This window comes from Gopherus flavomarginatus, chromosome 3 (genome assembly GCF_025201925.1).
Source record: "Gopherus flavomarginatus isolate rGopFla2 chromosome 3, rGopFla2.mat.asm, whole genome shotgun sequence".
In the NCBI taxonomy this organism is placed as follows: domain Eukaryota; kingdom Metazoa; phylum Chordata; order Testudines; family Testudinidae; genus Gopherus; species Gopherus flavomarginatus.
The window spans coordinates 51655253-52119312 of NC_066619.1; the positions used below are offsets into that span (position 1 = coordinate 51655253).

The 464060-nt window shown below is 41.7% G+C and overlaps 5 protein-coding genes across 23 annotated transcripts; 3 read left to right on the forward strand and 2 right to left on the reverse strand.

Annotated features, from left to right (window-relative positions):
• The first annotated feature begins 9326 nt into the window (after window positions 1-9326).
• On the forward strand, window positions 9327-64821 carry ZFYVE16 (zinc finger FYVE-type containing 16). Of its 9 annotated transcripts, none has more exons than XM_050946105.1 (19): window positions 9327-10514; window positions 12224-12350; window positions 23620-23710; window positions 23937-26164; window positions 31891-31987; window positions 33554-33721; window positions 34860-35002; window positions 42045-42426; window positions 43531-43653; window positions 45416-45571; window positions 46448-46672; window positions 54396-54478; window positions 56266-56370; window positions 57480-57627; window positions 58726-58806; window positions 59446-59608; window positions 61230-61332; window positions 61977-62141; window positions 62770-64821. In XM_050946105.1, exons 1-19 carry the CDS (start codon window positions 10399-10401, stop codon window positions 62929-62931), a joined length of 4866 nt encoding a protein of 1621 aa, XP_050802062.1. In that variant the 5' UTR covers window positions 9327-10398; the 3' UTR covers window positions 62932-64821. The 9 variants fall into 9 exon arrangements, with proteins under 9 accessions (XP_050802062.1, XP_050802063.1, XP_050802061.1 ...); XM_050946106.1 differs by having other exon boundaries at window positions 9328-10514; window positions 33554-33730; window positions 34860-34981; XM_050946104.1 differs by having other exon boundaries at window positions 9329-10514; window positions 33554-33730.
• Window positions 64822-70246: 5425 nt separating this feature from the next.
• On the forward strand, window positions 70247-380942 carry FAM151B (family with sequence similarity 151 member B). Of its 6 annotated transcripts, none has more exons than XR_007773439.1 (8): window positions 70247-70590; window positions 72874-72999; window positions 75837-76002; window positions 92877-93094; window positions 96425-96560; window positions 104914-104996; window positions 119528-119685; window positions 380143-380942. XR_007773439.1 is itself a non-coding variant. In XM_050946141.1 (7 exons), the coding sequence occupies exons 1-7, from the start codon at window positions 70575-70577 to the stop codon at window positions 152080-152082; spliced, it is 795 nt and encodes a 264-aa protein (XP_050802098.1). In that variant the 5' UTR covers window positions 70247-70574; the 3' UTR covers window positions 152083-154374. The 6 variants fall into 6 exon arrangements, 3 of the variants coding, with proteins under 3 accessions (XP_050802098.1, XP_050802099.1, XP_050802097.1); XR_007773440.1 differs by lacking the exon at window positions 380143-380942 and adding an exon at window positions 118292-118411 and having other exon boundaries at window positions 119528-119611; XR_007773441.1 differs by lacking the exon at window positions 72874-72999.
• Window positions 146971-159780, reverse strand: ANKRD34B (ankyrin repeat domain 34B). 3 transcript variants are annotated; one of them, XM_050946133.1, is made up of 4 exons: window positions 159579-159780; window positions 157433-157604; window positions 150751-150883; window positions 146971-150138 (listed from the first exon to the last, which is right to left on the reverse strand). In XM_050946133.1, exon 4 carries the CDS (start codon window positions 150093-150095, stop codon window positions 148551-148553), a length of 1545 nt encoding a protein of 514 aa, XP_050802090.1. In that variant the 5' UTR covers window positions 150096-150138; window positions 150751-150883; window positions 157433-157604; window positions 159579-159780; the 3' UTR covers window positions 146971-148550. The 3 variants fall into 3 exon arrangements, with proteins under 3 accessions (XP_050802090.1, XP_050802092.1, XP_050802091.1); XM_050946135.1 differs by having other exon boundaries at window positions 150751-150901; XM_050946134.1 differs by lacking the exon at window positions 157433-157604.
• Window positions 201648-229315, reverse strand: DHFR (dihydrofolate reductase). Of its 4 annotated transcripts, none has more exons than XM_050946150.1 (7): window positions 229115-229163; window positions 228481-228530; window positions 227774-227932; window positions 223754-223859; window positions 211101-211227; window positions 202596-202711; window positions 201648-201796 (listed from the first exon to the last, which is right to left on the reverse strand). In XM_050946150.1, exons 4-7 carry the CDS (start codon window positions 223837-223839, stop codon window positions 201718-201720), a joined length of 408 nt encoding a protein of 135 aa, XP_050802107.1. In that variant the 5' UTR covers window positions 223840-223859; window positions 227774-227932; window positions 228481-228530; window positions 229115-229163; the 3' UTR covers window positions 201648-201717. The 4 variants fall into 4 exon arrangements, with proteins under 4 accessions (XP_050802107.1, XP_050802108.1, XP_050802105.1 ...); XM_050946151.1 differs by lacking the exon at window positions 229115-229163 and adding an exon at window positions 228899-228983; XM_050946148.1 differs by lacking the exon at window positions 227774-227932 and having other exon boundaries at window positions 229115-229315.
• Window positions 229455-416728, forward strand: MSH3 (mutS homolog 3). The gene is made up of 24 exons (XM_050946154.1): window positions 229455-229649; window positions 242361-242484; window positions 247001-247224; window positions 248656-248871; window positions 251303-251419; window positions 252187-252304; window positions 254711-254856; window positions 256482-256648; window positions 288453-288565; window positions 289598-289712; window positions 296951-297035; window positions 297665-297774; window positions 312506-312638; window positions 320204-320391; window positions 331436-331604; window positions 340832-340896; window positions 342651-342767; window positions 346218-346325; window positions 354116-354230; window positions 359344-359501; window positions 406117-406303; window positions 406505-406634; window positions 409605-409779; window positions 416279-416728. Exons 1-24 carry the CDS (start codon window positions 229503-229505, stop codon window positions 416385-416387), a joined length of 3336 nt encoding a protein of 1111 aa, XP_050802111.1. The 5' UTR covers window positions 229455-229502; the 3' UTR covers window positions 416388-416728.
• Window positions 416729-464060: the final 47332 nt, after the last annotated feature.

A 464060-nucleotide genomic window follows, 5' to 3' on the forward strand; every position in this document is an offset into this window, starting at 1 on the left:
CTTAATTACTCATTCTGTAGTGACTAAGACTTTGTCTACACTGCCAACTGAACAACAAAATTTTTGTCGTTCACAAGTACTTCAAGAATCACCCTCCCCTTCCCACCCCCCGAAAGACCAACATTTGCCGTGGCAGTGTAAACCGCTCATTGTTCGCAGACACGCTCTCCTGTCGAACACATGAACCCCACTCGTAGGGGGTGGAAGTATTTTGTTGGCAAAGGTGCCAACAAATAGCTTTTACACTACCTGAGTTTTAGCGACACGGCCATGTCTCTAAAAGCTGTGTAGTGTAGACGAAGCCCTAGTTTGACATATTATGTTCATTATTTATTTTCCAGGTTTATAAAAAATATCCCTAAAATGGTTGCTTTCAGGTGCATGTGTTTAAAAAAAAAAAATCACAGACTCCATAATATTATCCACTAATGAGAGTGCACTAGCAGTACCTACTATGAAAATTTGCCCCTCCCTCTTGCTCAGGGCTGGCTCCAGGCACCAGCCCAGCAAGCAGCTGCTTGGGGTGGCCAACCGTGCGGGGCGGTATGTCCAGGAATTCGGTGGCGGGTCCCTCTCGCCCTCTCGGAGCGAAGGACCAGCCGCCGAATTGCCGCCGAAAACTGAAGCAGTGGCAGTAGAGCTGATCGCGATCATGACTTTTTTTTTCTTTTTGGGGTGGCAAAAACCCTGGAGCCGGCCCTGCTCCTGCTTCCGCAAGAAATAGTGTTCAGAGGCAGAGGTGACTTGAACTCTTATCACAGCTAGCCCAGTGTGTCCAACAACAAATGAAAATGTACATTTACAGTCCCTTGAGATAAGTGGGGGACATTCACTTGTTTCAGGCTGGCTGGTGACAGTACCGCATCAGTTTACACTTTAATTCACATTTGGAAAGTTATCCTCATAATAAAGCCTAAGCAGGGCTTAAATTCAGCCTGTGCTGTCTGAAACAGAGATCTGGTAAATATTTTCAACCCCCCTAGAGTTTTTAAAGCATGGGGGAGAGGGAGAAGGAGTTGTGGGAAATATTCTATGAGTATTTAAGCCCTGAGCCTGAGTACTTTTTTGAAGAGTCATCTAGATACTCGATCACAATTCTGAAGCAAAGAGTGCCATCAGCAGCAAATTGTGTGGCCAAGGAATCAGAATACATGGTGTTCTGCCATTTATCTGAAAAATATATATAAATACATAAAAAGAGGAAAAGGTGTAAAATAAATAGACAAAACATCTATTTCTCAGTCTCTGAATGTGATCACCTTAAATGAGGGAATGACAAAAGGCAGAAGCTATGGCACACTGTGGTGTCCTAAGTCTCGCCCTTAATGGAATGAAGGGCTAACAGTGCAAATTTTTCCCTGTCAGACACCATCTGCTGGACTGTATGACTCGACAATAGAAAGAAAAATGCCAACTTCCATCAGGAATAGCTCAGTTCACTTTTGGCCTCCAGCTCCACCACAGAAGTGGGAGGAAAGTACCTCAAAAGCGTTTTTCATGGCTTTTTTTATTTCTGCATGGAGAGATTGGGACAGCAATCTCAATGGGCCTTGGGCACTGGTGTTTGCTGTGCATGGTGTTTTCATTCATCCTTCTGTGCTCTTTGCACCTTCCTTTTGTCTGTTTCTTCCACTTTTGCATCTTTTCATTATCTAAGACTCTAAGCTTGCTGGGATAGGGACTAAAGGTGGGTGACATTTTTTGTCTGAAACTCTTTGTTTGAAAAGAAGGCAGATCTGGGTCAACCAAAACATTTTGCAAATTTGTGTCAATTTCAGCAAATTGTTTCAGTCCAAGTTTAGAAAATAAATAAGAATCAGAAATATCTAAATGAACAGTTTTGACACTTGTTTTGATTTTTCAGGCTGCGTTCACAAAGAGACTTAGGCACCAGACCTGTTTGCAGTGACACTGCCTCTTCTTATAATGTTCAGATCAGGCATTCATCTGACATTTGAGCAGTGCAGAGACTTGAACCCAGTTTCCCCCTGTGTTTGTTGAGTACCTGACCTACCAAGCTATAGGCTAGTCTCTTGGGAGATCGGTCTCAATCATTCAACAACCTGTTCCACTTTGTACATACAAATAGTGCAGGGGGGACTGGAATCTGAGATCCCCCTGAGATGCGTGCCCTAGATATTGAACTAAAGTGTCACTCCCTCTCTGGACTAATGACTATTCAAGTATACCCTGTACCCATGTAGTTAGGCTACTCAACCTAGCATGTGGAAGATGCAAGATTTTAATTTCTGCTCTGCAATAGGGACTTGAAGCCACCTCTCCCCACTTCTAGTTGCGTGCCCTAACTGGTGGCTAAATGACATTTTTCCAGCTTCTGAATCATGAAATACTGCTGTTTCAGTTCCATCCAAACCAAACCAAAATTCTGATTTTTTTGGACCTGCCCTTGAAAAAAGAGTTATTTGACCAGCTCTAGTAGGGACAGTCTTATTTAAGTGTTTATAAAGCAACTAATGCAATGGCTAATGATAGGCTCCATCACTGCACACACACACACACCCTTGTGGCAATTTCTGCCTTTGCAGGCCATTTGCCCTTTTCTCTTCCCTCTTGGGTCTAGCAGTGATTTCCTATCACACCAGAGTACTTAGACAAATATTCTCCCTCTGTGGGGCTTATTGTCCCCCTCTGCTTCCCTTATCAATTTTCTATAATTCCTAACTTCTGATTTATGTTCATTACTATCAACCTCCCCCTTCTTCCATTTGTTAGTATCATTTTTATAGCTTCTTTCACTTCCCCTCTACACCAGGTCAGTTTTTTTTTAACCAGTATGGCCTTCTTGAGTGTGGGATTGTGTTGTTTTTAGCATCTAAGAAGGTGTTCTTAAATGATTCCCAATTATCCTTCACATTTTTCTGATTAAATTTTTCCTCCCAGCTGATCTGGCTCATTGTTGTTTTCAGCTTTGAGAAATTGGCCGCTTGTAAAGTTCCATGGAGATCAAAAGTTCTATATAAATCATAATGGTATTGTTTGTAAGCAGTACAAAAGTATCTGTGACCTTGAAGCATTGTAAAGTAGATCTTGCAAAAAATATTAAATGTACCTATCTTAGCTCCACAAGAGTGTAGGCTGCAAGCAGATGGCATGCTGAGTGGTGCCTTCTGCTAAAGGTCTTTAAAAATAAGAGAATATGTTCAGAGGTTTTGACAAAAATCAGTCTAATAGTTGTAGAATATTCTTTTGGTAAGGTTTGGTTATGATAGCTAAAATATAAATGATAATTCTTGTGTGGGGGGAGAAGAGATGGTAGCATTCAGATGCAGTCTTCCAATTTAAGGTCACAATCTCAAGTGTGGAACAGGGCCATTATGAATGAAAGGTGTTAAGGTGACTGACTGGAGTGCAGGTGTGTGCGTCAGTCTCTTTAAATTACTATTGGCCAAATTACTACTTTTCAAAAGCTTAATAACTGACACTGTTACCAACAATCAATAAGTTAGCCTTTCCCCTGAAAAAAATATCCTTATTTCATACGGTGTTTGCTTCAAAATAGGATTAAGACAGAGTGGTACAAGGAAGCCAGTGATGTAAGGTTACCTGTACAACCTTAATTCATCCTCCTTGTGTGTATACATTATGATAGTCTTTAATTCCATGATCACATCTTATTTTTTCTACAGGACCCTTGACTTATTCAGTGCACAGAATGGATACTACTCATAGGAAATTCCCATATCCGTTACAATGAGCACCATGGAAAAGCCCATGAGGAAATTAATAACTCTATCTTCAGAGCAGGATTTGTATATGTAAGGGTTCCTCTCCACTCTGAACTTTAGGGTACAGATGTGGGGACCCGCATGAAAGACTCCCTAAGCTTATTTTTACCAGTTTAGGATAAAACTTCCCCAAGGCACAAATTTTCCCTTGTACCTTGGAAGAGGTAAATACTGCCACCACCAAGAGATTCAAACAAAGAATCATGGAAAGGACCACTTGGAATCCTATTTCCCCAAAATATCCCCCCAAGCCCTACACCCCCTTTCTTGGGGAGGCTTGAGAATAAACAGGATGAGCACAGACCAGCCTTGGGTTTTTTAGAATACTAAAAAACCCAATCAGATTCTTAAAAAAAACAGAACTTTATTAGAAAGAAAAAAGGTAAAAGGAGTACCTCTGTAAGATTAGAATGGAAGATAATATCGCAGGCAATCAGATTCAAAACACAGAGGATTTTCCTCTAGATAAAACCTTAAAGTTACAAAAAGAAGAAAACAGGAATACACATCCGCCTCCAGCACAGAGAAATTCACAAGCCAAAACAAAAGATAATTTAACGCATTTCCTTGCTAAATACTTACTAACTCTATAGGAGTTGGATTGCTTGCTTCCTTGATCTGTCTCGGCAAAAGCCAAACAGAACAGACAGAACAAAGCCTCTCTCCCCACTCCCAGATTTGAAAGTATCTTGTCCCCTTATTGGTCCTTTTGGTCAGGTGCCAGCCAGATTACTTGAGCTTCTTAACCCTTTACAGGTAAAAGGATTTTGTGGCTCTGGCCAGGAGGGATTTTACAATACTGTATACAGAAAAGGTGGTTACCCTTTCCTTTATATTTATGACACGCCCCCCAAATCACAGATAGTGCTGGACAGCTGGTTCCACACTGCCTGTGATTTCTTCCTGGAGCTCTAGGAGAAAACAGAGTTAAGAAGACACATGTACCTTTAGATATACTACTGACTATATAAACACTAACAATATTTTTCACATTTCAAGGACAATTTTAAGCAGTTGATTCTGGGAAACTCCCACGGGAGAGTGCATCAGCCACTTTGTTAGATGCTCTTGAAATGTGTTGTATTTCAAAATTAAAATCTTGGAGAGCTAAACTCCACCAAAGAAGTTTTTTGTTATTGTCTTTGATGATATGAAGCCACTTCAGCGCAGCATGGTCGTTTTTCAGGTGAAAACGCCGTTCCCCAAACGTATGGGCATAGCTTTTCCAGCGCATACACAATGGCGTAACATTCCTTTTCGCTGATTGACCAGAGTCTTTCCCTCTCAGACAGTTTTTTGCTGAGAAACACAACAGGGTGGAATTACTGATTTGGTTCTTCCTGCATTAAGACTGCTCCCACACCATGCTCGGATGCTTCTATAGTTACTAGGAACGGTTTGTTAAAGTCTGGGACCCTTAGCACAGGTCAGAGATGAGTGTCGCTTTAAGCTGATTAAAGACCTTCCGACACACTTCAGTTCACTGAACTGCATTTGGCTGTTTCTTTTTGGTTAGGTCTGTCAGTGGGGTGGCAATTTGGCTGTAGTGCAATACAAATGGCCTGTAATATCTGAGACTAAGAAGGATTGGAACTGTTTCTTTGACTTTGGGACAGGCCACTTTTGGATAGCTTCCACTTTGGCCTGTAGGGGGTTGATAGTTCCATGACCCACCAGGCATTCAAGATAAGTTACTCTGTTTACGCCTATTTGACACTTCTTAGCCTTAACAGTTAGTCTTGCCTCCCTTATGCGCTCAAAGACGTTTTGGAGATGCTCCAGGTGTTCTGCCCAGGAATTTGAAAAAATGGTCACATCGTCAACATAGGCAACTGCATATTCTCCCAATTCTGTTAGGAGACCATCTACAAGTTTTTGGAAGATGGTGGGTGCATTTTGCAGCCTGAAAGAGAGCACATTAAATTCACACAGCCTGACATGGGTGATAAAGGCTGACTTTCCCTTGGCGGATTCATCTAGTGGTACCTGCCAGTACCCCTTGGTTAAGTCTAAGGTAGTTTCTCCAATAGCTCGTCTGTGCGTGGCACTGGATAATTGTCTGGGCGAGTTACAGCATTTACCTTACAGTAGTCCACACAAAAACATATCTCCTCATCTGGTTTGGGAACTAGAACCACTTGAGATGCCCACGCACTGTCAGAGGGGCGGACTACACCCATCTGTAGAATATCCTGGATTTCCCATTTTATAGGAGTTTTAACTTGAGGAGACACCTGGTAAGGTTGGGCTCTAATTGGATGAGCATTACCTGTGTCAATGGAGTGGTATGCCCATTCACTCCGTCCTGGGGTGGCTGACAACATCGGTGCGTAGCTAGTACACAGCTTCTTGATCTGCTGTCGCTGCATATGCCCAAGGGTCATGGAGAGGTTCACCTCTTCCATGCCACCATTACTTTTTTCTTTGTAGTAGACACCTTTAGGCCACCTAGCGTCATCTCCTCCCTGGGCTGTAAACTGACAAATCTTTAATTCCCTGGATCGAGTAGAAGAGCTGAGAGGTGGTGAGTTTGCTTTGTGCTGCCGTTCAACCTCTCTGGAGGCTTTCATCTGCTTTCTGCTTGGCCTGGAACTATTCCCTTGATGCTGGAGACATCAGTTCCTCATTGGATTGTGGACTTGGGCTTGATCCCTCTGGAAGCGATGTTGGGGATGGATCTGTTTCTGTTGACTGTGAACCACTCTCCACTGGTGCACTATGTTGGAGTTCAGGCTCCGGCTAAGCCTCTTGCATACGTTTATCTGATGCTGCCAGTGCAGCCTCGGTGGTGCCCTCTAGTGCTGGGGTTGCAGACAGGGTTGCAGCTTCTGGATTCAGTGCTGGCAATGGTTCTAGTGCTGGTTGCTTCACCGGTTCCAGTTCTGGGACTGTCTCTGGCTGGGTCTTTGTGATTGGATCCACTACGGCTGTTGCAGACATTGGCAGGGGTCCAGTTCCACCACCTCAGTCTGAGTTTCTGGTAACATGGACTGGGCCCTTGTAGAAGTTTCAGGAACAGAGCTAGGTGTGACAGCTTGTTTAGCCTGGCTGTGGGTCACCATTCCCATCCTCTTGGATAGCTTCACATGACTGGCCAAGTCTTCCCCCAGCAGCATGGGAATGGGATAGTCATCATAGACTGCATAAGTCCACAACCTGACCAGCACTTGTACTGGACAGGCAACTTGGCTGTAGGGGAGTCAAAGGAGTTTGACTTGAAGGGTTGAATTGTCACTTGGACCTCTGGGTTGATTAAGTTGGGGTCCCCTAAGGATTGGTGGATAGCTGACACTTGTGCTCCAGTGTCCCTTCATGCTGTAACTTTTTTCCCACCCATACTCACAGTTTTCCTTCGCTTTGAGGGTACATGGGAGGTATCTGGGCTGAGGACCTTTGGTGTGACCCCGGTGCTATGAACTGTAATCTGTTGGGGTTCTTGGGGCAGCTGGCCATTACAGCTCTAACTCCATCTCCAAGCGTTTCCAAAGAGGCAATTTAGAGTACTGTATACAAAAAGGTCATTACCCTTCCCTTTATATTTATGACAGCATAATATGCAGAAAATAAGACATAAGTAAATGAGGCCATCCATTTAATATTTCGTTATTAAATGGATGGACTCATTTACTTCTGTCTTATTTACTGCATATTACACAAATCCTGCTCTGAAGATAGAATTATTAATTTCCTCATGGGCTTTTCCATGGTGCTCATTGTAACGGACATGGGAATATCCTGCAATGTCTTTGGAAAAATCTCATTGCACTAAATTTATATATTATTGTGTGCTGGGATTGTATGTAACCTCTCTAGAGGAGAGATGTGATATGAGGCCTGGGATTTCAAAAGACTATATTAAAAATGTGCCAGACAAGTATCGACTTATGGGATAATAAGTGTGAAGTGGATCTCCTGGGGAATCCCTAGGGAGAGGTGAATGCAAATTACTCCGCTCCAGTTGTGCAAACACCCAGCCTTTGAAACTACTGAGTGAGGAGAGGATCTGTCTGATGATTACCTGTTACACAAGGCCAAGATCAAAACTATACAAAGAAACAGGTTATGCCTTTGTTCTGCTCAGGATCTAAGACAGAGATATATCTGTAACACAGAGAAAACCCAATTGTGGGTTTTGAAAGATTAAAACCTACCAGCACAGGTGCTGACTTTCCAAAGTGCTGGGTGGTGCTCAACGCCTGGCTCTGCCCAAGGCCCTGCCCCTACTCTACTCCCAGGGCCGCTCAGAGGATTCAGGGGATCTGGGGCAAAGCAATTTTAGGAGGCACTTCCATAAAAAAAAGTTGCAATACTATAGAATACTATATTCTCGTGGGGTCCCTGCGGGGCCCGGGGCAAATTACCCCCCAAGTGCGGCCCTGCCTATTCCTTCCCCCAAAGTCCCACCTTGCCTCTTCCCACCCAGTTCTGCCCCCTTCCCCAAGCATGCTGTGTCCTTGCTCCTTCCCCTTTAGAGCCTCCTGCATGCCTCGAAACAGCTGATTGTGGCAGGTGGGAGGTGTGGGGAGGGAGGGGAAGGCACTGATCTGCACCCCCCATCCCACCCTGAGGACTGGCTTCACACTCCCACTGGCCAGGAACCATGCCAATGGGAGCTGGGGGCGGTGCCAGCAGGCAAGAACAGCCTGTGGAGCCTCCTGCCACCCCACCCCCCGACCTAGGAGCTGGACCTGCTCCTGACTGCTTCTGGGGCGCAGTACGGAACCAGGACAGGCAGGAAGCCTGCCTTAACCTCGATGCACTGCTGACCGGGAGCCGTCTGAGGTAAGCCCATGCCCCAACTCCCTGCCCTGAGCCTCCCCACACCCGGAGCCCCGTCCTGCATCCAAAACCTTCGTCCCTGGCCCCAGCCCAGAGCCTGTAACCCCTCCTACACTCCAACCCCTGGCCTCAACCCGCAGCCCCCTCCTGCACACCGAATCCCTCATTCCCACCCCCAGCCTGAATCCCAAATCCCTCATCCCCAGCCCCACCCCAGAGCCTGCACCCCAGCCCAGAGCCCATACTCCCTCCCACACATAGGCGCCAACTTTTCCTGTCACTGGTGGGTGCTCGACCCCCCACAACTCCACCCCTCCCCCACCCCATTCCAACCCCTTCCCCAAAGTTCCCGCCCCAACTCTGCCCCTGTTAGATCTCTTCCCCAAATCTCCACCCTGGCCCTGCCTGTTCCCCAAGTTCCCCCTCCTCCCAGTGCTCGCCGACTCAAAACAGCTGTTTTGCGGCAGCAAGTGCTGAGAGCTAGGGGGAGAAGCAGCGAAGGGGCACTCAGTGGAGGAGGCAGAGGTGAGCTGGGGTGGTGCGGGGAGCTGCCAGAGGGTGCAGAGCACCCACCAATTTTTCCCCGTGAGTGCTCCAACCCCCAGAGCACCTCCGGAGTCAGCGCCTATGCTCCCACACATCAACCCCTGGCCTCAACCCACAGCACCCTCCCACATTTCAAATCCCTCGACCCCACCCTCCAGCCCCTTCTAGGGTGACCAGATAGCAAGTGTGAGAAATCAGGACGGGGGGGATGGTAATAGGAGCCAATATAAAAAAAAGCCTCAAATATCAGGACTGTCCCTATAAAGGGACAAGCCCCTTCCTGCATCCCAACTCCCTCCCCCCAGCCCAGAGCCTGCACCCTCAGCTGGAGCCCTCACCCTCTCCTGCACAACAACCCCCTACCCCAGCCCAGTGAAAGTGAGTGAGGATGGGGGAGAGCAGTGAGTGGGGATGGGGCCTCTAGGGAAGGGACGGGGCTAGAGTGTTCAGTTTTGTGCCATTAGAAAGTGGGCAACCCTATATTCACACAAGGCAAACAAAATAAAGGTGCACAGACAACCTTAAGTCTAGCAATCGGGCAGCTCCAGGCATCAGCACGCCAAGCGCATGCCTGGGGCAGCAAGCAGGGGGCGCTCTGCCGGTCGCCGCGAAGGTGGCCCGCCTGCGGAGGGTCCGCTGGTCCCGCAGACCTCCCGCAGGTTGCCACCGAATCCGCGGGACCGGGGACCTCCAGCAGGCAAGCCGCCACAGGCAGCCTGTCTGCCGGTGCTTGGGGCAGCAAAATACCTAGAGCCACCCGTCGGCAATTCTTAACATCTGAGTGTTTTGTTTTTGCAACCTGAAGAGTCCTTTAAAGTAGATTTTGGTGCATAATTTAGACTGAAACTGCTGCAATCTGAGGAGGTGCGACAAGAACTGAGCGTTTTTTTTCACACAAAACTTGTATTGACATTTTGCCCACTAAGGTAGCGAAACCAGTGCTGACTGCAGTGTAGACACACTGAAATCAGTCACTAAACAGATTAATGCTATTTTAACTAAACGGGTGTGAGATCTGCGCGGGGACCCGCCTGGAGCCAGCTACCGCCACCGGCCAGCAGCGAATTTGGACCTGAAGGGTGATTTTGCTATTGGATTCCAGCCCTTCAGCTTTCCAGCTCTTCAGCGCCTCCTGTGCACTCGGGGCGGGGTGGGGCTGGATCTCTGGACGCCGCCTTGCCCCATGCAGCAGGAGGCTCTCGAGGAACTCGCCCCCAGCAGCCAAGACACCCCACAAGGGAAGTGGAGGATTCTGCGCAGGCGCAGAAAGGAATTTCCAGGGAATGGCCGCAGCCTCCGTCGGGGCAAGGAGAACTAGGCTCTGCGCATGCGCGGAGACCTGAGCGAGTCCCGTGAAAACGCAAACAAGCGGCTGAGCAGTGGCGGGTGTCGCTCTGTGCGGGGCCACCGTCCCGGAGCCAGCGGGGAAGGGGCGCCTATGAGGTGAGCGAGGTGGTGCCCAAGGGAGGCAGAGGAGGCGGGATCCGGCCCCTTCTCCCGAGGCGCGGCGAAGAAGCCCATCGCGGAGTCGCGCCGCGTCCGTGGGCCGAGCACCCTCTTTGGGGCGGTGGGGTCAGTGCCCGCCCCCCCCAGCGGAGTGAGGAGACGGGAGTTCCGCCCCCTTCCGCCCGGGATGAGGAGGGCATTGGGGGGCAGGGTTAGTTCCTGGCGTGAGCGGGGTATCGGGGGCGGGTGGCTTATCTACCCACCTGCCCGAGATTAGGGGTCCCTGCAATCTGGTGGTGGAGGATTTGGGGGCGAGGCTCGTCCCAAACCACTGTACTTCTGTTGTTGGGCTTGCAAGAGGCCCTGGAAAGCTGTCCCAATTGGTGGGCGCCCCTGGGATTCATTGTCCCTCTCTGGTGTGTGCCGCTTTCCATCCCTAGCTTAAACCAAGCTCTGCCACCTTGCCCCACAGCTCTTCCTTCCTCCTTTGTGGAGACTCTTGAATGTTCCCAGTACAGGGAGACCCCTGACTGCTGCGGGATCACAGTATAATATTTCCTGCTCTTTCTTCTCTCTGTCTCCTCTGAGTCTCAGCTGGCTTCTCTTTCATACTGTATTTAGAAACTAACTTTCTGTCCAGTGAGGGTGTAAAATGAGTGATCTCTGAACACATTTAACTACTTTTGGCTGTTCCTTTTGCAGAGCATAGTTTCTTCTAGTCTCTGCCACGGTATTTCTTATAGTTTAATAACAAAGACTTTTGAGTAGTCATGGAAATCATTATCTGTATAGCTTGCTAGATGTGCAAGGTATTTTATAAATTGGAAAGAGAAATTTTAGAAATGTAGAAAGTAAATTCCTTATGGCAGAAAGTTTCTATCTAATCTAGGCAGATATGATGTAAATTATTACATCCTTTGAAAATCTGTGGGTGGGGTGGAGTAAAATGGGTTGACAAAGCCAACACCACCCTTAAATATTGGCAACTGGTACTTTGTTTGCAAATCGTTATTGTGGAGACGAGCTGTTTTTTTTAGACATCTTTAACTTGGATTGAAGCAATTTGCACTCCACAGGCACTGTGTAATATAGGTGATTACTCTCAAGAAGTCAGGTTATTGAATTGTGTTTACTGCCATACCATAGAAAGCAGAACATTGTTTTCAGTTGCTTTATTGGAGCAGTATAAACTGATGTTTTGCTTTATTTTGATTGGTTTGCTCAAAATAGACTAGTGAGTACAATTGACCCACAACTGAATGATTTAGTTAACAATGTATATGTGAAGCAGCCTTTGCTTGTGGAGCACAAGCGGCACAAGTATTTTTTTAGTCTATAAAAATCATGCTATCTTAAAATTAAGGCTACGTTTTAGTCATGAGTATTTTTAGTAAAAGTCTAGGACAAAAATTCACAGCCCGTGACCTGTCCATGACTTGTACTATATACCCTTAATTAAAACTTGGGTTGGGGGGCCACAGGTGCTCTGAGGTGTGGTCTAGGGGTGCTGTATATGCTGGGTGTGTGGCTTGGTGGGGGGACAGTGGTGTATGGCCGGGGACTCTAGCTGGCACTGAGTAGGGAGGGCTGGCAGGCTCCCTACCTGGCTTTGTGTGTCCCTGCAGCTCTTAAGGGGAGAGAAGGCCAGGGAGGCTGCAGGTGCTGCCCTCACCACAAGGTCTGGCTCAGCATCTCTCATTGACCAGGAATCACACGCAGCCAATGGGAGCTGCGGTGGTGGTGCCTGCAAGCAGGGACAGCAGGTGCAGGGCGCCTTGGTCCCTCTGCCTAGGTCGGGAACTGCAGGGACATGCTGGTCACTCCCTCCTCCAGGTAAGTTTTTGTATGATGATTATTTTCTACTACATTAAATTGAGGGCTAGTCGTAAAATGTTGGGGTAAGTTTAAAACAATGAGAGTGTGAGTTTAAGGTTTTATGGTGGGTTTATTTCCAAGTAGACCAAATGTTTACATAGAAAAGTGGAATGCACTTTTAGTTATTTACATTAGCGAACACCCTTATCTCCCATAGGTACCATATGGGTGCTGTTACATTAATTTAGATAGAATAAACAGGCCCAAGGAATGAAAGATGTTAGCATAAACCAGTCACTGCTCAACATTAAACAGTTTTAAACAAGGTTCAGCATTTGGTTTAGAGAGACATCAGCCTGCTTAGTACCATGGTGCAAATACCATTAAAAATTCTTGTAACTGTTTATTAAAGATACAGAAAAGAAGGAAAACCAGTTAAAGGATTTGGAATGTAAGGTATGAAGGCTTGCTTTTAGCAACATCCCATCTTGCTTTTCCTTTTAACTGAAGAGAGTTTTTAGAAGGAAAAATTCCCTAGTTTGACTGTTTTTTAGATGAGTGGTTCTCAAAGCCAGTCCACCGCTTGTTCAGGGAAAGCCCCTGGCCGGCCTGGCCAGTTTGTTTACCTGCTGCATCTGCAGGTTTGGCCAGTCGTGGCTCTCACTGGCTGCGGTTCACTGCTCCAGGCCAATGGGGGCTGTGGGAAGCGGCGTGGGCTGAGGGATGTGCTCGCCGAACCTGCGGACTGGCAGGTAAACAAACTGGCTTGGCCCACCAGCGGCTTTTCCTGAACAAGCGGCAGACCGGCTTTGAGAACCGCTGTTTTAGATGGTAGTATATATGCTAAAAACTGTGCCTCTTTGAGGAAAAGATAAGTTAGTTGAAATAACTGGAGCTGTTGTTCGAGCACATTTCCTTTAAGACAAAACACAACAAACACACAAGAGGACAGGAAAGACCAGCAGAAGTAGAAAATACAGCTTTTCTCTCTGGTGTTGACTCTCACTTGCAACATCACTACTGGGAAAAAAAAAACAGGCACAGCCCTGGCAAACAGCCCAATGCTGATATGAGTTTAGGGCAGTGCATTTAGTTGCCTCTTTCTGGTCACAGCAGTGTTGCAAAATATACAGACTTGGCCAGCTAATATAGACTCTTAGTAAACAGAAGGAAAAAGGAGGAGGTTAGTAAATTGAGAAGGAGAAGAAAACACAAATGGGTGGGGAGTTTGACAATATCTCACATCCCAGGTGGTGATTGGGATTCAGCCAGAGCCAGCAGAGATAGGGATGTCATCTGGATCCCTCTCTGGCCTGATCTGGTGAAGACATCTCTCAGTAGGATAACAAAGGCCCTGGAGATGATGGGGATGGCAGCCTGATCGTGAAGCTCACTTCAGTAGTCAGTTTTTCTCCCCAGAGTCTTTCTCTAAGGATTCCAGAAGGGGAGTGATTGGTGGAATAGCTTATCTTCTCATTATTTTGTCCACCGGTTAGGCTTAATTTCTGACACACCAAATTTTGATTCACTGATTTCTGATCCCAAGTTGCTTTTTTTTAACTACATGTGATCTTAACATAAGTTAACATGAGTTGTATCAGTAGGCCTTTTTTCTTGGATTCATTCAGTGTTTGTCTCCCTTTCATACATTTTCCCTTTAACTTTTGTTGTTGACATTTTATAAACTTTTGCTCACTGCTTACAGCTATGCTCAGTGTTAGGGTAAATTTGTAGGCCCAATTATAACAGTGCTACAAAATGCATTGATTGATAACTGGAAGAAAGACCTGTTTGGTAAATATTTCCTTGGAAACATTCATGATCAGCCTCTTTTTTTTTTTTTAAAGGGGTTCCTATTTTTTCTGCTGCAGGAGTTGACTGTCACCCAAGGATAAATAACTGCAAAGTCCTTGTGAGTCAGTAGGCTAGACGTAGGCCATACAGTCTTTAACTGTGTACAACATCTTTTACTCCTGGGAGAGTGAAAGTTAAAAAAAAATTTTAAATTGTGTGCGCAATATTTAAAAATTCTGCAAAATTCTGCGTATTTTATTTGTCAAACACAATATAATCATGCTAGTTTCAATTATTTTGGTAATTTATTTAAAAATACACCTCTACCTTGATATAACGCTACCCAATATAACACAAATTCTGATATAACGCGGTAAAGCAGTGCTCCGGGGGGGGGGGGAGGGGGCGGGACTGCGCACGCCAGTGGATCAAAGCAAGTTCAATATAACACAGTTTCACCTATAACATGGTAAGATTTTTTGGCTCCTGAGGACAACATCATATCGAGGTAGAGGTGTACCTGTAAGCAAATATGTCTGTAACAATGCAGATAACAAAAAAGATCCAGGAAATGTTTTTGGACTCCTTACTAGGCATAATAATACGGAACTTTGAGTAATAATTCATGTAAACTCCAATACAGAAACATAATGGACCATTCAAAGTGAAGTGGCCTGTTAACACTTCTGTAGTCACATGTCTAAAAAGGGGGATAGTGGGTTACAAATCTGATTCTGCCAGAACAGCAGATGCAAAACCTGCATTCATATCTCCACTGCTACAATGATCAGCACCCTGCATGACACATCTTTTAAGATTCATGCCAACATGTGGTGTACCTCATCACCAATGCACTAAATACCCCAGTAACAACTATGTGGATGAAACCAGATGATCATTATGCTCTCGAAAGAACTCTCACAGGAAATGATTAAAAACAAAACACCAGATCATCTGTGGGTAAACACTTTTCACAGATTGATTGATGATGCTATCTGACCTTTCAGTCCTCATCCTTAAAGGAAAACTGCACAACACTTTGAAAAGATGAGCCTGGAACCTTAAATTTATAATTTTGCGAGACACTAAAAATCATGGTGTTAATAAAGACATTGGATTTATGGCTTATTCCAACAATCTGTAACCCACTAACCCTCCTTTTTATCCTTTGACTGCAGTGATGTTAATGGGCCACTTCACCTTGAATGGTCCTTTTAGAATATGTGTTAGTTTAGCAAAAGTAGTTATCTGTTCAACCTTGTATTTATCTGTGACAACTGAGTACCTTACCCAGACCTCAAGAAGAGCTCTGTGTAGCATCGAAAGCTTCCCTCTTTTATGAAGAGAAGTTGGTCCAATAAAAGATATTACCTCACCCATCTTGTCCTCCTTAAAATGTGAGAGAGACGGCCATCTGTAGGTTACAACTGCCAACCTTCCAGTTCACAAATATTTAACACCCCCCCCCTCACTCTTGAGGTGGTGGCACATGCTCAGTGACAGACAACTGAGAGTATGTATACAGTGCTATAAAAGACCCGTGACTGGCTTGAGTCAACTGACTCAGGCTTGCAGGGGGAGGAGTGGGGAGACTGTGAGGCTATAAAATTGCTGTGTAGATGTTCAGGCTTGAGCTGGAGTCAGGCTCTGAATCTCTGCAAGAGGGGAGGGTCTTAGAGCCTGGGCTTCAGTCCAAGCCTGAATGGTTATATTACAATTTTATAGTCCCAAAGCCCAAGCCCTGATGCTGTGGGTTTTTTATTGCACTGTAGACGTACCTTGAGTCTTGCTTGAACTGCTACAACCCAATGTACAATCCCTATTGTATGAAACTTTTTCTTTGAAAAGTGTCATCATGCTAGTGTTCAAGCAACGTACTGTGAAAGCGCTACCTTTTGAACGAGTATCAAATGTCATAGAGCAGAATGGTGCTATATGTTCTCTCAGACTTTTGAATATAGACTCTTGAAGGACCAAAGAAGAGATTTTTCATAACCTTCAAATAGTATACAAGTTTTTTTGAAATAATTTTACAGGCATAAATATGGTACCTTAATAAAAATAAAATGTTGTTGAAAAAAATAACCCTCTAAGGCATCTTTATCCTCTAATTGCTGAATACACAAATGTAAAATAATGATTGGAAGTCAGTATTGGAATCCAGTTTCTAAGTGTGTGCTAACATGAAACGGTAAGCATTTATAAAGAACCTAAAATATCAGACTTTCTTTTTATCCTGAAATTGAACACCCTGTCTATCCATCAGTGTTCACATGCTCCCATACCATTCATTCACCTTGGTAAATAAAATGTAAGGATCTTGCTCTTGAGAAGCAGATTTCTTTTTTTTTCAAAATACTTTTTGTCTCCTCTGAACAGTCAGGAGGAGCCTTCACCATCCTTGTCCTAAACAAAAAGTCCTCTTGTGCCTAGGTGCCCTGTTCATTGTGAACTTAAAAAAAAAAACTTGTGAAGGTTGTGTTTTTGTTTTTTGTTTTTGTTTTTTTTTTTTAAAGAATAAAAATACAAATAATTCATACAGTGTCTTGTGGTTGCTTACCATAAACAGTCAGGCAATTGTTATGGGTGCTATAAAAGTAAAATTCTTTTGTCATGAAATATTGCTGCCACTAAATACATCACTAGGAAATGCCACAAACTGACATAGTTATAGTATATGATCATTTAGCCACCTCTTGGATGAAATGTGCCATCTGTTTGGTGCTGACAGCACTACATAAATTTTTTCAGGAGGGGAAATTTGGGAGGAAAAAAACCCCCTGATTCAAAAGGTAGGGGAAATTTACATATTCAGAATGTAGTTATTTTAGTTAGATTTTGGGCACTGGAGTTAATGCTCCCTCTCTTCTTAAGATGTTATGGGATTGATCAGGGATAGTGAGGGCCTCAGACGTATTTCTCATCTTAAAAACATCTCCAGCCATATAGCTCCACCCCTTTCCCCTGCATCCTCTTGCCCAATGTCATGCAGGGAGTTGAGTACTGGCTTAAAGGAAAGAGCACCCAATACTCAATTGCCAGCACAACTTTCTGCAACAGTTGGGTTTTCTTTGGAGGACTGTCGTCTATAAAGTGACCACCGTATTTTTCAAAAACTGGGGTGCTTTTAGAAGCAGCTACAGAAAAAGGTTGTGGGGAGATTAGGAGAGAATTTTGTTTGACCTAAAAATAAAATTGGGAGACAGGCAGCCTAAACAGCTGGGGCTGGCCCTGGTAAATTTCTGTTATAGCATACTTGAGTTGGTTATTGCCTCACTTTGCACCCACCTTTTCTGTTAGATAAAAATTTACTTTATCTCCATTCTATGTTCTTTTCTTCTGTTGTCTATTTATCTCTTTTCAGTCTATTTTCTCAAGTCTTTTCTTGTCTGTCATCTCCTTTGTTGTGCACTCGTCTTCCCTCCCTCCAAGTTTCTAGTCTCTTACCTCAACTTTTTATTCCTTTATTACCTTGTATTCTCAATTCCTGATTTCTCTATTACTATCCTCAGTTTCATCTTGGGTCTCCCCCTTCCCCTCCAAAAACTTTCATCCATTTCTTTCCCAGTCACAAACCACACATGATTTTCTTCTGCATGCTCCGACAATCTTTCTCTCTACAGTGTTCTTTTAATAATCAAGCAAGTACACAAACACAGGTAGAATCCACCTACGCATGCAGGCTCCTCCCTACTTCAGTACAAGTGGGACTTTTATACAAGCTTCCCCCACCAAAAAAAATATTAAAAAATTCGCATGCATACCTACCACAAATCTCCCCTCCCAAACTCAGGCAGCTTTTCATCCTACCAGATTCTTTGTGCCTCTTTCAGTCCATTCTACTGGAGGCTAGGAGTGATCCAAAGTTGTAATGCGTTCAGCCCCCTAAGGGAGGCGTATGTTATGTTGTGTTCAGCAGCAGTCTTCCACAACCAATTAGGGATAAATATTTGTTTCTATTCTGGTAGTGTCAAGGAGCATCAATAAGGGTCAGGTCCTCGTTATGCCTGGTGCTGTCCAAATACAAAAGAGGACAGTCCTTGCCCCAGAAAGGTTTATGCTCTAAGAAAAAATGTAGATTGACAAAGATTTGCCTGAGGAATTTGTTAATCTCTTCACTCTGCCTCAGTACCCCCTTACCTTTTTTTTTTTTTTTTTAATCAGTAAAATGTACAAATCCTATTAATCTTTCTTCAGGAGGTGAGCAGCCATTAATGAAAAACATCTTATTTGTTATTTCCTTTCTATTTAATGCGAATATTGGGCTGAGCTGTAAATAGTTCAGTTATAAGATTTTAAATATTTTTCCGAAGTATCTTTTTGTCACAGAAACACAAATTCAAGCTCTAATAAAAGATAAAACAGTTGTTTAAAGCTATCTATTCCTGTCTTGCCTTTTAAAATACTGTGAACATAGAATTTTTAAAAAATGTTGAACATCAGGAGCTGTAGAATTAGATACATTGCTTACTGTATTTTTAACATATATATAATAAATGATGTTCAAGAAATCAGTTACAGTAAATGGGTAACTTAGTTATAGGGCTGTAATTCCACTGACAGTTTTCCAGAACCCTAATCCTGGAGACTGAAGCCTGAGTGGCTAATATATTGACTAGAGTCCCAGAAGAAAATTAAGATAAAATTCAGATATGACTTGTCTTTCTCCAACAGCTTCCCCATTCTGCAGCTTGAATATAATTACTTTATTCATAATTCATAGGTGACATCATATGTCTGAATTACAAGGGTTTTGTATGTGGGTTGCAGTGTTCGGTGCTGCATAATATAATGACACTCTAAACTCTGATATTGAAAGTCAATGTTCATAAAGCTCTTCAGTAATTTTGTTAGTGTGCATATAAAAGTACATTTTTAAGTAATGTTTTAAGGCAGTATTAATATATTATTCTTGAAGGTTTAATAGTATAGAAACATAAGAATTGCCATACTGGGTCAGACCAGAGTTCTAGTCCAGTATCCTGTTTCATAGTGGCCAGTATGAGGTGTTTCAGAATAAGGTACAAGAGAGCCCACAGTGGGCAACTATGGAATAACCTATTCTTGGCAGAAGTTTGTGCCCAACCCCCATCAGTAGTGGTGAGCTCATGCCTGTAGGTCTGATCATTTATATCCCTTTTCATAAGAGGAAAAATTGTTTGTGACTAGGCTAAAAGCAAGTGTACAGGTTCTCAGCTCTAATAAAAGTTCTAAACATGAAGTGGCAGCTTCTAAAATGAATGTTTAAACTACAGGGTTTTTTTAATGCAACATTTCTAAAAATTTAATTGTGCAAAGTGATCTAGTGAAATAATTGATCATGAAAAGCAAGAAGTTAATGGTCACTAATGAAGACTGACTTGGGGATAGAAGGTGGCCCTGTGTCCACCTAGGCCCATCTGTCTAGTATTGGTAACATAATTTTCCCCTCAATTCTTGTAACTTTCTTTATGCATAGACTAACTAAAAGAGGCAGAACATAAACTAATATTTACTTAAAGTAGTTTTGTCTTGGACTACATTTCTCAAGATATTAATAGAAATAAGCTTTGTGCCCCAAGTCATTAGTCTAAATGACATCAAATGTGTAACAGCTGAAAGTTGTTGCCATCTGAAGACTCCTTATTGCCTGTAGGAAATGAGTTTGTGGTCTCAGTCAAGTTCCCACTTGCCAGGAGACCACAAATCAAATGTGGTAGTTATTTTGTAACTGGGTGGTGGTTTTTCTTTCTTTTTTTTGCAGTGTTAGGTACAGAGGCAGATGATTGAATGAATGGGCAAGGAAAGGAGACAAGGAATGGGGTTAAAACAACTGGGGACACTTGCACTACTGGTGTCTATGTTCTGCCTGTTTTATAGGGAAATAAAGGGTTTAGTTGACAAGTCAAACAGCCCACTGAACACTGCATGTCAGCTGGAGTGAGTAATGCATGGCTGTGAGTATAGTAACCTAAAGGAGACACTTTGTATTAAAGAAGTTTCTTAACTATTGTACTCAAACATAATTGAGTTGGTGATTCTTACCTGTGCACATACACTTCAGTGCATTCTGCAAATGTGCATAAATCTAAATAGCAGTTGCACTTTCATTTTCCTCCTCCTTCTAATCCAAACTTCCATTTAATTATAAAATCTTTGCTGATAAAATTGGTAGATAACACTAAGATTGGTAGAATGCTAAACAACAAAAAGGGCAGGTTCTTGTTACAAAGTGACATGAATAGTCTGGTTAAATGATCACAATCCAACAAAATGTGTTTTTAAGACAGGTAAATGCAAGTAATATATCTGGCTATGGAAAGCAGTAACTCATAGAAGAGCTTAGGGATGATTGTAGATCACTCTCAGCATGAGCACTCAGTGCAATGCTGCAGCAAAAAATGATCTCTGGATGTATAAAAAGGGAATATCAAGTAGAAATAAGGAAATGGTCATGCTTCTGTACACAGCATAGGTAAGACTGCTATTCGAATACTGTGTACTGTTCTGGTGTCCACACTTCCAGAAAATGATATGGAAATAGTGCAAAGAGTTAGGAGGGCTACAAAAATAATCCAGTACTGGTAAACAACCTTTGCAACACAGAACTGAAGGAGCTCAGTTTACTCAGTCTGAGAGGTAACATGATCACCGTGCACAGGTATATACCCTGGAAAAGAGATCTGATAGTAAGGGGATTTTCAGTCTTGCAAACAAAGGCATAACAAGATCCAGTGGCTGAATGTTGAATTTGGACAACTTCATCCTTGAAATAAGATGCAAATTCCTGGCTCTGAGAGTAATTAAGTATTGGAACACCTTATCGGGGGAGGTAGTGGATTCACCTTCACTTGGAATCATTAAAATTAGATTAGAAATCTTTTTCTAAAAAATATACTTTAATCCAGTTCTGGGAGGAGTTCTGTGTTCTGTAGGTGGTCGGGAGTCAGGCTTTGCAGTCTGTAGGGTACATCTACAGTACGAAATTAATTCACACTTATTCTATTTGAATTTTCGGAAGCGATTGTATACATTCAGTGTTGTGTGTCCCCACTAAAGTGTGTGAATTCGGCTGAGCGTGTCCACAGTACTAAGGCGAGCAGTGTGCTGTAGAAAGCTATCCCATAGTTCCTGCAGTCCCTGCGCCCATTGTAATTCTGGGTTAACCTCCCAGTGCATGATGGGGCAAAAACATTCTCACAGGTGTTTCTGAGTGTGTGTCATTACTCGCTTCTCCCTCCGTGAAAGCTATGGCAGGTACCATAGTGCCAGCAGACGGTGCAGTACGGTGCACTGCCTGTCTCCTGGTACTATGAATCCACCTCGCGTGTCCTCTCATGTTTCTATCTACTCTTTTACCTAACCATTTCCTGCCGTTTTTCAGCTACCGTGAACTGAGCAGCAGAGCTCCGCAGCAAACTCTGCTCTCTCGCTCTTGCATTGCTAGCTCATTTTTCCCTGTTGTTGGTCCTGGGCTCCTGTGGAAGCTACAGAAGGAAGGCAACAATTTCCCGCGATTTTTCGGCCTTTGTGAACTGAGCCACACAGCTTGCGCCACAAACTCTGCTCTCCTGCTCTTGCAGCTCTAGTGAGCTTCCCGCCTGCATGAAACCTACAGAAGACAACCATTTCCTGCCTTTTATCGGCCATCTTGAACCGAGTAGCTCTCCTACGGGCTCTCTGGGATGATCTCTTCACACAGCGCCCCCCCCCCCCCACACCACGTGGCTCTGATGAGCCTCTGAGCAGGGATGAGCCCTTTAAACTAAATGTGAACAGCCCAGCGCTGGTTTTCCCCACACCACGTGGCTCCGATCAGACACTCACTCACCAGAAGTACCTTCTCCGGGGTCATGGCCTGAGAGCCCGCCTTGGGAGTGGGGGGAGGCTGTTGGCTCTAGTGTTAATAGTTGCTGGCTAGGGGGGGAAAAACAGATTCCTCACTTGCTGCCTGTGCACTGCCCACCTCCTCTTTGTCCTCCAGTGTCTCTTCCTCCGCACGTGTCCATGGACAGTGGTCGGGTAATGGTGGTGGTGTAACCCCCCATAATAGCATGCAGCTCACGGTAGAAGCGGAATGTATGGGGCTGTGACTCAGTGCCCGTTCACCTCTCTGGCTTTTTGGTACACTTGCCTGAGCGCCTTGATTTTGCACGACACTGCTCTGTGTCCCTGGAGTAGCCTCTTTCTGTCACGGCCCTGGAGACTTTAGCGTAGGTATTTGCGTTCCTTTTTTTGGAACGTAGTTTTTCCATAACTGATTCTTCTCCCCAATATGCGATGAGATCCAGTACCTTCCGTATGGACCATGCTGGAGCTCGTCTGCAAATCCGGGACTGCATGATCTCTTGTGATGGTGGACTCTGTATGGTTGCCTGTGATGGTGGACTGTGCTGATGGTCACCTGTGCTGATGGTGACCAAACAGGATATTAAATCCAAAAGTTCCCAGGGCTTTTCCTGCTCACCTGGCTAGTGCATCTGAGTTGAAAGTGTTATCCAGAGTGGTCACAAGGGAGCATTCTGGGATAGGTCCCGGAGGCCATTAACGTCGAACTGCATCTACAATACCTTTAACCCAGGATTGCAATCTTGATTTAAGCACTATGTCACTTACTGAGGTGGAGTACAAAAATTGGATTAAAGAGCCCTTTAAATTTAAAAAAAAAAAAAAAAAAAAGGTTTGGTCGTGTGGACAGAATCATTTTTTTTCAAATTAACTCGGATAATTCCAAAATAACCGGCTTGTGTAGACCAGGCCTGTGACTCCCTCTGTTCATTACTTCCCTTAATGTGCCATAGAGAGAACAAGAAGCTCTGCATTGCCTGGTGCATACTCTTAATACTTGCAGCCTGCACTAAGACATCGACTGTAATCAAATCTCATGCTTCAGGGTTTCAGCTGGTTGCTTTCAGGGATCAAGAAGGAATTTTCCTACCCAATATGTGATTGACCAGTTGTATTCTGTCCACCACCCCATCCCTCTCCTTAGGGCATTGGTGGCACCTCAAGTTTCTTCTGTCTTCTGCCTATGGCGCATCTCAGGTTAGCTTCCTGAGGACTGAAATCGTTTGATCTGAAGTTTTTAGGTTCAATATAAGGGTTACTGGGTGAAATTTAATGGCCTGAGATACACAGGAGGTCAGACTAGATGATCAAGTGGTGTCTGTTCTTTGTGGTTCATTCCTACCCTAAACTCTTTGAAACTATGAAATTGTGACAGTACAGCAAATGCCTTCAAATGATTCAGTTTTGGCAAGGCCATTTAAATCCCTGTGTTTCTTTCTGTCTTTGAGGATTCTTGAGAACATATTGAACATAAAGGATTTTACAATACAGTGTTTATAATCTTGGATTCTGTATCTGGGGAGAACATGCTAAAATTTGCAAGAAAATATTTCATTGTAAAATATAAAACTATTCTCATTCTCAAACAGCATTTTTTATGGTGATTCTGTAAACAGTTTGTCACCTAATCCTTTGAATAAATAAAGCAGCACATTCTTCTTTGTAGGTACAAAGAGCCATAACTAGAATGGACAATTACTTTAAAGCAGCAGTTTGTGACTTGGACAAAGTACTTGATGAATTTGAGCAAAATACAGGTTAGTTGGATCTTTGGGCTACTTTTTATTTATTTATTTTATTTATTTATTGTTGCATGGGGAAAACAAACTTAAATGGTTAAGACCAAGAGGAAGTGAAAATAATTTGGTCTGTTCTTCATAAGTGGTGTTTTTTGTTTGAAGAAAGCTTTTGCAAGGTGGGAGTGCCATGTGAAGAACCAGTTTTATAAACTTTGCTTTTGATCCCTTTTTTGTTTTTAAATAGATGAACTTGACTGCTACAGAACAGCTGCAAACCAGTGTGATTCAATACAGCGTTCAGTCTCTTCAGAATTGGATTACTTACAACCTGTATTCCTAGTACCAAGAGTGCAAGAATATGTTAGCAGTTGCAGTATGTCGGAAGAATTCTCTCTAGCCAGTCAGGCTACAACAAATACAGCAAAGTTTGAACTGAATTCCTCAGCACAAAATGAGAAGAATGTTACTGGACTCGATCTTCTGTCTACTGTAGATGGTGGTGCCTCAATTGAAATTCAGCCTTTGAGCCTGAGGAGGTGTAGTATACCTGTATGTGATCTCATCAGTGACACAGGTAATTTGATCCATTCAAAGAGTAATCATGAAGATATTCAGAAGCTGCAGCCAGATGACTTCCAATGTAATGAGAACTCTTTGGTTGGGTTTGATTTATCTTTAGTACCAGCTACAGTTTGTAGTTTGTCAGTAGCTTTTGATGGTGTTTCAGGCACAGAACAACAGAGTGGTGGGGACACAACACAACAAGATGAAGGACATGTTGCAACAAAAGAGTTGAGCCAGTTGGATTTTAAAGCACACAATCGTGGTAAAGCAAAGCTCTCAGATTCACTTGATGGTCAAAATAGGACAGAAACTTTAAAGGATAATCAGGTATTTGATCAGCTGGAACAAATTACAGGCCTTAACTCTACATCTGCCTTTGTAACATCACAGACCCCAAATGCACTCAGTTCCAAAGATGACACAATCCTTGAAAAGCTGCCTTGTGAATCATTAAAAGATGCAAGTCTGTGCTGTGTGATAAGTCAAGAGTCACGTGAAGAGAGTATTAATGAAAATGTAGATTCAAAAGATGAAGGTAATGGGGAATCCTTGCCTTCTGATCTGCCAAAGAGTTCTGAATTGCACAAAAGCAGTTTAAAATTATCTGGAAAATGTGTTTTACCAGACTCTTCATCTCAAATAGAGAATAGGGTAGTATTAGATAAGATGAAAAGTACAGAAGAGAACTTGTGCAGTCCAGAACTTAATACCAATGAAATATTGCACAGTGTTTCAACTTCACATGTAACTGCTGAAGATATCCAAACGTCATTGTCATGTCTTCCACTTGCTGTATCCATATGTGGTTCATTAGTTGTAACAGAAGACAAAAGTGGTCATATACCTCAGAATGAAAAAGCAGATGTCATCAGTGATACTGTGATTATGCATGCGGGAAAATCTAAGCATGGATTCTCCAATATGGAATTCTCTGGAAAGATGGAACATTCTGAACAGGAAGGCTATCTAAACCAAATCAACCAGTGCTTTGTAGAAGAAGCTATAACTATAGCCGGAAAGAAGAGGGAATCTGACAACAAAATTAATAAAGGTGATTCTCCCCAAATCCACGCTGCTGCTGCTAGCGCTGTTGGAGAATCTAAAATTGAACTGTGCAGTGATTGTATTCAGTCAGTTGACAGTCACGATCAAAGTATTACTTGTCCAGTTTTAGCTGACTTAACTATTGAGGAAGACTTAATTAAAAGTGATTCACTGATTAGTGATGCTGAGCTTGATGCCTTTTTATCTGGACAGTGTCTTCAGCCCAATAATTCAGAGCCCTTTGAAGAAGGTATGGATGATCTGCTGGAGTCTGATGCAAACCTGGATTTCGAAAGGGTCAGTGATTCACAAACAAAAGCAAAACTGGAGGAGATTGGAGAGATTTCCAGTATGAAAAGTACTTGTAGAATAGCTGATATTGAATATAAATTGGAGTCTCCCCCAGAAAAAAGTACTTATCCTATTCAACAAGAGGCCTCTAACCATATAACTGAGACTCCTATTGAAGTACCTGTCCCTACTCTTAGCCATCAGAATTTACATATTGGAGGTGCTAGACCTAAACAGTTGCTTAATCTTCCTCAAAGAACTGCAACTGAGAGAGAGCCAAATATGCCTATGACTGAATTCCAGGAAGTGAATTCCATACCCCCAAAGGCCCCTCTCTCAGAAACCAAAACTAGTACTGACATAAGCTCCAAATGTAATCAGTCTGATACAGAAAACTCCTTGGAAGCAGGCGGAAGTTGCGTATCTGCAAGTGTAGAACCTGTTAAAACACCTCTAGTTCTGGGACTAAAACAGCCACCCTGGGTTCCCGATTCAGAGGCACCCAACTGCATGAACTGCCAGGTCAAATTCACATTTACAAAAAGAAGACACCACTGTCGTGCGTGTGGGAAAGTAAGTTATGAAAAAATGCTTTGCATTAAATTGCTTTTGCCCATGGATTATGTTATAGCAGGGGTTTTCAACCTGTAGCCCATGAACCCTTGGGGGTCTGCAAACTGTCTTAAGATTTCCAAAGGAGTCTGCATCTCCATTCAAAATTTTTAGGGGTCCTCAAATGAAAAATATGATGCCATAACACAATGGTTTTCAATCTAATAAAACCACTCTGACTTAGTTTTTCCTTCCTTTGCCTGATATTTAGTGCTACTTTTTTAGGCTCTATCAACTTTTCATTAGAAAACTTTTGAATTAAATTAACTGTATATTTTTATAGTTACAGATGACTCAGTGATTGTCAAATACTAAGTATTAAGCAAAGATATAAGATTTTACTGTGAAAATACAGTTGAGGGTGAAAATCTTGCCCTATGACCTATTATTGACCAACTTAATTACAAAGGAGTTTTTTTTCTTTGGATAGCCGAAGTTTTTTTTCTTCTGCCTTCTAAGTGATGGAATCATAAAAATTAGTATTTCAAGTCATAATGAAATCTGAGAAAGTTCAGGGAATGTGGGGAAGACAACTCATAATTACTCTTGATTGTGGTAATCTGTAAAGTGGTTGGTATAATGAATAAGATTTGCTATTTTCAGTTACTTATTTTCCACTGTATGTCCATGATCTGCTATGGAGCTAATATATTACACAAAATCACTAAGTTAAAAGAATATTAAGACTGCAAAGTTAAGCACTGCACAGTTAAGAAATGCTAGAATTAAGAATATTATAACATCTAAGAGTCCTAGTCTTGAACGAGAATCCCACTGTTAGGTACTGTACAAACACAGAACAAAAGATCCCTGCCCCAAAGAGCTTAGTGTAAGCCTGTGCAGCAGGCTTAGTGCATATACATTACAATAGTCTTAGATTTTAATTACATGATCACATACTATTTTTTACTAAGGACCCCTGCCTCATTCAGTGCAGATGAATAGTGCTTACTGAGCAGCAAGTTGCTATTTAATATTTTATATTATCCTGGTTCAATGTGCAGTAAATAAGGTATGGGGCCACACATCATTTAAAGCCTTCTCTGAATACATAATTAATTTCCTCATAGGCTTTTCTGTGGCATTCCATCACTATCTGATTGCTTCACAAATAATAATACATTTTATTTTCACCTCACTCCTGTGAGATGACAGTATTATTCCTGTTTTACACACACGAAGCTGTGGCACAGAGATTAAGGTCAACAGTGTACATTAATTTTGGGTGCCCAATTTGAGATGCCTGGAGCCTGATTTTTTTTCAAAGCACGTAACATATGATTTTTACTATTTCACATGTTCAAAGCACATCTCCAATAGATTCTAGTTAGAGCTGAGTGTTTAGCATTCTGCATATCATTTCACAGGTGGTCACTAACTAAGCACCTGGGGTAAGTTTGATTTAAACAAGTTGTCCAGAATCACATGAGAACTCTATGGCAGAATCCAGTTCTCCAGAGGATTATTCAACTGTCTTAACCTGCTGTCCCCAGCCTTATTCACTACACACCTTCTAAATTCTGTAGCAAGTAAGGCAGTGGTATTACACACATTTCCTTCATTACACAACCCTGTTTCATCCTCACAGCAATTTTACCTTGTGCTATGACTGAGGCAGGAGTCCTGTTTAGGAAAAAAAAAAAGTGATTATGTAATGGCAGTTGTATCATAATGCATACTCATAGGGACACTATATGAATTTCTGGGCAATATTAATTTTGACATTGCCTGACTTTTGAGTACTTGACTTTACAAACTTAATTTTTTCATATCTTTTTATCTATAATTTTGTTTGTAGCTTTTTAAAAAGGTAATCTGAAAAAAAAGTCAGTAATTTCATAGATTTATAGATACCACAGGGTTGAGTAACAGGGTTGGAACTTTTAGATCCACAGTACAGACATCTGCCATTTTGGCTCATGGTAACTGCTCACTGACAGCAGTAGTAGGTTGTCGTCTGGTATGTGAACCAGACTCTAGAAGAGGATGAACACTCATTTTGGTCTCGGCTTTTACAGCTGTCTTGCTGATGACAGAAGTATGTTGAGATTTAGGAATGTTAGGTTCCTTTTGAAGTTCTGGAGGACTGTGTTCTCTAGTGGTCACAGATCATCCTGTGCCTGTTTTTAACCCAAGTCTGACCCATTCTGTGTCTGTCCCTTCCGTCCCACTCATGTCTCAGTAGTTCTTCCCCCCCACATACCTCATACCATTCTCCTTGCCTAGCTAGTTTGTCTTTTTCTTCCTCAGTGCTCCCTCATCAGAGTCACATCCCAGTCTTCTTGCCCAGTCATGCAGTCCCAGTCTTTCTCCTTCCCCATAGCTAGTTATATGAATCTACTTCCTCTCCCCAATCCGTGCTTGTCTCTTGTGTCTTCTGCTTTGGAGTCAGCTGTTTCTTCATCCATATTGCCTGAGAGCAAAGGAGAAATAGTCTTCCTGCTCTTAGTTTTGGTGCTTGTTGCTACGTTACCTGCAGTTGATGTTCAGGCTAAAGTCCTGCCTAGCTCTTGCAGCCCTGGGCTAGAACATGTCCAGTACAAAAGGCATTTGCAGAAAACTTAGCTTCCAAACTCTTAATAAGTCTCTACTGAGCATGTGCAAACCGAGACCCTGAGGTGCCCCTGTATATTCTCAGATGTGGGATATATAGTCCCTGGTGTTGAGCTGCGAAGCCTTGAAAAGCCATATCCTTTGGCCCCTTCTGTGGTATGTGAGATCTTGTGTGAGAATGATGTCATAGCCCTTTTTATAAGGGTATAGACTCCCCCACAATGTACACAGTTGCTGCACTGTTACTGCAGAAAATGAATGAACCTGCTTCCATCCAGTCAAGCTAGGTCTTAGTCTAATTTACCAATTTCTTGGAATTAATAGAGGCGTAGAAAAGCTCAGTGTACATAGCCTGACTTATCCCAGGAGCCTTCAGAGCCTGTACTGGGCCTATACTGGGCCCAGAGCCTTGTAAGAGCTGTAAGAAGTATGCTGTTTGCAGTGATGTAGGAAGTACCCACCTTGGTGCCCACTTCTGATACCATTGCCCTTGCCCCAATGCCATACGTTTCCTCCAGCACTGATATCTCTATCTTGGCACAGTAAGTGCATGCAAATGCCTGTTGGGATTAAAGGAAGGAGAGACAGAATCTCATTACAAAAAGGTAAAAGCAGAAGAGAACAATTGCTATTCTTCGTATTTCCTGACATATGAAGGTCTTGGAAATTCTCATATGGCACAGCTGTAATCTGGTTAAGTTCCTCTGTAGCCAGTGTATTGTCATCAACTAACTTGGGCCCCTCATTGATCTGAATGCTGGTAACCCTTTCGATCTCTGTTGACCTGAGTGGGAGTCTACCTTCCAAACTACTAGACCCTCTCCCCACTGCCTGCCATTTACTTTTCTGCGCCCTGACTCTGTTCTTGTAGCAAATTCTCTGGTCTCAATCTGGAACCATCTCAGAGACTTACAGCCCTTTTGGAAATGAACCTTTAAGGTCTCCTGTCTTGACCTTGATACTCTGCACATTTGCCCTTGCCTCAGATCCGGACATCATGGAAGTATCTCATGCAGGGCCCTGTTGAGTTCTGTATGTAGGGCCACATGAGGGACTTTGGTGGCAACATGACCAACTCTGGTACTGACCTGTGCGCTGGCACCTATACCCTCTTGTGGTGCTTCATTCATTTCCCCTCCTGATAAATGGACAGGTTCAGGAACTCTTGAGGAGGTGGCAAATGCTCTCGAGTTGCAGTTTCACCAGAGACATCTAATCCCCCATTTGACATATTGCGGATGCAGAGCAGGGAGAAGCTTGCTCTGCCTATCAGCTCTGGCTTTCTCAGTCCAGCCAAGGGTCTCTGGTTCTCTCCTTTCTTATCCCCACCTGTATCAAAGAAGACAGGATGTATCCCAGACTAGCTGAAGGACATACCTTTTTACTACAACACTTTTCATAATTCAAGACTCCCTGACAGATCCCAGGGAAAAACTGGTATAAACAAAGCAGTTCGGTAGACTAGTGGGCTTGATTCCTCATCGACCTATACCATGACCTTAGCTCATCTGAACATGAATGGTATGTTGTTTAAACACTAAATGTACAGACGAAATTGACCATCCCTTCTCCAATGCTCCAACAGTTTAATTGTGTGGAAAAAGGACAAAATCTTTAGGGGAGACGCTTTTCTCTCCCTTTTCCTGCCGTCACAGTCACCTTGGATGCTTCCAATCTGGGCTGGGTTGTGTATCAAAATACATGATCTAAGGAACACCTGGAGTCCAGACCCTCTATCAGAGTAATGGCACTCTGGGTAGTGTAATGGGCTATTAAAACCTTTTGTCCATTCCTGCAGCTATGTGTCACACAGGTGCTTGACAACACCATGGCCATATGTTAAATCAACAAGCAGGGAGGAGCACATTCTCAGCTCCTATCTGCAGAGGTGAGAAAACCGTAAGTGTAGTAGATCCAGAACCAAATCTTCCTGTACTGCTACTACTTGCTGGGAAAGTGAATGTGAAGGCAGACTTGCTCAGCAAGAGGATTCAGGATCCATGCAAGTGGCCCTTGAAACCAGTGGTGGCTATTGCAGTTTTTATGAATGGGGTCACCCAATAATAGATCTCTGAGTTGGAACAAAGCACCAAAGCATACTGCACAGGAGCACACAGACAAAAGCTCTTTCTCAGATGCATTTCTGCTGGTCTAGAGCCAACATCTTCTATATGCTTTCTGTTCCATTCCTCTGATGCCCAGGGTCATAAGGAAGATCAGGCTTGATTGAGCCAACTTTGTGACCTTGTCAGTACTGGTATCCAGGTCTTCTGCAGGTGGCCAGAGAATATCCATGCTTGCTGCCTGTGTCTCAATATTAAGGAGAGGGATTCTGCCACTCAACCTAGATACACTTCCCCTAGCAGTATGGAGGATAATCTGCATAATGAAATTCCTGTTCTTTGAGGATTCAGACCATCTTCTTACAATCCAGGAGGACTCCAGTCTAAAAAAATGCAAGTGAGTTTACTATCTGGGCCACTGAATAAAAGGTTTGCTCAGTCTTAGGCTGGGAACTCTGCTGTCTTACAGCATCTTCTGCACCTTTAAGTCTTGGGGTTATCCTTAACTTCTCTAAAGTTCCGTATGGCAGTAATATCTGCTCTGAAGTTACATTAAGGTCAAACCCATCTTTTCTCATCCTATACTTTCTAGGTTTCTTATGGTCATAGTAAATGCATTTTTCCCCATTTAAGGAGTGGCCACCTTCATGAGACCTAAAATCTTTCAAAGGCTTATAATTTGGCCAAATTTAAGTGCATTTTCATGGGAACAGCAAAAAGTGCATCCTCAACATAAAGGCAATCCCTCCTAAACTTCAAATTCCTGCTCCAAAGCATGAGGATGTAGAGCTTCTCAATGAGAGACGGTTATGGAAATGTATTTATATGAGAGGACAAAAATTTCCACCACAACCTCATTTTGAGAGATGGCTACACCATTTTTGCTGAAATGCAAAAATTTCAGCATGAGGCATACACCCAGCATGGAAAATTTCAGCTCAGATGGTTAGCTTGGTAATTATACTAGTAAGTAAAAATTGCCTGGCACTTCTCATTGTAAGACTATCTTAACTATAGGTGGCACTACCATATCCACGTAAAATGTTTAAACTAGATTTTGTTCTGACCCAGGTGTTCTGTGGTGTTTGTTGCAATCGGAAGTGTAAGCTGCAGTACACTGAAAAGGAAGCAAGAGTCTGTATTGGCTGTTACAAATCTATTAATAAAGGTAAAAAGTTGTGATCATGGTTTTATTTACTTATAATTACTACTTTCATCAAAGGAGAGAAGTTAAGCAAAATTGTTATTTTAGAACTGAAAGATGAATCTGTGTACCCAGGAGGAAGAATTTCCTTTCTAAGACAGTGATTGAAATGTTGATAAAATTTGCCTGTCTAGTAGATGTCAGTGACTTCAATCTTCCATCTTCATTCTCTGCCACAGCCACAGTAATTATGCATATACTCGATGGAAAAGCATAGGATTTCTAATGCAGGTAGAGTGCTGCTGTTTGGTTGGCTAGTGTAGAGTCTAAATTGCAAAAATACTGCATGTAATTCCTTTCCCAAGGCTGTGTGTATTGAGGCAAGCAACATTTTCAACCTTCTGTTTAGCTGAAGAAGTCTACATCAAATTTGTTCCCAAGACCGTGTCCCCCTAATCCACTCTGTTATGCCTCCATTTGTGTCATAAATGTTTGTCTAAATGGACTATGCAAGATTGTGCAGTCCTTTTGAGGAAGGTTAAATTGTGCAAAGATGTGACAGTATTGGGAACAAGGGTGACAAACTGAAGCCCTAATTTCTTGTATTGAAACATTTAACGAAGATAAAAGAGGAGTGCATTCCTGTTTTATCAACCGTGGTTTTTTCATCATGAATCAGATTAATTTCTTCCTTTTTGATTATCCCAGTTAAAGCTTGTTTTTACTTGTAATATTATCCTGCCTGTAATAGAGTTAAGCACCTAAATGTGTTTTGGTATTGAAACTCCACTATAGAGCCGTCTTTACCTTTCCCAATATGGAGAATATGGGATTTGTCAGTACTTCACAAACATTTTTCACAACTAAGCATGAAATCAAGCTAGTGTGATTTGTGATTAATAGATAGAAGAATATAGTATCACTACTTAAGTTGAGAAATCCTTAGTCTATTTTTTTTAGTCTCCATGAATATCCTTCTCCGTTTGATTACTGTTGTAAATTATGGGTTTCAGAGGGGTAGTCGTGTTAGTCTGTATCAGTAAAAACAACAAGGAGTCCTTGTGGCACCTTAGAGACTTAACAAATTTATTTGAGCATAAGCTTTTGTGCGCTCCAACCCACTTCATGAGATGCATGGAGTGAAAAATACAGTAGGCAGGTAAAAATAAAATACACAGCACATGAAAAGATGGGAGTTGCCTTACCAAGTGTGGGGTCAGTGCTAACAAAGCCAATTCAATCAGGGTGGATGTGGCCCATTCCCAACAGTTGATAAGAAGGGGTGAATATCAGCAGAGGGAAAATTACTTTTTGTAGTGCCCACAAAAGCTTATGCCCAAATAAATTTGGGTCTGTAAGGTGCCACAAGGACTCCTCATTGTTTTTGTTGTAAATGAGGTATGTGTAGTTGCAGGAATTGCATCGTTTTATGTATGGTCATTGCTGAAGCAAAAGGCTGTACAATGAGTGTCCATTTCTAGGTTTAGAAGAAAAACAGCAGACAGGAATATTTAATTTAAAATTTGAGGCAGCTGTAAACACTTAATACATGGCATGATCTTAAACACTAAGTGCATTTTTTCCTTTTAGCACAGGCATTTGAAAGGATGATGAGTCCAACTGGTCCCATCCCTAATTCGAGTATCTCCTCTGAATGTTGTTCTACTGTTCCACCTTTGCAGGAAGCTCAGACAGGTGGCACACCTAATTCTCCTTCATCTTCTGTTTTGTTACCTATTTCTGTACTTAAACAACCAGGTACTGATGGTAAGCTAAGTAATTTTGAGTTGCAATCTGTTATCTACATTTTCTAAGCTATTCAGCATATATTCTTTCAACACATACATAGAATAGATGGTTTTGCAGAATGGCTAGATTTCTTTAATTAATCCAGTGTAGCCATTCAGAAAAAAAGCTATGAGTTGAGAAGAAGGATGCTTTTGGGGTTAAGATACTGGACTGGGATTCAGAGAAACTTGCTTTCAATTCTGAGCTCTGCCATGGACTTGGGCTCCCTATGTGAGTTTGGATGAGTCACTCAATCTTTCTTAGTTCTTCATCTGTAAAATAGCTAAAGGAAGTATTACCCCTGTCTTGTCTAGTTTGGTTGTAAGCTTTTCAGGGTAGGGACTATATCTCACTGTGTCCAGTGTATAGCACAAGGGACTGTGATCTCAGATGGGGCCTCTAGATGCTACAGGAATATAAATAGTACTAAAACAAAGCAAGTAGTTGGGTTACAAAACATTCTCTGGCTAGAAGTGATAATGGATAAAGCACACCTTCATCTCATTTATATCAACTACATTTCTAATTTTTTTTCTGCTTACTACAAAAATGTCACTGATTAAAAGATTAGATGTACTTAGAGTATCTTTAAAACAAAAAGTGGTAGGTTATATGAATTGCTTTGTTGATAAACAGTTTGTCTTGTATCCATGATATGTTGCCATATTTCTTCTACTCCAGAGTTAGTTAGTTAAGTAAATAGCAGCCTGTTTTAACTAAATAGGAATTGATGCATTAACTATTGCTTGGTTACTTCTGTTGCTGGTGTGGGAATATCTTTGCCCACGGTTCTGCTTGACTGATTGGAGAGAATACCAGTTGTGTGTGTAGGGTGACTTCTTTGTTCCAGTAACTTTTACTACTTTTAAATCAGAAAATTCCCATGTTCTGGAGAAATATATGTAGAAAGATGCGTCACTTGCACTAAAAAAGTCCCTGAACTATAATTGTGGTTCATACTAAATCCAACATGCTTAATGTAAAATCTTAATTTGGAAAAAAGCCTGAAATTTTATACAGACCCTTTTGCTGCTGGAAAACTGTGGTAATACCAAATAAGTGTTCTGTTGGTGTGTTTTTTTTTTTTTTTTTTTTAAACCCATTTTAGGGCTGTGTACCAGAGAACAGAGGAGAGTCTGGTTTGCAGATGGTATTTTGCCTAATGGTGAAGTTGCAGACACAACAAAACTATCTTCTGGAGTCAAGAGGTCTTCGCAAGAGCTGAGTCCAGTAAGCCCTGACTTACCAGAGGTGCAAATGGTATATTCTCAAAAGTATACACGGATTCATGTTTTTCATAAATAAAAAGTTGATTGTCTTGAAACAGCTTTGCCCATTTAAGAATGACATTCTCATAAATGCAGTGTTACGTGGCTTTGACTCCTTTCTGGCCAGTTGGGTTGCATCAGTTTTAATCAACTTTTTCATTTGTACTTCAGTTATTTTCTAAAGAAAGATACATCCTCACTGGTTGATAGAACCATTAAAACATGTTGAATTACAACTAAATAGAACCTTTACGCTGGATTTGATACATCTTTTTTGCTATCTTGGAAGTTACATTGTAACTATATACTTATATTTAAGCAATTATATCGTTTAATGTTTTCAATTATTTGTAATTGTACACTTTTAGTGTGTGAGAACATTATGAATGATATGTTGCTTACTTAGGTAATTAACTTTTTTTGCTCATTATTTGTGTCAAGCTGCATTAGGATGGTAACTGGAATTTAATTAAACACAGAATAGCATACAAAACTTACTAAACAAAACAACCTTAAATGTTTTGGATACATAAACTTCTCTTGTCAAAACAAGTTTCATATTTTACAATTTAATGATTCATTAAAGGAATAGAGGGATTAACTGTAGTCAGTGAATTAAGCTGATTATTTCAGGTCATCCTGGGAAAATTTGCAAATATGCCTAAGTGAAAGTGATTGACTGGAGCGTAAGTTCTTACTCACCTAAGTCTCTTGAAAATGAGACAGCAGCCTCTTAAGTTACTTAGTTGTCCTGAAGGTTTTTAAAACCAGTAAATCTTATCCCCTCCTTCCTCATTTTTATTTATAGGTTTAGAGACAAGTTTTCCTGCTTTTTGAACTCCCAGTAGATTTCTCAACATTGACTGAATTAGTCCAAATGGAAAAGATTCTTTCTATGCCTACTTTTGTCAAAAGCTGGTTTAGCATTTCAGCAAACTCTGGTTCCAGGTGCTTAGTGACTTCCACCCGTTCAGTGGTGTGGCTTTTTAAAAAACATCATCAAGAAACATGTCTGCTTGAATGGTTTACCTCCAGCCCTGAAACTTACCATGGTTGGCATGATTGATGGATGATTATTAGGTACCTATGCCATAGCAGCATCTCCTTCAGGAGTTAGGCACGTACTCTAGGACTTTGGGTTGAAAATATTGGCAAGAAAATGAGGTGGAATTAATCTGTTTCTTCACTACCTGTAATTTAACTTTGTTGTTGGGTATTTCTTTCTGCAATATCTTTTGACGTTCTTTCCAAATTTCAGCAGCATCAGTAGCAATCTTTCTGCCGATTGTCCAAGGCAATGGAAATAGGTTTAGTATATTCAGCATATTGTCTGTCTACATTTTGCTTTTAGTCTGAAGTTGACTGCTTTCGTTGTGATAGTTCCATCTGTTTTGTCATGAATTCCTTCACAATTTATCAGAATAGTCTAGTTCTTAATAAATAGCTCAAAAGAGTCAACCACTCTTACATCATCATTCCATCATACATATTGGGGGAGAATTAGTTTGGATCCTTCAGCTCTTTTCAGTAAAGCTGAAGTGAAGTGTGTTGTTATGGAAGGATCTTGCAGTTTCAACATTTTCCTTTTATTCCTGGAGTTGTTCTTAAGTCTTTGGCTAAAAGATACATTAAATGAGCACAGCTTTTTTATATAATAAAATATGGTTTCCTTCATTATCTTCTTCTTCTAGATTTCTTCTCATCCTTGCTATATTCGAAGCATTATCTGTGACAAAACTACACTCTTGACACTTCAATTTGTTATAGCTTTTACAGTTTTCTTTTAAGTAGTCTGCTGTATGGGCATTTCCTGATATATCAATTGTTTCTGTAAAATAGGCAATGCCATCTTCCATTGTCCCACAAGCACATATTACTGGATCATTGTGTATATTGCTCCATCCATCAAGACTTAGATTAACAAATTTCCCATCAATGTTTTCTGCACACTGATCAATTTCCTTCTCATACACTACATCCAGCAACATCCCAACAATGTCTGTTCTGCTAGGTGGAGTGTAGTCTGGTCATACTGACATGGTTCAGTCATTGAAATGCTTGTTCTGAACAAGATGAAAGGAGAATTTGTTGCATAAATGAACTGAACAATCTAGAGCCTTGCTGGAATTTGCTGGTGCTGAATACAATAGTTGATGATGAAGAAGAAGAAAATCTCTCTCTTTTATTAACAGGTCATTTACTGTTTGACATGTTTAGTTGGAGCACTGCTGGTGGTACCAGCCAATATTGCAGATGATGAATGTGAACATCCATCTTTATATTTAAACTTTGCTTTTAAACAGGAAATCTTCACCTAGAATGTCTGATTACATTGAGCAATAAAAAAATCATTCCAGAAGTCCAGCAGTAATAGTAAAAAATTAATTGATAAATACTCCCATAACAAACTAATTAAACCAATTACATTATGAGCAGACAGTTTGAAATTTGTAACTAAGTAATCCACCCAAAACACAAATTTATGACAATAATCTAAGTTGTCATTTACTAGCATATTAACACATTGTAGGGAGTCCATAAGAATGGTACCAAAATAAGTTGAGTAACCAGTTGATACGTATTGCTCAGACATGTCCACTCATCATCTTCAAGGTCATTGCCTTCTGAGGAGTGTTTTTCATAGTGTTTCGTTCTGTTAACCAGGCCTTACATCTCTTTATTGCACTGTTTACATTTGGCACATGTTCCTTTTTTATCCAGATCAGAGGTTTCTGAATTTTTGAAAATATTCCCAAATAGGGTTTTTTTTGTTTTTTGTTTTGTTTGTTTTTAACAATATGCAGCCATGACAGTTTTTTCCTCCAGTTCCCGGGTGTGTAAATACTAAAGGCTGCATTTCAAAGAATATTGTCTCTTCTTCTCACAGTGTCCTGCTTTCACACTAGTGTTGCTCCTTTCTGGTTCACACCCTGCTCCTTCTCCTTTGTTAACTAACTACCTGAACCCTCAGAAAAACAAAAAAACTAACAGTACAAGATTTCTGCTTATGTAATCTGCATGCCTTTTGCATTGCAGTATTTTGTTTTAGAGACCGAGGGGAATTTCTGTTTTGTGTACACGTGCAAGGAGCCAGAGCAAGGCCATTTGCTTGAAGTGCTCAGAAGCAAGGTCAGGTAGTTACTGGGCAGATCAGTGTTTTTCCGTGAGCTGGAGAGTAAGTTTCCATGGTGGGTGCAGTAATAAATATTCGTAAGTTGAGAACTGAGCCAGTCAGAACTCGGGTAGAGAGAAACTATAAAATAGGAGTATGAGACTAGCTAGGTGAGCTCAGTGGATGATCCTGATGAGATGCATGATGATGATTCCTGGAATCAGAGGTTGGGTCCCAGCACTTGTGATGACTTTGCCAGTCTCTTTCACCCACTAGCACAACCCCTGGGCCCCCGACAGGATCAAGCTCTTAAGGTGGTACATTACTTACTGTGCTATATTTATAAAGCTTGGCCTCAAAAGTTAGTTTTTCCCTGCTGCTTTCTGTGTAGCCAGTGTTATTGATAGAGCTCATGGATTCAACATACTTACTTTTTATTTAATGCTTAAGAGATTATAAGTCGATTAAGTCTTAAGTAGGGCTGTTGATTAATCGCAGTTAACTCTCAATTAACTCAAAATTAATCACAGTTTTAATTGCACTGTTAAACAATAGAATACCAATTGAAATTTAGTTAATATTTTTGGATGTTTTTGTACATTTTCAAATATATTAATTTCAGTTACAACACAGAATACAAAGTGTTGTATTATTACAAATATTTGTACTGTAAAAATGATAAACAAAAGAAATAATATTTTTCAGTTCACCTCATACAAATATTGTAATGCAGTATTTTTATTGTGAAAGTGCAACTTACAAATATAGATTTTTATTTTGTTACATAACTGCACTTAAAAACAAAACAATGTAAAACTTTAGAGCCTACTCAGTCCTACTTCTTATTCAGGCAGTTGCTAAGACTAACAAGTTTGTTTACATTTATGGAAGATAAAGCTGCCAACTTATTTAAAACGTCACCTGAAATTGAGACAGGCATTCGCATGGCACTTTTCTTGTCGGCATTGCAAGGTATTTATGTGCCAGATATGCTAAACACTCATATGCCCCTTCCTGTTTCGGCCACCATTCCAGAGGGCATGCTTCCATGCTGATGACTCTTGTTTTAAAAAAAAAAAAATGCGTTAATTAAGTTTTGCCTGAATTCATTGGGGGAGAATATTATGTCTCCTGCTCTGTTTTACCTGCGTTCTGACATGTATTTCATGTTATAGCAGTCTTGGATGATGACCAGGCACATGTTGTTCATTTTAAGAACACTTTCACTGCAGATTTGACAAAACGCAAAGAAGGTACCAGTGTGAGATTTCTAAAGATAGCTACAGCACTTCACCCAAGGTTTAAGAATCTGAAGTGCTTTCCAAAATCTGAGAGGGACGAGGTGTGGAGCATGCTTTCAGAAGTCTTAAAAGAGCAACACTCTGATGCGGAAACTACAGAACCCAAACCACCAAAAAAGAATATCAACCTTCTGCTGGTGGCATCTGACTCAGATGATGAAAATGGACCTCCGTCAGTCCGCACTGTTTTGGATTGTTATCAAGCAGAACCCATCATCCGCATGGACACATGTCTTCTGGAAGGGTGGTTGAAGCATGAAGGGACATATGAATCTTCAGTGCATCTGGCACGTAAATATCTTGCGATGTGGGCTACAACAGTGCCATGCGAATGCCTGTTCTCATTTTCAGGTGACGCTGTAAACAAGAAGCGGACAGCATTATCTTCTGCAAATGTAAACAAACTTGTTTGTCTGAGTGAGTGGCTGAGCATGAAGTAGGACTGACTGACTGGACTTGTAGGCTCTAAAGTTTTTGTACATTGTTTTGTGTTTGAATGCAGTTATTTTTTTGTACATAATTCTACATTTGTAAGTGAAACTTTCATGATAGAGATTGCATTATGATACTTATATGAGGTGAAACGAAAAATACTATTTCTGTTTTTTTACAGCACAAATATTTGTAATCAAAGTAAATAAAGTGAGCAGTGTACACTTTGTATTGTGTTGTAATTGAAATCAATATATTTGAAAACGTAGAAAACATCCAAAAATATTTAAATACATGGTATTCTATTATAGTTCAACAGTAATTAAAGATTGTTTTTGTTTTTTTAATCACTTGACAGCCCTAGTCTTAACATTTTTTTTATTAAATTCAGCTTTAATCTTAAACAGGTTTATTTTTTTAAACACATTATTATAATTAATCAAAATCCAGGTTAAATAAAAAAATCTCATTTTATTTTAAATTATCCTTTTTTAAATCCACCCTGCTTTCTGGAGAGGCTTTTGGGTAGCTGTTCAGTGTTTATGTTGAAGTTGTAGACTAGGCCACATTTAAACAGAAACCATGCGGATAAGAGTGTGTTCAGTGTATTGTCTCCATTGAAACTTTAAAATTATGTAGTTAAATGTTATGTAGAAAATGTTATGACTCCAGTTCTTCTGCATAGTATTAAAGTAATTGTTTTTGGCTATAAATATTTCTGTCTTTTTGGAGTTCTGAAGTCTGTCTTTATTAACATGTTGACAGTAAAAGTTCCCATTATTTTTTTTAAATATCATATAAAAAATTGGTTCTGTCTTTAAAAACTAACCTGGTTCTGCCAGGATTCGCTTAATGCCCCGGTGCACCAAGTTAGAATTGAAAATAATCTGACTTTCAAACTGATGTTCAAATCAATAATCTGATGTTCAAACTGAATAGAAAGGTGAGGGTGTTTTTGGGAGGTGAGGTATTTTGTATGGTGCACTCACATGCCTTATTTTTATGGTGGTGTGGCACAGGCAGGAGCCGGTCTTTTGATTGTTCCTGCTGGGAGTGAGAGAGGCTCCTGACTTTCCATCCCTTCCTGCCCTGCCATATCATACCAACACTTTTTTTTTCTTTATAATTCAAAAAATGTTCTTATTACTTGCATTGAAATTGTGTCCCATTGTGCCAGCTGTTTTACAAAGAAGTGGTCTTTTCCAAAAAGCTTATAGTTCAAGAGAGCTAGAGAGACGGCAGGAGTGGGATACAACTTGATATATTCAATTGTTGTATAAATTTGCAAATTTAAAACACAAGGAAGCAGTTATCCTCATCTGCTCAGGAAATAACAAGCCCTTAGGAAATAATTTTTTGGTGTTCAGTTTTCTGTGTGTGTATTTCCAGTACCAGTGCTTAAAACAATGGCACTTCTGTCACAACTCAGTGCACGCTGGGAAACTGCCAATTCCAGGAGAGCTGCATTGATGAAATGGAAAAAGAAGGGAGGAGGGAAATGCCTGGGGTGATGGTGTGGGATTTTAGTTTTACTTTAGTCATATGGGAAAAAACTGATGTCCTTTTTGTGCTGCTTCGTATCTCCACACCCTGTCAGCTTTACATAATTCACTGAGGGGTCAGCATAGATGTGACACCTAGAGTAAGAATGAGCAGTACTATTAAATGCTGGAGTAAGCTGTTATTAGTAAATCATGTAAAGATAACTGTCTGCAGATATTTCAGGTCCAAATTATGGCAAATTACAGTATTCAGGAGCCTTGCAAAATAAAGTTATACTGGTAACTCGGTCTAGTTGTTCGTGGTCCACGTGGCTAGTAATGTAATCCTTGATTGTGTTGTGTCTACAGAGTGTCTCATAGTCGAAAATAGATGCTCCATTTTTAGGTATGAATTATGATAGAACAGGTAAATATCAGACTAAATATTATGTTAATTATTTTAGACTCAGATATATTTACCTGTTCTGTAATATATATTAAAGATGCAAAAGTGCTGTAATTTTCAGAGATGTGGCTTGCTTTCTGTTTTAGGAAAATATCCCCTAAGATTCTCTATATGACTGTATACCCTCTTTGTTGGCTGCTTTTGCATTTGAAACACTAATACAGGAGAATACTAGTGCTGTTCAGGGATGGTGAATAACAAATCTAATCAACAGTCTATTTTGTTTCTCATAGGTTGCAAGTCCGGTAGATGACCTCTGTGTAACTGATGTAAAACCAAAGGATGAAACTCTAGTTACTGCAGGAACTGAGAAATTCCATTGTTCCTTACATGTTGCTCCAGATGATGACCAGTTGCCCACTACAGGGAAAACTGAGATGTTGCATAGTCCTGACTCTGTAATTCCAGCTGCTGATGAATTACCTTTTATTACAAAAGTTGAGAAGTCTCCAAGTCTTGGCACAGTTAACCAAACTAATGATGATTCACCTGTTAGTCCTTCAGACTACAGAATGCTATGTGGTATTGGAAACTGTGTTAGCAAAGAGTTCAGCCTTATTCCTGATGATGATGGACTGCCACCACTCTTACTTGCAACTGGAGAAAAAGGAAAAGGTAAAATTTGGACTGGGGAATACTAGTGTTTACTGGATGCAAGCTTTCTAAAAATATATGGCTCTTCATGTATACACTGTGACATTCCAGAAGCCAAATTAACATTGTTTTAAAATGCACATTATTTTGGATCCAGCTTGGGAGCTGAACTTGCACTTATATGAACTTGTATATTATGAAAAAAACCATGAGCATAACCGCAACAGTATCAATTAGTATTGGAGCCCAAGTATGTTTGCATATGAAGCATAGTACTGGTGCATAAGTTGCAGACCACATATAGTGTTAAGGAGTTTATTAGTACTATTTAGCGTGAACTCTTACACTCTCAGTTTAACTCCAGTCTCATTATTCAGGTTCCTTTATTTGGTACACAGCAAAGTTACCTTAATATGATGGGATTCAAGCATAGGGAGCGGGTATAGGGCATACCACACATCCAAAGTTACACAGCAAACCTCTTCCTTCCTTTCTGTCTGTCTGTCTTCTTACTATACATTGTAGGAGCCAATCACAAAATATGTAATGCGAAGTGATGAAGCCAGTCCCTGTACAGCATGCACAGTTCATGCATGACTTACTGTTTATCTCATCAGGCTTATCTTATCCATTGTTATCTTGTCCACAAATGGTTCCCGGGAGGTTGCCCCTTATCTTAGCTAGTACAGACATTTCTGTTTCCACTCTGCTGATCTATTTACCTCTCTAATCCTGTCTCCCAAGAAATGAGGCCTCACCCGTGTTCAGTCACTCATGACAAACCAGACATACGTTTAGCAAGCTAATCGTGGCCCTGAAGCTCCTGGCAAAATGCCAATATATTCCTGGGTGCTGTACATTATACATAACTTCACAACATACTACTGTTTTACTTTGTTTATGTGATATGGTCTAGTCATCTTTAAACAAGTGACGTTGCTGTTCATTGGCTGCTGTATGTCTGCCTTAGGTTCAAGATAATGTGTTTTTAGCAGTTTCCTTAAATAGAAAGATGGAAGTTTCAGGTACCGTATTTCATACATTGTAGTTTGTAATGTCTTTTATAGATAGAGAGGAAATGGATATTGGCTGGTATGGAATTAATCCAGACCTTATCTTCTTTAGATCCTTTGGTGGAAGAACACCCATCTCATCAGCAGGTCACCTTGCTTCTTGCAGAAGGAGGACCTAATCCATTAACATTTATCCTAAATGCAAACCTCCTTGTGAATGTCAAGTTAGTATCTTGTAAGTAGGTAATGTACATTGTTTCCTTTTATTTACGTATGTTCCAGGTTCATTATGTTTGAAATGTGTAAACACTAAATTCACCGATCTTGGTGGTTGAGCAGATAAAATTCAAACATTTTCACAATTGTAATATGTATGCTGTCTTATTTTATCCAATCTGTAAATTTAAGGTTTTTAAAATAATTTTTTCAGTGTGCTTCAAAGCAACTTTTAACCCTTTTTGTAATTTATGTACCTACTTGATCGTTATATCCTTTGTAGGACAAATGCAGGGCTGTATTCACCGTAACAATATCTTTCATTGGGAAGGAATAAGAATACTCTTATAAGAATGTTTTCCCCAGAAATGTGTGCTGCATTTTTGATGCATACTGTACACAGATTTCATACTTATTTGTGTACGGTGCTGTCTAATTGGAATTTTTTTATCTGTAGATTTGAATAAAGCTTTGGAGATCCTGCTGTGTAAATAATGAAAGGATGCTACTGTTCATTTTATAGCAACTTAAGATATCTGTTTAAAAGATTTGGGAGTTGTGATGGAGAGTCAGCTGAACATGAGCTTCTAGTGTGGCGCTGTGGCCAAAAGAGCTAATGTGAACCTGGGCCTCTTGAGTAAGAATGGAGAGGTTATTTTACATCTGTATTTGGACCTGGTGTAACTGTTGCTGGAATACTGCTGAGTTCCAGTGTCCACAATTCAAGAACAATGATAACTTGGAGAGAGATCAGAAAAGAACCACAAGAATGATTAAGGGATTAGAAAGTATGCCTTATAGTGCCTCTCAAGGAGCTCAATTTATGTAGCTTAGCAAAGATAGAGTTCAGGGTGACTTAAAATATAGTCTGTAAATACCTATGTATAGAACAAATTTTTAATAATATGGGCTTTCCAATCTAGCATAAAAATATATAACATGATCCAACGGCTGGAAGTTGAAGCTAGACAAATTCAGACTGGAAGTAAGGCAAATTTTTAACAGTAAGAGTAATAAACCATTGGAACAACTTGCCAAGGGTTGTGGTAGATTCTCTATCACTGACAATTTTTAAATCCAGATTGGATGTTTTTCTGAGACAGATACTCTAGGAATTATTTTGGGGAAGTTCTATGGCCTGTGTTACACAGGAGGTCAGACTAGTTTATCACAATGGTTCCTTCTGGCCTTTTTATTTAAAATTGACTGAGTTTTTGATGTCTTTTCATTAGTCACTTAAACAGAAATAAGCGTGGCACCTGCACATGCTGCAAATGTGCAACATACTTATTTATGCAAGAGGATATGATTAATGAAGATGTATTACTTATTTTGCTCAAAGAGACAAGCCTGTGCCTGGGGTTCCATAATGAAGTTTGCCTTTGCAATTAAAACTTTCTTTAATCAGCACCTTGATTCAGTGAGGAAGCAAGCGTGTAAGGTTCCTTCAGAATCTCTATCCTATCAGATTTTTTTTTTATGCCCATTATTGAACCATCTTCTCCAGTGTTTTTCATTTATGGTGTTTTCCCCCTGGGTCTCTAGACAATATGGCCTGAGAAGAGTGTCCCTGTGAGAGTTACTCTCTCGTGCGTTTGGTTATCCAGTGCCTTCTGAAATTTCAGTTTAAAAAAAAAAAATTGTAGACAGCAATATTGCAGTGGTCTGATTTAAAGGGATAGAGGACCACAGATTATTAATTCCAATTTCTAATATCTTTGATTCCAAGACTGAGTATCATATATGTGAATTTTAAAAAAGTATTTTTTCTTATCACTTAGATTCTTCAGAAAAGTGCTGGTACTTCTCAACAAATGGATTACATAGCTTGGGTCAGGCAGAAATTATCATTATGTTGCTATGTTTGCCAAATGAAGATGCTATTCCTAAAGAAATCTTCACGTTGTTTGTTGACATATATAAGGATGCAGTGAAAGGTATGGAGTTTTAATTTGTAGCTTTAAGATTAGTGTCTTATTGCTGACTTTAACAAAAAGCAGGAAATAAATGGTGTTGCGTTCTTAGAGGGTTCCTACCAATTTTGTTTGAAAGTTCTCAGTGCTCATAACTATTTCCTCAGATTCTGTCAAAGCGATACAGGGGATTTAATTTAGGAATGTGTCCCTTTTTTTGGTATTAGATCGCCTATAAACTGCCTCATTGCATTTTTGACTTATCCTCTTTTTTTTTTTCCCTAATACTTTGGTATGATGGGTCATAGGTGTAAATCCTTTGTGCCCTGATTCTGGAAGACAGGTGCTGTCCTGAATAGAGTTAGGCACGTGCTTAAATGTATTCTTGAATTAGAGCGTAATTTGCCAAAGTTAACTAATTGTATGTACATAGACTTGCCCAACAGAATTTTTGTGAAGTGTTAATTGTTTTGTAAATTAGTTTCATTAAAAAGATCTGTCTGAGTTGAAAAAGGTGTCTTTGAAACTGGGTTCTATTCACTTATGAAGGGATAGAATAAAATGCAATACCATGTCAATAGTACCAAAACTGCTACAAATATTGTCTCGAACATTTGGCTTCTAAAAACGGCAATTTTTTAATGTGCAAGTACTTCAGTAATGCATTGTACAAAACTATAAAGGACTTCAGTAGAGATGTGAGGCAGAGGTCTGTATCCTGTTATCCTGAAAAGCTGCAATATGGACCCTGTTACTTCAAAAATGCACAAGAGAGACAATGTTCACATAATAATGGGTGGATTTCTTCCAGGTACCAACATGTGTAAGAATTCATACTTAACATGTTTGTTTGTTTGTTTGTTTATGGTGAAGATTTTAACTATATTTCTCTTTCACCAGGAAAATATATAGGAAACTTGGAAAATTTTACCTTCACTGAAAGCTTTCTTGGTAGCAAGGATCATGGAGGATTCCTGTTTGTTGCACCAACTTTTCAGAAACTTGACAATCTCCTGTTACCAAATAATCCTTTCCTTTGTGGCATTCTCATTCAGAAACTGGAAATACCATGGGCAAAGGTTTTTCCAATTCGCTTAATGTTGAGATTGGGAGCAGAATACGGGGGTGAGTTTTAACACTAAGTGTGCATGATCAGACCCAATCCTGTAAAGACTTATGCACATGTTTAACTTTATGCACTGTGAATGCCATTGCTTTCCAAAATTAAATACAAGCGTGTTTCTTCAAAGGCTGGGGACTTAAATTTGTACTTTGTACATCAAACCTGTTTGTTTAAAAAAAAAAGAAAGGGTTCAAACTCTGTGCTGCTGGACACCTCTTGAAACACTATCAACTTCATCAGGGTAGATGTGTGTAAATGGTAGCATTTGACCATCAAATATTGTGTCAATGTTCCTCCCCCACTCTGACTTTAGGGTACAGATATCGGGACCTGCATGGACACTTCTAAGCTTAATTACTAGCTTAGATCTGGTAACACTGCCACCAACCAGAAATTTCAGTGTCTGGAACACTTCCTTTCCCCCAAAAACCTTCCCCTCCCTGGGCAGCCTTGAGAGGCTTTTTCACCAGGAACTTGGTGAAAACCGATCCAATCCCTTGGATCTTAACACAAGGAGAACTTAACCATTCCCCCTCCCTCCTTTCCCCCACCAATTCCTGGTGAGTCCAGATCCAATCCCCTTGGATCTTAAAATGAGGAAAAATCAATCAGGTTCTTAAAAAGAAAGATAAAAATCATCTCTGTAAAATCAGGATGCAAAATAACTTTACAGGGTAATCAGATTCATATAGCCCAGAGGAATCCCGTCTAGCCTTAGGTTCAAAGTTACAGCAAACAGAGGTAAAATCCTTTCAGCAAAAGGGAACATTTACAAGTTGAGAAAACAAAAATAAGACTAACACGCCTTGCCTGGCTGTTACTTGCAAGTTTGAAACCTGAGAGACGGATTCAGAAAGATTTGGAGAGCCTGGATTGACATCTGGTCCCTCTTAGTCCCAAGAGTGAACAACTCCCAAAACAAAGAGCACAAACAAAAGATTTCCCCCCACCAAGATTTGAAAGTATCTTGTCCCCTTATTGGTCCTCTGGTCAGGTGTCAGCCAGGTTTACTGAGCTTCTTAACCCTTTACAGGTAAAAGAGACATTAACCCTTAACTATCTGTTTATGACACGCCCCCAAATCTCAGACAGTGTGGAACCACGCTAGCGGTGACTTCTTCCTAGAACTTTAGAATAAACAGATTATGTTAAGGTGCATGTGTCTTATTATACTACTAATTATATAAAAGTACAAGATTTTTCACATTTCAAGGACAATTTTTAACCAGTTGATTCTGGGAAACGTTCACGGGAGAGTGCATCAGCTACTTTGTTAGAAGCTCCTGAAATGTGTTGAATTTCAAAATCAGAATCTTGGAGAGCTAAACTCCATCAAAGCAGTTTTTTGTTGTTTCCCTTGGCAGTATGAAGCCACTTCAGCGCATCATGGTCAGTTGTAGCTGGAACTGCCGTCCCCAAACGTATGGGCATAGCTTTTCCAGGGCATACACAATGGCATAGCATTCTTTCACTGATTGACCAGTGGCTTTCCCTCTCAGTTTCTTGCTGAGAAACAACAGGATGAAATTCTTGATCCGGTCCTTCCTGCATTAAAACTGCTCTTACACCACGCTCAGACGCATCTGTGGTTACTAGGAATGGTTTGTCAAAGTCTGGGGCCCTTAGCACAGGGTCAGACATGAGTGTTGCCTTAAGCTAGTTAAAGGCCTTCTGACACTCATCAGTCCACTTAACTGCATTTGGCTGTGTCTTTCTGGTCAGGTCTGTTAGTGGGGCAGCGATTTGGCTGTAGTGTGGTACAAATCGCCTGTAATATCCGGCCAAGCCTAAGAAGGATTGGACCTGTTTCTTTGACTTTGGGACAGGCCACTTTTGGATAGCATCCACCTTGGCCTGTAGGGGATTTATCGTTCCCTGACCCACCTGGTGCCCAAGGTAAGTCACTCTGTTTTGGCCTATTTGACACTTTTTAGCCTTAACAGTTAGTCCTGCCTGCCTGATGCACTCAAAGACTTTTTCCAGGTGTTCCAGGTGTTCTGCCCATGAATCAGAAAAAATGGCCACAGAGGTTGGCAACTGCAGAGTCTCCCACTCCTGCTAGGAGACCATCTGCAAGTCTTTGGAAGGTGGCGGGTGCATTTCGCAGCCCGAAAGGAAGCACATTGAATTCATACACCCCTGCATGGATGATGAAGGCTGACCATTCTTTGGCAGATTCATCTAGCGGTACTTGCCAGTACCCCTTGGTTAAGTCTAATGTAGAGATGAACTGGGCATGTCCCAATTTCTCCAATAGCTCATCGGTGCGTGGCATTGGATAGTTGTCGGGATGAGTTACAGCACTTAGCTTATGGTAGTCCACGCAAAAGCATATTTCCCCATCTGGTTTGGGAACTAGAACCACTGGAGATGCCCATGCACTGTTAGAGGGGTGGATTATACCCATATATAGCATGCTTTGGATCTCCCATTCCATAGCAGCTTGGGCATGAGGAGACACCCGGTAGGGTGGGGTTCTAATTGGGTGAGCATTACCTGTGCCAATGGAGTGGTATGCCCGTTAGGGCTTCCCTGGGGTGGCTGAGAACATTCGCACAAAGCTAGTGCACTGCTCCTTGATCTGCTGTCGCTGCGGACGTCCAGGGGTCGCTGAGAGGTTCACCTCTTCCACGTCACCGTCACTTTTTCCATCCTAGTAGACACCTTCAGGCCACTCAGCGTCATCTCTTCCCTGGGCTGTAAACTGACAAACCTTTAAGTCTCTGGAATAAAAGGGCTTGAGAGAATTAACATGGTACACTTTAGGCTTTAGGGTTGAGGTGGGGAATGCTGTGAGATAGTTGACAGCTCCCAGGCGCTCTTGGACTGTGAATGGCCCTTCCCATGATGCTGCCATCTTATGGGCCTGTAGCGCCTTTAAGACCATAACCTGGTCCCCTTCTTTGAAGGAATGCTCTCTGGTATGTTTATCATACCAGGCCTTTTGCTCTTCCTGAGCATCCTTTAGGTTTTCTTTAGCAAGTGCTAAAGAGAGTCGGAGGGTGCTTTGTAGGTTGCTTACAAAGTCTAGAATATTAGTTCCTGGAGAAGGCGTAAACCGTTCCCATTGCTGCTTCACCAGCTGTAATGGCCCTTTAACCTTGTGGCCATACACAAGTTCGAATGGTGAAAACCCTAAAATGGGATGTGGTACAGCCCTGTAGGCAAAAAGCAACTGCTGCAACATTAGGTCCCAATCATTGGAGTGTTCATTTACGAATTTACGTATCATGGCCCCCAAAGTTCCATTAAACCTCTCCACCAGGCCATTGGTTTGATGGTGGTAAGGGGTGGCAACTAAGTGATTCACCCCATGAGCTTCCCACAGATTTTTCCATGGTCCCTGCCAGGAAATTAGTTCCCGAATCTGTAAGGATGTCGGTGGGCCAACCTACCCTGGCAAAAATGTCTGCTAAGGCCTGGCACAGTTTTAGCCCTGGTGTTGCTTAGAGCTACTGCTTCTGGCCATCAGGTAGCAAAGCCCACTAAAGTCAGTATGTACTGCTTTCCTCTGGGGATCTTTTTTGGGAAAGGACCCAGAATATCCACAGCTACTCGCTGAAATGGGAGCTCAGTTATGGGGAGTGGCTGGAGAGGGGCTTTGACCTGGTCTTGAGGCTTTTCCACTCGTTGGCATACCTCACAAGACTGGACATAATTAGCAACGTCCTTGCCCATTCCCTCCCAGTGGAAGGACTTCCCCAAACAGTCTTTGGTTCTATTCACCCCAGAATGGCCACTGGGATGATCATGAGCTAAGCTCAAGAGCTTTACCCGGTACTTAGTTGGAACTACCAACTATCTTTGAGGACGCCAGTCCTCCTGGTGTCCACCAGAAAGAGTCTCCTTGTGTAAAAGTCCTTGTTCTACAACAAACCGGGATCGGTTAGAAGAGCTGAGAGGCGGTTGGGTGCTCCGTGCTGCCACCTAAGCTTTCTGAAGGCTGTCATCTGCTTCCTGCTCAGCCTGGAACTGTTCCCTTGAGGCTGGAGACATCAGTTCCTCCTTAGACTGTGGACTTGGGCTTGGTCCCTCTGGAAGCGATGTAGGTGACGGGGTTGTTTTCGTTGATTGTGAACCGCTTTCCGCTGGTGCACCAGGGAGTATTTCAGGCTCTGGGTAGGGTTGTCCGCTGGTTCTGCCAGTTCAGGCCTGGTGGTGCCCTCTGGTGTTGGAGTTATAGATGGGTTTGTAAGTGTTGGAGTCAGTGCTGGCAACGATTCTGGTGCTGGTTGCTGTTCCAGTTCCAGTTCTGAGATTAGATGCACTATGGCTATTGCAGTCATTGGCAAAGGATCTGGTTCCACCACCTCTGTCTGGGTCTCTGGTAACACAGACGGGGCCCTTGTGGACGGCTCAGGAACAGGGATGGGTGTGGAAGCTTGCTTGGCCTGGCTGCGTGTGACCATTCCCACCCTCTTGGCCAGCTTCACCTGGTTGGCCAAGTCTTCCCCCAGTAGCATGGGGATGGGATAATTGTCATAGACTGCAAAAGTCCACATTCCTAACCAGCCCTTGTACTGGACAGGCAACTCAGTTGTAGGCAAGTTTAAAGATTTTGACATGAATGGGTGAATTGTCACTTGGGCCTCTGGGTTGATGAATTTGGGGTCCACTAAGGATTGGTGGATAGCTGACACTTGTGCCCCCGTGTCTCTCCACGCGGTAACCTTCTTTCCACCCACTCTCAAGTTTTCCCTTCGCTCCGAGGGTATTTGAGAGGCATCTGTGCCTGGGAATCTTTGGTGTGATGGTGGTGTAATGAACTGCACTCGGTTGGGGTTCTTGGGGCAGTGGGCCTTTATATGTCCCAGCTCATTACATTTAAAACATCGCCCAGCTGAGTGGTCACTGGGTCGAGGTGGGTTGCTGGAGACTGGTGAGGTGGGACAATAGGGTGTCTGGGGCTTTCCTTGGGTGGTAGGTGGGGTCTTGGGTTGCCCCCGGTGATAGGGTTTATTTTCGGTTTGCTCCCTCTGATATTCGCTCCCCTTGCTAGTAGTTTTTTTTTCTTCTGCCACTTCCACCCATCTGGCTCCAATCTCCTCCACCTCGGTTACAGTTTTGGGCTTCCCATCTAGGATGTACCTTTCTATTTCCTCAGGAACACCCTCTAAGAACTGCTCCATTTGCATTAGGAAGGACAGCTCTTCCAGAGAGTTAGCACTTGGTCCTGATATCCAGGCCTCCCAATTCTTTCCAATGTGGTAGGTGTGTCAGGTAAATGACACATCTAGTTTCCACTTTAGGGCTCTGAACCGCCGACGGGCATGCTCAGGTGTTAGCCCCATTCTGATTCTGGCCTTGGTTTGAAAAAGTTCATAATCGTTCATGCGTTCCTTAGGCATTTCAGCCGCCACCTCTGCTAAGGGTCCACTGAGCTGTGGCCTCAGCTCTGTCATGTACTGGTCTGTAGAGATGCTGTACCCGAGGCAGGCCCTTTCAAAGTTTTCTAAGAAGGCCTCAGTATCATCACCTGCCTTGTAGGTGGGGAATTTTCTGGGATGGGAAGCAGTACCTGGAGAAGGGTTGTTAGAGTTGGCAGGTACATCCTGCTTAGCCCTTGCTAATTCCAGGGCCTGCTTGTGTGCCTCCCTCTGGATCTCAATAGCCCTCCGGTGGTCAGCCTCTTTGGCTTTCTCTTCTCTTTCTTTCTCTTTTTTCCTTCTCCTCCATCTCTTTTTGTTTCATCTCCATAGCTCTCTTGTGGGCCGCTTCTTCCCTGGCTATTTCTACATTAATTTCTAATTGTTTTAGTTCCATCTGTCTCTTATGTTCATTGTCTTTCTCTGTTGCTTCCAGCCTAGCCAGCTCTAGTTTGTTAGTTGCTCCACTGGTACTCATTTTCCTGCTTTCTTGTGCTGGCCACACCCCTCTGCAGTTCACTGAAACTGGGATGCACTCAGCTCAGGGCTGCTTGGTTAACAGGGATTTTTTAACTAGCTATAGCCGAGAGGTAGAAAGAAAGAGAAAACAATTCAGCTTGTAAATTCATTTTGCTGGCTGCTTGCTCACAGCTTGAAGCCTCCTCTTAACAAAGAACCTTGTTAAAAAAACTTAACACCTCTGCCTTCAGGCTGCTTTCTAAGCAGCTAGAAAGGAGGAAAAAAAAATCCTACTGGCTTTTGGTTCCTAAAAAATCCCTCACCGCTGCCCACCATGTCAAGGTTCTTCCCCCACTCTGAACTTCAGGGTACAGATGTGGGGACCTGCATGGACACTTCTAAGCTTAATTACTAGCTTAGATCTGGTAACACTGCCACCATCCAGAAATTTCAGTGTCTGGAACACTTCCTGCCCCTCAAAACCTTCCCCTCCCTGGGCAGCCTTGAGAGGCTTTTTCACCAGGAACTTGGTGAAAACCGATCCAACCCCTTGGATCTTAACACAAGGAGAACTTAACCATCCCTCCCCTCCCCCACCAATTCCTGGTGAGTCCAGATCCAATCCCCTTGGATCTTAAAATGAGGAAAAATCAATCAGGTTCTTAAAAAGAAAGCTTTTAATTAAAGAAAGAGAGGTAAAAATCATCTCTGTAAAATCAGGATGGAAAATACTTTACAGGGTAATCAGATTCATATAGCCCAGAGGAACCCCCTCTAGCCTTAGGTTCAGAGTTACAGCAAACAGAGGTAAAATCCTCTCGGTAAAAGGGAACATTTACAAGTTGAGAAAACAAAAATAAGATTAACACGCCTTGCCTGGCTGTTACTTGCAAGTTTGAAACCTGAGAGACGGATTCAGAAAGATTTGGAGAGCCTGGATTGACGTCTGGTCCCTCTTAGTCCCAAGAGCGAACAACCCCCAAAACAAAGAGCACAAACAAAAGACTTCCCCCCACCAAGGTTTGAAAGTATCTTGTCCCCTTATTGGTCCTCTGGTCAGGTGTCAGCCAGGATTACTGAGCTTCTTAACCCTTTACAGGTAAAAGACATTAACCCTTAACTATCTGTTTATGACATATTGATTCTTCACATTGTGTTTCAGGAGAAACAAACTTTGCTAAACCAGTCTGATACGGAATCTGAGTGTACTGACAAAAGAGCTTAGATTGTGTATATGTAAAACAATATATTGAATCCTTTTTGAATGATCAGATTTAATATTTGTGAAGTGTTCTGAAAACAGCTTTATGGTCTTATTAATGTAAACCTAATACCAGTGTCTAATACATTATGGATTAAATTCCTCAGCTCCATATCGGTCATTAGTAATCAAGTTTCTCCATAAGGTGAGAGAACTTTTCAGTGTCAGTTCCATAAAAATATGTTTTTTGGATGTACAAAATGCGGTAGAAGAAGCAAGGTGCACAAATCCCACTGATGATTAGTTGTGCGTTGAATTGCTCTCAAACGTGGAAACTTAATTACCACCTTTCTCACAGTCTAAGTGGGGAATGGAATTCACTCCAGTTTACAAGCTGGCTGTTGCCACTGCAATGCAACTCTCCTGTGGAACTCTTCTTGCTTTTAGGGGCTGCTGTTCTTTCACATTTGCTATACAGGCATCTTGTGCTGCTGAATCAGAGTAAGCACAGATACTGTTTGTTTTCCGATACCATTTCCGTGAAATGAGTGCTGGAGTCTATCATTTTACATAAAGAATGAAAGGCTGCATCGGACCTTTTTTTATTTTTATTTTTTTTTTAAAGTCACATATTTTAATTGGGTTAGAGTATTTTGCTTGGTCTTTATGTGTGACAGTGTTCTTTTCTTCCCGTGAAAGCATACCCAACTCCTGTAACAAGTATCAGACACCGAAAGCCTCTCTTTGGGGAGATAGGACATACAATCATGAATTTACTTGTTGTGAGTAAAGAGTTTTACATAATTTTCCTTACCCTCCTAATTATACATCAGATGAGTGTGAAGTTACCCTCACAATTTTGAAGTTGAACTATTTGTCTTTTAGCGAAAAATGTTCTAACACAGTTTAATTTAGGTGTGACGTGCATGTTAGACTTCAGTCTATTCACACAATGAAACGCTCTATTAGAATAGTAGTAAGTTGTGCCTTTCAGATTAGTTATTGATATTGAAGTATACTAATATAACTTTGGTTTATTCATTTAAAATAAGTAGTTAATATTAATCAGCTCTTTCAGTAAGAAAGCTTTAGGCAATGATCTGGTGACTGGCTCTGCTGATATCTAGGGAGACTTGGGTTTATGAGTGATAAACTTTTGCTCTTCAGGCTGTTGCAGCAGTACTGTGACATGATCTAAATTTAATTGCTTGCTACAGCATGCTGCCTTGATATGCTTTATTGCAAACAGCTCACCTACACATTTTTTTAGAGAAATGTAAACAAGCTGGAGACTACAAACTACTTCATTTAAGAGTATGAGCATTCTCTAGTAAGGCTGTACTTGGACTTGATCATAATTAAATCTTTTGTCCTCTGTAACAACACGTAACACTGGACTTTTATCCATTTTATCCAAACTAGATCAGGCAGGGTTAAAACTATTTTAGAGTGCATGCCCAGAAGGGACAACAACTTTTTCAGCTGAATGGTGATAACTATTGCTGGCAAGAATTTTGAATAGACAGTAATCTCTGTAGTTCAGGTTGATGCTGGCTTGACACTCTTTAACATAACCAAATTGGTTAAATTTGAAGCATGTTAAATGTCAGTTTCTTGGCCTAGGGTAGAAGTTTTCTGGAAAGCTGAAATAAGAACAAGTGTTTTGGGCAAAGTTCCCTTTTTAGAAACCTTTGCTGCCCCTTTTTTGGTTTGTTTATAAAAACTAGCTTTGTTTTAATCTGTTTGTTTTGACAAGATCTGGCGCTACCAACTAGTATGTTGAGATGATTACATTACTTACTTTCTGTTACACTGCTCAGTTAGACCATAGTTCGTATCCAGCAAGTCACTTAGCATGTTTCCCTCTCTGTAAAATGGAAATAAGAAGAATATTTGCCTCCCAAGAGTGCCCTGAGGACAAAAAAATGTGAGAATTACAAAGTACTATATTTAAACAGTTTTACTGTAAAACTCAACGTTATGCAGAGATGGCAGTATCCTTAGTTAAGGTGATCCTAGCTTTCTGTTTAAAGAAATCATTTGACAGGCACATCCTTAATATTGCTAAAACGATACAGTCCAGCTGAAGCTTATGGTATATTAGATGGCTATTTCTGATTGTTGCCTTGTGGTAACTGGCCTGCAGAGCTTGTGTTTACTAGGGAAAAAGGTTTTTACAATGTGTTAGCTAATACATAGTAAAATCCTACTTTGGACAAGGCAGTTGTAGTTTTAACATGTGTTAACAGGTGAAGGTAAACACTAGTAAATGCTACATAAAACTGTAACTGCATTGGCCACAATAGGAATTTACCGTGTGACACCATGTGTTAACTAACACACGTTAAAAAAAATCACTTTTGTTTTTCCTAGTATGGGCACACTCACCAGTAACAGTACTGCTGCAGCTAACTGAGATTCCTTTAGCTCAAGTAAACTTCTGAAAACTCTGTTATGGGTAGATTTTAAGTGATGCAGTGTGTTTGGTTTTTAGAAATGATGGGATGTCAGTGGTTAAAACTTTATGTTGCTTAAACAGTCAGTTAATCAAGTATTTTGTTTGTTACAGGACCTTAGAAATTATCAATATACCTTGCATACCATAGATAATTTATTTATCCATATGGAAATGGGTAAAAGCTGCATTAAAATCCCTCTGAGAAGATACGATGAAGTGAGTATCATTTTGTAGATCATACGAATTTATTCAGGAAATCTAACCCTTCCGTTTTCCTTCTATAATAGCTCTGAAATCTTAAAGATGAGAAGTTCACAAGAACACTGTGAGCCAATTTAACTAGAAGCTGCAAAATGCAAAACACCTCATTGGAGGGTATTGTCTTCTCCAAATCAGAGAGGCCTATGATTGCTTTTGTTCACTATTCAGTGGACTAATTTTTCAGTTCTTAAACTTTGAGTGTCTAACAAAAAAAAAAAAAACAAAACCAAGCACCTTTTTCCCTATAGACTAACCCCCTGCTTTAGTCTTAAGAGGTGAGCAATATTGCCTAGGTCATGCTACGATGTTAAGCAGGAAGATTAGTGTTTAGTATAGGTGCTAATTGGTAATAGAAATGAGGAGGAAAAAGATTTCACTGAAATTTCTTCCAAGGATGTTTAGGCCTTCAGCTTCTTCTACTGTGAAGTTTTGTTCTAGTTTAAAAGGTGGCTTTACAAAAGCATAATTTTATTTATATATAATATATATAAAGCTATTTCAAATAGTTTTTTGCAAATTTCAGTCTTCTCAGAATTCATACTGGTTTTGCATATTTACTGTAGATCTGCTTGGAACTATGATGGAAACAAACAATAAACTCTCTTGTTCTGTTTTTCGGGACCCTCTTAGGCTATGAAGCTTTAGGATTCGTCCAGATTTTGCAAACTGGGTTGTCCTATACATAAAAAATGAAGGTCTCTTGGGAGATCCTTAATACTTGGTGGTATACTTGGTCGGGGACTACTCACTCAGACTGACTTTTCCCAATCAGTAGAACTTTGAAGTTATGGTCACAAGTTCATATAAATATACCCCGATAAGCTATTGCAAGTTCCATAAAAAATCTGTTCTAAAAAAGGATTTTAAAATGTAAATTATACTTCAGCTTTTTGTAGAGAAAGGTAATGCTCACATATAGAGGCAGTTATTTTTGTAATACAGCATTTTACCTGAAAAATGCTACTTAGCTGTTATACAGCCAGAATCCACAGAGAATTTAACAAAACAGAACAAGATTTTGTTGCAGAAATGTCAGTTTCTAAATGAACGTTTTGTATTTGCAGGTAATGAAAGTAATACATTCTTCTAATGAGCATGTTATTAGCATTGGAGCCAGTTTTAGCACTGAAGCAGATTCTCACTTAGTTTGTGTACAGAGTGATGGAGTCTATCAAACACAAGCAAACAGTGCTACTGGCTGCCCTAGGAGAGGTAAGTGGCTTATTATGTTTTTAGTGTTCTGTCAAACCTCTGAAACTGGTATGTGCACTCAAATGTTTTAGGGGATTACTAGGAACAAAAGGTGTATATTCGTGTAGTTTGTGTGGGCAGATGATCCAGTATAATGTCAAATGCCTTGACCACAATATGAAGCAGCCAAACAATAATAAAAGGGTACATGACATATATGTATGACATTCAGTGGTTAGCAAAAATACTTTAATTACATGAAGCATTGTTTGACAACCTCCACTTAACATTCCATTTACACTAAATTATTCAAATTTCACTCAAATTTTTGACCTGTTACTTGTCCCTTTTCAGAAGCTTTTTATATTTTATGACCACATCATACAGTTCTTAGATCAGCTTACATTTTAAAGGGGTGCTGTTGAATCTGGTCTGTTACTTTGACACTCTTAAAATTGCTATAAATTGCAGAATATCTTTCAGATTCTAGATGGTTACATATCTTTTACATCTGTCTAGTTACATCTTAGGCTAGAGACTAATAAGAGTAATTAACAGTAGTTAAATTCTTGTTTATATAGTGCTTTGAAAACATTAATCAATGCCTAGCAAGCTGTCTGTAGTGACAAGGGGAAGATTTAATGGTGAAGTAAATGGGTTTTTACAGGTTTTAAGGCCATTTAAAGTGGAGTCATTATTTTACTTAATAGAATGTTCCAGAAATTAAAACCTAATTTTAAAGGTAACTTTATGTATAAGCAGGAAGCAAATTTTAGGCCCTACATATTTTCTATTCTTTCACAGTTTTCTTCTTTGGCTACTGTGCCTGTACGACTGCCAACATCTTGTTGGGATGCTGCATGTCTCCCTAAAACTCAAAAAGTTAGCAAAATCAGTGCATTTTTCTAGGCCTTATTTCAAGGAATGAATTCTCTTGACGCTAGCAAGAGCCACATCAGCACATCTTCCTATAGCTGAAGAACTTTTATGCGCACTTTCGGTGTAGCATAATACTTAGCACTTGATGTATAGTGCTTTACACTTTCAAAGTGACTTTTAACTCACTAAGGATAAAAATGGACAATATGAAGTACCTGATGTGTTTACTTCTGTGTTTAGTTACAGGTGCAAGTTTTGTAGTATTCAATGGAGCCCTAAAAACATCTTCAGGATTTCTTGCTAAATCAAGTATAGTTGAAGGTATGAATTGCATCTTAAATGATTCCTTGTTAAGAGGCAAAGAATTGGTGTTGGAAGACTACTCTGCATAATACTGATGTGATTAAGAGTCTATCCCTTTGTAAACTAAACTTTTTCTTCAAGGTTTGTAACTTAAAAAAAAATACTTGCACATAAATCATGTTATGTAAATTCGTAATTTGGGACATACATTGTTTGAGGACACTTTCACTATGTGGCTTTTTTGGACCTCTTTACTTAATACCTGTTATTTTGTAAAGAATTTCAACATGAGAAGCGTATAGGAGAATTCAATTCAGTTGTTTCCTTTATGCTTAAGTTTTTACTTTTACTTTTGTGTCACATTTTGTGGCTCACTAAGTTGTTCAAGCTTCATGAAATAAACTTTGATCAGATGGAACGTCAGCTCCATTAGTCTACCTTTTTTACCAAAAAAGCTTTGAAAATTGAACTAACAATTTTTCATATAGAATTTCACATGGTGATGAGGAAAAAAGTCAATATTCTCCTTACAGGCTTGTGAAGTTGCATTTCTTAAACAATTCAAGAGGATCAGTTGACTAGGCAAGGTTCTATTAAAGTAATCTTCCCTTTTTGTTCTCTAAAGGAAAGTGGGAACTTTTACTGTTTCTCTTTTAGATGGACTAATGGTACAAATAACTCCAGAAACGATGGAAGGTCTACGTCAAGCTTTAAGGGACAAAAAGGACTTTAAAATTACATGTGGCAAAATGGATGCAGAAGAACTAAAAGAATATGTAGATATTTGCTGGGTAGAGAGTGAAGAAAAAGTAAACCAAGGGTATGAATATTTGTTACTAAAGCTGTGTGGTGGTTGGAATTTTCTCTTCTCTTTCCACCTGTCTTGAACTGTGGAAAATGAAGTATTGTAATTAAATAGCAAGATATTAGTTTTAAAGCTGCCAAGGAAATAGGAGTGAAAACTGCCTGTGCGCCTCTAGATATCGCTACGAGAACAACTTTAGACTACAATGGTCTTCTGAGATTTTAATAACTGCCTGGTTTGGGAGCGGTGGGAACAGGGTCGTCTTATGGTGTTGCCTGTTTTTAGTCACAGTCCATCTGTCTGACGAGGACTGGTTGGCTCCCTTCAGAGTTCAACAATGTCATTCGTTAGATAGAGGGGGGCTACTCAGTGAGGGCTGCAAGATTCCCCTGCCCACCCCCGTGGCTGTGACTGTCAGGGCACTAACAGTACTATAACATATGAATTGGTTTAAGACAATGGTTTTCAACCTCTTTTCATTTGTGGACTTCTATAAAATTTCAAATGGAGGTGTAGACCTCTTGGAAATCCTAGACCTGTGGGTCCATTGAGCACAGGTTGAAAACCACTGATTAAGAGTTTAATTTTAGATGGCTTAGAGAATGTTTTGTTACAATTAGGACCCTACAGATTTCATGGCCGTGAAAAATGTGTCATGGATCGTGAAATAAGCCCTTCCCTGTGAAATCTGATGTCCCCTTGTTCCTAGGAGAGCTTCAGCAAAGGGGGCTCCTAGCTCCAGCTGGGCAGAGGAGAGACAGGACTTATCCATTTCCTGCACAGCTGTTTGGGGGGTGGGTGGGTGTGTGTGTGTGTGTGTGTGTGTGTGTGTGTGTGTGTAATGTTGAATCAGACCCACCTCCTGCAGCTGCAGGAAGCTCTGCCGTTGCTGCCTTCAGAGTCCAGCTCTGAAGGCAGCACAGAAATGAGGGTGGCAATCCCATGATCCCCCTACAACAGGTTTGTGGACTCCCCCATTCTGCTTTTGTGTCGGGACCGCCCCAGTTACAACACTGTGAAATTTCAGATTTAAACACCTGAAAACATTACATTTACCAATTTTAATGACCGGTGGCTGTGAAATTGACCATAATGGACTGCGAATTTGGTAGGGCCCTAGTTATAGTGTGTCTGAATAAATCATGATTAGTGTTCAAAATTAGTGTCTCTTTCATTATAGTTAAATATCATAAAACAGTGGTTCTCAAATTATGGTCTTGACTTAGTCCTTTTTCTAGTGACTCCTAGGACCAACTAGAACACACACACAATGCCCCAGGGAGGTGGTCCATAAAAGCTTCTCTTAGGAAATAGAAGGAAAAGCTGGAGATCTACTGACCTGCTTAATCTTAGTCTATTAGGTACTCATAGGTAAAGTGTGTGTGTTTAACCCCTATCTGAATTCTAGATAAATGTATATGGAAATGTTTGCAGTGTAAAACATCCACGTACCACGGCCTCTCTTTTTGTATGTATTTTGATACTACAAATTTTATTTATATATTGAGAAGAGCTGTAATTTTATTCTTTGAAGTTTGATTTAACTTAAAGCAATGGGTTTTTAAGTTGAACAGTTGATTTTTAGATGAAAGAATGCTCTGGTTCAGTTTTAATTTATTATACACTTATTCTATAGAGTTATAAGTCCAGTAGATGGAAAGTCAATGGAAGGAATTCAAAGTGAAAGAATACTACAGGGAGATTTTGAAACTGAGGAAAAACTTATGAAGTGTACTGAAGTAAGTAAATTAATACTAGTAAATGGTTTGTTTATATGTTAAAATATCAGATTTATTTATACCAATTGTTGTTCTAAATAGCATTAATAATACTGATAAAGGGAAGGTGCTACCACAGAAACTAGTTCATTTTTGGCATGCAGCTGTAGGAACATGTCAACTATGTTCTTGATGTTCTCTCTGACTCTCATATCAAATTTGTGGATAGAAGCGATTTTATTTTTTAAATCGGGGTGATATATTTTCCTTTTAAAAAAACTTTTAATGCAATTATGAAACTTTTAATCCAGTTATTCTCATGGCTACTTGTTAATTCACTAAGTATTTTAATTTGTGAGGATACTTTGCAACAGTACTAACACAGTATTTGCTGTTTGGGGACTTCTTGTCTCTTCCTAGTTTTGGAAAGCACCTAGCACATTTGGGCACTATCATAATATGTGTAATAAAAATGGACAGTTATATTAGAAGTGTCTTGTTACTGATAAACTATCCAATTCCAAAGCTGAAAGTCTTTTGCCAATAAACAAGTATAGGTAATTTGACTGCATCTTAAGCAGTGATACTGTACATTGAGCCATTTTGACAACTTTGAAATTCATACCAAAAAAGTCACTAATGTTGTGTCCTTACTATACTTTCAGGTGTTCTATATCCTAAAGGACCACGAGCTATCCAGTGCAACACCGTATCAGTTTGCAAAAGAGATTGCTGTAGCTTGCAGTGCTGCTCTTTGCCTGCATCTCAAAACGCTGAAAAATAATGGGATGAATAAGCTAGGTCTCAGAGTCTCCATTGATACTGATTTGGTAATTTTTGTTTATTAGAGATATATATGTAAATAAATAAACATTATTTAATATCACCACCTTAAAATAATGGTATTTAGGTACAGCTTCTCTAGTCCTATTAAACCTTCCCACATCGCCAAATTTAAAGTCCATTACCAGCAATGGATGTACCTGGAAAGAAGTCAGAACACAAGTCTGAGAATTAGACTCAATCCCTCTTGCTCCTAGAGAAACTACAACTTCAAGATCTTAGCTGAGAGAGATGCAGAAATTTTACAGATCACCACAATTTAAACTTGTGCTTTTTGTTTAAAGTTTGATAGTTTTCAGTGGTCTGTCATTAAGTAACTAATTCACAATATTTCTGGTTGCTTGCATCTTGAACTTGCAGTACCTTGCAGTGTTGAAGGCAGGTTACTCTATGAGCAGAAGGCCGTGTTTCACAGTTCTAAACACAAAACCTTCTTGCCAGTGAAAGTGTTGACTTGCCCAAAGTCTCTTCAATACCACTTTTTATAATAGAAAACTTGAGCTGAAATTTGTTTTATACTGATGGCGATGTTTGCACAGTGCATCTACTGCACCTCTACTTTTGGCTTGTATTAATATGTAATATATCCCCTTAATATAACTTTTTTTATTTTAGGTTGAGTATCAGTTAGGATCTGGAGGCCAACATCTTCCACAGCATTATCTAAATGACCTGGACAGTGCTCTGATTCCTGTGATCCATGGTGGGACATCAGACCCCACAAGCTTACCATTGGAAATGGAATTAATATTTTTTCTTACAGAATACCTCTTTTAATATAAATGACAGCATATATTATACTACGTATAATCTGATTTGCTAGAACTAACCCAACACCAAAGCTGTAATGCTACCAACACTAAAAAATGTTAAGATTTATTAAAAAAGGTTTAGTAATAGATTTTAAACTGGGTTTTGCTTCTAAAAAAATGAACCAACTCTCCTCCATCTCCAGCATAAAAGAATTGTCAAGTTGAAGATTTCCTAAGGTTCCGAAACTTTACACTTAATACAGTCACTGAAAAAAGGCCAGGACTCATTACCTCTAAGCAAACTGTAGCATTTACTATGTGCATTGTAAGGTTAAGCCATATACCTCTTAAACCCAAGCAAATATTTTAGTAACAGTCCTTAAGATTAGATGTAACCTAAAGCTGGGACACTCCATGTGGATGTGCAAATGGACTATATTTACATTTTTTTAAAAAATCGTATAAAGTATATTTAATTGGTATAGAACTGTTGCTTGCTGTTGAGATCCAAATATAAAATCTCTGAGGGTTGGCTGTAAACAGATACTGTGTACTTATATTTGGAATTTGCCTGCACAATCTGATATTGATTGTGGGGGAAGAATAGAGAACAAAACTTTGCCAGCTATGTTGTGGGTTTTGAATTTTTTTTTAAGATTTCATAATTGGACTTGTCCTGACTTAAAAATCAAGACATTTGACATGTTTGTTGGTGCTTTTGAAACTTGTGCTTTTAAACTGAGTCTCTTTATGGTGTAGCTGATTTCCTTATGTATTTATAATGACTTATCTAACTTTGTTGGGTATCATTTTTGTATTACACTAATTGTTTTTTTTCCCCTGTGCTTATATGTACCTTTGTAATTTGGGACTTCCAAGAGTGATTAAGAACAGGCCAGATGACCCTTTAAGTAGTAGTCCTGTAGCAATAAGTCAGGCATGAAACCTGTAATATCTTTTCTGATCCCATCTCTAACTTCTGAGATCTCTTGGTAGCCCTGTTTATTTTTCAGAGAGAAAATGTATTAAGTGTGAATTTTCATGATAAGTTTGTTTTGGCATATTTGAGGATCTTTGTATAGTACATATTTTTGATACTGGGGTATTAGCAATTAAGAACTAAGACGATGCTTGTAATTTGTGCCTGAGTACTGAAGTTCAGTGAACAACAATCAGGTATGATAACTATTGCATAATGTACCTGTTCACTTTGAAGAGAATCAGAACACGCTATATCCAAGACCGAATCATTTGAGTAAATGTTTAGAGTTGTAGACTGACAGACCATTAAAAATCTAAACATCTAGATGCCTTCTTGATTCTCAAAGGGGATACTTATATGGTTTTTGTATCAAAAACGCAACTAGTAACTTAAAAAATAAAATAAAATAAAAATGTCACCAGACCTATTCCCCGCAGCTTGAAGACCCATATTAATGGAAGGGTTCAGGATTTAAGGTCTTAGGCTAGAAGAAACTAGGTATTCATTATAGTAATGCACACAATTTTTGTTGAGAGATGAATTGCAGTTCTCTGGACCAGCCAAAGACATTAACATAGGCAGCATGAATAAGATGAATGTCCAGTCTTCTGAAAGTAGTTAAGAGGACAGCAGGGACATGCAGTGTTTGAAACATGGACAATAGTCAAATGACCATTGTCATGTCCTTTGTCAATGTTAAGTACAGTTATAGCAGATGAAAGCAGTTTGCAGATTAATTATTTTGTCTTTTTTGTTGCCATATTGGTTATTGGAAATTAGACTCATGTCTTAAATTCTTGCCATTTAACGTTTCAGTTTCATTTAATAATTATTGCTAACAAATAAAACTGACTTAAGTGTTTATCAGATGAGATAAAATAACTTTGTTCTTCTGTTAAAAACAAAAAACATACATTTGACAAACATTTACTATATTTTGTCAGTTTTTTCTGTCTTCAGAGTTTCTCTTTGTTTAGTTCTGCTGTTGCACTTGGAGCATGGACTGCTCTTAACAAAGGAATCTCTGTGTTTATTTCCAAATACAGCTGTAGACAATAGCCTGTAATTTACCAACAAATAAACAGACCAACATGAAATGTTTCATCGGCCTGGTCTACACCAGGGAGGGAGGAGGGGAATCTATGTTAGTTATGCAACTTCAGCTACGTGCATCTAGTTAGATTCTACTCACCCCAGTGTCTTCACTGCGGTCAGTCGACTGCTGCTGCTCCCCTGTTGACTCCGCCTGCACCTCTGAAAGTGTTGGAGTACAGGAGTTGACGGGAGAGTGCTCGGGGATCGATTTTTCATGTCTAGACTAGTAGCAATAAATCGACACCCACTGGATTGATCGTTGCCCGCCAATCTGGCAGGTAGTGGTAGACATACCCATAGTAACTTTCCTGGTTTGGAAGACAAACCACACGAGTGGCTCCTGTCCAAAAACTGAGGCTTTTTAAAGAAAGGTGCAGTAGTATAATCAGTGATAGACATAAAAGAATGGAGCAGAGGGGGCCATGTGCGCTCCAACATCAGGGTCATCAGTCTATGCTTTAATTTTCTTTAGTTTTTAGCCCTATTGCCTATTGAAAAAAACCCTGCTAAATGTGAACTGAATACAAACTGAAGCTCTGCACAGTCTACTGGAGAAGGTGAGAGTGTGGACTCTCCTTCCCTCAATTACCCAACAGAACACCCCTTTATCTTAATTGTGTGTCAATGTAGGCTGTTGCTGCAGGATGGGAAAGTATCATTAACAGTTTATCATCAGTCTCCTTCACTTGCAAACTTGCACCAAAATAACAGATACAAATAAAACCCAACTTATTTATTTTGCAACTGCATGGGGACAATCCACAAACATACACCAAAATAACTAAGGCCTGGTCTACATTAGAAAGTTATATTGACATAAGTCTCCTTGCATCAACCTAGCTGTATATGTCTCTACTGAAATTTTTCTTTGGCCAATGTGAGTACCCCATTAGAGTGACGCAGTAATACCACCTTCCCAAATAGCATTGAGCCATGGTTTGACCTACCGATGTCGACACAGTGCAAATTTAGACACTCTGTTATCTCTTTCAACCTCAACAGTATTCCAGCAGCTCTCTCACTGGTGACTGTCTCACAGTTATGAACTCCAGTGCCCAGGGCTCAGAGACCAGAAGCCAAGCCTTCTCTTTAAAAATCTTCTGTATTTTGAAATGCCTTTTTCTGATTGCCCAGCTGGTTGAGTACACCTATGAGCTTTTCTTTGTGCACAAGTGCTCAACTGCCCAGGCTGGCTCAATGCTCTAGATGCATTCCTGCTTGAAGCAGATGGGAGGTATTGGATCTCTTGAGCCTGTGGGTAGAAGAGACTGTGCAGGCACAGAGAGAGAATTGTCATAGAAACATGGACATTTACTAAAATTTCACAGGGGAAGTAGGTTGGGGGGTACAATGAGGAACAGCAGTGGCCATACTACAAGGCCAGAAAGGCCAACAGTTGATCTGCCAAGTCACAGACCTGGCAATTTTTACAACAAGCTGCATGTCATACTTGACAGACCCCACCAGCACCTTGCAGACCATGTAGATACCTCTTAGGAACTGGAGATAGAGACCCCTGCAGTTAACAGTAAGCAGGAAGAAGAGGATGGGGGACCTGCAGCAGGGTGCAGGTCCAACTATGGCTATGCTGTGAGCCAAGACTTGGTTGAGATTCCACTGGAGTCTAGCCAGTCTCACCAGCCAAGCACCCACAAGCCCAGTGCAGTGGAAGGAACCTTGGGTAAGCATATACATGTATTTTTCTTTTTGGTGTTTAAATGTACATATAGCGCTTAGCCACACTCCAACTTAGCAGGACACAGGTATAGACTTTTCATTTTATTTGTACTAGACAAGGTAGCAATACAACAACGGGTAGAGTTGGTATCTGCCTGTCATTCCCCTATCGAATCCATATTCATATCCATAATCCAAATATTGGGCTTTGAATATATGCCAAATGTGAAATGCTGGGGACAATTGCACTGTACTCGGAGAAGTCGTCATCTAGAAAACACTTGGGCAACATATTCTCTAAAATAGCTTGGAATTCAAATCTCATCATAGAAAAGCTGAATGATTTTAATGACAAGCCATTACTTCAGGGAGAAAAAAAAACAACTTGGAGTGCTGGGGAACGTATGTAGCTTCTAGGTTGGGAAGAACAGCTACACAACCACCATGAATATTTTTGTGAAGGATATCTTGTTTCAAAAGTCTTCCTACAAACTTCCCAACATAAAACTTTAAGAGGAAGGTAGAATGTTTTGAATGTATATAGATTAAGTGAGGTATATATATACTTTGCACAGATTCATTAAACATGATGATGTAGCTATTCTAAATTATGGAACTGTCAAGCCAGTCAGGTCAAATAATAGACTGCAAGTGCTCTAATCCACCCAAACACTCGGTCTTCATTGAACAAGAAAATTGTGGTGGTCTAAATATTACTAGGTTACCCTGGATTTATAGTCACATCCTCTAGAAATTTATACAAATTCCTTAATGAAGGCTACTCTGGGGGTTTGGAATAGAACTAAATAAATGTATTTCCCCTCACCAATAGAGTCCATTGTCAAATAATCTAGGTTTTAACCCAAATCACAAACCAGAGCATTTTAAAGATTGGAAGAGACATGGAATACATATGGTTAGACAGATATGCAAAGAAATTTAGTTTTGATTGCTAAATAACTGACTCACTCTTCCAAGGTAACAGTACCTTCAAATTCTTCTTCAAGCAGTGTCCCTATAGGTACTCCACCTAAGGTGAATATGCGCCGATCAGATTTGTGGCTGCAGTGCTTGTTCAGTCTGTGCATGTGCCATAGCTATCTTTGTATCCTGTTCCAAGGTATATATGGCTATAATGGATGAACTGCCCTCAGTTTGAACTGCTCTAGCCAGAGATGGAGCATCTAATAGTGTTTGATTATGCAAATACCTGCTTCTGCACACTTGGATTAATGCTGCTCCCACAGTGAACTTCCCAGCTCCAAACTGATTCATGACAGACTGGTAACAGTCTGGAATCACCAGCTTCCACACAGCACTCACCATATGCGTCTCCATCGAGAGGATTGCTCTCATTTTGGTGTCCTTGCACCTCAGGGCTGGGCGAGCTCCACACACAGTTCTAGGAAGATGGCTTTCCACACCTGGAAGTTCTGTAGCCACTGTGTGTCATCTCAGACCTGCATAATGATGCAATCCCACCACTCAGTGCTTGTTTCCCAAACCCAAAAGCAATGGTCTGTCATGGGAAGCTACTCAGTGAATGCCAGAAGTAATCTGGTAATGCTTCTTTCCATGGCGCACTGCAGGTTAGGCAATTATGATTCCTATTCAGAGTGGGAGCTCATGATTAAGGCTAAGTTTTAGTCAGGGGTATTTTTAGTAAAAGTCCTGGACAGGTCACAGGTCATGAATTTTTCTTTACTGCCCATGACTTTTACTAAAAATACCCCTGACTAAAACGGGTGTGCCATGGGTGCTGGTGCAGGCTCCTTACCCAGCTCCTGGGAAGCAGAGACCCCAGCTCCCTAGGTCCATGTGCTGCCATCACTCTGCCCCAGGCAAGCAACTGTTTTTTTCTCCACCTACCATACAGCATCTGAGCCACCTAAAAAGAAACCCTTCTGCTCTTCACACCTTGGGGAACTCTGCCTTACTGAATGATGTTCCTGTTGTGGAAATCTGCAAAGCTGCTACATGGGCCTTTGTTCACATCTCCTCAAGGCATTATGCCTTGGTCATGTCTCTAAAGCAGATGTTAGAGTGCCTGCAATGGAAATAGTGGGGGCTGGAGTGACTGGGATCCAGCCAGGGAGCCCAGGCTCAGAAGCAAGACCTGGATGGGCTGGAACAGGCCCAGGAGCAGGTAGGAATCTCCAGGAACTGGCTGCATCACACACAGCCAAATCTTGTACCTCCCTTCACTGCCCTACCACCCCCCCAAGGAGCTTCTGCCCACAATCCATGCTACCTTTTCAGTCTGTAAAGTTCTAGACCAGGTTCCAAAGTTCCCACCTCCGTCAGAGGGTTCTGCATTAGCATCATGTCTATGAAGCACCAACATAGATACTACTCAAATGAGGAGAGGTTACTTACCTTGTACTGTAATGAGTTTTTTTGAGATTTGTGTTCCTATGGGTGCTCCACTACCTGCCCTCCGTTCCCTCTGCTTCAGAATTTAGTCTCCATGGGACTGTGTAGTAGAGAAAGAACTGAGGCTGGTTTATCTGTTGTAGCCCCATGTATCCTCAGTATGGATCACAAGAATTGCTAAAGCACCTGTGCAAACTGAATGAGCCTGAATGACTGCTGCCTAATTTGTCTTTGCAGACAACTTTCCAAACAAAGAAATGTTCATCTATGACATGGTCAGAATAGGATTTGGATAGAAAAGATACCCTAGAGGAATGAGTTTTTATTTGGAAAAGAGGACCAGCAACTTCATCTACTGCATGATGAAAGAACATTTCTTTAACATAGTGTTTCAATAATACCTCATGCAAGTCAGGTTAAAAAACATAGATTGAATGGGGATAAATATTGGAGAAACTGTGAAAGAAGTGGTTTTATTCATCTGATGGACATGTCCAGTCTGCCTGCTATGGTTCAATTTATAATCAAATTTTACAAACGGTTGGCTATTTACTACCACATGCTCTAGGGGCTTCCTTGTGGAAATGGTCCCATTCAAATAAATTAATTACTCTTATCTACTACTAGCAGTTCTACTACTGAAGCAGCAAAGAATCGTGTGGCACCTTATAGACTAACAGACGTTTTGGAGCATGAGCTTTCGTGGGTGAATACCCACTTCCTCAGATGCATCTGAGGAAGTGGGTATTCACCCACGAAAGCTCATGCTCCAAAACGTCTGTTAGTCTATAAGGTGCCACACGATTCTTTGCTGCTTTTACAGATCCAGACTAACACAGCTACCCTCTGATACAGTTCTACTACTGAAGGCCTCTCGGTGGCAAAAGAAAAATTGTTCAAAAACTCAAGGAATGGTTCCAACAAAATTAGGAAGTTACAGAAAAAATAATGCATCAATTATGTACCCAGCAAAACAGACAACACAAATAAATGCTTTGGTTACTATTTATTCGATAAATAAAATACACATGTCCACAAAACAGTACACCTGTCCAACTTCTTGAATATTGTTTGAGGTTGTCAATTTTACTCCTTTTAAGAACTGCACCAGAAACAAGTCTCTTTAAAACATCTAGGCTCACACCTTACACAGAGCTTTGATTACGTTACTGCATGTTTCTTTACACGACACCGTTCCCTATAATTGTTTTACTTCTGTTCACATGTTCTGTAAAGGTGTTAAAACCCCCTAATCTAACAATGCCTGTGGCTCTTCACACCGCTCTGTTACTGAGGGCATTCACCTTAGTGGTGCCAGTGAGAAGCGTGGACGGCGGGATAAAACTAACCCCCCCGCAGCAGCGCCAGGACACCCCGCCCGGGAAGACGCTCAGAGGCGCTGCGCAGCCTTACAGGGTCAACCGTTGGTCGCTGGTGCCACGACGACCCTGGATCCTTGCGCCCTGAGTCCCAGGCTGAATCGAGTCCCGGCCGCAGGAGGCGGGGCTAAGGCGGCAGGAGTCAGGCGCCTGCGCCCGGCCATGGAGGGGGAGCTCGGTGAGAGTCGGGTGCCCTCCTGCTGGGCGGGTAGCAATATCGGGGGCTCAATATGGGCTCAGCCCCAGGGCGACGAGGCCTAGCTGGGGGTGGGGCGAGGGAGTGGTGCAGCTGAAAGGCATCGTCTGAGCCCAGCCCTGCGCCGGACCTGCCCTCCCAGTGCCCCGTCACACGGCCCCCACCCGCTGAGGTGTCGTCAGGCCCGGAGCCCAGCCCCTCGGCGCTCGTGCTCTGGGGGGCGGTAGTAACCAAACCCCTTCCTGAGCCTCCTGGCGGCGGCAGGGGGCAAGAGGCTCTGCCTAGGGGCGCGGGCTTTAAGGGATGGCGTGCGGGCGCCTGGCCGGTAGGACACAACTTGCAGAGCGGCTGACCGGAAAACCGGCCCCTAGACTAAATGTCGGGGAAAGCCCGCCGGAAGCGGAGCATATAAGTGAAGGGAGAGAAACTTCGAATTTCTGCGTCGGGACGCTAGCGGCGTTGGTGGTATGACGTCATGAATCTGAGCGCGTTTGCGTCACGTCGGCCGCGGGGCGGAGTTAAAAAACCCGCGGCCGCGTTAGAGGGGGGGAAACGTTCCTGTGTCTTGCACAGGCTGTCTTGTCCCAGGGAGCCGTGAGCTGGCCCTTCGCTCCCTACGCCGACCTCTGTACTCCGTGCCTCAGACCCAGCTAAAAGCCTGCAGTCCTCTGCTGCTAAGGCCCTCCTGGCTGCGGGAGTCCACGAGCATAGATCCTGGAGTATGAGAGGGCGCCTGATAATTTTCCTTATAGTTCCTAGGACTTGGGATGCTCCTGGCAAGCCCCATATGGCTATCCTAAGGATATTAAAGGGTGTATGTTAATGAACTCTGCTCCAGCCAACCTCAAGGTGGGGAAAACACTCCCCCCCCCCAGTTTTCTTTCCACCCCATTTCCATGCTATGACTAGCTAAAGAAATTTTCTTACTGATTTTTTGTGGCTGTGAAGTGAAGTTGCAGGTAACTCAGCAGTGTGAGCGGGGCTTACCTTGCACAAATATTGAGATCTGAAGAAAATATAAACTCAGGAACTGCAGCATCAAGATTGCAGTTCTTAAACAAGGCACCCAAACTATCTGACCCATCTGTAACAGTCCAATTTTATTAGCGATCAGAAAAACTAGAACGTCTTGATACTACAGTGGTGTGCTGCTTTACAGCCTTGTTTACACAGGACACACAAAAGGATTCTGTGAACTTGTGCTTAAGGCAGAATGCACTGAATAGAGGCAGTCGTCTCTGGTTCCTCCTCAAGAGTCCTGTAATAGACAGCCAATTATCCAAGTGTCATTAGACAAAGTTAGCATGTTATTTTCACAGACATCATCCCCCAATCATATTAGAACAGTTTAGTGAAAAAACCATCAGTTAGTGTGCTGGCAAATCATCACACTTTAGTACCTAAAATCTATATATGTAGACCCCTGCATGGATACAAAATTTGTATCTGCAAAAATAGTCCATGGATATAAAACAGATATCCACAGATTTGCGGGGCTCTGTATACAAAATTTATGTCCACATCTGATCCACAAAACTGGTATGTGGATATAAAATGGATATCCATGATTTGCAGGGCTCTATGTATATGAAACAAATTCTAAAATGAGCATTCTTTGTTGCAGTTTTGATAGTAGATATACATCAGGAAAATGGTGAGCTGGTATATCCAGGTGGCAAAATGAAAATAGTTTTGGTGCATTATTTGAGAAGTGCAACTAAACTCACTCATGCTCTTAAAAGATAATATGCCCTCAGACTGGGAGACTGCAACCTTAACTTAATCTTAAAAGATTTATCTGTGTTTATCAGATGTTAAACTCAATTAAATAAGATTTGTCCAAGATGTTACAGGATACTATCTGTCACACACCCACTCTGTCTGTTAGTAGCTGCTAATCCTGCTGATTTATTGAGCAGAGTTAGCAAATTACCTGCTACCTCACTGTTTATAAGAGCAGTGCAAATTACACCATGAAAAGAGAAGATTAAAGGTGAGGGCTGAGTAGTCTTTTGGGAGGAACCTTAGGAACAGCCAAGATCACGAGAAGGTTTTTATCTTATTTTCTTTGCTAGTAAACTAAATCCCCAGGAAGAAGTTGAATTTGGACTTCATATAGTGTGTGGATTGTTTTTAGAGCAGGATTGGAAAGACATCTGCTTATTCTCTTATCTGTCTTTCTTCTGTTTCCAATTGCAATGGTAAGCAAGTATTTAAATTTTTTCTTCATGTATGTAGTACTTATTTTAAATATTATTGACGTAGGAGCTTGGAGTGAAAATGTATTGGATTATTTTCTGAACACTAACCAGATTAAAACCAGAGATGGAGCAGAAATTATCTGGTATCATGCAGCAAACAATAAATTACAAATGAAAGAGGCAATACAAAGTAAGTATTGTATGTGTATTTTGGAAAATGGATCTATCAATATCATTGTTTTCATGTGAACTGTTTTTAAGATGCTATAAGCTTTGTTTGGTGACATAACATAAAATATAGTGTTGTAGAGTCCAAAGTTAAGATGTAATTAAATTCCATTTAGATTTGTGGAAAGCACGTACTCAGTTTGGTTCTTTTGGGGAAACAATCTTTATTTGTCTCCTAAATGAGTGCTTTTATAATTTTACACCCCAAGAAGCACGTCTGCCAAATTTCAAGTGATTTAACTGTTATCAAGATTGTTACCCCACATACTGAACTGCCGTCCACATTTGTAAGGATGTTGAGACTTGGCTATTAAATGTAGACTGTGTCTCTGTTGTGACCATAAAAGTTAGCTTAGTTGTGCTGTCACCCATATTGACAAACCACAAGTATGGATATGACAATTAATAGTTTTGTTCATTCTGTCATCCAAGCTGTCTTCCTAAGTGGTGTATTCACTTCTGTTAAGTTTGTGCCTTCAACAGTCTTGCAGGTGAACAGCTGGTGAATGCTGCATCCAAAAATAACTTTTATCTTTGTCATGAGCTGAAGTAGCGTAGTACATTTCAAGATGTCATTGACTATGATTATTCACCTGATTTTTTTCTGCTTAGTTTTTAATAATTGCTAACCAGTTATATTGTCACACTAAATCAACAACTACTCCCTGTTGTCCTCTCTTAAGCGACCACCCTGTTTTTGTCCCTATCAAGTTTAAGATGTCACTTATTAATAGACCTTGAATGGAACTTTCAAAGTGCAAACTGGTCAGTCCTCATTGCTGGCAGATAAGCCACTGTCTAAAATTCCACTTACGTATGTGAACAGTGCATTTAGATTAAATAAATCCAATGTTCCTTTTGTGGTGACAGATACATATATACCAAAGAAGATCTGTCTAAAGTGGGGCATTTCTGTAGTTATGTGACTAGTTCCACAATCTTAATATTGAATCCACTCTTGAGTTCACTTGATATCTGCCAACAATGAAGAACAATGATTGAAGAATTTTGATTTTGCACACTTGAATTGAACTTGTGTGAGCTATTCTATGATACACAGATGCAGATAGCTACCCAAAATGTCACCAAAATCTGTCATTCCCATCGAGATATTGGAGAATACAAAAACTGCCAATAGGCTTCATTCATGTTTCTGGAGTGACAGTAGTGATCTTGGTCTTCTTTCTCAGTTGGTAGTGATGACTGTGATGTATTCATCAGTTACATTGCAAAACCTAGTGACTCCATGTTTCCAAAACAGTCTGCGGTTCCAAGGATTTGTGGTCTTATATTAAAGATCATCTGCTTCTATTAATTGCTTTTTAAAATAAAGGTTTAAAATATTTTAATGTGAATATATTGGATAATCTTTCTTAGAAGCTCTGAAATGTATTTTTTTTGTTTTTTTTCCTTTCGTGAAGATTTAATTACCTCAAATTATTAGATTTTGTTTCCAGTGGAGTTTAATTTGATTTGTGAAGGAATTAGGAAAATAGGTAACTCAGCTACTCTGCTGCCTACTGAAAGTAAAGTTATGTTGCATATTATGTCTCAAGTTTTTAAATCTAAGTAACCTAAAATATGTGTATGTGCATGAATATATATGCATATATATATGTATTATTAGGCAGGGGTGAAAGTAATTTACAGAATTTACCGGTACTGCTGGAGTCCTGGGGGGCGTGACCTCATCTGGAAAAGGTGTGGCCTCAACTGGAAGAGGCGGGGCCTCTCAATATTTAAAGGCCCTGGGGTACCGGCTGTGGCTGGGAGCCCCAGGGCCTTCAAATCAATCCAGGGCTCCCAGCTGCAGAGGTGGCTGGGAGCCCCTGGGGCTCAGGGGCAAATTAAAGGGCCTGGGTCTCTGGCCGCTGTGGAGCTCTGGGCCCTTTAATTCCCCGCCCCAGCCCGGCCACCAGAGCTGCCGGCAGGATTTAAAGGGCTCGGCACTCCTGACTGCTGCGGGGAGCCCAGAGCCCTTTTAATCCTGGCGGCGAAGCCGGTGCAGTCCAGCACAGTGTACTGGCTCTTGCCGGTACGCCGTACTGGACCGTACTGGCTTGCTTTCACCTCTGATTATAGGTGGGGCTTGTAGGACTGCCTCTGAAGATTGCCAGACACTTTCTTTAATAAGAGTCTGTTTTCCATTTCTTATAACTTTGCCGTTTTTAACATTTGGGCTGAAGTTCTCCATGCTGGCTATCTGTCTCAGGCTGAATTGTTTTGGAAAGTTTCAGCCAGGATGGTTCAGTCAGTTACGAGAATGGGGCCACGAAAAGATAAATTATTTTGGCCATATTAAAAAAATCTGGAAACCTTTTCTTTGAGAAACTGTGGCACACCCATACTTTGTAGAAGGAGCTTGAAATTTGGTAGGGGAATGGCCTTATGAAAGAGATGCCTTTTCTGTTTCTGAGTGAAAATCCATGCAAATTTGGCAAAGTTATAAGCCTTTGAAAAACTGCAGTTCACACAGGTTTAGTAGAGACTTAAAGTTTAGCAGCTGAAATCTAAAATTCTATCCTCACTGAGTATGTTCCATCCCCTCTAGTGCTGACCAGACTGCACATGCGCCATACCCACAGAATGACTGAGCATACTCCATCCTTTCATAGCTCCTATTAATGACTGACTGAGCATACGCTGTCTTCACAGAGTAACTGAGCATGCTCCATCCCCTTTGCAACCTTATAATATTATTTTAATGTAGTTTTTGTGTGTAATATATAACACATGTGCACAAAATCTGAAAAGTTGGGGATCTGGATATGTCACAATATTAATGTTTTAAATGAACAGGTGCTGCTCATATGGTAGAAGCAGATGTTCTTCTTTGTGGTGAGGAAGAAGGAAATGGTGAACCAATCATGGCTCATCCTCCTGAAACTAACAGTGATAACACATTGCAGGCATGGCTAAATGAGATTGTGAACACTAAAAAAGGCATCAAACTGGATTTTAAGAGGTATGTAAAAGATTCATAAGGACTCTGCATTATTATTGTTTATTAATAATTACCACCAACTGGTTGTGTGTTGGTGCTGCCCATTGTACGGCAAATGTCTGTTTACAGAACTTTTATTAACAATACATTTTACTGTAATGTATGCATTACTGAATGGTGAAATACAATCAAACATAATAAGTGGTAATAAAATACACTACCATCCGAAATTATTAATTCCAAACAGTACCAAAACTTTGTTGTTTTTTATTTATGTGTGTGTGGTTTCTTTTTATGACTATATGTGCACCAGAGAAGTATTTTTCAAACACAACTTATTTTTATTAATGGATGCAGTGAAACTGTTGGTCTGAAGGCTTTAAAATATTTTAGTCTACCAATAATATTGCATATGCAACAAACAGTTACTGTATTTTAAAATATTGTATAGTAATTATTGCATATGGCAGAGCTGTCAGCATCACCAGTAAGTACGGTTGCCTAGCACTTTCCATTATAATACCTCGTTTTCAGTTGCTTATAACTTTGCCAAACTTTAACTATTCAGACTGAAAATTTTCATGCCGGGAATCTAGCTTAGGCTACTGTTTTTGTTTGTTTGTTTTTGAGAACAAATTAGCTGTTTTGGAGAATGAGATTAGGGAAAAAGAAGTTGTTAAATAACTCTTACAGCCTTTTCCTCAAGAAGTCCTCATGCCTTTATGCTTTGGAGCACAGATTTGCAATTTAACAGCTTTTATGTGAAGGATGTGTCTTTTGCTGTTCCTGTGAAAATCCACTCAAATTTGGTTAAGTTGTAAGCTACTGGAAATTGCAGTTTGCACGTGCTTACTGAAGATTCATTAGAGACTGTTAACATTCTTCAAAGATTCCATCTGTAGTGGGCATGCTTCAGCCTGGGGATGCAAGCGCAGGATTTTCCCTGCAATTTATCCTTCTTGCTATTAGAGACCACTGTTGCATCAGGCACTGGAGCTGAGATCAGAGACTTTCTCTCTAGGGCTCTCAAAGCAGACCCAACCCCACTGGCATTCAGGCAGCATGGAGGTGAAGGGGTAACTATCCTGGTACAAATTCAGATTGGTAAAGCCCCACATTTTTCACAAATGCAAAGTAACACACAGAAAGGAAACGAACCTTTAAAGACAACATAAAATGAAAAACTGACCACGCAGCAGCAGCTCCTGTCCTGTGTGGCTGGAGCCAGTTCCCTGCTCTGGGCATTGTAACCCGGTCCACGGTCACAGTGCTGATCATTCAGATTTGGCCTGGTCACCCTTCCAAAGGGCCACTCACCCAGCGGTAGGACACGACTCCCTGCCTTAGGACCTCCCACCCTTCTGGAGGAGAAGGGCTAGATGGGGTGTTGGGGTTCAGTGTGAGAGGGGGAATATATAAGGGGGGTTAGGGGAGGGGCCACTGGGACTGATGGTGGGAGCTGGGTGCTGGGTCTCAATACAGGAGGGGGAATATTTGAGGAGTAGGGAAGCATTTTCTGGGGCTAATGGAGATTTTTGTGGGGTGAGATTTAATAGGAGAAGGGTGTATATAAGGAGCGATGGAGGGACTTGCAGAGGGTCCGTGGGGATACGAGCTGAAGGGTGCAGGAGTCATGGGGGTGTATAGGAGTTGAGAGGGTAGAGCACAAAAGTTGGAGTGGATAGAGAGTGTGTGGAGAATCTGGGGGCTGGAGACAGTGGTTATGAACAGAGACACATAGAGGCTGGGCTGAAGTGTAGAAGGATAAATAACCACTAGAATCAATCCATTTCAGAATCTTGAATCTACCTCAGGATTTCCAAGTTTCCACATTTTTCTGCTGTCAGCAAATAGCTGTGAAACCCACTGACCGTGTTTGTCTTATCTCTGTGTAGTGAATGGTCCACATAGCAATGGTGGGCTTTTGTCCTCTCCAGTTACTCTATTAGCTCAAGAGTTGGAGGTATTCTGTATTCCTCATTTTCTCTGCGCCCATTTTCAGAGATATGGTACTGGATTTTCAGAAGTACTGAAGGTGGAAAACTGAAAAATATTTGTATTATAAATTGTTATAAATATCTCTTTGAGTGCTTGTTCATGTCAATTCCAATCGTGTGTGTGCCGCGTGCATGACAGACAGATTTTCCCCTAACAGTATCCATAGGGTCGGCCTGGGTGCTCCCTGGAGTCGCGCTGTCATGGCGCTCAATATAGGGCCCTGCCAAACTGCGACCCCCTCAGTTCCTTCTTACCGCCTGCGATGGCTAGCTGGAACTCCCCGCGCCTACCGGGGACAGAGAGCACTGGTGCCTGCAGCTCTGGAGTTCTTTGTCCTTGGCAGGCACGGGGCCGCAGCTCCTCTTGAAGCCAGAGAGAAGCCGCGGCCCCGCGCCTGCCGGGGACAGAGAGCACTGGCGCCCGCAGCCCTGGAGTTCTCTGTCCCCGGCAGGCGCAGGGCCGCGGCTTCTCTCCCCTGCTGGGCATGAGGCACTTGGGGCACTAGGCGGCGCACATCAATGCACCGCGTTGGGGGCCACTGGCTTAAACTGACTGGCTTGAAACCCCGCTATACCTGTCATTTATCGCGATGGAATTTTTTGGATCCCAAACATTGCATTATAGTGGGGTTTCACGGTAGTAGTATAATTAGTGTAAATAGCTTCATAAGTTTCCTTTAAAGGGCTTCCTCCCCTCCACAGTCCCCCAACATTCTCCTGGCACTGGGACGTGCGTCGGTCCCCGGGCTTTAAGGCATGTACAGACTGTGGCAGGGTCTATGCCCAGAAGTGACCCGCACACTTACTGCTTGAAGTGTCTCAGTGAGGGTCATCTTAGAGAACGTTGTAAGATCTGCAGAGGGTTCCACCCTAGGATCCTAAAGGACAGAGATCAGCGCCTTCATATTTTACTTATGGAGGCAGCGCTTCAGCCTCAGTCAGAACCCAGCGTGGGGGAGCCAGCTCTAAGCATCACTTCCTTGGTGCACAGTGCACCGGCGCTCTCAGTGTGGGAGCCGGTGCCAAGGAAGGACTTCTCTAGAGACCCTAGGCACCACCACGGCTCCATGCACAGGACCCAGACCGCTATTAGGCACCACTCTCAATCCCTGATGCCTCACAAAAAGAAGAGGTCGGACAGAGGCCATTCCCCGACCAGATCTAAGGACCAGGTGGTCAGTAAGCCTCCATCTGGTGCCCAACTGCCACGGGTCACGTTGACTCCTGCCCCAGCAGGGGTCCAGTCGGGTCCGGACCCTCATCACTTGTCGGCCCACCACCAAGAAGACCTGCAGCTCCCCTCAATGTCAGAGGCGTTTGAGGCTGCATCAGACCTTCTGGCACTTAGGATGGGAGACGTTGCCAGCACCAGTTTGGGGCCAAGTGCAATCCATGGGCAAGCCAGTGATGATGGCGATGCACGCACCATCCCCAGTGCATAGCCCCCTGGCACCGGCCACCGTCATGGAGGAGCTGCTCCGGTCACCCGGTTTGTGGCACCGATGGGCTCCGCTCCTCCGTGGTCATCCCAGTCGGAGACCTCAGAGTCGGAAGCATAGCCATCACGCTCCAGTAGGAGCAGTAGGTCCCGCTCCCTCCAAGATTGCCACCTCTATCCGGCACCGTGGGTGGGCCAGTGACAAGCTCCTCCGTGGCCATTCTGGATGCCCTGGGCCTATCATCAAAGCCAAGGGGAGAGCCATGGTTCAAGATCAGCACTGGTGTTCTCAAGGTCTTTCAGGCCGCTGCCCTCGCCTTTGGTACTGGAGATTCTGATGGTGACCTGGCTGACCTGCATACCAGTGTCGATGGCTGTAGCGCCAACTGAGGCACTGATTGCGGCGCCAGAGGTCCTTGCTCTTCGGGACCCCAGAGAGGCTGAGGGCAGAGGACAGGCTCCTGTGCTGGTCAGCCTCTCATCTTTCTCCTCCCCTGATGAGGCAGTGGCTGGCACATCAACTGCCCCAACCCTGGACGATGTCAAGGTCTTACAGCAACTGCTGAGACGGGTGGCTCAGAACCTCTATATTAAAACAGAGGAGGTAGTGGAGGAGACTGACCCGATGGTCAATATCCTTTCCCCTCCTGGGCCATCCCATATTTTGCTACTGCTGATCAAAACCATTAGTGAAGCCACTAACATTCTGTGGTAGACCCCATCCTCGTTGCATCTCACCACGAAAAGGTCTGAGCGGAGATATTTTGTCCCCTTAAGGGGGTACGAATACCTGTATACGCACCCTCCATGGATTCCCTGGTAGTGGATGTGGCCAACCAGCACGAATGCCAGTGCTACCAGGGGTCCTCCCCAAAATGTGGAGAGGCCAAAAAGTTGGACCTTTTGGGAGAAAGATTTACTTGACAGGAGGGTTGCAGCTCTGCATTGCTAACCATCAGGCGGTGGTCAGCAGATATAACTTTAATACATGTGGAGCCTTGACAAAGTTTACTGAACTCCTGTCTCCGGACTCTCGCACAGAGTTTTCTGCGCTAGTAGAGGAGGGCAAACTAATTTCCCGGGTGTTTCTGCAAGCAGCTTTGGATGCAGCAGATGTGGCTCCATGCACCATGGCGACTGGGGTAGCCATGAGGAGGAGTTCCTGGCTGCAGGTTTCTGGCCTCCCGTATGAGATCCACAGACCATCGAGGATCAGACTTTATTTTCTGAAAAGACTGATTCCCGCCTGCACAGCCTTAAGGACTCTAGAGCCACCCTAAAGTCCCCTGGCCTTCACACCTGCCAACTAGCGGAGGCATTTTTTACCAGCCTCAGAATAGGCAAGAGGGTTTCACACAGGAGGAACAGAAACTCTGGAAAGACACCTCATCCCTCAGTCTAAACCCTCCTCAGGCCAAAAACAGGCCTTTATAAAGTGCGCATGAGGATGGCGCACCAGTGCAAAGACAGGTTCCATCCCATCTTACCTTTTCATTCTGTCTGTCCTCTTTCTGCCCTGCGTGGGCCTGTATCACATCAGACCATTGGATGCTCTGCAGGATAGAGAGGGGATATTCATTCCAATTCTCTTCCATCCCTGCCCTTCCACTCCCCTTCCTTGTCCCACTTCAGGGACTCGTTTCACGAGCAACTCCTCATACAGGAGGTGCATTTGCTCCTATCGCTAGGAGAGAAGAGGTTCCTCAGGAGCAGAAGGGCAAGGGCTTCTATTCCTGGCATTTCTTAATGCCGAAAGCCAAAGGCAGGCTCAGTCCCATCCTAGGCCTGCGAGAGCACAAGAAGTTCATGAAGAAACTCAAGTTCCACATGGTCTCTTTGGCCTCCATCATCCCTTCCTTGGATTCAGGGGACTGGAATGCTGCCCTAGACTTGAAGGACGCGTGCTTTCATATAGCAATCACACTGTCCCACAGAAGGTACCTCAGGTTTGTGGTCAGCCACAGCCATTACCAGTTCACAGTCCTCACATTCAGCCTCTCAGCAGTGCCATGAGTATTTACCAAGTGTATGGCAGTTGTGGCCACGTTTCTGCGCAGGTGGTAGGTACAGGTGTTTCCATACCTCAACGACTGGCTGATCAAAGGCTGCTCCAGGTCTCAAGTGGAGGCACAAGTCAACTTCATAAGAATGATGTTTGACACACTGGGCCTTCTCTTGAATGTGGGGACATCAATGCTGTCCCCGGTTCAGTGGATAGAATTTATAGGGGTGATACTGGACTCGATGCAGGCCAGGGCATACCTCCCAGAATCGAGGTTCCAGGGCCCTGGGTGACATCATTCGAAATCTCAGGCAGTTCCCCACCACCACAGCAAGGAATTGCCTGAAACTTCTTGGACACATGGCCGCTTGTACCTATGTGGTGCAACACCTCAGGCTCAGGCTCCAGCTGCTCCAGTCGTGGCTAGCCTTGGTGTACCGGCCAGTTTGGGACAGTGTGGACAAGGTTGTGACTCTGCCTCCCCTGGTCCTCGACCCCCTCCAGTGGTGGCTCAACCCGCAGGTAGCGTGCATGGGAGTCTCCTTCACAAATCCTCAGCCATCCCTCGCTGGTGACAGATGCGTCAGACTTGGGCTGGGGTACGCACATGGGAGACCTCAGGACACAAGGCTTCTGGTTGCAGGTGGAGCTCGCTCTTCACATCAACATCAGAGAGATGAGAGCTGTGCTTTTAGCATGTCAGACTTTCTGAGCCAACTTGGCAGAGAGTTGTGTATCAGTTATGACAGACAACACCACAGCAATGTTTTATATCAACAAACGGAGGGTGCATGCTCTTCTCCCCTGTGTCATGAAGCTCTCATGCTATGGGAGTTTTGTGTAGCTCATTCGATAATCCTGCAAGCATTGTACCTCCCAGGAGTACAGAATGAGATGGTGGACCGTCTCAGCAGGTCATTCATTCCATGGCCACAAGTGGTCCCTATGCCTGGATGTTGTGAACTCCATCTTCCAATGGTGGGTCTTTTCCCAGATAGATCTGTTCCCCATGTGATGCAACAGGAAGTGCCAGCAGTTCTGCTTCTTCCTGAATTACAGCCCAGGCTCCATTGCAGACACGTTCCTCCTCCTGTGGGAAAGCCATCTCCTATACACTTTCCCACCTATCCCTCTCATTCACAAGATTCTCCTCAAGATATGGAGGGAAGATGCTTCAGTGATATTGATAGATCTAGCCTAGCCCCGCCAACACAGGTGAACATCTCTACTCAAAATGTCCATGGAAGCCCCAGTCACCTTGCTGCTTTTCCCGGACTTAACTCGGGATCTTGGCTGTCTCCAGCACTCGAAACTCGAGTCGCTGCACCTCACAGGGTGGAAGCTGCATGGCTGAACCCACTGGAGCTCTCCTGCTCTGACCCAGTCAGACAAGTACTCCTTGACAGTGCTACCTATCTTGCCAAATGGAAGAGATTTTCAATCTGGTTGGCTGCCCGTCTCTGATGCTTGCATCCATACCACTTATATTGGATTACCTTCTCCATCTTAAGCAGAAGGAGCTGTCCATGTCATCAGTAAGGGTTCACTTGGCCACCATTTCTGCCTTCCATCCAGGTTCAGAGGGCTGTTCGGTCTTTGCCAGCCCTCTGGTCAGCCATTTCCTGAAAGGTCTCGACAGACTATATCCACAAATCCGACAACCGGTCCCGTCCTGGGATCTTACTCTGACCCCTTTGCTCACAGTGCACTCTACCAGAGCACAGGCTTCTTCAGCAACATTCCTAGAGCAGGTTCCCACCCAGGAAATATGCAGAGCAGCGATATGGTCCTCAATACATACCTTTACATCGCATTACACTAGCACCCAGCAGGCCAGAGATGACTTGGCCTTTGGTAGAGCAGTGCTTCAGTCAGTGGACATCTGAACTCTGACCCTGCCTCTGGATCTCAGGCTTGGAAGTCACCTGATTTAAATTGACATGAACAAGCACTCGAAGAAATAAAAACGGTTACTTACCTTCTCATAACTGTTGTTCTTTGAGATGTGTTCTTCATGTCCATTCTAATATCCGTCATCCTACCCCTCTGTTGGAGTAGCTGGCAAGAAGGAACTGAGGGGGTGGTGGGTTGGCAGGGCCCTATATTGAGCGCCATGAAGGTGCAACTCCACGGGGCGCCCAGGCCAACTCTGTGCATACTGCTAGGGGAAAACCTTTCGGTTGTCATGCAGGTGGCGCGCACACACCTGATTGGAATGGACATGGACAACACATCTCAAAGAACAACAGTTATGAGATGGTGCGTAACCGTTTTCTCCTCAGTGTATCTGTGGGATATTACTCTGGCTGAATACATAGTTAGAGGAAAAGGAGTTGTTAAAGAAACCAGGCAGAAAGGTAAAACAATGGCCTGGATAAGGAGCCTATCCACTTCTTTAAGTCCTGTATATCTGTTGGCAAAATAAATCATACTTCATTTGGATTGTGGGATCCCACCCCAAAGACAAGTGGAGGCAAGGGCTTGCAGCGTGCCACTTAAAATGTGGTTGCACGTGGGAGACTGGAAGAGGATCTTGGAAAGAGCAGCCTACCCAGAGACTGTGACATCGAGTACTCCCAACTGCAAGTGAAGTGTCTTGGAGATGTGCTTTGAATAATTAATGTGTAATAAAAATGCTAAGTGTTCTGAAAAGATCAGACCAATACCACAAGCATTTTTTTACATTGGCAAAACATTAAATAACCGGAATGAGAAATTGTAACAGCTCACATCACAAACGAAGCAGTGAAACATGCAATACAAAAGTTAAAAGCTGGGAAACATGCAGGTGAACTCCCAATCACTGTGGAAATATATAAAGTTTGTGATGATGAGACAGTTGATAAAAATCAACAAACTTTTCAGTAAAGTTTGAGACCAGCAAAAACCTGCAGAACAATGAGAAAATGACATTGTACTCCAAATACCAAAGAAAGGTGACCTAGATGACTGAAACAACTTGTGAGGTGTTACACTCTTTTCAGTGATAGGCAAAGTCTTTTGAAGTATCTTTTAAGCAGACTAAGGTACTCTAGGGGGAATGCTGTGCCGAAAAAATTCTACATACAATATTTTAAAATTTTGCATATTTTATTTGTCAAAATAACACATTATAATCATGCCAATTTCAATTATTTTGGTAATTTATTTCAAAATATCTGTCAGCAAGTATGTCTGTAACAATACAGAAAACAAAAGATTCAGGAAGTATTTTTTGACAAATAGATTCTTTACTGAGCATATTAATACAGATCTTTGAGTAATAATTCATCAAACTACGATATAGAAATATATTTCTCACACCCTTCAGAAGTATTACACAGGCTTGAGGGAGTCAGGGGTAACGGAGGAGCTGAGGGAGAGGGAAGTAATTGCTGGGAACAAGTCTGAGTGAGGACCTAGAGGGTTGTTGGGTTTGGGTGGAAGTAGTATGAAACTGATTTTTTGGGGGGGGTGGGGGTGGGGGGGAAGGATTGTTACAGAGCCTCCCTCATGCAGATCCTGGCTGACCCCTAACCTCTCTCATTCAGTAAGGCACATCTGCCCCCGTCCCCATATATTCCTACATAACCCCCAGCCCCATGTGTCCCTGCACCTCCACTCAGCTGCTCCTCTTCCCCCATCTCCATGTGTTCCTGCACCCTTACATCCGTTCAGCCCTTGCCCAAGTCTGTCTGCCCCCCTAGCCCTTCTGACCCCCAGTCTGTGACCGCTGTCCCCCACAGCAGCCCGATATACCCCACACTGTCCATCCTCCCATATCCCAGGCCTCTTGACCTGGTCCCCGATCAGGGTGCTGTGAGGAACACAACTTTTTCTCTTTCCTATCTGCTGCTGAGGCTGCTCTGGCCTGGGAGCAGCTGCTCTCTGTTCTGGTGCCACAGCAGCCTCTGATGGGCAAAAGACGTAACTGCAGCACCTTTCTGCCAGAATGTATTTTCTGTGGAGAAAAAAAAGTATGTGCATGGCATGAATTCTGTACATGTGCTGTGGCACAGAATTCCCCCAAGAATACTAAAGGAAACAGCTAAGGCAAAACTAAAGGAAGAGCAGGGTGGATTTTGATCCAGAAGATAACGTGTAGTCCAGATTTTCATCCTAGATTAATTGAAGAGAGTATCGAATGGCAAAAACCAAATTTTAAGAAAGCATTTGACTTTGCCTGATTGGAGCAACAAAAGAATCTGTTGATTTTCGAGGGAGTCACCCCCTTCCTTTGATAAAAGACAGAGAGAGGATGGCAAATGTCTCTCCCTTTTATCATGTCCTTTCTTCCCTCTTGGTTTTGCACCTCCACTTCAGAGTCAGGTGACCATTACCTCATTGCAATTCCAAACTGACCCAGAGGAAGGGGATTACTCCCTTGAGAGTCCAACAGATTCTCTTTTGTTGCTGCCTAAGCCAGTGTCCTTTGTTCGTGTGAGGCTGGGCTGGGTTTGTCCCATCCGTGCCCCGATGAGGCGTGAACTGCCTCTCTGTTCTTAGAAAGTTTTTGCATGGGTTTGCTTTAAGCCATGTACATTTTCAGCCTCATAACTATATACATGAAATTATAACCTATAACCTTACTACAACATTACTGTAACAGTTACTATAACAACCATGCTCAGTGCATCATGAGCCTTCCGAAGACACTCAACATGACAAACTTTGCATTGGATACCACACAATCATTTTATAAAGATGAACATGGGAGTGTAGGGTGTTCCCCCGAGGAACAGAGCATCACACCTGCTATTTAAGCCAGCAGGAGCCTGCTCCTATGTTACCTTGTTCCTGCTGCCCCAGCCTTGTCTCTGTCCTACCGCTGCCTTGAACCCTTTCTTGCCTTCTGTTCTGCTAGCTCCAGTTCCTGACTTCCAGCTTGACCTGTGGCTTTGGCTTCGGATTACCAACTCCAGATTGACCCTTGGCTCTGGCCTCCAGTTTGACCCTTGGCTCCAGCTTCCAACTACAGCTCTGACTCTAGACCTTGGTTCCTGATGCCTGCTCTGACCACTAGGTCTGATGCCTGCTCTGACCACTAGGCTAGACTGCCCTGGTCCTGTTTGGCTGACACATCTTGAAGTATTGTGGTATGCCAAAAATTAATAACATTATCATGGCTTTATAGCAAGGGGCAACATGCACAGTTAAAATAAACACAGGTTGGAGCAAATGTCTCAACATAGAAATGATGTCATTCTTTCACCTCTCCTGTTCGGTATTCCTATTGATTTCATTATGAGGAAAAGGGTAGATGGATAGAACACAGGCATTGCATGGTTCAACAAAAGTACACTAGAAGATAGAGAGCTGACATAGCTTTTCTAAGTGTCAGCTCAACTAATATACAAGCAAAGGTGAAAACCTGTCCAGCATTTGGAAAAAAATGGGGATAATAATCAGTAGAGCTGGCTGAAAATTTTCCATCAGAATAATTTTCTGATGGAAAATTCCATATACTTGTGCCTTAATATGCATGCACAGTAGCTGTTTTTACAATCTATGTGGCGATTCCACCCGCACATTTTGAAGGGCATGATCAGACGTGCAATAGAAATGCAAAACTTGAAGGACAGTTGTAAATTGCTGTTTTATATCTTTTGTCCTTAATAATAGAACTATACCTTGACATTTACAGATTTTATTTGTTTATGAAAATACAGAATACATGGGTAGGCTAAATTCTTTTGTTATAGACTCTGGAGGTGTCAGCCAGAAACGGAGAAGGAAGGGGAAAGTGTAGTAGTTTAAAAAAAATATAGTTAAAACTCATTTTCAATTCACTCTTCTTTTTCCAAGCCAAGACAAGTTTTCTGCCAAATGCAATGTTTTACAAAAAAGTTTTAAAATAATGTTGCAGGTTAAAAATGTAATTTGTATAAAAACATTTTAAAAATACAGTCATGTAGTACAAGTACAGCCAGGAGAGTAAGATGAGAGAAGCCGCTCTTTTGGACGATAGCTCTTTGGAAAAAGTACTCCTGGGGGAATTCTGCACCAAAAAACTTGAAATTCTGCACACAATATTTTAAAATTCTGCAAAATTCTGCATATTTTTAATAAAAAAAAATGTGATATAATCCAGCTGGTTTCAATTATCTTGGTAATTTATTTAAACTACAATACAGTGGATGGAGAATGGGTGTGGGGAGCATCGGAGGAAATCCCCCTCTGTCTAATAGTAATATAGCTAGTATTGACCCTTTACTTCTAATAATTATTAGTCAACAAATATATGTAGTCATATGCTTAAGTGTTACATCATAGGCAAGGGAAGAACAAGTGAAGGCTGGGGACTCAAATTCACAATTTATACTGGCTACTGACCATCTCCAGGAAGGTCAGTAGCAAACAGTTCACGGAGCACATTTTGATAGTTGAAAAATTTTGACCAGTTATAATCCCTAAAGCACCATAAGCATTTATAAGGTCATACTGTTCTTTACAATAAGACTCCTTTACACCACTCTGGCAATCTCCATGCCGGAATTTAACAGTGAGAGGGAAGAAAACAGAGTAAGAGAGGATACAGCCATGGACAGAAGAATGGACATAAGGAAGAAGGGTAGTGTAGATACCAGTCTAAATAGGTGATGCTGGTGGTGGAATGTCTGTGCCTAACCGGGTAAAGAATGTCAGTGAAGCCAAACGGCAAAAATTAAGATGTCTGTACACTAATGCAAGGAGCCTAGGTAACAAAATGGAGGAACTAGAGCTACTGGTGCAGGAAGTGAAACCGGATATTATAGGGATAACAGAAACATGGTGGAATAGTAGTCGTGACTGGAGTACAAGTATTGAAGGCTATGTGCTGTTTAGGAAAGACAGAAATAAAGGCAAAGATGGTGGAGTAGCATTGTATATCAATGATGAGCTTAACTGTAAAGAAATAAGAAGTGATGGAATGGATAAGACAGAGTCTGTCTGGGCAAAAATCACACTGGGAAAGAAAACAACTAGAGCCTCCCCTGAGATAATGCTTGGGGTGTGCTACAGACTGCCGGGCTCTGATTTGGATATGGATAGAGACCTCTTTAATGTTTTTAATGAAGTGAACACTAATGGAAATTGTGTGATCATGGGAGACTTTAACTTCCCAGATATAGACTGGAGGACAAGTGCTAGTAACAATAATAGGGCTCAGATTTATCTGAATGCGATAACTGATGGAATTCTTCACCAAGTAGTTGAAGAATCAACAAGAGGGGATGCCATTTTAGATTTGGTTTTGATGAGTAGTGAGGACCTCATAGAAGAAATGGTTGTAGGGGACAACCTTGGTTTGAGTGATCATGAGCTAATTCAGTTCAAACTAGGTGGAAGGATAAACGAAAATAGATCTGGGACTAGGGTGTTTGATTTCAAAAGGGCTAACTTTAAAGAATTAAAGAAATTAGTTAGGGAAGTGGATTGGACTGAAGAACTTGTGGATCTAAAGGCGGAGGAGGCCTGGAATTACTTCAAGTCAAAGCTGCAGAAGCTATCAGAAGCCTGCATCCCAAGAAAGGGGAAAAAAATCATAGGCAGGAGTTGTAGACCAAGCTGGATGAGCAAGCATCTCAAAGAGGTGTTTAAGAAAAAACAGCCTACAAGGAGTGGAAGATGGGCGAGATTAGCAAGGAAAGCTACCTTATTAGGTCAGAACATGTAGGGATGAAGTGAGAAAGGCTAAAAGCCATGTAGAGTTGGACCTTGCAAAGGGAGTTAAAACCGGTAGTAAAAGGTTCTATAGCCATATAAATAAGAAGAAAACAAAGAAAGAAGAAGTGGGATCACTAAACACTGAGGATGGAATGAAGGTTAAGGATAACCTAGACATGGCCCAATATCTAAATAAATACTTTGTCTCAGTCTTTAATAATGCTAATGAGGAGCTTAGGGATAATGGAAGGATGACAAATGGGCATGAGGATATGGAGGTAGATATCACCACATCCGAGGTAGAAGCCAAACTCGAACAGCTTAATGGGACAAAATTGGAGGGCCCAGATAATCTTCATCCAAGAATATTAAAGGAACTGGCACATGAAATTGCAAGTCCATTAGCAAGAATTTTTAATGAATCTAAACTCAGGGGTTGTACCGTACTACTGGAGAATTGCTAACATAGTTCCTATTTTTAAGAAAGGGAAAAAAAGTGATCCGAGTAACTATAGGCCTGTTAGTTTGACATCTGTAGTCTGTAAGGGATAGTTGACCTATTAATAGCATCACCTATTTAGACTGGTATCTACACTACCCTTCTTCCTTATGTCCATTCTTCTGTCCATGGCTGTATCCTCTCTTACTCTGTTTTCTTCCCTCTCACTGTTAAATTTCGGCATGGAGATTGCCAGAGTGGTGTAAAGGAGTCTTATTGTAAAGAACAGTATGACCTTATAAATGCTTATGGTGCTTTAGGGATTATAACTGGTCAAAATTTTTCAACTATCAAAATTGGAAAAAAATTTGAAGGAGAAAGTAATTAAGGACATTGAGGTCAATGGTAATTGGGACAAATTACAACATGGGTTTACAAAAGGTAGATCGTGCCAAACCAACCTGATTTCCTTTGAGAAGGTAACAGATTTAGACAAAGGAAATGCAGTGGATCTAATTTACCTCGATTTCAGTAAGGCATTTGACATGGTTCCACATGGGGAATTATTAGTTAAATTGGAAAAGATGGGGATCAATATGAATATTGAAAGGTGGATAAGGAACTGGTTAAAGGGGAGACTACAATGGGTCGTACTGAAGAGTGAACTGTCAGACTGGAAGGAGGTTACTAGTGGAGTTCCTCAGGGATCAGTTTTGGGACCAATCTTATTTAACCTTTTTATTACTGACCTTGGCACAGAAAGTGGGAATGTGCTAATAAAGTTCGCGGTTGACACAAAGCTGAGAGGTATTGCTAACACAGAGAAGGACTGGGTTATCATACAGGAAGATCTGGATGACCGTGTAAACTGGAGTAATAGTAATAGGATGAAATTTAATAGTGAAAAGTGCAAGGTCATGCATTTAGGGATTAATAATAAGAATTTTAGTTATAAATTAGGGACACATCAGTTGGAAGTAACAGAGGAGGAGAAGGACCTCGGAGTATTGGTTGATCACAGGATGACTATGAGCCGCCAATGTGATATGGCTGTTAAAAAAGCTAATGCGGTTTTAAGATGCGTCAGGCGAGGTATTTCCAGTAAAGATAAGGAGGTGTTAGTACCGTTATATAAAAAGGCACTGGTGAGACGTCATCTGGAATACGGTGTGCAGTTCTGGTCTCCCATGTTTAAGAAGGATGAATTCAAACTGGAACAGGTTCAGAGACGGGCTACTAGGATGATCCGAGGAATGGAAAACCTGTCTTATGAAAGGAGACTCAAAGAGCTTAGCTTGTTTAGCCTAACCAAAAGAAGGTTGAGAGGGGATATGATTGCTCTTTATAAATATATCAGAGGGATTAATATTAGGGAGGGAGAGGAATTATTTAAGCTTAGTACCAATGTGGAGACAAGAACAAATGGGTATAAACTGGACACTAGGAAGTTTAGACTTGAAATTAGACGAAGGTTTCTAACCATTAGAGGAGTGAAGTTCTGGAACATCCTTCCAAGGGGAGTAGTGGGGGCAAAAGATATCTGGCTTTAAGACTAAGCTTGATAAGTTTATGGAAGGGATGGTATGATGGGATAGCCTAATTTTTGGCAATTAATTTTGGCAATTGATCTTTGATTATCAGCAGGTAAGTATGCCCAGTGGTCTGTGATGGGATGTTAGATGGGATGGGATCTGAGTTACTGCAGAGAATTCTTTCCTGGGTGCTGGCGGGTGAGTCTTACCCACATACTCAGGGTTTAGCTGATCGCCATATTTGAGGTTGGGAAGGAAATTTCCTCCAGGGCAGATTGGCAGAGGCCCTGGAGGTCTTTCGCTTTCCTCTGCAGTGTGGGGCATGGGTCACTTGCTGGAGAATTCTCTGCAGCTTGAGGTCTTCAAACCACAATTTGAAGACTTCAGTAACTCAGACATAGGTTAGTAGTTTGTTATAGAAGTGGATGGGTAAGATTCTGTGGCCTGCATTCTGCAGAAGATCAGACTAGATGATCATAATGGTCCCTTCTGACCTTAAAGTCTATGAGTCTATAAAGGAGCCTTAAAATTTCTCATCTGTTTTATACTTCTGGAGGATTCACTAAAAACAATGGGAACAATTCACTCAGCAGGCAGGCTGCTACAGTCTCCTCTGCCTGAGGGAACAGAGCCTGTCCCACACCTACTTCTTCAGAAATACCCCAAAGTCCTGCCCCTCCATGCCAAGAGTGCTGCAATAGCGAGTGAGAGGGAGAGAGAGTGTCTGTCTGTCTCTCTCACATGACTACCCAGCCTCCACCCCATCCCAGCTGGTGATTTATGTCTCTACCGGCTGCTCTGGGTGCCCAAACCAACCTGTCCGCACTGCCAGGGAGTGGGCGCATGACCGCTCTTGCAGCTTCCCTTTGTTTCCCCATCAGAAGTAATTTTTCTGCGAGTAAGCAAAGAAATCTGCAGGGGCTGTGAATTCTGCACATGTGCAGTGACGCAGAATTCCCCCAGGAGTAATAAAGCTGTTCCAGTATTAGAGATCTGTACAGTATATATACAGAAACCTTTTGCATATTACTCCTGTTGGTTATCTTTTTAATCTGCTCCATCAGCACAATAGTGCACAATGGTGTGCTGGTCCATGAGTGGGGCTCCTAGGCACTACGATAATAAAAAATAATATCAGTTTGCGTCTTATGTGCCGCTTAATTCCAAGAGCTTGGAATATTAAGGTAAGAACAAGAAGAAGCAGGCAGAAGCTCCACCTATAAAGTGTTTCTGGGGAGAAAAAAAATTATTTCTTTTTGTCTAGGGAAATCTGCAGGCTTTTAAAGTATATTCTGAGATGCCTGTTATTTATCTTTTGGATTCAGTAGTTTGTAGCAGTGTTAGTTCAGGGACATCTGGAGCCCCTGCAAAACAAATAGATCCTTCAGCTGCAGTACCCAAGACTGTGTGTGACATTTCTCATCCATCTGTCTTAAATATGCCAAGTGGCGAAAGGAAGAGAGTAGGTATACATGTTTGTGAGTTAGACAGAGAAATAGTAGATGGAGGTGTCCTATTAAACAAGAGAAGGTGGGAATCTCAACCAGGGCACAATGAAGAGAAGAGGAAAACATCTTGATTTATCAGGCAACTCATCCCAGAGCTCTCCGTGAGCATGAAGCTTTCCGTACTCCATACCATGCAACAGTGAGGCGTAAATTTACCCACCTGATCTTTGTAATCTGGATAGGATTGGGATGAGGCCTCATAAACAGGGGTGCCCCAGCAGCTGATTAACAGCATTGCCTGAACTAGCCCTAGCTTGTAGAAACAGTTTCAATAGAGTATGTGCGTATTGTATTTTTCCTCATCATATCACTAGGAATCTGTTGTCTTGTTGATAGTGTGTTTATCTTTACAGTCTAGCAGCGGTGAAGCCCTCTATGATGCTTCTTGAAGGCATAAAGTTGCATCTGAGGCGACCTGTCTGGATTAATGCAGACATTCTCCCTGGACCTAATGGAACTAACGCTGTTGTGGATGCAAAAAGATTTCTAGACACTGTAACTTCATTTTGCCCGGATGTGACCTTATCGTTGGGCTGGACAACTGGGTGGCAGCCTCAACAATGCAATAAAGGTAAAGATGGAAGAGTTACATGCTGCAGGGCTTTAAGTTGCCTTCACATTTGCCTCAATAACATAGATGCAGTTTCTTTTGCATACATCTGTGTCAGTTTTTTAAAACTGTAATTAGTATAAATAAAATAGACTAAAAGACAATAATTATTAAATTTGTCATTTTGCAACTTAGTATAGAATTGGAAAATAGGGTTTATGAACATGTATAGAGCCACTATATTCCTGTTACCGAAGTTAGCTATTTATTTTTTAACCTGTTCCTTAGAGTATCAGGGCTTTTACAGTGCTGCTGTCAGTCCTTCCAGCTGTCAATATTTCAGTCCCATCTTGGGCAAAACTTCAGCTTGATTACTGCAAGATCAGGCCCTTAGTATGAATGTTCTATTAAATTAATCCTTGTTCAGACTTCTGCAATAATTAGGAACAATGAGATGGTTAAAGACAGTTTGTTAGTTCAAACAAGATCCTTAATATGTCCTACAAATTTTTTTAAATTGTGAAGCTGAATTCTTTGCAAGGGTTTTGTAAATCAGGCCATATTCACTTCTGCATGGTGATTATCCATGAATTTTTAAAAAGTGAAATTTTAAAAAGTCAAAACATCTGACTATCCAAGAAAGCGTAATATGTGTTTAAATATTTAATTACAGTTGACTTCATTTTATGCATACTGGTATTACTCAGACAGGAGCTTTTGTTTCACTCTTACCTAACTTTATAATATAAAAAAAAGCAGCTGATCTTCTATGATTGCAACTGTTACATTTTCACATCAAAGCTGAGAAACAGAAATGGAAGGCTTATGATATATGCACTTGTAAAAGACAGCAAAAACAATACTTAGCAGCTAAAGGCACGCGTTCAGATTCGTCTTGCCACACTCCAGGAGCATTGGATCGCGACTGACATGAGCCCAGCTCCACACTCATGCTCAATCTAACTGGCCTTTAGATTGACTTGAGCTACAACAGACTGGTCAGCTGTGCTGGATAGTGCTTGGAAATGTGGGACCAAGGCTCTGGCAACTCCTCACCATTCTTCGCCCAGCCGTCAGGAGACTGGGCCCCAGAGCAGCAGTGCAGGCCTTGGGTGGCAGGCCAGTCCTCGCCCACAGGCAACCTGCCAACCTGAAACATATTCTCAGCAGTAACTGCACACCGCTCCATAGTAACTCTAGCTCAGGAACCAATCCATGCAACAAACCTCGATGCCAACTCTGCCCACATATCTACACCAGTGACACCATCACAGGACCTAACCAGATCAGCCACACCATCACTGGTTCATTCACCTGCACATCCACCAATGTAATATATGCCATCATATACCAGCAATGCCCCTCTGCTATGTACATCGGCCAAACTGGACAGTTGCTACGGAAAAGGATAAATGGACACAAATCAGATATTAGGAATGGCAAAATACAAAAACCTGTAGGAGAACACTTCAGCCTCCCTGGCCACACTATAGCAGACCTTAAGGTGGCCATCCTGCAGCAAAAAAACTTCAAGACCAGACTTCAAAGAGAAACTGCTGAGCTTCAGTTCATCTGCAAATTTGACACCATCAGCTCAGGATTAAATAAAGACTGTGAATGGCTTGCCAATTACAGAACCAGTTTCTCCTCCCTTGGTTTTCGCACCTCAACTGCTAGAACAAGGCCTCATCCTCCCTGATTGAACTACCTCATTATCTCTAGCTTGCCTGTGTATATATACGTGCCCCTGGAAATTTCCACTACATGCATCTGACGAAGTGGGTATTCACCCGCGAAAGCTCATATTCCAAAACGTCTGTTAGTCTATAAGGTGCCATAGGATTCTTTGCTGCTTTTACATTCTGACTCTTGTTAGTTTAAAACTTCACACAGGTACAGGTGGTTGGTACAACATAACTAGTACTGGACACATAGATTCCAACTAATTGTTTCTATTTTTGAGGAGATATTTCATTAAAAACTTTGTTTTCAGAAGAGGCTGGCATAGTATGTAAGTAAGAGGAGTGTTAGAGTAAGATAAGGTGATTGTTAACTATGTATTGCCCTTGCTGTCAGCCTAGGTTTTTTTGGTCTTCCTGTAATCAGGTTGTAACACTGTTGTGTTGTTTTAGGCAGGAGCAACTAATCATGTTTGGATAACAGGGCTATCTGGTCCTTCTTTCTCCCAGCTCTTTGTGCAGTACAACATCCCAGAGTGCATTGCCCCAAGTGGTGATGTTGGTACTTTGTGGATAAAGTTGCCTGGGCATTTAATTCCTGGCTGGGGCACTATATGATATCAGCTCCGTTTTTTTCCGCAGAGTGCCTTCATAAACACAGAGGAAAACAGTGTGATATGTGTGAATGTACAAATACATTTGATGCTTGGCTGTTGTGCAAAATGTGATTGTATGGACACAGTGTAACTGCACTTACTGTAACTGGATATTTGAGGTGGTTATTACCTGCTTATTAAATCACAGTTCTACATATAGGCTGGGCCTACCTTAATCCTTTCCCCAAAAAGTTTGCACTTCTCTAACACTGCTGCAGCTTCTCCAGTGACAGCAACAATAGGAGCACTGATGTAGACAAGATGCTGCTGGCCACTAATGTTTTTACCACTGTGATGTTATAGGTGGCACAGATAGCAATACCTGTAGTTAAGGTTACCTGACACTTTCCATTAAATTAAAGAACAAATAATTTTTTTCTAGCTTTGAAGCTTGCAAAAATAGATGTTAAAAGCAAGCAATTTTTAAACTGTGTTAAGTTGCTTGCTTTTAAACATATTTTCTTCAGGCCCTAACTAAAAATAAAAACTCTTAGAATTACCTTTTTTCTTATTCTTTCAAAGACTATTTCAGAAAGAATAAAAGAAACAACCAACATCATTTTAAGTTATACAGAAATGAGGTGGCTAAAAATATTTTAAAGGGTCACTGTCATGTTAAAAATCATGTCTCCATTGAAGTCAATGGCAGAATTCCCAATTACTTCAGTGGGGCCAGGATTTCCTCATAACTAATATTTATTTGACAATATTACAAATAACACTTAAGTGAAACACAGAATTTACATATAATTTATTTTTCACTATTTATGCTGATATTTACTTCTGACATTTTTCTGAACTTTGACAGTGAAAATGAGTAGTCAGTTTCATTTTTGTTCATAGTCTTTTTTTGTTCAATTTCATTTCTAGAAATAGTAGATTTTCACAAAATCCAAATGTCGACAGTATGGAACACTGTTATATCTTTTCTAACTATTTTATAAATCATGATACCTTTATATTCTGACAGAATGTGAAGAGTTTCTTAATACTGCATCAAATTATCTTTCCAATAGGATACAGTTGGGCAATGGTGAAAGAGATGGCTCAAATTTGTGATGCACTTACTCAGCCTGTAACGTTTCCTGTAAGAGCAGCTTTGGTACGACAGTCAAAATCTGAGTTGCTTTGGTTATTACAGAAGTCAAACAGGTAAATTTGAAGACTTCTTGTTTAGTCATTTGCATGATAAAGGCAGATACCAGTCAGATGTTACATATTTATTATATGCACACATGTTACAAACCATATTAAAAAGCATTTTTTTAAATTACCATACTCAGTTTTAAAATTTGTTTTGTCATATATTAATGTGCATTCAAGATAGCTACTACATTATCAATAAAAGAGCAAAATGAAATTTTTTTTTAAATGGGAATTTTCCCCATAAAATATATGGACTAAAGATATTCAGTTTGCCATAATAAAGTGGGACAATTTAGTAGAATACTTTGCACACACATAAACTTATTTTTCATAACTGAATCTGCAAAGGCTTGAAACTAAGACACATTGCACTATGTTCCATCACAAAGACTTCTCAACTCAAATGTAGTCAAATAGACTCAATAGTTTAATCTCACAATTTGGAATCAATTCAAACCAATTTAAACAGTTGCATTTTGTATATACTTTGTATTAGATTCAGTGTTTACATTTCATGAAATGAATACATTACATGTATTTCATGAAACCCTAGAAGGAGTTCCATTCAATAGCCCTTGTCACTCAATCAGGTTGATATTGGATATATTCCAATTGATTTATTTTATAATTATATAGTAAAAATAAGTGTGATATGTATTTCATGAAATATTTGCACTATAAAAACAAAAAATAGCATGTTTCAATTCACCTAATACAAGTCTTGTAGTGAAATCTCTTTATTATGAAAGCTGAACTTACAAATGTAGAATTATGTAGAAAAAATACTGAATTCAAAAATAAAACAATGTAAAGCTTTAGAGCCTACAAGTCCACTCAGTCCTACTTCTTGTTCAGCCAATCGCTCAGACAGGCAAGTTAATTTACATTTTCAGGAGATAATGCTGCCCACTTCTTGTTCACAATGTCACCTGAAAGTGAGAACAAATATTCTCATGGCACTGTTGTAGGTGGCATCACAAGATATTTACGTGCTAGATGTGCTAACGATTCATATGCCCCTTCATGCTTCAACCGCCATTCCAGAGGACATGCACCCATACTGATATGACGGGTTCTGCTTGATAACAATCCAAAGCAGTGCGGACCAACGGATGTTCATTTTCATCATCTGAGTCAGATGCCACCAGCAGAAGGTTGATTTTCTTTTGTTGGTGCTTTGGGTACTGTAGTTTCCACATCAAAGTGTTGCTCTTTTAAGACTTTTGAAAGCTGATCCACACCTCCTCCCTGTCAGATTTTAGAAGACACTTCAGATTCTTAAATCTTGGGTCGAGTGCTGTAGCTATCTTTAGAAATCTCACATTGGTACCTTCTTTGCATTTTGTCAAATCTGCAGCAGAAGTGTTCTTAAAATGAACAACATGTGCTGAGTCATCACCCGAGACTACTATAACATGAAATATATGGCAGAATGCTGGTAAAATAGAGCTGGAGACATACAATTCTCCCCCAAGGAGTTCAGTCACAAATGTAATTAACACGTTTTTTTTTACTACCATCATCAGCATGCCCCCTGGAATGGTGGCTGAAGCATAAAGGGGCATATGAATGTTTAGCATATCGGACACATAAATACCTTGCAATGCTGGCTACAGAAGTCCCATGTGAATGCCTGTTCTCACTTTCTGGTGACATTGTAAATAAGAAGAGGGCAGTATTATAACCTCTAAATGTAAACAAATTTGTTTGTCTTAGCGATTGCCTGAACAAGTAGTAAGACTGAGTGAACTTGTAGGCTCTAAAGTTTTGCATTGTTTTGTTTGAGTGCAGTTATGTAACAAAAACATCTACATTTATAGGTTGCACTTTCACAATAAAGAGATTGCACTATAGTACAGTAACTCCTCATTTAAAGTTGTCCGGGTTAACATTATTTCATTGCTGATCAATTAGAGAACATGCTTGTTTAAAGTTGTGCAATGCTCCCTTATAATGTTACTTGGCAGCCGCCTGCTTTGTCCACTGGTTGCAGAAAGAGCAGCCCATTGAAGCTAGCTGGTGGGGGTTTGGAACCAGGGTGGACCGGCAGCCCCTCGTCAGCTCCCACTCCCCTAAGTCCCTTGTGCGGCAGCTGCCCAGCAGGCTATCAGTTGCCGGGCAGTTCAGCTGTCCCTCCCCCCACTGCCATGTGTTGCTCCTGCCTTGGAGCTGCTCCCAGGAGCCTCTCACTTGCTGTGGGGGGGCAGGGAGAGGGAGGCTAATGTCAGGGTGTCCCCCTCCACCCTGCTCCTGCCCCCCACTAACCCCATCTCCATAGAGCAGAGGGGGACATGACGGCTCAGGACAGAGGGTGCTTGCTGGCAGCAGCTGCTATCTCAACTTGCTGATTTACTTAAAAAGGCAATGTACTTTGGATGGGGTCAGCATTCCTAAAGGTGCAATGTGTATCTCGCTCTTTCACTTATTGGGTGCATGTCTCTATCTGCCATGCTTTCTCCCCTCCCTCCATTTGTGCTGCCTTGTAGAGTGTGAGGCTACATTAAAAACATTGCGTTAACCTTTGAGGGCTCAGCTGAGTGCTAGTTCATCATTTAGCAATAAGGCATTCCCTGAGAAATATCCCACCCTCTGACTTCACCACCTCAACCAAGCTTCACAATCATCATTGATCTGTACAGTATTAAATTGTTTGTTTAAAACTTACTCTGTGTGTGTGTATGTATGTACGTATAAATAAAAAGTAGTCTTTTGTCTGGTGAAAAAAAATTCCCTGGAACCTAACCTCCTCCATTTACATTAATTCTTATGGAGAAATTGGATTTGCTTAACATTGTTTCACTTAATGTCGCATTTTTCAGGAACATAACTACAACGTTAAATGAAGAGTATCAGAGGGGTAGTCATGTTAGTCTGGATCTGTAAAAGCAGCAAAGAGTCCTGCGGCACCTTATAGACTAACAGACGTATTGGAGCATGTGCTTTCGTGCGTGAATTGCATCCAACGAAGTGGGTATTCTCCCACGAAAGCTCATGCTCCAATACGTCTGTTAGTCCATAAGGTACCACAGGACTCTTTGCTGTTAAGTGAAGAGTTACTGTACTTGTATTGAAAAATACTGTTTCTTTTGTTTATTATTTTTACAGTGCAAATATTTGTAATAAAAATAATAATATAAAGTGAGCAGTGTACACTTTGTAGTTTGCGTTGTAATTGAAATCAATATATTTGAAAATGTAGCAAAACATCCAAAAATATTTTATAAATTTCAACTGGTATTCTATTGTTAACAGTGCAATTAAAATTATAATTAATAATAATTAATTTTTTTGATCATGATTATTTTTTTTGAAAAAGCGGTAAAGTGTCCTGTGGCACCTTATAGACTAACAGACGTTTTGGAGCATGAGCTTTCGTGGGTGAATACCCACTTCGTTGGATTCAACATTTAACGTTGTAGTTATGTTCTTGCATCCGACGAAGTGGGTATTCACCCACGAAAGCTCATGCTCCAAAACGTCTGTTAGTCTATAAGGTGCCACAGGACCCTTTGCTGCTTTTACTGAACCAGACTAACAAGGCTACCCCTCTGATAATTTTTTTGAGTTAATCATGTGAGTTAACTGTGATTAATTGACAGCCCTAGTAACAACCTATTACCATTACCAGTTACTCTGTTATCTTAAGTAGTAGAAGTTTGTGCTGTGGATGTAAAGGTTCCAGCCCTACCCATGACACATTCAGGGGTCAATATGGTTGTTCTTAATCAAATTTGTTTTTTCAGGTTGCTTTTTAAACACTTAGGATATTATATACGAAAAGTATCAGAGGGGTAGCCGTGTTAGTCTGGATCTGTAAAAGCAGCAAAGAGTCCTGTGGCACCTTATAGACTAACAGACATTTTGGAGCATGAGCTTTCGTGGGTGAATACCCACTTCGTCAGATGCATGTAGTGGAAATTTCCAGGGGCAGGTATATATATGTGCAGGCAAGCTAGAGATAATGAGGTAGTTCAATCAGGGAGGATGAGGCCCTGTTCTAGCAGTTGAGGTGTGAAAACCAAGGGAGGAGAAACTGGTTTTGTAATTGGCAAGCCATTCACAGTCTTTGTTTAATCCTGAGCTGATGGTGTCAAATTTGCAGATGAACTGAAGCTCAGCAGTTTCTCTCTGAAGTCTGGTCCTGAAGTTTTTTTGCTGCAGGATGGCCACCTTAAGGTCTGCTATAGTGTGGCCAGGGAGGTTGAAGTGTTCTCCTACAGGTTTTTGTATATTGCTGTCATAAACCTAGTCCCAGATTTGGACCTTAGCGTCCAAAATATGGGGGTTAGCGTGAAAACCTCCAAGCTTAGTTACCAGCTTGGACCTGGTAAAGCTGCCACCACCCAAAAAATTAGAGTGTTTTGGGGCACTCTGGTCCCCCCAAAAACCTTCCCTGGGGATCCCAAGACCCAAATCCCTTGAGTCTCACAACAAAGGGAAATAAACCTTTTCCCTTCCCCCCTCCAGGTGTTCCTGGAGAGATACACAGAAGCAAACTCCGTGAATCTAAACAGAGGGAGTCCACCCTCTCTATTTCCAGTCCTGGAAACACAAGCACTTCCCTCTTCACCCAGAGGGAATGCAAAGTCAGGCTAGTAAATCTAACACACACAGATTTCCCCCTGACTTCTTCCTCCCACCAATTCTCTGGTGAGCACAGACTCAATTCCCTGGAGTCCCCCACTAAAGAAAAAACTCCAACAGGTCTTAAAAAGAAAGCTTTATATAAAAAGAAAGAAAAAGTAAATAAAAATGGTCTCTCTGTATTAAGGTGACAAATACAGGGTCATTTGCTTAAAATAATATTGAATAAACAGCCTTATTCAAAAAGAATACACTTCAAAGCACTCCAGCAACTATAGACATGTAAATACAAAAGAAAAAACCAATAACCCCTATTGTTTTTATGATCTCTGTACTCACAACTTGGAAACAGAAGATTAGAAAGCAGGAAATAGAAACCCCCTCATAGCCGAGAGAGTGCAGGCAGAAGACCAAGAACAAAGGACTCACACACAAAAAACCCTCCACCCAGATTTGAAAAAGTCTTGTTTCCTGATTGGTCCTCTGGTCAGGTGCTTCAGATACTTCTTTCCAGGTGAAAGAGACGTTAACCCTTAGCTATCTGTTTATGACAATTGCCATTCCTAATATCTGATTTGTGTCCATTTATCCTTTTTCGTAGCGACTGTCCAGTTTGGCCGATGTACATAGCAGAGGGGCATTGCTGGCATATGATAGCATATATTACATTGGTGGAGGTGCAGGTGAATGAACCGGTGATGGTGTGGCTGATCTGGTTAGGTCCTGTGATGGTGTCGCTGGTGTAGATATGTGGGCAGAGTTGGCATCAAGGTTTGTTGCATGGATTGGTTCCTGAGCTAGAGTTACTATGGTTACTATGGTGCAGTGTGCAGTTGCTGGTGAGAATATGTTTCAGGTTGGCAGGTTGTCTGTGGGCAAGGACTGGCCTGCCACCCAAGGCCTGTGAAAGTGTAGGATCATTGTCCAGGATGGGTTGTAGATCCCTGATGATGCGTTGGAGAGGTTTTAGCTGGGGACTGTATGTGATGGCCAGTGGAGTCCTGTTGGTTGCCAATATTTTTATGGCCGACCTGGAACAACGCTTCCTCAGCTCTCGTCCACTCACACCCCTTCTCTACCTACGCTACATTGATGACATCTTCATCATCTGGACCCATGGGAAGGAGTCTCTGGAAAAATTCCACCACGATTTCAACAGCTTCCACCCCACCATCAACCTCAGGCTGGACCAGTCTACACAGGAGGTCCACTTCCTAGACACCACAGTGCAAATAAGTGATGGTTACATTACCATCACCCTATACTGAAAACCTACGGACCGCTATGCCTACCTTCATGCCTCCAGCTTCCATCCCAGGCACATCACACGATCCATTGTCTACAGCCAAGCACTGAGGTACAACCGCATCTGCTCTAACCCCTCAGACAGAGACCAACACCTACAAAATCTCCACCAAGCATTCTCAAAACTACAATACCCGCACGAGGAAATAAGGAAACAGATCAACAGAGCCAGACGTGTACCCAGAAGCCTCCTACTGCAAGACAAACCCAAGAAAGAAACCAACAGGACTCCACTGGCCATCACATACAGTCCCCAGCTAAAACTTCTCCAACGCATCATCAGGGATCTACAATCCATCCTGGACAATGATCCCACACTTTCACAGGCCTTGGGTGGCAGGCCGGTCCTTGCCCACAGACAACCTGCCAACCTGAAACATATTCTCACCAGCAACTGCACACTGCACCATAGTAACCATAGTAACTCTAGCTCAGGAACCAATCCATGCAAGAAACCTCGATGCCAACTCTGCCCTCATATCTACACCAGCGACACCATCACAGGACCTAACCAGATCAGCCACACCATCACCGGTTCATTCACCTGCACCTCCACCAATGTAATATACGCTATCATATGCCAGCAATGCCCCTCTGCTATGTACATTGGCCAAACTGGACAGTCGCTACGAAAAAGGATAAATGGACACAAATCAGATATTAGGAATGTCAATATACAAAAACCTGTAGGAGAACACTTCAACCTCCCTGGCCACACTATAGCAGACCTTAAGGTGGCCATCCTGCAGCAAAAAAACTTCAGGACCAGACTTCAAAGAGAAACTGCTGAGCTTCAGTTCATCTGCAAATTTGACACCATCAGCTCAGGATTAAACAAAGACTGTGAATGGCTTGCCAATTACAAAACCAGTTTCTCCTCCCTTGGTTTTCACACCTCAACTGCTAGAACAGGGCCTCATCCTCCCTGATTGAACTACCTCATTATCTCTAGCTTGCCTGCATATATATATACCTGCCCCTGGAAATTTCCACTACATGCATCTGACGAAGTGGGTATTCACCCACGAAAGCTCATGCTCCAAAACGTCTGTTAGTCTATAAGGTGCCACAGGACTCTTTGCTGTATATACGAAAAAACTATATTAAAAGAACAGTAAACATGCAAAATAAAGCACTCAAAATTAGGAAATGCCAGTATTAAGATGGAATCTTAAGTCATGCTCCTTGTGCATGAGCATTATGATATAGTCCAGGTGTTGGCAGCCTTTCAGAAGTGATGTGCCGAGTCTTTATTTATTCCCTCTAATTTAATTTTCCGCATGCCAGTAATACATTTTAAATTTTAGAACATTTATAAAACATCTTTCTATAAGTTTATAATAAAGAACTAAACTATTGTTGTATGTAAGTAAATAAGATTTTAAAAATGTTTAAGAAGCTTCATTTAAAATTAAATTAAAATGCAGAGCCCCCCGGACTGGTGGCAGGACCCGGGCAGTATGAGTGCCACTGAAAGTCAGCTCGCGTGCCGCAGGTTGCCTACCACTGATATAGTCTTTAATTACATGATCACATGCTACTTTTTCCTGTAGGACCTTTTTATTCAGTGGACACGATGGATGGTGATCACCAAATGGGTGGCTGTTCAATATTTTGTTGTACCCTCACCATTCAGTGTGTGGCTAGGGCCTTATTTACTACACTCTGTTGAAACACTGCACTGAATGCAGAATTGTTAACTTCCTCCTGGGCTTTTCTTATAGCACTTACCATGGTATGAGTAGTTCACAAACTTTAAAAAATGTATCTTTACTACACCCTGGTGAAGTGAGATGGTGATGTTATTCCATTTACAGAGGAGGATCTGAAACACAGAGATCAAGGGCAAAATTGTCAAGTGTCAACTAATTTGGGGTGCCTAATTTGAGAAACCTAGGACCTGATTTTTTTTCAAAATACTTAGTATTTTATAGTACTTTATATGTTTTACTGCATAGCTCCAATTGACTTCAGTTGTCTCAATGAGTATTCAGTACTATGGCAAGTATGGCTCCAAATATCTCAAGGTGAACTTCCAGAAACTGCAGGAACACAATCAGTAACCACCTATGAAGCGTTTGGTTTAAGTGAATCGTTTAGCTTTGGAGAGGCAGGAATAGAATGGTGAGAACAAAAAGAAATATTGAAAACTACCATTGAGCATCATCTATCTTGTGATCCTGAGGGAAAAAATAGTATGTGATTATGTAATTAAAGACTGTATCATAATACACAGCCACAAAGGTGCTGAATTAATAGTGCCCAGGCAACCTTAATTCTGTTATTTCCTAACTTTTGATTGCTTGACTTTCCAACCTTAACATCCTTTAGTTTCGTACATGTAGTTGTATCTGAAATTAAGATACCAGAGTCCTAATTGTTTTAGAAGTCTATTAGTACTGTCTTTCTATGTGTCTGATGCTTTGTACTAAGATAAAAATATGGACTTTTAATAACTCTGTTAATACAGGTACAGCCTGACTGTTTGGACAGGAAGGCATGACAAGTACTCCATAGAAGACCTGCTCTACCTCAGAGAGAACTTTGATAAAAGTAGGATTTATTATGATATTTTGGAACCACAAAACTCTGAATTCAGAAAGGCCATAGGAATAGAAGTATGAATGTAAAGGAAATAGACATTGACACTATAAATAGTAAATGAAACAATGAATTCCTAGTACTGTGGCTCTTTTGGGTAATATTGATTGCTAATTTGGCTCCTGAACAACTGAGGTCTGAGTATCGCTGGTATAGATATACATGGCCCTCCCTCAGCTCAGAGGACTGGACTAGATGGGCTCTCAAGGTTCCTTCCTGATCTACATTTCTGTGATTCTATAGGCTGATCACATAAATCAGAATGTCTTCCACACACTCATCTCCACTAGTTTCCTGTGAAGGAGTGGGTTTATTTTAAGGGCTCATCTACACAAATTTACACCATAATAACCAAATCTATTGTAATTTACTTCTTTAGTTATTTCTGTGCAAGTCTGCGTGTGGAGACTCTTATTTTGGAATAAGAACATTGAAATAGGACACTTATTCCTACATTCACATGTTATTCCAAAATTTGGACCTGAGGCACCCAATAATGGCCTGCCTACAACTGTAAACAAATTGTCAATGTAGCCCATCTTAATGGGTAACAGGAGGTGGCCTGCCCTAGAGGAATTGCCCAGGTTTTACCAGGGAGTTTGTCTCTGCCGCTCAGAAGTCTTCCCAGGACAGACTAGTTCTGTTAGCCCGTGAGAGGACACGGATACAGGCTTCTGCTCAAAGGATTGATGATCAAGCAGTAATTCTATAAAAACAAAGTAACATTTATTTAAAGCAAATATTCAGTTACCATACATTTAATAATCAAGAAAGAATGCATTGTGAAACATAACGCAGAGCATAGTACAGTTGCATTGCATTTAGAAATCATATAAAGAGGTGACATGCAGACTACATAAGCTATATAGCTGTTACAATGTTGCACAATACAATACACCTAGACCCTTTATGCATATGTATAAAGCCTTAATGCAGTGCTACAATATAATACCAAATGTATTACAATGTAACATACAGAACCCTTATACATATATATAAAACTGTATTACAATATTACACATTGAAGGACATTACTAAATAACATTCTATGAGTGCTGATCAGGCAATCATAGAATGGGTGGGGTAAAATCCATTCAGACACAGGCATCCAGCTTTATTTACAATCAGACCCATGCATGCCTTATCATTAAGGAGTTATACTTATTTTCTTTTTAAAATCCCTCTGCACCTTCTATGGTCCTTCTGCTCTGTCAAGGATTTCAGTGATATTCAGTCTGCTGCTGCTCCTCCTCTGCTCTCCATTCTCTGCTGCTGTCTTCTGCTCTGCGCTCTTGCTCACCCATACACCTGCCCTAAAGCCTGTCAACTCTCTGCCTTATATACTATTTTTGATCTTTTCTGATTGGTTGCTCTCTCTCAATGCTAGTAATTAGCATAGTTCTTCTCTATGGGGTGATACGTATTCAGCCAATCAGCTTTACCTGTCATTTGAGCCAGATCTGGCTGAGAACCTCCTTCTTACCTGACTGACCCATCCCTTAATCTCACCTTGCTGTACTTTATTTCACCCCAGTTACCTGTCTGATATTGGTCAATTCAGCCTGAGTTCTCCATTTTAATTTTTCTAATGTAAAACCATTGCAGCTGCCATTTTGGAAACCTGCTCTAACCTATCACTGTTTATTACTTATCAAAAAGCCTTAAATCTTGAGCTAACTACAATTGTATTCATGTTTAGGCATTATGATATTGTCACCACTTTTGTTATGCTAATTGGGGGAGATGAATTTTACAATGTTGCCTCTCTTCTTTGCTGCGTGGCTGACACCTCTCCTTGCTAATTTTCTTACACAGCATAGAGCAACTAAAAGCTTTTTGTATCAGTCCCCACCTTGGCGGGTGATATACTTATCAACCCACCACTTGCTTAAATAGTGAATTCAGTGGATGTTTGGTCTTGTCCAGTATTGGCTCAAGGCTCTCCTATGAGACCGAGCAGATACCTCTTCTTACTGGCACAATTCCTCACCATCTTTGATTCTCACTAGGGTCACACTTTCCTGTGTGCCATTATAGTTTATTTTAAGGCTTGTGGACTGTACATGCTTTAGCTGCTTAAATGTTTATTTTAACCCAGCACACAAGGATAATAAGCATAAATGCCATCATAATCTGAAATGCTAATACTATCACGACAGGCTGTAAAATTGTATTAAAGAATCTTGTTGCTCTTGGAGACCATCCCAAGAACACTTTCCACCTGTTATTTTTGGTATCACTTGTTATACACTCCATTTTCTTAGGGAGTGGTGAAGAGTAATCATAGCCTTTTGTGCATTTTGCTGAGCCCTGTGTTGTTGTCTCTGTAAATCAGGATGATCCATTAATTGCTTGACTAAATTTATATTTATTCCTAAAGGTATTGGATCAATCTTTTTATATATCTGATAGTGATCCCTAATTTCCTCATGACCAATTTCTGGTAGCATGAATTTGAAATTCCAACCAATCGTCAATGTGATATTACAAAAACATTTGTTTTCATAAGGGTTATGAGTTATATTGAATACGTGATTAACTTAAAGAATTTACGCCATCTTCTAGCATGAATTTGAAATTCCAACCAATCGTCAATGTGATATTACAAAAACATTTGGTTTCATAAGGGTTATGAGTTATATTGAATACGTGATTAACTTAAAGAATTTACGCCATCTTCTAACACATGCACATTTATTTCCAATATATATAACGACTGATCCATTAAATGGGAAAGGTTCTAGCTGATAATGGCTTTTTCCCCTTTTGTCACTTAAGCATATATCATATGACTGGATTATATCACCATTAAAATATATCCAATTCCACATTCTTCCATACAGGCCTCAAGTTCCACAGTTTTCCATGTAAGGTTTTGCCTTATGGCCTATAGTTTGTGTTCTATTGGGTGCATTATACTCTTATTAATATTTAACCCTAGCATTACAATAGGAGATATCCATTTCATTTGGGCATTGGACATTATGACTATATGTAGTAATTTGATTCATTTGAGGATTATATGTGAAATTTATCATTTTCCACCAGGAATATAACTTTTATTCCTCCCTAGCAGCATATTTCCACATTATACTTCTTATTTCTAAAGGTAAAATTCCACTTATCCCATCTCTTATGTCTTTCACCACATCATTAGTCCAAGTCTGTGTGTATATGCAACCCAGTGCCATGGATACATTGTTTTGTAATACCTCTACAATATGTAGTATGGCTAAATGATCAACCTTTTATAATTTTTCTGAGTCAGGGAATAAACTTGCTATTAGGTGATGGCGAGTGCGTATGTAATTTGAAGATGTTTTAAAAGGTTTAGACAAAGCTTCCAAGTGTTGTCCTCCTGCATTTAATTTATTAGCCAATACTTCTACATTTATGCTATTCAACACTCCGAGTTCTGTACCTGCTCTTCCTAGAGCTGTATCTATTAAGAGTCTTTTTTTTTTCTATTAGTAGTGGCTTTTAATAAAAGTTGGATTTCTGTCCATTTTTTCCATCCCACAGACAGATTCAGCGTATTTAATACATTGTGACTATATGGATGAAATGTTCATAGAGGCTAAATCTATTATTACCTTTTTCAGGAAATAAGTAGGATCTATTATTATTTATGTTTTAACATCCTCTCTTACTATGTAAGGACCAACGTTAATTGGTTTAGGTTTGGATATCCATAGAATAATAAAAGTATAATTGATCTGAGGGCGAGTGATTCTCCATATTCCACTTCCATGACTTTTTGTTTTAATTACACTACCTTCATCCCAATAGACAAATAAAACTTGGCCTGTACCATTTCCCTTACATTCACTACCCTCTATTATTTGTCTACACCAGGGATTGGCAATGTTCGGCCCGCAGCCCGCCAGGGTAAGCACTCTGGTGGACTGGGCCGGTTTGTTTACCTGCTGTGTCCGTAGGTTTGGCCAATCGCGGCTCCCACTGGCTGTGGTTTGCCGCTCCAGGCCACTGGAGGCTGCGGGAAGTTGTGCAGGTCCGAGAGATGTGCTGGCCACCACTTCCCACCAAACCTGTGGATGCGGCAGGCAAACAAACCGGCCCAGCCCACCAGGGCACCCTGGTGGGCCGCATCTCAAAGGTTACCAATCCCTGGTATATACCACGGTGCTTGTAGGCTCAGTTGATTCCTAAATACTACTTTTGCTTGTATTTCACACAGAGTGCTTATTCTACTAACTCCTCATTGTGGATCAATGACATTAAATAAAGCATCCTTTATGTTAGCATTGTTGTGAGCCCATTTTAATAATAATTCTTTATCTTTTGTCATTTGGAGGCATACCATGCTATGAAAGCACATGAAGGGCTTTCCCTAAAATTTGTGTACACTTATTTATTCCAGTTTAATTTCATACACAGATCCCTCCATGTATGTACCATAGCATAGGTTTACCTTTCCCTTAGCCATCATTTATAATTGTCTTATTTTGCTGTGTCAATGACATATCGATTATATGTGCCCATGTTTCTCCCTTGTTTACCCAAATCCATTGACATTTCTTCCACTTAATACTATAGAAATTTGGATAATTTTCAGTTTATCCCATGGAGTTGGTGGGTTTATTCATTGAGTATGACCCTCTTTCATATTTAATGTTTTGGTTTGATATACTAAACTCCATTTCTTCTTATCTATATCCGAGAACACACATCATTGTAATATTATTTTTCCCTTCTTTTGCCTGGATGCTGTTTATTGGTATTTTAATTACAAAAGGGATACTATTATCTTTTCTGGGGCTACCAAGCGACTATCATAATGTGAGTATTTCAAACTTGTCTGTTTAGTGCACATCACCATTGTCTGGTTCTTACTGGCTTTCCCTGTATTGCACCTTTTCCTTCTATAGCTGCCCAGTCACATTTTGTTGACTCTGGTGAGGAGTGGTCATGGGACCCTAAGGTTCCCTTTCTTAGAGGGGCAAATATAATAAGACACTTATGAATATTGTCTGTAATAAGCGTTTTGCCTGAGTGATCTTGTGCAATAACATTTATAGCCCTTATAGGTCCCATTAAGATTTTTATTATTCTGAAGTTTTGCACTTATTTCTGGAATTGTAAACAACCCCCCCCCACACACACACATTACTATTGGCAATAGCCATGAGCGGCAGGTAAAGCTTCCACTCAGGAAGGTTATCTCCCAGTCCTCCTCCTCCTGCCCACGGCCCCAGCCACACTCCGCCCCCGCTCCACCCCAGGCCCTGCCCCTCCCCACTCGCCTCATGCCCCCCTCTTCTCCTCCTGCCCCATCCCATCTAGCAAGCAGGGGGGACTGAGCAGGGAAAGGGGGACTGGATGAGGGGAGGGGGAGGAGGAGTGGAGAGGAAGAACCCAGCGAGCAGCGACTGGGGGTTGGGGGAGGAAACCCACCCAGCAAGCAGGGAGGGGGCTGAGTGGGACTGCGGTGAGTGGCAGGGGAGCTGAGCGGGGTGGGGGGAGGAGTGGAGAGGAGGAACCTGGCGAGCAGTGGCTGGTGTGGAGAGGAGGAAACCCACACAGCAAGTGGAAGAGGGGTGCTGAACAGGGAGAGGGGGACTGCAGCGAGCAGCAGGAGGCCAAGCAAGGAGAGGGATGAGGAGTGGAGAAGAGGAACTGGCAAGGCAAGTGGCTGGGCAGGGAGAACAAGTGGGGGAGGGGTTCATGCGGGATGGGAGCTGAGCAGGGAAGAGAGGAGGAACTGGTAACGGCAAGTGACAGTGGGGATCTCCAGAGAGGGAGTTGGAGATGGAGTGCTGGAGACTGGAGCAGCAGCAGCAGCTGCAAAGAATGATGAGCTTCAGCTTTTATATGCCCCATGCAGGTTCCGGAGTGGCTGAGGAGGCTGTACCTGCTACTCAGCTTCCTGGGTTCATTAGTAATTTCTCTGGGGAGGCCAATGGACCCACAAAGTTGAATAGCAGATACAGCCTCCTTAGCTGCCCTGGAACCTGCAGAGAGCATAATAAATAAGAAAAAACTTACGGTGGAATGCAGAAGCCCGCTTCAAGCAGGAAGGGGAAAAGGTGGGGCCAGCATGGCCCAGGCATTTGGCAGCAGCGGCTGTGCTAGGGAAGCCTTCCCTGGCCTATTATACCTGCCACCCATGACAATAGCCATTTGATTGAACTTGGTCCATTCGATTGTCGTTTTTGATTTCTTTGCATCCAAATTTGCACACTAGCAGAATCCAGCAGTAGCCACAAATACTCAAAAGAGCCAGGATGAATAGAACTGCATCTTTCACCATTTGACTTTTCTTGTCTGTGAGATAGGAATAACAAAAGACTCTTTTTCCTTTATAAAAGTATGTATTTATTTAATTAACTATTAACTTTATGAAAATATTTGTAACATATACATACAATACAATTCTTATTCTGTTTTACCTATCTATAACTCTACTATTTTTAACTATTATTCAACTATTACTAATACATATACTAACCAACTATTTTAATACAATAATACTATGACTACCTATTTTAACATTTTTTTCCCCCTGTTAATTGGCATTCCAGAATATTCTGTTCCCCACATTGATCAGACAATCCAACATTCCTATAATATCCACCCTGATTATTGCATATGACCCTTCCTCCAGGTCCATCAGGCCAAGCCGGACATTATTCAATTGTTGGAATCCTACATTAACTGATATTGGTCTGGTTAGGGATATTGGGGTCTGTCCTCCTAATGCTCTCATAACCATATATAAGAACATAAGACTGGCCATAATGGATCAGACCAAAGGTCCATCTAGCCCAGTATCCTGTCTTCTGACAGTGGCCAATACCAGGTGCCCCAGAGGGAATGAACAGAACCGGAAATCATCAAGTGATCCATCCCCTGTTGCCCATTCCCAGCTTCTGGCAAACATCCAAGGCATATTGCACAAAGTCAAAGCCTATTGCAGTGTTTAAAATTGAAATATTAGACCCTATATCTAAGTAACAGAGCATTTCCTCCTCTGCTGAATTAACTGTTATTGGGATCAATGATCTTCCAGATGGGTCCAAAAACAGCTGGGCTGTCACCCATAGGTGGCACCTGCTCCTCCTCTGGCTCTTCATCTATGCCACTATCCTTGTCTTCTGCAGCTGCTATTAATTCTAATAGTCCTTCTACGGGCATATCTAACTTTCCCTGTTCATTTAATTCTGGGAGGTCCTCAAACCCCTCTCCTGCCATGCTTCCTTTCCTTCCTTTCTCACTCTCTCATTTTTTCTTTATTTCTTTCTGTCTTTCTCTATTAAATTTAAACAAAAAATGACCACACACATTTTATTATTATTATATATTATTATTTTATATACATCCCCCTTTTTTTGGATTAAATCTTGCATTACTCTATTGCAGTGGTTCCCAAACTTTAACAACCTGCAAACCCCTTTCATTAAATTGTGAAATCTCGTGAACTCGCTCCTAAAAATGAATATTTCCAGAGATCTAAGTTTAATTTCCTCAGTCTGATGGATGCACTTACTTTGCTTTGCACAGCTCTTGGAAGTTTGGAACCACTGGAGAAAGATAAAGTCTCAGGTCTGGTTTGGCATCAAGACTGTTTCTGTATTTGGTTTTCAGATGTACGTATGAGGAAAATGCTTTCTCACATAAGTATGTTGTTGAAAATGGTAACAAAACTGCAGTAGCTTTTTCTGCCAGAAGGGGGTACTCGTTTCTTAAACTCAGCCAAAAGTTGATCAATGGCAGATTTCTGAAACTCCTTTTCAGTTCATAATCACAGGAGATCTCAATCAATTTCTCTTTTTCCTCAGTGTTCAATATCTGTGTTGAGAAAGTGGTATAATCAAAAGGGTTGTGAATCCAGTCATTATTGCCTGACTTAGCTGGAAAGTATTCCCTGAAAGTTGTGCAAAGTCCTTTTAGGTGTGCAGTTATATTCGTTTTAGTGCACTGATCCAACTGAAGTTTATGTTCTGCCAAGAAGTCATGAAGATTACTGCAACTTCTTTATTATGGATTCAACTTGCTCTTGCACATTGAAAGCTGTTATATTGAGGCCTTGAAGAGATAAATTTAGGTCATTAATTCTTGAGAAAATAGTGGTGGCCATGTTGGATTTTTAACTACAAACTGTCATTAATTATAACTTCTCTAAAGCCTCTAGCTTAAATCTAACTACTGTTTCTTGCAAACTAATGCACTCTGATATTAACGCTATCTTTGAAAGGCTAATTAGGAGAGGTGAATTGTTAGATGTTTCTCACTCCCGCCCTCCCATCAGTATCTCTCTCCAGGGTGCTATAATGTAAACTGCACAGAAGTTAAGCAAGTGAAAAAGAAAGGTAAAAGAGAATCTCTGGTAATATCTGCATTATTTGCTGCACAGAGTAAACAGTTGTTCACATATTGCTCTATATCCACCCTAATAATTGGCCACCATCCTGCCATTCGTTACCTACTGAGAGTCTTATCTATTCCTAAACGCCCATTATCATGAACTAGAGAGATCATTTCAGATCTAATTTCCATTGGAACCACTCACACAGACATATTATACTCCCTTTTAGTAGCTAGCACCAATCCTGTTTCATGCTGCCAAATTTTCCATCCCAGGTGTTTTTCTTTTGACACCAGTTTTTTATTTCAGGATCTTGTCTTTGTAAAGCTACTAAATCAATTTCTTCTATCTTTTCTCCCTCTATTTTTGTTATTGGGGCCAACTGCAATTCTGGTTGCCATATCATCTCCTCCTTGGCTCCCTTTTTAGCCTGTTCATCTGCCTTCTTATTCCACTGAGCTCCCTCAACAGTTTTTTTATGGGCTTTTACTTTTTCCATTAGTACTGATTGTGTTTTTCTTTGAGTGATTGCTCATGTGTATTCCACAGTAGGTGTGCGTGCTCACCATGTGCACCGGAGCCGGAAGTTTTTCCCCTAGCAGTACTCGTTGGGGCAAGTGCCACCTGCCTGCCATCAGCAGCCCTGCTGGGTCCCTGCAGGGTCCTTTAAAGCACTGCCGCAGCAAAAGGACACTGCTGAAGCAGCGCTTTAATGTCCCTGCCCCTTTTCACTTGCCCCGGACCGCTCACGGGGGGACCAAAGGAGCAGCTACCCCAGGGCTGGTGATTTAAAAGGGCCTGGGGCTTCGGCCGCTGACCCCTAGTCCTGCCTTTCTGCCTGAGGTCCCACCTCTTCCGGGGGCAGTGGGGGCACTTGCCCTCCCCACCAGTAAGAGAGAAATTTTACTTTCACCCCAAATGTATTATAATTAAAGTAAAATAGAAACTGACTTTCTGAGTTTACCACTGCTTAAAATTTATTTTTGAATGAAAGCAACTGCCACCCATCACTTTTTAAAAAACAGTATTCTCTGTGGTCATCTTCAATATTCAGCTTCTGAATTATTTTATATATTTTTAAGTGTAATTTTCTTCCAGCATAATTATAACCTTTTTTGTTGTTTTTATCACCCAACTGTCTGTGATCACAGGCCCTTTGTTAAGGTTGTAATAGATTTATTTCTGCACTTAACATCAAACAAATCTAATGGAAAGTTATCTCATCAAGCTCATGTGCACAAAGCTTTCACTTGCGATTTTTATTGTGTTATGTTTGGAAACTGGAAAATTTAATTCCAACTCCAGTTGCATGTTATCTGTTTCATATCAACATTGTTTTTGCAACAGCAGACTATATTAGAATCTTTCAGGTCCCTTTGTGCAGTCTCATGTGTCGTGCTGCCTGTCAGTACCCAGCCCAGGCCACGGAAGCTAATGATCTAACCAGCGAACAAATTCGGGGATGAATCCTGGTCATGTATCACCTGAAACATGTTGCATGTATGCTAAGATGCTTACATAGTGACATTCCTCAGCCACTCTTTTGAAACATACCAACAAGTCTCTGTTACAATTTATGTCATGAATGTTTGAAAAGACAGAGCTAGTTAACTAGATAGTCTAAATAAAATGAATTTAATAACTTTGTGGAAAAATTACTTTCAAACAAAATTGTACAAATTACTAAAATACTGGATTCAGCATGCTTGGGTTGTTTTTTTAAATTAGGATGGTTGATATTAATTGCTACCTATACTGCATCAGATGACACACAATTGCTAGATGCTGTTGTGGTGGTGGTGTCCAGAAAGTTAACGCTGTATCGAAATTGACATGAAAAATTACCATTCCAAAAAGTATCCTGCTGCCTCTAAACTTGTGGACAGTTCCATAAAATGTACTCAGAGAAGTTCTCTTCTATCAACTTCTGTCATTCACAACAGCAATGACAGATGCTGCCAACACAGGTTGGGATGCCCATTGAGGCAGTCTCACAGCTCAAGGTCTTTGGAATACCGACAACAAAAATTGTAACATATATCAGGTAGAATTAAGAGAGGGCATTGGGCATAATACAGGTGATCACAGACTACAATATTTTTCATAAACAAGCAAAGCAGTGCTCATCATTCCCAACTATGCAGAAGAGTATGGGAATTGTGCATTACACAGGAGCTTAACCCTGTAGTGATGCATCTGGTGGGGCAACAGAATGGTCTGACAAACCAACTGAATAGACAAAAGGTGGATGATCACAAATGGTCATTCAAAGACACAGCAATACATGAAGTCTTCTCTTATTGGGGTCAACCCCAGACACAACCAGACTGGGATTGGATATTTTGCTTGAGGTCATGGAAAATGTGATCGATCCATCTCTGATACCTTTCTCCATCCTTGGAACCACATTCTCCTATATGCGTTTCCTCCAATCCCCCATTGCAGAGAGTAATAGACAAGAAACAATATTCTTTATTTCATTTATCTATTAAGACAGTTTTTCTTATTGCTATTACATCTGCAAGGAGAATAAGTGAGTTACAGGCGCTTCCATTCACAGTGCTTCTTAAAAATAAAGTAGTTTTACATTCTGATACAAAATTTCTCCCAGAAGTGTTTATAGATTTCCATCTCACTCGGTCCATAAACATACCCTTTTATCCCCCATATCTCATACACATAAGTGGGAGACAGATTAACATACTCTAGACATAAAAAGAACTTTAGCCTATTACCTTGATAGGACTAAAAGTTTTAGACATCAAAACTATTTGTGACTTATGCATGTAATACTAAAGAGCAGGTAATATCACCACAATCATTAGCTAGATGGGTTTGATCACGTATATTGCTCATTAGTCCTGCAGTCCAGAACAGATGCTCAATTTGATAGACCAGTATTGCAATAATTTTTTAATTAACATTTCTCATCCCACCTTCCTGTATAGCACTGCATACTGTGCATATGTAGAGGTCACTTGAAGAAGAAACAGAGGTCACTTATCCATCATTGGAGTTCTTCGATATGTACCTTTACATAGTCACACACTTTGATCATCTTCCCTTCTTCCTTGGAGTCTTAATTTTGATTCATTTAGAGGAAGCAGTAGGAAGAAACTGAGGCTGTAGTTGTGCCCTTTTTATAGCCACTGTCTTAGACTGTTCAGGAGCACACTGGAGACAGGAGAGGTGTGTGAGCACTCCAATGAGCACCGTTAACTAAGTTCCACTGTCTGAGCTGCCTATGATTGATGGAATGTTAATGTGCAGAGGCCACTCAAAGAACTCAAGTTACTACAGGTGAATAACCTTTATTACAAACTTGCCTATGCATTTACTGAATTTTAGGAGATACAATTATTTCCATTACTATGATGCTTGGAGAAAACAGATTACATGCTTATGTTTTAGTTGCTTATTTAATTATATGAAATGTTCAAGGTAAGGAATTTCTGTGAGATCTTTGCTTTCTCTCAACCCATGAGAAGCACCAAGTCTCAAAAAGGAGATACTATTCTGGTATAGAGAATATCCTTATCTTAAAAAAATAAAGTTTGTAAACTATTCATTTTAAAAGAAAGACCTAGTTGTGTAAAATAACGTAAGGCTATTCTCTATTCCACAGGCGTAATGCTTGGGATGTGTTATCACAGCAATAAATTCACAAAAATGGCCTTTGTTACCCCCTTTCCCATTTGCAAAGAAAACCATTAGTTTAAACCCACACAAAGAACTCCTGAAATATGCTTGTTGAAACTGACTTGTTTTATAAACACTCTGTCTTAATTCTTTGAACTTTAAGGAGAATATTTAGGATTGAGGAATTTTTTTCAGAAGACATTCAGAAATCCCATGATTCTGCTCTCTCTGTCCCAAGCTGCTCCTCTCTCTGGGTGGGCTAGTCCCATTTTTGAATTGCTGTCAGCCAACATGGACACAACAATACACCACACAGGGTATACTGGTAACTTAGAACATACTGAGGCTGCTTGGACTGTATTTTGGCTCTTGGAGCAATGTGACTTCAGTTCTGGACTTTGCCTAACACAGCACCCAACAGATGATGATCTGGCTGCAACAGTAGTTCTTCCAGCAGCAGAAGAAGGAAGATGAGAAAGACGCTGAGCTACTACAAGAGCCGTTCCTGGAGCAGATTCACATGGCACATTGCCATTTCTATGTTCAGGAAACCAGTGTTGATTGGTGGAAAAGGATTGTTCTGCAGACATGGATGACCAGCAGTGGTAAGGGAATTTAAGGAGGGCAAAGGTGACCTTTTTTGAGATCTGTGTTCAGTTCATCCTGAGCATGCAGTGCCGATACTCGTCAAGAATCAGGTCGCTGCTGCCATCTGGTAGCTGCCCACCCTTATTGTTACTGGTCCATAGCCAACCAATTTGGAGTAGGGAAACTGACAGTTGGAGCCACTGTCATGTTTCATTTTTTGAACTTTCAGCAGCAGATGGAGCCAGCAAGGGAGCAAGTGGGTGGAGAGAAAGATCCTATCTTTTACTGAATTTTGACCCTCCATCCAAACTCAGGAAGCAACTATGGGCTCTGACTTCTTCAGTTAGCAGGTTGGAGTACAAACAACATGGATGTACCTGCTTTGCTTTATTCTACCCTACCCCTTCATGATTCCTGTCACGAGGAGCATATCCACCTTTGCAATCCTGACTCTAGGAAAATTGCTTAATTGGAGCTGGAAACTTTTTATATCCATGTATTGACATGGTTCAACAGGGGAGTGTGATTTTTGTTTTCTGTTTGAGGCACTCTCCCTACTAGTCATTTTTCCAATCTTCTCCCCACCCTCCTTTTTAATCTCCCTCCCTTGCTCCCTTTTGTTTCATCCCTATCTAATTTCCTAGATTTGAGGGTTATAGTAAATCTGGAAATATTCAATTCATTTGCCCTAAAGGTACACTTAGAGACTTATAGACATTAAGGTCAGAAGAGACCATCGTGATACTCTAATACGACCTGCAAATTGCAGACCACAGAACCGCACCCATTCCTGAAATAGTCTCCTAACCTCTGGGTGAGTTACTGAAGTCCTCAAATTATGGTTTAAAGACTTTAAGTTACAGAGAAGTCACCATTTACAGTAGTTTAAACCTGTAAGTGACCCATGCCCCAGGCTGCAGAGGAAGGCTAAACCCCCCCAGGGTTTCTGCCAATCTGACCAGGGAGAAAATTCCTTCCTGATCCTAAATATGGCAGTCTATTAGACCCTGAGCACGTGAGCAAGAACTGCCAGGCAGATACCAGGGAAATATTCTCTATAGAGATACCAGATCTAAACAATGTAATGACAGTTTCAGTTTAATGACAAATCTTTTCAATTCCCCAAATGTAAAGAAATCTGATCTACTAAAACCCTATCCAAGAATGATTATTATTGGTTATGATTCACTAAATTACTGAGAATGTGTTGTTATGAGACTGTTAGATGTTTTCTCAATGCTCGTTCAGGTTCTTTTCTTTAGTTTTTATTTTTGTTAAATGAGCTGAAATAAATGTTATGCTGCTTGTGATGGGTTGTCTACCCCACACAAAGCTTGAAAGGGTGAAGATGACCAGGGAGGCCAATTAGCTCCCCAGGCTGCACCTGGAGGAGGAGCCAGGGAGTAGGGATAGATTAAATGATGCTCAGCTGAACAGGACTAGGAGGGGCCTGTACAAAGCCCAGGAGTCGGGGGCTGCAGGGGACTCTGCAGTGGTCAGAAAAGGAAGCTATGTTTGTGGGTGCTGCAGAGATGAGAAACAAACACTCATTTAGGCAACTCAGTGACCAGTCGGTGGACAGGCACCAGTCACTGAGATCTCCCTGACACAGTTTTGGAAGGCAGCAAGCCGGTCCCTTCTATCAAAAAGTTTGAAAAACACTAGCCTAAGGTTACTCCCTGGGAGGAGGGAGTGAAAAGACTGGCAAACCCAGAGGAGTGGGGAGGGCCAGGAGGTATGGAAGCAGCTCAGGGAAAGGCAGCAAGTTGCAGGGAACGGACCTTGAACGCTGTGTAGAGGATCTCTTGAGCTGGAACCTGGAGTAGATGATGGGCCTGGGTTCCCCTGGCTGCCACTGTAGGATTGGCACTGTGAGGCAGTGAAGTGGAAGACTGCCTGAGACTACTTGAAACACTTCCCTCCGGAACAGGGAACCCTGGCTGGAGGGCTGAATCACGAAGAAGACATTACAGTTCCTGGAGTGAGAAAGGGGATGCAGAAGAGAAAATGATGGAATGTAGCTGATGGAAGGGGTGTTGGCGTGACTGAGCTAACCTGCAGAATCACCAGGAGGCAGTGCGTCCAGTGGTGAGTAGAGCAATCCCATCACACTGATTTACATTGCTGATGTAACTATTGGGCAATGACATTCACACTATAAGACAGCATGGACAAGGCTCTAGGAGGCAAAGTTGAGGCAGAACTGTTCTGCTAATGAACCCTTATCTGCAAATGATTTATTTATGTTGGAATAAGAATATTTAAACAATTTGTGTAATTTAGAATCATAGAACATCAGGGTTGGAAGGGACCTCAGGAGGTCATCTAGTCCAACCCCCTGCTCAAAGCAGGACCAATCCCCAACTAAATCATCCCAGCCAGGGCTTTGTCAAGCTGGGCTTTAAAAGCCTCTAAGGAAGGCTATTCCACCACCTCCCTAAGTAACCCATTCCAGTGTTTTACCACCCTCCCAGTGAAAAAGTTTTTCTTAATATCCAACCTAAACCTCCCCCACTTCAACTTGAGACCATTACTCCTTGTTCTGTCATCAGGTACCACTGAGAACAGTCTAGATCCATCCTCTTTGGAACCTCTTTTCAGGTAGTTGAAAGCAGCTATCAAATCCCCCCTCATTCTTCTCTTCTGCAGACTAAATAATCCAAGTTCCCTCAGCCTCTCATAAATCATGTGCTCCAGCCTGTCACTCATTTTTGTTGCCCTCCGCTGGACTCTTGCCAATTTTTCCACATCCTTCTTGTAGTGTGGGGCCCAAAACTGGACACAGTACTCCAGATGAGGCCTCACCTATGCCAAATAGAGGGGAATGATCACGTCGCTCAATCTGCTGGTGATGCTTCTACTTATACAGCCCAAAATGCCATTAGCCTTTTTGGCAAGAAGGGCACACTGTTGACTCATATGCAGCTTCTCATCTTCTAGGTCCTTTTCTGCAGAACTGCTGCCTAGCCACACGGTCCCTAGTCTGTAGCAGTGCATGGGATTCTTCCGTCTGAAGTGCAGGACTCTGCACTTGTCCTCGTTGAACCTCATCAGATTTCTTTTGGCCCAATCCTCCCATTTGTCTAGGTCCCTCTGTGTCCTATCCCTACCCTCCAGCATATCTACCACTTCTCCCAGTTTAGTGTCATCTGCAGACTTGCTGAGGGTGCAATCCATGCCATCTTCCAGATCATTAATGAAGATATTGGACAAAACTGGCCCTAGGACGGACCCTTGAGGCACTCCGCTTGATACTGGCTGCCAACTAGATATGGAGCCATTGATTACTACCTGTTGAGCCTGATGATCTAGCCAGCTTTCTATCCACCTTATAGTCCATTTATCCAATCCATACTACTTTAACTTGCTGGCAAGAATACTGTGGGAGACCATATCAAAAGCTTTGCTAAAGTCAAGGAATAACACGTCCACTGCTTTTCCCTCATCCACAGAGCCAGTTAACTTATATATCCACTGTAGACTTGTTCTTAAGATTAGATGCCAGCCTTCTTCCCCCTTCCACCCTCTTTTACTTTTGTTGTGAATAGTGCAGAAACCATGCCTTCCCTTGATACAAGACTATTTCTGCTTTGTGAAATTAAAGGGAAATCATTTGTACCCCATTGGAGTGTATTGGGGGTGGGGGAGACCACTTCCTTGTGTGATGAGACCACTTCCTTGTAAACCTCCTGGACTTAGATCTTGTTTCAGTTTGGATAAGAGTTATATATGTTTGTGATCCTTGGCCAGTTTTCATCACTTCATTTCTTTTTCTCTGTTTTTCTGTTTCCCACATTATACCAATCTTTTTCCTTTCCTGGTCTGCCTCATCCTCTTCCCTTTCCCTCCCTCTCATGTCCCCAGAACAGTGAGGAGGAACCCAGATACACTTTTCTGAAATTTGGAACTAACAGTGGCCCAAGCAATGACACAATTCAGGCACCTGATAAAGAGATATTTGACCTAAAATCTCTTTCTAGCTAATATTATAAATAGTATTCTCTGGAACATCAAAGAGGTGAATCACCGACTGAAAAGAAGAAGAATGATTACTCATCTGAAAACACTGAAAGCAGATATCTTCCTACAGGAAAGCCTAATGACTTTCAGGCAGTGAAATTTAGGAGGGATGGATGGGTGTTTAACAATTTCTTCTCTGCAGCCAAAAGTGTAGAAATATTATTTAACAAAAGACTACACATTCTAGATGTAAATAAAGATGAGGAAGATAGATTTTTGCTGGTGAAGGCTAAGATCTCACTCTATGTATATCTTAATTAATCTATATGGACTAACTTAAAATGATCCAAGTTTTTTTTAAATGCTTTTTTTTTCTAAATTAATTACTGTCCCACTAGAATAAATCATCATACCAGGAGTTTTTAATGAGGCATTGGACTTTTATTTTTTTAGACAAGTTAGGCTGGCCCCACTGTACACAGTCACATCTAGGAACATTATAAAACTTTATGTGGAAGAATTGCGGTTAAAAGATATATGGCAGTTGCAAAACCCTACCCTGAAGGATTTTACTTTCCCGCCCCCCCACCTTCACATTTACAAATAGATTTCTTTCTGATTTCTATTAATCTGGTAGACTCCATGCTTAATAATGCAAACAAGTTTATCATGATCTCTGCTCATGCCCAATGATACTATAGTTTTCCCCTCCCGATACTAATTGGACTTGTAAAAGATGGAGACTGAACTCCTCTTTTATGAAAAATAAATACTTTCAGAACTATGTCACAGAAGAAATTTATTTTTTCTTCTAAACAAATGACATACCAGAAAGATCCTGATGCACCCTATGGGATACACTAATAGCTTTTATTAGGGGCAGGATCATTTCCTACTCAGTGGGTAGGAAGAGGGCTAGCTAGGCTCAGCTTCTGGAATTGATCAAACAACTCAAAGCTGTGGATTTAGAATGTGCAAATTACCCTTCTCAAGAAAATCTTAAAAAAAAATTATCTTTGGGATGAACTAAATAGGCTGACTTCAGCACATGCTGAATTTGCTTTTCTTAGATCCAAACCACCATACTTTGAGTCAGAGGACAGAGTGGGGGAAATTCTCACATACAGATTGAAAATGAGAGATCAAAGGTCCCAATAGTATTACTCAAATCAAAACAAGGGCAGGTTCTTACTAATCAGTGATCAATTTTTGAAATTCTATCTAGCTCTTTAGAATAATGATTCACCACTTGACCCTAAAGAACTGAATAATGTTGTTAAAACTCTTAATCTCCCACAAATCTCAGAAGAGCAGCAAGCCAGGGTGGCCTCTCCTTTGCAATCAGAGGACATAATCAAGGTCACGAAGGAAATGAGTCTGGGCAAGACCCATAGCCCTGATAGAATTCTATCGATAGGCTATCAAAGTTTCAAAGAAATTCTGATCCCTTAGCTGTTATACATTTACAAAGATGCCTTAAAGAAAGATATGTAACCTCCTGGTCTGAGGGAAGTCAAGTTCTAATTAAGCAGCAAAGAATCCTGTGGCACCTTATAAACTAACAGACGTTTTGGAGCATGAGCTTTCGTGGGTGAATACCCACTTCGTCAGATGCATGTCATGCATGTATTCACCCACGAAAGCGCATGCTCCAAAACATCTGTTAGTCTGTAAGGTGCCACAGGATTCTTTGCTGCTTTTACAGATCCAGACTAACACGGCTACCCCTCTGATATAAGTTCTAATTAGTATACTATTAAAATTGGATAAGGATGTACAAAAGTGTAACATCTATAGACCGAGCTCCTTAATCAATACAGATATAAAAATACTTTCCAAAAATATTTGTTAAGAGGCTTGAAAATGTAATGAGTGATGTACTTCCTAGTCAAGTGGGATTTATTTTAAAAAAGCTTGGTTCAGATAACACACATCAGTTGATTAGAGTTATGGCATTCAATCAACATTCTAGAAATTCCCATTCAATCATTTCATTCAATGCAGAGAAAGCTTTGACAAGGGTGAACTCACGATATCTGCTACTTACCCTGGATAAATTTGGGTCGAGGAAATCCTTTATTTCACAGATAAAGCTGTTATATTCCAAACCCAACACTCATACCCTCACAAATAGCAAAATATCTTCTCCCCAGCCTGTTTTGATCTGTTTTGGGGAACTAGAGAGGGTGCCCCTTCTCCTCTCTCCTGTTCAGTCTAGCATTAGAACCATTTGCAGCACTGCATGTGGAAATTCAAGGGATCAAATCAGGGACTGAAGAGACACAAATCCTTAACTATGCAGATGACATCATCTTATTTATTAAAAATCTGGGTCAGTCTGTCCTACAAACAATAGGTAACTTTGGTAAATTCTCTGGCTAAAAGATAAATTAGGATAAATTGGAAGCTATTAAGATCTCATTGGATTTAGTTGGAAGCGGCTTTTTTACAGAGACATTTAGATGGCAGCAGACAAACTTCAGATATTTTGGCATCGTGTTCCATAAGGAAATTCAAAAGTCCAGCCACATGAATCATGCAGTTAGCAAATGATTTAAATAGATGACTGGCACTACCTCTCTCCATCTGAGGACAAATAAGCATAATTAAAATGAATGTTCTTCCCAGGATCCTCTTTATTCTGAATTCCCTTCATATCCATATTTCTCCTTTTTATTTGATCAAAATGGACAACATGTTTAGGTTCTTCTCATGGGGTGATGGTAACAAACTTAGAATTCCCTTACAAAGATGGCAGATCCCTATCAAAACATATGGTTTTTGATTTCCCAACTTTAAACTTTACCATCAGGCAATAATTCTTAGCCAAGCAGCACAGTGGCTCATTCCCACATTCTGTAGAACCCCTGATTGACTCCAGCTGGAAGCAGAATTGGTTGTTCCTTCATCCCTTTTCAACGTGCTGCACTCTGATTACTACCAATTCCCAACAGAATGATTGTCAACTTTTGTGGCTGTCAGAAATACTTAGCATACAATGGCTACTAAATTTAAAAATCAAGCCCTTCTACATACAAAGGCCTTCAGGTGGGGTAACTTGAAACTCTATATAGCAGGCAACCCCTTCATTTGGCCAGATTGGATAAGGAAAGGGATTTTGACCATCAGTCAACTTGTTGAAAGTGATACTTTCTTCCTTTTACAATATTAAAAGAAAGGGTCAATCTAGCGACTAAGACGGAATGGCAATGTATTCAACTTAAACATTCTGTCTCCCATCTATTTGGCCCAGTGCCTGTGCTACCCTTGATCCAGCTGAACTGCTTTCATTTCTCCAAGTATTACCCAGATTGCCAAGACGTATGGTAAAACTGCATCCATACCTGGCCAGCAAATTTGAATTAAACACAGATTCCCAAAAACAGAAATAGGAGGAGGAACCAGGCCAATTTTTATCTACTAATCAATGGAAACAAATTTCAATCAGTGCTCTGAACTATTCCTGGGATTTCTGTTTATGATTAATCCAGCAAAAAATGATACAGAGGACGCATTGGAACCCTTTCCAACTATTAAGAAATAGGTGCTCCTAAATCAGACAAATGTTGATGCTGTGATTCTGCAGGTGCTAACTTAATTCATATGCTCTGGGAATTCTCCTATACTTGTGTGTTTTGGGCAGATCTTCATTGCAGAGTTAATTTTTTTCCTATCAGATAAAATTGTGACAAGCTAACTGTAACATTAAAACTAACTGATGTTAACTGGAAGCTAAATAATTCTGAAAAACTTCAGCTCAGCAGAGCACTAATAATTGCTAAAAGACTAGTTCTATCAAATGGAAATCCCAAAAGCAACCACCAATTGAAGACTGGCACATGAACACATAAGTTTGGCCATGGCCACCATGAAAAAAATTAGTATACTGTAACCAATATCCAAGAAAAATTCTCAGCAATATGGGATGCTTTCCTGGAAGTATCTTAGTGATCTTGTTAAATGCATGAGCCTCACTTCTCTAACCACTTCCTTTTCTTGCCCTTTCTATCTCCTTCCTCTGAATTTTGCTTCTAATGTTAATATTTTTAACTAGTTGGACTTTTGTAAACTTTCTTCATTTGTAAATTGTATAATGCAAATAATTGATTTATTTTAACCATATTATATGTAATGAAATGTTTCAACTATAGCTAAGGTTAGGTAGTAAATAGTTAATATATTATGAGATATTTATATATAGTTTTCTCTCTGTGTGTGCATATATATATATATTATATATATAATGTAATAAAAAGTTGATAGGAAAAAGTAAAATCCTCCTGACACTCTGGGTTTTTCTCACTTTCCTCTGCAGCATGGGTCACTAGAATAAATGGTGGATTCTCTGCAACTTGAAGTCATTAAATCATGATTTCAGGAAGCTAACTCAGCCAGAGGTTATGGGTGTATGCAGGAGGTCAGAGTAGATGATCGTGATGGTCCCTTGTGGCCTTAAAGTCTGAGTTTATGAGTTGTTTGCTCTGTATCCATCCGTGGTTAGCATCCATTAGCATCCTGGCTGTGGCCCCTTGCATTCATTTCCTTAGCAGTGTCCACAAAAAGATCATTATTCTGGTGGCTAGCTGTATGCACTTGCTGCACTGACACTTCTCCCTAGATAGCGATGAGATCTAGGGTTGCATCACAGCTCCAAGCAGCCATTTGAGGCATGTCGGAAGACTTCTGGAGTGATATTGCAGCAATGTGATAGGAACAAATGAACAAATTATGGCCCCCTGCCAATTTTTAAACAGGGTAGGGAACATCTGGTCAACTTGACCTCAGAACAGTGGAAGGCACGCAGGTAAACAAAGTCAATAATAGACGTCCGTAAAGCAGTATGGTACAGTAGCTGGAAGACTGCCAAAGTAATATGTGGTAGCGTTGTATGCACAGGAACAATACACTGGACTAACTCAATTTGCATCTAACATAACACACTTTGAAAGAGGATTCCAGAGTTTGTAATAAATGCAGAGTCATTGCACTATAATAAATTGCATTGTTTCTCTGCAGGCATTTTCATACTGAACTTGTTACTGCTGATTAAACTCCCCATATGGACAAAGTTTGTGATATATTGAGACAGGACTCACTACTGATTTGAGAAATAGTATATCTTGGTCTTCTCTTACCTAGAGAAGAGCACCCCTACCAAAGGAGGACCCACTACCAAAGGTTTAATCTCTGTTGAAAGCTTTGCACACAGAAGAGATTGTAAGCTGCATAACCATGTTTATTTTTTCATTTCCCTTTTTAAATAATAAAATAGAGTAATAGTGATTACTTTGCTTATCTTTAATTGTGGTGTCCCATAAGGAATGGAAAGAACCACACGTAACTAAAATAGTGAGAGTCTCTGAATTGGCACTGAGGACAATTACTAAGATTTGGCCTACCATTTCTTGCTTCTGTAGGCTATCCATTTTTGGTAATTTTTGTACTAATTTTGGGGACAAAATTACTTGGTGCTCCACCACCGGAAACACCGCTTTTTACTTCACCTTATCCTGTATATTGTCTTATTTGTACCTATATAATATACTATGGTTATTTTGAAGCTTAACGATTAAAGCACTTTGAGATCCTTGTCTCTGTATGTCTTTGGAACAGATCTTTCTAGAGTGGATATATTACATTGCTTTAGGGTACAGATTCTGCTAGCACAATCATTGTAGTTCTCAACCCAAACTGTGTTAAGATGGAACTATTCCATTATTTTTCTTGTCCTATTATTGTCCTTGTCTTTTATCCTATCACATTACCTCTGTCTTATGATACCAAGTGATACAGTGGCAGCACTGAGATGGTTGGAAGAGAGAGAAAGAATGATGCCATTCCCTACAAGCCAATTAAAAAGCTTTCACAAGTTTCCAGACAGTCTTGCCCTGTCCTCCCAGCCAAGCCCAGCACAGGGCTGCTGTGCAGTGCAAGCTCTATGCAAAAAGGCTAAGGTGCTCCTTTGCATTGTCAGATGAATGTGTCCTATTGTGCAGAAGAAAAAACTGAGGAACATACATGGGCAGAACCTGGTGAAAACCCACTGACTCCCTGAACTGTAGTCTAATATCCTGTAATGCCCAGTAGCTGAGGTGGGCTGGGGATAGTCCAGAGCAGTAGTCGTGTGCATGGGTGGTTGGGCAGCCAGCAGGTCAGTCCATATCAGAAGCAGCCTGGGACAATGGTCAGAGTTCTTCTAGGGGTCAGTAGCCAGAAGATCCTACCCTAAGGGACAGACCACTGGGTTGGGGAGGCAAGGACAGATGAGGTAGCAAGGCAGAATCAGGTGAGGCAGTCTAGGGAGCAACCAGCAGGCATTCATCTGAGGCGCAGACATTTTCCTCTTCTTGTTGAAACCTTTATATAGTTCAGATACCCAGTGAATGTGCTGCCTGTCCATCCAATCAGGGGCCTGGAGTATGGGTGCTGTGGGCCTGTAGGCTGTTGCTCAGGGGTACTGATTAAGTGCATCATGGTGATGCAGTGGCTAAGGCTGCTGCCTAAGAACCTGAGGGGCTTTGGGCCCAATAGTGGGATCTGGATGTAGCCCAAGTCACTGCTTCAGATTGTGATACTACTCATTAGTAAATACTGGATTCTTGTCCACGCCTGTGGATGAAATAAAAATGAACATGGAAAATTCTCTCATACTGAGAAAAGAATATTTTCAAACTATTTTTTTAAAAACACTACGCACATCATGAACCACTTAGTAAAAAAAAATCTAGCATAACCCTCCTTTTCGTACAATAATTTACTATCCTAAGTACAATGATTTATTTTTTATCATTTTTCATATACAGATGTTGAATATGCATTTTCAGATGATGGTTGTGTCTTCTGAGGTTAGTACTACTTTGCCTGATCTATATTTTGGGTTCTATTGTGTTGTGAAATTTTGTAGAGAAAATTAAAACCAGCTAACCTTGTTTCGTTGTTGCCAAAGAAACATACTGTTTTCTCTTTCATCTTTTTAAACTTGCAGTATGATTTGAAAAGTCAGGCTTACCAAAATGTATAGTGTGTATACTTTACTAAAAGCAATAACCTGTGTTTAAAAGAATGCTCACCCACCCACTGAAATATCACTTTTTCTTCAAGTGATTGTTCACATCGATTCCAATTAGGTGTGCGCATGCTGCATGCACGGTCATCAGAAACTTTTTCCCTTAGCAGTTCCCATCAGGTCGGCCACGGAGCCCCCTGGAGTGGCACCCTTATGATGCTCAATATCAGAGGGGTAGCCATGTTAGTCTGGATCTGTAAAAGCAGCAAAGAATCCTGTGGCACCTTGTAGACTAACAGAAGTTTTGGAGCATGAGCTTTCCTGGGTGAATACCCACTTCGTCAGATGCCATGCACCCACGAAAGCTCATGCTCCAAAACTTCTGTTAGTCTATAAGGTGCCACAGGATTCTTTGCTGCTTTTACTGATGCTCAATATATGACTCTGCTGACCCGACCCCCCTTCAGTTCCTTCTTACCATCTGTGGTGGTGTTGGAACTGTGTTAGATTGCTTGCCTTCAAGTCTTCCCTTAGCCATTCTTAGTTTTTCTTTTGAAATATTTATTTTCTTGTTTTAGTTATTGTTAGTAGTATAGTTGGTGAGTGGATCGTTCCCCTCAGCCCACGTTGGGCTCCAGGGCATGCTTCAGGTTCAAGGATTTAAATCTTACAGTCTATGCAAAAAGCCTATGCCAAACAGTGACCCTCACGACTCATGCTTGAGGTGTCTTGCGGAGGCGCACCAGTCCGAGCGTTGCAAGATCTGCAAGGCTTTCAAGCCTAGGACTAGGAAGGAATGCAACTTCTGTTTGAAACAACTACTGATGGAAGTTGCACTCCGTCCCACAGCACCTGACCGCCAAGTCCCAGGCTTGAGCTCGGTGTGCAACGCCCCAGTGTCGGTCTGCGAACTGATACCAAGGAAGGACTCTGGTGCTAGAGTCCCTCGGTACCAAAGATCCCTGGCACCACAGCACAGTGTGGTGTTCTGGCACCGGTCAACATCCCCATTGCCCCTTAAGCACCATAAGAAGGCCGATAGAGGGCACTCTCCTCAGAGAGTGAGACCATCAGGGATGACTTGCTGCCTCAGAGGAAGGACATAACTTCCAAACAGCAGAACCCCATGCTGTTGACTCTGGCAACCAGTTGGCACCGTTGAGTCCAGTACCCAATGAGTCTCCGGCAGGCTCGACTTGTTGGAGGAGTTGGAAGCCCCCTCCACCCCAGATACTTTAGAAGCGGCAAGGGACCTCATAGAAAGTACTCTGCGTCAGCCCCCCCGCTGTTAGAGACAAGCCCCCAGCACTGCCTATATGGATGCCATCTAGAGACAAACCGGCAATGATGAGGCCATCTTCCTGTCCGGACCAGCACCATTCATGGCACCGTTCACGGTCGTCTACATGGTTGTTGTGGCACTGATCTCCGACTTCCTCCTCTTGGCACCAACTGCCAGCGCAGGGATCCTCAGACTCTGAGGATGGCTCGTACTACTTATGGCATAGTAGGCACAGGTAGGACAAGTGTGAGAGACACGCTTCTTTGTCCTGGCAACCTCAATGGCCACCCGCTGCACAATGGCCCTTCTGGATCCCCTGGGCTTATCAGGCCCAGTGTACCCCTTCCAGGGTTTCTAGGTCCGTTAGGTCGGGGCATCACTGGGCACTGTCAATGGTGGACACAGAGGTGGCTCTTTTTTGTCCCCCCCACTACTACAGAGGGCACATTGGAACTGACCCCAGATCCACCTTCATCCAAGGTCCCGTCGGACCACGCTCAGCCACTTAGCACCAACGCTGCCCAGGACCAACCTGAGCACATGGTGGGCCATGATGACCCTGTGCCTCTACTGGCCTCTTCTTCGTCTTCGCCTGATGAGGCGGTGGCAGGGGCCTCAACTTCAGGTCCTCTGCCCATCGACCACAGGGCCCACCAGGACCTACTCCGCCACATTGTCTGTAATATGGGCCTCCAAGCGGAGGAAGTCATTGAGCCAGAGGACCCGGTGGTGGACATTCTTATGCCGTAAGGCCCTTCCAGAGTGGCTTTGCCAGTAATTAAGACTGTTGCCAACAATTATAGTGCTTTGTGGCAGACTCCAGCCTCCATTCCACTGACAGCTAGGGATGTGGAAAGAAAATACTTTTTTTTTTTTTTGTTCTCCCACCCACGCCCTGGTTCCCTGCTGGTCTCTGTGCTGAAGAAGAAGGAGCATCAGGGCCAGCAAACATCAGCTCCTAAGGCCAAAGAGGCCAAATGGACAGGGCCGGCTTTAGGAACTGTGGGGCCCGATTCGAATATCCAGCAGTGATCCGGGTCTTCAGCGACATTTCAGTGGGGGTCCCTCACTCGCTCCAGGTCTTCCATGGCAGTGAAGGACCCCCCCCGCCACCAAAATGCCACCGAAGACCCAGAGCGAGTGAAGGCTATGTTAAAAAAAAAAATTAAAAAGGCCCCATGGCACAGGGTCCTCTTAGGTGCAGGCACAGGGCCCTCTTAGGCATAGGGCCCGGTTCTGGGGAATCGGCCTAAAGCCGGCCCTGCAAACGGATGGACCTCTTTGGCAGGGAAATTTATGCCACAGGGGTCTACAGCTGAGAATAGCTAACTAGCAAGCTATCCTTAGCAGGTATAATTTTAACTCATGGGACTCCATGTCAAAATATAAGGAATTACTTCCCACTGACTCAATGGCTGAGTTCTTGGCTCTGGTCAAGGAGGGGAAGGCAGTTGCCAGGATATCCCTGCATGCCTCACTCGACTCGGCCACTCCAAGGCGCGTACCATTGCCTCGGGGGCGGTCATGAGGAGAAGAGGTTGGTTCCAAGCATCTGGGCTTCCCCTGGAAGTTCAGCAGACCCTGGAGGATCTTCCCTTTGAGGGTGCAGGGCTGTTTTCTGACCAGACTGATTCAAGGCTTCACAGCCTTAAGGATTCCAGGGAAACCATGAAATCACTGGGGATGCACACACCTGCTACCCAGAGAAAACCCTTCAAGTCTCAGCTGGTGCAACAGCAGAGGCAATACCAACCCCACCCTAGGCAGGATACTCACCACTGGAGAGACATAAATTCCAGGCATAGTTCTTCTAACCCTCTCTCAGGCCAGGAGCAGGGCCCAACCAAGCCATCATCAGAACCCAAGCAAGGATTTTGAAGGGACGCCTGAGGATTGCGTACCAGCCATGACTGCTGATCCTTCCCCCCATTTTTTGAACTGTCCATCCCACTTCTACCGTGCATTGTCCCATATAACATCGAACCGCTGGGTTCTTCCCATGGTAGAAGTGGGATATTCTCTCCAGTTAAGCTCCTCCCCTCCCTACCACCCCCCTTCCCTATCCCTTTTCAGGGACCCCTCTCATGAACAACTCCTTATCCAGGAGGTGCAGGTGCTCCTTGCCATGGGAGCGGTGGAGGAAGTTCCTCAGGAGCTAAGGGGCAAGGGATTCTATTCCTGTTATTTCCCAATCCCCAAGGCAAAGGTGGGTCTCAGACCCATCTTAGACCTGCTGTGACTCAATCAGTTCATGGTAAAGTTGAAGTTCCGCTTGGTCTCCCTGAGCACAACTATCCTTTCTCTGGATCCAGGGGACTGGTACGCTGCCCTCGACATGAAAGATGCATACTTCCACATAGGCATCTAGCCACTCCACAGACACTTCCTGAGGTTCATTGACAACTGCATATATTATCAGTCCATGGTGCTCCCATTCGGGTTATCAACAGCCCCCCGGGTGTTCATCAAGTGTATGTTAGTTGTCGCAGCCTTTCTCCGAAAGAGATAGGTGCAAGTATACCCTACTTAGATGACTGGCTCCTGCGAGGGAGCTCTAGGGAGCAGGTGGAGTCCCATGTCTGGTTAGTCAAAGAGACCTTCCAGAGGCTGGGTCTCCTCCTCAATGTATAGAATTCATTGGGGTGGTGCTGGACTTGGTTCAGGTGAAAGCCATCCTGCCACAACCCAGATTCCAGACCCTGTCACATGTCATTCAGATGCTCAGAGCCCACCACCACTGTGAGGACATGCCTCAGTCTCTTGGGACACATGACAGTATGCACCTATGTGGTGCGGCACGCCAGGATGAGACTCAGACCATTCCAGGCATGGCTTACTACGGCTTATCACCTGGGTTGGGACAATCTAGACTCGGTAGCAACGGTACTGCCATGAGTCCTAGGCACCGTAGGATGGTGGTTGGACCCTCGCATGGTCTGCGAAGGAGTCCCATTCACCACCCCTCAATCATCCATGACCTTAGTAATGGATGCCTCAGACCTCGGTTGGGGGGCACACCTAGGACACTTACAGATTCAAGGCATGTGGTCGGAGTCCGAGATCCTGCTTCACATCAATATAAAGGAACTCAGAGCGGTAAGACTAGCCTGACAGACCTTCCATACAGTATTGCAAGGTCACTGCATGGCAGTGCTGACTGACACCACCATCCCATGTTCTATATAAACAGGCAGGGCAGAGTCCACTTTTCCCCTCTCTGTCAGGAGGCTCTCCACCCGTGGGAGTTTTGTGTAGCCCACTCCATTCACCTGGAGGCATCCTATCTCCCGGGAGCATGCAACGAGCTTGCAGACCACCTCAGCAGGTCGTTCCACAGTCACGAGTGATCTATCTGGATGGACATCATCCACTCCATCTTCCAAAGGTGGAGGTTTCCCCAGGTAGACCTATTTGCCACAGGGAGCAACAGGAAGTGTCCAACATTTTGCTCCTTCCACACACACAGCCTGAGATCAATCTCGGATGCATTCACGATGCACTGAGGGAACCATATACTGTATGCCTTCCCTCTGATACCACTCGTCCACAAGGTTCTCCTCAAGATCCCCAGGGACAAGGCAGAGGTAATTCTGCTCACTCCAGCTTGTCTGCACCAACATTGGTACACCACACTTCTGGAGCTGTCAATCAGCACCCCCATGTGCTGCTGCTCCTTCCCAATCTGATTACGCAGGAGCACAGCCACCTGCTTCACCCAGACCTCTGTTTCCTGCACCTCATGGCCTGGAAGCTTCATGTTTAAACACAAGGGAGCTCCAGTGCATGGAATTGGTGAGGGAGGTGCTCCTTGGTAGCAGGAAACCTTCCACCAGAGCCACCTACCTGGCCAAATGGAAACAGTTTTTTGTGCTGGTGTAATCTCAGTTGAGTATCTCCGCTCTAAGCATCTATACCATTCATCCTGGACTACCTCCTACACCTGAAGTGGCAAGGCCTGGCCATGTCATCTATCAAGGTGCACCTCGTGGCCATCTCAGCTTTCCTCCCTGGAGAGTTGGGGCATTCAGTCTTCGCCAATCCTATGGCAGGCCATTTCCTTAAGGGCCTGGAACGCTTATACCCTCAGTCTCGCCCACCAGTACCAACTTGGGACTTCAATCTGGTCCTAGCTAGGTTTATGGGAGCCCCATTCAAACCACTCAGTACATGTTCCCTTCTGTATCTCTCGTGGAAGGAAGCCTTTCTGGTTGCAATCACATCAGCCAGGAGGGTATCGAAGCTGAAAGCATTAACCTCCAACCCCCCCTACACAGTCTTCCACGAGGACAAGGTACAACTTAGATTGCACCCAGCTTTTCTCCCCAAGGTGGTATCCCAATTCCACCTCAGCCAGGACATTTTTCTACTTGTTTTCTACCCCAAGCCGCACACCAACGCACAGGCCAGTTTCACTCGTTAGATGTGCGGAGGACGTTAGCGTTCTACATTGAGTGCACAAAGCCTTTCAGAAAGTCAAACCAGCTGTTTGTAGTGGTGGCGGACTGGATGAAGGGACTTCCAGTCTCCTCACAGCGCAGCTCTTCCTGGATAACAGCCCACTTGACAAGGGCTCAGGCCTCGTCCACCGCTTTCCTGGCCTAGGTGTCCATCCAAGAGATCTGAAGAGTGGCTACCTGGTCCTCAGTGCATACTTTTGCCACCCACTGTGCCATCACACAGCACACTAGAGACAATGCAGCTCTTGGTAGATACCTTAACTCTGACCCCACCCTGTGGGAGAGCTTGGGAGTCACCTAATTGTAATTGACATGAACAATCACTCGAAGAAGAAAAGATGGTTACTCACCTTCTTGTAACTGTTGTTCTTCGAAGGGTGGTGTTCACGTCCATTCCAATACCAACCCTTCTTCCCCTGTCGGAGTAGCTGGCAAGAAGGAACTGAAGGGGGGTTGGGTTGGCAGGTCATATATTGAGTGCCATGAGAGCATCACTCCAGGGGGCTCCCTGGCCAACGCAACAGGAGCTGCTAAGGGAAAAAGTTCCCAACAACTGTGCACACAGCACGCGCACACCTAATTGGAATAGACATGAACAACACCTCTCGAAGAACAACAGTTACAAGAAGGTGAGTAACTGTCTTTTCCATTTTTATGATCACAGCAGTTCTGTTTAAAGATATACATACTTGAAATATAAATGCTTTAAAAATTAAATACATTAGTATTTTTTACCATTTTGTCATATTTTCTATATGGCTATTTATTTCTTAAGTATTTTGGTATTTCTCAAAGACTCCTCACTCTAAATATTTAGCATCTCATACTAGCAGCGGTTTTCCACTGTTGGTCTTAACCATAAAAACAAACTATAGCATTGTTTCTGTAGATCACAAATAATCAAAGTGAACTGATCAGTGACCTGAGTTAAAAATAAGATAAAAGGATTTAACTTTTTTTCCTCCACCTTCTGCATCCCTATCAGAATCCCTGCAATTCCTAATTTCCCCCCAATTTCCCCACCCATCTGCTCCTAAGAAATTCTGGTCATGATCAGCATGGTTATTCCTCACTACTACCACTCCAAAAAGCTCCATGGCACGGCCAGCATCCTTTCAACAGAGAACAGGATTTGACTAACTGAACACTGTCAATGGATTGCTGCATCTTAAATAGCCACATATGGCCAATAAGTCTTTTTTAGCATTTTTAAATAATGTTGTATGAAAAAGGTAAGGAATGGTTAGATTAGTTCTTGTGTTATCAGTTGGAGAGTGTAGAGGCACCAAGCACATTATGCATCTCCATGATCTGTACTGAACAAAATCCAGCAATTTACAGGGTGGAAAGCCTGTCAGAGACAGGTGTCTGATGCTATCCAGTCATCATGTATTAGATCTTTTGGGGTGAGGAGGGTGTTTTTTTTCCACTCTTGCTTTCGTTGGGTCAGAGTCAAATATGTGTAAAAGATCCTTATTTATTAGATTAATTTTTATAGATCATGAATGAGATTGATCTGAGGCAAATGCATTTGTGGTTTTCATAACACTTGGGTTTGTTTGTGTGATGGGAGTGTCATTAGTTCATCTGACCCTGGAGTGGGCTCCACCCACTGGGATAAGGTTGGAGCTTCCCTCCATGGTACATTTACCACAAGTGGTTAGGCTGCTTATGGTAAGACATGACAGTGCAGTTGAGGCAACTGATGCCAGCGGCGGCTCCATGCACCAATGCTCCAAGCACGTGCCTGGGGCAGCAAACCCCACGAGGGGCACCCTGCCGGTCCCTGCAAGGGTGGCAGTCAGGCTGCCTTCGGTGGCACGCCTGTGGGAGTTCCACCGGTCCCGTGGATTCTGCGGCAATTCGGCGGTGGGTACGCCAAAGCCGTGGGACCAGCGGACCTCCCGCAGGCAAGCCACCGAAGGTGGCTTGACTGCCATGCTTGGGGTGGCAGAAAAGCTAGTGCCGCCCCTGACTTATGCAATACCAAAACCGAAGCTGTTTGGCTGAACACCTCCCCTAAATTATTATACAAAAGGACAGTTATTTTTGGATGTTCTCTCCATGTCAGTAAAAGTAATTACCGTACAGTCTCTCCAGTTTTTCTAGGGCATATAGTGGCTGAGTCAAAGGCTATTGAAACCAGTGGGAATATTTTCATTGTGTTAAATGAGCTTTCTGTCAGGCCTTTTTAATTCTCATGACCTGTTGGTCAGACAAGTTATTGGCATTTTACGAATGCCATATTACATTTCAGTTAAAGATAATTTTTGGGGGCATAAGAACTCCATGTGCAAGAAATTTCAGTACTTAGTCTAAATGAAACAGGCAAGGGATGCATTTTGGTACACTTTGTACTGACACACAGATGAAAGAAAAAATAAATTAGACACTTAAATACTTAATTTGATTATATGATCTGTTTTATTAAAATATTTTATTCAATGTTCACATTCTGCAAGAAAGTACACTTGGCAAGTTTATAACTAGGGCCCTCTCAAATTCGCAGTCCATTTTGGTCTATTTAAAGTCCTCGGTCATAGGATTTTAAAAACCATAAATTTCATTATTTCAGCTGTTTAAATCTGAGTTTTCACAGTGTTAATAGTAGGGATCATGACTCACAAAGGAGTTGTGGGGAGTGACAATGTTATTGTAGTGGGGGTTGCAGTACTGCTAGCCTTACTTCTGCACTGCTGCAGACAGTGGCGCTGTCTTCAGAGCTGGGCAGCTGGATAGTGGTGGCTGCTGGCCGGGAGCCTAGCTCTGAAGGCAGAGCTGCTGCTAGCAGCAAGCCAGAAGTAAGGATGGCGTAGTATGGTACTACCACCCTTACTTCTGCGCTGCTGCCTGCAGAGATAGACCGTCAGTCAGCAGCCGCCACTCTTCAGTCACCCAGTTCTGAAGGCAGCAGTGCAGAAGTAAGGGTATGGTATCACCAGCCTTATTTCTGCACTGCTGCTTGTGGCAGCTCTGCCTTCAGAGCTGGTATGGCATGGCATTGCCACCCTTACTTCTGTGCTGCTGCTGGTGGAGCACTGCCTTTGGAGCTGGCTGCCCAGCTCTGAAGGCAGCACAAAAATAAGGGTGGCAATACCCCCCTAAATTACCCCCCTAAAATAACCTTGCAACTCCCTTTTGTGTCAGGACCCCCAGTTTGAGAAACACTAATCTCATCTGTGAAATCTGTATAGTATAAGAACATAAGAACGGCCGTACCAGGTCAGACCAAAGGTCCATCTAGCCCAGTATCTGTCTACCAACAGTGGCCAATGCCAGGTGCCCCAGAGGGAGTGAAGCTAACAGGCAATGATCAAGTGATCTCTCTCCTGCCATCCATCTCCATCCTCTGATGAACAGAGGCTAGGGACACAATTCTTTACCCTTCCTGGCTAATAGCCATTTATGGACATAGCCACCATGAATTTATCCAGTTCCCTTTTAAACATCGTTATAGTCCTAGCCTTCACAACCTCCTCAGGTAAGGAGTTCCACAAGTTGACTGTGCGCTGTGTGAAGAAGAACTTCCTTTTGTTTGTTTTAAACCTGCTACCTATTAATTTCATTTGGTGACCCCTAGTTCTTGTATTATGGGAATAAGTAAATAACTTTTCCTTATCCACTTTCTCTACATCACTCATGATTTTATGTACCTCTATCATATCCCCCCTTACTCTCCTCTTTTCCTAGCCTCTTTAATCTTTCCTCATATGGGACCCTTTCCAAACCCCTAATCATTTTAGTTGCCCTTTTCCGAAACTTTTCTAGTGCTAGAATATCTTTTCTGAGGTGAGGAGACCACATCTCTACACAGTATTTGAGATGTGGGTGTACCATGGCTTTATATAAGGGCAATAATATATTCTCAGTCTTATTCTGTATCCCCTTTTTAATGATTCCTAACATCCTGTTTGCTTTTTTGACCGCCTCTGCACACTGCGTGGACATCTTCAGAGAACTATCCACGATGATGCCAAGATCTTTTTCCTGACTCGTTGTAGCTAAATTAGCCCCCATCATATTGTACGTATAGTTGAGGTTATTTTTTCCAGTGTGCATTACTTTACATTTATCCACATTAAATTTCATTTGCCATTTTGTTGCCCAGTCACTTAGTTTTGTGAGATCTTTTTGAAGTTCTTCACAATCTGCTTTGGTCTTAACTATCTTGAGCAGTTTAGTATCATCTGAAAACTTTGCCACCTCACTGTTTACCCCTTTCTCTAGATCATTTATGAATAAATTGAATAGGATTGGTCCTAAGACTGACCCTTGGGGAACATCACTAGTTACCCCTCTCCATTCTGAGAATTTACCATTAATTCCTACCCTTTGTTCCCTGTTTTTTAACCAGTTCTCAATCCATGAGAGGACCTTCCCTTTTATCCCATGACAGCTTAATTTACATAGGAGCCTTTGGTGAGGGACCTTGTCAAAGGCTTTCTGGAAATCTAAGTACACTATGTCCACGTTTGTTAACTCCTTCAAAGAACTCTAATAGATTAGAAAGACACGATTTCCCTTTACAGAAAGGATGTTGACTATTGCTCAACAGTTTGTTTTTGTGTCTGACAATTTTATTCTTAACTATTGTTTTGACTAATTTGCCTACTACTGACGTTAGACTTACCAGTCTGTAATTGACAGGATTACCTGTAGAGCCCTTTTTAAATATTGGCGTTACATTAGCTAACTTCCAGTCATTGGGTACCGAAGCCGATTTAAAGGACAGGTTACAAACCTTAGTTAATAGTTCTGCAACTTCACATTTGAGTTCTTTCAGAACTCTTGGGTGAATGCCATCTGGTCCCGGTGACTTGTTAATGTTGAGTTTATCAATTAATTCCAAAACCTCCTCTAGTGACACTTCAATCTGTGACAGTTCCTCAGATTTGTTACCTACAAAAGCCGGCTCAGGTTTGGGAATCTCCCTAACATCCTCAGCTGTGAAGACTGAAGCAAAGAATCCATTTAGTTTCTCCGCAATGACTTTATCATCTTTAAGCGCTCCTTTTGTATTTTGATCGTCAAGGGGCCCCACTGGTTGTTTAGCAGGCTTCCTGCTTCTGATGTACTTAAAAAACATTTTGTTATTACCTTTGGAGTTTTTGGCTAGCCGTTCTTCAAACTCCTCTTTGGCTTTTCTTATTACACTCTTGCACTTAAGCTGGCAGTGTTTGTGCTCCTTTCTATTTGCCTCACTAGGATTTGACTTCCACTTTTTAAAGGAAGTCTTTTTATCTCACTTCTTCTTTTACATGGTTGTTAAGCCACTGTGGCTCTTTTGTAGTTCTTTGACTGTGTTTCTTAATTTGGGGTATATATTGAAGTGGGCCTCTATTATGGTGTCTTTAAAAAGGGCCCATGCAACTTGCAGGGTACAAGTGTAGGGTACAAGCACACAAAAGACCAGATTTCATGGAGGATTGGGGGTGGGGGACTAGATTTCACAGACTGTGATGCATTTTTCGGGGCTGTGAATTTGGTAGGACCCTATTTATAGCACAGCTCAAATCATTTTACGTCGTTAAAGTCAAAAGCACGTAGTAATAGTATGATGTTTGAATGCTTTTAAACATGAAGGAAATCTTAAGAACCTTTTCTGAGAAACAGTTTTTAAAATGGAACATTCATTTATTGGTTAGACTTACTTACAGAATTTAATTCAACATTTCAAAGTTAGGTGTGTTGCAAAATCCCCAAATAGTTATTTTTATCAATATTTAAAAATGAGTGGCTAATATATTAAAATAAAATACTTTCCTCTTTCTGTGTATATTCCCTTAAATGATTGACAAAATGGGCTAGTTCTCCTCTGCCTTACACAGGTCTTATGGCAGTGTAATTCTATTGATTTAAGTAGGGTTATTCTTGATTTACACCATTGAACTAAGCTGAGAATTGGGCCTAATGTTGTACTATGAAGATAATCTTAGCTAATTGATTACATGGAAAATTACTTACCCATAACTGAAAATACCATCTCACTGGAATATCACTTGGCTTTTGTGCTCCCAGCATGGTAGGCACAGGGCAGAACTCCCCTAACATTAAAGACTTTTGTCTGTCTGAAATAGCTCTGCAGAAGATACAGGTTTCTTCTAGCCAGTTTCTAAAATGCTAAGGAAATACAATGTCTTCTTATAAGCCCACTGTAAAAATTATTTATTATTCAGTAACTTTTCCTGGAAAGACCAACTGACCGATCCTTCCCATTGGCTCTCCATTCCAGGCTAAATGCATCAGTCACTACATTGCGTACTTGAATTTGGAAGTCCAACTGTAAATGGAGATTGTCCCTGATTTCAATTAGTTGCTGGGATGTAATGTTACATAACTTGCTTCCACTGGAATCTTGAGATCTACTGAGATTGTCTTGTGGATAATATCAAAATTGTTGTTGACATCACACTCATCATTTGTAGCATCGTAAGATAACACCTGCTGCATTGGACAAATCCTTTTTGCTAGACAGGTGCTATCTGAGATCCTGTACTGAGGCAGGAAGTCTTTTAGTCACGTCATATCTACCTAGGCTCCAACTGTCTTCTGAGAACAAGCTGGGACTTTTGCTATTTTATCATGACCAGTGTGACTCCTGTACTTAAATGGTGATATGAACTGATTCTTAGACACTTTTCAAATGATGTTTTTGATTATCCAGTTGTCAAGAGAGGGGAACATGTACTCACACCAAGAAACAACAGGATTTCCAGCAATGTGTCTGCCTGAGGCTCCCAAGAGCTTTCTGAGAGGGAGGAGAAGGGACACTATGGAGGGTGTCTTGGACACCAGGTGGAGTAGCTCTATTGAATATTACTCAGACCATATATCAGAGACAATCTAGGCCCAGTGAGTGAAAGGCCCAAAGTCTCTATCTGAGAGGGAGGTCCTTGGAAGCTGTGTAAGTAGCAGACTACCTAAACATTCTGAAGCCTTCCAAGAACAATTTGTGCTCGGGAAACATGTTCTTCCTGGAATAGAATGCAAGATCTTCAGGGCAGGGACTGTGTTTTTACTGTGCCTACCACAATGAATCTGCAAACTTAGTTGGGGGCCCTAAGTGCTACTGTAATACAAATAATACTGTTTGATAGTGAAGGCATATGAGGAAGAACTAGCCCTTTATTGTTGGGGGCCATTAGGCCCTCATGCTGTCTTCTCTTAAAGTATCTTGGACCACAATCATACTTCCAAAAGGCTTTGGGAGTACTTCTTCCTCTTATTGCAACCAGAAGCACATTACATCTTGGGGGAAAAGGTATCAGTTTTATAAGGTTTTGAAGTGTTCAAGTAGAGTGGGAACATGTAAAGATCAAGGTAAGAGGCCTGGAGAAAGTTGAAAATAAATGCACCAAACATAGCTGAAGTAGGCGGCCACAGGAATGGTGAACACTGGAAGTGTACTGATATGCAAACACACTTGGGATTAAAAAAAAAGTGTCAAAGCTATGACAAAAAAGCACCAAAATGGGATTACAAAATGTCAAGTCCAAAGCAAAAAACTAAGTGCTCCAAGCAATGCATCAAAGCTTACTTGATTGGAAAGAATGGCAAAATAAAGCCATGGCCTTCTTGGTTATGTCTACACTACAGCTGGGAGCATGCTTCCCAGCAGAGATTGATTGACAGGTGCGAGCTCTGCTTGAGCTATCATGCTAAAAATTGCTGCATGGCAGTGGCAGCATAGGCTGGGGCTTAGAGTAGTTTCCTGAGTACAAGTCTGCCTGATCGCCTCGATACCTACTCAGGCAGCTAAGCAGAGCTACCATCCATGCCACCACAGCCATATTGCTACTTTTAGTATGCTAGCTTGTCTATTTGTCTTCCCTTGCTGGGAAACATGCTCCCAGCTGCAGTGTAGACATATTCAAAGAGGCCTGATGTTTTGGCACTATCTCAGAACACCAAAGACTAGGCAGACCAGCAATAACTAACTAACTGAGTTGATTGGAAAGCAGGGAGACTATGAGAGAATTTCCAAAACAGGCCAAGTAGATGGATGGTGGTAAAAGGTGTCAGTTCCTGTGGAGAGCTCCATGCTTAAATTCTAACAAGGAAGAGAGTGGAAGCTTCTTCAGCAGTGGCACTTATTTACACGAGGAGACCCTGACTCATCCTGAATTACCGGTGCCTCCCAAGGGTAAAAAAGGTTTGAATAGGGAATTCTACCTTAGCTGTGGCAGCACAAGACTTAAAAGTGAGAATCCTTTACAGAAAACTATATTTGTTAATATTTTGGTGAATGAAAAGCTCACTTAATTTCTCTTAATGAAACTGTAGAAAGCTCACAAGATTTTACTGTTCCATTTTTAATTATTACATTATCCATACAGTACACCATTATTGTTCTTATCAAAGACAAAAATTTCTAGGAAAAATAGTGATGAGATTTTAAAATTGTAAGCTAACTTCTTTAAGTCACTCTACCCTGTACCTCTTCAGGACTTCGCCATGTCAAACTCACTTTTTAAAAGTAACCTGCAAAGGAAAAAAAAATGAGTTTGTGTCTTTGCTATATAGAAAGATGACCTGAAAGCTGTTTTGTGTTTTATTTTAAAGATAGAGTTTTCCTGGTTATTTTTTATATAGAAATTTAAGTTATCTAAGATAAAAGATTCCGTAGTAAGTGGGGACCTAGCGCAATTTTTAATATTACAAGCACCAAAAATTTGAAAGTCGAGCCACTAAAAGGGGGGGAAAAGTTAATGTTTTTTGGAGTTTAGTGTTTTTTTAAAAAAAACAACCAACAAAAAAACCAAAAAACCTGTTTAACTTCAATTAGTAGTTAACATTTTGGATAAAGGAAACTGTTAAATATTCAGTATCCATGCACCTTCAATAAAAGTGTTCCGAATTCACCATAAACATATCTAAAACTTTCCAAAGTTCCTCTAGAAAACTCAGATCATTACACTTGACATTCCTAATATTACAAAGGTAAAATATCAAGCAGAAAAAAAAATGTAAAAAAGTAAACCTCCCAGGGCTCTCTAAATATCATAATGAAGCAAAACAGATCCCCCCCTCAACAAGGTAAATTTTAAAATAAAAATTGTTTGGAGAGCATCTTTAAGTGTATATGTGATACGTAGCATAGGAGCCTAATAATTTTGAAGGACTATGTTACACCTTTAAAAATGTTTACCTGTTCAGAAAAAATAACTGAAAAAGTGGTACCATGCTGCTCAACATATTTCTTTCTTATTTGTATTCAGAGTCGTATTCTCTTGCAGTGTTTGCTAGGAGATACAGCATTAGACTGGGATTCAGGAGAGCTGGGCTCTATTTCCAATTTTTAGAAAATTCCAATTTAGTTATACCTATACCAACCCTCTTAAGCAATAAGGATACCCAGGTGGCAGTAGGGACTTAATTTAAAATCACTTGTGTTGCACAGGTTTAACTAAAGACTTAATTTATCCTACCAGACTTTTATTACTATTGAATATACATGTGAAGGAAAGAATTCAGCTTGACTTGACTGGCTGAGTTTGTAGAACTGGTAGTTTAAGTAAAATGTCTTCATTTGCCCACTAAGCAAGTTTGATATTCAATCATTTTAAAACAAAAATGTTGGACTTCACAATGCCATTTTTACAGAATTGCTTAGAAATCCAATCTTAGTGGATTATAGGCAGAGGTGATAGTGCCATCTATAGTGGAGGTTGTCTGATAATTCCCATTATGAAAGATTGTTTAGTTGCTTAGAACAGTGGTTCTCAACCAGGGACTACATGTACGCCTGGGGGTACACAGATCTTCTAGACAAGTTAGATTTCTTCAAGTCACCAGTGCCTGATGAAACAGACCTAGAATACTCAAGAAGCTGACTAAGGAGATATCTGAGCCATTAGTGATTATTGTCAAAGAGTCATGGAAGACAGGAGAGATTCCAGAGGACTGGAAAAGAGCAAATATAGTGCCAATCTATAAAAAGCAAAATAAAGGCAATTCAGGGAATTACAGACCGGTCACCTTAACAGCAGTACCTAGAAGGATAATGGAGCAAATAATTAAGCAGTCAATTTGCAAACACCTAGAAGTTAAAGGTGGTAAGTAACAGTCAGCATGGATTTGTCAAGAACAAATCACATCAAGCCAACCATATAGCTTTCTTTGACAGGGTAACAAGACTTGTAGCTTGGGGGGAAGCTATATGCAATAGACCTTGACTTTAGTAAGGCTTTTGATACTGTCTCATACAACCTTCTCATAAACATACTAGGGAAATACAACATAGATAGAGCTACTCTAAAGTGGATGCATAACTGATTGGAAAGCCACTCCCAGGGAGCAGTTATCAGTGGTTCACAGTCAAGCTTCAAATGAAGTCCCACATGAATCAATTCTGGGTCCAGTTCTGTTCAATATCTTCATCAGTGATTCAGATTATCGCATAGAAAGTACATTTATAAAGTTTGCAGATCATACCAAGATGAGAGGGGGTGCAAGTGCTTTAGAGAATAGGATTAAAATTCAAAGTGACCTGGATATACAGGAGAAATGGTCTGAAGTAAATAAGATGAAATTCAATAAGGACAAATGCCAAGTACTCCACTTAGGAAGGAACAATCAATTACACACATACAAAATAGGAAATAACTGCCTAGGAAGGAGTACTGCAGAAAGGGATCTGGAGGTCATAGTGGATCATAAGATAAATAGGAGTCAGTGTAATATCATTGCAAAAAAAGCAAACAAAATTCTGGGATGTATTAGCAGGAGTATTGTAAGCAAGAAACAACAAGTAATTCTTCCGCTCTACTCTGTGCTGATTAGGCCTCAACTAGAGTATTGTGTCCAATTCTGGGTACCACATTTCAGGAAAGATGTGGACAAATTAGAGGAAGTCCAGAGGAGAACAATGATTAAAGGTCTAGAAAACATGACCTATAAGGGAAGATTAAACAAATCCATTTTTTTCAGTCAGGAGAAGAGAAGACGGGGGACACGATTGTTACAAGGATGAGAGAAAAATTGTTCTCATTAACCTCCGAGGATAGGACAAGCAGCCATGTGCATTCCACTCAATGTGCAGTGGCAGTCAAAAAGGTGAACAGAATGTTGGGAATCATAAAGAAAGAGATAGAAAAGACAGAAAATATATTGCCTCTATATAAATCCATGGCACACCCACATCTTGAATACTGCATGCAGATGTGGTTGCCTCATCTCAAAAAAGTTACATTGGAAAAAGCTCAGAAAAGGGCAAGAAAAATCATTAGGAGTATGGAACGTCTTCCATATGAGGAGAGATTAATAAGACTGGGACTTTTCAGCTTGGAAAAGAGATGACTAAGGGGGGATATGATTGAGCTCTGTAAAAATCATGACTGGTACGGAGAATGTAAATAAGGAAGTGTTATTTACTCCCAGGGCCAGCTTTAGGCCTATTCCACCAATTCCCCCGAATTGGGCCCCACGCCTAAGAGGGCCCTGCGCCCAGTAAGAATCCCTTCCCTGGCTAAAGGCGCCTTTTTAATTTTTCCTCACCTGGCGGTGCGCTGGGTCTTCAGCGGAACTTCAGCGGTGGGTCCTTTGCTTGCTCTGGGTCTTCGGTGGCACTTCAGTGGCAGGTTCTTCAGTGCCACCAAAGACCCGGAGTACAAGCCCCACATGTGTTTTTACTTTTTTAAATTTTTTTTAAGTCATCCATGCCGGGGCTCCATCGAAACTGTTCAAATTGGGCCCTGCACTTCCCAGAGCCGGCCCTGATTCCTCCTTCACATAAGAAGAACTAATTTCACTAAATGAAATTAATAGGCAGGTTTAAAACAAACAAAAAAGGAAGTATTTTTTCACACAATGCACCATTAACGTGTGGAACTCTTTGCCAGAGGATGTTGTGAAAGCCAAGACTATAACAGGATTCAAAAAAGAACTAGATAATTTCATGGAGGATAGGTCCATCAATGGCTATTAGCCGGGATGGGCAGGGGTGGTGTCCCTAGCCTCTGTTTGCCAGAAGCTGGGAATGGGTAACAGGGCATGGATCATTTGATGATTACCTGTTCTGTTAGTTCCCTCTGCGGCACCTGGCATTGGCCACCATCAGAAGACGGGATACTGAGCTAGGTGGACCTTTGGTCTGACCCAGTATGGCCGTCTTATGTTTTTAATGGTCTTACATTGTAGCAAGGGCGGTTAGGAAAAACTTCTTGTCAGGGCAGCTAAGCACTAGAATAAATTATCCAGGAGGTTGTGAAATCTCCATCACTGGATATTTTTTAATAGCAGGTTAGAGAAACATCTCTCAGGAATGGTGTAGATAATACTTAGTCTTGCCTTGAGTGCAGGAAACTGGACTAGAAGACCTTCCAGGGTTCCTTCCAGTCCTATGATTCCTGAGTCTGAAAATTCCTCTGCTGTCAGCCAGTGCTATGAAACCCCTGGACAACTTTAATTCTGGAATTTCCTAACTTTTGAGTGCTTGACTTGGCAATCTTCACGTCCTTTTATAGTTGCTTTTTGTGTATATAGAAGATAGTTTTCTTACCAAACGGCAAGTGACAAGAGCTTTTCATTAGAAGAATGATCTGGATAAAAAAAGCTGTTCACAACAAACAAGCAAGCACAAAGCAGCGCAGACATCTGTGGCCCCTGCATGGTGCAGAGGCAAGGAAAAATGTGGTAATCAAGCTTGAATGGAGTTAGATATGGTTCTCTACAGTGTATACTCCTCTCAGCTACCAGCAGTCCCCTATACATTTGAGGTTCCATGGAATTTTAATTGGAGTAGTCAGGGAGAAATCACTTTAGGTGAGACGGTCACCTTTAAAACCACATTTTCCTATGGAAAATTCTTTTGAAGTTAATGCACTAAATTTACATCAATGGCTTCAGTTCTCATCCTAGCTGCTCCTAGGAAGGCTGGGACATAGCCAGGGACTAGGAACACATGACAATATCACCTGACCACCCAGCCAATCATGCTACCATGGATTAGGGGGCCCAGCTCAGGATGTAGAAGAGCTAATGCCATGCTCTAAAATCGGGGCGGGTGGGGGTGTTGAGGCTAGCATTTGCTACAGATTGTTAGGTTCTGCCTGAATGCAAACCATGCTCTTATCCTTTCCATGGGGCTAGTATTGCCTTCTCCAACTTAGGAAGTGTTTTTGCATCAAAGGGGATGACAGGGATTGTAAATTTCAAATAGATAATAAAACATACTTATACTGATGGCACAATAATTAACATTTTTTTGTTAGAAAACATTTTGTAATACTATTTGGATTAGGACGAAAGCTGCAACACCACAAATATCTACTGAGTATTTCTAGAAGTGTCTAGTTTAAATATAATTCACAACCACCATGTTAATAAGAATAAAATATTAATTTGTATAAAGTATGTGAAAATAAAACAAATTTAAAATGTATAGAATGTTAGAACTGAGGTGATAAAAGTGCCAAATAAGAGTCAAAACCTAGAGTATCCATAATATTTGTATTAAAGGACAAAAGCAGAGTCTGAACTTTAAGTGGGAAAGAAACATACATGTTGGAAATCTTAAAGTATGACATTTTAGTCCAGCTCATGATGAAACATTTATCCATTTGTTCAATAAGTTACTTCATTATTTAATATGCAGTATTTAAAAACAATCAAAAATTAGGAAATGTTATTGATTGTTTTTAAATTGAAGCTGTTGCTTAATAAAAACAAGAATTATACATTATTTTGTATCAGTTTTGCGATCTGTTTCACTTTAGAATTGTAGCTATTTTGTATACTTTTCCCACAGTACGCCTGTTCTCTGTTCCTTAGGGGCTTGTAACTCCTACTAATCAGCTCTGATAACTGCTATTCTCCTCTACCTACATTGATGGAACTATCATATAGCCTAATTCTCCAATGCCCTGCACTTTATGTAGTCACTTCTGTCTGTGCAAAGTAAGTACACACTGGGCGTAAAATGCTACCAAATCAGAATAAGTGTTTTGTGTCAATGACTCAAAAAGTATGGGGCCACAAAGAATCAGGCCCATAGTGTTTTAGTTTTCTATTATGAAGAATATGGTGGAAGTATATTTGTCACTTTGCAGATTATAGCAGCAGAGTAAGTTTAGCTGAACACACTTATCTGCTAAATCTAAGATGAAACTCATCTCAGAGTCCATCCAAGAATCCCATGTTAAGGGCCTTTGTGGTATAGAGGACCTTGTGTGGGCTCTCTGCTTTGGGGTATATTTATTCCAAATGAATAAAGCTACAAGTATGTACACATTAACACTTTAGTACCATGTTAAAAATTCACAAGTTGTTTAATCTGTTCAGTTTGTAATGACTGCCTCCTTACCAACATTTTGTTACCTTTGAACTCCTTGGGAAAAGCAGGTGCTGTTGGAATTAGGGTTTTTTGTCCAAAAGAAACAATTCCAGAAATCTTGTTGCTAAAACTAGTATCTGGAATTGGAGGATGAGGATTCACGTTTAAAGGTGGAAGAAAACCTGGCCTAGTTTGGGCAATGTGATCTAAAGAGACGGCTCCTGACCCTCGTCTCTCTAAAACGGCATGGTTTCTCCTGTTCAGTGGACCAGGAGGCATGTTCTCTAGCAATTCTCTGGAACTTGATAACAAAGAGGGAGAAGGAGAGAGAATCTTTCTCTTTCCCAGAAGTGATTTGCTATCTTCTGTGGTAGCAGGACTCAGACTAGTAGTTAGCTGAGAATCAGAGCTGTAGTGATTTGCCCCTAAACTTCTTTTTTGAATAATACTTCTCAGGGTTGAAACAAATCTCATTTGCACTGAATCTGAATCCTGATCCACAGGAATTTCATTCTGGCTATGGTTTCCCTCAGCATAAAGTGACTGAGAATTTATCTCCTCATATGACAACTTTCTTGAGCCAGTTTCAAAGATTTTCAACAAATGAGCAGTGTCTTTTACATCAATGCTTTGGTGTCTGGTAATATATCTCTTGGATAAGGCTAGACCATTGACTTTCAGAGACAGTTCTTCCTCTGGAGTTATATCCTGAAGTTCTTCTTGTAAAGAGGAAATTTTATTCTGATGGAACAGAGAGCTTTTTACCCAAGACTCAGAATGCAGACGCTGCACTTGTGCCAGCTTGGGTCCTACATGTGTTAAATTTGGTTTTCTAGTAGGAGAGACTGGCTCAAATATATTTTCCATGCTTCCAGGCTGATCTGGTTCTTTAAAGCTAAAAAGAGGTTTTTCTGTTTCACGTGAATTTGAGAATGGAGATGTTTTAAGTTCTATTTCTGATGGGGAAGTGCAAGCAGTTGGAGAATGGCATTCCTCAATGTCATTCGGAGGCACATTTAAGTACTGTTTAGTTGTCTGTCTTCCAGATGAAGACTTGTCTGTTGTAATGATGATTACTTCTTTTCCTTTTGCTTTACAAGCATTTAGGAGAACTTTCAGGGTCTCTCGGTCTTCAGAGTTTACTGCATAAACAAGTGCAGAGTAACCAGAATGGTCTTGCAGACTTAGGTCAGCCCCATTTTTCAGCAACAAAGAAACCACTTCAGGGCCAGCCTTTTCCAAGCATGCATGCATCAAAGCTGTCTTTCCAGATTTGTCCTGTATATTTGGATCTGCCTTATTTTCCAGCAGATATTTAACCATTTTTGCTTTGCTAACACTCTGCTGGTCCACATGCTGTGTCTTACAAGCAATCATTAAAGGGGTTTCACCTCGGTCGTTACTCTCATTAATGTATGCTCCACCTTCTAACAACAGTCTTGTGAGGCGAAGTCTGCTTTGATAGACAGCTTTTATAAGGGAGTTCCCATCCGTTGATACTTCTACAGCTTCATCCATCATACTAGTCGTGCCCTTGTTCTTCCCTAGCTGTCGAAAATAACACCTAATTTTCAAAGAGAATGAATAGGAAAAAGATTAACTAGCCTATAATTTCCCTATTTGATAGTAATTTGTGAAAATGTAATCTTTCCATTTTCATGAACAACCACAAAGTTTTTAAATATTAAATTACATTGCCATATTAAGTCATTGATTTACATCTTTAAGGCATAACTGTTCCCTTTTTAATGTTCATGCTTATTCAGTGGTAGCCTGTATTATACCCCATACGGTATATACAAAATGATTCTAAACTCCCACTAGCTTTACACTGATTTCACTCATTTGAAATTTGATATAATCCCACTCAGATTGGAGCTATTCCTGGTGTACACAAATGGACACAAGATCAGAAGTAATCCTATAGTATTTTTTCACATCAGCATTAGATACTATATCACATTTCAAACACTTTTTAGGCAAACCACAATGAAAAAAAACCCCAACTCCATCTACAAATCAATTAAGACAGTATATAACACATCTGGGCAATAATGGAACAACAAAATCAAACACTAATAAAATACATCTACATTAAGAAATATACATTAAAGACTATTAGGAAAACTAGTAAACAAATCTAATACAAAAAAAAATAATTCTGAGTGTATATTACCATCCTTGTGCTGCTTTGAAAATACACTCCTGAGGCTGAAATAGCAATAATTGGGTGACATACAGTACGTTTCATCCATCCTGGGGCTCACTGGACTGAGAAGGATCAAGTGTCTCAGCATACAATAGCAACCCTAAAAGAAAACAAACATCTGATAACAAAAGTAAAACGTTGTGATATTTTAAACTCATGGAGTAGGAGTTCACTGTAATGAAAAGTGTTTTGTTTTATTTTGGGTTTACAGTAGAAATTACAGATAACTAAAAGTAACAATTTTATGTTTAACCAAGGAAAGGTAAATTACTTCACCTCCTTCCCCCAGCCCCAAAATATTAACAATTTAAAGTATCAATATAGATTCAACACAAAATCAGACAATTAAAAACAACTATTGATAAAAGTGTTTACAATTTAAGAGGAATAAAGATGTCTCAAATGTATCCTTTTCCATTTTTTAAGTAATTGTTTTGTTGCAGCTGACATGAACACTTGGTTACATTTTCCCCTATATAATAGCATCATATTGTGGTATTAACTGATGTATTTAATTTGGAAGTAATTTTAAATTACAGTAGGACCATAAACTAGCTCCTAATTCTAGTATCAAGGACCAGCTGCATGTGCTTCTTTTTAAAGTCAATTCATCTCTAGGCCCTCAGCACAAGCAATTCTACTTCTGGTCTGTCTATCGCAGGTGCTCACTAGTTCTACCTTTCCTACTCTAACTCCATGGAGCTGTTGTGGAGGGCTTTTCAAGGTATTAGAGGGCAGGAGGGAACCTTCTGCAAAGGAACCTTCTAACAGGTTTAGATAATTTTGACTCTTCTCCTCTTGTAAAAGCAGAAGGAAAAATTCTGATGTATTAGTTACCATAAAACAAGATATTACAAAGAAGCTGATTCCCATTTTTATTTCTATATTTGTAAATTAAACTGTTCCTTCAATTTTTTTCTTTTTGCTTTAATTAAAAACAAACATTCATTATTCCTCCTGAACACCAAGACTAGTAACTTTTCAGACTACAACTATACTCTTAGTAATTTTACAATGTTGTCCTAATGGAACTGAATTCCATGTCTATCTGTAGCAGAGTGTTTCTTCAAACATAGCATAACATTGCAATTTGTACTATTTCGTAGATAAAATGCTATTTTTCATAAAGAACTTCAGGAGAAAACATTAAAGTTCAAAAACTCATATTTTAATATCTAGTATGACTCATACAATGAAAATGCTTGTAATGTTTCAGAACTGAAGAAAAACAATTCTCACTCATTTTTAGTTTGTTGGAGCTTTACTCTGAATCCTGAGAATCAAAAAAGAACTTCTTAATAACAACTTTCAAAATGCAAGTTTCAATATAATCAACTTAAATAAACAGAATGGAACTTCTATTGCAGGAATGTTCTTGTTCAGTTGAATTCATTCTACTTCAACATGCTGTATAGATGTAAATTACCTGGTTTTAGGAAGTTGCAAAATCCAGTATCATCATATGCAACAAGAGCTTTCAGTTAGATGGTTTAAAACATTTGTATTAATCCAGGCTCATGCTGTGTTACCTCCTTAAAGTCAATGATAGGATGTAATGTTATTACGAAACAATGAATATAATTATATATGGTAGTGTTTTTTGAAAAAGGAGCCGTCCTCCAGTGTTCTTCATGGGTGGTGGGGGTGGGAGGGAAGCAAGAAACCAAGTGGTCACCTTGGAATGACATTCACTTCTGCACAAAGGGCCAGGACAAGGTTTGTTCAACACTTTCATCCCACAGAAGCCCTATTTTGAGGACTTAAGTGGTAGATAGGCCTTGTGCTGGCCATCCACGCAGGGGTAAATTTCCTCTCCTCTGTGTGATCACTGGCAAAAACTGGGGGGAGGGGAAATATTCCAGAGCACTGTAGTTGTCTATTGTTATAAGTATGTTATCATATGATGCAGTATTTTTCTAACTTAATTTTCATTGTTATGAAAGGTGTATTTTTGCTAGATAATGCATCCACACGCACCTGGTCCATTCTTAAATTAAATAGCAACCAGTAAAAAGTTATGCTTAGGTTTCTAAAAACAGATTTAATAGTAATATATTTTAGGTAACAAATGTTAGAATTTTAACTTTTTTTGGCTTAAAAAGTTATTTTCTATTTCTTTGTCACCAATAATGTGAGAATCTAAATAAATATAGATGCTTCAACATTTATCTCATATCTACAATATAAATCATAGAGCCTGAACTGCTTGCCTTACTCATGTGTGTAAAAATATGTAGCACTTATCTGTAGATATCAAAGCACTCTACTGAAGCATCAAACAGAGACACAGAGAGGCAAAGCACCCTGGTGAAAGTCACATCACAGGTCAGTTACAGGAGCAGAACCCAGGGCTTCCGACTCTCTGTCCAGTCACCTATCCACTGGGACATGTTGCCTCGTTACAGGTCATTTTAACTACTTACATGAGTAAAACAAGCAGGATTTGATTTCTAGAAAACTATATTTTTCCACTTGAGGGGAAAAAAAAAAAAGGGAAATAAGAGACCTGCTCTTAAGAAGTGATGAGCACCTGGAACTTCAGAAGTCAAGCACAATGTAATTAAAAGAAAATGCTCCTGTCATAATCAGATAAGTAGGAGTTAATAGAACAAGAGTGCTTCATGTCTCTTTTGCCTGGAAAGGGTTAACCAGAACAGTGAGCCTGGCCGTCACCTGACCCGAGGACCAATCAGAGGACAGGATACTTTCAAATCTTGAGGGAGGGAAGTTTTTGTGTGTGCTGTTAGTGTTTGGTTGTTGTTCACTCTGGGGGCTCAGAGGGACCAGACGTGCAACCAGGTTTCTCTCCAATCTCCCTGATACAGGTTCTTATAGATTCAAAATAGTAAGTACTAGGTAGATAAAGCGAGTTAGGCTTATGTTTGTTTTCTTTATTTGCAAATGTGTATTTGGCTGGAAGGAGTTCAAATGTGTATTTGGCTGAAAGGATTTTAATTTGTACTTGTATACTTAGGCTGGGAGGGTATTCCCAGTGTCTATAGCTGAAAGACCCTGTACCTATTCCATCTTAAATTTATAAAGATAATTTTTATCTTTGTTCTTTCTTCAATTAAAAGTTTTTCTTGTTTAAGAACCTGATTGTTTTTTTTTATTCTGGTGTGAGACCCCAGGGGACGGGGTCTGGATCCACCAGGGAATTGGTGGGAAGAAAGGAGGGAAGGGGGAGAGAGAGGTTATTTTCTCTCTGTGTTAGGATTACTTTCTCTCTCAGGGAGAATCTGGGAGGGGGAGAGAGAAGGAGGGGGGAAGGTAAATTTTCCTCTCTGTTTAAAGATTCAAAGAGTTTGAATCACAGTGATCTTCCAGGGTAACCCAGGGAGGGGAAGCCTGGGAGAGGCAACGGTGAGGGAAAGGGTTTACTTTCCTTGTGTTAAGATCCAGAGGGACTGGGTCTTGGGGGTCCCCAGGCAAGGTTTTGGGGGGACCAGAGTGTACCAGGCACTGGAATTCCTGGTTGGTGGCAGCACTACAAGTACTAAGCTGGTAATTGAGCTTAGAGGAATTCATGCTGGTACCCCATCTTTTGGACGCTAAGGTTCAGAGTGGGGGATTATACCATGACAGCTCCAGTGCTATAACTATATAATATGGAATTAGTCTTGATTCACTCATGATACCATTGGGGCAGCTGTGCTTTGGAGAGGCCTCCCTCCTAGGGGAACATAAACATCTTCCACCAGGTGCTACCCAACCAAAATGTTCCACCAGGGAAGGAAACCTTAAAGTGCAACTGGCAGAGGATCCACACTGACAGAGGTTCTATGGGAATATGCATCCCCCTGGCTGCACTGGGCACACTCTTCCCCAGCCATTGTCACCCACTTTTGAGCCTGCACTGGTTAACTCTCGGTTCCCTCTTAGGTACATTTTACACCATCAGGAGCCCTGTGCTCAAGGACTGATGTATAAATTCCAACAGAAACCCAATTCATGATACTGTAATTCATCGTAGATGGATATGTTAAACTAGAATTACATATCCCATAACAATAAAATATTCCTAAATCTCATTCATTGCAGCTTTGTGTACGATAGATCCTATCATTTTGAGGAGTCATGTCAAAATTTGCCAATGTATCAACAGCAACAACAGTCCTGTGGGGTTGACAGACAACAGGCAAAGTAAGTAACGCAGTGTCTACACAGATACTGCGTCACCCTAAGTACATCAACTTAAGCACTACGTCTCTCACGGAGGTGGAGTTAGTAAGGCTATGTACAAACTACCAGTTGTGTCGGTATAAGTTATGTTGCTCAGGGGTGTGAATAAGCACCTCCTGAGTGACCTAAGTTACACCAACCTAAGCTGCTCCCACCAACATAGCTACTGCAGTTCGTGGGGGCAGGAGTAATTAAGTTAATGGGAGACCTCTCTCCTATCAGCTTAGGCCTGGTCTACATGGAGGAGGGTGGGAGGGCAAATCGATCTAAGTTATGCAACTTCAACTAAGGGTATGTCCACACTACAGGATTATTCTGATTTTACATAAACTGGTTTTGTAAAACAGATTGTATAAAGTCGAGTGCACGTGGCCACACTAAGCACATATATTTGGCGGTGTGCGTCCATGGTCCGAGGCTAGTGTTGATTTCTGGAGCGTTGCACTGTGGGTCGCTATCCCGTAGTTATCCCATAGTTCCCGCAGTCTCCCCCGCCCATTGGAATTCTGGGTTGAGACCCCAATGCATGATGGTGTAAAAACAGTGTCGTGGGTGATTCTGGGTAAACGTCATCACTCATTCCTTTCTCCGTGAAAGCAACGGCAGACAATCATTTCGCGCCCTTTTTCCCTGGATTGCCCTGGCAGATGCCATAGCACAGCAACCATGGAGCCCGTTCAGCTTTTTTTTACTGTCACCGTATCTCTACTGGATGCTGCTAACAGAGGCGGTACTGCAGCGCTACACAGCAGCATTCATTTGCCTTTGCAAGATAGCATAGATGGTTATCAGTTATTCTGTACCGTCTGCCGTGCCACTGTAAATTGGCAATGAGATGACGGTTATCAGTCGTTCTGTACTGTCTGCTGCTATCATGGGTCCCCCTGGCTGACGTCGGCCAGGGGCGCAAAGACAAAAATGGGAATGACTCCTCGAGTCAATCCCTCCTTTATGGTATCTAAAAACAGAGTCAGTCCTGGCTAGAATATGGTGCAAGTGTACTAGAGAACCAGTGTACCAGAGAACCAGAGAGCACAGCCGCTCCGTGTCAGATCCCGCAGAAATGATGAGCTACATGCCAGTCTAGGGGGTGCCCCTGCAACAACCCCACCCGTTGCTTCTCTGCTCCCCCAACCCTCCTGGGCTACCGTTGCAGTGTCCCCCCATTTGTGTGATGAAGTAATAAAGAATGCAGGAATAAGAAATACTGACTTGTTAATGAGATAAAATGAGGGGGAGGCAGCCTCCAGCTGCTATGATAGTCCAGGTAGGACATTAAATGGTGCGAGGGAGAGGAGCCCAGCATCCTGCTGCTATGATAGTCCAGGCAGTACAGAATCTTTTCTTTACACATGAAAGGGAGGAGGCTGATGGAGCTCAGCCCCCAGTTGCTATGATGAAGACAGTTACCAGCCGTTCTGTACCATCAACTGGGAATGACCGGGAGTCATTCCTATTTTTACCCAGGCACCCCCAGCCGACCTCACCTGAGGCCAGCCACAAGCAATCATGGGTTGATGATGATGACGGATAGCAGTCATATTGTACCATCTGCCACTGGGGAGGGGAGGGGAGGGGAGGGGAGAGGATACTGCTCTTCAGTGCTGCAGCATCGCGTTACCAGCAGCATGCAGTAATTGAAAAAAAGTCAAGAAATGATTTTTTTTCCCTTTTCTTTCAAGGGGGGGAGGGGGTAAATTAACGAGCTATACCCTGAACCACCCCAGACAATGTGTTTGACCCTACAGGCATTGGGAGCTCAGCCAAGAATGCAAATACTTTTCAGAGAGACTGCTGGAGACTCTGGGATAGCTGGAGTCCTCAGTACCCCCTCCCTCCCTCCATGAGCGTCCATTTGATTCTTTGGCTTTCCGTTATGCTTGTCACGCAGCACTGTGCTGTGGACTCTATCATAGCCTGGAGATTTTTTTCAAATGCTTTGGCATTTTGTCTTCTGTAACGGAGCTCTGATAGAACAGATTTGTCTCCCCATACAGCGGTCAGACCCAGTATCTCCCGTATGGTTCATGCTGGAGCTCTTTTTGGATTTGGGACTACATCACCACCTGTGCTGATCAGAGCTCCACGCTGGGCAAACAGGAAATGAAATTCAAAAGTTTGCGGGGCTTTTCCTGTTTACCTGGCCAGTGCATCCGAGTTCAGATTGCTGTCCAGAGCAGTCACAATGGTGCACTGTGGGATACCGCCCAGAGGCCAATACCGTCGATTTGTGGCCACACTAACCCTAATCTGATATGGTAATACCGATTTCAGCGCTACTCCTCTCGTTGGGGAGGAGTACAGAAACCGGTTTAAAGAGCTCTTTATATCGATATAAAGGGCCTCGTTGTGTGGACGGGTGCAGAGTTAAATCGGTTTAATGCTGCTAAAATCGGTTTAAACGCGTAGTGTAGACCAGGCCTAAGTGAATAACGTAGCTGAAGTCGACGTAATTAGATCTACTCACCGTGGTGTCTTCACTGCAGTGAGTCAACTGCTGCCGCTCCTGTCAACTCTGCCTGCACTTCTTGTGGCGGGGGAGTACAGGAGTCGATGGGAGAGTGCTTGGGAGTCAATTTATCTTGTCTAGTCTAGATGTGATAAATTGACCCCCGCTGGATCGATCGCTGCCTGATGATCTGTTGGGTAGTATAGATATACCCTTAGAGTGGCTGTAGTGTAGCCAAAGCCAGAGTCCATGTAGTAGGCAACTTACATTAACAGGAGCACCATTGCAATGTAGACACTTACAGAGTTAGGGTGATGAGAGCTGCCTTGTTCAACCTAACTCTGTAGTGTAGACCAGGCCTAAAGATTTCTTGTCTTTAAGAAAGTTTGGAGTGCTCCAGCCACCATATTAAGCACAGTCTCCTCCATCACAGTCTGTGTTTCCTGTATATAATCTGAGTCACAACTTGAGTTTTCTGGAATTGGTTTTATATAACGGTAATGAATTCTCTATTTCTCTGAGAACTGGTGGTGGGGTGTGGAGTAGGCAAGAAAGAAAATCTGTACTGGTCAGAGAAGGTGGTCTGGGGTTCTGTAGTATGTTATGCTTGCTGTGGCTTGTGCATGTAGCATGATATCCTAGTGTGACCTAGCCAATTTATTCCTGTTTTGCCAGATCTCCCTACCCAAAGAAAATTCAACTTCTCTTTAAAAGTCCCCATAGAATATGCCTGAAAAGTATAAAGCATGTCTAGAACACACACATTTTAAACCCTTCCATGAAAAATGTCTTGCCTCCCCACTGAAAGGCCAGTGACCAGGATTTGCTCTTAATCTTTGAAGTACCTAACTGAATCTTGTTCCAACAAAAACATCCCAAAGCATGCTGGATTCTTTAATCCCAGTAGCCTTTAGACACAGGCAGCTGTAAGAAGAGCTAACAAGGCAAGGCAAAAATCAGTACAGTCTACCTGGAACTGTTCAGGCTTGTGACCACACTTACTGTAAACGTACCATACCTCACAACATTTTGAAACACAAAATAAAAGCGACTGTAACCCCAAAATGAGCTACATTAAGAGCTATGCACATCTCTTATTTCAGAGTGTAAGAATAGAGTTTTTTTTCTTTACAGTGTTGCAATTCTTGACTTTTCCCTATCACCTCATGCTGGAAGAGATAACGTTAATGCACCTGCAGGTTCTCTAGCGACTGAGCTATTTAGATTAACGTAGTATGCTTTTTTCGATAAGAGCCTGCAGGCTACAGTGGAAACTATTTGGGCTCTTGAATAGCATTTCCATTCTACATCACTTGAGTCAACAGAACGCTGCGTGGACGTCCTGGCTGTATTGCAAACTGACCTATTTTGAATAAATTCCACAAATATCCTTTCAGCTGCAGAGCATAGACCTCTATCTTGCTACTGAAAGAAAAATGTAAAGGTGAGTGTCTCCAGCAAACCCAGCTGAAACGTGAGAGAAGCCATCTCATTTATTTCACCCCCGCATTACCTTATATCGCCACTGGATCCCAGAATGTGATTAACGTGAGAACAAACACGATTTTTTTTAAGCGTAACAAACTGTCCTGTCGCCTGCAAAGCTCTTGGTAAAGTCAGCAAAGCGGTGGTGGGGAGAAAGACGCTCCCCGAGAGTCTAATACAGGCAACAAATTAAGTGGCTTTGAGGTGAAGGGTAGGATTCATCAAGATTTACGAATATTGAGGAAATTCCTTAGGGCTACGCATTTTGGGTGCAGAACAAAATAATGAACTTGGAGACAGTCAAAGGCCAGCTAGGTAACCAGGAGCTTTCTTCAACAGCTGTCCTACGGTGGGGGGCGGGGGAAGCCTTTCGGACTCTGCTGTTTAAAATCTCATGCTTTATCCTAGCCACTTTCCCCACGGCAGTGAGCGGCAGATCACTAACTTTATGCCATTTAGTTCCTGCGCCACCAGCAGAGAGTAGACATCGAAGAGAAAGGGGGAGAGTTGCAAATGCGCTGGAAAAAGGGAATGGCCCCAGCAGGACAAATGCACAGACAGAGGCGACTCTAACCCCCGCAGTCCAGGTACCAGGAGAGCAACAACGCCCGGCGCGGGCGGGTCGGTGAACGGAGAGATTGGCGCTAAAGAGGAAGCGGCGCAGCCAGACGGCTCTTACCTGCGGGGCAGGCGCGTCCCCAGCCCCCGGGAGCCCGGCGGAGGACGAGCCGAGCTCCGTGCACAGGAATTCAGGCGGCGCTGCGGGTGCTGCGGAGGTAGAGAGCCCAGCACTGGAGACGCCTCTAGGTGCTGCTGCTGCTTTGCCACTTGCCTCCCCCTGCCCCAGCTGCCTCCGCCACTGCCACCCCCGCGCTACGCGCAGCGCGCCCAGCCCTCCGCGAGGGGACCAGCGGCCACGCTTCCCAGCCCGAGCGCCTCTGCCCGCCCCCGCGGCCAGGGCACGGCCAGGAACTGTGCGTGTGCTGGGGGGCGGGGCGGGGCGAGCAGGTGCCTGAGGCGGCGGGGGCAGCGCTAACCCCTTGAGGGGCCGAGGGACAGACCAAGACGGCAGGACGGGGGCTGCGCGCAGGAACAGACTGCCATCGCCGCCCCTCACCTACTACCCGCCACGTCCTAATGGCCCCTGCCCGCTGCCCCGGCGGGCTAAACGGCCCTGCCCCCTGAACTGACACGGGCCCGCTGCAGCCAGGCACCCACCTGCCCCATGACAGCCCCTGAGCGGCTGCAGCTACTCGCTCCCCAGGCACAGCCCCTGTGGGCAGTTGTCACCCACCCAGCTCCCCTTCCCTGTAGGTTAAAGGGCCGGTTCTCACCTCTCTGCCTATTCCCTTCTAAACAGCCACCGGCTGTCGGAAACCAGCCCTGCTCTCATAGACTCATAGGTCAGAAGGGACCAATATGATCATCTAGTCTGACCTCCTGCACAAGGCAGGCCACAGAACCCCACCCATCCACTTTTATAACAACCCCTAACCCAGGACTGAGTTATTGAAATCCTCAAAATTGGTTTGAAGACCTCAAGCTGCAGAGAATCCACAAGCAAGCGACCGGTGCCCCACGCTGCAGGGGAAGGCGAAAAACCTCCAGGGCCCCTGCCAATCTGCCCTGGAGGAAAATTCCCTCCCGACCCCAAATATGGCGATCAGCTAAACCCTGAGCATGTGGGCAAGACTCACCAGCCAGCACCCAAAAAGGAATTCTCTGCAATAACTCAGTTCCCATCCCATCCAACATCTCCCCGCAGCCCATTGAGCAGACCTATCTGGTGGTAATCCAAGATCAATTGCCCAAATTAACGATCCTATCATAACATCCCCTCCATATACTTATCAAGCTTTATCTTAAAGCCAGAAAAGTCTTTTGCCCCTACTTCTTCCCTCGGAAGGCTGTTCCAGGACTTCACTCCCCTAATGGTTAGAAACCTTCGTCTAATTTCAAGTCTAAACTTCCTAATATCCAGTTTATACCCATTCGTCCTTGTGCCTACATTAGTACTAAACTTAAATAATTCCTCTCCCTCCCTGACGTTAACCCCCCTGATGTATTTATATAGAGCAAGCATATCCCGCCGCAGCCTTCTTTTGGTTAGGCTAAACAAGCCAAGCTCTTTGAGTCTCCTTTCATAAGGCAGGTTTTCCATTCCTCGGATCATCCTAGTCGCCCGTCTCTGAACCTGTTCCAGTTTGAATTCATCCTTCTTGAACATGGGACACCAGAATTGCACACAGTATTCCAGATGGGGTCTCACCAACGCCTTATATAACGGTACTAACACCTCCTTATCCTTGCTGGAAATATCCCGCCTAATGCATCCCAAAATCGCATTTGCTTTTTTAACGGCCATATCACATTGGTGACTCATAGTCATCCTGCTATCAACCAATACCCCAAGGTCCTTCTCCTCCTCTGTTGCTTCCAACTGATGCGCCCCCAATGTATATCTAAAATTCTTATTATTAATTCCTAAGTGCATGACCTTGCACTTTTCACTATTGTATTTCTCCTCAGTGTTATCAAAGGCCACCTGTCATTGCCCCCCTCGCGCCTGTTTCAACTGCCACCACTCCTGCCCCTCACCCCCCCAACGGCCGTCTCGCCCGGTCTGCCCCTCAGCCACCTGCTGGCAGCTGTTCTGCCATATCCCCTCGCCACGCAGTGGCTGCCCCAACCCTCCGCCCGGGTGCTGCTTCCCCTCGTGCCTCACCGGCGGCCTAGTGCAAAGACATAACCTGTGAACTTCATTTAAGCAAAGCTGCTGGAAGCAGCCCCCGCCGGCGGCTGCTCTTTCCCCTGGTGTCTCTCTACGGGGCGAGCCAATGGGGGATCAAGGCCCCTTGCGCTTTGCGCTGGACTCTTTAGGCAGCCACTGCCCCAGGAGTTTACATGCTCAGCAGGTGGCAAACGCCACCGAGTGAATACAACGCACACACGTGGGAGGCGAGAGACCGGGGAACAGCGAAACAACCAGTGCAGGAAACAAAGCAGCAGTCACAGCGCAGCAGCTGCCTCGCCGTTGTCAAGTGTCTGCCAAGGCATCGCGGGGTGAGTTTTAAGGGGAGCCGTGACGAGGAATCGTGCTCTGTTACCTTTTAAATTGCATGTGCTGAGGTTAGGTCAATATTATGACTAAGGCTCAGAACTGCGTGAATTGTTGTGAATAACGCACCGTGCTAACAAACAGCTCAAGGTTGCGCCAGAAGAGCTTAATTTCTCTGTACTCTTGACGTCTGAAAAGCCAAGTTTTAAGACTGTCCAAGGACATGCTTGCTGTTGTGCGCTGGCCCTTTAATGAGCTCTGCTTACTTTTTCTCTCTCTCCTCCCATTGTTAATACCAGCTCTTTATTGAACAGGCTGGGGAAAGCATAGGCACACAGCACTCACTCTTTAGAAAGGTTACTGCTCTTCTCAGACCTGTTATTACGTGCATTATATAAAACATGGGGGCGGAGTACACTTCTGGATGGTTCATCAGTGCTTCTGTGGGGCGCATTTTCCCCACTGTAGCTACTGCAGCTCTTATACACACCCACTTGTTCTGGTTTCTGTCCTTGTATGTCTTGCTCATTAGATTAGTATGCTTAGGATAGCAGAGGTAAGAGTCTTTTAAAAAGAAAGAATAAACTACCTCAATAGTTCAGAAAAGTGAAGTTTAGGAATATTGTTGGATTTGTTAGAATTTAATGTTGCATATTTTTGTTCCCTTTTAGCTACATTTTAATAAATATAAACATGATAGTATGTTGTTTGTTATATTAAAAGCAAGAAAGGGTGACATATCAAATAAGGGAATATAGCAGCACTCAGGAAGTATTAGTTAAGTTACTGTAAATATTATGTGACAGATCCAGACTAATGGGATACAGGAGTCTGGTCAAAGGCAAATATACTGGCCACTGGATAAATAGTTTTCTGTTCCTTGAGTGACCAGAGCAGGGGCTGTCCTAGAGCAATCAGGAACCTGCTAGAACCAATTGAGACAGGCAAGCTAATTAAGACACCTGGAACCAGTTAAGAACTTACTGGAATCAATTATGGCAGGCAGGCTAATCAGGACACCTGGTTTAAAAAGGACCTCTCATCAGTTAGTAGAGGGCACACAAGGATTGAGAAGGTATGCTGCTGGAAGACTGAGGTGTACAAGTATGATCAAGCTTCAAGAAGAAGATCCTGCAGTGAGGATAAAGAAGGTACTGGGGGGGGGGGGAGGCCATGGGGAAGTAGCCCAAAGAGTTTAGCTGTTATGCAGCTGATACAGGAGACATTGTTGACAACTGCTATCCACAGGGCCCTGGGCTAGAACCACGGTCCTTTGTCTGAAGGTTGGGGACCACTGGTTTAGCCCAATATAACTCCACTGGTTTAAGTGAAGTTACTCTACAGATTAACTTCATCCATTCTATTTAGAGGCAATTATACTTATATGAAAAAGATGGTTACTCACCTTTGTAACTGTTGTTCTTCGAGATGTGTTGCTCATATCCATTCCAGTTAGGTGCGCTCGCGCCGCGTGCATGTTCGTCGGCGATTTTTACCCTAGCAACACTCGGTGGGCCAGCAGGGCGCCCACGGGAGTGGCTCCACTATGGCGCCTGATATATAACCCTGCCGGCCCATCCCTCCTCGGTTCCTTCTTGCCGGCTACTCCGACAGTGGGGAAGGAGGGCGGGTGTGGAATGGATATGAGCAACACATCTGAAGAACAACAGTTACAAAGGTGAGTAACCATCTTTTCTTCTTCGAGTGCTTGCTCATATCCAGTTAGGTGATTCCAGTTAGGTGATTCCCAAGCCTTACCTAGGCGCTGGGGTCGGAGCGAGACGTTGCGGAATGTAAGACCGCTGAGCTAAAGGCGGCATCGTCTCTGGACTGCTGGACCAATGCATAGTGTGATGCAAAGGTGTGGATGGAAGACCAGGTGGCCGTGCGGCAGATTTCCTGTATGGGAACATGGGCCAAGAACGCGGCAGATGAGGCTTGAGCCCGAGTAGAGTGGGCAGTGAGATGGCCAGTTGGAACGTGAGCCAAGTCATAGCATGCCCAAATACAGGATGTCACCCAAGATGCAATCCGTTGGGAAGAGATTGCTATGCCCTTCATACATTCTGCCACCGCTACAAATAGCTGAGGTGAATGCCGGAAGGGTTTGGTCCTCTCGATGTAAAAGGCGAGAGCCTTGCGGACATCCAGAGTATGCAGCTGCTATTCCCGTTGCGATGAGTGCGGCTTTGGAAAAAAGACTGGCAGGAAGATGTCCTGATTAACGTGAAAGGCAGAGACGACCTTAGGGAGGAACATCGGGTGTGGTCGCAGCTGTACCTTGTCCTTATGGAACACCGTATACGGAGGATCCACTGTCAATGCTCGAAGTTCTGAGACTCGTCTAGCCGAGGTGACAGCGACTAGGAATGCTGTCTTTCAGGACAGGTACAGCAGTGAGCATGTGGCTAAAGGCTCAAAGGGGGGCCTCATGAGCCTGGTTAAGATGAGGTTCAGGTCCCAGGTAGGGGTTGGGCGTTTGACCTGGGGGTAGAGTCGCTCCAAGCCCTTGAGGAATCTGGAAACTATAGGGGGGAAAAAAAGGAACTGCCAGCCTCCCCAGGATGGAAGGTGGAAATAGCTGCAAGATGCACTCTTAGAGAAGAGATCGCTAGACTTTGCTCTTTAAGAGACCATAAATAGTCCAAGATAGTGGGGACTAATACAGATTGCGGAGAAAGGTCCTGCTGGGTGCACCAGTGACAGAAGCGCTTCCATTTAGCGAGGTATGTTGATCGCATGGAGGGCTTTCTGCTTCCCAGCAGCACCTGTTGCACTGCAGCGGAACAACGCAACTCCAATTGGCTCAACCAGCCAGCAGCCATGCTGTCAGATGAAGGGACTGCAGGTCTGGGTGGTGCAGCCTGCTGAAGTCTTGCGTGATCAGATCTGGGCAGAGTGGCAGGGGAATCGGGTCTGACAGAGACAGGTCGTGTAGCATGGTGTACCAATGCTGCCTCGGCCAAGCCGGAGCAATCAAGGTAAGGCGGGCTTTGTCCCTGTGGAGCTTGAGTAGAACTTGGTGGACGAGAGGAAACGGTGGGAAGGCATAATGGAGGTGGCCCATCCACATAATGAGGAACGCGTCCGACAGGGAGCCCGGGGAGCGACCTTGTAGGGAGCAGAACACCTGGCATTTCCTGTTCACTCTGGAGGCAAACAGGTCTATGTGGGGAAAGCCCCACCTCTGGAAAACCGAATGGAGAAAGTCCGGACGGATGGACCACTCGTGCGACAGGAAGGACCTGCTCAGATGATCTGCTGTTATACCAATTATATTAGACCAGTAAAAACCAGCAGGATCTTATTAAAGGGGACAAGGCAAAGATGCCACATTTATTATGATAACAATTTATGACTAATAATTAATATCTTAATTCTTATACACACACATTATACCTATTACCTACACACACACACACACACACACACACACACACATTATACCTAATACCTATACACACACACACACACACACATTCATCAGGTGTTCTGCAGCTGCTGCATAGTTACCAGTCCTGAAGATAGCTTAAGTTCATGGCTTGATTTTGCAGCTAGGGTTCGTAGCTTGTGGCAGCTAACTGGCCAGGAAAGCTGGGCACAAGGCTGAGCTGGATCTCTGTTGGGCAGGCACCAATGTTCTTCCATGTTGGCAGCAGAATGTTACCCAGAGTCTCTCATCTCACCCTTCTTTTTTATAGGCTTTTAGTTTGGATTCAAAGTCTATAGGTCTTGCTGTGTCACGCTGTCTCTGGGTTTAGATTGATCACCCATCAATTGCAGGCGTGACTTTCAGCCTTGAACCTGGCTTTGATCTTCCTTCTGTTGTCCTTTTCTTTTTAGGGTGGATGCTTCTTACTTTGTTTAGGGCTGTTGTCTAGGTCTTCAGCCATTGGTATTTGAACTTTATGTCATCAGGACAGGCTGGGGCTGGAAGATGATTCCATCATTCATACATACCTCATTCACACATCTAAACTAAACTAATAAGATTACAGCAGGGTTTGCAAAAATGAAGGTTGGAGGAAGCTTTTACAAAATGGAGTGAGTGTTTTAAAATGGGGTTTGAATTACAATATGGAACAGCATTTATCAGTTCTACACTGCGAGCGTGTTCCGGACTCCTGGGAGGAAGGAGGCTACTAGGTTTATGGAGTGGGCTAAGCAGAAGTCCCACAGTTGGATCGCTTCCTGACACAAGAGGGAGGACGATGTCCCTCCCTATTTGTTTATGTAATACATGGCCATTGTGTTGTCCGTGAATACTGCAACACAATGGCCCTGCAGATGGCGCTGGAACACTTGGCATGCCAGCCGGACCGCTCTCAGCTCTCGGACATTGATGTGTAGCGTCAACTCCTGGGACAACCAAAGGCCTTGGGTGCGCAGGTGCCCTAGGTGAGCACCCCAGCCCAGGGAGGATGTGTCCGTTGTTAGGGACGTGGAGGGTTGGGGAGGATGAAACGGCAGACCTGCACACACCCAGGATGATGTTCACCACCAGTCGAGGGAGCCGAGAATGCTCAGCGGAACTGTCAGAATGATGTCTATGGCGTCTCTGCCCGGCCGATAGATGGAGGCGAGCCAGATTTGTAGAGGACGCATTCGGAGTCTGGTGTGCTTTGTGCAGGCAGCCATGTGACCGAAGAGACCAAGGCAAGTGTGAGCAGAGGTTGTTGGAAAACTCTGACGACTTTGGACAAGGGAGACTATGGCCTGAAACCGGTGTAGGGGTAAACTAGCCGTTGCAAGGTTGGAGTCCAGCATTGCCCCGATAAACTCTATCCTCTGCGTAGGCACCAGAGTGGACTTGTCTAAATTGATGATCAGGCCTAGATGCATAAACAGGTCCTTGATAATGGTCACATGGCTGACGACTTGTGCCTCGGAGGCCCCTCGGATAAGCCAGTCGTCGAGGTAAGGAAGACGTGTATTCGACGACGGCGTAGAGAAGCGTGACGACTGCCATACACTTTGTGAAGACACGAGGGGCCGAGGAGAGGCCAAAGGGGAGGACAGTAAACTGGTAGTGTCGATGATTTACCACAAAGCGCAGATACCGCCTGTGCGGGGGATAAATTGCAATGTGGAAATATGCATCCTTCATGTCGAGAGCGGCGTACCAATCTCTGGGATCCAGGGAAGGAATGATGGTTCCCAGGGATACCATGCGGAACTTGAACTTTTTGATGAATTTGTTCAGCCCTCGCAGGTCTAGGATAGGCCGGAGGCCCCCTTTTGCCTTGGGAATTAGGAAATATCGGGAATAAAACCCCTTGCCCCTTAACTCCTCCGGTACCTCCTCTATAGCTCCGATTGAGAGGAGCCTGCAGACCTCCTGGATGAGGAGTTGCTCGAGAAAGGGGTCCCTGAAGAGGGACGAGGAGGGGCAGTGGGTGGGAGGGGGTGAAACAAACTGAAGATGGTATCCAAGCTCCACCGTACGTAGGACCCAACGATCTGAAGTCAATTGGGACCATGCAGGGAGGAACGGGGAAAGGCGGTTGTAGAACTGAAAGGGATCCGGGGAGGCAATTGGTACACTGCTCTCGGGCGCACCCTCAAAAGTTTGATTTGGGTCCCGGTGTTTGTTTGGTGGGACTGGAATTGTTACCCCCTTGAGGTCCAGACTGACGTCTGCGATTGGTACGACCTTGCCTTCTGGCAAAGTCTTGTCTTGGCCGAGGCGGGGGGTAAGGGCACTGAGGTTGGGAGCAGAAGGACCGTCTTTGAGTCTGAAGCGTATGCATTCCCAACGAACGCATAATCACTCGGTTGTCCTTTAGACTCTGCAGTCTGGGGTCCGTCTTTTACGAGAACAAGGCTTGTCTATCAAACGGCAAGTCTTGTATGGTATGTTGCAGCTCAGGTGGCAGGCCGGACACTTGCAACCATGATATACGTCACATGGCTATGCCAGAGGCGACCGTTCTAGCCGCCGAATTGATGGCATCTAGCGAGGCTTGTAAGGAGGTCCTTGCGACCTTCTTCCCCTCCTCCAGGAGTGCTGCAAATTCCTGGTGGAAATCCTGCGGAACCAACTCGGCAAACTACCCGACTGCCTCCCAGGTGTTGTAATTGTATCTGCTCAAGAGGGCTTGTTGGTTCGCCACGCGGAGTTGGAGGCCTCCCATGGAATAGATTTTCCGTCCCAACAGATCCATGCGCCTGGCCTCCCTAGATTTAGGTGCGGGGGCTTGTTGGCCGTGGCGCTCCCATTCGTTGACAGACTGTACCACCAATGAACAGGGAGTGGGGTGCACATAGAGGTACTCATACCCCTTGGAAGGCACCATGTACTTCCGTTTGACCCCCTTGGCTGTGGGTGGGATGGAAGCCGGGGATTGCCAGATAGTGTCTGCTCTAGCCTGGATTGAACAGATGAAGGGGAGAACACTCTGGTTGGTGTCTCTGCGGACAAGATGCTAATCACTGGGTCCTCCACCTCTGGAACCTCCTCTACCGGAAGGTTGATATTCTGGGTGACATGCCACAGAAAGACCTGGTGTGACTGGAGGTCAATCAGAGGTAGCCCTGACGATGATGTCCCCGCTATTGCCTCATCTGGGGAAGAGAAAGATGACAGCCCTGGGACGAGTGGGTCTTGCACTGACGCCTGGTCCGGGGGGACCTCCGTCTCCAGAAGATCATGCGGGTCCGGTGCATGTGCACTGGTTTCCTCTGTGCCAGTGGGGGGAGATCTGCTGACGGTGGCCTTGGGCACATGGTGCTCTGAGTGACCGGAGTGTGATGAGCCAGTCGGTTCGCCTTGGGCTTGATGATAAGACCAAGGTGTCCAAAAGGAACTACTGATGAGGTCCGTGGTCCGGGCCATGGGCATGCGTATCTGAATCCCTGTAGGAGGCAGTGTCCGCATGGGAGGAGACGGATGGATGACGCGAAGGCCACGGAGGAGCTGAAGTCGATTGGACCAGGTCTCTGCGTCCATTGGACTCTTGTCTGTGCGGTACCGGCGAATGGTACCAGGAGTCGTAGCGGTGCCGGGAGCGGGACCGGGACCGGGATCTGCGACCAGTGTGGTGCTGAGAGGTCAACCAGTGCCTTACGTATCCATGCCGAGATCGGCTGCGAGAGGGACGGTGGTGCTGGGATCTGGACCATGCTGAGAGTACCGCGATGGAGACTGGGATCTCGAGTGGTGCCGCGAGTACGACCGGTACCGGGATGGAGAGCGGTACCGGGACTGCGAGCGGTGCCAGGATCAGGAGTGATGGCTGGACCGAGAGTGTCCGCGGGACCTGGATCGGGACCAGCAGCATTCGATAGTGCCCGGCGAAGATGGCCTCATCATGGAGAGCTAGCCCAATGACTGAACAACCCGCACCGGTGGTGCCAGGGGTTGGGGCAGCTCAGGCTCCGTCAAAGCAATTAGTTTCCAAGCCGTGGAGAAGGTCTCCGGCGTGGAGGGCACGACGAGCTCGACCACAGCGTGAGCCGGGGAGCTCGTAGGCACCGGACTCGATGGCCCCTGTGAGACCGGAATCAACGGTGCGGAGGCAAGCGGTGCTGCGGCAGTTGATGGTGCCAGGCGGTCTGCCTTGGATGTATGCTCCGACTGTGGCGTAGATACAGGTGCTGCAGGAGCCTTGTGCCTCTTGCTCCTCGAGGAGAGGGATCGGTGCCGGCCAGAAAGTTGAGCCGGTGAAGGCTGGTGCCAAGGAGCCTTTACTGGAACCGTGCGCTCCGGTGCGGAGGGGGTACTTGTCCCCGGTGCCGGAGTCGGTGTCGAGGATGGAGGAGTTAGAGCTGCCTCCATCAAAAGCTGCTTCAGACGAATGTCCCACTCTTTCTTCGTCCGGGGCTTGAAAGCCTTGCAGATTCGGCACTTGTCCACAAGGTGGGATTCACCCAGGCACTTTAAACAGGAGTTGTGCGGGTCTCCTGTGGGCATCGGCCGATGATAGGTCGCGCAGGGTTTGAAGCCTGGTGAACCGGGCATGGGCCCCAGTACCAGGGGAGGAGAAAGGGCTAGCTCCCTATCCTCTTTAACTATATACACAACTACTATAAGAACTACTAATATAAATGCTAACTAGAACTATAGAAAATGAACTATGTACACAATAACTATATAAATGAGCAAATAGCTAGGGAGGTGGAGATCAGCTAGGCCGCGCTCCACTGTTCCAACGACCGACACAGGCGGTAAGAAGGAACTGAGGAGCGGATAGGCCAGCAGGGGTATATATCAGGCACCATAGCGGCGCCACTCCAGGAGGCACCCTGCTGGCCCACCGAATGTTGCTAGGGTAAAAATCTCCGACGAACATGCATGCGGCACGCGCACACCTAACTGGAATGGATATGAGCAAGCACTCGAAGAAGAACCTTATATGCCCCCCTCCCAGGACCCCTCCGTACTCCCCTGGGACTCCACCCCCCCATTCCCTGTACATATTTTTCACTTTGTTTTTTAATTACTATTTGCATTAAACTAGTATTTTAGTTTCTTAAGAGTTAATCTGTTCCTGCTGTTTTTTCTTCCCCTGAAGTCAAAGCCTAGTCTTTTGTTTGTTGACATCACTATTAGTAGCTATGAAAACACTTACAACACTGTAAACAAGGGATTGTGGGACTAACCTTATAGTGGGCCTTCCCACTGCCACCCCATGGTAGGACTGTGTGAGAGGCAGGTGGTTTTTTTGTTTTTGTTTTTAACATGTTACAAGTCAATATCTAGATTGATGTTGTAGTTAGATGACTGAACATAATGGGTAGCAAGATGTTGCTGTCCACCCTCCAGTCTTCTGATTTTGCTCTTCCCCACCACAAGTGAGATACAGTGACTTTCTGCTCTCAATAGAGTAGAGCACCCTGTGGGATCCATGAGTATTGTTGATAACAAAAGAGAAGCAGCCATTAAGAGGAATATCCCTTATAAAGTGGAAAATCCATACTAATTGTTACAGCTGTTTCTGTTACTCAGACCAGCATTAAATTCCCCATCACAACACTACTCCCTGAAAAGCGAACACCAGTGCTAAGAGACAGTTAAGGAATCAGTGGCAACACAGCACAGGAGCTGGTAAAGTTGAAGGCCTATGGAATAGGGTCTCAGTTTTCTGTGGTTCTTTCACCTAAGCAGCAGTTCCCTTTCCATGAGGCTGCAATTCAATGTAGCAGACACCATGGAAGGAAGTTACTTGTACCCTTTTTTCTCCACTAGACATTTTATCTGTGGGGGAAAGGGGTTCTGTGACTTCAGTGGAAGAATAATCAGGAAGAACAGAGAACTTCTAAGTATCAAATACTGTTTTCTTGTAAATGTCTTTGGTAATAAAAACTAAAGAAGAAAACAAAATCACTGACTTACTTTACAGGCAGAATGGTTTCTAAATAATAGTTTGTTTGTTTTTTTAAAAGATTTCCATTTGGTATCAATAGCTCATTAAGTTTAATTGCTAAAGGAAAATACTTTGCACTAGGTTTGCTAAATTAGCCATGTACTTTCCAAATTCTTCCATCCTGATTTACATATTTTAGATTTTTCATGCCATCTGCCTTTTCAAGCCAGCCCTTATTCAACACAGTACTTAAGCATGTGCTTAAATCAGTCCCATTTCAGGAAAGCATATTTATTCAGGAATGCACTCATGCACATCCTTGCATTCAATTTAGTCAATGAGAGTTAGCACATTCCTGACTAGGGGGCCTAAATCCCTGTATTTTGTTAGTTTGATCAGAGCAGTTACTCTAAATAGCCATAAGTCTCAGGCATTGTTTTAATTAATAAGGTTGGAATTAAAAGTAAGGGGAAGATTCTTTAATCATGGTATATCTACACAACTGGGAGGTGTCATTCTCAGTTTGGGTAGATGTATACACAGTAGGTCTCCAGCGAAGGAAGCAGGTGCCTGGGGCGGCACTCCATCTGATATTGAAGTGGCATGTCTGGGTCTTTGTGGCATTTCAGTGGCAGGTCCTTCACTCCGTCTCTTCCTCTTCGGCGGCAACTCAATTGGGTGTGTTGTTGTTTTTTTCCCCCTTTGCCACTTGGGGCAGCAAAAAAGCTGGAGCTGGCTCTGCTAGCTCTGCTTGAGCAAATGCCTAAAAGTAGCAGTGTGACAGTGATAGCATGGGTGGACTGCTCAGGCTCACCACCTGAGTACAATCCTGTCTGAAAGGTCTGGGTCATCTGTGCATAAACCACTGTAGTGAGTGGTTCTAGGTCTTCATTATTTTCTACGGAACTTTCTTGCTCTAATCCAGTGGTTCTGAACCAGGGATATGAGTACTCTTAGAGGTACCCAGAGGTCTTCCAGGGGGAATATCAACTTGTCTAGATATTTGCCTGGTTTTACAACAGGCTACATAAAAGCACTAATAAAGTCAGTAGAAATTTCGTATGGACAAAATGAGGAAGTTAAGAAATTTTTCAGAAAGTATGCTATGATGCTTTTGTATTATGTCTGATTTTGTAAGCGACTAGTTTTTAAGTGAGGTGAAACTTGGGGTATGCAAGATAAATCAAACTCCTGAAAAGGGTATAGTAGTCTGGAAAGGTTGGGAATCACTGCTCTCATTTCTCTTTTTCTGATGTGATAGATCAAGATAAATATTGTAGCCCTCCTCTCCCTTTCACTGCAAGGTATGGAAAGGGTCTGAAAATTTTAAAAGAAAGGGTACAGAGCTACTTGCTGTCTCTAATCCACCAGTAGCTCCTCCACATAGCCATAACTTTTGAGGTTCCACAGGATTTCAGAGGGAGTGGCTGGCTTAAGGTTGGAGCAGCAGCTATATCTAATATTAAGACTCCTATACCATGCCCAGCATTGTGATAACTGATTAATTGCATGCTTCTGTCTGAACTTGACCCTGGGTTTCTGGTGAACAGCATTTAGTTTTGAACCATTGATTTTTATCCTACTTCAGAAGTGGGGCAAGGATATGTTGCCAAGTGAAAGATCACAGACCAGGGTATGCAGAGGGATTGTCATATGTGAAGATGATATGAGAACCATGGGTTTGGATCAGGACTTTGCTCCCTTAACTTCAGAATCTTCAAAATTAGAAAGCCTTCACCTTCTCCCTTCCATTTATTTAGATTTTGATCTTAAAGACTTCACATAATAGGACATCCATCCAAGGTTTTGGACACACTTACCACACATTTAATAACACAAATAGTTTACTAGTATAAATCCATGGCCATTAGCTCATTTCTTAAGTGGTTAGCAATGCATCTGGTTTTGTGCCTCTTTAATCTAATGAATCATTAAATGTAATCTTTCCCCATCTCTAAGTGTCTTGTGAAGTAGGAGATGATTTAAGTCCTATGATCATGTCAAACACCCTATTTTCAAAGATCTTGTGTTACATACCACTATCTTTGATAAGGAGCAAGTAATCTGTATTTAGTAATATGTTGATCTTATTACAGATTTCTGTGAGTAAGGTCATTTTGCCCAAGAAAAGGAACATAAATCCTGAAAATAATTGAGTTGTCTACCTAGTGAGGTATCCTAATTGTGTCAGTCAGAAAAGTAATTGTCTACTTGATCAGGGAAAAGTTGGTATTGGTTATATAGGAGTACGTGTGTAAAACCCTCTCTGATGACAGCAAACAGGAAAAGTAAACAAATCATCCCTGCATGATACACGTCATATTCATCATGTGGAAGAAATTTTGCATACTTTACTCAGTGAAATGTGCAATTCAACTAGTAAAAGTACAAGGCCTATGCCCCACTTAATTTTTCTAAGATCATTTGAATTACTATTATCACCTACTGTTCCTGATAATACGTGACATGTATTAGAAGATGAACAACTCTTGGAGCCACTGACTACAACTGAGGCCTTTTCAGTCCTGAAGTAGGGCTGAAGGTTAACTGATCCATCAATAAGTGGATAAAATAGTGAAGCTATTAATAGATTCTGGTTGGATTCCTAGTTCAATTCCACTGGTCTACAATTTTTGAGACGTCGTCTGCTTCAGAGATAAAATGTGCTATTTATTATGTATTTTGATGTGCTGAATTCAAATATGACAATTAAAACAACTGATTGGCTACCGTTTCTAAGATATTCAAGTTTTTACATTTTATGTCTATGTATATTGTGTAGATAGTAGAGTTTTAATCATAAATTGTAAACCTAGGTCTTTTCATGTGTTTATGGTTGCTTTACATGATAATATTTCACCTGTCCTGTTTATGTAACACTTTAAAAATCAGCAAAAGGGTTATATAAATAAAATTTATTATGAAACAAAAGGCAAAAAACTAATACGTACATAGTTTAGTCCTATTCAGTGTCTACTCGGCGCTTCTTGGCTTCTCTCTTGTATTCATTAAATGGAGCATCTCTTGTCACTGTCCAGCAGTAGTCTGCAAGCATTGATGTGCTCCTTTTGCCCTGATAGCCTGCCAGGAGATTCCACTGCTGTAGTCTGGAGCCCAACAGTTCTGCCTTACTCTTGGGTAGTTCCAAATCCCTGACAAGGTCATTCAGTTCACCTTGTGTTATGAGGTGTGGTTCAGAGGAGGAGGATGGGAGAAAATGTGGGTCCTGTGACCTTGATGGTTCAGGACCAGAAGTTTCATCCTCTTCCTCATCTGACTCAAGTGAGAATGATTCTGGTGCATCAGGAACCGGCAGTCCTTCCCGGTGGGGTACTGGGCGTATAGCTGATGGAATGTTTGGATAATGCACAGTCCACTTTTTCTTCTTTGACACACCTTTCCCAACTGGAGGCACCATGCAGAGGTAACAATTGCTGGTATGATCTGTTGGCTCTCTCCAAATCATTGGCACTGCAAAAGGCATAGATTTCCTTTTCCTGTTCAACCACTGGGGAAGATTTGTTGCACAAGTGTTGCAGCATATGTGTGGGGCCCACCTCTTGTCCTGATCTCCAATTTTGCAGCCAAAATAAAGGTGATAGGCTTTCTTAACCATAGTGGTTATACTGCACTTTTGTGATGCAAAAGTCACTTCACCACAAACATAGCAGAAGTTATCTGCACTGTTCACACAAGTACGAGGCATCTCTACTCACTTTGGCTAAACAGAAATGTGTCCCTTTGCAAAATCAAACACTGACAAATAAGAGAGCACGACACTGTATGATTTCTAGAGCTGATATAGGGCAATTTGTTCAGCAGAGTGATGTAAGCTTCGTTATGATTGCATCATCCATGACTTCTAGGAATAACATGATGCAATTCATATCATGTATGATGCAATACCAGCTTCAGATTGCATCTTTCATTGTTTTGCCTAAAAAGCAAGTACTGTCCAAACCCAGTCATAGATTTAGTCATAGATCCAGTCAAAGATGTATTTTAGTCATTCCTGGTTTAAATTGAGATCCCTTCCCTTTATAACTCACTTATCCTCCGCCATTCCCAAGTCAAGGGTCGTATATACTGACCAATAGCATATCTTGAAAACTAGAGCCAATCAACAATTTTAAGCATCATTTTCGTTCTCAGTGACCCAGAATTAGTAAAATTGGACTACATTTATTTCAGAAGCATTTTGGCTGTAGAGCAGTGTTCTTGGAGATTTGTTACTGCATAACAGCAATAATGCATAACCAATTTGGAGATTTGTTATAGCATAATAGCAATAATAAGTACTCACATTTATAACACACTCATGCTAACAGAGACCAAAGTGCTTTAAAACAATTAAGTAGTGGGGAGTCCATAATAACAAGCTATAAAGTTTTGCTTTAGCTTTGAAAGAGCCAGTTAAGCCTGGGAATCAGGGCTGTAACCATGGCAGGGCAGCTGCCCAGAGCATGAAGCTGTGTGAAAAAAACCCCAACAGTAGGGGACACAAATATGCTTGCTCACCTCCAGCCCTGAAATGCCTCCTTACAGCATTGCTGGGAACTTAGAGGCCTGCTCCAGCTTTGAAGGATTTCCTGTAGAAAGATCTGTTTCAGACATGAAAGGCTGTCTAAATTGCAGACTTGGCTTAATCAGACACTTGCTTAAGCTGATATACTCCTCTGGATGCTTGGCTTAGAAAGAGGCCTGATCCAGAATTCAAAGGAGGTCATTTGAGAAGCCTGGTGGAGGTTTGTTGCAGTTATGAAAGACTCAATCTAAATTGGGAGTTTAACATGGGCAGAGGCTTGCTGTAGTGGAGAATGACTCAGTCATAGAATCATAGACTTTAAAATCAGAAGGGACCATTATGATCGTCTAGTCTGGGGCGCAGGGGGGGGTTGGATAAGGGGGAGGTGGTCCCAGGGGGCAGTCAAGGGATGGGAAGTGGGGGGGTTGGATGGGGCAGAGGTTCAGGGAGGTAGTCAGGGGATGGGGAGCAGGGGGGTTGGATGGGGCAGAGGTTCAGGGGGGTAGTCAGGGGATAGGGTTGGATAGGTGTGGGAGTCCCAGGGAGCCTGTCAGGGGGTGGCGGTGTGGGTAGGGGTCAGGGTGGACAGGGAATGGGGGGGGTGGATAGAGGGTGGGGTCCCAGAGGAGTAGGGGGTCCTGGGAGGAGGGCAGTCAGGGGACAAGGAGCAGGGGGGGGTCAGATGGATCAGGGGTTCTGAGGTGGTAGTCCACCCCTGGTCTAGTCTGACCTCCTGCACAACGCAGGCCACAGAATCTCACCCCACTCCTGTATCAAATCCCTAACCTATGAGCTACTGAAGTCTTCAAATTGTGGTTTAAAGACTTCAAGGTGCAGAGAATCCTCCAGCAAGTGACCTGTGCCCCATGCTGCAGAGGAAGGTGAAAATCCCCCAGGGCCTCTGCCAATCTGCCCTGGAGGAAAATTCCTTCCTGACCCCAAATATGGCGATCAGCTAAACTCTGAGCATGTGGGGAAGACTCATCAGCCAGACATACTACAGAGAATTCTTTCCTGAAACTCAGATCCCATTGGGCATATTTACTGCTAATAGTCAAAGATCAATTAATTACCAAAATTAGGCTATCCCATCATACCATCCCCTCCAGAAACTTATCAAGCTTAGTTTTGAAGACAGATACGTCTTTTGCCCCTAACTGCTCTCCTTGGAAGTCTGTTCCAGAACTTCACTCCTCTGATGGTTAGAAACCTTCATCTAATTTCAAGTCTAAACTTCCTGATTGCCAGTTTATATCCATTTGTTTGTGTCCACATTGGTAGAGTCCAACTAGCTAGAAAAGCTTGATTTTAGGCAGAGGTCTGCAATAAACTCAGAATACTTTGTTCAGGATGAAAGCAAGTTTTGAGTCTTTTTGTGGTGGTAGTGGTTTTATTTTCTATATTTATTTGTACTTCATAATCATAGACTTGTAAGGCTGAAAGGGACCTCAATAAGTCATCTAGTCCAGTCCCCCACACTGAGGAAGGACTAAATATTATACATCAGGAGTTGTGACCCCTTAGGGGGTCGGGAGGTTATGATATGAGGGGTTGCAAGCTGTCAGTCTCCATCCCGAAGCCCCACTTTGCCACCAACATTTATAATAGTGTTAAATATAAAAGAAGTTTTTAATTTATAAGGGGGTTGCACTCATAGGCTTGCTGTGTGAAAGGGGTCATGAGTACAAGTTTGAGAACCACTCTTGTATATCATACCTTGCAGGTATTTGTCTAATCTGATCTTACAAACCTCACGTGATGGAGATTCTGCAACCTCTTGAGGTAGTTTGTTCCAGTGCTTGACTACCATTACACTGAGGAAGTTTTTGCTAACTTAAAATCTCCCTTGCTGCAAATTAAGACCATTAGTTCTTGTCCTGTCGTGTCCTCAGTGGCTAAGAGGAACAATATATCACCCTCCTCTTTATAACAACCTTGTACATACTTGAGGACTATTGTGTCCTCCCTCAGTCTTCTCTTCCCTAAACTAAACAAACCCATTCCCCCTATCCCCAAGCTTTCCTCATAGTCATGTTTTCTAGAACTTTAATTTTTGTTGCTCTCCTCTGTACTTTCTCCAATTTTTCCACATCTTTCCTGAAGTGTGGTGCCCAGACCTGGATGCAATACTTCAGTTGAGGCTTTATCAGTGCTGTGTATATTGGAAGAATTACGTCTTGTGTCTTGCTTACTACACTCCTGCTAATACATTCCAGAGTGGTCATCACTTTTTTGTTTTGGAGGCGGGCAACAGCATTATACTGTGTACCCATATTTAGTTGGTGATCCACTATGACCCCCAGGTCCTTTTCTGCAGTACTCCTTCTTAAGCGGTCATTTCTCATTTTGTATTTGTGCAATTAATTAATCCTTCCCAAGTGTAGTACTTTGCATTTTTCCATATTGAATTTCATCCTATTTGTCAGACTGTCTCCAGTTTGTCAAAGTCATTTTGAATTTTAATCCTGCCCTCCAACTCGCTTACAACCTCTCCAGATTGGCTCCATTCCCCAACATTCTCTTTATGCTATGAGCCAAATCATTTATGAACATATTGAATAGAACCAGACTCAGGACAGATCCCTGAGTGGCATACCGCTCAATATGCCCTTCCAGCTCTGTGACGTTGCACTCTATATGATTTTATAAATGTATGCTAATGAGTGAATATAATGTAACTGGAATATGTTTCATGCAAAAGGCCTCTTGTAAGGTATCATTACAAAGCTTATAATCTGAGTGTGGTCATCCTATTTGTATAAATGTATCACTCTTGTATCTGAAACCGGAAATATGAAATATAACTCTTGAGGGCCTATTGTAATTATGCAAAGTGTGGGCCATTAATGGTGGTTTGGAATCTTGATGGCTCCCATCAACCAGGACAATTGACTGTGGATGGCTCTGTTTGCAGGCAAGTCTTCCTGTGAGTCTGGCTGGAATGAAGGCTTGAAGTCTTACAGTGACATGTGATCACGTCACCTGAACTGGAATCCATCTTTAACCTGGTGTTTTTCCATTGAGAAGGAGGGGTGGGAACCTAAAGAGGGCCTTATGCAAAAGATATTTAAATGGATGGAACAGAACAAAGGGGAGAGCCATCAAGAGGAATCCCCTAGCTACCACCTGAGCTGGAACAAGAGCTGTACTGGGGAAAGAATCGTGCCCAATTGTGGAAGGTGTCCAGTCTGAGGAAAAAACTTACTGAAGCATCTCTAAGAGTGAGATTATCTGTGTACAGTTTGATTAGACATAGATTTGTGTATTTTGTTTTATTTTGCTTGGTGACTTACTTTGTTCTGTCACTACTTGGGACCACTTAAATCCTACTTTCTGTATTTAATAAAATCACATTTTACTTATTTATTAACTCAGAGTATGTGTTAATACCTGGTTGGGCAAATAGCTGTGCATATCTCTCTATCAGTGTTATAGAGGGTGAACAATTTATGAGTTTCCCCTGCATAAGCTTTATACAGGGTAACATGGATTTATTTGGGTTTATACCCCTTTGGGAGTTGGGCATCTGAGTGTTAAAGACAAGAAAACCTCTGTTAGCTGCTTTCAGGTAAGCCTACCGCTGTTAGGGGATGTGATTCAGACCTGGGTCTGGGTTTGCAGCATGCTAGTGGGTCTGGCTCAAACCAGGCAGGGAACTGATGTCCTAAGCTGAAGGGGCAGGAAAGCAGGGGCAGAAGTAGTCTTGCCACAGTTAAGTCTGCAGCTTTGGGGCAAGTAATTCAGACCCTGGGTCTTTGTTGGAGCAAACAGGCGTGTCTGGCTCAGCAAGACAGGGTGCTGGGGTTCCGAGGGCAGGAAAGCAGGGGCAGTAGTAGTCTTGGCACACCAGGTGGCAGCTCCCAAGGGGCGTTCTGTGATCCAACCAGTCACAAGCTCGATTATGAATCATTGGAAAACCATACTTTGAATAGTTATTAATCAGTTGTGTACCCACCTTATAGTAGTTCCTCTAGGCTATATTTCTCTAGTTTGTTTATGAGACGATCATGTGAGATAGTATGAAAAGCCTTACTAAAGTCTCTCTCTCTAAAAATAACATCTACTGCTTCCCCCCGCCCAAGACTTTTTACTCTGTCAAAAAAGGATATTAGGTTGCTTTGACATGATTTTTTCTTGACAAATCCATGTTGCCAGTTATTTATTTACCTTATTTTCTTTTTGGTGCTTACAAATTGATTATTTGCTCAGTTATCTTTCTGGATACTGAAGTTAAGCTGATTGGTCTGTAATTCTCTGGGTGGTTGTTACCTTCTATTATAGATAGGTACTATGTTTGCCCTTTTCCAGTCCTCCGGTATGTCTCCTATCCTCCAGAAGGTCTCAAAGACAGTCATAATTATATTATCATTGTTTGGGTACTTTTGTAACAAATTATTTCAGTTTTTATGGGACCTAAAATGAAGAATATATATTTTTGCAATGCTCCTGAGTCCATTTCCCTTCCTCTTTCCACTTTTATAGTACCTGAAATTATGGCTCACAGCTCACATGTTAGACCATTGTGTAACAGATGGGTGGTTATTGTTTAGCTAGAATACTCTTGAGAGAAAATACTTAAGTGAATTAAGTAAATTGCTAACAAGTTGGCTGAAAAATAGAATTTAACTCTTCTAGCACCAGATATATTCACTTGTTAGTTATTTGAAATTGTGACTGTCACTGGTAGTGGTTCTCATGTAGTCCGTTGGCTCAACAATGACATTTTTATGCTATCTCTTTTTGTGGATTGTGGAGTGACTGAAGTCCAAAGCATGACGTGTATGCTCGTGAGCAGATCAGGCAGACAAAGTCATTGGTGAGAATCTTGGTAGCTTTAGCAGTAGTATGATACTATTCTCTTGCAGCTAACAATCGATTATTTCTGTTTTTTGTTTTTGTTCCCAAAGGCTTGGAAAGCTCGGAGTGTTGTGTGTTGCCATGCTGATCTATTTGACACTGCCTTCTTGAGATCATCTGATTTTATTGCACCAAGGTGTATGCTGTTCTTGATGCTGTGCTTGTAGCGCTTTCTGGGGCGGCCTTGATTCTGATGTCCTTGTGCCAATTCTCCATAGAAAATTTTTCTGGGGAGTTGATATTCAGGCATCCTAATGATGTGTCCAACCCAGCGTAGTTGGGCTTTTATTAGCATGGCTTTGATGCTTGTGGCATTTGACTTTTGGTGAACCTCCAGGTTGGTAATATTGTCTTGCAAGCAGATCCCCATAATCACATGCAGAGACTGTATATGGAAGCTGTTTGATATGCTATGTATATGGTGTCCCGGTCTCTCAGTTGCAGAGGAGAGATGTGAGCACAAAAGCATTATAAAGTTTTATTTTTGTTAAGAAGGTTATGTTGTGGGACTTCAGGGCTTTTCTGTGTAGCTTTCCTATTGACTGAGAAGCTTTCTGAATCCTGTTTGTGATCTCTTTGTCAAGAGATCCATCATTCGAGATGGTGCTACAGATATAGGTAAAATTATCAACTGCTTTAGTTGGATTCCACTAATGGATCTGCTAGGAGATATGGCATAGAGTGGTGAAGACGATTGATACAACACCACAGTTTTCTCCAGCCTGATTGTGAGACCAAACAATTTTGATGCTTCAGTGAAGCAATCTATGATGCACTGGAGATCTTCCCGTGTGTGCTAGGAGGGCACAATCATCCACAAAGAGTTTCTCCTATTATCAGTTCTGTTGCTCAAAGCAAAAACAAAAGTTTTATAAGATTGTAGACTGAACCGTTGTGTCTGTATCTGATATATATAACCTCTGTTGAACCGGTTTTTAGCATGGTTGAGAATTTGAGTGAAGAAGAGGTTAAACAGCACAGGGGCAAAGACACAACCTTGTTTGACTCCATTTGAAATGGGAAAGGAGTCAGTGAGATCTCCATTAAAAAGTACCTGACCTTGCATCCCCTGGTGAAATAAACTAATGATCTTTACCAGTTTTGTTGGGCAAGCAAGTTTGCTGAGGATCATCCATAATCCTTTTCTATTGAAATACATATCCCTTAAATGTTGAAAGTGGAAAATTTTACAAAATTCAATTTATTTTAAAAAATATTTTAAAGAGAGGTTCTGTTAAAGAGAGAAATACAAATGAAAACTGGAGTTACAGTAAGAATTCCCCAGAAGAACCCAGAGCTGGCATGCTAATTCTTTGTCTCAGTCTAGATGCTATCAGATAACTTTTTGATATGTTTTTACTACTCTACCTGAAGCTTGCAATACCTTGTGTTTTCCACTCAAAGTTTTTTATTTTGTTATGTGAAAGACTAACTTTTAAAAAATGTACTAGTGCACTTCTGATAATATTTTTATGGGAAAGGCCTATCCAATTTAACAAATACTATAATCTTTCTACTTCAAAACAAATGTTCATAAGAAGCAGAGAAAAGAGTTAAAATAACAGTGTACTTAATCCTGAACTTAATCCTTTCCTGGTAAATTTTGGTAAGCACCACTTAGTCCAGCTACCTTTTATCTCTGGGCTGGGAGAAACAGAGAGCTCTCAGAGCAGCAATTGCCTACTCACACCCCTTCTCTAGGGAAGGGTTTTTAACATCTAAGGGTATGTCTACACTGGCACTTCATCAGCAATACTTCTTTTTTTATTCAGGAGTGTTTAAACCCCCCTCCCGAACGACAAAAGTTTTACCATCGAAAAGTGCCAGTGTGAACAGCGCTTTGTCAGGAGGAGTGCTTTCCTACTGATAAAGCCGCTGCCGCTCCGGGAGCTGGAAGTTTTTTGTTGGCAGGAGAGCTCTCTCCTACCAACAAACAGCAGCTACACTGCATGACTTTTAGCGGCACAGTTGTGTTGCTAAAAGCTGTGTAGTGTAGCCATAGCCTTAGTGTTCTTTTTATCTTTAGACTCTGGACTTGAAAAGACAGCCTGTTAACCTGGCTGGAGACAGACAAGTAGGCACATCCAGTTAATAGGTCACTCATAGTCTCTTAAGACATCTCCAGGGAAAACACCAAGGGTCTTTATCTGTCCTTCTTTTGTTTTCCATTTTGTTCCATTTTGTTCTCCCCTAACAACCTCATCTGATTTAACTCATGGAGTCATACCAAATAATATCCAAGAGGTAAACTGAGTGTATATATAACAGTGATAGAAAATACAGATCTCTCCCTCATTTTCCATAAATACTTTATGGAGGCCTATTGTTAAAATGTGCCTGATGTTGCTCATGAGGGCAGACTGATCATGGCAGAGCATTAGAACGCTGACCCACAAAAAAAGTTACTTAAAATGACTAGCTTTCCACTTTTGATGCGAAAAGTGCCCCACAACTCAATTCTAATTTTTTAATAGAAACGGGAAAGTTACAGTCACCTATAGTGCAGACCCTCTGGTTTTAGGTCTCTTGCTGGCACTTATTATTCTTTGATATTTAATTTTTAACACGTTTAGAACACTTTGTTCTCAGGAAAGCATGAATGAGGGGGATTAAATTATATCTGTACTATACTTTCCTTGGTGACTGGTAATTATGCTGTCACTCACCATGCTACGCTATTCATTGCACTTAACTGCATAGAGCTAAGAGGAAAAAAAATCACATTTTCCCATGTATTAGAACACAATTAAAATCCTATGGCTTCTTACAGCATCATGTAGTAATCCGGAGAATAATATACAAGAGTAAACAATGTGGGAAAATTGTATTTTGGATAAGTTGTTTTTTTTCTTCAAGCAACAAAATAAAAAGCTATGTTGCCCACTTTGATGGAGTGGGAGAGTTATGGGAGTAAGGTCCTGCTTAAGCGTACCTGACAAGTGTGGCAATTGTATCCTGTTGCTCTTTGGAGAAAGCAGTAAAATATAGCCTCAGATACAAACTTGAAGAATGTCCTGTGTAAATTACAACTATGGACTATATTTTCAAAAGAGACTAGTGAATTTTGGATACCTTGATTATTTTTTTTCTGCTCAGTTTTAGACATCTTAAAAAGCCCTGATTTTTAGAAATACTGGAGTACCTACTGTCTAAAATTAAACCTGCCAAAGAAGTGGGCAACTTATCCATCTATTCTCTGAACATGGTTCCTAAACAGACCCACATTTACCCATTTGCCTTCTCTGAGCAGATAAGAGGATACATTTGTAGATTATTCTGTCCTTCATTGTGACAGGCATTCACTTTGGACTCCATTTCATCACATACAGACCAGTTCTGCCCCTTTCATTATTGTAAGTTATTTACATAAAATTTTTATTCACGAATGGAGCAAGAGTGCAGTGTTGTGGAAAACTGTTTGTTAACTACAAATCATTTACTCTGGTGTCCTTCATGTTGGGTCTCTCCCACACTGTATGCCATACCTGAGATGGATGAGGAAGATGGTGTTCCAATCACAAAAGATAAAATCCTGTATCTTAAAAGCCCTAGAACTAGTTTGCCACCATACATAGCTTGAGAGATGTTAAGTTTCTTGGTTGGGTATATGAAATTATTTTAGCTATAACATTTTGCTTATCTGTTCAGATTGATTAGCCAATATTTCTCTCTAGGTGTAGCAGGATGGCAGTTAGGCTAATATAGGCCTTTTGGAAGAAGTGTGTTAAAGACTGACTCAAAAGGAGAAAGGCAGACCAGGTCTGGAAGGATGTTCTAAGCTGTATGGAACAAGGTCTGGCAATTAGGGGGAGGGATAGCTCAGTGGTTTGAGCACTGGCTAGCTAAACTCAGTGTTGTGAGTTCAGTCCTTGAGGGGGCCACTTAGGGATCTGGGGCAAAAATCAGTACACCTCTACCCTGCTATTGCATGATCTGACATAACATGGGTTTGCGTATAGTGCAGTAACAGCAGGGCTTGGGTGATGCTTTAAAGGGTCTGGGGCTCCAGCTGCTGTGGGGAGCCCTGGGTCCTTTAAAGCCCACTGAAGCACTGCCACTGCAGCAGCGGGGCTCACCAGTGATTTAAAGGGCCCAGGCTCCCTGCAGCAGCTGGAGCCCAGAGCTCTTTAAATCACTGCCAGAACCCTGCCGCCCCTACCCCAATAGAATGGAGTTTCAGCTATCACGTGGTAGGGATTTTTGGCTCCCCACGACTGTGTTATAACGGGGTAGAGGTGTACTTGGTCCTGCTAGTGAAGGCAGGGTGCTGGACTCGACGACCTTTCAAGGTCTCTTCCAGTTCTATGAGATATGTATATCTCCATATATTTAAAAAAAAAAAAAAGAGAGAGGTCATGAAGGATTCAGTTGGTTATGTTGATTAAGCAGAGTGAAGGGAGTTAAGGAGACAAGGGAAGATAGAGGCAGAAACAAGGCTAAGTGGGGCCTTGAAGGCTAAGAAAAGAAACCTCAATTTGATACAAGGGGAAGAAAAGAGGGGCTAGATATAGTCAGAAAAGTGTGTCACATTATTATTTTTCAGAAGCATTTTGAGTAGATTAAACAGGTGTGCCAAAGTGAGTCTTCTATGCCAGAAAGGAGACCGCAGTAGTGAAAGATATCTGAAGTAAAATTTATACTTTGTTTGCAGTGCATAACGTGGTCTTTGATGTTAGAGAATGGTTGGATAGGACCCCGGTGACCTACAGTTTGAACATTTGTTTAAGATGTGAATTTGTCATATTTTTCCCACAGCACATTGTTCAAACAGCAGCAGTTATTTGAGGTATTGTTGAGTACTCACAGTTAAAGTGCATTATAAAAAGAAGTTGTACTCGTACTAAATTGAAATGAACAAGGTAAATGTAAAAATTATTAAAATTCAGTTCACAGGAAGGGCACGTTTTCATAAACAATGCATATCCCTCCTCCCACAAGGTTAATTAAAGAAATATATGATCAAAAGATCCTTATTTTACTAATCTAATCTGTTGGTGCATCTAATTTTCTGTCTGCAAGAAAAAAAATAACCCAAACAACAACTTAAAAACACTTTTTTGAAAACAGCAGAAAAGGCTGCTTAGAACACAGCACACATGAAACATTAGCAGCCTAACAATGAGGGAGGATAGTCAAATGATTAAAACATCAGATTAGGTGTCCAAGAGACCTGGTTTCTATTCTCAGCTCTGCTACTGATTTACCTTGTGAGCCTGGGCAATGCATTAACTTCTATATCTGTCTATAAAATGGAGACACCTTACAGAGCTGTTGTGAGTCTTAATTAGAGTTTGGAGAGCACACAGAGGTCCTCTAATATCAAAGGTGCTACCCAAGTATTACATTTTTTTATTAAGACAGTTTTATATTTTTGCAATGTGGCACATAATAGAGACACTCATTAAATCATCATCTTTACTGAATGTATTATTAATGGAGAATTTGCAGTATGATTCTGACAATTACCTCTCCCTCAGCTCATATAATTCGCTTCAGTTGGTGTAGAATTGGGCCCAGTGATTTTATCAGAACAGCCGTTAGCACAGGCAGTGCAATCAGCTGTGACAAAATGTACATCACTGACCTTGTTGTATTCAATGATTTAGGTCAAAAATCTGACTTCTTTAAGGTGGATGTGTCATAAACAGATAGCTAAGGGTTAACGTCTCTTTCACCTGGAAAGAAGTAATCTGAATCACCTGACCAGAGGACCAATCAGGAAACAAGACTTTTTCAAATCTGGATGGAGGGAACTTTGTGTGGGAGTCCTTTGTTCTTGGGTCTTCTGTCTTGGCTATGAGAAGTGATTTCTGTTTCCTGCTTTCTAATCTTCTGTTTCCAAGTTGTGAGTACAAAAGATCAGATAGTGATTTATATGTTTTTTTGTATTTACATGTCTATAGTTGCTGGAGTGCTTTGAATTGTATTCTTTTTGAATAAGGCTGTTTATTCATATTTCTTTTAAGCAATTGACCCTGTATGTGTCGCCTTAATACAGAGAGACCATTTTTATGTATTTTTCTTTCTTTTTATATAAAGCTTTCTTTTTAAGACCTGTTGGAGTTTTTCTTTAGTGGGGAACTCCAGGGAATTGAGTCTGTACTCACCAGGGAATTGGTGGGAGGAAGAAGTCGGGGGAAATCTGTGTGTGTTAAATTTACTAGCCTGACTTTGCATTCCCTCTGGGTGAGGGGGGAAGGGAGATTAGCTCTTGGTAATTTTGTTCTCCAGGACTGGGAACGGGGAGGGTGGAGTCCCTCTGTTTAGATTCACGGAGCTTGCTTCTGTGTCTCTCTCCAGGCACACCTGGAAGGGGGAAGGGAAAAGGTTTATTTCCCTTTGTTGTGAGACTCAAGGGAGTTGGGTCTTGGGGTCCCCAGGGAAGGTTTGGGGGGACCAGAGTGCCCCAAAACACTCTAATTTTTTGGGTGGTGGCAGCTTTACCAGGACCAAGCTGGTAACTAAGCTTGGAGGTTTTCATGCTAACCCCCATATTTTGGACGCTAAGGTCCAAATCTGGGACTAGGTTATGACAGGATGTTTTTTAATGAAATATTAGTCATTATCTGAAGCTGGCTATGTATCAGTTGTTGAGAGCCTAGATAGAGCTGGGACAACTACCTATGTTTGATATTACAATGATTCATTTAAAAAACTTAAACTTCAAAGTTTACTCCTTTTTACCCAGGCTACAGTACTATTAACAGTATGAATGACTGTCATAACAGTCAGAAGTTAGAAAATCATGCAAGTCAATTAGCCAGACTAATAGAGGAAAAGCTAAATTGTGTATCAATAAGGTACTTTGGGTGTTTGGCTTATGGCACATAAGGAAGCTGTCCTGAAACAAACTAAATCATCACAGAGAGGATTACATTAAAATTTAAATTACTAATATTTTCTATTTATAGTATTCTGATCGTAAACAATTTTTTAAGGGGATGGGTGGTGGTTAATTAAAATACAAAATTTTTCAATTGAGGCTTGGAACAAAGATTTATGTACATCTCTCAATCTTAGCCAATGGGGGAGTGCCTTGTAAATCATAAAAGCTCTACTACAGATTTATGAATAAGGCTGATCCAGCAGAAAGACGGTTACTCACCTTTGTAACTGTTGTTCTTCGAGATGTGTTGCTCATATCCATTCCAATTAGGTGTGTGCGTGCCATGTGCATATTTGCCGGAAGATTTTTACACTAGCAACACTCGGTGGGTCAGCTGGGTTGCCCCCTGGAGTGGCGCCGCTATGGCGGTGAATATATACCCCTGCCGACCCAACCGCCCGTCAGTTCCTTCTTGCCGGCTACTCCGACAGTGGGGAAGGAGGGTAGGTTTGGAATGGATATGAGCACCACATCTCGAAGAACAACAGTTACAAAGGTGAGTAACCATCTTTTCTTCTTCAAGTGCTTGCTCATATCGATTCCAATTAGGTAACTCCCAAGCCTTACCTAGGCGGTGGGATCGGAGTGAGATGTCACAGAATGTAGAACTGCTGAGCCAAATGCCGCATCATCTCTGGACTGTTGTACCAATGCGTAATGTGATGCAAAGGTGTAGACCGAGGACCAGGTAGCTGCACGACATATCTCCTGGATGGGTACGTGAGCCAGGAAGGCGGCAGATGAAGCGTGAGCCCTAGTAGAATGTGCGGTGAGGTGGCTCATTGGAACATGAGCCAAGTCATAGCATGTGTGAATGCATGACGTCACCCAAGATGAAATCCTCTGGGAGGAGACAGGCAGGCCCTTCATTCAATCTGCTACCGCGACGAAGAGTTGGGGTGTTTTATGAAAGGGATTTGTTCGCTCAATATAAAAAGTGAGAGCCCTATGGACGTCTAGGGAGTGCAGTCGCTGCTCTCAGCGTGAAGAGTGAGGCTTCAGGAAGAAGACCGGAAAGAAGATATCTTGGTTGATATGGAAGGCCGATACCACTTCAGGGAGGAAGGCCGGATGTGGTTGCAGCTGTACCTTGTCCTTGTGAAACACTGTATACGGGGGGTTGACCGTGAGAGCCCGAAGTTTGGAGACTATCTTGCCGATGTAATGGCTATGAGGAATGCTATCTTCCAGGACAGGTACAGCAGCAAGCAGGTTGCCAGCGGCTCAAAGGGAGCAGCCATAAGTTTGGCTAGAACAAGGCTGAGGTCCCAGGTTGGGGCGGGGCGGCAGACTTGTGGGTATAAACATTCCAAGCCCTTGAGGAACCTCAAAACCATGGGGTCAGAGAAGACTGAGTGGCTGTTCTCCCCTGGGTGGAAGGCAGAGATGGCCACCAAGTGCATCTTTATTAATGAAACAGCTAGGCCTTGTTGTTTTAGGGACCAGAGGTAGTCCAAGATGGTAGGAACTGGGGTCTCGGTAGGAACAGTGTTACGCTGCTCACACCAGCAGGAGAAACGCCTCCACTTGGCTATATACGTTAACCTAGTGGAAGGTTACCTACCACTCAGGAGTACTTGTACCGAGGCAGAGCAGCGTAGCTCGGACTGGCTTAACCATGCAGCAACCATGCTGTAAGGTGAAGAGACTGCAGGTCTGGGTGGTGAAGTCTGCCGTGGTCCTGAGTTATGAGATCCGGTCAAAGAGGTAGGGGGATTGGGTTGGCCAGCGAGAGGTTGAGCAACATGGTGTACCAGTGTTGCCTCGGCCACGCTGGAGTGATCAAGATCAGGTGGGCTCTGTTTCTGCGGAGCTTGAGCAGGACCCTGTGGACCAGCGGGAATGGTGGAAAGGCATAAAGGAGATGTCTCCTCCACGATATCAGGAATGCGTCTGATAGGGAGCCCGGGGAGTGACCCTGGAAGAAGCAGAACACGTGACATTTCCTGTTCTCGCGGGAGGCAAAGAAGTCTATGTGGGGAGAACCCCACTTCCAAAAAACAGAATGGATAACGTCCGGGCGAATCGACCACTCGAGAGACAGGAAGGATCTGCTGAGGTGATCCGCCAGAGTGTTCTGAACCCCTGGGAGAAAAGACACTACCAGATCGATCGAGTGGGCTATGCAAAAGTCCCAGAGCTGGATGGCTTCCTGACAAAGGGAGGAGAAACGTGCGGCTCCCTGCTTATTTATGTAAAACATGGCCATTGTGTTGTCTGTGAACACTGAGACACAACAGCCTTGTATATGCTCTTGAAACACCTGGCACGCGAGTCAGACTGCCCTCAGCTCCCGTATATTGATGTGCAAGGTAAGTTCTTGAGCTGACCAAAGGCCTTGAGTGCAGAGATCCTCGAGGTGGGCTCCCCAACCCAGAGATGACGTGTCCATGGTCAGGGTCATTGAAGGTTGAGGCGGGTGGAAAGGCATCCCTGTGCAGACCAGGGTGGGCGACAGCCACCAGTTCAGGCAGTTTATGATGCACAGGGGGATCGTGAGGATCATGTCTATGCTGTCTCTGCCCGGGTGGTATACCGAGTTGAGCCACGTTTGAAGGGGACGGAGGCGTAGTCTGGCGTGTTTGTTCACGAACATGCAGGCCGCCATGTGACCTAGGAGGCCGAGACAAGTGCGAGCCGAAGTTGTCAGGAAATTTTGCAGGCCTTGGATAATTGATACTGTCGCCTGAAACCGGGGCTGTGGTAAGCAGGCTCTGGCTAGAGTGGAGTCCGGGATGGCCCCAATGAAATCTATTCTCTGAGTGGGAACCAAGTGGATTTTTCTATATTGATCATCAGGCCTAATTGCCTGAATAGGTCCTTGATGATGCCCACATGATGGGTGACTTGTGTCTCGGAGGTCCCTCGAATGAGCCAGTCGTCGAGATACGGGAAGACGTGTACTTGACGACGACGGAGGGAGGCGGCGACTACAGCCATGCATTTTGTGAATACTCGTGGGGCGTAGAAAGGCCAAACGGAAGGACTGTAAATTGAAAATGTTGATGGTTGACCACAAAACGGAGGTACCGCCTGTGTGGTGGGTAAATAGCGATGTGAAAATACGCGTCCTTCATATCAAGGGCAGCATACCAGTCTCTGGGATCCAAGGATGGGATGATGGTCCCCAGGGATACCATGCGGAACTTCAACTTCATCATGAATTTGTTGAGTCCTCGCAAGTCTAGGATAGGTCTCAGACCTCCCTTTGCTTTGGGGATTAGGAAATAGCGGGAATAAAACCCCTTGCCCCTCGAGTCTTTCGGTACCTCCTCTATAGCTCCCATGGTTAGGAGTGTCTCTACCTCTTGCAAGAGGAATTGCTCATGAGAGGGGTTCCTGAAGAGGGCCGAGGATGGGGGGGGACGAAATAAATTGGAAGTGGTATCCCAATTCTACCATGCATAGGACCCAACGATCCGAAGTGAGTCCGGCCCATGCAAGGAGGAAATGGGAGAGGCGGTTGTAAAAAGGCGGAAAAGGATCCTGGGAAAGAACTGGTATGCCGTCCTCAGGCATCCCTTCAAAAGTTTGGTTTGGGTCCCGCGGGTGGTTTGGTGGGGCCCTGATTTTGACTCCCTTGGGGCCCAGACTGCCTTCTGCGATTCCCCTGGCCTCGACTTCTGCCGAAGTCCTGTCACAGCCTAGGCGGGTGGTAAGCTCGCTGAGGCTGAGAATGGAAGGACCTGCGCTGAGTCACCGGGGTGCGCATTCCCAGTGAGCACATGATCACCCTGTTGTCCTTCAGGCTCTGCAGCCTAGGGTCAGTCTTTTCAGAAAATAGGCCTTGTCCCTCAAAGGGCAAGTCTTGTATAGCCTGTTGTAACTCAAGTGGGAGTTGCCACTTGAAGCCATGATATTCTCCTCATGGCCACTCCTGAGGCCAGAGTTCTGGCTGCTGAGTCAGCCGCATCCAGTGAGGCTTGGAGAGAGGTTCTTGCCACCTTCTTTCCTTCCTCCAAGAGGGCTGCAAACTCCTGGCGGGAGTCTTGGGGAACTAGCTCCGTGAATTTGCCCACCGCCGTCCAGGTGTTGTAGTTGTATCGGCTAAGTAGGGCTTGCTGGTTTTCCATCCTGAGTTGGAGGCCTCCAGCAGAGTACACCTTGTGGCCCAATAGGTTCATGCGCCTAGTCTCCTTGGATTTTGGAGCAGGAGCTTGTTGGCCATGGTGCTCCCTCTCCTTAACCGATTGCACGACCAAGGAGGAGGGTGCATGTACAAATACTTGTACCCTTTCGAGGGTACCATGTACTTCCGCTCAACTCCCCTGGCCGTGGGTGGAACAGAGGCTGGAGATTGCCAGATGGTATTGGCGCTTGCCTGAATCATATGAATAAAGAGCAAGGCTACTCTTGTGGGGGTGTCAGAAGACCTTGTGTTGGGTATTTTATCAGCTATCTCCAGGACCACCTCCACCTGAAGATTCATATTCTGGGCCACCCGCCTCAGAAGATCCTGATGGGCCCTCAGGTCAATTGCGGGAGGGCCGGAGGAGGATGTGCCCGCCACCGCCTCATCTGGAGAGAAGGAAGAAGAGAGGCCAGGTACAAGAGGGTCTTGTGTGGGCTCTTGTTCTTGGGTGTGTGTCAGGTTCAGGTGGGACCTGAGAGTCTGTCGGCAGAATGGACGCTTCATCTGTACCCGCAGGTGGGGGGCAGCTTACAGTCGCCTCTGGCACCTGGTGTTCAGATGGCACGGAGTGTGGGGCTTCTGGGTGTGCACCTTGGGCTTGGTGATATGCCCAAGGTGTCCAGAATGACCACTGAGGCCCTTGTTCTTGACCTTGGGTCTCCTGGAAGACTCAGCTGGGCACGTCTGAGTCATGTGCATAGGAAGCACTATCCGCATGAGATGACACTGAGGTGTGTCTAGACGGCCAAGGAGGAGCTGAGAAACCCTGAGAAGGGACCATGTCTCTAGACGATCTCTCTTGGTGCAGCACCAGGGAGCGGTACCCGGTACCATGAACGAGACAGGGACCTGTGACCATAACGGTGCCAGGAGGTCGACCGGGATCTCGAGGCTCGTCGCCTGGAGCGGCTGCGAGAGGCGCGGTGCCAGGAACGGTGCTGGGAGCTGGATCAGTACTGGGAGTGCCAGGCCAGCGAACGGAACACTGAGCAGTGCTGCGAGTGCGACCGGTACCGTGATGGAGAGCGGCGACGGGACTGTGAACGGTGACAGGACTGAGAACGCCGGTGGAACAGAGATCTTGATTGGTGTCTTTCAGCGGTGCCAGTGGAGGGTGGCCTCAGCAGGGCAGGCTTACCAATAGACTGAATAACCCGCACCGGCAGTGCCAGGGGTTGAGGCAGTGCAGACTCCGTCATTGCAATCAAGTCCCTCGCCATGGAGAAGGTCTCAGGCATGGATGGGATAGTGAGCTCAACCACAGCATGCACTGGGGAGCTTTCAGCACCAAACTCGACGGTCCTTGCGGGACGGGAATCGACAGTGCCAAAGCTGGCGGTGCTGCGGCAGGTGTCGGTGCTGGGCAGTCCGACTTAGGCGGGTGCTCTGACTGTGATGCAGGCGGCACCGAAGCAGTGGGAGTCTTACGATGCTTCTTGACCTGCGGCGACAGGGAACGATGCCGAGCCGACATTGGTGCTGGCGACAGTGGATGCCAAGGGGTCTTAGTGGTACCAGGGCGATCCGGAGCCGAGAGAGTGCTTCTCCCTGATACAGACTGTTCAGCGCTCGGTGCCAAGGGCATTGGACTAAGAGCTGCCTCCATCAGGAGCTGTTTGAGGCAAAAGTCTCGCTCTTTCTTTGTCCTCGGCTTAAAGGCCTTACAGATCTGGCACTTATCTGAGAGATGGGATTCCCCAAGGCACTTAAGGCAGGAGTTGTGGGGATCTCCCGTTAGCATCAGCTTATGCAGGCTGAGCACAGTTTGAAGCCTGGTGACCTGGGCATGAGCCCTGGTAGCGGGTGGGGGGAAGGGGCTAATCCCCGATCCCCTCGCTACTATATACACTGTTTTAGTCGTTTCTATAATATTAACTACAACTATAGAGATAACTATATACACAACTATTAATAAGGAACTACGAGTAGCTAGGGAAGTGGAGATCAGCTGAGCCACGCTCCACTGTTCCAACTGACACAGGCGGTAAGAAGGAACTGAAGGACAGTGGGGTCGACAGGAGTATATATTCACCACCATAGCAACGCCACTCCAGGGGGCAACCCAGCTGACCCCTCCCCCACGACTGTTGCTAGGGTAAAAATCTTCTGGCGAACGTGTACGCGGCGCGCACACACCTAATTGGAATTGATATGAGCAAGCACTTGAAGTAGTTTATATTTTGTTCTCACTGATCTGGACATAGCAGCAGGCTGATGCATTGTAACCTGCTGGAGATGTTGGTCTTCTGGAGCCACTCTGGCTCTTGTGTTGGGCATTCTCAGAATACAATCCTTCTCAGGAGCGGCACCAGGGTTTCTGGCACCCTAGGCAGAATTCAGGGGGGTGGCACTTTGTGCGCTCCTCACAGGGTGCGCGGGAGCTTCCGGTTCCGCTCCCATCATGCCACCGAAGGACCCTCCACCAAAATGCTGCAGGCGACAGCGGCAGTCCATTGAGCTACTCAATTGCCTGCTGCTGTTTTTCGCAGCACATTGGCAAGAAGGTCCTTCGGTGGCAGCACAACAGGAGCAGAACTGAAAGCTCCTGTGCACCCTGTGGGGAGCGCACAAAATGCCACCGCCACCCCCCCCCACCGAATCCTGGCGCCCTAGGTGACCGCCTAGAGTCACCTAATGGAAGCGCCGGCCCTGATCCTTCTGAGTAGAAGTAGATTGGAAGATTAATATAATCATAGGACTGGAAGGGACCTTGAGAGGTTGTCTAGTCCCCTGCACTCATGGCAGGACTATGTTATCTAGACCAGTGGTGGGCAACCTGCGGCCGGTGCATGGCCTGTCAGGGTAATTCAGTGGTGGGCCATGAGACGGTTTCATTTACATTGACCATCCGCAATTTGTTTACATTGGCCGTGATTTGCCGGTGTTTGTCTAACCTACTCTTAAATCTCCAATAATGGAGATTCCACAACCTCCCTAGTAGGTAATGGATATCGCCTTAAAAATCACTTCCCAGAACTGTTTTGGGATATATCCCTTCCATCTTGGAAACTCTCTCCGACTCATGAAAAGTTTAGTTCTCTACAGCAGTGCTTGTAGCGCACAGGTGATCTGGCAGCTGAAAAGCAGGTAATGTTTTGGAGAAGAGACCTCAAACAAATTTGAGAAGATTTGAGCTTATTTGTTAGAAACCTTTGATTAATTGCTAGCAGATGGAAACTGAGATGTAATTCTTTTTCCCCCAACCTTTTTCCTTCCTTCCTATTCCTTTTTATTCTTGTCTTTTTTCTGTCCTCCTCTGATTTTTTTGGGGAAAAAATCAAATAAACACTCTTCCCACTTAATTTATTCTGATTCATATGGACAAAAAATCTGATGTCCAAGTTACTTGTGAGCAATCCGTTACACTGAGAAAAATCAGGATTGCAGTGACAAGCCATTCAGTTTTTTTGTCAGTCTTGTAGCTAAGAAAATAATTGTTCACGGTAAATGTTCAGAAGACCTGTCTTAAATGATTTCCACATGGTGAATATCTGAAAATATCTGGGAATGAACATTAAAACATTTAAAAATTAAATACTGTGTTTATACTGTCATTTAAAAAAAATCCTGGTTCCTTATGGCATGAATATGGTGGAAATGGCTTTTGAAGTAGAATTTTTCATTAAAATAGAGTTAACAAAATATTCTCAAACGTAAGAATTGGACATTAGCTTCATATACCTACCATCCTGAAATGTTCTTGGTATTCAATCCTCTTGTAACAAACATAAATGTAACAATATACACAACAAAGCATAACCACTTGCCATTCTCTCATGGAGCGAAACACAAAGGCAATGATGTCCAGAAAAAATCCAATATTCCATTCCAACATTAATCTTAAATCCCTTATGTAGTACAGCTGAGGAAAAAACTCTCTAGGAGTACCATCAACAATGAAGAAACAACAAATATCATTCTGTGTTTAAGAATTAAGGACCAGGTTGTGTAACACTCGTGTTATGTAGTACCTTACTACGCAAGGAATCTCCCCTGCTTTTTTTGTGTGTGTATTAAGGCAGTGGCTCAACCTTTCCAGACTACTGTACCCCTTTCAGGAGTCTGCTTGTGTCTTGAGTACCCCCCAAGTTTCAGCTCGCTTAAAAACTACTTGCTTACAAAATCAGGCATAAAAATACAAAAGTGGCACAGCATACTGTTGAAAAATTGCTTACTTTCTCATTTTTACCATATAATTGTAAATCAATTGGAATATAACTATTATACTTATATTTCAGTGTGTAAGTATATAGAGCAGTTTAAATAAGTAATTGGCGGCATGAAATTTTAGTTTGTACTGAGTTAATGCTTTTTATGTAGCTTGTTGCAAAACTAGACAGATATCTAGATGAATTGATGATCCCCCTGGAAGATGTGTGTGTACCCTCAGGGGTACGAGTAACCCTGGTTGAGAACCACTGTATTAAGGTACTATTCAGCATGAATAAGAGATGGCGCAATCTAGTCCTAAAACTAGATTTTTTTTTAAAATCTATTCATAAGTCATAGGTTCCAGTTACTACATATGAAAAGTTTGGTAAGTTAAACATGAACACATTAATTTTTGAGACCACTGGCATTTTCTACATGGCTTAAGTCAGATGAATAATTGCCAAAATGTTAATTCTGCACAGTCATGCATTCAGTGCTAATTTCTTAGCTCATTCCATAGATCTGCATGAGATCTACTGCCTCAACCTAAATAAGAATACGAAAATTTAATGGTTAACATGTTGTCCTGTGGGCAAATCTGATAGAGTTTTTAGTAGTTTCTGAACTTAACTACATGGAAAAGGAAGTTTTGAGGAATACAATCATTTCTTCAGTTTCATGCACGGTAGTCCAGTAAGATACACCAAACTGGCTTGATTTTCAGAGGTGCTGAACACTTAGAACTCCTGCTGAACTCCAATGCAAATTGTGGTGCTCAGCCTCTCTGGAAAGTGAGGCAGAACATTTTCCAGTTTCTTAAAATGCATTTAGTAACAATCTTAAAAACAATTTAAAACAGTACAAAACTATGGGCATTATTCAATCTGTGGTGAAATTTCTTAAATAGAGCACAGGAAGAAAAATGCAGTTAAAAATGGCCACAAAACTTTCATCTCTTGATTTGCTTGTAACAAAGTTTGATGTTTTTTTTCCCTCAGCTTGCTGTCACTAGACTAAAACTGCTTATCATTTGCTTCTGAGGGTGTTGCCAATGTTATTTTAGTACAGGGTGGGCAAACTTTTTGGCTGGAGGGCCACATCTGGGCATGGAAATTGTAGGGCGGGCCATGAATGCTCACAAATTTGGGGACTGGCGTGTGGGAGGGAGTGAGGGCTCTGGCTGGAGGTGCAGGCTCTGGAGTGGAGCCAGAAATGAGGCATTCAGGGTGTGGGAGGGGGCTCCAGGCTGGGGCAGGGGATAAGGGCTCCAGCAAGTGGTGCTGGCTCTGGAGTGAAGCTGAGGGGTGTGGGGGGGTGCTCCAGGTGGGATTGATGGGTTTGGAGGGCAAGAGGGGTCTTAGGAAGAGGTTCAGGGGTGCAGGCTCCAGTAAGTGCTTACCTGAAGTAGCTATTTGAAGCAGTGGCATGTCCCACTCTCCAGCTCCTATGTGGAGTTGCAGCGACGGCCAGGCGGCTCTGTGCACTGCCACATCCACAGGCACTGCCCCTGCAGCTCCTATTGGCTGTGGTTCCTGGCCAATGGGAGCTGCAGAGCTGGCGCTTGGGGTGGAGGCACTGTGCAGAGCCCCTGAGTGCTGCTACATGTAATAGCTGGAGGAGGGATATGCCACTGCTTCTGGGAGCCACGGCATGCATGGAGCGCGGCAAGCGCCCAACCCTGCTCCCCGGCAGGCGCTCGAAGGCCAGATTAGAAAGTCTGATGCGCCAGGCTGTAGTTTGCCCACCCCTGGTCTAGAAGATATGTGCAATAACTACTTTATCTTTCACAGAACTGACTAAATGTGCAATCTTCAGTATCAGCTGAAATGAATAAGGCAAGTTAAATGTTAAGGCAGTTAAATAAAGGCAATTAAAATGTTCCATGTCCTATCTGAGTAAAAGTAAATTTGCCAGGCAACTCACTGCTAAGCAATGACCATAGTTGAAGAACAGAACTCAGTTTCATTCCATTTCCATCTTTTCAGCACTTGAACTTGAGTAAATGAAGAGTGGCTTGATCACAAATTCCAGTATCTGAAGTTGCTGGTTGACTGCATGTTTAGGAGCCAAATTCTGTCCTAGCTAGGTCCTTGCACTTCCATTAATTTCAGTGAATTTGGTCCTGTGTCTTCAGTGGTGGACTTCAAGAACTTAAGGCCTGATCCTGCTTCCAATGTAAGTTTATGGCAAATCAGATTGATCTATGGGGAACCTCAGAGTAACTTAATATTTAGAGGACTTGAAAAATATGTAAACTACATTAATTTAGGCTGCCTCAAAAGTGGCAGACTCGCATCCACTTAATGGGTAACTTCTTTCACATCACAACTTGCTTTAGCACATGAGTTTTTAAGGAAACTAAAATGGTTTATATCACATATCCATTGGGTAGATGGAGATGTTTAACAAGAAAAATAATGGAGTGTGAGTTAAAGATAACGATACCTCCTTTTGGCTCCTTGATGTGTAAATATACAATTTTAAACTTCCTCATACCTATTAATCAATAGGTGATGATTTTACTGTAAAATCCATCAGAACCAATCAAACAAAATACAAACTCCACGTTGGCCAAGAAGGGGTTAACCAGAGCCCTACGGGCTCAAATCAACCCTGCCCTGCTACAAGTGAAGAAGGTGTCAGGCCTGGAGATTAGAGCTAAAAGGGGAGAACCTAGCTCAGTTGGTGTCTGACAAGGAAGGGAAGAAGCTCTTCAGCTCCTGCTTGGTGAGAAATAAGCCAATAGAGTACAGTAAAATGAATGATTATAGGTTTGTTATGCTTTCCTTTAAAGACAAAGGGTCAGATCATTCTATAAATGCAGAGAAGTGGGCAACAGGATAGGGACTTGCAGTTTCCCTGGAACTTTTCAGTGTGGAAGGAGAGGCAGGTCTGTCACTCAGAACAAGTCAAGGGTTCCAGCCTCTTGCTTCCCTATCACCATGAATTATTAAGTAAGCATGCTTGTGTTTTCTCAGCATGTTATGCTTTCAGACTTAAATTACCCTCTTCCCACCACAACTTTTAAGTTATGTACTGTAAGTAATAGACATAATTAAGCTCAGAAACTTTGACTTCATAACGCTGATCCTTTTGATTCAATAGGTCCTTGAACTTTAATACTTGTCCTTTTTAAACACAATTCAAGTCTAAATGTCCAGTTAAACTAGGTTGGGTTTGTTATGTTAAAGCCTCCGCTCAATCCAGTAGAATGTAATCCAGAAGAATCCTGCTCCTTGACCTGCTCGCCAGCCCGGATCCGTGACTGCAGGTGGACACACCAGATCTACTATGCCTCAGTTTCCTCTGCTGTCTCCAGTAACTCTCTCCGCCTGCCTGAATGTGTGGGTGCATGAGGGGATGAATGCGATGAACATGTACGTGCATGAATAAGCTCCATTCCTTTTCTGTTGGATTCAATAACAGCATTTAATAAAACCAGTAAGTGTAACCCTGGGTTGGTTTCCAGGGAAACTGAGGTAACAGGGTTCTGTTTAGCATCTACCTGCTTCCTTTATTCTGTTTGCCATGTAACTGAAGGGTGTGCTACTTTTTATTTAAGTGATGGGTTAAAGATCTAATTCACAGTATCTATGATGTTCAGTTGCTTAGAGCTTGGTCTTCTAAGCTGCTGAGTGCCCTTATAATTTCACTAAATGGGACGTAAGGGCACTCAAGCTGTGCAGGACGCACTTAATACAGGGGTGGGCAAACTTTCTGGCCTGAGGGCTACATTGGGTTTCTAAAATTGTTTGGAGCGCCAGTTAAGGGTGGCTGTGCCTCCCTAAAGAGCCAGGCATCGCCTGGCCCCCACCCCTATCTGACCCCCCCATATTCTTACCCCCTGACACCCCCCCGTACTCCTGCCCCATCCAACCCCCATGTTCCCTGAAGGTCCCCCCTCCCCCACCAGGGCCCCTGTTCCATCCACCTCTCCCTGTCCCCTGCCCACCCCCTGCCACCCAATCCAACCCCTTCTCTCATTCTTGACTGCCCCCCTGCCGCTCCATCTAACCCCTACTTCCTGACTGCTCCCCCAGGACCCCTGACCCCATTCAACCCCCCTGTTCCCCACCCTCTGACCACCCCACCCCAAACTCCCCTGCCATCTAGCCAACCCCCCCTTCTCCCTGACCCCTTACCGCGCTGCCTGGAGCACCGGTGGCTGGTGGCGCTACAGCCATGCCACCTAGAGCACCAGGACAGGCTGCAGCTCTGCAAGAGCCCCACTGCTCAGAGCACTGCACCAGTGGCGTGGTGAGCTGAGACTGCAGGGAGGAAGAGAGGGGAACAGCGGGGGACGGTCCGGGAGCCAGCCTCCCGGGACAGGAGCTCAAGGGCTGGGCAGGAGGGTCCTGTGGGCCAGCTGTGGCCCATGGACTGTAGTCTGTCCACCTCTGATTTAGTACATTGCAGGATTAGGTCCTGTGCTTGTATTCAGATCTACAACTAATGGTCTAATTTTAAGAGGTTCGGAAGTGCTGTCTTCAATCCCTGTTAAAGTCAGTGAGTTGCAACACCTCAGCATCTCTCAGCACTACATAAGAGCAGCCTTTATATTTTTAAAAAACTGAAATTGCTTTTTGGAAATGTGGCCTACTTAGTTCTTTCCTGATTCTCATGCATGGGGGAAAAAATTCTAGCTATAGTTCAGGAAAAGAATTACGGGGGGCTGCTTTGACCATAACTTGATATTTCATGCTCATGTTTTAAAGTTCTGAAAAATACTATCCAACGTTGTTATGACATTATAGACGCTTCTTTATCAACACTGATTTTCCTACCTTGGCACATGTAATTCTATTTAGCATATTTTTACTGCAGAATATTCCCAGCTAAAAGATTAAAAAAAAAACAACTGAACCAAGACTGTATTTTTTCCACTCAGGTTTTTGGTAACTACATAAACCATGAGTGAAAAGAATAGTGTATACCTTGCTTATGTTGAGTTTATATGTAAATGTATATGATTTTTCATATTAGGCAACTTCAAATTAGTTTTTGGAACTGTCACCCATCCTGGTTTTGGTATGTAAATTTTCTTTTCATACTCAAGTTTTGTCAGTTCTGCTCTACTAAGGAATGTTCACCGACATTAAAGATTATTCACCTTGGAGAATAGAGGTCTCAAATTCATTTCTGAACTCGCTACCTTTATGATAAGATCCTATTTACCAAGGAACACATATGGTACTTAAATCACAAATGCTATTTCTAGGGGTGACAAACCTGAGCCGAAGTCCACTGAAGTCAGTGATAATCTTTCCATAGACTCCAGTGGGTTTTGGATTACGCCTTTAGTTAGTAGTCCTTACTCAGACAAAACTCTAACTTCAGAGTAAGGAGGGTTGAACAGGACCCCTAATTGTCTTCTGTCAGACCCATAGCCACAGTAAATTCCATCATAAGATGTAATCTACTACCATAACTTGTCAGTTTCTCCTCTGCTGACAAATGCCGATTCACATGGTTGACTTTTTTGTGTGTGGAGTTTTGAATGGACTAGTTTGCCAAAAGGGTTAGATTGTCTACCTCTTGCAGCAGACTTCAAGTAAGATATGGCTATGGCAAAGCATCCCTCTCCCCTAGAAGGTTTTTAAACAGATAAAGGATATTTGTTTAGTGTGTAATATAGCACTGTAGCTGCCATTAAAAGTTAAAATTTACTTTTAGTCACCACACAAGGTATGAGATACCACAATTATTTCCCTATGCTTTGGGCCAGCTCTAAGTGCCTTGAGGTCAATGGGAGTCTTGTCATTAACTTGAATGTGCTTTTGATCAGCTGCCTAGACTCAAAGAACTGTGGTTTCTCTGGTAACTATACAAAATGTATAAATAATGAAACTTTTAATATATGTTGACACTATGCATTAGTGCAATAAACCTCACATTAACTATGTCTAAACAGTTTTTTCATACACTTCATATTTGTACTGGATGCCATTCTCTTCCTGGACATCAGCAGGGACTCCTGGATATCTGGGAAGGGGAGAAAAAAAAACAACTCCCTATAATTTCATAGACTATCATCTGCAACACTTCTAACAAACTGGAAAAGTCTGAAAACCAAAACATCACCCATAATATGGAAATGGTGATTACATATCAATTTTTTTAGCAATTGATATGATTAGTAACAGAATGACTGGATTTAGCAGCGGATAAATTCAAGATATTGCATCTCAACTGCATTGCTAGCTCCAGCATCAGCAGTACTTGAGCTTCAACCACTTCCCTGCTCCTCCAAACAATCCAGATAGATCCATCTTAAAGAACCACTTAATTTGAAGGAGAGATTCTGTGGACAGGAGTTGTTAGGAGCAAAACTTGAGTTACAGCTCAAGCTAACATGGAACTGAAGACAAGCCCTTAGAGACAACTGGAGGGTGTTTTTCTGTCAAATGGGGTGAAACAAATTAAGGTCCTAATTCTGCAAAGATTTACACATATGTGTGACTTTACGTAGGGGAGCAGTCTCCTTAGGCTTACATTTTTGGCTATAGGATTGGAGCCTTAATTTGTTTTTACTACATTGGACAATGACTCCATTAATTAATTCTTTTGAATTAAACCTGTTTTCCCTTAGACATTGCATATTCTTTCTAGGCCATACTATTCAAATAAAAAAAATTATTGAAAATGTACATAGCAGGAAATGAGAGCAGAAGATGGCCCTAAATGAAATTAAAAAATAATTCAAAGTTAATTCTGAAGTCTCTCATTTTTCTGCTATTTGAAGATGAATCATACCAGATTATTAATGTATCTTGATACTTACTCTGGGAGCTGTTTGTATTTCTCCAAATCAATTTCTGGAAAAAATGTGTCACTTTCAAACTCACGCAAAATTCTTGTCACAAACAATCGCTGGTGAACTGGCTTCTCCATTGCTGCCTGAAAAACCAAAACAAAGGGTTAAAATTTTAGTTTCTTTCTACAACACCACAACTAGGCAAAACAGAGGATTGTTTTTGTCATGGAGATTTTTAATGTAGATTTTGATTGAGAATTATTTTTAGTTAAACTTATATATAAATAAAAGTTTAATCAAGTATCCAGTAGATTTCTCATTACAAGTGGTACTTTTCTTTGCCATTTTTCCACATTCTTGTCCTTAGTATCTGCACCAAACCTCCCCAGTGTAATGTCCAAAAAGAAACAAGAGATCAGAGTTTTAGAATGGCAACATTTTATGGTTCCCTATACAGTTACTGTGAAAAATTCTCACATTGTATACAGATGAAACTTAAGAGTCTTTAGTGTATTGTGATTATGGGACTGACAGTCAGGAAATGTTAGTTCTATTTCTGGCTCCATCCAGTTTAAAGTGTGATCTTTGGCAAGTAATTAATTTTTCATCCCAGTCTCATTTTTAAATGGTGATAATACCTACTGTGACACTCTGTGCCCCAAAGAAACACACTTCCCCCCATATTCACCATGGTGATATAATTATGATTTTGTTTTGAACAAAGTATGCCCTGTGAAGAAGGTATCATTCTAAAAGTCTTGATCTGTTGAACATTAATATCCTATTAAGTTGTATGTGCTATCATTGTATATGAAGTTAAAGTTTTGCTATGTATGTGCTACTGAAACATGTTGTGAGGTTGGGAACACCCACAAGCAGCCTTTCAGATACACAATAAAAAGGCCAAACACTGCTGATGGTCTACTGAGGAAATACCTAGTCACAAGGATTACCCCAGGAACTGGATACAATAGAAACCTCTCAGAGATAGCACTACACAGTGGAGACTCCAGATCACAGCAAAAGAGCTTTCCAGCAAGTTGGAAGAAAATGTAAAAGGGGGAAGTGACAACATGAGGGGACCTCACTCTTCCTACAACACAACAGCTGAAAATATTACAGGAAAAAAGACTGAACTGGGGGGAGGGTGTGGAGAGGGAGAGTACTGGTCTTAGGCAGGAAAGAAGAAAGCCCTGCCTGTGTATGAAATGTCAGCAAACTGCTTTTTAACAGGGTGAGATACTGCTTGATTCAAATCCTATCATGTATATTAGGCTTAGATTGCGTTTTTATTTCTTATGGTAATTTACTTTATCACTTGAAATCTATCTTTCTGTAATTAATACATCTGTTTTATATATATTTAACTAAAACAGTTTGGTTTGGGTGAAGTGCTTGGGGAAAAATCTCAGCTCAGGAACAAGGGTTGGTGCATGGCCACTTACCTTTGTAGAAGCGGTGGGCTGGGTAATAAACTCATACTAGCCAGGTTTTTGACCAGGGCAGGATGGTATGGCCCTGGGGTCCTAGTCTGGGGAACTGGAAGTATTTTGGCTGGAGCCTCTCTATTGTTGGTTCATGCAGTCACTAGCCCAGTGTTCATGAACATAGCTGGGTGTGGCCCCTGCCTATGGATGTTTGGGTGAGGGCAAACTTGGAGGGCTTCGCAGCTTGTCACAGCAGCACAGTGTGAAAGGGAGTCCAGGCTCATGAGACAGAGGACTCAGTGATAACCCAGTTCCAGGTGGCATGTGGGGACAGAAAGAACCAGTCACACCTACCTCACTTCCCTTACTTCTGCTGACAAAGTAAAACAAAATACAAGTATCTGAGAGATTTATTCCTGAGTTAGCCTTCCTATTGCCAACTCCAAACATTCAAAAATCATGAGACTTTAAAAAATAAAAAATTATCTTCGTTTGCCTTTTGATTTTTGAGACGATAAGATGTAGTTGGGTCACATTTTCAAACTGTTTTCTACACCTATGAGGGTTTGAAAATAACTTTAAAAATACATGAAAGCTTGGATTCCCATGTAAACATTTGTCTGCAAAAGCTGGACCTTTTAGTAACTATCAATACCACAACGTTTGTGATAACTGTGTGAGTTGGCACTAAAAAATCCTCCCATCAAGTTGCAGTAACTAAAGTGAGTGACTGAGGTGGAAATCTGCACTAGGTCCTATTGCTTTTGATCCAGTAGCGACAAAAGACAGTGCACAGTGTGCCCACCCACCCCTGCACAGCAAAACTCCATGAGTTCCACTACATATGCTATCCACAACTGGAATCCTCTACCACAGGGATTCTCAAACTGGGGGTTGAGACCCCTCAGGGCGTCATGAAGTTATTACGGGGGTGGGGGTGGGGGAGTTGTGAGCTGTCAGCCTCTACCCCAAAGCTGGATTTGTAGGCAGCATTTATAATGGTGTTAAATATATTAAAGTGGTTTTTACCTTATAAGGAGGGGTTGCATTCAGAGACTTGCTATGTGAAAGTGGTCACCAGGACAAAAGTTTCAGAACCACTGCTCTATCACTAGAGCTCTATCCAATTCACAGCCAGGAAACACTTATCACAAACCATGAAATCTGGTTCTCTACCCTCTTTTATAAAAGTACCCTGTACTATAGGGTAAAAGCATATAACATTTCTCAAACTGGGGGTCTCAACCCACAATGAGGTCACAAGGCTACTGTAGGGGGTCATGGTACTGCCACTCTTACTTCTACGCTGCCTTCAAAGCTGGGCACCTGGCCAGCAGCTGCTGCTCTCCAGCCACTCAGCTCTTAAGGTTGTGAAGAAGTTAAGGGTGGCAATACCATGACCCCTCCTCCCAATAGCCTTGCAACCCTCTTTTGGTTTGGGACTCCCAGTTTGTAAAACGCTGAGTCTGAAGGGCTTTACATGTTTATATTTTGTTGTTTTTAAATATATATGCATGTTTTGTTACAACACAGTGAAATTTAAGATTTAAATATCTGAAACCATGACATTTAAGATTTTAAAAATACTATTACTGTGAAATTTACAAAAATGGACCATGAATTTGGGAGGGCCCTATCTAGCAAGAAAGATTCTATAAATTATTGGCCAATTATCTATTGCTAGAAAGGTGCTCATTCTGCCAAAACAGAAATATTGGTACACTCATTCAAAGTTCCCCCTCTACTCTTCAAAGAACAGTCTTCTAAATCTTCCTCTACCATCTCAGCAAGTACCTTTTGAAAAGGAAATTTAAAAGCCTTTTATATTTACATGATTTGCGATTGCATCTCTGACTCATACTAACCTTTGCCTTCATCATTTTTTCCAGGAGAGGGTCAAGCCAATATGTTCATTCATAAGAATAAGCACTGCCAGGTTGTTTTGGATAACATGAATATATAACTAGATTCCTATCAAAGTCCCTTCCAGTCCTATATTTTTGTGACTCTTTCCCATGTTAGAAGGCTTTGTTAAAAAAATATACTGCAAGGTTTCACTCTGTTTTTCTAAAGTATGTGAAAGGATACCGTTAGCCATCTAAAACCTACCACCAAAGAATACTGGAGAAATCTCAACTATTTAAACAGACCTGCCTACAAAAGAAAATACAGCTTTTAAACAGTAATAAATAACTCCATCTGTCTACCGTTAATATTGTAACCCCCTCCCCCAATCTAGTTTGTGGCTGAGACAAGACCATAGCAGCACTTGTCATGCTGATAGATGAGCTACTGTTGCGTACAGACTGAGGTTCAGATCCATTCTTAAAATACTGGATCTCGGGCATTTAGTACCATCAACTGGAATGAAGAGATCATGTATAGAAGAGGTATTAGGAGGACTGCACTAAAATGGTTTCAATCCCTTCTCTCAGACTACACGTAGCGGGTCATGAGGGGGAAATTGTTCTTCCACTGCCATCATCTCATTCAGCCTACTACATCTACTTGAAGCCACAAGGGGAATTTACATCCACATGAATTCAGATGCCAGAAATAAAATGAGGTAAACAATATTTTCCAGCTATCCAAGTGCCAAGATTCATCAGCATCTGCATAAGCAGCAGCTGTCTGAAACTAACCCTATGTAAGACAAAGGTAATTCTGGTGCAAAAAAGTAACAGTGCCACCGTAACACCACCCTCCATCAAATTTGCCTACCTTCAGATTGTTGCATACATCTGGAGCCTCAGAGTTTTTCCATAGATTTAAGGCAGAAAGAACCATTATAATCATCCAGTCAGATCTCCTGTATTACACAGGACATTAGATTTCCATTCCTCACTGATAATGGATACACAAATAGCTGTGCTCATGAAAAAGGCACTCTTCCATCTATGCCTATCTAAGAAGTGCAAAATCCCTTATCAGACTGGCTATTGTGAAACACACATTCATGATCTATGGGTTTGATTGCTACAGTGCAATATACCTAAGGATGGAATTGTCAGCCTTAGAAAGGTTTCAAGGAGTTCAAGCTATACAAGTTCACCTGCTTAGCAACAAAGTCTATAGAGGATACAAGAACTAAGTGCTCCGCTTTTTATATTGGCTCCCCACTAAGCAGTGTAAAGTCTGAGACTTCAGTCCTGAGTTCTGAAGCCCTCTTTGTAAATGGCCCAACCTTCTTTGGTGACCATATCAACTTCTGGATGATGTTCTTTAACAGAAGATCTACTGGAACAATAGAATTGTCAACCACAAAAGTGTGGCTAATAAACATAGGAAACAGAGCTTTCTCTGCAGATGTCCCATAACTGTGGATCTCACAGCTGGGATATATCAGAACAAAAAGAACCTCTCCACCTAAAAAACAAAAGGCACTTTTATAACCTAGTTTTTTGCCCACAATAAGCACAGAAATTAAATAAGTTTCTCTCCACACAGAGAATAGAGAGAGAGAGAAACAGATGCCATGTATTTCTATTTAAAATCTGTAAAATGCTCAGATATTATGATGCTATGTGGTATAAAACCCTAGAAAGAAAAGAAAATATTCATTTTAAAATGTTAATATAAGGAAAAAACCTCTAATCTATCTGTAAAGATAGTAATGCAAGTTATTAAGCTTTTTCTTCCCCCCAAAGGAAAGAAGAGCCATATTGTGTATTGAAACTTGAAGCTTAGCAAATATGGCATTTACAACACACAAGGGCTTCAGAACCAGCCAACCTGTATAGCTAGTCAACAAGTGCTCAGTTAAAGGTAGTTAATCATATGCAAGAGACTTGCTACAATAAGCAAGTATGAATGGATGCTTCTTAATTAATCCAAAAATATAATATTTGCCATTTTGAATTACTTGTTACATAAATATTTATATTGACACCTGGATATGTGAATACTGGATAATATGTCTTTTTAGAAGCCACAGCACAGTGTTACTAGGATTCAAGTCTAAGAGCATTACAAAAGAGAATCTTTAATGAAAACCAAACAAAAAACTGATCCACTTACTAGTTTAAAATAAATACAAGAAATATGTACACATTTAGAGTTTTCCTGTTCAAAGCTCATTGCAGAAAATTATCCACTCTTGCCAAAGGTGTTATGTATTAAAACTTTTATTTCCATTATCACAGCCTAATTAAAACAACAACAAAAATCCAAAATACAATCTTCCCACCAAGTACAGTAAGCCTTCCCATTTTCTTCTGCTGCCAAATTAACAATACATTTTCCAAAATGTAATCAAATAATACATGAAAGTTATTACGTAGGAAACATCATTGACTGTTTGGCTGCTGTGGTTTTCTGAGAGAAATAGCCTGAGAACAGACCATATATAAAATTAAACAACTTGTATTTTAAATGTTTAATCCTGAGAGGCTTTAAAGTAACTTCCCTCTATCAAGTTAAAAACTTCAGGAGATAAGCTGTTTGACCTATACAGTAATATTGAAACTGGGCAAGAGAGTCTTGTATGCAAGACAAGCGAGGACGTTAGTCATATATTCATTGTTTTTTAGTTTTGTTGCTGGGTGAGTGGGTAGCAGGGTGCTGGTGAAAAAGCACCTAATTAGTCTCTGTCCAGTCAGCTACAATCAAGGGAAGCAGATTAGGGCTGACGGAAAAGGCCTGATGCTGGCCTGAGGATTGGCAACACTTGCTGGCCTGTCAAGCCAAGGGCTATAAAAGCTGAGTGGGAGCCAGATTCCTAACTTTCCATTCCTTTCTTCCTGGAATACTGAAACGGCTGGTGTAGGAGAGAACCAGGATGTTTCTGGTATCTCCAGACTGACCTTTGTTATCTTGGTATTCAGAACATGGAATGAGAGCACTGCCTTCTCTTTTAAGCCTCTCTCTCTGGAATAAGCTGTCACACTATCTAATGTGTATTGAGAAGTCTGTTCATCAGTGTCTTGTGGCAAGGACACCAAGATGTTGAGGATTGTGTTGGGTATTTTATTTTTTCCCTCTGGATAGGGGCTATACTTGTTAGAATGCAACTGGACATCCAGCAGGCCCAGTATTTTTGATTTCAGAACTTTGTCTTTCTCTCTGTGGTAAGGCAGATGCCCCGAACTGGCCCATAAGGGGTTAATAGAGCCGTAGGGAGGCTGTGCAAGAGGCAGCCAATCAGAGAGGGGCTGCAAGGAGCAGTCAGTCAGGGCTGGACTTGCCCATATAAGAAGGGCTGGGGAGCAAAGCACCTTTAGTCACTCCCTAGAGCTTGAGGAGAACAGGCTGCCTTGCAGGCAGAAGACAGCAAGCAGCTGGCAGGCAGAGAGGGAGCTAAAGGCAAGCTCCTGGGGGACTGCAAGGATCTGCAGTCTGAAGCATAAGAACTTAATGACACCTTCTCTCCATTACAGAGAAAAGATATAAATTTACTTTAATCAGTTATAGCGAAGGGGTTCAAGAAAAATCTTTTTGTAAACACACTGAGGTTGGCAGAACATAGATCTAGAATTGATGATCAGTGATAATTTTTTCCATGCTCAAAACCATTATGAGACTAAATCTACTAGCTAGAGGAAAATACAAAAAAGTGAATGTGTGTTTGTGAGTTATCAGAAATCCTGAGGCAAAGGCCTTGCAAGAAGCCCAGCTCCCCATTAATCCTAGCTGCTGGGAAACAGAAGGCTGTTGTGATTCATAACAGGATCCTGGAGAGGGGTCCTCTTTCACATCATCTGGTTAAAAGGGTGTCTGAAAACTTTCAAACACTTCCCTGCTGACAGGGAAAGGAAATGTTCTCTCTCTTTCCTACTCCACAGCCTCCTGAGAATGGGGATTGTTGTATGTAGTTTAATTGCAGCTGTGCTGGTCCCTACTTTGTGTCTCTAAGGGGGTTTGGTGTCTGTTTATAGCTGTTCAAGTTTTGTGCAGCCCCATGTGCAACACCTGGTGCATAATAGTTATAAATATGACAATTAGCACACTGAATTATTTGTAAATAATTTGTATATGATCCTAAACTTAAGCTTTAGTTCAATACACTTTGCCCCAAACAGTTGTCAGGATAAGAAATGGACTTTCAAAAAATTTGGCAAATGTAGTAAGTGGGTGGGTACTGAAAAGTGTCTGGAAAGTAGGTGAGTACTTAGGTGGGAAGAGGGCACAAATGGATGTGTGAGGTGAATAGATGAAAAATGGGATAAGAGGGGAGTGTGAAAAAGCTAAGTTTGTGGAAGGGAATGTCAAGGGGGAGGAGAGAGAAAATGGGGATGGGGGAAGCTCAGTGATTGTCAGTAGCTTGGTTTATAGGGATGTTCACTAGAGATGGTTAGATAGCTTTAGGGAGAAGCAGAGGATGGGGGTGGACGTGTGGAGAGAGTGAGTGTCCAGAGGAAGCTGATGATGGTAAAGGAGGTGTGACTGGGGAAAGATGAGTGGCTTGGAATGGGAGTGTCTGCAAGGGGCATAGCTGGTTGCTAGGTGGAGGACACTAGGTACACCCCTCACTTTCTTCTCCATTATCATCTCTTCTGCCCCCTCACTGCTTGCCTGCTTTCCCAGATACCCTTTTGCTCACATACAGGTCCATAGTACCTTCTAGTGTCCATGAGCTTCAACTGCAGGGCCATTTTCTGCAGCCCAGCTGTAGGATTAGATAAGTACATGTAAATGGTTAAATTAACTTAGCTAAACGTGTCTACATGCTTTGCAGTTTGTGTAAAATGCAGCTGTGTAGCAGTTTTGGAAAGGCCTTGAAAGATGGTATGTTTGATTGCAAATACTGGACCTGGAATATGGCTGATAAGATAGAAGGAAAGTCTTTGAAGAAGAGGCCCCAGTTATCAAAGATGGTTCTAACTGGTTTTAGCAAAGGAAAGGATTCGAGAAATAGTGGCCACAGTCATAGGTCTGATAAATAAGGTATAAAAAGGTCAACACTTGAGAGTTTGTTGCTAGTTGCTGCCTGTCCAGTTGGAGCCAGCCAATATGGGTTTGAGCATCCCCAGTGCTAGTCCTGTCATAAGTACTTCATCAATACAACAAGTTATTATATGTGTGAGATAAGTGCTGAGTCATCTGGCTCCCGCCTCTCATGGTCCCACAATACCATTTTAAGAGTATTAATTTAGTGTTCCAACTGTACCTTATAAATGGAACTACCTCCGATGATCCAAACCATGTCTATCTTACTTTTTAACTCTGGTGAGTCCAGAAGAACTAAAGCATCATCCAGACTTTTGGCAAGATAATGTGCTCCTTTTGGGGGTTCCCTAGAAAAACAGAGTTTGTGATAGTTAGTGTAAATTAAGTAGCTACTTTATATTTTGTCTAAATTTCTGTTTATAAACATGCCCAAATACATTTCACATGTAACACAATCTTTAGCAACAAGATAAACTTACTTAAAAAAAAAAGTCTAATTAAAAGTTTCCATCATACAGTGGAATAGAATCTTCTGCATTACCAATCAGCATTTTATTTTAACAAACAACTAATTAAGTTGTATTATAAATTATGGGGCTTAAATTTTATATTGAATATTTAAATAACACAAAAGACTTATTTCAGTGGTAGCTGTGTTAGTCTATATCAGCAAAAAAATGAGGGGTCCTTGTGCCCATGAAAGCCTATGCCCAAATAAATCTGTTGGTCTCTAAGGTGCCACAAGGACTCCTGTTTTTGTTTTTTAAAAACAAGAGACTTAGATTGATAAGTCTAATTAAACTACCAGACTTTTGTTTCAACTTGACTCCTACTAAAAGAACGCTTTTCATAATGAAGCTAGACACACAACAACCCCCTTTCTCTACCCCCTGTCAAAAAAACCCAGTTACTTTAATTTTGCTTTCCTTCCAAACATGATAATGCTAATCTGAACTTCTATTTAACTGGATGTGCAGTCATTACCTGCAGATTTGAAGCTATGCCCAAACAATTTAGCTTTTAAAGTACTTCAGGTATTACAAACTTCTGTCAATGTGCACAACTCTGTTAATATAAATCAGGTCTGTTCAGGTATTTGGCTATTTTAGAAAAAATGTATAAAATGTAAATCAATGTAAAATGTTTTCTTGCAATATCTTCCACCAGTTTTTGTTCTAGTCCAGTGGTTTTCAACTAGGGGTATGTGTATCCCTGTGGGTATGCAGAGGTCTTCCAGGGGGTACATCGACTCATCTAGACACTTGTATAGTTTTACAAGAGGCTACATAAAAAGCACTAGTGAAGTCAGTACAAACTAAAATTTCATACAATGACTTGTTTATGCTGTTCTACATACTATACATTGAAATGTAAGTACAATATTTTTATTCCAATTGATTTTATAATTTGGTAAAAAGGAAAAAGTAAGCAATTTTTCAGTAATAATGCTTAAGACACTTTTGTATATTTGTGTCTGATTTTTGTAACCAAGTTGTTTTTAAGTGAGGTGTTACTTGGGAATACGCAAGACAAATCAGCTTCCTGAAAGGGGTACAATAGTCTGGAAAGGTTGAGAGCCACTGTTCTAGTGAAATGCCCATAAACAAAACAGAATTATGTGTAACACACTAGGGTTGTATGTGTATGTCCAGGTGCTTTTGTTTGTTTTTTGTTGAAGAGCATGATTGGGCCCTCCCTTTGTAGACCGGTACAATGGCTGATGGGGATGCAATACTGAATAGGGTATCCTCTTGAGAAAGTTTAAAATTTTGGATGATTGCTGAAATTTTTAAATGCTGTAGGTCTAGGAGCAGATGTGTGACATTGGTTAACCCAGTTATGGGCAGCACAGTGTAATGTAGCTATAATTAGATGAAAACATACTTTCTCCCTGCTTCTACTCTTTATAGTTTGGGTGGCCTATCTACCAGATTTCCTGTAGTTAACATGTTCTCTCAAACACTAGTCCTGTCTCTTGAACTGTTTTAACAATTTTGGTCCAAAAAAAAAAAAAAAAAAAAGAAAAAAAAAAAAGGTTTTTGACTCTGGTTTAAGGCACTTCCTGTCTCCTTAGTAATGAAAACAATTAACCTTCTTGCCCCCCCAAACAACAACAATCTTTGCACAGAAAAACATAACAATAGAACATGGCTCTAGCAGCTGCAAAAATTAACTTCACTGACTGCTATATGCAAAATGAATAAACATCCTCATCACTTTAGGAGAAACTCTAATCTACATTACACATTTCCCCAGTGGGATTCCTTTCTACTTTATTTTGGCTTCAATTTACTATGAATAGCGTTTACAATGTGAAGTGCATAATTTCAAGAGTGTTTGGACATGTTACATTTTACTTTTATTTGGCTCTACTGAGCAGGGTAGGGAAATACATTAATAGAATATCTCAAAACTGGGAAGAGTGGAGAAAGTTGTGAAGAATTATCCAACCTGCAAGACGTTTACATTTATTGGCTTCTGGTTATGGATGTTCACAAGTTAACATCTGTTGTTAAAAGGGGAGTTGCTTGTCACTAGGGAGTGTGGTAGCTTAAGAGAAGCATGGAGCAAGGCTCTGAGAAACTAGAAGTATAGGTTTCCCCTTAAACGCTATTACTACCTCAAAAGAAAGAAAACTAAATAGAAAAAGAAAACCCCAGAAAAAGTAACACAAGCAATCAAATTACCAAGCAATCAAACTACAGAAATGTGATTAAATGCAGGAACTACAGAGAGTATGAGAAGGCTCAAAATGTCTGCATGTAGATTTGACATACACATATAATAAGTTAAAGTGAATTCAAGAATGCACATATGAAGAGCGCTGAATTGACTGCTCTGGATATTGGGGTCATCCACAGAACAGGTGCAGAACCATGACTGTCCCACCAACAATGTTCCAGAGGGGCCAGCTCCAGGGGTATGAGAGTAAAATAGTTTCCAGGCCCAGACTTGGGTAATAAGTTGGCCAATTAATGCCAATTATAATGATGTATGCACGTGAGACTGAGAAACACTGAATACCTGTTCCCTGAGAACGGGGTTAAAATTAAATTTATGACATGGGACATTAAGTAATTCTCAGAGGTTAACACCTTTTGACACTGATCTCGCAATCCCTGTATAGTATGAAGATGGACTGCTGAACCCATATGAATACCCACTGATTTCAATGGGGCTCCACGTGAGCACAGCAATCTGCCTATATATTACAAACTGCAGCATGAGGTCCTTTGCAGTTGGCCTGGACTGGAACTGGTGGCATAGGCAAGAACTTCACCTCTATCTCATTAAGCAATCCAGTACCCTTTATTACAAAGATTTGTACGTGACTGGGAATAAAATTAGTTTCTCTGGTTCCTGGTAATACCCTAACCTCTCTCTCTTATATAAAGTAACATTATGGACAACAATTAGGCTGTCCTCTTGTGTGTTGGAACTAGCATAACGATGTTATGTGGGATAATAAATGCTTACTAGCTGTTTTTTGAGATGTGTTGCACACATTCATTCTACTGCAGGTGAGTGTATGCCCAGTGCATGACTGACAGATTCCCCTCCTGCTCTGTTACCTGCCAGGGTGCCTTGAGTGCCCTCTGCTGCTGTGCATCTCTGCATGAAGATATAAAATATAAAAAGAGTGGAGCTGTCCCTAACACCCTCCCCATCCCTCAGTTTCTGCCTGCCATACAGACTTCAACAGAGATGGGAAGGAAGGTGGGTCGTGAAATGGACACATGCAACACATTTCAACAGAACAACAGTTATGAAAAGGTAGTTAACCATTTCTTCTTCAACTGATTACAAACATTTGTTCCACTGTAGGTGATTCACAAGCAGATTGATCTGGAGGTGGATCTGCAGTCTTTCTGAACAGTGATTGTAGAACAAAAGGCCTGAATCTTACTGTTCCTGGACTGATGGGCTATAGCGTAATGAAAAGCAAATATGTCTACTGATGACCAAGTTGCTACTTTGCAAATGTCCAGAATAGGAACTTGTGCCAGAAAAGCTGCAGATGCTGCATGTGCCCTAGTTGAATAGGCAAGCATTCCAACTGGTGGAGTGACATTAGCCAACTGGTAACACAAATGAATACACAAAGAAATCCAGGAGGAAGTCCTCTGAACAAATACTTGTGGCATTTCCTTCTGTCCACCACAATGAACAAAGGTGATGATCTAAATGATTTAGTCTGGTCCAAATAAAAGGCTAAAACTCTTCTGATGTCTAATGAGCGGAAATTTTCTTCATCTCTCTGAGCATGAGGCTTTCGGAAGAAAGTTGGCAAATAGATTGCCTGATTAATGTGAGAGCTGGAAACCACTTTTGTCAGGAACTTAGTGTGAAAGCAAAAGTAAACCCTGTCCTTATAGAAGACTGCATAGGGGCACTCTGAAATCAGAGCTGTCTTCTTGCCAAGGTAATTGTGATCAAAATTGCCACCTTCACAGACAGGGGAAGTAGAGAATGAGCGAGAGTGGTTTAAATGATGGTCCCATTAAGTTTGCTAACACCAGGTTCAGCTCCCATGGGAGAATATGTTCTTGTACTTGTAAGAATATTCTGTCCAGGCCTTTCAAAAACCTGATAGTGAGGGGATGTGGGGGATCTGTTGTTCACCAACAGATAGAAAGCTGAAATAGTTGCCAGATGAACCTTGACAGTGCTAACTGCTAGACCATGATGTTTTAGGTTCAGAACTGCAGCCACTGGAGCTGCAGGTGGCCGCACCTGTGGATGCTCAGATAACAAAGTGTCTCGTGGCCCACCAGAAGCTTACTCCAAACAAGCAGCAAACCAAGTTTGGGATCCCCTGTCCTAATTGAAGGCTTTCTACTATTTATAAGTACTTTTTGCAAGCCATTTCTAATGGTGTTAACCCTGAATAAGGCTCTGTGTTTGTCATGGATTCCATGACTTGCCGTGACCTTTGTGACTTCTGCAGCAGCCCATGTGACTGGCCTGGGAGCTGCCTGAGCAGCTTGGGCAGACCCTGGGCCAGCTGCACTGGCTGCTGCTGGGGCAGTCTTCAGCCCTCGCCCCTATCCTCCAGCAGCAGGAATTTGGGTGTGAGGGGGGCTCAGGGCAGGGGATTGGGGTGTGGGGGAGGCTCCCCTTCCTTAGTTCCTAGCTCCACATGCTGCCCCCAGCCTGCAGGCACTGGCTGCAGTTCCTAGCCACTGAGAGCTGCAGAATCGGGGCTTGGGGTGGAGTGCAGGCAGCACATTGAGCTAAGAGCTGGAGGCTGCCACTTCCCAGGAGATGGGTAGGGAACCTGCCCCATCCCTGTCAACTCTCTCCATGCCCCCAAGCACCTGTGGCGCCCCCTCCGAGCGCCAGCATCCCCAGGGCCACCCCCCCCCCCCCACAGCTGCTCCCCTCCCCAGGTCGTGGTCCGTGAATTCTGGTTTACTGCCCATGACCTATCCATGACTTTTACTAAAAATACCCATGACTAAAACGTAGGCTTAGCCATGAAACATCCAGCCTGTCAAGTGGAGGGCCTGCAGGTTGAGGTGGAGGAGGTGGTCATAGTCCTGGGAAATCATGTCAGCGGAGGTCTGACTGACAAGGTTAGCAGGGTCAAGGCTACTCTGGTGCTATAAGTATAAGGTGACCATGGCCCTGTTTGATCTTGGACAAGACTTTGGGCAGTAAAATAATTAGACACAAGGCATATAGTAAGGTGTTCCTCCAGGGTTACAGAAATGCACCTGTCAATAAACCTGGGCTGTGACACCTCCCAGCGGAACAGAAGTGATGGAACTTTCTACTGGTTCCTGTTGCAAACAGGCCCACTTGGTGAGTCACTGATGGCCAGAAGGTGGATCTGGCCACGTCCAGCCATAATTGCTGCTCATAGTGACAGGAGAAGGACCTGCTCATCTGGTCTACGAGAGTATTCTGCACCCCTGGAAGGTAAGCAGCTCTGAGGTGAACGGAGCCAAATATGTAAAACTCCCACCAGAGGATAACCTCCTCACACAACTGAGTGGAATACCCTCCTTGTCTAGTCACATAACACATAATCTGCTAGTATTAACAGACAGACAACACAGTAACTCTGTTCCTTGAAATGTGGAAGAAAGGTCAGGCTCGCAAGATGGACTGCTCCCAAGTCTCTGATGTTTATATGAGCCTTCAGGGCTTGGGAAGACCGAAGACCCTGAGACTGCAGGGACTGTCCGGATAGGGCCTTTTCCTGTAGCCACATTAGGAGAGAAGCAGCCATTAGGCGAGAAGCAACAAGTTTCATCTTCACATTCCATCTAAATTACATTAAAACAATGTAAAATTGGGCTGTTAAGATGATCCTATCCTACTAGCACCCACCATCACCAGATAAAGAAACAGATCTTAAAATGGTTAAAGAAAACTTAGTTTGATAGCATTCTGTCTGGCAAGAAATCACTTATCAATAGTTATGGTTGTGAAATCCTCATTTCTTTATTGTTTTGTCTTTATGGTCCCCACTTCTCTATTTATTTGTCTGTATGATCTCTGTTTTTTTGATTGTTTCTGTTAGATAATTAATTTTGCTAGGTATAAAATCAATTAAGGTGGTGGGGTAAGATGGTTAAAGAACTGTTTTACAATATGTTAGGATTGGTTAGAGAATTGTTTAGTAATATTTTAGTAAAATGACTGGTTAAGGTATAGCTAAGCAGGACTTAAGTTTCACTATATAAACTGGGTCCCAAGGAGGAGACCAGCAGAAGGAACAGAAGAATAAGAAGAAGGAAAGACCGGGAAGAAGAAGAACTCACCTCTAAGACACAGCCTAAGATCAAAGCTGCTAAGAATCCTCTGCACAACCATGACATGCAGCAAACAGAATCCAGACAAGACTGACCTTGACTGGCTAACAGGGAAAGTCTGCCTGCCCGATTAGGATTGGTGAGCATAGCATTGTATGCTTAGCATGTGTATTCTATTTGGTAATTGTTAATAAGTAGAGGATAAGGATATTTCTGTGTAAGGCTTTTTCACTGGTAAAAGGTCCTGCAAACCCACAGGTTATGCCCTGAGCCCTAGGAACTGGGTAAGGAGGGAGCCCCTAGAGCAGAGGTCCCCAATGCGGTGCCCGCAGATGCCATGATGCCCACCAAGGCGTCTAAGTGTGCCCGCATACTGGCCAGCAGACCAACATCCACCGAAATGCCGCCGACAAGCTGCATCATCCAGAAGCATTGCCGCTGAAATGCCACTGATTTTCGGCGATATTTTGGTAGCGACCCCTGTGGATGACTCTGCTTGTTGGCGGTGACGCCTATTGACGTTGCCGCTTGGCGGAATTTCGGTGGATGCTCATCCGCTGCCATGCTCCTCCGTGGCTCATTGTCTGGTGCCTACCAGATGAAAAAGGTTGGAGACCACTGCCCCAGAGTGTACGCATAACAGAGAATTTTTGCAGGTAATAGGACTCCTCCTTCCATGTGTGCTCCCCAACCCAGGGACAATGCATCTGTGACTAAGCTAAGTGCTGGTTGCAGGGAAGCAAAGGGAACACCCCCCATACAAACTTGCAGATGGTCTGTCCACCAATCCCGAGAGGACAAGATTAGTATTGGTACTAGAACCACTATGTCTAAGTGATGACTGCGTGCTGAATACACTGAAGCTAGCCATCCTTGTAGCTTTCTGCGGTGTAGTCTGGCATACTGCACTACATAGGGCACATGGCAGCATGTACCTAGGAACCTTAGGCAGCTGCATACTTTAGTGATAGGATGTGTTTTTAGTTCCAGAACTAAGCTCCACAATGTTTCAAACCTTGATTGCAGTAGAAAAGCTTTGGCCTTTGTAGAGCTTAGGACTGCTCTGATAAATTCTGTTCTCTGTACTGGATTCAGAATTGATTTGTCCACATTGACTAGGACACCCAGTTCATCGGATAAGGGCTATTCTAGACATTACTTGAAACTTGGACTGGCCTCTCCCTAGCCAGTTGTCCAGGTAAGGGAACATGTTGCCCCCTGACTTTTGAAGGAATACTGCTATCACTTCTATGCATTTTATAAAAAACCAAGGAGCTACCAACAGACTAAATGGAAGCACTGTAAATTGGTAGTGGATCCCATTTAGCATGAATCTGAAAGACTTCTGGTGGTTCGCTACATGAAAGTAAGTGTCTTTCAAGTCGTGGGCAGAGTACCAGTCCCCTTGCTCCAGTGAAGAAATAATGGAAACTAGGATAGCCATTGTCACAATGTCTGGAGTGGCTCAGAGTATGAATGCCTACAGCAGGGCAGACTGTCAAAAGGAGGGCAGACATCCCAAACTGGTGACATGTTCTGTAATTACATTTCACAAACCCAGTACCAAATGTCAACACCCAAAGTACTACAATAGTCTTATGATGGAGTCACAGATAGACTGGAATATCTAAGGGGACTATATCTTGGCACCCAGGCAAGCTGGACTATGTGAAAAATGGTCACTTATACAAAAATAAAATAAAATAAATCAATTATTCTAGGTTATTCCCAGTCCCAAGAGACCAGGGACTCACCCAGGTCGAGTTGCATCCTAGATCTACACCAAAGATAACACTGGTAGGTCAATTCTGTAGTAAACTAACTACAGGCTTATTAGCTAAGAAAAAGAAATAACAGTTATTGAGAGGTTAAATCATGTAAAATATATGTATAGGTGAGTCAAAGTCTATAGTTCCAGTTTCTAAAAAGTCTCTCAGGGCTACTCAGAATAACTCTGGGGATCTCAGTCTTCTTGTTCAGTTACTTTACTCTGTAAGAATTCAGATAGTCCAGCGATGAAGGATCTTTCCTTGAGTCCATATTCACAGTTTCTTCTTACAGAAAACAAGCTGACAGAGTCATCAGACATGTGGGCTCTTTCTTTGATTGGCACAGAGAGTATGCAGGTGTATGTGGAGTCTTTGATCAAATCCACCGTGCTTAAGATTCTCAGATCTGAAATGATATGGGACCAAGCCCTTAGGAAGCGGGATAAATGATTGGCAAATAGGATGGCAGGAGCAGATGGCACTCTGGGGCCTGGTAGTCTGTCCTTAACCAACATGTCAAAACCCTTGTTTGGACTAACAAGCTGTTGCAGGAGACGAAGGTGGTGGTGGTTGCCTTGCAAATGACTTCTGAATCACTTCTGAATCTTTTAGGCTATCGAGCCTATCAACTGCTTTGTCCAAAAAAGGAAAGGTCCTTCATATGGGAGGTCTTGGATGGTCTGCTGAACAGGAGTGATGGATTCTTCCTAAAAAAGTAAGTGTGTGTGTGGGGGGGGGAAATGAGGCCCCTCTCCCTCTGTGGCCTCGCCTCCTACTCCTCCTTTTTCCCTGAGGCCCTGTTCCCCCAACCAAGCCAGAAGCCAGAGCTGGGTCAGGGAGCCTGGGTAATCTGCCTGGGGTGGGGGATAAACTGGAGGCTGAGAGCAGTCCCCACCCCATGTGCCCTGCCCAAGGCAGATGTAGAGTCCACAACTCCCTACAGTTGCCTGCGTGGCTCTTACCCTGACCCAGCTCTAGCACCTGGCCTGGCCTTGGAAGCAGGGCCTTGGGAGCAGAAGCCACGCAGCTGGGCCATGGTAAAAACTTTCCGGGCAGCTGTGGGAAGCCATGGACCCTCTATCTGCCCTGGGTGGGGGTTGGGGACATGAGCTGCTCTCAGGCGCCCCCCACCCCAGGCAGGTGGAAGGTCCTTTGCTGCCTGGGCTCCCTGGGTCTCTCTTACCTGGGTCGGGTTTCTGCTGAGCTTGGGGGCGGGGCCAGGCCCATCCACTTTCAAAAGTGGGAGGGCCATGGCCCCGTGGACCGCCCTGTTCTGGTGTCTCTGCTGCTGAACTTCTGGCAGGCGACCAGAAGACCGCAGTCGCAAACACCTTCTCATAGTTACGGCAGATGCCATGACTTGAGTCACAGAGTCAGCTGCAGCCAAGCTGGCCTGAAGAGCTGTTCTGGCCACTAGCTTGCCCGTGTCCATAATCACAATGAATTCCTGTCTGCAGTTGTCAGGTAACCTGTCTTTAGACTTAAACATGTTATCTGACAAGGTGAAGTCATACTGACCTAGACATTCCTGTTGATTTGCAATGCTAACCCGCAGATCTGCTGCAGAATAACCAAAAAGGTCTAGCATCTTTGAATCTTGCCCTTTTAGAGTTGATGCTGGTGTCCTTGCCTCTCCAATGCATTAGCTCTGGCAACTACTAAAGAGCCTGGAAGAGTCTATCTGTACAGATATTCAAAACCCTTAGAATGGACAGAGTATCTCCTCTCTGCCTTTTTTTTGCTACGGAGTGGGGAAGGAAGATGGGGTCTGTTGTAATACCTTGATTGGCTCCAAAATTGCCTCATCGATCAGTACTGCCCAATCTGTTTAATAAGTCCCGGTGAGTGCTATAATCTCCTGATGTGGAGGAGTCACTCATTGCCTCTACAGCCTCATCTGGTGATGAGTAAGATGATGTAGATGGATGCTGAGACTACATTTGCTCTATTTTATGTGCTGGAGGAACTGCTGGAATGTCTTCTACTTGCTCAGTACCAGTTCTGGTATCAACTACAGGAAGATGTTGTTTCTGGTGCTGATGCACTCATCGTGCACCCAAGGAGATAGACGGAGGTGGATGAAGAGATGACCTGGCAGATTGGGGGGAAAACTGCATAGGGTCCAAAAAGGCCTCTGACATGGTGCTGGGGTCCATTCTCAACCAGGCCATGGCTCCTTGGCAGGTGGCTGCTTTAAGACCCATGGCACATAAGTCTCAGATGGAGAATGCACACTGTACCTAGGTTGAGACACATAAGACCCAACCTGTGGTGTATGAAGAGAATGAAGATTCAGACCTCTGATAACAGAGGGGCAGAACTCATTGACAACAGAGAGAGCGAGCCTGACTCTAGAGATGGTAGTAGTACCAGGGAAATCATAGCTGGCTTCCCTCTTCCTGACAGTACTGTTTTATGAGGCAAGGAAAGAGTCAATTGCAATGGCACTGCAAGCTTCAGAAGCCTGACGGCTGGAAGCCTAATTACCAGAACCAGCTGGAAGCCTTCCTGCACCACTAGAACCAATATTGAGAAGTTAAGTAGCTATCTAGTAGCTGCGTACCATTCCAGTGTCAACTGTACCAGCACAGTCTCTTGGGCTTGCAGTTTCTCCAGAAGATAGCCTGAAGAAGCTACAGTGAATACTTCAGGAGTCCATCTCAATGGAGCTGGCACAGCTTTACAACTTCCTCTTCTTAAATTAAGAATATTCTGAGGGGTGCCTCCTCTTACAGTCCCTCCAGGAATTCTTGCCTTTAGGGAGGGTTCAGTAGTGATGATATTGCTGAGTTAGGTACCAAGTCCCCAGAAATCTTGTGCCTCTTTCTCAGCTCCAATGACAGACAACTCAGGCAGAGCAGTCAGACAAATTCTTACGTATCTGATGCCTGGTCTGAAAAGGACGGCACTAAGGATAGATGGAATGCTGACTCTATATGAAGACACTTAAGGGTGGCTACTCTGTCCTTCTCTGAGTTAGTCTTAAATCCTTTGCAAATGTGACACATCACTCACATGGGATTTCCTCAAGCATTTCAGGCAGCTGGGGTATGGGTCACTCACTGGCATCAATTTGCTACATGAACAACATGATTTAAACCCTGGAGATGGAAGTGTAGCTCCAGTACTGAAATTTAAAACTGATCAGACTAAAGATCTATGGTGGAATGGACACGTGCAATTACTTGAAGAAGAACTAATCTTAATACAAGTATCAGAAAGCTGACTGAAGGAAAAGTATGAGAGTCATAGGTGCTGACCCTGTGGGTGCACTGGAGCTGGAGCACTGACAGGAAAAAAAACAAACAAACAAACTGTATGTGCTCAACACCCACCAGCAGCCCAGAGGGTCAGCGCCTTCTCCTCCTTCCCAGCACGTCCCTTCATCAGCTGTTCAGTGGCGTGCAGGAGGCGCGAGGAGGAGGAGGAGGGCAGGGGCAGGAATAGGGTTTGAGAGAAGGGGAGGAATGGGGGCAGGGCCTGGGGTGGAGTAGGGGTCAAGCACCACCCGGGAACTGAGGAAGTCGGCACCTATATTAAGCTACATTTATCAAACAAGTGAGGATCAGGTGGAGGAAAATTCTTGAACTTTAAGGACCAAGTGATTTTTAAACTTTTGCTATTGACATGCTACTCGGTTCTTGTACAATGAGGTAAGTCTGAAGTTTGATCATATCTTGCACTTCATACATTTTAGTCATTAGACACAAGAAAATTGGAGGAATCTTTCAACTTTTGCTAGCACCCTTTGGAACAGGTACACAAAGTTAGCACTCGGGACCACCAATAGTTACAGAGAAACTTCCTTAATATACATAACTGAATATGAAAATTATCACTCTTAAAATTACTTTATCAGGCAGAGTTATCTTTATTTCCCTACATGGTCTCCTGAGGTCTCTTCCAACCCTAATCTTCTATGATTTGTGGTACCATGGTGATATGTGGTATGAAAGCCTATATACAACAGAAGAAGTAATGTCCACGTTAAGTTCTTTTCAGACATACAAAAAGGGGTGGTCCCTGCCTCAAGAAGCTCAGACTCTTAGGATGGACAGATAGACAGGCAAACACAAAAAAGGATTTTCTACACAAATCAACAAGATTGACTCTAGGTAACTTAGCAAAAGTTGTTTTATATGAGGAACATGAGAGACAGGCTGCATGTTCTATTTATCCCACCCACTCCAAAAAATGTTATTTTACAAATGACTCCAGGTAATTTAAGACAGACACTTCATAGTTGTATTACTCCAACGTTAAGTTATGAAACACTACACAAATAGTAATCAAAGTTAACATGATTATCATTTACTTAAGAGATCATCAGGATTTGTACTTACCTGAGCTCTCTGCTAAGCACTATATTAATTCTGTCTTTTAAGGGACGATCCTTCTCAGGAATTGAGAACCAGGTCCTCTTACCCATTATCACCACATTCTGTTTACCTGTGTAATATACAAAACTTTTTTTAAAAACTGTTTCAACTTAGTACAGAATCAGAGGTGGTAGTTTAGTGACATCTAGTGGATTTATCTCCTCAATCTCCTTTGAAGTTTATTTAAACAGTTAATATGTTTAAGTGCCAATTTTAAACATTGGCAAGACTAAATGTAAGTAAAAGATCAAACTTAGGGGTGGATCCTGTGATTGCTCATGTGAATAAAGTAACATACATAAGTGTTTGCAGGATCAAGGCCTTGGTATGCATTCTTTTAAAAAGCCGAACAAAAAATCTAAGTTTTAAATATAACTGTATGACTTATAATTAACAGAATATCCATACTATACAAAAGAGAACAGCTTCGTGGCTGCTTTGATCTGGCCCTAACTTCCTGGAATGCTGGTTCTTTTCACTAGAAACAAATTTTAAACACGTTCAGTATGTGATATTTAAACTTAAAAGCATGTGAAATATCTCTTTCCCTAAAAATGTAGGATCTACACATCCCACTAAATTATAGAAAAACGATTTTGCCACTACAAACATTTCAGAGCTAGTGCAACTTAGGAGACAAACTCACCTACAACCTGAAACTAAATCGGACTGTTTACAAAGCTGGACTTTGTGCCAAACTTAACATCACCATTTAAAAATGTTAGTGGCAAAAATGAGACCATTCACACCAGCATTTAGTGTACTAGCTTAGTAGACCACCACCACTCCATGATTCACTGTGTAAAACCAAAGTGTACATATGAAAGTACTGGCAGTCATGCATAGAATTAGGTGTAAACTGAAGCTACACACAAGCACAATAATGCTGGTAAACATAAAGCTTCTTACTTGTTTGGAAACTCTCTTTTTTTAAGATCTGGGACCCCAGCTACAAGTGATAATGCTATTTTGTATAAACTCTTGAACCAGTATGCATCTCCCCCTCCCTCCTGCCAATTAATACTTTCATTTTGAAATCTAATAAGCCATGCATTTTACTTTGAGGTTTCTCTTTACAACAATGAAAACAAAATAGAAAGATACATATCAATATGTATCTTAATTATGTCATGCCAAGATGTGCAACTATTGCACTATGAGATGAAAGCGGGTGGATTTAGGCTTGTGGTCATGCATTTATAACTTTAAAAGGAACACTGTTCAAGAACATTCCATCATAGTTGGGCAAATTTACAAGAATGAAAACATAAAGTAAAATTTGTTGCAATATCTTTAAATTAGATTTACAGCAAGGAAACCTCTCTCAATTAACATTAGATATTAGGATGTTTCTAAAGGAGTACAACAGGGCTTGACTACATGGAAGTTTTGCACTAGTTCCAAGTGGAGTTAATCTGCATCTAAAACACTAGCATATATGTGACACAATGTATCATAGTGCATCGACTCTGCACTTACTGCATTCTGGAATCCTCTTGCAAAGTGGACTAAGTTTGCTGCAAATTGAATTAGTTTGGCCTGTTGTTTGTGTGCAGGCAACAACTGCACATCACTATTTACATGCCTCCAATGGCTATTCCACACTGCTTTGAGGTTGACTGTTACTGACCTATCTGCTGACACGTATGCCTTCGCCTGCTCTGGTGTCAAGTTCCCAGGGAAATCCACTCCCTCATTTAAAAGCTGACACATGGGGCCAGATTTGGCCCATTTGGTCCTGGGTTTGAGTATTTCAGCATTCTTGTGATACTACAGCAATTTTAAGCCACAAACACCACAAGATGCTGCTGCTTGTAGCTGTGCTGAGACCATGGATCTCACAACCATCTGGGGAGAAGCATCAGTGCAAGAAGATCTTGTGGCCACCTACTGTAATAAAGCCTGTTTGTGGATATTGCAAAGCAGTTGTCTGTGAGGGGTCATGGCTGGGACACCTATCAGTGCTGAACAAAGAGCAAGAAGTTCAAGAGGATCTACATTAAAATCAGGGATGCAAGGAAAATATTAGGCAGGGGATGTGTGACCTGTCCATTTTATGAATAACTGGACTGGATTTCACACAATTATACAGCCACCCACCCCAGACAGTTTGTGGATCCTCCTGACAGGTCTCTTCCCTGCCCCAACTTGAAGAAGACTGACAATAATCACTGGAAGATGAGCAGGACAAGGCTGGAGAGGAGTTGTCTCCTGAAAGTCAGGATCTGTCTGGGACTCAGGACTCTGATGCACAACAGGTTGAAACCCAACCCAATTCTTGCTGTGCATTGGCCAAGCCCAAGTCCCAGCCAGAAGCCCAAAACAGGACTGAAGAGGCAGATACTCCAGGGGGAACTTCAGCTTGTAACCACCTATCTTTACAATTTACTAATTATTATTGTGTTAACTTGCTAGCTTCTGTTCTGGGTGCCCCATGGTAGCAGCCATTTTTTGCAGCTTTGAGCTAGGAGTCTTTCTGACTCACAGTGAAAACAGTCCCAGGATGCATGCTGTAATGAAGCAACAGACCATGGGATACCCTCTGAAAGCACAACACCCTCAATTTGCAGAAAGCCACCACCATATGAACACACAATGCAAACTGAAAAAACGGAATGGGCTTTCCATGTGCATGCTGTTGGTGTAGTTTGCATACAGTGCTTTACCAGATGCACAGCAAAAGCTTCACAATAACCCCCCTTTTGTGTAGACAAGCCCTTATAAAAAGAAGTGTATTACAAGGATGTAAGGAAGTCTCTCAGAGGGAAAATGAGCTATGGAAATAAGAGCTTTTTCAAAAAAGGGATTAGATCAGTGGTCCCCAAACTTTTCATGGTTGTGTCCCCCACCCAGGGCCGTGGACGGGGAAAGGGGGCTGTGGCTGGGACCAGGTAGCGCTCCCTCCCCTCCCCCACTGGGTGCTGGCCCGTGCCCTGCTGCGCCCCCTGAACATTCCTCCGCAACCCCCTACAGGAGCGCATTCCAACGTTTGGGGACCTGTGGATTAAATACTTTGTAATTTAACTCATCCAGTTGTTCATACAATCCAAACCACTAAACAAAATGAGATGGTTAGGACTTTAAAGCAGTAAGTAGTTTACTGTGTAAAGTTTAATGACAATCAGACTTTTGAAAAGTTAGCCATGTAAGTGTAATTCATCACACATTTTTAGAAATTTATATACATATGTAACTAGCATTGTCAGTTTAGAAACAGACTCTACACAATCAACATCTATCGGGAATAAAAAAAAACAACATACAACTGACCTGGGTTTATCCAGTTAAGAAGGTCGAAAGTTTCCTAATAATGAGTTAGCTGGCATTGCTCAAAGAGCAATATAATTTTTGCACAACCTTTTCAGAAATCACAACATGCCATCTTTAATATGGTTCTGGCATACACTCCAATCTGAACCAAGATTCCTAAATGTGATGACACACCAAAGTAGTGGGGTCAAGTAGAAGAACCTTTTTTTCTTTTTTTAAATAAATCCTAAAAAAGGCATGTATAAAAAAATCTGTGCCATAACAATTATGCAATTTTGATATTCAGCCTAATATTATATAGAATTTTTTTTGAATATTCAGTTTAAAAAGTTTTACTTAAGAACAGCCATACTGGGTCAGACCAAAAGTTCATCTAGCCCAGTATCCTGTCTACCAACAGTGGCCAATGCTAAGTGCCCCAGAGGGAATGAACAAAACAGGTAATCATCAAGCGACCCATTCCCTGTCACTCATTCCCAGTTTCTGGCAAACAGAGGCTAGGGACACCATCCATGCCCGTCCACTGGAATGTGTGTGTCATCTATTGGCCCATCACAATTAGGGAATCCCACTGCTGCAAAGCCATTCACTATTTCATGCACATTGCCAAGAGTCACAGTCCTTCACAGCAGGATGCCATCAATGGCTCTGCACACTTGCGTTAATGCAGCCCCAATGGTCAACTTTCTAACTCCAAACTGATTCGCAACCGACCAATAGCAGTCTGGAGCTGCCAACTTCCACACAGTGATCGCCTTGAACTTCTCCACCAAGAAAGCGGCTCTCATTTTGATGTCCTTGTGCCGCACACAGTTCCTGGAAGGTGGCTTTCTGCATCCCAAAGTTCTGCAGCCACTGCTCATCATGCCAGACCTGGATAATGATGCAATCCCACCACTCAGTGCTAGTTTCTCAAAAGCAATAGTCCTCCATTTTGATTTAGAGAAAAGGAAGCAAACTTTTTCAGACTATAAAAAGTGTTACAGTCTGCAATAAACTAAATAGTTCCATTTCTACTTTTATTAACAGGTAGGTAAAAGCAAGATGAAAAACTACCTATTTTTATAGCGTAATTATGCTTTGTAATTTGCAAATTATTAGAATTTCACTCTTTCAGTCAAATTACATTCTCAAAAAAAAACCATTATGAACATTTATCTCAATCCAGCATGTGCACTGAGTAGACAGACATACTTATTTGTTAAGTATACTTGGTTCAATGCAAGACACAGAGTAGACATGATCAGTGTAAATAGCTATATAACAGTAATATGAAAGGATACATGTATTAACTTATTTTATACTAAAACAAAAATAAAGGCAATATAGACAGGAAAGTTACTAATCTTTTCAATTTAGTGACATCACAGAAACTAATTTTAATAAGTAGAAGCATAAAAAGTGAAAAACATAAATATTACCTTCTACAGTAGTTGTCGTGGTCATTCTCTGAAAATACTTAAACTCATTCCTATCAGTAGAACAAGAAAAAAATATCACAATGTAGGTTTACTCAGAAAAATGTGTTTGGATTTCTTTTGTTGATAATAAACAAAGAACGTAAGTGAATTTTAAATGAATGTAAGCACATTTATTGCCCCTGAGGTACCATGCAGAAGTCCTCGATTCATTTAGGTTTATGACAGATCCATAGAAAGCAATAGTGCAAGGCTGCGTACAGCCATGCCTGAAACGGGACCTTTGCGCCCGAAGTCCTGGGGAAGTAAGTAATCCAGCCCCGTGCCCCGAACTGCTAGGAACGCGCCTGAGACCCATCGCGCTCGTTTCCTGCAGGAGACCCGCAACCCAGCAAATGGCCCCTGTTCTGCTGCTACTCACCTGTCTGGTTTCAGACACCCAAAGGCCCCACGTAGTCCCGCTGAACCTCCCCTGTCCTGCGCGGCGGCGCCAACAGCCCCCTCCCCGCAGCCTACACATCCCGGCTGGCCACGCCCCCTTCAGAAGCACCCGACCCATGGGCACGCGCAGCACCGCGCGCTAGGACTTGCAGTCCATTTGCGCAGCTCTCGGCCGAAGGGGCCCGGGCCGCAGTACCTGAGTGGGGGCCAAGGGAGGTCTCCGTTCTTCCCGATGCCCATGTTCTGGCACACGGCGGCTATGACGTTTAAGGGCCGGACCATGGCGCTGCCTTTCGGCTGTCACCTCCCGCTCCGTACCTCAGAGCGCTGAATACGCGCAGAGCGACACAGGCGGCCTTCCGTGCCTCGTCGGGGGCGGGGGAGGGACAGCTCGCGGCTCGCGACAAAACCCCACGTGACCTGGACAGCACCAATCACCTCCCTCTCCAGAGCCCCACTCCGGTAACCTCTTTTCCTTCTAACTCCACCCCTTTCTAGCATACACGTGGTGCCGTGATTGCGTCACTGTTGTATTCGGCGGCGGGCGCAGGGAGTCTGGGTTGCTGGTTCCTGCGTTCCCGAGCATGCGGCGCGGGCGAGAGCCGCGCGGCCCCGGACAGTCGGTGCTGAGTGAATTCTTCCGGCCCGTGGGGTCCCTGCGCGTAGCAGGGTCCTCAGCCGGCTCCGCGGCGAGCGGCGACGAGGGGCTCCAGGCTGCGGCTCCGTCCACGGTGCGCAGGGATGGGGCGCAGTAGCAGCCGGTGTGTCGGGGGAGGGACCGCTGGGCCGGGCGGGTGTGGGGCAGCAGCCCCGGGGCGGGTTTTTCGTAACGCGCTGTGTGACCCTGGGTCGGTGCGTGGCCACACATACTGCAATAAACAAACGCCTGCCAGCACCACGGCGGGCCCTGACCTACCGGGCTTCTCCCGGGGCCTCGGAGCCCCTCATGCCACCTCCACTTAGCTGCTGTGGTGCCTGGGTAATTGTTGCTGTTACAATGCTGGGCTAGTGCCCTCATTCCTCCCGCCAGCAACACCGCTAGCAGAGCTGTGTGGCTGAAGAGTCACCGGTTGTGGTGTTTTGCTGTCTTGTCTACACTGCAGCAGGTGCACCGCTGTAATGCTTCTGATGACATCACTCCTAAGGGCCAATCTACACTAGAAATTAGAAAAGTGAAAGCGGCACAGCTGTACTGATGTAACAGTGCTGCTAGTGCAGATGCTCTGTGCTGGTAGGAGAGAGCTCTCCTGTTGGTATAATTACTCCAATTCCTTGAGTGGCAGTTGGCATGTCAGTCAGAGAGCTTCTCCCACCAACATAGCACTGGCCACACTGATGACTAGGCCAGTGTAAGTTACGTTGCTCAGTGTGATGGCTTTTCCACACCAAAGTAAGCGCTAGTGTGTCCAAGCCCTTAGTTGATGGGTGAGTGCTTGCCTGTCAGCTTAATAACTCCTGCTTCTGTGAGAGGTGGTAGCTATGTCAGTGGTAGAAGCTCTCCTGTGGACAAGCACTGTTTATACTGGTGCTTAGATCAGTATAATTTATGTTGCCAGGGAGTGGATTATTCATATCCTTGAGTGACAAATTGTACCGAAGTAATCTGTAATGTAGATATAGCCTGAATTAAACTTCATTGTGAACTCACCACATAAAATATTTACTTGGTAAGTGCTAAGCAGGTGAAACTTTGTTCCTTCTGTGTATATGATTTGGTAGGGCAGAGAGAGTAGAAGCATCTCACTCTCTTCTCCCTAACTCAAATCTAGATAATGTAAGGTTTGAGAGAGAACTCAAAATAGCCAGGAAATGCAGTTAAGCAGAAAGTCTACTTTTATCCCCATTTGCTTGTGTGCTGAGATATTGCAGACACGCATAACACTGAAGTGTAAGATGAACTCAAGCATCTAGGAAACCGCATGTCATTTGTTTGCTTAGCTTTAGTTTTTATAAAGCTGAAAACTGAAAGTAACTAAATTTAAAATCAACTTTTCCAAATTATCAGCAAATCTATCAGTGTAGGCACAACATCTTTTTTACCAAGCTCTGTATCATGGTGGTGATAATTTAAAAAATCAATTAAGAAAAAATATTTGCCCAGGCTTAGTGGGTGTTCAGGATTTGATAAGGTTGCTTTAAGTTTATTTTCTGAGAGTTGTCCTATGTAAAACTCAAGATTCTTGGAAGTGGTTACTGCATATTCCCACTCAGTGGGTTGGACCTCCTACTCCAGTTCCTCTAAGATTTGGAAGCTTTTTGGAAAGCAGTGCTTTTTTGGGCCCACACAAGTACTATCTTTGCAGCATGTGATATTGGCAGCTGAGTTTATAAAAGAACTGTGTGACCCCAAATGCCTAATTTTTTTTTCCTTTCCAGAATCAGGTGAGCATATAAGGACCTTTGTATCTGGAGTGATTTTAGTCTTTTTAAAAAAAAAATTCCCTAATTTTATTAACTGTGTTATAGATAGTGAGAGTTAAGTAGTTTGCTCAACTGCACAACTATGTTTCTATTCCTGACCCACTGTCCTCAAAAGACCCAGGTAAGAAAGGCGGATTTAAGTGATGAGCATTTTGCCCTTCCATGTATTTGGAGGCAGGAGTTATTGTTTTTCCCTTCCTGTTCCTGTTTGCTGCTCATTTTGGGGGACCTTTGCATTGTAAACTTGCATCAGCAAACAGCACTGGTTCAGTGCCTTCCTTAATGAGTAGACCTTTCAGACTCAGTATCTGTAAATAACATCTGCAGAGCTGTCTATACTTGTGAAGGGACAGAGCAGGCTGCTTTCAGCTTGAAGGCAAATCAGGAATGACCCTGACACCCAACTACATACAAGTGTATGGCTACACTTGGAGATGTGCAGTGCTGGGAGTTACAGCTGTGTTCGTACAGCTGTGTAGGGAAAGCGCTGCAGGGTGGCCACACTGACAGCTACCAGCGCTGCAGTGTGGCCGCATTTGCAGCGCTGTTGGGAGTGGTGCATTGTGGGCAGCTATCCCAGCGTTCAAGTGGCTGCAACGTGCTTTTCAAAAGAGGGGGGTGGGGTGGTGTGTGACAGGGAGCGTGGGGGAGACAGAGAGAGTGGATTTTTGGAGCTGACACTGTTCTCAGCTCCCTGCCTTGCAAGTTCTAAGGACTGGAAGATACACAGTGCCTACCTTCAATCATTTTAAAAGTTTTGACCTTTCCCCCACCTGTCTCTTATTCACTAAATGCAAATTATGCACTCCTAAATAGTCTTTAGACCACATAAGCAGTTGCTCAACACTACCCCTCCCCTCAAGCAAACAGCTTTGAACATTCCTAAGCAATTCCCCTGCCTCCGCTCGCTGGAGCAAAGAGCAGCTGTGTTTGTTTTTTAGCTAAGTAGCTACAGGGAGATGGAGTTCAGCCATTCTTCTGGTTTGTTGTGGACAGGAATTCTGGGATACCTTCTAATACCCTGGAGGCCAATAACAGCGCTTTTGGTGGCTACACTTGATGACCAGTGCTGCATCACCAGCGCTGGAATCGCTACACCCCAAGCAGACCAGGTGTACAGCCAGTGCTGCAACCAGGGAGTTGCAGTGCTGGCCGTGCTTTGCAAGTGTGGACACAGAGTGTGTTGCAGCGCTGTAACCCCATCACCAGCGCTGCAACTCTCCAGTGTAGCCATGCCCTGAATGCCAGATAGAGTGGGGTCAGTGGCTTACTGGCAATGACAATTGAGACTTGAGAATTGAGACTTGTGGTGGTGAAACTTTACTAATAGCGAGGGAGGTTTAGGATTTTAAGAAACCACCAGAGCAGATCCTTTATCGTTGTTGGAAAGAAAGTTAGTGTAAATTGATGTTGTTCAAGCATTACTCTTGGGAGACTTCTGAGCCTAAAAATTCTGCACACATTACTGCAAAATTCTGCATATTTTATTTTTCAAAATAACACAATATAATCATGCCAGTTTCAATTGTTTTGGTCATTTATTCAAAATACCTGTCCACAGGAATGTCTGTAACAATACAGACAGCAAAAGAAGATTCAGAAAATGTTTTCTGACAAATAGATTCCTTATTGGGCATAGTAATACATTACTTTGAGTAATAATTTATTTAAAGTACAATACAGACACTCAGCCCCTCCACCCCCCATCCCCATGTGTCCCTGTACCCCTGCCCCAGTTTTTCCCTCACATTAGCCCTTCTGAACCCCAGTCTGACTCCCCAGTAGCCCCGTGTGCCCTGCTCTATTCCTCCCCTCCCCTCCCGTGCCTCCTAATGTGGCACTGTGAGGAATGCAACATCCCCTTACCTATTGGCTGCTGACTGCTATGACTGCCCTCTCTTCTGGTGTGACAGCAGCTCCTGGTGGGTAAAAGGCATAACTGCAGCACTTATTCAGCGGAATATATCTTCTGCAGAGAAAAAAACAATCTGCTGCAGACATGATTTCTGCATGTGCACAGTGATGCAGAATTCCCGCAGGAATAAAGCATGGGCCTGACAGTATTTGTATGCAGATTTGTCTCTCTCTTAGGAGCCTTCATTTCTTCCAATATCATCAGACCTTCTCTCTCAAGTCTTCTCTTCTAATCTAGAAACACTTTACCTTGCAGCATGGAGTATGATGTGGCATGCTCCACAGAAGTCTAGGAGATTTCTGCGCCAGTTTAGAAAAGACATTTACACTACTCATCAGGGGAAAAAGTTTTCTTTGTGGGCAGTTGGTGTTCCATGCCTATATAATGTATTTTAGAGTCTTCATTGTTTTTTAGTCTTTGAGCTTCCTTATCTGTCAGTGATTTCAATATTATCTCAACATATCTGCCAGTCAGCTTTTCTACTCTTTTTAGTCCTCACACTGTCAAAAGATTCTTGAAAGGTGTGGTTATCAGCTTCCTAGCAATCAGACATCTTATTCTACAGTGAACATCAATCTGCTGCTGCCATGATGATGTACTCATCTTTTGAGCCTTTTTGTCACTAAAAATAGGATTTTTTAAAATCAGAGTCACATCTCTGAGAAGAGCGAGTGAGTTGCATGTTTTAATAGGTGGTCCTTTAACTTTGTTTTGAAGAGACAAAATTGTCTTGTGTTCTCATCTCAAATTTAAATAAAAAATAATATCCAAGTTCAGACCACTACCCTTATGGTTAATGCCTCCTTGGGAAATCTAATCTCCCTACTCTTGATGTAGAGGTCTTTTTATTTAGAGAATTCTAAGGGATTTAGGAGGCTGTGTAAAAGGAACACTATTTCTACTTCTGTTTAAGTGGATTAGGCTGTCCCATTTAGACATGCATTAGCTAAGGTGTCCAAGTGAGTTCAGATAGCCTTGACAGTCTCTGAGGCTAAGACAACATTTATGCCTTGTCATAACCTATTCCCAGATTTGGACCTTAGCGTCCAAAATATGGGGGTTAGCATAAAAACCTCCAAGCTTAGTTACCAGCTTGGACCTGGTAAAGCTGCAACCACCCAAAAAATTAGTGTTTTGGGGCACTCTGGTCCCCCCAGAAACCTTCCCTGGGGACCCCAAGACCCAAATTCCTTGAGTCTCCCAAAAAAAGGGGAATAAATCATTTCCCTTCCCCCCTCCAGGTGTTCCCTCCCTGGGTTCCTGGAGAGATACACAGAAGCAAGCTCCGTGAATCTAAACAGAGGAATTCCACCCTCCCTATTTCCAGTCCTGGAAACAGAAGTACTTCCCTCTTCACCCAGAGGGAATGCAAAGTCAGGCTAGTAAATCTAACACACACAGATTTCCCCCTGACTTCTTCCTCCCCCAATTCCCTGGTGAGCACAGACTCAATTCCCTGGAGTTCCCCACTAAAGAAAAACTCCAACAGGTCTTAAAAGAAAGCTTTATGTACAAAGAAAGAAAAATACATAAAACTGGTCTCCCTGTATTAAGGTGACAAATACAGGGTCAATTGCTTAAAAGAAATATGAATAAACAGCCTTATTCAAAAAGAATACAATTCAAAACATTCCAGCAACTACACACATGTAAATACAAAAGAAATCAATATAAACCTTACTATATTTGTACTTACAACTTGGAAACAGAAGATTAGAAAGCAAGAGACAGAGATCCTCTCATAGCCGAGAGAGAGACAGGCACAAGACAAACAACTCAGACACAAACTTCCCTCCACCCAGATTTTAAAAAGTCTTGTTTCCTGACTGGTCCTCTGGTCAGGTGTTTCAGGTTACTTCTTTCCAGGTGAAAGAGACATTAACCCTTAGCTATCTGTTTATGACATGCCTCCATAATGTTTCCACCATAAAAAAGTGCAGGGTTGCTATCTTGTGTTGTATACACATTTACATTGCTATACTCTCTTTATATGACATCTAGAACTGATGTTTACTTTGGGAGGGCAGTTTTACAATATTTTTAATTAGATCTCCTCAACCCATTTTAGAGCTGTGTTGTTTGCTAGATTCCCACTAGTGGAACTAATCAGTGAAGAAACAGTGTTATTCTGAAAGTGTTGCATCTGCTATCAGCCCACTGTCCCCTTTCCTTGGATTTCCTTGCTTGTAGGACTGAAAGATAGCAAGAAGAAGTAAGGCAACTGAGGCCATATGGCCATGATATAACTTGCCTAGAACAATTCCGAAGATGGTGCTCATGCAGCCTCACTGGGCAATACTTTTTAGAAAAATTCTAGAAGCTCAGCTCTGTAGGGAGGTGAAGGGCACATCCCATACAGACAATGCTCTCAGAGAGCCATTGATATCATGGCAAGTGACTTTTTTATATTAGACCTTGAACTGGGTGCAGGATTAGATTAAGTTTTGATTTCCTCAGGGTATGTCTGCACTACGGGATTATTCCGATTTTACATAAACTGGTTTTGTAAAACAGATTGTATAAAGTAGAGTGCATGCTGCCACGCTAAGCACATTAATTCGATGGTGTGTGTCCATGGTCCGCGGCTAGCGTCGATTTCTGGAGCGTTGCACTGTGGGTAGCTATCCCGTCGCTATCCCATAGTGCCCGCAGTCTCCCCTACCCCTTGGAATTCTGGGTTGAGAGTCCAATGCCTGATAGAGCAAAAATCAATGTCGCTGGTGGTTCTGGGTACAGCCTCACCCCTCCCTTCCTGAAAGCAGCAGACAACCATTTTGCGCCTTTTTTCCTGGGTGAACTGTGCAAACGCCGTAGCACAGCAAGCATGGACCCTGCTCAGATCAATACCGCAATCGTGGACGTTGTAAACACCTCGCGCATTCTCGTTCAGTCTGTGCTGAACCGGGACCTGCAAAGCCAGGCAAGGAGGAGGCGGCGGCACGGCGACGAGAGTGATGAGGACATGGACATAGAATTATCTCAAACCGCGGGCCCCTGCGCTTTGGAGATCCTGCTGGTAATGGGGCAGGTTCTAGCCATTGAACGTTGATTGTGGGCCCATGAAACAAGCACAGACTGGTGGGACAGCATAGTTTTGCGGGTTTGGGACTATTCCCAGTGGCTGCGAAACTTTTGCGTGCGTAAGGCCACTTTCGTGGAGCTTTGTGACTTGCTTTCCCCTGCCTTGAAATGCCATAATACCAAGATGAGAGCAGCCCTCACAGCTGAGAAGTGAGTGGCAATAGCCCTCTGGACGCTTGCAACGCCAGACAACTACCGGTCAGTCGGGAATCAATTTGGAGTGGGCAAATCTACTGTGGGGGCTGCTGTGATGCAAGTAGCCAAAGCAATCATTAAGCTGCTGCTACAAAAGGTTGTGGCTCTGGGAAACGTGCAAGTCATAGTGGATGGCTTTGCTGCAATGGGATTCCCTAAATGTGGTGGGGCGATAGATGGAACCCATATCCCTATCTTGGCACCGGAGCACCAGGGCACCCAGTACATAAACCGCAAAGGGTACTTTTCAATGGTGCTGCAAGCACTGGTGGATCACAAGGGACGTTTCACCAACCTCCACGTGGGATGGCCAGGAAGGGTTCATGACGCTCGCATCTTCAGAAGCACTGCTCTGTTTAAACTGGTGTAGCAAGGGAATTACTTCCCAGACCAGAAAATAACAGTTGGGGATATTGAAATGCCTATAGTTATCCTGGGTGACCCAGCCTACCCCTTGATGCCATGGCTCATGAAGCCATACACAGGCAGCCTGGACAGTGGTCAGGAGCTGTTCATCTACAGGTTGAGCAAGTGCAGGATGGTGGTAGAATGTGCATTTGGCCGCTTAAAGGCACGGCGGCGCACATTACTGACTCGCTCAGACCTCACCCAAACCAATATCCCCTTTGTTATTGCTGCTTGCTATGTGCTCCACAATCTCTGTGAGAGTAAGGGGGAGACCTTTATGGCGGGGTGGGAGGCTGAGGCAAATCACCTGGCCGCTGATTACGCGCAGCCAGACACCAGGGCGATTAGAAGAGCACATCAGGAAGTGGTGCGTATCAGAGAAGCTTTGAAAATGAGTTTCATCACGGGTCAGGGTACGGTGTGACTGCTGTGTTTGTTTCCCCTTCATGAACCCCCCCCCCCTTATTGACTCCTTCCCTGTAAGCAACCCACCCTCCCCCTTCGATTACAGCTTGCTTAAGGAAATAAAGTCACTATCGTTTAAAAATCATGTATTCATTATTAAAAAGTAATTATAAAAAGAGGCAGAGAACTGACAAGGTATCCCAGGTGTGGTTTGGGAGGAGGATAGAAGGGAAGGGAAAGACCACTAAACACATTTCAAAGTAATGACAGCCTTTTGGTTGGACTGTCCACGGGGGTGGAGTGGGCGGGTGCACGAAGCCTTCCCCCACGCGTTCTTACACGTCTGGGTGAGGAGGAATGTGGAACATGGTGAGGGTGGTTACACAGGGGCTGCAGTGGCACTCTGTGACCCCGCTGCTCTTCCTGAAGCTCCACCAGACATCGGAGGATGTCAGTTTGATCATGCAGCAGCTCCAGCATTGCATCCCGCCACCGCTGATCTTCCTGCCTACACCTCTGATCTTCCTGCCGCCTCCTATCCTCATGTTCGTCCCTCCTATCCTCACGTTCGTCCCTCCTATGTGCAGCTGCATGAGGGAGGGAAAAAAGGGAGAGAAGTATTTAAAAAGATACATTTTACAGAACAGTGGTTATACTCTTTCACAGTGAACAACACTATTCACCTTACATAGCACATGTGATTTCACTACAAGGTTGCATTTTGCAATTTAATATTGAGTGCCTGCGGCTCTGGTGTTACAGATCTCACAGACGCAGGTCCGGGCATCAGAATTCAGCTTGCATGCTGCCATGGTAAGCCATTGTCTTTCGGCTTCTCCAGCCTTCATATACACAGTGCCCTCTGATGCTTCTTTCCTGTTAACATGCAGCAGCAGAAGCCAACCCCGCATCCAATTCTCTAGGATGATTGCTTTACCCCTCCCCCCACCGTATGGCTGGTATGGAAGATCACTGCTAATCACCCCCTTTCCCTCCCCCACCCCCCTGCGTGGCCGGTAGCTGGGAAGATTCCTGCTAGCCAAAGGAAAAAAAGCTCAGCGCTATCCTTCCTCCCCTCCCCCCGCTTGGTTCCGTGCAAGGAAGGATTTCTTTTAAGCAATAGCCCAGTAGGAAAATGGCCATCTCTGTCCCCTTAATTAAATTCCTGAATTTCAACCAGGTTACCATGAATGATATCAGTCTGCTGAGGATAACAGAGCGAGATAAAGAATGGATGTTTCTTGAATGCCAGCAATCACCGGGACCATACGCAGCTATGCTTTGTCATGCAATGATGCCCGATTACTTGCTACATGCATGGCGTGGTAAAGTGTCCTACCATCGTGGATGGAACAAGTCTTCCTTGCCCAGAAACCTTCTGCAAAGGCTTTTGGAGTACCTCCAGGAGCGCTTCATGGAGATGTCCCTGGAGGATTTCCGCTTCATCCTCAGGCATGTTAACAGACTTTTCCAGTAACTTTACTGGCCGCGAATACATCCCAAGCCCTCATGGCAAATCAATCATTAAAAAACGCTTGCTTTTAAACTATGTTTTATATTTACAAAGGTACACTCACCAGAGGTCGCTTCCATGGCTTCACTGTCTGGGCTAGTGGCTTCGGGTGGCTGGGAGGGTAATTCCGTCTGGGTCACAAAAAGCTCCTGGCTGTTGGGGCTAACGGAGTGCTGTGTGCTCGTTGCAAAGTCGTCGTCTTCTTCCTCCTCCTTCTCCTCATCTTCCCCGTCTGCAGAATCCTCAGGCATGGTTGAGATTACAACCCCCACCTTGGAATCCACGGACGGGGTGGGGTAGTGGTGGCGCAGCCCCCTAAAATTGCATGCAGCTCAGCATAGAAGCAGCATGTTTTCGGCCCTGACCCGGACCTTCCGTTTGCTTCTTTGGTTTTCTGGTAGGCTTGTCTGAGCTCCTTAACTTTCACTCTGCACTACACTGAGTCCCTGGTGTGGCCTTTTTCCATCATAGCCTTGGAAATTTTTTCAAATATTTTTTCATTTCGTCTTTTGGAACGGAGTTCTGTTAACACTGAATCCTCTCCCCATATAGCGATCAGATACAGTACCTCCTGTGCAGTCCATGCTGGAGCTCTTTTTCTGTTCTCAGAAGACTGCATTGCTACCTGTGCTGATGAGCTCTGCGTGGTCACCTGTGCTAATCAGAGCTCCACGCTGGCCAAACAGGAAATGAAATTCAAAAGTTCACGGGGCTTTTCCTGTATACCTGGCCAGTGTATCTGAGTTCAGATTGCTGTCCAGAGCGGTCACAGTGGTGCACTGTGGGATACCACCCGGAGGCCAATACCGTCGATTTGCGGCCACACTAACCCTAATCCGATATGGTAATACCGATTTTAGCGCTGCGCTACTCTCGTCGGGGAGGAGTACAGAAACCGATGTAAAGAGCCCTTTATATCGATATAAAGGGCCTTGTAGTGTGGGCGGGTGCGGCGTTAAATCGGTTTAACGCTGCTAAAATCGGTTTAAACGCATAGTGTAGACCAGGCCTCAGTGACATACAAAAACATCTGTTTTAGACTGTCATGTAAAATGTTACTACTGTTAGAAGTGGTAGAAGAGACCCTCATACATGCTTTTATACATATCTGGAACTGTAGAATGACAGTATGCGTCATGTATATTACAAGAAATAGTCAAATATAAAGAAATAACTGAAACCGAAATACACTTGAAATCTTTCAGTCAGAATATTTTATGGATGAAGATGTTATCATATTCTGATCAATTTACTGACCATAGAAAGTTAAAGATAATCATTTTGTCTGATTACATCGTTTAAGAATCAGCAGTCAAAAATACTTTTTAAAGGAAAAAACCCCAGAAAATCATACTAAAATAGACCATGGTAGTAAGCCTTTTAAAAGTTTCAGATCTGTCTTCCTATATTAGGCAAGTTCTCAAAGTCAAGTCTCCACCAACAAAAAAAAAAAAGTTACTCATATTTGAAACACATATTAGTATGAGCACATAGGAAAAATCTCATTGGTATAAGTAGCAACAAATAGTTAAAATCCTTTTTGATAAATTAACATAGAAATGTATTCATCACTCTTTGTACGTACAAAGTGCTATGGAAACAGAAAAGATAATTTTGTAAGTGGATTAGTTATGGATGGAAGATGCTGGATGGATAATCCTGGTAACTGAAATCTTCTCTCTCCTGACGGCAGATGCAACATTACCCAACCAATATCCCTCAATCCTGTTCAGTTTACATGCACTATTAATTCTTGTCCTTTCTGCCAAAGAGCAAATAAACATACCACTTGTGCAGAGGTTCAATAATGTGGATGTCTATTTACTGTGAGCTTTGAGGGGGTCAAGGACTTAACACTTCACAAGCTGATAAAAAGGTAAAGATCACCTATGGCACTATAATTTAGGCCACCAAGGCCTCAGTCTCCAATGAGCTCCCTGTAAGCCTGAGCGTGTCTGTGCAGAGCTACTGCAGGGTGAAGGCCCAAGTCATTTCAGGTAGGGCAGTGAAAAGTTATCTAATGGTAACGTTGGTCACAAAGGGTCAGAACCTAGTTCCATTAAAGTCAAAGGATGTTGCACCAGTTTTTCTGTTGGGATAAGGATTTTGTCCAGCATGTAGATGTAGTCAAGCCAGTGACCTGGAGACTGGACCTATGTTGCAATAATTCCTTCTTCTGTCTACTGTCTGTAGAGTACGCTAGTTACTCCTTGAGGAATTCTGTGCCAAAAAATTAAAATTTCTGCAACAAAATTTAAAAATTATGTTCCCAATACTTTCAAATTCTGCATATTTTATTTGTTGAAATAACACAGTATAATCACACCAGTTTCAATTATTTTTGGTCATTATTTCATACCTGTCAGCAAGTATGTGTGTAACAATAAAGACAACAAACAAGATTCAGGAAATATTTTTTAACAAATAGATTCCTTACTACGCACATTAATACAGAACTCTGAGTAATAATTCATTTAAACTACAATACAGAACCGTATTTCCGGCACTGTGCAGAAGCAGTGCAAAAGCTTGGGGGAGTCAGGGGCCTCGGAGGAGCTGAGGGAGAAGGAAGTAATTGCTGGGAAAGAGCCTTGGAGTGAACTTGGAGGGTTGTTGGGTGTGGGTAGGAAAATTGGAACAGGTTTTTTTGGGAGAAGGGGCAGGAAGGGATTGTTAGGGAGCTTCCCCCCGTAGACCCTGGCTGACCCTTAGCCTTTCCCATTCAGTCAGGTACGTCTGCTCCTGTTCTCATGTGCCCTTCCACCCCTACTCAGACACCTATGCCCCTCCCACCTCATGTGTCCCTGTACCCCCTGTTCACATGTGTCCCATTCAGACACCCACTCCCCCATCCCCATGTGGGCCTGCGCTCCCTCCCCTGTTCCTGTGTGTCTCTGTGATCTCACTCAGCCATCCCCCTTCTCCCATGTGGCCCTGCACCTCCCTCCCCCCTGTGGCTCTGTACCTCCACTCCCATTCAGCCCCTGCCCCAATCTGTCTTTCCCTACAAGCCTGTATGAACTCCTCTGTGACCCCCTAGCTCCTGTCTCTTGACCTGACCCGACCCGACAGGCACTGTGAAGAAGGCAGGTTTTTTCTCTTCCATAGCTGGCCAGGAGCTGCTGCTCTGTTCTAGCACCACAGTACCCTCTGGTGGGCAAAAAGCAGAACTGCAGCAACTTTCTGGCAAGCTTTTTTCTGTGCAAAATATTAAAATTATGTGCAGCTCATTAATTATGTGCACGTGCAGTGGCACAGAATTCCCCCAAGAATAACTAATTTTTGTATCTGTTTTGAAATAATCTAGCCAATTATAAAAACCATTGTATAGATAAATATATAGTTAGTTAAAATAGCAAAGAATTTTAAGTGTTATATAGAAAATTAAAGTGGTGCTTATACTTTATTGTGCAGAGATAAAGTTTGTTCTTTGTCTATTTTTCACTCTTCCAGCATGTGACGAGGAAAGAAAATAAACTAACTTTTAAAAAATTAATGTTTTAGACTTCTAAGTCTGGCAGAAATAAGAGAAGAGCTGTTGAAAACAATGAACCTAGTAAAAAGAGGATAAAACCAGTACAAACTAATAGAAAGGAAGGCCATGATGCAGTGAAGATTCTTGATGTTGGTGAGTTCATTGTAAACAAAAACTTGCAGGCACTGAAACTGAATAAAAGTTACTAATTGTCAAAAGTTAAAATTACATTGTCATATAGTTTAGGAAGTGGCTTTTGAATTCAATGTATATATTTTAAAGTACCATTAGCTGTTGAGAAATCATAGCTGCTAATTATGTTGAAACTAATTTAAGAAAAAAGTTGTGCTCTGTTTCTACACCAAGCATTTAACTTAACAAATTAATATTGGTAGAAAAACAAGGCAGTGAATAAAAAGGTTCATTAACGTCATTAAAGATTTTGAGGAAAGAATCATTTTCAGAATAGAAAGGGATTGTTTTGATGTGGATCAGCACTTCTATAGTGCTTGAAAGTACACCTCTGCCCCGATATAATGCAGTCCGATATAACGCGATTTCAGCTATAATGCAGTAAAGCAGTGCTCCTGGGGATGGGGCTGCTTTTCCTTGTTATATCCGAATTTGTGTTACGGCAAGCGGTTCCTCTGCGCTCGCCTGTTACTTGCTGCAGCCCTCCCCAGGGTCCCTCCTGCCCCAGCTCACCTCCTCCTCCTCCTCCCAGGATTGTGCCAGAGCCCTGCTTCTCCCTCCCAGGCTTGCTGCGCCAATCAGCTGTTTGGTGCGGCAAGCCTGGGAGGGAGGGTGAAGAAGCGGAGCTGCGGCGCGCTCGTGGGAGGAGGCGTAACGGAGGTGAGCTGGGGTGGAGGGGCTTTGGGGAGGGCCGCAGCAAGTAACGGGGGCGCAGAGGAACCACTCCCTGCTCCAGCTCATCTCCCGCCTCCTCTCCTGAGTGCGCAGCCACCACTCTGCTTCTCTCCCCTTCCCCCTTCCACACTTGCTGGGCCAAATGGTTGATTGGCGTGGCAAGCCTGGAAGGGAGGAGAGAGGGAGAAGCGGACTGGCGGAGGCAGAGCGGAGGTGAGCTGGGGCGGGGAGCGGTTCCTCTCCCTACCCTGATATAACGCAGCCTGACCTATAATGGTGAGATTTTTTTTGGCTTCCGAGGTCTGTGTTATATCGGGGTAGAGGTGTACATCAGAAATAAGAGTGAAAAAATGTCGAGAAGTACTATTAACTTGAAATATAGTGTGTTTAAAAAAAAAATAGCTAAAGTAGTTTCAGATGTTACACTGATGGTACACTCATAGATTACCTACTGATTTTGTAGCTTTGCAATTACTTTGCTCTATTAAAAATAAAATAAAAGCATTTTTTTTTTGCCTTCTGTGTGAGATAGACACAAACAGGGAAAGCTAAGGCCCAGATCCAAAAAGGTATTTAGGCACCTAAACCCTAGATTTAGGCACTTTTACAATCCAGAGAACCCCCACTCAGCTGCCACCTAATCCTGTAGCTGCTTAAACCCAGTCGGTGCCTACATTTTTGCTGTAAATGTTCCCTAGATGCCTACATTTCTGCTTGTGGGCTTGTGCACTGCTTCCCCCTCTAGACAATGTGATTCTCATACCAGGGGAAGCTAGATATTCCTGCAGAGCATGGTCCGGCAGGTGTGCTCTGAGTATGTGTACTGGAGTGGGCCCCATTCAAAAATCCAGATGGAAGAGGAGCGTCCCATATAACCAGGGGTGAAAGTAACTTAAAGGACTTACTAGTACGCTGGAGTCCTGAGCAGGGGGTGTGGCCTCAACTGGAAGAGGTGGGACCTTTAATTCTCCTGGCCCAAGGGCTCCAGCCGCTGCTACTGCAGCAGTGCTGTGGGCCCTTTATATCACCGATGGAGCCCTGCCGCCACTATCCTGGGGCTCCAGCAGTGAGTCTCAAGCAGCGCTTTAAAGGCTGAGGGGCTCCCCACAGCAGCCAGAGCCCCTGGCCCTTTAAATCACCAGCCTAGGGAAGCCATGGTACAGCACAGCGTACTGGCTCTTGACGGTACACCATACTGGCTTACTTTCATCTCTGCATATAACTTAGCCCAGTGTTTAGAGCGCTCAGATACAGTTCCATCCTCTGCCTGATGGGGAGAAAGGATTTGAACAGGCATCTCTCGCCTCCCAGGAGGATTCCCTAACTGCTGTGCTATAGGAGACTCCTGTCAGAGTATTCTTCAGTCTTTCCTGTTGCAACTGTTTCTCTTTCGATAAATGATTAGTCATTAGGCCAGAGTGTGTGACTGAGAGTGGTTCTGTAGCCTTATGGTTAGGACATTCATGTGGGAGGTGGGAGATCCGGTCCCTCAGCTCCAAAGACTGTTGTCTCCTGGCAGCCTGGACACCCCCCCTTTCTATGACATCTCCCTTAGGTGGCTCCCCACCTACTATGTTGGCTTTTGTGGATTTCTTTCTTAGATGCCTATCTCTCCCTATTCATTGTATAGGGAGGCTAGGAATCTAGCTTAGGCTTTGTGATCTCTTTGTTGTTCCACAGATTTTCTAGATGCCTGAATGTTAGTCTCTTTGTGGACCTGGACCTCACGGATTGTACAGGGGAAATAGTGAAGCTGATTATACACAAAGTTCTGTTGCATTCACAAAGTAAACAGACTGGACATTGTTTCCCCTCTAATGTCTTTCAAGACATTATCTAAGGCCTGGTTGACACTGAAAAGTTAAATTGACCCAGCTACATCATTCAGGGGTGTGAAAAAGCCACATTCCTGTGTGATGTAGTTAAGCCAGCCCAATCTCTGTCATAGACAGCGCTAGGTCAGTGGAAAAATTCTTCTGTTGACCTAGCTACAGCCTCTCAGGGAGGTGGATTACCTGCGCTGATGTGCTACAGCAGCACTAAGGCTATTTCTGCATTTAAAATGCTACAGTGGCACAAAGGCAGCTGTGCCACTGTAGCACTTCATTGTAGATACTCACTACAGCTGCAGGAGAGATTCTCCTGTCACTGTAGTTAATCCGCCTTCCAGAGAGGCAAATAACTACGTTGATGGAAGACTTCTTCCACTGACCTAGAGCTGTCCACACTGGGGTTAGGTTGGCATAGCTACATCTCTCACGAGTATTGATTGTTTTTACACCCCTGAAAGACGTAGCTATACCTATGTAAGCTTTTAGTGTAGTCCAGCCCTCAGGTAGGTGTTAATTGTAGCAAGAGTAGATTAAAAATAGTCAGTGAGATTTTTAAGTTGACCCTGGTTCTTTATGTAGCTGTGTAAATACTAGTTGTTTTAGACTGATTATGATTTAGTGTTAATGTGAATGTAATCTTTACTACGGTTACACAAATAGTTACTCTATTTTATTATTCTAGTTATTTAGATTAATCTAGCATAAATATTCATGAGGTTGGGTAAAATACGGTAACTCCTCACTTAAAGTTGTCCTGGTTAACGTTGTTTCGTTGTTACATTGCTGATCAGTTAGGAAACATGCTTGTTTAAAGTTGTGTAATGCTCCCTTGTAACGTTTGGCAGCCTCCTGCTTTGTCTACTGCTTGCAGGAAGAGCAGCCAGTTGCAGCTAGCTGATGGGGGCTTGGAACCTGGGTGAACCCGCAGTCTCCTCTCTCAGCTCACCACTCCCCAAAGTTCCCTGTGCAGCAGCTGCCTGCAGTTCAGCTGTGTACCTCCCCCAACTGCCATGTGCTGCTCCTGCCTTCTGCCTTGGACCTGCTCCCCGATACTCCTGCTTGCTGTGCAGGGGGGGAGTGACGGGGGGGCTAATGTCAGGGTGTCCCCCCTCCCTCCTGCTCCTGCACCCTGCTTACCCCATCTTCCATAGAGCAGGAGGAACACACCAGGGCTCAAGACAGAGGGAGCTTGCAGCAGCTGTGGTCTCAAGCAGTGTACTTAAGGGAAATGCACGTATCTCCCTGGATTCCTGCTGCCTTGTGTAGAGAGAGAGAGAGAGAGAGAGTTAACCCTTGAGGGCTCAGCCAATTGCTAGTTCAACATTTAACAGTAAGGGAAATATCCCACTCTCTGACTCCCACCTCAACCAAGCTTCACAATCATCACGACTGTGTATCAGTATTAAATTGTTTATTTAAAACTTATACTGTGTGTGAGTGTATATATAATATAGTCTTTTATTTGGGGAAAAAAATTCCCTGCAACCTAACCCCCTGATTTACATTCATTCTTGTGGGGAAATTGGATTTGCTTAACATCATTTCACTTAAATTCGCATTTTTCAGGAACATAACTACAATGTTAAGTGAGGAGTTACTGTACTGAGTGCCTTCTTTTGTAATGCAGCACTCTGCCTGGTACCCTTTAATTGCTCGCTCCAGACCCTTTACACAGAACAATCTACTCCCAGTTGTCCACTTCAGATGAAGTGACTTCCTCCAACATGAGTTACTCCTTTTGCTTAACCACCTGTCCCAATTTATATTTAGCACAGACACTACCCATCCTTCCCCAGACCTGCAGTAGAGCTCTGTGTAGGTCAAAAGCTTGTATCTTCCACCAACAGAAGTTGGTCCCATAAAAGATATTATCTATTTTGTCTTTCTCATCTTTGATGTCATTCTCATTGAAATCGTAATTGCAAGGTAATTTGCTAATACATTTTTCTTGTGTATTTTTACTAATGAAGAAGAGCCTATGAAATGTGCCAGGCCCTGCGTATGTGTGAAAACTTTAAACAAACTGAGAGAATTCTGCAGTGATTCAAAGCACCCATGTAACAGAGTCCAGGTGGATACTTTACAAGGGAGTCAATCTGTGCACTTGGAAAAATGTCCGACTTTTGTGGAAACAACCCTGGAAATGAATAGTGCTCTTCATTCTCAGGACACAGGTTCTCAGGTCAGTGAGAAGGTATGCAGTGCTTCTGTTCCAGGGATCATTGAATTATAGTGCAGTTTGGAGTCCTTTTTATGTTTAAAATACAGGCTTTGTTGTGTTTTTCTTAAGTTCAGTGTGACAGAATGCAACTTGAAATTATGCAGTACCGTACCAGTGATAGAATCTGACGTTCATATTCTAGCATTTTACTGAACTCTTAACACAGTAAGCAAAACAGCTCTTGATAGTCTTCAGTGACATTCTTAAACAGTGCAACTGAAGTTTTAATAAACAGAATGAGGAGTACTTGTGGCACCTTAGAGACTTTCAAATTTAGTTCTTTTTGCTGATACAGACTAACATGGTTACCACTCTGAAGTTTTAATGAAATTTGTTTTAAATAAGAAATGTTTAAAGATTAGAATATAGAAAATGGTGGTAACAGCCTGTACTTTGGATGTTAGTGAGATTATTCGCATTCACATACACATCCTTTCCAATGTGACTTCCAACTGAGTTCTTGTTCAGTTCAGGTGTTATAATAAGGATTCTCATAATTTTCTCACATAGAAGCTAGTACAAAGTTATTACTGGAATGTAATGTATCCCAGCTGGATTCAAGGTTGTTATAATACTCTATAATGTTCCTCAGTGGGGAAGATAGGCTTATATTGAAAAAACTTCAGAATGATATCTGTGCAGTAACCAAATAGTTGAATATAATGTCCCTATGTTCTCAAAACAGGCTGTAATAGGAGTACTTGCTAAGTATTTGTACCCTGATCCTGCAATCTGATTGAAGTAGGAGAACCTTGTATCAGCCTGGTACCTCGTTGATTTCCATGTGGGCACAAGAATCTCTCGCCTGGATCAGATAGTGGGATTGGTGACTTAGAGGCCAAGGCACATAACGGCTTGTTTGATGTGCTACTTTCGTGGATTGGCTGGTTATTATTCAGCAGAGGAGAGCTTTACTCTCAGCACTTCTATATTATCTTCCATACGTATTTTTCCCAGTTAGATCAGTTAACTTGCATTTTTGGTTGAAGGAAAGATACCAAATTTGATAAGATTTGACCCTTATATTTTGATTACATGGACAACTGATGGAAGGAGAGGCCAATTGAAGACCTCTTAGAAGGTGATTGTTTGGAGTGGGATTGAGTGTGTGCAGTCATGTGATCAGTCACAGAACTTTTTCTTTATTCCCTTTCTATCGCTTGTTTTCCTTTCATGATCTCAATTCTCAGTTTATTGGGCTACTGTTTATGCATATGTATTGCACTAGCTGACAGTAGGTACAGAATTGTTATTCTAACCTGAAATAATGCTTCAATATATTCAGCACAGTTGTATGACAGCCAGTTCTGGATGCTGGAACTGTTATGTTTTTAAAAGTGTAATCTAAGTATTCAGTAATTAAGTGTTCCTCCATAATTATTATAATACCTCTTTTGTTCACAGGAACAGTCATCCTTTAGTCTTAATCAATTTTCAGCATCATGTAAGAGTTTTGAAGGCTCTCAAAACATTTCTAATACAAACCCCCTTAGTAAAAAAACCAAAAGCGTATACACTCCACTAGAACTCCAGTTCATAGAAATGAAAGAACAGTATAAAGATGCTATTTTGTGCGTGGAATGTGGATATAAGTACAGGTTCTTTGGAGAAGATGCAGAGGTAAGTAACTTTTACCAGGAGCACTTACTGCTGCTTATCTTATATTACTTGGTTACATTGTGTAGAGGGCCACTCTCATTGATAACCTCAGTTTAAAAAACGTTTTCTAACACTTGTAATCAAGATACGAAAGATCTAACCTCCTTAAATCTAAAGGTGTCCATTACAAATTGTCTTTGTACCATATAAAAGGTACATCAATATTTACAGTATTCCCTGTTTGAAGTATTGACAGATTAGCAAATATTAAATACTACAATAACATTACCTTGTTTATCAAAGTTAAACTGAAGAAATTAAGGGTCCACTGTATTATGGCATAGAACTAAGTGATCAGAATAAAAATATTTAGCTTGACATTAACCTGATGATTTCTTCTGAAAAATGCAATGTCCAAGTGCCATAACTGCATTTATTTATGCAAATAGTGACTACCCTCATTAATAGAGGGCTATATAGAAATTAATAGGGGATGTTTGACACAATTGGGTATGAAATTGTATCTGATGCTTTATCTGTCCAACTGTAATCTATATGAACAGGCAAAAATTTCAAAGGGAACATGGCTTACATGTCTGCAAACTACAAAATGGCCAATAAACATCCTTTCTGTCATCTCTCTAAATCATTAATACTGATTTAGCCTTTGTTCTGAGCTATCTCCATATATAATTGGGAGCAAAAGGAAAATTACTTTTGCTTAGCCATTGGAGGCTTCATTTTTCCAGTTGTCTTTGTTCTGGGTATTGGGTGTATCAATTTACTAGCAAATTTACTGCCCTGAAGTCCATTCAGGTTGGTTAACACCCATCTGCTTGTCCAGAACACAAGGCTGACATCTGGAAAGAAGAATGTCTGAGTCATTGTGTAATGTCATATTTCTAGCAGCTGCTGTGATGTTATTCTTGTGAGGGTGCTTGGATGCTACTGTGGTAAGTGCAGTTTCAAGGGCTAGATAGTTATTTAGGCTTATCAAGGTAACATAACTTACACTGCCTTCTTGCACTGGACTTCAATGGGAACTCTTTGGCCCTTGGTATTCATTCAAGATATCACTTGCAGGGTGGATTGATTTAAATCAGTGGTTTCAATCACTGATTTAAATCATGTTTTTAAGCAGGAAACCTTGATTTAAATTAACAATTTTAATCTTTGTTTTGCGTCTGTACTTTTTAGTTACCTTTGTAAAGAAGGTTCATTCTGATTGACTGGTAACCATTTAAACAGGTTGATTTGCAACTAATTATAGCCAACTACATTTAGTACTTCCTTTTTGTTAACCAGAATGGATTCACTATATCAGCACATTCTTATTTAAGTAGTTATATAACTTAACATACATTTATTCAGATTCTATTTTATTATGTAAAAAAAATTGTGAATGATGCATTTCTTTACTGTGTTAATTTTTTGGTTGTGTTTTGAGTCAAGCGCTCTCTGTGTAGAAAATAAAATTAAATTAAAGTGCACTAGTATTTTAAAATTATTTTTTATTAGTTCAATAAAACTCTCTTAATGTACTGGATACATTAAAAAAGGGTTTAGTGGAGTTTATCAAAACATGTTTTGCATTTAAAGCTAACTGATTTATTAAACAAAGGAAGTATTATCTGTATTCAGTAAATTGAACTGATGAGTTCTGGGGATTATGTCTTTCAAGACTAGTAGATCTCATCCTTTCAGACCTAGCTTTTTTTATTCAATGATTGTAAGAAGAAAACAAGCTTTCCTGCATTTTTCAACTTCTGATTGGTTTTTTGACTTGAAATGAACTGATCATTTAACTGAACTAGTTAAATAAAAATGAACAAAATATTCCTTCTGCACCTGCAGAAGATGCCACTGGACTTATTTAGCACTTCAGCTAACTCTAGTTCCAGGTGCTTAGCCAGTGACTTTCATCAGTTCAGTGGTTTGATGATCTTTTAAACTTCAGCAGCAAATAGGTACTGCTTCTTATTTTTTGTATTTAATTTAAATTATTTTAATAGATTATAATTATTTTAGGTCTTTAATGTAGCCTGTTGTATTTTCAATTTTAATTTTAAATGGGTTTATTTTAAAACAGAAAATGTATTTAAATAAAAAACCCAGTTTTAAATCAAAATAATTTGATTTTTTAAAAAAGAATAATTGATTTTCATCCACCCTGATAAGTTGACAAGTAAAGCCTGTGGGAGTGGAGTCCTTTGTTCTGGTTAGGATGCTGAGACTGTGAACTCTTGCTTCATGCTTAGTCTTCAAGTACCTCAGTTCTTCTGCTTAGCATTCTACAACACACTGCCATAGCTTTGGTTAATAGCTGGTTTCCAGTATTGCTTTTTGACAAGTTTGTATTCACACAACTCCATCATAGTTACCAAGGAAGCTAGACAAGGAATGTGAAGTAAGAGTGGCCTGAATTGTTGACTATTTTTTTCATACTTTGCAGATTGCAGCAAAGGAACTAAACATTTACTGTCATCAGGATCACAATTTTATGACAGCCAGTATACCAACTCACAGACTATTTGTTCATGTACGGCGACTTGTAGCAAAAGGATATAAGGTCATTTCTGGATTTAATTAGATATTGTTAAAACCAAAATAGTCTCATTCCTTACCGAAAGAATTTGTTGATGTCATATGGATGTTGTCTCGCTTTTTTGAAAGATACAAAATATGAAACCTTTTAATATTTTACTGGAAAAATACATGAAACTCCCTTTCATTCAGTGCTTTCTGTATGCAATGTCTTGGAATTTTTATGATTTTTAGTTATGTTGATTCAAGCCTCCTCTGATCTCACAATATTTCAGGGTCCAGTTGACTTTTCTGGTAGCAGTTCTGCCTGTCAGTGAGTAATAGAAAGTAGGACAGAAAGCACTTTCTCCATCTCTCTCTCCCTTTTCTGTTTTCCTCACTTTTTTAACTTCCCAACCCTTGTTTTTTCCTCTCTTCTTTCCCTTCCTTTCCCCTTTATGCCCATGTGAGTCTTTTTTGTACCTCTCATCGCCTGATGTTCTGGTGAACTTTACTATCTACAGTGAAAGAATTGTTGTTGCAACAGGTGACAGGTAGTCAGCCTCTCAAGCTAAGTTGTTTCAGTATAGAACGTGAGACAGTAAGGGCAAGAGGAGAAAGGAAGTTGCAGTTAAGCTGCAATTCTGTCATACTTGATGGGCTGAATTAGTAGGACTAGTTTTAGCCCTTCTCCCCTCACAAACACATTATGGTTTAATATTTGGATCTCTTAAATTAGTTTTTTTGTTGTTTAAAGTTGGTTATCCTTTTTTTTGTTCATCAGTTAACATTTTCTATTTGTATATATTATAGGTGGGAGTTGTAAAACAAATGGAAACTGCAGCACTGAAGGCTGCTGGAGAAAATAAAAGCTCTCTATTTACTCGAAAACTGACTGCTCTCTATACCAAATCTACACTTATTGGAGAAGATATCCTTTTTGATGTGTTAATTATTTTGCTTTTATACTAACCTTCATTGTGCTCTGTTATGCAATATTCAGTACGAGTTGTGTGTGTTTGAGATTTCTTTCCATAGTCCTTCGGTATAAGAGAGCATGTTCCTGTTAAGTAATGGGGGTGGGTGGGAAGTGCTGACTGTTTTTTTTCCTCTGCACTGGGAATATTCTGGCTGTATTGCACCTGTTGTCACTTCTGTATTTACAGCAGAAATGTATTCAATAGGACTGGGAAATAGAGGATGGTGAAATGTTAAAACTGTCAGTATTTGTGCGTTTCAGATGTTTTGCAATAGCATTGGAGTCTATTGTGAGATTGCATTATTGGAGCACTTTTTGGAAATGGCAGTGCATCCAGTTCCATTAGTTTAAAAAAAAAAAGCACCTCTGGAAATCAGCATCAGGAATTTTTGTTGCTAGAAATGAGGCTTCAAGAATCAAGGGCTTCCTCATCTTAATCTTGATTATTTTTGGGTATGCAATAAACACGAGAGCAAAATTTTCTGTTTGCATAGCCCTGGGGGAATTACTTATATGACAAAATAAAAAAGTCAAATTGTAAATCCCTTATAGTGGTGCATATTTAGTGGCCAACACTTAATATAAAAGGAAATCTATGGCAGCAGCAAATAAGGTTTCTGAACAGTTTGCTGTGCTGTTAAGACAAGGCTAATGATGCTTAAAAGAAGATCCACATTTTAGGCTGTGGACTTCATCCAGATTTCATGAAGAATGAAATCTCTCTGGTTTTTAAGTGTGTTGCAATATAGCAGAGATTACATCGTCTCCACAATTCTTGTGTTTTTTCAAATGAGAAAATGGACTGCTAGGGTTTATGCTGTGCCTTTGGTGATGTCATGACCAACTTTTTGACCAGTTGGTAGGTATAGCATTAGTAATTCTTAATGAAAGGGGGAAGGATTAAGAGTCTGGAGTCAGCACCTGGATTTAATTATGTTTAGAGGTGGATACAGTTAAAACAAACACAGATGGGTCCTATAGCCTAATAATGAACGAGGGGAGAAGTACTATTGACACTGGTAACAACAGCGTTTCATACAAAACGAGGTGAGCCTGAATCTAAAGCCAATGGGCTATGAAAAATCTGGGAGCCTGTCTTAATTCTTGTAACTGAAATAGGCTATCAAAATGAATTAAAAATGGCTTTTGACTAGCAGAGCTATTTCTTTCTACCTTTTACTTTGTCCATTTCTTTGGCTTTTGTCACCATCCCCATACAGCACCCACAGGTTCTTTTAAAATTTTCACACTAAGTAGTTATTAGGTACTTAATGTTAAAGAAGAACATTGACTTGACTTGAGCTCACTAAATTAGGATGAGCTAGCCCTGTACAATGTAAGATGTGTTCTCATCCACTTCCCTCTTCTTGTGACTAAACCATTCATTCTCCTATCTACTTACTGCTAGCTTTATAAAACCACTCTTCAGGTTTGGTACATTTGCCCTCTTTGTGAGGTCCTGTGTGCCAGGAGGGAGACGAGAGACAAAAGAAAACACATCTTCTATTTATTTCTTTTGATTTGGTCATCCTAAAACTGTAGTTAGGGAAAGGGGTACTAGAAGTTAAAACCCACAAATCAGGGAAGCAACTTGCTGTGCAATTGTTTAATGGAGCAAGGGCATTATAATACTATTGTTGGTTGTTTTTGTTTTTGTTTTTTTTTGCCAGAGACACCAGTGTGACTCTAGTTACTCTTGAAATGTGTTGGAAGGCTCAGGTAAAAGCCAGTGGAGTGAGGAACAACAATGAATGACGGACACCTTGCATGGTTTGAATGGAATAAATAAATGCAGGTGATCTTTTGCTCTCCACTGCTACTGCTAGGACACTAGTGGTCTCCATTGCAGACTGTTGCTACTACATCAGGTCCTAGCTTCCTGGCCTGTGATGCTCATCAACAAATTTTGCTCTTTTTATTGTCAGTTGCACAAGATTTACAAGCTGGCTAGTAGGCTACTTGGTCAAAGTACTACTTACTGAGCAGGGATAGCACAAAGACAGTAGGGAATTTAGTATCTGCAAAAGCCTGCTATTGTTTGAATGGAAGACTGCAGACGTAGTATAAAGACTGGTGTTTTGTTGAGATGATGATGATATGTATGCATATGCTGTGGGGCTCTGTCAGTGGGCATGGGCCTAAGGCCACCACGGACTTTTTTGGTTTTGGTCCTGTCAGGGATTTGAAATTGACCAGTATCATACCACCTGAGTCAGTTTTATGTCCTCTGTCAAGTTGGTGTTTGTGCTAGGTAAATGGAATGCTATTATGTTTATTCCAGAAAGAAAATTGTTTTCAGCATCCATCACTGGTTTTATCTCTTTGAACTATTTGTTTTTTTTTTTTAATACTTATCAAATGTGAACCCCTTGCTGAAGCTAGATGATCCTGTAGATGTTGAAGAATTAACAGCTGATGTCTCCGATAACTATCTTCTTTGTATCTGTGAAAATAAAGAAAGCTTAAGAGACAAGAAGAAAGGGGATGTTGTCATAGGCATAGTGGTAAGTTTTCTTCCTTGAGGAATCTGAGTTTGTGGTTAGGGCTTATTTTGTGTTTTATCTCTGTTTTAAAATTCCTTTGTGATTGTCTCCCCTGACAGTAATGGTGTTTATAAGACATATGCAAAGTTTTTCATGAATGGTATTTATATCTTTCAATTCATTTGTGAATTGAATGAGACATTTTATATCAGGGTTGGCAACCTATGGCATGCGTACCAAAGGTGGCACGTGAGCTGATTTTCAGCGGCACTCACACTGCCTGGGGCCTGGACCCAGGGGGCTCTGAATTTTAATTTAATTTTAAATGAAGCTTCTTAAACATTTTAAAGACATTATTTACTTTACATACAACAATAGTTTAGTTATATATTATAGATTTATAGAAAGAGACCTTCTAAAACATTAGAATTATTACTGACACGCAAAACTTTAAATCAGAGTGAATAAATGAAAACTCGGCACACCATTTCTGAAAGGTTGCCGACTCCTGTTATATAAAAAATAATCAGAAACACTTGAGTTGATCGCCTGATTTTATATATCAGGTATACAAGGCATATCACATTTGCTCATGCATAATTGCTTGAAAACAGTGTTTTATACAAATACAAAAAAAATATGTTAGCTTTAAAATATGTTTTGTAAATTATGTTTAAAATGCTATCCCTCTTAAGTGTTCAAAATGCTTACACTTGTTGCTGACTGCATCTGTTTCCTCAGTAAATTGCTCTTCCTTCACAGAAGCTTAGTAATGAGAGATTCACAGTCTTCTTAAACTTTAACTTCTGATTTTCTTTGGAGATTCTGAAATGAGAACTATATAACTGGGAAAATAATGACTTAAATGAGAACTGATTCTCTCTCTACTGATGGTTCGTTCATTCATTCATTTTATTTACATGTTCTTTTTATTGTACTTGTCATTGTGATATCTGACCACCCCACTGTTTATCTGTCCCAGTTATAAGTGGTGGCATACCGTGTCAGTCTGAAGATATTAGAGAGAGATTCGCTCAAAAGCTTGTCTCTCTCCCCAACAGAAGTTGGACCGATAAAAGATATTACTTCAACCACCTTATCCCTCCTCAGTTGTAAAAGCACATTTTAGAAAGACATCTTATTTTTAGGGAGAATCCTGTTAAATTTCATAGGTTTTCAATTAGGTGGATTTGCATTGCCCCTTAATAGTGGCAATGACATAAAATGAACCAATGCTATTAAAACTTAACATATTTTAAGACATCATTATCATCCTGTTTAGTCTAGCATTTGGGCTTTCAAAATTGTTAGGATAGGATCTATGTTCTCTACATTTGAAATATGTGCTTATTTTTAATTTTCCAATGTCTCCAAGAAATTGTGGGACTGGTGGAGTCATCGTTTTTGTGTAGCACACCATTAAGTGTGTGCGAAATTTCCTTGCTAATTTGGTAAAACCTAAATGGTTGACTAACCAAAACTCGTCTCTGAGCTTTACATGTGCCTGCTGGCAGATACTCAAAAATTGTTGTGCACGCTTAGAAGCAAGCAAAAGGAACTCAGTTTGGCTTCTGCTGCCGTAGCAAAATACGATGTTTGTCAATGACAGGGTGAACACTCTGTTTATATATTTTTGTATCTGACAGGCAGTCCAACCCACAACGGGGGAAGTAGTTTTTGACAGTTTTCAGGACTCCGCGTCTCGCTTAGAATTAGAGAGTCGAGTTTTGCGCCTGCAACCAGTTGAACTACTGCTTCCATCAGACTTGTCAGCTCAATCTGAGAGGCTCATCAGCAGCATAACCTCTGTAAGGTATGTTGTTACATTATATATCAACTTGGATCTGGAAGCCAGCAATGATACATAGTTTTCTAAAGTAAGACCTTCTTTGAAACTTTCACAATTCACTGTTTGCATAAATATCCCCTTAACTGACATGATCTATCTATCTAATGTAAGTAATTCTATTGTGCCCATCACTGTGGTATCTGAATGTGATGTTGAGCTGCGTGTGTATCTTATACCTTTAAGTTCTCTGAATGATTTGAGGCTTTCCCCCCCCCCCAGCACTCTTTGTTAATTAGACATGGAGAATTAAATACTTGTTGTGAAGTTTTTGTACTTCCTATTAGACTCTCTTAAAACTGGTGGGTCAGAAGTATGTTGGCCATTCCATCATTTACATTTCAACATTTCCTTATATTTTTAATGACAGATGCTTCAAAAGAAGGCTGGAGGCTCTTTTTCAGTGGAAAATTTATTGTGGTATTCAGTCTGGGATAAAAATACACTGTAAAGCTGTAGCTGGATAACATAGCCATGGGACCATAGGACCAGAGCATGTCATCTTTCTAAATGTGGCTTGTGAGTTTGCGAAGTCCTGCTGACACTCCTTATGGTTGCCATTTTTTTTCCTGAGAATGTAGTGTTCGTTTTTTTTAATGGTTTAAAAAAAGTATACAAATGTTCAAGGAACTGTTTTCTTAGCTTTTAAAGAAGACATAGAGATTTTCCCCTTTTACAGAGGGAGTCAAAGATGATGCTGGAACATGGCAGGTTTCATGGGTTCCTGAACTTCATGCTGCAGGACTACCACACTTTTCAGTTGATTGGTTTATAGCAGCAGCTTTCCTGTATTTATATAGAAATTAGAGGAACAGGAATATATTAATTTGAAATGTGTCTGCTTTTCTAGATTTAAACATTTATTGGTTGTGTGCAATCTGCATTTCCACACAAGACAAGAATTCTATGACAGATGCCTAATTATGAGAAAGAGATGTATACTAATATTTGAACAAATTAGGCAACTTGTAGAGGTTTGGAATTGCTGGCAGCTGGGAACAAGAAGACTTGTTCTTTGTCCAAATGGAAAAATAGATTAGCAGATGCTTTGACAAACAGGAAAAAACAGTTGCGTGTGTGTGTGTGTGTGTATATATATATTTATTTCTTGAAAACAATATCCTGATTGATCTCTCTTCAAAAGGGTTTATTGAGAGTTTTTAGCAATTTACACTGTGCCAGTTTGTAAAAAGATGGATTTCCTGTTCTATAGAAAATACCTTTTGGTTTAAAATAACGCAGCTGCTAGTTTTGTTAGTAATGTTTTAAGCTTTTTTTTCATATGTTAGATAGCAAATTCCTAAGTGGACTGGGTGTTGACGCAATTGTTGAGGTAAGATGCAAGCTCAGGAGAATTCCTCAGAATTAAGGAGGAGACTCTACATTTTGCTGATCTTCAGCTTTTTCCAGATGTTTCAACATGAGATTTGAAGTGTTCGGATTTTAATTTTGTTATACTTTTATTTCAGAAGTTATATTAGGATCTTACTTACATGCATAATATGGCAAAAAAGATGTCCTAAACGTTATTTACCAGGCAGCTAAAACGGACAGTTTTGTGTCTCTTTAGGAGTTGTCTCAGTTGTCTAAGAGAAAGTGATACTTCATGTTATCTGCAAAAATTTCATCCTTGTTGTGTGTTAAAGCAGCCAGCATTTCCAATTATATTTACCACAGTTACAAAGTACATCTGATTATTATTTGGTTAGAGATATGAGAGACTTCTAATAGTGCTTTGTACTAGTCAGATACGAATTGGACAAAATGCTGTTTTCCTTCCTGCTTGGAAACATTTATGTTGCAAAAAAAAATGATCTAGTATATACATTTATTTTCTAGAAAAGATATTGGCCCTGTTGACTGAGTCAAATTTGTCTGCAGTTTTAGTTTTTTTTAATTAAAAAAAAAAAAAAAGGTGATTGCCCGTTCATTGCCCATGCCGACAAAAGGTATAATATAGCTCTTCAGCATGGGTGGAGTTGCAGATATTTCAACACATTACCATTAACACACAGGATTTCCTTCAAAGGCATCACCACTGTAGAGAAACACTACTCTAGCACTGTGACTACACACCTGATTTTGGAGTCTTGTATTACAAACTTGCAGTTGGCATGTTCAATGCCAGAGTTAGCTAATTAGAAAATGTGGTGGGAGGCAGCTTTAAATGTACTTTACAATAAAAAAAAACCTCAAGTTGCATTTTCTGGCCAAACCACATGTAATTCAGTGCTTACATTTTTCTTGAATATGTTGGACTTGCACTTGATTGTTTAATCAGAGACTTTGTCAAATACACAGTTGAGATTGAATGCGTCCTGCTGCCCATGTATACTACTATGGAAAAAGATACTGCACGTAATGGACAAGGTTGTAGGCAGAACAATATCACTGGCTCTTTTAAAAATGTGTAAAATCCATGATATTCAGCCAAGAAATGGCTTCTGTCAGAAATACAGTGCAGAAAGGATGAAATTCACATGCCCCATTCCTGCACAAAGCCAAAATAAACAGACTTTGTGTGTAGAACTCTATGGGAGCTGGGAGATGAAATCCACCTCCAAATTGTAGGCAGGACATAGGAGAAGCGTAGCAGCTCTTTGAAGTCTTAGACTGAAATAAAGGCTTCAGCTCTTTACATCTCTTAGAGAGTAGGATTTATGGACTTTAGATTTACATAACTGGAACGTGCTGCCGCCGGGCCGAGCCCGCTGGAACGTGCTGCCGCCGGGCCGAGCCCGCTGGAACGTGCTGCCGCCGGGCCGAGCCCGCTGGAACGTGCTGCCGCCGGGCCGAGCCCGCTGGAACGTGCTGCCGCCGGGCCGAGCCCGCTGGAACGTGCTGCCGCCGGGCCGCCCGGTCTGGCTCACCAGAGCAGGCTGCGGCTGTGCTGCTCAGCCTGCTGGAGCAGCTCCAGCCAGGCCAGAGACATCCTCCCTAGATAAGCTAGGAAGGGATGGGGTGGGGAGAGTGGGGGGGTCCCGGACTAGGGGTGGGGTCATGTGGGGGGTGGTCACAAGGGTTACTCCCCCAACCCTCAGATTCTTCGCCCCTCCAACCCTCCCCACCCAAAAAAAATTTCCCCACCAATTGATGTCCTGGCCCATTAGGGTAAGATGCTGGCACTCCGGGACACTTTGTTTACTTAGGTTTACCTCTGTGCCTGTGGACGCTCGAGGTAAACAAAGCATCTCTGCCCATCAGCGGCTTATCCTGATGGCCCCGGAGCCAGAGTTTGCTGAGCCCTGAATTATAGGGTCGGATTATGAATGAGTCATAAAAATTTTCCATTTTTACTTATCCATCTTGGGGGAGTTGGCTTATAAACGAACCGGCTTATGATCGAGTATATACGGTATATTAAATTTTAAAAATTTTGTTTTACTCTAAGGCATTATTAATAATTACATTACATTAAAAATCTACATTAAAAGCACTCAAAAGTTAAGAAATGGCATGCAATCTTAATTCAGCTCCACTATACTTACACGTTATGATACATGCAGTCTGATCAGACTCTGAGGGGCAACAGCATGCTTAATGCGGCGGAAATCTTCGGAGATTTAGATGGCAAGCTAAGAAACTTCTGCTGATAATGTGCAAATTAACATTTTTTAAGAGGTCTCATAACTTGACATTTTTCCACAGGAACAGCAAAAGGCATATCTTAGACACGAGGGTGATGCCCCTGCTAAATTTCAAGTCCCTACTCCAAAACACAGAGGCACTAGAACTTCTTTAAAAAAAAAAAAAAAAAAGTTACAAAAAAGTTACAACTCTTCATTAACATGGGCAAAAAAAGTTGGTGCCCTCAGAAATGGCATAACAATCTATGCTGAAATTAAAAAAAACACAAAAAAAAAATAGAAAAATTTGTCTTGAGGTGCACATCTGGCATGGAAAATTTTATCCTAAATGGTTAAAGTTTGTCAAAAGCTATAAACAACTGAAAACAGTTTTATAATGAGAAGAGTTGGGCAATCTTAACTATAAGAGTTGCTACTTGCACTGTCTATAATACAAGTAAGGAAAATTATTTTTAAATAAAATACAGTATATAACCTAACAGTGTTCCTTTACATTTGTCTCCTGGGTGATCTTGAAGAGAATGTGCTTGATAAGTAAACTGTTCTTGTGAATGCTGTGTACTAGTGATGGAGTGCTATATACTCTGCAGAATAAACAGGCAGACATGGTCCCAGCCCCAAGGAGCTTCAAGTGTAAATTTAGGCATGACAAAACAGTGGCAGTAACAAACAGTGAGTGGACATGGTGAAGAAAGATGAGTTCTACAGAAATAAAATTATTTGGTTGCTCAGCACGTATGTTTATTGTAGTGGTTAACTGACTTTTTTGTTCTAATATGGGGATGTGACAGCAGGAAAATAGCTAAGGTGGCATCTTCTGAATATGAGGGTGAAATGCTGGTCCTATGGAAATCAATAGAAGTTTTGCCATTATCTTCAGTGCAGCCAGGTTTTCACCCTTGTGTCTTCATAAGAGTTACCACAATTCAATGAAACTGGTTATCTGTTTACAGCTAAATTATTGGGTGCAGCACTTGAGCTAGCTACTCAGATTTTCTTTCCCAGTTAATGTTTTTTCTTGGTAAACTATGTCCCTTAGTATTTCTCAAAAACTCTTTGAAGCAAAGGTATAGAAATCCACATAAAAATTTATTTAATATGCTTCATTTTTTTCCAGCTTTTTTTAATATTTTATCAGGTAAACACTTAAGCAAAACATTTCTTCAAAGAAACAAACAAACAAAAGTTTTCAGAAGAACCATTTTAACAGAAGCATGCTGCTCCAATTGGGCAGATGAGTGTGGTCCCTGCTGACAAGTACTGAATTGGCTCAGATGGAGCAGAGAGACCTGTGACTCATTTCTCTGATCCAATAGACCAGAGAAAATAATTTTCTGTACCAGAAATCCTTCTTGCAGAATGTGGATTGTTTTATGTACTGAACAATCTGTGAGCTCTTCTTGGCCAAATCTAAGGGTCAGTACACATCCTCCTTAGCTTTTTTGTTGCTGGCTTCTCTTGAAATCTTTTCCTTCCTTGAGTTTAATAATTCCCTCCTCTCCTAATTCTCCTTTAATTGTACCTTCAGTGTTTCATTAAGAGGGGTATCCCTAACTCTTGATAGGGATTCCAAAGGGCTTCTTCTTTGGGCCATTTCTTTCCGCCTTCTATGTGTTATCACAGGGTAATGAGTTAAAGCCGTGTGAGAGGATAACAGCCATCTTAAAATGATGACTCACAAGTCTACTTCTCCACTTCAAGCTGTCTAATTTTGCCCAAAACCATATCTTGGCCTGTTTCTTTGACACCACCTCGTGGATATGAACTTAAATTTAGCATAGCCAAAGCAAAGTTCCTGATCTTTGCCTCAGAGTCCTGGAATTTCCACTCTTTTTCCATCATTGTGGACACCACCACCATTCTCTCAGCTATTTGAGTCTGTAATCTGGGAGTCATCTTTGATTCAACCTTCTTTCTATACCCATATTGGCTGTGAGGCCTTTTCTCTGGTCACATCCCCCAAACTATTATTGAGGCTGTTGTCGTGTTGATGATTGCATCATTATCTTCTCTGGCCTGGACTACTGTGATGATGATCCCCTCATATTCATTCAAAATGCAGCTGCTAAGATCATTATGGCTTATAGTTCTGACCAAATCACCTTATGTTAGCTGCTCCTCCGTTGCATCAAACACAAGCTTGCCATCTTTATTTGTTAAGATGTGTTACAGTTTAGTCCCTCCTTATCTAGCTGCCCATAACTCATTCTAGCACTAAATGCCTTTACCTCAACAACCTTCTTAGCTCTTCCCACCAACCAATGGCAGTCTCTCAGACACCTTCATTATTCTGCATGTGCTATCTCTGAAGCATGGGAAAAAATTGCAGAAAAAAATCAGTAAAGCAATTACCTTATCTTCTCCCAAATCTCTCTTTCAGATTGTTCTGTCCTGATGCTGTTAAACCCTTTGTAATGGTGGTAGGTAGGGGGTGGTCAATGAGTACTGCTTATGGTACAAAATATGCATGTTTCACCAGTATCCTACCCTTCCATCTGTTTTTCTCCCACCTTTTGTGTCTTACCAAACACCAAGGTTGTAAACTCATTGGGGTAGAATAGTAACTCAGCACTTAACATTGTAGTTATGTTCCTGAAAAATACAATTTTAAGCAAAACGATGTTAAGCGAATCCAATTTCCCCATAAGAATGAATGTAAATGAGGGAGGTTAGGTTCCAGGGAAATTTTTTTCACCAGACAAAATACTATATTTTTTAAAGTTTTTATTTTTAAAATTCTTTTAAACTATATATATATACACAGACACACACACACACACACACACATGCTATAAGTTTTAAACAAACAATTTAATACTGGTACACAGTGATGATGGTTGAGGTGGAGAAGTCAGAGGGTGGGATATTTCCCTTACTGCTAAATGATGATGAACTAGCAAAGGTTAACTCTCTCACTCTACAAGGCAACAGGAATGGAGGGAGAGATGCACATTTCCCCTTTAAATACACTGCTGTGTTAATTAGGTCAGCTTGCTGAGACCACAGCTGCTGCAAGCTCACTCCGTCCTGAGCCCTGGTGTGTCCCCCATGCTCTGTGGAAGATAGGGTAAGTGGGGTGCAGGGGCAAAGGGGAGGGGGACACCCTGACATTAGCCCCCCTCCACCTAGCAAGCAGGAGTATCGGGGAGCAGCTCCAAGGCAGGAGCAGCAGTTGGCGGGGCGGGGGGAAGGGACGGCTGAACTGCAGGCAGCTGCTGCATAGGGTACTTAAGGAAGTGGGGAGCTGATGCGGGGCTGCTGGTCCACCCGGGTTCCAAGCCCCCACCAGCTAGCTGCAGCTGGCTGCTCTTCCTGCAAGCAGTAGACAAAGCAGGCGGCTGCCAAACAACGTTAGAAGGGAGCATTACACAACTTTAAACAAGCGTGTTCCGTAATTGATCAGCAAGGAAACAGCGTTAACCAGGACGACTTTAAGTGAGGTGTTACTGTGCTAGCTTTTTATTTCATATTTGTAGTACAATAGGGTTCTGCTTCGGGTCTCTAGTTGCTATTAAAAATAAGGTATTGGTTTGTGTACCGACCATGTGACTCTAAAGGTCTTGAGGTTGCATGAATAGGAGCACTGATTGATTGAATATCAGCGCTGTTAAATATGTGATTGCATAAGTACTTTGTTTAAGAAATGGAAGATATATTTTAATTTATTCTTAATAAGTGGAGACAAATATCTGGTGCCCAGTGCTGTTGTGGGAGTAGATGACAAACACTGTCTCTCAACCAGCTGGTATAAGTTGGCATGAGCAAAGGAAATTTAAGGAAGGAGCTGGAGACATTGCATAAGGGTAGTATGTTGATTTAAAAAAAAAAATCTTTCAGTTGGCAAGTTTGAGGTAGCACACTTCTCATCCTTAGTGATCTATACATGCCTGCACTAGCGATTGGCAGGAGAAAACAGATTTGTGCTGCTGTTCAAATAATTTAGAAGTTTTGTTTACAAACTTCTTTTCTTTTCTCAGCATTTTGCGGTGATCCCAAGGTGTAACTGGTAAGCTGGTGTTTACTACAGTAGATCTGTGACTTCTGAGAGTGTCCTATATAGTCTGGGAGAACTTTGATGATGACTTATGTCAACATGAACTAATAGTGGCAGCAAGTGATGGCATGTTGAATGCCAGTAAAGGTTAAATCTTTAAAAAATACTTGTCTGTGAAATCACATCCTTTCACTTTAAAAAAAAAAAAAAGTCAAAACTTGCTTAGAAAACAGGTTTTAATTTTGAATAAACAGAGAAAATATAATTAAACTAGACCTGGACTTGCAGCTCTGCTCCATAGTCAATCCAGCTTTGCTTCCTCCACCTTGTTCTGGAGATCTGAGGTGTCTCAGTTGATCTCTCTGCTAGTAAGTCCTGCTTTAGCAAATATTTCTCTTGCCTCTGCTCCTTCTTGAGATGTTAAAACCAAGGCTCTGGCTGCTTGTATAAAATCTCTTAAGCACTGCACAGCTAGGAACCCATTTCTAAGTCCTTTCCTAGCTCCACAGTCTCTACCTTCCCTCTCCACGCTGGGAGTGCAGAAGCCAACACTTCTATTTCCGTGTCACTGGGCAAGGTTAATTTTCCCTGCCACTCTTCAGTGGCACCTTTTTCCTCAATTTTTCTGCGTTGGTTAGGGAGCCAAGGCAATCATAGGTTCAGTGGAATTTTTATTTTCTTGTGGGGCTCATTTGTCCCTCCTCATTTCTCTACAAGTGCTTTGTGTTGCACTGTCCCTCTCACAGCAGAGGGATCTCTGCAGTGTAGTCAGTGGCCTTTCTGCCATAGCACTCACCTCTTAGGTTTTGTTTTTGTAGCCTCCCTATTGCAGCACATCCAAGGGGCTTTGAATTTCCTTCTGCCAGCGTTCAAGAAGGGTCTGAAAGACCAATGATAGATCTGAGAGTCCCTCAATGGAACTGTACTTCCTCTTGCAGATTCTGACACAACCTTTTTTCCATGCTTAGGGCAGATTTCGATGGCCTTTCTTATTACAGTGACAGTGAGTGACTTTAAGTATCATATTCTCTTACATACCTTTAGTTCTTGCTAGAAAGGTAGGTTTTCAGCTTTGTCTGGAATTTGTTCTTTCAGTCCAAACCTGGGTATTCCTCCCACTATGTGATGAGCTTCACTTGTTGGATGTTAAACTTCTACTCAGTTTTATCTTTCTGGTGATATAGCATCCAAAATCATTATTGCTAGAAGCGTTGAAGGCCATGTTCTTATAGTCTGTGATCAAGATCACCAGGATGTCTTGTTCTGAGTTTGAGAGATGACATTTGGCTAGAGAACACTCTGCTTCATGGACAGTGTGCTTTGAAGCATTGATTTCCAAGGTATGCAAGATGGCAATATGGGCGTGTCTCTGCTGCTTTACATGTATCAGTTAACCTCTCTGCTTCTCAGATTATCTCCTTTTGCTGTCTAAAGACCTGCTAGCAGTACAAGAAGGTTAATACATCTCCTAGTGTTACTGCTTGCTACACCTGCTGTCTGTCCATTAATCCATTGTCAAAGGGGAGAAAAGTGAGAGAGATGCAACAAAGGAAGAGAATTTACCAGTAGTTCTTTGCTGTAATCGCCTCTTCTCCCATCTTACATCCCCTGCTCCCTTCTAGCTAATGTGGTCTTGCTTGTTTGGTACTATTTTTCCTGGCTTGTGTATTGTTTCCTGTAGCTCTAGAAGTTTCTCTAATCCAAGGTAGGATGTTTAGGTTGAGGTTTATGTACAGTACTTGAGGGTGGGATTTAGGAATTTTTTTGCCTTCTTGCTTCCAGTAGGTGGCGCCATAATGCTTTCTGTTCCTCCATCAGCTATCAGAATGGGAAAAAGGGAATAACTAGTAAGTAATTTTCCCTTTGTAATCATAAAGAATAAAATTGAGGTCCTTTATGTGAGCGGATGGTGACTAGAAATAATGCTGACTTCAGTAGTAGTAATTCGGAGTCTTGAGTTTGTTTTATATTAGAAACGTTTGAATGTCAAAGAGATGTCACTGCTTTAGGATTAAAGAAAAATCTCAGTGGCATGGTTACATGATGTAACCCCTGTAACTGAATTTCTATTGTGCCTGTCATGTCGTTATAAGTCTATCAAGTGAATGCTTACTAATGAAGTTTGCTTTGCTGATAAGCCAGTGCAAACACCGTACATAAGACAGGGTTTTTCAGCTTGTGCACTAAACAAGCGCTCTGGCATTTCTGGGATGTTTGTTTTGTTTGCTGTAAATGCATTTTATATGTGTTCTGAACTTGTCTGATGTTAGCTGAAGATTACCTACCACTTTTGTTGACCCTCCTCCTTTTTGAGAATAGTAGTATGAGGTGATTCTGATTTGGAATTGCAAGAATTCTTCTACATTATTGTTGATGGATTAAATGATTTTTTAAATTTGTTTATATAAATTGGGGGAATAATTGAATTGTTATATTGACGCTGTCATTTGTAAAAATACGTAGGTCCACAACTGACTTTTATTCAGAGAGAAAGTGTCACTTTATGAGCCTCCTTCAGTTAAATGTAATAGTCATGAGAAGATTTAATATACAGCATTATGCCATTTTTTGAGATAGGAATAGTAAAACTGGCTAAGACTAATGGTCAAAATATTATTAAAGAATAAAAAGGCCAGAAGTTAGGCTTCTAAATCCAGATTTAGGCACCTAAAAGAAGGACCTGATTTTTTCTAAAGTGATGGGAATCATAGAATATCAGGGTTGGAAGGGACCTCAGGAGGTCATCTAGTCCAACCCCCTGCTCAAAGCAGGACCCATCCCCAACTAAATCATCCCAGCCAGGGCTTTGTTAAGCTAGGCCTTAAAAATCTTGCTGACTCCATATTGTATTTAAGAACCTTTCAGTAGGGAAGTTTGCATGAGCCTAAATGTCTGCACTTGGAGCTAGAGGTGTAATTAATAGCTTGAGGAAACATAACCACACTGCTTCTGATTGAACTAGTGCACTTACAACAGCGTGTAGCCAAGGCAGCACCAGCGGCGGAAGGGGCTAACTGCCTGAGTATGTACCTGTCCAAGACCCTAGGCACATACTTGGGGAAGCTAACCCATCTCGCTGTTCATGGTGCTGTGGCTACATTCTCTTTTTAGTGGTCTAGCTGTATCTCCCCCCGTTCTTGCGCCCCTGCTCTGCTGCCACATGCTTCTTGGTACTGTTAAACTTGGGGAAAGAAGCAGACTCCCAGTCTGCAGCTTAGGTTCCTAGTGCACCTTGACCTCCTGCAGGGGTTTGGGGGAGTGAAGGGGACTCCATTTGCCCCTCTCCAGGCTCCCAATGCTTTGGTTCCATGCAGAGTTTTGACAAGTGAATAGGGGATCCGATCCCCTCAGCCCACATTTGCAAGGTACTAGGGTTCACATGCCAGATCCTGCTTCTCCTGAGCCTTGTGATTCACTTGCTGCTAAACACCCTCTTGCTAAGCCTTGGGGCAGAGCAAGAAAACACCATAAAGAGCAAATTGGTGTATGTTGAATTGTTAATTTTAAAATAAACTCAAGTTGTGTCTAAGAGGGAAAAAAAGAATATGGGTTAAGAGGAAGCTGATAGAAATGAAGCTTTTAATTTAAGAGTAACAGAAGAATTTAATCAATTGTGTAAATACCTAAAACACAGATTTGCAGTGCAAATTGATCTGTTAAGCTGTTGTAATTTTCTGGGAAGGTCAGAAGGGTTTGGATAGATACCAAATGGAATTATTTACAAAACTGAAGAAGTTAAGACACTTTGTAAAACATGTTTTATGTTGCATATGCAACTTAATTATTTTTCCTCATTCCCCAAATGAAAGAATAGTTGGTTTGTTTTTAAAGACATGAGTAGGATTGGTATTTGCACCTATGTGTATATACAGGGTAATATCACAGTTTTTTTAACTTTGTGGTATACTGTAAGGAATATTCTGATGGGCTTCAGTGAAATTTTGTAAGTTTCTTGTTAGCGATGGCCTTTAGGTTCCCTGAAGGAAAATCTTAGCTTTAATGTAAAACAAACAAACAAACCTGAGCTACTAGCTCCTTGACTTGCAAAGAGAGCCTGGAAGATGTAAATCAATGTTAATAAGAACATATAGCTGGGTTCCACTTCTTCAGAAGACTGGTGAATCTGAAGAAACCCCTGCTTCCCCACACTCAGTTCTTTAATGTACAGTAAGACAGTTAAGCTTAAGGGGTGTCCCAAAGAATCACCAAAAATTGAGACTTGTGCACAGTGATGTTTGTAGTAGGGAGGAAACAGTTGTGTTTGGAGTGGCAACAGACATGGCAGTGCAACCTGAAAACATTATAGACCATCTGCCCATGCACCAAATGGGTGTAAAGCAGTCAGCTTCCCTCTGTGAGTGCCTGCCTGAGCCTAGCATTGAGTTTGAAGAGCTGATACTTAGAGGGGTATGAGGTTCTATCCTGTGGCCAAAACCCCCTCCCCCTCCATCAAGGGGCCTTGTTCTCTCCCACACTGAGCCCCTCATACCAGCTTGGAGAGATTGCTAGCAGTTAGTGGAGCCCTGTACATCTTGAGCTATAAGGGACACATTCTCTGACTACCAGTATAAGGTCATGTGTTGCTCACAGGTGCAGAAAATTTTTGAGGCAACTACTCCTTGGTAAAATTTTGGCATCGTGTTACTGGTGCAAAGTTCTAGAATTAACATGTGGACAGTGAGACTTCAGGCCTGAGCTGTAAATGACTGAAAAATAGTGTACACGCTGCATTTTAAATTTTGAGCTGTCTAATCTGGTTATGGAATTAAATGTGGCCCAACAGATTTCAGACATAGCCAGAATCAATCCTGAGGCTACAGCTGGCGTCAGAGTGAATGCTGGTGCTTTGAGCTTGCCTAATTACAGAAAGAATTTGTAACTGTATATTAAAATGCAATTATCATTTAATTGTTAAAATATCATTTGGAATGAATGAATATATATAGGTAGGGGTGTGTGTGTGTGTGTGTGTGTGTGTGTGTGTGTGTGTGTGTGTGGAGGGAGAGGAGGAGGGGGAGCGAGAGAGAGAGCTATTGATTTTAAATTAAATTGTGAGTGGATTTAATTCTTATGACAAATAGCCTGGTTTGAGCCAGGCAGAATACAAACTGCCAACTATACCAAACAATGTGGTGTTTTTGTGTTTCAGATAGATGGAGACTGCAGTTGGCTAAGATCATCAGACTTTATTCTGTTTTGACTCCAATCTAGGTTTCCAGAGTTGGGAAATAAATGCTCCTCACTTACTGTGCTTGGCTGTTCACTAAACTTGCTCTTACTGTAGGATCACAATCTATATTAATTACCAGTTAGGTCTTGGATTCCTTATAGTCACCAGCTGCTATGTTTTTCACCATTGAACTGGGCTTGGTTTCAGTAGCAACCTTGACATTAGTGGGAATCTTGTGTGCGCAAGGAATGCGGAATAGAGCTCTTTAACTTTAAGAAAGTGTAAATGTAGTGCCTATAAAAAGTATTGGAGGGAGCCCTTGGAGGCTGAAGTTTTCTTCTGAACAGGTGTGAAATGACAACAGTAGTGCCAGTTTCTCAACTGTTACTTGGAAGGATAATTAAATTTCCATGTCAGTTCAATCCTTTGTTTGCTGAGGTTGCAGCAAGGATGTTAAATATGGTGGTGGTATTTGATGTAGTCACTTGTTTACTGGGAAGTAGATGAAGGTGAGTAACACATTTTGATTAGCTTATTAATATTACTGTATTTTATAATACTATTGTACTACAATGTCCAGAGATTTGCTAGACACCTCATAGTACAGATAAAAAGACAAAGTACCTGTCCTGAAGGATTAACCGTTCAATTTAGACGTAACACAAGTGGGAACAATGAGAAGGGGAATGAGAGGAAAATCAAGAATGGCTATACAGTGAATGCATGGACACACTAGTTAGGAGTTTTCAAAATATAAATAAAACTAAAGTGATTACAAAAGTTTGATTTTTGATCCGTTTCTTGTATGCACAGTAGAAATGAATCTTCAGGAGGATTTAAAAGAGAGGGTATTGGACTAACCCACAAATAACCATCAGATTGTAGTTTTCTGCCGCTATGAAGCTGAGCTGGATTTAATCTGGCAATTTGAACTAACTGCTGTGTAATTAACAGGTGAAAAAGTTATGATTGGTTAATTAAAATGATATTTTAGTTGCTTAACACATTGTAGAAGAGATTCTTATTACTATTTTAACCATAAATCTATTGCTACATTAGTTTAAAACAGGGTGGATTTGATTTCAATCAAATTAGTGATTTAAATCACTAGTCAGGAAGACTCAGTTTAATCATGGTTTTCTACATTCTTGTTGGTTGTTATAACCTTAATACATATTCTTCACAACTCAGAGATCGATGTAGGTTTCAGTTTTAGAAGGTACGCATTATACATTTTTAAACAGCGATTTATTTTGAAAACTTTTCAGATTAGTTTTATAGCTATATCAGAAAATGAATGATTGGTTAAAGGTAATTGAAGATATTTATGAAGTCATTGGAAGGTGAACTATCTCCAATTCAACAAGTTAATCATTAATATTTGGAGGATTTTCTTGACGTGCTGTATTAGGAGGAGAACATCACCAGACAGATATTTAAATGGTTTTATTTAACTAAAACAACGATGTTAAGTGTTCTAGATTTTGTTCTTCAACAGCAAACATATAATATTTTAACAAAACAAGCGTATGTCCCTCGCTTCTCACATTCATCTCCAGGTTTCTTCTCCTAGTCCGGATTTATTCTGCCCCCAACAATCTTCTCTTCATTGAAGTTTTTGAAACTTTGCACTTTTAGAGAGAGGTAAGGGATTGACTCTGTGTACACAAATTTGCAGCGGGACAATAGAGTTGAGGTCTGTTATTTCTATTCTCTCTATATTATTTGTTTAAAAACATTTTTGCTGTTAACAACCTCAGGAGACACAAATCCACAGTTTGAGAACTGCAAAACTAAGCATCTCTGATGGTATCTTCTAGACTGAGTACTGAGTCCCATTGGGTAGATAGAAAATTAACCTAAATGATCTGTACAGATTGGGTCTCTAATCCATGAACTGTTGGAACTCATTTACAAAACTTTTCTTAAACATTACACGAATATATTGTCTCCAACTATAAAATTAGAATTTATAATCCCTATTCCATGATGAGATATCTTCGAGCTATAATGTATCTCATCTAAAAATAGTTTTAGATAAGTTTTTTCCTCAAAGCATTTTATAAAAAAAAAATCGATTTCAATAAAAATCATTGATTTTTTTTTTCTATCCATCCTGGTTTAAAATGAAAATCATGGAAAGAAACTGATATGTAACAGTTGGATAGCCTTATTTTCAAGATGTTTCTCTAGTGGTTTATCCTACTGTGCATTTTGGTTGAAGTATGGAATTGTGCCTTTTAGATTTATCATTAAATCCATTTACTGCATTGATCAGTTTTGTCAGGAACATCTTTAAATGTAGTTTTTGTTACACAATTCCTGAGTCATAGTGTATTTTAAAAGCATAGGATCTGAATGAAAGTTAAATAATGATAGAAATAAAGAGCATTACTTATTTCTCAAAGTTGCATCTGTTTGAGTCCTTGGTTTCTTTTCTGACGTGTAAAATCGTCAGATTCACTTTGGGCTCCTTGATTTCCAAAGTTATGGCTAACAGAGAGATTATTCTTCAAAACAGTTTCCTTTAGCAAAGACTTATAAAATGCTATCATGAATGAAGCTGAATTCCAATTGCTTCTAGTAACAGGGTATTTTATTGTATTGGTCAATTTTTGATGATTTGGGATGTCATAAGAATGGCCATATCGGGGCAGACCACACAGCAAGTAACCCTCAAACACAAACACACACTACAGACAGCCGATTACCCCAAGGGTCCTGTATTTGCTCCTCCTTCACCTGGAGAACTCCCTCTCGGAACTCCCTGTTAGTGGCCCCTGTTGTAAAGTAGACCCCTGTCCACTTTAAATTTTTTTGTTTTTGTTTTTTATTAGTTAGCCTCTTTTGGATGTGCATGTGGAAAAGGTCAAATGAAAGTGAAATTGAGCCTGCAGCTAGAACTGTTAATTTTTTGCGAAGGGGGTAAGGAGGGAGAGAGAGAATGAATAAAAGAATTTTCCAAATATTGGAAATAGTCTTTGAAACAATTAGTGTTCTTTAATCTGCTGAGGAGCTTTCTAGGAACCATCACCCACTCAGGTTTCTTGAACTTTGATGAGCATTCAAACCATGTTGGGGAAATGCAGATTAGCAAAACACTTTCTGTGCATTAGAGTTGTATGATAGTAGCTCCTTGCTTAGTCACTTAGGGCTTGTCTACACTGGCAATCTACAGCGCTACAACTTTCTCGCTCGGGTGTGAAAAAACATCCCCCTGAGCGCAGCAAGTTTCGGCGCTATAAAGCGCCAGTGTAGACAGTGCACCAGCACTGGGAGCTACGCCTGTCGTAGAGGTGGCTTTTTTTTAGAGTGTGCGCTCTGCTGTGACCACACAAGCCATGTTAAAGCATTGCTGCTTTAGCATTGCCGGTGTAGACTAGCCCATAGTAAAGGCAAGAGTGTGAGAAAGAAGGGATGTTGATTTAATGTTTTGTATTGATAGTTAACATTTGTGTTTCTCCTCTACCTCTTCCGCACGCTTGGGGGCAGACAAGCGCAAGGACTCAGTATGTAGGTTTTCAGTGATCTATCTTTCATGACTATGAAGAAAAGTGGCTAAAAAGAAGAATGAAGGGCTATTTTTTTTCCATTCACACTTCACCATTTTTATTTCCTTCTGCAATGTAAAGCCCTGCAGCTCTGGTACACCATCAAGTGGTGTTGGAAATATGACGTGAGCTGAATTCTTGCCAGAGATTGTGTGTCATTTAAATGAGGCCTCAGATTCTCAAAACGTACCAGACAGAAATATCAAGTCAATTCAGAAACTTAATTCATGTTCGTGATCATGCATGATCAAGCAATCCATGAAGCTGAATCTGCCTTCATCTGCTTATATGAAATTTATTCTTTATTTGTAAAATCATTTCTCAAATGCTCTCGGCTAGCTAAATCTATCAGTTCTTTGGTCACAAAATAGCAACACACTTGCAAAGCAGTAACATGGAAAGTACATTTATTGTAGCCTCTGGATGTAACACACTACATTAGACTTCGCGAAGTGACCTGCTGTGAAAGCTCTCCCTTTTCCCTGTGTCAGTTATTCATAGAGTCTGAAATAAAGTTGGGTAGCTTATTATTGTTTGACCTTTGATTTAAAGTGTTTTTAATTATGGGAGTTATTTAAAGGAACAATATAAATATGGACTGTGTAAATATGGACAATTACAGAGAAACTTATGAATACTTAATGCATAAATTAGAAAAGTCAATGTATGTTAGCATTTCTGTAAATCTTCAAGGGAAGCCTAAAATAATTAATTGGAAAATCAACAAGTCCATTTTCATCGCACTTAATGGGTTTTTAAATCTCTAGCAGCTTATCAAAGGAAGCATAAATTAGAACAGTAATTGAATCACCAGCTGTCCCCTGTTTTCTGTCCAGACATTTCTATTAAAAACATGGCAAAACAAATGTAAGGTAAAAAAAAAAAATTTTTTTTCAACAAATGAAAAACACCATGTGCCAACTTCTTCTCAAGCAGTTTGTTTTCGATTACACATTCTCATTTCAAGGCATACTGGGCAGTCCATACTTGTTGGCTTGTCCTTCGTTTGTGTAGGATGGAGATAGGCTAAGCTATCAACTAGTAATGAGGCCTCTTTAGAACATAACGCCAACAGTCAATAAGATAGAATGTCCTGTTTTAGTAGTTGGGAGTGCTACGTAACTAAAGTTGTGTGTGTCTTTTGGGAATCCAACAGTAGTAGTTCACTTCCTCCTCTTCTCCCCCCCCCCCCAGCCCCCAAGTTATAAATCTTTCAAGAGTTTTACACAGTATTCTAATCAGTTTTGATTCAAGTTTTGATGAATGGCTGCATTTTCCCTTTCACTACTGCAGCAGGAGTGCTTTCTCAGTGGGTACTTCAGAGATGATCACTGAAGCAGCAATGCCTCGCTCACAGCCCTGTCCCACATACTGACAGTAGTTTACTTTGTGTAGCACAAATAGTCTGTCTAAATGACATATTTGAGCACCTCAATGAGCTGAAGCCTTCTTTCCAATGGTGAGAGACGAATGTTTTGTCCATCTATGAAAATTAGTTTCCTGAAGTGCAAAAGAGAAACTGTCTTGTTTCACACTGCATGGAATGAGGATCCAGCTGGGAACCATCAGGAACTACTAAGTCAGTGTCTTAGAGACTTTAGATGCAGCTTCGGGACTGTTTTCCTGGTGACCCACAGAGGAGAAAGAGGTGGCCTACCAACCCCTTTAACTTGTTGAGTCTGCAGCGCTGACCGGGCCATAGCAAGACAAACTGTGACCAGACTCTGTGGCTGTGTTCTCTAGCTAGAGACTCAGCAGATGTTGGCCATCTCTGAAGGACTGCCACCCAGCTTTAACTGCAGAAGCCTTGAAAGTTCTTATCCCATTTTTATATTTGTATTTCTGAGAGTCAGATTTTTATTTGGTGGTAGCAATAAAAAAAAAAGTATTGCAGGTGCCTGTAGATTAAAAATGGCCTAAAATCAATAATGCCACCAGTTTTATGTACTTATGGGTGATAAATGGATGCCAGAGTTAAAGTTTAGAAGCTATGAGAGCAGTCTCTCACTTCCATTTCCTCTGTTATTTAATGTACCCCTTAATTTGCTCCTGCTTTCTCTCTATTGGCTCACTTTTCATTCTTGTTCATCTTATTAGCATAAATTATTGCTTCTTCGCCATCAGCCACTTTCCCTCTCCTCTCCATCACATAAGCCTCTCCCTCACTTTCATTATGTGTTTGTGAAAATTAGTGTGACATGTGGGTTATGTATAAGAATGTAAGATAGGCCTGAACAGCAATTTAGAGCACTTCTGCACCAGGACCAGCAGGAGCAGAACAGTAGCCAGTGGGAGCCTCCTCTGCTCTCACTGATTGATTTAGCTGGGGATTCGTCCTGCTTTGAGCAGGGGGTGGGACTAGATAACCACCTGAGGTCCCTTCCAACCCTTACAGCCAGGGAGTAATAACTTGGAAGAAGGGAATGAGACCAGGAAAATCTTCTCTCTGAGCATGCTTGAAGCTGAGCCTCAGTTTAAATGTGTTGTCTGTGCCCTAATCAGAGGGCTGTGGTGACAAGTTAAAGTTTGGGTGTCTTTTGTAGTTACAGTTGGATAGCTCAGAGCCAATTATCCTTTGTAAAAAGGCAAGCAATAGTTTAATTTTCCAGCCAAGACAGAGAATACTATATAACAATTTTTAGAACCACTTGCTGTTGCAGCACACAGCTGGATGGTTTTTAGAAGGGTGAATAAGGTTTGTGAGCTACCGGCTACACAGTTCAAAGGCTGTTGTTTTTGCTAGAAAGACAAGCAGTAGTTTTAATTTCTAATTAAGCTAGGTTTCACTTTATAGTAAAATAAAGTACAATTTAATTACTTGATGGCTCTGCTCTACACAATAGGATGTGATTTTAGGATGGTATAGCATCTCTAGTGCTTGTTTTTACAGCCTTTTGCAATTGCAGACTTAACTTATGTTGTCAGGCGCAACATCTTGTTACTTAATAGTTTTATTATGGTAGCACCTAGAGGTCCCAGTACAAGCACTGTATGTCACAAAAAAATACAGTTCCTGTCCCCAAAGTTGACAGAGTTGTCGGTAATACTAAGTAGGTTTTGGGATTTTTACTTGAATTTGAGGTAAACTATTACATAGCCTCAGTTCTCACTCAGTCTCAAATTGGTTCTGCTAGTGGCATTTTATATTAAAGTGAGGATAAAACTGAATTAAAGACCAGATGAGTGTCTCACACCAAAGAATGAGAAATTTTTGTGTGATAGTGCCAAACAGAGAAATGCTATTAGATAATCACAGCAGCAACTATATTTCATTTTCTTGAGAGAATGAGATCTCAGTCCAGAAATTCAGACAATCATAGTTCCTTGCTGGGCAACCAGATTTGAATCTTAGTTCCCTGTGGACAAATGATCTGCAGTCCCCAGCCTGTTGAGTAGTCTGCTGAAGTTTTATAAGCCAGACTCTTCTTAGTAGAACTCTAGGATGGTGAATTCCTCTTCATAATTCAGTTTCTAAGGCCCAAATCTCGTCCCTCGAACACAGCCTGAGTATAGGAGATACACACAGCTGAGGTGTATTGTGGGGAAGGCTATGAAGTGGTTACACAAAAGCTCAATGACTATGGAGACTTCAGTTTCCCTGGCAGCACCTTTATTTCCTATTTTGCTGGTCGCACTGTGCAGCAGAGGATCTGTTGGCCCACTTTGTATCTCTTCTCCTACCATTTTCAACAGTGTAAAAGTAGCTGCTGTGGAACTGTACTCTATGGAGTACAAGCATATATGGCCCCTATGTTGGCTCTGCCAATCCTGTCCTTCACCAGCCCGGTACAGCCAAACTCTACAATAAGTTATACTGAATAAGGAGACTTTCATGCCTACAGAGATGGTGGAGCACGATTTGCCCATAGTGCAATCTGCCTTTGGATTTCCATAGTGAACCTCTCTTCTAGTATTTTGCTCTTTCTGTTACAGAATTCCCACTGCTGTCATTAGGTGCCCTACGTGTGTAGGGAGAGCAAAGTGTCAATTTCAAAAACTTATGTGGCTCTGAGTGTAGAATTTTGCCTTATATACCAACACTAATATACTGGAATACATTTTTTTCCCCTACAGCTGTACTGTGTGTTTCTGCCACCTGTCCTTTATGATTTGTGTGAGACATTTCTGCAGGGAGTTTACACGCTGGCCTGTTAGCTAAGAATTTAGGTATAAATAGTGTGCTATTTTATATTTAGAAAACCATATAAACCAAAAACGTATAGAAAAGTAAGTACGTTCCTTGATGAGTAGGTTAATGTTTAGAGCTCAGAGAAAGTAGCTTTGAGGGGGATGGTATTTCTCTATACTTTCCCTTACAAATAAATAACTAACTAAATTTTCTTAACAAGAAATGTGTAATTAATTATAGATATACCTGCTAATAAAATGTTTCTGGAATTAGAACTGATAAACTTCTTTAGAGAAATCCCAGTATTCTTACTGAAATTTCATTATGGCTCTTTAAAATTTAGTCTTGCTACTGATGACTTTTCAGGCTTTCAACATGGCTGACATTCAGAAACTGCTGCTAAATTGTTACCTGACACTGAACGCGGAACAGATTTTTGAAAATATGGAAGTTCAGCGTCTATGCGGTTATAAAGAAAGCAACTCCCAAAACTTTTTACAACGTGAGACGTCAATTGCCAAGAAAAGAACGTGAAGTAATGGTGTAAATAAGAAATATTACAAATTAGACGACAAAAAACCTATCTCAATATTCAAGACAAGTATGTTTCTTTTTTTACTAGTTAGAGTAACAGGCTGTTTTAAGCAAGAAATTCAAGAATGATTGCAAATTTTCTGCCTGACTGCTAAGAATAATGACCTGTCACTGTAATCTGAAAGCAATGATACAGAAGCCTTCATTTCAGATCTAAATTAAAATCAGATGTTTTGGTCTTCAATTATTTTGACTTTCCAACTTTTCTGTTTAGCTCATCATTGTTTTAGACTTGTGTGGAATCCCAGAATATCATATGCAGTATGAGCTAAACAAAGTGCATCATTTTGTAACAGCATTATTAAAGCAAAAAGTTTTGCTTCAGATGAGTGTAAGGTGATGTCTGCCATTTAGGAGAACAGATTGAGTTTCTTCTCCTAGAATCTTTAATGGGCACACGTGGGAGAATTTCCTGGAAAGCTGTTCGGTTCTTAACTATGGCATTCCTTTTGTAGTAAAATCAGAATTGGAATATGCCTTTTGTCCATTTCTATTTTCTAGGTTTGTTTGCTGCTGCTCATTAACCCAAATTCGTGGATCTGTGTGCAGAATTTTTTAATATAACATTTAATTCTTACTACTTAAATTTACAATCTATCTCTAAATAGTGGTTAGAAATCAGTTTTCCTACTGTAGGCAAGGCATAGACCAAGTGCCTCCTAGACTCCCTCTGTCCTCCTTAAGCATCACATTACATGTTTGTAGAAAGTACAGCCTTCTGCTCCACTGGGGAGACTGCCATGCTTGCCTCATTTGCTGCTCTTCTGGATTCTTGTCCTCTTTTGGGGGTTCTGTATTTTTTCTCTTCTTCCTCCAGTGTAGCAGTGCCCCTATTAGAAACAGTTAGGCTAGCTTCTCCAACTTGTTGCCATCTGCATTCAGGCCTTCAGACTCCTTTTTTTGCAACAAAGAGCTTGGCTGTTTTAGAATCGGCTGGAAACAAAGGTGAAGGACTGTGTGATCCTCCATCTCTTTACGTACCATAAGCCTTGTGGATCCCAGATTCCAGTTTGGGAGCTATCAACGTGGTTTACATCATTGTGCAGGAGTTGTTTGTGTTTTTGTTTTGTTGTTTGTAGAAACAGCTTATTTATATAGGGGATAAACAAGAGTTTGGAATTCCTGGTATTATTCAACCAGGCTAATGAAAGAGCAGCAGTTACATCTTTGATGGGGAATTTAGTCCTTGACAGGTAGAATTGTAGCCAAAGTGTAGGAAATTAAAGCAAGGAGAATAGAGGCAAGTTCTAACAGACATGTAGAGGAACCTCTTCACCTGTGTTATTTACTCACCAAAAGTATTTCTCTTGTTACATTCATTTCAACAGTACACACTAGCTTCCTGGCAGCTTCCCCTTTACCCTCTAGCTCTGAGAGTAAGTTTCTAGGACTCTCCTTTCATCTATATCCTTTACAAATGCAGGGTCCACACTTCAGTGTAAACATTTGTAGCTGCTAGATTGTGTAATAAATGCTTTAACTTCTGGATTCTAGGAGAAGTTCACCCACCTTAAATAGTGACTCCAGAAATATGTTGTATTTTATAGTCCATTTTTAAGTGTACATATTTTACTTCAACAGCCTCACATAAGAAAATGTTTGTTTCTGTGAGAAAGTACTAAATATTTTGCATTTGTGTATATAGGTTCCCAATAATTTTGAGTGTTTGGAGGGCCAGTGATATTTTTCATAATTTATATAACAATAAATGCACACGAGGTGGTTGTTAGTTGTTTGGCTGCGTGTGTGTTCTGTCTGTATGCTTCCCCAGCTCTGCGCAGAGAGCAGAGACAACTGACTTTGATTGAACTATCCAATAAATTCACAGACTCAGTTTTCAGCAAAGGAACTTGGTCACGTTTATTGATGATGAAGCACAATGCTAACGCCTGGGCTTAATGGTTACAGGTACACTAGCACACGTATGCCCATGATAATGGACCGGCTCAGATAGTGGCAGGACTTTCCATTATCCCTTCAACCCGACCCTGACATCACCTCAGCAATACCTTTTTATAGCCCAATGCAAAAAAGTTACGTATTGTCCCTCTGACATATTTGGGTGCCACCTATTGCCTTGTACCTGTTGTTGTTTTGATCAAAATATCTCAATCCATCATGCTGTCATCCTGACCTTATCTTTAGGATGGGTCAATGTGTTGCTCTTATCTTTGGGGAATGTGCTGGTATTAGGGTTTTCTGGTACCACGCTTCTGGAATGTGTTTGCGTGTATATTCTTGTACCTAGCACTATTTAGGATTGTGTGTTTCTGCAATATCAGCCCAGTTCTTGCCAGATTCTGTGAGCAGGGCCTGCCTCTTGCTCACAACTTAACTTTGCTTTATAGCAGAAAAGCCTTAACCACTGCTTTAGTTCAAGCCTCTGATACAAGGGCTTATGTTTCAGGCTCACTTCCTACTATGGAGATCAGCTCATACTCAGCTTTTAAAGGGTGACTTCAGTATGGGCTGGGAAAAATACTTAAACATTGAACGTGTCTATCTTTTATAGGCTTGGTCAGGTATACTTTTTCTTGTTTATTTACTGTAGCAATGATTTTTATTTGAATGAAGTATATTCTTCCCTACAGTTAAGTCATAATACTGAGTTTGTTGATGCAGTCTTTCTATGGCACCATACTGTGATGTGACAGAAACACATGATTATGGCTTCACTGCAGGATATGGCAGCAGGGAAGCTTTTTTCAATAGACATATCTTTTAAAATTATAATGGTAATATACCATAGAAGAACAGAGGGAAAGAAAACAGCTTTTGGTTCAGATATCCTATCTCATAGAAATCTATGCCAGTTTCAGGTCTCTGTCTAATAAAACATGTATGTTCTGATACTGCAATCTTTTGGGATAAAAAGTTGTAGGTTCAAATTTTAAACCAAGATTTGGACTTGTAGCTGCAGATTCTGCATTGCAGTGCTATGGACAAGAAGTGAGGGTACGAAGAAGCATTAGAGATGCTGTGCTTTGAATGAGATGTTAACCCAGGGTCCCAAGTGCCCATCTCCAGTTGCTGTTTAACATCTCATTTTATATCCATGCTGATGTATGTTTCCTTCTCCTCTGTCCTTGTAGGCATCTTCAGTGCTGTCTGGCTGTTAAACTTTCTAAAGCAGTTTGACACTTTTTAATGTGAAAAGCACTGCATAAGAACAAATTCTGTGGTATTTTCAGTTATGCCACTTATTATGAGGCAATGTTTAAAAACATTTGTCTTATTAGTACAGATTTAGTTGTGAAAAAAGGTAGATTAGATAACTTGTTATGCAATTATATATTATGAGTTACGTAATTTAGTGGACCAACCTTTGCTGGTGAAAGAGACAAGCTTTCAGGTTTACACAGGGCTCTTCTTCAGATTGCATAAGCTTGAGAGCTTGTCTCTTTCACAAACAGAAATTGGTCCAATCGAAGGTATTAGCTCCCCTGCCTCCTCTCTCTGATATCTTGGGACCAGCGCAGCTACAATAACCCTGTAAACAGATTTAGTTGTGTTTATCAAAAATTGCTTTTGTGTTTTAAGATTTCTTTTGAAAATTATTGAATCAGTTATATTTACAAATTGCAACATCATTGTCTCAATCTAGAGCTGAATATACCAGGAATACAAAACATAGTTTGAAACTGACACTATAGATTTTGTGGCTGTGGGACTGTGATATTGACCATTTCTTATTAATTTCTCTAACTGATCTGATCCTACAGTGTTTTGCAATAGATTTATTACAGTGATTGTCCTATTTTTTAACCATGGGTGTGAATTATAATTAGCTTTTGGGGAAAAAAATAAAAAAGCTGATTAAAATGATTATATAATTCCTTTCAGTTTCTTTCCCTCTTGCAAACATAACATGAACATAAGAATGGCCATTTTGGTCCAGACCACTGGTCCATCTAGCCCAATATTCTGTCTTTCCACAGTGGCCAATGCCAGATGCATCAAGGGGAATGAACAGAACAGGTAATCATCAAGTGATCCATTCCGTGCTTTGGAAACATCAGTGTCTTAAGGGTTTCCAAAGCATTGGGTGGCATTCTGGATCATCTTGGCTAATAGCCATTGATGGACCTATCCTCCACAAACTTATCTAATTCTTCTTTGAACCCAGTTATTCTTTTGGCCTTCACAAAATCCCCTGGCAACAAATTCCACAGTTCTGGAACAATCGTGTAAATGAGAGCTTTTATTTTGACCCTTATACTGCTTTTGTGAATAAAGGCTGTTTTCCATGAATGATAGCTCTCTTCTTCTTTTCAGTGGACTATAGTTCCTCACTTAGTGAGGTGTTTTCTTGTGTTGTGTCTATTTGCATTATATGATCTGGTTTTAGCAGGGGAAAAAGCCTGCAGTGTTATATTTACAGTATGTACTTTTTTTAATAATATTCTAATATCGGAAATACACTACAATATATGTGCACTACTGAATATCTAGGTATAAAATGTCAGGCAAGTGTTGTTAGTGACTTTAAAAATCCATGTTTTGTTTAAATGTATTATAAACAAAGAAGAATTGATTGAGATTCTGACTTTAGCATTTTGGTCAATGACAGTGCAATTTTTTTCAATATTTGTTAATCTGGTCTGAAGTTTTAAAGGATATGAACCTTTTAAAAAAAAGTACTAGATTTCTGTGGATTAAAGGTCAAACTTCTACCTTTTTACAAGTTTAAAAATGAAGAAAAATCAAAGAGGAGGCAAATGGAAGCTAAAGCTAGTGTAACTTAAACTGTTTGTTTGTGAAAACTGTTTTATTTTTTCAAGTCAAGTTTGCTAAGTATATTGAAGGAATCATAATTACTACGACAGAGGGCTAACACTGCTATGATTGCGATTAAAGAGGAATTTATGAAGAGGATACAATATTCAATGCTAGTTTCTTCCCAACAAAACTAGATCTTAATAAGAACAGGGTACACCGATATTTTTAGGTATCTGAAATGGAATTAGCAGATTGAAGTTGCCTCAACTTTACTTTTCTTCTTTGAGTGATTGCACGTGTCCATTTCACTCGGCCGACTCCAAGCCTCCTCAGTTCCCTCCTACCACCTGTGACGGTTGCTGGAACTGCTCACCTTGATTTTGCAAATGCTCTCAGTGGATTGTGTACCCTTGTGTTTTGTTGTACATAGTTTAGTGTTTGTTACTGTTTTTAGTACAGCTAGTTAAGTTTTTACCCCGTCTGAGAATTTTGGTTGATTTCTGCTGCCAAAAGATGCCTTGTTCACCTGGCTTAAAGCACTGCATTTTCCTGCAATAAGGCTATGCCTCTGAGTGACCTGCACTCAAGTTGCTTCAGGTGCCTCGGGAATGCTTGTATGAGGGAGCATTGCCAAATTTCTAGGGACTTTAAGTCTTGCACAAAGGAAGACTGTGAAGCCACTGTAATATTTCTACTCATGGAGGCAGCCTTTAAACCCCCATCTGAGCCAGATTGGTCAGACTCTGCATCAAGTGCTTCAGCATTGGTCAGGAGTGTTGCTCCTACTGTGCTTGAGTCCCAACATTGCTCACCATCCTCAGTGCCTAAGAAGAGGCAAAAGGCTTCTAAGCAAACTGCTGAGAGTGGAGGATCCCCTGCACCAAAGTCTGCTAAGAGTACAGTTTTGTCTAAGTCTAAGCACTGCACTGCTTCGGCACTGCAGAACCCAGCACCATTAACTAGGTTACCTAGGGAAGTATCATAGAGTCTGGAGCCAGAGGGAGCACCTTAGACATCTAGGGTATCGTATCTTACTGATACCATCTCAGTACCAGAGGCATTTCGAATATTACTGGCAGTTTGAGTCATCACTGTCAGTACCAGCAGACGTGGGGAAAACAGCAAGGTCACTGCAGTGCTCAGTACCGTGCTGGTCCCATTTACCTCAGATGGCTTGCCTTTCGGTACCATCAAAGGGGAAACCTGTGATGCTTATCTCTCATAATCCTACTTACCGTGGAAGGCTCATGAGCCAAGCATTAGATATTAAGTGGAATTGTTACCATAAGACTGTCCTCCTTTGTCTAATGTACATAGTTATATAGTTATCTCTGGAATATTTGTTAATATATTGTTTTTACAGCTTGAGAATAACTCATCTGGTAGCAAGCAGGAGCAGACCATGCCAAAACGTTAATCTGACTCTCTGAGCTGCAGAGAGATAGGGGAGTACCCAAGATGTACAGAACTGTGAGAGAGACTGCTAGCAGAAATGATATTATCCAATCTTTTCTCATATCAGCTCTAAGCTTTATTACCAGTGTCCTTCAGACCTCATTTCTCACTATTTGACCACCCCTTTACACACACAAATGACAGTTCACTCAGAAGATAAATATAATAGATAAGTAGGTGATTTAGTCAGCTAATTTCTTTTGATGTCATGGAATAAGTTTTTTTTACAGGAGGGGTTTAACTGATTGAAGGGGTAGAGGCTTCATGTACCAGGAGGGCATTTTGTGCACAGAAGATAGTATTAAAAGTCTTATTTGAGGTCAGACTTGATTTAATGGTTTCTTCTGACTTTAAACTCTATGAAACTGTACAACAGAATGCTAATTTACAAAAAATTTTTGGCATTACTTGAAAGCTATTTTTTAGTAATAAGTATCAAAAGCAGATATGTACTAATTGGTAGAATGTAAAATTATGGTTTTTATTTTATTTGACCACTTCATGTGTAAAGCATTTTAAGGAAATACTGTAAAGTAGGGCCTATTCACATACTGTTTAACAACTATTAAGAAAACTAAATCTCTTTCAAACAGGGACTTTGTGTCCTAGTGCCTTGTCTATCACTAAGCCCACTATGCGAAACCAATTCTGCTTTCTAAATCTGCAATGTGTGTATCACATAGGGAACTTCTCTGTAGGCATTTTAGTTGGTTAAAAAAACCAAAAACCCTCACACCAGAAAATTGGTACCTTTTTCTCTTTCAGAAGAGCTGATGTTCAGAATGAACCAATAGGGCCCTTTACTGATTTTCCTGTGTGCTATGCTACACTTGGACATAGAAAGCAAAACAGTAGTCTCTATTTTTATTTCTTGTAAAGAGTTAAATGTTGATTTTTATATACTAGAGACAAGGTGGATGAGGCAGTATCTTTTACTGGGCCAACTTTTAGATATGTCCATCAGCCACTGTTATAGTTGAAGGGACTATGAAATTAAGATATCCATTATAACATGGAACACAGCTTTTTCTAATAGTGACAGATAAAACTACATGCAATTTTCTTAAATGTCTTTCAATGTACATATGCTTCTAGGAAACATTAAACACAGTACAAAAGACAAAAATACGCCAAGAATCAGAGGTTTTCCTTCAGTTCACTTGTATTTAATACACTGCTTTCCTCAATGAACTCTAGTTACCTTCCCCACCATTTGCCTCCTAGAAAGGATATTTACTTTAGACAATTTCAGAGTTCCATTTTGTTAAAATACACACAAAAATTATAATTATCTGGTGTATGTTCAACACCAGGTTATAGGCGGAATAACAGCAAAACACATACAGTGGCATAAAAAGGAAAAAGCTTTCTCTTTAAAATTGTTTGGTTTCTTTATCTGGCTATTTTAGGGTAACAGCTTCTTCTAATGGTCCTTCTCAATTTTAAATCTGGAAGTAAATTAAACTATCAATATCAAACTCTGTTTAACAGCAACTCATTTGTAGAGGTTTTGACAAGAATGATGATTATGAAAGTTGACTGGAAGTTGAAAATTCTGATTTAAATTGGGATTGGTTTCTGGAGTAGTGTCATGATAAATGATTTGGCTATAATCAGAAAAATGGCCTAAGGATAATAATGTCACTGAATAGAGGATAAAAACATCAATGATTTATTCAGCAAATTTTGTTTTTTGTAGTATCTTGGTGAATTTTAGGGCGGGTAGCTGCTGGATTAATAAACATAATAAATTTTTAGCATATTATGTAAGTATAGCAGTTACATCTGTATCAAATGGGTGTTTGATAATACTATAGAATTCATATTCCAGGTGTCTTAAAGATCTTAACAAAGATCTGAGATAGTTTTTGTCTGATTTTAAATGTGTTCTACCTTGAGAGATTTCTCATGTTATAAATGGAATTTTTCTCTCCATTTTCTAAAGGCTTTGATTATTTTGCTTGCTTCTTTGTAACATTATTCTGACACAAGAGGAGCTTTTCCAAAAGTGCCTGAGTGAAATAGAAGCTTAAGTCTCAGTGACTTTGCAAGTTTCAAATTTTACCCAAATTTATTTGCTTGTTGCTTTCATTTGCCAAAATTTTATACAGAGGGAGATAACTTTTTTACAGCATCAATGACAGAGAAATTCACTTGATTAATCATGATAGAAAATGACACTTCACTGCAGCAAACTATACTAATAATTATTAAAAAATAGATACAAACTTTAAAAAAAATCAGTGCTGGAGGCAGAACCAGCAAGGCAACTGTTAAAGAGGTAGTTGAGTGGGGCTATGAGTGTGTGGAGGAAAACCTCCTATTTCGAATTCAATTTCAAGAAATTATTTCTCCAGGTACTCTTAAACTTCACTGTTTTGAAAACAGACACTATTGTGAGGACACAATAAATAGAGCCTAAAAATAAAATCCCATTTAAAAAAGATGTCTTTAGTTTTGCCTCTGAGTGGGTAGGATTTAAAGACCTGCTCTCTTGCCAGACTGCCTCAAAGGCCTGCACTCTTCTGCGCTCCAGGTAGCGTTCAGTGCATGTTGGAGAATTGCAAATTGTTCAGGTGGCCATAGATATTAAATTAGGTAGCTTAGACCTAGGGTCATCACTGTATTAGAGTAGATATAAATGTAGGTTGGTACAAGCTAAAGGAACAAGAAGGAAAATAATATCTCATTGCATTAGTGTTGGTGGTGATTAAAAAAAAAAAGTGATTAGAAATCATGTCCACCCCCTTTAAGAGTGATAGCAGATTGAACAAGAGTCCTATTTTTATATCGATAGCTTTACTTAAGCATGTTTCAATTGCAGACACCTGTAGAATGGCAGCTTGGTCCTCTGTTCATACCTTTTCTAATCATTATGTCTTGGCACCTGCAGCACAATCAGATGCTGCTGTAGGCAATGCAGTTCTCTCTTCTATATTGGACTGTTCTCCAACCCCTTCCCCCTTTTTTTAAAGGGGTACTGCTTGGGAGTCACTTGAAGTAGAGTACCCACAGGGACACTGCTCAAAGAAGGAGAGGTTACTCACCCTGTTCAGTAAATGGAGTTCTTTGAGATGTATGTCCCTGTGGGTGCTCTACTACCTGTACTCCTTCCCTTCTGCTTTGGAGTCTCTGTTGGTGGGATTTTGTGGTGGAGAAGGAACTGAGAGTGGTTCGCCCATGCAGCCCAACATAGCCTTAACATGGGCATGAGGATGTGTGAGGCCCATGCGTGGGGCTGAATGGGCACCAACACCAAAAATCTCATCAGTGGTGCAGGTTGCAGGTATGCCTGAAGTGAAGCCCCCACAGAGAGACACATTTTGGAGAACTCCAGTTGCTGGACAAGATGAGTAACCTCTCTCCATCTTTTAATATATGGGATCCATACAGAAAAAAAGGGCCCTCCTATCAGTCTGAAAAACATTCCATTCCTATTGCATATATTATATAGTACTGTAACATCTAGGAACTCCACTGAAGTATCCAGATCCCATTGTGTTGGGTGTGGTGCAGACGAATAAAGATGATGCTCCCTTCCGCCAGATAGGTGTCAGGCAGAAGTGAACAGGTGGACAGAAAACAGAAATATGTTGGGGGACAGTGGCCTCCCTCCTTTTGGGAGATACCTAATGAGCTGTAGGCTAGCTCAGTGTCCTCAGGTCTATCATGTAGGAACTCTCTGCCAGCTTCATTCTCCACGGTGCTCCTTCCTAGGAACTATGGGGTGAGATCTGTCCGTCTCCCAGGGATGGGTCCCACTGAAGTGGGCTTCTCCCTTTTTAAGGCTCCTTCTCCAAGACTGGTATGCCTTGCAGGTGTGGCAGGGCTGCCTAAACCTAAAACTGCTCTTTAACCCCTTCTTGCCTGGTGTAGGATTTGTACACAGTGGAATAACTCGTTGTGACACAACAGCCATTCCTGATGAACTAATCCTGATTTTGTGTGGATGCTCTTATTCCAGAATAAGGGTTGTTTATTCCAAATTACTGGTAGTTTAATTGTGGATTACGCTAATTCAGAATAAGGGATTCTTATTCCGAAATAAGAGCGCTGACAAATGTAGTTAGTCAGGAATAGTAATCTGCTTGAAATTCACACCTTACCTTATTCCACATTAAGTTTCATGTGTAGAGAAGCCCTTAGCCAGGAAAGTATCAGATCCTTCCCTCTTAACTGTGTTGACTGTGAGAGTTTGTACAATTCTGAGCTGTAAAAATTGGTTTCATCACTAAAATCAGAAGATATAGTTCTGAAAACATTGAGGAAACTGATCTGGTGAGTAGGAAGGTGCCTTTTTTTGGTAATCACTTTTGGGAGTATAACTTTAGTCATACAGAGTTTTATGGAGAGAAGGCAAGCTTTTAATTAAAAAGAAAAAGTTAAATTGTTTTAGAATCCTTCTTAGGTTAGATGCTGTAACTGATGCCTTCATTTACTATCCCCCTGGCTTCTTAGCAATAAAAAGAGAGGAAAGAGGAAAAAACCAGTGAGTTGAAGTCTGAGCCTTCTTTAGTTCATAAAAGGAGATTAAGAATTGGAAACTAATGAGCATTATTTTTTTCATTCCAGTTTACGAGATGACGGAATTCGAATAGAAAGGATAGAAAGCATTCATTTTGAATACAGCCATGCTTTCCAGCTGATTACTGATTTTTATGCAAGAGGAGTGCTTGATACCACAGGTACTTCATTCAGTAAATCTTTTAAATTTATAGTTCTGTTTAGTTGCTATATAGACAAATACAAGACTGGTGGCTAGTACAGTGGACCGCTAGGTCTGACTAATACAAATATTTAATAACTACCCTCTGAACTGGTACATAGTTGCAAAACAAATAAAGTAGCTGGAAAAAGGCAGAAATGTAAAGACTATGTAGTACTGTAGATATTTCTGAGAAGTTACCTCTATTATATCTCTGACCAAATTGGAGAAGAATGAGAGTAGATGTGGAATTTCACAAATTTCAAGAATGATGATGTGATCTGGAGAAGTGAGCAGTAGGCAGTAATAAAGAATTCTTAATATTTTTCCCCATCTGAAGATACTTACTTTGAAAACTTAATTTCGCACATTGTGTAAAAAGTGAAGAAAATTTGGCAAAAACCTATGAAAATGTTTCTTAATTAACACTCTGCTAATAAGAAACAGTTTAAAAAGCACACTTATGCTTGTTTCAGTTTCACTGCAGTAAAGTCTGGTAAAAGTTCCTTTTTATGTTGAGGTGTATTTTATTGCAAAATTTGATACTGTTGGTATTGGGGTGAAGTTAGAGTAGAAAGTAATAGGTAAAAGCAAAATTCTACTTTCATAAAGCAACTTTACAAAACAGGTCCTCGTCTGCATGGGCAATCATGTGCACCCATGCAGAACCAGTGCCACCTTCATGTATCAGTTTGCAGGATCAAGGCCTTAGTCTGTAAATTTATTAATCATCTGGACTGATAATCAGCAATTTTTAAGGGAGACTGGGGGCAACTGAGTGCAAAGTCCAGTATTTTATATCCCTATTTGCATTAGAACAACACAGAAATTCACTGTGCTGTCCCAGTTTGTAGATGTTATTTTGAAAGTTGATTTTTGTTGTTTTATAAACAATATTTTTAACATTTCCACAATAAAATCTTCTATTTCTACTTGACTGAATTGAAAAATAGATAAGCGTGTCTCAATTTTTAGTGACAATCATTTAACAAAGGAAATCATATTTTTGCAGATTCTCAACAACTGTCTATAATCCTAAACTTGGATAAGCCTGTGATTTGCTCTTTGGCAGCAGTAATTATGTACCTCAAAGAATTTAATTTGGAAAAGATACTTTACAACCCGAGGTAAGTTATTTTATATAAATCTCAGAGAGTCAAAATAATGATAAAAATGTGCCCTCTGTAAGGCCACACTTGAATCGCAGGATGATCTTCAAATTATTGTGGCTGAGTTGCAGACAAGACATGGAAAATTGCGGAAAAGTAATGATGGACCTTTATTAATAGCAGTAATTTGGAAAAGCCAGAGTAGACCTATTAGTTTAAGAAAAACACTCAAGTATTATGTTGTGCTTGCTAATTTTTTTGATAGACATTTTGCTGCAACTATATGATGTTAATTAAAAAAAAGTACAATGTTAAAATTCAGAAGACTAAAAGTCTTAACACAATTACTGTAGAAATCCAGTCCAGTCACTTTAGCCTTTTACATTTTACAGGCATTGAATGTTAGTGCAGTACTAATTGCATACTCAAACTGTATACAAAATTCTGAATTGTGCAAAGTAAGCTAATTAAAATCAGAATTGTGGATGAAGCCTAATATTGTAGGATCTACAATGAATGAATGAAGTAGGGCCTTAACCATCTGCCATTTTGTAAATTCTAACTGGCAGCTTCTCTTCCACAAAGTTAATGCACGTGATCTTTGTAAACATCATGTTCTACAGTTGAATTCCTAATTAACACTAACAAAATGTCAAGTGATATTCAATAAAAATCATTAGAAATAGGAAAGAATATACTTGTAGTCAGTAATAATATTTAAATTGGCTTGTACTACAGCCAAATGTAATTAAAAACAAACAAGCTGCAGAAACTGATACTGTCAGAGGAAATGAAAAAGTTTGTTAATAAAGCCCAGACATCTTATCTCAACTTTTACTTCTGTTTTGTTTTGTGGACAAAAGTCTGCTGCTGCATTTTACAGATTTTTTTTTTATGACGATGAGCCTCACCAATATTTTATTTTCCTGTGAAAATATTTCACGCACTTTCTCTTTAGCTTTCTCATGTGTATTTAATGTATCCAAATGTTCATGAGCTTTTTGAGTCTGTGAATCTGGTCACTTACTTAAAAATTTAAAACACATTGACAAATCCAGGGAGTTTAGTGGGTTGATACCGTATTGGTGAGTAAACTACCATGTAATAAGTTTATGGGAATGATATTAAATGCATAGGGACTAACTTCCCCTTTAGTTGGGGGATGCTCAACCTCCGCCCCAGGTTCCACCCTCATTTCACCTTTTTCCCCCAAGTCCCCACCCCTGCCCTGCCTCTTCCCTGGAGTGTGCCCCATCCCCGCTGCTCCCCCTTCCTCCTGGAGCTTCCTGCACGCCACAAAATAGCTTTATTCTCTTACAGAAATCTAGTTTCACTATCTCACTGTCTTGTAAAAGTAATATGGGCAGGTGGACAGCAATAGTGGGCGTGAGAATAAACCAAAACACACGCAATACTTTAGGTTTAGTTGGTAGCTTTCACAGCTGACAAATGTCCTTTTCACTATTGCAGACCTTGTTTTGGAAAACTTAGAATTTTTATGCATTACAGAGAATTTTTAAAATCTGAATTTTAGAAGAGATCATATTTGGGCTTGTCAGTCTCTAACGTTTTTCTAATATTGGGTTGATTCTAAACTGCTTATGCTTATAAAATATACGTAGTGTGGAATAACATATTTGGATTTAGTTTGCTCCTACCAAGCCCCCCATTTTCCTCCATCCAAAAAATATACAAAATATTAATAACAGAACACTCAGCAAGCCTTGTAGATCTGATAAGAAAAAAAGTGTCTTGTATCTCCCCAACTCTAAATATCATCTCCCATACCAACATGCCATATCCCTCAAGCAGCATCTTAGTCACAGCACTCCAGTCTATCCCACAAATCAGACTTACCTGAAAAAAGCCTGTTGAACAGATAGGTCCATCTTGTTGTGTGCAGAAGATCACCAAATATGAGTTCTCATAAACAAAGGAGCAGAGTGAGTTCTAAAGTCAAGGACCTGTCATTCTTGAAAGTATTGTATTGCCATGGATGGTGTTGGCTCAAGTGCCTTGGATGATTTCCACGGCTGCAATAACACACAAAAAGGCAGATGTTCTCTCAGGTAGTGTGGACCCAAACCTATTAGGACTTGAAACACCTTAAATTTCACCTGGAAATCATTCAGTAGTACAGGTGCAATGTTCTCTCAGTGTTAGACCTTGCTTAATAAGTGGACTGCCACATTCTGCACTAGCTGCAAGTTCCAAATTGAGTATAATTACAGAATGGGAAGGAAAAGGATTAATGTAATAGGTGATTCTTGACATAACAGGCCTGACCTGAATGTATGAACAAAGAAAGCACCTGAATGGAAAGTTTAAAGATTTCCTGATATCCTAGAGTTACACTACAAAGAAAATGCGTAATGTTGAGGTAACTGGTGATATTGAGCTAAGAAACTTGTCTTCTGTTGTACTTTGTTGAAAGAAGTGATGTCAGTAACCTATACTCCCTTTATTATCAGATACAGGGACTCCCTTTCAGTAGCTACTTGTTTCCCAGGGCTCTGATCATTGTTAGTAACATGTTACATATAGAAATATTGGGCCAACTACAACTTCAGTCATATTAAAAATAAACATTAAAGATGTCAGTAAAATAATCCATAAGGTTAATTTCAGGAAGGGGAATGCATTTTATGCAGCAGATATCAGATTAAGTTATTTTCTGCAATTCTACAGGAAGCACATAAAATAAATGCTTCTGCCACACTGACAGGCAACTTAAAATTGATGAGAGAATTTAGGTCAATGAGCATGTACTGACGAATCAGTAAGCATGATGTATGCTGTGAGATACAACTTTCAGTCTGAGAAGTTTATAGATCTAATAGGAGCAGGCTTAGACAAAGGAAACATTCCCTTGAGTTATGAAGAGTGTCTGCAAACTGCTAAACATCAGTTTTGACTGCTTAGAGAATCATGGAATTAGTTTTCAGGATAGTTTTTTCCCACATAAGTAATGAGGTGATTCTCTTGTGTGAAGTACTCCAGATTTTTTATTACTCTTCAGGAGAGGCTTTTAAATACAACAGTGAATAAGGAAACCTCTCTATTACTGAGGCATATTCTAATTATAATATTGTAAGACTAGATGACCCTTTATTTCTCTGTGATTTCTATCAAAAGGGTGAATAACATCTAGCAGGAGATTTTCTGAGGCACAAAGGGCAGTTAGGCACAGAATTTTAATTGAAAATCAGTGGGAGTTGGGTGCCTAATTCCCATTGGCGCATTTGAAAAACCTCTTTAGTGCTTTCAACAGTCAAAGATCATGCTGGTTGTAATCTTTGTATTGGTTAGCTTTTAGAGCACTGTATCATAGAGTTTGGTGTTAGTTATTTGAAAGGAATTCATCAACTTCCAGAAAAATGTCCAAGTTGAGTAATTTAGAGAGTACCGTGGGGACCAGTGGGCAGTAAATGATGCAACTTTCAGGATCTGCAGTCAGAAATATTTCATGTGTATGCATTGTGGATACTATCTCAAAATAGTTTACTTTCATAAACTAAAGAAGAGTTTTAAGGAGGAAAACTTCAGAATAACTGAAGAAGAATTTTATGCACATATGGTGAAATTCACCCCTTCTGCAGAAGGCCAGTACAAAGTGTATGCATGCCTTAAAGTACCACTTAAGCTCTTAGAATAGGGTTTACATGGGGTATGCACTGTATGCTGCACACCTTCTGTATGTACAGAGAGGGTGAATTTCATTATTAGTTACTCAGCAAGATCTGCATTGTGCTCCCTTTTCCCTTATATCTTTCCTCTTTTCCATTTTGTAGAGAGCATTACACTTATGCTAAATGACTGTAGCTGCCAGAAAGCAATACACAAAGTAGTCATTTTTTTTAGCCCCTTTTAGGACTAACTTTGTCGTCCCTTCTCCTTTTTCTTATAATTCTCAGCCTAGAACCTTTGTTCATCTGTTCTATCCAGTCTGCCTGTCCGAAGTGGTGTGTTCGGGCAAACAGAAGAATGAAGAAAGTAAATGAAAGAGAATAAGAGATTAGTGGAGTGAAGATGAGGGACAGAAAGTGCTTGCTCTTATATGGGAGAAGTTGTCTAGGCAGCGTAATCATTTAGCCTGTTTGGATATTACCATATTACTAGAGTGACGGGGTGGGTTAGATACCATGTTGGTAGTGCTCACAAGTAGATAGAATCCCTGAAGGAGAAACCAGTCAATAGCCAAGACTGATGGTGGGATGTTCTCCTTCAGTTGTGTCTTTTATTCCTAGGGTGCTATTACAACATCTGCCCTAGTGTGATCTGCGCCTATCTCTGAGCTCCATTTCCCCCACTTCCCCATGTTCTGACTGTACTTATTAGCCTTCCCTCTTTGCTTTCCTGATTTAACTACAGAGTTACTGTCTTATAGCAAATATCAGAGGAGTAGCCGTGTTAGTCTGGATCTGTAAAAAGCAACAAAGAGTCCTGTGGCTCCTTCTAGACTAACAGATGTATTGGAACATAAATACCCACTTCGTGAGTGAATACCCACTTCATCAGAGTGGGTATTCACCCATGAAAGCTCATGCTCCAATACATCTGTTAGTCTAGAAGGTGCCACAGGACTCTTTGTTGCTGTCTTATAGCAGTAAAGGCAATTGGATCATCCTCCCTCTTTCACTTCGAGAACCCTGTACTAATTCAGGATAAGTCAGAGCGCGGTTATCCTGTTCCCTTCAGTTCTACACAGCCCTGATTCTCAAAGCTTCAGGGCCTGGCTGTCGGACTTACCCTTATATTCTGGGAATCCCTGGACTCCTGTACCTAGTCCCCATCCACATCAGAGTTGCTAGCCTTATGCCACTCTTCACTGGTGAGCTCAAGAGTCAGGTTGATTAAACACAAAACTGCCCCTGGAATTTGGGTCCCACATTACTCAAGCTTAGATCAGTACATGTCCTTATCATACCTGTAATGTGATGTTTCTGAGAAGTAAGCATGGCATGGGGCTTATGTGATGCTCTCTCAGGGAGTGCAGAACTATAGGACACTGTTATCTCTGTCTCAGGAAGAGAGAGCTTGCTTCCTACCACACCAGTCTATCCACCTCACCAGCAAACTCCTCGAGACACTGTGAGTCTTAACCTTGTCTTGCAGGCAACATTCAGTGAACACCTGTGACATTTTCTGGGATATAATCTGGATTGTTGAATAGCTATATCCCCTTAATTTGCTGTGCTATGCTATGTAGCCACAAAGGACCTGCTTAGTTTCTCCATACCAGTATCACCAGCAGTAGAAGGCCCATGGATGGTACCAGTGCCTCCTGCTCATGCCTCACTATGTCAAGATCCTGTGGTACTGCTACCCAAGCTTATGCAAAAGCCTGCACTCTCGAGAGGAAAACCTCCAGTGATTTTTCTGGTACTACTATCCTCTCACCAGACCCATCTGGATTTGCCACTCCATTGTCAGAAGTATCCCACTCTTCTTCTTTGGTGTTGGAGGTGAGGTCATCTGTATCCCATCCAGGATGGGGAACGTAACCTCTCATCAGAGACTTTGGGACCATGCACCATGCAGCAACCTCCCTCTAAAGATCAATGGTCCAAGCAAAGATGGGTTCCAGGTGCATATCACTGGCTGTTCTGGATGCCATAGGGGCATTCTCCCTCCAGCTAGGACCCATTCCCCCCCCCCCTTTCGCCCCCTCCCCCCAGCTGTATTGCTTACTGTCATAGAGAGCACACCAAAAACATTGGCACTGAGTGCATCATTCACTGGTACTGAGCAGCTAGAAGTCACCCAGGCAGCTTCTTCACTGCAAGTCAAATATCAGCCACCACCCTGGATGCGTGCTGTTTCCTATACCTCATCACCAGATGAGGCTATTGAGCCAACAACTGACTCGCCACCAGAGGACCACAGGGTCTTATGAGAAGGGTGGCTTCTGTACTTGACACTGAGACTGAATAGGTGAATTAAAGTGCTCACAAGTTGGTAGATATTCTGGTATTGGCAACCCCAGTCAGTGTAGCTCTTCTGATTTTATGGAGCCAGTTAAGGCTCTTTGGTAGACACCCACCTTCTTACCTTCCATCGCAAAACGAACCGAGAGGAGATACTTCGTCCCCTTGCAGGGGTTTGAACATTTCTGCTCCCACTTCCACCCACTCGAGTTCTCTTGTGGTGGCAGCTGCCATTGAGTGGGACAAAGGACAACATGCCGGACAAAGAGGCACAAATGTTATTCCTCAGAAAGTCTGCAACTCAGAAATGCAAACCAACAGGAACTCCTGAGTCGTTGTGACTTCACTCTCTTGGGGGAATGTTCTAAAATTTCAAGACCAGTTACCAGAGAGATGTAGATAGGAGTTCACAGTCATGGTGGTAGATAGTAAGTTGGTCAGTAGGACCACTCTCCAGAACAGTTTGGACAATGCAGATTCAGCTGCTTGAACCATGGCATCAGCTGTTACTATGCGAAGGTGTTCGTGGTTGTTATCATCTGTGCAATCCCTTGAGTCCAACAGACTATCCAGGACTTTGCTTTCAGAGGTCCCTAATTGTTTTCAGAGAAAAGGGACAACAGGCTTCATAACCTTTAAGAAAAATACTATTTCTTTTGTTTTTCTTTTTTACAGTGCAAATATTTGTAACAAAAAATAATATAAAGTGAGCACTGTACACTTTGTATTCTGTGTTGTAATAGAAATCAGTGTATTTGAAAATGTAGAAAAACATTCAAAAATTTATTATTGGTATTCTTTTGTTGTTTAACAGTGTGATTAAAACTGTGTGGAAGTAGAGAAAGAACTGATAGGGATTTGTAGGAGATTTTAATGCATAATAGTTTTTGTTAGCAAAAGTTAGGTTAACTGTAACCCTAATAACGCAAAATTTGTAGAAGCAAGGATTGTGTGAGGCAAGTGGAAAAAAAACTGTGTAAAAAGTTTTTACCTTGTTTAGATAATGTGTAGATAATATGAAGTGTAGGCTGGAGTCTTTTAAGTGAGAAAAACAAAATATTAGGATGACCTATATATAAACAAAATGCAGCTGTTGCTTATTATTGTTTGTAACGAGTATAAATTCTTGCTGTAATTGTTTACTTGTTGAGAGACCTGTCGACGATATTTATGTGCAGTTATGTTATTAGTATGGTTTATTTGATATGCTTTCCATTTTTACTTGATTTTGCACCACACAGCCAATGTTTGATTTAACATGTTTGTGTTTCACTGATGTCGTCTCTTTCTGCACTTGCAGTATGACGTCTGAAATGTTTTTTTTCCCAGTAACTTTAAGCAGTTATCAAGTGAAGCTGAATACATGACAATTAATGGGACAACACTGAAAAATCTGGAAATCTTACAGAATCAGGTGAGGAAAATGTAATACTTTATTGATAGTCTGACATTTTCAAAGCTGTCTATAGAATTTAAATACACTACTCTTAATGGAAGTTGTGCATCTAAATCCCTTATGCCCATTTGAAATTCTCACCCAGAAACTTTAAATGCCTTTAAATAGAAACAGAGTGTAAAGGGAGAAAATTTTCAGAGCCACAAATGGCAGGCCTCAACTTCTGTTGATTTTCAATGGGAGTTAAGGATCCCACTGCTACAGGTGCTGTTGAAAACCTCCTCCTGAGTCTGGAAGCTCTTGAGCAACTTCAGTCCAGTCATTTTAATGTGGTATTTTTTTTTTGCACTGCCTCCATATCACTGGCTCATGCTTACAAACCTCATTTAATTTGTAGAATTCATCTCTATCATTTTATGAGGCTGTCTTGTGAGAAAGCATGCTTGCTGAAAGATGGAAAAATCATCTTAGATATCTTCTAACTCACTGTTGAAGATATTTTACATAACGCTTTTGCATACAAGTGAAAATAGAGGCTCTTGTTTAATTTTAGTATTTGTAAAACTAAACGAAATGCATTTTATTTAATACTTGGATTGGTGCAATTATTCAATTAATAAAAAACAATCTTGCTACTTTTACCATAGACTGATTTGAAAATAAAAGGCAGCCTATTGTGGGTCTTGGATCATACCAAAACTTCCTTTGGACGTCGGAAACTAAAGAAATGGGTGACACAACCTCTTATGAAATCCAGGTAAAGGAACTCTTTATCTTAGAATTAGCCTGTGCTTTATGAATCATAATGCTTGCTGAGCACAGCTTTATTTTTTCATAAGATCTGAGGTCCATAGAAAACAAAGGGCAGGTAATTAAGTGGTAAAAGTGTGATCTTCATGTTATGTTAAATTGTGAACATTGTAAATCTGTCAATTTCTATTTGCCACAGCACACATAAGAAGGTTCTAATAACAATAGACATTTAGAAATTGTCATACAGAATCAGATTAGTGGTCCATCTAGACCACTATCTTTTTCTCTGACAGTGGCCAATACCAGACGCTTCAAAGAATAAACTGCTCATAGGAAAAGTTTCTTCCTAAGCCTGCCACTCTGTACTTGGCCTGTGCCTTGAAATGTAAAGGTTTATATCCCTAATTTATTTTATTCTATTTAATATAACTGTGGATATTTTTATGTCATGTTTCTAAATCATGTGTTGTATAGAAAAGTATTTCCTTTTATCAGTTTTAAATTTGTTTCTTTTAATTTAATTGAACATTTCCTTGTTCTTGTAGTATTTGACCGAGTAAATAGGAACACCTGATTTAACTTCTCTGAAAATACATTTTTTGTAATATCTCTAGCGTATTCCCTGTTGTTCCTCTCCTCTTTGAACTGAACTGTCTTGGTCTTTCTAATATCCCTTCACAGATCTTGTGTGGGGCCTCTGTAGCAATGCTGGAATACAAATAAATGCTAATAATGAAGTATTTCCATGCCTTCATCTGTTTTCATTGCCTGTCTTTGAACTTCCCCATTTCTTTTATATCTGTTGACACTAGGATGTTTGGAATTGAACCTAGTATTCCAGCTGAGGACCTACCATTGATATAGCGTCACTCTTTTCTGTCCCATTCTTTATACAACCTAACATTTTGCCTGCTTTTCTGACTGCAGCTGAAAATTGAAGAGTAGTCTTCACTGATCTGTTTTGACTGGGCTAACCTAAATAACTTTATTTTATCTGGAAGATTACCCTCCGTTTGTCTCCCTTTACAGGTTTTAGAATGGAAGCTTGAGGTATCCCATTGTTATCTTTTTGCTAATTGACCATTATTCCTACGGTATTCTTTGTTTTCTGTCTCAGCCAATTTCTAGTCCATTATAGTATTTTACCTCTTAAATCACGACTGCTTAGTTTCCTTGTTAGTCTGTAGTATGTGATTTTTGTCAGGGGCTTTTAAAAATAAAAAAAAAATTACTTCATCCAGTTCTCCACTATTTTGTTGGCATACTCAAAAAACATAATATACTAGTGAGCTGCTTTTTCCTTTACAGAAGCCATGCTGGTTATCATATATTCCTTATAGGTATTGTATAACTTTTTTTTAGTTCAACCAGTTTTTCTGATACTAACGTAAGGCTCTCACTGGCCTATAATTCCCAAGGTCACCTTGAATGCTTTTTTACAAAAGTAGATATAATATTTAGTATGCCGCAGAGGTCCAGTGTAGCATCTGATTTTAATAAGCTATATATTATATGCCTGATCTTTTCTGATTAGAAAGGGTGGATGGAACTTCTAGACCTCACCTGGTGTAAAAATGAATCATGGCATAAGACCATATTAATATTATATATCGGTCATAGTATATTTTATTAAATTAGTTTTAAAATAGTTACTTAATTTCTTTTGTGGCACTTCAGGAGCCCCACATCCTGTTGGAAATTGCTTGGGTGGTTGTCAGCAGAGGGTGCCAGAGCAAAGGCACTGGCTCCACAACCGCTGCAGGCCTAAGAATTAAAGAGGGAAAAGGAAGAAACACATCTGTCTGTTCTTCTTCACAATGGTTTTATAGTGGTGGGACTAGTACGAAAAGCAGGGGTATGCAGCTTCTTGGAAGTTTAAAGACCTGAAACAACCTAAGTTCTCTCCTGCACTCCAGCAAAACCAATTTTAGTAGACTGCAGTCCTAGTCTCCACACTCCTTCCTGGTGCTCTTTGATTTGACATGGGAAAAGAATTGGCACTGAGAGTCTTTCCCTCCCCAGCCCATGTCTCTGTGTGGAGGGAAGTCCTGTGGTCAAACCAGTAGATCACATTTCTCTTTTCAAGTGGAGTCACAGAAGAATTTTTTTTTTTTTGTTTCTCCATTTCTGACTGGGTTTCTTAATTCCATTCCATTTTGTACTATTATTTACAATGACATGCACACAGGTGCATGCAAAGAAATTATAACTGGAACTCTCTTGTTTGGAATATATGTTGTAATACAGTGGAACAAAAACAAACTTTAAAAACTCAAAAGTTTCCACAAAATGGAATTGTCATCCTCCCAATAGCTCTATTGAGAAGTCAAATGTAAGGTCATTTTGAAATGTGGTTGGCATATTTTGTGCAGAGATCTATTATATTGTATATGGTGAATATATTATTATAGTGGTTGTATAATTTAAGTGTATAAAAGCACTTAGAGCTGTGAATAGGTGCTTAAACTAGAAATTAAGATAAATATACCATACCAAGTGATTTTTAGTTCAATATGATTATTTTATGGGGTACTATAGAATCTCTGGCCCATACGTGTGAGTAGCATTGCATTCAGTGGTTGTTTGATTCTGGAAGAATTGAAGGGGTTCTAGATTTCAAGAGTATGTACATGTTAAAGTGATCCAGAAATATGGTAAGAAGAAAGATAATGTCTTTGGTATGAAAATGGAGGGTGAATTGAAAGATGCTTGTTTCAGGCCCATACCATAAATGTGAGTGATGGTTAGGAAAGTATAGAAACAGAATTCTTAGGCAAAAGTGAAAGAGGATGATGGATTAATAAATAGATCTGGCGTGGTGTGTAAATGAAGAGTGGGCAAGTTATAGGCATGATTGATGTTGGAAACATAACTAAAATATATTCTTTTTATTTATCTAAGGGTTTTGTGCTAGTGCCCATTACCATAGCACCTGAGTTAATAGATTGGCATAGGTGAGTCCCTAGTGAGCTTTGTGGAGTCTTTGGCTCTTCTATCTGCCTAAGTTGTAGGAAGCTTGGGTAGGGTTTTCCTGAGGAAGTGCTGGTGTTTGTTGTAAATACCATTCTGCTTATGGTAGGAAAGATCCATCAAAGAGGATCGTTGTGTAGCATGACCCCAGGATGTCCAGGCTCTCTGGGTTAGTCTAGTAAGTTTGTTCCATGGCTGGATCTGATTGAGAATGCACTATGTTTGGCTGTAATGTGCTGCGTTCTGGGTTTTGAGATTTGCAAATAGACGGAGATGCAGTCTTTAACGTAGCCAGAATTAATATAAGAATCAAGTCCTCAAACTGGAAGCAGAAGTGGACTGTGAGCTAGGACAGGAACCAACCACACAGGGAGTTTTCATAGTGCCCCAAGCCACTATATTTTTTCTTTATATTTAGTTAATTTTTTCCTGTGGTTAGTTGTAAGGTTTACAAGTTTGATAGGGTATGTTGGCATAAGTGGATGAAAATTGTAGAGTATAAATTACTGTGATGTCTGAATGTGGCATTCACAAGGGTTTTGTCATTACAGTCTCAATTGAAAGTACTGCCTGGATATTTTGGAATTAATGAGATCTATGCCTGAATACTGTTGGTACTACTGACTAGACTGGAGGGAGAAATACTAGTGTCCTGATAGCACTAATGCCCTGACTTTTGAAGAATAGCAAAATCAGCAGTATACACAAGTCTTCGTCAAACACTGATGCATAGAACAAATTTGAAGCTGGTAAAGCAAGATTGCTTTTATTTGAAGAGACATACTATAGAAATGGAAAGAACAATTTTCCCTGGAAGAAAAACCTTGTAGTTTTCAAAGTTACCTAACTCAAAAACTGATTGATTGAATTTAGATTCTTCTCACCCAAAAATTATAGTGTGGCCTAATATACTAAAACTGAGAAGTTTCAAACTAAACGTATTGAGTGAGTAGAGAGGAGGATAAAGTGGGAATCCAAATTTAGAGTTAGAATGGAAATATTTTTTCAAGCTTAACTGCGTCATTGCTCCCTTGACTCCACAGTAAAGACAGCTGGGCAGCAGAACAAATTATTTGAGGGACTTTGTTCATAGCTCATTAGATACCCATTTCAATACTAGAGTCTCATTTTACAGGAATACTTTAGGAATAATACTGTCAATCATGCCATAAGATTTAATGGACTGAATTTTCCTCCTAATCAAAAAGATTCTGTGGCATCACTATCAATATTAAGTACGTAAGTGAAGATTATAACATATTTCTGAGATCTTAGTCTGTTGTTATGATGCAACCGTTTTCTCTACTAACATGAATTTATTCAGTTTGCTAGCTGTGTTTTTGGTATCATTGTACGCTGTTTCTAGCTTTATGTAAATGCAGTAATCATTCATTCATTGATTCATTCATGTAAGCTAACGTAGCTAACGATTCCCTTGTTTGGCACAAGTGGCAGAAATACATTTTATTTGTTTTTGAATATAACCAAATGTGCTTGATCATCCTTTGGATGTTTTGCACATTCTTTTAACAGATGTGGCAATAGAAATTCATAAGACTTGCATATTACTAGTAATCATTTTAGATCTATTCAAGAATACTGTGTTTTCAAATGGCAGCAAGTTTTAGTTTTTTAGGGTAAAAGTATGTTTTAAAAAAGTGTAATTGTAAAATTGAGAGATGTATTAGATTGTCTTTCTGTGTAGAAAGAACAAGTGAACAGAACTAGAAAGGACTAGATTAATTCGTTATTAGATTATACTGTAATTTCACTGAAGTTCCATAGTAACTAAGGTATGACCCCACCTTTGTTATACTACTTGATACCTGACATTGTCACTAATGCATATAATCTAAATGTTCACTAATAACATAAAGTAATTACAGCATAAATGCTATGTAATTCCTGGGTTCGAAAGACACTTGTATTAAGTACAAAACCAGAGAAAGGTAATAGTAATTCCCTTACATAGTTAAATACCTAGCTGTTTGAATTAGTGATAATTGCAGGTATCAAAAATCATAACCACATTGTAATTACACTGGAATTGCTGTGTAGCTAAAGTGTTAGTAGTCATTGTATTATTAATCTATTATTATTTGCTGTGCACTTAACATCGAAAAATGCTTTAGATGTTTGACTTCAAATTATGTCTTAAAATGAACCGAAAACTCCTTTTGTGAAAAAGAAATGTAACTTCACACAAGAATAAGAAAAGATTAAAGCAAACCAATTTTGTGCAAACCACAAACAGAAAAAAACACAGGACAATTGAACTAGTTTTCTTCCACTAAGACAATGTGTGTTTCTGGGAAACATTTTGTTCCTTATTTCCTTCTGAAACAGAAAGAGTAACATCCCACTATTTTTAACCCCACAAACTATTATGTAGTCTTATTCAGTAAGCTATGTTCTGAAGAAACTATCAAGAAAAAGTCAGAAAGAGGGTAAGCTGAAAAAGGTATAAATTAACTAGTCAAAGAAATTGTAAAGTAAAGCCACTAACAAATTAAGATATGGAAAGTCTTTGTGTATGTAAAACTAGAGATTCAAAGTGAGGAAACAATTTCTCCTACAATCAAACTAAGTCTGAGGACAGTCAAATCAAAAATACATTGTTTGTCCTATTTGGTGCTCCTTTATGATGTATTTAAAAAGGCTTTAAAGACCCCATTCTTTACTAGCTTTCCCCAAAAGGGAATTAAAATTACCAGGTCCTGACTTCGCTCTTTTTGTTGGAGGACTTTTGCCAGTTACAGATCAAGATCAAAACTTAAATTGTACCTCTCCCAATACCCCATTTTAAGGAAAAGGGATATTGAATATTAGATTTTTTGATTATTTCACCAGGAAGAGGGAAGGTAAGACCTGTTACTTATGTAAAAAACAGAAACCTTTAGGCCATCTTTGTCATGGACTGGGATGTTGGCAGCTAAGCCTAATGTTTGAAACAATGGGGATTGATAGAGCCATGCCTAGTGGTCAGAGCAAAGGCAGTCAGAGCTGGAGTCAGAACCAGGAGGAGGGGCTGGAACAAGGTAGAGGCAAAGTAGGGGTACAACTGGGGACAAGGCAGACACAGGAGAGATCAAAGCTGTGGCCAAGTACCTGCTGGCCAGCTGCTACAGCCGTGCTTAAAAGGAGTCATGGCAATACCCCTCTGCCGATCAGGCAATCTGGTCAATTAGGGGTTTCAGCTGCAGCTAGTTAGCCGATCCCAGGCCCAGCTGCAGACCTTTAGTCCAGAGAATCTTAATGCTATACATCATAATGTGCACTCACAAATATTTTCTTCTGTTTTGCTGTTCACATCTAACTGTTCAGTTATGTGAATTTAAAATTCAGATATTTTCTTCACCTAAATGGAAGATTTGATTTTTTTTTGTTTGAATTGTTGTTAAAAATTGCCGATATTTTACCTATATGACATAATCTGCAGAAAGCAGCATGTGATGTTTTATAGGTTAATGTGTATTGAACTTCTTGTACATTGAATTGTACTGATTGGTTGATTTAATTTTTTTCGAGTTGACTGTGATATGGCAGATCCTAGTTTAATCCATCCACTGTACATAGTTTGCTATCATTTCTATGCTGAAAGAGCCCAAGTTATTTTGGGCAATATAGTGTAAGTAAAAAGAGTCTTCTGATAAATTCTTTATTTGAAATTATTTAACTTCTACATGTATATAAGATAAAACCTTATATGAAAGAAAGTTGCCTAGATTAGTTATATTTTAATGTTCAGTCAAACCATGTTTTAAACATAATTTATTGCAACCTACATATAAAAATTGCTAGTCACATACAAAATGTAATATTTTAATTTTGCTTTATATAATGTAAAAGTTAGAACTAAGCTGACATATATCACTGATAAGTAGGACATAATTTAAAAAATTTAGTAAGTAACTCAGTGTAGCACATTCCTGTGTGATGCCTTTAAATGCAGTATTAGACAATGTGGACTTTTGGGAACCAAATTCACAAATACTTATTTAGTTATTCTTTAGTTTACTGGACCAATTGCATACCTTGTGGTAGTATAAAATAAGAATATATTTCAGGATTTGGTTTTAACCAGTCCCTTTAAAATACTGAACTCTTTCTAAAAATCAATTGATTAGAGATTTTCTCATGTTAATATAGTTTACAGAACAGTTTCAGCATTGTATATGCTGTATTGTACTGCACTTGAATGAAGAGATTTATCATAAGTTATTCATCCAATTTAATCGACTAAATTATTCTATCTTTTATTTTGGAAAAATCCCGTTTAAAAATCAGATTGGAATTCAAATTGCCGACCTACTTGAGACTTTGTGAAAAGGACAGAGGAGTGTGCAATTGAATAAAAGATGTAAATAAGTATTTTCTAACATGTAGGATAATTTTACATCATTCAGTAATGACTACCTTCTTTGCAGATTATCATCTACAAACTTTAGATTTAGGTTTTCCAGTGATAGAAAGCTTATGCAAGTGGTTGTACAAATCTAAAAGCAGATTAAGAACCAAGGCATAGTGTTGACTGTTAATATTTATCTTGGAACAAAATTCTTCCAACATGGCTTAATATTTGATAATTCTACTGTTTCTTGGCTTTAAAAGAGGCAAAAATGTTTAGAATTTTTATTGAACAGTACATTTGAGAGCACATTTTAATAATATTGATAATGTAGATTTTTTTCAACCTTTATTTCACACATGGATGGAAGAAAATTCTTTATGGAGTTATATTTTATGATTCAAGAAAGACAAATGCAAAGTACTTCACTTAGGAAGAAACAATCAATTACGCATACAAAATGGGAAATGACTGCCTAGGAAGGTTGGGTCATTACACTAATTGAATCTATTTCCCTATGTTATGTTCTCCTCACACCTTCTATGGATCATCTTAATTATCACATTCAAAAGTTTTTGGTTTTTTTTCTCCTGCTGATGATAGCTCATTTCAATTGATTAGACTCTTCCTGTTGGTATGCATACTTCCACCTTTTCATGTTCTCTGTATGTATAAATATCTCCTGTCTGTGTGTTCTATTCTGTGCATCGGAAGAAGTGAGCTGTAGCTCACGAAAGCTCATGCTGAAATAAATTTGTTAATCTCTAAGGTGCCACAAGTACTCCTGTTCTTTTTGCGGATACAGACTAACACGGCTGCTACTCTGATGCCTAGGAAGGAGTACTGCAGAAAGGGATCTGGGGTTATAGTGGAAAACAAGCTAAATACAAGTCAACAGTGCAACACTGTTGCAAAATAAACACACACACAAAAAAACCAACACCAAACATCATTCTGGGATGTATTAGCAGGAGTGCTGTAAAAAAGACAGAAGTAGTAATTTTTCTACTCTACTCAGCACTGATAAGGCCTGTGTTCAGTTCTTGGTGCCACATTGCAGGAAACGTGGACAAATTGAAGAAAATTCAGAGAAGAGCAACAAAAATAATTAAAGGTCTAGAAAACACAGAAGATTGGAAAAAATGGGTTTGTTTAGTCTGGAGAAGAGAAGACCGAGGAGGCACACATGATAGTTTGCAAGTGCGTAAAAGGTTGTTACAAGGAGGAGGAGAAAAATTGTTCTTGTTAACTTCTGAGGATAGGACAAGAAGCAATGGGCTTCAATTGCAGCAAGGGCAGTTTAGGTTGGACATTAGGAAATACTTCCTCACTGTCAGGGTAGTTAAGCACTGAAACAAATTGCCTAGGGAGGTTGTGGAATCTCTGTCAGAGGTTTTTAAGAGCAGATTAGACAAACATCCCTGCTGTCAGGGATGGCCTAGATAATACTTAGTCCTGCCTTGAGTTTAGGGGACTGGACTAGAAGACCTCTCAAGGTCCCTGCCAGATCTATGATTCTTGAAATAGAAATTTAGCAAAACGTGTTTTGTTTACAGGTAAATAGATAATTTGATATTTGATGATGATCTCCTGGCCCTTTCTTATTTGGAGGATTACCCTAAACAAACTGTATGGATGCTTATTTTGTGATAGATTACTGGAGCTACAGTCACATAACCATAAGTGAGGATGATTAACCTCTGAAGGGAGGGCTGTTTTTGAATATCTGCATCTAGTTTACATATTTAAACCATACAATTACCAGGACAGGTTATAATACATTATTTAAATAAAGTGATGATATGTTTTAAAATGTAATTCTTTTGCTTAAATCTACCTCTGACATACATTCATGTAATAAAACTGTTGACTTTTGTTTTGGAGTAGTGTATGTTTATAAATTAACAATGTACTTTTTGCAATCCAACAATCTTTAATTCAGAAAGGAGTCACAGTAGTAGTTTTATGTTGTTCTTTGCTTTTCTTTATTCTTGTTTAAAATGGAATTGAGGCAGATATTATTGTATATTAAAGTTTATAAATCTCCAAAACTAAAAACAAAATATTCAGTTATTTCATCACCCTTATTAACATAGTCCAATGTCCTTCCCATCTAATAGTTGTAGTGTATAGACTCTCACCAGTTGCTGTGCAGAAGTTAAACTTGTTCTCTTGAGTCTACTGTGTACATTCTAACTGTGTGCTATTTGGTTTTTATTGCTGCATAACCTTTATCAACCAATCCAGTCTCCATTAGGTACATGGCTTTGTCTGTTGCACGTCAGTTATATCCTTGAGATTTGAGTTCTGCTGAAAATGGCCCCTAAAATTTGTGAGCAGTTGCTGCATTGTTGATTGTTGATGCTGGTGTTACATGCAGAGTTTACACTGAATGTCCAGAATAACAGGAGGAGCATAAGTTCATAGAATTTAAGGCCACAGGAGACCATTAGATCATGTGTCTTACCTCCTGTGTATCAGAAACCATTAAATTCCACCCAGTTATCCCTATATTAAGCCCCAAAACTTGTTTGGTTGAAGTACATCTTCTGTAAAGACAATCAGTTTTATTTGAAGACATCAGGTGAGAGAGAATCCACCACTTCCCTTGGTAATTTAGGTGATAAACTGTTTTAACCTGACTGCTGCACAAAAAGATATAACTTGGTATGACAGGGTGGACTAGGCCCGAAGGCCCCTTGCTGGATGCCTCTCTGTCCTGCCATACTCATCCTAGGAAAGGAGGAGTCCTCCAAGCAGTACAGTGGCTTCAGGGGAAGCAGCCAATTAGAGAGGCTTCAGGGAGCAGCCAGTTAGGGCTCAGGAGGGCTATATGAAAAGGAGCTGCAGAGCCAGAGACAGTCAATTCCTTGCTGGAACCAGAGGAGTGCAGGTGGTGCTCCTGGCTGGCCAGAGGGAACTGCAGCACCATGGAAAACTCAGTGCTGGCAGTGGCTTTGGGAATGAGGAAGAGCTTCTAGCTGGCTGCTGGACCTAACCATAAGAGTCCTGAGGTAAGGGTTAAACATTGGTGAAGGCTGGGGTCATGGGGAAGTGGCCCTGGGAACTGAAGGCATTTTTGTTAAAGGGACATAATGGCATGTGACTGCTATTCTTAGAGTCCTTGGGCTGGGACCCAAAGTAGTGGGCAGGCCTGGGTCCTTCCCATAGACCACTGGGGAAGTGACCTACAGTTGAACTAGGATACACCCGTGGAGGGGGAACTGAACTGCTGAGAGGCCCAGCTGGAACCAGAACAGACCAAGAGAGCAAAACCATCGCCTCTAGAGAGGAAGCCTTGGGGGTATAGCCCAATACCAGGGCTGGGACTGTTTAAAGAGTGCAGACACACCCGACCAGAAGGGATGCTTGCAAGAAGTGGATGCCCCCTATTACATTTGAGTTTTACTTTTCTTTTTGTTTTTGAAAGTTGGCCTAACTTTTTCTTTTCTTTAAATGTATATTTGAAATAATCACTAGGTGCAAACCTTGTATAAAAGTATTCTTCTAGATAAGCATTTTTTCCAACTACCATATTAATCCATGAGCAAAACGTAGTTGAATTTTTCTTATGCCTGTAATTCTAACAGTGTTAATAAGCAAGTCTTGCAATGCTTAAAACATTAAACATCAAGTTATAGCACTCCATTTAGACTGGTTTGTTTCAAAACCTTTCAAATAAATCTAATGTAAATTTATTTCAATCTACCAGAATGACCAGCACCTTGTAGATTAGGGAAAAACCCTCTTGTAACACGGTAAATGAACTGATGGAAGTGGAAGGTAAATAGTTGAAACTGGCACTCTCATGTTGCTTCAAGTGTAAACAGGGCTGCTAGGGTGGGCCTGCATAGTTTGGCGCTCTTTATTCCTCTGTGGAGAGAGAGAAGTAGTACAGCTCCCTTTTGTGATTATGGAATATTTTGGGGTGTGTGGCCATCATATGTGTAATGAATGGGATAAGATTTATTACTGGACTGTAAAGGGACGATGCAATCTCCAGTCACCACTGGCAGAATGAACAGAGCAATTGTAGTCTAGCTTCCAGTTTATACAGGATGTGTCAAATCAGGCCTGCAGCAGAGCCAGTCTCTGGGCAACCTAACAAACAAAGCTGGCCTATAGTAGACTTCCTGATTGGTTGGAGGAGTCAGCAGACTGGCCCTTAAACCCAGAAGCAGCAGTTCAGCCGCTGCTCAAAACGTTGGCCTATGACTGTGATAGCTCCTGCACCAGCTTGTTCTGAGCCTTGCTCCTTCCTTATTTCACTCGTGGGCCCAGCCTTGCCCCTGGCTTGCTTAACTCCGGATAACCTGGTCCTGACCCTTGGTTCCAATTCCTGACTTCTTTATCAACTTATTTTCTTTCCTCTTTAGTGGGATCTAGAGAATACCCTTTAACAGATCCTCCCTTATGGGATGTCTTTGTCCAGCTGTTGGATTTCCCCCAGCCCTTTAAAACTCCCCCTGTTGGCTTTCCCCCACTGCTTTAAAAAGTCCTCTATGAGTTTTTAAATTTTATATGCCAGAAACCTGGTTCCATTTTGGTTCAGATGGAGCCATCTTTCCTGTATAGGTTCCTCCTTTCTCAAAAGATTCCCCAGTTCCTAATAAACCTAAACCCCTCCTCCCTACACCATTGTCTCATCCATATATTGAGGCCCTGCAGTTCTGCCTGCCTAGCGTACCCTGCACATGAAACTGGAAGCATTTCAGAGAATGCTGCTATGGAGATCCTACATGTCTCGAGAGATTCATAACCTGGGCACTGGCAGGCAGTTAACCATGCGGTTCTGCTGATCATCATAAAGCCGACTATTTATATTTCTAATGAATCTAAAGTCAGGATCTGAGATGTTTCTCACAGGGCACCACCACAAAAGAGACAAGTGGCATTGGGTTCACTAGCCGCAACAAGGCCACTACCCATACACCAAGCCATACAGACTCTGCTGGGGACCATTATCTCAAGTGTCCTGTGGTGGGTTCCCATCCTGTAGGTCCAGGAAGGGGAAGAGATCAGACTCCCTCATGACGTCACTATCCAGGCCACTGACACTAGAGCCAGACGGCACTCAAGAGCTAGGAGCAGTGGAGGAATAACAGCATACCCGGTCTCCACTGAAGGAGTCACCATTGTCACCCAGCAGGTCACACAAGCCCCCACTCTAGTGGTCAATGACTTTAAGACATTTCAGGATCTCCTAGTTTGCACTGTGAAGACCTTTAGTATGAAAATAATGGTTATACAAGAGAAGTAACAAAAACTCTTTGACATCTTGACTGCATCAACCCCAGCCAAGATTGTTCTTTCTTTAAATGAGGGCATATTAGAGCTGAACAGAGAGCTCTTGTGAACTCCAGCCACCATCCAGCACACATTCAAATGCACAGAAAAATGCTAACAGGATGCCCCTGAAAAACTTTGCGTGCTTTTATTTCCATCCAAATCCAGAGTTATTGATAGTTACAGCAGAGCAGAAAAAAATCTAATGCTCAAGAACTGCAAAAAGCTAGACCTACTTTGCCACACAGATTTGCTGTGAGGTGGAGATCTATCAGGCTTTGTTCGCCAAACATAATTTCATGCTTATGAAAAATGCAAGGGAGGAGTTAAAAGGAGATTATCAGAGAAGGATAAAATGGTTGCTGGGCTACCCTACAGTCAAGCTAGGGGTGTCTCCGGTAAGACTTATAGTCAGCACTCTGACTATGAGCTGAACCGTCTGGTTGTTAGCATCTGAGGTATTGGGAGAGATCCAGGACACCATACAAGACCTCTTGTTCAAGTGGAAAATACTGAAAAAAGTGTTCCATTTCCTGAAAGACTCAAGGATACCTTGAGATTGCTAGGTATATACAAACCAACCTTCATATTGGTTATTTATAAATAATTTAAATAATTAGAAATATAAATAATATTTTTATAAATAATTTTATAATATAAATTATAACATTTTAATATAAATAATTTTATTTATAAATAAATAAATGAAATTTAAAAAACCCCAAAAAACCAAAACATAGGTCCCTTTCCCCAAAAGTTATAATCTCAGTGAACAATATTTTTTGCTGGACCAAACTGTGTTGGTGAGAGACAAGCTTTGGAGCTTATACAGAGTTCTTCTTCAGGTCCAGTACAAGATACTACCTCACCCGCTTTTTCTCTTTAATATCCTGCATAAATGATAACATCCATACTTAAAAAAAAATCCCTCAATATTATTCTGCCCAGTATAATTGTGGAAGACTGGTTGTGGTCACCCCTAGAGATAAGATGCTAATAAGTGTTTAAATGCCAATAAACTAAAATATGTTAGCTAACATGTCTTTGTTTTGTTTTAAACACCTTTATCCTAATCTGGACAGGGACTTGTATGCAAATTAGGTGGACCCTTTAGGATCCTGGCAAGTTGTCAATATGTCCATCGTGCCGCAGAGGATATGCGCCACTGATATAGATGTGTGGACTGTGGTGCACTCTGATCTGTTTTGGAAATGTGGATGGGGTATGGTAATGAGATGTGTAACACAAACGTGGAGAGTAGTTGGGGATATAGGAACAGAAGTAGAGCTGGAAACTTGAAAGCAATTTTCTTTTGTTTCTAGCATTTCTTTAAAAAAAAATCTAAAAACATTATTTTAAAGGGAATTATAATCTCAATGGTCAGTATTCCTTAAATTTATTTTTCCTGAGAATTTCCTTAGTGGTTGAAGTGTGTGCACTGGTTTCATGCTCTTAAAACCCAAGAGTATGAACGGAGTTTGTATATAACTTCTATCAGACCTGTATTTCTTCACTCCTACTCCAAAGTCACAACTTCTAAAGGTTGTGTCGAAAGAACCTAGAACTTCCGTGGAAAGCCTCAAATGTGGTTCTTGAGTGGTGGGGGAGAATAACAAGCTTTTATTCAGTCTGAGCAGTACCATATATGAGGCTTCATTAAAGTAATAAGATACACTGGTAAAGTCTGTGTGGTTTTCAGGTACTGTAAACTCCAGATTGTAGGTCTCGCTAAAGTTATAAACTTTACCACCATAGCCTATAGGGCTTGCCATAGTTGTAAGTGAGCCTGGCACAATTCGTCAGAACACAGAGTTCAGTGGGAATCACTGTACATGCTGCTCCTTGTTCTGCACTATTCAGTGTAATCAGAACAGTGAAGGCCCTAGGAGTGTGTAAGCAACCTTGACAACCCTACCCCATGGAGCTCTGGGGAAATTATTCCCAGAATGTGTTTGAGATTTTTGATCATTTTAATCATGCTCAAATATAAGTAATGTCTTAAACATTTTATGTAACTTTAAATATGATAGCATGGGCTTAGCCATAGTCCAAAATGTTGGACAACCATGTTCCCTCCCTTAAAGAAGTTGGAATTTTCATTACCGATCTCATGGTTTTTGTTGTTTTACAGTGAAATAAATGCCCGACTTGATGCTGTGTCTGAAATTCTCCTGTCAGAATCCAGTGTGTTTGATCATATTCAAAATCATCTGTGTAAGATGCCAGACATAGAGAGAGGACTCTGTAGTATTTATCACAAAAAGGTAAATAGTTATCTATCAAATGCATTATCACCAACTCTGTTTTCTAAATATTCGTCAGTGTGCTTAAATGTGCTTTCATAAGTTTTACAGGAAATGTTTAAACATATCCACTTCAGATTACTTTTTCTTAACTTTAAGGCTAAGTGTCACACAGTAATGGGGTAGGAGACAAAATAACAAACATTTTTTCCTTTCAGTAGAGTCTAGTTTTACACCAATTGGATCGATAATATATTGTTTTAAGCAGAAATGCCATAGCAGTATTACATAACAATTACAAATTTTGGTCATATCACTGATGCAAAATATATAGATTTCTCTGGTCATCTGATATCTGTTGAGTACATTAGCAGGCGAGGAATCCTATGTATTCCGTTGTTCCCTAAAACAACATATTTTAAATGGTGTATGTTTTATCTAAAATCACATCAAAAGTGAAAACCACTTTGCTGTAGTTAATTGTTACTATTTTCAGTTGAATGTTAATATGTTTATAAATTATTTAATTTAGATCTTCCTTGAACATTTTAATAAAAATTACTTGTAGTGAGACACTGCTGATTCTTAATTGAAGCAGATTAATGTACTAATAGCATGTGTGCTACACTTCATGTGCTTTTATTTCCCCATTATATTTAGAGAGGTTGGCAATTCATTTTGGATAACAATAAGTGGGCAGAGGGATAGCAAAGTTATAATTTCAATAGATGATGTGAAAAAGAGAAGTTTTTTTTTCAAAATTTGAAAGTCAGCACTTCAATAACTATTTAGTGCCCCAATCCTACAATGTGTTATGCCCATGCAGAGACAAATGGACTTCTGTGGGTGACTGCAGAGGACTACCCATATGCAGTCCTCTGCCTGGTTGGGTCTAAATCACAAGAGTGCAGGGCTCTTCTCTTATTTCTAAATTAGTTGAATATATTGCAGGAAAAAAATACTAATCCACTAGAAAAAACTGGTTCAAATCCAGCTATTCCTGGATCACATTAACTCAATCTGTGATAAATATGCAGAAGCTTCAGTGGCAACTGCATTTATCCAAGGCAAAAACATCACAAATTTTAGATCAACCATATTAAATGCAGATGTAAATAATTGTTCCTTTCTAGCCTGGTTAACATGAGCAGTCACAGAGGAAAAAAATGGACGCAATGGCCCTACAATGAAATACTTCACTTTTTCTAAACCAAAAATAGTGTACCATCATTAAGAGACACAAGGGTAGCAATTAGAATTCGAGTGGGGTGATATTGTACAGTCACATAAAGAGCATTTTTAGGTCCCATTTTCTTATTTAAAAAGCTTTTCACTTGGATGATAACCTATAGTTGACAGTGGCAGTGAGCAATGGATCTCTCTGACCTGCTTTCAGGGTTTGTTGAAAACAGTTTCGCTACTAGTGTACTGTTTTTAACAGTATTCAAGAAAGAGCACTAGACATTGCACATCGATGTGGTGTCTTGCATACTTTCTGCACGACAGCAGCCAAACCATTTTCAGCATTGGTTGAGAGGTTGTCATTGTTCACAGCCATTGTCTGCTGTGTCTGTCATGGAGGTCACGGAAGTCATGGATTCTGTGACTTTACGTGACCTCTATGACTTCTGCAGCAGCTAGTATGGCTGGGTCCAGGGCTGCTCGAGCAGATCAGGCCGCTCCTGGGCCAGTTGTGCCAGCCGCTGTTGGGTCAGTTTGATTGGAGAGGGGGTTGGGGTGCAGGGCGACGCTTACCTGTGTGTTTGGAGGGGAGAAGGTTGTCTCCAGAAGCGGCCGGCATGTCCCTGCAACTCCAGGGCAGATGGGCCAGGGGGCTCTACGTGCTGCCCCTGCCTGGAGGCACCGTCTCTGCAGCTTCCGTTGGCTGCAGTTCCCGGCCAATGGGAGCTGCAGAGCCAAAGCTCATGGTGGGGGCAGTTAGCGGAGCCCCTTGGCCTTCCTTCCCCATGGGAGCTGCAGGGACATGCCGGCGGCTTCCAGGGAGCTGCGCAGAGCCGGGTAGGGAGCCTTGCCAGCCTCTCCAGCTCTTCCCCAGCACCAGTGGGGGTCCCGGGCCACATGCTGCCACCTGCCACTCCCCCCAGCACCAGCGGTGGTCTTGGACCACCCCCGAGAGCACTCATGGCCCCCTGGCCCAAGTTTTAGTTAGGGGTATATAGTACAAGTCATGGACAGGTCATGGGTCATGAATTTTTGTTTACTGCCTGTGACCTGTCCATGACTTTTCAAAAAAAATACCCATAACTAAAATGTAACCTTAGCTATGAGTTACCGTTCTAGTGTTTAATGGATTTCTAGTTAATACTGAAGGTGGTTCAAATTTAGTTTAAAATTATCATTATGTAATCTTGGGAGGATCTTTAACAGATGCTGACCTCCACCAAACCTAGTTCATATACATTATTTATTTTTCTTACTGTTTTTCAAAGCTTCTGATTTATAATAAAGATGAGTGTTATCTTTCATTAGAAAAAAAAAAACTTGAAGATTGAATCCCACTTACATGGAGCCCAATTTTTTCGGTACTACGTTTACATTTCTGTTCCAATTTATATTCTAAATGAACCAGTTTTTCAAAGGTATCATGTTTAACTCAGTTTTCAGCATTGTTGCTAAAATCAAACCAGAGTACTATGCAGTAACAACGTGAGTAGGTAAATAAGGGGTATTTTCATTATCTCTCAGAAACTATTTATCTATAAGTTTGCTAGCAATACATTAGTATTGAAAAACTCAGTTCTGCAAAGATACCAATCCCAGTGGATTCACACTCTTGGACAGTATGTGATCAGGCAGGAATCTAGATTCATAGATTCCAAGGCCAGAAGGGACCACTGTGACCATTTAGTCTGACCTCCCGTATAACATAAGCCTTAAAACTCCCCAAAATAATTCCTAGAGCATACCTTTTAGGAAAAACAACCAATCTTGATTTAAAAATTGTCAGTGCTAGAGAATCCACCATGACCCTTGGTAAATTGTTCCAATAGTTAATAAATCTCACTGTCAACAATTTACACCTTATTTTCAGTCTGAATTTGTCTAGCTTCATCTTTCAGCCACCAGATCATGTTATAGCTTTCTCTTCTATATTGAAGAGCCTATTATTAAATATTTGTTCCCTCCGTGTAGATACTTATAGACTGTAATCAAGTCCCACTTCTCTTTGTTAAATTAAATAGATAGAACTCTTTGAGTCTTTGACTGTAAGGTATGTTTTACTAATCCTTTTATCATTCTCATGGCTCTTCTCTGAACCTTCTCCAATTTATCCTTCTTGAATTGGGTGCACCAGAACTGGACAACAGTATTCCAGCAGTGGTGGCACCAGTGCGAAAAAGAGGTACAATAACCTCTTTATTCTTACTCAAGAGCCTCCTATTTATACATCCCAAGATTGCATTAGCTCTTTTGGCCATAGTGCCACACTGGAAGCTCATGGTCTGCTAATTATTTGCCCCAACCCCCAAATCTTTTTCACTGCTTCCTGGAATAGAGTCTCAGATCAGGGTGGATTGATTTAAATCACCAAGTGGAAAGCCTCAGTTTAATAATGGGTTTTAATCACCTTTTCCATTTTATTTCAGTTATTTTCTAAAGAAAGGTCTATTCTCATTGCTTGACATAACCATGAAAACATGTTGATTTACAACTAAATAGAGCCTTTACACTAGATTTACACATTCTTCTGCTACCTAGGAGGGTACACTGTAACTATGTACTTTTATTTAAGCAGTTGTATAGCTTATTATTTTCATATTCTTATTTGTACATTTTTAGTATGTTAGAAAATGGTGAATGATATTGCTTTATTTACTACATAATTAACTTTTTGCTCATGTTTTGTGTCAAGCTGCATTAGGATGGTCACTGGAAATTAATTAAACACACACAACAGCATCTAACATTTATTTTTATTAAACAAAACAACCTTAAATATTTTGGATACAAAACATGTTCATATATTCATATTGACAACAAAATTATAAGTAGTTTAGGCCTTAATATATTTTTAATTAATTTCAGATTTAATTTTAAACAGGTTTATTTTAAAAAATAAAAATGTATTAGAATTTAAATTAAAAAATCAGATTTAAAATATTTTTAAAAATCTGATTCTTTTATTTAAAAAAAAGTATTTGCCCCCTTCCCCCCGTTCACTTTGTCTCCCATCCTATAAGTATGAACTAGATGTGGACGTTTTCCTAGTTGTAGACATTTACAATTAGCTGTATTAAAATGCATATTGTGTGTGATCCTCATATCAAGTGATTCAGATTGCTCTGTCAGTGACCTGTCCTCTTAATTATTTACCACTCCCCAAATTTTTGTGTCATGTACCAACTTTATCATTGATGATTTTATGTTTTCTTCCAGGTCATTGATAAAAATGTTAAATGACATAGGGCCAAGAAGTTACTCTTGTGATTAATATTAGCTCGGTTGTCTATGCCTTCCATGCTTTGTTCTACTGTTACTCCTTTTGCAGCATTCATCAAGAATCTACTGCAGTATCTGCATGGTTGGACATCAGTTTTTGCTCCACCTGTGAATGTATTAATTAATCATTAGGCATCCTTCAGTATCTTATCCATTGTCTGCATTTTAGTTTGTAGAGATGATGACTTCAGCTTGTTTTTTCCCCACCCATGTTTTACCTTAAATTTTGATTCCATGCATAAATTTGGTATTTATTTAGTCTGTATATCAGAGATTTTCTGTGAATGTTGACTTCAAGGGTCATTTCATTATTTGTTTTGTTTTGTTTTCACTGTGTTTACATGATGGGGCAAGACAATACCACATTATCAGAAAGATGTTGATAAGTTGCAGTGAGTGCAAAGATTAACAGATATCTTCAGGAGGCAGGATGGATTGCTTTGACAAAGGATTATTAGCTTGGTTAAATGATGACTACAGGAATACATAAGGCTACACGAATTTGAACATTCTTAACAGCAAGGAGGCAGAGGAGCTATTTAGTGTGAATGTAAAGGAACATGACTAGAAGTACTGGGATTTATTTAAGAAAAGGAATATTTAGGTTGAATATCGCACAAAACTTCCACTCAGTGAGATTTAGTAGGCTGTGAATTAGGCTTCTAAGAAAATTGGCAAAAACACTATTTCTTGGGTTTTTTAGTGTTGCAAGACTGAACAAAAAATTAGACTACACAAAACCATTATGAAATAGAGAACAATAGAGAATCATAGAGAACAATTTGGCAGTTGCATGGAGATAAACTAATAGATGTTTTCCATCTCTAACTTGTACCATATCATGAAGTCACAAGGCGTATGTCTACACTAGAATAATAGACCTGTGGCTGGCTTGGGTCAGCTGCCTTGAGCTCACGAGGTTCAGGCTGTGGAACTAAAAATTGCTGTGTAGACATTTGAGCTTGGGCTGGAGCCCAGGTTCTGGGACCCTACTTTGCGGGGTCCCACAGCTCGGGATCCAGCCTGAGCCCGAAAGTCTACAAATCTATTTCACAGCCCCTCAGCCTGAGGATGCTGACCCAGGCCAGCTGCAGGTGTTTAACTGCTGTATAGATGTACCCAAGGAGAGCATCTAACAGACCTCTGCCTCTCTTCAGGGTATCCTGTACAGAAGACCTGTATTTTCTGATTCACATGATAGAACAAATTTCAAATGGATAAATAAATAAATTTTTATTTTGCTTTTGACTTTCTGGGCTATGCGAATATATAGGAAGGTTAAAGAAAAAGAAATGAAGTGAGGGAATTTGGAAAGTTATACGTTTGGTTTAAATAAAACCCAAAGAAGATGACTTGTGTAAATTATATACAATATATCATTTAGCAAGGGGTATTAAAACTATACATTCAGAAAATGTATCAAATAAAAAAGATCATTTAAAAATCTATCTAATAGACCAAATATTAGAGCAAACATAAAAACCTAATAGTTTATTAATTCAATCTTGTATTAATTGTCTAAGACACTATCACTCTCATGTGAGTTGTAAAGTTTCCTGTTACATTTTTATGATAAATGAGCATAGTGAATTTTCCAGTTTCAGCACATTGACTCATTTATTAATACCAAATTATTGACAATTAAGTTGAAACTTGTTAATGAAAGACATATACAAATATGCATGTAATTAATTTACAGAGTTTTATGACTTGGATATATACTCAGAGAAGTATTAATTTAGGATAACATAATACTCACCTTGCAGAAAGGAAATAAAAGTATAAACGTCTTAATTTCATATTAACTGAAAACAATATATAGATAAACTGAGCTGTAGAATTTGAGGTAATGACTAGTCTCTCGAGATACCTTTAAAAGCAAGTTTCTACGTAACTTTAGATCAAGCTGATGGTGATATAGCTGTAATCTTATTCTGATTTCAGTAACACATAAAAGAAAGAGTGAGTAAGAGAGTTCTCAGTGATAAGTCTTTATTTCCGGTAGGAATGCTCCTCAGAAGCCATCTGAAAAAATCAATTACCCTCTCTGTGTTTAGCTTGTAGGGAGCAATTTGTTGAAAGCACTAGGAATTGTTTTATTCGGTTTTTAAGGGAGGGCTGTTGATGCTTTCCCTTTTTGAAAAGCTGATATGGACCAACCAGAATATAATCTTGGCTTCATACAGAGAGCTATAAGTGATCCAATGAGAATGAGTTGTCTCATATATAATCTTTTCATAAACCAATATGAAAATAAAGCATCTCTTTTGTGGTTTTATATGTATAATTAGTTGTCTGTATAAAATCAGAGTCCATAAATGTTTACATGCAAATATCTTGGGATATTTTATCTGTTTGAGAAACTGATCAATGGTTTCTGAGCATTATCTTCTAGTATCTCCAGTATTTATATTTGTAGCTTTGCAGCTCTTTGCAAAGCTTCCCTTCTCAATGGTGTAAATACCTTTGCTGACTTTGCCTACTCCATGTTCCTTCAGATACTATACACTCTTTTACACACTTCTTAACAAAGTCTAACAGAAAGTTTTCTGATCATTATGCAACATATCTTCACACTCTTTAATGGTTTCATAAATGATTTTAGAAACTGAAGGGGGGAGCCACCTTGAGACTAAATTTGGTAAGAGTTGCTCCAGGAGCAATTTAAGCAGGGACTGTTGGATATTGATGATGGCATCAGATTGATTTCTTCAGTTTTTGCTCTGGATGTTCTCTTCATTATTCTCATTGATTGTTTGCTGCAAACCCCTTTCGCACCCTCATCACTGCTCATTCTGCTTGTATGTTGTTATCCCTTTTCCTCACCCTTTGTCTGTCTTGTCTATTTAGATGATATGATTTTTGAGGGAGGGACTCTCTCTTACTCCATGTTTATACAGTGCTTAGCACGATAGGGCCCCGTTTTGGTGCTTCTGTAATAAGTAACAAATAATAAACATGTCACTAATCCATCATATTTATCGTTTGAACATAAGATCATCAAGTAATATTTCAATATGTAAAAATGAACTGTGAACGTTGTTTAATTTAAAAAAGATGTAATGTGGGTATCCTGGAACATACAATGTTGTAACAATTTAAACTAAAACTTTTTCCACTTTCAGTGTTCAACTCAAGAGTTCTTCTTGATAGTCAGCACTTTGTCTTGCCTGGAGACAGAACTCCAAGCACTGTTTCCAGCTGTACGTTCCCAAGTGAAAGCTCCTTTACTGCAGATGGCCCTCTTGGAAATTCCTGAGCTCCTCTGCCCCGTGAAACATTACTTAAAGATACTTAATGAAGAAGCGGCCAAGTAAGTAAAGAAAACAGTTCTTTCGTGCCATATAGTCTTTCTTACTGAACTTACTTGATATGTGAATTGTATATGTTGGTTAATCTGCCTTATTTATGTAATATATAAATACAAAATGTACATTATAGCTAGCATAGGTAGAATCACATATATGTAAGGTTGCCTGACACTTTCCATTTAAAGACCTGTTTTTGGTTACTTATAATTTTGCCAAACTTACGCCATTCAGGGTACCTATGCAGTAGTGCAGCCATGTCGGTCCCAGGATATTAGAGATAAGGAGAGTAAGATAATATCTTTTATTAGACCAACTTCCATTGGTGAGAAAGACAAGCTTTTGAGCTCACACAGAGCTCTTCCTCAGGTCAGGGAAATGTGCTAAGAGTAACACAGCTGAATACAAGATGGAACAGATTGACACAGGTGTTAACTACTTATGCTAAACAATCTTTTCCGTCTTATATTGAGCTGTGACACTCTTAGTACGTTTCCCAGACCTGAGGAAGAGCTCTGTGTGAGCTCAAAATCTTGTCTCTTTCACCCACGGAAATTGGTCCACTAAAAGATATTATCTCACCCACCATTCAGGCTGAAATTTTCCATGCTGGGTGAACGTTTCAGGTGTAGTATTTTTGGAAAGTTTCGCCCAGAATGGTTCAGCTGTTTCTGAGAATATGGTTTGGGGAAAAATACATTTTGTCCATGTGAAAAGAAATTCTTATAACCATTTTGCTGAGAAGCTTCATATGTTGGAGCAGAGACTTTAAATTTGGCAGAGAGGGTTGCTGTGGGGTGAGGGACATGCCTTTTCCCCATCACTGTGAAAATTCGTCCAAATAAGGTCAGGTTACAAGCCTTTTTTCAGTTCACAAGTGCATAGTAGGGACTTTTTTGAGTATGGCAGCAGTTAAATTTTCTGAAAATACTGCCTGTGCTAAGCATGCTCCATCCCCTCACAGCGCCTGTGTGCTGACTGGACTGTTCATACACTAGCCCTACAAAACAACTGAGTGTGTTCCAACTTAGGGCTGCAGGGGCTAAGCAGGACTGTCCCTGCAGTTGCTTCTCCTGAGTTCCAGATGGCATTCTGATGCCAGGCACAGGAACTCAGAGAAGGGAGACCGTCTCTCCTGTGTTCTCAATTCTTTCCCTTTGCTCTGCTCGCCAGTTTTGAGAGCTTGACTTTAAAACTTGAATATTCTTTCAGTGTAGCTTTTTGTGCATAATATGTTTATAGAATGTACATTATGAGCCTGGAATTGTGTGTCCTCTAAGCTTTGTGTCCAGCTCTGCCCCAACTTCCTGTGTGTCCTTGGGCAAATTTCACTCAACCTTTCTGTGAAAGTTCCATATCTGTAAAACGGACATACTACTTACCTCATAGGGGTGTTACGAGACTTGGTTTGTGAAATGCTTTGAGATCCTCTGATTAAAGATGCTATATAATTATTTATACCATATTTGAGCAGCACAGAAATACAATAAATCCCTTGCTTCAAAATAAGCTGCCCTGAAATTAATTTTATTTATTTTGCAACTTCTGTCTCTTGACCTGCTCTTCACAATTTGCCTGTTAATCTATCTTTAACAGGATTACATTTCATATTCCAAATCTCTAAGTACTCTGAGTATAATTTTAAAATAATTGACAGAAAAATGTTTTCATCTTTCTCCGCAGCAGGGATTGAAAAATTAACTGAGCCAAAATCTAGGACTGCCAATATTTGCTCTTGGACCAGTGACAGATTTAAGGGCAATTAGAGAATTAAAAGGTTAAATGCTTGCTATGTCCTATTGGATAGCTGGGATTATAGGTTTTCTATTGATATATAGCATTCATTTATAGGTAGGACAGGGTGTGAGATAGAAGACCTTATCATCATGATACCTGATTTATTTATAAGCTGTACTATAGCTACTTTTTAGAAGTTTTAAAAATATTAGTTCTTATTTTTCTATCACTATGTACATGGTAACTAAGACAGCTTGATGTTGTAGATGGAGTAATACAAAAAATAGTACCAATGAAAATGTTAATTAATTTTTTTCTAAATCCAAAGTTTCCTCTAAAAGAATATAGACAGAAAATATCACCACATACCATAATGCAAATGGTTTATTTGAATTCGTTTTTGTTAACCAGGATAACTCACTCATGGCTTTGTTATGCATTTCAAACTTATGCAGGAGTTTCATACTTGTGCCAGTAAAACCTTTATTTTACCACAGTTCATCATGTATTTTGTATATATATATATATAGACACTGTGTGTGTGTGTGTGTGTGTGTGTGTGTGTGTTGTTTTTGTTGTTATATTTTATATTGTATTCCTAAAAGTTCTTTTGAAAAGTATTACTGACTCTAAAACCATAAAAGTGCCTAAATATCTGCAGTTGCCATTTTTGGAAATTTGCCCTTTTTGTTTTCAGTAGACGACAGCGCAAGGCAATGACAGCAGCTGGCTAGCAGCTGTCTTTCTCCTACAATTCCTCTGAAAATAGGTCTAATCAGCAGTAAAAGAGTTTCTGAAAAATACAGTATTACAAAATGCGGGCATTACTTTCTCCTGTATAAAATCTATATTAGGCTCTCTGAGTCAGAGCTTATCTCAATGTTATCCTCTTGGCTATTGGCTCTAGTTCAAGTTGTTTTTGTGAAAAGGGAGGTTGGATTGGGTACAATAAAGTAGGGTTTTTTAGTTATTTTTACTATTTGTAATATGCCTGGATTTATTTTCCCTTCAGATATCAGATTTCACAGTTATGACATAATAATCTTCTTCCCCTTATCGTACTGGCTGGAATCAGGTTGTCATGCGAGCATCAGCCATCTTTGTTAGTGCACAAGGTCACTTAGGTCCACCTGCTTCCCATCTTCTTTGATGCAATCCATCCATCACTTTTTTGGCTTTCCTTGGGCTCTCTTTTCTACTAACCTCTCCTACTATGCTGTCTTCACCAGGTCCCCTTCGTTCATCTTCTCTATATATACAAACCAGCAAAGTCATGCTTCTTGGATTTTATCAGCTACATCAGGGACTTTGACTTCCATCCTAATACTTTCATTTCAAAATCTGTCTCTTCATGTAACTCCTTTCATGACACACAGACATATCATCTCAAACATCTGTAGAAGTTGAATCTGCTGTCTCCTAATTTCCCATGCTCGTGCACCATGCAGCACTGCAGGAAACACCATTGTTCTGTATAGTTGGTCTTTCAGTCTCAGTGGCGTATACTTGTCATGAAGAACACCTCCACACTCTCCCAGCACTCCATAGTATAGACTGTATCTCATGTTCAAGCTTGCCGTCGTCCATAACGCAGCCACCAAGGTACATGAGCTTGCCAGTCTGATTATTCCTGCTACTTTAATCTCTATGTCCAGATTCCCTGCGGCACCTCTACTGACCTATGTGACCTGTATCTTAGTTGTGCTTATTTTTATCCCATGCCTTCTAGCTGGTCATACCACTGATTTGCAGTTTCCTGTTGTGTTTTCTTTTGAGGATGCCTATATTTCTATGTCATCTGCAGATACAAACGTCTCGGCTTTTCCATTTGAGTTATTCCTGTTGAGGTAGACCGTCAGTGTGATAAAGAGGATTGTACTGACGGCTGACCATGAGGCTGAAGTTTGTTCCTTATTCCCAACTCCTTGTATTTGGTGCCAGCTCCTTATTGATGGTTCTTCAAGTGCTTGCTCATGTTGATTCCATTCTCGGTGTGCACGCACCCCCTGTGTATCGTCGGAGATTTTTGCCTTAGCAATATCCATAGGGCCAGCAGTGGCACCCCCTTGAATGCTGTGCCCGAGCATCGGTATACCAGGCACTGCCAGCCTTACGCCCTCTCAGTTCCTTGTTACAACCCGTGGTGGTTAGTCGGAGCGCCTTTCCTTCCATAGCAAGGGCTATTGGTTTTGTCTCTACTGACTTGAACCTTAGGTAAATAGTTTACAGCCCTGTAAATAGTTTGTTTATAGTAGTTAGTGTTAAGTAGTTGCTAAATATAGTTAGAATTTAGAGTCCCAGCGGGAACTTTGCCCCATGCGGGGCATGCCCTGGTCTCCAGTGTTTAAGCCCAGCACGCACTGTAACAGGCCTGTGCCTGTAAGAGACCCCCCATAGCAGTTTCCTCAAGTGCTTGGGGGACTCACACGTGAAGCACAAGTGCCATATTTGTAAGAACTTTCAGCCCAGGACTCAGAGGGAGTGGGATATTCATTTGCAAGCTCTCCTCATGGAGTCTGCCCTTCATCTGGCTTCCAAGCCATCTTGCCAAGACTCGCCGAGTACCTCGGCACCCAAGAAGAAAGCAAGGAGGCACAGCTCCCTGGCACCAGGCAAGAAGGGCCATGGGAAGGGACACAGCTGGGGCTGCCCAGCCACTCCGGAGCCACCTGTCCATGTCTCCTCAGTCGGGCCCCTTAGAAGCTCCACCATCAACTACCGGGAGCAGTATGGGACCCAAATCCCTGACAGCACCAATGCCTTCCCAAGCTCCCCGGTTCTGAGAGATCAGAGGCCTCTGCCTGTGCCACTGACACAGAACATGCTGCAGGAAATGGCAAAGGCTCCCCACAAGGGCAAACCAGACATTGACCTCTCAGAGGGCAGTGGAGCACCGCTGATCTCCTGAGACGAGACAGTGCTCTCCACTGACTCACTGAAGATTGCTGGAGTTGCAGTCCAGAGCCTCTGGAGCTTGCTCTCGGCACCGCAGTCGTGGTTCCTGCCATTTCATAGTGGATTGCATAAAGGGAGGTGCTGATCTCTGTACCACCGGCACCGTTCGCCCTCCTGCCTGTTGTCCTCTCAGCACAGATCTCGGTTGCCTGCCCAGTGGGAGACTCGCTGTCATGTCTCCAGTAACCCCGGCTTCAACACTAGTCCCCTTGATATAGGCACCGATTCGCTCCAGGCACCCGTCTTTGGTGGCAACAGTCAGCAGGCAGACTCAGGTGTCAACGGCTCCACTGTGGTCTCTGGAAGGGGATTCCTCTGTCACGGAAGGGAGGTTCAACCCCTCGCTCAGACCCTGACGGCACCATTGGGCACCCGAGACCATGTCAACGGTGCCGCCTTGGCAGCCCGTGCAGTGACCAATGCAGTGGCCTTATTGGAGTACACAGGGAGCGCCAGTCATGACGATGCCTCCTTCTCACTGCTCATCTGCTGCTGCCTCAGAGCAACAGCTCACGGCACTGGGCTCGGTGCATGAGACCCTGTCATTAATATAAAGGGAAGGGTAACAACCCTTATGTGAAATCTCTCCTGGCCGGAGGTCTGGAATCCCCTTACCTGTAAGAGGTTAATCAGTTCAATTAAGCTAGTTAGCACTTGACCAGAAGGACCAATGGGAAAAGAAGATACTTTCAAATCTGAAGGGGGTGGGGGGAGGATTGTTTGTACTCTCTTCGTTTGTGCCCTCTTGGACAGAGAGCGGGACCAGGGCATGAAAAAAATCTCCTGAAAATATACCTAAAATGAGCATCTAAGATTACAAAAATTGTAAGTAAAGCAAGGAAATGTGTTAGATTATCTGTTCTAGCTTGTGAGTTTTCTCTATCCTGAGAGGTAGGTTTGTTCCTGTTTTTTATAACTGTAAAGTTGAGTCCAGAGGGGAGTCCGCTGTGTTTTAAATCTTTTATTACGCTGTAAAGTTACCTTCCATCCTAATTTTGCAGGTGTGATTCTTTTACTTGTTTCTTTTTAATAAAATTCTTCTTTTAAGAACCTGATTGATTTTCAGTGCCCTAAAAAACAGGGATTGGTCTGTACTCACTTTAACCTATTGGTTGGTATATTATTCTCAAGCTTCCCCAGGAAAGATGGTGAAGTGGTTTGCGGGGTTTTTTTTTTTGAGGGGGGAATAAGGCTCCAAGTGGCCCCTCCCTGAATGTTTGCTTAAATCACCTAGTGATGGCAGCAGTACCGTCCAAGGATAAGGAAAGGAATTTGTGTGTTGGGGAAGTTTTAACCTAAGCTGATGGAATATAAGCTTAGGAGGTCTTTCATGCGAGTCTCCACAACTGTACCCCAGAGTTCAGAGTGGGGAGGGAGCCCTGACAGACCTACTCAGAGGTTGGGGTAGAGACTGAACCTCCTCTCCCCCATGGAGGATGATCACTGATCCTCCCCTGGTGGTTCAGTCATCATCCTCATCCCCAGACAAGGTAGTTGGGGGACCCTCAAGGGCCAGCCCGCTGGACAATTTTAAGGAACACCAGGTCCTGCTTCGACGGGTGACTGAGAACTTAGGCCTACAGGTGGAGGAGATGGCCAACCAAGTGGACACCTTGTTCAATATCCTCTCGGCCACTACCCTGGCAGTGCATGATGTGGTCCTGAAAATTGCCAAAGCCCTCTGGAAAACCCCATCTTCCATCCCTTTCATCTCCAAAAGAGCCGAAAGGAAGTACTTCATCCCGACCAAAGGGTTCAAGTACCTTTATACCCATCTACCTCCAGGCTCGCAAGTTGTCTCTGTGGCCAACGAAAAAGACAAGCAGGTGCACATTAGTTCAACTCCCAAAAATAAAGAGGCCAAAAGACTTAACCTTTCTGGGAGAAAAATTTATTCCACTGCCAATTCCGGGTGGTGAACCATCAGGCCCTCTTGGGCAGGTACAAGTTTAATTTATGGGACTCCCTCCATAAGTTTAAGGAGTCCTTCCCACAAAGTCTGGCCCAAGAATTCGGCACCATAGTGGAGGAAAGCAACATGGCAGCTAGGTGCTCCCTCCAAATGGTGTGGGATGCAGTGGACTTGAAGGCTAGGGTGGTTGCGGCGGCAGTGGTCATGAGGCACAGCTCTTGGCTTCAGACCGCCAGCGTTTCGCAAGAAATGCAGACCTTCATCCAGGACCTTCCATTCCTTGGAAATGGTCTCTTCTCCAAACAAACAGATGCGAGGCTGCATGGGTTGAAGGACACTCGGGCCACCCTTCACTCGCTGGGCATGCGTACGCCACAGTCTGCACAGAAGCTTTTTCGGCTGCCCACGCCACGAAGGCCTTGGTGGCCTACAAGGGCCTGCAAGGAGAAAGGATAGACACATGAGCTTTAGTCGTCGCTGCCCTTCCTCCTCCCACTCACCCATGCAGTCCAACCCGGCAAAGCAGCCCAAGGACCAGAAGCACTCATTTTGAAGGTGAGCTCGAGAGTGACACCCCAGTCAATTCCCCAGATCCACCTTATTCTTTCCTCAGCCATCTTCATCCCTACCGTTAGGCACGGTCGCAGGTCACCTGGGACCACTGGGTGCTGGACATAATATCTTAGGGCTATACCCTGCAATTTTTGGGCGCCCCTTCCACCCATCCTTCTTCAGGGACTCTTGTCACGAGCATTGCCTCGTCCAAGAGGGCAAGAACCTCCTGCGCCTGTGGGCAGTGGAGGAGGTTCCTCGGGACGTGAAAGGGAAAGGGTTCTATTCCTGCTACTTTCTAATCCTGAAAGCAAAAGGGGGCCTGTGACCAGGGTCCTAGTGGGGAGCCAGCTGTGGTCACTCAATAAGGGTGAACTGCAAAGAATGGGGCAGCCAAACCCCCAAAATCTGGTGGATATTCCAATACTTAGATTCACCAAGCCAGCATAAAACAGCTTTTTTATTACTTTACTGTTTACTCAGAAGTCCAGATAACACAGGTCCTTTAAAATGGTCCAGCCTCAGGCCTCCATCCAAGTACCCTGTCAAGGTTTTTTCCCCACTTTGAACTTTAGAGTTCAATATGTGGGGACCTGCATGAACACTCCTAAGCTTAATTATTTGCTTAGGTCTGGTACGCTGCCACCAGCCAGAAGTCTGTGTCTGGCACACTTTTTGTTCCCCCAAAACCTTCCCTGGGGAACCCAAGACCCAAACCCCTTGGGTCTTAAAACAAGGAGAAATTAACCATCCCCCTCCTCTTCCCCCCAGACTTTCCCCTCCCTGGGTTGCCTTGGGAAGCTTCACACCGATCCAGACTCCTTGGATCTTAAAACAAGGAGGAATTAACCATCCTCCCGCCTTTCCCCCCACCAATCCCTGGTGAGTTTAGACTCAATCCCTTGGATTCTAAAACAAGGAAAAAATCAATCAGGTTCTTAAAAAGAAAGCTTTTAATTAAAGAAAGAAAAGGTAAAAATTATCTCTGTAAAATCAGGATGGAAAATGCTTTACAGGGTACTCAGATTCATATAGACTAGAGGGACACCCCCCCACCCCACCTGAGATTCAAAGTTACAGCAAACAGAGGTAAAAATCCTTCCAGCAAAAAGACATATTTACAAGTTAAGAAAACAAACATAAGACTAATCCACCTTGCCTAGCTATTACTTACTATTTTGAGACATGAAAGACTGATTCAGAAAGATTGGGAAAGCCTGAGTGTATATCTCGTCCCTCTTAGCCCCAAGAGCGAACAACGAACAAAAGAAAAAGCACAAACAAAGACTTCCCTCCACCAAGATTTGAAAGTATCTTGTCCCCCTATTGGTCCTCAGGTCAGGTGTCAGCCAGGTTTACTGAGCTTAACACTTTACAGGTAAAAGAGACATTAACCCTTAACCATCTGTTTATGACATACCCGCATTAAATAGGATGAAAATTTCTGTAAATCTTATTTCATCATGTAAAAGAAAAGGTTCTACCAATCGCAAAGGATTGGACACATTACCTTCCAGGTCAATGAATGTTTCAGATCTTACATGCTACAGCCAATTCTTATTAACTAAACTAAAATGTATTAAAAAACGAGAGAGAGAGAATGGTTAAAAGATCAATATACATACAGACATGAGTTCATTGAAGTACAGATTCATAGCAGAGATGGTGAGCTTCATAGTTGCAAAGAGTTCTTTTACAATTCAATTCATAGGTCATAGTCCAATGTCCTAATCTCATATTCAGGGCATACCAGCATAACTTGGATCTCATTCTTGTGACTCAAACTTCCCTGATGAAGTCTAAGCAGATCTGAGATGACAGAATCGTGAGCCAAGGATCTTTTATATAATTTCATGTCATTTTTGACAAGTTGTGATTTCCTCGGCGAACAAAAAGTAATTAGGATGACTTTGAAGCGGGTCCATCACTGGTACTTAGCTATACAAATTAACATCAGGCCATTTACTTGTTCCTCCACCATTCACAGTACATTTCAAAGAGAGATGAATACTGAGATATCCTGTGTTTACAATTGATTTAATTGATAATAGAATACAGCGTAGACAGAGACTGTTGATTACATTGTCCACCCTACTTATACATATGTAAATACACAAAAACACAAACATTATCTCCCCACGTCTTTTGAGAGTTATTTATTTTGCAGGATGTTTAATCTTTTCTAACCAGGTGTCACCACGCTATTTCCTAATCCCAAAAGGGGACCTCAGACTCATTCTGGACCTGTGTCGCCGCCTCAACAAGCCTCTTAAAAAGTTGAAGTTTTGCATGGTCTCCCTGGATCCGGAAGATTGGTATGCCGCCCTCGACTTGACAAACGCTTATTCCCATATTCCCAGGTCACAGACGTTTCCTCCGTTTCATAGTGGATGGGCGTCATTTTCAATTCACGGCATTGCCCTTTGGTTTCTCATTGGCCCCCAGGATGTTCACAAAATGTATGTTGTCAGGGGCTGCTTTTCTGAGATGTCTAAGAGTCCAAGTCTTCCCATATCTTGACAACTGGCTCGTCAAGGGCAGGACTTGGGAGCAAGTGCAGAGGACCCTCGATCTGGTGCATTCCACTTGCTGTGACTTGGGCCTGTTAATAAACAAGAAAAAATCCACCTTATTGCCTATCCAGCAAATAGAGTTCATTGGGCTGGTTCTCAATTCCACATGAGCTAGAGCCTTCCTTCCGGAAGCGTGTTTTCAGGCCATGTTGGACCTGATCTCCTATGTGGAGAACCACCTGCTCACCACAGCTCATATCTGCCTGCAGCTGTTGGGCCACATGGCCATGTTTACATATGCGGTCAGTCATGCTTGGCTCCTTCTCCGGCTACATCCCCAACTGGCATGACCTGGACTGGATAGTGAGGGTGCCAAACCACATCCAATCATCCCTGGATTGGTGGTTGGACCCCAGGTTGGTGTTGGAGGGAGTTCCCTTCATGACCCTGTCCCCATCGCTGACCCAGCACCAGGAAAGTCTTGGTGGATCATCTCAGCAGGACCTTCTCTTCTCACCACGAGTGATTGCACCTAGATATTTGCCTAGTTTTACAACAGGCTACATAAAAAGCACTTGCAGAGTCTGTGCAAACTAAAATTTCATGCAGACTATGACTTGTTTATACCACTCTATACACTATACGCTTTCACTTCAAAGGGGTGTGTTGTCCCAAAACATCTCCTGATTACTGTTGTAGGTGATCTATATGGGGCATTCACCGTAGTTACTAAATCCTCAGACACTCCATATTTCCTCAGAACTGGTGTGAGCATCCTTCTGTCCACTTTATTATATGCCTTTTCTAGGTCTGTAAAAACCCAGAAGCTATGCTATTGGTGTGCTAGCAGCTTTTCTATCTCTTATCAGATTACAAACGTGGCATCTATGCTATGACATAATCAAAAGGTTATATTTTTGTATTTGTTGTAAAATTAGAAATATTTCTATTATAGGTGGGGATGGTAGTGACTTATTATTAAGGTGGAAAAATGGTATATGATCATGTAATCAAAGTCAATCTTATAATGCATACGCACAAGGGGGCCAAAATAAAGTTTCACAGGTAGCTTCCTTCATTCTGTCATTTTCTAACTTTTGAGTGCTTGATTTAAAAACACTAACATGAGTGGCTTTATTCTGTGTGTAATTTATAAGTGTAGTATACTCTTTCACTGAGACCATATCTCTGGAATGCATGTTTTTCTCTTTGTGAAGTTACGTTTTATGCATTTTGAAAGAAGAGAAGGGGCAAATACATAATATGGTGCACTCAAAACAATATGGGTACCGGATAAGTTGTGTTTATTGATGGAAATAAACCATTATGCCAAAACAGTAGAATTATGGAATACATCGTTTTTCTGTTTCCTATAAATAGAACTGGAGATAAAACCCAATTGTTCAAGGATCTTACAGACTTCCCTACCATCAGAAAGCAGAAGGATGACATTCAGAATGTGATTTCCCAGATCCAACTTCATCTGCAAGAAATACGACAAATGATAAAGAACCCTTCTGCAGAGTATGTTACAGTATCAGGACAAGAGGTAATACACAAAATGACCTAAGTGATATTTTTATGTGCCTACCAGTGCATGCGAACAAAATAACTTACATTTACCTGAAAGATTAATTAAACCATGTCACTAGATAAAAACAATTCCGGCTGTGAGAAGAAGTCGTTGGGATGCATTGTCGTCTTGTCTTGTTATTTTTAGTAATGTCCTTACCTTACTGCTTTTTTATTTAATTCACCATGGATATTTTGTCTTTGCAGTGTCTCTAGGATTTTGTGGAGGATGGAATTCTTTTTAGTGCAGTTCAGTTTGGTTCATGAATAGTTTGCTTCCCTGAGTGCTCTGCCTCCAGAGACCCTTCTTGTAGGGTGGGGCCCAAAACTGGACACAGTACTCCAGATGAGGTCTCACCAATGCCAAATAGAGGAGAATGATCACATCCCTCGATCTGCTGACAGTGCTCCTACTTACGCAGCCCAAAATGCTGTTACTCTGTAGTTTGAAGCCATTGACCCTTGTCCTTCCATCTGTGGCAAGAGAGAACAACTTTTCCCCATCTTTTTAATGGCAGCCTTTCAAGTATCTGAAGACCGCTATCATGTCCCCCCCTTAATATCCTCTTTCCAGATGAAACATTCCCAGTTCCTTTAGCCTTTGCTCATATGGCTTGAATTCCATCCCTTTGATCATGTTTGTTGCTTGCCTCTGGATCCTTTCCAGTTTCTGTATCAGGCTTGCACAACTCTTAAAGCAGTGAGGGCCATATTACTCCAAAGAAAACAGCTGAAGGCCGAATCCCCTCCTTAGCCTCCCCAAAACCCAACCCCCCCCAGCGCCACCCAGCACCCCCCTCCCGAAACACCCCTGCCCGAAGCGCCGCCCACCCTGTGGAAACAGACTCTCCTTCCCCAGCACTGCCCCACCGAAACAGCGATATTGAACCTCGGTAATATGTTATAGCGGGCCCCTAAGGTAGTATAATTAAGGTAAAAGAAAATGTCTTTTTGCTGGAAGTAGAATAAGATCTTCCCCCCCAACTTTGTAATCAATTTCCCTGTTGAATGAATGAGGCGTGACCGTGGAAGGCAGGCACCTCCAGGCAGCTGCAACCCATGGAGAGGGGATGGGAGCCAGACCAGATGAGTAGAACAGGTCAGCTATTGACTCGTAGCTCATCTCCTCAGCCCTCCCATCCCCTGCTCGCTTCCTAAGCCCCATTCCCCAGCTGCTGGATCACCAGTCCCCCACTCCCCCGCGGCTCACCTGCCCCCCGCCACTGCCCTCCTGCTCGCCTCCTCAGCCCTCCTCCCTCGCCACCAGCTCGCCTGCCCCCCCGCCAATGCCTGCCCGCTCACCTCCTCAGACCCCCACTCCCCAGGCTCACCTGCTCTCTTGCTCGCCTTCTCACCCCCTCACTCCTCCCGGCTCGCATACTCACCCCCCACCATTGCCCTCCCACTCACCTCCTCAGCCCTCTGACCCCCCTGGCCAGTGTTGAGCTGCCAAAATCTTAAAAACTGGTTCCCTCCTCACCCCACAAGTGGGTCATGAGTAGAAAACGCATCATCCTATAGAGAACCACAGGCCAGAAGTTTATAAACCAGGTGCTTAAAGAGTGGCTTCTAAAGCCATACTTCAGAACCTAAGCATGAGACATGATTTTCAGAGGCAGTAGGTGTCCACAACTCCTATTGAGGTAAATTTTGTGGTAATTTCCTCTTGGAATTTAGATAAGCTCCATTTGGCAGATGTATTTTTCCACAACACATGAAGTTACACCCATTTCTATCTAATCTTTTGTTTCCAGACCTCTAATGCAAATCATTTTAGGCACAAAACAGAAGAGAGGGCTGTCCAGTTAGTGATAGCAGCAATGTTTGTTTCATGCAAGGATTAGAAAGTATTTACTGCATCTGGCAATGTTTGCTTCCTGTATGGCATAAGCAGTGCTTCAGCTACTCTTTAATACAATACTGTAAGTGTTTATCTGATTGAGCTAAGAATTAAAGGATGAAAAAGCATTAGCATTCAGTATTTGCTAGGAGATCTTGAAATCTCTACATTCACTTCTTGCTACAAGTGTTAGGAACACAAACTGACTAATCTGGTGATTGTAGGCTGTTTGAGTTCATTAGGTAATAAATATGGACAGAGTATGGGACTTTTGCAGTGCTCCATCATATCAATATATTGAAGTTAATCAGGAGGCAAGCTGTTTAAAAAAGCCATAAAATTACCATACCAGCAACCCTATTGCTGTTAGAAACAGTTTACTCTCTTCACTTTCAAGCCCCTACACAGCGTTGCTCCTACCTGCAGCTATCTCATTATCTAATTAATCTATTTTAGGGATTTTGTAGTGACAATTGTAGTAATCTAAATTCTTCCCACGTAAACAGAGCTATATAGTGTGTCCATAGTAGACTTCATGGAGTATTCTGTTCTTGTTCTTCTTTCCCTGGTTACAGGAAGCTGTGTTTGGACTGATTGCTGGGTTATGTTTGTGAGGTGGGGAAGGTTGGTTATCTAAATCATAGTGGTTATAGTGGAAAAGCTTTATTAAATAGGGGAGTCTTGCAGCATGTCCTAAAGGTGGTCGGACTGTGTATTAATCTAATCTCTGCTGAAAATTCTTCTTAGATGAAGGGATTCAGCTGTAAAAACTCCTCCCTTCTTTCTCAAGTCTATCTCACTTACTGACTTTTTAAAAAATAATTAACATGGGTCACACAATATGTAACAATAAATATTCCACATAATCTTCACTGTTCTAACCTGCTCTTTCCCATTTCTTTCCCTTGACCCATTACTTATTTTTTCTGGGTGTGATAATTTAGTTTCAATTGTAAAGTTTTGGAATTAGTGACCTTGTGTTATTATTTAGAAAATACCATCCCTGGCATAGCATAAATAATAATATACTACTATGAAGTGTAAAAGTCTGTCTCTTTTCAAGAAAGCCCTGACAATCTGGTAGTATTTCATTTAGGTAACAATTGACTAAAAATACCATAGTAGTATGTTCTGGTATCTAATTGTATAGCATACGTTGTTTGTAGGGCTGTCAATCACAGTTAACTCAAGCGACTCACTCAAAACAAATTAACAATTATTAATTGCAATTAATCATGGTTTTAATTGCACTGATAATAAATTACCAATCTAAATTTATTACAAATATTTTTGATGTATTTCTACATTTTCAAATATATTAATTTCAATTGTAATTCAGGGTATGTCTATACTACGGGATTATACCAATTTTACAGAAACCGGTTTTTAAAAACAGATTGTATAAAGTCGAGTGCACGCGGCCACACTAAGCACATTAATTCGTCGGTGTGTGTCCCTGTACCAACGCTGGTGTCTATTTCCGGAGCGTTGCACTGTGGGTAGCTATCCCATAGTTCCCGCAGTCTCCCCCGCCCCTTGGAATTCTGGGTTGAGATCCCAGTGCCTGATGGGGCAAAAAACATTGTCGCTGTTGGTTCTGGGTACAGCCTCACCCCTCCCTCCGTGAAAGCAGCAGACAACCGTTTCGTGCCTTTTTTCCTGGGTGAACTGTGCAAATGCCATAGCACAGCAAGCATGGACCCTGCTGAGCTCAAGACAGCAATCATGGATGTTGTAAACACCTCGCGCATTATCGTGCAGTCTATGCTGAACCAGGACCTGCAAAACCAGGCGAGGAGTAGGCGGCGAGAGTGATGAGGACATGGACGCAGAATTCTCTCAAACTGTGGGCACCTGTGCTTCGGAGATCCTGCTGCTAATGGGGCATGTTCCAGCCATTGAACGCCTATTTTGGGCCTGAGAAACAAGCACAGACTGGTGGGACCGCATAGTTTTGCAGGTTTGGGACGATTCACAGTGGCTGCAAAACTGTCACATGCGTAAGGGCACTTTCATGGAACTTTGTGACTTGCTTTCCCCTGCCCTGAAATACCATAATACCAAGATGAGAGCAGCCCTCACAGCTGAGAAGCGAGTGGCAATAGCCCTCTGGAAGCTTGCAATGCCAGACAGCTACCAGTCAGTCGGGAATCAATTTGGAGTGGGAAAATCTACCGTGGGGGCTGCTGTGATGCAAGTAGCCAAAGCAATCATTAAGCTGGTGCTACGAAAGGTTGTATCTCTGGGAAACGTGCAGGTCATAGTGGATTGCTTTGCTGCAATGGGATTCCCTAAATGTGGTGGGGCGATAGATGGAACTCATATCTCTATCTTGGCACCAGAACACCAGGGCACCCAGTACATAAACCGCAAGGGGTACTTTTCAATGGTGCTGCAAGCACTGGTGGATCACAAGGGACGTTTCATCAACATCCACGTGGGATGGCCAGGAAGGGTTCATGACACTCACGTTATCAGGAACACTACTCTGTTTAAATGGCTGCAGCAAGGAAATTACTTCCCAGACTGGAAAATAACAGCTGGGGATGTTGAAATGCCTGTAGTTATCCTGGGTGACCCAGCCTACCCCCTGATGCCATGGCTCATGAAGCCATACACAGGCAGCCTGGAAAGTGGTCTGGAGCGGTTCAACTGCAGGCTGAGCAAGTGCAGAATGGTGGTAGAATGTGCATTTGGTCATTTAAAGGCTCGCTGGTGCACATTACTGACTCGCTCAGACCTCAGCCAAACCAATGTCCCCTTTGTTATTGCTGCTTGCTGTGTGCTCCACAGTCTCTGTGAGAGTAAGGGGGAGACCTTTATGTCGGGGTGGGAGGCTGAGGCAAATCACTTGGCCGCTGATTACACGCAGTCAGACACCAGGGCGATTAGAAGAGCACATCAGGAAGTGGTGCGCATCAGAGAAGCTTTGAAAATGAGTTTCATCACGGGCCTGGGTATGGTGTGACTGCTGTGTTTGTTTCCCCTTGATAACCCCCCACCCCCCTTGATGGACTCATTCCCTGTAAGCAACCCACCCTCCCCCTTCGATTACAGCTTGCTTAAGGAAATAAAGTCACTATAGTTTAAAAATCATGTATTCTTTATAAAAAGAGGCAGAGAACTGACAAAGTAGCCCAGGTGTGGTTTGGGAGGAGGATAGGAGGGAAGGAAAAGGCCACTAAAAAAATTTCAAAATAATGACAGCCTTTTCGTTGGGCTGTGCACGGGGGTGGAGTGGGCAGGTGCACGGAGCCTCTCCCCATGCATTCTTACACGTCTGGGTGAGGAGGAATGTGGAACATGGTGAGGGTGGTTATACAGGGGCTGTAGCAGCACTCTGTGATCCTGCTGTTGTTCCTGAAGCTTCACCAGATGTCAGAGGATGTCAGTTTGATCACGCAGCAACCCCAGAGTTTCATCCCACCATCGCTGATCTTCCTGCCTACACCTCTGATCTTCCTGGCGCCACCTCTCATCTCGAGCGTAACCTCCTGTCCTCATGTTCACTGGCATCTTTCCTGTAATTTGATACCACGTCCTTCCACTCTTTCAGATGACCTCTTTCATTGCGGGTCACTTCCATGATTTCCGAGAACATTTCGTCTCGCGTCTTTTTTTTTCCGCCGCCTTATCTGAGATAGCCTTCGGGATGGAGTAGGGAGGCTTGAAAAATTTGCAGCTGCATAAGAGAGGGGAAAAAAGGAATAGAAGTATTTAAAAAGATACATTTTACAGGACAATGCTTATACTCTTTCATGGTGAACAACACTATTCACCTTACATAGCATGTGTGATTTCACTACAAGATCGCATTTTGCATCTTAATATTGCGTGCCTGCAGCTCTGGTGTTAGAGATCTCACAGATGCAGGTCCGGGCAGCAGAATTTGGCTTGCATGCGTCCGTGGTAAGCCATTGTCTTTCGGCTTCTGCAGCCTTCATATATCCAGCGCCCTCCTTTGCCAAATAGCAAGCAAAGCCCGTTCAGTGCTGCTTCTTTCGTGTTAACATGCAGCAGCAGAAACCACCCCCTCCTCCAATTCTGTGGGATGATCGCTTTACCCCTCCCCCCACCCCGTGGCTGGTATCATGGAAGATCCTTGCTAAACACCCCCCTCCCCCCCACCCACTGCGTGGCTGGTAGCAGGGAAGATCCCTGCTAGCCAAACGTGAAAAAGCTCAGCGCCAATCACCCCCCCCACCCCGCTTCCCCCTGCTTGGCTACCTGCAAGGAAGGATTTCTTTTAAGCAACAGGCAAACAGCCCAGTAGGAATGGCCATCTCTGTCCCCTTAATTAAATACCTGAGTTTCAACCAGGTTACCATGAACGATATCACTTTCCTGAGGATAACACAGCGAGAGAGAGAACGCATTTTGCTTGAATGCCAGCAAACACTTGGACCATTTGCAGCTAGGCTTTGTCGTGTGATGATACTAGATTACTTGCTACATGCATGGCGTGGTCAAGTGTCCTACCATGGAGGATAGAATAAGGTTGTCCTGCCCAGAAATCTTCTGCAAAGGCTTTTGGAGTACCTCCAGGAGAGCTTCATGGAGATGTCCCTGGAGCATTTCCGCTCCATCCCCAGGCATGTTAAGAGACTTTTCCAGTAACTGTACTGGCCACGAATGCATCCCAAGTCCTCAAGGCAAAGTAATCATTAAAAATGCTTGCTTTTAAACCATGTTTTGTATTTACAAACGTACGCTCACCAGAGGTCACTTCCATGGCTTCATTGTGTGGGATAGTGGCTTGGGAGGGTACTTCCGTCAGGGTGAGAAAAAGCTCCTGGCTGTTGAGGAGAACGGAGTGCTGTGTGCTCTCTGCAAGCTCGTCGTCCTCTTCCTCCTCCTCCTCCTCCTCATCTTCCCCGTCCGCAGAATCCTCAGCCATGGCTGAGATTACCACCCCCACCTCGGAATCCACGGACAGGAGTGAGGTAGTGGTGGCGGATCCCCCTAGAATTACGTGCAGCTCAGCGTAGAAGCGGCATGTTTTCAGCCCTGCCCTGGACCTTCCGTTTGCTTCTTTGGTTTTCTGGTAGGGTTGTCTGAGCTCCTTAACTTTCACACGGCACTGTACTGAGTCCCTGGTGTGGCCTCTCTGCATCATGGCCTTAGAAATTTTTTCAAATGTTTTTTCATTTCGTCTTTTGGAACGGAGTTGTGTTAGCACAGAATTCTCTCCCCATACAGCGATCAGATCTAGTATCTCCTATGTGGTCCATGCTGGAGCTCTTTTTCGATTCTCAGGAGACTGCATTGTTACCTGTGCTGATGAGCTCTGCGTGGTCACCTGTGCTGATGAGCTCTCCATTCTGGCCAAACAGGAAATGAAATTCAAAAGTTTGCGGGGCTTTTCCTGTCTACCTGACCAGTGTATCTAAGTTCAGATGGCTTTCCAGAGCGGTCACAATGGTGCACTGTGGGATACCGCCCGGAGACCAATACCGTCGAATTGCGGCCACACTAACCCTAATCCGACATGGCAATACCGATTTCAGCGCTACTCCCCTCGTCGGGGAGCACTGCAGAAATCGGTTTTATGAACCCTTTATATCGATATAAAGGGCTTCGTTGTGTGGACGGGTGCAGGGTTAAATCGATTTAACTCTGCTAAATTCGATATAAACGCGTAGTGTAGACCAGGCTACGGAATACAAAGTATACAGTGCTCACTTTATTATTTTTGATTACAAATAGTTGCACTGTAAAAAAGATAAAATAAATAGTATTTTTCAATTCACCTCGTACAAGTACTGTAGTGCAATCTCTTTATCATGAAAGTGCAACTTACAAATGTAGAATTTTACATAACTGCACTCCAAACCAAAACAATGTAAAACTTTAGAGCCTACAAGTCTATTCAGTTCTACTTCTTGTTCAGCCAATCGCTAAGACAAACAGGTTTGATGGGAGATAATGCTGCCTCTTCTTTCTTCGTCACCTGAAAGTGAGAACAGACATTCAAATGGCACTGTTGTAGCTGGTGTTGCAAGGTGTTTAAGTGCCAGATATGCTAAACATTCATATACCTCTTCATGCTTCGACTTCTAGGTTGTTCATCTTTTTTTACAGAGCAAATATTTGTAATAAAAATAATGTAAAGGGAACAGTCTACACTTTGTGTTCTTGGTGAGTTTAGGAGTGAAAAGAAGGGAGAGTTGGGTTGGTTGGAGAGGCAAGTGGAATTAATGAAAGGATTTTAAGATGGAAGAGACTAAAGCATGTCTGTATTGTTAGGGGAAAGGGCTATAGGTTAAGAGAAGAGTATGGAAGAAGATGAGAATGGGATGGGTTGGGGTCCCTGGTGCTAGTGAGGAGACTAGAGAAGTACAGATGAGAATCTTCTACAGCTGTGACTGGAGAGGAGGAGGAGAATGTACGGGGGAGAAGGGAGGAAACCCAAGTGTGAGAGAAGGTCACTTCATATATTGTCTATTTTTGTCATGAAAGAAATCAGCAACTTTTTGATTTCAATGAATTGGCATTCTGCAGTGGAAAAACATTCCTTTGAAAAATTTCCAACCAGCTCTAGTTGTCATTGAGTTAAGAGGACACAGCTTCAAGATGTTATACTGAAATGTTCTCTTCTTCCTTTTACTCCCATGCTGTACTTGTCTCCTATGAATTTCTGCACACTCCCTGACTACGCCCTTTAATTCTCAGTTACCATGCCCACAGCAAATATAGCTGCCTCAGTTTCTGACACTTTCCTTATCCCATTACCCACACTAAACCCTGTCTTTTGAATGCATTGCTTCCCCAACTGCTCATTTACCCTGGTGGAAGAGTCCTACTTAGAAAGTAATCTCTTTAAATTGGATTCTGTTTGATATTTCAGGTTTGTGTGAGTGGGAAGATGGTCAAGAGTTCATGAATCCCTGTCAATTGTAGACCTATTACTGAGGGTTTCTAAACACAGTATCCAGTCAGAATAGGGTCATTTGCAGTAGTCAGTCAGAGTAAAGGGCTTGCATAAATCCACTGTATTAAGAGAAATAACTGTGCATGGATTATGCAGGAACTTAGCCTCTGGCTAGTTAATGGCCATCAGATATTCAGAGAAAAGGGATTTGTTTTCTGTATGGGAGAATGGAGTGAGGGGAGAATGAAAAAAAATAACTTGTTTGTGGAGACCCCAGGAATACAGGATGTTTTCTTCAAAATTTCCCCAGTTTGAATATATTTGGGGCTGGGCTGTGTCATCTTAAGCATGTGGACATAGTTTATCATAATTGTGAACTCTACCAGGAGTCAAATAATAATCCTTGCACACACACATTTTTGTATATGAAGAACTTGGTTGTATAGTCTAATAATGACATCTTTAAAATGTAAACATTTTTTATTTATTTTAGTTTCTGATAGAAGTCAAGAATTCACTCTTGTCCTCCGTACCCTCGGATTGGGTTAAGGTTGGTAGGTATGTAAAAATGTCTTTAATTTTTGTTTTCTTCCAGCACATAGACAGAACTATAATATAATTCTTCTTTTATTATTAAAATGTAGATAGTATATATTTTTCTATTTGCCCAATCTGAAACAGTTTTAAAAAGCAATTAATCAAAAAAACCCTTTAATTTATACTGTTATAGTAAAGTCTATAAAATACTGGGAAGTTGAGTTCCTGGAAGAAATGTTTAGCAGGATAGAGCCTTAGCAATAATATTATACTTGACCCTGAAAAAAAACCGAAAAACCCACCTCAGTAGAAATTTGTGTGCAAATTATTTTTCTCAATTTGTTTGCATTCCATAATATATATGCTATGCATATGTGTGTGTATACACATACATGCGCACACAGTACCTATTCACATAATCATGGTGGGTTTTATATTTATTTATTCAGAGCTATAACCGCAGGCATCTAAAGATATGACATTTGTGTATCTGAATGAAGTTATTGTCATTAAATTGTCATTTTACTCTCCTTGCTTGCTTTGTTGATTATGTTACATAAGAATTGCTTTAGCTATTTGGGTGGTGTGTGGGGTTTCTGGTTGATGAGCCGAGAATGGACTGGACGATATAATTGGCTTTTTCCTTCTCTGACTTCTGATGTATTATTTAGATAGTGTGTTTAGCACCTTAAAAATGAAAAATGTAATATGTGATCACAATTACACAGATTAGCAAGGTCACTTAGCACTTGAATGGTCAAGGTAATCAAGAGAGGGATAATAATCTTTAATATTTCCTAACCCAGTAATAGGCGTAATAAGGCATGCTCCCGCTATGTGCTGTTTGGATATTGGTTTATGGAAGAGCAACAATAAGAAAAGTAAATACCAGGGGTTGGCAGCCTTTCAGAAGTGGTGTGCCGAGTCTTCACTTATTCATTCTAATTTAAGGTTTCACGTGCCAGTAGTGCATTTTAACGTTTTTAGAATGTCTCTTTCTATAAGTTTCTAATACGTAATTAAACTATTGTTGTATGTAAAGTAAATACAATTTTTTAAATGTTTAAGAAGCTTCTTTTAAAATTAAATTAAAATACAGAGCCCCCTGGACCGGTGGCCAGGACCTGGGCAGTGTGAGTGCCTCTGAAAATCAGCTCGTGTGCCGCCTTTGGCACGCGTGCCATAGGTTGCCTACCTCTGGTATATACAGTAGCCCATAACTCAGGTCTTAAACAATACATTATAATTACTTAGTAACTTGCAAGATAATGTGCGCTAATGTCAAAAAAGAGATTTTAATTTTTTTAAAAAGTATCCCAAATCAAACCAGCATTCATGCAATGCACAGCCTGTGTTTACTAACTACCAATAAGTCTTCCTCAGTGAGGTCATCATTGTGAAATTCTTTGTTTGTTATAAGTACAATTACTATTAGTCACAACAAGTCAACCATTTGTTCTTTTTTAAAGAAAGTAAACCTCTGTTGCTAAGCAAAATATTGTATGCCATGCTCTTTGACCATTTATATTACATTCTGAAATGTATTTCAAAAGCTTTCTGCACTGATTGCACCATAGTAACCAAGTACTTTACTTACAATAAAGATTATTGGAATCAACAGAGTTCAGCACTACAATAATAGAATATGCATTTTTTTATATCTATTTATTTTCAAGGATCACCGAGAATAAGAAAACTAGTCTAATTTTCCACATTGATGGCATAATTGATTGCTTAGTAACCTTGATTTCCTATTTGGCTTTTTTCTCTTCTAGCACAAAAGCTGTCAGCCGTTTCCACTCTCCTTTTATTGTAGAAAATTACAGACATCTGAATCAGCTACGGGAGCAGCTAGTCCTTGACTGCAATGCTGAATGGCTAAATTTTTTAGAGTGAGTTTACAATGAAAAGTAGAATCTGATGGGTTCTTAGTTTTTGGCTTGTTTTGGGTTTTTGTTTTTCTAGCTATGAAAGCAAGAGAAGAAAATGTTTCTCAAAATGAAAAGAAATTGCTGATTAGATTTCTTGTAGGCTGCCTTATGAGAAACTAAACTAAAAGATGGTCCTAAATTTAAAGCTGTTAAAATAAGGTTTTGTAAAACCTAAGACGAACAGGAATGTTTCCTCAGTATATTAAGTTCCAATGAAATCAGTTTTTAAACAAATCAGATACTGGGGAGCTATGTTTAAACCTAAATATTGTAGTATTAAGGATCTGAAAGGCAACTGTTTTAAAAAGAAAGTGAAACTGACTTTAGTGATTTTATTGTTCAAATTCAAAGAAACTGAAAAAGAAAACAAAGGTCATCCACTGTAACAAGCATATTGAATTTTTAATATTTTTTCACTTTTAATAGTCATAAATGTTTTTAGTGACATAGGTAAAGACATTTGTAATGTAAGATTTTTAAGCTGACTGTCCTTTTAAGACATTATAGTATATTAAAATACTGTCTGAGTTCATCATTAAGTGTTTAATTATTGAAGAATTAAGGCATAATTTGCTGTAACATATAATAATACTGATGCATTTCTGTGTTGAGGATGTTCAGAATATCCACAGTCAGTATCTCAGATAATTGTTCAGATTCTCTGCAGGCATACGTCTTGGATTTTAACCATCTTATTATCTGTAACTTTGCTTTCATTAGAAACATTATTTCTGTAATACTACCCCTCACTACTTGCATATGATGGAAGTTTTATATCTAGGCAGAGTTTACTCAAATTGTTCTTTGTTTATCAAAAGTGGGCTTTGAATTTCATAGCAGTTTAAAATAGGGCTGTCAAGCAATTAAAAAAATTAATTGCACGATTAATTGCACTGTTGAACAATAACAGAATACCTTTTGGATGTTTTCTACATTTTCAATTATAACGCAGAATACAAAATGTACAGTGCTCTCCTTATGTTTATTTTTGATGGCAAGTATTTGCACTGTAAAAAAAACAACAACAAAAGGAACAGTATTTTTCAATTCAGCAAATACAGATACTGTAGTGCAATCTGCTTATCATGGAAGTTGAACTTACAAATGTAGAATTATGTACAAACAAAAGAGCATATGAAAATAAAACAATGTACAATTTTAGAGCCTGCAAGTCTACTCCGTCCTACTTATTGTTCAGCCAATTGCTCAGACAAACAAGTGTGTTTCCATTTGCAGAAGATAGTGCTGCCTGCTTTTTTTTTGTTTTGTTATATAACTGCATTCAAAAACAAAGCAATGTAAAACTTCAGAACCTACAAGTCCACTCAGTTCTACTTCTTGTTCAGCCAATCGCTAAGACAAATAGGTTTGATGGGAGATAATGCTACCTGCTTCTTACTTACAGTCACATGGCACTGTTATAGCCAGCATCGCAAGGTATTTATGTGCCAGATGCGCTAGAGATTCATGTCTCTTCATGCTTCAACCAACATTCCAGGGGATATGCGTCCATGCTGATGACAGGTTCTGCTCGAAAACAATCCAAAGCAGTGTTTATTTTCATCATCTGAGTCAGATGCCACTAGCAGAAGGTTGATTTTCTTTTTTGGTGGTTTGGGTTCTGTAGTTTTTGCATCAGAGTGTTTCTCTTTTAAGACTTCTGAAAGCATGCTCCATAGCTCATCCCTCTCAGATTTTGAAGGGCACTTCAGATTCTTAAACCTTGGGTGGAGTGCTGTAGCTATCTTTAGAAATCTCACATTGGTACCTTCTTTGCATTTTGTCAAATCAGCAGTGAAAGTGTTCTTAAAATCTACATCATGTGCTGGGTCATAATCCGAGACTGCTATAATATGAAATATATGGCAGAATGCGGGTAAAGCAGAGCAGGGGATATACAGTTATCCCGCAAGAAGTAAGTCACACATTTAACACATTCTTTTCTTAGCAAGCATCATAAGCATGTCCACTGGAATGGTGGCTGAAGCATGAAGGGGCACATGAATGTTTAGCATATACAAAAGTGTCTTGCAAATGCCTATTCTCCCTTTCTGGTGATGTAAATAAGAAGATGGCAGTATTATCTTCTCTAAATGTGAACAAACTTGTTTGTCTTAGCGATTGGCTGAACAAGAAGTAGGACTGAGTGGACTGGCAGGTGCTGAAGTTTTGCATTGTTTAGTTTTTTGAGTGCAGTTATGTAACAAAATAAAATCTACGTTTGTAAGTTTCACAACAAAGGGATTGCATTACAGTACTTATATCAGGTGAATTGAAAATTACTATTTCTTTTGTTTATCATTTTTACAGTGCAAATATTTGAATAAAAAACTTGGATTTCAGTTGCAACACAGAATAGAATATATATGAAAATATAAAAAAATCCAAAATATTTAATAAATTTTAATTGATATTCTATTGTTTAACAGCGCAATTAAAGCTGCGATTAATTGTGATTAACTTTTTAATCGTGATTAATTTTTTTGATTAAATCATGTGAGTTAACTGCGATTAATTGACAGCCCTAGTTTAAAAGTTATTCTTCCAACTTTTTGGCTTAAACCTCTTTGGACAGTGATTGGATTCACATCCTTTTTGCCTTAAGCCTCTTAACTTTGGTTTTCATCTGTGGAGTTTAGATAGTTTCTTTTATGATCCGTTTTTAATTTTTTGAGTTCCACGTTGGTGAATTTCCCACTAATTGTTGCTAGAGCAGTATAGAGATGGGAAAATCAGAGTTACTCTGTTTTGTATTTCCCTTATATTTCCAACTTTAAAAGTAGAACTGTAGATAATTAATTTACAGTAGGAAAATTTAAAGGTAACAGGAAAGGGCAGAAATGTATTAAGTCTAAGGGAGTGAGTCTACTGAAAACTTTGTCTTTTTGCCTCTGTTAACTTCACACGTGTTGAAGGAACTGTACTCAGAAAGGGAAATGAAATTATGAACTTTCCATGGTGAAGAGCCTCGTTTTGTAAGAGACTCTGGAGAGCTCCTGTGTCAGGGCACTTTTTTTATTTTTTTCTTACGATAACTTACAGTTGAAATGAGTGACAGAGTTCAGTCAGCCACTGTGATAAACAGGAACGTTTTTGTAGAGTCCATTAGGCAACAGGGATCAGCTGCAGATCCTTTATATACTAGCTAATTAATTTCATTTTGCCTTCCTTTTAATGTGCAGAAAAAATACCGGGTTACACTATGAATATGAAGTTCGTCATGATTAAGATTGAGTTATCAAATTTAAGTTTGACATACTGCTGGGAGATTTGATTTTAGTGCAATTTTAATACCATAAGAGCCCTGTGAGAGCCACACAAAGGCTATGTTTTGACAATACATGTGGATTCATATGAAATTATTTAATTAATTAATTAATTCATTATTTCCTCCCTTCTATACATATATAGTCATTTTAGTGAATATTATCACTCTGTGTTGAAGGCGGTTAATCACCTAGCAACTGTTGACTGCATTTTCTCATTGGCCAAGGTTGCTAAACAAGGAGCCTATTGCAGGTAATCAGTTTTAAACTGTTGTTTGTTGATTTAAAAGGAAGAATGTTAAAATACGCTTTGATCTGACATACTTAGAACAGTAAAATGTACTGATAAATATGTTGCTGGGCTATAAGTTTCAGCATTGTTTTACAAACGAAGGCTAAGGCATGGTCTCAACCCTGATGAGTTTACCATCTAAATTACATAACGCAAAGACAAAAAAGTTTTTAGAAAGACTTGTGTTTTATCAACAACAATTTACTCATACATGCATAGTTCCGTTGTCTTCAAATAAATTGTTCACAGTGTGTCAAATTAAACTTGTTTAAATCTGTGTAGGGATTGGGGCCAAAGCTTTATGCTTCAAGGGAGTAGGTCCTGAAATGTCTGCAATGCTGATCAATTTTCAGTCTCTTTCAATTTAGTAGTCCTCTTCTGACATACCAAATAACACCTCTGCTAAAGATTTCAGTATTGGTGTAAAGCAGTGTTCCTGCAAATCTTTTATATCCATGTGCAGAATGAATTTTGTTTGTGCACCAATATGGAGGCGGTATGCGGCAGGGGTGTAGCCGAGGAGTTTGGGAGGGGGCTCAGGGCTGGGGTAGAGGGCTGGGGTGTGGGCTCTGGAGTGGGCCAGGATGAGGGGTTTGGGGTATGGGAGAGGGCAGAGGGTAGGGCTTGGGGTGCAGGGAGGTGAGGGCTCTGGCTGGGGGTGCAGGCTCTGAGATGGGACCAGGGATGAGGGGTTTGTGGGGTGAAAGGGGCCTCAGGGCTGGGGCAGAGGGTTAGGTGTGGGGTGAGGGCTCCAGCTGGCAGTGTGGGCTCTGGGGTGGGGCTGGGGATGAGAAATTTGGAGTGCAAGCTGCCCTGGGGTTACGATCAGAGGACTCCACCCAGCCCTCTCCCTGCTGGCAGCAGCTCTGGGGCTGAGGCCAGAGGAGTCCTCCCAGCCCTCTCCCCACCTACAGCAGTCCTGGGGCCGGGGCCCTCTCCCCGCTGGCAGGAGCTCCTGGACCAGGGAAGAGGCCAACAGCAGCCCTGGCCTGCATGCCCCAACTTGCTCCCCTCCCCACCAGGCCCCTGTTGTTGCACTCCTGTGAACCCCTTTATAGCCTACTGCACAGCTTAGAGGGAACTTAGGTGTAAAGCTGAGTAAATATGAAGAGAGAGAATTCTGTTAACTTGTTCTTATAATTCTTATAACTCTTATTGTTCTGTTTTATTATATTTAGAATACAAAAAAAATTGATCTCTCTCTTTTTAGTACTAACATTTCTATTAAAAAAAAATTTGCAGATGACGATTTCCACAGATTATATGAGAGCTTTGAGTGTTCCAAACTATTAGTCCTAATATTTATCAGCCCACAAATTTTTCCTTCTATTGATGGCTTATGATTTGTATACCCACATAAAACTTTTCTCAAATGCCTTTCCTATGCAGAAGTACGTACAAAGCTTAGTGAAAACAACTAACAGTAAAACAAAAATGTATTTAGCTAAATAATTTTCTGTTACATAATTTAACTTGAATTCCAAAATATTTTAAACATATTCTACAGTTAGAATTCGGTATACGTTTGAAATCATTTCCATAGACTACTTTCCCTAGTCATACTGAAGGAATAAATAATAATGCTATTGTGAGATATCGTAACAGTTGGATATATTAAACAATTAAAATATATTTTACTTAATATTATTAAACTGCAATAAATTATAGGTAAATGGATAAACCGTGAGCTGGCTTCACCTGCAAGCTATCACAAAATTGCTTTAGGAAAAAGAGCCCTTTGTATTTAAATGTGTGTCGTGTAAGTGAAGTGAACTCTCTCTAATGTTGATCACTTTTGGACCTTTGAGAACTTTGCTTATCTTGGTCAAGGTCTACAGAGAATTGGTATCTTACTCCTGTATACTCAGATGAGAAAACAAACTAAGATCTGATTAATTCACTGTGGGGACTTTAAATAATTCATCAAATATTAAACAGTGGCTAGAGCTTTTAAACTGGCAGGGAGCAGGCCTATCAGTTAAGCTTCAGAAGGAATTACTACAATTCTCTAATGTGTTAACCCACAGGGAGATGTCAATAATTAATTTTTGAGAGCTACTGAAAGAAAGTTTGGAATTCGGACCTTCACATTAACTCACTTTACTATTTCTGAGTTTGAATATTTTGGATATAATGTCTATCTTGTGTTTCTATATCAATTTTCACAAACTGTAAATTTGCAGAATTTTAAGAAATTTTAGTATAGAGATACTTGATTGCATTCCACTGTAAATTATTTAATTTTAAAAAACTTCAATGAATGACTAGAAAAATAGAGAGTGAATTAATTTTTCTAAAATATTGTGTCATAATAGCACAGTCACTTACTATTTGTTAGGCAGATTTACTTTTTTAAAATTTAAAATTTTTACAATTATTTGAAAATACATTGTCAAGCTATGAGTCAGCATTTATGAATAATCCCTAGGATCTACAACCCATCCTGGACAATGATCCCACACTTTCACAGGCCTTGGGTGGCAGGCCAGTCCTTGCCCACAGACAACCTGCCAACCTGAAACATATTCTCACCAGTAACTGCATTCCGCACCATAATAACTCTAGCTCAGGAACCAATCCATGCAACAAACCTCGATGGCAACTCTGCCCACATATCTACACCAGCGACACCATCACAGGACCTAACCAGATCAGCCACACCATCACTGGTTCATTCACCTGTACATCCACCAATGTAATATACGCCATCATATGCCAGCAATGCCCCTCTGCTATGTACATCGGCCAAACTGGACAGTCTCTACGGAAAAGGATAAATGGACACAAATCAGACATTAGGAATGGCAATATACAAAAACCTGTAGGAGAGCACTTCAACCTCCCTGCCACACTATAGCAGACCTTAAGGTGGCCATCCTGCAGCAAAAAAAACTTCAGGACCAGACTTCAAAGAGAAACTGCTGAGCTTCAGTTCATCTGCAAATTTGACACCATCAGCTCAGGATTGAACAAAGACTGTGAATGGCTTGCCAATTACAGAACCAGTTTCTCCTCTCTTGGTTTTCACACCTCAACTGCTAGAACAGGGCCTCATCCTCCCTGATTGAACTGACCTCGTTATCTCTAGCTTGCTTGCTAGCATATATATACCTGCCCCTGGAAATTTCCATTACATGCATCTGAGGAAGTGGGTATTCACCCACAAAAGCTCATGCTCCAAAACATCTGTTAGTCTATAAGGTGCCACAGGATTCTTTGCTGCTTTTACAGATCCAGACTAACACGGCTACCCCTCTGACACCTAATAAAGTTTGCGGATGACACAAAGCTGGGGGGTATTGCTAACACGGAGAAGGACAGGGATACTATTCAGGAAGATCTGGACCACCTTGTAAACTGGAGTAATAGTAATAGGATGAAATACAATAGTGAAAAGTGCAAGGTCATGCACTTAGGGATTAATAATAAGAATTTTAGATATACGTTGGGGACGCATCAGTTGGAAGCGACAGATGAGGAGAAGGACCTTGGGGTATTGGTTGATAGCAGGATGACTATGAGCCGCCAATGTGATACGGCTGTTAAAAAAGCAAATGCGATTTTAGGATGCATCAGGCGAGGTATTTCCAGCAAGGATAAGGAGGTGTTAGTACCGTTATATAAGGCGCTGGTGAGACTCCATCTGGAATATTGTGTGCAGTTCTGGTGTCGCATGTTCAAGAAGGATGAATTCAAACTGGAACAGGTCCAGAGATTGGCTACTAGGATGATCCGAGGAATGGAAAACCTGCCTTATGAAAGGAGACTCAAAGAGCTTGGCTTGTTTAGCCTGGCCAAAAGAAGGCTGCGGGGGGATATGCTTGCTGTATATAAATATATCAGGGGGGTTAACGTTAGGGAGGGAGAGGAATTATTTAAGTTTAGTACTAATGTAGGCACGAGGACGAATGGGTACAAACTGGATATTAGGAAGTTTAGACTTGAAATTAGACGAAGGTTTCTAACCATTAGGGGAGTGAAGTTCTGGAACAGCCTTCCGAGGGAAGTAGTGGGGGCAAAAGACTTATCTGGCTTTAAGACAAAGCTTGATAAGTATATGGAGGGGATGTTATGATAGGATAGTTTAATTTCGGCAATTGATCTTGGATTATCACCAGATAAGTCTGCTCAGTGGTCTGCGGGGAGATGTTGGATGGGATGGGAACTGAGTTACTGCAGAGAATTCCTTCTTGGGTGCTGGCTTGAGTCTTGCCCACATGCTTAGGGTTTAGCTGATCGCCATATTTGGGGTCGGGAAGGAATTTTCCTCCAGGGCAGATTGGCAGGGGCCCTGGAGGTTTTTCGCCTTCCCCTGCAGCGTGGGGGCATGGGTCGCTTGCTGGTGGATTCTCTGCAGCTTGAGGTCTTCAAACCAATTTTGAGGATTTCAATAACTCAGTCCTGGGTTAGGGGTTGTTATAAAAGTGGATGGGTAGGGTTCTGTGGCCTGCCTTGTGCAGGAGGTCAGACTAGATGATCATATTGGTCCCTTCTGACCTATGAGTCTATGAATGTCCTTTCTCCTACGACTACAGAGGTGTTAATTGCTCACTTCACCTTGAGTGGTCTTTTACAGTGTTAACTCCTTATGCTAAACCAGGGATTGGCAACTTTTGGCAAGCGGTTTGTTTTGGACTGTTTGTTTACTTGCAATGTCCACAGGTTTGGCTGACTGCGGCTCCCACTGGCCGCTTCGTCTCTCCAGGCCAATGGAGGCTGTGGGAAGCGGTGCGGGACAAAAGATGTGGTGGCTGCGGCTTCCCGCAGCCCCCATTGGCCTGCAGTGGTGAACTTGTGGACGCGACAGGTAAACAAACTAGCCCAGCCCGCTAGGGGGCTTACCCTCGTGGGCCGCATGCCAGACGTTGCCGATCCCTGTGCTAAACAATCTGTTCTACCTTGTATTTAGCTGTGACACCCTGAGGGCAAGTCTACACTACAAAATTAAATCAATTTAAGTTAGATCGAGTTACAGCCACCACAGGAATTAAATTGTCTCTTCGTGTCCACGCTATGCTCCTTCCCTTGGTGCAGATATTTATCAGGTGCAGTTGCACTGACTTAAGTCGGGCATTGTGGGGCACTGACAACCGGAGCCTCATCATAGAATATTAGGGTTGGAAGAGATCTCAGGAGGTCATTTAGTCCAGGGGGGTCAGACTAGATGATCATAATGGTCCTTTCTGACCTTAAAGTCTATGAGTCCAATCCCCTGCTCAAAGCAGAATCAACGCCAACAAAATCCTCCCAGCCCAGGCTTTGTCAAGCCGGGCCTTAAAAACCTCTAAGGATGGAGATTCCACCACCTCCCTAGGTAACCCATTCCAGTGCTTCACCACCCTCCTAGTGAAATAGTGTTTCCTAATATCCAACCTAGACCTCCCTCACTGTAGCTTGATACCACTGCTTGTTCTGTCAGCTACCACTAATGAGAACAACCAAGCTCCATCCTTTTTGGACCCCCCCTTCTGGTAGTTGAAGGCTGCTATCAAATCCCCCCTCACTTTTCTCTTCTGCAGACTAAATAACCCCAGTTCCCTCAGCCTCTCCTCATAAGTCATGTGCCTCAGCCCCCTAATCATTTTCGTTGCCCTCCGCTGGCCTCTCTCCAATTTGTCCACATCCCTTCTGTAGTGGGAGGGACCAAAACTGGATGCAATACTCCACGTGTGGCCTCACCAGTGCTGAATAGAAGGGAATAATCACTTCCTTTGATCTGCTGGCAGTGCTCCTACTAATACAGCCCAATTGTGCCATTGTCATTCTTGGCAACAAGAGCACACTGCTCACTCATATCCAGCTTCTCATCCACTGTAATCCACTCATCGCTCCGGGGCTGACAGCTGTAGCCCCACTGCCCCGCCTGTCAGCCCCGGGGCACCAGGGCTCCAGCTGTCAGCACTGGGTGGCAACAGGTGATGTAAGCAAGGCACTGTCTGCGCAGACACTGTGTCGACCTATCTACATCGACTTAAGCGCTATGCCTCTCGTAGAGATTGAGTTATTGAGTGAATGTAGTGGGAGGGATGTTTTAGTGTAGACACTTAGAGTTAGGTCAGCATAAGCTGCCTTATGTCAACCTAATTCTGTAGGTTAGACCAGGCCTAAGTTACATTAACATACAGTCACTGCAGTAATTAAATTGCTTTTGCATGTCCACTTTACATTCCTTGTGTTGGTGATGAATGTCCTCACTAGAAGCTCTTGCATCAATGCACAGGGTAGTGCATCATGGGTAACTATCCCTGTCATAAACAGATAGCTAAGGGTTTATGTTCTTTTACCTGTAAAGGGGTAACACCAGTAACCTGAAACACCTGACCAGAGGACCAATCAGGAAACAAGACTTTTTCAAATCTGGGTGGAGGGAAGTTTGTGTGTGAGTTCTTTGTTCTTTGTCTTGTGTCTGTGCCCTCTCGGCTATGAGAGTGATTTTTCTATCTCCAGCTTTCCAATCTTCTGTTTCCAAGTTGTAAGTACAAAGATAGGAAGAACATAGGTTTATATTGTTTTCTTTTGTATTTACATGTGTGTAGTTGCTGGAATGTGTTAAATTGTATTCTTTTTGGATAAGGCTGTTTATTCATTTTTTTCTTTTAAGCAAATGATCCTGTATTTGTCACCTTAATACAGAGAGACCATTTTAATGTATTTTTCTTTCTTCTTATAAAGCTTTCTTTTTTAGACCTGTTGGAGTTTTTCTTTAGTGGGAATTCCAGGGAATTAAGTCTGCAACTCACCAGGGAATTGGTGGGAAGAAAAAGTCAGGGGGAAAATCTCTTTGTGTTAGATTTACTAAGCCTGACTTTGCATACCCTCTGGGTGAAGAGGGAAGTACTTGTGTTTCCAGGACTGGAAATGGGGAGGGTGGAGTCCCTCTGTTTAGATTCACGGAGCTTGCTTCTGTGTATCTCTCCAGGAACCCAGGGAGGGAACACCTGGAAGGGAGAAGGGGGGGGAAATGGTTTATTCCCCTTTGTTGTAAGACTCAAGGAATTTGGGTCTTTGGGGTCCCCAGGGAAGGTTTTTGGGGGGACCAGAGTGCCCCAAAACACTCTAATTTTTTGGGCGGTGGCAGCTTTACCAGGTCCAAGCTGGTAACTAAGCTTGGAGGTTTTCATGCTAACACCCATATTTTGGACGCTAAGGTCCAAATAGCGTAGACACTTACAGAGTTAGGTCAGCGTAAGCTGCCTTATGTCAACCTAATTCTGTAGGTTAGACCAGGCCTAAGTTACATTAACATACAGTCACTGCAGTAATTAAATTGCTTTTGCATGTCCACTTTACATTCCTTGTGTTGGTGATGAATGTCCTCACTAGAAGCTCTTGCATCAATGCACAGGGTAGTGCACCATGGGTAACTATCCCACTGTGCAACTCGCCACCATCTAGTGCAGTGTGTTTTAGGAATGATTTGCAGTGCTTTGTGGGAGCAAATGAGTTGAGCAGGAGTGACTGGGAACATGGTTTCAGTGTGCCAGGATGCAGTTTTCTCCATCCCATAATTTTATCTGCATCCCATAATGTTTCACATCTTTTTAAAAGTCCCGCAAACCCACATATCTGCTGTCTGTGTGAGAATCGTGGATTCTGCACAACTGTGCACGAGAATTCATTTTTCATCTGTTTATGGTTTATTGAAAAGATACCTGTATGCTGTTTAGAATGCCTTCCCTAAGATTTCATCATGATATTACTAAATAATTAAATGTAATGAACAGTGTACTGACATCTACTTCTTTGTGCAGACCAGTTGTGCAAGATAAAGGGAAAAAAATAATTATAAAAAAAGGCAGACACCCTGTGATTGATGTATTGCTAGGAGAACAAGATCAGTATGTTCCAAACAGCACCAACCTATCCGTAAGTATGGGGCTAAAATGAGGGATTGAATATTAGTCAAAGGAAGGATTCTAGAATTTGCTTCTGGTCCAGGAAATTAAATAAATAATTTAATTATACAGATGGCAGCTTGCTTGCATTTCAAAAGACCTTTCTTGAATCCATGTCCACATCTGTTTTACCACATTGCTTGATTATCATCATTTTTCTGATTTCGAACAGTCAATTGCACACTTCTACAGCATCATTCAGACTAATGGCACAAACAAATTGAAGAGGTGACCTCAAAAGACAGTATGATTAGGATTGGGAAAACTGGAATTTAAGTGGTCATTCTAAGGAACATAAGCATTACTACAAAATATTTGTATTAACATACAGCTAATGCAGAAAAATAATTGATCATATTTTTATTTTATATGGATATTTCTGAGAAATGTATCTGTTATGATTTTGGCTGGGGGAAGGGACATGTTAAGTTCTGAGACACTAAAATCTCAGGAATTGCAAGGTCTTTTAATCCTTGCCACTAAATATTCACCTCAATTTTTTTTTTTGGTAATATTAAACTTCTGCTTTGTACAAAAGGAAATAAATACTTTCAACCTACTTCTGAACATCAACTGCCTTTGCATACTTTATTTTTCCATGTTTATTGTAGGTGTTGATATGGAGCTGTTGCTATGGTAAAATATATTCTACTTTGTATTGCATACATTTACATATGAATTATTTTTCAAAACTATTATAGAATGTTGATATAAAAGTGTTGTATGTTGCTTCAGTGCAAAATGAACATTAAAAAATTCTTCTGCAACTCAGAACTAATTACAAAAGATATTTCTAAAAAATCTGGCATTTTATTCAATAATCATCTTACATTTTTCTGTTAGCCATGTTCTAATGTTATAATTTAGCAACTAATACAGAAACAATAGATAAAATCCAGGTGATATTGGCATAATCACTGTTGATTCTAGTGTTGTTTTTCAGCTCTCTCTACTTTTCTGTGGATGGTGAGTCGAAACCTAGTTCATCAAAATGCTTCTATTTCAAATAAAACAGTTTGAATTATCAGGAGACTATGCCTGCTGAAATGCCTTCAACTGTGTTTTTTACCTGCCTGAAACTATTGCTAGAGCCTTTCTATCAGGACCATATCATGAACGTGTCTCCTCCTTCGATCTCCTCTTAAAAATGTTCATGAACTATTCTTCCTATGTATCAAGTTTATGATAGGACTTCAAAACATTTGTGTAAACAAGCTATTTCTTCTACAGGCTGGGAAATAAGAAATAGAGATATTCATTTTTAAATATTTGGGTGGTGGTCAGATAGGATGATGATGGGAGTCCTATAAGTACCATGATTCTTTTTCCATGTACGGAAACAGGGATATCACTTAATTTCTATTTTTAATTTGGATTATTTGAGAATTCTAGACTCTTTATTAGGAGAGGAATTAAGTCTGTGTTAATCACTGGACACATTAAAATATTGACAAAGTTTTATAGAACTGAATACTTAAAAATATTGGCAGTTAATATTGGTACATTTGCAACAGCTTTTAAAGTGTTGTCAGGGTAGTCCTTATGAAAGAAAAAATATTAGTGTTGTACAGTAGTCACTTCAAATAAGGGCTGGGGGAAAGATGAGAGATGCAGAGGAGTAGATAGATTGGGCAGAGGCATTCCTTAGGGGAAGGTTTATTAAAAGGGCTACTTTAGGTCCTAGTAAAGAGGAAAGGATAGAACTTGATGAAGTACAAGTAGGAACTGAAGAGAAACTACCAAATTAAAAAAAAAAAGTCCCCTTCAGTTGTATCACATGAAGGCAGACAACTAAATATTGATACATTTGATATATTCTTGTATACACATTCTAGAAGTTTAAATACTAAGATGGGTGAACTTGCCTGGTATTAAACAAGGATATTGATATAATAGGCATCCCAGAAACTTGGTGGAATGATGATAATGGGATGCAGTCCTGCCAGGGTACACAATATATAAGAATAATAGAGTAGGTCTTGTAGGTGGGGGAAATGGGACTTTATATGAAAGAAAGCATAGTCAAATATAGTAAAAATCTTAAATGAATCACATTTCAATGGATAGAAATTCCATGCTTGAATAATAATAAATATAGCAGTAGGAATATGCTATCGACCACCTGACCAGGATGGTGATGGTGACTGTGAAATGCTCAGGGAGATAAGAGAGGCTACAAACACACACACAACCCCCGCCCCCCCAATAAAATCCCCATATTGACTGGATATGTCACCTCCGGATGGGATGCAGAGGTAAAATTTCTAGACATCATGAATGACTGCTTCTTGAAGCAGCTAGTCCTGGATCCCACAAGGGGAGTGGCAATTCTTGAATTAGTCCTAAGTGGTGCACAGTATCTGGTCCAGGAGGTAACTATAGCTGAACCACTCAGAAATAACAATCATAATATAATTAAATGTAACATCCTTGAGAGGGGCGGGGGAGTACCAAAGAAACCCACCACAGTAGCATTTAACTTCAGAAAGAGGAACTACAAAAAAATGAGAGAGCTATAGAAATGAAAATTAAAAGGAACAGTAAAAAGGGTGAAATGCCTGCAAACTGCGTTTGAAACTGTTTGAAAACATGATAATAGAGGCTCAGACCACATGTATTCCCCAAATTAAAAAAAAAAAAAACCAAACTATACAAATGCCACTATGGCTAAACAGCAGAGTAATGGAGATGGTTAGAGGCAAAAAGGCATCCTGTAAAAAATTGGAAGTCAGATCCTACTGAGGAAAATGGAAAGAAGCATAAACTCTGGCAAGTCAAGAGTAAAAGTATAATTAGGCAGTCCAAAAAAGAACTTTGAAGAACAGTTTAGCCAAAGACACAGACTAACAGCAAAGGTTGTTGGTTTTTTTAAAGTACATTGGAAGCAGAAAGTCTGCTAAACAGTCAGTGGGCCACTGGATGATCAAAGTGCTAAAGGTACATTCAAGAAAGACAAGGCCATTGCAGAGAAATGAATGAATTCTTTGCATTGGTGTTCACTGCAGAGGATGTGGGGGAGATTCCCACACCTGAGCCATTCTTTTAGGTGACAGATCTAAGGACCTATCCCAGATTGAGGTGTCAATAAAGGAGATTTTGGAACAAATTGATAAATTAAACAGAAATAAGTCACAGGACCCAGATGGTATTCACCCAAGAGTTCTGAAGGAACTCAAATGTGAAATTGCAGATTTTTAAAATAGGCTCCAGCATTGATCCTGACAATAACAGATCAGTAAACCTAACATCAGTACCAGGCAAATTGGTTGAAACTATAGTAAAGAAGAGAAGTATCTGACACATAGATGAACACAATATATTATGGAAGAGTCAACACCGTTTTGTAAAGTGAAATCATTTCTTATCCATCTGTTAGATTTCTTTGAGTGTGTCAATAAGAATGTGGAACAGGGTGAACCAGTGGATATAGTGTACTTACACTTTCAGAAAGCCTGTGACAGGGTCCCACTCCAAAGGCTCTTAAGCAAAGTAAGCAGTCACGGGTAAAAAGAGAAGGTCCTCTCATGGGTTAGCAATGGGTTAAAAGATACAAATAAAGGGTAGGAATAAACAGTCTGTTTTCATAGTGAAGAGAGGTAAATAGTGTGGTCCTCAAGGGTTTGTGCTGGGACCAGTGCTGTTCAACATATTCATAAATGATCTAGAAAAAGGGGTAAACAGTGAAGTGGCAAAGTTTGTAGACAATACAATATTACTCAAGATAGTTAAGTCCAAAGCTGATTGTGAAAAGTTACAATGGGATCTCACAAAACGGGGTGATGGGCAACAAAATGGCAAATGAAATTCAGTGTTGATAAGTGCAAAATTTGGAAAAAATCATCCCAACTAGACATACAATATTATGCATTCTAAATTAGCTGTTACCACTCAAGAAAGATCCTGGAGTAATTGTAGATAGTTCTCTGAAAACATCCACTCAATGTGCAGTGTCAGTCAAAAAACTAATAGAATATTAGGAACCATTAGGATAGGAATAGATAATAAGTCAGAAAATATCATAATGCAACTATATAAATCCATGCTACGTTCACCCCTGGAATATTGGGTATAGTTTTGGTCACCCATCTCAAAAAAAAAAATTGGAAAACATACAGAGAAGAGCAACAAAAATGAATAGAGGTATGGAACAGCTTCCATATGAGGAGAGATTGAAAAGACTGGGACTGTTCATCTTGAAAGAATATGGTAGAGGTCTATGAAATCATGAATGGTATGGAGAAAGTAAACAAGGAAGTGTTGTTTACCCCTGGGCATAACACAAGAGCCATGAGTCACCCAATGAAATTAATAGGCAGCAGGTTTAAAACAAACAAAAGGAAGTATTACTTCACACAACGCACAGTCATCCTGAGGAATTAATTGCCAAGGGTGGTTGTGAAGGCCAAAAGTGTAGCTGGGTTCAAAAAAGAATTGGATAAGTTCATGGAGGATAGATCCATCAGTGGCTGTTAGCCAAGATGGTCAGGGATGTAACCTCTGCACTGGATGTCCCTAAGCCTATGACCGCCAGAAGCAGGGGCTGGACCACTTAATAATTGTATTCTTTTCATTTCTTCTGAGACATCTGGCACTGGCCACTGTCGAAAGATAGGATACTGAGTTAGATAGACCATTGGTCTGACCCAGTATGGCCATTCTAATGCTGCAGTAGTGGTTTGTAAAACATAATGTTTTGCACCATTACTACTGTAATAATGTAATGTGGGGATGGAAGGATAAATTTCTAATCATATTAGAAAATACAACCTTTTCAAGCACAGTGTCAACATTCTTATGAAATTAAGGGAATTCCCACTAGTGTCACACTGTACATGGAGCAGCAAAAGTGAGTATCCTATTAAATGGTTTCTTCAAAGAATTGTTATTAGAAGTAAATAATTTTCTTTTTAAGCTGCTGCTTCTTCCCCTCAGAAAAATAACTTTATTATGTAGAAGGCATATTAAATACTGAATATACCCTTTGTATATACATCTCATACATACATCATTGTAAAACATACTGTCAGTTAAATAAGCAGTCCATTTCAAGAGTGTATATTTAACAGCTGTTTTGCATTTTCCAGGGTGACAAAGAAAGGGTAATGATAATTACTGGACCCAACATGGGTGGAAAGAGCTCCTATATAAAACAAGTTGCACTGATCACGATCATGGCACAGATTGGTTCCTATGTTCCTGCAGAGGAGTCCACAGTTGGAATTGTGGATGGTATTTTTACCAGGTAATCTATCAGAACTTCTTTTATGTTCTGGGGGTGGAATGGAATTACTGTAGTACAGTTTTTCCACTGCTGATTACAGTTTCATTATTTAACTTGGGGCTACATATGCCATTATATTTTTCAAAATTATGTTATTTTTAAATGAATTATCCACTTTCTGTTTTATTACCCCTCAATAAAACATCCAGCCAAAATGTCTAAACCTGAATGCCTAAAGTCTGAATCTTTAAACAGAATCTTTCTGGCTTTAATTTTTAAAGATGGTAGGCAGTTGCTATTTGCACTGAAGTGAATGGTAGCAGGAAATGCACAGCATATCTGAAAATCATGCCAAGTACAGTGGTGTCTAACTATAGACAGTCAAGTTTGAAAATTTTGTCCCACGTATTTTGTGTGTTGTCCTTGAGCCTTACCTCATTTATTAGTCATTCCAGTTCAACTTGCACAAAATGTCAGATTTGTTTAAAAAACAATGCTGAATAAAGATGTAAGAATATTAACAAACCCCAAATTTTTATAGTTTGTAGCTGTAATAGATTCTAGAAAACATCCTGCTGTGATTTTCCCCTTTTCCCCCCACCACCTTATTTCTTCCTCTCTTTTTGGTTCTCTCTCACACACTGCAAAAAGGTCAGATTGCTGAAACCATTTGAATTTAAATTTCAAAAATAACATATTCCTTTGAGAGAGGTCTCTTCTATATAAACTCTTCTACAGTGCCTATTACTGTGGCATTTGAGTACTTTTTAAAGTTAGGGGAAAAAGGGGTCTCTGTAATCTCTCAGTAATAATTTTATTGTATAAAAATGTTGCATTTTTATATCTCATTTTTTTCATAGATGGAAGGAACAACATATCACATGATACACTTTCATGCCAAGCATTCTAAGGAATTTAGAAAACAATTTGTTACCTTATTAGATGTTAATTGGAGTTGAAACATCAAAATAGCTATTAGCTGTCTTTTTTCTACCTGTTTTCTCATACTTAGAAACCTAAGGTCAAACTGTGTTATTAATCAACCGAATAAGCCTTTGTTGATGGGAAATGGAAATTTGTAAGGTATGTTATTTATTGCATTGGTAACAACATTCCATTTAGAGAAAGTTTTAAAGATAACTTTTGGCTTCCTGCATAAAGATAGTTGAACGTACTGTGACAAAGTTCCTCCTCTACCTTGGTGAGTCCTGCGCTTATTGTCGGATTTGCTCACCTCACAGATTCACCATGTGGGTTAGGAAACAGCCCAGAGACCTTCCCCTCTGGAAGAAACCACAGTCCAGGTCAATTCCTCCTGTGTTTGATCAGGAGTTGGGAGGCTTGGGGGGAACCCGGGCCCACCCTCTACTCCGGGTTCCAGCCCAGGGCCCTGTGGACTACAGCTGTCTAGAGTGCCTCCTGGTACAGCTGCAGGACAGCTACAACTCCCTGAACTACTTCCCCATGGCCTCCTCCCAACACCTTCTTTATCCTCACCAGAGGACCTTTCTCCTGGTGCCTGATAATGCTTGCACTCCTCAGTCTTCCAACAATATGTCTTCTCACTCTCAGCTCCCCTTGCCTCTTGCTCCCAGCTCCTCGCATGCACACCACAAACTGAAGTGAGGTCCTTTTTAAACTCAAGTGCCCTGACTAGCTAGCCTGTCCTAATTGATTCTAGCAGTTTCTTAATTGGCTCCAGGTGTCTTAATTATCCTGCCTGTGTTAATTGGTTCTAGCAGGTTCCTGATTACTATAGTTCAGCCCCTTCTCTGGTCACTCAGGGAACAGAAAACTACTCATCCAGTGACCAGTATATTTGCCTTCTACCAGACTCCTGTACCCCACTTGTCTGGGTCTGTTACAGTACCAGCCTTTTTATTAAAGAGACATGGTGGGTGAAATATTGTAGAACCTCAGAGTTACGAACTTGTGAGAAATGGAGGTTGTACGTAACTCTGAACAAAACGTCATGGTGGTTCTTTCAAAAGTTTACGACTGAACATTGATTTAATATAGCTTTGAAACTTTACTATGCAGAAGAAAACTGCTGCTTTTAACCATCTTAATTTAAATGAAACAAGCACAGAAACAGTTTTCTTACCTTGTCAATTTTTTTTAAACTTTATCTTTTATTTTTTTTAGAAGTTTACATATAACACATGTACTGTATTTGCTTTTTTTTTGGTCTGTGTTGTTGCCTGATTGCATACTTCCAGTTTCAAATGAAATGTATGGTTGACCGGTCAATTTTTAACTCTGGTGTTTGTAACTCTGACCAACTTCTGTTGATGAGTGAGACAACTTTCAAGCTTATATAGAGCTCTTCTTCAGGTCTGGGAAATGTACTCAGAGAGTTAGAGCTAAAATACAAGATGGAACGGATTGTTTAGCATAAGTAGTTAACACATATTTCAAGGGAACATTCAAGGTGAAGTGGCCTGTTGACACCACTCCAGTCGTAAGGAGAAAAGGAAGGCGGGGAGGAGGTGAGGGGGATTGTTAGTGGGTTATAGGTTGTTGTAGCAAGCCATAAATCCAGTGTCTCTGTTCAGTCCATGAGGAGAGGGGTGCTGATATTAGGATGTCCCTCTACTCCTGCACACCCCCCCCTCTGTACCCCCTCTCCACAAAGCAGAGGAGAGGGATAGAAAGGAGGGAGCTTACTGGAAGCTGTTGCTTCCTGTCTGAACCAGCTGATCTGCTTAAAAGGGCAACTTACTTGAAGTGGGGTCAGCAAACTTCAAGGGGCAATGCACATCTCTCTCTCACTCATGCATGCACCCCTCAGCACTTTGGAAAGTCAGCACCTGTGCAGCCTTGCATGTGCTATCAGGAGGAGGGAGTGGTGCGCTATCCCTCCTTTGGTGTTATCCCGCCTCACGAGGCCCCCGTTGGAACCCCTGGCCATGTGCTCATGGTCTCACCTTTCATGGAAGGTAGCCTTCCTCATGGCTATCACAGCCCAGAGGATCTTGGGGCTCGGGGTCCTGACATGCGACCCCCCACAATAGTCTTTCACAAGGACAAGGTGCAGCTCTGCCCAGACCCTGCATTCCTCCCTAAGGTGGTCTCCGCCTTTCACATGGGCCACGACATCTTCCTGCCTGTCCTCTGCCCCAAACCTCATGCCTCTAATGAGGAACACTGCCTACATACGCTCGATGTGTGCAGTGCACTGGCTTTTTATCTGGTTGGACTAAGCCATTCCACACGTCCTCGCAACGCTTTGTTGCTTCAGCCGAGCGCATGAAGGGTCAACCAATCTCCACTATGCTTCAGCTAGGGAATCTGTGAACTCCTACCCATCTCCATCAGACATAGCTTGCAATCACCTACTGTGGAATACACATGAGCAATCACTCGAAGAAGAAAGGACAGTTACTTGTTCCGTAACTGGCGTTCTTCGAGATGTGTTGCTTATGTCTATTCCACATCTCGCCCTCCTTCCCCTCTGTCGGAGTTGGTCTGGCAAGAAGGAACTGAGGGTGGGGGGAGCGCGCGACTCCCCTTATAGCGCGCTATAGAGGTGTCACTCCGGGGGTTGCAGCAGCACTCCCCCTACAGGTATTGCTAGGGGAAAAACTTCCAGCACTGGTGCACGTGGCGAGCACACTCACCTACTGTGGAATAGACATGAGCAACACATCTCGAAGAACGCCAGTTATAGAACAGGTAAACTGTTCATTATTGAACATTCATGCTTTTTCTGCATTGTTACTGTTAATTCTGCCGTTTCCACATAATAGTGGACAGTGCTATTGTCAGGATTATTTTTGTTCCTAATATACATTAAAAAATCCTTTTTATTGTCCTTAATTCTACAGGCCATAGGTTTCTCCTTGAGTCCTTTTGTTTCCCTTATCAATTTTCTACATTTCTTCCATTTATTTTATTTATATATATATAACCCCCCTCTCACCCCTATGGGTGGTATGTGTCTTCCTCAAACTCGGGTCCTCTACCAGAGGCCTGGGAGTTTGAGGGTTCTGCGCAGTATCTTAGCTGTTCCTAGCACTGCACTCTTCTGGACAGAGAGCTCTGATGTTGTTCCTGGGATCTGTTGGAGCCACTCACCCAGCTTAGGAATCACAGCCCCGAGTGCTCCTACCACCACTGGGACCACTTTGGCCTTCACTTTCCACATCCTCTCTAGTTCCTCTTTCAGGCCCTGGTACTTCTGCAGCTTCTCATACTCCTTCTTCCTGATGTTGCTGTCACTTGGCACTGCTATATCTATCACCATCGCTGTCTTCTGGTCCTTATCTATTACCACGATGTCTGGTTGATTGACCAGTACCTGCTTGTCCATCTGGATCTGGAAGTCCCACAGAATCTTAGCCCTGCTATTCTCCACAACCTTCTGTGGAATCTCCCATCTGGTCTTGGAAGGATCTAGCCCATACGCTGTGCAGATGTTCCTGTACACAATGCCAGCCACTTGGTTGTGCCGTTCAGTGTATGTTGTTCCTGCCTGCATCTTACATCCTGCCACTATGTGTTGGACTGTCTCTGAGGCCTCTCTGCACAGTCTGCACCTTGGGTCCTCTCTAATATGGTAGACCCCTGCTTCAGTGGATCTGGTGCTCAGTGCCTGTTCCTGTGCTGCTATGATCAGTGCCTCAGTGCTGTCTTTTAGTCCAGCCCTTTCCAGCCACTGGTAGGATTTCCCAATGTCAGCCACCTCAGCTATCTGTCGATGGTACATCCCATGCAGGATCTTGTCTTGCCATGGCACTTTTTCTGCTTGGTCTTCCTCCCATGTCTGCTGCTGCCTCAGGCATTCTCTCAGCAGCTCATCTTTTGGGGCCATCTTACTGATGTACTCCTGGATGCTTTGGGTTTCGTCCAGGACAGTGGCTTTGACGCTCACCAAGCCCCGTCTGCCTTCTTTCCGGCTGGTTTACTGTCTGTGGGTGTTGGACTTGGGGTGGAAACCTCTGTGCATTGTGAAGAGCTTCCGGGTCTTCACATCGGCAGCCTCCATGTCCTCCTTTGGCCAGCTCACTATACCGGCAGGGCGTATCTGTTAATGGCGTGGATCTTGTTTTTCCCACTGAGCTGGCTCTTCAGGACCTGTCTTATCCTTTGATGATACTTGGATGTTGCTGTCTTCCTTGCCTCCTCATCGTGGTTTCCATGTGACTGTGGGACGCCAAGGTACTTGTAGCTGGTCTGTATGTCTGCTATGTGGCCCGCTGGTAGTTCCACCCCATCAGTCTTGACTACCTTCCCTCTCTTCACTACCATCCGGCCACACTTCTCCAGTCCGAATGACATCCCGATATCCTCACTGTAAATCCGCGTCAGGTGGATTAGCGAGTCGATATCTCGTTCATTCTTAGCATACAGCTTGATGTCATCCATGTAGAGGAGGTGGCTGATGGTAGTTCCACTCCTAAACCCATACACCCATATCCAGTCCTTGTAATTATCTGGCTGAGGGGGTTTAAGCCTATGCAGAACAGCAGTGGAGACAGTGCATCACCTTGGTATATGCCGCACTTGATGGCCACTTGTGCAAGCTGCCTTGAGTTGATTTCCAGTGTTGTCTTCCATAGTCCCATTGAGTTCTTGAGGAAGGTCCTTAGTATCCTATTGACTTTGTATAGCAGCAGACATTCACAGATCCACGTGTGCGGCATTGAGTCGTAGGCTTTCCTGTAGTCAATCCACGCTGTGCTCAGATTGGTCTGTCTAGCCCTTGAGTCTTGGGTGACTGTTCTATCTATTGAGCAACTGGTGTTGTTCCCAATGCCCTTCTGAGCTGTGCTCATGTACTGGCCCATATGGTCCTGTAGCTTGGTGGCTATGATACCTGATAGGATTTTCCATGTTGTGGGGAGGCAGGTTATTGGCCAGTAGTTGGATGGTTCTATTCCCTTGCAGGGGTCTTTCATGATCAGCACTGTCCTTCCTTGTGCTAGCCAGTTTGGGTGGGAGCCTGCTGCCAGCAGTTGGTTCATCTGTACTGCTAGGCGTTTATGCACTGCTGTTAGTTTCTTTAGCCAGTAGGTGTGGATCATGTCTGGTCCAGGTGCTGTCCAGCTCTTCATGTTCTTGACCCGCTGGTGGATGTCTTCTACTGTGATGGTAACTGGTTTCTGTTCTGAGGTCCTGCAGCCACTTTGCACTGGTGTTGTGAGTCTTCTCTTTCTCTCATATGTTCTTCCAGTACTGTTCAGTTTCTGGTGCTGGTGGCTCTGCTGTTATGGTGTTGTTGCACTGTAATTGGGAGTACACCTTAGATGGTTCTTTAGAGAACAGGGTATTTACTTTTTTGGCCTCTGCTTCTCTAGTGTATCTTCTTAGCCTGGTAGCCAGTGCTGTGAGCCTTTGTTTAGCACTCTCTAGGGCTTCAGATGGAGTCAGGCCCTTGTATTTTTTCAGTAGCCGAGTCTTATCCTTAATCTCTACACCCTTCTGTAGTACCACCAGCTGACTAACTTCTCTCCGAGTCGCCTTGGTCTTATCCTCCAACCTCATTTTCCAGGGTGGGTATATACTGTTGTTCTTCTTGATCGTACAGCCAAGCATCTCCAGGATTACAGAGGCTGTAGCGTATACCAGTTCATTGGTTTGAGTTATGGTGGTAGTAGGGATTGTCATGAGGGCCCTATTGGCATCTTCTAACATACTATCTGATGGTACTTCTCCACTGAGCCTTGGTAATTGGTCTTGAGGATTGACTGTAGCTAGTTTCTCCATGATCTTATGCCTCATATCAGCTGCTGTGCTCTGCAATGGAGGAGGTGGCAGTGAAGTGGGCTGCACATCCATTTGTTCTTCCAGGCCTTCTTGAGTCTGGGATGTAATGTGGAGTTGGTCTATCTCAAGCTGTGAGAGCAGCTTCCTCTTTACTATGTTGAAGCATTAGGTAACTAGCTGTTTCTCAGTAAGTGTGGATGTAGGTCTTTTGTCTATCCATAGCCCCCTCATACGTTTCATATATCCCCTCTCCTTAGGTCTACTGTTATAGTAGCATTCCATCAATTCCAGGTTCTCTTGTCTCGTCCATGAATGGTTTGTTCCAGTAGCCCACTTATCGTCAGATTGTCCTGGTTCCTCAACATCTGGCGTGGACCTTGTTAATCCGGGCAATGTCCGAGCCGGTATGGCTCTCCTAGTTCGTGTTGCTCTCATATTTGAGGTAGGCAGGTGACACGTTAGGAGTACCAACCAGGATTTGAACCCCGGTCCCCCATATCAAAGGGCGGCGCTCTTAACCACTACACTATGCCTTCACTTCCCTTCTAAATGAGGTCAGTTTTTGTTAACAAATACAACCTTCTTCCTCGATTGTGGCTTTTTTGGACATCTAGTAAAATGTTATCAAACAATTCCCAATTATCACTCATATTGTTCTAGTTAAATTCTTTCTCCCAGCTGATTTGGCTCATAATTGTTTTCAGCTTTGTGAAATTAGTCCTTTAAAAACACCAAGTATATATATATTACTTTCTGTATTTGTTCTGTTTGCACATTATAAATGTGATCAAGTCATTATCACTTGTTACTATTAATTTTTAGTTCTGTGATCGGTTCGTCTTTATCTGTCAAAACAAGGTCTAATATAGATAGAGCCCTGCAAATCAGCCTATATCCACTTTTTATCTGGGATATCCGCATCCATGGACCATATTTGCAGATCGTGGATCAGTTGCAGATACAAATTTTGTATCCATGCAGGGCTCTAAATATAGAATTTCCATGTGTTGGATGCAGTATTTTCTGAGTTAGTTAAATTGTCATCTGTAATAATTAGGAAGTCCAAGTATGTTTTAGTATTGGCAGCATGAGCCCTCCAGCATATGTCACTAAACTTGAAGTCCTTATGATCACACAGCATTTTTTCCTACACATTATAGATAGGTGTATAAGGAACAAGTCACCTTCTTAGTATAATTTTGTGGTCTGTAGTAGACACCAACTAATACCCCATCTTGTGCTTTATCTGTTAAGACATTGATCCGTAACCATTCAAGACCATTTTCTTCTGTGTTATCAGTGACTCAGAAACAGTTATTGCCATTTTTGACATGGAGTGCTACTCTCTCCTCCCATTCTGTCTACTCGATCCATCCTAAACAGGTTATAACCATTGATTTTTACATTCCAATTGTGCATGTCATACTACCAGGTTTCAGTAATGCCAACTAGATCGAATTTATGCCCATAAATGAGCAATTCCTCTTGTTTGTTACCCAGGCTCCTAGAATTGGTGTGTAGACAATTAAAGAATTTCTTCTCTTCATGTTGTTTGGTTCCTTGATTAATTTTGTTAACAACATCTTGATTCTGTGCTAAATGAGTAATCATATCTTCCCTCTTTTTATCCTCCATGTTTGTTGTTAGTTAGCACCCTCCTGACTATGCTGGCCAGGCTGTTCCCCTTCTACTGAGGTGGAGGCCATCCAGACTGTACAGCCCTCTCCACAAAACCAAACCCCTCAGTTATACTTTTAGCTTTCTAGGGCAGGAACTGTCCATTTAGCTTGTGTTGGTATGGTGCTTGTCACCATGTTGTCTAACCTGCTAATATATAAATCGTAAATAATGAAAACATGGATGTCCCATGATCTTGTACAATACTACTACAATTTGTAGTATGGATCGGACCTAATTGTATTCTAGATATGTCCTGTAGGTAGCCTTGGATATGTTTGAAAATTGGGCTCATTACTTATAATATTACACAGTAGTGTTCACTTTCTGAAATATTAGCAGTGGTTGGATTCAGTAATGAAACAGATATGCTTCCCAACACTTGTTTGAAATTTTGAATTTGTCTAATTTTTGTTTCTGAATATGTGTCTTTAGGGCCTGATTTCAAAGATTGGTGCTTACAAATTGGCACCCAGCTTGTATTTATGAAACTGTATGCACAAATTATGTGTATCTGTGCATATGTGGCCATTTACCTGAATAACTGCACAGTTGTGGTAATTGTACTAATCATGTGGTAATTGCAGTTCCTGAAGGTAAGTAGGAATCGCCTCTGTGAGATGAATAGAAGAGCCCTCAGTACTTTCCTGTAGTCCTCCATATTTGGTCTTCAATAGCCACAAGGTGGCCCTTTGTACCTGGCCTGTTTTTTGTTCAAATCCTACTTCTCTTTCACCTAACCAGGTCGCCAGTTTTCCTGTCCTAAATGAGGAAAAGCAAAGACGTTGCATATCTTGGACTTCAGGAATACCCTGAAAGTGTACTTTCACAGATTAGAAACTATTGGGGAAACAGAGCCTGTTTTTGTTCTCCAGCTGCCTGAGTATGTCCGGTATTAACCTGATGCAGTATCAGAGGCTTATGAAGCTGCAGAAATTCCCTATATAAAGAGATTAAAAGGCTGTTTCACTACAGCCATGGCCATCTTCTGGACTGGACTGGAGTGGAGAGAGAGGAGCCATTAGCAGACAGGCTTTGCAAAGTTACCACCTGGTGTTCCCTGCATTCTTTCATTAGACACTATTGTATCTGAATATGCAAGCATTGTGGACACAGCCCATCACAGCAGATTTCTTAAAACCGGGCTTCCACAAGATGATCTGTCTTCACAAGGATTAGTTGGTTGAAAGGGTCAGAGGTTTCTGTTCATCTTTCCCCTACCTCACCCTCAGGCTTTCTGTTTTAGTTCAGCCTCAGATCTCTTGCTGTTCCTCCATAGGCTGTTTTCTCATAGAATACTGCTGCCCATAACCCATGTCTGCACTATCACAGACTGAGCCACAGAAAGTAAAATAGCTTGCAAGTGGGAATGTAATTTGTCATTTTGCAAACTAGGTAGATTTTTAATCTTTTGGAGAAAAACTATTGGCATAGGAATATATCACTTTCATATTTATTTTTGTGACTGCCTTAGTTTATTCTCCTTTAACAGGTGATGCTACTAAAAAATTAGCTATTTGGGGGAAGGGTTGTCTTTGGAATGACTGTCTGAAGATTAATATACAAGAAGATGACCAACACTGCTACCCCTAGCTACCTTTACAAATCAGTGCTTTTTATTATGATTCCTTTTTTGTGATTTCACTTTCAGTGTGTGAATTTATATAGGTTTATTACATTAGCATATTCCTACATTTTCTGTCTTGTATTCTAAGTGGTGTTTCCATGGAAATGGAAAGGTTGCTACTACAGTTATTCTTGTGGTTATATTTAGCAGTTATGTATTATAGCTTCTGTAAATTGGCTTTAAATACTACATTATATTCAAAATTGTAAATCTGTAGAGGGAGGATTATACAATAAAGCAAATATTTTGCTTTTAGGTAAAGTGGAAATATGAGCCGTTCTTCTGCATTATTAAGCATATAGACACAAATCCCATGCTTAGTACCCAGCCCAAGTATTTCATATAGGTGCTGGGAATTTCCATATTGGAAGTGGGAGGGGAAAGAATCCTTCTTCCAGATAATACATTAGGAGCAATACTGTTCCACAGAGTCAGCGAGAGTCAGAATGGCGCATCCTGAATTCCCCTGCTTTATCTCACCCACAATCTATTATTTTAAATGGCTGTTCTGGAACACCCTAAGCAAATGTCCTGGGTAGTTTCTCAAAATCCTGCCCCTTCCTTTGTGCAGTAAAACTGTACCAGTTCCACTGCTACGATGATGTCCTCATTTTCAGAGGAGGATGCAGCATTTGCCTTATGAAGTGCAGAATACAAAGAGTACTCCATATTTTAGTGCACTGGCCTCACTGGTTATGCATCAGTGGTTGCATGAAGTGAGACACCAAAAATATACCATATCCTATATATTAAAACTATTTGTAGAACACATAGCTTTTATCTCTTACATTTATTAAAGTGCATGTATAAAACAGTCTTCACTTGCATGCCCACACAAATAGTGCATGAGCCAAAGTATACACATACATTTAAAATATAGTTTCAGTAACTTTAATTTCTACTGAATTGGTTGTCACAGCTTTATTATTGGAGGGATGAATAAATGAAAATTTGAGGATATTTTAATGATGGCTTTTCTTTTTTATTTTCCACTTGTGCAATGCAAAGGGGAATTCTTTCAAGTGATCATACTTTAAAACTAAACCTGTTGTATTGACTGTAAGATTTTCAGAGGGATGCCCAACTTCCATTGACTTCAGTGGGAGGCGAGTGGTTAAATCCCTGAGGTTTGTTTGAAAATCCCAGCCTATAATCTTCCGTATAGCAAATTGATTAATTTTTGATTCAAAATAACCCTTGATTCATATTAGTCTTTATAAGATTAATGTATGCTTTCGTGCACTGGTCACTCAGATGCTGAAACTGAAAGATATTTTTAAGAGTAGCTCGTGTGTGTGTGCATGCGTGCGTGCTTATGAAAGATACCCTACTCACAGCAGTGAAAACTAAAGTATCCTATTTACCTGCAGAGAGAGGTATAATAAAAGCAGCAGCTGTGTAAGGATCCCAACACTGTTCCAGCATATGTGCCACAACGCTGTCAAAGAAGATAATCCTATAGGTGTGAGAGCTTTGTTCAGTATCCATAGTCAAGAATGATGATTATTTTGATGTAGACTTTGTCTGCTAGGACCTGTAGTGAGATCTCCAATCCATTTCTCGTAGACCGTTGAACAGCTGTCAGATAGTCTTATAATAAGTTATTATCAACCTGATCAAGATTCAAGTCACAAAATTTGAGAGTAATGAGTTTAATAGTTTAAAGGTAAGAGTATGCTCAAGTAAACAATCCAATTAATAGTTCCAATTACTGAAGGCCCTGGAGTGGAAATTTTAAATTAAAAATGTGTTTCTTGGAAACACAGATTATCAACGTAAGGATTAATCCAAGGGGAATGGAGGACTATGGGGACTGGTAAAGGGATAAAAATATCTTTCCCCTCTAAGTCACCTACCTACCTATTTCCATGTTAAAATAAATTCCATTGGATTTATTTCTGTGACTAGACATACTGTGAATAAGTATATCTGATCACTGAAATAAGTAGGGTTTTGCATTCCAGCGGGGACATATGGTACCACCCAAACTGGATTGCAACATGGGAAAGGCAGCTCCCAAATACATAAACATAATGGGATTGCATTGGATACACTTTGAACCAAGTTACCATTGGTGGATTTGAAGACCACCTATCATAGATTGACTAGCTCAGTGCTTTAGAGGTGGAGGAATAAAAATGGGCATCAGTGAGGCATAGGTACATCCTCTCTCCCTGTTCCGTAGTATGTTATCTTTCTTCCTGCTGACTCTCAACTTGTCCATATAAACGGCAGTCATTGTTTATATGGGTTATCTATTAGAATTCAAGCTTGACAGGCAATCTTAGTAAAGCCAACTTGATCCTCTTTAGGCAGCATAGGGCAATACATAGTTCTGGTGGGTTACCTGGATAACTACAATTTTATAATTCCTTTGTTTTTTGCAAGATCCACAGATAGCGTGCTTCTACTTCAAATGAAATTAATCTGGCTGCAGAGGGCCTGGGCATGCCTCTGTTCATCACATATTCCCTTTTTTATGATCTGCAGGTGGTAGTACTTGTGTGGTGCATAGAACTTAGTCCAAGTCATTTGTACTCGGTCCAATTTCACGTCCCTCCCCCACCAAAATATGTTTTTTAATATTTAAATATTTAAGTAAATACTGATTGCTAGCTTTGTAGTTGGGCAGGAATTTCCTCTTTGCTAACTGAGCAGGTCATTTGGATGAGGGTCAAGGGGTTCACTTTCCTGTAAGCACCATCATGAACATTAGTGTGGAAAATTTAGCCTGTTATTGACATTGTACAGAGAGCATAGAGTTGTTTCCCATTTGGGGTGCACTGTTCTTGTTTTGTCCTGTACTGGAGTTAATGCTAGGTCATCAGCTCAGGAAACCAAATTGGGACAAGAAGACTTAAGATAGTGTAGACATTAGTGATCTTTCTGTTGGGAACAAGTTTCATTACTTGCACTGTGTGGCGTGGCTATTCCTCTCCAAAGGGAGAAGGCTAATTGGTGACTATGACATTATTGGCATTACTGAAACTTGGTGGGATAATACACACGACTGGAATGTTGGTGTGGATGGGTATAGTTTGCTCAGGAAGGATAGACAGGGGAAAAAGGGAGGAGGTGTTGCCTTATATATTAAAAATGTACACACTTGGACTGAGGTGGAGATGGACATAGGAGACGGAAGGGTGGAGAGTCTCTGGGTTAGGCTAAAAGGGGTAAAAAACACAGGTGATGTCGTGCTGGGAGTCTACCACAGGCCACCTAATCAGGCGGAAGAGGTGGATGAGGCTTTTTTCAAACAACTAACAAAATCATCCAAAGCCCAAGATTTGGTGGTGATGGGGGACTTCAACTATCCAGATATATGTTGGGACAATAACACCGCGGGGTACAGACGATCCAATAAGTTCCTGGACTGCATTGCAGACAACTTTTTATTGCAGAAAGTTGAAAAAGCTACTAGGGGGGAAGCTGTTCTAGACTTGATTTTAACAAATAGGGAGGAACTTGTTGAGAATTTGAAAGTAGAAGGAAGCTTGGGTGAAAGTGATCATGAAATCATAGAATTTGCAATTCTAAGGAAGGGTAGAAGGGAGTACAGCAGAATAGAGACAATGGATTTCAGGAAGGCAGATTTTGGTAAGCTCAGAGAGCTGATAGGCAAGGTCCCATGGGAATTAAGACTGAGGGGAAAAACAACTGAGGAAAGTTGGCAGTTTTTCAAAGGGACGCTATTAAGGGCCCAAAAGCAAGTTAATCCGATGGTTAGGAAAGATAGAAAATGTGGCAAAAGACCACCTTGGCTTACCCTTGAGATCTTGCGTGACCTACAAAATAAAAAGGCGTCATATAAAAAATGGAAACTAGGTCAGATCACGAAGGATGAATATAGGCAAATAACACAGGAATGCAGAGGCAAGATTAGAAAAGCAAAGGCACAAAATGAACTCAAACTAGCTATGGGAATAAAGGGAAACAAGAAGACTTTTTATCAATACATTAGAAGCAAGAGGAAGACTAAGGACAGGGTAGGCCCACTGCTCAATGAGGAGGGGGTAACAGTAACGGAAGACTTGGAAATGGCAGAGATGCTTAATGACTTCTTTGTTTCGGTCTTCACTGAGAAGTCTGAAGGAATGTCTAGTATAGTGAATGCTTACGGGAAGAGGGTAGGTTTAGAAGAGAAAATAAGGAAAGAGCAAGTAAAACATCACTTAGAAAAGTTAGATGCCTGCAAGTCACCAGGGCCTGATGAAATGCATCCTAGAATACTCAAGGAGTTAATAGAAGAGGTATCTGAGCCTCTAGCTATTATCTTTGGGAAATCATGGGAGACGGGGGAGATTCCAGAAGACTGGAAGGGGGCAAATATAGTGCCCATCTATAAAAAGGGAAATAAAAACAACCCAGGAAACTACAGACCAGTTAGTTTAACTTCTGTGCCAGGGAAGATAATGGAGCAGGTAATCAAAGAAATCATCTGCAAACACTTGGAAAGTGGTAAGGTGATAGGGAATAGCCAGCATGGATTTGTAAAGAACAAATCGTGTCAAACTAATCTGATAACATTCTTTGATAGGATAACGAGCCTTGTGGATAAGGGAGAAGCGGTGGATGTGATATATCTAGACTTTAGTAAGGCATTTGATACAGTCTCTCATGATATTCTTATAGATAAGCTAGGAAAGTACAATTTAGATGGGGCTACTATAAGGTGGGTGCATAACTGGCTGGATAACCGTACTCAGAGAGTAGTTGTTAATGGCTCCCAATCCTGCTGGAAAGGTATAACAAGTGGGGTTCCGCAGGGTTCTGTTTTGGGACCGGTTCTGTTCAATATCTTCATCAACGATTTAGATGTTGGCATAGAAAGTACGCTTATTAAGTTTGCGGACGATACCAAACTGGGAGGGATTGCAACTGCTTTGGAGGACAGGGTCAAAATTCAAAATGATCTGGACAAGTTGGAGAAATGGTCTGAGGTAAACAGGATGAAGTTCAATAAAGATAAATGCAAAGTGCTCCACTTAAGAAGGAACAATCAGTTTCACACATACAGAATGGGAAGAGACTGTCTAGGAAGGAGTATGGCAGAAAGAGATCTAGGGGTCATAGTGGACCACAAGCTTAATATGAGTCAACAGTGTGATACTGTTGCAAAAAAAAGCAAACGTGATTCTGGGATGCATTAACAGGTGTGTTGTAAACAAGTCACGAGAAGTCATTCTTCCGCTTTACTCTGCGCTGGTTAGGCCTCAACTGGAGTATTGTGTCCAGTTCTGGGCACCGCATTTCAAGAAAGATGTGGAGAAATTGGAGAGGGTCCAGAGAAGAGCAACAAGAATGATTAAAGGTCTTGAGAACATGACCTATGAAGGAAGGCTGAAGGAATTGGGTTTGTTTAGTTTGGAAAAGAGAAGACTGAGAGGGGACATGATAGCAGTTTTCAGGTATCTAAAAGGGTGTCATCAGGAGGAGGGAGAAAACTTGTTCACCTTAGCCTCCAATGATAGAACAAGAAGCAATGGGCTTAAACTGCAGCAAGGGAGATTTAGGTTGGACATTAGGAAAAAGTTCCTAACTGTCAGGGTAGTTAAACACTGGAATAGATTGCCTAGGGAAGTTGTGGAATCTCCATCTCTGGAGATATTTAAGAGTAGGTTAGATAAATGTCTATCAGGGATGGTCTAGACAGTATTTGGTCCTGCCATGAGGGCAGGGGACTGGACTCGATGACCTCTGGAGGTCCCTTCCAGTCCTAGAGTCTATGAGTCTATGAGTCTATGACCAGCTATTAGTATACAACATTCCCAATAAAGGACTGGTGGGTCTGTATTGAACTGAAGTGAATCCAGAGAGACATTGCTGCTGGATAACTGGTTATAACATTTAGGTTACTGTTACGTGACAAAATTATTTGTAAAGTTGTGGGCTTTAATTCACATTTTCTGCATGTAAGGGGAGAGGTGATACTTGGTACATTACTGTCATGTGAGTTTGAGTTCGGAGTATTGAAGGCTCTCATAAGAACGTAAGTGGTCATACTGAGTCAGACCAGTGGTCCATCTAGCCCAGTATCCTGTCTTGTGACAGTGGCCTGTGCCAGATGCCCCAGAGGGAATGAACAGAACAGAGCAATTATCAAGTGATCCATTCCCCTGTTATCCAGTCCCAGCGCCTGGCAGTCAGAAGCATAGGGGACATGCAACTTTATAGTAACTCTAGCAATTTAGGAGTATGGGACATTTTTACCTGTCTCACGATGAGAGGCTGTCAGCTTATGAATTTTCTCTTATTCAAAATTGCCACCCTCTCCCATTCCTGTCAGTGGGACTGTTACCCAGGGTCTTAAAACCCAAAGCAGTGGTAATCCAGGCAGTGTCAGAAATAGAATCATAGACTCATAGGACAGGAAGGGACCTTGAGAGGTCATCTAGTCCAGTCCCCTGCACTCATGGCAGGACTCAGTATTATCTAGACCATTCCTGAGAGGTGTTTGTCTAACCTCTTAAAAATCCCCAATGATGGAGATTCCACAACCTCTCCAGGCAATTTATTTCAGTTCTTAACTACCCTGCCAGTTAAGAATTTTTTTCCTAATGTCCAACCTAAGCCTCCCATCCTGCAATTTAAGCTCATTGCTTCTTGTCCTATCCTCAGAGGTTAAGAAAAAAATTTTTTTTCTTCTTCCTCCTTGTAACAACCTTTTACATACTTGAAAACTGTTATCATGTCCCCCCTCAGTCTTCTCTTTGCCAGACTAAACAAACCCAGTTTTTTCAATCTTCCCTCATAGGTCATGTTTTCTAGACCTTTAATCATTTTTGTTTTTCTCTGCACTCTCTCCAATTTGTCCACATCCTTCCTGAAATGTGGTGTCCAGAACTGGACACAATACTCCAGTTGAGGTCTAACCAGCACAGAGTAGAAGGAAAGAATTACTTCTTGTGTCTTGCTTACAACACTCTAATGCATCCCAGAATGATGTTCGCTTTTTTTGCAACAGAGTTACACTGTTGACTCATATTTAGCTTGTGGTCCACTATGACCCCCAGATTCCTTTCCGCAGTACTCCTTCCTAGCTGGCCATTTCCCATTTTGTATGTGTGCAACTGACTGTTCCTTCCTAAGTGGTGTACTTGGCATTTGTTCTTATTGAATTTCATCCTATTTACTTCAGATCATTTCTCCAGTTTGTCCAGATCATTTTGAATTTTAATCCTATCTTCCAAATCACTTGCAACCCCTCCCAGCTTGGTATTTGTGACTGGTTCAGTCACAGAAACTCCCTTGGGACTGTCGCCTGATGTGCTGAGACTATCTCTGAGCCCGTTTTCTCTGCCAATTTGGGCCTTCAGAACTCTGCCTTGTTGAGCCAGATACACTAATCTGCTGCAACACGGACCCAGGGTCTGACCCACATCCCCAAAGCTGCAGATTTAACTGAAAATGGTTTAGCAAGTGCTCTTGTCTCTAGCACCCAGCTCCCAATGGGATCCAAACCCCAAATAAATGCTTTTACTCATAAATTGTCCGCTCTCTATAACACTGATAGAGAGAGATGCACAGTTGTTTCCTCCCCCAGGTATTAATTACTTACTCTGGGTTAATTAATAAGCAAAAGTGATTTTATTAAATATAAAAATTAGGATTTAAGTGCTTCCAAATAATAACAGACAGAACAAAGTAAGTTACCAAGCAGAATAAAACAAAACACGCAAGTCTAAGACTAATACAGTAGGAAACTGAATACAGATAAATCTCACCCATAGAGATGTTCTAATAAGCTTCTTTCATAGACTAGACTCCTTCCTAATCTGGACCCAATCCGTTTAGACCAACATTGTGGTTTATGGCCTGGGTCCAGCAATCACTCACACCCCCGTAGTTATGGTCCTTTGTCCCAGTTTCTTTCAGGCAACTCTTTGGGGTGGAGAGGCCATCTCTTGAGCCAGCTGAAGACAAAATGGAGAGTTTCCAGGGCCTTTTATATTCTCACTCTTGTGGGCGGAAACCCCTTTGTTCTTCTGTGCAAAATCACAGCAACAAGATGGAGTCTGTAGCCACCTGGGCAAGTCACATGTCCATGAATGATTCAGCTTTTTTCAGGCCGATGCCATTGTTTACATATTCGTTTGAACATTTCCAGGAAAGCTCAGATGTGGATTGGTGTCTCCCAAAGTCCATTGTCAGTTAAGTGTTTCTTCATTGCGCACTTTCTCAGAATAGTCCTTTCTCAAGAAGCTAACCAAATGCTTTACTGATGCTGCTTAGAATCAAACACACTGAGATACAAGTACATAGCCAATATTCATAACTTCAAATACAAAAATGATACACGCAGACAGACAGCATAATCATAATCAGCAAAATTATCTATACAGTCACAGTTCATGTCAATAACGTCACAGTATTGTCCGCAAACTTTATACGTGGATTCTCTATGCCATTGTCTAAATCATTGATGAAGATATTGAACAGAACCAGACCTTGAACTGCTCCCTGCAGGACCCCACTCATTATGTCCTTCTAGCTTGACTGTAAACCACTGATGATTACTCTCTGGGAACGGTTTTCCAAATAGTTTTGCACCCACCTTATAGTAGCTCCATCTAGGTTGTATTTCCCTAGTTTGTTTATAAGAAGGTCATACGAGATAGTATCAAAAGTTTTATTTAAGTCAAGATATACCGCATCTACCACTGTCCTCCTATCCACGAGGCTTGTTACCCTGTCAAAGAAAGCTGTCAGATTGGTTTGACATGATTTGTTCTTGACAAATCCATGCTGACTGTTGTTTATCACCTTATCTTCTAGATGTCTGCAAACTGATTGCTTAATTATTTGCTCCATTATCTTTCCGGATACAGAAGTTAAACCGACTGGTCTGTAATTCCCCAGGTTGTCCTTATTTCCCTTTTTATAGATTGGCACTATATTTATCCTTTTCTAGTCTTCTGGAATCTCTCAATTAAAAAAAAATAGATCAATGGGAACACAACACTTCTGGCTGATGAAAGATTGATACAAGCATGCTCTTATCAAAAACTGCTGTTTGTTAGATTTAATCACACACAGATATAAGCAATAGTTTTAGAACATACCAAATAATTACCTAAAATCTGAGATGATACTGAGTAATTAGCAGCAGATCAGTGATGGCCGGTCACTTCTCCGCTGGGGATATGGTGTCAAGAAAAAGTCTCTCAGGATAGCAGAGAACTGCTCCAAAGTACTCGCTGTTATCTGGTCTTTTTATAACTAATTTTTACAAACCACACTGCTCATAGAGACCCCTGCTGGGTCATCACTTCACCTAACTTCAATAAACTACTTATTAACAAAACATTCCTAACAATCTTAGCCTTAATAAGCCTCTATATCAAAGGTGCCCAAACTCAAGGTCTCCATCCACTTATTTTCTTTCAGTCTCATAATTTGTCGACTTTTTGCTCCCCTCACTCCGTTCTAATTAGAAACAGCAAGCCTGCAGCTTGTATTTGACCTTGCCTCCAAAAGCCTGACTTGTTCACATTAACCCTTAACTATGTGGTGTTCTGTTTTATTAATTAATAGTGGCTGACTGCACACAGTGTGGCTGTGATTAGCTTGGTCAAGTTCTGGGGTAACACTCCCCTCAATTCCAGGGCTGAAGCCAGCAATTATGCCGCCACTTCCCTAAAATTTATCTTCATGTGGAGGTGGGGCTGCCCGTAATAAAATTGCCTGCCACCTCCCACTGTTTTCAGTGAGATTGAAGCCACGCCCACAAGCAGAATGACGACTCCTCTATGATTCAGGGAGCTGGGACAGGGCATAGGGACTGTGAGAAGCAGCAGAGGGACTGTGAAAGGTGAATATGGAGAATGAGTACTTTGATGTCACTAAAAATACTAAAAGCTGCCAAGCCTCCTATAATTGGGGAAACATTGATTGCATCCTGTGGCTTGGGTGATGTGAATGTTATGTTCGGATCTGCTGCTTCCAGTCAAGCAAATTCGCCTCTGTAATGATGCTATCAGCTGATAACTTAGGAGATGACTTCATATATTTTAACAAACAATTTTCGAAGAGTTTTGGTGAAACCAGTGCTTCTCAATATAAATATGTGAGACTATAGATTTGCCATCTTTTGCTAGATTTCAACAATTGTCCAGTGTAAATGGGAAGGATCCACTTCCGGAGGACTTCCTGTTTTGCTATCTGCAGACAGGATATGCTACAGGGGGAAATATTCTTTGAAGCTTTCCAGCAATCTGTTTTTGCAGCTGAGTTGGAATTTTGGATATTTGCACTGATGAGTTATGACAGGAAAATATAGCAGCACTGTAATTAGAATCCAGTCTATTGCACTTGAGTCAATTGGCATGTTATTGAATTTACTGGGCAGCTTTGGCTGCAAAGTATGCCATAGGAACTCAAATACTTGATGAGGCTGTAAAAGTTGTAAACTTTATGAAAGGTAAGACCACCTAAATTATTAACATTATTTTATGTAAATAAATAGATACCACATTGACAGCATCTCTTGCACATTGAAAATCATTAGCTTTCATGTGTCAAAGCTTTAAATCACTTATTTGAGCTCAGAGAAGACACGTATTTTCCATGCTAGAAAGCTAGAAGCCTCTGGTAATTGGCTGAGCCTTAACTAGTGGGCGGGGCATTCACTCAGGCCAGGGCTTTATATAGCTGCGCACAAGCGACCAGGGAGCTTAGCGAACAGGAGCTGCTAACAGGGAGTTTTGCAAGGGAGTTCTCCAGGTGAAGGAGGAGCACATACAGCATCTGTGGGGTAAGTGACTGTCTGCAGTGTTTGGGTTTGTGTGTGTGTGTTTGGGGGTTACTTGCTGTGTGCTGAGCTTGTGTTTGTCAGTCTGTTTGGTTTGTTTGTTTGAAGGACCGTGTGCTGTAGCTGGCAGTTGGAGGTGGAGCTACTAGGAAGGTTTGAAAGCTAGAAGCCTCTGGTAATTGGCTGAGCCTTAACCAGTGGGCGGGGCATTCACTCAGGCCAGGGCTTTATATAGCTGCACACAAGCGACCAGGAGCTGCTAACAGGGAGTTTTGCAAGGGAGTTTGGAAGGGGAGTAGGAAGGGAGGGGGGGTCCCTTGTTGGTCTCATCAGTGACCCATTGGTCCCCTGAACCCATAACCTGAGCCACATCGAAAACCTTTCTGTTTACAGCAGAGAGGAGCGGACAGGGTGCTGTAGACAGGAATTTGAGAGAGTTTGACAGAGGGAGGCTTACAATGGTGAGGAGGACCCGCAACACTTGTGCCAGCACTGCTTCTGTCTCCTCCACCTGCGCCTGTAGCCAGACAGAGCACCAAAGCATGGATGCTTTTACCCAGATTCTGGTGTGGGCTTGCAAAGACTGTAATTTGCAATTTCCACTTACTGATATCCAGGCTGGGGGTGGCATCCAATGTGAAAGGTGCCTACTGGTGGAATCTCTCAGGCAGCAGGTGGGAGAGCTACAGGAGGAGGTGGCCAGGCTGAGGAACATCCATGTCCATGAGCAATTCCTGGACAGTATCCATGTGGAGACAGCTGATGGTGCTGTCCCAGTTGACAGGACTACCGACACTCCAGTGGAGGAGGAGATACCTCAGGGTGTATCTGACACACCAGTGGAGGAGGAGGCTCAGGGTGGACACAGCCAGCTGGTTACTTCTAGCAGCAGGCAGTGCTCCACCACTGCTGCAAACCCTCCTGTTGTGGTAAAAGATAACCATTATGCTCTTCTTGATACAGGAGAGAAGAAATCACCCCCAACAGTTAAGGGGGTGAAGCCTCGTACCCCTAAGGCTGGGAGGTCTGCTGCCACCACTGATAAGAAACGTAGGGTAGGGTGGTTGGAGACTCTCTGCTGAGGGGGACGGAGACACCCATCTGTCGCCCTGACCATTCATCCCGGGAGGTATGCTGCCTGCCAGGGGCCCGTATCCGAGATGTTACAGAGGCTTTGTCGAGGATTATCCGGCCTTCTGACTACTATCCCATGCTACTCATCCATGTGGGCACAAATGATACTGCGAGGTGTGATGCTGAGCAGATCAAGAGTGACTACAGGGTTCTGGGAGTACGGGTTAAGGAGTTTGGAGCGCAGGTGGTATTCTCTTCAATTCTTCCTGTTGAAGGTAGGGGTCCGGGCAGAGACAGATGCATCGTGGAGGTGAATGCCTGGCTGCAAAGATGGTGTCGCCAGGAGGGCTTTGGCTTCCTCGACCATGGGATGCTATTTGAGGAAGGACTGCTAGGAACAGATGGCGTTCACCTTTCGAAGAGGGGAAAGGCCTTATTTGCGCACAGACTGGCTAACCTAGTAAGGAGGGCTTTAAACTAGGTTCGATGGGGACAGGTGAGCAAAGCCCACAGGTAAGTGGGGAACAAGACCTGGGAGATGGGTTGGAAACAGGAGGGAGCACGGGCTATAATGGCAGAGAGGAAGAAGGGTCAGGGCAAAGCTGGGAGGCAAGATCAAACCAGTATCTTAAATGCCTTTATACAAATGCAAGAAGTATGGGTAATAAGCAGGAAGAACTGGAAGTGCTAATAAATAAATACAACTATGACATTATTGGCATTACTGAAACTTGGTGGGATAATACACACGACTGGAATGTTGGTGTGGATGGGTATAGTTTGCTCAGGAAGGATAGACAGGGGAAAAAGGGAGGAGGTGTTGCCTTATATATTAAAAATGTACACACTTGGACTGAGGTGGAGATGGACATAGGAGACGAAAGGGTGGAGAGTCTCTGGGTTAGGCTAAAAGGGGTAAAAAGCACAGGTGATGTCGTGCTGGGAGTCTACCACAGGCCACCTAATCAGGCGGAAGAGGTGGATGAGGCTTTTTTCAAACAACTAACAAAATCATCCAAAGCCCAAGATTTGGTGGTGATGGGGGACTTCAACTATCCAGATATATGTTGGGACAATAACACCGCGGGGCACAGACGATCCAATAAGTTCCTGGACTGCATTGCAGACAACTTTTTATTGCAGAAAGTTGAAAAAGCTACTAGGGGGGAAGCTGTTCTAGACTTGATTTTAACAAATAGGGAGGAACTTGTTGAGAATTTGAAAGTAGAAGGAAGCTTGGGTGAAAGTGATCATGAAATCATAGAATTTGCAATTCTAAGGAAGGGTAGAAGGGAGTACAGCAGAATAGAGACAATGGATTTCAGGAAGGCGGATTTTGGTAAGCTCAGAGAGCTGATAGGCAAGGTCCCATGGGAATTAAGACTGAGAGGAAAAACAACTGAGGAAAGTTGGCAGTTTTTCAAAGGGACGCTATTAAGGGCCCAAAAGCAAGTTATTCCGATGGTTAGGAAAGATAGAAAATGTGGCAAAAGACCACCTTGGCTTACCCTTGAGATCTTGCGTGACCTACAAAATAAAAAGGCGTCATATAAAAAATGGAAACTAGGTCAGATCACGAAGGATGAATATAGGCAAATAACACAGGAATGCAGAGGCAAGATTAGAAAAGCAAAGGCACAAAATGAACTCAAACTAGCTATGGGAATAAAGGGAAACAAGAAGACTTTTTATCAATACATTAGAAGCAAGAGGAAGACTAAGGACAGGGTAGGCCCACTGCTCAATGAGGAGGGGGAAAGAGTAACAGGAGACTTGGAAATGGCAGAGATGCTTAATGACTTCTTTGTTTCGGTCTTCACTGAGAAGTCTGAAGGAATGTCTAGTATAGTGAATGCTTACGGGAAGAGGGTAGGTTTAGAGGAGAAAATAAGGAAAGAGCAAGTAAAACATCACTTAGAAAAGTTAGATGCCTGCAAGTCACCAGGGCCTGATGAAATGCATCCTAGAATACTCAAGGAGTTAATGGAAGAGGTATCTGAGCCTCTAGCTATTATCTTTGGGAAATCATGGGAGACGGGGGAGATTCCAGAAGACTGGAAGGGGGCAAATATAGTGCCCATCTATAAAAAGGGAAATAAAAACAACCCAGGAAACTACAGACCAGTTAGTTTAACTTCTGTGCCAGGGAAGATAATGGAGCAGGTAATCAAAGAAATCATCTGCAAACACTTGGAAGGTGGTAAGGTGATAGGGAATAGCCAGCATGGATTTGTAAAGAACAAATCGTGTCAAACTAATCTCATAGCGTTCTTTGATAGGATAACGAGCCTTGTGGATAAGGGAGAAGCGGTGGATGTGATATACCTAGACTTTAGTAAGGCATTTGATACGGTCTCTCATGATATTCTTATAGATAAGCTAGGAAAGTACAATTTAGATGGAGCTACTATAAGGTGGGTGCATAACTGGCTGGATAACCGTACTCAAAGAGTAGTTGTTAATGGCTCCCAATCCTGCTGGAAAGGTATAACAAGTGGGGTTCCGCAGGGTTCTGTTTTGGGACCGGTTCTGTTCAATATCTTCATCAACGATTTAGATGTTGGCATAGAAAGTACGCTTATTAAGTTTGCGGACGATACCAAACTGGGAGGGATTGCAACTGCTTTGGAGGACAGGGTCAAAATTCAAAATGATCTGGACAAGTTGGAGAAATGGTCTGAGGTAAACAGGATGAAGTTCAATAAAGATAAATGCAAAGTGCTCCACTTAAGAAGGAACAATCAGTTTCACACATACAGAATGGGAAGAGACTGTCTAGGAAGGAGTATGGCAGAAAGAGATCTAGGGGTCATAGTGGACCACAAGCTTAATATGAGTCAACAGTGTGATACTGTTGCAAAAAAAAGCAAACGTGATTCTGGGATGCATTAACAGGTGTGTTGTAAACAAGTCACGAGAAGTCATTCTTCCGCTTTACTCTGCGCTGGTTAGGCCTCAACTGGAGTATTGTGTCCAGTTCTGGGCACCGCATTTCAAGAAAGATGTGGAGAAATTGGAGAGGGTCCAGAGAAGAGCAACAAGAATGATTAAAGGTCTTGAGAACATGACCTATGAAGGAAGGCTGAAGGAATTGGGTTTGTTTAGTTTGGAAAAGAGAAGACTGAGAGGGGACATGATAGCAGTTTTCAGGTATCTAAAAGGGTGTCATCAGGAGGAGGGAGAAAACTTGTTCACCTTAGCCTCCAATGATAGAACAAGAAACAATGGGCTTAAACTGCAGCAAGGGAGATTTAGGTTGGACATTAGGAAAAAGTTCCTAACTGTCAGGGTAGTTAAACACTGGAATAGATTGCCTAGGGAAGTTGTGGAATCTCCATCTCTGGAGATATTTAAGAGTAGGTTAGATAAATGTCTATCAGGGATGGTCTAGACAGTATTTGGTCCTGCCATGAGGGCAGGGGACTGGACTCGATTACCTCTGGAGGTCCCTTCCAGTCCTAGAGTCTATGAGTCTATGCTGACTGTGCCTCTGCTCTTGCATATCAGCTTTGGTTTTCTCTGAATATTCTTTCCAAGAATGTAATATGGTGTGGATTCTCAACCTTTTAAATATTTTTATCAATGACCTAGACCAGTGTTTCTCAAATGTGGCCACCAGGGGTTTTTCCTGTGGCTACAACAACCTCTTGCACAGAGATGAGGGAGGGGGCAAAGCAGTGGCCCCTCCCTGCAACCCTCAGCGGCGGTCTTCAGCCCTCCCTCCCCTAGGTCAGCGAGAGGATCTGGCAGCAGGCTTTAGTCCCCTCCTACTTGGCTTCAGCTGCAGGACTCCTGAGGTGGGCTTCAAGACCCTCCTCCCCCCCAACTTCTGGGTTTCAGGCCCCCCTGCCCAGGGGAGCAGTGCTCTGGCTGGGGGTTCTGGGCTTCAGCCCACCGTGGCTCCAGCCACGGGACTCTGGGCTTCTGCAGGGCCGGCCTTACCGGGTACTGTGGTCCAGAGGCAAGAAGTGGGCTGAGCTTGGAGTCAGAGGCCATGGAAGGGAGCCTGGGCAATGGGGGGAAGCAGTGGGGCCCAGGGGAGGCGAGGGAGGCCAGGGGCACCAAAATATAACTGTACATTATTTTTATTATTGAGTGGGGAAAAACCCACATCAATCAATTACAATTATTTGGACATGTAAAATGTATATTTATTTGTTTTTCCTAAAGTTAATTACATAAGTATTTTAGGAAAAATTCTGAGCAGTCATCAGCAAGAGTTGATGGTCGCACTCTGAGGCCACCAAAAATTTGTGAGAACCCTTGATGTAGACAATTATATAAATCCTTGCTGGTAAAGTTTGTGGATGACAAAAAGATGAATTGGTAATAAATAATGAGGGTGACAGATTACTGTTAGAATGATCTAAATCAGCTGGTTAAATGGTCACAGTCCAACAAAATGTTTTGTTACAGCCACATGCAGGGTGACAGATGTGGGAACCAAGAATGCTGGTTATACCTTTAGGATGAGGGACTCTGTTTTAGAAAGCAGTGATCCAGAGAAGGACATAGAATTCACTGTAGGTAATTTCTGCAGTGTGAGCTGTCAGTGCAGTGCTGTATCATAAAGAGTTTATAAGCTCCTTGGTTGTATGAAAAGGGGACTATCAAATAGAAGTAGAGAACTAGTCTTGTTTTTGTACACAGCATTGTTAAAACTGCTACCAGAATAGTGTGTGTCCAGTTCTGCTATCTGTACTTCAAGAAAGATGTGGAAATACTAGAAAGAGTACAAAGGAGGGGCTGAAAAACAAACCTTGTGACACAAGGCTTGAGGAGCTCAGCTTACTCAGCTGATTGAAGAGAAGGTTGAGAGGTGACTTTTTATAGGTGCCTACATATGGAAAAGATGTCTAATAGCAGGGGACTTTTCAGTCTTGCAGATGAAGGCATATCAAGGTCCAGCTGGAACCTGCAATTAGACAAATTCAACCTTGAAATAAGACTCAATTTCCTAGGAGTGGAACAGTTTATTGCGTGAGACAGTGGACTCACCATGCCTTGGTGTCTTTAAAGATTAGAGATCTTTCCTAAATACATGCGTTAATCAAGCTTCTTGGAGAAGTTCTGTGGCCTACATATGCAGGGGTTCAGGCTAGCCTTTGGGGTTTGTGAATCTATGAATCCCCCTGTTCATCCCCTTCCTTCATGGTCCCTAAGGAGAAAAGGATTGCCTGCATTGTTCTCAACATGCTTGTAATGCCTGCAGCTCTGCATTAAATCAATTACTATAATCAAATCATTCTTTAGGGCTTCAGCAGGCATCCAGAAGGAATTTTTTCCCCCACTGCACAGTTGTCCAGAAGTATCCTGGGAATTTTTTTATCTTTCTCTGAAGTATTAGAGATTGGCCATAGCTGAATATAGGACACTGGATGGGGTTGACCAGTGCTCTGATGTGGTACAGACAATCCTATCATTTAGATGCCTGGGCAGACTCTCTTGCTTATGTGCTCAGGGTCAAACTGATTGCCAGATTTGGAATCAAGGAGGAATTTTTCCCTAGATCAGGTTGGTTCACCTGTTCAGATCATCTGGGCATATCTTATCTACTCAATCAGTGCTATTGCAGGGGCCTCTGGCATTGGTGGCATCTCAGTCTCTCCTCTTCTCTGTCCGTGGCATACAACAGCCTAGATTCCTGAGGATTGAAATGTTTTAGTCTAACTACAGTGATTGGGCTCAGTGTAGAGCTAACCGTATGAAATTTAAGAGGTGGTATACAAGAGGTTTGACTAAATGATCTAATCGCCTTTCTGGCCTTCAACTCTGAAACAATGAAACTTGAGGGCAAATATTGAGGTTGTGTGCATCCTGCCCTTCCCTTGTTGCCAAGTGTGATGGGAGTCCTACCTAGAGAAGTGGGCAATCCTGGTATGGAAGAGGTTAAAAACCACTATTCTGTGCCAGTCTGGACTCCCTCCCTTCAAGATTAATAATATCTTGTACTAACTTTCAAATGTAATGTGCACTGCATTTGGATTATATATGGTTTGGTGTATGAAAGAATCTTTCTCTGGAGTTATTCCATAGTTGCCTATTTCAGGCTTTCCTGTGCCTTTCTCTGAATCATCTGGTACTGGCGACAAGGTAGTGGTCTTGATGAACCACTGGTTTTGTTCTGGTATGACTATTCCTAGGTTCATAGCCATTATATAAAGTGCTTTTGAAAATTCATCTGAGTTCAGGGAAATGGCAAGCCCTCTATAAATAGGAAATGACTTTACCAAAAGTCCTCAGTGTCCTGTTTCCATCTACTAATGTAAAAACCATAACCACCATCTGGGCTAGCATAGAAGATCTCAAAGGAAAAAACAATTAGTACAGAAACAAATTCTGAATTGCTCAGCAGTAATTAATGTTCCTTTACAAATTCTTGAAGAACTAATTACTAGAATTAGGAGTAATATGCAAAAAGTGCACAGGTATCACTAGGTACAGTGAGATTTGTAACAAAATACTCTACGATATGTTGGTCTGTGTCTGGAAAAGAGGATTGAAAAGGTTATTAAGGCAGAGAAACACTTGCTTGGGGAGCTAACAATTTTTGTTGCAATAAGTTTTGAATAGTCACTTAAAGTGAAGCTCCTTCTCTTCCTTGGTCTTTGTGAAGTTCTTTCATCCTTGATTTAACCTAACCACCGTTTAGACTGGGCTTCTCTGACTATCTACAACTTTGTCCAGACTGAAAAGGAAAGGTTCATCTATCATGTTGAATACTCCAGTTATCTCCCTCCCCTTGCTGCTGCGTTTGAATCCTTTCTTTGGTCCTGATCCTGCAAACACTTAACACGTGCTTAACTTTATTACCATGAGTAGTCTCCCTGATTTCAATGATTTTACTACTCATGGTAATAAAATTGAGCATGTGTGTAAATATTTAAGGATCCTGACCCTTTGTTTTTCCCTGGTCAGCTTCCCCAGAAGGTATGTCTATACAGCCATTAAAAACCTGTGTCTTGCCTGTGCCTGCTGGCTGACTCAGGCTTATGGGGCTTGAGTTAAGGGGCTGTGATAATTGCAGTATAGATGTTAAGGCTCACCTGTGTCCTAAAGCTCGGGCTGCATCCCAGGCCTGAACATCTACACGGCAATTAAACAGTCTCTGAACCTGAGAGCCCAAGTAAGCTGAGTTAGTCTGGAGCCCAAGTAAGCTGAGAGTTTTTAATTGCAATGTAGACATACCCAGAGTGGTGCTTCTGGTCTCCCAGATGGGAACCATAGTGAACAGCTTCCCCCAGTTGACTTAGTTTGGAACCGTACCTTTTGTTTAACTTTTCCTTTAACAAAACATTCAATTTAACATTATTTTAAGCATGCTTCTAGGATAGGAATGTTACTATACTCTAGGCAAATGAACACGGATACCAAAAATATGGCTTCATCCTTCTTTTACGCTACATCAATCAGAATAACTACATTTTACTCAATAGAGTAAGATTTTAATTTGGGAGCTAAGCAATATTTTTTTCTCACTATTGTAATTTCCTAAGCAATAAAATTCAAATACCAAAAACACGTTTTAAAAATAGCAAGGCAGTTATACATTGATTAGTTCTTTTTCATTACTATCTACACAATTTCTATGGCTTATTTAGTCATTCACTTTTACATAGAAAATCAGGGTGGTAATAGCATATTTCCAAAATTACAGATTAGTGTAGACTTCATAAAACATCCCTGGCATCTCATACTTGCCTTTATATACATGTTGCACACAAATTGGCTCCTCTAGCATGCAGGACATGGAAATGCAGTGAAGATATTACTCAGTCCCAGCAGTGTTATACAGAGAAAAACCACAAGTTTTAAACATTGTGTTTAAACAAATTGTGTTAATTTCAAAATAACTATAAAATATTAACCAAAACAGTGTTATAAAGCATTCCATCCACAGTTTAGTTACATAACCTTATACAAAATTGTTTTAACACAGAATCCAAGTAAGCTGAATATATCTCAAATCCTCGAATATTTCTGTGCTATTCGAATTTTTATGGAATAGGTTAAAGGAATGCAGATTAACTTGTTCTAATCAAATAATTTTCAAGTTATAAAGAGTGCTGAAAATCTTAAAAATAAGAGATGATGTTGGATAACTTATGCATGTGTGCATAAAAAAGCAGTGTTTCCAAAAGTGTTCTTGTAACTGCCTATTATAATTTTGCTTTTGTGTCTGTACGTCATTGCATTTAGTCCTGTCAAATTTCTGAAAACTTGGTAAATATTTAAAAAACTCATAGAAGTCAATCAGACTTTCTAATTCCAGAAAACTTTGAAATGGGCTATCCATTTTGACAGAAATATACACCTCTACCTCGATATAACGACCCGATATAACATGAATTCGGATATAATGTGGTAAAGCAGTGTTCCGGGGGAGGGCGGGGCTGCGCAGTCCAGTGGATCAAAGCAAATTTGATATAACATGGTTTCACCTATAACACGGTAAAATTTTTTGGCTCCCGAGGACAACGTTATATTGAGGTAGAGGTGTAATAGCACTAAACATAGTGACTACTTTGATTAGTGACTGTAGTTAGTGCTACTGAATAGTGCTTGCTAGATCCTTTGTTCAAACAATGTCAACAGAAAGGATCTTTTGGGTCACATATGTTTACATAAGAAAGGGGGCTGCAACTGTTGATCTCTTCTCGGAGCAACTCTAAAACTGTTAGTGTTGGAGTTCCACACTTCAAGTTTTCCATGCATGTGCCAATGCATTTTTTCCTTGAAGAGAGTCATCTTCCCATGGGCATGGACCTCATACCTACTTTATAAGGACGGTTGGTTCCGTTGCCAATTTCCACTGCTCCTTTTCAACTTAAGTTTTTCACTTCCTCTGTTTCCTGGAGCATTCGTTCTGTCAAGCAGGCTGCAGTCCTTGACAGAAAGGACAAATATTCTGTCCAACTGCTGCATAAGGCACATTTAGTTTGGTCCAAATGACCTACGTTGCCTGCATTCTTCACCAGGCTGTTACCCGCTCAATTAAGGGCACCCTGCCTATACCCTACCAAGGGCTTAAGGCATGACCCAGTCAATTTAAAGCACTCCCACTCTTTCCCTTTGGAGGATATAGAGAGTAAGGCACCTATCGTTATCCACAGGGCTCAGGAAGAAACCTGGTCAGTTTAAGTACCCGTCTTTTCCCTTGGGTCTCAGGGCTCTACGGGTCTGTGGAACCTTTTTCCCAGCGAAAGACCCCTACACAGTTGTCCTCTAAACATCTATTTATTAGTAACACACACAGAATACATATACCAAGCAAATCTCTTATGCTCATCATTCCCAATATACAGACAAATATCACCCGATGGCCAGTCAGGATCCAACCATTTGGGTGTTCCCAGCGATGCTTCTGCATGTCACAGTCGTGCAGAGGAGCAGGGTTCTAGCAGCTTCACTTGCACTACAGTCCAGAAATGATTCCCAAAAAGCATTGTTTTTCATTTACATTATATAAGTAAAACTAGCTACCTCCTTCAAATTCAAATTTACTAAGCCTATTACATTATTCCACTCTTCTGAATAACAAAAATTTTACCCAATTACATACTGGCACCCATGTGTCCTCTTTCCTGCACAAGTTTTTTACATTTTATTTTTTATGCCCAATTTGTAACTTAGTTGTGACCTTCTCTATTTGTCCAGATGGTCAGCATAAAACACTGGTCAGAGCTTACTTTACCTTGTGGAGTTTCTTTCTGTATTCTCCCTAATTTCCCAGCGTCTTTACAACCTTGGTGGTTGTAACTTTTGTTTACACCTTTCCTGAGGTGGGGGTGGTTTATCAGCAGCAGAACATTCTCTCTTTTTTTTATTTTAGTGGTGAATTCCGTGAATTTCAATTAAGGCTGGTTTAATATTGTGTGGTGGGGGCGTTGATCAGGTCTCAGGCCTACAAGTAGAGCCACAAGAAAGAGGAGGGTACCTTGGGGTCACGGGAGTTGCCAACACGCTTTAGCAGACAAGTACTCACATCTCTTCCCTTTTGCTTATCTCATTCCTTCCACATTTGCTTTCACTTCACTGATTGGCTGTAGGGAAATAAGATATTCCTAGCTTGGGGCCGGGAGGTTTATGATTGTTTAGGAAAAAAGGGTATGTCTTTCCATTCTCTCCCTACTTCTTGGTCCTTCATTTTCCGTTTTGGTCTTTCGTCCACACTTTGGGTCTTCACGCACCCAGAGTGGTGGTGGTGGCCAGCTAGTGTTCAGAAGAGAATAGCAAGAGATGTGGCCTTGGATGTAGGGTTGAACAAATCCATGCAAAGTTTTAAAAAACAGGATGATTTTGAACTGTATTTTGGAAGGAATGAGGCTTCAACAGAGTTGTTTTAATAACAAGTGATGTATTTGCACAAAGCTGATGTAAAAAAATATTTTAGCAAGTATTTGTGCTATTGAGTTACCTCTGTTGAGATGGGGAAACTGGAGCTCACTTAATGGCTCATTCTTCCTTGAGTAGTTGGCACGGGGTAAGTATAGAGAATTACAACCTAGATGAAGCTACTGTAAAGTGGATGCATAACTGGTTGGAAAACCATTTCTAGAGAGTAGTTAGCAGTGGTTCACAGTCAAACTGTAAGGCCATAGAGAGTGGCATCCCGCAAGGATCAGTTTGAGGTCTGGTTCTGTTCAATATCTTCATCAGTGATTTAGGTAATGGCATAGAGAGAACATGTATAAAGTTTGCGGACAATACCAAGCTGGGAGGGGTTGCAAGTGCTTTGGAAGATAAGATTATAATTAAAAATGATCTGGACAAACTGAAGAAGTGGTCGGAAGTAAATAGAATGAAATTCAATAAGGACAAATGCAAAGTACTCGATTTAGGAAGAAACAGTCAGTTGCACACATACAAAATCAGAAATGACTGTCTAGGAAGGAGTACTGCAAACAGGGATCATATTGGAACACAGGCTAACTATGAGTCAACAGTGTAACACTGTTACAAAAAAAAAAGCAAATGCCATTCTTGGGTGTATTAGCAAGAGTGTTGTAAGCAAGGCATGAGAAGTAATTATTCCGCTCTACTCTGTGCTGGTTAAACCTCAGCTGGAGTATTGTGTCCAGTTCTGGGTGCCACATTTCAGGAAAGATGTGGGAAAAATTGGAGAAAGTCCAGAGAAGAGCAACAAAAATGATTAAAGAACTAGAAAATATGACCTATGAGGGAAGACTGAAAAAAATTGGGGGGAATATAAGTTTTTAAGTACATAAAAGGTTATTAAAAGGAAGAAGGAGAAAAATTATTCTCCTTAACCTCTGAGGATCGGACAAGAAGGAATGGGCTTAAATTGCAGCAAGGGAGGTTTAGGTTGGACATTAGGAAAAATTTCCTAACTGGTTAAGTACTGGAATAAATTGCTCAGGGACATTGTGGAATTGCCATCATTGGAGATTTTTAAGAGCAAGTTAGACAAACACCTGTCAGGGATGGTCTAGATCAGGGGATCACAAACTTCATTGTACTGCAACCCCTTCTGACAACAAAAATTACTACATGACCCCAGGAGGGGGGACCGAAGCGTAAGCCCACCTGAGCCCCATCGACCCGGATGGGGAAGGCAAGAGGGGGAGAGAAACTTGAGGGCTTCACCCCAGGCAGCGGGCCTGTAACCTGAACTCCATACCCAGGGCTGGTGCCCTTTGGCTTTGGCTTGGGCCCCAGGTGGTGGGGCCCAACAAGTCTAAGCCAGCCCTGACAACCCCATTAAAATGGGCTCGCAACCCACTTTGGGGTCCTGACCCACAGTTTAAAAAACGCTGGTCTAGATAATACTTAGTCCTGCTAGGAGCAAAGGGTACTGGACTGATGACCTCTTGAGGTGCATTCCAGTCCTACAATTGTATAATTCTATGAGTTTTAAGGGGTAGCTGAATTGGTGGAAGAACTGTAATCTCTCTTGCTGCCATGTAAAACACTAGGAATGTTCTGAAGTTGGCAACAACTTTTTTATTGTGACTTTGCTGACTAGAATGGTTTTACAGTTTTTTAACGCAATCCTACCCAGTTCTATCAGTTTAGGTTGGTGTTTTTAAATACTGAATGTTGACCACAGACAGGTGAAGTTTTTAACTGTATCTTGTGGCTTGAAGTAGTTTTCAGCAAAAAATCAATGCAATTCACATCCTGAAGGTTAAAGGTGTTCATCAGATACGTTGCTTGTAATTTATCTGATGTATTGCCCTTTTTTAATATGTTTCTGTTGACCATGCCTATAAAGTAATAAATTTAAGGGGTGACTTCCACTTGCCATTTTCAATTTGTCTGAGAGAAATGTACTGAAAGATGAATTAGGAGAGTGGATGTTAAAATGACATGCGACACATTGCATACAAAATCTGGCTGGGCTGGTGGCTTATGGTGTCAGGTAGTAAAAGGAGTAACATCAGGCCACCAGTCCTTGGTAATATCACAGGTTCACAATACTGTACTGTAAAAAATAAAAATATAAGTGAGAGACTGAAAGTTTAAACTCTTATTATATGGCACTGTATCTCCATTTATTTAGAATAGTTACCATACTGTGTGTATTTCTTCAGTTAGAATTTGCATATTAAGTGTATAATAGTTCTGATGACCTGAGCGTATTTTTCATAAATGGGGTTTCTTCAGTTTTATTGAAAGTCTGCTTTGAGTGCGTATCATCCATGTAACCTTGCAAATGTTTATAGTTAGGACATTCTTCATGAATAATGGAAAAATAAACATTCTAGCACTGTGTTGTTCAAAATACATTAACGCATTCTGTCATAGTTAGAATAAGGATTATTTTTTGTTAATTCTATACTTTGTGTAAATCATTTTTCTTGTCATGAATTCATGGATTTGAATCAGCAAAGAAATTGCTTAGTGAAAATAAAGTAGCTAAATTATCAATAGTGTACAAGTAAGTTTGTTTTCTGCCATTGACTAATTAGTGGAGTACTTGCTGATCTGTAGGTTCTTTATCTTTCATTTACAATATTGCTTTATTTTTAGTAGAGGTATTACATATTAGTTTATTGACATGGCTTTTGTAATCAACTACCAACTTGATAATTGTTCATTATATATTAAAAAATATATCACTCGAGTTTTATTTTCCGATATTTACAAGGTGTGCCTCAGGGTAGGCCCAAGCAGTACTCTTGAGACAAACAAAGACACACACAACAAGGGAATAACTTTCCTTGCCTCCTCCCTGGAGCACTGTCCCAATTTTGATAGCCTAATTTGAAACTCTTACATCCGATGGTCAACATGCATTTTTAAATGTTCTAATACATGCTAGCTTCCATCTCACCTTTGTGGACGAAGTAGTAAGGTTAATCCTGTTTAAATAAATGTAGCGCTCAGATATTTATGACTGCAGTAGGAGAGGATGTGGAATGTTCGAGGTACCCAGTTCCCAATTTTGTTTCTCTAGACTGCCAGATCCTTCTCTCTTTGACATGTGAGCTTCACTTTCTTGACAGTTAGGTTAATAATTCAGCCTTCCAGTTGGCACATCCACTGGAAATGGGAGTCTGAGTATGTATTGTTTGATGTATGGAGAGCAGCGTATTTTTTCCTTTGTTGTTTTAAGAAAGGGTGAGATGGGAAGGCTGTAAGGCTACCACATATCTAAATATTCACATAGCACGGGGAGGCCAACCTGAGCCTAAGAAGGAGCCAGAATTTGCCAATGTATATTGCCAAAAAGCCACAGTAATACATCAGCAACCCTCCTAACAGCTCCCCCACCCTGCTCCCAGCATCTCCCACCCACCGGCAGCCCCGCCAATCAGCACCTCTCCCTCCCTCCCTGCACCTCCTGATCAGCTGTTTTGTGGTGTGCAGGAGGCTCTAGAGGAGGAGTGAGGGCACTGCAGGCTCTTGGGAGGGGTCAGGAAGGGGTGGAGTGGGGGCAGGGCCTGTGGCAGAGCCAGGGGTTGAGCAGTGAGCACCCCCTAGCACATTGGAAAGTTGGTGCCTGTAGCTCCAGCCCCAGAGTCGGTGCCTATACAAGGAGCCTCATATTAACTTCTGAAGAGCCGCCTGTGGCTCTAGAGCCACAAGTTTGCCACCCCTGACATAGCATAATGGGAACTGAGAGATTAGTGGGTTCTATGTGTGGTGTGCTTTATCCAGTGCATCAAATGCCCTAATAACTATATGGGTGAAACCAGACATTCACTACACTCTCAATTGAACTCACACAGAAAAATACTAAAATATAAAAATATCTTATCACCTGTGGACAAACGCTTTTCAAAAAGTGATCACTCAATAGTTTACTTCTCAGTCCTTGTCTTCAAAGGAAGCCTGCACAACATCTTCAAAAGAAAAGCCTGGGAACTTAATTTATAACTTAGCTAGACTTAGCCTCCGTTAAGTCTGTGGGTTTTAGTTTTTTGTGACCCATTACAACAATTTGTAATACACCATACTCTCTACAAGCCTTCGTTGTTCTACATCTTCAGAGGTGTTGATTGGCCATTTCATTTTCAGTGATCTCAAAAACATGTGAACCCCTTATGTGTAATAATCTGTCCCACATTGTATTTAGCTTGGAAACTCTGGTTACCTTCTCCAGATCTGAGGAAGAGCTCTGTGAAGTTCAAAAGCTTGTCCTTTCCACCTATAGAAGTTTATCCAATGAAACATATTACCTCACTCACCTTGTCTTAGAAGGGTGGGGAGGGATAGCTCAGTGGTTTGAGCATTGGGCTGCTAAACCCAGGATTGAGAGTTCAATCCTTGAGGGAGCCATTTAGGGATCTGGGGCAAATATCTGTCTGGGAATTGGTCCTGCTTTGAGCAGGGGAGTTGGACTAGATGACCTCATGAAGTCTCTTCCAACCCTGATATTCTCTGAATCTAGTCCAATCTCCTGCTCAAAGCAGTCTTCTTCACAGATTCCATTTTTTTAGTATAACTTCCTATTTTTACCTTAGTAAATTGATTTTTGAAATGACATTTTAGTCCACGGATACTTTTTTGTGGGACAGGAATTGCTAGGTTACTTTAGAAGAGTATTTTATGTACACTTTTCTCAACTTCCCTTTTTTGGATCATGAAAAGGATCTTTCTTTTGACGCTAATATTAACATTGTAAATCACATTGGTGATGTATTAGGAGTGAAGAGTGCTTACTTCAATGTCAGTCATTCCTGATGAATAATGTTGCTGAGTGTACATTGTTAAAACTGCCCAAAGGACATAAATGATGATGAACCAAATCAGCAAGAAGAAACGTGTTTGACAAAGTCAGACTGGACAGCCACCAGTGAGTGTGGTAGGAGGAAAGGCAGGTATATTAGCCCTAGAATGTTAAAGACCCTTTTCTGTATGAGCTGAAAAGGGATTACTTCAGGTCAACTAGGGACACCTAAGTCCAGTTAAGGGCTGCCTGTGTCATTTTAAAAAAAGTCTTCTGGTGAAAGAGGAGGAGAGGTGAGAGTTGCAGCAGGGCTAGTGTCAACTGGGAGAAAAGGTTTCTGGGTGCAAGGCTGCTCTACTCTCTGTAGAGAAAATAACCAAGCTAATGGACTGTTTGGGGAAGGACTGGCACCCAGAGCCCAGTATAATGGGACTGTGCTCCAGGGAGGAGGCAGGGAAAGATATTCCCTTGTTGTGTGTGTCTTTGTTTGTCTGAAGAGTACTGCTTGGGCCTACCCTGAGGCACACCTTGTAAATACTGGAAAATAAAACCTGAGTGAGGAATAAAAACTCTCTGCAGAAGGACTGATTTACATCAGGGCCCCTGCCCTCCCCTCTTCTCTTCCCCCCCGACCTCTCGCCAGAGGGGGAAAACACTGAGCCTGGCAAGCAAGGCAAAGGAGGTGCCTTGCCACACTGGGTTTATTTACTGTGGTGTGTGGGAATCCAAACCATCCTAGGAGGCACGAATGTCCTTATTTGATGATACAGTCAGTACTGTAAAGACAATATGCAGACAGATCATTCCTCTGCAATAGGAACCAATTTCCTAACCTGTATTTTAGACAAATGGGCCTTTAAAGCAAATCGAGCCTTGCCAACATAAAGGTGTAAAATATTAAAGTTCAATTGAACTGTACAGTTGGTTTAGCATTAAACTGGAAATGAATGTGTCATTCATTACATACAAAATGTGAGCTGTCTGGAAACAAGGATTTTCCAAATGCCTTTGTTTTTACTAATCAGATTTTTCAGAATTTCATTCAGTATTGTTTGTTTTCAGTTATCAGTGAGAAAACACATGTTAACGAGATGTGGCTGCAACCACCTGTTTGTCTGTAAGGGTATGTCTATGCTGTAATAAAACACCCAACTTGCTCAGGCTGCAGGGCTCTAAAATTGCTGTGTAAATGTTTGGGCTAGGCTGGAGCCCAGGCTCTGAGACCCTACGAAGGGGTAGGGCCCTAGAGCCTGGGCTCTCACCTGAGCCTGAACGTGTACACTGCAATTTTTTAGCCCGAAAGCCTGAGCCCCACAAGCGCGAGTGAGGCTCATGGGGCTCAGGCCAGCCAGAAATGTTTTGTTGCCATGTAAACATACCCTGAGGGTATGTCTTCACCACAAATAAGCAAAGTATTCTTAACTTGTGTTAGCTAATCCAGATTTAAAATAGAAATGAAGAAATGGCCACTTGGCTTTTAACTCCCTTTAGCAGTTCAGTTTAAACCCTGGAGAGAAGCATGGGGTTAAACTTCAGCTGCTAACCTGAGGCCTTGGCTACACTTGAGAGTTACAGCGCTGTTGGTGGCTTTATAGTGCCATAACTCACTCCCCATCCACACTGGCAAGGCACATACAGCGCTGTATCTCCCTGGCTACAGCGCTGCATGTACTCCACCTCAACGAGAGGAATTAAGAGTATAGCGCTGCTACTGCAGTGCCAGGGTGCCAGTGTAAACAGGGAATAATCTTAGTACGCTGTGACTGACCTCGGGAAGCTTCCCATAATGCTTTTAAGTGAAGGTTCTGCTCTTTGTTTTGTTGTGAACTCTGGGCTCCCAGAGCTGCTTATCAAAAAAACAAACACAGCTCCTGTTTGCTGTGAATGAACAGAGGCAGGGGGGCTCCCTTTGGAACGCCCACAGCTAGTGTTTGCTTGAGGAGAGAAGCAGCACGGCAGGCGGGAGGCGAGGGGGTCTGTTTCGGAGCGGCTGCTTATCTGGTCTGTGAGGAAAAAAACAGCTGCTGTTTGCTTTCAGTGAGTGAGAGGGGGTGGGGAAGGGAGTCAGAACTTGCAAGGCAGGGAGCTGACACAGTGTCGGCTCCAAAATCCACACACTCTCCCCCACCCTCACCCCCCCTTTTGAAAAGCACGTTGCAGCCACTTGAATGCTGGGATAGCTGCCCATAATGCACTGCTCCCAATGCCGCTGCAGGTACTGCAAATGTGGCCACGACAGTGCGCTGGCAGCTGTCAGTGTGGACAGACTGCAGTGCTTTCCCTACTCAGCTGTACGAAGACAAGTTTAACTCCCAGCACTGTACAGCTGCAAGTGTAGCCATACCCTGAATTAAAATCTGAGTAAATTTAGCTAACCTGAGTTAAGAATGCACCCCACCCCCCTTGCAGTGAAGACACATTAAGGGCTAGTCTACACTTGAAACATTGTAGCTGCAACTACTCCACTGTACCTCTTCAATATAGCCATTTGCTACCATGATGGGTGGGGTTCTTCTGTCAGCATAGTTAATCTGCCTCCCCAAAAGGCAGTATATAGGTCAGTAGGAGAATTCTTCCGTTGACTTAGCACTGTCAACACCAGAGGTTAGGTCTGCTTAACTGCATTGCTCTGGGATGTGGAATTTTCATACCCTTGAGAGTCATAGCTGGGTTGATTTAACTTTCGAGTGTAGACCTCGCCTAAGGACACCATTCTCCCAGTGGGCTTTCATGCATCTGTTATGTGAGTGGAGAGCACATAGTTAAACACTCAGTGCTACTGATTTAAATGGAACTACATCATGTTGCACATCAGATAATATATTCTGAAATATTCTTGCAATAATGCTGTTATAGTCTGTATCTTAAGATCTTTACTATTTGGAACTTTTCACAAAAAAGTAATAACCACTGAAATGGTCTTATGTTGTATATTGAATACAGTGAGATAAAGAGCTTTTAATTGTACAAAAATTGCTTTATTTGTTTGGATGTCTCGGATCTTATCTAGCAATTTGTTTCTAGCCAAACTCCATTTGCTCTGCACCGATGACTCTCTCGCCAGCACTTAAGAGGAGCTCATGATCACATTACTTGTTTACACAATATCATTTACAAAATATAACAATACTACTGGGTTTACATATTATAAATATTTTTAATAACAAATTCTACAGAATTGGAAGTTTAATATAATGTGCTACTCCTGCCAGCAACTACTAAATGGAGCTGGTAACATTCCTGTTGCAATCTGGAATATTACATCCTGTTCTTCAATGCATTTCCTTTGTGTGTTCTATCATTCAGCCATGGTTATCTTTCTCTGCCTCTGGCTTCGAGTAAAGGCCACTATAGATAGTTCATAGGCTATCTGGATGCTTCCCTTCTGGTATCACTGTTGTTTCCCCAGTCATACTACATTTTTCTGTCTATCTAGTATTTTCTACCACAGTAATGGGTGTAGAGTGTGTGTGTGTGTGTGTATGTGTGTGTATATATATATATATGTATATATATATATATATATATATATATATATATATATATATATATATACACACACACAAAAATATATAGCTAGGTGTATTTTTTTTCTATTCATAAAATATAAAAATTTAGCCCATCCCATACTGTGGGCACCTGGATAAAAATACCTAGAAACTCCTAGATTTTAATGGGGCTACTCGCAGAACTAAATCTGTGTGTAAGTGTTTTCAGGATCAGAGCCTGAACGAATATCTGTAACATTTCTCTTGAACATAACCAGTATAAGGATAGTAACCCAGCCAATATTTACTACTGTTCTCGACTGTGCTAGAGGTATTTGGATTCTAAGTAAAGACATTAGTAATATCTATGCAAAAGAGGCATAAGATTATGATTTCATGAACAATTCACAAGGGCTAAACCAGACATTCAAAAATTAAGTCAAAACAATTGTACGTAGAGCCTTCTAGAAGTTGATTCAGAGTTGAAAAAAGATTCACTAACCTAAATTTGTATTCAAATCAATAATTTAAACCACAAATATCACTGTAAAACATTTATGACATGATAAAAATAATGTAATCTAAATTAAGGAATGAATGCTTTATTTGATTTGCTTTACATGTCAGCATTTAATGTTGTGAATTGTTGCCAACACAAAATTTTTGATAGCCCTTATTTCTAAGCATTGTTGAGATTTTATTGATTCTTAATGATCTTAAGGAATTCCAAAAGTATAATGTTCATGAACAGTTACAGAAAATTAGATCCATACTGCTTCATTGGTGACATTAATAGTTTTTATGACATTTTTAAACTTTATCAGGTTTTTGTTTCATCAGTTGGATTGGATTGAGGTAGATTTCAATGTTTAAGACTTATTTTTACAGCCATTGCTAAGAATGAGGAAAAGATAATGGCCACTTCACTTCTGCTTGGAGCTTGAACATTTAGTCAGGAAGTTCTTAAAATCTTTATTTCTGTGAATGTAGACTAGATTAACAAATTGCTAGATAGATTTGAGGGCTCCATGGAAACTATGTAAACAATGGTAAAGTGAATGATAAGTAGAACTGAGAGTTTCGAATTGATTTTTCATCGTTAAAAATCATGTACTTAGGACATAAGGATGGCCAATCAAGAGTAAGAAAAATCCAGATAATTAGAAGGAAAAATAAAAAATAATCCCAAATTTGGACATTTAGATTAAGTATAGGAAATTCACTATGGCAACAAAGATAGCTTAGTCAGAAAAAAGGATTCTTCTTCAAATGCTTGTCCATATATAATACTTTTCACTTTTGGTGTGTGTTTGTCCAGTGCCCTTGCAATGGATTCTTTTGGTCAGTTTATGGTCAGGACTCCTTTGATTGGACAAATTTAGAATCTTGTCTGGAATTTTTATAGAGTTTCTTTTTTCCTTTTTCTTTGTTTACCTGGGTGATACTCGTTAGTCTACTACACTTTAGTAGACATGACTGAACATAAATCTCCAAAATTCAAGGACTGCCTTTTGTGTGAGGCCACATGAATGGCAGGAGGAACTACCTGCCCCAAGTACATACCTAGCATCTCTGATGGGTATCTTCTGAGGACAGCTAGCAGCACATCCTGCCATTCACTCTGCTGATCAGAGCTAGCACAGTTATATCTCCTCAAGCTACGAATCATGCCCCAGCTCAAAGATAAGCATACCCGTTGTCTACCTCTGGGAAATTCTTTTCAGAGGGGGAAAAAACTGAATAAGATGGAGAGAGAGAAGAGACATCTCTCTTCTCCTCCATGCCCTTCAACTTCCATGACCTGTAGATCCTCTCAACTGACTGAGTCTAAGGGTAGCTCAAGATCTAAGAAGACTTCTTGTAGTGCCCATTAAGGCACTAGACACTCTGCTTCAGGAACTGATACTCTGTTGCCTCAGAGATTGCCTGGTAGTGGCTCTATGACGTTGAGGCTCTTGGTATCGATGACTACAGTACCAATGGCCCTGGTATTGACTCTTTCCCATCCTTTCTGTATTGGGGAACCCAAAACTGGACACAGTAGTCCAGATGTGGCCTCACCAGTTCTAAATAGAGGGGAATAATGACTTCTCTCGATCTGCTGGCAACACTCCTACTAATGCAGCCCAATATGCCGCTAGCCATCTTGGCAACAAGGGCACACTGTTGACTCATATCCAGCTTCTCATCCACTGTAATCCCCAGGTCCTTTTCTTCAGAATTACCGCTTAGCCGGTCGGTCCCCAACCTGCAGCAGTGCATGGGATTTTTCCGCTGTAAGTGCAGGACTCTGGACTTGTCCTTGTTGAACCTCATCGATCTCTTTTAGCCCAATCCTCCAATTTGTCTAGGTAACTCTGGACCCTATCGCTACCCTCCAGCATATCTACATCTCCCCCCAGCTTAGTGTGATCTGCAAACTTGCTGAAGGTGCAATTCATCCCATCATCCAGATCATTAATAAAGATGTTGAACAAACCTGGCCCCAGGACCAACCCTTGGGGCACTCCGCTTGATATCGGCTGCCAATTAAACATCGAGCCATTCTTCACTACCCGTTGAGCCTGACGATCTAGCCAGCTTTCTATCCACCTTATAGTCCATTCATCCAATCCATACTTCTTTAACTTGCTGGCAAGAATACTGTGGGAGACCATATCAAAAGCTTTGCTAACGTCAAGGTATATCATGTCCACCACTTTCCCCATATCCACAGAGCCAGTTATCTCATCATAGAAGGCAATCAGGTTGGTCAGGCATGACTTGCCCTTGGTGAATGCATGTTGACTGTTCCTGATCACCTTCCTCTCCTCAAAGTGCTTCAAAATGGATTCCTTGAGGACGTACTGCTATGATTTTTCCAGGGACTGTAGTTTCCTGGATTCTCCTTCTTCTCTTTTATAAAGATGAGCACCATATTTCTCTTTTTCCAATCGTCCGGGATCTCCCTCGATCCCCACGAGTTTTCAAAGACAGTGGTCAATGGCTCTGCAATCACATCAACTAACTGCCTCAGCACCCTTGGATGCATTGCCTCCAGCCCCATCGACTTGTGTATGTCCAGCTTTTCTAAATAGTCCTTAACCTATTCTTTAACCACTAAGGATTGCTCACCTCCTCCCCACACTGTGCTGCCCACTGCAGTAGTCTGAGAGCTAACGTTGTCTGTGAAGACCAAGGCAAAAAAAAAAGAAGCATTGAGTACGTCAGCTTTTTCTACATCATCTGTCACTAGGTTGCTTCCCTCATTCAGTAAGGGTCCCACACTTTCCCTGATTTTCCTCTTGTTGCTAACATACCTGCAGAAACCCTTCTTGTTACTCTTCACATCCCTTGCTAGCTGCAACTCCAATTGTGCTTTGGTTTTCCTGATTACACCCCTGCATGCTTAAGTAATATTTTTATACTCCTCTCTAGTCGTCTGTCCAAGTTTCCACTTTTTATAAGGTTCCTTTTTGTGTTTAAGCTCACCGAAGATTTCTCTGTTAAGCCAAGCTGGTCACTTGCCATATTTGCTATTCTTTCTGCACATTGGGATGGTTTGTTCCTGTGCCCTCAATAAGGCTTCTTTAAAATACAGCCAGCTCTCCTGGACTCTTTTCTCCCTCATATTAGACTCCCAGGGGATCCTGCCCATTAGTTTCCTGAGGGAGTCAATGTCTGCTTTTCTGAAGTCCAGGGGCGGTGTTCTGCCGCTCTCCTTTCTTCTTTTGTCAGGATCCTGAACATGACCATCTCTGGGTCACTGTTGCTGAGGTTGCCACCCACTTCTCCAAAAGGATACAGATCCTCGGTAACCTCTCCATTAGCCACTGTCTCCCTATGCTTTCTACACCTTTGACCGTCTTGGCCTCTAGGGGACATTCCTTATGCTCAGAACTACTTCAGTATTGCACTTTAGTCCCAAATCACTCACCTCAAAGCAACCTCAAGTTCATTAGTGATATTGGATGAACTGGGGAGAGGAAGGAACTAGAACACATGAAGGAATTGCTATTGTTTATGCTATACTTGAACATTTTATTAGAGATGTAAGTGTTTAATCTGTCATACACTTTTAAATGTATTTGTTTCTGTATTAAAGGGGAACTCTGAATGCTACACTAAGCACATCTGCAAGGATTTTTTTTTTCCTTTATGGAGTGGGGTGTGTGTGTATGAGTGTTGGTGTGTTTGTGTGTTGAGGTGTGTGTGTGCAGCCAGACATCACCAACACATGATCAGATGAGGGATTGCAAGCAGGACTGTAAAACATTTCAAGACATTAAAAGTCATCTCTACCCTAAAGATTCCTGTCAGTATAGTCCAAGACAAACCTGAAAAGCTCCTTGATATTCTCCATACCTCTATATCAGGTCATCATATCTCCCAATACATGAAGATCTATTAGACCCTCCCAACTACTGTGCAAACCCCTGCCTTACTGGCTCCAACATCTTAGAGAGAAGACTGCTGCTATTAAGTCCTCTGTCAAGGATTTGAACAATTTTACACTGATACCACACCAGGCTCACTGGTGGTGGCAGCAGCCAATGAGAAGACTCATTGGGGTAAGAAAGGTCAACACCTAAAGACAGAGACCAAGAAGCTGGACTTGTTTCACAGAAAAGCCATTCCACCTGTAGTTTGCATATGTGATGCCTCTTTTCATACCTCAGTCCACCCAGCCCACAGAAGGTATCTAAGCTTCCTAGTGGGAGGCTGCCATTACCACTATAGAGTACTGCCATTTGGCCTGTCCACAGCTATGTTCACAAAGTGCCATGCAGTAGTGGCAGCTAACCTCAGGAAACTGGGAATCCAGGTGTTCCCAGTCTGACATGACTATCTGCTTCATGGCAAGTCTTGTCAATATGTAGCAGACTTCATCCAGCAGATTCTGCTTCTGTTCATCCAATTAAGTGTGAAAATAAACAAAGACAAGTCAATACTGACCTTAACACAAAAATGAGTTCATTGGGGCCATTCCGGTATGTTCAGTTACAAGTGAGCAGTTCTGAAACAATTGTGTTAGATAATGGAAGACCGCTCTTCAGTCCCATACAATGTTTGCTAAATCTTTTTCTCCTAATGATTTTAAAGGATATCAGCAAGATTGCTTCTTTAACTGAGACAAACTACTACATTAATTCCCATTCACCAAATATTACTGTTTGCAAGACCAAACTATGATAATTGTCCAGAGGTCTCTTCAGAGTGAAACACTGCTTGAGTGCACAAATTCCAGAGGCCATGAGTTGATTCTGCACCTACATTTGGGAATGTCAATACCTGCTACTTTCAGCTATGCCTTGATTCCTCTTCTATTCTGAATATTAAGTTCTGTAACAAAGCCTAGATTTCCCCACCATAAATGAGGCACCCAGACACTTTGTTTAATGATGTTTTCCCTCTTGCCTGGAATGTGACATTTATTTGATTCATTTAGCAGAACAAAAAACAAACAAACAAAAAAAACCAAAAAGCACCCCCAGGATCTCTCTACTTCAGGTCCTAGCTCAGCTGCCTCTGTTTGACATTAATAAAAGTGCTTACAAGAAAGAGAAACAAACTGTCCAAAGCATAGACTGTAATGAAGAATAATTCTTCTATCTTCACTAGAGTCCCTACGGTGGGATAGCAAGTCTCTTGAGTTCCCTGGCCTTTTCAAGCAGGTTATGCTTTTCCAGCAGGATTTGTTGTCAAAATAACAAGGACCACATGCCAAGTAAACTCACTTGTTTAAACCTCTGCTGGTTTTATAGAACTCCTGAAGCAGATACAGGTATAATGGGTTTACTTGCCTTTTAGCAAGCCAGATTACTGGTGACCTGGAAAGGTTCTTCCCTAGAATCCTTCAAGGTCAGTACATCACTTTAGGGCACATTTGTTACTTACATATCATTATACTACAGGATATTTCTTTTGTTTAGAATGACTTTGCTTTTGCATCTGTGTATTATTGTAACTTTTTTTTAAAAGAGGTTTAGAATTGTATGGGATAGACTTTGTTGTTTCTTTTACAGATATTGAATAATCAAGCTATATGTCTATGTCCTTGGAACAAGAAGAAAAGTTTTATAGGAAGCTGATTTGGTTTTCAAAAGTATTGAATTTTTTATGCTTGTTTTCCAAAACACGGGGTCTTGTGATTTGAATTTAATAAATTAAACAAACTGCCTTGTTTTTGGTTGCAGAATGGGTGCTGCAGACAACATATACAAGGGTCGGAGTACTTTCATGGAGGAACTAACAGATACAGCAGAGATAATAAGAAAAGCAACCTCAAGTTCACTAGTAATATTGGATGAACTGGGGAGAGGAACTAGCACACATGATGGAATTGCTATTGCCTATGCTACACTTGAGCATTTTATCAGAGATGTAAGTGTTTAAAATGTATTTGTATCTGTATTATAGGGGAACTCTGAATGCTATGCTAAGAAGGTCTGCAAGATGATTTTTTCCTTTGTGGAGCAATGTGCATGTGTTCAGCTTCACAGAGTGAAGAACTATGGAAGAGAGGACACCAGTACTAAACGTCTATTGAAAAAAGTATTCATACATGTGTATCTTTTGCTGTAGGTAGAATCATTGACACTGTTTGTCACTCACTACCCCTCAGTATGTGATCTAGAAAAGATATACCCAGAGCAGGTTGGGAACTACCACATGGCCTTCCTGGTGAATGAAGAAGAAAGTGAACAACAAAAAGGTACAGTATGAAATTGTCTGAGATTACTAGTATTACGAATATAAAGATATAGGTTGAGATTTGGGTATTTAAACACAAATATGATGAAGATGCATGTCTGAATCCACTAGAATGCTTTAAGAATCTCAGTTTATATCTTAAATCTTGTTTGCTTGAAAACTGAAACATGTTTATTTCTTTGTTTCATGATTAATTAGCTTTAGGATATATTGTTTATTTAAACTGTAAATATATCAGAACTAGGAACCTTTTGTCTCCTTATTTGTATACACAGCATCTAGTACACTTTGAACACCAGATTTTAAAATATTATATGTTATTGTTTACATGATATTCTCAAGCTAACTGGTTTAAAAAGTGTACTCAAATAGTTGTAACTACACCTCTACCTTGATATAACGCTGTCCTTGGGAGCCAAAAAATCTTACCGCGTTATAGGTGAAACCGTGTTATATTGAACTTGCTTTGATCCACCAGAGTGCACAGCACTGTGGCCCTCCCCCACCCCCCGAGCACTGCTTTACTGCGTTATTTCCAAATTCGTGTTATATCGGGTGACATTGTACACCGCTACCTCGATGTTTCAAAAACCCGCACTGGCATATATGCACATAACTCTCATTTCTTTCAGTGTGAGCCATCAACCAACATATAATAGGTAGAATTTGACCTCAGTGTTATGTTTTATTTAAATGACAAGAAATGAGGATACATGCATTTTGAGCACTGATTGTCTAAAGTCATGCTCTAATTGGCTGATGTTTTTTATGATGTCATACCTACGGTGGCATTCCTAATGAAGGAAATCACCTGCCTGATCATCAAACTATCTCATTCACAAAAAAAATACAATATTTAAATATTATGGTCTGGTTATCAGGCTGATTTGATATTCTCATTATGTTAATGAGATGAGAAGGAAATTAATATTAAATTTTTCCTCTTCTTTAAACATGGACCCCATTCTTCATATTATGCATGCTGTAGTAGCTTTCTAGATAGCAATGTGAGTTGGTCTGAGCATGCACGCCGCCTGTATTTTCATGTTTCCTCTCCTGAGAACATATAAGAGGTGCAGTCCTATCTCTCTCCCACCTCCACCCCATCATAGGCTGTGAGCAGGAGCTCAGTGGTGTCTATTACTACCCTTATCTTTCTTTTGTTTGTTTGTTATCTTCAGATTTGAATAACTTCATCAGAGTTAGACTTTTTGATATATTTTGCAAAGTTTTCGCTTGGCTTATCCTCTATTTTATGCTCTGTCAAACCTCTCCTGCTTTGTTGCCGGCTCCCCTTCTTTGTCATGTTTTGGGATGGCAAAGGCCAACTCCACTGGCTTGAAGCCATGGCATTGAGTTCAAAACAGCTGACTCAAAGGCTGAGTCAAGCTGAGCTTCACCACTGAGAGCTCCTCATTATTTTCCAAAGAAAAGAACAACGATTGAATGGCAGTGATTGGGATCAATTTCTCTTCTCTGTTCTCAACACAAAGCCTGAATAAGTGGGGTATGCACTGGGGATCTCCACAGGGACAGAGGAAAGGAATCATCATGGTCCCAATAGCCATGATGACTTTTGTGCTCCCACCTGAACCTTTGGAAGACAACCCTTATCTATAACTTCCAACTGTAACTGCAGCTCCACCATCCCCACCCTCTACTCTTCGTCAGATCAAGACCAGGCACCTAACTCACTGTTGACCAGAGAGCCTTTTGGTGTGCTGGGTGTGCAAAGACCCTGCATGCATGGGTCCTGGCACTTTCTACATTCCTCCATGTCTGTTCAGGAATATTGGAGAGACATGGTATTATGTTCTGGAGAACTAGTGTAGTTTTATGTATTTAAACTGTACACTAAGGGTATGTCTACCCTGATCACTACTTACGGCAGCATGTAGAGTACATTCACTGCACACCCCACTAACATGGGTATATAGAACAGTGTAGCTAGTAAGGCATTGTTTAGATGAGTAAAGATGCATATAAACCTTTAGGGTACATATTGTACGCCACTCTCTACATGCCTGAGCATTGCCTCCCCTGTCTACACTGCTACTTTTAGCAGTGTAGAGTCCCACTGCCTCACCACTGCCGGTACTTTTCCCTGCCACAGGAGCTGCTAGAGCCTTTTTTCAGGGCTTGTCTATGCTTACTAGAGGATCGACGCTGCCGCGATCGATGCATCGGCGGTCGATAGTGGCTCCCGTCGACATCACTCCGCGTTAAGTAGATCTAAGCTACGTTGATTTGAGTTATGCTATTCACATAACTCAAATTGCATAGCTTAGACAGACTTTTCTCTTTAGTGTAGACATGGCCTCAGCCACAGAAAAAGGACTCTGGCAGTGAGGAGAGGCTCTGGCAGGATGGAGGCAGCAGAGAGACTCTGGCAGCTCCCTGCCCCTGGAGCCTTTTCCAAATGCATTCTGCCGCCACAGCCTTTCACTGATATGTGTAGAAACATACCACAGTGAGATGAAGCCACTTTTCATTGTGATGCATACCTACACATATCCTACATGTCACCATCAGTAGTGTCCAGTGTAAACATAGCCTAAATTAGTGTCAGTAACTTTGCCAGCCTTACAAAGAGATAGGGCCCAATTCTGTAGCTTCTCCACACACACAACTTCTCAATCAGTCCCCAAATGAGAGTAAACCTATTGGAAAGGGGCTATGCAAAGTATACTAGTAGCTGGAGATATTTTGGCACTTGAGATAACTGGTTTTTTTTGTTGTTGTTTGTTTGGGTTTTTTTTTTTTGTTTTTTGTTTTTTTTTTTTTGGCTTAATGTTCCTTGTAGGGTATGGTTATTAAGGAAGATACATGACCCCCTGAGGGTCCCTTCTAACCCTGATATTCTATGATTCTGTGAATTGTGCAGATAATATGTTGTTGTTCTGTCAACTCAATCTTCAGGACTTTGAGTTTTATTGATACAATAGTGATTTTTCTTTTACTTATTGTCTAGGATCTGAAGATGAAGAGAATCCTGAATTTATCACTTTTCTTTATCAAATAACTAGAGGAGTTGCTGCAAGGAGTTATGGACTAAATGTTGCTAAACTAGCAGATGTTCCTGAAGAAATCTTAAAGAAGGCAGCTCACAAATCAAAGGAGCTTGAGGGATTAGTGAATATGAAAAGGTCAGAATAATTGTGATGAATTCTTCTGTTTGTAATGAAACCTTCAGACGTGAGTAGGGGAGCTTTTCCCAGTAAATGGGGTATCAGAAAGAGCATTAAGAGTTATACCAGACACACTTAAATACTTAATTAAGATAAAATGAAAACAGCTCTTGAAATCATGTGTGAGAAAGTGTATGAAATCATGCTATCCTTTTTAATCTAAGCTTTGTAAATTAAATAATTGAAATTAATTGTATATTCAGTCACCCTATCAAAGGTTTAAACTACCTAAAATATTCAGTATATTTGTTTTTTTTTAAATATGAACTAGTGTACACAGAAACAATTTTTAATCTTTAACAGCAACTTTTAGTAAGCTGATTTATTCATCTAAAACAGTGGTTCTTAACCAGAGGTGAATGCACCCCCTGGGGGTGTGAGACATGCCAGATTTTTTTAGAAGGTAAAACATAGAAAACACAAATTAAGCACAGGCACGTAAGTACAACTACTTTGTTTCATCCAACCTATGTATTTATTAAATTTTGTAACGATTACTGTAATATACAAACAAAAAATATAGGTTTAAAGAACTTACCTACTTCAATGATTTTTGATAAGGGGTGCGAGAACATATTTTGAGAACCAAAAGGGTGCAGGCTGCAGTAAAGATTAAGAACCACTGGTCTAAAACATATTTTTACTTTTTCTTCAGGAAGAAAATAAATATAAATGTGATGTCTATTCACATAACTTCTTATTTATTAATAGGTACTAAAAAGATTAGTTGATGTCTTAACATGCTTAGCCCGGATATTTTTTAAATTAAAAATAATTTCAATTTATTTGCTTAAGACTTAGAGTTTGCTAGCTATTTATAAAAATAGAGAAGGATCTGGATAGCTTTGTTTCTGATTTAATTAAGAGTATATCTTTTTGTATTAGCTTTGATAAACCTCAAAACTTTACATTTTCCAGAAACTTAGGGATTTTAATGTTTTTACTGATATTAAATTTCAGATATGTGCTTATACATATACTGTACATTACGTAGGTATCACAGGGTGACATTGATCCTTTAAGAAGGAAGAAGCCAATGTACCTGTGATTAATCATCTGCTTCCAAGTTAGGCTTAAGAGAAGGCAACTGGGCCATATAAATGGGAAGAGACTGAGACAGTGGAGGAGTTGGTCAGGTGAAGGGCAGGTGAGAACTGCCTGGAAGTGAGATACTGGCGGCTCAGAGCTGCCAGAGCCCAGGAGACTAGGAGCTTCCTGAAGGAAGCTGTACATCAGTGATGCTCAAACTGAGGCTTGAGAGCCGAAGTGGCTCTTTAATGTGTCTGCTGTGGCTCTTTGATATATCTTAAATATAGATATTAAAACACCGTGTGATTTAATTATTAACCAACCAATTACTATGTTATTAACCAATTGTAGTTGATTAAAATATAATACTTGGTCAGTCATTTTGCTGTGAGAATTTTATTGAGAGAGAGTAAATGTAACAGTGAATTCATACTACTGTGGCTCTTTTGGATAATGTTGATTGCTAATTTGGCTCCTGAACCACTGAGGCCTGAGTATTACTGCTGTACATGGTTCTTGGGGGAAGGCTGAAGGCAAGAGAACAGCAAGAGAGGTTTACTGGCTGACTTCCTCAAGCCCAAAGAGCCAGGGCTGGAGAGGGCTGAAGGCCATTGAGTAACAGAGGAATTAGTCTAACTGCTAAAATGAAGATCCAAAGCTGAGGGCTGGAGAGGGCTGAAAGCAGAGTAGCTGCAAATGGGCTTATACATTGATGTCTTCATGCTGGAGAGGGGCCCTAGGGGAACGGTGAGGATGATCTCCCAGCACAGGGTCTGTGGAGGTTCCCACTGGGAAGAGTGGGGTTATGCTCCAGTTGGAAGGGCTGGGTGGCTATCCTGGGAGAGAGACAGAAAAGGACTGATAAGGAGCCCAGGTGTGTTGGAAGATGCTAGAATTTGGCATGTGCTATGTTGATGGACAAGAGAATGTGTGATTTTTTTTTTTAAGGACTCTCTATAGTGGGGTGATAAATAGACTATGTTTGGGGTCTTTTGTTATCAACTGTTTTGCACTCTTTTGGTAATAAACTGGCCCCAAAGTAGGGTATGATTGAGGTAAGAAATCTGGCATGGAGTTACTGTGGCCTCTGAAGGAGGGAAACTGAGGAAGGTATCCTATTTCTTCCCTAGTCTGCCAGTACAGGGTGCTCCATTCGGGGCTGTCTTATACAACAGGTGATGGATAATTCTCTAGTGTATTAATTGGCATAACTTTTTATAGACCTTATAACATTTTAACAACTGTATGTAAACAGGTTAGTCAGAAGTACAGATAGGTACTGTAAATAGTTATTTCTATGTCTGATTTAAAGACTCATAAAATGTTGAAGTCTGTAAGGATTCTTCTATTTGTGTTGGTTTGTACATAATAGATCTGTACTGTAAGATGACTTGTACTAACTTTAATGATTTTTTCTGAGTCTCTTCTGAAATGTGAAATCAAACCAGCTCTTAGCAATGTAATATAGATCAAGCTCTTTCTGATTATAATAAATAATATAGACAGAAGGATTTCCAGGGCAAATTTTTTAGGTCCTAATTATTTTGGGGTACAAACAATTCCTTTGAACCTAAGCAGTCTACAGAGCTTAAAGCCAGTTCTTATCCTGTCACGTTCTAAGAAAAGGACAGTAACACCTTAATATATACATAGAGGATATATAAAAGGTTGAAGAAAAATTATGCAGTAATTTACACTTGTCAGTATTATATGGCCTGTAATTCAAAAGTAAAACCTCAAGTTGCTCATAAATGTCTTAATTTTATCATCTGCTGTAGTGAGCTTCTAAAGTCATTAAAAACTGCTATGCAAAGAGAAAACAATTTAAACCAGCTAAGGCAGTGTTTATAATCTAACCTTAGTTGAGTAGGTAACGTTAATTCTGGCTTGTCTTACTTTTCTAGTTCTTATAATTAAGCTTACATAGTTATTCTTTTAAGATAGCTTTTTATACGTAGTTTTTTAAAAAGAGAAAAAGCAAAAGAAAATTCATTTGTCAGCAACTGTAGTAAACCCCTCACCAGGAGTCATCACCAAGATTTGAACTGTGTGCCTTCAGTACTCTAGCACAGCACAGCGTTCTGCTACCTGAACTACAGAACTAACTTCGCTAGCTGTCAGCAGGAGAAGGCTGTTATCTCATGTGGACCAGCCACTAGACAACAACAACACAAGAAACTGAAATATGAGTGGCCTCTTTTACAGACAACCTAGACAGGGAGAAAATCACAGTGGGTTCTTTCTGAGAGGCAATGTGGCTAAGTAGATAGGAGTTGAGTTCCTATATTAGAGATCAGGGTTCTGCTCCAAACTTGTGAAATATTTGTGTGGTTTGAGGTTTTGCTTAATAAGAATTGTGAAGGGTACAGAATTAGCAGCAGTAGTCAATAGAAGTGATTTCTGAACTCAGAGCCTCCTGCTTTCTGGTGCAATGCCCATCTCCCTAAGGCAAAAAGTATTTAAATGAGCAGCAACATCCAGATAATCCATTTGCCTGTTTGGATTTTGTCCTAACTATAAATGTTGACGTGACACAATAGGGCACTGAGTGTACACTGCCATAGTGTTGTGAGATTTTGGTATGCTGCCAAAAACAAGCTCAACTGTGGGAACCACAGATAGACAATAGTGATTTTCAAAAGTTTACAACTCTGCCTAATCTGTATGGAATTACATGGTGCCATGTGATTACAGGGAGGGATAGCTCAGTGGTTTGAGCATTGGCCTGCTAAACCCAGGTTGTGAGTTCAGTCCTTGAAGGGGCTATTTAGGGAACTGGGGTAAAAAACTATCTGGGGATTGGTCCTGCTTTGAGCAGGGGGTTGGACTAGATGACCTCCTGAGGTCACTTCCAACCCTGTGATTCTATGACAGCAAAAGGCACTCCTTGACTCAAAACTATTCCCCTGCTAAATGTAAAAAGTCCTACTGCAAACCACAGGGACATCAAGAGTTCTTTAGAAAATGTCCCAAGCATTGTTTATTAGGAAAAGTTTTAGGCCGTTCCTTCTGGAATGAAGTGCTAAAAAGTTGAGAGATCAAGTATTCACAAATCAAGAGATGTAGAGTTATGATTGATAGCTGACGCTTAACACTGCAGTGGTATGCATATACCTTAAAATATGTTTTTACTTGATATTGTATAGCATTGTATATTTGTCAAATAATAGAATAAATAATAATAGTATTAATAAACTTCAAAGTGGAAATTACTATTCAGTCTTGCATACAGTCCACATGCTGTACTGCTGTGTAATTCAGACTCTTCATCTACTTGCATAATTTAGGAGACGTAAATAGTATTATAATTTTATAAAACTTTCAGGTTTTGTTTTTATGGTTTTGATGTTTCATCATCTTTACCTGTTTTTAAAGAAGGAAGTACCTTATTGTGTAAACTCCAGTTTCAATATAGCTGGTGGTATTACTGGTCCAGGAAGTGCACATGCTGCTGTAGACCTTTTGCGTATACTTTGCAGGTAACATCCTTAAATTCATGATTCCTTCAAGAATCTGGGGCCTAAAGTAATGTATATGTTATCTAGTCCAAAATTATCAAACATGTCATTCGACTGCATACCATAAGAAGTTTTCCATCTGTATGGTGCCTAATTCTTTGTTCCAGTTTTTACTTTTTCATAAAAACATTTTCTTCCAGATATATCTATGCATGCCATTAATTTCAGTTTTATAATTTTACTAATATCAAAGTTTTGCAGATGCTCTTACCCAAAGAATGTGACTTTAACCATTTTTAATAATAATTAGTTTTGTTGCTTTATATTTCTGACTCTTAAAATTATGAGAAAAAAATACTGATTTGCTACAATATCCCTATTCCTTAATCTGCAGCAATAATTTTTGATATGCTATTTGTCAGATACAAAATCTTTGTTGGACTGATACTAATTAGTACTGTATGGGAAATGGTTTTCCTATTCCATGAACATTTTTGAGATTTCCTGGGCAGGTGTCCTGACCCCACCAGACTGCTGGCGATTCTAGAATGGGTGTATCTCAGTGTCTCATGTTGGATCTGTTTCCTTTGCATAATTAAATATTTATTGGGCCCGAAAAAGAAAGCAACTCACTCTATATCCTAATTGTTAGGACATACATCTGGGATGTGAGAGACGCAGGTTCCAATTATTGGTCTGAGTTGAGAAACCTTTTTGTTGAAATATCCCCATTTCTTTGATCTGCAGCATTACTTTGTGATATACTCTGTCAAAGACAAAAGCATTATTGGGCTGATAGTAATTAGGTCATAGGAAATGGTTTTCCTGTCCTATGATGATTTTTGAGATTTCAAAATTTTTCCATTCTAGATCAGAACAAAATTGAGACCTTTTGATGAATCAACAGTTTCTGACAAAAAATACCCAACAGGGTTCTAATAGTAATATTGAATATTTTGAATGTTTACATTTTAAAATGAAATTTAACAAAAAAAGAAAAGCACTCGTATTTTTGGGATAGAAAGGTTTCTTAAAATTGTGCAGTATGGTTAATTAGATAATATGCATCTATTATTTATTGGTAGATGCATCTTCTTCTGTTAACATGACTCTTGCCAGATAGGGTCATGGGCAGTTGAAAAGTGGTTCATTCCCACTGGAATTTAGTATGCTCTCAGCTGCTTCCCATCTGGAAATGTGGACATGATCTTGAGGATCAAAATTGGATCCTTACATAGCAATATATTGTGCTTCCGCTAGACCTACAACGCCAGCTGACTCGTCAGTTTTTTCTGTACCTCATTGCATGTTATATGGGAAAATTAATTGGATATATTTGAGGACTTCACTAGCTTTTCATATTCATGTGAAATATCAGAAATACATTCTCACTCATTTTAAATATCTTGCTTCTACTTAGTTTCTCTGACTCACTATCTTTCTTGGGTCTCAAAAATTAAAAAAAGGAATTGGATTTGTGCATTTACTTACAAATTATGAGAATATATCTACATTGTTTTTCTAGTCTCTTCCATTGCTGAAATATATGCTTGTACTACTGCTATTGAATGAATATTGGCATTGTTTTTAACATTCTTATCTATGTAAATCACTTTCCTATTTCTCTTCATTGACTTATATTGTGCTCAGTCTTTTGTGCCATTTGCTTGTTGCTTTCTGTACCGTGGCAGCCTCATGAAGATAATTTGTTGCATTTCATGAGCCTATCATAGTGACCAAAAATATTAAATGTATATTGTAGAAAATTTTACCCACATATTTACAGTGGGCATTGTTAACATAGTGTTTTGACTTATTGGAAGATTTTACTTTGAGCTCATAAGTCTTGTTCCTTTTTTTACAGCATGCAAAATACTTTAGAACAATTTCAGTGTTTTCAGTGGCTAATTGATATATTTGTAAATTTAAATACATGTCCTTATTTTGATTTTTGTGGCTTTGTTTTTCAGAAAAAGGCTAAAATCTTTTGCCAGAATATGGAATATAAATGATTCCCAGGAACTACAAGAATGGAGTAGTGTGTGTGAAACTGGAGATGAATGGATCGACCATTTTTAATGCTTCAGATCCTACCTATTTGAAGTCTGTAGTAATTAACAAAATATAAGCAATTCAAAATATACTACTGTAGAGAATAATGTATTTGAACAATGTGCGATTTCATATACATTAGTGGACCGTATGTCTTTTGGGAGGTTACCTTCTGAAAATAAGGAACATTATAATATACTCCTTATTTAATTTTTAAAGAGAGGCTCATTTTATTAAAAAAAAAAAAGTGCAAAGCAACTAGTTGCATTTGATAAAGTTTACAGTGTGATTAGAAAATATGAATAATTATGTTTGTAAATTGTTAGAAAATCATTTTATTAAAAATAAAATAATGGCTTTAAAGATTATTGTACTTTGATGTCTGAAGAAAATAATATTTCTCTGTGTGTGAGATACTGGAAAATTTTAATTCAGTTGTTCATTCACTGTATTTGATTTAGTGATACACAGCTCTTCACATTCGCACACTACATTGTTTCATGTTTACCTTTGATTCAGTAATATATAAAGGACATTGTCAACTTGATTATTTTTATATTCAAGATTCTGGTAAAGCAGCACCCTTTAAACAATGTTTAAAATGAAACATTAAAATTTTTAGCAAAACTATGCATTGGGTGTGGCGATAAGGGGATTTCTGTTCCACTGCTCATGCTTATAAGGGCGTTATCAGCAGGCTTGAAGAGCAACAGCACCAAATGTGCTCAAGCTCACTTTTCCTCTCCGTGCTCACAGTGGCCTGCTGCCTCTTCAGTTTCGCCTTTGGCTTTACTGCTGCTATTGACACTCCCTAGCAGAGTCTGTAAAAAGACTACATGTAATTTTTTCCCAGGGCAGTCTCTGTGAGTGATATCAGCATGTCAATGTGTAAGACAGTGAGAGAGCCACCAAAACTGTGAAAGTAGAAATCCATAAAGTCCCGTTGACGGTAAGTTTTTTTTCGTTGAAGTGATGTTAGATGTTTCTAGTACAAGCATAAGTTTGCACATAGAAATGTGATTTCAGTTGGTATCACTCTATTTTCGTAGCAGCAATACTTTTTTTTTTAGAGTGCATAATCCAGATAAAGTTCATACATTTAACATTTAGTAAAATATTAATGTTTATCATATGTATAGAACTATTTTATTTCTATAAATCTCCACTCATTTTGTTAAACATCTTATTATTTTGGACATTTGCTATAGGGGAAAGGACAAAATGCATTTTGTCATTTTATTGGGGAAACCGCTGATGAGAGCCTGCCTGATTATATTCACATAAATAAAAAATAATCCAGTTTTTTCCTAAGTAATGCATTTTAAATGGATCTTAAAATGACTGAAATTGTATCATCATGCCAATGAACGTTATGGCTTTTACAGTGTAAAGAATTAATATAATCCCAAGCTGCACAAATTTTTTTTATGTTTTAAAGTAATTGTCAACCTTATTCGTGACAGATTTTTTTCAGTGTGCAATCATTCAGCTTACAAAGCATCCTCCAAAGATATTACAGAAGCATTTCTGGTGGATAATCAAATAGCAGCAGTCAGCATAAGCTTCTCCCCTCATCTCTGGCTAACTGGGAGATCCCATCCCTTCCTCACAAACACTCGCTACAATAGTTCATGCACTTATCACTTCCAGATTGGAATTTTTACCTAGGTCTGGATAAAGATGTTCACAAGGAAGCTATATGTGTTGCATAACAGCATGGACAATAGCTCATCTTTGAAACAGGATCAGATGAAGAAAGTATCTTTGTGCCAGTGTTCCACAATCTGCACCTGGTTCCCCTTTGGCTTCTTGATCCACTTCAGGGTTCTGGTCTTGATCTACAAAGCCCTTTATGGATAGGCTTACTCAATGTCAAAGATCATTTCTCCATCTAGGACCCATCATGACAGTTACAGTCATCTGGCACACACTTACTAATAGCATTGAGGTAAAAACTTCAGGGAACCAGAAAAACAACCGTCTGAGTAGCAGGCCCAAGACTCTGGAATACCCTACCAACAGAGATGATTTGGGGGCATTAGTGAGCATTTTCTATTTCCTCTCTCCTTCAGAAGACTGAAATTCCATTCCCCAAATAGAATCACCTGCTGGTATCCTCCTCTCCATTTGTCCCCATTGTGGCAGAGAAAGCCAAATGGAACAGGAGAACTCAAAGCTGTGGTGCTCTCTGAGTAGACTAGCTCAGGAACCGCACAATGGAAGCTCTCCAGTGATTGCTACCAGTCCGCATACTCTCTCTCTGCCAAAGGAATGTGCTTTGGATCAATAGCTTGTTCATAGAGTTTAGGGTCAGAAGGGAGCATTAGGTATCTAGTATAACTTGGATGTCACAGGTCATTGAATTTTACCCAGTTACTCCCGTGTTGAGCCCACTAACTTGCATTTGGCTAAAGCATGTATTCCAGAAAGACGTCAGGTCTTCTTAGAAGACATCAAGACAATAAGCCACCACTTCCCATGGTAGTTTTTTTTCTGGTGGTTATTCACCCTTTGTGTTAAATTTGTGCCTTAGTTCTAATTTGAATTTGCCTGTCTTCAGCTTCCAGCCATTGGTTCTTATGCCTTTCTCAACCAGATTAGTCTTTTAGTATCCACTATTTTCTCCCTGTGAAGGTACTTGTACAATGTAATCAAGTCACCCCTCAATCTCCTTTTTGATAAGCTAAACAAATTGAACTTTAAAGTGTCTTTTTTCCAGCCTTCAAATCATTTTTGTGGCTCTCTTTTGCACCCTACCTAGTTTTTCAACATCCTTTTAAAAATGTGGATGCCAGAACAGTACACAGTATTCCAGGTGTATAACTTTGCATTTGGCTGTATTAAAACACATTTTGTTTGAATGGACCCAGCTTCCAAGTGATTTAGATTACTCTATATGACTGTACTCGTCATTATTGACATCAGAGGTTGTCAAACTGTGAACAGTGGTCCGTGGATATTTCCCTCTAAGGTGCGCGCCTGGGCAGCGGCACGCGAGAATTAAGGGCCACCCACCTAATTAGTGGAGCCGTGCAGGCATGGCTTCACTAATTAGATGTCTGGACCATGGAGAAGAGACACATGTAAGGTGAGGTGGTTGCCTTGGGGCGGGGGGGTTGGAGGAGGGGGCAGTGGGATGAGAAGAGCAGGTAGGAGGAATTTGGGACTGCAGGGCTGCGGTAGCCAGAGAGGCAACTTTCTCCAGCTCTAGGCCTCTGGCTGCCGAGGAAAGATGGCTCTCCTTCACAGCCTCTGCTCTGTGCCTGCTGTGGTGGGGGAGAGAGGGAGAGGCCCCTCTCCTCCCCAGCCCCTGCTCGGGGGCTATCACACTGTGGGGGAGAGGGCACATCTATCACATTAGAAAGGTAAGACTACTGATATTAAAATATAAGTTGTGGGCTTTTATTTGTAGAAACTTTTTTTAAGGTTTTTTTATATAACATTTTTATCCAAAGTGCTTTACAATAGTTAGCTAACGGTACAAACAACATGGGAAAGATCATTAAGTGGTCCTTACGGTATAAATCACACTCGGTGATAGATACGGGAGGGAGTGCAAATCTGTAGGGTGAGGTTTGGTGGTTAAAAATCAGTAGCTCCCTGTAGAATACACCTTACCGGGTTAACAAAAGGGAAGCATTGTCTTCCACAGTGTTTAGGGACTCTGCTCTCTTCTAGGAGAACTTCCACACTAAAAGCTTATTCCTCCATCTGGATCAAATTCAGTGTTTGGTGTCAAGAGCACAGAGTAAATCCAAGAGATCCTGGAAGTCCAGTTATTGTGGACTTCTTCCAAGAAGAAATGGATAAGGGACTTCAGCCAATCACCATAGCACTCCAGGTGTCAGCCCTCAGTAGCGTACTGATTGCAGCACCCTCGGGCTCTGGCTGAGAACTCTCAGGATCCAGGTTCTTCGGAGCAGTTAGACAGTCCAGACCAGCAGTCAAATGGTTCTTTCCTAAGTGGGACCACTGGTGTTGAAATCCCTAACTACCCATCCCTTCGAACCTCTGATATCTGTATCACCCTTTTACCTTCTTCCTCAAAATCTGTTTTCTGGTTGCCATTACGTCAGCCAGCCAAGTTTCAGAACTGGCAGCCTTATTTATGCAGGAATGTCACTGTGTGTTCAGTGAGAACAAGGGGGTGCTTAGAACTCCAGAAATGCTCTTGCCTAAAGTGAAATCTCCTTTCTGTGCCTAGCAGGAGATTGTTTTCCCTTCATTCTGTCCAAACCCACAGCAACTGACTGAGAGGCTATGGCACACCTTGGATGTCAGAAGAGCACTGAAGACTCGTATCAAGCATACAGAATCCACAAGGTGATTGGGCTCTCTGCTCATTTTCTTTCACCCAAGATATCAGGCTGTAGAGTATCTAAGCTAGTATCTCTGGCCAGATGGGTCAAAAGGCAACTGGAGTGCCTGTACCAGAAGGAATCAAGGCATATTCCACAAGATCCTTGGCAACCTCATGGGCCGAAAGAGCATGTGCTTCTGCTGCCAAGATTTTCAGAGAAGCAACGTGGGCATTGGCTAATACCTTTTATGAGACACCATGGAGTGAACTTTCTGACTTCCGCAGGATGGGGCTTCAGTTGTTGTTCCAGTGGTTCCTTTTTCTTTCCATTGGTTCTCTTATCCCTCCCTACTCTTGTCCCCTGCTGCTTCCCATACATAGCAGAATTGTGGGAGTTGCTGGGCCACAGAATGGAAAATTTCTTATCCAATCATTTTCTTTCTACACAACATGGACTGTTCTCCAGCCAAGGGTCAACATTTTTTGGATAGTTTAAAACAAGGACTTACTGTATATGGCAGTATACTGATTGGCATTGGAATTGGTTGCTAATTATTTTTTGCAAGTTTTTACACAGTTTTGGAATAAATCATCTGACAGTGAGTGGGAGAAGGGGTGTGGGTAGCACAGCTGTGCTACTGCTTTGATATGCCTCCAGAAACTATAGGCAGTGGAGAATAGCCTATATGTAGCAGAAAGGTCAGAGACACTGCTAGCACACAGGCAATTATTGGGTAAGGAATTTTCCTCTCTCTGTCCTTTGAGAGCTTATGATCTAAAGGATAGACAAAGAAATCTGATACACTGGGAGACAAAGAGGAAGATGTTAATTTAGTATGAATGAGTGCTTTTGCTTTACTTCGATAAAATGTTTGGGTGACATAGAAACTTGGCTGATGTGGTTCTCGTGATGGGAGCCTTTACAAGTGACTGAGTGAGGAGAGGCTGGGTAATCTCCTTTAGGGATATGCAAAGGACTTGCATTTTCAATTCATTGAGTCTCAGCACACTTCACCAATCTTAATTTTAAATACAATGTAAAATACAATTTCAGTAAAAGACAGCATATCAATATAAGTTGTACTCTGTTTTTTAAGTCAAAAAGGTGAAAAGCTGCCCTTCCTCTTTCCCTGGGAGAGGAAGTTAAGTCCCAAAGATCTGTAAATTTGATCTGCAATTCGAGTTCTTGATTTGAGGATTAGTGGAGGGGAGGGTGAGTTGAATACCTAGTCTGTTTTAGGTTCTTATACTGCACTCATCCTCACAGCATCTGAATGCCTTCCAGTACTGCATTTAGCAACAAAACTAACATCTCTCACATGTTTGTTCTTTCATCCTCTCTCCAGGAAAAGTGTGTGAAGTGGAGTGTTTTGTTTTGGAAATGTGTGTGTACTGTTGTATTAATTCAGATAGAATAATTTGGCCAAAGGTGCTAATATTACCCAGTCACTGTCTGTCTATGATGCTGGCAGACCAGGTGTCAACTCATGCTAAGGCCTCACTGATCATTGACAAATGCATGGCTGGAAATCAGTCTGTCTTACCTGTGAGTTTTAGTATATTTAAAATAGATATTAGTATTACAAGAATGTGTTTAGACTTTATGAAATGCTTGTAGGATGCTGCATGTATTAATCCCACTTACAAAATTTATATCCCATGCTATAAGGTACTACTTAAGGGTTTGCTCTATAACTGTAAAATGTTTGTTCTGAAACTCTGTAACTCAACAAACAGGGAAAACAACTTCACCTAATGCAACATTCTGGATTCCTGCAGAAGGTGTTATCTCCTGCCCACCAGGAATGTCTAGTGAATCCAAATGGGCCATTGTGGGTGATTGTTCCACCCACCCATGAAGAGGTTACGTGCAGAAGTACTTATTCCATCTGCTTGGATTCTGTGGAGGTGGTGATAAAAATCACTGACCAGAAGGAATTAGGGTATTTTTATGCTGTTTGAACTCCAAAGATACCTTAACATAAACAAACATGTTAAGGTAGCTTTGCCTTATAAGCAAGAGATAGATAAGCTTCTTGGCTTGGGTTAGACCCAAAGGACATGAAAGCTTAAGCAAGCTTGTGTTACATTTTGAACTTAAGAATTGATCTCATTTGTGTGTGTGTATGCTTACCAGCTTTAACTTTGTAAATAACCTTTAAGAAACCTTTAGTTAGTTTGTTACAGGACTGGTTGCTAAGGTTGTCTTTGGTGTGAGATCTAAGGTGCAAACTGACCTGAGGTAAGTGACTGGTTCTTTGGGGCTGGAAGTAATCGGAATATTTTGTGGTCTTTGGTGTAAAATTACCATCTATCAGAGTCAAGCTTGCCTCGGTGGCAAAACAGATTGGAATGTCCAAGGGGCCTGTCTGGAACTCCTTGTTAAGACTGTCCAGTGCCTATGGCATTTATACTTGTTACTTGGTGAAATCTATTTACAGTAGAACCTCACAGTTTTGAACACCTCAGGAATGGTGTAACTGAACAAAACATTATTTCTTCATAAGTTTACCACTGACTTAATACAGCTTTGAAACTTTACTATGCAGAAGAAAAATGCTGCTTTTAGCCATCTTAATGTAAATGAAAACAAGCACAGAAAGTTTCCTTAGTTTGTCAAATCCTTTTTTTAAACTTTCCCTTAATTTTTTTAGTAGTTTTATGTTTAACACCAGTACTGAACTATATTTGCTTTTTTGGGGTCTCTGCTGCTGCCTGATTGCATACTTCTGGTTCCAAATGAGGTGTGTGGTTAATTGGTCAATTCATAATGCTGGTGTTTGTAACTCTGAGGTTCTATTGTATAGAACTCACAACCAGTTTGGGGTTTGTACCCTGCTTCTTAACAGTCTGCCCTGAGGTTGGTATTCTTGGACAGTGTCTTAGGAGCAACATTAAATGGTGTTAATGGAGTTTTGTATACAGAAACCTCAGCCTGCTAAGTACCATGGCAAACATATAATTACAAATCTTTTCAACCTTTTGTTAAAGATAGAGAAAAGAAGTAAAAACAGTTTGAAATGTAAAGTATTAAGTAAGGCTTTTATCTTAACATTTCTTGTTTCCTTTCCTTTTAGCAGGAGAGAGTTTTAGAAGGAAAACCTCTTGTTTGACAGTCTCTTAGATGATATCAAAGCTGGTAATAACTGTCCTTTTGAGGAACAGAGAAAAAGTAAATTGAGATGAGCTGGAGCTGCCGCTGTTGAAGTTTGATCTAGTTTCATCTCAGGTGGTGGTTGGGATTCAGCTGCAGCTGGTACGGGTGGCGATGTAACTTGACTTCATTTCCCAACCAGGCAAAAGTTATAGACCAATTGTCACAACAGTACACACCCACAAATGTTGCTGTTTGTTAGAGAAGACAAGGTCAAAGAAATGCATCTTGCGCTTGGAGTGGAAGGTGGTGAGGTTTGTGATGGTCCTTAGTTCCTGTGGGAGTTCGAAAGCTCTGTTTAAATCTGCATTTTATCTTCCTTTTGAGAGTATCCACATTTTGCTCTCCTCTCGGTAGTCTTGGTCTAGGGAGGTGGCCTACTTGTGCCAAAGGTATTCTATTAAAGTTCATACAATGTGATATTTAGTTGTGAAACATTAGGAAAATACCCCTTGTGCATATATTAAGGATACCATCTTCTTGAAAACCTGTACACTTTACAGCTTTTGTCTGTTCGTTAAATATTGCCATCCCCTTCATAAATGCTTTCTCTATGCCTTTCCTAAATCACACTTATTGATATTGTTGTCTACCACAAAGATGTTAATGCCTCAGTACTTGCTGTCTGCAACTTAGTGCATTAGAAATCCAAATGCTGAGGGTTAATAACAAAAACTGGTATAGCGTTGTCATGGAAAGTCAAAGAGAAAGCTATTTACATGTCTGCATTTTTCTGTTATATAAGAACATTATTATAGAATCTTCAATGTCAATCCTCAATTTTATCAGTACCAATTATCTTACTTATTGGCATATAACTTCTTTAGTTGGAAGAATAACTCTCAAGCTTTTTTATTTTGCAAAGGTGTCTAGAAGTATGTAGAGAAACAAGATGGTGGGAGGAGTATGAAAGTCACTGCAGTTCTTTTGAGTGCCTGCAGAGAATATAGTGTTGAAAAGTTAGCTACTTCTGTAGGACGGTTCATTGTAATGGAGGTGACATTTATTTGCTGAAAATTACTGAAAGGTAACTTATCAAGTATTTTCAGTCTTTGTACAATATAGTAAGAATGTTTATTATTTTTCTTAATTTCTACCTGGTAGAGCTCAGATGTGAAAAGTGAGCACTTTAGGGGAAAGTATTGAATAGAATGCATCTTTTTTGAAGACAAAATGCAGGATTTCAGAAATTTTTCATATATGGTTGTGTTTAGAGATCCAATAATAGGTTCTGTTGTCAGAGCTCTATGTTGTTGACTAATATATGCTAGCTAGCATACATATTATGCTGATAATATTACCTGCAATGTATATTCCAGGCATTTAAGTATGGATATTAAGCATTAATATAGCAGTTATATAGTCCAAATTGGCCTGTACCTTTATTATAATCCTGTTCATTTATGCTAAAGCAGCAAAGAATCCTGTGGCACCTTATAGACTAACAGACGTTTTGGAGCATGAGCTTTCGTGGGTGAATACCCACTTCTTCAGATGCATGTGGTGGAAATTTCCAGGGGCAGTATATATATGCTAGCAAGCAAGCTAGAGATAACGAGGTCAGTTCAATCAGGGAGGATGAGGCCCTGTTCTAGCAGTTGAGGTGTGACACCATCACAGGACCTAACCAGATCAGCCACACCATCACTGGTTCATTCACCTGCACATCCACCAATGTAATATACGCCATCATATGCCAGCAGTGCCCCTCTGCTATGTACATTGGCCAAACTGGACAGTCTCTACGGAAAAGGATAAATGGACACAAATCAGACATTAGGAATGGCAATATACAAAAACCTGTAGGGGAGCACTTCAACCTCCCTGGCCACACTATTGCAGACCTTAAGGTGGCCATCCTGCAGCAAAAAAACTTCAGGACCAGACTTCAAAGAGAAACTGCTGAGCTTCAGTTCATCTGCAAATTTGACACCATCAACTCAGGATTGAACAAAGACTGTGAATGGCTTGCCAACTACAGAACCAGTTTCTCCTCTCTTGGTTTTCACACCTCAACTGCTAGAACAGGGCCTCATCCTCCCTGATTGAACTGACCTCGCTATCTCTAGCTTGCTTGCTAGCATATATAACAGGCTAAGAACTGATTCCTGGATCAGAGGCTCCCTTAGGATGTGAATCTACAACTCTCACCTCAGCTCTGTTGATTCTGAGATCCCATCTTGGAAGGAACAGTCACACCTAAGGGTTGAGACATTGATCACCTTCACTTAACTCTGTATGAACTTTATTTTCTTGCCACAATGTGAAGGAGGTTTGCCACCTGTCATACAGTGTGGACAACGGACTGCCAAATACTATCTGACTGTACTAGCACCATGAGGTACATTGTACACACCTTTGGGTTCCAGAGACAGAGCTCTTCCTAATCTCTAGAAGTTCTGGTGCTACTCCACCTTCTGTGCCTTGGACACATATCTATTTCTTTACATATATCTCTGTCATGGAAACTTCCTGTTCTTAAAGGTTAGAAACCTGACTGCATGTATCCAATGTGTCAACTACTAGGGAAAGATGATGTGTTGACAGGCTCTTTGAGAACAGTTCTCACTCAACAATACAAGTACTCTATCAAGTGCTCCTCTTGTGTGGCTCTACAAGTGAGTTACAAGTGTGGTTCTACCGGTTAAGTCCTTTCCCAATAGGGATAACATGCTTGTCTATGGTTGTGATCCAGGAACTTTTCTGCATGTTGCTCTTGGTTCCATTGAATGGAGATGTATTAACAGGGCAATGGTGAGTAGGAGCAGAGAAGTTATATTACTTCTATATTTGGCAGTGATGTGACTGCTATTGGAATAACATGTCCAGTTGGGGTGTCCACACTTCAAAAAGGATTCTGAAAAATTGGAGAGGGTTCGGAGAAGAGCCATGAGGGCCATTAAAGAATTAGAAATCATTCCATATTGTGAAAGATTTAAAGAGATCAATCTATTTAGCTTATCAAATAGAAGGTTAAAGAGGTGACTTAATCACAGTCTGTAAGTACCTAAATGAGGTACAGAAATTTGATGACAGAGGGCTCTTCAGTCTAGCACACAAAAGTATAACAAGATCCAATGGCAGGAAGTTGAAACTAGATAAATTTAAACTAGAAATAAGGTACATTTCTAACAGCGAAGGTAATTAATTTTTGGAACAACATGACAAGTGGTGTGACTGATTCTCCATCACTGGAAATTTTTAAATCAAGATTGGAAATTTTTCTCTAAAAGATATGCTCTTGTTCAAGCATGGTTCTTGGTCTTGAAGGAATTTATACAGGGAAGTCTTATGGCCTGTGTCCTACAGAGGTAGTGTATATCCTCAGCTTTACCTCTGGTTCCCACCAGCCTCTTCTGGACCAAGATCTGGCTACAATCTGAGTCTATCAGCTTATGTAGACCCATAGACTTTAAGGCCAGAAGGGATCATCATCATCATCTAGTCTGCTCTCCTGCACAATGCAGGCTATAGAATCTCACCCACCCATTCCTGTTATAGATCAATAACATCTGGCTGAGTTACTGAAGTCCTCAAAACATTATTTAAAGACTTCTGCTGTTATTCTATCTAGTTATACTGAGACCAACATCTTTGCAAGACCCCTCTTCTGAGCCCTGGTATTGGCTGTCCAGGCCTGCCTGTAACTACAGTCCATGAATGGGCAGTTCTTTCTGAAATGTCCTTGTTGACCACGTGCGAAACAGTTACCGATGGGAGGAGTGGGTTTTTCGGTTGAGTCTCCCAAGGGGGGAAATCCCTTTGCAGAAGGTGATTTGGCGAGGCTTGCAGGAGCCCTCTGATTAAGTGGGATTGGATTTCTAGGCTCTTCTTAGCCTTTGTCCCCCTCTCCATTAGGTTTGAATATCCAAGCTCTGCAGGGACCAAAAGCGCACAGGACTGACTTTCAGTGTTTGAGCCTGTGACGCCCGTGGGAGCCAGCTGAGGTCACTGAATTAGGGTTAACTGCAAACAAAACGGGGCAGACAAACCCCAAACACTGGTGGTAAATCTAACTATTGGAATAACCAAGCCAGCACAAAACAGCTTCTATAGTACCTCACTGGTTACTTAGAAGTTTAAACAATGCAGTTCCCTTAAAGTGCCCAGCCTCAGGCCTCCGTCCAGACACACCTGTCAGATATGATGATGATTCCTGAAAATCTTACTTCATCATATAAAAGAAAAGGTTCTTCCAATTCCAAAGGATCAGCCACCTACCCAGGTTCAATTATAACTTAGATCTTACCCAAAATACACGCTATAGCCAATTGTTATTAACTAAGCTAAAATTTATTAGAAAAGAAAAGAGAGAGAGTGTTGGTTAAAGGATCAATACACATACAGACTTGAATTCAGTTCTTGAGGTTCAGATACATAGTAGAGGTGAGCTTGTAGTTGCCAAAAGTCACTTTAGAAATAGTCCATAGGTTATAATCCAATGTCCATATTCAGGGTGACTCCAGTCAGTGACTGGGGATCTCAATCCTTGTGGCTTAAGGTTTCCCCTTCTTGAAACCCAAAGCAGATCTGAGATGAAGAAGGATCGTGTCCCAGGCTTCTTATACATTTCCAGCAGCCTTTCGGCCTGAGAAAGCAATAGGCTTAACTCCTTCTCCCAAACATCCTGGCAATTAGCACAGAGTAATTTATCTATTAAACAGTTTAGATACAGGTTACCACAACCTTCAAAGAGACACATAGACAATAATACTATTTCACTCAAATATCTTAAATGCTAATATTCCTTTTTTGATCTTTGAATTAAAACTATAGCAATAGACGAGACTTGTTTGCTTACATCACAAGACCTGAGCAAACACCTCCCCTTCTACCTCTCACAATGCAGACTTGCATTTCAAAGCTCTATTCATTTACATATCTTGCTAACCAGTTCTTAAGGTTCACCCATGGGTCAGATCAGTCGGTGAGGTGAGTTAATTAAGTATCAGAGGGGTAGCCGTGTTAGTCTGGATCTGTAAAAGCAGCAAATATCTCTAGCTTGCTTGCATATATATACCTGCCCCTGGAAATTTCCACTACATGGATCTGACGAAGTGGGTATTCACCCACGAAAGCTCATGCTCCAAAACGTCTGTTAGTCTCTAAGGTGCCACAGGATTCTTTGCTGAGTTAATTAACTCTTTCTGGCCCTGTCATCTTTCAATGAGATATTATATTGTACTCATAACATCACAGAGACTCCAGCCCAAGGGACATCAATAGTTCTCTGCCAATGACACTGCCTCTGCCAAACTTTCCAGTTGATGTCTCTCCACCCACTCATGCCTCACCCCAACCCCACTGGAAGGATTTGGATGAATTGTACTATGACTCCCACCTGAACCCCAGTACATCTCTCTGACTGGAACCACCACCAGCAGTGCTCTTTCAGGCTCTGGGTGACTGCCTGTGGCCGCATGCCAGGGCAAATTTCTCAAAGTGGAACTGTTGTTGGTAGGTTTCCAGTGAGATTCTGAAGGCATTGAGGATGGCTACTTTGCATGTAGTTTTGGGCAGTCATTGCACTGAGACCTGATATGTTGTCTGGGCCAGTCCAGTCAGGTAGGGGGCCAGTAGGGTGACCTAGCTCTCCTTGGGCCATCAGGCCAGGACAGCCACCCTGTCAAATGTGACAAGGAACACCTCAGGATTGTTGGTGGGCCACATTTTGGTCAACTTTACCGGGATGGGTGGGCATGGATTGGCATTTCTCTTTCCTGGGTTAGGCTTGAGGTCATCCTGTGTGGTTGTAGGATTGTCATCATCGTCTGCTGGATGAGTTGCTGCTGCTGTTCTTGCTTTTGCTGTGCTGCCTGCTGCTGCTGTTGTTGGGCAGCAAGCTACTAGAACATTTGGAGCTATCTGCTGTTGCTACTGCCGGACAGCCTGCTGCTGTTGGCCCTTGAGAACCCATTTAACAGTTTCTTGACATCTAGCAGGGGAGCTGCAACAATTATTATAGTGGGGATTCTGAGAGCTATTGAACCAAACTGTAAACCCTGTATACTATGGAAACCATTTCAAACCAGGGAATGTGGCAGCACCCCTAGTTCCAGCACCTATAACATCACCTGTTTTTTTTATTTTCCTCTTGACCTACTATCAAGCCTGGGACACTATAGGGCCACCATTTACAACCACATATTATAGTCCTTGGTGGGTTAGGTAGCCTAGTGGTTAGCTTAGCTAGTTCTCCTCCCCTCACCCCCCGGTGGGTCAACCTTTTAGTGGTGGGTCAGCCTAGTCCTCCTTTACTCTGCGGTGTGGTGAGGAGTACAGTGGTTCTAGTCCCTCCTGTAGTGGGAGCAGTGTTAGGGGAGCCCAGGCCTGCCCGTTCCACTGGGTTGTGGCCAGGGCCCTAGGAGAGTCAACAATATCTACCCTCTGAAGGTGGCCTCTGAGTTACCCTCCCTGGGTCACTTCCTATGGCTGCTTTCCTCTCTTTGCTTTCAGTCCCAGATAAGGTAAAAATAAAAGGTAACCAAACTGTCAGCCTCAACTGGGCTGAGGATATAATCTCACTTCCCTCAGGGAGGCTTCCACAGCACCCTTCTCAGGAGCCTTCAGGGTAGGTCTGTCCTCTTTCCCCCCAGCCTTTTCCCTCCTGAGCTGGGTTTCTCCTGTTTCAACTCTTTCTCCAGCTGGAGCATGTGCTGCAGGGTTGGAGGGGCAGGGAAACATGGGCCCAGTACTGGCCTTTTAACCCCTTTTGGCTCTGTGTGGGGTTTGTATACCCCATGACAGGCACCAGTTAGATTTCTCTCAGTTAGAACATTAATGGGGGAAAAATGTATTGGTTCTGAACTATATTCATATTCCATTAATTACTAGGTGTCAGAAACAAAATTTTCACTGTTGCAAGATGTACTGATCTCTAAAGCGGAGTCATGCCCAGATCATTTTCACCTTCTCTGAAACGATGCCAAGGTTGTTCTTCGAGTGATTGCTCATGTGTATTCCACAGTAGGTGTGCGTGCTTGCCACGTGCACCAGTGCTGGAAGTTGTTCCCTTAGCAGTACCTGTACTGGGGGAGCACCACAGCAAACCCTGGAGTGGCACCTGTATATCACGCTATAAGGGGGCTGCACGCTCCCCCCACCTTCAGTTCCTTCTTGCCGCCAGTGAAGGTAGTTGGAACTTTGTGCTCCAGCTCTGCTGCAGCCTTTCTACTCAACCTTAGTGGTACCATTCGTGGATTGTTACTTCAGTGTTAGAATGGGTTTGGGGCATGCCCCAGGCTTCAAGTTGTGCGACTCCTGTCACCATTCTAGGACTCGGCTCCTGCTGCTGCACCGTCGGTACATAGCGAGGCACCCTTTACCAGCCAGCACCGTTCCCCCTCCAAGAAGCAGGAAAAGGGCCCTACCTCACAGCAGCACCGAGACAAGGAAAGAGGGGAGGCTGGTCCCGCATCGGGAAGCCCACGGTTCCCCCTGGGCTCAAGGCCTCTGACTCATGTTGAGCGGACCAGGCCTGGTGCCATCCATACGCAATTCTCCACCAGTACAGATGCTGTCAACGCTGGAGGCAATGCAGGCTGCGAAAGACATTGAGTCTCCCAGTTCCAGGTGCAACCGGTGATAGGTCCCCGGTCCCGGGGCAAACCTTTGGGTGCCCATCAAACCTCTCCTGCAGGTCACAGTTCCCACTCAGAGGACCACTCCCTGCACCATTTGGCGCACAGCGACCGGTCATCCAGCGACTCACACCCTCCCTTGACGCTAACCAGACCATCCTGGTCACCACCTGGACGGGAGTCTTGGGGACCCTCTGCCTGCCAGCAAGCACAGGCATCGAGAGAGGCGCCGGGAACGTTTTCCTTCGTGACATGACTACCATAGCCGGTCTCAACCTGATAGGCATCGTCATTCTTGTTCCAGTTCCTGCTCAGCTAGACGTCGTGCTCAAGATTCCTCTTGCAATGCCTCAGTACCAGGGTACCAGAGCTCCCACCACCAACATAGGTACCAAAGCAGCTCTTCGGGCCCGTGCCATTCCTCGATTTTGAGGTCCAGGTCCCGAGGGAGCCAGCATCACAGGCACCGCTGCTCATATGTTCCCGTGAGACTGTGCGCTCGACGGTCGCCTCAGCACCCAGCCACCCATCCTTGGTCCGCGTGGCTCAGCCGGGACAGCTACCACCACCAGGCTTTCATCCAGGTCAGTAGCCAGGGGCCCCGTGGCAGGGACAGTGGTGTCAGTGGGCACTGTGGCCGCAGATGTCTGCCCAAACGGGGGCCCGTTTGGTTGCCGGAGCATCTCAGGCTCCATCAGCCTCGTCCAGCTGCCTAAGAGACAAATCGGCAGGCCACAAGTCGGCGGATCGGTGCCCGACTCTGACTGGCAGGGGTTCCCTTGCCACTGATCATCAGGGCACACTCTACAAGGTCTCAGGCCTCATCAGCTGCCTGCATAGTCATGTCCCTATCCTAAACATTTGTAGAGTGGCCTCTTGGGCCTCTGTTCACACATTTACTTCACATTGTGCGATCGTGTCCCAGTCTAGGGATGATGCTGGGTGCGGCAGGGCGGTATTCTGTCCTGGCCTATCGTGAACTCCTATCCACCTCCAACAGGTATGGCTTGGAATCACCTACTGTGGAATACACATGAGCAATCACTCGAAGAAGAAAGGACAGTTATCTGTTCCGTAACTGGTGTTCTTTGAGATGTATTGCTCATGTCTATTCCATACCCCTCCCTCCTTCCCCTCTGTTGGAGTTGTCTGGCAAGAAGGAACCAAGGGTAGAGGGAACGCGCAGTCCCCCTTATAGTGTGATATACAGGCTCCACTCCAGGGGTTGCCACGGTGCTTCCCCAGTACGGGTACTGCTAAGGGAAAAACTTCCGGCACCAGTGCACGTGGTGAGCATGCACACCTACTGTGGAATAGACATGAGCAACACATCTCCAAGACTGCCAGTTATGGAACAGGTAACTCCTTTTTGCACTGTTAGAAACTACTGTGAAAGCTGAGAATGAATAGTATTATGTAACACAGAGCAAAGCTGAAGGTGAATTTCAGCAGTCAGTGTTTGTTTTCTGAAACCTGGAGGAAATGAAGGTGTTCGTTCAACAAAAAAAAAAAAACTGGAGGCCCAGCTGCTGTTTCTGAATCATTGCCTGAGGATGGAGAACTGGAAACTGGTTGACTTACAATGATTTTCATCCTTTTAATTTACATTTACAATCCATTCTGTGTGTGTTTGACTCTAAAAAAAAAGAACAGGAGTACTGTGGCACTTTAGAGACTCTAAGATGCTGTTCTCTGATGAACCACTTCATTTCTTGGGTTTTACTAGAGTTGTTGCTTATTTGTTGCATTAGGACAGTATTGCTGATTCTGATCCTGGACACTGCTTTTGATGCTCTCTGTTGCTCCAAGGACACAAAATAGCCATAAAGCTGTCTGTCTTAAGCAGCCCCTTAGGATCAGTATCCATAAGGAAATCCTTGGTTAGTATGGAGTTAGTGTAGCAACTTCAATACCACCCTTCCTCTTAGGCAATGGCTACACTAGAGAGTTTACAGCAGCAGAACTGTATCCATACATACAGCTGCACTACTGTAAGCTCTCTAATGTAATCATTATAAGCCGATGGGAACATAAAAGATTTCAACCCAACTTAAAGCTATAAGCAACTGAAACCAGGGTCTTATAACAGGAAGTGTCGGGCAATTGTAATTATAGGTGGTGCTACCTGCCCTGCCTGCACACAAAAGGCAGTGAAAAAATAAGTAATTTTTATGTTCCTCTTCAGATGGAGGACATGCAGGGAAATAAGAATTTGTTAAAGCTAAGATTATATATTGGTTTTGGACATCAAGCCTGAAGGTATATCACTCAGATAATATATACAAGATATTTTAATAAGAAATGTGATCCGTAAGAGCTTGCCTGGTGCAGTGATGGGAAGCAGAGATGTTAGCTGGTGCACACTTTGCAATAGGCATCTTGTAATTGCAAGGCAGTCTTTTTCAGGAATGACCTGAGCAACACACTGAGGTGCACATATGAGCTGCTCCTCTGATTATAGGAGCCACTGTTTGCGTCCTCCATCTGTTCGTACTTGCTAGCAAATATAAGAACCAAATGGATGGCCAGATGCCCCCTAACCTGCACACGACACCTGCTTGGGAATATAGTGTTTCCAGAATGGCAAGTTACTGGACCACAACTCCCTGTCCACCCCTGTGAGCTACAGAGATACCTTGCCTTAACTCATCGCTAAGGAGAAAACATTTGGTGAACCCTCACCTTTGCGTGTGCACCCGCCACAAGTGCGGTAGAAATCAGGATTAGCCCATAAATGTATATCTTAGAAGTTAGCCAATCTTGTTAATACAAATTATATAGACCAATTCCTAGTAGGAATATTTGCTTCTAAAAAATCACATATATAGCCTTATGTTGCTCTGACGAGGTATCAAGAAGTCTGTTGGTGAACTCCACTAATATTCTGACCTCTCTTTCTAGAAGCTTGTTTGTGGCTAAACATAGCTAAAATAAGTGAAAGCTATTAAAAACCAGAATCAAGTTTTTCATGATCAGTGATATAGTTATATTCTAATAGAACTGTAAATTAAGATCATCTTGTTTTATAAAGGCCAAACACCGACACCTCTATCCCGTTATAATGCCACCCAATATAACACGAATTCGGATATAAAGCAGTAAAGCAGCACTCCAGCAGATCAAATCAAGTTTGATATAACGTGGTTTCACCTATAAAGCGGTACAATTTTTTGGCTCCCGCAGACAGCGTTATATCGAGGTAGAGGTGTACTTTTAAAAACCAAACAATTTATTTTGGGTGTTTTCAAAATTCTACAGGAAAAGTGCAAACCTTTGGAAATGAAAAATCTGAGGAAAAAGTAAATGACTACCAAATTCTGGATGCGCAATTGTTAATAAGGAAGTAAAAATCATTGTTGCTTTTCCTTATAATAATCCAAATATCTGGGGACACTTAAAACTCATAGCATCTTGAATATCAAGGAAATAACTAGATATAAATATCTACCAGTCTTATGTAACACAAAATAAAGTTTCAGAGAAGTACTCAGCCTTTTCTTCTGCCTACATATTGAAGTAGATTTACTCCTCTACACGTGAAGCATTAGAAAACAACGATCATCGAGGAGAATTTCGAATAGTTCATATTCTGTATGAGTGCCTATTTATAGCTCTTTCCATACAGGAAAAAATTATACTGTGCCATGATGGAAATCACTAGAAGCAAGAGATACTAAACTTATCATTTAGAACACCCTTTCTCTCTAACAGTTGTCAGAATGATGAACCAGTGGTTGCCTTTACACTGCAGTGCAGGAAATCTGGGTCTGAATCCCAGAAAAGGTGTCTAATTCCTCAGCATGGCATAAGTAAGTAGTATTACTAGTGGGAATAGAGATCTGTGCCCCTTTTAAAGAGAAGGTCACTACTATTCTCTAGACTAAGGGCACAGTGATGTTGCAGGATCCTGACAGATAGAGGGATGGGAGCACTCATACAGAAACGTTGATGTGCCTGGTCAGTCAGATGTCATCCCCAGTGGGGTGGAGATAAGGAAAAAAAGAACCTTAGGTTAGCTTGGATTGATCCACTGAATGGGGGCAAGTCATAGGAAGGAAAAATAGGCATGTTTAAGTGGCCTGGCAGCGAGAGTGAATTTGTTCACACCACTTATAACTGTTTAAAATGAGTTAAAGCTTAACAACCTGTGCTCTGAATGGATTTAAATGAGCGAGGTTCATGCAAACCCTGTCTCATTCTCTCATGCAATCAGCTGTTGCTGCGCTGGTGCAATAGATGCCACAAGCAGGCAGCTGACTTGGGTGCAAGATTTATATTCAGAGTTGTCCTCCTCCTAAATGAATTGCGAACCTGAGCTAAAGAGCTTCATCTGCCCATGGGCGAAGTGACTGGCTAACGACTATGTACATAATGCAGGTTGCCCTCATATGCTATCAGAAAGCATATGTGACATCACCATGCTCTCCACTAATGTGTTCTGCAGCATTGTCTGCCAATGAACACTTCACCATCTTCCTGGCAGTTTGGTTTAGGAGTTACTTACACTTACCCATGCTGTGACCCAAGACTACTGGAAGGCAGCAACATCTCACTCTTCCCGTACAGACCCCTCAGGTCTACCAAATGCTCTGCTGCTTGGGCAATAGAGGCTCTGCACAAACCTCTCTCACATAAATGCACTCATAGTACAGATTGGTCAGCCTCAGCTCATTTAACATTTAACCCAATCTGCTTACCAGAGTCCTGTGGTGATGGGGAAGTGATGATGGGGACAGGCAAAGTATGCTGCTGGCAGTCTTTAGTCACAACCCTTTGCACATGTGGCCTTAGAGTGATGGTGGTTCTCCACAGATCAGGGCAGTATGGAGCTTGCATCCTCCTGAGGTGACAGAGCAGGCCCTTTTAGGCACAGTGCTGCTCTTGGGACTGAAGAAGAAGCCTAAGCACAGCTTGTTCTTTCTGTACCTGTCAGGTTACTTCTGGCTGGTCATCCAACTCAGTGGTTTAAAAAAAAATCGAAGATTCACAGATTGACATTTGGATTATGGCATATCAGAACTCTTCTTGACAATGACCAAAGACTGGAATGAATAATGGCCCTTATCGCCAAAACATTGAAGAGGTGTAACATAGACACTGCTGCCCTCAGTGAAACCAGACTTACTGATAAGTCCCACCTTGAGAAGGTGGGAAGGTCTCCATTCTGTGTATGGCCCAACAGTACAGCCCCTGACCTCGCTTCCACCTACTACTACTGGATTGACAAGGCTAAAGATGAGCCAAGACAGTAAGGGGTAGGGTAGGACCACTGGCTTGTGAGAAGCATCATGTCGCTACAATTCTCACCAAAGTGTCTCAGAAGATGCCACAGACCACCAAAGAAGATCCGTGCCACTAAAGATCAATGTGACTGCCATGCAAATAAGCAAAGTTGGAACAGAAACTGAAGAGTATGTTAGCTGAACTCCAAAGACATTGGAGGCAACCTAGCAGAAGCTCAGAGATGTCACATATAATACAGCGTCCAAGGTTCTTGGCTTTGTTAAGACAGAAACACCAAGACTGATTCAATGAGAATGACCCTGAGATACACTGGCTTCTGGAGACCATGCGCACCACACAAGAGTCCTATATCCTGGACAAGAAATCAGCAATGAAGAAGGCCAAACATATACTACAAATCCAATTAAGGCCAATGAAGAACCATTGGTGGGAGCAGAAGGCTGCAGAACTGCATGAAGTGACAAGAATGGCATTAAGGCCTTTCACAAAACTCAAAATTCAGTAGTAGTGCGGTCCCTGACCTCACAGCAGATGTTTACTGGCTTCTCACAGGCAAAGGGGATATTGTCTCTCACTGAGCAGAACACTTTAATGGTCTCCTGAACTTCATTGACTCAATCCTACAGCATCCTGTCCTAGAGGAGTGCCTATGGACCCTTATTTAGACAAGGTATCTAAGGCCATCAAGCAGCTGTCCATGGGAAAGTCTTCAGACCTCGACAGCATTCCACCTGAAGTGTAACAATGTGAAGGTGCCCACCTGGTCAGGAAACTCACTAGCCTTTTCAACACTATATGGGAACAGGATACTATGCCCCCTGACTATAAGGATGCTTTCACAGTCCTGCTATACAAATGGAAGGGACGCATATCTAGCTGTGACAATTATCATGGAATCTCACTGCTATCTATAGAGGGGAAGATCCTGGCATGGGTTTTTCTCTACAGGCTTTTCTCTCACCTAGTGGACTTGTTGTATCTAGAGAACCAGTGTGGCTTTCATGCTGGCTGTGGCACCATGGACATGATTTTGGCAGCCCAACAAATACAAGAGAAGGCTCATGAACAGAACAAGGACCTGTACATGGTGTTTGTTGACTTGATCAAGGCCTTTGCCATCATGAATCACAAGAGTTTATGGAAACTTCTTCATAAATTTGGCTGCCCAGAGAAGATATTTGCTGTCATCAGCTCATTTCGTGATGGCACGATGATCAGTGTGATGGAATATGGTGACTCATCAGAAGCCTCCCTTGTCACGAATGGCACCAAACAAGAATGTATAATGGCTCCATCCCTCTTTGCCATTGTCATTTCTGACATGCTCTTGTTCGCGTTCCAGGACTTTGACAGAGGCATACACATCCAGTTTAGATTGGGTGGGGGGTGTCTATTCAATATACAGAGACTCAGACTCCGCACCAAGGGAGTCAAATAGCTATCAAGTGAGCTTCTGTCTGGTGACTGTACTCTCAGTGCACACACTCAAGGACATTCAGCTTATAGTGGATTGCTTTGCCTATGCCTCAAAATGCTTTGGGTTCACAATCAGCCTGAAAAAGATTGTACCAACCAGCACCAGATCACCAGCATGACAAGCAACATGTTCTCTGTCATAAACAGATAGCTAAGGGTTAATGTCTCTTTCACCTGGAAAGGAGTAACCGGAAACACCTGCCCAGAGGACCAATCAGGAAACAAGACTTTTTCAAATCTGAGTGGAGGGAAGTTTGTGTGTGAGTTCTTTGTTCTTTGTCTTGTGTCTGTCCCTCTCGGCTATGGGAAGGAATTTTCTGTCTCCTGCTTTCTAATCTTCTGTTTCCAAGTTGTGAGTACAAAGATCATAAAACAATAGGGGTTATTGGTTTTTTTTTCTTTTGTATTTACATGTGTGTAGTTGCTGGAGTGTTATGAATTGTGTTCTTTTGAATAAGGCTGTTTATTCATATTTCTTTTAAGCAATTGACCCTGTATTTGTCACCTTAATACAGAGAGACCATTTTTATGTATTTTTCTTTCTTTTTACATAAAGCTTTCTTTTTAAGACCTGTTGGAGTTTTTCTTTAGTGGGGAACTCCAGGGAATTGAGTCTGTAGCTCACCAGGGAATTGGTGGGAGGAAGAAGTCAGGGGGGAAAATCTCTTTGTTAGATTTACTAAGCCTGACTTTGCATACCCTCTGGGTGAAGAGGGAAGTATTTGTGTTTCCAGGACTGGAAATAGGGAGGGTGAAGTCCCTCTGTTTATATTCATAGAGCTTGCTTCTGTGTACCTCTCCAGGAACCCAGGGAGGGAACACCTGGAAAGGAGGAGGGGGAAGGGAAATGGTTTATTCCCCTTTGTTGTGAGACTCAAGGAATTTGGGTCTTGGGGTCCCCAGGGAAGGTTTTTGGGGGGACCAGAGTGCCCCAAAACACTCTAATTTTTTGGGTGGTGGCAGCTTTACCAGGTCCAAGCTGGTAACTAAGCTTGGAGGTTTTCATGCTAACACCCATATTTTGGACGCTAAGGTCCAAATCTGGGAATATGTTATGACATTCTCATTCATAGATTCATAGACTCTAGGACTGGAAGGGACCTCGAGAGGTCATTGAGTCCAGTCTCCTGCCCGCATGGCAGGACCAAATACTGTCTAGGCCATCCCTGATAGACATTTATCTAACCTACTCTTAAATATCTCCAGAGATGGAGATTCCACAACCTCCCTAGGCAATTTATTCCAGTGTTTAACCACCCTGACAGTCAGTTAGGAACATTTTCCTAATGTCCAACCTAAATCTCCTTTGCTGCAGTTTAAGCCCATTGCTTCTTGTTCTATCATTAGAGGCTAAGATGAACAAGTTTTCTCCCTCCTCCTGATGACACCCTTTTAGATACCTGAATCTTCCCCTCTCAATCTTCTCTTTTCCAAACTAAACAAACCCAATTCTTTCAGCCTTCCTTCGTAGGTCATGTTCTCAAGACCTTTAATCATTCTTGTTGCTCTTCTCTGGACCCTCTCCAATTTCTCCACATCTTTCTTGAAATGCGGTGCCCAGAACTGGACACAATACTTCAGTTGAGGCCTAACCAACACAGAGTAGAGCGGAAGAATGACTTCTCATGTCTTGCTCAAAACACACCTGTTAATGCATCCCAGAATCATGTTTGCTTTTTTTTGCAACAGCATCACACTGTTGACTCATATTTAGCTTGTTGTCCGCTATAACCCCTAGATCCCTTTCTGCCATACTCCTTCCTAGACAGTCTCTTCCCATTCTATATGTGGGAAACTGATTGTTTCGTCCTAAGTGGAGCACTTTGCATTTGTCTTTATTAAACTTCATCCTGTTTACCTCAGACCATTTCTCCAATTTGTCCAGATCATTTTGAATTATGACCCTGTCCTCCAAAGCAGTTGCAATTCCTCCCAGTTTGGTATCATCTGCAAACTTAAGCATACTTTCTCTGCCAACATCTAAGTCATTGATGAAGATATTGAACAGAGCCAGTCCCAAAACAGACGCCTGCGGAACCCCACTTGTTATACCTTTCCAGCAGGATTGGGAACCATTAATAACTACTCTTTGAATACGGTTATCCAGCCAGTTATGCACCCACCTTATAGTAGCCCCATCTAAATTGTATTTGCCTAGTTTATCAATAAGAATATCATGTGAGACCATATCAAATGCCTTACTAAAGTCTAGGTATACCATATCCACGCTTCTCCCTTATCCACAAGACTCGTTATCCTATCAAAGAAAGCTATCAGATTGGTTTGACATGATTTATTCTTTACAAATCCATGCTACCTATTCCCTATCACCTTACCACCTTCCAAGTTTTTGCAGATGATTTCCTTAATTACTTGCTCCATTATCTTCCCTGGCACAGAAGTTAAACTAACTGGTCTGTAGTTTCCTAGGTTGTTTTTAATTCTCTTTTTATAGATGGGCATGATATTTGCCCTTTTCCAGTCTTCTGGAATCTCTCCAGTCTCCCATGATTTTCCAAAGATAACAGCTAGAGGCTCAGATACCTCCTTTATTAGCTCCTTGAGTATTCTAGGATGCATTTCATCAGGCCCTGGTGACTTGCAGGCATCTAACTTTTCTAAGTGATTTTTTACTTGTTCTGTTTTTATTTTATCTAAACCTACCCCCTTCCCATAAGCATTCACTATGTTAGGCATTCCTTCAGACTTCTCAGTGAAGACTGAAACAAAGAAGTCATTAAGCATCTCTGCCATTTCCAAGTTTCCTGTTACTGTTTCTCCCTCCTCACTGAGCAGTGGGCCTACCCTGTCCTTGGTCTTCCTCTTGCTTCTAATGTATTGATAAAAAGTCTTCATGTTTCTTTTTATTCCCATAGCTAGTTTGAGCTCATTTTGTGCCTTTTGCCTTTCTAATCTTGCCCATTCATTCCTGTGTTGTTTGCCTGTATTCATCCTTTGTAATCTGACCTAATTTCCATTTTTTATGACTTTTTTTTTATTTTTTAGATCATGTAGGATCTCATGGTTAAGCCAAGGTGGTCTTTTGCCACATTTTCTATCTTTCCTACCCAGCGGAATAGCTTGCTTTTGGGCCCCTAATAGTGACCCTTTGAAAAACTGTCAACTCTCCTCGGTTGTTTTTCCCCTCAGTCTTGATTCCCATGGGACCTTACCTATCAGCTCTCTGAGCTTACCAAAATCTGCCTTCCTGAAATCTATTGTCTCTATTTTACTGTACTCCCTTTTACCCTTCCTTAGAATTGCAAACTCTATGATTTCATGATCACTTTCACCCAAGCTGCTTTCTATTTTCAAATTCTCAACGAGTTCCTCCCTATTTGTTAAAATCAAGTCTAGAACAGCTTTCCCCTTAGTAGCTTTTTCAACCTTCTGAAATAAAAAGTTGTCTGCAATGCAGTCCAAGAACTTATTGGATAGTCTGTGCCCCGCGGTGTTATTTTCCCAAATTATATCTGGATAGTTGAAGTCCCACATCACCACCAAATCTTGGGCTTTGGATGATTTTGTTAGTTGTTTAAAAAAAGCCTCATCCACCTCTTCCACCTGGTTAGGTGACCTGTAGTAGACTCCTAGCACGACATCACCCTTGTTTTTTACCCCTTTTAGCCTAACCCAGAGATTCTCAACGCTTCCGTCTCCTATGTCCATCTCTACCTCAGTCCAAGTGTGTACATTTTTAATATATAAGGCAACACCTCCTCCCTTTTCCCCCTGTCTATCCTTTCTGAGCAAGCTGTACCCATCCACACCAACATTCCAATCATGTGTATTATTCCAGCAAGTTTCAGTGATGCCAACGATGTCATAGTTGTATTTATTTATTAGTACTTCCAGTTCTTCCTGCTTATTACCCATACTTCTTGCATTTTATATAGGCATCTAAGATACTGGTTTGATCTTGCCTCCCAGTTTTGCCCTGACCCTCCTTTCTCTCTGCCATTATAGCTCATGCTCCCTCTTGTTTCTGACCCATCTCCCAAGTCTCCATGTTCCCCACTTACCTGTGGGCTTTGCTCACCTGTCCCCATCAAACCTAGTTTAAAGCCTTCCTCACTAGGTTAGCCAGTCTGTGTGCAAATAGGGTCTTTCCCCTCCCATCTCTGCCTAGCAGTACTTCCTTGAATAGCATCCCATTGTCACAACTGACAACACACCTGTCAACTTGGTCAGGAAATTCTGCTCCCTGGGTAGCATACTTTTCAGCAACACCATGTTGCCTGGCAAAGGCCAGCTTGGCATTTGGCAGACACACTCCTAGGCTCTGGAGGAAGCATGAAATCTGTCTCAGAACCAAGATAAAAATCTATCGCACTGTTGTACTCACTTCACATCTATGCAGCTGTGAGACATGAATGCTGTACCGATGCCACGTCAAACAGCTGGAGAGCTTCCACTTTCGCTGCCTCAGATCTATCTTGAATATCAGGTGTCAGGACAGGATCCCTAACACTGACCTCTTTGAGAGGCACCAAATTCCTGGCCCTGAGAGCATGCTCCTCAGGGCTCCACTCTGCTGGGTCGGACATATGGTCTTGTATACTGAAAGTGGTGCTCTACAGTCAGCTGAGCATGGGAACCTGCTCTAGAGGTCGACCAACCCTCAGATATAAGGACACCTTGAAGGCCAACTTCAAAGCATGCAAGATACACCTTAAAACCTGGGAACCTGTGGCACTGGACAGACTCAGATGGAGAGAGCTGTGCCATGAGGCCATGTCCACTTTTGAGGAGTGGCATGTGAGATCACTGCAGAAGAGAGCACATTGTGAGGTCAGTGGCTCTAATCCTTTCCCCAACTACACTTGCAAGATATGCAACCAAATTTGCAAATCCTGGATCAGACTTGTTTTCCATGTGAGAAACCATAAAAATAAATAAACCCAAAACTCAAGTCGATACTACCTGAACACTCATCCCATCACTGTGATGGGAGATTCCATCCATCCATCTGCTTATAATTGTTTAAAGAACAGCATCTCCTCCCTCCCCAGATCTAACATGGGGAAATGATCAGCCCTGAATGTATGAAACATCTCACTGTTAACTGGAAAACAAATTGAAAGTAGAGAGGCCAACAGGTTTAGGATGAGAGAGGGCACATGTGAGGAGGTCAGACAGCAGTCCTCTTGAGCTGGGGGCTGAGAGGGACTTTTATATCAGTTTAGCCAACAAGCACATCATCAGCACCAGCATCTGACAAATGGATAAATAATACATAATTGTTGTCCCTTCAGAAAAGGGTTTTAAGCATGGAACTGTAATGTTATCTAAGTGCAGTAACATCAGACCTACCTATAGGGGTGCTCATAACCTCCCTAGTTTTATACATCAGAGAATATCACAGGCTATTTTCACAGTGCCATCACACTGCAAGAGGTTTAATATCCATTTTTTCTCAGCCTTGATGCTTTTGACATTGCTACCTCCAGTTGGTATTTGTGAAAGCAGCAAAGAATCCTGTGGCACCTTATAGACTAACAGACGTTTTGGAGCATGAGCTTTCGTGGGTGAATACCCACTTCCTCAGATGCATGTATTCACCCACGAAAGCTCATGCTCCAAAACGTCTGTTAGTCTATAAGGTGCCACAGGATTCTTTGCTGCTTTTACAGATCCAGACTAACACGGCTACCCTCTGATACCTGGTATTTGTGGTGCCTCTTTTGTCACCAGATGTACAATTTTACATGTCCTTCATTAATATGAATCTAATTTCACTGTTTCTGACCCACTGTGCAAATATTTCCATATACAGGGTCAAGGAAATCTTGTTTGTATTTAATCAAGTACCGTATTTATATAGTGAATAACTATACTAAATGACATACTTCTGTATACATTCATATTTCTATTCTTGAAGGCTTTTAAACAGGAATGAAAACTCATAAGCCTTGTGTTTATCATTACATTTGCTATTTTAAAACAGCATAAACCTTTTACACATTTTTGAGAAACAAATAATTTATAGGCCTGAACACCCCAGCCCAGGCCAATGGTCCATCTGGTCTGATACAGTATCCTGGCAGCAAAAGTAGCCAAAGCCAGCAAACCTAAAAATGCTTGCATATACTTCATTTTGCAGTATTGGAGGAAATTACTACCTAATCCCAAGCTGGTGATCAATTTGTGCCAGGACCATGAGGCATGATTGTTCTCACTATTTTATCCTGCTGAGCGTAACCACAGATCCTCTTCTTATTTAGGAATATCTAATTCTCCTTTGAATCTCCCCTCAGCTACCTTTTGCCTCAGTAATTTCCCTGTAATTGCCTTATATCCTATTCCTGTGTGCATAGTTTCACTTGTCATTGTGATGTCTCTGGCCGAATTTGTTATCTGCCATAAGTTATCTGCCAGTTGTTTCTCATCTTTATTCCCTAAAACCTTATCTCTGATTTGACGGCAGTTTGGTTCCCTTTTGGTAAAGGTGGAGATCACCCTTTCTGTAAAAGATTTCTTCTACAAAAGATTTCCTAATGCCTAATCAGTTTAAACTCGTCAGCTGTACACAACTTGAGACTCTTTAGATTAGCTAGGAGAGAATTATCTGTCGAATTGAGAACGTTTCAGAAAAAGTTGCTGGAGAGGCTCTAGAATCTTTATTCCTAATGCTCTAATCCAGGGGTCCCCAACGTGGTGCCCACAGCCGCCATGGTGCCCACTGGGGTGTCTAAGTGTGCCCGTGTACTGGCTGGCAGATGAGCATCTGCCAAAATGCCGCCGACAAGCAGCGTCATCCAGAGGCGTCACCGCCGATTTTTGGCAGCATTTTGGCGGCGACGCCTCTGGATGACATTGCTTGTCAGCAGCAACGCCTATTGTCATTGCCGCTTGTCAGCAGCATTTTGGCAGATGCTCGTCTGCCACCATGGTCCTCCATGGCTTGTCATCTGGCGCCTGCCAGACGAAAAAGGTTGGGGACCACTGCTCTAATCTTAATGTGCTGTCTAGGACCTGTCCTGTATTCTGCAATTCCTTATGTTATTTTTATCAGTATGGACCATGACCACATGTTCTCCCCTTAACTTTTTGCAAATGATTGTCTACTTGCCCCAGAATAAGATCCAACACTGATAGATCTAGTCTTGTTAATGTTTGAAACTCTCTGCTACAGCTTGAAAAATACAATAAAGCGGGACAGGGCCTAAATCTCCTTTTCACAAGTACAGGCTTCTGCCTCTGTCAGGGCTGGCTCCAAGCAGTGCAAAAAAAGAGAAGCCACAGTCATGATCAGCTCTACCACCGTCGCTTCAGAATTCACTCAGGGGCTTGGTCTACACTACGCGTTTAAACCGATTTTAGCAGCGTTAAACTGATTTAACTCTGTACCTGTCCACACTATGAGGCCCTTTATATCGATATAAAGGGCTCTTTAAACCGATTTCTGTACTCTTCCCCAATGAGAGTAGCAGCGCTAAAATCGGTATTATCATATCATATTAGGGTTAGTGTGGCCGCAAATCGACGGTATTGGCCTCCGGGTGGTATCCCACAGTGCACCACTGTGACCGCTCTGGACAGCAATCTCAACTCGGATGCAGTGGCCAGGTAAACAGGAAAAGCCCCGCGAAATTTTGATTTTCATTTCCTGTTTGCCCAGCGTGGAGCTCTGATCGCACGGGTGGCAATGCAGTCCCAAATCCAAAAAGAGCTCCAGCATGGACCGTACGAGAGATACTGGATCTGATCGCTGTATGGGGAAACAAATCTGTTCTATCAAAGCTCCGTTACAGAAGACAAAATGCCAAAGCGTTTGAAAAAAAAATCTCCAGGCTACACAGTGCTGTGTGACAAGCGTAACGGGAAGCCAGAGACTCAAATGGACGCTCATGGAGGGAGGGAGAGGATACTGAGGACTCCAGCTATCCCACAGTCCCCAGCAGTCTCCAAAAAGTATTTGCATTCTTGGCTGAGCTCCCAATGCCTGTAGGTTCAAACACATTGTCCGGTGTGGTTCAGGGAATAGATCGTCAATTTACTCCCCCCTACGTGAAAGAAAAGGGAAAGAAATCGTTTCTTGACTTCTTTCAATGTCACCCTATGTCTACTGAATGCTGCTGGTAGACGCGATGCTGCAGCAGTGAAGAGCAGTATCCACTCCTCTCCCCTGCCCGGTGGCAGACGGTGCAGCAGGACTGGTAACCGTCCTTATCAACACATGAGTGCTCCTGGCTGGCTTCAGGTGAGGCTGGCCGGGGGTGCCTGGGTGAAAATAGGAATGATTCTCGGTCATTCCCAGTAGATGGTACAGAACGGCTGGTAACTGTCCTTATCTTAGCAACTGGGGACTGATCTCCATCAGCCCCCTCCCTTTCCTGTGTAAAGAAAAGATTCTGTCCTGCCTGGACTATCATAGCAGCGGCATGCTGGGCCCCTCTCCCCTGCACTGCTTAATGTCCTGCCTGGACTGTCATAGCACCAGGAGGCTGCCTCCCCCTCATTTTATCTCACTAACAAGTCACTGTTTCTTATTCCTGCATTCTTTATAACTTCATGACACAAATGCGGGGGGACACTGCCATGGTAGCCCAGGAAGGTTGGGGGAGGAGGGAAGCAACGGGTGGGGTTGTTGCAGGGGCACCCCCCGTGAATGGCATGTAGCTCATCATTTCTGCGAGATCTGACACAGAGCAGCTGTGCTCTCTGATACACTGATTCTCTAGTACACTTGCCCCATATTCTAGGCAGGACTGACACTATTTTTAGAAACCATAAAGGAGGGATTGACTCGGGGAGTCATTCTCAGTTTTGTCTTTGTGCCCCCGGCCGACCTCAGCCAGGGGCACCCATGATAGCAGCAGACAGCACAGAAGGACAGATAACCGTCATCTCATTGCCAATTTACACCAGCAGCAGACGGTACAGAATGACTGGTAACCATCTTTTCTATCATGCAAAAGCAAATGAATGCTGCTGTGTAGCGCTGGAGTATCGCCTCTGTCCGCGGCATCCAGTACACATACGGTGTCTGTTTAAAAAAAAAAAAAAAAAAGAGAGAGGAAAAAAAAGGAAAAAGCTGAACGGGCTCCATGGTTGCCGTGCTATGGCATCTGCCAGGGCAGTCCAGGGGAAAACTGCGCGAAATGATTGTCTGCCGTTGCTTTCCCAGAGGAAGGACTGACTGATGACATTTACCCAGAACCACCCGCGACAATGATTTTTGCCCCATCAGCCACTGGGCTCTCAACCCAGAATTCTAAGGGGCGGGGGAGACTGCGGGAACTATGGGATAGCTACGGAATAGCTACCCACATGCAACGCTCCGGAAATCGACGCTAGCCTGGGACCATGGATACACACCGCCGAATTAATGTGCTTAGTGTGGCCGCGTGCACTCGACTTTATACAATCTGTTTTATAAAACTGGTTTATATAAAATCAGAATAATCCTGTAGTGTAGACGTACCCTTAGAGGGAGTGAGGGACCTGCCGCCAAAGAGCTGGATGTGTTGCCCTTCTCCTTTGGCCACCCCAAGCACCTGCTTGCTGGGCTGGTGCCTGGAGCCGTCCCTGGCCTCTGTGCATCTTTCCCAACAAAGCATGGTTTCTGAAGGTCTGTTCAAGCTACCATTAAAGTGAGTGGAAAGATTTCCATTGCCTTCATGTAAGGGGACTGTTGTCCCTCTATTAACAGTCAGTGGGAGTGTTTTGGTTGGCTAGCTCCCAGTACTAAAAGAATGGGGAGAGGCCAATGCTCCAGGTCAGCCTGATTGACAGGGCGGGCAGGCTAATCAGGGAGTAAGGGTCCTCCGTGTGAGCTGGAATTGCCTGGGTCAGAGAGAGTGGGGCCGAGCTAAGGAGAAAGCAGGGGCCCAAGCTGAGCTAGGGAACAGAGCTGTGCCAGTCAGTGGGGCCAGAAAAGCAGCCCAGGAAGCAGGTCAGAGCTGGGAGCAGAGTGTAACGGAAGCAGCCCACAGAGCAGACCCTGTGCTGGGAGCAGGGCTGCAGCTACAGAGCCAGAAACAAAACCCAGGGAGAGCACATGCTGTGCTGGGAGCAGAGCTGCAGCCACAGAGACAGAGGGGCCAGAGAAGCAGTATCAGTGCTGAGGCAGAGTGGAGCCAGAGCTAGAACAGCGGAGCTGGGGCTGGAGCTGTTGCAGTTTGATGCCAGGTACAGTGAGCTACTGGGGCCAGCCAAGGGGGGACCCTCGGCAAAGGGCCCAGTGCAGAAGAAGACCCCCAGCCAAGGAATGGTGTCCCTAGCCTCTGTTTGTCCGAGGATGGAGATGGATGGCAGGAGAGAGATCACTTGATCATTGCCTGTTAGGTTCACTCCCTCTGGGGCACCTGGCATTGGCCACTGTCAGTAGACAGGATACTGGGCTAGACGAACCTTTGGTCTGACCTAGTACGGCTGTTCTGATGTTCTTATGTCCTTGCAGGCAGACTGGGAGGGGGATCTTAACCCAAGCGGGGGCTGATGCTGGGAAGAAGGGTCCCACAACCCAAAACCCGGAGGTGTTTGGCCATCACCAGAGCAAGTGTCCAACCCGCAGCATCCCTGCAGCACAGCCAGGACCTGAGAAGGAGGCCTGGGACCTACAAGGAACAGACTGTGAACTGCCCTGACATTCCAGAGACACTGTTTGTAATGTTCCCTGATACACAGCAGGGTGATATTTTCTTTTGACCTGTCCCATTTTTCCTTATTCTTTTTTAGATTAATTGTTGATTAAATAACTTGTATTTGCTTTAAATTGTATGAAACAATCAGTGGGTCAGTAAATTGTCCAGTGCGGAGAGCACCCCGGAATGGGGACACCCTGGCCCCTGTCCTAGGGACCACAGCAGGGTTGGGGGGTCCAGCCTTGTGAGAGTTATGAGGACTCTGCCAGACAGGAGAGTGGAAGGGGAGTCCTCAAGGGCAGGGAGGCCTCTGGGTAAAGGAAGTGGGAGCAAGGACTCAGATCCTTCCACTAGCCCATTTCACCAGGGTAGTGCAGAAGCCAGGAAAGTTCCCCACAATAGCGGGACCATTTCCCTGCTTACATTCAGTAAGAGTTGCTCTTTTTTTTTTTTCCTACTGGTTGGCAGTTTACTTTCCCAACTCTTCACAGAGAACTAATGTAGTGGAGTTTTGCTTAATTTTTGTTTTTAACTCACACTTCTAGTAGCTTCTCACTTCTCTTCTGTTCTCCTTTTCTTCTTCTTCTACTTTTTTGGCTCTAGTTCAGTCTTTCTACTGTAGTCATTTATATCAGACTCATCACCATGGTATCGGAGTGTCAGAAATAGTTCAGATCCTATTTTACTTAGTCCCTGACTCCCACTTAGAGCAACTTCCTTTTTAATATTGAATCTCTGTTTTTGCCTCAATCCTATTTGTCTCTCAGTTTGAGATTTGTTAACTCTTAGGGCAGGATTGCTGTTGATGGTAAATGGCACAGAAACTGTTCACTTCCTCTTAACCTGCTTCACAAGTCTCTGTTAGCTATCAGTAGTTCTAAGTCCCCCTTTTTAATTTCCAGAAACAGAATTTCCCAGGTGCTCTCCTTGGACTACACTAACTACTGACCCCAAATTGTGAGTGATGTGTACCGAAGGGGAAAGGGCGAAATGATATCTTAAAAGGACATTTGCTTATTGGCTGTTCACACTGACAGATGAGGAATTGAGTTGAAGTACTGCCAAAGATACTGTGAGCAGGGCCGGATTAACTCTCCTGTGGGCCCGGAGCTATTACATTTTGTGGGGCCCCTGTATACAAATCTTTTTCCTAATTTAAAACAAAAAAAATCACAATTATGGCATCGAGGCTATTAACGCTATATTAAACTTGACTTTTAAGTAACATAAAGCCATTCTGTGGTTACATTTCAGTTTTAAAACATGTAGAATATAGATTCGTAGAATATCAGGGTTGGAAAGGACCTCAGGAGGTAATCTAGTCCAACCCCCTGCTCAAAGCAGGACCAATCCCCAACTAAATCATTCCAGCTAGGGCTTTGTCAAGCCTGCCCTTAAAAATTTCTAAGGAAGGAGATTCCACCACCTCCCTGGGTAACTCATTCCAGTGCTTCACCACCCTCCTAGTGAAAAAGTTTTTCCTAATATCCAACCTAAACCTCCCCCACTGCATTTTGAGACCATTACTCCTTGTTAAGATAATTCAAAATACCTTACTTCTTACCTTATATTAGTTTCTTTCTGGGAGGGAGTTGAGTGCAGGCTGGGGCTCCAGGCTGGGGCAGGGGGTTGGGGTTCAGGAGGAGGTGTAGGGTCTGGGAGGGAGTTTGGATGCAGGGAAGGATTCTGACTTGGGGCAGGGGTTGGGGTGCAGGAGGGGATGTGAGATGCAGGCTCCGGCCAGGAGGCATTTACCATAGGCAGCTCCTGGCTGGCAGCACAGAAGGGCTTAGGCAGGCTGCCTGCCATAGCCATATGCTGCTCCCAGAAATGGCCGGCTGCTGAAATGTCTCTGCATGCACCTGGGGGGAGGGGGACAGTGTGTCTCCATGCACTGCCCATGCCCGAGAGCGCCATCCCTGTGACGGTACCTCCCATAAGGCTTTATGGAAATATGCTTAGAATGTTTTTATGCTATGTAACATATCTCAAAGGTTATGATCTACTGAATATATTAATCCTATTTGTATGCATGTATCATTTTTGTATTCCAAGTTATGAATGTTATGAATGTTGGCTGCATACTGGCTTGATTTCTAAATAATCTTAGTAGAGCATTTGGTCAGTTCCTGGAGAAAGGAATATTGAAATTAAGTACCTAATTAAGAAACACTTAAAGGACAATGGACCTTGGAATGTTCCAATCCACATAAGAAGTCTACTTGAGGACATTCAAGGTAGCATGTAAACAATGGATGCTACCTGTAAAAACTGTGAGTCATGCATGGACATGTGACTTGCCCAGGTGACTCTTAAACTCCATCTTGGAGCTGGACTTTGCATAGGACAGAGGAGGGGGTCTCCACCCACAAGAAAGAGTCTATTTAAACCCCTGGGAGACCCCTCCATTTTTGTCTTGAGCTGGCCAAAGAGGGAGCCTCTCCATCCCTCAGGATACTTGAAAGAAACTGGAACAAAGGACAGTAACCATAGGGGGTGTGAGTGATTGCTGGACCCCAGGCTAAAAGGAGATTAGTCTGTAAAAGGGAGCATTCTGGAACTGATGAGGATCTTATATCTGTATTCAGTTTGATTAGACATAGTTTTGCGCATTTGATTTTATTTTGCTTGGTGACTTACTTTGTTCTGTCTGTTACTACTTGGAACCACTGAAATCCTACTTTCTGTATTTAATAAAATCACTTTTTACTTATTAATTAACTCAGAGTATGTGTTAATACCTGAAGGAGCAAACAACTGTGCATATCTCTCTATCAGTGTTACAGAGGGCAAACAATTTATGAGTTTACCCTGCATAAGCTTTATACAGGGTAAAACGGATTTATTTGGGTTTAGACCCCATTGGGAGTTGGGCATCTGAGTGTGAAAGACAAGCACAGTTTTGTTTCATAGATTTCATAGACTTAAGGTCAGAAGGGGCTATGTGTCATACGCTAAATAGGGTTAGAGCTGGCCAGTGTTTGGATGGGAGATTTTGGAATAAAGTCCAGAGTGTTGATGGGAGTTGTGTTGGCAGTATTTAAACTGGACAAAATAGTACTGAAACGATTAATCCTTTCCTCGTATGGAGGCTTCCCCAAGATGTGCAGGCGGCTCCTTCCATTTTTCTAACCGGGAAATACCATAAATTTTAGAAAAATGAATAAATTAATCTTTGAATGAATTCTTCATAATCAGTTTCATTCTGTGTTAGAATCGTAATAGTTGATCAACTGCTAAAATGCAATATATGGTTATGTTCAATGACTATTACAGTAAACCAATAAAGTTAAGCTGGGATCCATACATCAGTAGCTCACAGTTGATTTCACTAAACTCTTGAAGGTTTCATTGCAAGAAGTTGCATTTATATTTATTTTATTTTATTCTTTAGACACAGTGAAGTGGTACCCCCCCGAACGGGTTACTGGCCACAGTTTGGAGGATTTGGGGGGCTAACTTCACTTTTGTTTTAGAAACTGAGGGCTATGCATTTTGTAGGTGCTTTTTTGACTAGCAAAACTGCGACTGACTTTTAACTACACTGGCCCACATTTTGCCCTCATAAAGAAGCTGGCATTTAAATGAAGATTTTTAACTAATTATCTTACACCTCTGCAAATCAAGAGTGATTCAGCTGAAATATATGGAATTATACTGGTGTAAAGTTGATGTAACTGAGATCAGAATTAGGCCCTTTATGTTTAATACTGGATGCAAGATTTTCAATTCTTAACACCAAAGTTTCTTTTAAACAGGATATTGCTGTTAAATCTTCATCAGCTTTCTATCACCTTCTAAATCATGCCAGTCTATGGCATTCTCCTACTCAGGTCCATGTTGTGACAGTCATTTATTCATTCAGCATAAGCAAGCTACTGTGGGTTATTGACTTCACGGACCTATTTATGCTATGTTTTCCCCATGAGAAATGTTTTCTGTAAATGTGTGCTGATTGTCGTGAAGATAGCATTTAAAAAAAAAAAGATTCTTAAGACTAAGTCCCCACTTAAGTTACTAACTAGTCTTAAGAACATTTTAAAAGATGATTCTAACAAAGTTATATCCTGTTCACGTGAAACCAGATTTAAAATTAATGTTTAAAACAGTTTCCTAACACTACAGAAACTATCAAGCTCAGCCTTCTTGCATCTGCTGAGCATCCATTTCAGCAGATGCAAAAAGATGATAGCCAGTCTCCTGGTTAGTGCTAGATTGTCTGATGATCTCTCCACTGTGTTGCACTCTTCACATTGTCAGTTCATTTTATTAAACTTTTGACTCTTTCCTATCAGGTTCTTTGTGGTCTTGCATCACCTTATTAGGTCAATCTCTTTTCTTTAAGTTTCCAGTAGACCTTTTAGACCTTCTAGATCTAGATTGTTTTTTGTTCCCCAAGGCTTTCCTTTACACTAGCAGTTCTCAAACTGTGGGTCGGGACCCCAAAGTGGGTCACGAACATGTTTTAATGGGGTCACCAGGGCTGGCTTAGACTTGCTGGGGCCGATGCCAAGCCCCATTGCCTAGGGCCAAATCTGAAGCCCGATCCCAAATGCCCAGAGCCAAAGCCAAAGCCCAACAGCTTCAGGCCTGGGCACCGGAGCTCAGGTTATAGGCCCCCTCCCTGGGGCTGAAGCCTTTGGGTTTCTGCTTTGCCCTTCCATCCCCACCTGAGGCTTGGCCTTTGGCTTTGGCCACCCCACCCAGGCCAGGGCAGCAGCACTTGGGTAAGCTCGGTCACCCATCTCCTGGCGTCATGTAGTTATTTTTGTTGTCACAAGAGGGTGGAAGTGCAATGAAGTTTGAGAAATCTTGCTTTACACTATTAAAATAGAGTATTCACCCACTGCTACTTCTAGAACACAACCAATCAAATGCAAAGAAACCCGAACAAAATATTTTTAAGATTGACTTTCCTTTCCAATGCTACTTTTAGCAGTACCCACGTACCTTTCAAAATGCCTGGGGATATTTGTGTTGAAAGGTAATAAATGACTGTGGCATGTGGCCAGAAAGGGTTAAGCAACCTGCAGGATAAATGACCCAAATTCAACCTCTAGGGACATATTTTTAGAAAATGTTTATGGTTTTGTGTGTTTACATATATATTGTTAGAGTTTAACAATGTAATCAAACAGTTCCTGTCTATGCTGTAATCTGTTAATTCAGATATTAAAGGAGATTTTAACATTGAAATGAACTGTAAATATAGTGATATCACTGTATTTGTCTCTCTTTGAAATGTATAGCAAATCACCGGTGAATGGTGGAAAACACAATTGCCCTATGTTAATTCCTGTAGCTAATTACCAGCAATGCTTAGGAAAAGGTCTACTTCAAAGTCTCCATGATTGCCTATGGTTCGCCTAAAGGCTCCGAGCTCTCAAGAGAAGACCTGGAACTGTATAAAGGTGTTTTGGGTCCTGTTCCTTTTTATCTCAGATCTGCTTGATGCTTTATGCAGGGGAAGCTTGAGTAATAAGACTGAGATCTCCAGTCTCATCTGGATCACCCTGAATATGAACATTGGTGTATAATCTAGGGACTAATTCTGAAAGAACTCTTTGCAACTACAAAGCTCGCCATCTCTACTATAAATGTGATCTCAGAATGGTACTCATGTCTGTAGGTATACTAATCTTTTAAACAATATTCTATTGCTTTTCTTTTTTAATAAAGTTTAGTTTAGTTAATAAGGATTGGCTGCAAGCATGTATTTGGGTAAGATCTGAAATAGTCATTAACCTTGCAGGTAATGTGTCTGATCCTTTGAGATTGGTAGAACTTTCTTATATGATGAATAAGATTTTCAGTAGTCCTCATCATATTTGACTTGAGTGTCTGGGTGGAGGCCTAAGGATGGTTTGCTGTAAGGGAACTGTGTTTTGGCTAAGGTAACCAGTAGGTTTTGAGGCTAGCTTGGTGGATCTCAGTACTGGAATGACCACCAGTCTTGGGGATTATCTGCCATGTTCTTTGCAGTTTGCCCTAATTAAGTAATCTCTGTGTGGCTTCTCTGAGACCCTGGTCACAATGACATTATGTTGGATTTGTCATGTATTAAAAACACATTTTAATTCCAGAAAACTCCGAAGCTTTGCTCTAGTGTTATGACATGTCACATCAGCCAGAAGTGGGGAAGATTTAATAGTCATACACTTTTATTAAAGTACATTCCAGTCATGACTGCTAAGTTTATACCTTTATATTTAACATCATGCAAGTAACCACATTTGGTATCTTGTTAACTTTATTAGTATCTGTTTAAACCAGTGGTTCTCAACTTTTTTACATTTGCGGACCCCTAAAAAAAATGAAATGGAGGTGCGAACCCTTTTGGAAATCTTAGACATAATCGGTGGACACCCAGGGGTCTGTGGACCACATGCTGAAAACCACTGGTGTTTAGCAGTGTGTGTGTATGCTACACAGGTACACAATATTTTTGAACAAGGCTGTCTGCTTTAAGCACTGTCATGGACAATATTCATTCCTTGATTTTATAAGCCCAAGGTCCCTGCTGCATCTTGAACAAGACTAACAATAATACTCACTGAAAGGCTGGTAGTCTGTTTTGATTGTTGCCAAGGATGCTATTTTTCCCATTCATCAGAAATCTTTACTGCACTATTAATGAAATATACTTCATGATTCTTCTACTGTGAATGGCCAGCAGTCTATTGCTATGTTGACAAAGAGAGCTTTTATAAGGGCACTTTAATGTAACCTTCACAGAATTATAAAACCAATGCATTTTACTCGTAATAGAGGAGAGTGTTATTTATGTAGTCTGCAGCTTTATAAAAGTTAACAGCTGACAGAATCCTTCACCTTACACATCTATAATAGGCAGGACTGGCTCTAGCAATTTCGCTGCCCCAAGCACGGCGGCACGCCACGGGGGGGCGCTGTGCCGCTCGCTGGTCCCGCTGCTCCGGTGGACCTGCTGCAGGCATCCCTGCAGAGGGTCCGCTGGTCCCGCAGCTCCGCTGGACCTGCCGCAGGCGTGCCTGCGGATGCTCCACCGGAGCCGTGGGACCAGCGGACCCTCTGCAGGGATGCCTGCAGCAGATCCACTGGAACCGCCTGCCGACCTCCCGGCAACTGGCAGAACCCCCCCCGCGGCATGCTGCCCCAAGCACGCGCTTGGCGCGCTGTGGCCTGGAGCCAGCCCTGATAATAGGTAACAATATCTGCCAATCATCTGCTTTAACAGCAGCTAGCATTTGGATTGCAGTGATCACAATTTTATGTTTGTGCAAGCTTGTCATGGTAACTCTCTTTCAGCCACATACGATGAATGTTTCAACCATTAATATTAAGAGCAAATATTATCTACTGTTTAGTGTCCAGAACTAGAAGTTATTGTCAGAAATCTGAAAAAACAATGAGGAGTACTTTACCCCACGAAAGCTTATGCCCAAATAAATTTGTTAGTCTCTAAGGTGCCACAAGTACTCCTAGTTGTTTTTGCTGATACAGAGTAACATGGCTACCACTCTGAAACCTGTCAGAAATCTGGGATCTCTTCTCAGCTCTGCCTTTGACTTGCTGTTATCTTTGGTCTAGCTGTGCCTTAGTTTCCTCATCAATAAAATGGAGATGATGATGCTTTTCTACCTCACAGTGGTGTTATAATGTTTAATATGTTAATGTTGGTAGATTGCTTTCAGAATCTCAGATGAATGGCAAAAATATTTTTATCTAAAGATAACTCTGTGTGTGTGTGTGTGGGGGGGTCAATTATCAGGTGAACACTTCAGACTAAAACTTAGATTGTTAAGAGTATATTTCACAGAATATTCTGTGCATCATTGAAGGGAAATCTTCATCCCATATCTGATTTTTCCAATGTCAGAATGATTTGTGTACTGAAGGACAGAGACAATTGTGGTGGGGGCCCTGGCAAACCAAGTGTGGGTTTATGCCAAAGAGGCCCCCATTGCTTGAAGGCCAGGATTCATTATCCAAATATGATGTTTAGCTTACGCTGCCTCCTTCAATTTAAGTTATGATTTATTTCAATAGAACCTCTCTCTCTTTTTTTCTCCACCTGTAAGTACAACAGCCACAGTGCACCATAGCTCCAATCTAGCCAGGAAATGGACAAATATTTTTCAAGACTGAAAAGCAGTCTTAGAACATTGGCAAAGGATTAGAGAGAACAATGTAATCTGCATTGTAATGAGGTGAAGAAACCTCAGGTCAGACTTCCTGACTTTCAGTTCTGTCCTGTTCCATGTCCGTTTTAACACCTCTAACCAAACACTAAGGAATATAGAAGGATAAAGGGAATTGAGGATGTAGTGGCTAGTCATGATTCATGGAGATTCAGATAAAGAAATGGCAATTCCAATTCTTTCCTCAGATTGGATCTACCAATCCAGATTCCAGGATTTTCTCCCTGCTGCTGTGTGTTTATGGCAGGAGGAACCAGTACATCTCATGGAATTTTTATGCTGAGACATTCTCAGTTAAATCTTTCCTTATTTTTAATCCTAGATGTGTTTTACCAAAGCCTAAAAATGCAAAGGAAAAGAACTCCTGCACCACCTTCCCAGCTGAAGTAATTTGGGAAGAATATCCAGATTGGTTGGTATGCTGAAACCACATGTCCAAGTATGGTCTAAAGAACTTGCAAAACAGCAACATGATGTCAGTGACTAACAGGATATTTAAAAGGTTGAAAATACTACTTAAAGGGCCCTGCACACAATAGGATACTTCATACAATAGGATTCAAATAGCTTCTGTTCTGTGGGATTGGAAAATTAATACTTAACTGAAAACATGTCAGATATTTTATTTCATTGCTTTACAGATTTCTACGCTAGTAAATAATTCTTTTTCCACACCTATGTATGACTCCTTATTCGTATGAGGACATGGGATCCACACTCAGCCTAATAGGTTTCGGTAATGAGAAGTTTAATCCATTTTGTTATGGGCATTATTGAAAGTCTTGTTGTCATTTATGTGTTTTTATTTGACTGAGTAAAAAAAATTTCATGTTCATATCTTGAGATTAAAGTAATTTCTCTAGGTCTGGGGAGAGTTGAGGATTGCAAGACGGGAAGGACTTCGCAAGCTAATATGAACAGGTGCAAGGGATATTCCTCCAGTGCTGTGTACGTATCACTTTGATAGGTTCTCTAGGAAGAAGAGCACCTTTAGTGTAGTCTGTGTTCATGCATCTCCAGTGTCCCAAAAACTCAATGCAAGTGTATTTGGTGGTTGCAGCCACCAAGCTGAAACAGCAACTGCAGAGGGGCTGCCCTGCTGCAGCTCCGAGACCTGTCTGGAGATAACTATCTGCCTTTCCCTATAGAATTCCCTGCCATAAAGCTCTCTGTCATGTAGAGTTTGTGCATGGAGGGGTGAATTTTACCTCCAGATGTTATTTAAGTGCAATACAATATGAGGACCTGCAATCACAGAAAAGATAGGCCCTACCCCAAGAGCTTGATCAAGATCAGGCATAAACTGAATGCTCCTCTTCATTTTAAGCTAACTGTTCTTGGACTCCATGTATGACAAAACACAGCAAAGAGACAGGACATTGCTTCAGTGAGAGGAGCACCTGCCTGCTTTTTTATGTGTGCCAAATTCTACTCACCATACTGATGTGAATAGTTCCATTGACTTCAGCAGGTAAGGCAGTTTAATTTTTTCCCCAGTAGAAAGTGTCTGTAACAGTAAACTACTGTACTGAAACCAATTAGTACACCGCTACCTCCATATAACGCCACCTGATATAACACAAATTTGGGTATAATGCGGTAAAGCAATGCTTGGGGGGCGGGGCTTTGCGCTCCGGTGGATCAAAGCAAGTTCAATATAACACGATTTCACCTATAACGCGGTAAGATTTTTTGGCTCCGAAGGACAGCGTTATATCGAGGTAGAGGTGTATTTTTAAAAAGAACCATATAACGTCGCTATCATGCCCATGTCTCTCTCACTTACTGTTGCACTATTAGAAGGCAAGGCATTGTTCAAGCTGATAAGTGTTTTAGGGTTTTTTTGTGGTGCCCAGAGTTTTTTCCTTTAAAATAATAAACCAAACCACCCCCAGCAACCATTATTGAGACTTGCCTGTTTCACAGCCTGGAAGTTTCATGCCTATCAGTTGTGACACTTCAGCTGCTTTCTTTGTACCATAAATGTTATTTATATTGCAGTAATACCTACAACCCCAGGTATAGATCGTGACCCTATTGTCCTAGGCACTGAGGGAATACAGAACCAAAAGATGGCCTCTGCCCCAAAGAGCTTATAATTAAAATGGATTTTAATTAAAAAAAAAAATGGAAATTGCTTTCTCTACAGTATAAAAGTGATACCTTGAAACATTGCCAACTGCTTTCTTTAGAACCCTGATCTTCTGGTGTGACCAGAAAGACAGTCCAGCACAGGAGATACATAATATTTGATGTGACAGTTTCATTATATATGGTGTGGCGTATTGCACCATGGAACAAAATGTCAAATTATCTACCTGCACACTAGTCTTCCTGCAGAATCAGAGCTGTGTGCTTTATAAGATGTGGTTTTCCATTGATGACATGGACCAAATTGGTGATGAACCAGGCACACTATGTATGAAGAATGTGTAAAATGAAAAATATATGGGAAAATGTGAGTCATATTGTGTTTGTTTTGAATTGGCAATGGCACCCACTGAAGAAACTTTCCTACGGACAAATTTGCACTAACTGAAAGACAAATGTAAACATTCACAATATAGTATAAATCCAGCTGCCATGGAGACATGCTGACATTTTCACGTTCTCATTTTTTTTTCTTTCAGGATGGCAAGTTTTGACCCTTAGTTAATTAATGACTTTTCAGTTATGTAAGATACCAAAACCACATTCAGTTAATGGACAAATCAATTTATTTAACTGGTTCATAGAATTTGGTCACAGATGAATTTTTTTCAACAAAAGACACAATGAAGAGATTGATTATGAATGTCACAAAATGCCAAAATTCTTTGCTGCTGTGTATCTTTCTGCTTCAAAGCATAAAATCTCCCCACCCCAGGAAATAGTGTAAACAGGGCACTTATTTCCTGACTCCTTTGTGAAGTGTTCATAGAGGTAAAGGGGAGACTAACCATTTTCTTTTAGCATATTAAAAAGGCAGGATCTTATAATTTATCTAAAATGGTTAACAGCTGGGATGGACTATACAAAAGAATCTCAATTTAGAAACATTGTCAAGAACAGCTTTTAATGCTTCTACAAATAGACTCATATTGATTTCTTCAAAGAGCAAAGAACGAGTTCTATCAAGTAGATTTTTCACTGTAATTATGGGCTACAGATCAAATTTATTTTAACAAAATCAGTTAAAATTTGTCACGCTGTTATATAGTGTACAGTAGTTAGTCTCAGGAACTGAGTTCAGATGCCTCTTCCAAGTTCTAGGCAAAAATAAGACAACACACCACTTCTTCCCTTACATTTAACCAAATGAAAACTCCAGAGTGTAGTATGCAGACAGGTTGTCCCCTCTTCTTAAACAAGCAAAGGGGAACTCTGTTCTGGATAATCTCTCCTTGGTTTTTAGAAGGGGGTGATTCTGCCCTCCACTGCACCAGCCCCTACTCCTGGGGATCCCATGGAAATTCCTCTGCTGAAACTTTGTGCAACTGGGGCCCAGCTGCAAGGTAGTAGCTTCTCTCAGTGATGCTATCCACTGCATCTCCTCCATATTTCCATGCAGAAATCTTGTCTGGAGTTAATATAACTTGGAGTTGTACTAAATCCCTTTGGGTCCCTTCTACAGAAGCTATCACTCAGCTCCAGGAGGGACCCATCCAATAGCAGCAGGGCTTCTTCAGAGACTACGCTGACAAAGGGATTGATAGGGGCACCCAGCGGAGCAGTACAGAGCTATGAGGATGGCTCTGGTATCTGTGGCTTTAAGGATTTCTTTTGCTTATGTCCCTAGAAGCTAAAAGGTTGTGAGGCCTTGTCCTCCCTTCCCCCCCGCCCCCCAAAAAAACAAAAAAGCAAACAAAAAACAAACCCACTTTCCCTTTGAGGTGTGCTGCCCAGGAGAGTAAATGGGGGGCACTGTATAGGGTTTGTTGCCAGTTTTCCCTCTCCTTTGAGTTTCTTGTGTGAGTGGGGTGATCAGTTCCTCACTAACTTTAAACTGGACTCTAACCTTTTTTGATTTGTCAGTGAAGGTAAATTAAATAATATGTTGATGCAATTGTTTTTCATTTTGTAACATAAACATTGTTCTGATCATTAACATTTCCATTCCCATTGCACAGCTACATAGAAGAATCTTTTCTCAATGCAGTAAGAATAGAAAGAAACGCAAAGCAAACAGCATAACCAGCAATGCATAACCAGATTCATTAGTTAATGTTAAGCAACTAGTTAATGTACCTGCTACGCAAATAGGATGCTTGCTGTTTCATGAGTTCCCTTTTAACTTTGTGTACCTCTTAAAATGCTCGTTCATAGATTGAAATGATAGGCTATATGTAGTTTCAAAAAAACTTTCTGATATATTTAGGTGAGTACTTCAGAGTGCCACAAATGTTCAAAATATGAAAAACAAAACAGTAAAACTATATAACTCCTCCAACCAGATGACAAAATCACCAAACCCACATTTTTTTTCACATCCCCAACACATTCTGCTCCACTGTGCTTCAGGGGTGAGAAAAGTATGTTGCCCCTCTCCCATCCCCTTTGGCAGCAGTTACTATGCCTCTCAAAGGAAGGGGGCGGATCCTCCTCAGATAGATTATTATTATATTGGGGCAAAAGTTCATTCACATTAAACTTGTAGTTGCTCTGATGAATTTGCTTTCTTCAAACTTCACCACCTGTTTGTTCTGTTTTGTGAGTAGGTGTTAGTGAATTAGTAGATGCAGCACTATTTCACCTGAAAGTCCTTGGTATTTGTTGCTTTGTTAGATCTCTTCTCTAGAAACTATCACTCAAGGTGAATGTATTTTATATCCCCATTAAGTTTCCCCTGACTGTACTAATGTACAGAAGCTCTTATGGAGTTTTTTGAGCCTTTCAACTCTCATGTTGAATTATCACTTTTTTCCTGGTACATTTTGTACTTTCATCAGTTGACAGAAGCCTTGAGATAGTCCGGCTAAGAATTTTAGTTCATGCCAAACTATTCCTTCAGTTTTTCTTGTGGTCTCATGAGTAGTTTTCTTATCACTGCTGTACTGTGCACTTGCTCTTAACAAACTGCATTGTTTTCTCCAGTATTTTCAGCACAGCCAGTCTTACTATTTGTGGAGTCCCAGGGAATGAACAAGCTGTGAAATACCTTCCCCTTCATTTCCACTGAGAAGTGGGTTGTGAGTTTCCTCCCTCTCTGGTCCCATGAGACCAAGGGAGAAGTTAATACAGTCTGTGAGTTGCTGACTTAGGGTACGTCTACACTATGGGATAATTCCGATTTTACATAAACTGGTTTTATAAAACAGATTGTATAACGTCGAGTGCACGCGGCCACACTAAGCACATTAATTCGGCGGTGTGTGTCCATGGTCCGAGGCTAGCGTCGATTTCTGGAGCGTTGCACTGTGGGTAGCTATTCAGTAGCTATCCCATAGTTCCCGCAGTCTCTCCCGCCCCTTAGAATTCTGGGTTGAGAGCCCAGTGGCTGATGGGGCAAAAATCATTGTCGTGGGTGGTTCTGGGTAAATGTCGTCAGTCATTCCTTCCTCTGGGAAAGCAACGGCAGACAATCATTTCGCGCCCTTTTTACCTGGATTGCCCTGGCAGACGCCATAGCACGGCAACCATGGAGCCCATTCAGCTTTTTTTTTTTTTTACAGTCACTGTATGTGTACTGGATGCCGTGGACAGAGGCGATACTCCAGCGCTACACAGCAGCATTCATTTGCTTTTGCATGATAGCAGAGATGGTTACCAGTCGTTCTGTACCGTCTGCTGCCAGTGTAATTTGGCAATGAGATGACGGTTATCTGTCCTTCTGTGCTGTCTGCTGCTATCATGGGTGCCCCTGGCTGAGATCGGCTGGGGGCACAAAGGCAAAACTGGGAATGACTCCCCGAGTCAATCCCTCCTTTATGGATTCTAAAAATAGTCAGTCCTGCCTAGAATATGGGGCAAGTGTACTAGAGAACCAGTGTATCAGAGAGCACAGCTGCTCCATGTCAGATCCCGCAGAAATGATGAGCTACATGCCATTCACGGGGGGTGCCCTTGCAACAACCCCACCCGTTGCTCTGTTGTACCAATTATATTAGACCAATAAAAACCAGCAGGATCTTATTAAAGGGGACAAGGCAAAGATGCCACATTTATTATGATAACAATTTATGACTAATAACTAATATCTTAATTCTTATACACACACATTATACCTATTACCTATATACACACACACACACACACATTCACATTATACCTAATACCTATACACACACACACACTCACACACACACATCCACATTCATCAGGTGTTCTGCAGCTGCTGCATAGTTACCAGTCCTGAAGATAGCTTAAGTTCATGGCTTGATTTTGCAGCTTGGGTGCGTAGCTTGTGGCAGCTAACTGGCCAGGAAACAAGGCTGAGCTGGATCTCTGTTGGGCAGGCACCGATGTTCTTCCATGTTGGCAGCAGAATGTTACCCAGAGTTTCTCATCTCACCCTTCTTTTTTATAGGCTTTTAGTTTGGATTCAAAGTCTATAGGTCTTGCTGTGTCATGCTGCCTCTAGGTTTAGATTGATCACCCATCAATTGCAGGCGTGACTTTCAGCCTTGGACCTGGCTTTGATCTTCCTTCTGTTGTTCTGTTGTCCTTTTCTTTTTAGGGTGGATGCTTCTTACTTTGTTTAGGGCTGTTGTCTAGGTCTTCAGCCGTTGGAATTTGAACTTTATCTCATCAGGACAGGCTGGGGCTGGAGGTTGATTCCATCATTCATACATACCTCATTCACACATCTAAACTAAACTAATAAGATTACAGCAGGGTTTGCAAAAATGAAGGTTGGAGGAAGCTTTTACAAAATGGAGTGAGTGTTTTAAAATGGGGTTTGAATTACAATATGGAACAGAAGTTACAGTATAGGCAAGTGTAGTGAATGGTGAACAGAAGTTACATTAATAAAGTGAACAATTGAAAACAATTTCATTTATCAGTTCTACAGCTTCCCTCCTCCCCCAACCTTCCTGGGCTACCATGGCAGTGTCCCCTCCATTTGTGTCATGAAGTTATAAAGAATGCAGGAATAAGAAACAGTGACTTGTTAGTGAGATAAAATGAGGGGGAGGCAGCCTCCCGGTGCTATGACAGTCCAGGCAGGACATTAAGAGGTGTGGAGGAGAGGAGCCCA

What these genes read in the sequence shown, in the direction of transcription:
- ZFYVE16 (XM_050946104.1), top strand. Translation starts at nt 10,399, where the DNA reads ATGCGCGGAGACCTGAGCGAGTCCCGTGAAAACGCAAACAAGCGGCTG. An exon ending in GGGGAAGGGGCGCCTATGAG is followed by an intron (nt 10,515 to 12,223) that starts GTGAGCGAGGTG and finishes CTCATTGACCAG; the next exon opens with GAATCACACGCAGCCAATGG. An exon ending in GAAGAAAAAGTAAACCAAGG is followed by an intron (nt 59,609 to 61,229) that starts GTATGAATATTT and finishes CTTATTCTATAG; the next exon opens with AGTTATAAGTCCAGTAGATG.
- FAM151B (XM_050946140.1), top strand. An exon ending in AATGAAAGAGGCAATACAAA is followed by an intron (nt 73,000 to 75,836) that starts GTAAGTATTGTA and finishes TTAAATGAACAG; the next exon opens with GTGCTGCTCATATGGTAGAA. An exon ending in GCCTCAACAATGCAATAAAG is followed by an intron (nt 93,095 to 96,424) that starts GTAAAGATGGAA and finishes TCTTTCCAATAG; the next exon opens with GATACAGTTGGGCAATGGTG.
- ANKRD34B (XM_050946134.1), bottom strand. Translation starts at nt 150,095, where the DNA reads ATGATGGATGAAGCTGTAGAAGTATCAACGGATGGGAACTCCCTTATA.
- DHFR (XM_050946148.1), bottom strand. Translation starts at nt 229,200, where the DNA reads ATGGTCCGGCCCTTAAACGTCATAGCCGCCGTGTGCCAGAACATGGGC. An exon ending in CTCCCTTGGCCCCCACTCAG is followed by an intron (nt 228,531 to 229,114) that starts GTACTGCGGCCC and finishes TTCTACTGATAG; the next exon opens with GAATGAGTTTAAGTATTTTC. An exon ending in GAGGTAGTTCCATTTATAAG is followed by an intron (nt 202,712 to 211,100) that starts GTACAGTTGGAA and finishes TTGGTTTTTCAG; the next exon opens with GCAGCAATGGAGAAGCCAGT.
- MSH3 (XM_050946154.1), top strand. Translation starts at nt 229,503, where the DNA reads ATGCGGCGCGGGCGAGAGCCGCGCGGCCCCGGACAGTCGGTGCTGAGT. An exon ending in TTGTAGCAAAAGGATATAAG is followed by an intron (nt 251,420 to 252,186) that starts GTCATTTCTGGA and finishes TATATATTATAG; the next exon opens with GTGGGAGTTGTAAAACAAAT. An exon ending in AGCAGCATAACCTCTGTAAG is followed by an intron (nt 256,649 to 288,452) that starts GTATGTTGTTAC and finishes TTTTCATTCCAG; the next exon opens with TTTACGAGATGACGGAATTC.